The following is a 436,453-nucleotide window of genomic DNA, read 5'->3' as shown; positions in this document are numbered from 1 at the left end:
GCTAGCTTGAGAAGATCAAGGAATGGCATGTTAAAAAAGAATCAGGCATTACCACATTCTGCATTCAAAGCTCTAATTTTCACCAAAAAAAAAAAATTCAAATATTTTGTCCTTTGTTTAGTATTCTGCTTGTTCCGTGTAGTATTTATTTTGCAGTATCCTGAGTGGACAGCCCAGCTATCAAATCTGATCCTGGCTAATGTTTGACTTGGAGATTTCTTAGGGCTCAGTCGCAGGTACAAGGATCAGATGATAAGCTATAAGAAGAGACAGAGGAACTGCAATGGACATGAGAGCCACCTGCGTCCAGGAGGTTAAGAAGCTTTAACCATTCATTCATTCATTCAATCAATCAATATTTATTTATTTATTTATTTATTTATTATTTTTTTAGGGTCTTTGTCACCCAGGCCAGAGCGCAGTGGCACGATCAGAGCTTACTGTAGCCTCAACCTCCTGGGCTCAAGCGATCCTCCCACCTCAGCCTCCCAAATTGCTGGGATTACAGGTGTAAGCCACTACACCCAGACAATAAATATTTATCGAAGACTCTTATGTGCTCGTCCTTGTGCTAGACATTACACAGAGAGGACTCTAGGAAGAACAGTTCTTGATTTCTGCCCCCACCCTGGGGCTCACCCTGGGGGCCTGTTTGGAGAGTCAAACACACACCATGACAGTACCTTGTGGTGAATTCAGTGGTAAGGAAAAGCTCAGGTCTGATGCTAAACCTGAGTGGAGGTCCTCACCCAGCCTGGGGCAACTAGGAAAGCAGGTGGTGATACTGAAGTGAACCTTAAGGAAGGGGTGCTGTGGACTGAACATTTGTTCCTCCCAAATTCATATGTTGAAACCCTAATCCCCAATGTGGTGGTATTTGGAGATGGAGCCTTTGGTAGGTAATTGGGCCGTGAGGGTAGAGCCCTCATGAATAGCATTAGTGTCCATATAAGAAGAGACAGGAGAGAATTTGCTTCTTTTCTCCACTCTCCACCATGTGAGTACACAATGAGAAACTGGCCATCTTTGAACCAGGAAGAGGGCCCTCACCAGAACCCAACAATGCTGGCGCCTGTTCTCAGGCTTCCCAGCCTCCAGAACCATGAGAAAGAAATTTTTGTTGCTGAAACCAGTCCGTCTGTGGTAATTTGTGGGAGAAGCCTAAATTGATTAAAACAAAGGGGTAGAAATATGTTAGGCAAAGGGTGTACAGGGGCATCACCAAGAAAGGGGAGAACAACCCAACAGCCTCAGACGAAAGACCAGCAGGATGTATTCTGGAACCATTGTCATCTGACAAGGCTTATCTTAGTTTTCTATTGCTCCTGAAAACAGTTTCCACAAACATAGTGGTTTAAAACTACAGAAATACATTTTCATACAGTTCTGGAGGCCAGAAATCTGAAGTGAATCTTACACAGCTAAATTTAAGGTATTGGTGGCGGGGCCCAGTGGCTCACACCTGTAATCCCAACACTTTGGGAGGCCGAGGTTGGTGGATCAGTTGAGGTCAGGAGTTCGAGACCAGCCTGGCCAACATGGCAAAACCCCATCTCTGCTAAAAATACAAAAAATTAGCTGGGCGTGGTGGCAGGCACCTGTAATCCCAGCTACTCGGGAGGCTGAGGCAGGAGAATCGCTTGAACCTGGGAGGCAGAGTTTGCAGTGAGCTGAGATCGTGCCACTACACTCCAGTGCAGGTGACAGAGTGAGACTCCATCTCAAAATAAATAAATAAATAAAAAATAAATGTAAGGTATTGACAGGGCTGGTTCCTTCTGGAGGCTCCAGGGAATAGAATTCATTCCTTGTGTCTTTTAGGTTCTGGTAGCTGACCAAATTCCTTAGGCTGTGGCCTCATCACTCCAGTCTCTGTCTCCCTGGTCAGATGACCTTCTTTTCTTCTGTAGTCTAATCTCCCTCTGATAAAGATACTTGTGATTATATTTAGGGCCCACTGAAATAACCCAGGATAATTTCCCTATCTCAAGATCCTTAATTATACCTGCAAGGTGCCTTTTGCAATGTAGGGTAATGCTTCATAGGTTCCAGGAATTAAGACTTGGTTACCTTTGGGGGTCATTATTCCTAGCATCACAAGGCCAGAGGATAAAGGATGAAGTGAGGATGGGGAGAGGTGAGGCAGAGTGAGCAGGGTCCTGTTCACAGAGGACCTTGCAAATCATAGTAAAGAACTTTGACACCTTCTCACAGGGGATAAGGAGGCTTAGGGAGAGACTAGCTTGTGTTTTAGAAGGATCATGCTGGCTTCCATGTTGACTGGAGTGGAGCAAGAGGATGAGCTTAAAGACTAGTTAGAGGCAGAAGTGACATCAGTGTGGTGCAGAGTGTACAAATATGTAGCACTTAGAATTCAAAACCAGCAGGACTTAATCTACAAATAAAGATGGTTTCTTTACACATAAAGAAAAATTAGTCTGGCCCAGCGTGGTGGCTCATGCCTGTAATCCTAGCACTTTGGGAGGCCAATGCTGGAGGATTGCTTGAGCCCAGGAGTTGGAGACCAGCCTGGGCAACATGGCAAAACCCCATCTCTACCAAAAATACAAAAATCAGCCACTTTCATAATTAGGTCTCAAAATAAATAAATAAATATTTTTTGTTTAAAAGAAAGATTAGGCAGTTTTTTTTTCAAGATAGAATCTTGCTCTGTTGCCCAGGCTGGAGTGCAATGGCACGATCTCAGTTCACTGCAACCTCTGCCTCCTGGGTTCAAGCAATTCTCCTGCCTCAGCCTCCCAAGTAGCTGGGATTACAGGCATGTGCCACCAGGCCCAGCTAATTTTTTGTATTTTTAGTAGAGACAGGGTTTCACCATGTTGGCTGGGCTGGTCTCAAACTCCTGACCTCAAGTGATCTGCCCGCCTCAGCCTCCCAGTGCTGGGATTACAGGCATGAGCCACTGCGCCTGGCCTAGTCTGGGCAATTTGAAATGCATCAACCATCTCCTGTTTTTCAGTCTTGCTCAGGTTTGCAGCAGAAGGCTGGTTGTTTATTCCACTGGTTGGCCTCAGCCTTAGTGTGAGTATATCGTAGGGAATAGAGCTAAGGAAGCAATGGGCTAAGAATTCCAAATCCTGAGCCCTAAGGCTTAAACTTCAACTATCCAGGTAAAGCTTGAGCCATTCCTGTGAAGAGGGGGAACGACCAGTGATGGACACTCAAGGTCAGCCACTTTCTAGAGAGGGAATTCTGACTTTCGGTGCATAATTGTTCGTCGCAAAGTCCCGCTTGCAATGCCCATCCTTCACACCAACCTTCTTCCCACCTTAGGAAGCGAAGGAGGTGTCTTGTTGCAGACTTAAAAAAAATTATGTATCTCTACACTTCATTTTATTCATCTGGCCCTCTCCCAGGCACGTCAGTTTCATCAAGGTTGGTTGAATTGATTTGATAAGCTTTTCACTGAAACATTTCACTAACTGGTAAATCGTTGACATGGCACGACATTGTATGGGAGGTTAGTTGCAGCTGGATGGCACAGACCAAAAGGACAGGAAAGGCTACCCTTGACTCGGTGAACTAGCAGGACCTGCACTGTGAGTAGGGGCCACATGTCCAGCTATGGGAGTGGGAGGGATGAGGGGGAAGTAGGTAGGGAGTTAGGCAAGGCCTGTTGGGATCAGACTTGCTTGCACCATTTATCCTTCAGCCACTGAGATTTTTAAAAAATCTTGGCCTGTAATTCCAACACTTTTGGAGGCCAAGGCATGCGGATTGCTCGAGCTCAGGAACTCGAGACCAACATGGGCAACATGGCCAAAACCTGTCTCTACCAAAAATACAAAAAAAATTAGCCAAACGTGGTGGCATGTGCCTGTGGTTCCAGCTACTAGGGAGGTTGGGGTGGGAGGACTGCTTGAGCCTGGGAGGCGGAGGTTGCAGTGAGCTGAGATCGTGCCACTGCACTCCAGCCTGGGTGACAGAGTGACACTCTGTCTCAAAAAAAAAAAAAAAAAAGAGAAAGAATTCAGTGATAGTTCAGTGATAGATTAATAATGTTTGCCATGGACTTAGCAAAGGAAAGTAGTAATTCACATGCCATGCAATTGCCAGCCTTGGTTTATAGTAATTGTAATAAAAGACCTTGTTATAACTATTCCAGTAGTCACTGTTTGAATTTCTATTGTAAAGTAACCATCATAGCTGGGTTCAGTTCATGGCAGCTAAGTGCTGTGTATAAAGCAGCCCAAGGGAAGGTAAGTAATGACTACTCTGTGGCCAAGTACCATATTAGTTATTTACATAAACTAGTTCTAGTCCTCACAACAGCTCTGCAATGTAGATTTCTTATCTCTCTTGTACAAATGAGGAAACATTCTCAGTAAGTTAATTTATCCAAGGGTATACAGCAAGAAAGCAGTAGAGCCAGGATTATAATCCAAATCTGTCTGCCTTAAAAGCTTGTGTTCTTTCCAGCACATCCTGCAGCCTCTACAATAATATGGTGTCTACTCACTTTTTTTAATTATTAAAAAAAAGTGTGCAAAGTACTGGAGCAAATGCAAAAAAGCTTATCGATGACTTTTGATCCAATGGGGAATTCAGATATTTGTGAAAATGATTACAATATAATGTGGTTGGTACTTGAGAAGAGATAGCTGTAAGTGCTACACAGTAAAGGTAGCTGCTAAGTTTCCCTGGATCAGGAAAATTCCACAAAGGAGATGATTTTGAGCTGAGGCTTGAAAGATGAATGGGAATTATCCAGATAGGCAAGAGGAGAGTTATATATCTGGAAGGCTGGTCCTATGAAGATAGAAGAGATGTCCAATGTATGGTTGTTGGTCTAAGGAGCTCAATGTGCTCTTGGCAGTTGTTGCACATCTGTACGGGATGCCAAATGTAAATAGTGCCCCCAAATGTGAATTGTATCCCTGGAATTGCGCAAAGTGGTGGCCCTGGACCATGGAGAGATACCACAATGTCCTGGGTAGAGCCTTGCTCTGTCGCCCAGGCTGGAGTGCAGTGGTGTGATCTCAGCTCACTGCAACCTCTATCTCCCAGGATCAAGCGATTCTCCTGCCTCAGCTTCCTGAGTACCTGGGATTACAGGCGCCCACTACCATGCCTGGCTAATTTTTGTATTTTTAGTAGAGATGGGGCTTCACCATGTTGGCCAGGCTGGTCTTGAACTCCTGACTTCAGGTGATCCGCCTGCCTTGGCCTCCCAAAGTGCTGGGATTACAGGTGTGAGCCACCGCGCCTGGCCTCTGGGTGTTTAATATATGTTATTCTCCAATTTAATCTTTACTGCCACCTTATGAACAAGGATCATGCACCATTTATAGCTGAGGAAACTGAGCTCAGAGATGCTATGTAACTTGTCCAGGATTATACAGATAATAAGTGGCAGATTTGGAATCTGAATGCATGTCACCCTGATTTCATTTTCACATGATCACTTCTTCTGCATTGTACATACTACCTTACACACAACGCACATACCACATTGTAAGCACTGGACTTTGTACAAAGCAGATACTCAGCACACCTTAGTAAATGTTTGTGGATACACTTGGAGAGCTCTAAAACAGACACAATGCTGGAGAATCGTCTCCCTGCCTGTGTTTGTAATATCTCTGGTGGATGTTATCTTGATACCTTGGGAGTATCAGTTGTTTAAGAGATACCCCTTATCTTTTCTAGGACAAAAGTAAGAGTTACCCCAAGAGTCACTGTCAGATTCTCACCATGTCAGAGACACTGTGCTGCTGCTTTTATACATACTTTCTTATTTCACCTTCACAGCAACCATTTTTATAAATCAGGAAGCTTTCTGTTTCAAGTAATAGAAGCCTAACCAAAACTGGCTTAAATGATTACAAAATTCATTCATTCATGCAACTGGAAAGCAAGAGGCAGTGTGGTCTCCAGGGTCAGCTTGATCCACGACTCTGAATGTCTTTCACTTCTACTGTATCCTGCGTGCCGATGGAGGCTGTTTGTCCCTGAGGTTGTTGGAGTGAGTTGTCATGTTAAGGTCAACAGAGAGAACCCAAGTAGCCTCGTATTTTGGAGGAGACACCTAAAATCATATGACCTTGAGATTTGAGTGGACAATGGGCTTCTTTCTCAAATTTAGTTTTTAGGTCCTATGTTCCAGTATTTTAATTTTTCTCTGTTCTCAACCACATGGATGCTCAGTAGAAACATCCCCAGCTTTCAATTTCATCTCTCGCAGGAAGCACAGACAGGCTTTTTTTGAAAGGACGCCACTCATTCATTCTTTTGCTCAGCAAACACTTAGCTCCTACTCAGTACGTCCTATGCTGTGCCAGGTGCTGGGCCCACGGAAATGAAGAAAGCCCAGTCCCTGCTCTCAAGGGGCTCTGTAGGGAGACAGACACAGAAACCACTAACTTTGACTGCAGTGTGGTGAGGACAATCACAGGAGGGGTGAGTGAAACCCTGTGTGAACCCAGCCTTGTGCTAGGCCACATAAAGACTAGTCTAGTTAGATTCTAGTGCTTCAGCCTTCATTTCTGTTAGAGTTCCATTGACTAGAAATGCTGAGTGACACCTGTCAGTCCTACGGCTTTGGCCATTAGAACAATCTTGAAATGTTCAGCAATTTTCACTTTCACTGAGACTTGGAAGCAAAGCACCATGACAGGGCATTTTTTTGATTTGCTGAGTTGTTGCTAAACTGTGGCCCAACACAATTTAGGCAGGATTAACACCCCATGTCCTGTCCCGTTTCGGCTTGCATCCACTGATAAATGCTTCTGTTGCGTAACTTGGGAGCTCTCATTTTGTAACTAGAGGAAGAGAGTCTTTGGTTGGAGTAGGACAGAGAGGAGGGTTCAGTCTTTGTTCCCTCACTGACCCATTGGAAGGGTTTTGAACCCATGTGGTTAGAGGACTGAAGTCCAGACATGGAAGGAACTATTCACGAGAGGAGTTATAAACACTGGGCATTGGCGGGGCACTGTGGCTCATGCCTGTAATCCCAGTACTTTGGGAGGCTGGGGTAGGTGGATCACTTGAGGTCAGGAGTTCAAGACCAGCCTGGTCAACATAGTGAAACCCCGTCTCTACTAAAAACACAAAAAATTAGCCAGGTGTGGTCGTGTGTGCCTGTAATCCCAGCTACTCCGGAGGCTGAGGCTGGAGAATCGCTTGAACCCAGGAGGCGGATGTTGCAGTGAGCTGAGATTGCATCACTGCACTCCAGCCTGGGTGACAGAGCAAGACTCCATCTCAAAAAAAAAAAAAAAAAAAAAAAAAAACCCAAAAAACTAAAAACTAAAACATTGGCACACTGACCTGCTTTAGGGCTTGGGTGACAAAATATTTGTCAAGTGAGGGAGAAAGACTTCTTCCCCTTATCAGGATTAAACCCAGCTCTGTTTTGGTACCTTGAGGGTTAGAAGTTTGGGAGTATGTAGGATTTGGGGATAATGATACAGGCACTGGAAATCTTCCGATGGGCACTAGACTCAGTGAGCTGTGTGGGCAGCAGGGTGGTTGGTAGCAGCTGACTCATGTCTCTGGGTATATGTGAGGTACCCCTTTTGGGACCCCCCCATAGAAATCACCAAGGACTTTTTAGGAAGGAGGTTGAGGCCTTTGCTATTATGTAGATGGGAGCTTAAGTCAGTGTAACATGGACTGAAGGCAAATGTGACCATACTTTGTAATCATAATCCCAGAAAGCCTGAACAAATAAAGAAGCAAAGTACAATGTAGGAACAACTGAAAGAAAAATATTTACAGAGTCAAACTGTAACTGAGTACCCTCATTTTTTCTGAGACAGAGTTTATTTTTTCTTTCTCTCTTCTTTTCTCACTCCCCCAGTTTCTCCCTTCCTACTTAGCCCTTTAAAAAGGCAAATGTAGGCCAGGTGCGGTGGCTCACGCCTGTAATCCCAGCACTTTGGGAGGCTGAGGTGGGTGGATCACCTGAGGTCAGGAGTTCGAGACCAGCCTGTTCAACATGGTGAAACCTCGTAAAAAAAAAAAAATTAGCCGGGCATGGTGGGGGGTACGTGTAATTCCAGCTATTTGGGAGGCTGAGGCAGGAAAATCTCTTGAAGCCAGGAAATGGAGGTTGCAGTGAGCCGAGATCGCACCATTGCACTCTGGCCTGGGTGACAAGAGCGAGACTCCGTCTCATAAATAAATAAATAATTTAATAAAGGTAAATATAGCCTTTTACGTTGTCTTCACCAGACAGTCCCTACAGGGCAAGTTCATCTAACTATGTGCTTAGGAGCTCCAGAAAGGAACTCAAGAGATAACATCCAATTTCTACAAAACTCCCTCCCACCGGGAGACTGCCTTGAGAAATATGAAACTCTCTTCCATCTGAGGGGTTTTTGGCTTAGTCCTGCCAACGAAGGTGCCAGCAGTCACCAGCTTGACCACCCAGTAGATAAGGCATGCAGACCCCTCCCCCGACAACTGCTTGCTTCCTTCGCTTTAAAAGTGCCTGCTTTCTGCTCCACAATTGAAGCAGTAGCCTTAGGGAGGAAACCTGTACTTCTTCCCCTAAGCTAGCTTTGGAATACATCACTTTCTTTATACCAGACCTTGCTCTTGTTAATTGGAATCTGCAAGTGGTGAGCGACTAAACCTGCGTTTTGGTTATAAAACTCCAAAGGCCATCTGAAATACTGAGACCTAAAACTTACAATCGAGATGGATAGGGAATTACTTTTTCCTTTACTTCCTTTACTAAATCCCTTTGTCTCCAAATCTATCAAGCAATAGTTTCTTTATCTGCAAACTGTGGATTATGTTACCTGTCTTGTCTGCTTTAGAAGGGAAACAAAAATTATGTAGAAATTAATAGGAATACTATTGAAACAGGAAAGGGACAACTTGCAAGGTTTGAAGCAATCACATGTTGAGTACTCAGTCAAGGCTTTCTTTTTTTTTTTAAATCAAAATGTTGATTGGGATATTTTATGGGTAGCAGGCTTGGATCCCAGCACTTTTCCAATAGGGGAACAGAAGCACCTTGTACCGCCCCAGAGTTTCCCTTCCCCCACACAATAACCCTAAAGCAAAAGCTATTATTATTATCATCGCCATGTGACAGAGGAAAACTTGAGATTGGGGGCTTAACTGACATTACATCAAGTCTCAAAAAGAAACAGTGGCAGTTTGAGACTTTGATCTACGACTCTTTTAAGAGTTTAGATTGCGTCCACAGCGAAACCTGCACAAACAGTTGTCAACAGCGGCTGCAAATTACAGGCTTATGAGGAACGTTTGAAAAATGCCAAGAGTTCTTTCCTCAGGCCAAATACTATGGTAGATAAAAGTATAGCCTTTGGAGCCAGAATCCCTGAGTTTGAATCTTGCCTGTGCCACTTGGTAGCTGTGTGACTCTGGCTGCGTACTTAACGGCTCTGTCTCAGTTTTTCTGTTGGTAAAATGAGGATAATAACACCTTCTTTGTAGGGTTGTTCTAAGGATTAAATGAGTTAATAGGAGTGAGCCACTTAGAATAGGGCCTGTTATATGGTAATCTCTATTTAAAATCCTGTCAGATACACCAAAGAAAACACTTTAAAAATATCTGTTAAATAAATCAGTAAAACAGAATCGGGGCATTGGTTCTTTAAAAGTACTCCCCCACGGTATTCTAGTATGCAGCTTGGGTTTTAATATCTGAATGTGGCGCCTTTTGGGATCTCGCCTCGCGAGAAATTGACATTAACGAATGAGTGAAAGGAGCTTCCCCCCCCCCCCCCCTCCAGGAAGATATAGACCCTGCAAACTTGTTAGCAGGACCTTGCGGACACCAAGGAGGCGGAGGCGTTTTCCCCATTTCCCCTTCGGGAGTTGTAGTTTCCTGCAAGCGCTTGGTGGGTCTGTAAACCAGCGGGGAACTACAACTCCCACAATCTCGCGCGCCTCCCGCCCTGCCTCCCGCCCGCGTTTCTAGCCCGACTCCCATTACCGCCCCTCGGGGGCGGCTGTGGCGGAGGAACGATGGCCGACGGCGGCGGCCCTAAGGACGCGCCAAGCCTGCGGAGCTCTCCCGGGCCGGCGCCGCGGGTCCCGCGCGCGGTCGGGCCGAGTGGCGGTGGCGGGGAGACCCCGCGGACCGCGGCGCTGGCGCTGCGCTTCGACAAGCCCATTAAGCAGGCCTTCTACAACACCGGGGCCGTGCTGTTCGTGTGCCTGTGCTGCGGCGCCGCGGTGCTGGTCTACTTCATCCTGGAGGCCTTCCTGCGGCCGCTGCTCTGGGCCGTGCTATGCGGCACTTTTCTGCACCCCTTCAAGAGCTCGCTGACGCGCCTGGGCCGCCACTGGCTGCAGCGCCTGCACCGCGCGCACACGCCCATCGTCCTGGCCGCGCTGCTCCTGCCGCTCTGCTTCGTCGACTACGGCGTCGAGGCCCTGGGCGAGCAGGCGCTGCGCCGCCGCCGCCTGCTCCTGCTGCTCGGCGCCGGCGGCCCGCTCCTGTACGGCCTCTACTGCCTCGGCAGCTACTTGGGCGTGCAGGTGCTGCTGGTGCACGCTGCCACGCTCATCTGCCGCGGGCTGGACTACTTCAGCAGCCTGTGGGTGAGTGAGCGGCAGTCCGCCCCCGTCCCCCGCCCGTGGTCCCGGCGCTCTGGGGTGCAATCCTGCAGCTGTTCCTCCCGGTGCAGGGGCGACGAGGGGCCACACCTGTGCTGCAGTGACCGTCCGTCTCCGCTTTCCTTCTCACACCTCAGGAATTTGGCGGACATTCTTCCAAAAAGGGGGCGGGCGTGATTTGAAACAGCCTCCCTGCTTTTCGCCTTGTTTCAATCCTAATAGGCCCTCTTAGGGGGACAGTGCCCTGGATTGAGAATCGTTATTTCGCTTTGCAGAGAGAGGCCTCAGAGCATGGCAGTGGGGCTTGGTTTTACTTCTGGTTGGAGAGGGCGGGGGTGCTTCGGCCACCCTCAGTTCTGCGCATCTGAATGTCAGAGCTGGAAGGGACCTTAGAGATTCTAGGCCAACTTGCCATCCTGCAGATAGGAAAGGTGACCTCTTACCAGGCTAGGGCTACTTAGGGACAAAGAGGGGTTTGGGTGTCTTAGATTTCTTACAAGTCCTAAAACAAAGCTTGCTTCACTGGCTGGTGCTGCCTCTCAGTTCAGGTGATTCCTGTATAATTTGTGCAAGGCACTGGGTGCTGAGCTGCCTGTGCTTCTTCCTCTCCACGCTTTACTTTTAGGTAACTGCTTTTGTTGTGCAGGGACTGGTGTACCACAGCACACCTCCTCCCGCCTGGAGTAAAGCAGCTGACCGCGTGAAGGGGAGAGACGTAGATTTGTGATGCTTGGATTAACCTGAGCTTACTCTTACAAAACCAGGGAGCTTTAGAATTGGAAAGATTTCAAAGGTAATCTAGTGACACAATTCCTAACTCAGACTATATTGTGGACTAGTTAATTATCCACATATTTAACTGGAGACTGTTAAAAACAAGTGGAGATTTAGTGCGTAAGAATGCCAATTGATTCATAAACAGTACCATTTACAAATTGATTCACTTCTTTTGTCAGTGAAATAAAGTTCAGTGTACCTTGACGTCATTAAGTTGGAAAATATTAATTCCCCTTATCTGTCTAGCGGTGTTTTGGCTTGCCTGAGGTTATTGGCAGAGTGATGAATGACCCAAAACACCCTTCTTCTCTTGTTCCCTCAATACCACCTCTTGGTTCATGTTTAAAGTTGATCGAGCATATGTTAGGTGTTGGGCTTTGTGAGAGGTTTAAAAAAGGACTAAGATACAGGTCCCGTCTTCACGGTACATATAATCCTATATGAACATATTCTAATGGAGATGACAGACATACAGATAAATGTTCATGACTCATCCGTTGTGGGCCACAGGCCCAGAGAATGTGATTGGTCCAAAGTCACACAGCTCATGAGCAAATCTGTGGTTCACTTTTATGGAGGCCCAGTTCAGCGCTCTTTATCCTTTATCTTGCAGTTTCACAATTCAGTTAAGTGGATCGAATGCTTCTTAGCTAGAAGGCAGAACACTATGTTCTAAGAAAAATAAGCTTGGTTATTTTCCTGAAGAAATTCAGTTTTGTCAAAGACACATTTATAGATTCTGCTAACATTTTTGACTGTTGATACTGCTCAAGGAGCATATCCATCAAACTATAGGAAAGTAGAAAAGAAAGGCCTGCCACATGTAAATAGTATATTTTCATGCTAGAGTAAGAAGTTGAATACCTAAGTAATTTGGCATGATTATGAGGCATTTCTACCAGTCTCTCTCAGATACTCAGTGGAAAGAGTTGAGCACTTGTAAAGAAACATCCACAGCTCGGCGTATACCTTTGAGTATCTTTTTACTGAAGATAAACCCTCATCTTTGTATTTCATTTGTGGGTTGTGGATGAGTGGAAGAGAAGTAGGGGCCAACACTGATTAGACCTGGGAGTGGGAGAAAGAAGGTCAAACTAATTAATGATTTTTTAAAAGCTTGAAATTGGCCGGGCGCGGTGGCTCACGCCTGTAATCCCAGCACTTTGGGAGGTCGAGGCGGGTGGATCACCTGAGGTTAGGAGTTCAAGACCAGCCTGGCCAACATGGTGAAACCCCGTCTCTACCAAAAATACAAAAAAAAAAAAATTAGCTGGGTGTGGTGGTGGGCACCTGTAATCCCAACTATTTGGGAGGCTGAGGCAGAAGAATCACTTGAACCCGGGAGGCAGAGGTTGGAGTGAGCCAAGATTGCACCACTGCACTCCATTCTGGGTGACAAGCGTGAAATTCCGTCTCAAAAAAAAACCAAAAAAACCTTGAAATTCAGCTGTTTGGCTCAAGTGTTGGGAGCAAGGAAAAAGAGAGAGGGTTAAAAAAAAACAAACTCAACATAAAAGTATGAGTTAAGTATTTGTGAGTAGGGAGTGGTAGAAGGGCTAAATTTGAAAGAACCTTCAGGTCAATCTGAGTTTAAGAAAAACAAGGCATGGAATTGCATTCTGCTCAAGCAGCACTTAAGGATGGATGGTTGGATGGGGGTGAGGTGTACTTGAGAAGACAAGGAGTCCTTGCTCTTATCCAAAAGTGCTGATTAAGGCCAGGTGGGGTTGCCCACGCCTGTAGTCCCAGCACTTTGGGAGGCCCACACAGGTGAATCACTTGAGGCCAGGAGTTCGAGATCAGCCTGGCCAACATGGTAAAACCCCGTCTCTACTAAAAATACAAAAAATTAGCCAGGCATGGTGGCGCACACCTGTGGTCCCAGCTACTCGGGAGGCTGAGGCAATCTCTTGAACCCAAGAGTTGGAGGTTGCAGTGAGTTGAGATTGTGCCAGTACACTCCAGCCTAGGTGACAGAGCAATACCCTGTCTCAAAAAAAAAGAAAAAAAAAAGTGCTGATTAAAGGCCAGGCACAGTGGCTTAATGTAACCCCAGCACTTTGGGAGGCCGAGGGAGGAGGATTGTCTGAGCCCAGGAGTTTGAGACCAGCCTGGGCAACATAGTGAGACCTCCCCCACCCCCAGTCTTTTAAAATAAGAAAGAAAGTGCAGATTAAGGCCTGGCATTAAGTGAAAGTAGGTTATGTGACTGGGCAGGAGGCCCACTCTGGACCTTTTCCATCCCACAGTTCACAGCGGTTTGGCTTTATGAGCCCAAGCAGGGCTGTCTGGTTATAGAACATGGTCTTTATGCTTTCTAGGCTACTTTAACCATGAGCCTGCTGCTGAAGAGCAGTATAGATGAGAGAGGCAGAGAGAAAAGTTACCTTTAAGCGAATCCCTGTTTTGATGACTTGACAGTTCATCCATTTAAGATCCAACTTTTGAGCATCTGCCATGTCCCAGGCACTAGATTAGGTTCTTTTACATGGGTGTTATTTCATTCTCTCAATGTCTTATGAGCTAGGAGGGAGGGATTTCATATGTGAGAAAACTAATTCAGAGAACTGTTGATGCTGTCAGTAAATGGCATTCAATAGACCTAGCAGCAGTTGAAGTCCTGCTGTTATCAAAACTCTGTAGTAACCTTCAATAAGGATTTTTAAAAAGTTTTCCCTAATACATTGTGTTTAATTATTTTTAGTGGATTGTAGGCCAGGTGCGGTTGCTCACACCTGTAATCCCAGCACTTTGGGAAGCCGAGGCAGGCAGATCACCTGAGGTCAGGAGTTCGAGACCAGCCTGGCCAACATGGTGAAACCCCGTCTCTACTAAAAATACAAAAATTAGCCGGGTGTGACGGCCGACTCCATAATCCCAGCTACTCTGGAGGCTGAGGCAGGAGAATTGCTTGAAACCGGGAGGCAGAGGTTGTAATGAGCCCAGGTCGCGCCATTGCACTCCAGCCTGGGCAACAGAGTGAGACTCTGTCTTAAAAAAAAAAAAAAAAAAAAAAAAAAGATTCCAGTTACTAGGAAAAAATCAGAAAAATATCAGCATTCTAGTCATCTAGAAACCTTATTCGTCCCTCTTCTTTCTTCCCTTTTATTTTTATATCTATGCAGTTTTCCAGGTCCCATCAATTTTCCTTTTTAGTGTCTTTGGGACCTATGTTTTTCTTTTTTCTTCTTATATTTTGAGACGGAGTTTTGCTCTTGTTGCCCAGGCTGGAGTGCAATGGTGTGATCTCAGCTCACTGCAAGCTCTGCCTCCCCGGTTCAAGCAATTCTGCTTCAGCCTCCCAAGTAGCTGGGATTACAGGCACCCACCACGCCCGGCTAATTTTTGTGTTATTTTTAATAGAGACGGGGTTTCACCATGTTGGCCAGGCTGGTCTTGAACTCCTGACCTCAGGTGATCCACCTTCCTTGGCCTCCCAAAGTGCTGGGATTACAGGCATGAGCTACTGCGCCTGGCCTGGACCTATGTTTTTCTTCGTCACTAGTTTTTCTTTCCAGTTCAGTTCCTCTTCATGTCACTTGTAGATTTCTTCAGTCTCCTAAAACTCCGTGCTTCTTACAAGTGAAACACTAATCATTTATGGGATGAGTAATTCTTTTTCAGCAGTTTCAAATATGTTAGGAGATTGCACTGACTTAGTAAGTGATTTCAGAACACCTAAAAAAAAAATCAGCTGTTGCACCAGGTTCACATGTTACTCAGTTCTTGGCATCTTCCCATGGTGGAGCTGTGCAAGGTAAATTTGAAAAAGCTGATGGCGTGCCCTGCTCCACCATTCCTCTCTGTTGGGGGGCATTCTGATCTTCCTCATTCTGTTAATTTAGACTTGGTGGAGAATTTGAAGACCATTTAGTTTTTTGCAGTAGTAATAGATTTGTTTTTTCTGTGGTCTCTGATCCCATTGTTCCCATCTTTTTAAAGAAGCAGGAGGTGGAGAGAGTAGTGGCTGAAAGATAAAAACACCTGAAGTTCTAAACTTGGCTCTGCCAGTAACTAACTTTGTGACCTTGGGCAGACCAGGGCCCTCCTCTGGGACATTCAGTCCCAATTGCATAAAGTGAGGGGTTGGCTTGAACAATTTCTAAGATTTCACGATGTTCTATTTTACACATCACAAGAGGCTCTTCAGCAGTGGACGTTAGTCAGCCATTCACTGCTGACACCGTTCTACTTTTAAACACATTTCTAGGTTTGTTTCTGCTTGCCTGGCAGCAAGAAACAAGGAGAGGAAAGTTTCTAGTGCTTAGTTTTCTCAGTTAAAGACTTTGAATATAAAAATGTTGACTCTAAGTTGCCATATGACAAAGAGAATGGTTTTCACATTAGAATTAAGTGGATAATTTAAGGACCTGAAGCAGTTGCTGCTTGAGGCTATGATTAGGGCTGTGGCTCCATAACTTGGGAGGAGGTTTGTAGTTGTGGTGTTTTTGTTTTGTTTTGTTTTGGGGATGGATTTACGCTCTTGTTGCCCAGGCTGGAGTGCAATGGCGCGTTCTCGGCTCACCGCAACCTCTGCCTCCCGGGTTCAAGTGATTCTCCTGCCTCAGCCTCCCGAGTAGCCTGCCACCATGCCCGGCTAATTTTTTGTGTTTTTAGTAGAGACGGGGTTCCACCATGTTGGCCAGACTGGTCTCAAACTCCTAACCTCAGGTGATTCCCCTGCCTTGGCCTCCCAAAGTGCTGGGATTATAGGTGTGAGCCACTGCACCCTTCCTGTAGTTTTATTCTCTCTAAAAAAAGCTTGGGAAACTGTTCTGCAAAAATATGTAACAGAAGCAACCAAGTTGTTTTTCCAGTTAATACCCAGATGACAATAAATGAAACAAAGATGGTTGAAAAGGCAGAGTCTCTACTTAATGTTTTCTACATTTAATATGTTTTTTAACCAGAAAAGTATATGTGGATAATCGTGTGAAATGAAAGGAAAATGTGATTGCCTATTAGTTCCCTTTACTTGAAGTGCTAAGTAAATGTTGCCAAATTTTATGCAGTCTTATGTAGTGTCTAGCACATTGGTGCTATAAAAACGACTATGGAATGTATATTTTGAAAAGGACATGTTGTTTTGGAGAACATAAGTTTGGAAAAATATGCCCTCTTATCTGTAACTGTGGCTCATTGATTTAATGCCTGGAATAAAATTCACACTTGAATAGGTTTGCTCAGAGGCTAAACATATATAAAGTTGACTTGTTAACCTCATGTTTCCGTGTTAGTGAAGATTTAAGAATTAAAAAACTCCTAAGAGGTCCTAGACTAGAAATTGTGTGTGAAACATGCATGTACAAATCCTTATTTTTGTTATTTTAAAGGATATTTAGTGATTCAAAATGTTGACCCAAGTAAAATATGCTTGTTACATTTGAAAAAACATAAGCAGAACAGAAGTTTGTATGGTAAAAGTGAATTATCCCTTTCCTTCCCCCGCCCTGCCCCTGGCCCCGCTGAGATGGAGCCTTGCTCTGTCACTCAGGCTGGAGTGCAGTGGCTCGATCTTGGCTCACTGCAACCTCTGCCTCCCGGGTTCAAGCAATTCTCCTGCCTCAGCCTCCCGAGTGGCTGGGACTACAGGCATCTGCCACCATGCCCAGCTAATTTTTGTATTTTTAGTAGAGACGGGGTTTCACCATGTTGGCTAGGCTAGTCTTGAACTCCTGACCTCATGATCTGCCCATCTTGGTCTCCCAAAGTGCTGGGATTACAGGCATGAGCCACCGCGCCCGGCCGAATTATCCCTTTTCTCTACCACTATTCCCACTATTCAGATGTTACTATTAACTGCTTGATGTAAAGGCTCCTAAATTCATTTCTTTGTCCATGTGAACATATAAAGTAGAAGGTTTTTGTTTTTTGTTTTTTAAAACAAAGATGAGATAACATACATATAGCTCTGTACCTTGCTCTTTTCATTTATCATTGTACTGTGGCCATCTTTCCTTATTAGCACTTAGAGATATACGTCTTTCTTTTTTTTTTTTTTGAGATGGAGTTTTGCTCTTGCTGCCCAGGCTGGAGTGCAATGGTGCAATCTCGGCTCACTGTAACCTCCACCTCCTGGGTTCAAGCGATTCTCCTGCCTCAGCCTCCCAAGTAGCTGGGATTACAGGCACATGCTACCATACCTGGTTAATTTTTGTATTTTTAGTAGAGAAGGGGTTTCACCACATTGGCCAGGCTGGTCTCGAACTCCTGACTTCATGTGATCTGCCCGCCTCAGCCTCCCAAAGTGCAAGGATTACAGGTGTGAGCCACTGCCCTGGCCACTTTTTTCTTTTTAATACTGCTACAGTATAAATCTTTTTTCTCCCCCTCCCCCACCATGCCTTTTAGAAAATGTTTTCAACAGATTTTCTTAGCTCTGAATTTGTATTAGAATACTTTGATAAACATTTTTAACCATTGGTAATTGTATAATCATAATGGGCTTAATATAAACTCTAAAGTGTTTTTATAAATGGCCTTACCTCTTGAACTAATATTACTTCTGCGAATCTTTTCTGAGGAAACACTTCAAAATACTGGAAAAAATCCAGAAGCCAAAAGAATTTCCTAAAGGTTAAAAATACTTCTTTTTCTGTTTATAAAGATACTACATAACCTTAGTAGAAAATTGAGCACCTGTAATAAAACATAAAGAAGCAGATTACTCCTTGAAATCTGCCATCTAGAGATAATATTTTAAAACATTTTTTGTTGAGTATATTTTCACCATTATAAATTTACACACGAATAAATTGACACTGTAGCACTGTATATTGATGTTCATCATACTGTTGAAAGTCTGACTAATTACTCAATTTTTGGAGATAGCATTATTTAAACAGTTCACTATAAAATGATATTTAAGTTCTCAATTTTTTATATTGTAAATGGCAAGTGAATATTTTTATATGTGTCTGCACAGTGTGCTTCTGTAAAACACTCCTAAAAGTAGAATTGGGGAGTATATTTTAAAATGGTTATTTTAAACTGGAATGAGGTAATCTGTGAGTTTCAGGTTGATAGATGAAAATACATGCTTCTTGTTAGACAATAAATTTCTCTTAAAAAATCTGAAGTATGCAGTCTCTTATTTTTTCTCTCCTTGCAAATGATACTAATTCCTTATGCATACAGATAAGAAACAAAAACTTCTTGGAGGTACTGTATAAATTGTGACCTCCAGTTCAGCTTCTTACTAAGGGTAGTACTTACTTTGTCATCTCTGTTCAACGTTTGCTCAAACACTTTTAGTAATGATTATTCCATTTGTAGATAGCTATAGTTTATTGGAAAAACCTGTCCTTTTACTGAGCTGTGTTATTTCCTAATTCCCACGTATTTCTGCTCTCAGAACCACAGAAAATCAAGTCTTATGCCTCTCCCAGATGACATTTTAAAAATTATTTGAAGATAGCTACAAAATCTTGATATTTCCTTCTCTTTTCTGAGCAAAACTTTTTTTTTCTTTTTCCCCTAGCTACATTTATATTATCATGTTGTGATTTCTATTTCCTTTCCCAGGCTGAATTTTGTTGTGTGGTTTGGTAGCGCAAAATTAATTGAAACAATCACTTTCCCTGATACGAGTATTGTACTTTTAGAAATAAGTGCTTCTACTAGTCATAGGCTGACTCATACTGAACTGAAAAGTGGTTCAGATGTTCTCTTTCCATTCCATACTTGTACAGTTGAGTTTTGAATCTCGAAGCAGAACTTTGCATTTCTTTTCATATAGTTTAATCTTGTTTGGATTAGCCCATTGTTCTGGCTTCAGGATATCTTTTTGAATCATGATAGATTATCTCAATATTTATTGACAACTCAGTTTTGTATAACTGATTTGTGTAAAATCAGTTTTTTCTGTTATTGTGCCTCTAGTCTTTCATCTAAGTGACTGACGTAATGTTTAATAGGGTGGGGCTAACTGACGTACCTCTGAAGACTATCCATTTACTGTGGATTTTTTTTTAATTTCAACAAGTTGTAGTTGTCTAAATTGACTGTTTTTATTTTCCCTTGTGAAAATCTGAGCAGCTTTTGCTTATCTTTAGTATTCTAGCACCATGCTTCTTTCTCCTTAAGATTAGAAAAGTGCACTCTGGAGCCAGATTCCTGGGTTCTAATCCTGCCTCTGTCATTTATTGGCTGTGGCCTTGGGCAAGTCACTTCTCTGAAATCTGGGTTTCTTTCATGTGTAAAATGAGGATCATAATAATATTATTTTGTGGGGTTATGAGGATCAAATGAGTTAGTATACATAAAGCATTAGAATAGGGCCTGGCACATAGGAGTGTTATATAAGTGTACTATTATTGTACTCAGATTTTTTTCTATGCTCTGCAATCAGATCTCAAATTCTTTGAATTCCCAGGGTTAATTGGTCTGGTCCAGCAAGACTGGACTTTTTGAAGCAGCTGTAGTCTCACTTCCCATGTCCTCATATTTTTGAGCTTCAAAGCTCTTTAATATTTCATCTGATAGAGTTACTTGAAGAAATATTTTAATGTCCTTTTTATTATAAAAGAATTAGTGCTTATTAAAGGCAGTCTGGAAAATACAGAAAAAAGTGAAAGGAAAAACAAAATTTTACCACCCAAATACAGCCACTAACTTCTTAGTACATTTTCTTTTCCTCCCACCATATAGTAGATGTAATCACAGCACAAGTATTTTTTGTATTTTACTTCTAACTTAATATGATATTGTGAGTTTTTAAACTATATAGTCTTTGTTTTTAAGAAGTGATTTTAATGGTTGCATAACATTTTATTGAGTGAATCGTAATCATTTCCCAGTTGTTGACCTTTTAGGTAATCACTTTTTTCACTGTTCTGAATCATACTCTGATGAGCTTCTTTATATTTAAAACTTTTTCAAAATTTATCATTATTTAGTAAGGATAAAGTCTGAAAGTTGAATTCTGAGGTTAGAAGCTATAAACATTTTTAAGATGCGAAGATTATTTGTATTGATAGATTTGACCAAAATAACGTAGGAGATAGTTTTTTTCTGTCTTTTTTAGTAATCCCATCAGTTCTTTTTTCTTCATGCTCTGAATTATATAGCTCGAAGTTTCTTTTTGTCTTAATTTGCTTTTTTTTTTGGCAAGGTTCATGTCATACTTGACTTTTAGCTTCTTGGTCTTATGTTAATTAAGGTCTTTGTGCTCAGATGTGTTCTGGATTATGTATTCCCTCTGTGTTTTATAAATGTTCTATTAAAATATGAGTTTCTGTGTAGGCTACGCTGGTTTCTTTTGATGCGTCTTAAGCTCTAGGGTCATTTAACTTTAGTGTAGGAAGAACTGAAGAGGGTATCCTGGCTGATTCTTCTGTTCTGAAGTCCTGCTGTTTGTTCCTCTAATAATATTTTTTTCAGGCACACTTCTTCAGCTGGTGCATCATAACTCTGGATTAGGTTCTAATCATTTGTTGCCTAGATTATTTCAGCAGGGTCACACTTCAGCTGGCTGCTTTCTTACTTTTACAGAGTTATTTCCCCAGTAACAAGCATATTTTATAAGCTGAAATAGAATCTTTTAACCTGATTCTTTTTGGAAAGCTTTCCTTTTCTTGTTTTTTTCTTTTCTTTCCGTTTCTTTTCTAAACATTGATCAACAGAGAAAACTGTAGGAATTCCATAAGATTAGATTCTTAATTTAAATCCATGGTTTATGCTTTGAATATTTTATCTCAAGCATTTTTGTGTATAAGATGGGTTTTGAACTATGTATCTTTTGTTAAACAACTATTTAATATTACTACATGAGATTTCAAATGCCTAGTATTTCAAAACTTAGGTTCTCCAAACGAGGAGAACCTAGGTACGTTTCTTTGACACCATCAACCTTCATCTTTTCTGTGCTATGTCCAGAGCATTCCTGCTGTATAGACACTTACAGATTTTGTATAATTGTATGTTCATTTTCACGTGTATAGATTTTACAGCTGTGTCTTTCATTTATTTAAGATCTGGACGTTGGTGGTTGGCTATGTGTTGACTGTTTCATTCAAGTGGAATGCAAGCACTGAACGCTACTTGAGAGCAGTTTCAATTCCTGTCTGGATTATATTGCTTTTTCATTTAGGTGGGTTCCTTCTTTTTTTTTTTTTTTTTTTTAAGTCTAGCCTAAGGTCAGCAGAGGCTGACTGTGTGAATGAAAGTGAATTTTTTGTAGTGTCATATGTTGCATTTAACATTCTTAATCTTTAGAAAATGTTATGCTTTAATCTTTCATTAAATTTTAATGAAAATGATGTGCTTTAAAATGTCTTTAATTATGTTCATTTTCCAAAAGGTCCTTTTAAAAGTCAATACATCTTAAAAAGTAGAGCACCCTTGGATTCTCATATCATTTCTGAGTGTCATACTTAGGGGAAGATATAGATAAGCAGTCAACGATAAGAGGTGCTCAGAGACATGTGTGAGAACCAGTTAAAGGAACTAGAGATGTTTACTCTGGATAAGAGGAGGGAACTGGGGCTCTAGGGTGGGAAGGAGATAGAGGTAAGGAGGATATAAGACATGAAAGCCTATTTCTAATATTTGAAGGACTGTCCTGTGAAAGAGTGCTTTAAACAGATCTCTGTAACCATGAGGGAGAGATGTCAGAGTTGTGAGTTAGCTTCAGAGAGACAAATCTCTTTTCCACATAAGGATGATTCATGTCAGAGCTGCTCAGAGTAATGGGTTCCCTGTTATGTTAGCTGGGTGGCTGCTCAGATGTTGATTTTTCAGCGTGGTACTTATGGTTGAGACTTTCATCTCCCAAGTTTGAGCCAATGGAAACACTAAGTTCTAATTTAACAACACAATTCAGTAACCCAGAGCAGCAGATAGCCTTAAAGTAGTTTCTAGAGCTACTACTTATTGTTAAAAATAAAATAAAAAACAGCTATGTCTCTGTCTTCGTTTGATGTCAAACAAAGCATTATTCTCTAGCTTTGTTGAGTTGGAATGATAGAGGAATTTATCTGCAAGAACCCGTATGTCAGATATGACTCATTTTGAACTCAGGGAAGGCAGAGGAGGGAGGCAGGCAGGCAGGGATGTTTTATGAGGTTCTAGGTGGACTCAGGGAAATGGTTATGGGTAGGGACCTGTTTCTTGGTGACTTGTGAACTTTTTTTTTTTTTTTTTTTGAGACAGAGTCTCACTCCATCGCCCAGGCTGGAGTGCAGTGGTGTGATCTTGGCTCACTGCAGCCTCCACCTCCTGGGTTCAAGCAATTCTCCTGTCTCAGCCCCCCAAGTAGCTGGGATTACAGGCATGTACCACCACGCCTGGCTAATTTTTTTTTTTTATTTTTATTTTTAGTGGAGATGGGATTTCACCATGCTGGCCAGGCTGGTCTCGAACTCCTGACCTCAAATTAGCCACCTGCCTCAGCCCCCCAAAGTGCTGGGATTACAGGTGTGAGCCACTGCGCCCAGCCAACTTGTAAACATTTTTGCATTATACACTGAGGAGGAGACATTGATGGTTTTGCTGTGCTCTTTTGGGCCATTCTCTTTCTTGGGAGAGAAAGTTCACGCCCGGTGGTATTTTCAAGAAACCAAGGCAGACTTTATGGCTTTGAGATCTATGCCTAATTCTGGTCATTCTGGGGTGAAGTAGATGGTTTGAGTTCGGGATGGTTTTAGACCTTTGGTATACGTTACAATAGACTCTCTTTAATAGAACCCCATTAAAGGTAGGCAGGCATGTACCCTATCCATTTGACCAGGGGCCTCTGAGAGCAGGGATGAACTTAATTTTGAGAAATCTTGAAGTTTATCTAATGGACTTAAATTTTTTTTTTTTTGCCTGATAAGTAATTCTGTAACTAATATATATACCAGATTGTTCTGTCAAACTACAAAACTGAGTTTTGTAAAAACAAGTACTAGGTTTTTATTTCACTAAAAATGTTAATTCTTAATAATTTGCAGCATCCCTGGCTGGCTCATGGAGAATTCCAGTATTCCTGGTTATTGTTTTCCTGATGTCTGTGGGTACCCTCTATGAAAAACAGAATGGAAAAGAGTCTTCTGGTAAGAAATAGGGCATTCTATTAATACTACTCTTTGAAGTATTTTGGAGAGTAGCTTTTTAAAAAATGCTATGATGAAACAGCTTTGAATCTATTTAAAAACCTATGATGGTTTCTGAGTGGAAAATAAATTGTTTAAAATATTTTAGGTTGTTAGACCATGATTTGTTTTGGTATTATTTTATTGAGGCATGTATAACTTAAAGTTAACCATAAGCCATTGTATTTTAATTTTATTAAAATATTTTATTTTTATAAAATAAAATATTTTTATTTTATTTTTTAGTGACAAGGTCTTGCTCTGTTTCCAGGCTGGAGTGCAGTGGCACAATCATAGCTCACTGTAACCTTGAACTCCTGGGCTCAGGGGTTTTCCAACCTTATCCTCCCAAGTAGCGAGGGCTACAGGTGCAGTAATCACGTAAAAATGGCCTACAGGCCGTGCGCAGTGGCTCACGTCTGTAATCCCAGCACTTTGGGAGGCTGAGGCAAGCGGATCACGAGGTCAGGAGTTCGAGACCAGCCTGGCCAATATGGTGAAACCCCGTCTCTACTAAAAATACAAAAATTAGCTGGGCATGGTTGGCATGTGCCTGTAGTCCCTGCTACTCGGGAGGCTGAGGCAGAAGAATTGCTTGAACCCAGGAGGTGGAGGTTGCAGTGAGAGCCGAGATCGCACCACTGCACTCCAGCCTGGCAACAGAGCGAGACTCCGTCTCAAAAAAAAAAACAGGCATACAATATGTCACAATGTTGTGCATCCATGACCTGTATCTAGTTCCAAGACATTTTCATTACCTCAGAAAGAAACCCTGTACATATATCAGTACTTCATTCCTTTTTATGGCTGAATAATATTCCATGGTAAGAGCACACCACATTTTGTTTATTTACTCATCAGTTGATGGATATTTGGGTTATTTCTACCATTTGTCTATTGTGAATAGTGCTGCTATGAACTTGTGTGCAAGTATTTATTTGAATACACGTTTTCAGTTCTTTGTTTACCTATGAGTAGAATTACTGGGTCGTATGGTAATTCTGTGTTTAATTTTTTAAGGAACTGCCAAACTGTTTTCCACAGCAGATGTACCATTCAGATTTCTACCAGCAGTGTATGAGGATTCTAATTTCTTTGCATCCTTGCCAACACCTATTATTTTCCACTTTTTGATAATGGCCAGTCCAGTGGGTGTGAAGTGGTATCTCATTATGGTTTTCATTTGCATTTCCGTAATGACTAATGATGTTGAGCATCTTTTCATTTGCTTTTTGGCCATTTGTTTCTCTTCTTTGGAGAAATGTCTATTCAAATTCTTTCCCCTTTAAAAAAAATTAAATTGTTTGCCTTTTTGTTGTTGCGTTTTAGGAATTCTTTACATATTCTAGATACTAGACCCTTATCAAATATATGATTTTTAAATATTCCATTGGTGGGTTGTATTTTTACTCTCTTGATAGTCTCTTTTGATGCAAAGAAATTTTTTTGATGAAGTCCAGTTTATCTACTTTTTCTTTTATTGCTTGTGTTTTTGATGTCATCTGACAAACAATTGCCAAATCCAAGGTCGTAAATACTTACCCTTAAGTTTCCTTTTAAGAATTTTATATTTTTATCTCTTATATTTAGGTCATTGATCCGTTTTGAAATAATTTTTGTAAATGATGTGAGGTAAGGATCCAACCTCATTCTTTTGCCTGTGTATATTCAGTTCTCCCAGCACTGTTGAAGATGGCCTTGGCACCCTTGTCAGAAATCAGTTGACCATATATATATGGGTTTATTTCTGCCCTTTCTGTTGTGTTTCACTGATCTATATGTCTCTCCTTAATGTCAGTTAACACATTCTTTTGATTACTGTAGTTTTGAAATTGAGAAGTGTGAGTTCTCCAACTTTGTTCTTCCTTTTCAAAATTGTTTTGACTATTTTGGGGTCCCTTGCATTTCCATATTTATGATCAGCTTTCCTGTTTTTACAAAAAAGCCTTTTGGGATTTTGATAGGGATTGCATTCAATCTAGAGATCACTTGTGGGCGGGGGGGAGCATTGCCATCTTTACAATATAAAAAGACAAAACCACAAAAACCTTACAATTTATGAGCGTGGGATGCATTTCCATTTATTTCGTTACTCTTTAATTTTTTAGTGTTTTTTTTAATTTTAAATTTTAATTTTTGTGGCTACATAGTAGGTGTATATATTTATGGGGTACATGGAATGTTTTGACACAGGCATGTAATGTGTAATAATCACATCAAGTAAAATGGGGTATCCATCCCCTCAAGTATTTATCCTTTGTTATAAATAATCCAATTATACTCTTAGTTATTTTAAAATATACAGTTAAATTATTGACTATAGTCACCCTGTTATGCTATCAAATACTAGGTCTTACTCTTTTTAATTTTTTTTTTCTGTTTTTGAGATGGAGTCTCGTTCTGTTGGCCGGGCTGGAGTGCAGTGGCATGATCTCAGCTCACTGCAGCCTCCACCTCCTGGGTTCAAGTGATTCTTCTGCCCCAGCCTCCCGAGTAGCTGGGATTCCAGGCACCCGCCATCATGCCTGGCTAATATTTGTATTGTTGTAGAGATGGGGTTTCACCATGTTGGCCAGGCTGGTCTCGAACTCCTGATCTCTGGTGGTCCGCCTGCCTTGGCCTCCCAAAGTGCTGAGATTACAGGCATGAGCCACCACGCCCTGTCCATTTTTTTAAACTTTTTGGTACCTATTAATAACCACTTCCAGCTTCCCCGTACCCTCTCACTATCCTTCCCAGCCTCTGGTAACCATCCTTCTGCTCTCTATCTCTGAGTTCAATTGTTTTGATTTTTAGATCCCACAAATAAGTGAGAACATGAGGTGTTTGTCTTTCTGTGCCTAGTTTGTCTCACTTAGCTTATATGGCCTGCAGTTCCATCCATGTTATTGCAAATGACAGGATCTCATTCTTTTTTTTTGGCGGAATAGTACTCCATTGTGTATAAGTACCACATGTTCTTTTTCCATTTATCTGTTGATGGACATTTAGGTTTCTTCCAAATTTTGGCTATTGTGAACAGTGCTGCAACAAACATGGGAGTCAGCAGTGTTTTGTAGTTTTCTTTGTATATGTCTTAGACCTTTAATTTATTCCTTATTCTTTTTGATACTATCATGTGGAATTGTTTTCTTAATTTTCCTTTTGGATGGTTTATTGCTGCTGGGTAGAAATACAACAGATTTTTTGCTTGTTGATCTTGTGTCCTGCAGCTTTGCTGAATTTATTAGCTTCAGTAGTTTCTTTGGTATATTCTTTAGGATTCTGCATATGTAAGTTCAGTCATCTGCAATAGGGATAGTTTGACTTCTTCCTTTCTAATTTGCATGCCTGTAATTTATTTTTCTTGCCTGATTGCTCTGGTTGGAATTTCTAGTACAAAGTTGAATAGACCATGTGCTTTTAAAGATTATTTTGAGGTACCCTGGCTGTGAGTGACCTATATCTGCAAATAGTTTGTTAAAGGTAGAGGTCTCTAATGAGTTGTAAGTGGGGAGGTTGTCAGGATATAGTAGTGGTCCTCAAATCATCAGATCAGACTTCTGGTTACCCAGCCGTGTGGAAGCAGCTGTGACTGGAGAGGTAAATCTGAACACAAAGCTTCTACAGTTGACCAATACTTTACTCCTTGCTTCTTTCTGATGGCGATAATAAACTCCAAGAGCAGATTACTAGCTGCAGTATGTTTTAAAAAGAATTAATTTCTCAGATAATATGTGTGTTGCAGTAAAGTTAGGAAATACAGAGAAACAAAAGGAAGAAACTAAAAATCACTCAAAATCTCACTGTCTACAGATTATACCAAAATGTTAACTAATAGTTGTTTTGCCTTTAGGCTTTTAAAAACACAAAAAAACTAGATCACAGTGAACATTCTGTTTTGTAACCCACATTTTAAACTTAATTATGTCATGAGGAACTTTCTGTGTCAATGAATACACTTATAGAGCATTATTTTTAACATCTTCATTTTATTCTCATCATGAGGCTGTTTGTGGTACTCTGGTGTATTTGTACAGGTACCTTGTAAAAGTTTTTAAAAATTAATTTGCTTTTTATTATTTTATTTGATAAATGAGTAATATCTAACAATTGTAAGCCATATTTTTATTTGTAAATATATATTTAGAATTTTAAAATTCCTGAAACAAAGTAACCATAACTATATATCTCTCTGACAGTGGAAAATAGGGAAGATTTTATTTTATTTTATTTTATATTTTGGTGTCTAAGTTTTCTTTGTTCAGCCTGTCTTCCTGGTTATAATCTGTTAGACTCTGTGGTTATATATCTGACTAGTGGAAGTAAATTTCCTGTTTTGGCAACTGCTGTAGAAAGCTTGGCAGTTTCGACTTGTTTTTCTGGTTAGTTTTATCTCCTTTGTTTTCTTTCACCTAATGGCAAGTGACTCAGACAGTTCTGCTTACCCTTTACCTCTTATGCCAGAATGGTTTCCCCTTTTGACTGCTTTTGTCCAGGGCCAAGTAAGTAATTGTTATAAGAATATAAGTAATGCAAGTCTAAACCAAAGGTTGTGGTTGGGTTTTCTCTACGGTGTAAATTCTAGTCATCTCATGACAGCAGCCTAGAAAACTGTAAGGGTAATAAGACTTCTAAGACCAATTTTTGAGCAAGGGGAAAAAGAAGACCATGGTCGATTATGAATACTAGCCATAAACTTAGAGTAGTGATGTGCTGATATGCAAGCCAGATTGCTGTTATTTGTATTACAGGCTATGACAAGGAAGGAAATCACAGACACACAGAATAAATGTTGAGTACAGATTTGGAAATCTTGGTTTTATTTATTTTGTTTAACTTTCATTTCAACCTGTGTCAAGATAGGTGATTATTGATCTAGAATCCCTTTCTGGACTTCTAGTCTAAATAATCCTCATCATAAAATAAATCTTTTAAGTGTTTCTTTTTCCTAAATTTCTGAGTATTTTTTTCTTCTTGCCCCTAAGAACATCGTTTCTTTTTAAGAATCAGAACTCAAACCATCTGGTGTGTAATGGGACAGCCCTTCTCTTGTACTTACAGTCAGTTTCCTGCTGTAGATGTCACTGTAATATAGGTAGGTACAGGAATGCTTTAGTATACTGCCACAACAGTGTGTGCATCGGCTCTTTCCTTGTCATTTCCAGTGTCCCGTTGTATCACTTGCTCTTGTTTTCCAGTCACTTGTGTGGGTATCTTTCTCTATGTCTTCTGAGCTTTGAAGGTTTTGTGCTGTGGTTCACTAGACTCACAGAATTAGTCCTGGATTTCATCAGAATTCAAAGCCTGAGTTTGGTTCCTAGACCCAGAGTACTCTTCTATTTATTTATTATTCTTATTTTATTTTGTTTTTAGAGACTAAGACTCGCTCTGTTGCCCAGGCTGGAGTGCAGTGGTGGTGTGACCATAGCTCACTGCAGCTTAACTCCTGGGCTCAAGCAGTGCTCCCACCTCCGCCTCAGAAAACTCTTCTTGTGGATCATTGCTGAGTTAGTTTCAGTGGTTGCTTCTGAACCCAAGGGTCTTACTCAGTGGTTTTCTCTTAGACCTGAGAAGTTCTAACATAGTATTTCCCAAAAGCTTAAGATAATAAGGGAAAAATATTTAAGTGCCTGTCATGAGCCAAGAACTTTCAAGTGCTTTTAAATGTGCTATCTTTTTAAATCCACAAGCAAACAAAACAGAACTCAAACAAATAAATCTTTGTAAGATAGATGGTATCTTCATTTACAGATGAAGATACTTCTAGAGATTAACTGACTAGCCTGCAGTCACACAGGTGACTAGTGGAGCTAAGATTTAAACTTAGGTCCTTGGCCAGGCATAATGGCTCATGCTATAATTCCAGCATTTTATGAGGCCAAGGCGGGAGGATTGCTTGAGCCCAGGAGTTCAAGACTAACCTTGCCTGGTCAAGATAGTGAGACCCTGTCTCTACAGAAAATAAATAAATACATAAAAATAAAATAAAATAAAAATTAGCTGGGTGTGGTAGTGTGCATCTATAGTCCCAGCTACTGGGAGGGTTGAAGATGGAGGATTGTTTGAGCCCAGGAGGTCAAGGCTGCAGTGAGTAGTAATCATGCCACTGTACTCCAGCCTGGGCTACAGAGGTGAGACCCTGTCTTAAAAGTAATAATAATGATAATAAATAAATAAACATAGGTTCTTGACCCTAAGCCCAGCGTTCTTTCCCCTCCCCAGGCTCTTTGAGTAAGTGTCAGTCATCCTGAAAAAGTATTGAGTACTCATCCTTCTTGCATCAGTTGTAGTTGTCAGCTCCTTCAGTTTTCCATATTGGTCCTGTTGACTTAACACAACTACATGACCTAGCTTCCTTGCCTCCTAGATCCCAGAAACCTTACTTAGTAGAAACCTTATGGCTTAGTCTGTTTTGTCCTGCTGTGACAGAGTAACACAGACTTGGAAACTTACAATGAACAGAAATTTATTGGCTCACAGTTCTGGAGGCTGAGAAGGCCAATGTCAAGGTGCTGGCATCTGGTGAGGATCTTCTTGCTGTATCATCACGTGGTACAAGGGCGAGCAAGAGATGGCTGGGGCTGAACTCACCCTTTTATAATGACATTAATCCTACCCATGAGGGCTGAGCCCTGATGGCCTAATCACCTCTTAAAGGTCCCACCTGTTAATACTGTGGTAACGGCAATTAAATTTAACATAAGTTTTGGAGCACAAACACTCAAACCATAGCACCTGGAATCCACGTTCAGTATGTTCCCTTGGCGTCTGAGGAAAGAGGTACACTAGCATTGTTATCTCCTATAAGTAAGGCTGTGTTAGACTCTTTAAAAATACTCTTAGTTTTTTTTAAGCAGTCTAGTGAGATTGGTGTTATGCTTATTTTACAAATGAAGAAACTTAGGCTCAGAGAGCCATTTTCTCTGAGTATAAGAAATTTCTTCAAAAGTTAGTGAAACAATCATCAGATATATCTATAATAGCCTGGATACCCAGCCTGAGAAGTACCAGCAAGTACAGCTGAGTGCTGTTCCTCCTGGCATTGGTAATTGTTTGTAAATGACTAGAAATGTCTTTGCAGAGATGAATCCTGATAGTTGCCTTACTTGTTTTGGGATAGCATGAGATATGAGTGAACAAGTTTGGTTCAGTCAAGCCCAAATTGGAAAAAGGGAGCAAACCAAATGTTTTACTGCTCCCCTCCCAGTCCCCACTTCTGATACTGCAAGTTAAACAGGCCTAGAGAAAAGTCTACTGGTCCATCTCCAGGCCCTTGTGACGTGATACTAGAAGCCATTGAGAGGGAGTTGTATTTTCCACATTAGTAATGGAAACAGAAGCCTTCTTCAAAGGGAACTTTGCAGGCTGGGGAGGTGTTATTTGGTATGCGGTGCCTGCTTCCAATAAGCATGTTTGGATGTATTTCTGGTAACTGCTGCTATCCCTGTGAAAAAGAATGGAGTGGATCAAGAAGTATCTCCTTATTTAGACTGGATTTAAAGTATATTTACCCATGCTTATTAAAAAAGTTAGTCTGCTCATCGTTGAGTTGTTGTATTAACAGACACTGTCTGACCTGTGGTCTCTTTCTTGTGTGCCGGACTCTGAGTTTCTGCCCCCTGGTGCTAGGCTGCTAATGTCAGTAGCATGCTTGTTTGGATTTGTGTAGATCCCTGTTATTTGGCTTCTGCTTAATGCTGGCCCTGTCTCTGGGTAGATTGATACCTGAAACCTTGGATGTTCTTTCCTTTTTTTTCTTTAGTCCTTGAGTCCCAAGATTATGTTCCCTTGTTTATGTGCCTATTTTTAGCTGTGGCTTTTAAATACAATACCATTCTAATACCACAACTTGGCCAAGATTCTCAGTCCTGGCATTGTTCTGTTCAGTTTATCATCTCCCTGCCTGGACTGTTGTTTTTTGTTTTTTTTTTTGGACTCTGATTCCAGGCCAATTCCTTGTGGTTTTTGAGGTGCTGAAGGGTATCATTGAGACAGAAGTCATTAAAATACAGATCTGTTGGATAAAAGCAGTTTGCCAAATCTTATATTCATAATTTTCAAATACTTTGTTTATTTTCTCTGTGTGCTACTCCTTTCATGCTTTTGTGAAGTCTGAGGTGCTCGAAAAATGTGCTGAGTCATTTGTGTATTAACTAGAAAAATAGTGCAGTTTCCATTGATGTAGCTAAGCTTTACTGCATATTTACTGCATATTTTAGTGCCATTAGCAAGTTGGAGAGTTATTCCTTAAGCCACAGTTTTGAAGATTTAATTGATTGGGTTTAGCTTTTTCTCGAATCTTTCAGTGCCTACTCTACAGATACAAGATATTTTGCTTAGCTCTGTGGAGAGATCTAAAAATGTCTACTAAGGGAAGATAGATGGCTATACTATAAAGTAGAAAGGGGAGGAGAGGTACAAAGAAATACTACAGAAGGGTTAGTGGCTTCTGCTTCTAGTTTATACTGTCGAAGCCAACAGATTGATATTGATGATGATGATAGCTAACATTTATTGAGTACTTCCTACATACCCAGCATTGTTCTAAACTTTATTTATTTATTTTTCAAGACGGAATCTCTCTCTGTCGCCCAGGCTAGTGCAGTGGTGCCATCTTGGCTCACTGAAGCCTCTGCCTCCCGGGTTCAAGTGATTCTTCTGCCTCAGCCTCCCAAGTAGCTGGGATTACAAGCATGCGCCACCATACCTGGCTAATTTTTTTGTATTTTTAATAGAGACGGGGTTTCACCATGTTGGCCAGGCAGGTCTGGAACTCCTGGCCTCAGGTGGTCTACCTGCCTTAGCCTCCCAAAGTGCTGGGATTACAGGTGTGAGCCACTGTGCCCAGCCAGCATTTTATATGTATTATTTCACTTCATTCTCAAATGAGATACGAATTTATGTAAGCCTCATTTTTACACATGAGGAGACTGGGACATCTCGACGTTAACTAACTTGCCTATAGCCATCTAAGTAGTAAGAATAGACCTGGGATTTGAACCTGGGGAGTCTTCTTTCCTCACCTGTGCTTCCAGCCACTGAATTGTGCTGCTTCCTCATAGCAAATGTGAGACCTTCTATGCCCTGGTCCCAACCTCCCTCTGCATTCTTACGCCACTCTGCTCTTCTCATTCACACTATCTTCCGGTCTTATTGAACTTCCTAGAGTTCTTTGAAGAGGGCACCTCTGCTTTTTCTTGCCTTTGTGTCTTCATATTTGTTTTTTTGTCTTCCTGAAACACTTTTCTACCCCTGCTCTCTAAGACACCAGTCTCTCAGGAGCTTCCTCTCCAAGATAGAACTGTTCTGTCTTCTTTATCTAGCTTACTTTTGTTAAAATGGATTTAAAGGATGGCATCTTTCAATATTCTTGTCAGACAGCTCCTTTGGAAACCCTTCCCAGACCTCCCTGCATGGATTTGATTTCCACGCTGCTCCCTAACAGTTTACACTTACTTTACATTAGCTCTTAAGTATCAGACTGAATTTGAGACCAGGGGCTTAGTCTCTTATATCAGCATATAGCCTAGTCGCCTATTTGGTGAATGAATGCTTAGTAGGCATTTAGAAATGTAAGATAAAATGCAGCTGAACTGAAAGTCCATTATTTGAAGAGCTATCCAATGATCTTGTTATTTTGCAAAAACCATCAAGGGACTTACTTTTCTTACAGTGTCTCAAGATGAGTAACCATTTAATTAAATTACTTTTGAAGAGGCCAGTTCAGTAATTAAAGACCCTTGACTAGTCTGTAATCTTATGTAAGAGAGAATTCTTAATTTTTAAAATTTTTGACCTGAAGGTCTTTGTTTTTGTTTTTCCTTTTTCTACTGTACTGTCCCAGGCCATTAGGTGTTCCCAAACTTTGCTCTTGAGTGGGGCCTAAGAGATCCCTCCTGGGTGTACTGCTGCAAAGCTAAGTCTTGCCCCATCTCTGGTGTAGGTCAGTTTGTTTGTGGAACTTTTTATTTTTGAGACAAAGTCTCACTCTGTCACCCAGGCAGAGTGCAGTGGTGTGATCTTGGCTTATTGGCATGATCTCAGCTCAATAATACGATCTCGGCTCACTGCAACCTCTGCCTCCTGGGTTCAAGCGATTCTCCTGCCTCAGCCTCTTGAGTAGCTGGGATTACAGGCGTGTGCCACCATGCCCAGCTAATTTTTGTGTTTTTAGTAGAGACGGGGTTTCGGCATGTTGGCGATGCTGGTCTCGAACTCCTGGCCTCAGGTAATCCGTCTGCCTTGGCCTCCCAGAGTGCTGGGATTACAGGCATGAGCCACTGCACCCAGCCTGTTTGTGGAACTTCTATCTGAAAGTCTAAAAATAACTCTAATATGCCAAGAATCTTCATCCAGCTCTGCTATATATTCTCTACCTAACCATAGTCTGGAAACCGGGATACCTTCGTCTCTTTGATTCCCTTCATTGCTTCCTCATCAAGTGTGGTCCGCTTTGACTCTTCTACGTCTCTTTAACACAGCCGCTTTTCCCTGTTTCCCCTGTTGTGGCTGTAGACCACACTGGCATCATGTCTTGCCTATAGTACTGCAACAACTTTTCTCCATACGTTATAGGTCCCCTCTAGTCTCTTTTTCTCCAGACAAGCAAGAATGGTCTTATATCTCAAATGGATTATTTATTTACAGGGTGGTGAGAGGGGTGAGAGGCAGTTGAGTGTGGTTATAAAAGGTCAACACGAGAGATCCTTATAGTGATGATGCTGTTCTGTATCTTGTGTCAGGGGAAACTGGACAAATTGTGGTACACTGGGATTATTTCTTGCAACTGCATATGAGTATACTTTTATCTCAATAAAATTTCAGTGAGAAGAAGACTACTATCCTGTTTGAAACTCTTCAGTGCGTTCTTCTTCCTCTTAGAATAAACACTAAAGTCCTTCATGTGGTGTTCTGTGATCTGCATCATCTGGCTTACCTCTCCAGCCTTGTTTATTTGATACCAGTTTCTTACTAGCTGTCTGTGTTCCAGACACACTGACCTTCTTTCACTGTCTTTAATATGCCGGGTTCTTCTCACAGCTTTCCTTCTGCCCAAGATATTGTTAGGATGTCACAAGATACCCAGCATTTCTTTTTATAGCAACCATAATTTCTATACACACGTTTATTTGTGTGGTTATTTAATTCATACCTTTACTATACTCCCTGGGGGCAGGGTCTGTGTCTTTATCCCCAGCACACAGTACATGTAAGAAATGAAAGACACTGTTTTTCTCTGTCAGCCCTTTCTGTCTTATTGGCATTTCAGGAGGACCTTGGATACACAGGCCAGGAGAGTAAGGTCCTAATCCAGAAATCTAACTTAGGCTTTCCTCTCAGACCATGAGTTTGAATTTCTCTCATATTGAGAGATACGATACCCTATCTAAAAATGAACTCTTTCAGGTCACAGGGGCATTTATTAGAGGAGGGACAGAGTATGACTGAGCAAGGTGAGTACTCTTATCCTGATGTCTGAATCTACCAAAGATCCACCTCAGGCTCTGGCTTGCTGCTATCTGGGAGAGGGCTAGCTTTGGATATTTGGGTATGTGGAGTTAATTAACTTGGAGCTGAAATTCATCGGCTTTCTGAAGGATCATGGCTCTTTTCATTGGGGTGACAGAATCCTATGTTGCCATACGGAGTCTTGGCCTACCAAAAGTAATGTCTCAGTTGTATGAGTGTGGGTGTATGATTTGGTGACTAGGAATTGCTAGTGTTCTTAGTTGTGAACAATAGAATCTACCCCAGGTAGTTTAAATAAATAGTAGGAGGTATTGGTTAGCATTTACAATTTTTGCACATGGAATTTCTGGAAAGACCAGACAATTAATCTTGGAATCTGACACAGGTGGAAGCAGTGCAATCAGGAGAAATGCTCAGTGACACTGAAGGACTGTTTGGGCAGAGGGCCACGGCTGCTGCTGCTCGCCGTGAAGTTAGAGATCAGACATCAGAACTTCTGCTAAGTTGCTGCGGAAAAACCATATGCCTTCCTGACTGACTGTGTTTGATACAAGAGCTCTGGCTTTCAAATTACAGTGTGCCACTTCAGGCTCTCAAGTCCTGCACAGGTGTACCTGCTTGGTAGAAACTGTGTCACATGTGAGACCTCGGCTGCAGGGGAATCCAAGAAATACAATTTTTTTAGCTCTCCAGTCTAGTGTGCAAGAAAGTGTGCTAGAACCCGATGCTATGTGAGCTATTCTTCCTTGTCTGCTATAGAAGGTTAAAGGTTGACAGACTTCCTTTGCCAGTGAATGTTTTACTTGAATTTAGTGCAAATGATTGAGCTTGGTACTACCTATTAGGAATTTAACATGGAAATATATAATGTGAAACAACGTCATGATGTTCCTTTAGATTTTCAAGTGGTGGATTTTGCCTGTACTGAGTTATGTAATTTATAAATCTATATGGTTTTGCATAATAGCCATATATTCGCATACTCATTTGTGGAATGTTGTTATGACCACCAATTGTGGATTATCTCGTACTAACATGAGACCTAGTCATACAACATAGCCTAAGACAGTCAGATCAGGGAGCTCACAGACTTGATGTGGTAGTGTTTTTCAATAGAAGTATGCATTAAAATCAACTTGTTAACAAATGTAAGTGTGGGACTCCAAGTTTACATGTGTAGTGTCTGCCACATCCACCAGCATTAAGTTCCCAAAGGAGGAAGGTATACAGAGAGTCAAGGGATTTGCTTTTTTAGCACACTTTCATGTCAATTCTTAATGGTTCTTCCTTGGTGAAGAACCACTTATTCAGTGGGTCAGTAGTAACCATTTTATTTTGTTGTTGTTGAAAATGTTGGACTGTGTTTAAATTTGCAGCCATTATTTCCTACTTTAAAGAGTTTTGAAAATGGATGCTTCTTTTACAGGGGCAGAGTTACCAGGGCAGGTTATCTCCATGGCAGCTTCTACTCTGGCAAACTTGGCCATCTCTATCACAGGGTATGAATCAAGCAGTGAAGACCAGCCCTCCACTCAGCCTGCAGGTGACTGATGTTCTGGTGACATTCAAGGTTATTCTGGAAAATGAAATGTACATAGAAAGTAAAATTCAGGACACCAGCATCACAAAATGCTACTTACTCCTGCTGATCCTTCATTTATTCTCTTTGGTTCCTATTTTTATGCCCTTTTCCCTCTCATCTTTGTTCTCATATATCACTTTTTAAATACATGTAATTATGTAACTTCTTGAGTTTCTTACCTTGGTTCTTTGTTCTTTCCTTTTTAAAAAAGGCTTTTCTTATTTTTCTTCTGTTATTCATTGCTTTTGTTTTTCTTATTTTCCTTTTCTCCGTCTCCATTTACCTTTCCCACATTTCCCTCCACTTTACGCATATCTTATCTTGATTTCTTATTTTCCATTTCTTTCTTCTACAACTGTCAGTTCTCCTCCATGATTTTATTTTGCCCTATCTCTTCCTGTTGTTTTTTCTTTCTTTTGTTCCCTTTTCCCAACCCTTTTTTTGGGGAAGACTTTTATTTTCCATCTTGCAGTCATCCATTTCTCTGTCATTCTTTCTCTGAAAGTTTGCATGCTTCATGTGTTAATATATTGACCCCTCAAACAGACCCCTCTGGTTGTTTTGGACTCGTTGTCCTGTGTGGCCTGGCTTTGGGAATTGCAGGCTCCTGAGGAATCCAGCTGGTAGATATACCAGCTGTAGAGTCATGCTGTACTCTTGCAGAGTTCCAGAATGTAAAAGGCCACCTTAGTCTGTGCTGAGAGATCCATTAGTGCCAGAGGTATTTGGAGTTAGGGAATATTTAGAGTGAATTCTCCTTGAAGAACTGACTTTAGAAATGTCAGCTAAGATAAAGGAATTTGGTGTAGTAGGAACACTTATTTTTCTTGCACATGGAATTATGTTTCCAAAGTGGAGAGGAAATGATATTTTGGTTTTGGACTCATTCTTCCAAATATCTGTCACACCCACCATCATGAAGTTTCCAAATTAGAAAGATAACTCAGAGCAAAGTCAAACAAAAGCATCTGTTAACTAGCTTGGGCTTTAGCCCTGCACTTTTAAGGGTAGAATGTTGGTCCTAGTGAGGTGAGCTGACTTACCAGGGTGCAAGTGATCTCAGTAGTAAAAATTGACTCATAGCTGAACTTTTAACATTAAAAACACTTAAGGAAATTATGATACAGCACTTGGTGGGCTACTGTATGATTGCTTATGAAAATTATGAAACAACAGGGAAGTCATTCATTCACTTATTTAGTGAGCACCTCCTATATATGAGATACTATTGTATGTGCCAGGAATTCAGTGGAGGGAGAACAAAACAGACAAGGTCTTAGCTCTGGTGGAGCTGACTTTCAACTGAAGAGAAAGAATGAGAAAGGATAAGTAGAACATGCTACAACTATGTAAAAGACCAGGGGGAAAATGTGAGGTTGGGATTATGGGAGTTCTTATTTCTTTTCTCTTTTTTCTAGACTTTTTTTCTGACGTATGATACTTTTGTAATTAACAATCCACACATTCAACGTGACATACTTTTGTAATTAACATTTTTTTCTAATGGAAGGCAAAATGCAAGTTTTAGGATCTTAATAATTTTCATTATTATAGTATATATAGAGTAATACTACTTTAAGAGTTTTATGATTTCTGATGTGTATGGTATATCTTATTAAAACTAGGAAATAGAAATAATAGCACCCTATAGTAAAATGTAACATGGTGGTTGCATTGTTAGAAAACAGTGTCTTATGTGAAATAATCCAGTATGGTTTCCTTTATTTGAAAATCCTCACCCAAGAAATCTGTCATTGTTTTTGTATCTCATTCATGTTTATATATTCTGTTTGAAAGCCCTGGGTTCTTGTAAGATTGGTTGGTTCCATTTTAGGTGAAATAACACTGAAAAGTCTTCTTGTGTCAGAAATGTATATAAATACACCTAATCTAAAGTTCTATTGAAAGAAAAGGGATTTTTAAATATAGAAATTCTAGTATATGTTAGCATTTGTTTCTTTAAATAGTTTGAATAAGTTTTATGGGATAATTATAATTCTCAGCTACTTTGTCATGTATTTTGTTTTAATGACTCCCAATTCTATCACCAACTAACTTAGTCTTCCTAAATTAAAGCTCTATTGGCATTGTAATTCTCCATGTTTTTCAGTGCATATGCAAACATAGGTCCAAATATTTTTGTCTTTTTTAACCCGATGTAATCATACCATATCAGCACATTTTGAAGGCCTGAAACAGGCTAGCCTAATGAGTGGCTCTGTATTCCCATTTCCTCATGTGGACTAATGCGGTGTGTGGTGTTTTTCTTTTCCTTTTCAGAAGCAGTGGACAGGGGAGAATCCGCTCCAACGTTGTCCACCTCCCCTTCACCCTCCTCCCCTTCACCCACTTCCCCTTCACCTACTCTGGGCAGACGAAGGCCTGAAATAGGAACGTTTCTTAGAAAGAAGAAAACTAGTGACATCTACTTTGTGTCTCTAGTTTGGGCCATTGTCGTCATGCAGATCTGGTTGAACCTGTGGATTGTGCAGTTGCTGCCAGTGCCGATTGCAGGTCGTTATCTGGTTAAGTACGATCTCGTCTTGTCTTTGAAGATTGATTTTTTTCTTTTTTTACTTTTGGATTTTAATATTTGAGATACATTTACCGTCTTGCAAAGTAAAACAATCTTATGTTTGCATTTAAATAGTAAACAAACACCATTTGGTTAATTTATTACTTTGATACATCTTTAATATTTCACTTTTTTTTTTTTTTTGAGACGGAGTCTTGCCCAGGCTGGAAGTGCAGTGGCACCATCTCAGCTCACTGCAAGCTCCACCTCCCAGGTTCATGCCATTCTCCTGCCTCAGCCTCCCGAGTAGCTGGGACTATAGGTGCCCACCACCACACCCGGCTAATTTTTTTTTTATTTTTAGTAGAGACAGCGTTTCACCATGTTAGCCAGGATAGTCTCGATCTCCTGACCTCGTGATCTGCCCATCTCGGCCTCCCAAAGTGCTGGGATTATAGGTGTGAGCCACCGCGCCCGGCCAGTATTTCACTTTTAAGCTCAAAAAATGTGTTTAGCTTCTTACAATTTCATGTAGTATTTGAGATTAATAGCTCCATAGAGAGATTTGATTGTTTAGCCATCCATGATTCTGTGAAGGAGAATGTTAACAATATCTGTGTTTTGGAATTTGAAGATCGAATGATTTTTTGTTTTTTTTTTGAGACGGAGTCTCGCTCTGTCACCCAGGCTGGATTGCAGTGGCGCGATCTCAGCTCACTGCAGCCTTTGCCCCCTGGGTTCAAGCAATTCTCCCACCTCAGCCTCCTGAGTTGCTGGGACTACAGGCATGCGCCACCACCCCTGGCTAATTTTTTGTATTTTTAGTAGAGACGGAGTTTCACCATGTTGGCCAGGCTGGTCTCGAATCCTTACCTTAAGTCATCCGCTCACCTCCGCCTCCCAAAGTGCTGGCATTACAGGAGTGAGCCACTGCGCCTAGCTGAGATTGAATGATTTTTGAGCGCTACTCTTAGGGAAGCACGTTTTACCTTGCCTTTTTAATTCAAAGGAAATGTAGGCTTTGAGAAATACATGTATGCAAAGTCTTGTGATTTGGCAGAAAAATTAAATTACATGTATATCTATATTATATGTATTACATCAAAATGGAATCATAGTTTTCCATAATCCATTAAATCAGGTCTTTGTATCTTAATGCTGTGGTAATTTAAGGCCCACCTCTATTGTTTTGATTCTCTCTAAAACTGTCTTTCTCCTAAGACTAGAAAGAGCAAGGGAGAGTTTTCTCTGACAGGTGCATTGTAGAAACATCTTTTACCTAATATTTTCCTGATTATTTGGGCTCTCTTCTTATGGCAGCCATATTTTGTGCCAAATTTATTAAGTCCTTAGTGGCTGCTGTGGATTTTGCCTTCTGAGTACCTTCTACATTTGATTACTCCTCATTTCCTATGTCAAGGTTTTTCACTATTGATTAAAACGTAATCTGATTTTTGGAAGCTGCTCTCCACTGTAGTCTAAAAGTCTAAACTTATTAGCCCATTTACCTTCTAGACCATTAGTTTTCATCACTTCTTTTTATTTTTCCTCACTCAATTGGATAGTTAATTAAATAGGCATTATTTTTTAACATTTATTATGACCAGAGCATGGTATAGTAGTGCCTGTCCTCAGGGAGCATGCAATATAAATGGTTGAAGTTTGTATCTGTATTTTTTTTTTTTTTGAGACAAGGTCTCACTTTGTCACCCATTCACCACAGCCTCGATCTCTCAGGCTCAAGTGATCCTCCTGCCTCAGCCCCTCAGATAGCTGAGACTACAGGTGCGTCCACTGGCTATTGTTTTGTATTTTTTGTAGTTTGCCATGTTGCCCAGGCTGGTCTCAAACTCCTGGACTCAAGCAAACCTCACACCTTGGCTTCCCAAAGTGCTGGGACTATACAGGTGTGAGTCACCGTCCCCGGCCTATATGTGGTTCTTCTGTCCTCAAACAGAACTTCTGTTAGGCAGTTGGAACAAGATACAGCTTTAATTAAGCAAGTCACAGAGCAGATACCATGCCATGCTTCCTGTTAAACTGAGTGGAACAGTTTAAATTGCTCTTCTAGATTGTTCCATACTTTTTTTTTTTTTTTTTTTTTTGAGATGTAGTCTCGCTCTGTTGCCCAGGCTGGAGTGCAGTGGCGGGATCTCGGCTCATTGCAAGCTTCACTTCCTGGGTTCACACTTTCTCCTGCCTCAGCCTCCTGAGTAGCTGGGACTACAGGTGCCTGCCACAACGCCTGGCTAATTTTTTGTATTTTTAGTAGAGACGGGGTTTCACTGTTAGCCAGGATGGTCTCGATCTCCTGATCTCGTGATCCGCCCGCCTCGGCCTGGGATTACAGGCGTTGAGCCACTGTGCCCGGCCCTGTTCCATACTTTTTTTTTTCCAGATGATTTTATTATGCTGGCAAACTGTGTGTCAAATGCTGTTGCAACTCTCTTTTCCTTAAAGTTTGTTAGCAGGAATTTCATTTCTCTTAGTTATAGCTTAACCTTCTAGTCATCATAGGAATTTGACATGATCTTGGGACAGCAGGCTGTGAATAAGGTGGCCCCTAAAAGCTTTTCTACAGCTTGTAATTACCCTGGACTTACTGAAACTATAGGAGTTCTTTTAGGGCTTTTGTAGGGATTTAAAAATGGTAATAAAGGAATTGTTGAACTTGTGTGTAACACTGAGCTCATGGTTCAAAACAGCAAATTGTGAACCTTTAGGTTGCAAGGCCAGAGCTAAGAACACAAATCTCTAGAGTTAGGGAAATTATGTACTGATTGAGATACAGGGTCCAAACTTGAAGGCAAGCCTCACAGTTGAGTAACACTTCTTTCTGGCCCTACCACCTTCTTAATTGGCTTCTAACAGGAAGCTTAACCTCTGCTTAAAGAGCCACTTCACTGCCCAACTCCAGGAGGAGACAGTGTGGTTTGAGAGTGGTCCCCACTGAAGTTGCCGTGCACAGCCTTGGGCCATTTGTAGCAGCCCTGCTAGTATTCAGCTTGCTTCTCTACTGAACCCTGGCATCTGTTCAGATGTTGAGAGCAGCATCAAATGGGGAAATAGGAACAACATTACTCTGCAGTGGTACAAAATCATGATGCGTATGGAATACCTTATACTTTTCTGGTCACTAAATAACGAGCAACTAAGGAAAAGAAGAATATTTGACAAGAACAGCTATAAAAGCCAAGGAGATGAGGAAATGTCAGGGGTTTGTATTATTTACCCAGGAAGGGGGAATATGCAAGGGGCCAGAATTGTAGTCACTGAAATCTTCACGATGAGATTATCTTTTGTTTATGTGGGCTGTAAAATAATCCCTGACTCTACAAGGATTCAGACTTCAGGAAGAAGATAATATATAGGCAGGTGGGGATGGTTTGAAAAGTTACTTGGTCCAATTCCATCTGTGTGGGGAGTACTTTGAGTCCCACCCTGCTTTTTAACATTGATCTTCTTTTTAATACTAGCTTTGTTGTTTTAGAAAGGTTTTGTGAAATTAAGGTACCTTTTCATGTTACAACTTGTTAATCTATATTTTGTTTATATATGTATTTTTTGTCTTTTTTTAGTCTGGATACTCAAAAAGCTTGTCATTCACTTTGGAGTTGTGGATTTCCTAGAGAAACGCTACCATGTGTGGTGGGGCATTATAGAAAGCTTCCTGAAGGAGCGGCAGGGAGCTCTCGCGCCTTGGCCCATTGTCGGGCTTGGAAAATTCTTGTTAAAAGTTGATAGCAAGGTATTGTATTTTAAGGACTTGGGCTGTCTTAATGGAGTTAATATATTTCGTGGTTTGAACTTTTCCATTCTATGGTGTTTATATTGTAACTGTTGATAACACATGTAATATCTAATTCTATGATGAAAGTTTAATGTTTAAAATTATGGTTTACACAAGGATAAGATGGGTTTACTTTAAATAAGGCTTGTGTAAGTATTTTTTCCTCATAAAAATGGGAGAAATGGATTTTCTGATTTAATTCCTTCATTATATTAGGACCAAATTGAAATCCAGAGAGGTTAAGCGACTTGCCTAAAATTATGTAGCTAGGTAGTGGCTCAGTTTAGTGAATATTTTTGGAGTAATTACCATATGTCAGATACTGTATTAAGTCCTACGGAAAATCAGATGAATCATGGAAAACCAGATACAGAAGCCTTGTTTATTGGGGAAAGACAGCAGTTGATAAAAATTCAGAGATGGCGGTTAGATTTAGAGCCTTAGTGGTTAAAGAGCATGGACTATGAATCCATGAAGTTTCCTAACCTTTCTGTGCCTTGGTTTCCATACCAGTAAAATAGGTACAATAGCACCTACCTTGTAGAATGGTGGTAAGGGTTAAATGAGGTAATATATGTAAAATCCCTAGATTATTGCCTGGTACACAGTGAGCTCTATGTAAGTATTAGGAATTTGTGTAGGAAAAGTGTGTATGGGATACAGTGGCAGCACTGAGCAAGAAATGACTCACTGTTCATAGGGTCATGAGAAAGGGAAGGTTAGCAGAGGAAGTGATACTGGAGCAAGTTTTGAAGCACAGGCGGGAGTTTCTTAGGTAGACATGGCCAGAAGGGCAAGCAGACGGAGCAGTGCAAAGGCATGGAGACACTAAGCCTACGAGCATGCAGGTTATTTTATGTATTTTTAATTGTTGGATTCCCAACAAAGATGTGGTTATCATCATTTCAATCATTATATATCTTAAAGGAATACTACATTCCGTTGATTTTAAAACTTTGATGTGTTACAGTTTTTCCGTCCCTAGTTTTTCCTTTGTCTGGGATGGTTTCCTTCTCATGCTTTCCTTTTCTTTTCATACTATGGTTGCATTCTCTAATGATACTCCACTGTTCTTATCTTCTCTTTCTCACCTTACCCCCTATCCTCAAGCTCTGGCACTGGCTAAATAAGAAGGTAAATGAACACCCAGATGTTGGTTTTTACTATTGAATTCCGTAATGCCCCTGTATCGCCTTTTTCACTCTATGTTTCTGTCCATGTGTCAAACTAAGTTTTTGTTTTCAAAGTTTTAATTATAAGCTATGGAAGGTTGTGAAGCATGAATACTATCACAGTATAATTTGGTAAAAACTCAGCAAAGGCTGTCTAGGATATGGATGGTATCTCCTTGCTCAGGTGTTTGTAAGAAGTTCTGTCTCATAGTCCTTTTGTCCCCTGTAAATCCAGTTCTGTAAATGTGGCTCAGCCTGATATTCTAGTCTCCTTTGATGTGTGAAAACACATTAGGCAATAGTTATTGTAAGGGCAAGAGAGAACTCTCTGTTTGATACTTTTTCTATAAAAGACACAGGAATTTTTTAAAAAGACAAATCTGTGAAATATTTGTATGGTTTCCTTGGCAGATAATTTTATATATTGTCTTTTTTTAAATAACTAGTATTTCAAAATTTATTTTTAACTTAAAACAGATAGTAGTCATGACCTGTGACATCGAATTTTGTGTTTTCTCCAAGGTATGAGGTTGTGTCTATGGTAAATGCTTCACATGATTGGTATGGCATTATAATAGGCACACTTTTAATAACTTCAATAAAGGCTAATCCAGATACATTAGGAATGTTGTACCTCGACATATAGTCCACATATCGTAATGTTTAAATTAATTTTAATGAATTAAATAGCCAGGCCTTGTGGCACACACTTGTAGTCCTAACTACCCAGGATGCTAGGGCAGAAGGATTGTTTGAGCCCAGGAATTCAAGGTTGTAGTGAGCAATAATTGCACCATTGCACTCCAGCCTGGGTGACAGCAAGACTCTGTTTCTTAAAAAAATAATAATTTCAATGAATCTCTAGGACAGATAGCAAGAGATGACATCATTTATATATGTTGTGTTTAAACATAATAAAACTATATATATGTCTTTTGTGGAAATATTATATCAGGCCTTAAGAAAGATGTAGTACTTCTTGAAAATAGATCAAAATGAGACTTTTGGATGGGTTAGGATTTCATTTTTTTCTGTTGAAATAGAGGAGAGGGGAGACTTGACAATGCCTAAAGTTTTAAAGTTGAGTTGAAAGGAAGCATTGTGTAAAATAAACACTCCCACACTCTCACATGGTTGTGTATGTCTCCATTCCCTATAAAACTAGTATGGGTAAGTGAGTTCAATCCTTGGCAAATGATGTGCAAATATAAGTCACGTTTTAAAATTTTGACCAAAGAATGTGGTTTCTAAAAAATTTTTATTTGTTCTAATTGTTTTTTAGAGACAGGGTCTTGCTCCGTTGCTCAGGCTGGAGCAGTGGCACAATGAAAGCTCACTGCAACTGTGAACTTGGGCTCAAGCGATGATTTTGTACTTTTCTTCAATTTGTGTTATATTGAAATGAAATTGCCCTCAAGAGATGGGGGAAAGGAGAATTAAATTCATTGGATTAAATTTGATTTAACCTTCAGTGGACTAAATGAGCTAGATTACCTAATTTATGAGACTACTTCATAACTGAATCATCGAGTTAATTTTAAAAGATCTCTAAGATCAAGTCCTTTTTTTCTTTCCTTTGATGATTCCATATAACATAGTAAAGCATTGGTGTAAAGATAGAGTAACTGCTTGAGATTTTGAGCGGGTACATTCCAAGAAAGGACATACATAAGTTGAGAACTATTTTATTACATTACATCTCAAAGTCAGAAAATTGCAGCACTGGGTAATGTTGGTATGTAGAAATTTCAAGTGGAGTGAATTAGGAAACCAATTCAAGAGAAGAGAGGGTGAGAGAGCACACATGGGTTAATTGAAATGTAACCCATTTCTCAAGAGTTACTTGTTTTATTTCTTTTCCTTTTTTTTTTTTTAAATTTGAGACAGGATCTCACTCTGTCACCCAGGCTGGAGTGCAGCGACGTGATCTTGACTCACTACACAACCTCCACCTCCCAGGCTCAAGCAATCCTCCCACCTCAGCCGCCTAAGTAGCTGGGACCACAGGTGTGCACCACCATGCCTGGTGTTTTTTTTTTTTTTTTTTTTTTTTTTTTGTATTTTTAGTAGAGATGGGGTTTTGCTATGTTGCCCAGGCTGGTCTTGAACTCCTTAGCTCAAGTGATCAGCCTGCCTCAGCCTCCTAAAGTGTTAGGATTATAGGTGTGAGCCACTGCACCTGGCTTTGTTTTATTTCTTAGTATTGATTATTTGCACTAAAACTCAAGTGGAATTTTGTTTAAAAACAAAGCAAAATGAAAAATATATAGGCCCAGAATAATGAAAGAGAAGAAAAACTCAGTAGTGGAATACTTTCTTAATAGCTTGATAAATAGGCCAGTTAGTGTAGAAGTTTTAGAGTATCTTTTGGTGTAACTATAAATTTACTGACATCTCTAAATTTAAAAAATGCATGCCCTTCATTCACATTTGAAACATTCGGAATGTCATTTTAAAATTACTTCTCTTTTTTTGAAAAATAAACTTTAAAAATTAAAGTAACTTCTCAGTCTTTCAGCATGGAAAGATTGGGGACATTTAGAGACTTGGTAATTTCCATGCGAGGGCAGGTGGATTGGGTTCCTTTGCCCAAAGCAGAACGTGGGACAGGATCAGCCTCGTGAGATAGCACGTCTGGCCTTTGGTCCCCTTCTCCATTGCTTCCTCTCTTTATGTTTCTCTTCCTATCTCTCCGAGTTGCTGTTTCTTTGTGAGTCTTTTTCTATTCAGTCTTTGTGGGAGTTGGTTCATCTTTTCCTCCATCTAAGTTTTTTATCCTCTTCACTTTTTTTCCTCTTTTCGTCCTTAGTTTTATGTATCAACTCCCCGTGCCCCCATTTTTTTTTTGCTTGACCTTCTCTGTTTCCTTTTATTCTTGAATAAATCTTAGTCTCTGTTTCTCTTTCCCACTCTTTCCTCTCTCTTACTGTCTCCCTTCTTGTCCTGTTCTCAGCTAACTTAACTGGCCACATGTGACGAAAACAACAACTTCTTAGCTTCTTTTTTGAGCATCTTAAATAATTTTGTTTATTTTAAATTTCAATGAAACATCCAACCCTCACTGTCATCCCTTGGATATACGTTTTTATTTAGGTGACTGAATTTTTTTCAACCTTTATGGCTTGTGATAGAAAAATTTTACCCTAACTTAAAACTAAAAAATTGGATATTGTAATGTTAATGTACCTAATATGTTTTTGAATATTCTATGTTTTATATGTTAAAAATACTCAAACATGTTTCTAAGTAGAATATCATTTACATTTAAAAATACATTTCAGGATATGACTTTTCTGAAAAAAAAAAAATAGAGGCTCTACATTATTTTCAGAAATTGTAATTTGTGGATACAAATACAGTCTTAATTCTGAAATTATTTTATTTATGCTTGCTTATTCAAACACATAGTAATTGAATGCTTACCACGTGCTAAGCACTTAGATTTTGGAGATACAAAGAGGAGTGATACAAACCTAGCTCTTTCCCCAGGAAGCTGCCTTGATAACTAGTTTTCAATTGGTTTCTGATTGAAAGTTTTCAGTTTCATTGATTTTAGAATTTAACTTCAGAATATGACATCTGACCTTCCATATCTTAGAAACCTGTTATTCCTTTTTTTTAAGTCTCTGCATTGTCTTTGATGCCTTGGTAGCATGCACTGAAAATTAACTCTTCTGTTTGAAGCTGTAATTGTCAAGATTAAAGATTAACTTTTTATCTTTGAGTTCACTTTAGCATTGATCTCTTAGTGACAGTGCCCTTGATGAAAAACAGATAAGGGGGGCACAAGCTTATAAACGTCAAGTGAAAGTAAATGCTGCAGAACTCATGTTGTTTTTTTAACCAACATTCTTTGCTTTTGGATGTTTAATTCACTGGAGAGCATAAATCAGATCTAAATTAAGAATAACTTATTTAGCAATGCTGTTGCTCACCTTGGGGTTGAGCAGTGCATTGTGGTGTTTCAGCAGTTATTAATCTAGTTAAATGTAGTTTTGAAATGTTAGATGGTAGCTTTGCATGAAAGGAATTCTAGCAATCTATCAAGTATATATTCTGAAAACACAAGTTGTTTAAAATGTAGGATTATTTGTGGTTGTGAAAGATGAAGGAAGTTATAGCAAGATAATGTCAGATAGCATTTAGGGAAAGCACAGTTTTAATAACTGATTAAGAAACAGCTACTACATTGATTATATCAATTATAGTCATGTCATAAAGCTTATGTTTTCAGAAGAATAGAAACTTCAAGTAGAATATCAGATTTTAAAAAGCATTTTATTATGTATTATGAAATATTTCAAACATAAAAAGATGTAAAGACTATCTACCAATGACTCCCCCCTTAATAAAACAAATTAACCTGAAGGCTGTTTTGTGCCCCTCCTTGATTGTGCATTCACCTCCCAACCCCTCGCTCCTTGGGCAACTGTTATCTTTGTTATTTGTCATTGCCTTAACATTAGATTTTTTTATTACTGCTTTTGTAATTCTAATGATATCAAATGGAAAAAATATTTTGAATGCAACTCCTCTTTTAATTTGCTCCAATTTTATCTGTATTTTTTAGTCCATGCCTGTATTATAAGTATTATAAATACTATCTGTATATACTTTTGCTAAAGTCGTGTGTATTTGTTAAACTGATGATACAGCTTCATAAGATTTTAGGTCAGCTAATGGATTGTCAATATTTTGTTTAGAATACTTACCAGGTTATAAATTACAATTTGAAACATAGATATCCTATAGTTTGAGAATTTGAACATAGATATGGATTATGTTGAAATCGACTGCCTTTTTCTTAGCTATGACAGTAATAAACTATATAACAACAGCAGTAATGAGTACTGTGAAGTTTTTAAAGTTGCTTAAAGCTTTTATTGCTTTAATTATTATGCCATAATTTGCTTTGCCATGCTGGAGATCCTGTTTTGTCTTTATGACAATTGAGTATATGTATTTTTAAAGTTCTACTTTAAAGATAAGTAATTCTCTTTTTCGTTTTTGTGCAGATGATCATCTGGTTGGAGAAGATGTTAGATAAAATAATTAGCATTTTCATCATATTTTTGTTAGTGATAGGAACTCTTCTTTTAGCCCTACTCCTGACTGCAAAGGTAGAGTACAGTGATTATTATTCTCATTAATAAACCCTTAATTGTTAGAATTGTAGTCTGGATTAAAAGCTAGCAGAAGGGGCATGGAAAATGTTAACTTGATTTAAAAGTATGTACAATAGCTAAAGGATTTATGATTTGTATATTACTAATTTTGCCATGAATTTGCCTAGTATATTTTCTTTTCAGACCTCTTTTACATGCATTTTTATTTTATCGAAACCCTTGGGAGTAAATACAAATGAAAAAAATGAGATAATGAAGAACAAGTGGCGCTTGTTTTTTTTAGTTTAATAGGAGAATTAGGATCTGGTCTTATGAATTCTAATCTAGTTAGTATTCTTCACTAGATCAGAATTTGCTGATTACCACCTTCCATCCTTGTCTCATTGATCCTTCTGCTGATATATACCATAGCACCTTTATTTCTCGCTTTCCAGGTCCTTCCAGCTTACATTTCCTTTCCCCATTTTCATCTCATCAAAGAAAATTATTCTCTAAAGAACACCTAAAATGTTATCTTTATAGTGATATCTCTTACTATTTTTTTTAGGCTTATCAAGTCTGACAAGATTTCCCCCCCACTTTTATGGTACATTTTAATCTTTATTTTATCTGAACCGTATTGAACTCCACAACCCAGATTTTGGTATGTTCTTTTCAAGGAGTTGGTGAAGCTTATGTGAAATCATGGATACAAAATTTTTTTTATTCCTTTAGTTCCCATAGAGACATGTTGGTAACTATAATTGATAATCTAATTAACCAATTTGCTAAAGAACTGCACTATTTCTTCAGTGGCATCTCTGCTTGGAAGTCCTATTCTTAGTCTCAGCTTCAGTACACCCTCAAGCTATCTTATTTGCTTCTAAAAATCTCTTCTAGTACTTCTGTTTCAGTCTTTGTATAGTTCCTATCTGTTCTTTGGATATTAATTATGTATAGTCACGTATATATACTGTGCAGACTTATTTAGAGGCTTTTTGTCATATTTTGCTTAAACCTGCTACTGTGCAATCTTACATTCCAGTTCTTTCATTAGTATGGTCTTTTTTTTTCCTTTCTCCTCTCTTCTACACTTCTATTCTACTTTTCCTTCTTGGTCCCTTTGCGTAGCATCTTTTGCCTGGCCATCTCAGTTTTATCTTTTAAGTCCTTTTTCTTTGTTCATCCCCTGCTTCAGTGAGCTTTTGCTTCTCTGAACTTTGATAACAAGTATTACTGAACCATTTATTTCTGGGTGTAGAATTCATCCAAACTGAGCTTTTGAGGGAACCTTATTGGTTATCTAATTCATTCTCCTGGCCAGTACAGCTGTCATTCTCTGAAACATCCATGACAGTATCTACTTGAATGTTTAATGGACATCTCAAATGTAACGTCAGAGACTGAATTCCAGACCTTCCTCCAGTTGTCTGTTCTTCTCATAGTCTTCAGTGACAACTCCATTCTTCTGCTTGCTCAAATGGAAAGTCTCAGGATCATCTTTGACTACTGTTTTTGTTTTGTATCCACATCCAGTTTGCCAGAAAATCCTTTTTGGCTCCACCTTCCTAATATGTCCTGGGATAATAGCAGGGTGAGGAAGTCAGGTAATTCCTTTCCACAGAAATCAAGAATAAAACAACATGAAATTATTAAAAACACCATTTAAAAGCATTAGAAAATGACCAGGTAGGCAACTAGGAGATCTTTCGTTGATGAAAAGCTGCTACTGTAGCTGGTAAAAACAGGTACTTTTTCTTTACAGGTAAAAACAGGTGACATTCTTGCATGGGCAGTAAAACCTGCAGCTTTTCTTGAAGGAAGTATTCTTCAGTGCACAGATGTGTTTAGGTTTAATGTAGCTTCATTTGTCTATTTTTGCCTTTGTTGCCTGTGCTTTTGGTGTCAAGTCCAATTGGAGATGAGCAGAGCCTCAGACACCTGTGGGACAATATCAAACATCTAGCAGACATGTAATAAGCATCCCAGAAGATGAGAAGAGGAAGAGAAAAAGGTAGAAAAAATTATTTGAAGAAATAACTGCTAAAAACTTTCCCATGTTTGGTGAAAAACATTAACAGATCCAAGAGGTTCAACAAACCTTCAGTAGAATAAGCATACACAAACACAAAACCATGCCTAGCTACATCATAGTCAAACTGCCGAAAGACAAAGATAAAAAGAAAATCTGGAAGGAAGCAAGAGAAAAATTACACATCACAAACAGGGGAACAATACAGTTAGTGACTTAATTCTCTTAATAAACAGCAAAGACTAAAAGACATTGGAGTGACATATTTAAAGTCATAGGGAGAAATCTCAAACAATACTTTTATAGTCAGTGAAACTGTTCTTTCAAAGTAAAGGCAAAATGAAAACATTTCTAGATAAACAGATACTGAATTTGTTGATAGCAGACCTGCACTTATATGGAATGCTAACAGAGCTCCTTCGGGGTGAAGATAAATGACTCCAGAAATAATCTGGATCCAAAGAAAGGGATGAAAGCACTTGGAAAATATGTGGGTTATATTTTCCCCTGTCTTCTTTTAATTTATTTAAACAAATATGACTAAAGAAAAATAGAAATACTGTTGTGGCCTTTATAACATATATAGATGAGCTATGTATATGTAAAACCATAGCACAAAGAAGAGGGCTGGCAAGTAGAACTGTAATGGTATGAAGTTCTTAAAATATTTTCCTGGATATAAGTCAATATTAACTTGAAGTAGATTATGATAAATTAAAAGATGAGATAAGATTTAGATAAGTTAAACAGCAGGCAATAAATAGCCTAAGGATTAGGGGAACTAAAATGGTATACTAAAATTTGCTGAACACAAAAGGCAGTGCAGGAACAACAGAGGACCAATAGAGATGGGACAAATAGAAAGCTAGTAGCAAAATGGCAGACCTAACCCTGGTCATGACAATACTTAGGTTACACGAGAAGCAACTAAACAGTCAAAAAGCATACATTGTCAGACTGAATATAAAAAGCAAGTTCCAACTTGCTTTTGGTATGTTAGAGACACACTTTAAATTCAGTCACAGGAAGGTTGATAGTAAAAATATTAAAAAACATACACTGTGCAAACTGTCCACAGAAAATATGTGCAGTTGATTCTATATTAGACAAAATAGATTGTCAAAAAGAAATATTGCTAGAGGCAAATTAAGGACTTTTCATATGGATAAGAGTTAATATTGACATAAGATAACAGTTACAAATGTATATGCTCCCAACAGCTGAGCTCTAAAATACATGAAATCCAACATTCAGAATTAAAAGGAGAAATAAACAAATCTATGATTATAGTTCAGGATTCAGTACTCCTTGCAGTAATTGAGGGAATAAGTAGTTAGAAAATAATAAGGATATTTAGAAGCCTTTTAAAAGCTGGGTGTGGTGGCTTATGCCTGTAATCCCAGGACTTCGGGAAGATGAGGCAGGTGGATCCCTTGACTCCAGGAGTTTTAAGACCAACCTAGGCAACATGACAAAACCCCATCTCTACAAAGAATAGAAAAAATTAGTTGGGCATGGTGACTTAAGCCTGTAGTCCCAGCTACTTGAGAGGCTGAGGTGGGAGGATTGCTTGATCCCGGGAGATTGAGGCTGCAGTGAGCTGTGATCGTGCCACTGCATGTCAGCCTGGGTGACAGAGCAAGACTTTGTCTCAAAAGAAAACAAAAACGAAACACGCCAAAAAACGCGGTCAGTCAACTTGACCTAATTAACAATTATATTCTTTTATATTATATATATAATATTATAACAAAAATTATATTCTTTTCAAGAAAACATGGAATACTCACCAGAATAAACAATATGTTCAATAAATTTGGAAGTGTTAGGCAAGGCACAGTGGTACACACCTGTTATCTCAGCTACCTGGCAGGCTGAGGCAGGAGGATTGCTTGAGCCCAGGAGTTTGAGACCAGCCTGGGCAACATAAGGAGACCCTGGCTTTACAAAAACAATTTAAAAATTTAGCTGGGCATTGTGATGCATTTCTGTAGTCCCAGCTACTTAGGAGGCTGAGGTGGGAAGACTGCTTGAGCCTTGGAGGTGGAGACTGTAGTGAGCCGTGATTGCACCACTGCAGTCCAGGCTGGGTGACAGAGCGAGATCACTGTCTCAAACAAAAAAAGCATTTCCTGACACAGAATTAAATTAAAAATCAGTAACAGAAATTTAGGGAATGTCCAAATATTTAGAAATTAAGCAACATACTTTTTTTTTGGCGGGGAAGGGGTGTATATAACATTAGTTAAAGCCTTTAATAATTTTAAAATAAGAACTTTAACTTTTTTTTTATTATACTTTAAGTTTTAGGGTACATGTGCACAACGTGCAGGTTTGTTACATATGTATACGTGTGCCATGTTGGTGTGCTGCACCCAATAACTCGTCATTTACATTAGGTGTATCTCCTAATGCTATCCCTCCCCCCTCCCCCCCACCCCACAGTGGGTCCCGGTGTGTGATGTTCCCCTTCCTGTGTCCATGTATTCTCATTGTTCAGTTCCCATCTATGAGTGAGAACATGTGGTGTTTGGTTTTTTGTCTTTGCGATAGTTTGCTGAGAATGGTTTCCAGCTTCATCCATGTCCCTACAAAGGACATGAACTCATCATTTTTTTATGGCTGCATAGTATTCCATGGTGTATATGTGCCACATTTTCTTAATCCAGTCTATCATTGTTGGACATTTGGGTTGGTTCTAAGTCTTTTAAGCAACATACTTCTAAACCTGTGAATCGAATAAATTTCAAAGGAAATTAGAAGATTTTAAAATGGAAGAAAATGAAGCCACTGCATATCAAAATTTGTGGGATGCAGCTGAAGCAGTGTCTTGTTGGAAGTTTATGTCATTAAATGCTTATATTTGAAAAAGGAAAATCAGTGACTTAAGTTTCCACCTTCAGAAGCTAGCAAATAATAGCAAATTAAATCCAAAGTAAATGAAAGGAAGGAAATAATAAGGATCAGGTGCAAATCAAGGAAATTTGAAAAGGAGAAACAATAGTGAAAACATGAATAAACTCAAAAGCTGTTTCTTTGAAAAACATCAATAAAATTGACAAAATTTTAGCCAGACTGATGAAGAAAAAAGAAGATACAAATTACCAATATCAAGTACAAAAGAGGAAACATCTCTGCATATGTCACGGATCTTGAAAGGATAAGGGAATATTGTGAACAACTTTATGCCATCAAGTTTGATAACATTAAATGGAGAAATTCCTTGTAGAGAAGGAGTGGAACAGACTCAAGAAGAAATAGAAAAATTGTAGCCCACTATGAGGACAAGAAATTGAATTAGTGTTTGAAATTCTTCCTACCAAGAAGCGCTCAGGCCCAGATGATCTCACTGATGAGTTTTATCAAACATGTAGCGAAGAAATACTGCCTGTTCTACACAGTGTTGTTCAGTTAGCAAAGAAGTAACACTTGTCAGCTCATTTTATGAGGCTAGTATTGCCCAGATACCAAAGTCAAAGGCATTCACAGAAGGGAAACTGCAGACCAGTATCCCTTATAAATAGACACAAAAATCCTTAACAAAACATTAACAGATTAAATCCTGCAGTATGTAAAAAGGAAAATATATCTATGTGAGGTTTATTTCGGGAATGTAAAACCCGTTTAACATCCAACAGTTGGTTAATGTAAGATAGGTCTCAAATCCAGTCACTTCTTTCTCAGTACCGCTACTGTCCTGCTCAAAGCTATCCCCGTTCTCTCTTGAATTGTTCCTTAGCCTCATTTAGTCTGTTTTCAACACAGCGTCCAAACTTACTTTAAACATCTAAGTAAGATTATGTCCCTTAGCTTACAGCCCTCTCTTTTTCCATATCCCACAAAATGCTAGCCTAAGTCCTCACAAGAACGTGTCAGGCCTTATTCATTCTGGCTGTTTTTCAGGCATTGCACCTGAGTTGATTATCCCCTCATTGTGTCTGAAATCAGTTTGTTTTCCCCGTCTTGGTGCAGTTTGTATTTTGTGTTCTTCCTACTTTTCTGGGGCCCGATAGAATTGGAAGTGGTATCACTTGATGGCTTAGGTGGCTATGTATCTTTGTTAGGGTATCTAGACTCTGTTCTGTTCTGGGTTGGTATGTGACTTGCCCTAGTGATTTTGCTACTTGGTTAATCTCATACCCATGCCCATGGAAAAATACCGTCAGTCTTTGTACTGTCTCACTCAATTCCTGGCATACTATGGAACTTTCACTGCAGAAAGGGACAGAGATGAGGGGTGGGTGTGGGTGGGGGACTTTGATCTCTTTCCTCTGATTTATCCTTTTCTCCCTCATTACACTTTCTTTCCCTCTGTCATCAGAAAAGGATAACGATGTGGCTTCTTTTCTCCCTGTTACTCGTGAATCGTAATATATTTGTCAGCTCACCTGTGTAGCTCCTGGGTGATGGGGTCAGTTTAGGAGTGAGCTGTTACGCCTCTCTGTTGTGCTCCAGAATGTTTTGTTTCTTTACCTGATGGCTGAGTTCCAAATTGTATCAGATTATGTTTCTTTCCTTGTTTGGATGTCCTGGGTGAAAAAATTTTTTTTCAACTGATTAATTCCCATTTTATCTCCCTCAATTTGTTGGTTATTGGGCAAGGTAAATTCAGAGGTGCAGCTTCTGTTGGCTTTTTTTACTCAGAAACCTTACTTAGTTGCAGTTTACTTACAGTGGCTCACACCTGTAATCCTAGCACTTTGGGAGGCCAAGGTGGATAGATCCCTTGAGGTCAGGAGTTCAAGACCAGCCTGGCCAACATGGCAAAACCTTTTTTCTACTAAAAATACAAAATTAGACAGGCGTGGTTGTGAGTGCCTGTAATCCCAGCTACTCAGGAGACTGAGGCACGAGAATCGCTTGAACGTGGGGGGTGGAGGTTATATCGAGCTGAGATTGCGCCACTACACACCAGCAAGCCTGGGTGACAGAGCGAGAACCTGGCTAAAAAAAAAAAAAAAAAAACAAAAAAAAAAAGTTAGTTCCTTATTTGCCTGTTTGTCTCACACTGCGTGATGAACCTGTTAGCTCACAAAGTGCTGATATTGCTTACATAGATACACAAACACATTTATACGATATATTCATGCAAATGAAATGTATGTACATATACGTGTCAAGTATTTGAACATATCTATTTATGTATTTTTTTCTTAAGTAATGTGTTGAACAGGGAGCTAGCATGTACTTTTTATTTCCCGTAGTGCGTATCATTAGATATAATGTATAGTAACTTTGCGCTGCATGTTTCTAAATTAATTAAAGCAAAGATGTGTATTTATTTGGCTCTCAAAGCATTGTTCCAATAATAGAGTAGAAAAATAAATGTTAAATTGGGTTTATTTTTTACTGAGATTCTTTTCTTTCTTTATCTGTAATACAGGTACATCAAGAGAGTGTACACATGATTGAAGTCACAAGTAATTTGATTAATGAAACTCTAGCAAATCACCCTGAGTGGGCAAAGTAAGAATATTGTTTTGAAAAAGAAGAGAGATGAATGGCCTAGTTTCAGCATCTGTTTGCACGAAATGACCTTCATTGATGCAGCTGCATTGGAAGATAAAAGATAGGGTTTGCCAGAGCTTTGATAAATATTGTCATTTTTGAAGAAGAATGTCATGTAATACAGAGGGTGGGAGGAAAGTGCTCAGGATTTTAGGTACAATTCATGGTAAATGATACTTTGTTTTATAATTGAGGTTTACAGCATGTTTATAATTTACAAAGCACTTCATCTGTCTTATGTCATTTGTTCCTCACAGTGACTGTGTGAGATAGATTGAAGAAATTATCCCCATTTTACACATGAGGAAACAAGATCAAAGGTTAAGGAACTTGAGATAATAATTCCGCAGTGGCAGAGTCATTTATAACCACTGCTTCTGATCAACTGAAGGAAAGTTTCCACTATAACATGGAAACTGTAACTCCTCAACTTTCTATATAATTTTTAAATTTATGTTATTTATTTATTTTTAAGAAATGAGGTCTCACCATGTTGTCCAGGCTGATCTTGAACTCCTGGGCTCAAGCAGTTCTCCTGCTTTAGCCTCTGGAGTAGCTGAGACTACAGGTGTACACCACCATGCCCAGTTTTATAATTATTGACATATTCCCATATTGTATTATTTTTGAGGAAGGATAGGTGAACTATGGCCCAGGGCCAAATTCAGCCACCTCCTTTTGTGTTGGGGACCAGCCTCAACACCACCCGTAGGGTACCTGAAGTTCGGTGGCGACAAAGGAATGAGAAGAGACAGGTACAGGTTAAGAGTTCATGAAGGTGGGAGTCGGGGCCAGTTGCATAATGGAGGCTGCAAAAGGCGCTGAGCTCTGGTCTCCACACTGTTTATTGAGTGTAATCACTTAGATCTAAAAAGCAGATGTTCAGGGTGAAAACACTGAAAGGGAGGCAGTACATCATAGGTGTAATCTATAGCAATAGCGGTTTAAATCAATCTCCTTTGTGCTCAAACAGCATATCTTTAACTTGTTGGAGAGTAGCTAGTGGGAGCGGGCTTAACTAGGAGCCTGCACATCTGTCCACATTCCAGTGTTTCAAGGGAGTGTCTTTCTCCTTGAACACAGTGTTTACAGATAAGAGAGCAGGTCTTGCTCTGAGTATGGGAACATGATGGCAATTCGGAGACTTTTCTACTCAGAGGCCTCTCATGGCTTTCCACAACTTATTGTCCCATATTTTTGTGGCCAGTTTATACAGGCACCCCACAAGCCCTTTTCCCAACACTTTGGTAAATGAAGTTTTAGTGGAACATACCTATGTCTACTCATTGACATATTTTCTCTGGCTGTTTTGGGGCTTCAAGGACAAACAGAATTGAGTAGCTGTGGCAGAGATTATATGTTCTGCAGAGCCTAAAATACTTACTCTCTAGTCCTTTACAGAAAAATTTGCCAACTTCTGTTTTATAGGATCTCTGTGTAATTTGGCTTCTGGAAGAAGGGTTTTCAGTTTTTGTGGGGGATGTTCAGCAGAGCTGTGTTATCCACCTAACAACTTGATGACACATTGTATGACCTGCCTTTTATTAACCTCAAGACAGTCATAAGTCAGGAAATATTCTGCCAGTTTTAGGCTTATAAGTTGAGATTTAAGTTGATTTTTTTCCTTTGCCTCTACTTTATTCTTTTATATAAAACCTGCCTAGGACATTACTTGAACTTGATTTAGAATAAAATTTTTTTTTTTTTTTTGAGACAGGGTCTTGCTCTGTCACCCAGGCTAGATTAAAGTGGCACAATCATGTCTCACTGAAGGCTTGATCTCCTGGGCTCAATCATTCCTCCCACTTTAGTCTCCTGAGTAGCTGGGACTACAGGCATGAGCCACTATACTCGGCTAATTTTTATATTTTTTGTAGGAGTTTCACCATGTTGCCTAGGCTGGTCTTGAACACCTGGGCTCAAGTGATCTTCCCTCCTCAGCCTCCCGAAGTGCTGGGATTACAGGCATGAGCCACTGTGCCTGGCCTATTTGAATCTTCATAAAAGAAGTATATTTCTTTTGAAATATAAATTGTGGTATATTTATGCAGTGGAATATTATACAGCATTAAAAAAAATGGACTAATGATACATGTACCAACATGGATGACTCTCAAAATAAGTATGTTGGCCAGGTGCGGTGGGTGGCTCACGCCTGTAATCCCAGCACTTTGGGAGGCCGAGGCGGGAGGATCACCTGAGGTCAGGAGTTTGAGACCAGCCTGGCCAATATGGTGAAACCCCATCTCTACTAAAAATACAAAAATGAACTGGGTGTGTGGCACACACCTGTAATCCCAGGTACTTGGGAGGCTGAGGCACATGAATCGCTTGAACTCGGGAGACGGAGGTTGCAGTGAGCCAAGATTGCACCACTGCACTCCGGCCTGGATGATAGGGTAAGACTATGTCTCAAAAAAACAACAATAAAAAAGTAAGTTGAGTGAAAAAATTCAGACAAAAAGCCCAAATGGTACGATTTCATTTATTTAAAGTTCTAGGAAATGCAGACTAATCTGTAGTGACAGTAAGATTAATGGTTGCCTGTGGATTGGGGTGGAGCTCTAGGGAGGACATACATATAGGTGCAAGGAAATTTTTAGGAGTGATAGATATGTTTATTATTTTGATTAAGGATATAAGTAGAGAAGTAGAATCATCATATTTCATTCTAGAACAGGCTTTTCAGCTGCTTTGTGGAGAAAAGATTGAAGGTATACAAGATGTAAACCTTTGAGACAAATTAAAAGCTTCTAGAGTAAACCAGATGAGAAGTGACAAAGCCCTGAACTGTAGACAGTTTCAGTGGAGGTGAACAGGAGGGACAGATTTATAAGGTCTTAAGGGGGTTAGTTGGTGATTAATTGGATATAGGAGGAAGAAATCTAGCATGACTTATGTTTCTAGCTTTGGAAATTAGTGAGTGATGGTGGATTCACCAAGACAGGAAATAGAAGAGCAGATTTGGTAGGGAAACTAATTCCCCTGTTTACCTGTTGAGTTTGAGGTGACTGTTGTAAGTAGAGGCATCCAGTAGGCTGTTGACTATGTAGGTATGCGGTTCAGGAGAGATGGGGTGAAGTTAAAAAATGGGCAGTTGCTGTGTAAGTCCAGGAATCAGATGAGAGGTCTGGGTTGGATCTTGAGTTTTGAGAAGCATCAGCATAAAGAATGTATGTAAGGTACAGAGAGGATGTCTGGAGGTGCGCCCTGTGGATATCTTAAGCCTTTAAGGGTGAGCAAAAAACAATAGGTTCACAAAGGAAAATGAGAATGGGCTATGAGAAAGGTAAGAGGAAAACCAAGGAAAGAGAACGTTTTGAGACAGTAGTAGTGGTCAGCAATGTCAAATTGCTGCAGAAATTTTCTAAGAGTGAAATTGGGTTTAGCAGCTGCAAGAGCAGTTCATTTAATTGGTGTAGCAGAAGCCCATTAGATTGCAGTGTGATGAGAAATTATTGGGAACGAGGAACTAGAGAAAGCAGGTATAGACTGCTCTTTCCCAAGTTTGCCTATGGAACGTAGCTGGGAAGGAGGTATAGAGCAGTTTTGTTTAATTTTTTAAGATGGAGAAGCCTTGTTTGTATGCTCCAGGGAAAGAACTGGTAGAGTGGAAGGGGTTGTAAATATTAGGAGAGAGATAATTCTTAGTGCATTTCTCTGAGGATGAAGCATGAGATGAATCCATGGCACGAATGGAACAGCTGGGGAAAGCAGGTCAGAATGGATATGGATATAAATACTGTGAGTTCAGTGGAGCGGGGAAGGCGGGAAATTAGGGGCCATACATCTTTGAAGTAAGAAGTGAGGTCTTCTGTCCTCTGGCTCTTTGGATATAATACATTTTAAAAGGAGAATGGGAAAAAGGAGGAACCAACATGTATCAGGTATGGGATTTTAGGAAGGAGCCACCTGGGATCTAGGCAAGTGGATAGAGCCTTTCATAGGATGATAGACCTTCCAAATGTTGTCCTCTAGGGCTCAGCCTCAGCCCTCACATCCAGAGGGCTCCTTTTCTTTGGGTCATTCTTCTGTACTGGAAGTCAATGCAGAGCCCTTTTGTACCGGTTTTGAATAGTAGCAGCATTCTCTCTGCAACTGTATCAAAGGCACACAATCTGAGCAGCCCCAGATCAGGTAGTAGAAGAAAGGTTTGTCTTTTGTTTGAAATTTTGAAGTAATAATTATAGATTCACAGGGAGTTGCAAAGACATATACAGGGAAGACCCATATACTCTTCACCCCATCCCCTCCAGTGTTGTCATCTTGCATAACTATAGTACAATAAAACCAGGAAATTGGCATTGCTATAATACACTGACCTTCAGATTTCATCCTCTATGTAGCTTCATGTCAGCTATCAACACACTCAGTACATAACTGTTACATTGCAGGCTTCCTCATGCCACCCCTTAACAGCCACACCCATCCTCTACCCTTTCCTTCAATATTTCCCTAACTCTTAGCAACCACTGATCAGTTCTCCATAGCTATAAAATCATTTTGAGAATAATACGTAAATCCAGTCATGGAGCATGCAGCCTTTTGAGATTGGCTTTTTGTTGCTTAGCATAATTCTCTTGAAGCTCATCCAAGATGTTGTAGGTATCAAGTTTGTTCTTTTTTATTGCCAATTAATGTTCCATTTAGGAAGGTTTTTGTTTTTGTTTTTGTTTTGACACAGAGTCTCACTCTAACCCAGGCTGGAGTGCAGTGGTGTGATCTTGGCTCAGTGCAACCTTCACCTCCTGGGTTCAAGCGATTCCTGTGCCTCCCAAGTAGCCGGAATTACAGTCATGTACGCACTACCATGCCTGGCTAAGTTTTTTGTTTTTAGTAAGAGAGGGTTTTACCATGTTGGCCAGGCTGGTCTTTGAACTCCTGACCTCAAGTGATCCACCCGCTTTGGCCTCCCAAAAGGAAGGCCTTTTTTTTTTTTTTTTTGAGATGGTGTCTTGCTCTGTCGCCCAGGCTGGAGTGCAGTGGCGCGATCTTGGCTCAATGCAAGCTCCGTCTCCCAGGTGCACGCCATTCTCCTGCCTCAGCCTCCCGAGTAGCTGGGACTACAGGCACCTGCCACCACGCCCGGCTAATTTTTTTTTGTATTTTTAGTAGAGATAGGGTTTCACCGTGTTAGCCAGGATGGTCTCGATCTCCTGATGTCATGATCCACCTGCCTCGGCCTACCAAAGTGCTGGGATTACAGACTTGAGTGACCGCGTCCGGCCAAGGAAGGCTTTTTGAAGTTGCTTAGACTTTGGTGATTCATAGAAGGTCTGATTCTTTTTCAGCAGATAGGTGGGGATGGGATTGGAAATAGTAGGGGTCGGCATGAAATAATGATAATGGTTTCCTGCATCTCTCAGTACTCAGTGGATTCTGTCAGCAGGAGGGCAGTTGACCTTGTAGGGGATTCATGTAGATACTCCTAGTGGAGAAGATACAGTTAAGAATAAGTCCAGATGTCCTTTCTTCCAACTTGGTGTGGTTTTATATGGCCCATGTAGTCCCTTGACTTCTGCTGGATGTGCCTCGTAAGCTGGTGGGTAAATTAGACAGATTAGGATCATCTTAGTGGAGCTCTAAAGAAAATAATGATGTTATACATACTGATTCTTGTCTTCGGCAGTTGTTAGTCGGGAGCTCATTTTCTGCTTTCTCCTGACTTGTCTCAAGCCTGTTGATTCCTGTGCCTCAGGACCCTCATTAGGAGATGGCACTGAAATGGTTCTCAGTTGCACTTATCCCTTCGCTTACTTGGGAGAAACCCAGTAGGCTAAACTAAGTTGTTTTTAATCAGGGTTGTTCTCTTGGTAGGTAGTAGGTGATAGAGATTAACCTTTACCCAGGAAGGTGAAGGCAGACCAGTCTAAACTGTAGGGCATTGGTTTCTGCTGAGGGATCCCTCTTGAGTGAGTAGGGGAGTTAGTGATAGGCTGAGGCAGTGAATCTCCAAGGAAGGAGCTCAGTTCAGGGGCTGTAGAGGTGTAAGGCCGGAGTACAGCCCAGCTAAGGCAGCTCCTGTGTTTCTGGCCCCATGTCTCTTGAGGGAGGCTGGGACTGAGCCAGTACCTCTACCTTGTCCCCAAAACAGCTCCTCTCATTTGTTGCTCTTAGGAAACCTGTGTGAGTACATTGGGAAAGTGTTTTCATAGTGGCCAATAAGACGTTTTCCCAGGCCCAATAGACATTTGTGAATCATTAAGGATCTGTCCAGATACCTCTATGAATCTTCACACTTTTTTTTTTTTTTTTTTGAGATGGAGTCTTGCCCTTGCCGCCCAGGCTGGAATGCAATGGCATGATCTCGGCTCACTGCAACCTCTGCCTCCTGGGTTCAAGCAATTGTCCTTCCTCAGCCTCCCAAGTAGCTGGGACTACAGGCGCACACCAACACACCTGGCTAATTTTTTCATTTTTAGTAGAGACGGGGTTTCACCATGTTGGCCAGGCTGGTCACAAACTACTGACCTCAGGTGATCCACCCGCCTCGGCCTCTCAAAGTGCTGGGATTACAGGCGTGAGCCACCATGCCCTGCCCATCTTCACACTTTTGAATAACACTACAGGAGAGTGTTATCATTATAATATATAATATCAATATAATACCAATATATCAATATAATATCAATTATAAGTTACCATATAATTGAAAATATTTAGCAGTCCCTTCAAGCCACTGATGAATGTATAAAAGAGTAATTTAAAAGCTACTTAATTTCTCCCGAATCACATTTCAGTTTAGTGACCCAGATTTCCTGTTTATATGCTTATACTGTAAATTATTATATTTGTGTCTCTAAACGTTTGAAATTTTGTCTTACTTGCTGAGAAATTTTTTTTTTTTTTTTTTTTTTTTTTGAGACAGTCTTGCTCTTTTGCCCAGGCTGGAGGGTAGTGGTATGATCTTGGCTCATTGCAACGTCTGCCTCCTGGGCTCAAGTGATTCCTGTGCCTCAGGCTCCTGAGTAGCTGGGACTACAGTTTTGTGCAACCATGCCCAGCTAATTTTTGTATTTTTTAGTAGAGACGGGGTTTTGCCTTGTTGGCCAGGCTGGTCTTGAACTCTTGGCCTCAAGTAATCTGCCTGCCTTGGCCTCCCAAAGTGCTGGGATTACAGGCATGAGCCAGCGTGCTGGCCTTGCTGAGAAATGTTTGAGTGGACTGAGGCATTTGCCAAGAAGTTTCACAGATACTTTATTTGGAGTGTGGGACAAACTGGTTAATACTTAAGATTCAACCCACTACTGGTTTAATAGTCTACTTTTTAATTTATTCAAAAGATCTCTTATTTTTTTCTGGTTAAAGACCACTTTCCTAGGCACCATGACTTTGTGGCTGTCAGTGGCAACTGACTTTCTCTTTATGACCATCTTTCTCATACACAGCACATAAAGTTGCTGTGAGTTGAGGATGTTGCACATTTGACTTTACCTAATTGACCCTTTTGTGTTAGGTTTGTAGGATGTGTCATTTTGGGGCCTCAGGAAAGTAAATGACTAGCTTCTGCTTGCCTTCACCTTTTGGCTTCACTCTGGAATAGTTGAAATGAGGACTGTTAAATTTGTGAATGTCAACATCTCCAGCGTATATTATTAAGAGGAACAATTTAGATAATACGTGAACATATTTTCTCTTGTGGAAAACATTAGGATTGTGTAAAGGATTCTTGATTAAGGTGTATGGTACAGCCTGCTTAGTCAACAGAAGAATGAGGAGGCCACCTCTCACTGCACAACAAGTAAAGCTGTGGGCTATAGTTCCTTGCATAGTTGGAACTTTGCTCAGGAATTCTATCTTTAAAAGATCTTCAGTAGATAACCAACTTGAGGATAATGATTCACCTTCTTCATTTCCTGCATTCTTTCTGATTTCTTCACTTCCTTAGATTAGTGATTCTCAAACTGTAGCATGCCATCAGTATCACCTGCAGGGTTTGTTAAGGTACAGATTGCTGGGCCCTAGTCGTGTTCCTTTTTCAGTAGATCTAGGTTTGGGCCCCCAATTTTTCATTTCTAACAGGTTTCCAAAAAGTTCTGATGCTGCTGGTTTGTGGACCACACTTTGAGAACCCTGTCCCAGATGTTGAATATCCCAGTCTCCCAGAACCATTTTCTTTGGTGCTGAATAAGGCAGGTGACTCAGGACATGTGAACAGAGAAACCAGGCAGAGTAGAATGAAAGGGAGGTTGTGGGGAAAGTGGGTCTAAAAGCTAAGGAAACATTGAGGCCTGGTGCCATGGCTCATGCCTGTAATCCCAGAACTTTGGGAGGCTGAGGCAGGTGGATCACTTGAGATCAGGAGTTTGAGACCAGTCTGACTAACATGGTGAAACCCTATCTCTACTAAAATACAAAATTAGCCAGGCGTGGTGACGTGCCTATGATCTCAGCTACTTGGGAGGCTGAGGCAGGAGAATCACTTGAACCCAGGAGGTGGAAGTCGCAGGGTTGCACCGAGCCGAGATCGTGCCATTGCACTCCAGCCTGGGCAAGAAGAGTGAAACTCCATCTCAAAAATAAAATAAAATAAATAAAAGCTAAGGAAAGATTGAAAGGACATCCTGAATGTTAGAGACTTAGGACAGTTAAGCCTGGAAGTCCTGCTCATGATGCTTTGGTATCTGTGTATTGGTGAATGATCAACAGTCTGTCTGTTATGGATTAAGCATATCAAGTTCAAAGCATTATTGGTACACTACACAGAAAGTGTACTTTTTTCATTTTTTTCTTTGTTTTACATTAGTTGGCTTCCTGAGGCTCAGGTAGTCCAAAGAGCCCTGAATTCTGCGGCTAACAACGTGTATCAGTATGGACGAGAATGGATAACTCACAAGGTAAGGGAAGAAACTTTCTTTGTGGCTTTCTCTTTTCAGGGTCTTTACTGGTGGTTGCTTGTTGCTTTGATAAAACATAAGTAGAAATGCTATTCACAGCAGTAAATAGGCTTAAATAAACAGGTAAGCAACATACAATGAAATCTTTTGAAAGATCACATTGAATAGGGGTAGTACCCTGAACAATCTGAGAGGTTGGTCATGTACTTTTTCAAGATAGATGTGATTCATTACTTGTGAGTTAGGACAGAATGATCACTTGGTTTGGGTAGTCAAATAAGGCTTTGTAGAGAAAAAGGTATTAATGCATATTAAATCTTATTGTCTGCTGATAACTGTCTTTGGCAGTTTCCAGTTATTTTCATTTAATATTTGTTTTTTTTTCTTTTACTGTTTCTAAGAAGCCTGCAGTATGAATTATTTTGCCTGCTTTGCAGATGAGGAAACAAGACTCAGCAAGGCTGAGTCAGTTCCCAGTGGTCGTGTAGTAAATTGCAGAGCTTGGTTTGAAACTGAAGCTTAACTTCAAATCCTTTGTTTCTACTGTAGCATGCTCGCAGTGTGTGCCCAGAACTGGATTAAGTGCTTTTGATGTGGCACTTGAGATAAACCTTGAAGGAATGGCAGATCAAGGAAGAGTGGATTTTAAGAAGGGTATTTGTGTGAGCCAAGATGCAGAGACAGGAGTGTGCTTGAAGAGATGATTGAGATGCTGAGACAGGAGTGTGCTTGAGGAAATGATCTTGACTGAAGTGGAGGGAGCTTTGTGAAGGGGAAATGAATGATAGAGGAAAGGCAGCACAGTTAAGGATTAGATTCCACCATATGGATTTGGGATATTCTTTCCCTCCCTAGTTTTGCCTGTAGGAATAAAGGTAATTTGCACTTTTAGTATACTGAAATAATTAGGATTATGTAAGAATCGACAGGATTTGTTGCAGTAAGACTTGTGCCTAGAAAAATATATTAGTATGTGATTCCATATTGAAAATTCAAAAACAAAATCTAAAAAAATAATATAATGGAAGATACGCTGTATACACATATATGGAATCAGGCTGGCCGTGGTGGCTCACGCCTATAATCCAAGCACTTTGGGAGGCCAAGGCAGGCGGCGGATCATGGGGTCAAGAGTTCGAGACCAGCCTGACCAACATGGTGAAACCTGGTCTCTACTAAAAATACAAAAGTTAGCCAGGCGTGGTTGCGCACGCCTGTAATCCGAGCTACTCAGGAGGCTGAGGCAGGAGAATCACTTGAACTCGGGAGGCAGAGGTTGCAGTGAGCCGAGATCATGCCACTGCACTCTACTCTCAGAGACGGAGAAACTCCATCTCAAAAAAAAGAAAAAAAAATTAGATGAGCTTGTTTACCTCAAATTAGATGGCTCTCAAATGATGTTCTGACTATGCTTCATGCTTGGTTGCCTCTCATATGCAGAGGCATATCAGGCACCACCAACAGTACTTGTGTTTCAGTGATGTGTAGTTTTTTTTTTCTTTTTGTGGAGAGGGAGTCTTGCTCTGTTGCCCAGGCTGGAGTGCAGTGGCGTGATCTCAGCTCACTGCAACTTCCACCTCCTAGGCTCAAGTGATCCTACCACTTCAGCCTCCTGAGTAGCTGGAACTACAGGCATGCACCACCATGCCCTGCCAATTTTTCTGTTTTTATAGAGACGTGGTTTCACCATGTTGCCCAGGCTGGTCTCGAACTCCTGTGCTTACGCAATCCTTCCACCATGGCCTCCCAAAGTGCTATGATTACAAGGCATGAGCCACGATGCCTGGCCAAATGGCTTTATTATATTGAATATTTAGTTTTCAGTTTATGAATAAATCAAATATAAAGGAACAAATATGAACAGATACGTTTGCATTGAATATGTCTAGTAACTGGTTCACATATCTGTAAGGCCAGCATCAAATAGGCAAAGAGTAAGGAAATAGATGTTGTAAACTAACGTGGGAAAATGGTCACTCCTTTCATTAATAAAGAAGAAAATAATAAATAATGGCTACATTTCACACCTGTTAAATTCCCTAAAAATTTTCCAGTTAGTTCATAAGGCTTTGAGGAAATTGGGTCATTTATGTAATTTTAGAAAGCATTAATTGGTATATTTCTTATTATAGAAGTCAGTTTACCAATGCATAGCAAGAGCCATTAAAATGCTCATTTTCGGCTGGGTGTGGTGGCTCATGCCTGTAATCCCAGCACTTTGGGAGGCCGAGTCAGGAGGATCACTTGAGCCCAGACCAGCTTGGGCAACATAGTGAGACCTTGTCTCTACAAAAAATAAGAAAATTAGCTCTGTCTGGTGTCAGTGCGCCTGTGATCCCAGCTACTTGGCTGTCTTAGGTGGCAGGATCGCTTGAGTCTGGGAGGTCCAGGCTTCAGTGAGCCATGATCATGCCACTGCACTCCGGCCTGGGTGACAGAGTGAGACCCTGTCTCAAAAAAAACAAAACAAAAACTCATTTTATTTGGTTGCAGTACATTTATTTATGTCACAAGTAACCCTGCAATGAACATCCATATATATCCTTAAAAACTATGTAAAAGGATGTTCATTGCAGTGTTACTCATGACACTAAAAATTAGGATTCATGGGTGGGCGTGGTGGCTCATGCCTGTAATCCCAGCACTTGTGGAGGCTGAGGTGGGCAGATCACTTGAGGTTAGGAGTTCAAGACCAGCCTGGCCAACATGGTGAAACCCCATCTCTACTAAAAATACAAAAATTAACTGGGTGTGGGGGCGCACACCTGTAATCCCAGCTACTCAGGAGGCTGAGACAGGAGAATTGCTCGAACCTGGGAGGCAGAGGTTGCAATGAGAGTCGAGATCGCGCCACTGCACTTCAGCCTGGGTGACAGAGCAAGACTCTATCTCAAAAAAAAAGAAGGATTTATTGTATATCCTTAGAGTGGGTAATGATCAGCTAATACCAGAACGTAATGAATTAATATAAAAGTATTAAAGATGAAGGTTAGTGATGAAGGCTAAAGATTGAATGTTTATAATGAAGTAGAAAAAATTCTAAATTGTCTCTATGTAAATAGGCAGAAAGTTGCAGAGGAAATAGAAAAATGGAAACAATTGTATTAAGGAAGTGGGCCTACAAACTTCTAGAAATTCTTTGGGTTTTTGTTTTTTTTTCTGAGACCAGGTCTTACTCTGTTACTCAGGCTGGAGCATGTTGGCGTGATCACGGCTCACTGCAGCCTCAACCTCCTGGACTCAGGTGATCCTCTCATCTCAGTCTCCTGAGTAGCTGGGACTGCAGGCATGCGCCACCACACTTGGTAATTTTTTTGTATTTTTGTAAAGATGGGGTTTCGCCATGTTGCTCAGGCTGATCTCAAACTCCTGGGTTCAAGCGATCTGCCCACCTCAGCCTCTGAAAGTGTGAAAATTGTTTTTTATATTATAATATGGTTTTAATAATAACTAAGTGGGACAACATTTTATAATGATAGCCTTCCTCTAAGTTACGTTGTCTCAGTGTACTTGATTTCCACAAACCCGGGGCCAGTCTGATCAATTGTAAATGAGACCGGACATCTCTCAGCATGCAAATAGAGGAAGGATTCGTGTTTATAGCCAACATCCTAAAATTTTACTTAAAATTCTGTGGTAATTCTTAATAATAGAGATAAATGTAACATGAGACATATGTATAATGGAAGGTCACTGGGATTACAGGGGAAAGATTTTTCTCTGGACAGGTAAGATCAGATAAGTCAGCAATCATGGCTTCATTTGCACCATTCTCTGATAGCGTGAGGTAGCTCTCTTAGAGACCTAAGAATAGAGCAAAGAAAATAGAAGCAAAAACATGAGAAAGGAAATTTACTGGGAATACTCAGGAGTAGATTTAAGGAAAGAACGTAATATGGCTAGAGATAAATAGTCTGGAACATTTTTGTTTGCTTTGGAACAAATGTAAATACCCAGCATATATTAATTTTACTCTGTTGTTGCCTGAAATATTGTACCACGTCGTATCTGTGTTTTTTTCTAGCTCCATAAAATTCTAGGAGATAAGGTGAACAATACTGCTGTAATTGAAAAGCAAGTACTAGAACTTTGGGACAGACTGTATCACTCTTGGTTTGTAAAGGTAAGTTATTTTAGCTAAAGTTTCCTGTTGTAAACTAATAAAGTCCTTTTATTGACTCATCAACTAGATAGGATTATATTCACAGTGGGATTTCATTCATGGAAATTTCAAAACAGCAAAACCTTAAGCCTCAGGTCACTAAAAGTCAGTGTGAGTTGATGGTTAGTCTCCATGGCAGAACCTGCCTATCTCTCTGGTGCGTCAGTATTCCATCCTCAGTCTGTTGTCACGGACATCTCATCCCCTAGACTAGCTCTGTGCGGGAGAAGTGTAATGCAAGCCACATAAGGTAATGTTAAATTTTCTAATACTTATACTAAACGAATTTTACCTGTTTTAGTTTTTTAGTGATATTTTATTTAACCCAATATGCCCCAAATACTATTATTTTAATATATAATCATTAGAAAAAATTTAATAAGATATTTTATATCATTTTTTTTCCATATGTCTTTGAAATCTAGCATGCATTTTATACCAGCAGCACATCTCAGTTTTTGAGCTAGCCATATTTTAAGTGCTCAGTAGCCACATGTGGCTAGCTCCTACTGGCTACTGTTTTAGACAGTACAACTGTAGGCATTAATAACTTTTCTTTGAGAAAGTGAAACTGAATCTAAACGCTTAGAGATCTTTTATTTTTTATTATTATTTATTTATTTATTTTTTGAGACAGGGTCTCGCTCTGTCACCCAGACTGGAGTGCAGTGGTGTGATCTTGGCTTACTATAACATACTCCGTCTCTTGGGCTCGAGTGATCCTCCTGCCTCAGCCTCCTGAGTAGCTGGGATTACAGGTGCATGCCACCATGCCTGGTGAATTTTTTTGTATTTTTTGTAGAGACAGGGTTTTGCCATGTTGTCCAGACCATCCTATACACTGGATCTGGCAGGGCCTGTGGGCTAGCAGGAGCCGTGCTGTGTATAGAGTGGATAGAGTTGGTGGTGATGATTCTCAGAGTTCATGTAAGGAGAGCAAGTATATATGTAAGTCTCTTAATGTAGGGTGGAGGGGGAGGAGGGCTGATTTTAAATTTGAATTTGTTGCTTAGTGACTTGTTTGGGATTATGTACTCTTGCTTTGGGATGAGTTGAAGGAAGATTGTTAGTTTTTATAGATTTCAAAGACTTGGGAAAAAATATTCAGGGAATATCTAGGTGAGTATCATAGATTTGATCCCATCTGCTGAAAAACCAGATAATTAGAAAGGTATATCTATTTCTTTTGCTAACTCTGGGGCTTCTGCTTACAAATAGCTTTTATTACCCCTCACACCTCCTGAGCTTTATTTTATAGTAGAGGAAGGTCAGTGTTTCATAAGCATAGGTTTGTTAAGTGGTTAAGTACAATTGTCCCCCAGTATCATGGGTGATCGGTCCTAAGACACCCCTCTGGTACCAAAATCCAGGGATGCTCCAGTTCTTTGTACAAAATTGGCATATTTGTTGTCTGGGCCTGGTGGCTCATGTCTGTAATCCTGGCTATTTGGGAGGCTGAAGTGGGAGGATCACATGAGGCTGGGAGCTTCAGACCAGCCTGGGCAACATAGTGAGACCCCATCTCTACAAAAAATTAGCTGGGTGTGGTGGTGTGCGCCTGTAGTCCTAGCTACTCGGGGAGACTGAGGCGGGAGGATCACTGAAGCTCAGGAATTGGAGGCTGCAGTGAGCTATGACTGCACCATTGCACTCCAGTGCAGCCTGGTGACAGGGCAAGCAAGACGCTGTCTCTAAAAAAAGAAGACAACATTCCTACCATCATGCTTGTCTAATTTTTAAATTTTTATAAAGATAGGATCTCACTATGTTGCCTGGGTTGGTCTTGAACGGCTAGGCTCAAGTGATCCTCTCGCCTCAGCCTCCCAAAGTGGTAGGATTACAGATGAGAGCCATTTTACCTGGCCCTTATCTCTTTCAAATTTAGTTATTCTCATATCTCTGCCAATGTCTTCCAGATAGATAAATTCTATTTACTGCCTTACGTTTGCTTGTTATATTCTTCTGTCCTCATTTTCCTTACCTTGTATGGTAAATTAAAAAGAAAAATGAGGGCTGGGCGTGGTGGCTCACGCCTGTAATCCTAGCACTTTGGGAGGCTGAGGCGGGCGGATCACGAGATCAGGAGATCAAGACTATCCTGGCTAACACAGTGAAACCCCGTCTCTACTAAAAATACAAAAAAAAAATTAGCCAGGCGTTGTGGCAGGCGCCCGTAGTCACAGCTACTCGGGAGGCTGAGGCAGGAGAATGGCATGAACCTGGGAGGCGGAGTTTGCAGTGAGCCGAAATCGCACCACTGCACTCTAGCCTGGGTGATAGAGCAAGACCCCGTCCCAAAAAAAAAAAAATGAGGAAAGGAGGAAAAAGCAAAGATGGGAAATCAAGAGAAAGGTGGAGGGCCTAAAAACTAAAAAAAAAAAAAAAAAAAGAAAGTAAATGCTGTTTAGTGTGTTGTAGATACTGAGAAATAAGATGTCTTTGCAAATGTATTTAGGAGGGAAGCACTGGAGCGAGACTTAGACAAGGTACCTAGAATATAAACAAAAGAATTTTATATTTCAGGTCTTTAAATGGAGTTCGTAGCTGATTTCTTTTTTCTTTTTTAGACAGAGTCTTGCTCTGTCACCCAGGCTGGAGTGCCGTGGTACATTCTTGGCTCACTGCAACCTCCGCCTCCTGGATTCAAGCAATTCTCTTGCCTCAGCCTCCTGAGTAGCTGGGATTACAGGCACGTGCCACCACGCCTGGCTAATTTTTGTATTTTTAGTAGAGATGGGGTTTCACCATGTTGGTCAGGGTGGTCTCAAACTCCTGACCTTGTGATCCACCTGCCTCGGCCTCCCAAAGTGCTGGGATTACAGACATGAGCCACCGCACCCGGCCTTAGCTGATTTCTTAAATAATGCAAAGTTCTTTTCCTTGGAGTACTTACTGAAGTGATGAAGGGGACCTGAAGCAAAATGTGACATTTATACTTTCTGTTCTTTAGATTAAGATGGGAATTTCATGTCTGCACTGTTTTATTCCATAGAATGTAACACACTCTGGAAGGCACAAAGGACAGAAGTTGCATGTCAGTCGTCAGAATAGCTGGCTGGGAGACATTCTGGACTGGCAGGATATTGTTTCCTTTGTTCACGAGAACATTGAGACATTTCTTTCGGTAAGAAATAGCATTTATAGTTAAGCTGAAGTTCAAAATAAAAACAAACTGTAATTCCAAGTTTTCTTCATACACTTTGAGGCCTCATCTATCCTGTTTTTAACATCATGACATTTACATATTTGAGAACTCTAAATGCACTAGGATGATGTTCAAAAGCCATAGGCTTCAGGTGTCACTCCCTTGGTATTTCCCCTGTGGTTGTAGAGTAACTGAGAGATGACCAGGATGTCTCCAGCTGGACTACTGGAGAGGCACCTGCCTTTGTGTTGTGCGAAGACCCTTGACCAGATGGAAATATGGTTCCAGTTACATTGGAGGGATGGGATGTGTTGAATGCTTAGCTTGTCACCTTCCCACCTAACCTCCTACCATGCATCATCACCTCTGCAGTCTGCAGCATTCCTAAGTGCTAACTACTGCTCCTCCTCATTCCATACCATATTTTGTATGGTGTCTTGCATGTAGAATTTCACAGAGGGCAGTTTTCTTGTGCATAAACTTGTGACTTTCATCAAGTGAACAAAAATTGAGGTTTGCCGTGCTAAACTTTTTAAAATTAATTAATTTTTTTTTGAGACGGAGTTCATTCTGTTGCCTAGGCTGGAGTGCAGTAGTGTGATCTCAGTTTACTGCAATTTCCACCTCCCGGGTTCAAGCGATTCTCCTACCTCAGCCTCCTAAGTAGCTGGGATTACGGGCATGCCCCACCACACCCAGCTAATTTTTTTTTTTTTTTTTTTTTTTTTTGCATTTTTAGTAGATATGGGGTTTCTCCATGTTGGCCCAAGCTGGTCTTGAACTCCTGACCTCAAGTGATCTGCCTGCCTCGGCCTCCCAAAGTGCTGGGATTATAGGCATGAGCCATCACACCTGGCCTAAATTTAATTTTTATCAAAGTAATACATGACCATAACTGAAAAGGCAGCAACGCTAAAAGATTTTAATAAACAGCAGTGCCCTGCTGTATGCCTCCCAATTTCCCATCTTTTCTTTACAAACAACTGCCAATTCTTTTAGCTTTCCCTGGGTATTTACCTCTGAATTTCTAAAATAATGTTTATGCTACTCTCTTTGTTTTGCAGTTTTAGATGTTATCTTTTGGCTTCCTAATGTGGAAGATGAAGTGCTGTTAATCAGATATTGGGCCTTTAACATGGATTCCTTAATTTTGAAAGCCTCTTTTCTGTTTTCTGTCTCTTTGTTTTCTTTTTCTCCTGAGAAATAGCTTCAACTTGCCTTTGAAACAGTGATTGAGGCCGGGCGTGGTGGCTTATGCCTGTAATCCCAGCACTTTGGGAGGCCGAGGCGGGTGGATCACCTGAGGTTGGGAGTTTGAGATCAGCCTAACCAACATGGAGAAACCCCGTCTCTACTAAAAATACAAAATTAGCTGGGCATGGTGGCGCATGCCTGTAATCCCAGATACTCGGGAGGCTGAGGCAGGAGAATCGCTTGAATCTGGGAGGCGGAGGGTGCGGTGAGCTGAGATTGCGCCACTGAGCTCCAGCCTGGGTAACAAGAGCGAAACTCCATCTTAAAAAAAAAAAAAAGAAAAAAAGAAACCGTGATTGAAATTTTCATTTCTGCTATCATACTTGCAATATCCAATAGCTCTTTTTTCTGAACCATCCTTTTTTACTTATTTGAGAATATTACTAATAAAATATTTAAAATGACTTCTGCTCTCTCTTTGCTCTGAGTTTCTTTAAAGTTTGTTTTGCTTTCTCTTTTGTTACCTGTCTGGTGATCCTTGGCAGTGTGTTCCTTTTTAAGAGTGCAACACTAAAAGCAGCTGGAAGGTCCCTGCCAGGTCAGCCTGTAGAAAAGCCCATTAGCAGGTTCCACCCAGTATCCTGGACCTTCCAGTTGGCTCTTTAATGCCAGTGCATACACAAAATAGTGTATCATCTAATAATACCTTTGAATGTTTGCTTTCCCCAAAAATTCAGGTGTGTTAACTAAAAGTTATTGAATCCCTTTTTGTTTTGTTTTGTTTTGTGACTGTAGTCGTTGAACTTAAAAGTGTCTGTTATTGATGAATGAAGTGACAGTGTTGAATCATATTAAGATAGATGATAAAGAAACATGATTAAATTTTATAAATTCTTACGGAAAGAGAAGAGGCAGTTTTTGAAACTAAAATAACAGTTTTGCCATGTAATCCCTCAAAAAGAAAAGTACAATTTCTGTATCCCTAAACACATTTAAATATTGAGTAATGAACAGTTCAGGGAACAGATGATTAGTAGTTTTTGTATGAAATGTTTTGTGTCAAATATTGTGCTAGGTGCTTACTAATTTCCAATTTAATTCTCCCAGTGATTCTGCAAAAGTAGTATAGTTGCCTTCATTTTAATAACAAAAAAACAGGCTCACAGGTGTTAAATAGTTTGCACGGTAAATAACAGTTGATATTCAAAGTCAGTTCATCTTTCCTTGGCTCCAGAGGCCAGACTTTTTATATAATGTTGTATTATCTTTCAAACTGTATTTCATCCTCTAGAGAACTCAACATTTCTTAGTCTCATACCTTTATATTTTTATTTGCTTTGTCAGTTTTTTTTTGTTTTTTGGATATTGTTGTAAATAGGTGGCTTAGGGCCAGTCTCGTTCATGAAATCTTCCCAGTGTATTTCAGAATACATTGAGGTTTCTCTACATTCAGACTCCTTTTGCATTTATTGTTTTCACCCTTTTGATACCTGAACATATTTTACCTTCTTTTTCAATTTTTGACACTTTAGTGTTTGTACCCAATCTTCTGGACTAGATTGTAAGTTTTTGGAGGTAGAAGGAATCTCATATATCACTACCTTAGAATTTAGTATGGTGTTAGGTCCTCAATTAAACTAATTAAGAGAAGCACATTAGGCTGTAGTGCAGTAGTTTGACTGTGGCTTACTGCATCCTTGACCTCCTGGGCTCAAGCCATCCTTCTGCTTCATCCTCCTCCTTCTTCCTCCTGAGTAGCTGGGACTACAGGCATACACCACCACACCCAGCTGATTTTTAAATTTTTTGCAGAGATGGGGTCTTGCTATGTTGCACGGGCTGGTCTTGAGCTCCTGAGCTCAAGCTGTTCTTTCACCTCGGCCTCCCAAAGTGCTGGGATTACAGGCATGAGCCACCATGCCCAGCCAATAATTATTGTTGTATTTAGAAATACAGTGGCTGTGTTGAAATGGCGTTTTGAGGTCACGTGACTCATGTCCCTTCCTTTAAAGATAAGAAAGATTGGAACTAGAGAAGATAGCAGAGCTCATGTGGTCCATTGTCTCCAGGCTCCCTCCCAAGTCTCTGAGGCAGACAGAGGTGGCTCAGTTCTGCCAGGAGAGACATTTTTCCTTATTTAGACCTCTGCATTCCTGCAATGTCCTCTTCCTCCTTTGTTTTTCTAAACTGTTGCGTTTGAATCTCCTTCACCGGCTCCATAGAAGGTGGGCTGATGGCTCTTAGTAAGTACTGGGAAACGAAGTTAATAATCAAAAGGTTGTTTGGTGAGTGGTGGACTCAGAGTAAAGGGCTGCAGAGCCACTGGAGATGGTGAGGCCTTGTTGGTCAGTTCTTATCCACAGTAGAGACCACCGTTCATGACCACATTGCTTAGTTGGTTCAGTAAGTCTCTTGGGCTTTTTGTATGTTTCATAATGAACTCTTTGTGATGTTCTTCCAGTACTTACATTGCTATTGTTGATTAAACTGATACCAAACCTGGCTCATGTTTTCTACTTCTGAGTTAGGATCCTTTTTTTTCCCCCTCAGAGAGAGAGTCTCGCTTTGTCATCCAGTCTGGAGTACAGTGGCACGATCCCAGCTCACTGCAACCTCCACCTCCTGGGTTCAAGAAATTTTTGTGCCTCAGCCTCCTGAGTAGTTGGAATTACAGGCATGCACCACCACATTCAGCTAATTTTTTTGTATGTTAGTAGACATGGGATTTCACCATGTTGGCCAGGCTGGTCTCAAACTCCTGGCTTCAACTGATCCGCTCACCTTGGCCTCCCAAAGTGCTGAGATTACAGGTGTGAGCCACCGCACCCAGCCTGAGTTGGGATACATTTTGTCTCCATAAATGTGTTTTGTTTTCAGAGTTTCATGGGCCTTGCTATTGTGCCTGCCTTTACCCAGTTTCTCCTCTTTAAGCCTGACATATAAATTAAACCACTTTACTTTAAGGATTTAGTTAATATTCTAGAAATGTTTCTTCCTCTATTTTCTCCAGTTGATTCCCTTTCTTTTTTTCTTTCAAATAGGAAAGGTTACTTTTTTGTTGTTGGAGACTACCAATCTAAAATTAGTGTATTTAGTTAATTTCTTAAGAATTACCACAAGATATTTTCTCTCAGTGCAACCCAGAAACTATTTAAATTTTTTTTTTTAATAAAAATTCCAAAATGACTGAAGCTGCAAAAAGAATGCTTGTCAAATCACAAGTAAAGGCATTGTTGGCTTGTTTCTTGGAACTGATGGCATTGTTCATTTATTCTTTATCCCACGAGGTCAAACAGTCAATCTTGCACATTTTTGTAGGCATTGTGAAGCATTTTCAAGATTTTATGTAAGGAGTTTTTGTAAATGAAACCAGCCTGCCGGAGTTCTCTTATGAAACTGAGCTGAGGTTTGCAAGAAATGCCAAGGGCAACAAAATATGCCTTTATAAATGGTACATCTGAAGTAGGAAAGGAATGGAGAAGACTTTTCATAGAACAGATGGACATATGACAAAAACCAGAACTGCTGTTTTGGGAAGGGCACCAAAACAAAAATCAGATGTTGTGAGTTCTGCCCCACAACATTTAAGCTCTAAGCTCTAGTTCCACTTACTAGCTTTGTGCCTTTGGGCAAGTTTTCTAAAAATTTGTGAGCTTCAAATTATGTATGTATAAAATAGAGATAATATCATCTGCATTTCTTCGTTCACAGCATTGTTGGGAGGTCTATGGAAGCATTTTAGAAATGGTAATGGGAGGTGTTTTTCTGGTCATTTTGTTTTTGTATTTTTCATTAAGAGGAAGGATAGTCCACTTAGGAAGAATAGAACAGATAATATAATAAGGGGATTTGAGATAGTAAATGAAATGTGCAGGTATGCTATAAATATTGTACCTCTCCTTTATTAATATTTAACATCTATGAGAAACCTTCCTCATGATATCTGGTTCTAGTGAATGTGTAGGTGACAAATCAGCTGAACTCAGTAGACGTCAATATACTGGTCATTGCCTGTCTCAGGAAAGATTTTTGGCCTCAGAGCACTGCTCTTGTCCCTGTCTGTTGATTGCTTTTCTTGTGATTTAATGAAGTCATTGAGGTGATGCTTTTTATATTTGTAGATAGCTCTAAGTTGGAAATGGCAAGGGTGGGGGCTAGGCAGCCAGTAAAGCAAATACTGGAATTTCATGGCCTGCACTTAGGATCCTACAAGATAAATATAACCACAGGTTGTACTCTAGCATATTCCCCAGGAGGTAAAGTCATGGCCTGTGTCACATAATAATGTCTCTGTTAATGATGGGCCACAAAATGCAATCATGGTCCCATAAGATTATAATACTGTATTTTTACTGTACCTTTTAGATGTTTAGATATACAGATACCTATATTGTGGTTGCCTGTGGTATTCAGTACAGTAACACGCTACAAAGGTTTATAGTTTAGGAGTAGTAGGTTGTATCTTACAGCCTATATGTGTGCTAGGCTTTACCATTTAGGTTTGTATCAGTACACTCTATGACATTTGCAGGACGAAATTGCCTAATGACACATTTCTCAGAATATATCTCCATAATTAAGTGATGCATGACTATATTTTTTCTCTGCTTGCGATTTTTACATAATCTACAATGATGTGTGTGTGTGTGTGTGTGTGTGTGTGTGTGTGTGTGTGTGTGTTTTGAGACAGAGTTTTGCTCTTGCTGCCCAGGCTACAGTGCAATGGTAGGATCTCGGCTCACTGCAACCCCTGCCTCCTGGGTTCAAGCGATTCTCCTCCCTCAGCCTCCCAGGTAGCTGGGATTACAAGCATGTACCACACCACACTTGGCTAATTTTGTATTTTTAGTAGAGACAGGGTTTTACTATGTTGGTCAGGCTGGTCTGGAACTCCTGACCTCAAGTGATCCACCCGCCTCAGCCTCCCAAAGTGCTGGGATTACAGGCATGAGCCACCATGCCCCACCAATTATATATAAAATGTTTTAATCCTGTTTTTTAAATTTAGCATTTCATTGTAAAATATTTTCCCATGTTATAACAGTGATGTTTTTAATTGCTGTCTATATTATTTGGTGTGGATTTACTATTTTCTTTACTATTGAGTATACAACTGTTTTTGGTTGATTTTTCTTTTTTTTTTTAATTTTCATTTGAAATAATCCTCAGTTCTTAGCTTTTCAGTTCATGGTACTAAAACACTGTATTAAAAGCACACTAGATGGCTCTAGAAACTTTTTTCATGAGGATTGGTTCTGATATCCAGCTTTCCTTCCTCGTCAGATCTTGGAGTCTCTGTGGATCGTTATGAGCCGGAATGTGAGCCTGCTGTTCACCACTGTCACTACACTCTTGACCATCCTCTTCTACAGCGGGACAGCCCTTCTCAATTTTGTACTCTCTCTGGTACGTCCACATAGATAAGTACACGTCATATTTCCTTCCCTGTTAAAGCATATTTCTGGTTTCATTTGCAATTGCAGATGTCTGTCTTCCTATAGTTTCCAAATACGATTTTTTTAGGAGATGTTGTCCTTTGTTTTGCAGATAATTTTCCTGACCACACTATTTTATCTATTAAGTTCCAGTGATGAGTACTACAAGCCAGTGAAGTGGGTGATAAGCCTGACTCCACTATCTCAGCCAGGTCCTTCTTCTAATATTATTGGCCAGTCTGTGGAAGAAGCTATCAGGTAGGGATAAGGTTTATGCTATTCTTATTTCTCCCAGAACTTTTTTTCCATGATAAGCCTGTTTTTTGTCATGAGCATCCTGATAACATTCAGTGCTAAACTCGTGATGGACTCTGGTATTTTCAAGGTTTTCATCTCATTTTGACAGGATAAATATGAACAGTGCAGTTGTTAATAAGAAAAAGATTCAGGCCAGGTACAGTGGCTCATGTCTGTAATTCCAGCAATTGAGATTGCTTGAGGCAGGAAGATTGCTTGAGGCCAGGAGTCTGAGATCAGCCTGGACAACATAGTGAGACCCTGTCTCTATAAAAAAATTTTAAAAATTATCTGGGCTTGGTGGCATGCACCTGTAACCCCAGCTACTTGGGAGGCTGAGGCCAGAGGCTTGCTTGAGGAACTTGAGGTTACAGTGAGCTGTGATCACGCCACTGCGCTCCAGCCTTGGTGACAGAGCAAGATCCTGTTTCTTTGTTTTTTGGAGATGGATTGCAGTGGTGTGATCTTGGCTTAGTGCAGTCTCTGCCTCCAGAGTTCAAGTGATTCTCCTGCTTTAGCCTCCCAAGTAGCTGGGATTACAGGCGTGCACCACCACACCCAGTTAATTTTTGTATTTTTAGTAGAGATGAGGTTTTACCATGTTGGCCAGGCTGGTCTCAAACTCCTAACCTTAAGTGATCTGCCTGCCTCGGCCTCCCAAAATACTGGGATTACAGGCATAAGCCACCATGCCCGGCCAAGACCCTGTTTCTTAAAAAACAAAAAAACAGACTGGGCGCGGTGGCTCACACCTGTAATCCCAGCACTTTGGGAGGCTGAGGCAGGAGGATTGTTCGAGCTCAGGAATTTGACACAACCTGGGCAGCATAGCGAGACCTTGTCTCTACTAAAAATAAAAAAGATTAGCCAGGCATGGTGGTGTGAAAGCTGTAGTCCCAGCTACTTAAGAGGTTGAGGTGGTAGGATTGCTTGAGCCTGGAAGATGGAGGCTGCAGTGAACTTGGTCACACCACTGCACTGCAGCCTAGGCAACAGAGTAAGACCCTATCTCAAAAACAAAACAAAATTTAACAATTCAAAGCAGTTTTGATAACCTTCTCTCAAACCTGAGATTTACAAAGATGTAATGGTCTATCTCCATCAGCTTTCCATCAGCAGGATCTTAGACTAGCTGTTAGCATCATGTCACTTGCTTAAGAGAACCCCCGCTTCCACCACCCCCATCTCCAACTTCTTTCAGAACCCTCTGCTGTCAGGAGTTTTAGCTTTGCTCCAGAAGGAGAGTAGGTGGACTTCCTGTTTCTCCTCTGTCCTACAGCCAAGCTGTGCCCTCTGCAAGGAGTAGGTTGGATACTGGAAATGCAGAATCGTTGTTTATCTCTTAAGTTATAGGCTCTGTATGCACTGGAGGTTCTGGCCAGAAACTTTTTCGTTATGACTTCTGGCATCCATGTATTTACAGGCTTTGTTTCTGAATGAACTTCTTCAACTTTTCCTCTGTATAAGCTCTTTCCAGGTCGTTGGCTCTTGGCTTCCTTTATCTTTTCCTCTTCATCATTTCTGGTAGGGAGGACCCTTTTGCAGAGCAGGCCTGTCTCAGCCCCTCCTGTAATCCCTGTCATCATTCCTCATTAACAAGACTCAACTACATTTTTACTTCTTATGAATACGTCTCAAATTAAACCCTCCTATTGTCCATTAGAGCTCCTTTTTCTAATACGTTGTTAACCAGGTGGTCTTAAGCATCTCTTGAATAGCAAATCTTTGGCTGGCATTTCTGTCTCCACATACTTTTAATAAATATTGTCTGGAACTAGTCTTCCACAGAAATCTTGATTTTTTTTTTTTTCTCTGATAATTGCACCTGATTGATCTTGGTATATTTTTTCACTGTGTTCATGTAATAGCTAGGGAGAATCCCATTTGATTGTTAGAAAACCTTCAGTTACATTCAAACAGGATGCATGCTCCTAAAATACAATGTCTGTAGAACTTTTGCTAAGTTCTCTCCCCTTTTCCTACTAGCAAGGCCTGGGTAAGATCTTCACCAATACCTTGTTTCCGCGATTGGCTGTCAAGTGGGATTAAAAAAAATGCTCTTAACACCTGTATAGTGTCCTCAGGTATCCACACAGGGGCCATCTATAAAGATTCCAGATTTGGGAGTATATTATCCAGTGTAACAGCAATTGGGGTGAAGCTGTTTCGAAGGAAGTACCAGCTATAGCTTCCCTCCTAAGTCCTATATGACCATTGACTATCATCTTTGCTGAATAAATGAAATGATGAAAATTCTAGCAATAGATAATCTTTTGTTTATCTAGGTGATATCTTTCTGACTCAGAAAAGCTTTTGCAAATGCTCTACCAAAAAGGAAGGCTAATCTTTTATCTTCCCAGTGGGGTAAAGCTATTTATTGTAGCAGCCATATCAAAGGCTGGTAGGAATTCTCCAGTCAGTGTGGCTTAAGCCAAGCTTTGCAGAAAAATATCTACCTTGTTCATAAAGAACTTCAAGAAAGATGATGCTTCCATTTTCCTCAAGTAATCTTCATTGTTACTGACTCTTATTCTTAGAAAAATGTTTCTATTTTCACATCACAGCTTTTGAATTTTCTCTTGTTCTGCTTTCTTACAGCAGACCATCCTCTAAATGTCTGTCACCTTTTTTCATACCAAATATGCCACCTTTTTTGTTTTAAACTTAATTCCTAGCTGTTGTGTTTGCCAGTCAGTGGTAAGTAAAGCTGTTAGTCACACCTAGGTTCAGCTGATTGAAAGCACATACTCTGTTACACCATGATGCCTTCTTTCAAGAGGAGCTGGTTAGGGAAGATCATGACTTATATTTGTGGACATAAGAGGGTGGCATTTAGAAATTCAGGTCTTTGGCTCAGGAGAGAATTTGAGATTACAAAGAGTGCTGTCATCTACAGCGATATGAGGAAATCAGTCTTTTACAAATTAGATTCGACTTCCCTTCTTGGGAGTGCATACACTAATTATGTATTATAACAGTAGCTTATGTCTTGGTTCCATAGTATACTGGCATTTAAAAACCATTTGTTTTATTATCACCTTATTTTAAATACAGAAAAAATTTTAACAACCTTTGGTACCAGAACTATAATCTAATGGTTCTCAGAATTGATAGATTTTTATGAGTCTGATAAATATGGTACAGACTAAAGAATGGGTTATGGCCTGAGACATTTTTCTAACCAAAGCTATATCAAGTTATGTAATTTTAAGGCTATAATTCAAGGTGTTTTTTTTGCAGTTTAAGTTCCTAGGGCTGTTTCTTTACTGGCTCAAATTCAAGACTTAAAATGTACAGATTTTACAGAGATTCCTCTGAAGAGCTTTCTCCTGTGGAGAAGATGGTAGTGAGTTCTCTTTCTAAGAGCTCCTGTTGGATTTTTCATCCTGAAGGTTTGTGTTGAAGAGGCAATATGTTTCTTCATGGAAAAAGATTTTGAGGGAAAAATAAGTGGTTATTTATAATTTATGAATGACTATGAAAATATTGTAATGTCCTCAAAGTGCAGTTTAGCCTACAAATATCAGTGATACCAACTTTTATAAGCATCAGTCATTAATCATCATCTATGTTGCAGCTAAGTGGAAATCATTACATTCATTTATATGATCTGTGAATAAGTCAAAAATGGAATTGAAATTGGGGGTTAATTGCATGACCAGACAGTGATAGTGTCTGTTCGTGAAGCTTTGCCTTCTGAAGTATGTGGTTTCTTTATGATCACTATCTCATTGAAGTTTTGAACCTTACTCATTATTTTGATTCTGAATAAGTATTCTTCTCAGTTGAATACATTTGCAATTGGGTTTTCATTTCATGAAGTTTTGAGTCAGTGGCATGCATCCTTTATCCCCAGACCATTTTCCTCTCTTCAGCAGCATGTTGTCTCCTGAATGTATACATCACACCCTTCTTCCCTGATGCTCCCATTCTGCTTGCTCTGGTGGAGATATTGCACATTACTAAGTTGCATGTTGTCACGGCCTCAATGCAATTTAGTGTGTGTGATATTTTCACATGAGTGCATGCACACGGGTATGGCTCTTGCTTGCTGGGATTACAGCTTTTCAGTGCCAGTGGGTGGGTGTCCTGATGAATTAGATAAGACAGTGTGTATGCCATGCGATTCTCATTTGGAAAGTGAACATGCTTCCCATCGGTACCTTCCAATTTTGGAGAATTAAAAGTATTTGGATTAAAAAAAGTCAGCAATGATCATTTAGTAAATCAGTGTTTCCATTTTTTACTTTGAGCAAATGAAATATTTATTACAAATTCTCATTGATTTAAGAGTATAAACAATATTTAAATGTATAAGGAAGAATGTAAAGCTGTAAGAAAATGTATTTTCATTTATTTGAAGAAATCTCTCCCAACACTGGAATAGAGAAGCAGAAATCTCTTATGCATATTTGGGGAAATTAAATTAACTGGAGTTCTTAAATAATAATCAAGACAGTAAAGGTATGCTTAACCTACCTGATGAAAGATTCATCTCATAAACTTAAGTTTCCAAGGTAAATTACCTTAAAAATGTGTCTTTTACTTTCTCATTGTGATGCTTCGAAAACTGCTAAATTCATTTTAGTGGGCTAATAATGGAACTAGTTTTGAAATACACGTTTACTATTTGCCTATGTAATTGAAACAACCCCTTGTTATTTTTTTAGTTAGCATTAGAGTAAGCATCCACAATCACTAGGCATTGTCAAGGACACAAAACCATGTATTACTGTATGAAAATATTGAATTAATATTTACTACTACCATAGCCTCCAGATGATCTATTGTGATGCTGTCATTGTATGTTTCTGTGTTTCACCACTGTTTTGGAGGGTGAGAATGGAAGAATTCCACGTAAGCAGCTCATCCCCTGTGCCCTTCAGCAGCTCGGCCGTTCCCCTCATGCTGGAAATCTAATGTCAGCCAGGTTGCTATATGACACCCTGTGGAGCTGGGTTTCCAGGGCAGATTAATCAAGAAAGGGAAGATGTGACCTCTCAAGGGAGGTTGGGGCTGGGAAGGGGTGGGTAGAGAGAGATTTGTTAAAGGATACAAAAATTACTTAGAAGGCATAAGTTCTAATGTTCTACAGCACTGTAGAATGACTGTAGTTCAACAATAAATTATATCATTTCAAGTAGCTAGAAGGAAGATACAGAATGCTCCCAACAAAAGAAATGAGGCCAGGTACGGTGGCTCACGCCTCAAATCCCAGCACTTTGGGAGGCCAAGGCGGGCAGATCACCTGAGGTCAGGAGTTCAAGACCAGCCTGGCCAACATGGAGAAACCCCATCTCCACTAAAAATACAAAAATTAGCTGGGCTTGGTGGCATGCACCTGTAGTCCTAGCTACTCGGGAGGCTCAGGTGGGAGAATCTCTTGAACCCAGGTGGTGGAGGTTGCAGTGAGCTGTGGTCATGCCACTGTACTGCAGCCTGGGCGACAGTGAGACTCTATCTCAAAAAAAAAAAAAAAAACCAAAATGATAAATGATCAAGATGATGGATATGCCAATTACCCCTATCTGATTACTATACATTATATGTATTGAAACATTATTATGTACCCCATAAATATGTAGAGAGCAGTCAAGGGAGCTGGCGAGTACTTTTCCCACTGGTTATTGTATATACTGTGTCTCTAAAAGCTGACTGGTCTCTCCCACCAGCTCACTTTCTACTTGAGACATACCATATTGCAGTGAGGCTAGAATACTGGGAAGGGGAATGACAGTCCTTTAGAAAAGAGGGTGGAACCAGTGTAAGGAAATGTGGAGGAGGCAGAATTTCACTTTGGACTCTTCACTCCTCCTTTTCTTCATTATTTATCTTCTTCCTTAGACAGGTAATTCTTACTCAGCTGTGGTCTAAGGCCCTGTGTACACTGAGTTTATAGAGCTTCTGGACTGGTTTGTTATTCTCCCCATCCCACTCCTTGCTTCAAATATCATTCCATTAAAAGCAGGTCATCTGATTAAATCCTGAATTGTCTTGTTATTTTTTTCTTACTCAGTTTAGAAAAGTAGCAAGCACAATCTGGTTTGTCAGAAAAGAGAGGGTTGAGAGCTAAAGTTAAGTATCAGGAAACGTGTGAAAAAGTAAGTTTCATCCTAGGATTTATAAAGGATGAAGATCAAGAGCTGGTTAGGAAGAGTTAACATTGTAAACAATCATTTGAAGTCAATTCAAGCTTCTGGTGCAGAGGAGTTATTATTAAATATAGTTGTGTAAAGGAGGCATGGATATTCACACCTTTAGTGCCATACGGTATAAATATACAGTAGGCTTTATTAGGGGAAAATCCTAGCTGAGAAAAAGCTGATCCTAACTAACTCTTGGAACTTTTATTCCACAGAGAGGTATGCTTAGGTGGGGCATAGCTGGATTGGATGCACGATGGCCTACCTTCCAATGGACAGGAATCCTGCTCTATAATAGTCTATATATAGTATGGGACAGGAGAACATCTCTAAGACTGTGTAGTAATGGGAGGTCTATGAATAGGGAATAGGCCTTGTTAGAAAACCGTGCCTCTAGCTCAGTGGCTGGTGTGTCAGTCTCTTCTTCCATTGAGCTAAATCACGTCCATCTGAGCTACCAAAAGGAGGGAGGAAAAGAACCTCCAGAGTTTGATTCTCATCAACTATTGAGTGCTAGGAGAGCTTGGACTAAAATTAAAGAACAACTGTCAATAATCTTTGAAGAATCACTGAAGAAAAAGGTCCCAGAAAACCAAGAAAAGGCAGATATTTTTTGAGACATAAAGGTGGAGGAAGCGTATATAGTCCATAAATATTAGACTGGTAAACTTGATGTAAGTGTTCTGTCAATTTCTGCAGTAGGTGCTTGACCACATGGTTGTGAGCAGTTACAAAGGGAAGGGTAATGACCATTGGCACCATGGATCACACAGCACAAGTCATACATGGTCACCTTTAGGGAATGCCAGAAGTCCACGTCTATCGTGATGTTTGCAAGAGATTTGATGAACTGTATCATAATGTCTTTCATAGATAGTAAGACAGGGAAGTGTTTACTGAAATTGACTATCCAAAAAATGTTGACTAACTGGTTTTATTTGACTTTGGGAGTAAATTATTCCTAGCAATCTCTGAATTTTAGGTTCCAAAGAACCCTAGAGACGAGTGATAATTATATGCTCAGTATTATAGGTTATTTAAAGTAACCGAACCAAAACTTGCATATGCACAGCACATAACAGTGGTTGGCACGTAGTGGGTTGTGTGTGCGTCTGTAGTCCCAGCTACTTGGGAGGCTGAGGCGGGAGGATCACTTGAGCCTGGGAGGTGGAGGTTGCAATGAGCCAGGATTGCACCACTGCACTCTAGCCTGGGCGACAGATTGACACCCAGTCTCAAAAAAAAAAAAAAAAAAAAAAAATTGTCAGCTATACCTTTATTTATTTTTAATGAAAGAAGAAAAGTTAAAAAAAAAGTTCTTATAAGAGGGAGGAAGTTCTGGAATTAATGATGATAGTTGCACAAATTGTGCGCATACTAAAAACCACTGAATTGTATACATTAAAATGATGGAATTTATGTTATATGAGCTTCATCTCAATAAAAAAATTTTATTAGAAAACAAAGGCAGGAGAGTCAGAATGAAGGAGACATGTGGACAGAAGCAGAGCTCAGAGATGGAGAGAGATTGGAGGATGCCACACTACTAGTCTGAAAGATGGAAGATGGGGCCATGAGCCAAGGAATGAAGGCAGCCTTTAAAAACTGGAAAAGGCTAGTCCAAGTGTGGTCGTATTTACAACTAAATGATCACAACCAGTTACAGATTGCTCTGTTCCCTCTCTGCTCTCACTGCTTTACTTGGCTAGCCTAAAAAAAAAACTACTAAAAAAGAAGAGAAAACAGATTCTCCTTTAAATCCTCCAAAAAGAATGTGGCATCCAGGTTTTAGGACTTCTGAATTATAAGATAAAAAGTATGTTTTAAGCCAATTGAGTTTAGGGTAATTTATTACAGCTGCAACAGGAAACTAACACAACCCACTACATGCCAAGTACAGTTATATGCTGTGCACATGCAGGTAGCATACCGGAAAGTTTTGGTTTGGTTATTTTAAATTGTAAGGTTAAATAACCTATAATACTGGGCATATAATTACCATTTATCTCCAGGGTTCTTTGGAACCTAAAATTCAGAGATTGCTAGGAATAATTTACTCCCAAAGTCAAATAAAACTTTATCTGGCATATAACTAATGGCACGCACTATGCCTGGCTAATTTTTTGTGGTTATAGTAGAGACGGGGTTTTCCCTGTTGCCCAGGTTGGTCTTGAACTCCTGGGCTGTAGCGATCCACCTGCTTCGGCCTCTGACAGCGTTAGGATTACAGGTGTGAACTACCGCAACCAGCCAGACAACAAATAAAAATGAATGCTATATATTTATAGTTTGTAATAAAATGTTACATTGTGAAATGGTTAAATCAAGCTAATTAATATATTCATTACTTCACGTACCATTTTTGTTGTGAGAACATTTAAGAGGTACTCTTAGCAGTTTTCAAGTATACAATGCATTATTATTAACTGTAGTCACCATGCTGTACAATAGATCTACTGAACTTATGCATCCTAACTGAAACTTTGTACCCTTTGACCATCTCTCAGCCCCTGGGAGGCTGAGGTGGGAGGATCACTTGAGCCCAGGAGGTGGAGGTTGCAATGAGCCAAGATTGCACCATTGCACTCCAGCCTGGGTGACAGATTGACACCCAGTCTCAAAAAAAAAAAAAAAAAAAAAAAAAAAATTTGTAGGATGGCAACCACATCCTACTCTCTACTTCTATGAGTTCAACTCTTACATTCCACATGCAGTATTTGTCTATCTGTGCTGTGCCTGGCTTATTTAACTTACCATAATGTCCTCCAGGATCATCTACGTTGTCGCAAATGACAGGATTTCCTTCTTTTGGGGGGGCTGAATAGTATTTCCTTGTGCACACACCACATTTTCTACTAATAGCCACTGCTTATTGAGCATCTACTGTGCACTAGGTCAGTTACTAGGTGCTTCAGATGCATTGTCATTTAGCTTTTCATGGGTTGAATTGTTCTTCCTGCCAGCATCCACTCACATGAAACTGTGAGGTTTAACCTCATACCTTGAGGAGATATGTGGTGAGGTAGGAGGCAGTGGCTTCTGGGTTGGTGTCCGTGGACTATTAGTTTTTTCGGAATTGAGAGATTAAAGCTAATATTAGTTATAAAGTTAAATAGATACCGTATGACCCAGTATCTCCACTCCTAGGTATTTACAGACGAGAAATGAAAGCATATGTCCACAAAGACTTGTACACAAATGTTCATAGCAGCATTATTCATAATACCCCCAAACTGGAAACACCTCAAATGCCCATCAGCTGGTGAATGGATAAGCAAGTTGTAGTAGATCTACATAATGGAATACTACTCAGTAGTAAAAAAGGAACCAACTACTGATATACTCAACAATGTTGGTGAAGCTCAAAAGCATTATGCTAGGTGAAAGAAACACCAAAAGCTACACGACAACGTGAATGTACTTAGCACTATTGAACTGCACACTCAAAATGATTCAGATGCTAAATATTGTGCCATGGATATTTTGCCACAATTTAATACAAAGCTATATAATGTATGGTTGTGTTTACGTGAAATTCTAGAAAAGGCAGAATTATAGTGACAGCATATCTAGTGGCCATCAGAGGCCAGAGTTTAGGGAGGGTTTGACAATAGAAGGGCATGAGGGAACTTTTTGGGGTGATGGAAATATTCTACATCTTGATTGTAATGATGGTTATAGAATGTATATATTTGTGCACATTACTGAATTGAATGCTTCAAATTGGTGAGTTTTATTATTTGTAAATCATAGTTTAATAAAGCTGATATAAAAAAGAAGAAAAAGTTGCTAGGAATTTGAGGGAGTTAAATTCTGTTTTCTGGTAAATTGTAAGAGGATTTTTCTCTGCTGTTTTATTTATAAAACTTGTGTGCCAGATCACAAGTAATGAGGTAGAGGGGAATATATTGTCTTTTCATCCCTCACTAGGTTACATGAATATGTTTAGTAACTGCAAACAATATACAGTGCATTTAAAAGTTGCCTTGAGAACATTACCAGCAACCAATATTCTCAGCAGTGAAAGAAAGAAGACTGCTGTCTTCTCCACGTGGTCCTTACTGGATTGAGCCTTGGTTACTTGCCACCCAGAGGGGTGATTGAGTTGCAGTATTCTGTTGCACCTTTGATGTCAACTTATTTTTGGCTTAAATTTTTTAAATAACATAAGGTTAAAGAAAGGATCACATCTCTATCTTTTCCTCATTGACCTCCCTAGTTCTAGACAAATTCTATACTTTTTTCCTTTCTTTTTCTCTGTGGTCGATTATGTCATTATTCCCTCCCCCTCAAAACCTACCTTCTCCCTTGGTCTCCGGGAATACTGCACTCTAGTGATTTTCCTCCTACTACGGAAATGATTTCATTACCTCTCTGGCTGGTATTTCTTTGTCTTTAGGTCCTTTATGAAAACACAACCTGTTGCCCTATTTTCTCTCCACTTGCCCTTTTAAGATGTCCTGTACTCTTTTATAATTATTCTGGTGCGTCTCAGATGTCTTGTTCTGAATTTTCTATTAAGCCTTGTCTCTTATTTCAGCTACCTCTAGGGTATTTTCATCATCCTTTTTGAGTTCCTGTTGCCCATACTAAACAAACTGCCCTTTTCTTGCATGCCTCTTCCATTCTGGCCTTCTCCATGACTTTGAGACACTGCTATTCTTTCCCCTTCAGGTTTAAAACCTGAAGCTCTGTTGTTTTCTTTTTGCTCTGTCCTCTCTGTTTAGTTGTTGAGCAGATCCTTGGTATTTTCTTTGGGGTCTTTCGCTTCCTTTTGGTATTTTTGATACCACTTTATTCTGGGTTCTTGTTGCAGAGTCATATGGCTCCTTTAAGACGTTCTCTAGTGAAAGCCATTGGTCCGGATGACAAAGCAGGTTTTACAATTGGGGAGCCACTCTGCCCCTGGATCCATGTCCCAGAACACTACTAAATGACTAAATCACTAGATTACAGGGCTTCACTTTGCTCCTAACAGTATACCTCTTGGGATGCTTTAGAAAAGCTTGGTGTTTCTTTTTGCATGTACAAGGTCACGTTTGCCGCTAACGTCTTCTTTTTCAACTACAGCTTTTCTTCTGTAGTGACCATATGAAGGTGCTTTCCCTGCACCCCTCTGCACCACCCCATAGAGTCCAGGTTTTTATGATTTTGTGCTGCCTTGAGATTACTTACGGGTTGCCACCTTTGTGCTCTCTGAACAGTTCCTTATTTCCCCTCCTTATAGTGCTGCACTGCCTTACTAATCTTCCAACTGAAAAACACAGAGCACCTGACATTGCAGATTTTCATGTATTGAATTCCTATATTAGTCACCAAATATATGTGTCTGTTTTTATCTCTCTTGTATTTTCCTCTCTGATTTTACTTTGGAGTTAGGAATATTTTTTTTCCCACAAATTCTCTCCCAATGACCTACTTTCTTTGATAGCATTTGTAAGAGATGTTACTTTGTAGGCTTAGTTACATAGTTTAAGAAACATAGGAAGATTTTGTTAAGGCAAAGAAAGATGGTGAAATACAAGTTACACTATCCCTTATTGGCTCTTTCCAAAAGGGGAGGACTGGCCACAGCCTGGGTTTCTTAGAGTTTAAACTGTATTCTTGGAAACATGTTATTCACGCTTAATTTTCTTTCCATTTGTTTTGGTGGTGAAATATCTGCTTCAGAGTGAAAAGTTGATGAATTATTTCAGAGAATAGGGTATTTTAAGGTGTTTCAGTTATTTTTTCATCAGAAATTTAAGGAATAGTAAACATATTTCCAAATAAAACATATTTCATATTACATAAAGAATAACTTAGTAAATGTATTTAAAGTAAGGTGTTTATGTTTCTTTGAAATAAAATGAAAATAGCATTCTCAGGCCAGCAGAAAAACTGAAGCTATTACATGATTTGGAATCAAGTGGTCACGTGATTTTTCTGAATCACGATATGACACTGTTTATTTACTCTTTCTTTTTATCTTTGGGCATTCCAGAGGGGTGTTTGATGCTTCCCTCAAAATGGCTGGCTTCTATGGATTGTATACCTGGCTGACTCATACTATGTTTGGCATCAATATTGTCTTCATACCATCAGGTAACAACCATATTGTACCTTCCACTATTCGCTATTTAAGGAAAGTTAAGCCATTTTACATACATCTAGGAAATGTCTACTTCCTCAAGTTTAAAAAACTAAATTTTTTGGCTTGAGATCGAATCTAGTCCACATTAGGAACAGAAATATGATTTGTAATGTGTTTGTTTATTGCTGTATCCCCAGCAGCTGGAACCATACCCAGCACATAGAAAAAATTGCTGTATTAGTCTGTTCTCTCACTGCTATAAAGAAATACCTGAGATTAGGTAATTTATAAAGAAGAGGTTTAATTGGCTCACGGTTCTGCAGGCTGTACAAGAAGCATAGTGGCTCCTGCTTTGGGGGAGGCCTCAGGAAACTTATAATAGTGGTGGAAAGTAAGGGGGAAGCAGGCATGTCTTACATGGCTGGAGCAGGAGGAAGAGAGGGGAGAGGTGCTACCACAGTTTTAAACAACCAGATCTCACGATAACTCATTCATTCACTATCATGAGAACAGCACCTAGGGGTGAAATCCACCCGCCATGATCCAGTCACCTCTCACCAGGTTTTACCTCCAACATTGGGGATTACAATTTGACATGGGATTTTGGTGGGGACACAGATCCAAACCCGTATCAGTTGCCCTACATGTTTGTTCAATGAATGAATGTTCTAGCACTTAGCATAACACCTAGGACATAATTGGCTCTCAGTAACGTTTGAATTGAACTGATTGGCAGGGAGCAACTTGTTGTCAAAATAGCTTTGTCCATGAGGGATTACATCCCAGGGCAAGATGAATGCTTCTGAGGGCACATAAGCTGCCTCCATACCTCTTAAGATCTGTTGTGGTGCTTCTTCTACTTTTCCTTCCTTTATTTCTATGGCTGCTTGTTTTCCTAAATATCTCTGCCTTCCACATTTGCCTCTACCACATCCCCCCCTTTCCCTATTTGTCTGTGCTTCCTTCTACATTGTCAAGTTCATTCACGTTCTTCTCTACTGTGATGTCCACAAACCTACCCTCTGACCTGCAAGCACCCTGTGAGGCGGGATGGTAGACTTGTCATATAGATGAGAGACCAGTTTTCCAAGGTCATGTACCTGGCTTCTGGTAGGACCAGAACTAGAAACTACATTTGCTTTACTCTTAACTTGGAGAGAAGCCAGATGGAGGAAGAGTGCTTGAACATACTGCTCTGGAAGGGAATGACCTTGAAGCAGGGTCCTTCAACTCAGGATTTTTTCTGTTTATTTTTATTATGCTGAGGTTTAGAAACTAATTTCTGATTGGGCTTTGGACTCAGTACAAGTTTTGACACATGTTCTGTAGGTGTATTTATAGGACCGTATATTAACTATTGATTGATAGTAGCAACTACAGAACCCTTGAATTTTATTGCTTAAGAAGAGATCCATAAATAAGACACACACTTAGAAAGATTTTTAGTATCACATTTTAAGATATTGAGCCTTTACTTAGCTAGAAAATTCAGTTAGATAGGGCATATCATTTCCCTAATATTTGAGTTTGTGAGTATTTAACTTGTTTTGTTGGAAGTTGTTGAGGAGGAGCTACTGCTTAGATTCTTTTGCTTTGTTAGTGTTTTGCTGATGATGTTAAGTTGTTTTTCTTTTACTCTTTTTTCAGCATTAGCAGCAATCCTTGGAGCAGTGCCATTCCTGGGGACATACTGGGCAGCAGTACCTGCAGTTCTTGACCTGTGGCTGACACAAGGGTTAGGATGCAAGGCCATTTTACTGTTGATTTTTCATCTCTTGCCAACATACTTTGTAGATACTGCAATCTACTCTGACATATCAGGGTAAGTAAGCCACAGAATTTCTTATTAGTGAATCATCCAGGCATTTCCGTTTTTTTTTTTTTAAAGGAGGATTTTTTTCTCCTGGGGGTATACAAAAGAACTGGTAGTAGGAATTTTCAGTGAAATAGCCTTTTGTGTTCCCACAAATGAAATTTTCATTGAAAATAGTATTGTTTACAAGGCATGATATTTTGGGGTTTTTTTTTTTTTTTTTGGTTGTTGTTGCCCCAGAGTTCCAGAGCAACTTTTTTTTTTTTTTTTTTTTGAGACAATATCTCTTTCACTCAGACTGCTAGAGTGCAGGGTGCAGTCATGGCTCATGGCAGCCTTGAACCTTGAACTCCTAGGCTCAAGCAGTCCTCCTGCCTTGAACTTCCCAAGGCACTAGGATTACGGGAATGAACCACCATGCCCAGCCAATATTTTCTTATTACATATGTAATATTTATAATATATATGATGTCCTGGGTTAAAACCAAATTGTGAATAATTTTCTCTTGATTTAGTGACATTTAACCTAGAAAAGAATTATGACCAGATGTACATCAAATATTTTAAGTACAGTGAACAGTTAATGATTATTTTTATCTCTTCTTTGGTTTTGGAGAAAATGTTGTTAGATTGTATGTCTGAGGATATCCATGTGAAACCAAATCTCAGCAAGTTAATTTCTGGCAAGCAGAGCTCTCTAAAGATATAATTGGAATGGTTCTATGATAAATACAGGTTAAATCTAAGTCAGAATCAACACTTTAGCCATATAATACAATAAATAAATGTCTGTTTTTATAGGTTTTGACATCTCTTTTAGAAATTGCATTAAGTATATCAAGCCAGTTCTCAGTCACATTAAAACTTGAGAGAGAAAATTAAAAAGCTGAACATCATAGTGTGGTTAACTAGTGTGTCACAGTTGACATTTGAGCAGGAATAAGTATGATTAATACTTAAGTGCTTTTATTTCTTTAAACTTTGCTGTAAATTTTATATTAAGGTTTACAGCTGGAATTAAAGAAACACTGTCTTTTTTTTTTTTTTTTTTTTTTTTTGAGACAGAGTCTCCCTCTATCACCCAGGCTGGAGTGCAGTGGTGCAATCTCGCCTCACTGCAACCTTCGCCTCCCAGGTTCAAGCCATTCTCCTGCCTCAGCCTCCTGAGTAGCTGGGATTACAGGCGTGCACCACCACACCCGGCTAATTTTTGTATTTTTACTAGAGATGGGATTTCACCATGTTGATCAGGCTGATCTTGAACTCCTGACCTCAAGTGATCCGCCTGCCTTGGCCTCCCAAACTGCTGGGATTACAGGCATGAGCCACGATGCCCGGCCTAAAATACTGTCTTTAAACGTTGTTATTGGGAAATGAAAGGTTTGGCATAAATTGTTTTATTTTTTAATAGGTTAAGCTTTTATTCATAAACTCCCACACGTTTTTATTTTTTTTAAAAAAAGCTTTAAGGCTGAGCATAGTGGCTCAAGCCTGTAATCCTACCACTTTGAGAGGCCGAGGTGGGTGGATCACTTGAGCCCAGGAGCTCAAGACCAGCCGGGGAAACATGGTGAAACCCGTTCTCCACAAAAATATAAAGATTAGTTTGGTGTGGTGGCACATGCCTGTAGTCCCAGCTACTCAGGAGGCTGAGGTAGGAAGATCACTTGAGTCTGGGAGGTCAAGACTGCAGTAAGCTGTGATTGCGGCACTGCATTCCAGCCTGGGTGATGGAGCGGAATAAAAAGCTTTAAGCATTTTTGATAGTTTTCCTTGAATGTGTTGTTTAGGGAAGAAGTTTACTTAGCAAACATGGAATACTGCCCTAAATCATTTTTTTGGAATGAGAAAGACAAACACATTATGAATATAATTTATTGGTTTCCTGAAGACTGGTTCTCCACAAGTCTTACTTTGATTTAGCTGTAATATAGAACATCCTTCCAGGATATTTAGTTATTTGCCCCTCACTGAATTGTTCTTCTCATCTATGTTTAAAACTAGAAACAAACAGAATGTGACTTATTTCCCAGTCCTTCTGATGTCAGTGGTCCTTTCTTGTCATTATCAATGTGCTATGCTACTGTGTTCTGTTTTATTTCATTCCGCTTACATAAGTGATACTGTAATAAGCTGGAGGGCATTTGTGATTCTCCTGTGAAATAGAAATCTTGGGCTTTGTGACAGATATTTTCCTCAGGAGGCCTTTTATCATCACCTATGTTAAAAACTATATTTTAGGAGGTTGCCAAAAGTCTGACCTATGAGTAACAGGGATGCTCTCATTGTTGCTGTCGTCATATAAAAGCATAATTAACTGAATTACATGCTAAATTGTGCTCACTTAATTATCCTTGATGGAGGTTAACTTAACAGGTGACTCCTAACCAGTCCCAAGCCAACATTAACCCATCATAGGCAGGCACCTGTAATGGGTATAAAATATCTGTTAACATTGCTGGCTTTATTCTTTCATTCCTGGAGCTATAAAAAGAGGCAGATGTCATCCATAGGAAAAACAATTGTTGCATCTCAATATTGTTGCATCTCAATATTATTGCAGTCAGTGTTCAGTTGTATGCATCGAGGTGATCTAAAGAAAGCTGATAATATGCTAAAAAGCATAGTGTATTAAAGAATGCACATTGTATTAGAAATGTATTTCAGATTTTTTCCAGTTTTTGTGTGTTAAAGGTCGTGCTCTTTATTCCAGAGGTGGCCATCCTTACCTGACAGGCTTGGCAGTGGCCGGTGGAGCATACTACCTAGGCCTGGAAGGAGCAATCATCGGTCCTATTCTTCTCTGCATACTTGTGGTTGCTTCCAATATCTATAGTGCCATGCTAGTGAGTCCCACGAATTCAGTTCCCACGCCAAACCAGACCCCATGGCCTGCTCAGCCTCAGCGGTGAGTTAAAGCAGAATAATCATAAGCTGTATTTATACATTGAACTGTCCTGTCTCTGTATTTGATAAGTAGCTTCATCCAGACTTGTCAGGATAAAGGTATTTGAGTACCAATGCTGTGATAAAGGTTGCAGAAGACACTAAGTAAATACAAATCGTTGGCAGAGTTTTGGGTTTCATATACCAAGAAAATTTAAAACCTATATTGGGGCCGGGAGCAGTGGCTCACGCCTATAATCCCAGCACTTTGGGAGAACAAGGCAGGTGGATCACCTGAGGTCAGGAGTTCGAGCCCAGCCTGGCCAACATGGCGAAACCCCATCTCTACTAAAAATACAAAAATCAGCCAGGTGTGGTGGCACCCGCCTGTGAACCCAGCTGTTTGGGAGGCTGAGGCAGAAGAATTGCTTGAACCCAGGAGGCGGAGGCTGCAGTGAGCCCAGATTGTGCCACTGGACTCTAGCCTGGGCAACAGCATATAAAAAAAAAAAAAAAAAAAAGACCTATATTGGGTGAGAATTGTTAATGTCTTGAAAAGCCAAAAATAAATTTAAAAAATCTAATTCTATGCGGGACATGGTATACCAGATTGAAAGAGACTCAAGAAATGGACAACCAGGCCAGATGTGGTGTGGCTCATGCCTGTAATCCCAGCAGTTTGGGAGGCTGAGGTGGGCAAATCACCTGAAGTCAGGAGTTTGAGACCAGCCTGGCCAACATGGTAAAACCCCATCTCTACTAAAAATACCCCAAAAATTAGCCAGATGTGGTGGCAGGTGCCTGTAATCCCAGCTACTCGGGAGGCTGAGGCAGGAGAATTGCTTGAACCTGGGAGGTGGAGGTTGCAGTGATCCGAGATCATGCCATTGGATTCCAGCCTGGGTGACAGAGCGAGACTCTTGTCTCAAAAAAAAAAAAAAAAAAAAAAAAAAAAAAAAAAAAGGAAAAGAAATAGGACAACCAAATGCATTGCATGAGTCTGGGATAGATTTCTGGATTGGGGATGGGAGGAATATTTCTGAAACAATTGGGGAAATTTGAACATGGACCATATGTTAAATAATATATCAATGTTAAATTTGGTTTAACCAATTTAACAATGATACTTCGATAACCAATGATACAATGATAACCAGTCATAACCAATGATATTTTGGTTCTGTAGAAGAATGTCCTTTAAAGATGACGTGTCATGATGTCTGCCACTTATTTGCAAGCAGTTCCGCCAGAACTGGGAGAGGGAGAGAGGAAGTGACTGTAGCAAAATGTTAACAATTGTTGAATCTAGATGAAAGACATATGGTTGTTAATTGTACCGGCATTTCAATTTTGTGTAGGTTTATACATTTTTAAAATACAAAGTTGGGAAAAAATTATTTGGGACACCAATATAGAGTTGCAACATGTTATTTTGTAAGTACAGATATTAAAATAAAAAGTACTGTTATCTGCTGTCACCAGCATTTCATAAAATAAATTATAATGTTTGAAAATTTTTCTCAATTGTCTTATAATTTTCTTAAATTTCTTTAGGTATAATTTATATATGGTGAAATGTACATCTAAATAGCCAAATGTACCTCTAAATAGACAGGTTGATTTTTTCATGTACTCACACCCATGTAACCACTACTCATATCAAGGTATAGAATATTTTTGTTGTTCTGGAAGGCTTCTCCCTGCCTCCTCTCAGTCAGACCCCACTGCCTGCTGATACTCTAACCATAGTCACTTTTCATTAGTTTTGCCTGTTTTTGAACTTCATATAAAAGAAATCATATAGTAGGTAGGTACTCTTGAGTCAGTCCTCATTGCTCAACAGTGTATCTGTGTGATTCATTCATATTGTTGGATGTTTTTCTCTGTTCATGGTTCATTCTTGCATTGTTGTCTAATCTTCCATTACATGAATATATTACAATCTCATTTAATCATTGTAGGACTAATAGATATTTGGGTAGTTTGCAGTTTATGTCTGTTTTAATTCAAGATGCTATGAACTTTTTAAAAAAAATTTCTTATTTTGCCACGAACGTTTTTGTACATGTCTTTTGGTGGACATGCGCACAGTACTTACTGTAGTTGGACATATACCTAAAAGAGGAATGTCTGGTTATACATCTGGTTTTAAGTTTAGGTGGATACTTAAAAACAGTTTTCTATGTTATGTGCCAGAAATTACATTTTAACAACAAAAAAGAAGGACAGTCTCAGAATAAAAAGTAAAATGTTTTGAACTTTCCGGAAACTATATGGCATTCTCCTTGTTATCTGCAATTGGAAAACACTAGTTTTCCTGCCACTGGATATTCTCGTGTAATCAAGGAGTCACTGACAAGTTGGTTCTGACAATGCATTTAATGAAAATATTTTATACTTTTATGTAAAATTCTTTAACAACATGATTCTGCTTAATTTTGTTTTTAGTGTTATATTTTGTGAAGAGAGACATTGTCCTTTAACTCAGAACAAATGCAGTAAAGTCTCTGAGTTAGAGCTGGTTAGGGGGCCATTTTAGCCAATGCGTGATCCTTAGTTGATGGCAGGGGAAAATCAGTTTTTCCAAAAGAATAAAAGGAGAGGTGCTTCGGTGATTTTGACAAGGGCCTTCCCAATTTGGTGGTGGTGACACTATGATATCCTTTTCTGCCTTTGCCTCTTAAAGACAAGTGCTCAGATACCTGAGAAGCCAGCGGTGCTCGAAATCAACAGAATGCACTTGCTAACTTGAGGCTCTGTTCCATGGGCTCACCAAACACAAAGAAAAAAGATAATTGATCAATATTTTGCTGTTATTTTGAGAAAAACTTAATGATTTCAAGTTACTAAAGCAAGAGTTAGTATTTAAGGTGAAATGAAAGCAACTTAAATGAATTCTTTTAGAGGTAATAAACCTTTTTAACTCTTTGTCCTTCTAAAAGTACAAAATGCTTATGTGGCGTGGCAGAGTAGAAAAAGATAACGTGAGGACCCATATAGCCTTTGTCTTTCAAAGTTACTCATGCATGAGTTTAAAGAGTCAAATTTCTACAAAACTCAGTGAAAAATAAGGACAATAAGGACTTTGCCTTCTCCCTCTTCTTCCTTTTTCTAAGAGGAACCACTTTTTGACCCTGTATTATTTTGATATTTACCTCCATATCTTGAAGTGACGTATTTATTTCTGATTTGGTCATATATAGGCATCATCTAATAACTTCCGACTTGGAAGGTTAGAAGTTAGCTTTCACTACCCATTCCCCCAAAACAAACGGTGATACTGGTTAGATCAGTATTCAGGTTTTACATTATTATGACTTTAAATTATATTCATATTTGAGCCTTGTCATATATTCTAATATTTCTTTACCCATACGACTTTTGCTTTCTCTTGAATTAATAAAGATACTGGTTTTTATTTGCTTTGCTTTCCATGTACTTATAACTAATCCCATCTCAAGCTCTGCACCAGGCACTCACCTCTCCACTTGGTATGTTCAGTCGCACCAGGCATAGTTGGTCTTCTAAAGAAGACTGTCCTAAGTGCCCTGGTCTGCCCCAGTGGAGTGCTGTCCTTTTGGCTTGCTGTTCAGCGGTCACCTTGGGTATTCCCTCAACTCTCCCTTGCATTGGAATCCTTATTTCTTATACCCTATATAATTTTCTTTCTTGATTTCTTCCTTTTTGGTGGAGCACATCCTCTTATAGATTTTCGGGAAAATATGCATAGGAGGTAAATTTTGAGGGATGATGCATGTCTGAAAAAGCTTTTCCTAATGTCAAACTTAATCCGATAGCTTTCCTATGTAGAGAATTCTATGCTTGAAATTTTTTCTTTAACATTTATTTCTTCATTGTTTTCTGGCTTCTAGGATTGTTGTTAAAAGTCTGAAGCAATTTTTATTATTTATTCTTGTTAATTTGACTGTTTGAAGACATATAAGATCTTTTTGTTTATCTACGGTTTCTGTCCTGATGGGCACTTGCTAAGACCTTTAAAAGTGAAAACTTGTGTTCTGGTGTTCTGACATTTTTCTTGAGTTGTTTCATGATTTCCTTTTCTTCTTTCAGAAATTTATTTTATTTTGACTTTGACCCTCATGGACTGGGCATTTCACATTTTACATCCTTTCTCTCTTTTTTCACTTGTGTCTTTTTGGCTCCATTTTCTGGGTGATTTCTTCAACTTTATCTTGTAGCTTTACTATAGAGGTTTCCATTTCTACTTGCACATTTTTTTCAGTTTCCTTTATTGAGGTATTATTTCCTTAGAGTAAAATGTACCTTTTTAGCGTACAGGTTTATATTTTGTATGACATGTAACAGATTACACATTTAGCAGCTTAACGTACATTTACGATACAGCTTCTGTGGGTCGGGAGTTCAGGCAAAACTTGGTTGGGTCCTCTGCTTAGGACCTGAAAATCTGCAGTCAGAGTTGGGGTTTCATCTGTGGATTGGGGTTCTCTTTCAAGCAGTCCTGTTGTTGGCATAATTCATTTCCTTGTAGTTGTATAACTGAGGCTCATGGCTCCTAGAGGCTGCCTCTCTTCATAGGCAGCTGATAATTTGGGTTTTTGCTTCTTTAAGGCCAGCGGGAGAGTATTTTTCTAACTTTGGTCTCTGACCCCTAGACTTTTTAAAAGAAGAGCTCGCCTGATTAGACCCAGCCCACCCAGCATAATCTCTTTTTTTTTTAAGTCAGCTAATGAGGGACATTCATTATATCTGTAAAATCCATCCACCTTTGCCATACATGTTGAGCATCCCAAATCCCAAATCGGAAACTCTCCAGAATCAGAAATTTTTTGAATGGGAACATGATGCTCAAAGAAAGTGTTCGTTGGAGCATTTTGGATTTTTTTTTTTTTTTTGAGATGGAGTGTCACTCTTGTCACCCAGGCTGGAGTGCAGTGGCATGATCTTGGCTCACTGCAACCTCTGCCACCCGGATTCAAATGATTCTCCCGCCACAGCTTCCCGAGTAGCGGGGATTACAGGTAGGTTCATGCCACTACGCCCGGCTAATTTTTGTATTTTTAGTAGAGATGGGATTTCACCATGTTGGCCAGGCTGGTCTCGAACTCCTGACCTCAGGTGATCTGCCCTCCTCAGCCTCCCAAAGTGCTGGGATTACAGGCATGAGCCACTGTGCCCGGCCAGCATTTTGGATTTTAGATTCTTGGATTTGGGGTTAGTATAATGTAAATATTCCAAAGTGCAAAAAAGATGTGAGTCACTTCTGGTCCCAAGCATTTCAGATAAGGGACACTAACCTGTATTAACAGAACCACAATATCAGGTATTGAAGGTGTTTGGCTGTTGGCTCATGTTAAGAATGAGACATGGCCGGGTGCGGTGGGTCACGCCTGTAATCCCAGCACTTTGGGAGGTCGAGGTGGGTAGATCACCTGAGGTCAGGAGTTCAAGACCAGCCTGGCCAACATGGTAAAACACTGTCTCTACTAAGAATACAAAAATTAGGCATGGTGGCATGAGCCTGTAATCCCAGCTACTCGGGAGACTGAGGCAGGAGAATCACTTGAACCCAGGAGGTGGACGTTGCAGTGAGCAGAGATTGCACCATTGCACATTGCACCACTGCACTGCAGCCTGGGCAACAGAGCGAGACTCTGTCTCAAAAAAAAAAGAGTGAGACACTCAGAAGCTGTGGTGGATTGTGATATGTGTTACCATAATATGATGTGGCAGGGCCACTGCTTTGTCCAGCCCTTAATGTCAGTGATTTTGGTCCCCTTTTTGGGCTTGTATATTCCTCAAAGAAAGAGCTTCTAATCTCCTGGCTAGAGACTAAAAGCCTGGCTGCCAGCCTCCTGGGAGCCAGGAGGAGGAAAAGGTCTGGACAGCCTTCAAGATGTAAACATCCACTTAATCTCCCAGTGTTGGGATGGATGCCCACCCTCATTTCTGCCTGTTGTGCACTAGTTCAGACGCTTTTTGTTTTACCTTCTCCAGAGGGGAAAAAAACCTCTAGTTTTCTGCCAAGGAGGGGAGAGGGTGGAGTCAGCTGCTTGGCTGGGGTGGGAGGTGGGGTGAGGATATCAGAGGGTGTTGTCTTACTGCTCTTTAAGGAAACTGTAAAGCAGTCCTGTGTTTACCCCCATCTCCCACCCTACTTCCGGAGTTACTTGATGTCACCAGTTCCTAAACCTTATGGGGGATTTCGCTGAATAAATCAGAATGTTTCCTGGCCTTTCTCACTACTGGTTTAAGATCCAGCTTTTTAGGGTCTTGTGTTAGTCTGTTTTTCATTGCTATAAAGGAATTCCTGAGGCTAGATAATTTATATAAAGAAAAGAGGTTTATTTTGGCTCATGGCTCTTCAGACTCTACAAGAAGTATACTGCCAGCACCTGCTTCTGGTGAGGCCCCAGGAAACTTCCAATCATGGTGGAAGGCAAAGGGGGAGCAGGTGTGTCACATGGAGAGAGAGAGAGGAAGCAAGAGATGACAGGCTCTTCTAAACAAACTGCTCTCACCTGAAGGAATAGAGCAAAAACTCATTTATCATTGTTGGGGAGGGCACCAAACCATTCATGAGGGATCTGCTCCTGTGGCCCAAACACCTCCCACTAGGCCTCACCTTCAACATTAGGGATCACATTTTAACATAAGATTTGCAGGGGACAGACAGCCAAACTCTATCACGTATGCCAGGTCATAGCAGTCCCACCCGCTTTCCACCTTCTTAGAATTTGTTGCTTTTGCCTCTTAGTTCTTTTTTTTTTCTTTCATGGCCTTTGCTGTCCGAGGTGCAGCCGCACTGGCTTTCCATCAGGCCTCAGATACACCAGGTGCCATTGAAACTCTGGGCCTTTGTGCACGCTGCTTTCTCTATCTGGATAATCCTCCATCTGGATAATCCCCCATTTTTCCTTCTTAACGAACTCCTAACTATTCAGATCTCAGTTCAAATGTCAGTTCATCAGAGAAGCGTTTCCTACCCCCAAGATTAGGTTATGGCCTCCTTGCCAGTTTAATGTGTTTATAGTTTGCACCTTGTACTTTTTTTTTTGTAGTGCAGTTTTCATTTATACACTTGATTATTTTTCTCTCTCCCCCATCCCAACTTGACTATAGTTGCTGTTACTGCCAGGACCAAGTCTATTTTAATTACTGATGTCAACCTCTGTCAACAGTATTTTGTACTCAGAATGCTCAATTCCTAGTGGAAGGAATGAATGGGCTGTGAGGGAATAGTATCTACAGAAGCATGAGCTCTGAAAGGGCTTGGCTTTTTCTAGGAATTTGTATATTGTTACAGTGTGACAGTAGAGAATAGATGGTTGCATTTTATTAAGCAGACATACCTCTTAATTCCACACTGCAAAAAAACTTGTTAGACTACTATCTTCACACAGATGAATGCCCATTCTCCCTAAGGAAAGATTGTAGGAAGGAAGACCTTCTCTGCTGCTCACTGTTGATAGTGAGAATGTAGTGGATACAGCACAGCTTTGGGCTCCCAACTATTTTGGCCTCTGCTGAATAATCAGAACCTTTCACTTCCTCTGTTCTCTATTAATAGTGGGCTTGTTTAGGGAGATGGGATGTGTAGGGAAAGGCAAAAACACCCCTGTAGTCATGCATACTTTCTGGATTTTTGGACAGGATAATCAGACTTGCTTTGATAGACTTCTTTCACTTCTACTAAAAATTGAGCAGCAGTCTCTGAATATTAAAGCCCAGAAAATCCTGTAAGGCATATGTCCCAGGAACTCTTTCAGGGATGCTATTCTCCATATTGTAGTTTTCCTTTGCCCTCTGTTACACCTTGAGAGGAAGGTGACAACTGGAATGTGGTCCTTTAGGAACTCAGCTTTATCTTTCTCTAGGGAAGATTGAGTAACTTGTGGCTGTTTTTGTACACGCTTTCTTAACCTGAGGTTTATATCTTTCATAATTAAATACCGAAAGTACAATCAAAAATGAGTATCCGCTGGGCACAGTGGCTCATGCCTGTAATCCCAGCACTTTGGTAGGCCAAGGCAGGCGATCGTTTGAGTCCAGGAATTCGAGGCCAGCCTGAGCAACATGGTGAAACCCCATCTCTGGGTCTCTGCAAAATGAAGTATAAAGATACTCCCCATAAACCATCCCCGCTTCTGCAGATCTTTACACTAACCCTAAGAATTTCACTTGGGGTGCACTTGCTGTCATTCCACTTTAGAAGATTGAGAAAAGAGAGTAAACTGGGGCTGGGAAGGGAGTACATTTGATTTACTTTCTGTTACTTGAAAATTTCCTGAATCTGCTCATCCTCTTTACTCCCAGTGGTGTGACCCACTGCCAGGATTTCTTCAGCAGCCTCTTTACTGGTTCCTGCCTCCAGTCTGGCCTCCCTCTAGTCTGTTCTTCATAGTATAGCTTCTCTGATTTTTCTGAAACATAAATATTCTATTCTGCTGCTGCTTAAAATTCCCACAGTGGCTTCCCATGGCCTTCAAGATAAAGCTAACACATTAATTTGCCCTGTCAGACTTCTCATGCCTTTCTTCTCTCTACTTCTCCAGATTCATCTCTGTGCTGTGTGCCTTGCATTTTATTTTTCAGCTGTATTGAACTTGTTTTAGTTACCAGAAGGCAGTGTCATCTTTGCAGTGTTGTCCCCTCTGTAAAGAACACCACTTCCCTCCTAGCCAAGTCCAGTATCATGGTGTATACTCAAAGTACCCTTTTTGTGAGAAACATTACTGAAACTCTGAACTAGGTAAGAAGTCCTTGCTGTGTCCCTGTGGTATCTTACACTTCTGTTGGAACTTAATACGCGTTTTATAGATGTGTGTTTAATTCATTGTTTTTTCCCATTAGTTGGTAAGCTTTTTGAAGGTGGGAGCTATATCTAACTTTACCACTGTTTTACCACTCCTAACATGGTGCTTGGCGCATAGTAAGTGCTAGGTGAAGATTTGGTGAATTTGTGGATTAGTGAAACCAAAAGCAGAATACAACCTTGAGGCTGATAAAAGACGATGGGACATAGTAAATCCTAGCCTTAGAACTTTATTCCAAATTTGTTGGAAGGGAGGGGGTATGTATAATAGTGGTTGCATGTGCTCTGTCACAGGATTGTATGCTGGTGCCGGTGTAGGAAATACACACTCAGTGCTGGGGAGCCAGCTAAGTAAGTTAAATTAGTTAGTTACAACTTTCAGGCATCCATAACTTAACTCTGCCTGTCTAGGAGGCTGGAAGTCAACAAGTCTTGAGTTGTTAAATCATAAATGATTTACATATTTACATGGAGGGAAGAGGGTAGGGGGTGAAATGAATTTGTAAAGATCTCATTGAAAGTTTGGGGCAAGCAGATCCCAAAATATTTTCAAAGAGCAAGGAACAGTGAGAGACTACACTGCACAATCCCTGTTGCTCTGAAAGGAGGTGTAAAATGTTAACAGTCCTCTAGTCCCATGTGACCACAGTCACATGTGGTCCCATTCTGCATTGCTTATTCTTTTTTTTTTTTTTTTTGGAAACAGAGTCTCACTCTGTCGCCTAGGCTGGAGTGCAGTGGCGCGATCTGGGCTCACTGCAAGCTCCACCTCCCAGGTTCACGCCATTCTCCTGCCTCAGCCTCCCGAGTAGCTGGGACTACAGGCGCCCGCGACCACGCCCGGCTAATTTTCTTTGTATTTTTAGTGGGGACGGGGTTTCACCATGTTAGCCAGGATGGTCTCGATCTCCTGACCTCGTGATCCACCTGCCTCGGCCTCCCAAAGTGCTGGGATTACAGGCATGAGCCACCGCGCCTGGCCACATTGCTTATTCTTAGACGAGAAATTCTATACTGTGATTCCTTGCAGCATAATAATCCTTATAATTTGAGAAAGAATACTGTATTTAGATGGTTTAAGTAGGATGTTAAACATTTTCAGAAAATAGTGTCAATACAGTATTTGTTTCTAACGTAGAGAGTTATAGTTTTATGAGCTTTACTTATTAGTTAGAGCTATGCCTCTGGAATAAGCCAAAAACCAAATAATTTCTGCATCTCTAGACTATAGATATTGTTTTCCTGGAGATAATTAGAGGTTTGTTCAAGATCAGTGTTACTTCAGTAGAGTTCTGTAGATACACACACCTCCCCCTCCATCAATCACCCTAACACCCTACATACCTAGAGAGAACATTGAGATGAAAGACTCTTAGTAACTGATCTCTAAGCTTGCTTCAGGTTGTTGGTTTTCTTTGTTTTGTTTGTTTGTTTTCCTGAGTCCTTTTGGAGACTTTCTTGGCCTGGAGACAAAATTGAATAGTAGTTAGGAATTTCAAGGTTACAGCTAAGCTCACTTGTCAACAGAGAGCAGTGACTAGGCTAACCATAGCCTTAATCTTATTTAATGTGTCTTTGCCCTGAGGCTGAAATCTTCATTCATAATTTAGAGGAAATGAATAGTTAATAGATATAAAATTACAGGTATCTGAGAAATTTGAAAAGATGTCAGGGAACCCCGTTGGGTATTAGAAAATGCTTTGTAGTATTAGCCAGTTTTTGACTATTGCTTGCAAAGATTTTCCAGGGCTTTTCAGAATTAAGTGCTACCTGAAATTCATATTGTCTGAGACAGCAGCCAGCTTGGCCTGTAGACAAATGTAAAAACACAAACTTGGGTGAGACTGTGAAAAATAGCTATCTAGAGCTTTAGTTCTGACAGGAGTGTGGGGGTGATTTTTTTCTCCCCAGACAATTTCTCATGTCTGGAGTCATTTTGATTGGCATTCTAGTTGAATAGAGGCCGGGGATGCTGCAAAACATCTTATAATGCAGAAAAATTTCAAGATTGAGAAACACTGATTTGAGATAGATAGATAGATAGATAGATAGATAGATAGATAGATAATGCATATAAACATACATGTGCGTATACAAATCTTCACCTTTGGACTTGTTTTCAGAACATAAAAGTCTTTAAGGAAAGAAAATTCATTTCAATTATTAGATCAGCCAGCATCTTTAAAAATGGTTGGTGTATTCATGTCACACATAAACCCTCTCAAAGCCTCAGGAGCCATAGCCAGGAGACTAACAGTTTTTCAAAGTAGAGCTGTGCTAGTAGAGGCGTGCTTCAGAGATCCAGAGGCTTAGGGCACCATCCTTGAAAGAGCCTTGAGATAACTGAACATCCTTAAAGGTAATTTCTTTTCTGTGACATTTTACCTGTTCCCCTCTTGACACTGAAGTACTTTCCTCATTGAGTGCTGCAAGGTTAGTCTTTAATTGATCTCTGCCTTGCCTATGGGCCTCCTAAATATTTATATGAATTGAGAGGAGAGAAAAGGAGTAAGGGAGGGGGCATGATTGTGGAATTACATTTGAAGTTCAGATTGTTTATTTTATGAGTTTTTAGGTGATTGTACCTAATAAAAGCTTTTTGTTATCTTTAGTTTCTACTACTGTGAGCTGTTCCTTAGGTTTTGGAACACTTACTTTATATTGTACTTCAATTTATTCCTCCTTCCCTTCCTCCCTCCCTTCCTTGCTTTTTTTGGGGGGGTGGTGGTGGTGGTGCAGGGTCTCATTTTGTTGCCCAGGCTGGCCTGGAGTGGCATGACCTAGGCTCACTGCAGCCTCAACCTCTTGGGCTCAGGTGATCCTCCCACCTTAGCCTCCCAAAAGTATAAAAATTAGCCGGATGTGGTGTCATGTTCCCTGTAGTCCCAGCTACTCAGGAGGCTGAGGTGGGAGGATGGCTTGAGCCTGGGAGGCAGAGGTTGCAGTGAGCTGAGATAGCACCAGTATACTCCAGCCTGGGCAACAGAGTGAGACCTTGTCTCAAAAAACAAAACAAAACAAAACAAACAAACAAACAAAAAACCAACTGTAAAGTCAAATATTTTTCTGTATTTCTAATATGTGGACTTATTGTAAAGGAGCAATATAACTTCTATCTAAAAGAATGGTAATAGACTGTGCTTTATATCTGTATCACTGTTGCATAAACATCTGGTCCCAGCCTCTCTCCATCCTGATGTACTGCCAGCCTTGGTGTGAGGCATTTTTGTCTAATATGGGTGCTTGAGCTCATGTTCATTGATAAATTCTGACCTGGCCATTTGGCTGCCAGCACAGATGTAAATTTAGCCAGGTGATTTATCTCAGCTCAGACATGTAAATTATGTAGCAAAAGCAAGCTAGCTACTACAGTACTGAGATAGACACTTCATGTATGCAGCAGTCAGGCACGGTGCTCAGCCACCTTCATCCAGCCCAGATATTACCCGCCAATAACATTGTTCGCTTAGCTTGTTTAATGTGGGTCAGAAACAGTTCAAGTACAAGGTCACTTGATGAAAAGACCTAACCCATTTTTCCTGCACTGAACCACATCCCTTAGAGCTTGGACTCTCTGTTGGATTACGATTTCTATTTTGTAATAAAATGTATCCACTTAGCATTTAATCTTTGGTCTCTTAGTGGTTTTTCCTCTTTAACATCAATCATCATATCCACTTCCAGCCAGTAACAAGGTGGAAGAGCTGAAGAAGATTGCTCTTCTCTTTTAAGGAACTGCCCAGAAGTTGCACAACACTTCTACTTAAATCTCATTAACCAAAGCGTAGTCACGTGGTCATGTGTAGTTTCAGGGGAGTCTGGGGAAACAGTCCTTTGGATAGATCCAGCAAAAAGATGGAGTTCTTGTTAATGAGAATGAGCAACAACTAGCAGACTTTGAAACAATACTCAATGAAAATCTTAAGAAAAAATAGTGACTATATAATCTCATTAGGGCTCCAAAAGATTGTAAAAATAGGATACTGTTTTATGGTAATCAACTAATCATTCCGTCTTTTTTTCTTTTAGGACTTTCCGTGACATTTCTGAAGATCTGAAATCTTCAGTAGGTTGATGTGGTTTCCTCTGCAGTGATTTTTCTAGGAAGTTCAAATTTGACAGCGAGTTCAGCTCAGCTGTGGCCCTCTGCCCTTCCAGCTGTGCCTAGCAAGCAAAACCCAGGAAAGAAGCAGAAGCCTCCTGGCCTTACATACAGAATGCCTGGACAAGAGAGAACTTGCTGCGGGCTGCTTTGTATTTTAAAACACAGCTTGAGAGTTCAGAGTTGGTGGTTTGCTCACTTAACTGTTGTTAAGATGGCTTGAAAAGTTTCATTTTATACACTGGTACCCTGGCTTGAAATTTTTCCACTTTGGTTATCTATGTTACTATATTATATATTTATAAAGTTATTTTAAGAACTCTAAACTACCTGCTGTTAAAAGAATAGATGGTGTAATTTTTTCCTGGTTTAAGAAATGTATTGTTAAACTTTTCTAAGACAGTCACTTTTCAAGGAAGAGGGCTTTCACTTTTGAGTGTGTAGTTGAGTGAGCAGGAAAAATGAATCTTCTACCCTTCTCCCACAATGTATTATACGCTCTTTAAGAAATAATAAATCATAAGTATAAGGGTGGGGTGGCTTATTTGATGTTCAGTTTTATATTATAACCCTGGGAGATACAAAGACTGAAGCTCTTCCTCCTCTTCCTTTTCTCTTCACGCTTCTTTACACTATTGCCAAATTATAAAACTTGGCTGACCACGTTGAAGTGAAATACTTATTAAGCTGCTATGAATGGTAACAGTATGATAAAATTCATGCTGTTATTAGGTTTTCTCCTTCCAGGTGGTTGAAGTGAAAAATCTCAGGTGTAGCAATACTCTGATTTGTTAAATGTATCCGTTTCATTATTTGGAACTCTGCCAATAAGTTAGTTTTCAGCAGAATTTTGTATTTATGTAGTATTTTCCCATCTCTTAGCACAGTGCCTTGCACATGACTCTAAATGAATGCTTGTTGAATTGAATTGCAACTTTAAAAATATCTCAGATATCACAATAACCAGCATAGTGCTTTACATTTTACAAAGTCCTTTTGCACATACTATTTCACAAGTACATCACATCAGCTTTCATATAGCTTTATATTATTTTACATCAGTTTTACACTGATGGAGAAGCTAAGGTTCAGAAAAGTGACCAACTCAAAGTCGTAAAGTGTAGTAGGATTTGGCCTCAGATCTTTGACTCCGTTGTGTGCAGATTCTGCTGTATTAGTGTTCCTTCTAAATATTGTATGCAGTTTTCCCAGTGTTACGAGATTGGTGTTGCTATCCATTTGTTGTGAATGAAGACTTGTCCTATAGTACATGACAGGGCTGAGAGTGGACTGTAGTTCTTAGCTGAACCCTTTCTACTGTTTAAAACAATCATCAGGCCTATCCTCTGCTCCCAGGGGAATGTGGGAGAGAAAAGGGTTCTTGGCCAGGCTGTAGGTGGTGGCTCACATCTGTAATCCCAGCACTTTGGAAGGCTGAGGTGGGTGGATTGCTTGAGCCCAGGGATTTGAGATCAGCCTAGGCAACATGGCAAAACCCCATCTCTACAAAAAAAAAAAAAAAAAAAAAAAAATTAGCTGGGCACGGTGGTGTGGCTATAGTCTGAGCTACTCAGGAGGCTGATGTATGAGGATCACCTGAGTCCAGGAGGTCGAGGCTGCAGTGAGCCAAGATGGCGCCACTGCACTCCAGCCTGGGTGAGAGAGTGAGACACTGTCCCAAGGAAAAAAAAAAGTGTTGGGGGGTAGTTCTTAAGCGTTGAAGATTTCCTTTTTGGAAAGTATTTAAAGGTAGAAATATTAATAATTTTTCCTAAAACATCTCCCTAAGAAGTCACTGATAATTATAATTAGTTTAAATTTATTCTTACACTACTTAAGAAAAATTTCATTTAGAAAAGGCTACCATGAGATCTTTTGACTATATGGAGTAGACTGCATACAGATCTCTTTATTTCTATTATGAATATTTTAGCGATTATAATCAGCTATTCCACTGAGTATTAGATTTGGTCACTAAGTAACTCATGTTTTTCTTTAGTCAATCATTCATTCATTCACTAAAACATTTGTTGAGAGTTGGCTAAACTCTAGATTCTGTGCCAGGCACTGTACAGGGTGATGGAGATCACTCATAAGAAGGCCTCTTGCTCTTAGCCAGATCATATGTAATACTAAATTTAAATTTTTTGCATTAAAAGGCTAAAAAATCATTTGTTTTTGTTAATTATATACTGGTTGATTTATAGATGTAATTAGCACATATTCATAAGAGACAAATATATACAATGAGTTACTATACATATACAAAGTGATTTTAGCTGTATAAAGTGATATTGCAAAAAACTACAGCTAATGTTTCTTGCTGGGTAATTATTAGCATAAATATCAGGTTCTTAGAGGTCTTTAAGAGAATACTTTAGAGCTACCAAAATTAGCAGCAGTGATGTAATATCACCCTGAAATACCAGGAGCAGAGGTGCCCCAGAGTGCTTCACAGCTATGATCAGGAAACTTGACCTGCCCCATTGCTACAGCAACGGCATAAGGACTAGGAAGGTCCACTAGCTGGGGAGGTCTTGGAACCCTCCGAGCCAGAAAGAAGCATTCCAGCATGATTCCTCAGATGCAATGAGGAAGGTTTACAGAATTTTCACAGGGCAACAGAGATCAAGTGGTATGAAAAGGTAGGAGTTTTAAGCTCAAGTCTCAAAGATAACCTACCTTTACATTCTCAGTCAGAATTTGACCCAGAAAGAGGAAGTTTCTTCAGGAACAGACCGTACGTTGATGAAGTAGAAGTCATTTCAGTAAAAACGGAGTACAGAACTTGGTCATAATATCTTGCATTTTATAGATTTATTAAAGATTAGTTTCAAGTTCACATTCGCTATTCAGTTGTAAACCGAATGGATGGGAGGGGAGAAAATACAAGCTCTCCACACAGGTATGCTCCTCTCTTTTCTGAGAGAGAAGGCATGGGATTTTCAGCATAAATTCCATGTTATGTGAGTGCTGTTTGAGTTCTGAAGTTCCTATCAATATCTGTTCCTGCAAGTGATCTCTGTAAGACCACCTTACATGCTGGTCTTAGTTATTGTTAAAATTGCAAGGTTTCTTCACACCCTCTTTGATAAGAAGTGTTTAGCTGGCAGAGCTTTCCCTTGACTTCTGAGTCTAGTGTGGGTTGGCCCATGACAGTGGGAAGAAATCCAACATGTTACATGGAGACCTTGTATGTAAACAAACTCTGTAGCCTTTGAAAGTGGAACTGCTTTTTACAGTTAAAGGGCTGCTAAATGGCTTGCAGATGAGATCTTCTGGCTCACCTTGATCTTCACATGAACCCATTGTGACCTATCTGGATTTCCTAGGACCTGTAGTTTCCATTTGGGTTATATTAGTGCCTCAGGAATGTGTCACTACTGGTCAAGCAATACTCAGAAATTCAGGCTGTGAGGGGTTAGATTAGAGGAAAGTAATTTAGGTGAGCTATCCAGAGCTTTCAACCTCAGGGTTTATAGGAAAAAAAAACAAAATACAAAAACCCTTAGGACTTCTCATACTCTAGCCCTGACCTTGCAGTCTCCTCTGAGGGGCCTCCTAAGACCCTTAAAATAATATTACAATAGGACTTTGAGTGTGCATTTCACAGTGGAAATAGCCTCTGGCTAGCATTACTTCCAAATGCTAGTTCCAGCTAAAAACAAGTACTTTTTATTAGTTTCTTGTCTTTCAACATTCTGCCATCAAAATATATTCATTTTATTAACTTACCGATTATTGGGAACCTGCAAAAAAAAAAAAAAAAAAAAACACACATGCTGTCTGCAGCCACTGTTTGGTTATTTTTGATAGTTTAAGAGAATTATAAATCAAGTTGTTCTGTCTACTAGAGTCAGAAATTCTGTGCTAGAATGGGACTTCTAAAATTAGGTGGTCCTGTCACTTTCTAGAGAAAGACCCAAATTCATAGGTTTAAGTGGCTTGTCTGACATACACATACAGCCAGTTAGTAACAGAATTCAGAATAGAATAGAGTTCTTTTTTTTCTGTCAGTCCGTTGTTCTACTTCTCTTTCCTTTTCTTCATGGTTGAGCAGCTTTTGGCAAAATGTGTTCCATATAGCAGTAGTTCCAAGAGATGTTAATAGATGTAAGAAAAAAAGTGTGTGTGTGTTGGGGGTGGGGGATTGCATGGTCAATTAAAATGAAGGAATGCTGAGTTTGTTTCCTTACTGTAGGACTTCTAAGAGTTTTGAACATGCTATTACACATTGTGAATTTATAAAAGGGGACAAACACTGTTTGACCTTAGACTGCACTCCCCTTCTTTATTCCTCAGAGCATCTCAAAGGACTACAGGGTCCTTTGAGAAACATGGCCCTTGATCAAGTTTACAACTCTTTGAGAAGACATCCCTAATGGAAATACTGAATGGCAGATCTATTACTGTGGTACCATGTAGTGTGTAATAAATCTTGAAGTCCAGAAAGCAAGTATATTTGCTGTTTAGAGCTATACTTAAGGTATAGAGATTCTTTTCCACCTGTGGTGTGTAAAATCAGTATTGTGTTTAATTTTGCAGGTTTTTCAAGGATCAACTAATGTGCAAATACAGTGGTGATATATTGATATTACATTTTAATAATGCTTTTGTATGGCACTTTATAGTTTTCAGACACCTTTTGTAACAGCCCTGTGAGACAGACAATATTATCCTTATTGTACAGATGGGGGGGCTCTGGAGGCTCTGAAAAGTTTTTGGTGATATTCCCCTAAGTTTATACCACAAAATGATGGAGCCAGAATTTAGTTGCAGAACTTCTGACTCCAAGTCCAGAGTTCTTTACTAGACATCTGGTTTCTTACTAGCTTTTTGCTAGCTTTTTATTTTACAGTGAAAAGTATGGAAGCAAATCCTGATAATTTTGGCTTATTATCAAATATCATTTATTTTTTATTGCAGAGACCCAGCAGATGTAACTCTCATTGTAGCCATCCCAAAGAAAACCCTTCTTTGCCCTTTGCAGTGCCACTTATTTAGGTAACTGAAGTGTATTTCCAGTACAATTTGATTTTGAACTAAGATTTGATATAGAGTTGTAATTGCTTACATAACTCTTTGAAAATGTATCATCCCTGGGTTCTCAGGTGAAGGAGGCAATTCAAAAGTAAAAAAGAATATTCGAATACAATAAATACCCTCTGTTCTCACACAAATGCTGTTTCTTAGCTAACTTGCTTTGACAACCTACTGATGTAACTTCTTTATTAATGTGAAATATTTATATTTTGAAATAAAATTACTAGTGTTGAATGAATCATGTGGTAAACTTAATCTCCTGTGTGTTGAAAAACTTGATCTTTTGTGAAGCCAAAGTTTCATGAATCCATCCGTCTCTTAGGCCTTCTGTTATGCCATTTCCTCCGGCACCATTGTGTACACTGAATTCTTAGGAGATACTGTCAACTTCGTAAGGGAAGGTGTGTCCAGGAAGTGGACACTGGGCGCCTTAAAGAGGTCAAGGGCCCTCAGTGCACAGGGGAAGGTGGCCTTGTGATAGGTAAGGAAGTGGTGAGATGGTTGGCTGAGAAGAATTGGAAGAAAAAGTTGGATTGAGGACCTGTCCTTTTTGAATGAAGAAAAAGAAGCTGAAGCTTGGCTATCTTCAATACCAAAGACAGCTGTGCAGCACTGGTAGATTGATGAAGCTGAAGCTACAGGTTGAAGCACTGTGAAGCGCCTTTCAACGGTGCTTGGGAAAGAGCTTTCTTATGCCTCAGGTTGATGTACCCAGCTCATCAATCTGGTGTTATGGAAGAAGAAATGATCCAGGCCAAGGTGTCCGGGTGGACTGGCCAGCCTCAGATTCTTTTTTACTCTGACAGGTTCTCACTGGCAGATATGGTAGTTGACAAAACATTTTTTCATGCTTCTCAGTCTGTTGCTTAAGTCTGGAATTCCTTCACGGCGTGCATACTGCTGACAACCTCCTTTTGGCCTTGCTCCTGGAGACCTTAGAATAGGAGTCTTCAGCTCCCCGCCCCCATCGTGGGGCTCTGTGCGAGCTCAGAGTTGTGCTTACAGAACTGATTCTTACCCTTCCCCTCAAGTGAGTTGTCAGAAATACACACTTGGTGTTTTCATGCAATGAACAGTTATGAAGAAACTGCTCTGTGCCTGGCACTAGGAAAAAACTTCGAAAAATAGTTTTAAGAAGTAGTGTTGAACAGTAGATGAGGCTTTTTCATGTTTCTTTTAAATTTCTTTTGAATAAGTCTAAACAGTAGTGTGAAAGATATACTGACTTCCTGCCGAATACCCAGATACTCCATTAATGATTGCATTATCAAATGTTTCCCCTTCAATCCAGCTCAAAGTGTTTGTGAGAAATACATGGTGAAAGAATGAGCAGGGTGGAGTGGAAATTGGACCTTCCGGAGAAGCCCCAGGAAGACATTACCACTGGAATTCCCGTCCCAGGGGAAAGGCCCCTCCCAACAGACTTGATTCTGGTTTTGGTCTACCAGTTTCAACCCCAGCACAGCTTCCAGAAGTCTTTGCGGGAATTCAGAGCTGATTTAGGACGAGTCACCTATCGAGAGGACGGGAAGCTTTGCTGGGGACGCTTGTCTGTCCAAGTAAGAGGAGGCCATGTGGCTGTGTGACAGATGTGTTTTGTTTCTCCTCGCCACCCTGGCGAGAAGGTGCCTGGAACCCATGGAAGGGGTCTGAGAAGAGATAAGGGCGGGGCCATGTGGGGGCGGGACCCGGCTTAGGGGGTGGGGTTGCAGGGAGCCCACACCAGGCTGGACTGCGCGGGCGGGGCAGAGGCCGGGGGTGGGCGGGGACATACGGTGACGGGCGTCGGGGACGCAGGGTTGGCGGCGGAGCCCTGGGGGGGCGGGCCCCTGGGGGCGGGGTCTCGGTTGGCGCGAGTGTCCTGTCGCCGCCGCCTCGGGCGGGTGGGCTGACTGGCGGCAGGCTCGCCGCGGCGCGGAGTCCCGGCTGCGGGATAGACCGAGGGCCATGGCCGCCTCTCCCGGACCCGCCGGCGTTGGCGGCGCCGGAGCAGTCTACGGCTCCGGCTCTTCGGGCTTCGCCCTCGACTCGGGACTGGAGATCAAAACTCGCTCGGTGGAGCAGACGCTACTCCCGCTGGTTTCTCAGGTAAAGTGGCGCCTGGCGCGGCCCCTCTTCTCCTTCCCGCCGCGGCCCGCGATGGCGGCCGCCGCTCGCACGACCGGACGGGAGGCAGCCGCTGCCCCACTTTCCGCGCCGGCACTGCGGCGTTCTTGTCGGACCGCCTGTGTGGGGCTCCGGGACGGGCCTCGGCCCGGGCGGCGAGAGACTGGATAATCCAAACTCCGGCGGCAGGGTTGAGTGGACTCGGCAGCAGGGGAGGCTGCGGGGCGGGGGTGCCGGCCTGGGCCTTTGCCCCCAGTACCTGCCTCGGGTCTGCGGCTCCCGGGTGCCCCCGGCCGGGCGATGCCCCCTCCGCGGGGCGAGTGGTTGAGCCCAGCTCCCGAGGCAGAGAGGACCCCCGCGGGGCCCCTCGCTGGTACTTAGGGCCCTCCACGATAACCGACTTTGTCACCAGTTCGCAGCCTGGTCCCGAGCCCGGCTCCTCCGCCTGGGGTATTCCTCCCGGCCTCCCCGCCCAGCGTGCGCTCCCTGATCCTTTGTCCCTCCCCGCCGTAGGTCAGTTCGCTGGCCTCCCATTCATCCCGGCCACCCTACCCCTTCCCCTGAACCTGCTGCTGCTCACTTCTGCCCGCTTCTGTCCGGCCTCGTGGAAGAGTGACGTGGAGACTGTATGACAGTTAATCCAGATGCACACCGTTTTGCCAAGTCCCGTTTGGGATGTGTGCGTTACTGTATTTGCCAATCAGCTAACCGACGCCCTGAGTTTTAGGAAAGTTTTTGTTTCTCTGAGCTGGGTTATATGCAGCTTCAGGGCTAGAATTCCTCACTTAGGTCTGTGGTAAGATGCCAAGCACTGTGGGGAGTGAATTCTGTGCCTTCGGGAGCGCGTTGGCGATGTGTGACTCACATCTAGGTTGTAACCACTTCGTGACTCATACTAGGATTACCAAGATTTTAGAGGTAGAAGAAATCTTAAAGATTATCTGACTAAAAATTCTTTCTTTAGCATCCTTGACACCTGGCCACCAGTACCCTGCTTAAACATGTTCAGTGAAGGGGAGCCTGTAGCTGTTGCATAGAATTCTAAATGCTATTATCTCTTCTCCTGCCCAGCCCTGCGCATATTTGAAAACAGCAGTTACACATGTCCCTGGATTCCTGTTATGCTGGTTAAATAAACATCCCTATTTTCTTCACCTTCGCATGGCTAACGGAGCAGTGATGAATATATCTGACACTCTCCTTCCCTTTTCCTGTGTCTCATTGAGGCTCTGACCAGTGGGAAGGGGCACTGGGATCCCTCAGTAATGTCAGACCCTCCGCTCCTCGCCTATCTCCACTAGCACAACACAACCAAAACGAGAAACACTGGAGCAGTTTTAAGAGGCAGAGAGATAAGAGAGTGATGGAGTTCAAGTTGATAGTATTTTATCCATTTTTTAAATAACACCTATGTAATGCTTACTATGTGGTAGGCCAGGTTCTAAGCACTTTGTAAATATTAACTCATTAATTCTCATAACAATCATGTGAAGTTGGTATATATTCTCGTGGTATGGGAGAGGAAACTGAGGAATACTGAGGTTAAATAATTTGTTGTTAGGGCTTTCAATAAGTGCCAAACTGGGATTTGAATCCAGGTACCCTGGCTCCAGAAGGTTCTCTTTGCTACACTATGCTGTGTCCTCTCTAGAGATTAGAAGCAGTAATGAGATCTAGAGAAAAAGATGGTACATAGTGGAAAAACAAGCTAGAAAGTCATAATCTGGAGAAATGGCAACTTTTCACAGTATCCACTGCTAAAAATGTATCAGTCTTACAGCTCTGCATTGTGTAACTCTGGGGTAAAAGAAGCCAGAGAAGGGTAGGAGAGCAGAGGAAGAAAAGTATAAATCACTGCTGAGAGTTAGAGGTCAATGCCAAAGGGGAAGAATGCCTGCCTTTTTTTTTTTTTCTTTTTCCAGTTAAAGCCTTGTTCAGGGTCACAGCTGAGGTTTTGCATCCCACACATTGTGTATCTACAGCTACATCTCTACCACAACACCATAACTGATATTCCTCATAATTGACTGTCCTTAACAAGAAAAAGTTAAAATCAAGAAGTGTATTAAGCATGGCCAGAATACTCGGTTAACAAAGCAGGGAAGTACAATTTAGAATGATTTTAAAGTTTCAGTGTTAGGAGATTAAAACAGCAGTTCTCCAGAAAACTCATATGTCCACAAGTCTCATTTTCTGAGAATGCTGTATTATTACCCAACTCATGTTTCACCATCTCATCCACAAGGATATTTTAAGCATTTTAAGCAAGGATTTATTGTGTGCTTATTTGTTGCTGTTTTTTGAGGGGCTTATATTCTAGTTGGTAGATAGGTCATGTATAGAACAGCACATGCAAAGTGTCAAATGAACATCATCAATGGTACATACTCTAAAAGCTCAGAGAAGGCATGGATGAGTCAGCAGTGATGTCATGGAGGAGGCAGGGTTTTGAGGTAAACAAGTAGGACTGGCACTATACGGTTTAAAGTAGACAGTTTCTATTCTGGTATCATCTAGCTTCTTCTGACTCTCCAAGTGAAAAGTCCTGGGTTACTGGCCTTATTCTAAGAATGCAAGATTTTATCAATATTAGAAAAATGTGTATAGTTTTTTTTGCATTCACAGATTATAAAAGATGTATTTTCCTAACAATGATGCAGAAAAAGCATTCAACTAAATTCAGCTTCTAATAATGATAAGAAGCACTTAGGGAACTAGTGTTAGGAAAAAGTGTCCTTAACCTGATAGAGTATCTACAGAAAACTTTTACTTAACATCATAGCAACAGTCAAATTTAAAATAAACATTTCCTTTAAAGCCAGAAACCAGAGTGGGGTGCCTGCTATGCTTCTACTCAGCACTGCACTGGAAATTCTAGCCAGTGTAATATGACAAGGAGAAGAAATAAAAGGAATAAATATAGGAAAGGAAAAACCAAAAGTCTCAGTGTGATATAATAACCTATGCAGAAAACTCAAAACAGTCTACAAGTAAATTATAAAAATTAGGAGTGTTGGCAAGTTCACTGAGTGTAGGATACTAAAATCAATTGCATTTTTCTACATTGATAACAAACAAGGCACAGGCGCACTGGCTGGTGCCTGTAATCCCAGCTACTCTAGTCTCAGCTATTCAGGAGGCTAAAAAATGGGAGGATGGCTTGAGCCCAGCAGCTGAGGGCTGCAGTTAGCTGTGATCACGCCACTGTGCTCCAGCCTGGCCAACAAGGACCCTGTCTTTAAAAAATAATAAAAAAAAATAGAAAAAGTAATTATTAAAAAAATCCAGTTATATTAACAGTAACAGCAAAATATGAGCTTCCTAAGAATATGTTGCTTTTGCTATGTATATAAAGAGAAAGAGCTCTATCTCTATGTATACACAGCAAAAGTGGTCAAACTTCATGGAGAAAATTTAAAAATTTTATCAAAAGCCAACATGGATCTAAATAAATGGGAGAAAAGTACTGTGTTCAAGCCTAGGTTGACATATTATAGACATATCAGTTATCCCTATTGGTCAATTTAATGCAATTTCCATGAAAATTTCAGCAAGATTTTTCAGTAGAACTTGATAAAAGTAATTCTGAAGTTTATATGAAAGCACAAAGGGCCAAGATTAGGCAGAAGAGAAACAAGGTGGATGGACTTGCTCTGCCAGATTTCAAGACTCATTATAAAACTATAGTAATTAAGACAATGTGGGTATCAGAACAGGGTTGAAAAACATAGACCTGTGATACAGAATAGAAAACCCTAGAACAGATCCACACATATATGGAAACTCGGTAAATGACAATTGGCATTGCTGGTCAGTGGGGAAAGGAAGAACTTAAAAAAAATTAAGCTGGGACAATTGGATATCTAAATAGAAATTATGAAATTGGATCTCTGTCTCATACCAGTAAAAAGTCAACTTCAGATGGATTAAAGACAATATGAAAGTAAAAGCTCACAACACTTTTAGAAAAAAAAAAATAGGGCAGTATCTTCATTACCTTATGCTGGGAAAGGATTTGTTAGTATACCACAAGTATAAACCTTAAGAAAAAAATGGATAAATTCGACTTCTTTAAAATGAAGAACCTAGGCCAGGCGCAGTGGCTCACACCTGTAGTCCCAGCTCTTTGGGAGGCTGAGGTAGGTAGATCATTTGAGTCCAGGATTTTGAGACCAGCCTGGGCAACATGGTGAAACCCCGTCTCTACAAAAAATACAAAAAATTAGTCGGGTGTGATGGCATGCACCTGTGGTCCCAGGTACTCTAGAGGCTGAGGTGGGAGGATTGCTTGAGCTGGGGAGGTTAAGCCTGCTGTGAGCTGTGATCACAACACTTCACTCAGCCTGGGTGACAGAGTGACAGAATGAGACCCTGTCTCAAAAAAAAAAAAAAAAAAAAAAAAAAAAAGAACCTCTGTTCATCAAAAGGAAAACGTAAGTCATTAAGTGGGAGAATATGATTCCAACACAAATAACCAACAAATGATTTGTAGTACCTAGAATAAATAAAATACTCCAATGAATAAAAAATAAAAAGATTAGCCATTAAAAATTGGTCAAAAAATAATTTCACAGAAGAGGAAACAGCTAAAAGATATAGGAAAAGATATTCAACTTCATTAGAACTCAATGAACTACAAGCTAAAAAATCCACAGTGAGAATAAGTGTTGGTGAGGAACGTGGAGATGGTAGCAATATCCGTGTTACAACCATTTTGAAAATGGTTTGTTGTAATCTATTATAATTGAAGGTGGGCATTACCTGTGGCCCAGCAATTCCACTCCTAAGTCAGTACCCCTAGAGAAACTCCTACACACCTATTAGAAAAGTGGATTGGGGCTGGGCGTGGTGGCTCACGCCTGTAATCCCAGCACTTTGGGAGGCTGAGGTGGGTGGATCACCTGAGGTCGGGAGTTTGAGACCTGCCTGACCAACCCCGTCTCTACTAAAAATACAAAAGTTAGCTGGCGTGGTGGTGCATGCCTGTAATTCCAGCTACTTGGGAGGCTGGGGCAGAAGAATTGCTTGAACCTGGGAGTCAGAGGTTGCAGTGAGCCGAGATTGTGCCACTGCACTCCAGCCTGGTAACAGAGTGAGACTCTGTCTCAAAAAAAAAAAAAAAAAAAAAAAAGAAAGATGGATTGGAATGTGGATAGCATTTTTACTTCTGATGGCCCAAAACTGGAAACTTCCCAAATGTCTTTTAACAGTAGTATGTTTACATAAATTGTGCTATGTTCATATAATGATATACTCTGTCACTGAAATGAATAAACCACAGCTATAATTATCAATGGGGATGAATCTCAAAAACATAATGTTGAGTGAAAAAAAATAAAGGTTCAATACCAGATAAAACTAAACCAGATATCATTTAGGGTATACTGTATGTACAATAGTTATAATAAAGGAGTGGTGAACACAAAATTGGGACAATGGTTTCTTTTGGGACAAGAGAGTGATATGGACAAGGAGTAGCCAGATAGTACATGGGCTGTCAGAGATACTGACATTGTTCTCTTAAGCTTGGTGGTGGCTGCACAGGTCTTTCTTTCATTTCTTTAAACTCCACACATATATGTTATATATACTCATATGTTTTATATTTTATAATTCAGACATTTTCTTGAAAAGCCCTGGGCTAAGAACCAAGCATATTTTATGTAGAGTACCTCCCCACCTCCTTTAATAATCACTTTATTCTTCCTGTCAGAACTCCCACTCCAAGTCTTATAATGCTTTTATCCAAGGAAGGGAAGAAGGATATCTGCCACAGAACTCCACCCTGGTGTGGAATATTATTCTACTGCCCACTAGTCTTTTCCTGTCTATGATAGATTTCCTTTATTCACTATTTGTACAGACCCCTTAAATTTCTAAGGTAGCCTACCTCATTTTCCCATTACTCTCTGCATTGTTCTGGAAGCTTTTCAGGATTCTTGTTGCAGTTATGTTGTCGATGAAGAGAGTAGATAAGGCGCCCTCTCTGCTCTTTGCTGATTTGTGTATGTGAATACATGCGTGTTTTTTTTTCTTTTTTTTCTTTTTTGTGATGGAGTCTCGCTCTGTCACCCAGGCTGGAGTGCAATGGCGGGATCTCGGCTCACTGCAACCTCCACCTCCTGGGTTCAAGCAATTCCCCCACCTCTGCCTCCCAAGTAGTTGGGATTACAGGCACCCAGGCACCTTACATCAAGCCCGGCTAATTTTTTGTTTGTTTGTTTTTTTGTAGAGATGGAGTTTCACCATGTTGGCCAGGCTGGTCTTGAACTCCTGACCTCAGGTGATCCACCAGCCTTGGCCTCCCAAAGTGCTGGGATTACAGGTGTGATCTGCCACGCCTGGCTGATGGGTACAATTATTATTTCCATTTTCACAGGTGAGAACACAGAGTCACAGAAAGGTCAGATAGCTTGCCACATGGTCACATGGCAGAGCCAGAATTCAAAACCAGGCAGAATGATGTCCATGCCCTTAACTGCTGGGATATTCTTTGGTGTTTTGCACTTCTTGACACCCTTTGTTAGAAGCTATCAAGTAAACCCTAATTCTTATTCTTTTATTCCACAGCAGAGTTCTTTAGTACACCAGATCTTCTTTCTTCCCCAAGGGATGCCTTTTCTGCCCTCTTCTCTGGTTCATTTAGGTGTTCTCTAGACTCTGGTGTCAGGGCAACTCCAAGTTATGACTCTCAATTTAATATCATTCCTATTTTTGCAGAACTATAGTTAAGATTGTATTTGGCATATTATGATTTACAAAGCACTCTTGCTAGTTGTCTTTTCCTTGATCCTTAACATAATCCTGGAAGGTAAGAGAGACGGTGTAGTGATTAAGAGTGTAGGTAGCTCCCCTGGCTTTGTGACCTCGGGCAAATACTTAACTTCTTCAAATTTCAGATTTTGTATCTGTAAAATTAGGGTAATAATAGTATGTACCTATTAGATGCTGGAGAAGCAAGCATTAAAAGAATTGATACATGTAAAACACATAGGCTAGTGCCTGGTACTGTTGTGCTTAACAAATGTTAGCTAGTCTTATTTTTTATATGATAAGGAAAGTGAAGTTTAATCTCAATTTTGTAAAACTGTGTATTTAAGTATCTATATGTACAAAACAAGACTGGAAAGAATTATGCCAGAATTCTCAGAGGTTAGTAGGATTATGGGTAATTTTTATTTCTTGAGGCTCTCCTATATTTTCCATTTCTGTTTATAAACAATAAACATGTATAACTTTTGAACCTACCTTTTAAAACATTTGAAACTAATTTTAGAATATAAGTAGACCTTAAATAAAGAATGTTACATATTGACTTAGTTCCTCTAAATAAAATTTTAAAGGCATACTATATTTGGATTGAACATTTCCTAGACTGCTTTCCAGTGAAAGGAAGGCAGCCACACCTAATTATGCACTGGGGAAGGCGCTTCTAGTGAAAGCAAAATGTGTCTTTTGGAACGGAACAATAGTTCATATTTTGGCTTAATTGCAGGATCTTTTCTTTGTAATTGAAATTTTAAAACTTTATGTAAATGAAATATTTAATAAACAGAATCACCTTAATCTGTTCGGATTGCTATAAAAAATAGACTGGGTGCCTTAAACAACAGAAATTTATGCCTCACAGTTATGTAGGCTGGGTAGTCTAGGATCAGGGTTCAGGCAGATTCAGTATCCAGTGAGGGTCCACATTCTGGTTCATGGACAGCTGTCTTCTCACTGTTCTCTCAGGGTGGAAATGAGTGAGAGAGCTTTCTGAGGCCTCTTTTAAAAGGCATTAATCCCATTCATGAGAGCTCCTCCCCCATGAACTAATCGTCTCCCAAAGGCCCCACCTCCTAATACCATCACATTGGGGGTTAGGATTTTAACATAAGGATTTGTGGAGGGGGAGTGGGAGGGGGAATGGGACACAAACATTCAATCTATAGCAAGAACTTAAACTCCTTTCCACTGCAGTCTCTTCCAAGATGGTAGCTTGGAATAGTCAATGCTGAGCAAGTTCTCTTTTTTTTTTCATGTGATAGTAACAATTCCCTAGAGTCTGTCAGGTGTGGAAAAGGATTAAGCTGGTGCCAGTAGGATTTGTTCTGTGCTTCCCAGCAGCATGGCCCACAGTCATTCTCCAAATTAAAATTATCGTGACTCTTTCACATGATTATGTAATGAGCTTTTAGGTAACATTTCAATTAAAAAAAATAGGAAAGATTGTAAACCTCCAGTAAAAGAAGGACTATTAGGTGGGATTTGGTGTCAGTTTAAACCTGGGTTCAAATTCTAAACTAGGCTACTTATTAGTTGTATGAGCCAAGTATGCAATTTTACTCAGCCTCAGTTTTTTAATCTTTAATAATACCTGAGGATTAAGTAAGATAGCTAATTATAGTATGTCTTTGAACACTTACAATAAACTGTTTATGGTACTATGTTAAACATAATGCTTTCATTATTTTATTAACTCTTCTTATTTATTTATTTATTTATTTATTTTTTTCAAGACAGAGTCTCGCTCTGTCACCCGGGCTGGAGTGCAATGCCATGATTTCAGCTCACTGCAACCTCTGCCTCCCAGGTTCAAGCAATTCTCCTGCCTCAGCCTCCTGAGTAGCTGGGATTATAGGTGCACACCACCATGCCCGGCTAATTTTTGTACTTCTAGTAGAGATGGGATTTCACCATGTTGGCCAAGCTGGTCTCAAATTCCTGACCTCGTGATCCGCCCACCTTGGCCTCCCAAAGTGCTGGGATTACAAGTGTGAGCCACTGCGCCCAGCCAACTCTTCTTACTAACATTATAAGTCAGAGAAGGCAATATGGCTAAGTGGCTAAGAGGCTAGTCTCTGCAGTCAGAATATCTGGATTTAAATCCTAACTCTCCCATACTTCTTGATGTCCAACTTCCTCATTTGTAAAATAGGGATGATTATTACCCCCATTTTCCAATTTGGGGAAATGAGGATGATTAATATTAACCTATTTCACTGGATTGTTGTACGACATTATAGGGTAATGTTTAGGAGTACGGTCTCTAGAATTGAAATGTCTGACTCTGAATCCTAACTCTAGCACTTATTAGCTGTGTGACCTTAAATAAGCACCTTTGAGCATCAGTTTCCTTAGGCTCATGATGTGAGCCTTCCCACTTGGCCGGTGAAGTGTCTTCATGACATGGGAATTGTCTTTCCCTAGGGTGAACCGAGAGAAAGAAAGATGAAAACCACAGTGACTTTATGACTTGCCCTCAAAAGTAGCATACTGTCACTACTGTTTTATTCTATTAGTTAGAAATAAGTAGCTAAGTTCAGCCTGTACTCAAGGAGAGGGGAATGAGACTTCACCTATTTAAGGGAGGAATAGCAAATAATTTGTGGACATATTTTAGAACTACCTACAGTCTAACCTCTGCACACAAATTGTTTACCTTATTCTCACCTGCAAGTAACCTCTTCCCATCCATATCCTCTCCAAAGTCACAACATCAGCTGGAAATCCATGATGTTGGCATCTATTACAAATATGATCCAGGAGAGACTTCTTGTATGTAGTAGTTCCTTAAGTGTAACGTCTTTCAGCTTTAGGATGACTACTATAGACTCTTCTGTTCAAAAAATGAGAAAATAGAAAGTATAGAATAACTGCTATACAGTCCTGTTCAAAAATGGAAAAAAAATAGGAGCCACTGGTTTATGGTATTCTGAACTCCTCCTGGGCAAATGTTGCCAGTTCCTTGATTAAGACTCAAGTCCTGGGAATAGTTCATGGCTCTTGATTCTGCCCTCTAAGTCATTATTTTACATGAATTGTAGCTCATGTTTGCAGCTGCGTAGATTTCTCAGCCTGTTCCCTGCTTATGGAAGTTTGGAGCAGGGGCTGGTATGAAAGCTTCTTTTCATACAAAGATGTATTCCCTTTTAGTCCAAGCTGATAGTGTTTCTGCCAATACGATTATCTTAAAAATTTTGTTGGTCTCCTGTGAGTCATATTGAATTCATTCTACTAGACAAAAGCCCACACCCACAAGTCTCTTTGATATATGCTCTTCTTTAACTTGGGCTTCTCCTGGGACTGCTGAGGAATAATATCTTTAGGCTTCTTGGGAGATCTGTTGTTTACCTGAATGGTTGTCTGAAGCAACACCTTGGACCTTTCTGAGATCTTAAGATTTTATAGTCGTACCCTTAGCTTCATCTTTAGATGCTTTCTTGACACAGCCCTAGATTTTATTTTTGCCTGGAAGCCATTGTTAATTTTAGTATGATGTGCCATCTGGAGAAGATTTTTTTTTTTGAGATGGAGTTTTGCTCTTGTTGCCCAGGCTGGAGTGCAATGGCACGATCTTGGCTTACTGCAATCTCTACCTCCCAGATTCAAGCGATTCTCTTGCCTCAGCCTCTCGAGAAGCTGGGATTACAGCCATGCACCACCATACCTGGCTAACTTTTTTCTTTTTTTTTTTTTTAGTGGAGATGGGGTTTCTCCATGTTGGTCAGGCTGGTCTCGAACTCCCAACCTCAGGTGATCTGCCTGCCTCGGCCTCCCAAAGTGCTGATGATTATAGGCGTAAGCCACCATGCACGGCATGGAGAAGGAATTTTTAAAACCAGCAAGTTCTGGCTTGTTTTTATTTATCCGTGTTTCTTTTAATTTTTCTCTTCTCTTACATTTTACTGTAAGCAGCAAAAAGAAACCAGGTAGCACCTTCAAAATCTGCTTTGACGTCTCCTTAGTTAGATCTCCCAGTTCATCGGTATATATTCTCCCTTTCATGTTAATGAGGGTGACTTTCTGTCACCACATAACAAGGAACCCCTTTTCTCCAGTTTCCGGTAAGATTTTTCTCACTTTTCCTTAAGCTTTTACCCGTCGCTTCTGCTATGGCCTGATTGTTGGCATTCCCCCAAAATTTATATGTTGGAACTTAATCCTCATAATGATGGTATTAAGAGTTGGGGCCTTTGGGAGGTGATTAGGTCACAAGGGAGCCTTCATGAATGGGATCAGTGTTCTTATAAAAGAGGCTTCAGGGAGCCTTGTGAGGACACAGAAGACACCACTTGTGAGGAATGGGTCCTTAGTAGACACCAAATCTGTTGGTGCCTTGATCCTGGACTTCCCAGCCTCCAGAACTGTAAGCAGGACATTTCTGTTATTTATAAATTACTCAGTTTAAGGTATTTTGTTATAGGAGCCCTAACTAAGACAGCTTCCTCAAAGGTCATCATGCTTTTGCAAAGTTTCTTTGACGTTTCTAGTTTTTATTCGCTCGAAGTTCTTTCAATTTTCACTGCCCGATTTTACAGCCACTCTCACATTTTAAGTTTTGTTACAGCCTCACCCCAGATCCAGGCACCAAAATCTGTATTAGTTATCTATTGATGCAGAACAATTTAACTGAAATTTAGTGCATTAAAACAACAAACATTATCTTATGGTTTCTGTGGGTTAATTCTAGAGTGGCTTACCTGGTGGTTCAGGAGTGAGGTCTCTCATAAAATCAAAATAAAGATGATTGACCAAGCCTGCAGTAATCCAAAGGCTTGACTGGGGCTGGAGAATCTGCTCTCAAGTTCACTCACTCAGCTGTTGACATGAAGCCTCAGTTCTTCACTATCTTTTGGCCAGAACCTTCAGTTACCTTGTGGGACTCTCCATAGGGTTGCTTGAGTGCCTTCCATTATGTGGCAGTTGGCTTGCTCCCACTGTGATTGATCCTGCAGAGAGTGAGTGAGTGAGTAAGATGAAAGTCACTATGTGTTCTATGACCTACTCTTAGAAGCACTCCATTATTTTCACTTTATTCCATTTATTAGAAGTGAGTCACCAAGTCCAGTCCACACTCATGTGGAGAGAAATGAGGCTCTCCCTCTTGAGGGGAGAATTTGTGGACATGTTTTAAAACCACTACAGAGATTATATCACTTTCCTGCTTAAAAAACCTTCAGTGATTTCAAACCACTGCGGAGATTATATCACTTTCCTGTTTAAAAAACCCTTCAATGGCTTCAAATTACTACAGAGTTTATAGTATTTTCTAGTTTAAAGACCCTTAAGTATCTTCCTGTAATACATAGAATAAAATATAAGTTCTTTTTTTTTTTTTTTTTTTTTGGAGATGGAGTCTCATACTGTCACCCGGGCTGGAGTGCAGTGGTGCAATCTCGGCTCACTGCAACACCCACCTCCTGGGTTCAAGCAATTCTCCTGCCTCAGCCTCCCAAGTAGCTGGGATTACAGGCATGTGCCACCACACCCGGCTAATTTTTTTTTTTTTTTTGTATTTTTAGTACAGATGGGGTTTCACTATGTTGGCCAGGCTGGTCTTGAACTCCTGACCTTGTGATCCGCCTGCCTCTGCCTCCCAAAGTGCTGGGATTACAGGCATGAGCCACCGCACCCAGCCAATATAAATTCTTCATTCCAATTCCAGAACCCTATATTCCACGCTGGTCCCTGCCCATCCCATCTCTTGGATATTGGTTTTAACTTGCCCCCGACCCACTATCCTTTAGCCACTTCCGACTTCACCTCATTCCTTGAACAGGAGAGGCTCATTCCTAAGGGCTTTTTTTTTTTTTTTCCTCCACTGTTTCTTCTCCTAGAATGCTCTTTATCCTTTGATGTTTGCTGGTCTGACTGCTTTGCTATCATTTAGATCTCAGCTTAAATATCGCTTTGTCTTAGAAGGAAGACCAGTCAATTTCAGGTAGCTACACAGATACTTTATATCACACTATCCTAACATTTTGTACATAACAGTTATATTAAAGTTTATTTTTTGTTTACCTATTTATGTGATTATTAGTTCTCCCCCACTCCTTCACTAGAATGTAAGCCCCATGGGAACGTGGGCTTTTCTTTCTTGTTGATTGTTATTTCAGGTTTGCCTAGAATTTTATTTGGGATATGATAGTGTGCAACAAATATATTTTGTGTAACTGAATTATTGCTATTCTACCATACTGTAAACCTAATGGTGGTGGGATTGTCTTAGTCTCATTCACTGATACATCCTTAGGAACTGGCATATAGTAGATATTCAAAATTTGATGAAAAGCAATATTGTAGTTGAGGAAATTTAGATATTAAATTTCCCTAGACCACTTAGCAAGTAATCGCCGAGCCAAGACTTAAACCTAGGTCTATTAATTCTAAAATATTAATACCTAAACATACATATAAAGTGCTTGGCACATAGTAGTTGTACAAAGAGTAGAAGTGATTCTCTTCCCCTTCTTGTAATTCTCTTCCCCTTCTTTTAATACTAGTACATGTACATTGAGCAATAGTTGGGAATCTATGTTTTTCATACAACATTTCTTTAATAAATATTCTTAGATGTCAGCATAGTTCATGTACTAGTTCCCTAAGATATTTTGAAGAATTATGTTTGTTTCAGTGAGCTGAAGTTGTCACCTTTTGTATTTTATTTCAGGGCCTGGGATCAAGTGTTAAAACTCTCGGTATTTCGTTTATTTTGAGTCGGATGCAACAAAACTTAGCAAAATGTGAAATATAGATTACAATGCTCATTCTAAAGTATCTAGTTAATTTGGTAAACATGTATGGCACAAGTACTATTTTGTACAGCCTGTGCTCCATGGTAGGCAACGGAGTGGAATGGAGAGGAAGAAGAGCTGTTTCTACTCTCATAGCATCTGAAGTCGTAGTAGAGGAAACTAGACCTGAAGTACTTTGGCTTTCTGAATGTAATGATCTATCCGCTTCTACTTTTCTCCTTAAGATTTGTTGAAAGATCTGGAGGGCCTCTGGAACTGTATGCCCCAGATAAACTGCATGCCCCAGATAACTGCCCTCAGGTGAACTTGGAGTTGTAATTAATGGAAACATTGTCTTAAGGAATGATGCAGGATACTTTGCTGGTTGTCTCTGTTGAAGCATCTCTAACTATTGATTTAGTCTATTGAGCTATACAGTATGCCAGGCTTCATTTTCTTTGACTTTGTGATACAGCTTAAAAAAGAAAAGGTATTGAGATAAAAGTTGCTTTTATCTTTTATTTTTAGATCACCACGCTTATTAATCATAAAGATAATACCAAAAAGTCTGATAAAACTCTGCAAGCAATTCAGCGTGTAGGACAAGCTGTCAACTTGGCAGTTGGAAGATTTGTTAAAGTAGGAGAAGCTATAGCCAATGAAAACTGGGATTTGAAAGAAGAAATAAATATTGCTTGTATTGAAGCTAAACAAGCAGGTAGGTGGATATTGATTTTGAAGACTATTCATACCACTTTTATTGCTTTGGTTATGATGAAAAATTATTGATTTATTTGGAATAAAGATATACAGCTCTTTGATTATGTCTGCCTCAGACATTAAAGGCCTGGATTAGCTTCCGCGAATACTGCACTTGGCTTGGATCAAGTCCTAAATCTGAAACATAGGACTCCTTCACTGGTCAGAGTTAGTGATCGGCCATCCTCATCAGCCATTGAGATGTGAGAGAGATAGAGAAGTGGGAGCTGTGGCCTCTATTCTCTAAGAACATATTAGTCTACTTTCCATGACATAGGAAATGGAAATAAGCATTAGTATCCATTAGTATTCTACAGCAAACAAATCATAGTGACTTCAAACTTCATGATGGTTCACAGTTCTCTATAGATGGTAGCACAGAAGCCTTTGAGAACCTAGAGTGTTTTGAGGACTGCAGCTTTGTTGAAGTATCATTTATCCATTAATTTTTTCAATAAATATTCACTGAATGCTGGTGATATACCAGGCATTCTTTTAGGCCATAGGGAGATAGGCATGGACAAATCAGTCCAAAATCTGCCATCTTGGGCCTTGCATTCTGCTGAGGGAGACAGATCATAAATGAATATATATGTAATGTCAGGTGGTGATCGTTACCATGTAAAAAAAAAAAAAAGCAAGGTAAGAGTTAGGAGAACAATGAAGGTGCTGTTTTAGAGAGGGCAGGGTTTTTTAACTTTGGTGCTACTGACATCTTGGGTTGGATACTTCTCTGTTGTGGGAGGTTGACCTGTACATTGTAGGATGTTTATCAGCATCACTAGCTTCTACCTACTAGATGCTGGAAGGTCCCCTCTCCTTCCATGGGACAACCAGAAATAGCTCTAGACATTGCCAAATGTCCCGTGAGGGGTAAAAATGGCCCCCAGTTGAGAACTCCTGGGATAGGGAATTAGGAAGACCTGCTAAGGAAGGAACATTACAGCAGAGACTGCAATGGAATGAAGGCCTGAGCTATGTGGATACTTGGGGGAATTTTGGACTATGTTCTAAGTGGAATGAGGGATTAGTGGGAGATTTTGTGCTGGGCAGTGACATGTTCTCATTTGTATTTTTAAAAGGGTAACTGGTGGCTCCTGTATAGAAAATACATTTTAGGGGGTGTGAGGATGAATTCAGAGAAACCAGTTAGGAGGTTGTCACAGTGGTCCAGGTGATAGATGATGGTGACTTAGACTAGACCATAGCATTTGAGGTGGTGAAAGGTGGCTTTGTTTCAATATATTGCCAGGGTGGAGCTGATAGGATTGGCTGATGGTTTGGATGTGATAGAAGAGCCAGGGATAACTCCAAGATTTGGGATATGAACAGCTAGGCAAATGGTGGTGCCATCTACTGAGATGAGGAACTCTGAGGGAGGAGCAGGTCATCAGCAGGAGGAGAGTGATTGCGATAAAACCAAGTAAATGTAGAGGGGTGGACAAGATCATACACGGTCCTGTATGTTATGTGGATGATTTCAACTATTATTCCATACTAGGAGTCATTGAGAAATTTTGAGCCAGATGAAAGACATATTGTTTTGTGTTATTTTGTTTTGTTTTGTTTTTTCAAAACAAGAACATTTCACAGATCTTTTATGTTAGATAGAAGTCTTTCTGATGGTGTGGAGGAAGTGAACGAATGAGGACAGCCTGAGAGAAGGTTGAGACTGAAGGCAGGGAGATTAATAGGGAAGCTTTTGTGGTAAAACCAGCTAGGCCAAGTCAGTGTAATAGGGCTGTAAAGAGCAGGAAGAGTGCACAAAATACTCATTAAGGTGGTTGAATAGGTAAAAGTAGATTGTTAACTAAAGGAAAGGGAAGACCCTGGGTTGACTTTTGGATTTCTAGCCATTCACTGGGACAGAGAATAGGTTTTATGTGGGAAGCAGGGGGGGATATCCTTATTCTATTCATAATTTATATTTTTCCTACTTTAGAAAAGGATGTGAAAGCACTTACAATAAAAGACATGTTCAATAAACTTATTAAAATAGGATGTGAAAATAAATAAACCAGAAACTTTGGCAAACATTATTATTTTAATTAAGCATGAAATTTATCTTTGTACTTCCTGGAAGGCAAGACAAAATGTGGGAAACAAAGGGTTATATAATCTCATTGTTTGTTGAAAGGAAGCAAACCAGCTTGTAAGAGGAGAGACTTTTTTTCCTGACACTAAATTATTGTGTGGGTGCTTATGAAACAGACATTACATAATGGACAATTCAACAGAAAATGTAGAGATGGTCTTCATATTACTGTTTCATTTTGCAAGAAAGCTTTGTGGTTAAAAAAAAAAAGAAATAAAAAAATGACTGTTTCTTCTAACAACCGTTGATTAAAGCAGGAGTACAGTATTTTTAAACAAAAGGACAACCTGAGTCCTGTGCTCCTTGTTGGCTTTGTAGCATGTCATTGTGCCCAGTGTAAGGTGAGAGAGGAGGACGTGGTACACTGACATGAGTACCATACGCCCAGGCAGCTCCATAAACGGAGTATTTTGGAAGCTGTCAGGTTTCATGGGCTCCACATGTCATCTTCCTCCTAGTGTCACTCAGGTAAGAGTATGAGAATGATGCCTTCTGGAGTTGTAAAATATAGAAGCCTTTTTTTCTCTTAACACATACAAATTTAAGACTTCATTAAATCACTCCTGTAATGTTTCTAGCCCACTCAACCCCTACGAATCATTTTCTTTGTTTGTCAACAGTGTTCATTTGAGGGAACTAATATAAAGTAGTAGATAAAAAACTGGAGCTGGCTGGGTGCAGTTGCTCACACCTGTAATCCCAACACTTGGAGGCCAAGGCGGGTGGATCGCTTGAGCTGTGTTTGAGACCAACCTGGGCAACATAATGAGTCCCTGTCTCTACAAAACATAAGAAAAAAAAATAGCCAGGTGTGGTGGTGCGTGCCTCCAGTCCCAGCTACTTGGGAGGCTGAGATGGGAGGATTTTTTGAGCCCAAGGAGGTTGAGGTTGCAGTGAGCAGTGATGGTGCCACTGCACTCCAGCCTGGGAGATGACAGAGAGAGACCCTGTCTCAAAAAAAAAAACACTAAAGTCTTAGGGTCAGATTGCCTAGACTTTAATCCTAGTGCTTCTACTTGCAAGCAGGGTATATTGGGCAATCTATTAAACATTTCTAAACCTCAGTGTTCTCATCTATAAAATGAGACTGTTAGGGTTTATAGAGGTGTTTTGATATAATGCATCTATCATTTCACACATAGTAAGTGCTCAATAAATATTAGTTGTTATTATTATAATTAATTTTTATTCTTACTTCCCTGTGTTGAACTCTTACATTGTATTGTTGCTTTTTACTTGGCTACCAGGCAAGGTTTATATTTATGTTTTATATGGAAGTTCAACAAATATTTGTGTTTGATTGACCTTGGGTTTTCCTATTAAGGCACAGCACTAGTAATGACATATAATAAATTAAAAATGATACCTGTGAAGCTGTAAGACAGCTTTGTTACTTTTTTAGGGAACTGATTTCTGAACAGTTTACACTTTGAACAACTTTATAATGTTAAGAAAGCATTTGCCCATGTTGGTGGAGCCAACCAAATGTTACTGTCCCACGTACTTATGAGTTAAATGCCTGGGGTCTAGTCAGAAAAAGGAAAGGTTGAATAATGCCATATGTGCAGGCTTATATGTCGTATCCTTTGTGGTTGAGAGGTGTAGAAAAAAATTAACATTTTCCAGAGGATCAGAGGAAACATTTTTATCCTTTTAGCTATTAATGATAGGATGCAAACTGATACTTTTCCTCCTGCCCTTTCTGTATGCCTTAAGGTTAATTCTAAGCACTTTTGTTCTCTGTTCTTTGCTATGAAAACTCTGTATTAGCTACCTATTTCTGTGTAACAAATTAACCCAAACTTAGCAACTTAAAACCACAAACATTTACTATGTCAGTTTTTGAGAGGGCACCAATCAGGGAGTGGCTTCACTGGGTGGCTCAGGGTCAGTGTGTCTCATGAGGTAGCGGTCAGTGTGTTGACCAGGCCTCTGTTACCTGGAAGCTTGAGTGCACTGCAGGTCTGCTTCCAGCCTCCCTCTCATGGTTGTTGGCAGGCTTCACTTCCTTGCTGGCTGTTGGCTGGAGGCCTCACTTCCTCTCCACGTAGTTATCTGTGTAGTAAGGGCTGCTTATGACATGGCAACTGGCTTCTCTCAGAGAGAGAGAGCAACCCAGACAGCTGCCTCAGTTATTTTAGAACCTAAGCTTGGGAGTGACATACCACCACTTCCACCATACCAACCCTGGTATGATGTGGGAGGGGACAGACAGCACAAGGTTGTCAATAACAGTAGGTGGGGATCATGGGGAGCGATCTTGAAGGCTGGCTACCACAGAATTCCTCTATCTGTAGAGCTTCAGCTATTGTCATTATACACAAGACATCCAAGTCTGCATTACCAGTCCATGTCTTGCGACTTATCTTTGGTGTATTCCTGTGTTATTTCAAACTCCTGTTGTCTGACAGTAAAATTATCATCTCTCTTCCAATGCCCTTCGATTTTCTTTAAGCAACTTAGGTTTACAACTTTGAGGCCATTTTTTTACTCGTTCTTTCCTTCTTATCATTGGTCAGGTACTAATTTTGTGTTTTCTTAATGTTTCCCAAATCATCTTCTTAATGTTCCTATGGCTACTATACTAGTAAGGTCCCTACTATTTCACACCCACAATTGATACAATAGCCTGGCTCTAAGTCTTTCCTTTCCATTCTATTTTATGTACTCCTACTAGACTGATCTTTCTTTTTTTTTTTTGAGACCAAGTCTCACTCTGTCACCCAGGCTGAAGTGCAGTGGCGCCATCTCAGCTGACTGCAACCTCCGCTTCCCAGGTCCAAGCGATTCTCTGCCTCAGCCTCCTGAGTAGCTGGGATTACAGGCCCCTGCCACCACACCTGGCTAATTTTTGTATTTTTTTAGTAGAGACCGAGTTTCGCCATGTTGGCCAGGCTTGTCTTGAACTCCTGACCTCAGGTGATCCACCCGCCTCGGCCTCCTAAAGTGCTAGGATTACAGGTGTGAGCCACTGTGCCTGCCAGACTGATCTTTCCAAACCTTGACTTATACTTCACCCTGTGGCCTCTCCATTAAGATTCCAGTACTTTTTACTCAAGATCCTTAGCCTATGAGCTGACACATTATTGTGTGTATGTAATAGAATTGACAGGAGGGCTTTTGTAAGAAAATCAATCCATTAGGCACACAGGTATATTTAGGACTTTAAAAAATGATCTTGAACACTATAAGTTGGTTAAAGGTTTATTATTTTAAAAATCTTTTTAACAGTATGGAGGTTTGAAGAATATTGTAGCCTTGTATTATAATACAAGAATACTTGGATTGTTTTATTAGTAGATAATTACCATTACAGAAATCAAAAGTTTTGATAGCAACAGTGAAGAAGATAATTTTTCTAGAGGGTTGGGAGTTCAATTAATAGAATGGTTTATGCTGGGCATCATAAGAAGTTTATATAAATTCAAACTGTAGCCTAAATGAGGGCCAGCCTGTGGTTTGAATTCTCAGGAGGGAGGCTTTTGTTTTGTTTACTTTCCCCACCCAAAGTCCAGGCTGACTGACAGACAAACTTCCTTATTGTTTCTTTTTGCCTATTGACAGTTCTTTCCGGGCCCCCATTATATTGAAGATGTCATCCCTTGGGGCCTAAAGCCCTGTCTTTTTTCTCTCTCTGAGGATCCGTGAAAACCCAAGGGTGAAAACCCAAGGCCGTTCAGCTTGTGGAGATTGGCAGTGACCCCTGACTTCTCCCCGGCCTCGCCCCAGCCCAAGCCTTGGCACCTGCTTACTGCTCGGGTTTTAGGGTATTCTTTGGTTTTTGACTCATGGGATTTCTCTTACTGTCTTGTAGGGCAGGAGGCTTTTAGATTGTGTAGTTTGCATTACCACTGGAAACAAAAATTATGATGTTTTTCAAACTGGGTGAGGGCAAAATTTGTCACAGTTCTTAAGAGTGTGCTATTATTTTCTGGTTAGAAAGCTTCGTATGATAATCCCTACAATCGTCAAGGTGAAACCGTTTCTTGTTCCTGAAGTAAGACTCCAAAGCTGAGTTTCTCCTCATTGTGCCTTACCTTCAAGGTTAGAGAGAAGTCTAGATTTTAATTTGTATGCCTGTTTAACTTTCTCCCCTCGTCTTTCTTGTTAGGAGAAACAATTGCAGCACTTACAGACATAACCAACTTGAACCATCTGGAATCTGATGGGCAGATCACAATTTTTACAGACAAAACAGGAGTGATAAAGGCTGCAAGATTACTTCTTTCTTCAGTGACAAAAGTGTTGTTGCTGGCAGACCGAGTAGTCATTAAACAGATAATAACATCAAGAAATAAGGTACTTACCTTTCTGATGTTGCTGTATTTTTGTCTTTCTGTGTTGTTCAAAGTGCTTTTTATGACTCTTAGTGGTGGATTGCTTGGCTTGTGTGTCGATGAAGAATGCAGCTAGCTGTGGGAATTAATGTGCAATGCAGGATACATTGACACACTGATCATCTGTACGTTGAATGCACTTGTGGCCCTGGGTTCCTCCCGGGGCTATGCATGTCTGAGCGTTGCTTAAAAAAAAAAAAAAAGAAAAGTTCTTTTTAGGTTAATTGTAAGTAATTTGGCAATGCTTGTCTATTATAATTGTTTATAACTCTGTCTGTAGTTTAAAAGTAGTGTTTCTTCTATATGTGCAATTCTTAAATGATGGGTATGCTGTGCCTAAACTTTTGAATGCAAGTAATGTCTCCTCTTAGAGAATCATTATCCACTTGTTAAGGCTTATTGGTAAAAGCTTTAAATGTGTACAACATTTGGAAAGAAAAGGTGAGCACTATGATAATGTATGTAGCAGAAACCTAGTTGATAAAAATACTGAATTCTTCTGTACTTTTTTTCCCTCCCAAATCAGAGACTAACAATATATAACTTAAGACACAGTTAAATCAGTGGAAATGATAATTATCCACAACTACAAAATTTCTGTACTCAGAGTCCCTAAATGTTACTGAATAATCTCAAAACTTACAGAACAGATTTAAACTCTTCCAGTCCAGAAGTTAATCTCTCAGATGATGGTCATGCTCCATGATCATCTGGGAATCCAGGGTATGTACGATCACTTCTTGCTTTGGATAATTCCCTAGGCAAAGAGGAGAGCAGTTGGCCAGGGAAGGAGTTGTCCTAGAGGATTTGAGGATAAAACCACTTGATAAGTGTTGAATGAATCAGAAATTGGAGAGGTGGATCTGGCAGCGCTGGAGAAATACAAACAACCTTCCCCTCTTTGAAAGATGGAGGTTCTCACAGTGGTGGCAACGTGCCTTATCAGTGTTAGTCGCCTGAACTTCCTGAGCTGCCAGGGCAGATTAACATGCCAAATATTCATCATATTCTCAGGAAAAATAAGTAAACAGAGGATATCTGTGTTTTTTTTTAACTTATCTTGTTGCGACTAAAACAATCTAATAATGTTATTTTAAAGAAAAGTATTTGAAAATATGTTTCACATCTATTTACTTTGTTTCTTACATCAAGAAAACACATAACATTTTAGTCACTGGCTCTACCAGATTCACACACTCTTTATTCACCCCTGATGGCCCATTCCTGACTGAGCCAGACTAATTTTCCCACCCTTAAAGTCCCACACTTCCCTTTCGACTCTATACTCTGAAGATGATGAGGTTCCTTCTGCTTTCCTGAGAATGTTAGGGTTCCTATCATCCTGGTTCACTGAACCTTAAAGCTTGTGTGTGCTGACTTTCATCCTCACCCCTTCCCAGTTCTCTGAAGATTTGATTACTGTGGTCCTGCCCATTCCCACCTTTTAGACTTGGCTACATAAATGATCCCTTCCTTTGTATATGTAGTCATTTCTTTTATTCTTTTTCCTTTTCCTTTTCAAGTAACTCAAAATCTCATCATATAAACAAATCATTCCCCTAATAATTCTGTGCCTTGAATCTACTTCTACTTCTCTGAGCATCCCCTTGTGTGTCTTCTATCTGGCTCCTCCTCCTCAGCTTTCACCTAGAATTCAGAATTTTCCTTTTCTTCTCTCTACTCAGCCTTGACAATCTCAGTCTCTTGAGTAGCTCTCACCAAATAATGAATTATTATCTGTTTTGCAGGTTCTCGCAACTATGGAAAGACTAGAGAAAGTGAATAGCTTTCAAGAGTTTGTCCAAATATTCAGTCAATTTGGAAATGAAATGGTGGAGTTTGCACATCTGAGTGGAGATAGACAAAATGTATGTATTCATCACATTTTACAATCTTCAGATAAATACATACTTTTTAGTTTGGATGGAGGTATGATCGTTAGGATTGTTTGGACTGGTTTCTTTGCTTATTAAGTCTATAGCCTTGGTCTTGAAAGCCTTTCATAGATAAGCCAGGATAAAGTAAGTAGATCTATATGTCTTTTTTTGTACATTTATAACAGTTAATTTTGTTCCCACCTCACACACTGGGAAAGGTCATACTTGCTATCAGGGCTCAACTCAAGTACTTCTTCCTTTTATTTGGTTACTTTCTCTTTTATGAAGCTTTCCATTTGATTCCTCTACTAGGGCTCAGGCACATAAAATTGAGTCATCATATGTATTCTTATAGTATCTTGTTAGATATTTGTTATTCTTACCGTATTAGATTAATAGTAATAACCCAAGCCATTATTTATTTGCACTGCCTATGTGTTAGGTACTTAATATACATGATCTCATTTAATTTTCAAAACATCCCTATGAGGTAGGTATTGTTAACTACTGTTTTACATATAGGGAAACTGAACCTGAGACAAGGATAAACTTTCCCAAGGTCACTGTGCTAGCAGATCGAACTCAGTTATATCTGATTCTAAAGTCTGTAGTTCTCAAACTACAACATGATATTTGTTTTTTATTTTATTTTATTTTATTTTTTCTGAGATGGAGTCTCTCTCTGTCACCCAGGCTGGAGTGCAGTGTCGTGATCACGGCTCACTGCAACCTCCACCTCCTGGGTTCAAGTGATTCTCATGCCTCAGCCTCCCGAGTAGCTGGGACTACAGGCATGCACCACCACGCCCAGCTAACTTTTTGTATTTTTAGTAGAGACAGGGTTTCACCATGTTGGCCAGGCTGGTCTCGAACTCCTAATCTCAGGTGATCCGCCCGCCTCAGCCTCCCAAAGTGCTGGGATTACAGGCGTGAATCACCGTGCCCAGCCAATATTAGTTCCTTATGGGTCTGTTCCCCAATTCAGACAGTAAGCTCCTCAGTTTTGGGAGATGGAAGATCATATTATGTCTAGGATTGACTTTTCCTTGTTGGGGTATTTGTGTAGGAGTCTGTCTTGTTGGCAGGTTAAATATATATAATAATTGACCATTTCTTGGGATGGTTCTGGGTGTAGTCCCATAGGCTAGTCTCTCAGTTTTTGATATGAACTTTCCCAATTGCAGCTGGAGTTGAAAAATGGGTATTGGTCTGGCAAGTGGCAGGCTAAATAATGGCATTGGTTTGTAATACCAATGGTGTTTCTATAGGCAGGTACTTTATTGTTTCATTTTCTGTCTGCCATTATTGTTCTTTATAAAACAAATTTTCTTTCTTTTCCTTCTCTTTCTCTTAATCTTCCTTCTTCTCCTCATTCTCCCCAATGATAATTATTAGCCTGAGTATTTTTATAATAATAGTAGCTTATAATCTAGCATTTTCTTGATCACTTGAGCAAGCGTGGCATGAGTCATAGGTTCTAAAGCTACCATCCTTCAGTTACACTTCCTACAGGATCCTCTTCAGCTTCTGGACATAACTGAAAAACTTTCACCATCATTTTGATTTGTAGTTAGAAATTTGGCATGGAGAACATTTTATTTTTCTCAATTCTTGTAATATTGTGATCCAACATTTAAAAACTTCTGGCTGAAGTGGTATCTATTTTTAGCAATTTAGCTCATTAAATGTGGGACCCCTGAAACTTACTGGCAGCCTTTTTATCATCTGTGTTTGATAAGTGCTACTCCTGGGTCACTTTTTTGGAATATGCATCCAGGGTTCAAATGCTTTCTCCTTTAGAATAGTCAAAATATCCTGCAAAGAGCTATAGGTCAGGTGCATTCTCAGTTTTCTCAGCAAATATTCATCAGCTGCTTACTGTTAACCAAATACTACACTAGGTGTTGAGGATTCAACAGTAAATAAAAGTGACAAAAACCTCTGCACTCATGGAGCTTATGTTTTAGTAGGGGTGGGAGGAGATAGACAATAAAACAGAAACATGCATGGTGTGTTCAAAGAACACGAAGGCCAATGGATGGATCAAAGTGAGCAAACGGGAAGGGTAATAAGATGAAATCAGAGAGGTAGTGGGCAGGCCAAACTGTGTAAGGACTTTGGCTTTAAGTAAAATGGGGAGCCATTGGAGGTTTTGAGTAGGAGAATGACGTTTTCTGACTTACATTTTAACAGTATCACTCTAGCTGCCATGTTGAGAATAGTTTGCATGGAGACAAGGGCAGAGGCAGGGAGACCACTCAAGAGGCTATTACAGTAATCTATTGAGAGATGATGGTGACCTGGACCAAGGTGGTAGAAAGTGGCAGTGGTGAGGCTGGGCATGGTGGCTCATGCCTGTAATCCCAGCACTTTGGGAGGCTGAGGTGGGTGGATCACCTGAGGTCAGGAGTTTGAGACCAGCCTGGCCAACATGATGAAACCCCATCTCTTCTAAAAATACAGAAATTAGCTGAGTGTGGTGGCATGTGCCTGTAATCCCAGCTACTCAGGAGGCTGAGGCACAAGAATTACTTGAACCTGGGAAGCAGAGGCTGCAGTGAGCTGAGATCACGCCACTGCGCTCCAGCCTGGGCAAGGGAGGGAGACTGTCTCAAAAGGAAAAGAAAGTGGCAGTGGTGACTCCTATTCAACATAGTGTTGGAAGTTCTGGCCAGGGCAATTAGGCAGGAGAAGGAAATAAAGGGTGTTCAATTAGGAAAAGAGGAAGTCAAATTGTCCCTGTTTGCAGATGACATGATTGTATATCTAGAAAACCCCACTGTCTCAGCCCAAAATCTCCTTAAGCTGATAAGCAACTTCAGCAAAGCCTCAGGATACAAAATCAATGTGCAAAAATCACAAGCATTCTTATACACCAATAACAGACAAACAGAGAGCCAAATCATGAGTGAACTCCCATTCACAATTGCTTCAAAGAGAATAAAATACTTAGGAATCCAACTACAAGGGACGTGAAGGACCTCTTCAAGGAGAACTACAAACCACTGCTCAATGAAATAAAAGAGGATACAAACAAATGGAAGAACATTCCATGCTCATGGGTAGGAAGAATCAATATCTTGAAAATGGCCATACTGCCCAAGGTAATTTATAGATTCAATGCCATCCCCATCAAGCTACCAATGACTTTCTTCACAGAATTGGAAAAAACTACTTTAAAGTTCATATGGAACCAAAAAAGAGCCCGCATTGCCAAGTCAATCCTAAGCCAAAAGAACAAAGCTGGAGGCATCACAATACCTGACTTCAAACTATACTACAAGGCTACAGTAACCAAAACAGTATGGTACTGGTGCCAAAACAGAGATATAGATCAATGGAACAGAACAGAGCCCTCAGAAATAATGCTGCATATCTACAACTATCTGATCTTTGACAAACCTGAGAAAAACAAGCAATGGGGAAAGGATTCCCTATTTAATAAATGGTGCTGGGAAAACTGGCTAGCCATATGTAGAAAGCTGAAACTGGATCCCTTCCTTACACCTTATACAAAAATTAATTCAAGACGGATTAAAGACTTAAACGTTAGACCTAAAACCATAAAAACCCTAGAAGAAAACCTAGGCATTACCGTTCAGGACATAGGCATGGGCAAGGACTTCATGTCTAAAACACCAAAAGCAATGGCAACAAAAGCCAACATTGACAAATGGGATCTAATTAAACTAAAGAGCTTCTGCACAGCAAAAGAAACTACCATCACAGTGAACAGGCAACCTACAAATTGGGAGAAAATTTTCGCAACCTACTCATCTGACAAAGGGCTAATATACAGAATCTACAATGAACTCAAACAAATTTACAAGAAAAAAACAAACAACCCCATCAAAAAGTGGGCAAAGGATATGAACAGACACTTCTCAAAAGAAGACATTTATGCAGCCAAAAGACACATGAAAAAATGCTTATCATCACTGGCCATCAGAGAAATGCAAATCAAAACCACAATGAGATACCATCTCACACCAGTTAGAATGGCAATCATTAAAAAGTCAGGAAACAACAGGTGCTGGAGAGGATGTGGAGAAATAGGAGCACTTTTACACTGTTGGTGGGACTGTAAACTAGTTCAACCATTGTGGAAGTCAGTGTGGCGATTCCTCAGGGATCTAGAACTAGAAATACCATTTGACCCAGCCATCCCATTACTGGGTATATACCCAAACGACTATAAATCATGCTGCTGTAAAGACACATGCACACGTATGTTTATTGTGGCACTATTCACAATAGCAAAGACTTGGAACCAACCCAAATGTCCAACAATGATAGACTGGATTAAGAAAATGTGGCACATATACACCATGGAATACTATGCAGCCATAAAAAATGATGAGTTCATGTCCTTTGTAGGGACATGGATGAAATTGGAAATCATCATTCTCAGTAAACTATCGCAAGGACAAAAAACCAAACACTGCATGTTCTCACTCATAGATGGGAATTGAACAATGAGAACACATGGACACAGGAAGGGGAATATCACACTCTGGGGACTGTTGTGGGGTGCGGGGAGGGGGGAGGGATAGCATTAGGAGATATACCTAATGCTAAATGACGAGTTAATGGGTGCAGCACACCAGCATGGCACATGTATACATATGTAACTAACATGCACATTGTGCACATGTACCCTAAAACTTAAAGTATAATAATAATTAAAAAAAAAAAGAAAGTGGCAGTAGTGACAGCCTTACCCAAGTCTGGGAAAATACTTCTGGAGGTATTGGGATGCTTCGCTTAGTGCTTCATGGACCATCTGGGTTTTATGGACGCCTCTGTTTTGTCCTGTGGACCAGCCCTTTCCAGGTTGAGATGCCATCTTTTTCTGTCGCTTGTTATCACCATACAGCCTATGGTGTCATATGTGGCTTGTAAGTGTCAGGTATGGCATACACACTTGATGCATTGTCAGCTAGACCCACAGGTGGTTTTGAAAGGAGTCCTGTCCAAAATGTTAAAGACAAGAGGAATGGGTGGAAATTTTATAAGCAACCTCAGCCTTTATCTGATAGGTACCCATGATGGATGATACTCACATATAGGACACAGTTCTTTGGGATGTGATCTGCATTAGCTTTGGGGTTATATGCACTTTGTCGTACACTATTTGTAATTCCATCTCTATCTTTTATTAAATCTATATTGGGATGCAAGTGAGTGAGAGTGATATTATTGTGTAGGACTAACTTCTGAATCCATTCTAATTTATTCAAGCAAATTTACTTTCAAAGGCAAATCATTCTCAAACTTTAGGTTTTACTTATTTGTAAGAAGGGGCCTTTAACCTAACTTACAAATAAAAAAGGCTAACGTGACAGGGAAAAATTTTATGTAATTCAAATTTCAATGTCCATACATAAAGTTTTCTTGGAACACAGCTGTTCTTATTTATTTGTGTATTGTCTCTGTTTGCTTTCACACTACAATGACAGAATTGAGTAGCTGTGATGGAGACCATATAGCTCAGAAGGCCTCAAATGTTTATCTGGGCTTTAATTGAAAGTATTGCCCACCTCTGATTTAGATATAATAACCAAATTATTAACAGAGTATTTTGTTGTAGATTTGATCAGCAAACTTTGGCTACCTCATGTGAATAGCACACATTCTATTGAGGGCTCTGTGAGGAGAAGTCACCCCCCACCAAAACAAATTCAATACACAGTGCTTTCTTAGGTGTTCCTTTTCAATCTTGTTGGGGAAAATTATCTACCCAAGAAACATCTTAAGAATATTTCAGAGCAGCATATTGATTAAGATTAAGACAAACGAACCCCAATTTGAGATGCATAGCAGTTAGATGGGATTAATTAGACGAGGCTCCTTAAAGAATCGACTTTTAAGTGTCTGTTTTGAAGGAAATAATAGTCAATAGATGCTCAGTAGACAATTTACTTTTAATTAGGTAAGACATAGGCTGGGTGTTTCTGGTTAGGACGCAGTGTGTGCATTTGACGTGAGAATGTCAGGTATGACAGAACACCAGAATGTCAGCCATGTGCAGCCTCTACCTGTGTCTCAGTTTCTGGCTCTCTAGCCCTTACTAAGAGTAGCTTTTTCTTTCTACTCATATTGTGTTGATGTGTTTATATTGAAGCAGTGACAGTTTGTAAAACTTTATCCTGGTTTTTTTTTTTTTTTCACTTAACAATGTTAGTGAATTCTTGAGTATTAGTGTTGAATAAATACTTTTTTAAGAAATTGGGTTGTTCACATGGTCTTAGACTCCTCCGTGATTTTATTTCATATTTAGGATTTGAAAGATGAAAAGAAAAAGGCAAAAATGGCAGCAGCTAGGGCAGTTCTTGAAAAGTGTACAATGATGCTTCTCACAGCTTCAAAGGTAAGACAATTTTGGTTTTACTGTGTAATAAATTAATAATTAGAACACCCGACTAAATGCATTTAACTTACATAATTTACATTTTAAAAAAGATCAAAGTGATTACTTAGAACATAGGCCTGAATAGTTAAATCTCAGTTATTATTTATAAGAATGCTAACTTTCTTCCCCAACTCCAAATAATAACTAATTTATGAGTCAGCTTTGATTGAACAGCTCAGCAGAACATGGTGTATTAGGTGCTATGAATTAAGGCCTGTCACACATGGTAGCTGCCTGCAGGGTTTTTCCAGTCTCATTGAGGAGCCAGCACATATGCTCTAGAAAAAGCTAGACAAGTTAAGATCTGTTAAATACAGTGGAGTAAGAAGTCAGCACTTAGTTTATTCTGTAAATTCACCCTTTAATTCCTGTTTCCACTTTTAACAAAATTATCAATCAAGAGTATTTCCAAACAGCAGTTGGCCAGCAAATTGGTGCAATTCTAGAATGAATGAGTAAAATGTCTCTTTAGCAGTTTGTTTGGAATAACCTTTTCTTCTGAGAGTATTTACCCCATGCTAGAATCAGTGAAGCCACAAAAACAGACTTCGTGGAACCCACTCAGAAGACTCTATTTTGTCTAGGCCCTTGAGTTTTTCATTTACATCATTTTTTAAAAGTCAAGATGCATCCATGATCATATATCATCTCATTTTTCTTCATTCTTTTTCATTTCTGGCATGTGTAAGGCAACATTTAAAATAGTTTTAATCATGATGAAAAGAGATTTTTTCCTAAAAAATTTTTAAGTAAACTTACTGTTGAAGTATAAAGGTATAGTTTTGCACTCTGCATTTTTTATTTAACCTTGCTATCGCTTTTTACTCATCCTGCTTCCACTTTAGTGAGGAGAAGCAGCTGAGTGAGCCAGGGACCCAGGAGATTTTGGTAAAGAACCATTTTTCTTAGCATGACATGTTCTCTGTAAGATTTTTGTGCATTATGACATAAATCAAATATTAAAATAAAAATTTTCAATTGTTTTGAAGACATGTCTGAGGCATCCTAACTGCGAATCAGCCCATAAAAACAAAGAAGGAGTATTTGACCGTATGAAAGTGGCATTGGATAAGGTCATTGAAATTGTGACTGACTGTAAACCGAATGGAGAGACTGACATTTCATCTATCAGTATTTTTACTGGAATTAAGGAATTCAAGGTAAGAATAAAGAGAGTATATTTTTATTTTTCTCTTCTTATTTTATTTTATTTTATTTTAATTTTTTGAGATGGAGTCTCGCTCTGTTGCCCAGGCTGGAGTGCAGTGGTGTGATCTCGGCTCACTGCAACCTCCACCTCCTGGGTTCAAGCGATTCTTGTGCTTCATCCTCCCAAGTAGCTGGTACTACAGGCATGTGCTACCATGCCTGGCTAATTTTTATATTTTTGGTAGAGACGGGGTTTCACCATGTTGGCCAGGCTGGTCTCAAACTCCTGACTTCAGGTGATCTACCCGCCTGGGCCTCCCAAAGTGCTGGGATCACAGGCATGAGCCACTGCACTCAGTCTTTTCTTTCCATTTTAAAGGAGCATCATTATGTATAGTATCCATATTTTTGTGTAATGTTTTAGAACAGTGCTTCACAAAAGCAAATGTATCTATTTAAAGCAATGCCACTCTGTACAAACTTGTTGCTCAGTAATATTTACATTAAAGGTGTATTTACAAAGAACACTGGTCTTTGGTTATAGTAGCTACTCTGGCTCTGTTTAGCTGTATGGTTTAGCTGTAGCCTCCTGTTCAAAAGAATGTTCCCTTCCTGTTTTTTGAGCAGTGCCATATCTTTTTGAGCAGTACCATCCATAGGATGATGGTGAGCAGCAAATCATTTCTGCTAGAATTCCTGCTTTTCTCTGTGTTAGAGGGTTGGTACTTTGAGACTATAGTAATAGTATTAGTAATAATTAAAATTTAAAAATCAACAGTAATACACACTAACAGTTATTGAGTCCTTATTCTGTGCCAGCCCTTTTCTGAGTGCTTTAAATATATGAACTTATATAATCCTCAAAGAACTATTGCTATTATTTCCATTACACTGTTGAGGAGCTTGAGAAACAGAAAGGATATTAACTTGCTGGCTACTAAGTACCAGAGTTGGGATTTGAAACTAGGCAGTGTGACTCCAGGAAGTCTGACTTCTCATCAGAAGTCATAGACATGGTGAAGATGCTTTCTGGGTAAGAGCAGTGTCTGAGTTGGGAGGGCCCTAAGAAGTCATCTAGTACAATGCCCTCCTTTAACAGATCAGAAAACTAAGGCCCTGAGAAGTTATCCAAATGCTAAAGGTTCCCACCTCTCTAACAGACAGGGCTATGATGAGAATGGCATTCTTTCCATTTTACTGCACTTTGATTTATTTTATTTATTTATTTTTGAGATGGAGTCTCACTCTTGTTTCTCGGGCTGGAGTGTGGTGGCACGATCTTGGCTCACTGCAACCTCCACCTCCTGGGTTCAAGCAATTGTCCTGCCTCAGCCTCCTGAGTAGCTTGGATTACAGGCACCCACCACCACAGCCGGCTAATTTTTGTACTTTTAATAGAGATGGGGTTTTGCCATGTTGGCCAGGCTGGTCTCGAACTCCGGACCTCAGGTGATCCGCCCACCTTGGCCTCCCAAAGTGCTGGGATTACAGGCGTGAACCACCACGCCTGGCCCTGGACTTTGATTTCTAATTGTGTGAAGGTCTAAGTAGGAACATGGGGTGAAAAGACAGTAATGGAAAGAATATCTCTTTTTGCTCTTAATAAATATTTTATTTAATCCCTACCTGCCCTTTAGGTGGATATAATTATATACTGTTTTTTTTTTTTTTGTTTTTTGTCTTTTTTTTTTGAGGAGGAGAGCTAGTAAGTGGTAGAACCCTTCTTTAGGCCCAGGATTCTCTAATCCCAAAGTCCATGACCTTTCACTTTACACCTCTGGGTTTGTTTATATGATGCCAGTCCTACCACTGAGTCTTCCTGAGGGGAAAGAAACTGTACAGACCAAACCTTCTCTTAGAAATTTTATTGCTGAAAGAGATCTTAGAGATTATTTTTCTAATCTTCCCTTTTTATAAATGCTGAAGGAGGAGATGTGTTGTCAAAGGATAATTAGGGAAACAAGTAAGTCAAGTGAGAGACATCTTTCACCACCTGCTGCTGCATTTCTAGTGCAGGTGAAGGAGGGGCAGTGCTCTGCCTGTGGCTGCTGCCGACAGCTCTGGCTGCTGCCCTCTCGCCATCAGGCATGCTGGAGGCAGAGCTGTTATAAATAGGCTCAGTCTCACTGTCCATGATTATCTCTTTGGCATCTTGCTTTTTTTCTGATGGAGAGTATAATCTATGGAGGGAAACTGGGTACTTTGCTGTATTTGGTACCATGAATATATGGACAAATGTTATGAAACCATATCAGTAAATAGCCTCTTTAAAAAAACCCCACAAAACTCCACTAAGTTGCTGTCTAAAAACATGTATATTTTCTCTCTAAAGGGAAAATAAAAAACCTTAACATAAATGGTATGAGACCAATATAACTGATTTTTATGTTTTAATTCTGTTTAAATTCTCAAATTTAATTCTCTTAAATTAATAAAATAAATTTAATTCTCTGAGAAGATCCCCATTGTAAATTCCATACCTTACTATTATCTGTATTCTTTCCTAGCTTAAATACAAGTTTCTGTCTACCTAGGATGGAGTGATCACCTGACACAACTTGGGCCAAGAGCAGGAGGGGAAGCAAGGACTCTCCTATGGCATCTTGACTTTCCCAAACTTTGATATTTTCATGGATGATGTTAAAATGGGTCACACATAAGGATTAATTAAAATAACATTTGTGAAAGGACTTTGAAGTGTTAAACAAATGTAAGGTATCCTTATTATCACATTCATTGTGACCATAATCATGATCATTACCGCTTGTTGCCTCTTGGCCCAAGTTGTCTGTGTGACATATTTCATGGACTGTAGTGTTTTACAGGGTTGAAATGGCATGATGCATCGTAGAAAGCTGAGAGAGAAAGACTGCACACATGAGCATGTGTTCATCACATAGTCAAGGAACTCCAAACAGGATGGCTGAAGTGAAAGGTTGTTAGGGGGTTCAGGGGGTGAGATAGACTGTTAGAGAAGTATATAAAGACAGGCCATAGAGGATTTTGTGCTATACTACATAGACGTTTGGGCTTGATTCTCTATAGATGGCGAGGAACTATTAGAGGGAGGTGGCAGTATCAGATGGTTTACATTTTAGATTATACAGACCCTCTGGTAGAGGATGTTTGGGTCAGTAAGGTGCTGTTGGGGACTTTAAACAAAATGTAGGGAGACCAGTTAGGTGACTAGGAGAGTCTTTGCTGAATTAACAAAGGAAAAATGGATGTCTTCCCCAGTGCTTCTCACACCCCACATCTTCCACACCATCCTTCCCCCTGGGCTCAGCACATTTCATATTTGGGTGTAACTTATCTTCCAGGACTTTGCCTAGGCATTTTCTCAGATGCAAATCTTTTACCTGGAGGCTGGTTCATTTTTCCTGCCAGTTGCTAGAGGATGATGCTCTTTCTGCCTTAGTATTCACTGATCTCATAGCAATGTCATTGTATTAATTACTCTAGGAATGGTGCTTTGCATGGATATTGAAGGCTTTTGAGCAATGTATCCTTCTGGGTTAGTGGCGAATATAGATATCATTGGTGGCTGTATTTCCCCTCAGCTTGGGAAAAGGAAATGCTAGTGTTTTCCTGGGCACTGTTAGAAATTACAGCCCATTTTGGTCAGGTGGGAATATTGACTCACATGGATGGATAGATGTCCTTTTTGTTCTCAGATGAATATTGAAGCTCTTCGGGAGAATCTTTATTTTCAGTCCAAAGAGAACCTTTCTGTGACATTGGAAGTCATCTTGGAGCGTATGGAGGACTTTACTGATTCTGCCTACACCAGCCATGAGCACAGAGAACGCATCTTGGAACTGTCAACTCAGGCGAGAATGGAACTGCAGCAGTTAATTTCTGTGTGGATTCAAGCTGTAAGAACTTTTTTTAAAATCAAAGTAAATCTTATATAATGGCTTTCCCATAAAGTTTTGCAAGATATGGAAGTTACATAATCACCAGGAGTATGAATTTGTTCCAGAATGGGACAGGATATCTCATCCCTTCTTTCCCTCCTAGTTGGCCAAAATATCCTTCCCATCTAGCACTTACAATACTTGACATTTATTTCCAGGCCTGTTGACTCTCATTCTAGCCAGTCTCAATTATATGCCTCTGTCACTATCACTAGTTCACACTGTTGTCCCTACTCTTCCACCAAACTCACCTCTGGAAAATTCCTCCCCAAAATACTTCTTCAGAGTGAAGAACAGAGGAGTAGACCCCCTCCTAGAGGTTCTTGGGACCTGAGCCTGACTGCTGGAGCCATTCACATGTACACAATTCTTACCTCTGAGGACAGCTGATTTACAGAGACAATGATTTAGAAAACTTATTGGGGTGTAGATTCAATGAAAACAAGGGTAGATCCAGCTGGCAAGTAAAAGCTTTTCACCCTTGCACAAATTCCTGGTCTAAAATTGGTGGGTGGCCACTCTGTGAGCCTTAAATGGGCTGTTGGTGTGCTTCAAACAGAGGAGCTTATTTGGGCAAGAATGGCCAAGACTGACAGAAGTGGGACAGACAGGAAGTGTGTGTACACAATCTCTTATAGCAGGTGGATTGCAAAGTGGAGAGACAGAGAGCCCTGGGACATGTCTCTAGCATTATTTATTTCTTAGGCCCAGGCTCTGTCAGAAAAGTATTTAACATGGCTTACAATATACAGCAGTGATAGTACAAATCTGGAAGTCATGAACAAAGCTTTGGCAGTAAAGATGATGAAGGAGGGTGGATATGGCTGAGACTGAAGAAAGAAGGAGCAGTTGATTTCCTTGTAAGTAGATTAATTTATGAATGAAAGTAGATATGAATCACAGATTTCTCTGATGTTTTCTTGGCATCACAGTAGTGCACATGTTCTTATTAACAGGGAATCTTGCCCTAGAGTATAGTCGTGTGAGAGACTTGAGCAATGTTTTGTGTTTAGTTTGAATTATCTGTGTGATACACAATCTGAAGTGTAGATTGCTTCAGTGTTCAGTTTTAAGTCCAACACTCACTATAAAGAGTTGCTTGTGATGAAATACTCTGTTGGGAATGTGATTCTATCAATACTCAAATTTGCAATTAGCAAATGTCACAAATTTAGCAAATTTACCCGTGCATATTTCACAAGCACTCAGATCTCTGATCCTGCATTCTAGGTGTATTTTTCATTCATTCATTTTTTTCAGCAGTTGTTACTGGTGCCTTTTATATGCCAAGCACCATAAATCTAAAGATGAATAAGCTAAAATCTTTGTCTGCAAGAATTTTACAATATAGAAATTTGCGGGAAGGGGTGAGACAAGTACAAATAGCTTTGTAAGTATCCTAAGAGAAAGTGTAGACTATGCATTGAGAGGGTTTGAAGGAGGACAAATTTATATTTAGGGAGGGGGCTCAAGAAGTCTTCATGAAGTAGTGATATTTAATTTTTATTTATCATGCAAAGAATTGAATATCTACGACCTACCATTTGCTATGCCAGGTACTGTGGATTTAGTGGTGTGCAAAATAGATGTGAACCCAGCTTTCGTGGCCTAGTGGGGAAGATAGACTTTAAACAAACAAAAAATAAAAAATTCCAGATGGTTTGGACTGAAAAAATAAATATGTAATTGCAAACTGGGACGATTATGGAGCAAAAAGATTACAGTGAGTAAGAAGAGGGTCTGATTTAGATTGAGTGATCTGAGAAAGCCTTTCTGAGAAAAAGACATTTATGTAAGATCTTAAAGATGAGTAGGATTTTAATTTTTAACTAGGTTAGGAGTGAAAGCATGGACATTCTAGGCAGAAAATAAAAGAGATTAATTTTAGACTTGAGTTTATTAAAGAAAATTAGATTTTAAAAGTTCACCTTTCAATATAATCCATAGGTTCACAGAAAAATAAATAAATAAAAAAACAGAAGTTCATCTATTTGTAGTTAGCATTGAAAAATATAACTAAACTGAAATTTTATTTTCCACTGTAACTTAAACAGGTAAATTTTGAAAATCTACTTTTATAGTTCACAGAATAGTATTAAAATTTATTACAATTTACAGTCCAAACAAAATTGTAATTAACAGATTAAAGAGATGCGGTAACATTACATGTATACTTTTTAAAATTTTTAGCAAAGCAAGAAAACAAAAAGCATCGCTGAAGAACTGGAACTCAGTATTTTGAAAATCAGTCACAGTCTTAATGAACTTAAGAAAGAAGTAAGTATAGTTTGAAATTTAGCCTCTTCTAATTCTTTGTGATTTTCATGTTGTATGGGTGTATGAAATACATTAGTATTATTAGTATGTCTCTGTGCCTAGAAAATGGTTTTAAAAGTTTTCCTTTGAGGCCAGGCATGGTGGCTCATGCCCGTAATTCCAGCACTGTGGGGAGGCCAAGGTGGGAGGATCACTTGAGCCTAGGAGTTTGAGATTAGCCTGGGCAACATGGCAAAACCCCATCTCTACAAAAAACACAAAAGATTAGCCAGGTGTGGTGGTTAGCACCTGTAGTCCCAGCTACTCGGGAGGCTGAAGTGGGAGAATCACCTGATCCCCAGGGCTCAAGGCTGCAGTGAGCCATGATCGCGCTACTGCACTTCAGCCTGGGTGCCAGAGTGAGACTGTGTCTCAAAAAAAGAAAAAAAAAAAAGTTTTCCTTTGACATAGTTATTTTGAAGCCATGATTTTATTAATGCCATCATTCTCAAAGCTTGCACATGAATTTTCATCACTTTATTCATAATAATAAAAAACTAATAACCTAGAATTCCATCAACAGAGGAATTGATAAATGAATTTTGGAATAATTCTACCAAATACTATTCAGTAATAAAAGAGAACAGTATTGATACATGCAACAATATGGATGAATCACTAAGACATACTAAGCAAAAGAAGCCAGGCACAAATGATTATATGTATAAAATTCCATTTAGAAAAAAACAATTCTAGAAAAGGCAAAACTAATTTATAATGACATAAATCAGATCAGTGGCTATCTTGGGTCAGAGGTTGGGGTATATTTACTGCAAAAGGGCATGGGAGGACTTTTTGGCATGATGGAAATGTTCAAAATTAGTTGTTGTGATTACATGGCTGTATATGTTCATCAAAACTCACTGAACAGTATCTTTAAAATGGGTACATTTTGTTTTATATCAATTCTATCTCACTGAAATAAATTTTAAAAGATATTCCTTTGGTTGAGAGGGTTTCCCTGTTCCCTGAATAAAAAATTGGTCATCTCATGACTTAGTTGGCCACTCTCAGGTTATTGAAAGTCCTATGGTCACTTTAAGTCAGGTGTTCACAAACTACAACTGGACCGTTTTCGTCAGTAGAGTGTATGGGGACACAATGCTGCCCATCTGTGGACCTACTGTCTACTGTTTTCTCACTACAACAGCAGAGTTGGATAGTCACAATAGGGCCTAAAATATTTACTCTCTGGCCCTTCACAGAAAAAGTTTACCAATTCCTGCTTTAAGTCACAAAACATAATCTCAGTTGAAAATTAGAATGTTAATCATTATTTAAATCTTCATTTAGTTGTAGAGCTTCTCCCCTGTTCCCTGTTTTCCCAGCTCCAACTAGATAGAGCTGGGAAGATGTGGTCTCTTCTCCCTTTTTCACTTTCCTCACCCTCCGTTACGTAGCTGTTGTTGATTTTTGTCAGGTTGTGGCATAGAGAGAGAAGAGAGAAAGTTGAGAGGCAGAAGGTTTTTAGTGACCAGCACCCTTATCAAATGGCTTTGGGCTTGGTAGACATTTACAGTGGACTCTCACTCTCATGGATACCTTAGTGGTTCTTCAGAGGCTTTCCTGTTGCCCCCCCTACCCCCACCCCTGCCCCTCAACCCCTTTATCCTGTTGCTCCCTGCGCTTTGAGGCATGCCTGGAGGAGGGAGTCACAGTGGGCACCCAGCAGCTCTCCAGACAGACCCTCCTCACACAGACCTCTCATTTCCCTTAGCTGTGCTTTCTTAATTCTTTTATTTTTATTTATTTATTTTTTTGAGATAGAGTCTCACTCTGTTGCCCAAGCTGGAGTGCAGTGGCGTGATCTTGGCTCACTGCCACCTCTACCTCAGGGGTTCAAGCGATTCTCATGCCTCAGCCTCCCGAGTAGCTGGGATTACAGATGCACGCCACCACGCCCAGCTAATTTTTGTATTTTTAGTAGAGATGGGGTTTCACCATGTTGGCCAGGCTGGTCTCAAACTCCTGACCTCAAACGATCCACCTGCCCTGGCCTCCCAAAGTGAGCCACTGCACCCAGGCTTAATTCCTTTATATTCTTGAAGACGGTCAAGGGCTCAAGACAATGAAATTAGAATTTTAAAAAAATTTTCTTATTTTTGAGATGGGGTCTCACTTTCTTGCCCAGACAATGGTGTGAACATGGCTCACTGCAGCCTTGACCTTCTGGTCTCAAGTGATCCTCCTGCCTCATCCTCCCATGTAGCTGGGCCACAGGTGCATGCCACCATGTCTGGCTAATTTTTTGTAGAGATAGGGTCTCACTATTATAAGCTCAGGCTGGTCTTGAACTCCTGGGCTCAAGCAGTGTTTCTGCCTTGGCCTCCGAAAGGGCTGGGATTACAGGTGTAAGCCATCATGCCTGGCTGAAATTGGTTTTTGGATGTTTCTTATATAAATTTTATACGTGGTGATCTGTTTCACATCTTACTTGGCACTGATATGTCTATTGAAATCTCCATTTAAACATCCTGTTAAACATAGAAAGACATGGTTTTCTATGCTTTATAAAAAGCCTGCTGCCCTTGACACAAGGAAAAAAACAAAACAAAACAAAAAAGAAAGAAAAAAGCCTACCCATTTCATTCCAGACTATTCAGTTTTAACCAAAGTATTGTTAAAATCCTGACTGTCAGTAGAAGATGATCTCCTTGTGATAAACTGAGTGGCTTTCCACAGGCTTCATTTTCATTACCTCTTATATGGGTATATCCATGTCAACCTCATAGAATTCTTGTAAGGATTAAGGGAGATAATGTATATAAGGCTGCTGTCAGGACGTTGCATAGAGCAGGAACTTTGCGTTTGTCCTGCCTCCCTCTCTTACACGTGACAAGAGTTACATGACCTTGGCAAGACACAGTCTCTGTGGAGCTGTTTCGTAGTCTGTAAAATAAATGACTGGCATTAGATATTCTCTAAGGTCCTGCTGGTGAAACAAAATCTTTTTAAGTTCTTATGTGGCATTTAGTTTCCACGGAAAGTGAATTTTAGTTTCTTTGTTTCTAACTGTAATTATTCTCACTTAGTTGCATGAATGCAGAGGGTATCCTATTGTTAATTTTGGAGACAATCCTCTAATTTGAATTGAGATTGGATTACTTCCAGGAAAAAAGAAATCACTTCATTCAAATAGATTTAATTCAAAGTCAGATTTTTCTGAGAACAATGTTATTAAAAATGATCTATTTCTGGACAACCCCAAAATAACCTGTCACATCATTAAAAAAAAAAAAAAAGGCAAGATAAGAAGAAAAGATTTTGGAGTTAATAGTGTCCAAAGATATCCAGTAAGAGTGAGCCAGGCATTCCACACAAAGTCAATAAAACCATGGGGTTCGTGTTACCCTTTAATCTATTGTTTCTCCTGGGACCCAATTTGTTCATAGAGGCAGAGAGTACAAGATCTGGATGGCAACTATAGACAGATTCTAACCTCCCTGAGGGCAGGGGTTGTGTCCTACTTGTCATGTATGCCCAGCCTCTAGTACAGTGCTACAGTGCTTGCCATGATATAGGTATTTAATAAAATTTATTAAATTTATTGAATCTCACATTGGTACTTTTTCAAAAGTATGCTAAAGAACTTATTAATGATCACAAAGTGCCAATTTTCTTAGTACTCTAAATATTGCACTCTTAATACTCTTAATACTGTTTCATTCCTCACCAACTTTAAGATTAGCAGAAGCATTTTTCACCTAAGGGAAAAGCTACATGGGAAAGAGCTGGTTGATAACAGAATGAAAAAGGGACAAGGGTATTCAGCCATTGAATACCCAGTTCATCTTCTAGAAACAGCATTACCACTGGCACCAGGGGGTTAAAGGATGAATTAGATATCACTCCTGCCCTTGAGAGAAACTGTAAGCTCACCAGTGCTACACAACTCCTACTGTTACACAGGGAACTTTACACCCTCCCCTCAGTGGAACCCATGGAACTGCTTTGCGGCTTCTCTTTATTAATAGTTTTTAAAGTGCTGATGTGGTGCTTGGTCACAAAATGTTATTGTTTGTTTTCTTTCCTTCATCACCCTTCTCCTTCTCCACCCTCCCACCCCCCCACCCACACACACATCTGCAGCTTCATAGTACAGCGACACAGCTGGCAGCAGATCTATTAAAATACCATGCTGATCATGTGGTTCTAAAAGCATTAAAACTTACTGGAGTAGAAGGAAATTTAGAAGCTTTGGCTGAATATGCCTGTAAACTCTCTGAACAGAAAGAGCAGCTTGTTGAGGTGAGTAAACAAGGTGCTAAAGAAATTGTAGTTTAATAATGGCTTTATTAAACTATGTGGGAATGTTAACACAAATACAGTTTTGGGTTAATTTATCTGAGCATTTTCTCTCTCCTTTGGCATCTTAAAAGCATACCATGTATCTGTTCTGTTCCTGCAACAGTCTGGCCTCTAAAACAAAACAAAAAAAATGCTAAGACCCACAAATGAACTTCTTAATCTTCTTTTCCTTATCCTCTCAGAGAAGTTAGACCTTGGAGTAGAGCCATGGAGGTACGTCGTATGACCTTGTTTCTGTTTGAATCTGTCAGGGTCTCAGCAGGGAGGAGATGACACACTCAAATTAGGACAATTTGAAGAGAGTTTAATAAAGAAGCTGTTTACAATTGCATAGACAGGGCATGGGGGAAACCATACATGAGAGAGCAGTAATTGGGGCGAGTGGTAGCAAGGCTGGTACCACCCCAGGCCCACATCAGCAGGGGAATGTGGAATGGGGAAGCCTTTCAGAGAACTGCCTTGAGAGGTTTGTGATTTTAGGACTAGGCCCAGAGACAGCCCAAGGTGACCCTCCCGGGAGGAGCATGGGAGTCAAGGCCCATTCTCTCCTCAGTCCTGCTCATCTGTGGATGGGGCTTCCCATTGGATATCCCATTAGGATAATCCTAATAATCCAAACATAGGTGTAGACAATATAAGTCAGTCTCCCAGGGCAAAAGGCAGATGTGAGAAGGGAGGAGAGCAGTTAAGGAGGGACAATGAGAAGACATCTGGCACATGATTCCAAATCTTAATTATGAGTTACTGATGCTTCACCTGATACTTGTGTTATAATTCCAGTTAGGCTTATTAATTGATATTCTGAGCCTTCTGCCTATTGAAAATGTCAGATATCTACTAGAAAAAAAACCCAACTGTATTAGTCTGTTCTCACTCTGCTGATAAAGACATACCCAAGACTGGGTAATTTATAAAGAAAAAGAGGTTTAATGAACTCACAGTTCCACATGGCAGAGGAGGCCTCATAATGAAAGCAGAAGGCAAAGGAGGAGCAAAGGCACATCTTACATGGCAGTAGGCAAGAAAGTATGTACAGGGGGGGAACTCCCATTTATGAAATCATCAGATCCCATGAGACTTATTCAATATCACAAGAACAGTATGGAGGAAACTGCCCCCATGATTCAGTTACTTCCACCTGGTCCCGCCTTTGACATGCGGGGATTATTACCAATTCAAGGTGAGATTTGGGTAGGGACACAGCCAAACCATATCAACAACCAAACAAAAAACGGAACCCATGTATAGCTTGTATGTATGAGGTATTTGCTAGCCAACATGTGTATAAATGCACAGATATGAACCATCTAGCTATCTTCACATAATCTAACATACCCTGTTCACCAAATCTCAAAGACTAATGGTTAGAAGGAACCTTTAGACTAATTGAACTGGCTTCCTCTTCTTTACTTGTTTACATAGGAGCCAAAAAACTTCTGGGGGAACATTCTTAAAATGACTGTAGATATAGCTTCTTCATTTAATAAATTTGATGCTGCTATGTTTATAAACCAAATATTATAACTATAGGGAAACTGCTTATTTTAGGAATCTTGCAGCAAATCTTTTTAACATTGAAAAAAAAAATGTTCTCTGATTTTCTGTTTTAAGCGTCAAGATTTTCAGTAATTTCCTCTGATATAGGGTCTGTCCTTATTATACCAGTCTGCCTAATCCAATGTTAGCTCCATTGGAAGACAGTGTTGATAGAACATGTAGCTTGTAGTAACTCTGACATAGTTTAGCTGTGAGACCTTGGGCAAGTTACTTCTCTGAGCCAAATTTCTTTTTTTTTTCCCAAATTTCTTTATATATAAAATATGTGGGCACTACTAGGTCTTTCCAAAGGTTCTTTCTGTTTTAATATTCTGTAACCACCTTGCCATGATTGGATAGGAAGTAGAAACAATGTTATACCTTTATTGATATCTGCTTTGTTCCCAGAGAATCTGTTGGTGACCAATATAATATTATAATAATCTTCTCAGTAATGTTTAAGTTTATTTTAATAGGTTTTAAGAAATTTTATTTGTAAAATTTTCTTTTTAATTATAAAATGATACTATGTATTGTGGAGGATGAGGATGTGAAAGTTAAACTGTAGACATATTGTCTTGTAGACCTGTCGATTGTTACGACACATATCTGGGACAGAACCTCTGGAAATAACCTGTATACATGCAGAGGAGACATTTCAGGTGACTGGCCAACAGGTATGATAATAGCAGATTGCTCCTTCTGTATTGTGTCCTATCTGAGTGTTATAACAAGTTGTGTGGATGGAAGGTATAAATGGTTTTTCATAACTAGAGTCCAAATATACATAGAGAAAGAAAGATAATGGAATTTCTGTTGGTAGTGTGCCAGAACATGGCTAACCTTCCATTGGAGCTGGTCATCTGCCAAATTGGAGACTGGTTCATTTAATTAATACTCTAGTTTATATCTATTTTAAAGGAAGCTGTTTACAATGCACTTGTTATAACATGTTTGGAGATTAAGTTATCATGACATAAGAAGCCATATGTTATGTAATATTCACATTTCAACCTAAGATTCAAATACATTTCATGCTAATAATTAGGACATGAGACTAAAACACAAACAAAACAATGTTATGACATTACTTACAAGATTCAATTGGGACCAGGCATGGTGGCTAACACCTGTAACCCAGCACTTTCTGAGGCTGATGTAGGAGGATCGTTTGAGTACAGGAGTTTGAGACTAGCCTGGGCAACACAGCAAGACCCTCTGTCTACAAAAAATAAAAAATAAAAACAAACAAACAAAAATTACCCATGTACAGTGGTGCTTACCTATAGTCCTAGCTACTCAGGAGGCTGAGGCAGGGGGATAGCTTTAGTCCAGGAGTTTGAAGCTGTAGTGAGCTATGATTGTGTCACTGTACACCAGGCTGGGTGACAGAGCAAGAGTCTATATCTGGGGGAAAAAAAGATCCAATCAGAAGCAAAATAACTATCTTAAATTAGGCAAATAGTACATTATAGTGTTAAAATAATAATTATGATAACCAGAATTAGCAACCACTGAAAGAATGTTCTGTTCAATGTTAAATGAAAAAAGTAGGGTACAGATTTGTATGTATACAAATTATTCCCATAATTTCATATGTATAGAGAATATATACATATGAAAATACCTATATGACAATATCCTTGTTTAGCTAGGGTTTTTTTCTGGATTTTCTATAGTAGAGGTATTCATTTGTCCTTATAATTTTCAAAAGCCTTTTTAAAACTGATTATCTCATTTAATACTGTTCCTGTCAAATTAATCTAAGGAAAATGGTTAAAGACAGAGCTTCCTCCTTTTTTTTTTTTTGAGACGGAGTCTAGCTCTGTCGCCCAGGCTGGAGTGCAGTGGCGCGATCTTGGCTCACTGCAACCTCCGCCTCCTAGGTTCAAGCGATTCTCCTGCCTCACCCTCCTGAGTAGCTGGGATTACAGGCATATGCCACCACGTCTGGCTAATTTTTTTATTTTTAGTAGAGACAGGGTTTCACCATGTTGGTCAGGCTGGTCTGAAACCCCTGACCTCATGATCCCCCCGCCTCGGCCTCCCAAAGTGCTGGGATTACAGGCGTGAGCCACTGCACCCAGCTGTTTCCTTCTTTCTTAGAGTCTAAGCTCTAAAATAACGTTTTGCAGTTGTTCTTTTGTTTATTTTTTTAAATATTATTTATATTTTAATTTATACTTTATTTATATTCATTTATTTACTGTCAGCCAAAAGGATTCCTCCTAACTTGCAATATTGGGCAGTAGAGGTTGAGTCCCTGCATCTTTGATTTATAGCTGAGAACAGTGCAAGTGACCTAGACTCAACGATGGTGTGTGCCCTCTAGGAGAATCATGTTGGATGTTGGAGGGATGATCTCATGCTCTCCTGTAGAGAACAGTGTCAAAGGCTTATCATGAAAGCAGGAACTATATGAATGAACCTCCACAATGATTATCTGCTGAACACTTTATTACAACCAAGGGATCTGTTTACTGGGAGAAACTGTGTCTTCAATATTGGCATGGGAGTCACTTTTCTTGCCTTGGCTGCAAAAGTATTCCAATAGAACTGGAGGGCTTGACTCTCCTGCCATATGCAATCAGTTGTTGCTCCTATCCTCAGGCCCTGCTTGCCATCTGGTTGCAATTTTTGGTTTATTGTTTTATTGCAGCAGAGATATTAGGAATAGCCATATTTTCTTCCCCAGGATAGTGGCAGAGCATGTTGTTAATAACCTGCATAACTTGAGAAGCTTTTTCTGTTCCCAAAGCCTTAGCTTCCACTCCTAGTCTTTGCCATCTGCCTCACAAAAGGATAATTTAAGGACATTGAGCATGCCTCTGGGATAATTTATTTCTGGATATCTCTGCTTTGGCAATGTTATTTTTATACTTCCTTTAAAATGTTAGACATACTGAGGGAACAGTTGAACAGTTTGTACACTAGTTGAGAGGAGAGCAATGCCAAAATCTAGCCTGTAGTCCATGGCAAGTTATGTGCCTGCTTTCCCTGAAGAGGGGAACCTTGTTCTTATAACACTGCCATCTGCTTGGCAAGTGCTGTGCCTGTGACACTATGCCCACCCCAGAGGGAGGAACAGCTAGCTGTAATTCATTCAAAGGTACCAACTATTAATATATTAGCTAACATGGCCCTGTAATTCATTCAAAGGTACCAACTATTAATATATTAGCTAACATGGCCCTGATCATATTAATCTTCTGTAAGTTCCCCAATGACTTTCTCACTCAGAAGAAAATCCAGTCCTTACCATCTATGCTTCTCCATTACATGGCCACTGGCCACCTTCCTCTTGCTCATGTCAGTCTGTTCCTCTGGCTTACTTGCTGTTCCTTGAACACTCCAGAAGTGTTTCTGCCCCATCCCAAATGACTTCCCCTCGATTTTCCTGTAGCTCCCTCACCTTTTCAGTGACTCTCTAACTTAAAATACTGTGACCACCTAATCCCCTCCATCATTCTCACCCTTTATTTTGATACATATTTTTATTCCCTTCTAAAATATTTTATAATTTATTTTAATTGTGTCTCTCCCACTGCTTGTTATAATGTGAGTCCCATGAAGCCAGGGACATTTATCTGTTTCATTCACAGCTGTTTCCCCAGCACCTGGAACGTGGGCACAGTGCCTACTAGTATGTAGTGGGTGAATGAATAGTCATGTTAGTTGTATACATGTGTGTGTGAATAATCCCATATAATCAACTCCATGGAACAACAACATCACTTGTTAGTAATGGGCATCTCTATCACATTATCCTATTAATTTCCCTCATAGCAGTTATCATAATTTATAGTATTTTAATTGTGTGCTTGTTTATAGTTCCAAATCTCCACTAGAGTATAAGCTTCATAATAGAGGGCTTTTATCTTCTTTTTTTATCACCTTATCCCCAGCACCTAGCATGATTTTTTCACATAGTGGATTCTCTAAAATACTACTTACTAGATGAGTATTTGATATAATATCCCCAGTCTGTGAAACAAGAAGGTAGACAGAATCAGTGCCTGTTGTCATGAATAGAAGGTGAAAGTGGTAGAAGGGAAAGGATCTGCTGTGAACATATCAAGACTGAACTCTGAATTCCTAGCTCCTGGATCTTTGTGTGTGTGTGTTTTATGTAATGGGCCATCAGGAAATTTCAGTAGGTTGGGTCTGGTCGATGGCTTCTATTTTGAGGTAGAAGCTAAAGTGTAATTTCTACTGAATGTCAGGTCAGGAGGTGTGTGAAGACTCAACCCAGCCATCCATTTTCTGCCTATATTACAATTAGCATCCATCAAGTCCTTTGTGTTAGAGAGTGATTATTATATGAAAGATAAAATGTTAGTTATTCATTAATTCATTCATGTAGTAGCTAACACTAAATAAAACCCCAAATGCCAAAATCTCAGGCTTAATATAATAGCAGTTTATTTCTCACTTGTATTAAGTCCTGATTAATGGTATGTCTTTCTCCCTCTTGGCAATCCGGTCCCCTTTCATTTTGTGCCTCGCTAGCCCTCAGGACCTCAAAGTCCCTACTGGAGCCTGTGCATTGAACCATCAGATGTGGAAGGGAGAGAGCACTGAGGGGCACGAGGGAGGTTTGGATCAGTTAGGATGGAAGTGGTGACCCACATTCAAGTGGGGACAGAACTCAGTCTCGTGGCCATATGTCTCCACCAGGGAGGCTGGGAAATGTAATCTTCCTATGTATCCAGAGGGAAGACAAACAGATTTTGATGAAAACATAGCAGTCTCTGCAACAATTTATTTATTTATTCAACACATTTATTTAGCCCATGTGGTGGTACGTAAAAGTACCAGGATGATTTCTGCCCTCTTTACAAGTGTTTTGTGAGTGGCAGTGTGATGTGATGGAAAGAGCCTGAACTTGGATCAGGTAGATCTGAGTTTAGATATCAACTCTGTGTATACTCGTAATAGGGTCTGGCACAAGTTACTGGGTATCTCGGAGCTTCAACTTTTCCAGCTGAAAAATGGAATAATGCTTATTTGGAAAAAGTAGTATTTTATTTGTATATTTTGGGGGATATTAATGTATTAATGTATCTCAAACACCAAACAGTATCTCAAGCATGTATCTACCAAGTACTCATGGGTGTGTATATATGTTACTTATTATTATCACTACCATTCCTACTATTACCACTGCTACTACCACCACCACTATTACTGCTACCTTTGCTACTCTGTATACAGTACACTTTTTGTGGTCTGAGTATAACTGTTTGAATTATTCTATGGGAACAACTTTGTTCAAACAGAGTTTTACTTGAGTGAAGAGAATTGCTCCCTGAATGCAGGTTTGTATATAATAATGCATACTATTTGTCTGCAGGTCAGATTATAAGAAACAGCAAATTTTGTCCTACTGTGCATCTTCATATTGCCCAACATGGAGCTTGTGTATAGAAATTACTTCATAGTTGTTTATTGAGTTGAATTGAACAGCAGACTTACTTACCTTTGGTCTTCAAAGTGATTCTGAGGGCTAAGATTTTGAAATTCACACAGGTGTATATTGTGTTTCTTTAGATAATTTCTGCTGCTGAAACATTGACATTGCATCCATCTAGTAAAATTGCTAAAGAAAACCTAGATGTATTTTGTGAAGCTTGGGAATCCCAAATTAGTGACATGTCAACACTGCTGAGAGAAATCAATGACGTGTTTGAAGGAAGACGAGGTGAGAAACTGTCCACATAATGAAATATGTTATTATTTTAATGTAACTCTTGTTAGTTTTTTAATGCCAAACCTCAACTGCAAATGAATTCTTGTCGTAACCCAGCTGGGTTATTTTTGTAGTAAAATATTGTTCACAAAAAAATTACAAAAATATTATTTTATCCTCCTTTATTTTAGTATCCAAGCAGTAAAGTTTGTTGTACAACAGTGTAGTAGGCCAGGTGTGGCGGCTCACACCTGTAATCCCAGCGCTTTGGGAGGCCAAGGCAGGTGGATCACTTTGAAGCCAGGAGTTCGAGCCCAACCTGGCCAACATGGTGAAACCCTGTCTCTACTAAAAATACAAAAATTAGCCGAATGTGTTGATGTGCGCCTGTAATCCCAGATACTACGGCTGAGGCACGAGAATCACTTGAACCCGGGAGGCGGAGGTTGCAGTGAGCTGAGATGGCGCCACTGCAGTCCAGCCTGGGCGACAGAGCAAGACTCTGTCTCAAAAAATAAATAAATAAATAAATAAATAAATAAATAAAACAAACAGCATAGTAGATCTCTGAATTAATATTAACATCCTAGTTTTCCTATTGAAATAGTCATTTTTAAATTTCTTCTGAATTGTTTTTTAATTATAATACAACAGCTCTTCTATAATGCAGTAATTCTATGTTTTAATTCTACTAACTTCATAATGAAATGAATGTAGTTATTTGATTTTTGAATTGCTTTCCTTCCACTTGGATGGAATCTCTTTCCTTGATGACTACATAATCTTGGAATATTGCCTGTGGTGGGTAAGTTCATTGGTATTTCTACAACATGTAGAATAGTGCCATACAATGTATAGGAAGGCATCATTTTTATTCTTTATTTTAATACCGAGTGGAAGTTTTGTTTATTTTCCATTGTACTGTGTGTCCTGTTATTTATATTTACATGTTTATATTTTTTCTCTTCAAATGGCTTCTGTAGTGTCAAAGCTTGCTTATTTTTTTAAATAAAATGTCATTTACAATTATATCAAATTACATATTTTTTATTGAGTATGCCCATTTAAACATTTCATATTTTAAAAATACTCATTTAGGATAAATGTTAATTTGCTTAAAAATCAGGGCATAATAGAATTATAGCTATAACATCATTTGTAAAGTATGATAAATGTTTACCATGCTTCCACATTTAAAAATTTCTGTGATAGTCTGAATGGCAAATCATTTTGATGCTTTGTATTTATAGTTACATAGATTTTCATATGAGCCAAATTTTGGATATTAAAAGGTAAATGATATAATTGATCCACTTTTAAAAAGAAGAGTGGTCACTTAGCCTTAGGGACTGTTGGGAAATGAAGAGAAGTGGCTTGCTGTTGTGATAAGATACCTGGTGTGGGTTATCCTGGAGTATCTGTAAGGCCCAGGTCTTTCTCAAACTGGTGTTAGGCAAGCTTTTCCCTGCTCCGGGCCCAAGTGTCCTTGACTCAATAATGAAAGTCTTAGGCTCAGTGATCTCAGTGACCTGTCAGCTCTAAAAGTCTTTTGTGAGCACTACCTGAAGTTAGTGTACTTTCGACTTCTGGGCATGAATATACCCTGCACTGTGTCTTTATCCTGGCTGGCTCTCTTTAAAGGCCAGAGGAATATTGTCTTCTGGCTTTATCAGTTGTCATCAGCCCATGACATCAGCCCAGTAGGGAGGCTGGAGGAGTGCCACAGGATGGCTATTTTTCTGGCATGTGACTGACTTTATGTACTTGTAAACGTGTTCCACGTGCACTGTGAGAAGCTTTACTAATAGCTGCAGCCATTCTGGAAAGAATATGGCATCAATCCTGGCCAGCTGATTCTCCTCTTTACCAGAACACCATTGAGCTTAGTACAGGTATCTCCTATAGTGTTTTCAGTGCTGAAGAGGTTTGTGTTTTCATTCTTGTAAACATGGGCTATGGCTGAGTTTTCATTACTTGTACTTCTTCCATGTCCCTAGGCCAGTGAGTTCATCATCATCTGAAATGGATATGGTTCTAGTTTTCTTGACCAAGGGCCTGAGCCCCCTTCCTCTTTGTGTTTGAGATGCTCGCAGTTTCTAAATCGGGCTGTTCTACCAGCATTTTGGTCTATTTTCTTCTCTCTTTTATTTCCATAAGAAGAGGAGTTATAACAGGCTTTTCCCCCCTCTCAAGAAAGATAGCAGTCATTTAACAGTTATTCTCTGCCTTAATCCCAGGCGATGTTCTGAGTAGCAATTACGGTAGCAATTAGAGGTTGATAAGCTTGGCAAGGGGGTTTTCTTTCTATAAATATAAGTAATTTTTTTCCTTAAAACAGAAAACAAACCCAAGTTGCATTTTCCATCAAGGGGTCTCTTCCTTCCTCTGAGATCTGAGTGCTAATCTCATGTTAGGGATAGAATTGGGTAGAAGTTGAAATACAGGTTCTGAAGTGGACTGCCTAGGTTCCAATCCTGCCTCTGCTATTTCCTAACTTAATCTCTCTATGCTTCAAGTTTTACATCTGCAAAATGGGGATAATGATGACAAAACTACCTAATATGGTAAGTGTGAAGATTAAATAAAATAAGTTAATTCACAGTAAATTCTCAACAAGTGTTACCTCTATCAGCATCAGCATCATGACCACTGTTACCTTGTGGTAAAACTAAATAGTTTATGAGAAAACATTAGGTCCAATTTCTCTTACTTAATCTCAATCTCTCCTACTTTCTGGCATCCATCTCTCCCTATGTCCTTTCTCCTACTCTAGGGAGGACTAGCCAGTCTGGCCCCACCGTAGAAAACCTCTAGATCTGCAGAAGCAAAGGTAAACTCCTTGCTTCTTTGTACAAATGAAGCTCATCCCTTCTCCAATGGTGAACTGACACCCTCTGAAAGATTCCTCTCACCGGACATCTAATGCAACATTAATTCAGTGTTCTCCTTTTCTGTCTCTGAGATTTGCCTTTCTTCTACCAAAGTTAGGCTCTTTAAAAAAAATAGCTAGGGAAGTTTAAGGAAAAGTAAAAGCCACAGGCTACTAGGGTCTTTGTGGGTAAAATTGTAAACATGATCCTTCAGAGGCCCGTGACTATTATAACCATAAAAATAATAGTAGCTGCCATCTCTTGAGAATGTACTGGGTTCCAGGTACTTTCATAAGTGCTGGATGTCCATTTTCTCATTTAATCCTCTCAGTAACCCTGGAGACAGGTATTATTTCCACATTTTATGAATGATGAAACTGAGGCTCGAAGTATCCCACAGTGAGTAAACTATAGGAGCTGGGACCCTTACTGAGGTTTGAATGATGCCAAAGATGAAATTTTATTAACTACCCATACTCTATTACTCAAGCAGTTAAACTCCACTCCAATCCTAAAGTTTTCTAATGAGAATGAACCAATTCTGTGAAAAATGCTCACAACTGCAGCTCTGAGTTCTGCTTTTTTCCCTCCCAAAGCTATTTCAGAAATGACTGAGAGATCCCAGGAAGTACAGGGCAAGGAACAAGTAATGACTGTATTCTTGTTTTGGTTGGTCCACTTATTGGCTGAGGATGGGGCCAGCTAAATTACAGAAGAGGTAAAACAATCTGTTAGTAATGGAATCCTGGGCACATTACCTGCCCTTTTGAGTTTGTTTCTTTATTTCAATGGATGTAAATGAAATAATGTGTAATACTGCTTGCACATCCTATGCCTGTTTTCAGACTATGTGAGCACTGTGGTTTCTTTTACTTTCAAGCTGGATATTATGTAAATAATCTCTTCTTTAGGTTCAGTTAACTTATGTTAAAAAAAATCAGCATTACCCAAACTTCCTAAGGACTGAACAGAAATTCCTTCTTACGTGGGAAACGCCTCAGCCTTCAGTCAATGAGACACTTATTGTTTCACTGGGAAAGTGCCTCTCTGTTCAGGAAGGGTTTATGTAGGTTTCACTGAGATGGAGTTGGTTGATTGTGTGTACTGCCTTTATTTGTCCTGATTTTTATCATGAACCTCATGAGCATAGCTTTTTCCTCAAAGAAGTCCATCTCTGGGTTAACCATTCTGACTGAACTGAATCCAGTGCCACAGTGTTGTTCTTCCTGTTATGCATGGTTGATGTGACAAACCTGCTCATTACCTTGCACCTGCCCACTGCTTTCCATACAAAGGTGTATTCTTCAGGTCCTGATTTCTCTTTGCTGCTGTTATGACTCCTGTTATGACTATTGTTGAAAAGCCTTTGCTGTATTCTAGCCACCTTAGTTCTGCTCTGCATAACTTGCCTCCTGTGATTGGCAAACTACCAGGCATACTTGTAAGTATCATTCAACCATCCAACTAAGTGGTAAACATCACGCTAAGCAATAGGAGGGAGGCTTTAGTGTTCACATGCTAAAAGTTAGTCTGAGACCTAGGTCATTGTCCACCTTAACCCCAGACACTGAAATTTCACACTAGGACCTCCTGGGATTGTTTCAAGAAGGTAAAAATCAATACTTGTCTTCCTGTCTTCTGCTTTCATCCCATTCTGCCTTCTCACCCAAACCTCCAGGGAGGCTGTGGTCCTTGTATTAGAAGGGACCACACCTAAAAGACTCCACTTTTCCTTAGTGGTGAATATGTGTCAGTTTAGAATTTGAGATTATTTTGGATAATAAGTGTCAGAAAAAAGCCTTATCTCAGAGCTTGCGGTCTCTATCCTTCCTTTAAGGAAGCTGAATTCCCTTTGTTCTATTTCAATCATTTCAGAGTAAATATGACTACGCTTCAGTTTATAGAGATGCAGCTCTAACTAAACTATGTAGGGCAGTTATGATCACAATCGTGCCAAGAATCTTAATTTGGTTTTCAGTTCTGTAACTACTTTTCTCATTTTCCTGGCAGCCCTATTTCATAGCCCTGCATTTACATTATCGTTTGGCAGATTGGATGCCACTAAAAATGGGGGTACAGGAAGATAAACATGTTCGTGGGTAAAGATGAGTTTGTTTGGGGATGGTAGGAGCCTGCAACAAGGGAGTGATCTATCCAGAGAAGAGACGATGGTCTATACTAGGGTGATGATAGTCAAGATGAAGATAAGGGGACTAAGAAGAATTTAAAAACTAATATTGGTAGGGTTTATTGGTCAATTGAATATAGAGGTGAGGGAGAGGGAGGAGTTGGAGGATGATAGCTGGGTTTAGATTAGAATACCTCATTCCTGCTCCTGAGTTTAGCTGATAAGCTGCCTATGCTTTAGTGGTCAGGGATTCATTTTAAGTGGGTCTGGGGACATTAATTTTTTGATTGATCATACCATATAGAGTGCCTCCAGAACTAAAGATAGCTAATTATAAGAAATGTGAATCAGGGATAATTTAGCACATTTTCAGTGAAATGATAAGGCTTTTCCATTCTTGGGGAATTCGATTTATTTTGTAGATATACAGAAAGGCTCTATATATTGTAACTGAGAACATTTCTCAATTAGGTTTTCATAAGAAATAATTTTAGTGCTCCCTTAAGATGAGAGGGCCTTTAAACTTAATTGTGAACTTAATTTATCTGAAGGTATAAACTCAGAAGATGGCACAATTGTAGTGTTGACTAAACAGGATTTAGGGAGTATTAAACATACAATACCTCGTTGAGGACAGTGCTTTGAAGACAATTCTATATATCAGATCTGTACTAAGTATATTTTCTCCAAATAGTCCTGTTTTTCCAACTATTTTTAATGTTTATAATATGATAGAGTTTTGTTTATGCTACTTCTTTGATATAACAGCTAAACATAATTTAGCCAGTTTATTTTATTATTATTATTATATTTTGGAGACAGGGTCTCACTTTGTCACCCAGGCTGGTGTGCAGTGGTGTGATCATAGCTTACTGCAGCCTCAAACTCCTGGGTTCAAGGGATCCTCCCACATATCTAGAACTACAGGTGCTGGCCACCATGCCCAGATTTTTTAATTTTTTTCCCCCAGAGATGGGAGTCTCGCTGTGATACCCAGGCTGGTCTTTTTTTTTTTTTTTTTTTTTTTGATATGGAGTCTCGCTCTGTCACCCAGGCTGGAGTGCAGTGGCGTGATCTCAGCTCACTGCAAGCTCTGCCTCCCGGGTTCATGCCATTCTCCTGCCTCAGCCTCCCAAGTAACTGGGACTACAGGCGCCCACCACCACACCCGGCTAATTTTTTTTTTTTGTATTTTTAGTAGAGACAGGGTTTCACCGTGTTAGCCAGGATGGTCTCGATCTCCTGACCTCATAATCTGCCTGCCTCAGCCTCCCAAAGAGCTGGGATTACAGGCATGAGCCACCATGCCCAGCCTACTCAGGCTGGTCTTCAACTCCTGGCCTCAAGTAACCCTCCCGCATTGGCCTCCCAAAGTGCTGGGATTATGAACATGAGCCACCGTGCCTGGCTGAGCCAGTTTATTCTTTTTTTTTTTTTTTCTGCTTAGAATCAACGGCAATAATTAGATTCACATGGAAATAACATCTATAATTAGCCGAGCGTGGTGGTGTGCACCTGTAGTCCCAGCTACTCAGCTACTCAGGAGGCTGAGGCACGAGAATCGCTTGAACCCAGGAGGTGGAGGTTGCAGTGAGCCGAGATTGCACCACTGCACTTTAGCCTGGGTGACAGAGTGAGACTCTGTCTCAAAAAAAAAAGAAGTGGGAAATAACATCTATAAAAAAATTGGGAAATAACATCTATAATTAACTATAATTTAGATCTCTTGTTAGTATTAGATTGCTTTTTCTTGTGTTATTGTCAACTTGTTTGGTTTCTGTTGGAACTGGGGGAAAGAGGAAGAATCTTACCTGCATAGTATGTGGAGGAGGCCTATCTGAAAAAATGATCAATTTTGCAATTATCCTCAAATTCGTATAAATCATGCAGAGTCTAACTAAAGGATGGGAATAGGAAGCAAAACAAAGTATCTGTAAGAGGACCAGAGGGATTAGAACTATCAAGTGATAAATACTACTAGGTGGATGAAAATAGTAGCAAATCAGGTTACATAAAAGCTTTCTTTTCATTGGATTTATTTCTCAATGCATTTATTTATACATTCTACTTGCTTTAACTCTGTGGTATCTTAGAGATATAAGAGATACCGAAACAGTTGGTTTTGCCCCAACTTGTGGAGAGTAAATATGAACATTTTAGGGCCATGGGCACTATAGATGATTACTAAGTTAGATAATACAAGATTACTCCTGTAGCTGATGACATTTAAGTAATGATAGTGCCCTTTCAAAATTCAAAATTCTTTTTTCTTTATTATTTATTTATTTTTAGTACTTTCCCACTTTGTTTTTTTTTTTTTTTTTTTTTGAGACAGTCTTGCTCTATCACCCAGGCTGAAACAAAACAAAACAAAAAACAGAAAAAAGAACAGACTACAGGCATGCACCACTACGCCTGGCTAATTTTTGTATTTTTAGTAGAGATGGGGTGTCACCATTTTGGCCAGGCTGGTCTTGAATTCCTGACCTTGGGTGATCCACTTGCCTTAGCCTCCCAAAGTGCCAAGATTACAGGCATGAGCCACCATGCCCGGGTTCCTACTTCTGTTTAATGTGCCCTTTATAATATGCTAAGAGCACTTTTTAAAGGATATTATGGACAGGATTCAGACTTTGAATTAAGATAGATGGTGAATTTTGAAATTCTGAGTGACCGGAAGACTATCTTCTGTTAATATTGCAACTAAATCGAGCACTTTTCACATCAGAGCTTAGAGCCAAGGCATGAAAATAGCCTCTTCCTTTTTAAGTTTTTTCCCCTCACCATTCTGAAATCAGAAAGCCATTAATTAATAAAATTCCCTTACAATTTTGACATTACAAGGAAATGATTTGAATCATAAAGCTATTCCCAAGTACCATTAACTCACTCTTAGTAACAGTTCTTCTTCTAGATCAGCACTGTCCAAGAGAAACAGAACGTGACACACATATATAATTTGAAATTTCCTAGGCTAGGCACAGTGGCTCATGCCTGTAATTTCAGCACTTTGGCAGGCCAAGGCGGGAAGATCACTTGAGCCCAAGGAGTTTGAGACCATCCTGGGCAACACAGTGAGACCTCATCTCTTAAAAAAAATACAAATAAATTAGCTGGTGTCACATGCCTGTGGTCCCAGCTACTCAGGAGGTGGAAGGTGGGAGGACCACCGGAGCCCAGGAGGTTGAGGCTGCAGTAAGCCTGTGATCTCCACCACTACACTCCAGCCTGGGTGACAGAGCAAGACCCTGTCTCAAAAAAAAAAAAAAAAAAAATTCTAACAGGCACAAGAAAAATTAAAAAGAAACATGAAATTTGTTTTAATAATTTTTAACCCAAATATCCAAAATACCATGTAAACATATAATCAATATTTTAGTATATAATCAATATTTTAAATTAATATATTTTATATATTTTTTCTCCCTTTGTACTACATCTTCAAAATCTGTTATGTATTAAACACTTGTAAGTGTTTAATACACTTACACATCTCAGTACAGACTAGCACATCTCAGTACAGACTAGATGTACACATCTCAGTACAGACTAGCCACATTTCAAGTGCTAAGTAGTCACATGTGGCTAGTAGGTTTCATATTTAATAGTACAGTTCTAGATGAAATTTTAAATATTTGTATAAGCCATTCTGAGACAAACAGGTTTGCCCATTTCCTGTAATAGTCATTCTATGAGAAAAGGTATGATTTAGTGCTCTTATATTATGTTTACTTTTATTAGTTTGGACCATATGAAATTTCAAAATGGTTGAATACCAGCAATTTCATATGGTTCAAACTATTCTATTATAGCTGAATATACTTGTTTTCCTTGAAGAAGAAATTTTTCTTCAAGAAGCAATTACTGCTTAGGTCTTGAATTTTTACCTCAGATGTCACAAACCAGCATTTATAAAAAGTCTATTATTCATTGTAATCTGACTGTATACATGACCTGGAAGTTGTAAAGATGATAGATGGGGCAGGGATGATGTGGGCATTGCCCGTCTCCTTCCTTTCCTCGTTATCATGCTTCATGTGACGTGTCAATTCACAGTCAAAAAACCTCCTGTTATTTGCTTTATTTCATCTTCCTATCTTGTACAGAGGGTTTTCTTCTTCCCTGACTGAGAGAATACATTATGAGGTTAGTTGTAAATTATTTGGTCTGGTACTTGCAGAAATGGAAGAAGCGCTGATACTGGTACTGATAAAAGAGGAATCAGGTTTCATTAGAGGCAAACTGCTGTAAAAGGAGCACTCTGTGAATGAAGCTGATTGCAAGTGGCAGTAAATGTCAGTGGGACATTTGCCTTTCTCCCTTAATGTTGGGAGAGGTGGAGATTGACCAGCATAGGTACCTTAGACATGCAGCTGTTGAAAGTCTTCATGTTCACCAGCCAAATTACAATTTTATTTCTGAATTTTATGTAATGAATAGACTGTTATCAAAACTAATGTACTAACATTCCTGTTTGTTTAATTAATACTTTAAAAGTTAACTATGAATAATAGAAAAATATATTAATAGAAAAAATTTTTTAAGTTATATGTGTTATTTGTAGGAGAGAAGTATGGCTACCTTTCACTTCCAAAGCCAATGGTAAGTAGAAGAATTATGTACATTGCAGAATGTTTTTATTCAGAATTCAAATTATGCTCTTGTTGCCTGTTGCTGCTCCCCTCTACCACAAATAATTGACATGACAGAAAAAAGTTAGGATATTAATGTTGACTTCAGAGTTGTTATTCTGGGTAGCAATCTAGTTGTGGCTTACACTCTGAATATTTGTTTTAGGTTTGGGGGTTTGAGAGAATAGGTAACATAATTTGTGATTAATAAAAAGCCATATCCCAGTAATAGCATCATAAAAATAAATAAATAAGCCATATCTGAAGTCAGAAGTTGTTTTGTTCTTCCAATCTTGGATCTACTTTGAGAAGTCATGTTGGAATCACTTTCAGCAAACTAAGGACTTTCATATGCTTTCTACCTAGATGAAAACATGTCACATGTCATACTTATGGGAAAGAGATACAGAGTGGTATATTAACCAAGTAGTGGTCCCAAGATCCCTTTTGGGGGACAAAAATATTGGAAATTGTGGGCTGGGCACGGTGTCTTATGCCTGTAATCCCAGCACTTTGGGAGGCCGAGGTGGGTGGATTACCTGAGGTCAAGAGTTTGAGACCAGCCTGGCCAACATGGTGAAACCGTGTCTCTACTAAAAATACAAAAACAAAACAACAACAACAAAAAAAATTAGCCAGGCGTGGTGGCAGAGGCCTGTAATCCCAGCTACTCGGGAGGGTGAGTCAGGAGAATTGCTTGAGCCTGGGAGATGGAGGTTGCAGTGAGCCAAGATCGTGCCACTGCACTCCAGCCTGGCCAACAGAGTAAGACTGTCTCAAAAAAAAAAAAAATAAAATTACTGATGATTATCAATAGTAACAGTGTGGTGAAGAACAACAGATGGTGAGTATCAGAAGAGAGAACTTGCAATGAAGAGAGATATTAAAGTCTTAAGTCTGGAATTTTAGAAATGATAGTGGGAATGCTTGATGGTGTAGGGGAAGAACAAATGATAAATCAAATCCCCAAATCAAAAAATGGTCCAAACTTAATTAGTGTACTTTTTGAAAAGGGACTGGCATTTAATACTGAAATACAACATTAGGAACTGAATGTAGCTGGTGTAAAAGCGATCATGATACTGCAAATTAATTCTGTGACTTAAAAAAAACAGTTTTTGTGCCTTAAGCTATTGTCAGAACAGTTTGAAAGTACAAATAGCAATTTGTCTATTTTTGTTATTTTAAGATAACCCTAACAGATGGTTTTATAGCTAATATCCTACTGGGTTTAAGCAAGTAAGGATAGACTCACTGTTTTTGTAAGTGCTATAATTTAGGGCTACTACAAAATAATTTTTTGAGAATTAGAAAAGGCATCACAAAGCTTTTAACAGGTTGAATGGAACAAAGATTTTATTCAACTGAATAGTATTTTTTATCTTTAGTAACAAATCATTTCAGAGTCATGAACCATTTTCTTAGTTGAGGGATAGCATAGCTAATTATATTCCTAGAAAATTATAGTTCTCTCTTTTAGGAAGTGAAGTTGGAGTCTGGTGCTATTTATATTTAGGGGACTGACGTCTTTTAGCTTTATATAACTGAAACGAATGAATCTGACTGCATTCCAAAATAGTGTCCACTAGATGGCAAGCTTGGTTACATTATTAAGATGGTTTATTTACCTTTTCAGGCAATTCCATTTCAGTCGTCATTAAACTTTAATAATCATCATCATTAGTAAAAGTAAAAATAAAAATCATGAAAATGCAACTATATTTAAAAGAATAATATAAAGTATAAAATTCTGAATAAAACTAAACCTAAAAACCTTGAGGGTGTTCCTTACTTTCTTAAATGTTTTATCAGTTGCCTTATAGTCAACTAGACCAAGGATGGAGATAAAGATGATGTGACCATTCAAGGAGGAGCCAGAGAGATCATTGGTCATATTTGTTTATTCTCTCTCTCTCTGTCTTTGTCTCTTTCTCTCTGTGTGTGTGCATGTGTGTGTAACAAGAGTTCCTTTATTTTTATTTTCTGTCCTTCAACTTCACCTGTTTCTTTAATAGTAAACATCATTAGAAAATCTCAAAAGGGCTATGTTCCATGAGCAGATCTAAACTCCACGAGGCTGTTTTGTTCTGTGGTGAAACTGGTGACAGAATAGTTGGTCAGAAGTAAAAAGTCATGGTAATAAGGGAAATAAAAATATATGTATGAGAAGATCTTTTTCCTTAAAGTATTAGTGATGATTTTCCTTCCTAAGCTAAGTGTACACATGAGTGTTTTGTTTTATTGTAATTTATACTGTGTGTGCAGGTATGTGAATCCATACCCAATGTGTGTTTGTGAGTGTGTATGACTTAAATATATGTTTCCATTGTAAAAAGTTGGCCCCCTTTTCTCTACAAACCCTAGCTGTTCTGGGACTCCTGCCTCTACCATGGGAGCTTTCACCAGATCTCAGAGTTGGAGGAATCCCCTCTGTGGGCTATCATCTCCAGAGAACTTCGGAATATATTTTTCAAAGAAATGTTGCTATTGGTGGTGGTGTGATTTGTCCTGGTACTCTATTCTTCAAGTATACAGGCATCAGTGGACTAGCCTGGTCTAACTAGGATGGAATATTTTCTCCCCTTCTAGGGAAAATACACTCTGAGTTCCAGATAGTTTACATGAAAACAAACTTTCTCTTTCAAAAATAGGGAACCATTGAACATTGGTTCACATATTAAATTCAGAATCCTAAGTATAATCTCTTTATAACTTGGGATATGAGATTAGCAGTTGTGATATCTATGAAGCTAGAGAGTTGAAATTTAGCCTTCCAAGAGCAAATTAGTTAAAGGAATTGAATTCTGGAGTCATAACATAAGGAATGTATAGAAAACTACATATAGTGGCTAATTTTAATATATCATTTCATAAGAATAATTCAAGCATTATAAGAATCTTGTTGAACAGAGAAGCCAGGGAGGTTTGGGGGACATAATAATTGGACTCCAGGAATACTGCAGAAGTTGTCTTGAGTCCCTGGAAGCCCTTGTGAAAAGAGGAGAGCAGCTGTAAGCACAGAGGCCACAGAGCAGGGAAGGCACTGACTTGCTTTCTCTGGCTCCAGATTTCAAACTAACAACCTATTCAAAGCTGAACTCACTTACTAGTAGAGTACTTGCAATTGGTAAAATATTCAGTCATTACATACTGAATATTTTAAACTTTTGTTACAAGTACTTTGTTATGCTTTGTATTACTATTGTATTTCCTTACAGTTTAATGTACTGCTTTTTAAGATAATCTTAATCTTTTTATTGTCACAGAAGAATAATGCAAACCTGAAATCATTAAAGCCAGACAAGCCTGACTCTGAGGTAAGACCAATTCCTACATCTAATCTTCCTTTAACATGAATAGTGATAAAGTCGTTGTGATTAAAACGTCTGTTTCATAGGAGCAAGCCAAGATAGCAAAGCTTGGACTTAAGCTGGGTTTGCTCACCTCTGACGCTGACTGCGAAATTGAGAAGTGGGAAGATCAGGAGAATGAGATTGTTCAATATGGACGGAACATGTCCAGTATGGCCTATTCTCTGTATTTATTTACTAGGTAAATGTAGTTGTATTTTTATTTTTTAAATCAGTATAATGATATCTGGTGTAAAGAAAAAAGTTCCATGTTAAATCATTGACAGGTTAAAGTCGGTATCAAATATATGGTAAAAAGACTAAAAGTAGTTACTATGACAATTTACGTAAGTGAATGCAACAACAAGACACATGTATTTAATTAGGATTTAGATTTAGAAGGGATCTTCTGCTAGGTTTCTGCCCACTCTTTCCATCATTGAAATAATTTTACATCCTGCTTTTTTGTTATCCTGCATTGTTAATGCCTCTCCCAGCCAGCATCAGTACGTTAAGAAAACATGTCTTTTATGCCTTTATACAGTGATTGACTAGATACAGATGAAGATTGATTAGACACAGATCAAAGAATAGAGCTATGAGGACTATGTCAATAGCGTGCCAAATCTCTGTGAGTCACCATTCATTATGTAGAGAATTCCCCTAACTTTAATGTTATCTGACCTATATTCTCTGTCTTGATCATATTACAAGACTCTTGATCAAATGCCTTGTTGATGTCAATGTTAGTCATATTTCAGTCTTCCATTTTAGTAATTTATACATAAGGTATAGTAATTCTGCTTAGTTAAAATCAGTTATCTGCTCAAAAATCCCTTCTAGAATTTTCTCAAGGAATAACTTCAAGCTTTTCACTCAGTTTCTGAAATCTATCTTTTTCATTTTTGGAAACCTGGGAAATACTTGATATCTCCAGTTTTCTGGCTCCTGTCCTACTCATTCTGATTTTGGAAAGGTTATCCACCGTGGGACACACCTGCAGGTTGCTTCAGTATTCTAGAGACTGAAGCTCAATTAAAGTAGTGAAGGATCTCTACAACTGTGTGGGATTTGGGACTCAATAAATAGCACCCCCTGCCGGGCATGGTGGCTCACGCCTGTAATCCCAGCACTTTGGGAGGCCGAGGTGGGCGGATCACGAGGTCAGGAGATCGAGACCATCCTGGTTAACACACTGAAACCCGGTGTCTACTTAAAAAAAAAAAAAAAAAGTTAGCCGGGCGTGGTGGCGGGCGCCTGTAATCCCAGCTACTCGGGAGGCTGAGGCAGGAGAATGGCGTGAAACCGGGAGGTGGAGCTTGGAGTGAGCTGAGATCGCGCCACTTGCACTCCAGCCTGGGTGACAGGGTGAGACTCCATCTCAAAAATAAATAAATAAATAAATAGCACCCCCTATTCCCACCCAAGTTTTGAACAAAATGAAAAATAAGCAAAAGAATAGGTAGATGGGAGCTGGTAACATTTATATTGATAAAGCTGATATTGGAGAAAGTACTTTATGTCCATAGGCAATTAAGTTTTGAAAAATGATCCCTAGAATTACAAAGTCTTACCTCATAGGGACACAATGTATCTCTATAAAACACATGGAAGACCAGTTATATCTCAAAGGCAGCTTCACTTCCAAGAGAAAAAGGAGAAAAGAAAGGGTTAATGTGTTCAATTTATTTTTGCAAAGTCACCAGAAAGACTGAAAAGATGAGCATCCACCTCCTTTTATGGGATGGGATAGGTGAGGCAGCAGACAGAAGTGAGGGATCCTGTGCTCGTGAAGATTCCTTCCTATAGAAGGAGGATTAAGAGTGGGGAAGATGCAGTCCCAAGCTTAGAGGCATCATTTTCCTCTTGATGACGTCTTCTACCTTTTCTAGATAGATAATTCTCTGGAAAAAGAAGGCAGAAATGATAGGAGTTAGAAATTTTGCTGCTGTTTAGCTGTCATTTGTCAGTACCTTATCATATTTTCCATCATTGGAGACCATTCCTTTGGTGGTTTCCTTCCATTGTTCTTAACTGTTGTTAGCAAGCTTATCCTGTGATTGAGTCTTCCCAACATGAATTTTGACCTTTTTAAGTTCATACCTTTTTAAAATCTGATGGCCCAGGCCTCTAAAAGAATGCAAAATGGAACTCCTGTGTTTACCCACAATAAATTTGCACAGACTAACTGAAATAACAAAAATCTCAGCTTTTGGCTGGAATCAAGCTAGTTATTTCCATGGTGATGAAAATCATGCTTTTAAAAAATGTTTTTGACTAATAAGACTTGGGGGAATATATTATTAATGAATATAGTTTGATATGTAAAATATTCCCAAATGAAGGGTTCATCAATAGACTTGCCTGGTTTTTTTTTTTTTTTTTTTGAGATGTAGCCTTGCTCTGTCACCCAGGCTGGAGTGCAGTGGCATGATCTCGGCTCACTGCAACCTCCGCCTCCTGAGTTCAAGCAATTCTCATGCCTTAGCCTCCCGAGTAGCTGGGATTACAGGCACACATCATGACGCCTGGCTAATTTTTGTATTTCTTTATTTTTTATTTTTTTTGAGACGGAGTCTTGCTCTGTCACCCAGGCTGGAGTGCAGTGGTGCAATCTCGGCTCACTGCAATTTCCATCTCCCGGGTTCAGGTGATTCTCCTGCCTCAGCCTCCCAAGTAGCTGGGATTACAGTTGTGTGCCACCACGCCCGGCTAATTTTTGTAGTTTTAGTAGAGATGGGATTTCACCATTTTGGCCAGGCTGGTCTCAAATTCCTGACTTCAAGTGATCTGCCCGCCTCAGCCTCCCAAAGTGCTGGGATTACAGGCGTTAGCCACCACACCTGGCCTAATTTTTGTATTTTTAGTAGAGATAGCGTTTCGCTGTGTTAGCCAGGATGGTCTCAAACTCCTGACCTCAAGTGATCTGCCCACCTTGGCCTCCCAAAGTGCTGGGATTACAGACATGAGCCACCGCGCTTGGCCAACTTTTTAAAAAAAGATTATAGCATCTCCTTTGATTAGTTTTATTTCAGAATATTTCAGGATGGCATGCTCAGTATTTTTTGTTTCAGTGTCAGAATTGTAGAGTATCCCATGGACACTGGGAAACATGAGGGGTTGCACTACGAGGGGAAGCTCTGTGGAATAGGACTTCTTCCTAGAATATAGTTATTGGATAGTAGTGATGACATTCCAGAATAGAAAATGGATTTTTCTGTAATAGATAAATACCTTGTAGCAGTTTTCCTGGGCAGATTTATAGCCCTTCTTCAGGTTACTGTTTAAGGTTGTCTTAATAATTTATATGATTTCTTAATGATTTACATGTAATCATTCATATTTCTTAATAATTTAGATATTTAAGGTTTTCTAGTGCCTTATAGTTTTTCAATATTTCAAACATACTAGTACCTTATTGTTTTTAATGTGGTTTTTGCTTCATCATTTCATTTGATTTTCATGACGGTTTACTGGAGAACAGGAATGATATGTTCACATCTCCTAAGTGGCAGAACTGGTTGCTACTAGATTCCAGATTTTCTGACTTATCCCTAGTCCATTGCTCTTCTTAATGCATTTGGTTATTCTTATTGTAATTTACTTTTCATTTTTTAGAGTTCTTAATTCTTCTTGGTAGTTTTTAATCTGCTGTTCCTCAATCTTCTGATGAGAGTGGTAGCACAAGTATTATTATGATTGCTTTATTCACTCAAAATAGAATGTTCAGTGATATGCCTCATCAAGGTTAGATAACTGAGTTACTACCAGAATTGAAATAAGAATTAGAAGTGAAATGTCCTGAGTTTTGGTTTGATCCTCTTTCCATTACGTAACAAAGGCTTTCGGTCAAGACATTATCAAATCTCACATATTTAATTTATGAAGTAAAATGAAAAAGGTTAAAAAGAGAAATGGAACTTAAATATTACTTGTTTAAAATTTTTTATATTATGAAATTAACATAAGGTTTACTTGGGGAAAAATATCTTAATAAATAATTGTCAAATATTAAAGTTGCTTTAAGCATAAAGTTACAATATTATCAGTCTATTCATATTATTCTTCAAAATTTAGGATTTGTTAATACACAAATGCTCTAAAATTTTAATATTATAAAGTCAATTTTCAGGTAATAACTTTTTGTTACCTTCTTAACAATTAATTTTATTTTAGAGGAGAGGGGCCACTGAAAACTTCCCAGGATTTAATTCATCAACTAGAGGTATGCCTTGTTTCCGTTTTATGCTAGTACTTTAATTTCGGGCTAAAAGTGGGTAATAAATGTTTTCCAGATGATTTATTATATCATGTGTATATGCTTACATCTGTACCTACCTGTGTATTACAGAGAGCAGTAGAAAAGTAGAAAGGTAGATGGCTTGCAATGACATTTTGCAAAACTATCCTGACCTCATTGGAAAGAAACTTAAATATTATGAGCATAAAGTAGAATGGGCTTTGTTGGTAGTCAATAGATGCAATAATAAGCTTTAGGTTTACCTAAGTAGGTGAAAATATCCTGTAAGCAGATGCAAATCCAGAGTTCTAGAAAGATTTTTGGCCTCTTCATTATTGAATTGGATAAAATATATTGATTAAATGAGATAACACATGAGAGAGTATCTGTTAAAATGCTTAAGACTATTAGAGGGTATTAAGTACATCTTAGTTTCCTTCTTTCCTTCAGTATTCATGATGATTTAGGGCATTAAAGGAGAGACAGATATGCTAACATCCACTCTTGTGCCATGTGTCTTAACAGGACTCCACATAGGCCCATCTGTAATTCTACTCCCTCTAGTTAGAGGCTTTAGATTGGCAAGTGGGTTGCAAAATTCCTTTTATGTTTTCCCTGATCCCCATGTTAGCCTGTTTGCCTCTCTAGAACCAAGAGCATTCTTGTGTGTAAATTTGAAATTTCTGTCACTTTATCACTCATATAGTCTCCTTTGGCATTCCCATGTACATCTGAGATTTGAAATTTCTATCACTTTAGGCCAGGCGCGGTGGCTCACGCCTGTAATCCCAGCACTTTGGGAGGCCAAGGTGGGTGGATCACGAGGTCAGGAGATCGAGACCATCTTGGCTAACACGGTGGAACCCTGTCTCCACTAAAAATACACAAAATTCGCTGGGTGTGGTGGCGGGCACCTGTAGTCCCAGCTACTTGGGAGGCTGAGGCAGGAGAGTGGCGTGAACCCGGGAGGCGGAGCTTGCAGTGAGCTGAGATCACGCCACTGCACTCCAGTCTGGGTGACAGAGCAAGACTCCATCTCAAAAAAAAAAAAAAAAGAAAGAAATTTCTATCACTTTATCACTCATATAGTTTTATTTGGCATTCTGTGGGAAAGGGATTTCAGCTTAAGAGGATGATTGTCAACATAATCAGAAGTATTATAGAAAATGTGTCTTCTGGATTTTTCTGTAAAGCAGACTATAAATGAGCTATTTCCCTTAAGATAGTTGAAATTCTGAATTTATTTTTTTTTTCAGTTTGGCCCAAGTCCATTCTGTCATACCGCCCTGTAGGGGTGTTTTACTACAAAAGATCCACTACTTACCTTCTTCCTATGTGAGCTTAGTCATTAAATCAATGTTCAATGAATTGTCTCCAAACTGTGATGAACATAAAATTGCATACTTCATTCAACAAATATTTATTGAACTTGTGCTATATGTCAGATCTGGGAGAACAGAGCTCTGTGGAGAAAAGTGAACAAAGCAAAGCTCCTGCCCCCATAGAGCTTATGTTCTAATGGCAGAATATAGACAATAAGAATTTAAGCATTCAGTGCACATATGTAAGTACTTGGAGATAAAATCACGTACGACTAGAATACAGAGGTGATAGAGGGGTGGTCAGAAAAGACCTCTCTAAGGAGCCAGTGTTTGAATAGAGACAGTAATGAAGTGAGAGTTGGATGGATAAATGTGGGTAGAGGATTTTAGATAGCCAAAACAAGTGCAAAGCCCCGAGGTGCAGGGGTAGGGCTGGGTGTATCAGAAGAGTAAGGAGGCAATTATTGATGGGAGTGAAGTGAGCCAGAAGGAAAGGGGTAAAATATGATGTCTCTGTAGGCCATGGGAAGGACTTTTTTTTTTTTTTTTTTGAGACTTAGTCTCGCTCTGTTGTCAGGCTGGAGTGCAGTGGCACGATCTCGGCTCACTACAGCCTCCGCCTCCCGGGTTCAAGTGATTCTTCTGCCTCAGCCTCCCGAGTAGCTGGGACTACAGGTGTGCGCTACCACGCCCAGCTAATTTTTGTATTTTTAGTAGAGACAGGGTTTCACCATGTTGGCCAGGATGGTCTCGATCTCTTGACCTTGTGATTCGCCCGCCTCAGCCTCCCAAAGTGCTGGGATTACAGGCCTGAGCCACTATGCCCAGCTGATCCTATTATGTTTTAAGTAAGGTTTTTGGCTTGGCCAACAGAGTGAGTGGTAGTGCCATTTTCTGAGACAGGGAACACTGAGGGAGAACACTAGATTTAGAGGGTGGAAATCGAGCATTTTGTTTTGCACATGTTAAGTACAAAGGTCAGATAGGATATACACTTGGCCCTCCCTATCTGCAGGTTTTGCATCTGCAGATTCAACCAACTATGGATTGAAAATATTCAAAACAGTAAAAACAGTCTGGGCACAATGGCTCACTCCTGTAACCCTAGCACTTTGGGAGACCAAGCTGGGAGGATCACTTGAGTCCAGGAGTTTGAGACCAGCTGGGGCAACATAGTGAGACCTTGTCTCTACAAAAAAACAAAACAAAAAAAAAAAAAACTAGCGGGGCATGGTGGCACACACCTGTAATCCTAGCTACTCAGGCAGCTGAGGCAGGAGGATCGCTTGAGCCTGGGAGGTCAAGGCTGTAGTGAGCTGTGATCACACCACTTCACTTCACTCTGGACAACAGAGTGAGACCCTGTCTCAAAAAAAAAAAAAAAAGGAAGAAAACCAATAAAATATAACAACAGTAAAAAAAAACAAAATACATTTTAAAAGGTTAGAGTTCCAAGGGAGGGAAAACAATACAGTATAACTGCGATTTACTTAGCATTTACATTAACTTAGATATTATAATTTAGAGATGAGATGATTTAAAGTTTATGGGATGATGTGTGTAGGTTATATGCAAATACTACACTGTTTTATTTAAGGGACTTAAGCATCTACAGATTTTGGTATCCTTGGGGAGGTCTGGGAACCAATCTCCCATGGATACTGAGGGATGACTGTACAAGACTGATGTCAGGATAGTTCAGGAGTGGAGAGAGAGACCTGGGAGTTACCAGCTTTCAGGTAGTTTTAAAACCATCATACTGTATGAGACAGACATGGATTTTGTCCCCAAGGGGTTTGCAGGCTAGAAGGAAAGAGAAAATTTGCAGAATAGAAAGTGGTAACATGAAGTGATAAGGAACACTTGGGGAAGTGAATCATTTCATTTGGTTGGAGTCTAGATGTAAAGCTTACTGGTTTCCCTTTTAAAGGGAAGGTTGCAAAGTACGATTTGACCTTGAGATCATTTTATCCAGTGATAGCAAGGTGTTAAGCCTTTTGAATAGAGGGTAAAAATTAACCCTGGAATTATTGCCTCCTCCTTCTTAGTATTCTTTAATTTATTATGAAGACCTATTATTTTCATTCACAAACCACTCTCAGATTTTCCCTGTTCTCTCCATTATTACTGACGCCACCTAAAACTAAGCCTTCCTCCCTTTACTCCCCTGGCATCTCACTCTAAAATAGTCTGCAAACCATTTTAACATAATATGCTAAATACTTCTGTCTTACCTGTACAACCTTCTTTTTCACTCTACTTCTCCATCATCCTGTTCATCTCATTAAATTATAGAATTCATGGTACATGGTGAATAGTGAAAATTAATCTGAAAAAAAGTGGCAACAAAAACCAACCACCTGGATTGGTTCTCTCAAATGTCTGGTTATGGAATATGTATGGGTGACAAATTTTGTCTTGCCTAGATGGAATTGGGAAGGTCCTAACCCTTTTGACCTCATGCTTGAAAATTCATCATCCTTTTATAATTGAGCATATTTGAGATGAGCTCTAGGTCCCTTGCGTAATCTAGACATAATTTGTGTGGCTGAATATCACAGGTCTGTGTGACCCTCCAGAATAATTGGAGGTCTGGTGTAGAGAAGCCTCTCCAGGGATGGATTCTGCATCTGGTCTGTGGAAACTCCTTCTGAAAACAGTTAAACCCTTGTGCATTCCTGGTACTGGAAAAAGTTTAGGAGTTCCTGACAGACTTTTTATATCTAGGCTTTATTTTTAAAATTCTACGTAAAAATTATTAGTAAGTATATTTCTTACCAACTATCCATAGACATCAGTCTAAAATAGTGGTGTTTTCTCTTTCTACCAGGTTTTTGCTGCAGAGGGTTTAAAGCTTACTTCCAGTGTTCAAGCTTTTTCAAAACAGGTAACACATGTCTACCTACCTGGAGCTGGTGGTGGTATTATGTATAACCTACTTTGGGGGTATAATATCAATGTATAAATGTGTTTAAGGTATTAAAGATGGAGTTTTGTTGCGGGCTGTTATAACTTGTTAAATTACATTTCAGCTGAAAGACGATGACAAGCTTATGCTTCTCCTGGAAATAAACAAGCTAATTCCTCTATGCCACCAGCTCCAGACAGTAACTAAGACTTCTTTGCAGAATAAAGTATTTCTAAAGGTAAAAGAGACATATGAAAAACTTTCACACATCTATCTTTATCTGGTTAAAGCCCCTTTTTCTTCAAATAAACTGTTAGTACCCACAGAAGGGCAATTTATTTCCTTTTTTCATGCCTTGTCTACAAGAATCATTTATTATCTACTCTCATAACTGACCCCAGAGAGTAGCAGATTCACCAAATAAAGTAGTTTTTTGGACATCATTAATTCCATAGCACTGAACAGCTGCCCTTCAATTCTGAAGTCATTACCTCTGCAACTAGGACACAGGTGCCTCCGAGTCTGGTCTCCCATAATTTGTCTGAGAGAATATGGGTTTGTGCCCACAAAATAGAGTGCAAGGAATTGCAAAGGATGGGATTTAATTCCACTATTTGGAGTGTTTTGAGAAGCCCCTAAACAGCCTGCAGTAGAATGATTAATTTTCCACCCACTCTTTCTGCTGGGGTTCCATGAGATAGACATGAAATCTAGGCAGCTACCCCTGCACCTGTGTCCTGGGGCTTTGAGTCAGCTCATGTGCCTAAATCCATATCTCTTTCAAGATCCCTTAGATTTCCATATGGAGAAATTTTATCATGTTAAAACTAAATAAATGGTAAGGTCTTTTAAGTACTACTTTTAGAATATCATTTGCATGCTTTTTGTCATTGTAGGTTGACAAGTGTATTACGAAGACAAGATCCATGATGGCTCTCTTAGTCCAACTTCTTTCACTTTGTTATAAACTGCTGAAGAAGGTGAGGTAGTTTTTCTATTTTAGACTCATACTTTAAAAAATGGTTTAAAAGAAAATAGTTACTACTTAATTTTGTAATTTTTTTTTCAGAGTGAAACCAGATACTAATTGTCTTAACTCTTTCCAGCTTCAGATGGAAAATAACGGATGGGTCTCAGTTACAAATAAGGACACTATGGATAGTAAAACTTGAGAAGCTTTTGGGGTCAGATCTCTGGAACATCATGTGATGAAGCTGACATTTTTAAAAATCAAATGATCCTTTATCTTTTCAGAAATTCATCAATTTTATAAAGAAAACAATATTGAAATTTTGCTCTATTTTCTGATCATGAAACTGATTGTAAAGCTTTTTGACAACTAATAAATGTCTTGGTAATTGCTAGATTCTAATTGTAGTGTGATTTTTAAAATAGAACATTGCACTAATGTTCTTTAAAAGTCAAACCAAATATCCCAACTGTCTCAAGGACAATTTAATCCACAAGAAGCTATTTTGAATATGTGCTTAGCTTTGGCATATTTTACCTTAACTGTTTTCTTTATCATCTAGATCACTAATGTCAGCAGCAAACATACAGTAGTCTGGGTGAATGCAGGGTTTTCCTTAAACCTGTGGACTCTTCAATCCCTCTGTTTACCAAGTGTGACAAAAATCCCCTTGATGACCCTGTCCCAGATTGTCCATGCCAGCAGCAAGTTTGTTCCCTAATAAGCATTTTGTACAGCAAGGGTGGGTCTGCTGTGCTGTGTATGTCCCTCACCTACTCCCAAAAGTAAGGTAATGGAACTCCACAGAATCCTGGAACAACTCCTGGAGAGTATGAGATGGGTTTTTGGTTCTAGTTCTAGCATAGCTGGCCAGTCTGCCCTGAATATTAGCTGGGATTCTAAGCCTATCTTATAGACTTAAAAGATATTTTGAACTTTCTCAGTATTGATTGATGGAATGGAAGACAAAGACAGAATAAGGAAGCCAAGAATCTATTTAAATTCTGAATATCACACATTTGAAATGTTCACTATAAAACAAAACAAAAAACATCTTTCTTTAGTCTTTTTAATTTAGGAGTTTAAAGCTTTTCTTGTTTTTGTGGGTGGGGTCATGATTGAAGGATCTGGTTTATAGGTTTTCTCCTTATAATATAGTATGGCCAACTTTGTGTTAGACTTCAGTCGTAGTATTTGTATCTTAATGCTTTGACATTCATTTTGAAATCTAACAGGGTATGTCAGTTATCAAATGGCAGTAGATAATATAAGCTTATCTGATGATCTTTATCTGGGTCAGCCACCACAATCAGTATTCACAAAAGATCCGGAAGAACCACAGTAATGCCAATTGACCACAGCTAGTCAATATTTTATTGAGGAAAATTTTCACTGTAGTCCTTCGGGAGAAAATGTGATGCACTCAGCTCTGTTAATAACCTTTTTAAAATCTTTCCTTAAACAGTCAAAATCATTAAGCATGATTTTTATTCTCTGAAACCAAAGTACTCTTTTAAATTACAATAGAAATAATGGGAGAATGATGTGAGGTAATGTTACATGTAAAATGTTATACACAATTCTTTTACTACGTTTACTGTCATAGTTTTATGACGCCTTCAAGAGTCATTGTGCTACTTAAAGTGAGGATCTGCTGGTTTGTTTATATTTTCAGCTAATAGCACCATCGTGGAGGTGTTTATCCACTTACTACATGTATCATGTCTGGGGGGTATATTTAGGGGGATAGTCATGCTGGCACTCAGATTACAAGTTTTTCCTATGAACCAAAATGTTGTTTTATTTACAAAATAAGTAAGTATTATTTTGTAAATAATTAAAACTTAAAAATTCCAACCCCCACTTGTACTTTCATTAGATAATATTTTTGCATACCTGAAAAAATACTGTTCTCTAGTGAAAGAAAGAGCAAGTGGGGGTTGGGAAGGGGTAACTTATGACTTCAACAGCATAAGAGGATAGATAACCAATGGAATTAATACATCGAATGATTTCTTCTGTATAAAAGTATATTTTATTTAAAAACAGTGATATTGACATGTATGTTATAGCCCTTACAGAAAAATAACACGTTTTATAGTCCTTTTATTTGAAATTCAGTGTAAATCACTCTTAAACTATAAATTCACAGTTGTTGGAGGTTTTTTTTTACTTTAAATGATGTGAAAGCATTTGTTCCATTCAAAGGCCCCTATGCCTTTGAATGACATATTCTCAGTAACTTCTTTGCCAGTAACTAGAGTATGTGAGACTGAGTAACTATAATGTGCATATTTCAAGAATTAGCTTCCCGCTGCATTATAACACATTTCCTAGGAAAGCCTTTGTATTTTTCATAGCCTTTTCACATATCCCTCATTTAAGAAGTCACAGTGTTGCAGTTTTACTTTGTTTCAGAGGGGAAGGCCATCTTGTTGGCATAAGGGGGACAGAAGATATAATATACTCTACACTCCGGCCTCTTCCCTACAACCTAAAAGGGAGAGGAGTTGAGGCAGATGGGCTAGGACTAGGCTTTTTGGTAGGCACATTATAGAAGACTGGGTAAGAAAGGTGGGTTAGGTTTTTTTAAACTTCAAACTGTTAGGAAAACGAGGCAAAAGCAATAACCATACCATATGTTCAAACAGAAGTAGGTTAAAATGTAGTAGTTATCCCTTGGTTTACATAGGGGATTGGTTCCAGGAACTTCCACATATACCCAAATCCATACGTGAGAACTCAAGTCCTGCAGTTGGCCCTTTGGAACCTGAGTATATGAACCTGCTCTATAAGTGGGTTTCGTGTTTGGTTAATGATATATTTTTGACTCGTTTATAGTTGAAAATAGTCCATGCATAAGTGGACCCTTGCAGTTCAAACCTATGTTGCTCAAGGGTCAAATGTATTTACTTCTGGATTATGGGATGATGGGTAAATTATTTTTACTTGGCTACTTAAAACTCTTCTGTATTTTCTAAATCTTCTTCAAAGAGCTTTGTTTGTTTTTAATCAGAAAAACATGCCTTGCATGCCAGTTGTTAGAGAGATGCAAGAGAACAGTGTGAGTACATGGGCAGGCCAGATCTGGCAGGCTGTAGACAAATGGGAACCAAGGCTCATTATGAAGACAGAGAGGGAAAACTAAGTGAAGCACTAGGCCTCCCCTGCATATGGCTGGCTGTTAGGTATGCTTTACATATACTGGTTCTTCTCCTTTAGTACCCTGATGGTTTAGGCCAGGTAACAAGAATCCCACTTTGCTTTTTGTTCCATGTCAATCCTCATGACGTAGCTGTTGTGGCATTAATGCGTTTCACCATGACTTCTTCATATTGTTTTTGTGTCAGTAACCCTTCTGTTATGCTTTTACTTTCTTCAAATTTGGGTAACACAACTGCAATGTAGCCTTCAGTAGATGGCTGGAAAGGAAAGAACATTTAGTACTGTCAAACGATGAAAAAAAAACCAATAAAAGGTATGTGGATGAGATCATATTTTTTCTCTCTCTTTTACCTTTTCTTGAAGAATAGATGGCTTATGGAGGATGTTTTCATTCACTTCCATCAAACGTCCTCTAACACAACTATTAAAAAAATTTAAGATTTCAGCATGTTTACTTAGTTAAAAAAAATTGTTTCTAAGAAAAAAAATTACCTCCCTTTGGTCTCCTAAATGGTGGCTAAAAAGTTACTCACCTAGACACAGTATATTCTTCACCATCTGAGCAGTAAATCTTACAGAGAGGTGCAAGCTCTGTTAGAAACTGTGCCCCCTGTGTAATGAGACGGAAGAAGTAATCAGTTGATGGACATTTCCACTTTCCTTTGAGAAGTAGCCCTTAGGTGTATAACAGGATGTATTCCTGGAACTGGTGTTTTAAATCAGTTACTTCAGTATATAAAAACCATTCATTAATTTCAGAACCTATATGAATATAAGTACCTACTGTGTGCCAGGTGCCATCCTAGGTCTAGGGAAAAAAGCTAAGACACATGATAAATGGGAATTTACAGACTGATAATATATTTTATCAACTGTAAATGAAAAAGCTACATATAACCAGGTATAAAGATTTCAAAAGTGTGGGAAAATCCATCAACAAGAAACAATATAAAATTCAACATGACACAGTATGACAGCAATATTGTATAAAGTTAGTTTCATTAAGATTTCTACCTCATTTTAATATTAGAACTTAATAGATAAAGGAACTTATTTACCAGGGTCAATCACTAAGACTTTTTGAAGAAGGGATATTGTTCTTTCCCCCCCCCCCCTTTGTAATTCCCCAGTGTGTTAGTAAGGGATATTTTTTCTAGTTAAGAAAAACAAAAACAAAAACATGCACTTTGAGGAAAATGTGGAAAACAAAAGTTTTAAGCAGCAAAATAAAAATAATTGACCCATGAGTCAATACTACATTTTGATGTGTATGTATTTGAATGTCATGGCATGGTTATTGTTTCATGTACTCCACTAGATGGATATACCTGGGGAGGCTCTCACAAGTATCTACAGGGAGGCTCATGAGAGCCAGTGCAGGCATGTTTCATGTGTTGCCCTCTTTTCTCCCATGAATTTTTCCTGTAGTGGACATAGGCATTTCAGGTTAAGATGCTATTCTTTATGACCCCTTTATTTACCACTCAAAACATTTTTAGATGGCATTCAGATATTACTATATTGGCTTCACTCCTCCGCACGTGGGTTCTTCATTTTAAAATACTAGAGTCATTGTGACTTTCTGCTTTTGGAAGGAAGGGGAAGGCTTGTGTTAAAAGAGCAGACACAAAAGAGCTAGGTCTGTGCCAAAACAGCAGAAATGTTTTGATGCCTTTTTGTCACCTCCTTTGGGAGAATGATTGGCAGTTCTGAGATCCAGTGAAAACTTACTGTAGTGGGTTCAATATGCAGGTCCCTCTCTGTTCTTCACTTGTAACAGGAGTGTTACTTTTTTTTTTTTTTTTTTTTGAGACAGGGTCTTGTTCTGTCATCCAGGCTGGAGTGCAGTGCTGCCATCATGGCTCACTGCAGCCTTGACTCCTGTGCTCAAGCAATCCTCTTACCTCAGCCTCCTGGGTAACTGGGACTATAGGCACATGCCACCATGCCCAGCTAATTAAAAAAAAATTTTTTTTTTTTGGTAGAAATGAGGTCTTGTTATGTTGCCTAGGTTTGTCACAAATTCCTGGCCTCAAGTGATCTTCCCGCCTCGGCTTCCCAAAGTGCTGGGATTACAGGCATGAGCAACTGTACCTGCCTTAAGTGTTACTATTTTGGACAGAGATTTATCATTGAAACTTCAGAAGTCTTAAGTGTTATTGTAACTTGTAGACTATCGTTTAAGAGAGGTGCATGCTTTTCTAAGTCCACTAGTTTCTTGAGTGAGGAAAAATCAGTAATTGTAAAGCACAATAAATCAGTAATTATTAGGGGACTTCAGGCCTACAAAGGGGGGTTTGAATAAGGGTCTCCTAGAATAGTGAGAGCAATTAGCAGAAACTCTTAGTATGAACTCAGTAAATGAACGACTTAAATCATCCACAGAAACTTTCCCAACCAGTGGGTTTGTTAAGACATTTTAACATGTCACTAAATTCTCCTTGGCATGATACTCTTTTAATAATCTGTCCATTTTGCCTAGAGTTACAGAGGGTAGAGATAGCATTCTATATAACCGAGTGTTGTGTGCAGGTACAGGGGGTGGGTACATGAGTATTACATTGACAATGCTTTAGGAATGGAAAAACAGTAAGGAGCAAATATATTTTCTCGTATTCATGTTTTTGTTTTTGTTTTTTTGAGACGGAGTCTTGGTCTTGCTCTGCCGCTCAGGCTGGAGTGCAGTGGTGCGATCTCAGCTCACTGCAACCTCCGCCTCCCAGGTTCAAGCCATTCTCCTGCCTCAGCCTCCCGAGTGGCTGGGATTACAGGTGCCCACTACTGTGCCTGGCTAATTTTTGTATTTTTATAGAGATGGGTTTTCACCCCGTTGGCCAGGCTAGTCTCAAACTCCTGACCTCATGATCCACCCACCTTGGTCTCCCAAAATGCTGAGATTATAGGCGTGAGCCATTGTGACCGGCCCATGTTTTTCTTTTTTTTTTTCTAACTCCCTTGGGAATTTTTTTTCTGTTTAATTTACATGTGGAAATATATGGTAAAGAAGAGTTAGTCACCTAAATTTTACAGAACTCGACATACTAGTTTAATACAACTAGAAGGGACAAAATATCTTGTTATATTGCTATTAGAGTTCTCCTTTCAAAGGCCTGCCTTCCCCCTCCTCCATCCTGGGCATTATAGGGATAGTAGCACAGAACCTAATATAACAGATACTACACCTCCTGAGATACCTAATTTGGGGGAGCTGAGAATTTCTTTAGGTGAAAGTATACCTAAAATTAGCACCTCAAACTGCTAGAGAAGTATGCTAAGCATATGCTACTGGATTCTAAGGTTCATTGGATCTGTCATTACCATGAATATAGAGGATGTAAGTAGATAATCACAGAATTACAGGAACATACCCGCTTAAATTTCCCAGAGACCTTGTTCTGAAGTCTGCTACAGTTGGTACTGATCTGATAGGAAATGCTTTTAATTGTTTTTCCACTTTGAAGAACTGGATGAGATTCTGCCAATGTGATGACACATATTCTACAAGGAGAAAAAGTTGATCCTGTGTGATTGCTTGGAATAATTTTTCCTCCCATAACTCCTATTGGAACAAGAATGTATGAACTGGTATTTGTTTAGTCAAACTATCATCTTCCCCCTTTTTCCTTTGGCTACTATTGGGGCATAACTGTAGAATAGAGAATACAATAATAAAAGAGAAAACAAGATTGAATTTCTTTCCCAGGAAAGGGAAGAGTACCAGAGGTCTTTAGGTAGGTAGCACTGGGGTAGAAGACAAAGAAATAAGGCATGCCTGTGTATACGAGATACCATACATGTCTCTACCGTAGCCCTTTCTGTGGGCTCTGAACAGTTCAGTAGTTGGGCACAGACTGGCCACTTCAAGTAGCAGCTGATGATGTGGTCCTCCATTTGGATGTTTGAGTAATCAAATTTATATGTTCAGAGTGGCCAGGCACTGGAATACTCATTCTTGCCAAACAAACTCCTATAATAATACCATTTCAACACAGTAGAAGATAATTAATGCATGTTTGTTTAGTGAACATTTGTTCAATCCAAGACCACAAGACCATACCAGGCTACAATACCAGGAAAAAAAAATTTTTGATAATTTAAAATTCCCAATTTGCTTACCGGTTAGAGTGCTGTAGTATACAGTGGTCCTCACAAAATTTTCCTTTGACATCTAGAAGAATACATGAGTCTGTTGGTGGCTGAAATCAATATTTACTACCACTATGTGGTACTTTCTTTGGGTCATATAGTTGATAATGAAGACTGGACACATACATGCTGCATGCTGATCACGGGTATCCCTTCATTACTCAAAAAGACATACCTAAAGGTTTCCTAGAAAGTATTTAAAGAGATCTGGCCCAGATAGAATAATTTATTCAACATTAAGGTAATTAACTCCTTGCTCCATCTTACTTTACACTCACTTCAAAATGAGTACACGTAGTATTTTTGCTAGGAAAATGCAATTAGCATCCCGTTCTTTATGATATATATTTTTTGTTGGTGGTTTCCAGGACTGTCCTGATGTTGGTGCAAGTCCGACATTCTGGGAAACCCCTCAGTCATGGGTGAACTAGGACAGGTTGGTCACCCTATGTTTGGCCAACAGAAAATATGCTACAATATATATTTTTTAAACTGAGTATAACCATTATCACTGAATGAAAGGAAGAAAGGAGAGTCCCCAACGATGCTCCCACCACTGGTTCTGCTTACACAAAACAGTACAAAAAGAATACCTACTTCTAAGTGGCAGATGGCGTCTCTTAAGGTAAATGTATAGATTCTTCTTCTTTCTAAATGTCTCTAATCTAACCCACCCTCTTCTCGCCATCCCTACTGCCTCTACCTTAGTTTCGATCTGATCATTTAAATAATTTTATGTATCGCTACTCCCTGTGAGAGTGAGCCCCTCAATCCCTCCAGGCACTTAAGGACTGTTGCAACCTAGCCCTCCGCCTACCTTTGGGGCCTCCGTTTAGAGTACTCATCTTACTGCGAGCAACACCCTAGAGCTCGCACTGCAATCGCCGGCCCCAGAATGCGCCCTGAAGTATTTCAGGCCACCAGGTCTTTGCAAATGCCATTCCCTGGGGCTAGACGGAACACAGAAGTCCAGTGCCTTCTGACGTGGGGACGGAGAGCCAGGGAGAGCGCGCGTGGCTTATGATCTGTCAACATAGTCTACACAGCATTAGGCCAGTGCGGCCAAGGAGGGATCAACATCACTCCGCACTTACCCGGTTTGTACCAGCGAGTGAAGTATCGATCCACGAGCGAAGGCACCACCGGCTCCGCGGCTTCGGGCTCGGTAGCCATGGCGACCTCCGGCGCCGCCACCCCCGCCCTCCGGGACCCCAGCGCTTCCTCCGCGCAGCCCGGACTGGGCGTGCTCTTCCGGCGCACAGCGCGTGTCGTGCGCACGCGCGCTGCTCTCAGGTCCGCAGGTTCCACCCCCCCCCCCGCCCCCCCCAATTACAGTGCTTTGGGGTTCGACATCAAAACAGAGATCAAATACAAAAGTTTGGGCAGATGGGCAAGAGGGCAGAGGGACAGGGGACGCGGCCAATGTAGCTCCTCTACCTCTACGGTGCCAGGCCTACAAAGAAGGCCGGCCGCCGTAAGTGACCAGAAGCGGGCCCGGCCTCGCCCCCTCCGCCTGGTGACGTCACTCCCGCGCCGCACTCCCAGTGCTGCGGCTGCCTAGTTGACGCACCCATTGAGTCGCTGGCTTCTTTGCAGCGCTTCAGCGTTTTCCCCTGGAGGGCGCCTCCATCCTTGGAGGCCTAGTGCCGTCGGAGAGAGAGCGGGAGCCGCGGACAGAGACGCGTGCGCAATTCGGAGCCGACTCTGGGTGCGGACTGTGGGAGCTGACTCTGGGTAGCCGGCTGCGCGTGGCTGGGGAGGCGAGGCCGGACGCACCTCTGTTTGGGGGTCCTCAGGTAAGCGATCCATCCAGGGTAGGGGCACGGGAGTGGACCTCTCCGCCGGCGGTGTCCGGGTGAAGGAGACCCGGAGCCTCCTCTGCCTGCTGCGGGCCGGGGACTGGAGTGCGGGCTGCACCACCTCTTTCCTAGAGCCTTAAATTCTTTTTGCAGCCTTGCCACCTGCTCCATCGGGGGCGCTGGGAGGCGCGACAGCCCAGGGATGCCTGCTGCCCCTCCAGCCGGACTTAACCCAGCCTCTTGATTGCTTGCAGGGGGTTGATAATAACGCTGAAAGCGAGAGTATTAATTCACGATGGAAGGCGGCGGTTAATAGAGGCTCGGGTGCTGTGGTGCGGGTCCTTTCTCGCGTGTGAGACTTTTTCGTGGAGGTGGTGTCCTCTGTGCTTCTCCATCTAACGTGGTGTTTTACGTGGCTTTCTCTCCCGTTAACGATGATCTCCGTGGAGACAGTGGCTGAGTAATCTTCAGATCCCAGTACTTAGCAAGTGCTCAGTCGGTGTTGGATGTAGGCCACAAACCGGATCGTAAAGAATTCAACTGTATATTGACAGCCACGGAACTAATCAATGAATAGATCCGTATGAAGAGTAAGCAAAAAGGCAGCAAAGACAGTTTTTCAGCTTGGGGACATAGAGTAGAAATGGTCTGTCCCCAAATAGTGGGAACTGTCATTTGGGGGAAGAATAGCAAGTTCTTTGCTTTCCAGGTCGCATTTGATGTGCATGTGAGACATGCTTGTGATTCTATCAGGAGGTTGAAAATGTGGGTTTAGTGGTAAGTTTGGGCTAATTCAGTCAGGGCTAGGCATTTAGGCCTAATCAGCGTATTGGTGATCTACCTGGTATATGTAATCATGCATGTGATGTCTAGCCAAGAGGTGGATAGTCGAAGGAGCAAGGGAAGAAAATGAAGCAGTTATCAGGAAATTAAGAGAGAATCCACGATTGACCTTTGGTGTGGAGGGATCTTTAGCACATTTAAGAACTGCGAAGAGTTTGAATCAGTGGAGGCAGGAAGGTTGGAGGTTGCAGATGTCCAAGAAAGAGTACTAATAGGCCTAGGTCCTGTGGCAATATGGAGGATATTCCTTTCCTAGCCTGGAAAGAAGTGGAGGGAAGTCTTCCTCCGAGAAGATAAGGGAATAAGGCTGATGGGTGTGAAATTTCAGAGAAACTAGTTTTGAGGCGTTTTTATGATGTTTAAAGATGAAAAACGCAGCCAGGCACGGTGGCTCAGGCCTGTAATCCCAGCACTTTGGGAGGCAGAGGCGGGTGGATCACTTGAGGTTAGGAGTTCAAGAACAGCCTGGCCAACATGGTGAAACCCTGTCTCTACTAAAAATACAAAAATTAACTGGGCATGGTGCCGGGCGCCTGTAATCCCAGCTACTCCGGAGGCTGAGGCAGGAGAATCGCTTGAACCCGGGAGGCAGATGTTGCGGTGAGCCGAGATCGCGCCATTGCACCCCAGCCTGGGCAATAAGAGCGAAACTCCGTCTCAAAAAACAAAAAAACCTGCATGATATGTTAGAGGTTCAAGTAATTTCTAGCAGTTCTTGAATATAATTGTCACCAAAACTTACTAAAATCATTGTCTTCCTCACTTCCATCATATATAAACTTACCTTTCTCTTATCCCACATTATATATTATATAATTCCTATGACACTTGACATTATCTTCTGTGTACTATTAGGATTGATTCATCTTTATTCTTTCTATGTCATACATATGTGGGGTGCCAAGATGAGAGAAGTCTCCTTGGATTAAAGTGACAATAAGACCGGTGTGGTCCTTGTAATTGCTACCCCTAACATAAGTTAGGGACTTACAATCATAAGCCTTAAAGGGATCTGAATATAAATAACTAGCACAGTAACATTTTTTTCCCCTACTTAGGTAATGTTATGCATTTAAGCAAGCCTGATTTTGCCAGACCAAAGTAGATGTCTTGTTTAGCACTCTTTTCTCACGTTTTATATTGTCCTGGGAAAAGCCTGGCCAGAAGAACAAAGTTACTGGAAGTAGTTATGTCAGGTCATCAGGGTCCTTGAAATGTTGGTCATCATTTTGAAGTAAATTGTTGTCATGTCCCAGTATTTTCTCTTCCCCTTTAGAACAGTAAATGCTTTTCTATCTTTGATTTCAGTTTTTTTATGAATGTATAAAACCAGTTTATAAATGAATAGACCTGGTGAATATTAAAGTCATTTCAGATTCTCTTCAACTGCCAGTATATAAAAATGGATTTTCAAATAGTGCTAATCAGTGGGATACCCTTTTGTTTTTCCTCATGATTTTATAAAGATGTCCTAATATGCAAAAATAAAATGTTTCCCCATTCATTTGTTCTTTCAACTTTCCCAAAGGAATAACTGATATTACATCTTTTTTGAAGAAAACATTCTAAAGTTGAGAATCTTGCCTCTCCTAAAAAGAACATAAAATAGGTTTCAGAATTCCTAATTTGTAGACCATAACTGTATAGAGTGGGTCAGGTTGCTGCTATAATCCATACATGGGTGTGTACTCAGAGAGGTAAGTTTTTTCTTTTCTTGGTTATTCTGATTCTGACTACCACTTCTTCACCCCCTGAATCATTTCATTTAAATAAATATGGTCATTTATCACTATTAAGCTATTTATTTTTCTCTTAGAGATTAATGATTCATCAAGGGATAGTTGTACTTGTCTCGTGGGAATCACTTCATCATGCGAAATCTGAAATTATTTCGGACCCTGGAGTTCAGGGATATTCAAGGTCCAGGGAATCCTCAGTGCTTCTCTCTCCGAACTGAACAGGGGACGGTGCTCATTGGTTCAGAACATGGCCTGATAGAAGTAGACCCTGTCTCAAGAGAAGTAAGTTACTGATGTAGAATGCCAGCATGTGGGTATGACCCTTGATTTCTCTTCTTCCAAATTTCTTTCCCCACATGGTCTTTCTTTATATCTTATTGAATTTATATCCTCCCAAATAAACATCTTTTGCTTCATATATATGCCATGTTAGACATAGCTTAAATCGTAATCCTTCTTTAACTCTGCTGCTATTTTAACCTAAGTCAGTAGAACTCTGACCTTACTTTTTGAGTGTGTGCCGTACTTTTTACCCTCTTTGTCATGCAAATTCTGTTTATAAGAGTGGTTTTTTTTTTTTTTTTTTTTGAGACGGAGTCTCGCTCTGTCACCCAGGCTGGAGTGCAGTGGTGTGATCGTGGCTCACTGCAAGCTCCGCCTCCCCGGGTTCACACCATTCTCCTGCCTCAGCCTCCCGAGAAGCTGGGACTACAGGCGCCCGCCACCGCGCCCGGCTAATTTTTTGTATTTTTAGTAGATGTGCGGTTTCACCGTGTTAGCCAGGATGGTCTTGATCTCCTGACCTCGTGATCCGCCTGCCTCAGCGCCCGGCCAAGAGTGGTTTTTAATTGGGAATGAACACGAAAGTTGCCCATGGAGCTTTCTAAAAGTTTGAGCCCACATCTCATGTCAACTAAATCAGAATCTTTAGTGTTGGCTCCTAACTATATGTACTTTAAAAACCTCTGTGGGTTGGTTTTGATATGGTCCCTTGATTATGTTCTTCTACTAATACATTTTAGGCAGTTACATCCTTTAGTGCCTTTTCCCCATACTATAGAAATCTTAGAAAAGCATAGCTATTAGCATCATATTTTAGTGGACAATTTTAAAGAGACCAGGCTTATTGTTTTTGTTTTTGTGTTTGTTTGGCAAAAAGGTCACATTACCTATTTTTCTTGTTAGAGATGACAGAGTAGTGATATTTCTCAAATGAAAGTTTGGATTTTCATCTAGAAAAAATATTTTTGAAAGCTTTTATGTAATAAAAGAAGCATTAAAAAGTATTTCTGGAAATGTTATCAATTATTCTTGAAAGTAGACTGGGTTAATTTGCTTGTGTTTACTTTGGTGAAAGGTGAAAAATGAAGTTTCTTTGGTGGCAGAAGGCTTTCTCCCAGAGGATGGAAGTGGCCGCATTGTTGGTGTTCAGGACTTGCTGGATCAGGAGTCTGTGTGTGTGGCCACAGCCTCTGGAGACGTCATACTCTGCAGTCTCAGCACACAACAGGTAAGTGGAAGACTCCAGTGAGGGGGGAGTCTCAAGCATCCTCAAATAGGTTACTTGCTATTTGTGGAAGTTTTCAAATCAGTAGCCATAATAGTTACACTTTTGCTAATTAATTTTTGCATTATATATTTCTTTATTTAAAAAATTGTTAACATGGCTTTATCTATATGTTAAGATTCTTCTAAAACTGAGTTTTGTCTGCTGCATCTATTAATCAGAGTGATCAGAATGTTCCAAATGAGAATATATTTTTTTAAAAGTTAAAACTGGCTATTCTTATGTGGTGTAGATCACCTCTTATCAGACCCTCATCTTGAGTTGCAACCTTTGTTTCTCAATTTAGGAAGTCTTTGTTTATCTGACTTAGATTTTCTGTTATGAATGTTGATTGGCTAAATTTAGAGTCCCTGAAGTCTAGGCACTAAAGTAAATACATTGTCATTACCTGCACATGTGATGACTGCCAGTAGAGCTAGACTTCAAGCAATTGCTTCTTTCTCTACTTTAGTGTATAGTTGAGTTTCTGATTTCTATCCTCACCTTCTTAACAGCAAGGGTTTCAAATTACACTTGGCTGATTCTTTAAATCTTCTTCCATTACTTCATTAGTTGTGATCTCCTTAACATTGATTATGTCACAGAAGTTAGAGTATTACTAATAGTAGGATAATGATAGCAGCTTACATTTATTAACTATCATGTGCCTGGCACTTTTTAAAGTGCTTTTCATGCAAATTTATTTAATCTTCACCATGACCTTATGCAGTAGGTTGTTGTTTCCTATTCTTCAGAAGAGGCAGTTAAGGCACAGAGTGCTTAAGTAATTAGACCAGGGTCACACAGTAATCAAATGGGGTTTGACCCTAGCAGTCTAAATCTGGCACCTCTGCTCTTAACCATTCCATTTAGTACAATCATAAACCTTTACTTGCAGTTCATGGTGGGAAATATCAAACTTGTCATATACAGCTTGTTTTTTTTTCGTATTTGAAAGATAGATGCTTTTACTTTCCAAACATTTTGTAGCATTGTTTCCTGGTTACTGAGCTCTTCCAGTCTATTTATCTTCATTTAATGGTGCTGATTCTGCCCTTTAGTGGCTTCTCAATTGTCTGAAAGGTAGAGCCCACTATTGTGCCTTATAAGCCCCTTTCACTATCTGTTCCCCACATTCCTTTTTAGCCTCATCCCCCCATTGTTCCTGTGTGTACGTAAACCTTATGTTTTAGTTGCAGCTGATTTTTAACTGCTCTTTTTTCTGGCTTTGTGCCTCTACACTGTGTTTTCTTCCTGGTCTCTCTTTCCTGTCCTTATTACCACTCTTTGAAACACGTCAGAAAAACTTTTTCTGGACTTTGGGCCACTTGTCATTCCCTGTGCTGAGACGCATTTTGCTTTCCAGAGATCTTGGTCATTGCTGTTATCCTCTGTAGGGTCTTCTTTTATCTCCCTCGTGAGACAGCTCTGGGAAGAAAAAGATATTTATTTCTAATCCCTGTGCCTAATAACAGGTCTATTCTCTTGATATCCATTACTGAAGAAATGTTTGTTGAGTAAGTTCTTGTTTTAATTTTTAAATATAAATTTTTAATTTTTATGAGTACATAGTAGGTACATATATTTATGGGCTACATGAGATGTTCTGATACAGGCATGCAGTGCAAAATAACCACATCATGGAGAATAGGATATCCATCCCATCAAGCGTTTATCCTTTGTGTTACAAACAATCCAATTACAGTCTTTTAGTTATTTTAAAATGTGCAATTACTGTTGACTGTAGTTACCTTGTTGTGCTATCAAATAGCAGGTCTTATTTATTCTATTTTTTTTTGTACCTATTAACCATCCCAACTTCCCTCAGCCCCTCACTACCCTTCCCAGCCTCTGGTAACCATCCTTGTACTCTCTGTGTCCGTGAGTTCAATTGTTTTGATTTTTAGATCGCACAAATAAGTGAGAACATGTGATGTTTGTCTTTTTGTGTCTGGTTTATTTCACTTAATGTAATCATCTCCAGTTCCATCTATGTTGTTGCAGATGACAGGATCTTATTCTTTTTTTATGGCTGAATAGTACTCCATTGTGTATAGTACCACAATTTCTTTATCCAGTCATCCATTGATGGACACTTAGGTTGCTTCCAAATCTTAGCTATTGTGAACAGAGCTGCAACAAACATGAGAGTGCAGATATCTCTTCCATATACTGATGTCTTTTCGTTTTGTTTTTTTAATTGTTTTGATTGAAGTTGCAGTCAGTTTTTACTGAGATGCTAGTGTTTGAATCTCTCTTTTCAATTTTCTCTGTCTCAGCTGGAGTGTGTTGGGAGTGTAGCCAGTGGTATCTCTGTTATGAGTTGGAGTCCTGACCAAGAGCTGGTGCTTCTTGCCACAGGTAAGCTTGTTACTGGTGCCTCACTGGCTTTTTTAAAACATTATTCCAGATGTCTTACAGGCTTCATCAGCTTTAGGCTGCTTGAATTTCAAAAAATTTCTTTGAACCAGTATAATACCAATTATGAACCAGTATAATACCAATTATGTATGTGTGTGTGTATATATATATAAAACGTAGAGTGATTTTTTTTTGGTGACTGAAGTTTTGCCTCTTAGTCTATCATTATAAAAAGTTGTTTCATGTAACTTTTTAAGTCTTTGGGAGTAAGAAACAAAGTCATAAAACTTGGGGAGGCTGCTAAGTCCCCAGTTAGAGTTAAAAATGTCAGCAATATGTATTTTAACTTATTCTAAGAGTTGCTGTATGGACACATTCTAAAAGCCCTTCTTGGGTTCTGTTGCTGTTTTTCCCCTTTAAGTCTCATCATTCCAGATGAGTTTAGTAAACCAGCTCCACTGATGACATTTATATTTAGAGGTATCTTGGGGACAAGGAGTGTTGAAGTTAGTGGAGGAGGGCTTTGTGGACTTTTAAGTTCAACTGTACACACATTAATAGCTGAGCATAAGCACCAGGTGACTTATCTAGGGAAAGCTTTTTGGGGTTTTTTGTCATTGTTGTTTTTTTAAGTCAAAGCATTTTGGATGAATTCTGTCTGCTCTGTTCAGACTAACTCCAGCTCCTTAGCTTACAGTGCCATAGGTACTTAGGAATGGCAAATTTGTTACATGAAAACAAAATCATTTTTGTTTGTGTTTCTCTAAGGTCAACAGACCCTGATTATGATGACAAAAGATTTTGAGCCAATCCTGGAGCAGCAGATCCATCAGGATGATTTTGGTGAAAGTAAGTATAGCTTTGTGCAATATTTTGTGACCTACGTTTCTTCCCATTTTTGACCATTTCCTTGTGCACTAATAGCCATGTCATTAGGCCAAAGAACTGTGAAAGTTAAACCCCCAGCTATTAAATGTCTATTAGCCCAGTTCCTTCAGCCCATCCCAAATCTTAAAAGGCCTACTGATGCCTCTCCAGGTCTGAGGGTTTAAGGTCACTTAGATAGTTATTACCCAAACCCTAGGAAAGTCTTAGGCTGGGCTTTCAGTGAAAGGGACTGTACAAGGTAGTATTTCTGGGATACAGTTTTAGGGAGAAGAAAAGAAGAAAGATGGAATAGAAGGCTGGTTTTTGTTACTACGATTAGATCCAATCTGCATTTCCATGGGAACAATCAGATTATTTTCTTGCTAAAATCTAGCCAAGGTCATCTGGGCATTAAGGCTGTGGGGGTATTGAAGGGCAGTGCAGGAGAAGAGAGACGCTTATTAAGCATAAGCTTTGGCCATCTTGAAGTCACAAAGTAGCTGGCCTGATTGAAGAGGGATGGGGAAGAAGATGTTCCAACTTCTGTTATGGTCTAACTTCCTGCCTTCTTGCTCCATCAACTCTGAGAAATCATTTAGACAACTTCTACCCATTTATTTACAAATAATGTATTTGTTCAGAAATAATTTTGGAGGGCTGGGCACAGTGGCTCATGCCTGTAATCCCAGCACTTTTGGAGGATGAGGCAGGAGGATTGCTTGAGCCCAGGAGTTTGATACTAGCCTAGGCAACGTAGGGAGACCCAGCATCTACAAAGAATTTAAAAATTAGCTGGGCTTGGTGGTATCAGCACAGTAATGACATGATGTGCAGGTACTGGGGTAGCATAAGGGAAGGAAACGAGTAACTAGAGAGGGATGATTTATTTCCCCTAGGAGGCCAACTTGAGCTGAGTCTCAGCTGAATTGGTGTTGGGTAGGTGAGGGATAAGGGTGGGGAGTAGTCAGCTGAATTGGTATTGGGCAGGTGAGGGATAAGGGTTTGGAGTAGTCAGCTGAATTGGTATTGGGTAGGTGAGGGATAAGGGTGGGGAACAGTCCAAGCAAGTGAATGTGTCCATTTCAAGTGTCCATTTCAAGGGAGGGTTATTTCATAGAAACATTGTGGGTTACTCAGGGAACTGTGAGTAATTCAGCATTGCTGAAGTGGCAGAATGTGAGTGTAGAATGAAATAAATGGAACAGATTTGATTGAGTTTGTAGTAGGGAATATGGACATTGAGTTATAGTTGATCAGCCATTACAAGTTTTGATGATAAGAGGTTTAAAGAGATTTATTTAATAGAAAGATGGCTCGTGATGGCATATTTTTGTTGTTTTTGTGTGTGGAGAGGGAAGAGATGAGAGGCAGGGTGATCAGGTAGGAGGTTGCTACAGGAATCCAGATGAAAGATAAGGAAGGTTTGTGTGGGGCTAGAAGCAGGAATCATTCAGGAAAAAACTTGATTCACAATGAGGATGGGAGTACATTTTTTAGAATTAGCTGGGAAACTTTTTTAGAATATATGTGCATGATTCCCCTTCTGCCCTAGGCCAGTTTGAGAAATACCAATTTAGAAAGTGAAATAAATAGGCTTTGCGTATGTAAGGTGAATAAGAAAAAGTTGAGCAGGACTCCAGCCAGAACCTCAGGTGTTGGGAATAAAGATGCCAGTAACAGGGAAGATGGAGAAGTGCTGGTCTGTAAGGGGTGGGTGGTGAGATCTGTTTTGGATTTGTTGAAGGACCATATGTGATTGCCATGTGGAGTATGCAAATATAAGGCTGAAGCTCAGGAGAGGCCAGAGCTATGGACTGAGAGTAGTGGGTATGTAGGAAATTCTGACAGTTTTGGGAACAGATGGACTGTCTCAGGGAGCAGATGCTGTACAGGAAGAGTCTAGAATCCAGGGTGGAACTCTGGGGCATCCAGCTTTGAGGACAGTCAGAGAGAGAGTAACAGCACACAGTATACTTTGGGATGGGAAAGTGCTCTGGGCCTGGTGTTTCCCACTGACTTTTTCACACAAATCCTAATGCAGTAAATCAAAGGAAATGTAGGCCAAGTTAAGATCTTAGGTCTCAGAAATGTGTTTCTCAGTACAAAAAAAAAAAAATCATTCTATGGAGTGATGAATATTTTTCCTCTATCCTGGGGTCAGTAGACTTGTTCTGAAAAGGGCTAGGTCATGAATATGTTCAGCTTTGCAGGCTGTATGATCTGTGTTGCAGCTGCTCAATTCTAATGTTGAGGTGTGAAAGTTATACATGATACATAAGCACATCTATGTTCCAGTAAACGTTTGTTTGTAAAAGCAGATGTAGGCTGTAGTTTTGCAAATCCCTGCTGTAACCGCATCATTTCTTGTCTTCCATTGGAAAAGTTCTCTTTCTTCATTCCTTGGTCCTTAATCTTTCTGTGGAAACTTGCAGATAGAAGCCTGGGGGTTTGCACCAGGATAGTCACTACCATTTGTACGCAGCAGCAATTGAGGTACTGTAGCACTTGGATGTGAGCAGACAGGAAATGGTCATATGGACCCATAATTTATAGGAATTGCAAACAGCCCTGCTTCATCAGAATCAGAATCAATGGCAGGAGGAAAGTATTGGGTCCTGGATTAGGTGATGTTTTCAGGACCATCTTTATTGTGCTTCTTGCAAATGGATCCTACCTCCAGGAACAGAAGGGTTGTGTTGTTTCAGCAACTCTGCCTAATAGTTTATATAAGAGAAGTGTTACGATCTAGAAAGAACCCCAGTCAGCCTGGAAGGCAGAAGACCTGTGTTCTAACTTTTGGCTCCACCATTAGGGAGGGTCTCAATCTCTAAGTCTATGTGAGGAGCTGTTTTGTGACCTGCAGCCCCTCTATCACCAGTGAGAGCTTGCAATCAGAATTTTATTCCCAGTTCTCATCTTGGGGTTTTATGTTCCGGACATATTTTGTAAACTCTTTATGTTTCATTCTTCTTACTTATAAGGTGAGGGTGAGATCGCTGACTTGTGTCATCAAAGAAACTTGGAATATGTAAGATGGCAGTAAAATGCTTTCCAAAATAAGGAAGGGCATTTCAAATTCTTCAAAGTCACTGCTGCATATAATATGAAATGGGTTTTGTTTGTTTGTTTTGAGATGGGGGTCTCGCTGTGTTACCCAGGCTAGAGAGTGCAGTAGTACAATCAGGGCTCACTGCAGCCTTGAACTCCTGGGTTCAAGTGATCCTCCTACTTTAGTCTCTTGAGTAGCTGGGACCACAGGTGTGTGCCATCATGTCCAGCTTATTTTGTATACTTTTTGTAGAGATGGGTGTCTCCCTATGTTGCCCAGGCTGGTCTCGAACTCCTGGACTCAAGTGATCCTCCTGCCTCAGCCTCCCAAAGTGTTGGGACTATAGGCATGAGCCACCATGCCCAGCCTGAAACATAGGTTTCTCAAATATTGACTGCTGGTCAATTTATTGAGAGGCGTTAGAGGACCTGAGTAATTGCCAATGACTAACTTCATGAAGAATAGCAGTGAAACTGTTTTTGTTTCATTTCATGTGGCTTATTAGTTGTCTTGCCAATTGTTCTGTAGGCAAGTTTATCACTGTTGGATGGGGTAGGAAGGAGACACAGTTCCATGGATCAGAAGGCAGACAAGCAGCTTTTCAGATGCAAATGGTAAGTTTGGTTTGATGGATAAAAAGCCTTGACTGGAACAAATGTAAGTTTGCCACCCACCAGGAACTCTTTGGTGTCCACTTAGATGCCAGTAATGAACAGTTCTCTTCTGCTTTAGTAAAACTGCCTAGAACCTTCAGGAAATGAATCCCTCTAGAAAGATCCTTTTTTTCCTTGTTATTGCCAAGTTGCTTTGTGATTTATTTTCATAGTAGCAAATAATTATAACCAATATTCATCACCCAGTTTAAAAAATAAAACATCACAGACAAAGGAAACCCCCTGTGTATCCCGTCCCGATGTCCCTCCCCTTCCTCTCCAGAGAGAGCTGCCATCCTTCATTCACATGCATGTTCTCATACTTTTCCCATATATGTGTATATTAGATATTTTTCTTTTTCTGTTGGATGAAACTCTTTGTTTTCCTTACTTCTGGATTGGAAAATTCTGAAGACCATATAATGATGTCTTGATGACTCAAGGCAGGACTTTTTAATCTTCTAATGTAGGCGGGGCGGCCCCTGAAGGCAGAGGTGTGTGGACACAAGAAGAGTGCAGACTCTTGGGGCACCTGGGGAAGTAGTGTCCGTGTCACATTAAATTCATTTAAACTCTTATATTTTATTTTAATTTATACAATATGAATATTTTTTAAAACTATGAATTGAAAAGTATTACCCTTGAGTAAAATTAATGCCCCAAGAAGATGTGCCATATTTACCCTCTGGCACACTACCAAGTACCCCCAGGGGCATTACAGATCTCTGTTAGAAAAGTACAGATTACATTATCCTCATAACATTTAGAAGCTATGAGACCTTGGCAGGGAAGTTTCCTAATGTTTCTGAGCCTCAGTATTCTCTGTAAAGTGGACAACATAATGTCTCCTTACAAGGGTTGAGATGGGCAGGTAATAGCATATATAAAACAGCTATCATAGCATCAGCACAGTGTAGGCACTCAAATGGTAGTTGCTGCTTTTGTTTTAGTAGACAAATAATTTTTGAAACTTTTTAAAGCGTAGTTTTTATTTCAAAACAACTTTATTGTGAGTAAAATATGCATAGTGGGTCTAATTTAACATTCTGAAAGCTATTGACTTATTAGAACAGTAAAGGATTATTAGAGGGCAGAAACATGGAGTAAGTACTCTGAGACACAACCTTGCTTCTTTGGGGGTGATCCACTACAACTGCCCAGCTTTGGACAAGTGGTTTTCATGTCCCCCTGATTTTTAAGTGATTTTTTTTTTTTTTGGCAGGACTTAAAAGGTATCCTTGACTAAACAGGAACTTGACCAAGTAAATAGTTGGTGCAATTTGAATATTCTTTCTTGCTATAAGCAACAAGTAAATTATGGTACAGCTTTCTAAGACCATATCTTTTCGATTTAAAAATAGCACTTTACTCATACATGTTATGACATGGGTAAACCTCATAAAGATTATGCTAAGTGAAAGAAGCCAGTCATAAAAGATCACATATAATATGATCCCATTTGTATGAAGTGCCCAGAAGGGGCAAATCCACAGAGGCAGAAAGTAGAGTAGTGGTTGGGTAGGGCTGTGGGGTGGGGTGGGGAAGGGGTGACTGCTAATGGATATGGGGTTTCTTTTGGGGATGATGAAAATGCTCAAAATTTAGATTATGGTGATGGCTATTCAACTTTGTAAATATACTTTAAAAACATTGATTCTTACCACTGAGTTTAAACAACCAAAAAAAAATCCCAAGGTGCATTGAATTGTGTACTTCAAATGGGTGAACCTTAATAATATGTAAATTATATCCCAGTAAAGGTGTTAAAAAATAGTACTTTAAAGGAATCTATGGTAGTTTTGAAAATAAGGCAGTTTTCCATACTTTGTTAAACTCTGGAGAAGATGACACTTTACTACTGGTACCTGCTAGAGTAAGACTTATCTAGTATTAACAAAATTAGGGTTTATTAATGGTATAGGATGATCCAGGTAATGGGGGAAAAAAACCGAGCATCCTGTTATCTAATGTACTATCCAGTAAACTACTCTAGCTTTTTTTCATGAACTTTTTCTAAAGGCTTTCTAGGGCCTCGTCTTGGTTTGAAAGTTCACAGCTACCCTTCAGAAAAGAAAACAAAAATCCATGGAGTAGGCAGATACAAGTACTCATGTGAGCATAATTTACTTTGATTTTTTAAGTTGTGTTATTCTAGCCCTCAGCCTGTTCCCTGCCTGGGCTCTCCTAGTGCCCAGTAACACTGATTCAAGAGGTTGCATTTAGCTGGGCACAGTGGCTGATGCCTGCAATCCCAGCACTTTGGGAGGCCAAGTTGGGCAGATCACCTGAGGTCAGGAGTTCAAGACCAGCATGTCCAACATGGTGAAATCCTATCTCTACTAAAAATACAAAAATTAGCCAGGCATGGTGGCAGATGCCTGTAATCTCAGCTACTTGAGAAGCTAAGGTAGTAGAATCACTTGTACCTGGGAGGCAGAGGTTGCGGTGAGCCAAGATTGTGCCACTGCACTCCAGCCTGGGCCATAAAGCAAGACTCCGTCTCAAAAAAAAAAAAAAAAAAATTGGGTGAGAGGGAGGAATTGAGGAGGATACCAAGGGTTGGGCCTGAACAAATGGAAGCATAATTATATGTAGAAATTTCTATGAGCTACTCTTCTAGAATAGATGACTCAATAATACCCTGCTTGCCATCTACGTTTTCTGTCCTTAATTATTTCCAGTTCTATTTCATATAATGCCTATTTCAGGCCTTAACCCTTCAGTAAAGGAGGTTTGGTTTCTATACCCTAGGACAGTTTCATTGAGAATAAATTTTGTTAGGCTACCTATGTATTCCCTACTGTGCAGACTACAGTACAGTACTAGCAGAATTCTTAGGCTGTTACTAGAATATGATGATGAATGCCCGGGTGGTCATCTGTCTCCCACCCGGTAGAGTTGGCTTCAGGATTGAGATACACGTGGCCCTGGAGGAGACGTTTCTTCCCGTCATGCTGCAGAATGAGAACATTTCCATGTTTTCGTCATTGTCTGCTGCTGCCTTTACCACCTCTGTGGCTCCTCCCTATTCACCTTGTTCACATCTTAACTCATCTGTGCCCTGTTGTGAAGCTTACACAATATGTAAACAAAACTCTACCCTGTTGGACAAATGGAACACTTGTTTCCTTGTTGTAGTTACCTGATAGGTTCCTTAGCTCATTATATTCAGGATCTAGATCTGTAGCTCTTTTCCTCTTTTGCTGTTCTCAGAGGCCACTTTTTTTTTTTTTAATGCCGAAAGGAGGATTTTGTTTGTTTTACATTTTTTTCTTCTTTTTGATGATTTCTGCGTTCTAAGAACCAACCCTTGGATGGTTTCTGATTCTAGAGGCAGGCTTTCAAAGTAGCTTAAACCTCTTAAAAAACATCTGTATCTAGTGGTCTGAGGCTTGTTTGATTCTGGGATACTTAAGGTCCCCCAGTAATATTGGTGTTTGTTCCCCTTTTTAGCATGAGTCTGCTTTGCCCTGGGATGACCATAGACCACAAGTTACCTGGCGGGGGGATGGACAGTTTTTTGCTGTGAGTGTTGTTTGCCCAGAAACAGGTATGGAAATATATTGCAGTTAAACAACAATAAAAAATTTTTATCTTATTAAAATTAAGGAAAATTTTCTTTCTTTTGCTTTGAGTAGGGTATTAATTATACATATGAGGCAAGGATGTGCTGCTTTAAATGTGAAATGAGGTTAGAGTTAAGAATTAGAAGAGTCCTTTGAGGCCATTTGGTCCATCCTCCTACCTGGTGGACACAAATTTGTAACAAAATTAATCTAATTGGCTATGTAAAACCATGGCAGTTTTTATTTGTAAGGAAGGTGTTTGAATAGTTCTGAATTGACAACTTTTATCATAATGTTTTAAGTGTGTATGTGTGTTTGACTCCACTCCCGCACAGGGGCTCGGAAGGTCAGAGTGTGGAACCGAGAGTTTGCTTTGCAGTCAACCAGTGAGCCTGTGGCAGGACTGGGACCAGCCCTGGCTTGGAAGTGAGTGGGAGAAGAAACCTTAGAGAAATTCTTGGAACCAGAGTAGAGGTGGTGGTACACATGGATACAGATGATACAGATGTTTGTGTAACACAAAAGGATTTTTACGTTTCTTCATTTGGTTATAAGGCTGTATCTATCTTTGTTTCTTCTTTTTTTTTTTTCTTATTCCCTGAAGTCTGAATTCAACTCGAATAGTAGATTTTACGCTTCTTCACAGATTTCATTGTTCCAAGGCCGCATATATTTTGCATTCCTAACTCTTAAAAGGCTGTGGTTTTAAGGCAGGGTATATATGAAGCCATTGTACAGAGCAGAAAATGGTGTTTAGAAGGGAAGGCCCAGTTTGCAAGGCTCTGTGGGGCAAATGGTGCTTTTGTGGAAATTAGGGAAAGAGCCTCCTTCCTTGGCACAAAATTCCTACAGCAGAGGATCTGCTTGCCAAGGAGCATGCAGGCTGGATTCAGACCCTGCTCTTTCCTTCCATTCTCCTCCTTGGCCCAGTACCCTTGTGCAGGTTACAATTTGCCTGTCATATGTGGCTGCCTGATTTTAGATAGAAGATGTATCTCCTCTGTTTCGGTGATATCTGTTGTATGTAGACCTCTTGTTTCCCACCAGTATCTGAATGGTATTATATGATAGAGCAGAAGAGAAATGTATTTGAATTAAAACCCTAGAGACAAATATGAATAAGATGAGGCAATTAAGATGTTTTCAACATTTGGTGAAGTCTTAAAAAAGACCTACTGGAGCATAGAATATTTGCTGAAGTTGTATAATGGAAGGAGAAATAGATTTTGATTTTTAGGACATTATACCTGGAATGGTTTAGATAACTTATTATTTTTAAAGTCATCCAAATGCAATGTAAATATGTAAGGTTTTGTGGGCAAATGGAGCCTCTGTGTAAAACAGGAAAAGGCACTCTTTCCTCTGGGCAAGTACAGTCCCACAGTGGGATGAACCGCTCGCCGAGAGACAAGGGACACATGGGATTTAAAACTTCCTTGGATAAAGATATTCATTAATTCGTTCATTCATTCATTCATGTTTGCTGGAAAAAAAACTCTTCTGGATTTTATCTATTCTTTAGTTAGGTGAGCTTTCGATATTGTAACACTCTGAGTTTGCTTTAAGACCCTCAGGCAGTTTGATTGCATCTACACAAGATAAACCCAACCAGCAGGATATTGTGTTTTTTGAGAAAAATGGACTCCTTCATGGACACTTTACACTTCCCTTCCTTAAAGATGAGGTTAAGGTAAGTGCCTGAGTTTGTTTCACCCTCGAATGTAGAGGACTTTCCATAGCTATAGAGGGAATTTTTTTTTTTTTTTTTTGAGATGGAGTTTCATTCTTGTTGCCCAGGTTGGAGTGCGATAGTGCAATCTCGGTTCACTGCAACCTCCGCCTCCTAGGTTCAAGTGATTCTCCTGCCTCAGCCTCCCGAGTAGCTGGGATTACAGGCTTGCGCCACCACAGCCAGCTAATTTTGTATTTTTAGTAGAGACGGGGTTTCTCCGTGTTGGTCAGGCTGGTCTCAAACCCCTGACCTCAGGTGATCCACCCGCCTCTGCCTCCCAAAGTGCTGGGATTACAGGCGTGAGCCACCACGCCTGGCCTATAGAGGGGATTTATATTTGATATGGATATATAAATAGTAGCTTTAGAGTAAATAGTAATAAAAATGGTGGCTTCCTAGAACTGATTTTTATTTAATAAAATATTGTTTTTCCAGTGATTTTGCAAATAATAGCATTTGTCCCCCACCTTAGATAAAACAGAAGTAGGAAATAAAAATGCTAGTTTTTATTGTTTATTTTGACAAAAGCATAATTTTTCCAGTAATGAAGATGTTTTTCATTTATAACATTTAAATCTTAAGTGGTTTGTATACCATTAAGATTCTTGCTGAAGTGAGAACACATCAAATGGTATCTCTGTGTAAAATTTTAAACATCCTAAGTTGAGAGACGAGTTTAATGAACTCCCATGTAACTATTACTCACTTTCAGTAGATACCAACATTTTGCAAAACTATTTTCATCGGTCCGCAACTCTTTGGCCTATACATATATATACTTACATATATTTTTATTTCCTGGAGTTTTAATTCTAGAAATCATATTTTCAATATTTATTTATAACAGTTAAGGACATTTTTCTTTACATAACCATAATTCTATTATTACATCTTATCTCTGTGTTGTCTAACACCCAGTCCATATTCCAGTTTCTCTGATTGTCTAAAAATGTCACCTTGTATTTGGTTAAGTTTCTTAAGTCTCTTTTAATCTTTAAGCATAATGTATTTCTTTTTTTTAAGTCCTCTACATAATAATGACATATTTTACAGATTTGTTTAATGCCTCTGTAGGTTAGTGATTTACAGCTAGGGATGAGCTCAGGTAGTGGGATTATTTGATTTGAGAGAGGAAATACAGCTATTATAAAGATTTGGAAGTAAATCCATAACTGAAAGCCAATGACAGATCTTTTTTCCCTTCTAGGTAAATGACTTGCTCTGGAATGCAGATTCCTCTGTGCTTGCAGTCTGGCTGGAAGACCTTCAGAGAGAAGAAAGCTCCATTCCGAAAACCTGTGGTAAGACAGCTGTAGTACCCCAGCCTTCTGCCCCATAAAACGTAGTTGAAAGTAGACAGGTATGGGATTTCCTTCATCCCTTCTACTTAGTCCCTTAGTAGAATCAAAGATGCTGAAGTGGGTAGGTGGAAATGGGGGTGGTTAGGTTTTGATTGATTGTGGATTTCAGTCATGTATTGGTTGGGGTTCTCTAGAGAAACAAATAATACATATATATAATTCGTCCCTCAGTATTCTCGGGGGATTAGTTCTAGGATTGCCCATGGACGCCAAAATCCACACATGGTCAAGTCCTGCAGTCAACCCTGCAGAACACTCAGATATGAAAAGTCAGCCTTTTGTATACTTGGGTTTTGCATTCCTCAAGTACCATATTTTTGATGTGCGTTTGGTTGCGGGTATAGAATCCACAATATGAAGGGCCGACTGTATTCATTGAAAAAAATACGAATATAAATGGACCTGTGTAGTTCAAGCCTGTGTTGTTCAAGGGTCAGCTGTACTTACATAGAGAGACGGTGAGAGAGGGAATAGGGTGGGGCGGGAGGGAGAGAGAGTAATAGAGTGTGGATAGATTTACTTTAAAAGATTAGCTAATGTAGGGGATGGCAAGTTTGAAATTTGTGGGGGCAGGTTGGCAGGCTGGAAATTCAGGTAAGAATTGATGTTGCTGTCTTGAGTATGAAATCTGTAGGGCAGGCTGGAAACTTAGGGAGGATTTCTGTTACAGCCTTAAGGCAGAATTTCTTCTTTTCTGCGAAGCCTCAGTTTTTGCTTTTAAGGTCTTCAGCTGAATGAATGGGACCTTCCCACATTATGGGGAATAATCTGCTTTCCTTATAGTCAGCCGATTATAAATATTAATCACATCTACAGAATACCTTCACAGCAACATCTGGAGTTTAGCAGATAGCTGGGTGCCATAGCCTAGCCAACTTGACACAATAAAATTAACTGTTGTAAGTCATCACGTGCTTTCCCTAGTGCATGGTATTACCACAGAAAAAACACTAACCAAAGGAATTCTGTGGACGTGAAAGAAGATTTAGATTAAGCGTAAAAGTAAGAATATTTTTATAGCTTTTAAAATGTATAAGTGTGTGGTTTTAAGTATTAAATAATACTTGAAAATGTTAGAAAATAAGATGAGAAAAAAATCTCATAGTTCTACCACTTCGTAATAATCACTATTCAAATTTTCTTGTCTTCTAGGTTTTTCATGTATATATCTCAGTATAGCTATCATCTTGTTTTTGTTAAAAGTGTAGTAGGTATGGGCCAGGTGCGGTGGCTCATGCACTTTGGGGGCCCAGCACTTTGGGAGGCCGAGGCGGGCGGATCACGAGGTCAGGAGATCGAGACCATCCTGGCTAACACGGTGTAACCCCATCTCTACTAAAAATACAAAAAATTAGCTGGGCGTGGTGGCAGGCGCCTGTAGTCCCAGCTACTCAGGAGGCTGAGGCAGGAGAATGGTGTGAACCTGGAGGAGGCGGAGCTTGCAGTGAATGGAGATCGTGCCACTGCACTCCAGCCTTGGCGACAGAGTGAGACTGTCTCAAAACAAAACAAAAAAAAGTGTAGGTGTGATACATCTGCATCATTTTAAATTGCTGTATAATACTCGTTTATTCTCGTTCATTAAATCTCATGCTGTTAGACATTTACAGTTTTGTCATTTCTCATTATTGTAAACAGCAATGCATGGTACATTTTTGTTCATAAATCTTTTTACTTGATTATTTTCTAAGTAGCTTTCAAACTCTTTAATCAGTAGAACCCCCCCCCCCTTTTTTTTTTTTTTTGGAGACGGAGTCTCTCTCTTTCCCCCAGGCTGGAGTGCAGTGGCCCGATCTCGGTCACTGCAAGCTCTGCCTCCCGGGTTCACTCCATTTTCCTGCCTCAGCTTCCCGAGTAGCTGGGTCTACAGGCGCCCGCCACCAAGCCTGGCTAATTTTTTGTATTTTTGGTAGAGGCAGGGTTTCACCGCGTTAGCCAGGATGGTCTCGATCTCCATCTCGTGATCTGCCCGTCTCGGCCTCCCAAAGTGCTGGGATTACAGGCGTGAGCCACCGTGCCCGGCCTCAGTAGAACCCTTTTAACTGCAATGTTAAGAAACTCATTATTCATTCAACACAATAGTTCTTAACCCTGGCCACACCTTTAGAAAAAAAATGATATTCAGGCTTCATCTCAAGAGTTCAGTTCAGTGTGTTGGAATGGAGATTATACGTAAGTATTTAATTAAAAACCAAAAGCCCCCAAGTGATTTTAAACAGCCGCAGTTGAGAACCACCGATTAACCAGTGTGTCAAGGGATGGCACTGTGATATGCTGAGCATAAAAATATTGCACAGGATGAAACCCTGTCTCTACTAAAAATGCAAAAATTAGTCCGGCGTGGTGGTGCGCGCCTGTAGTCCTAGCTACTCGGGAGGCTGAGACAAGGGAATCGCTTGAACTGGGAGGCAGAGGTTGCCGTGAGCCGAGATTGAGCCACTGCACTCCAGCATGGGTGACAGAGTGAGACTCCATCTCAAAAACATGTATATATATATATACACACACACACACATTGCACAAGAACAGCCACAACATCTGTGCTCACAGAACATCAGCATGTGGTCTAACTTCAAAGTGTTGTAATAATGCGGTTTGAGACTAGGTTATGTTTGCTGTGATCACTAAGTTAAGCATTAGTGAGCAAGGAGATTGAGAAAATCCTTAATATAAATAATATTTCTTAATATAACTATAATTCCTAATATAACTAAGGTCTTAATTTATATGTCATCTGTTTAGTAAAGGTTGGTTTTGGCATGATTAAGTCTTGCTTGCTTAATAGATGTTGGAAGGATAATTTCATGCTTATCTTCTTTGGACAGCTGAATCAGGATTAATACCCAGATAGCCTTGAACATAAGTGCTTGCAAAGCACCTGAAAGAAAATAAGCATCTTAAGCCCAATACAACACAATGATGCTAGTCTAGATCTTGGATTAAGTGTTTTAATACTTTTACTCTAATTGCCAAGTTATCTTCTTCCTAAATCTTCATGAGAAAACCCACTAAAAGAATGCTTTTTCCTGGTAGCCTTCCATTGTGATCATAAAGTTTGGAAGTAAAGTTGAAAATAAACATGTGGGCCAGGCACGGTGGCTCAGGCCTGTAATCTCAGCACTTTGGGAGGCCGAGGCAGGCGGATCACAAGGTCAGGAGATCAAGACCATCCTGGCTAACACGGTGAAACCATGTTTCTACTAAAAATACAAAAAAAAAAAATTAGCCGGGTGTGGTGGTGGGCGCCTGTAGTCCTAGCTACTCGAGAGGCTGAGGCAGGAGAATGGCATGAACCCGGGAGATGGAGCTTGCAGTGAGCCGAGATTGCGCCACTGCACTCCAGCCTGGCCGGCAGAGCGAGACTCTGTGTCAATAAAAAAAAAAAAAAAACGAAAATAAACATATGAATAAAAGTTAAAAATAGAAAAAAAACAAGAAAATAAACATATATTTCTGACCTTATTGATTCTTGATATTTTATCTGCATGGAAAGCTATTTTTTGGCAGTTATTATTGTTCTTATTTTAGAGACGAGGCTGAGCAGGAAGGGTCCTTTGAAAAAGAAAAGATTGCCCTTGAACCCCTCTGGCAAGTGGGATGAAGTCTGCTTCCCAGCCTCTAACGGCCTTCTTTTCATTTTCCCTTGCAGTTCAGCTCTGGACTGTTGGAAACTATCACTGGTATCTCAAGCAAAGTTTATCCTTCAGCACCTGTGGGAAGAGCAAGATTGTGTCTCTGATGTGGGACCCTGTGACCCCATACCGGCTGCATGTTCTCTGTCAGGGCTGGCATTACCTCGCCTATGATTGGCACTGGACGACTGACCGGAGCGTGGGAGATAATTCAAGTGACTTGTCCAATGTGGCTGTCATTGATGGAAGTAAGCTCCTGGGAAGTGTGTCCATGAGCCTGCAAGGGGTCCTGAGCCTAGGGCCTGCAGATGTGGTGGTTTGACTGGAACAGTGGGGAATCTTTATTTGTTTTGGCTGTTTGGGTTACTTGTTTTTTTATTGAATGGGATATAAGGTGGGGTATGTTCTCTCCTGAGAACCATTGTCCCCCCTCCCCCACCAGTTTCCTGTTATACTGCATCTGTGGCCTTCACACGTTTACTTGCCTGGCCTTTGAAGACACTGAAAACTTTGACTCTAGGTAGAGAGGATGACAACAGTACAGTCTTGTGGGATTGGGTGTGTTAGCTTTATCTGTTTGCCCTGACACAGATTTATAATTGACCCTTATACCACCCCACTTGTGTTGCTTTGTTTCCTGATACAAATGCTTGCTGATATATACCTCTCCAGTATGTTCAGTTCATGCATAAACGTTTGCCTAATATGAAGATTAGGTTTATATTTTATAATGAGGTAGAAGGTTTTTTTAGGGGGTGGGGTGGGAAGGGCAAGACTGAAGAGTGAAGTAGTCACCTTAATGAATAGTTTCATTGCTGATATGAAAGGGAGCACTGGCTTCTAAGATTGTAATGTGAGGTGGTATATTAATTCATATTCTGTGTAATATTCTACATAATACTGATTTTATAGTCATGTATTCTATATAGAGAACTTAATCAGATCTGCGTTATTACCAAATCCACACATAGGAAAGTGCTTTAAGGATTTTGAAAGTATTAATTCCCTTGGTTTAGTGTGGCTTGGTTGCAGGCCCAGGTTTAAAGCTAGAGGTCTGACCTCTTGGCCTTTTTGCCTTAGTCCCTGGCACCTGAAACTCCAGGTACTGAGATGGACTCCCCTAGGCCTAGAGGTGACAATAGCCAATTATGGACAGAACCCATGACATTTCCCCATCCCACACTGTTTTTAGACTTGTTCCTGAGAAAAACATTGAAAGTTATTTTTTTGTGAATTGCCATTATTGTTTAGATATACTGTGATGTTCAGATGGCTTATCTTACAAATTGAATATCCCTAGGTCTAATCCTCTTCTTTCTTTTTCACTGCAGACAGGGTGTTGGTGACAGTCTTCCGGCAGACTGTGGTTCCGCCTCCCATGTGCACCTACCAACTGCTGTTCCCACACCCTGTGAATCAAGTCACATTCTTAGCACACCCTCAAAAGAGTAATGACCTTGCTGTTCTAGATGCCAGTAACCAGATTTCTGTTTATAAATGTGGTATGTTATAAAACTTTTGCCAAGATGTTCTGAATCAAGTCCCTTCTACTCCTACATAAAAGCAAATTATAGTTTGGTGTTGCCATAGGTCTAGTGTTTCTCAAAATTTTTAAGTCTGCAGTTGATATCATTATCATTATGATATTTAATTGCCTTGGGTTTTTGTTTTTTTTTTTTTTAATCCTATACTGGTTTGTACGAGCCATTCCTTTTCCCTTACTGACTTGAAGAGTCAGTTATTTAAGAATAACATTGGACTCTGGAAATAACATAGTATGTTATACATTGTTAACATGTTTTACTCTTTTCATAGCCTTTACACATATTTTCAGTTGATCTCATCCCTCCTAGGAGCTGTGTCAGAGATGGGGTTTTCCTCTTTTGTAGATGAGGGAACACAGTGTCAGAGGTTTTGTAATTTGTTTGAACAAGAATGGACAAGGACCTCAACACAGGTGTTCTAGCTCCTAATCCACTTGTCCTGCCACAGCCCCATTGCTGTCAGTTCTTCATTACTTTCCTGATGTGCTGGAGAATCTGAAATTTGTTTTTACTTGTGAGTTCTGTGGTTATGTCATAAATTCTGCTGGCATATGGCAGTGTTAGCCTTGTTTTCAAATATCTTTTGAATTCTCAGAAAAAGCCTAGATAGTTGCCAAGAGAGAATAATCAAAATTAATTAATTTAAATGGGAAGTCCTTACTTTCATATCAGCTTTTCTGTTAAGTCAGCAGCCCACTGTGTACATGGATCCTATCTGGATGTATCACCAGTTTCTCTGATTATAGTTTCAGTGTGTAAAATGCTGTTACAGTCCTCCTTAAACTTTTCAAAATAGCTTTAAAAAAAAGTGCAAATATGTTCATTGTCAAGGCAAAAAGAATCAGATGTAAGCTTTTGTGGGACTTAACTGTATGATGCTAATGAGTTTATATGTCACTTTATGATGTATGGTATGTTTTGTTCTGCATTCACTTAAAAAATAGCTTTATATCATTCATCTATTTAAAGTGTACAATTCAATGGTTTATATGTGTGTGTATGAATATATATACATATGTATATGTATATATATGTATATTCACAGAGTTGTACAGCCATCACCACGATCAATTTTAGGACGTTTTTATCTCCTCAGAATGAAACCCTGTACCACCCTGCATTCATTTTACTTGAGAGAAAACTCCCTGTGATGAGATAGGACAGGTTGAGAGCTCCACTTTTGAAAGATTGTTCGGCATCAATATGTGGGGTTGGCCATAGGTCAGGGGCACCTGGAGGCAGAGATTCTAGTTAGGAGAAGCTGTTGTCAAGTGTCCAGGCAGGAGCTAGCAAGAGCTTGAGCCAGAGCAGTGTTCATAGAAATGGAAAGAAGAGAAAGATCATAACAAATCCATGAAGTAAAAACCCTGAGAAGTTAAAGAACCCACTGGGGAGAGTTTGGATATAAGAGAATCTGGAAAAAGAGATCTTGGACTGGAACAGGTCAGGGCTCCGTGCCCAAGTGGAAGGGAAATTAAGAACTTGGAGTCAAGTGGTAGACATTTGAGTGGTGTGGAGACAAGTTCGTTGCCAAAGTTTTCAAAGATGGTGTTTGATGCATCCTGAGTATCACTCCTTTTTCCCCCTCATTGCTTCTTGATTGTTTATTATATGCCAGGCTTTTTTCTAGTACTTGGCTTGTTGTACTAGAAAACTAGTTGTACTTTGTCTACAACTTGTTGTTCTAGGTGTAGACAAAAGATATCAATTAAATATGATCTATCAGATGGCAAGTGCTGTGGAGAAAAATTAAGCAAAATAAGGGGTAGGGAGAGCTTAAGGATAAGGGTTTACAGGGGGAAGGTGTCTTTCCTATTTAGTGTGATCCCAAAGGCCTCTCTGTGAAGGTGACATTGAAGCAGAGACCTGGTGAGAATCACAGTGGGAGCCACGCAGACATCTGGGGTAAGAGCGTCCCAAGCATTCTATGCTTGAAGGCAAAGAAGAAAAAAGAAAGAGCGTTCCAAGCAGAGTAAAAAGCAACCACCGAAGTGCCTGTTGTGTTTAGGAAATAGCCAGGAGGCCAGGGTGGCTGCAGCAGAGCAAAGGAGGGGAAGGTGGTGGGTGAGTTCAGAGTGGTGATGGGAATCTGCTCTTGTAGGGCCTTGCGGCTTTTACTCCGAGTGAGATAGGAGCCACCAGAGGGCTTAGAACAGAGGAGTGCAGTGTTCTGGCTGAATTTTTTAAAGGCTTGCATTGGCTGCTGTGCAGTGAATAAACTGGATGAAGAATAGAAAGAAAATGTCTTTTAAGCAGGTGCTTAGGACTTTGGAGAATTTGAGGATATTGAGAGGTGGTTGAAGACAGTGGAGGAAATTGTCCACAGCACTGGGCTGAGAGGGTAGCCCCTTCACCTGGTCTTGCTGAGATGTGGCCTTTGTCAGGGAAGATTATGACTGATGTGTTCTTAAGAGGAAAGCAGAAATTTTAAGGAGGTTGAGATGTGATTATTTTCTAGATTGCTGTTTGCCTTCTAGAACTCATTAATTGCAGACACCATCCCCTTAGTATTAGGTGAAATCTTATAATTTACGATGATAATATTTGCATTTTTGTTTTCCAGGTGATTGTCCAAGTGCTGACCCTACAGTGAAACTGGGAGCTGTGGGTGGAAGTGGATTTAAAGTTTGCCTTAGAACTCCTCATTTGGAAAAGAGATACAAGTAGGTTCTTAATTATCTTGGGCTTCTGGGAACAGAATCAGCCAGCATGCAGTCCTAAATTCAGCCATCTGATAACAGTTCTATGCCTGTTGCTGAGTGGAACAAGAAATAAAGACAACACCCAGGCCCTGACTTTCGGATCTGATTGGAGAAGCCAGTCATGTAGTTTGTCTGAATGCCATATAATTTGATAGGTAGCAGGAGAGCATGAGTTGTAAGCCAGCCTAGGACCTACTCCCAATAGCGCTTGGTTCTCCAGGAAAAATCATGTGGGAAAGATGGAGATGACAATGATAAGGCGGAGCTGCATTCTCTTACATAAATGGGGATGTATGGGTTGTTAACATGGATGACCTAATGCAGCCTCTGTCTTTGCTCCATCCCAGAATCTAGAACTTCTGGGTGCTGTGCTTTGAGGCTCCTGGGATGGAAATCAGAATGCATTCTTCCATTGAAACAGTATTGTAAACAATTGGATGTTATTGAATACCTCAGGTACACTATAGGCATTTGCAAAATGACCTAGAAACCAAATTATAATGCCACATCTGTGAGAGAACTTTTTTAAAAAGTACCACTTATTGAGTACTTACAGATTAAAAAAACAAAGTGTAGAGGTTAGGTAACTTACCCAAGGTCATGGACCTGGTAACTAGAGAATTTAGGGTTTGATTCTATTCTGTTTGATAAGTCCATGTTCTTCATTACTAAACTACTCTGCCTCCAGGGAACATTTATTGTTAGATTAATAGAAATAATTAACTGAGTACAACAAATAGCAGAATTTAATAAATAATGTTTCTTAAATATATGTGATATATTTAATAAATACAGCAGAAGTGTTCAACCTCTGTATGATTTTGAGGCTGCCTGTATAATGCTTAGTAGTTTTTAAAGAGCATTTACATGCATTATTTCACTTCATAGACTTGAAACCACTAGAGTAGAGATAGAGGACAAATTAGAAAGTATGAGGCAGTTTAGAATATAGTTTCATTTAAAAAAAATTGATGGGGATAATGCCAATTCGTCTGAGATTTCACAGAAGACATGAGTACTCATCGTGATCTTGGGGAAGGGATAGGTTTGGGGTTGGCAAAGAATTGGGAACATTGGGTCTGGTGGGGAAGAAAGTGTCAGTGAAAACCAGAGGTGGGACTGATCCTCCATGGGATACTCTATGTGAATGCAATGGAGAGCCTGAGTCCGGGGAGAGATGTTTGAGGAGGAAGATCAGGCTAGTGACCAACTTCTTCAGTGGGAGCTGCGGATTTGCCACCTGATCTAAAAGGCAGGAAGTAGCCATTGTCGGTTCCTACGTGAGGTGACAAGAACAGTGCGCTGGTCAGGTGTATAAATGCTACCAAAGAATGCATTAGAGACATGGAGACCATCTCTCAAGCTAGTCAGTCAGTTTAATGTGAGGTGCTTAGGAAAGGACCCATTCTACTGCAAGTGACATACCTGCCAGAGCCTGGTTTGAATGCTGGTAAGTCATGGCAGTGGAAAAGCTCTGGGGTTCATTAGTGTAGGGACTAGGGCTGGTAATTTTCTTGTGTAGTCAGTTTCCTCAAGTGTTCTCTTCAAATTTAAAGATTTCAGGGTATGAGAAATTTAGGGAAAATATAAAAACGTATTCTTAAGCCAGACAAAGATTAATTTTAGATTTTGTAGTATTTGGTAGTATCTCAGGTTTTGTCCCTCCAAATAATTAGGAGTGGACTGTATACAAGATGCTTCAGTCTTCCTTCATCCAGGAACGTCTCAGTGGTTTTTAAGTTTTATTCATGTCTTGGATATTCTTCAATATTTACAATAGAATCCAGTTTGAGAATAATGAAGATCAAGATGTAAACCCGCTGAAACTAGGCCTTCTCACTTGGATTGAAGAAGACGTCTTCCTGGCTGTAAGCCACAGTGAGTTCAGCCCCCGGTCTGTCATTCACCATTTGACTGCAGCTTCTTCTGAGATGGATGAAGAGCATGGACAGCTCAATGTCAGGTATTGCAGTTTTTCCCTGTACTCCACATGTTAAGCAAATGGAGTTAGGTTTTTGTCTTTTATGAGCATACAACTTTTGACTTCTATTGATCAAGGTTGAGGAGCAGTAGCTTTCTTGTTAGACACACTTAACAAGAAGGTTAAGTCTAGTTATGAGCCATGTCAAAATAACAGACCAAAAATATATCAAAAAGTGGTGAAAAATAGGATAAATATTAGTAGATGAAGCAACTTTTTAAAGATATGTTAAATATTTTAATTTAGCATCTACCCACATTTTTCCAGCGTGATTGTTATATGTTATAATTGATTTTAATAACTGTCAAGCATAATTAGAGTGGCTAATTCTCATGGGCTAATGTGATGGGAAGAAATTTTGTATAAATGCAGTCATGCGCATATATGTGTGTGTGTGTGTGTGTGTGTGTGTGTGTATACATACCTTTTCTATGTTTAGATACACAAATACTTGACATGGTATTACAATTGCCTGTAGTATTCTGTAAAGTAACATGCTGTCCAGGTTTGTAGCCTGGTAGCAATAGGCCATACCCCATAGGCTAGGGGTGTAGTAGGCTACACCACCTAGGTTTGTGTAAGTACTCTATGATGTTTGCACAATGATGAAATCACCTAACAACACATTTCTCAGACGTATCCCCATCGTTAAATGATGCATAATTGCACATATATGCTTTGTTTTGATGTGGTGACTTCAAAATGCTTCTTCCAGCCTCCTCTTCTATATATCCTATTTTGTACCTGACTACATTTACCATTAGAAAGTCTCTATTCTTCTTTGCTGAAATTTCACTGTTCTCTGGGCCTGAGTTTTGTTTTGATTCCTGACTATATCTTCATTATGTAACAGGTTTCAGTTAATGAATGCTCTTCTGTGTAATGTAAGCCCTGTTGTATAGTTGATAGCATTTTCTAGCCAGTTCCCAGAACTCCTTGTTTCCAGTGTCAATACTTGGCACCTTTGTCCACTGACACTAATCCCCAGATTAATTTGTAATTAAAGCCCTACTGGTGAGATTTCTGAGAAACGTTGTTGCAAAATTAGGAACCTTTCCTTTATATATATACATTACATAAATTTATAGACATAAAACATTTTAATGCAGTCATTTGCTGCTACTCTTTGACTCATAGTCTTTCGTGATATTTTGAAAAAGCCTTTTGTTAACATGTCTAAATGCAGAATATGTTCTAGAAATATGTAGCACTTAAAGTAAGCCATTAGATTACCTTTTGAAAAGCGGAGCAATTTACTAAGTTTCTACTTCTTCAGATTTGAAATTCTTCATCATTAGCTTGTAGAGGCAAAAGCTTGATGCAGTCATCTCATTTGCTGTAAAGGAAATGAGAAGTCATTTACAGTATATTTCTACTGCTTTGACTTTTATTTCTCAAAAAGACTGTTTTGTTCATATAAAATATTAATGCTTTTGAGGACTACAAAGTCCCTCGATTTAGTTTACATTTACTTTAGCTTATACTTTGTAAAAAATACTCTTCTAAATGCTTTGTCTGTTTTAGCTTACTTATTTCTCATAATACCTCTGTAAAGTATATGCCATTTGCACCATCATTTTACAGATGAGACAACTAAGACATGGAGCAGTTAGATAACTTGCCTGAGATCATGCAGGTGGAGCCAGGATCAAATCCCAGCGAGTCTAGCTCCAGAGTTTGTTCTCTTCTTGACAGATAATTTATCCTCACAAAATTTGAAGCATTTGTAGAGGAATTCCCTATTGTTATAATGTTTAGTTTTTTTGTAGATTGGTTAAAAACTTTGAATTAAATGTTAGCATTAACATCATTTGCTTTTATCACTACTTCTTTGTCTCTTTTTTCTTTTTTTAATCACTACCTCTTCCTCCTCTTTTGAGAAATTCTGCTTCCGTGGCTATGGTCCAAGCTACTTGAGAAGGTGAGGTGGGAGGATCACTTGAGCCTAGGAGGTTGAGATTGCGGTGAGCTGTGATTGTGTCAACTGCATTTCAACCTGGGCAACAGAGCAAGACACTGTCCAAAAAAAAAAAAAAAAATAGTGAAATTTTACTTCGCTCCATTGACTCAGGGAAAAAATGTAATGGTGATAACAAATTCCCTTCATCTCATTAGTGAAAATCCACAATTTTCCATCAATCGATATGATAGTGATAGAGATATTGAGTGTGCTCATTTTCCTACAGACCAGCTGCTTTAACTATTTTAAGCAGACAGAAATGATATTGGTACCATCCATGTCTAATGAAGGCAATACTTTGTAATAAGTTGCAGTAAGTTGTGGCCAGAAGAGGAATGATGACTTCACAGTGTAAACAACTACCTTATTGGGTTTGTGGAAAATGGTGTCATGTAGCAGATGTGGCTTTATCTGGGCTTTGGTTTGGAGTAGTTTTATCTATTCATCTAACCGTCTGTCTCTAAGTGTATAAGTGTGTGTGTGTGTGTGTGTGTGTGTGTATAGTATTGGGTGTGTATATATGTATTTTGTCTACATTGTATTGAAGTAGGTAGTGCAGCATCAAAAGGAAATTGTTGATTTTCAAAATCAGTGAAATGTCACTATTTTTGAGAAAAATGGTCTGTTTACACTCCCTTCTCCTTTTTTTTGTCAGTTCATCTGCAGCGGTGGATGGGGTCATAATCAGTCTATGTTGCAATTCCAAGACCAAGTCAGTAGTATTACAGCTGGCTGATGGCCAGATATTTAAGTACCTTTGGGGTGAGTATCAAGGTGTTAGGAAAGCATGTTATGACTTACATAGATGCTTAGTTCTTAAGAACATGTACTTGTATCTTGTCAGTTCAATATTGATTGTCAGGTCTTTTAACTACCCTGGAAAACCCTAAGCTTTAGAGTGGAATTGGCAAGTGTATTCTACTCCTGTTTCCTCTTTTAATGAACTAACGTACTCTTAAAAAAGTGATTGATGACTATCGCAGGGACAAAAAACCAAACACCGCATGTTCTCACTCATAGGTGGGAACTGAACAGTGAGAACACTTGGACACAGGAAGGAGAACATCACACACCTGGGCCTGTCGTGGGGTGGGGGAGGGTGGAGGGATAGCATTAGGAGATATACCTAATGTAAATGACAAGTTAATGGGTGCAGCACACCAACATGGCACATGTATACATATGTAACAAACCTGCACATTGTGCACATGTACCCTAGAACTTAAAGTATAATAAAAATATATATATAAATAAATAATGCCAGCATTAGAGAAAAAAAGTGATTGAAATTGCATGTTAAGTGTTTTAGCAAATGTTGATGTTGATGGTTTTTTGCAAAGAGCGCATCAGCTATTTGTGAACTAGATCTGTGAATCTTGCAGAGTCACCTTCTCTGGCTATTAAACCATGGAAGAACTCTGGTGGATTTCCTGTTCGGTTTCCTTATCCATGCACCCAGACCGAATTGGCCATGATTGGAGAAGAGGTAGGTGAACACGGAGCAGGAAATTTACTTAAAGTAGTTACCCAGGGACTGATGGCATTAAGTAGAAAGAGCGTGGGCTTTGGAGGTGGACTTGGGTCTCCACTAAATGCCTAGACAATAGTGGGAAATGATCTCACTTTCATAAGCCACACCTTATTCATCTATAAAATGGGAAAATCAGTATCTGTCTATCAGGGTTCAGAAGACTAAATGAGATAATATATGTGATTAGCAACCTTTTATCCCTAGTTGTACAAATCATTCAAAGTTAATTTTATTTAGGAGGGGAAACAGAAATGTGATCTTGAGAATAGTTTTAGTAGATTTTTATTCAACACATACTAGAATGCCTATAATTGTGGTGGATGGTAGAATGCAGTGGCTGGAAAACAAAACCGCTTGACTAATTCCTGCTCTTCTGGAACTTGTGATCTATTAATTTCAATGTAATGATTCCCTTTGTTGGGAGTGTGATGGAAATGGACAGAGTATACTGGTAGAGAATACTGAGATGTTTGAGGGGTAATTTGAGGATGGTGGCTATGAGAATGGGAGTCCTGCATCTGGTGGTCCAGGAAGGCCTCTCGGAGGCAGTGATGTGTGTGCTGAGATGTGAAGAAAAAGAAGGCTCTGTCTCCAGGCAGAAGGAACAACAAACTCCTTGAGCTTAGCAAGAGCTCATCTTATTCAAGGGACTGGATGGAAGTATTGTGGCTGGAGCTCAGTGACAGTCATAGGAGGGAATTTGGGTTCTTTAATTGAACAAAGATTAGAAACTTCTTGTGATTTTTAATAACAGAGTAATGTGTTCTGCTTCATGGTTTGGACAGTGATTCTGGCTGCCCAGAAGAGACTTGATTGGAGAGTGACGAGACTGGAATATGGGATCAACACCGGTTGAGTGGAGTTAGTGAGGGGAAAAAGGAGATGGGTTTGAGATATGTGTAGGAGATGGAGATGTCAGGGCTCACTGATGGATTGGATGGCTTCACATTCCATTTTGCACTGGACCAGCCACGTCTTAGGTATCTATCTTTAGTCCTGATTACAGGAACTTAGGTGTGAAATCATAGGGTGGTAGAACTATGTGATAGAAAAGGTAGGTTTAACTGATTTGAGATAGAATTGCTTGTGATTTCAGTTTTATTTCTTTGCAGGAATGTGTCCTTGGTCTGACTGACAGGTGTCGCTTTTTCATCAATGACATTGAGGTATCAAGGCTTGGTTTGGTGTTGGATCCTTTTCACAGTGTTAGCTCCGAGTAATCTAGCTAGCTTTCACCCATGCCTCTCTGGCCTTCTCTTGCAGGTTGCGTCAAATATCACGTCATTTGCAGTATATGATGAGTTTTTATTGTTGACAACCCATTCCCATACCTGCCAGTGTTTTTGCCTGAGGGATGCTTCATTTAAAAGTAAGTTTTCAATGTATAAAACAGAAATGGTCCCTTCTCCAATGTCTTTTGGAGTCTTGATGACTTTTTGAATTCTTCATTTATTTTGGCTTTTTATCAAGGAGTCCTAGGCTGGAGAAAATCTTTAGAGTTATTTTACTTAGACCCTAATCTCAACATAATATCTCAGTTAAATCATTCTGCACTTTAGTAAAGACATCCAAGGAAGGGAGTTCCTTCCTTAAGCAGCACATTCTAAAGTTAAAAACTTTTCAGGAAATTTTATTATGTAACTGATCTAATATTTTATTTGGAATTACTATGTAGATCCCCAATGTTTTACCTTCTGTGTAGTCTTTTCCCACTGTGCCCACCCTCCACTGTACATCTGCGCTCCATCTAGTGGTTTGTAGGATATTGGCTGCATTTTGTCTTCTGTTCCATGCCCTATCTATCTCTGTGTGTGTGGCGTGTATGTGTGTGTGGCGTGTATGTGTGTGTGGCGTGTATGTGTGTGTGGCGTGTATGTGTGTGTGGCGTGTATGTGTGTGTGGCGTGTATGTGTGTGTGGCGTGTATGTGTGTGTGGCGTGTATGTGTGTGTGGCGTGTATGTGTGTGTGGCGTGTATGTGTGTGTGGCGTGTATGTGTGTGTGGCGTGTATGTGTGTGTGGCGTGTATGTGTGTGTGTGTTCCTTATTCTAAAAAGCCAACTTATTTTCTTTGCTTCCAACTTGGAAATAGGGAATCTTTCTTTCATTGATATGATTATAGTACACTGATAATGCTAAGAAATAGAGAAGTTGCCCCAATTCTTAACTGTGTTTCTCCACATCATTTGAGAAGCTGTGTATGTGAATGTGCATGAGGGCTCTGTAAGAGAGAGGGCAAGTTCCAGGGATGAGCGTGTTCATCAGCAGGGCTGATAGTCTTGAGGTTCAGTGGGAGAGCTAAGGCACATGGTTGTTATTTGTTCTCTTCTATTTCACATAATGTGTGCGGTTTCAATTGCAGTTAATGGAGAGTGGCTTGTTGTGATAATTAAGGCTTATTAGTTAATGGTGTGTTTAGCATTACAGGCCGGCCTGAGCAGCAATCATGTGTCCCATGGGGAAGTTCTGCGGAAAGTGGAGAGGGGTTCACGGATTGTCACTGTTGTGCCCCAGGACACAAAGCTTGTATTACAGGTAAGCTGGTTTTTCAGACAAGATAGATAGTCTGATTGTCATTCAGCCAAGTACCAAGCATAATTCTTGCAGGTTGTATTTTAGGCTTTCTTATTCTTTGTATCGTTTATTGTAAACCTTTCCTTGATAGTTTTCTGTTAGCTTTATTCAAAGGAGTGTTGATACAGGCTGTGACCATAAGGCTCAAAGCGAAACTTTTCTTGAAAGTCAAGATAAATATAGAGAACAACAAGATTCTGCTAAAAGTGTGCTGATTTTAGAGAGTTGTGGTAATTCTCTGTGAAGAGTTAGGTAAAATGGTGTATCCTGGCTATTTAAATGTTTTCTACTTAATTAAAAATGTTACTGCTTTAATTTATTTAAGATGCCAAGGGGAAACTTAGAAGTTGTTCATCATCGAGCCCTGGTTTTAGCTCAGATTCGGAAGTGGTTGGACAAGTAAGTGCCATTGTACTGTTTGCGACTAGTTAGCTTGTGATTTATGTGTGAAGACAATAAGTATTTTATTACAATTTCGAGAACTTAAAATTATGAAAAGCCCTCATTACCTATATCATCAATCAGATTCTTAGAGGCTCTTTTTTTTTTTTTTAACTTTTTTACTTTAATGCAGTATTTTGTAGTGGAGATTCCTAGCAGAAAGAATCGTGACACTCATCATATAAAGGAGGGCTTCTCTTAACCTGAGGGAACACATGTGGGTTTTAGGTGGCCTGTGAACCCAGGGAGATTGTACACACCAAACCTTGTCTTTGTGTATTTATTCAAGTAGAAAGCCCACAGCTTTCAATAGATTTACAGCGGGGCCTATGACCCAGAAAAGCCTGAGCTACTCTTGTGAAGGAAATGACTGATTTTCTGAACCTATTTGGAGGAAACTTTGTATTGGAAAGATCTATACTAATGTTTTGTTTAAAAAGTAGACCTGAATTCCATGATGATTTTCTTTGTTTTTTTTTTGAGACAGAGTCTTGCTCTGTCACCCAGGCTGGAGTACAGTGGCGCAATCTCGGCTTACTGCAACCTCTGCCTTCTGGGTTCAAGCAATCCTCCCACTTCAGCCTCCCGCATAGCTAGGATTACAGGTGTGCACCACGCCTGGCTAATTTTTTTTTTTGTATTTTCAGTAGAGACAGGGTTTCACCATGTTGGCCAGGCTGGTCTCAAACTCCTGACCTCAAGTGTTCTGCCCACCTCGGCCTCCCAAAGTGCTAGGATTACAGGTGTGAACCACCGTGCCCGGGCTTCTGTAATGATTTTCTGTTGTATGTATGTGAAGATGTAGTTCTCAGACAGTCATGATGACTAAATTACACCTTTTAAGAAGGTAAATGAATGTGGTACCTGATTTTTTTATTCTGTAATTTCAGAGTAGAAATCCAGTGATAGCAGCTTGGCATTGGGGCTGTAATCTGATTATAACTGGTTTGTATCATAATGAAAATATGCTGGGCCCATGGAGCTCAGTTTTTGTGAATATCTTTTCTATTCTTTCTCTGTCTTCTCACAGACTTATGTTTAAAGAGGCATTTGAATGCATGAGAAAGCTGAGAATCAATCTCAATCTGATTTATGATCATAACCCTAAGGTAACTTTCTAAGCTGTCATTTACTCTAGCTTACTTTGTACTTAAACTAATATGATCTGAACGAAGATGTTTTGTCCTTTTTTTGGTAGGTGTTTCTTGGAAATGTGGAAACCTTCATTAAACAGATAGATTCTGTGAATCATATTAACTTGTTTTTTACAGAATTGAAGTAAGTATTTTGAATAATTCATGTGTATCTTTTCCATAGTTTTCTCTCTTCTTGTTAAGGAAATCAAGCATAAATAGCTAGAGAAGAAAAATTCCTTACTGTTCATTTTTAAAAATTGCTATAACTCTTAGATGCCAGTTGGTTTTTTGCTCTTTTCCGTTCTTTTTAAAACAGCCTGTTTAAAACTATGTCCTTAAAACATGTCATTCAGAATTATTATTTCACTTGATTTTTAGGTATACATATAAAACTACTTGTTTTTCCTAGGAGACTGAAATCAAATGGCATCTTTCTCTCTGATGATCTTTCCCCTCAACTTTTTAATGAAACACTTTCAAAATAGAGAAAAGTTGAGAGAATTGTCCAGTAAGCAACCTATATATACCCCACCTGGATTCGCCAGTTTATATTTTTCTGTATACACATTCTCATTCTCTATAATCTGTCCATCCATCATTCATCTTGTTTGTAGACAAATTGCTAAGTGAGTTGTAGACATCAGTCCACTCTACCACCTGTACTTCTCCTTGTATATCATTAACTAGAGGGCATTCTTTGTGTATGGGTTGGTTTTGTTGTGTTTTTTCAGGTCATATTTATCTACAGTGAAATGTCCAAATCTTAAGTGTGCCACTTAGTGAGTTTTGGCAAATGTACACTTCATGTAACCTGAACCTCTGTCAAGTTAGAGGGCATTTACTCCTTTTCAGAAAGCTGCTTCAGATTCCTTTCAATCAGTCCCTGTCCCATTCCCCAGGCAACTACTCTTCTGAATTTTTTACCATAAATCAGTTTTGCCTGTTCAAGAACTTCACCTAAATGGAAGCATACAGTATTACTCTTCTGCATAAAGCTGTTTTCATTCAGCATATTGTCTTGAGATTCATCTGTGTTTTTATATGTATCACTAGTTCATTCTTTTTTTATTGGTCAGTAGTATGCCGTTGTGTAAATACACCACTATTTGCTTATTCATTCCCCTGTTGCTGGACATGTGGATTGTACTACCCTGTTTGGGGCTAATGTGACTAAAACATCTACAAACATTTGTATAAGTCTTTTGTGGACATGTTTTATTTCTCAATATTTTTATAATTCAACTCTTTTCCAAAAGTCATTTTTATTTATCATCATCAGCATGCCAGGTGTATGTTAGTAATTTGATCGCTGGGCTACATGTTCTGTTGATGACCATTCCATACACACCTGTTCTTAGAGAAGAAGATGTCACGAAGACCATGTACCCTGCACCAGTTACCAGCAGTGTCTACCTGTCCAGGGATCCTGACGGGAATAAAATAGACCTTGTCTGCGATGCTATGAGAGCAGTCATGGAGAGCATAAATCCTCATAAGTATGTATGCTGTCACCAGGTGGCATCCTTTGAAAAACCGAAGTGTGTAGTTGTCCTTGTCCAGCCTACTTACCTTTCTCATTCTGGTGTTCTTCACTTATTACCTCAGATACTGCCTATCCATACTTACATCTCATGTAAAGAAGACAACCCCAGAACTGGAAATTGTACTGCAAAAAGTACACGAGCTTCAAGGTAGAGATCCGCTCACAGAGAAAGTGCTTAAGGTGGCCGTGACTGCTACTAGTCTTCTGCAGGTGACAATCACCATGTCATTGCCACACCACAGATTTAACATGTGACTTTTTAGTTGCCATTTTAAGACCCTTGTCAGTTTTTTTCAGTGCTGCCCTCTAAAGCATATATAAAAGTATCAGAAGTATATATTCTTCTGATGTCCAGTTCTATTGAGAAAAATTTATTGTCTTTTTGGTTATGTTGTTAGGTCTGTGGATTTTTTCCCCAAATGATTGTGTTCTGTTTTGTTTTCTAAACACTGTTAGGAAATGCTCCCTCTGATCCTGATGCTGTGAGTGCTGAAGAGGCCTTGAAATATTTGCTGCATCTGGTAGATGTTAATGAATTATATGATCATTCTCTTGGCACCTATGACTTTGATTTGGTCCTCATGGTAGCTGAGAAGTCACAGAAGGTATGTGGAGTTCTTACTTTTATGCCATTTGGTTCTTGTTTATATAATGATAGTGTGAAACCCTGCTTCTGGTAGTGCAGTAGCTTTTCTGCTATCACTCTGTGAGTGCAGGGCTGGAGACAGATCTGTGAGTTTCTAGGGCCCACATTCCTAAGCCCCTGTGCTTATGAAAGTGTTTTGATTGTGAGGTTGAAGAAGTGAAGTAAAATTGCATGGCTTTTTTTTGTTTCTTTTTTTTTGAGACGGAGTCTCACTCAGTCGCCCAGGCTGGAGTGCAGTGGTGCGATCTCGGCTTACTGCAAGTTCCACCTCCCGTGTTCACGCCATTCTCCTGCCTCAGCCTCTCTAGTAGCTGGGACTACAGGTGCCCATCACCACGCCCGGCTAATTTTTTGTATTTTTAGTAGAGACAGGGTTTCACTGTGTTAGCCAGGATGGTCTCCATCTCCTGACCTCGTGATCCGCCTACCTCAGTCTCCCAAAGTGCTGGAATTACAGGTGTGGGCCACCATGTGCGGCCTAAAATTACATGGTTATTTTTAAGATGATGGGCATATGTGTGAGCTAATTTCTTCTCTTATAAAGGAAATGTAACAAGTGGTTCATGTTCCACTCCGGTTCTTTCTCACATGGCTCTTTTTTCTAGTGGAGGGTGGGCACATGGAGCACAGAAGGCTCATGGCCTCCTTTCCTATGTTGGTACATTTGCTATGATCAAAAACTTTGAACACCACTGGTATGCATATTTTTTATTTATTTTTTTGCAGCCTCAGTCTCTTCCCCATGACCTCTCCAAAAATGAAAATCGGATCCTTCATCTCTCTGCTTAAAATACTTCATGAGCTCCCATTGTTCCGAGGATATAATTCAGAAGCCATAATACTGCTTAAAAACCCTTCCTTGACCTGGCCTCTGTGTATCTTTCCATTCTCACTTCTTGGTATTGTCTTTTTTTCCTCTGCCCATGGAGGAAAGACAATGCTTTTGTCCCCCTTCCCTTGCCCCTCACCACCACATGCCTTGGTGGGCAGCATTACTTCTGCCATCCATGGGCTTTGACTGCTTCCACCCTCACCATTCCCCTGGCTAATTCTCACTAATCTAGGTTAAAGGATGCCAAGGTGGCCTCTTCCCAGTAAGCCATTCATGCTTCCCTCCAGGGACTGGGTGAGGTGACCCTCCTATATGCTTCTGTTGCACACAGTGCCTACCCCTGCAGACTACAGTGTGTCTTTATCTAGAGTGCGGTATTTATTTATTTATTTTTGAGACAAGGTCGGGCTCTATCACCCGGGCTGGAGTGCAGTGGCACCATCTTGGCTCACTGCAACCTACGCCTCCTAGGCTCAAGCAATCTCACCTCAGCTTACAGGCGTGCACCACCATGCCCGGCTAAGTTTTGAATTTTTTTTGTTGAGACGGGGTTTCGCCATGTTGCCCAGGCTGGTCTCAAACTTGTGAGCTGAAGCAATCCATCTGCCTCGGCCTCCCAGAGTGCTGGGAATGAGCACTTAATTATTTGTTGTCTTGGGTTTTCTTCCTATGTTGTTCTTACATGTATTTATCCTGTCAGCCCAGGGAAATTGCATTAAAAACAGGAAACACCTCTCCATTAGGAAGAAAAACAATTTGCTTACAGGGCATGGCATAGAGCTGGAGATGATAGTGCCAATAAATACTAGGTTGGCAGGGTCTCAGAGTTTTGTGTCCAACTCAGTATAATTTTATGTTTGTTTTAATGTGATCATTTCAGGAGAGCATGGAATGTCATGAAAACAGCACCAAGAGCAATGTCTTAGACTTTTAGGAGAAACTTAGATGCATTTGTTGAATATCTTCTAGACTGAAACCTTATTTCCCTTATTAGCCTATGAAATAAATGATACTGTGAGACTTAGTTAAGGAAGTTACTATTATTCCAAGTGTAACTTATTAATATCCGTATGTGAAAGCATTTTTGCCAAAGCTTGTTTGATGTTCAGCTGACCCTTGCACAACGTGAGTTTCAACTGTGCGAGTTTGAACTGTGTGGGTTTATCTAAATGTGGATCTCTCTCAAACACAGTTGGCCCTTTGTGTCCACGGCTTCTGCATCCACAATCAGTGTGGATCAAAAGTACAATATTTGCAGGATTTGAAACTTGCAGATACAGAGGGCCAACATTTTGTGTATCCAGGCTCCATGGGGTCAAATGTAGGACTGGGGTATGCTTGGATTTTGGTATCCTTGGGGTGTCCTGGAACCAATTCCCCATAGATACTGGGGGACAACTGTAGTTTGATTTTATATATTATATAATATGCAGTTAATATATAATACACATTTAAAAATTATGTAGCTTTGGGTTTATTGCTATATGTAAATGCTAGTTTCTATTCCTATATATGAATATCACAAGTAATAAAGTTCTCATTAATCATTTTTTTAGGATCCCAAAGAATATCTTCCATTTCTTAATACACTTAAGAAAATGGAAACTAATTATCAGCGGTTTACTATAGACAAATACTTGAAACGATATGAAAAAGCCATTGGCCACCTCAGCAAATGTGGTAAGTGTGGGGATTAGTATGTTTATCTCTACTTCAGATCTTCTTTGGAACTAGGCAAGGTATAAATTAAACTGTTAGTTTAGACAGTGACTGATTTCACTTCCCACTCCTGAAAACTCTAACAATTATGTATGCTCACGTTATTTTGTCCTGTGTTCTGAAAAGCTGAAGGTAATCACTTTTAATGAACTGGAGGAGCTCCCTAGGTAAGAACGTCAAGTAGATCCTTTTTTGGTTAAGAATGAGCACCTGTGAAGTTAACTTCAGTGTCTCAGAATCAAAATTGGTTGTCAGTTCTTCCTTCTCATGCTGTTTGCAGACATGTCAGGGAAACTCTGCTTGTCTGGAGAGAGTGATGAGGCCACCTCCCCGTGCCCTGCAAGACGCAGTTTTAATTGACAGTGATGGGGTGCCAGTTGTTCTTCCCATGCTGGAACAGTTGTGATTCTTTACTGAGGACTGATGGGGGAAAGGAAGAATCACCTGGGGTGCATGTTAAGCCTTCAGCTGCTGGCATCCTTGGAGAATCTGATTCAGGTGGTCTGGGATAGGACTGAGGCGTGCATGTGTCTAATAAGCTTCCCAGGTGATGTCTTTTCAAGGAGGCTGAGAAAACACTGGGCTGGAAAGCTGGGACTCTTAAGTAGGATGCTGATCCCAATCAGTGCTGCTCTTGCCTCAGAATCTGCAGTGGTGCTCATTAAAAATTCAAATTCCAGGATCCCATTCTTCAGATTCTCTGATTATTTAGGTCTTAAAAAGTTCCTCATTTATTTTGTTTGGTGACCATTGGTATAAATGAAGTCCATTATGCTTCCCATGTCTTAAGCCTGTCTTTGTGTGAATCTTTTTCCTGCAGGACCTGAGTACTTCCCAGAATGCTTAAACTTGATAAAAGATAAAAACTTGTATAACGAAGCTCTGAAGTTATATTCACCAAGCTCACAACAGTACCAGGTATGTGGTATGTGAAAATGAGGCTCTCCTGGTTTTGCTTTTTGCTTTAGTAGGAAAGGAGTGAGGATCCTAAGTTCATAACACCATCCTTGGCTTCAAAATTTATCTTAAAACTAATTAGCCTCAATTTGAACTTCTTATCTGGGAGAATGGTCCTGACCTGTTCTCTGATTCCTCATCTGGAATACCACAGCACCTTCCTCGTGGGGTTCCCTGCTTCTTTCCCACCCCTCCTCTAGCCCAACCTTACTGCTGTAAGTCTGATTATCCTAACAAGTACAGATCTTTCCCATATATTTCAGCATAAAGGGAAATTTTTGTTTGCTTGAAAAAGCATCCCTTTAGCTTTTTTTATATACCACACACTTTGCTTCTAAGTTAAATGTGTTATATGATCCTCTTAACAGCCTCATAGGGTGCTGTACACAATTTGTAGATGAGGAAGCAACTTGCCTGAGGATCCAGAGCTACAAAGTGCTGGACCTGGGATACAGAGCCCAGGCTGCCTGACCACCCTGCCCATGCCATTAACCACCACTCTACCATGCCACCAGCATCACCATTTTCAGTTTGTCCTCAGACAATATACACATCTTTCTTTGATCAAGCCCCTGCCAGCTTCTTTAGCACCAGCTTCTGCCACTGTCCACATTCCCAGTTACTTGTAGGTAGTTCTACAGATGTCACATCGTGTGATTCCTCTGTCATTTCTCTACCCACCAGCCTTCCTTTAGCCCCATTTGTCCATCAGAACCCTTGGGTTACTCCTGAATGCCATTCCTGGACCAGGCGCCAAACACTGAGCCCCCAGAGCAGCCTGCCCTCGCCTTGGTGATTGCATTTGTCAAACTGCTGATTAGCTGGTTTGTCGCCTCCACCAGGCTGTGGGCTCCTTAAGGGCAGGGACTCCATGTTGTATTCCTCTCTGAATCTCTGGCTAACATCCAGCCTGGAGAATCGAGGATTTGGCCAGTGGCTACCTCTTTGCCCTTGTTTTCTGTTCTCTTCCACACTCTCTCTGCTCTAGTCACACTGGCCGTCCTGTTACTCCTCAGACCTGCTATACACATTCCTGCTGCATGGCCATGGTGCCTTCTCTGCCCTCTGCCTGGTGCCCCCTATCTCATCACGTGGTTTATTCTCCTGACAGCCATTAGAGCTCACACTCCCTGAGAGCTGCAAGGAGACTGTCCTCTGTCCCTTTACTCACGTTTGCCATTATGCTATAGACTATATTTTGTCCCTAAGTCCATCCTCTGTTACTATAAGAGCAGCAACTTGGTGGTGGTTCTTATATGGTTTTTCATTTGTTTGGTTTTATTTTTTGCCTTGCTGTAGTATCCATACTGCCCAGAATGGTGCATATGTAGTTAAGAGTAATTATTTGTTGAGTGAATAAATGGCACATCCTCAGTAAGGTTTTGAATGAAAAAATGACTGTACTAACTGATCAACTGTAAGATTTTCCCAGGTAATTCTTTCAAGGGAGTTCCAAGTATAGGAACTAAGGCAGCTACACTGGAGCTTTAGAGAAATGATTGTCATATTTCCTCCTCAGTCCTAAATCTCCTCTTGTCACAGGATATCAGCATTGCTTATGGGGAGCACCTGATGCAGGAGCACATGTATGAGCCAGCGGGGCTCATGTTTGCCCGTTGCGGTGCCCACGAGAAAGCTCTCTCAGCCTTTCTGACATGTGGCAACTGGAAGCAAGCCCTCTGTGTGGCAGCCCAGCTTAACTTTACCAAAGACCAGCTGGTGGGCCTCGGCAGAACTCTGGCAGGTAAGTACAATCATTTATATGTTTACATCTACAAAGGTTTTAAAAAATTTATTTCTTTTGTTTGGTAATTTTGCAAATAAATTTAGGGCAGAATACTCTGAGACAGTCTTGTTCTCACTGATAAAAATTAATTTAGAATGCTTTAAAGGATAAGCTACTACAGCAAGAGTCCCAGAATGCAGTGGCCCAATATGGAAAGAAGTTTATTTCTCTCTCCCATAGGGATTTATAGGCCCTTCCGTTGTGTGGCTCTGCAACCTTTTAGGCAGATGGTTGTAGCTGGGTTATCTCCACAGCTGTGGGGAAGGAAGGAGAGTGGGGAGAAGTTAGAATCATGGTAAAACATTTACCTTTAAGTTGGAAATGACCTGGATGGAAGTTAAACTATCACCTTCTATTCCATCTCGGCCACGCCATGTAGCTGGATGGGCTGTGCCCTGTAAGAAGGTAAAGATGAATTTTTGGATGGGTCCATTCTGTTATAGACAGTAGGTTGTTGGAATAGCCAGGAATGAGGTGGGGAAAATAAAAGGCCAAATGTCGAAGCATTCTGAAAGCAAAGGCAGTTTAGCTGCGTCAGGGACAAGGGTTGCCCGAACCAGAGGCGAGGCTGGTACCAGGGGCTCTAGTACCAGAGTGGAGGAAAGGGTAAGGACACCTATGAAAAGAGATGAGCAGAAGCTCTGGTCATCTCAGCAGTGCTTGAAGTAAAGCAATGACTGGTATATTTTTTTCCCTAACTTGTAAATATTGTTGAGATCTCAAAGAAAAAAATAAAAAGCAGTCCTAAAAAAATTCCAAACTCTATCCTGTTAAATTTTGTTAAATTTATGTACCAGTCCTTCTTTGTCATTTGCAGTATTCTTTTTTTCTTGGGATTATACCAGTGTATGGGATTATCACTTTTCTTTTTCTGGTTATTAGCCTTTCCCAAATCCCTCCGTTTCCATGCTGGCCTCTTTTTACAAATGTCGAGAATTCCTTATTTCAGGCCTTTTAGTTATTCGTTCGGTCTCCATTGTTCCTTTCTGCTTTAGAAATTTATGATATTGGTTGTTTATACCTTCTATCTCTGTTCTTGGATCTCTTCTATTCTTTACAGCTCTTAGCTTGCTATTTCCCATGTCTTATGAGGGAGTATTTCTAGTTTTTCTCAGATGTTTAGCAAAAGTAGGTGGGGAGGGCAGTGGTCAAAGATGTTTGAGAAATGTTACACACTGGAGTCACTCTGTGTGTACATTTAACGTAGGCAGTTTACACAAGAGAGCAAAAGAAAGGTAACTATTTAAATAGTGGAGGTGATTTTACCTACTTTTTTTAGTGATATATGCACTGGAGTGAGCATGCAATGAGAGACCGGAATCTACCAGCTCCTTCGAAAGCCTTGGGTTCTCTGTGCCTCTCATTGTGGTTTATCTCAATTGGGCTGAGAGTGATTCTAGGATCTAAAGACACTGCATGACTCAAACATAAGTCAGCTACCTCCATCTAGTGCTCAACCAAAGAAATAGTGGTCTCTTACTGTTAAGGGACGAAGTGGTTTAGTGAGAGATACCAGGTCATTTTCCCATATACATGCTTTGGAAGCATCTTTCAAGGCTAATTTTGGCTGTATATGATTTTCAATTCCTGTGCTAAATTTAGATTCTAGCTGCCATTTAAGATAGGACTCTGTGGTGTATATACCTATTCCCTCACAGAAATTCAGAAAGTACATAGTTTCATACATAATAAAGACATATTAAAGAAGCACTTGAGCTAAAGTATCTGTTTAACTTTGTAGTCAACTGCTGCTTATTGTCTCTACAGGAAAGCTGGTTGAGCAGAGGAAGCACATTGATGCGGCCATGGTTTTGGAAGAGTGTGCCCAGGTAAACTCAATTCCTCCCTTCTAAACCCCCCAGTCAGCAAGAAAGGTCTTCTCAATTGTATCTTAGTGATCATGAAAGTTAAAGGAACTGTGCATAATTGTTAAGTCCAGAGATAGTGTTTGCCCCAGAGGTCTTATCTTGCTGGCTTGACTTGGAAATCTAAATTTAGTACATCTCTAAGTTTGGTGAGGTAGAATATGAAGGTGCTCTACTTTAACATACCACTGGTTTGACCTTGGTAGAAAGTACTTAATTACATCTCAAGGTAGCTGTGCTTTTTAAAATTGAGTTTGCCAAAGTAGAAACAATGAGAAAGGACCATTATAAAACAGGATCATTGAAGGCTACATACTCTTGGCTTTTACTCTCATTCTCCCTATTGGAAATGTCTCTTTTACCTCAGGGACCTGGAGGTACAGCAGATTATAAGGATAAGTACCCATATGAGCATTTGGTAGTATTATAGGATTTATTATGAAAATAATAAAACTGCAGTAACACTGGCCACAGACTAACAGTACACAGGTGCACAGTTGACACCAGGGATTATTGCCTTGTAGAGTTTTGACCTTTGATGAGAGAGTGTTTTTTACAGTTGTTACTGATAGCACATTTATGTAACTTAATTGTGCTTTAAAAATATTTAATTGTCTCTTGTGTAATAACAGTAAGTGAAAGACGATAACTAAAATTTTATATAATTAGATCCTGGAGAGAATATTTGTTGGGTGATTGAATTGAAAATACCAGTGAATGAAACATACCTAAAAGGGTAGATAGGTTGGGTTGGAAAGATATACCACATCGAGGGTTAATTAAATGGATAAGATGTCATTATCTTTTTTTCTTTGTAAAGGAAGATTAATGCATAAAATTATTTTGTGTAATTTACATACAATAAAATTATGTGTTGTACAGTTGTATAATTTACATATAATAAAGCTAATTCACCAATTTTAGATGAAGAATTCAGTACATTTGGACATATGTTTGTAGCTGTGTAACCACCATTGCACTCATGATCTAGAACATTTCTAACACCCCCAAAAGTTCCCTACTTCCCCTTTTGCAGTCAGCCTTCTCCCTCCACTGCCAGCCTTTGGCAAACTGATCAGTCAGTAAAGTTTCACATTATCTAGAATTTCATATAAACAGAACCATATGGTATGTAGTCTTTTTAATCTGGCTCCTTTCACTCACATAGTGCATTGGAGATGCATCCATGTTGTAGTTTATTCCTTTGTATTGCTGAATAGTATCCCATTATATGTATATGTCAGAATTTGTTGATTTACCAGTTGATGTACATTTGGATTGTTTTCAGTTTGGGGTTATTATGAATAACGCAGCCATGAACATTCTAGTGCAGGTCTTTATGGGGACAGGAGTAGGAATGCCACATCCCGTGGTAAGTGGATGTTTAACTTTTTAGGAAGCTGCAGAACTAATCTGCAGTGGCCGTATCATTTTGCATTCCCCTCAGTGATATGTGAGAGTGCTTCAGTGACTCCTATACTCACCAACACTGGGTGTATTACTGTGACACTAGATGTATTATCTATTGCTACGTAACAACTTACCTTAAAAGCTGGCAGCTTAAAACAACAGACCCTATTATCCCACTTTTTCAATGGGCCAAGAATCTTGGCTGGGCTTAGCTGGGGCCTCTGGCTCAGGGTCCTTTACAAGGCTGCAATTAAGGTATTGGCCAGGGCTAGAGTCATCTCAAGGCTTGACTAGTTTTTAATTTCATTTTCTAATGTTTTATTACTAGTATATAGAAATATAGCTGAAGTGTTTTGCAGGGAGGCTGTATAATTGACCTTGTATCCTGCAACCTTGCTAAACTCATTTATTAGTTCTAGAAGCTCTTGGGTGTATTCTCTAGGATTTTCTACATCAACAAACATGGTTTCTATAAATATAGTTTTATGTCTTTCTTACAATCAATACTTTTTTCTATCTGTATTGCATTTTCTAGGGCTTCCAGTGTGGTGTTGAATAGAAGTGTTAAGAGTGAACATCCTTGCCTTTTTCCTGATATTGGAGAAAATTCACTTGTCTTTTAGCATTAAGTGTCATGTTTGCTTTTTTAAAATTTTATTCTATATTATTTTATTTTTGAGACAGAGTCTTGCTCTGTCACCCAGGCTGGAGTGCAGTGGTGTGATCTCAGCTCACTACAACCTTGACCTCCTAGGCTCAAGCGATCCTCCCACCTCAGCCTCCTGAGTAGCTGGGACTGCAGGAACATGCCACCATGCCTGGCTAATTTTTGTATTTTTTGTAGGGATGGGGTTTTGCCATGTTGCCCAGGCTGGTCTTGAACTGTTGGATTCAAGCAATTCGCCTGTCTCAGCCTCCCAAAGTGCTGGGATTACAGGCATGAGCCTCCGTGCCTGGCCTGATATTTGCTTTTTTTTTTTTTTTTAATGCTCTCTATTGCAGAGTTGGCAAACTACAACCTGTGACAAATCCAGCATGCCACCTGTTTTTGTAAATAAAGCTTTATTGGAGCATAGCCATGCTCATTAGTTTACATCTTGTGTATGGCTGCTTTAACACTACAGCAGCAGAGTTAGAGTTGTGACACAGATAGTTTGGCCCATAAGGCCTATATTTACTGTCTAATCTTTTACAGGAAAAATTTGCCAATTCCTGCCCTCTTGGTTTGAGGAAATTCCCTTCTGTTCCTTGTTCTGAGAGTTTGTATCATGAATGGGTGTTAAATTTTGTCAAATGCATTTTCAACTATGAAGGGTTTTGTTTTTAGACGAGTGATATGGGGGACTAGGTGATTGATTTTCTACTGTTAAACCAACCTTGCATCTCTGGGTTCAACCCCACTTGGTATTATAGATTTATTACCCTTTTTCTCTTGTGGCAGATTAGATCTACTAAAATTTTCTTGAGGATTTTTGTGTTTGTGTTCATGAGGGATATTGTAGTTTTTTCGTGTCTTTGCCATGTTTTGGGTATCAGGATAATGCTGCTGTCATTGAGGGGTGACAAAAATGAGGGGTGGTGTCCTTTACACTTCTGTTTTCTGGAGGATTTCATGTAGAATTGGTATGAGAGTCTAGCTTATGGTTAAAAACCTATGTGTGATGTTTCAGACCTGACCATAAACAATTACAGACTTTACCTAGGAGGCCACATGGGGAAAAGCTGCCCTCCCTACACCAGACTTGGCGTACTGCCAATGCATTACAGTTTCTAAAGGGAGTTGCAGTCAAGGACTCAGGGCCCCCTGTTAGTCATGCTCTTGTAACAGTATTTGCATTGAGAGTCCTGGCACTTTCATTCTTAGGTCTCTCTATCTGAGGCCATGGGCCAAGGTCTTCTTCAGGCACCTCTGCCAAGGCCTGTTTATGCAAGAAGGAGTGGAAAAACCTTGACATTTTTTTCCACTGTGACTCACTACCCAGTACTTTTCCACCCTTAGCCCCCTTCCTTTGCACCCATACCCCCAAGATCCATCAAACTGCTAAAGCCTTTTTTTCCAAGCTCCTTCAACAGTGAACCAACCCTCATGTCTGTGTGGATCCAGCTGACTCTTGACTAGTGAGTTGTTCCTTGGGAAAAAATGGAACAGAGAGAGTTGGTGCTTTCCCTGGTTTTAGCCTCTTGCTTATACCAATGCAATGCCTGAAGGCTTAATTCATTTTTGACTTGTTGCTTTGATCAGCTACTCCAACACCTGACAGCTCAGCTCTTTCTCCCAGCTCTTGGGAGATATTTTTTTCTTTAAATGTTTAGTAGAATATACCAGTAAGGCCATCTCGGCCAGGAGTTTTCTTTAATGAAAGCTTTTCCACTATTAGTTCAGTTACTTTAGTAGACATTAGCCTATTCAAGTTTATCTGTGTCTTCTGGAATGAGCATTGGTAGTTTATGTCTTTCAAGTAATTTGTTCATTTCATCTAAATTGTCAGATTTATTGGTATGAAGTGTTTATAGTATTCTCTTATTTTACTGTCCGTAGGGTCTATGGTGATGTCCTGTCTTTCATTCTAGATATTGATGTGTCTTCTTTTTTCTGATTATTCTGGCCAGAGGTTTATCAATTTTATTGATCTTATTAAAGAATGAACTGTTTCATTGTTTTTCTCTATGATTTTTCTGTATTCTATATCATTCTTTTTTTATTATTTTATTATTTTATTTGCTCTTTATTTTTCTAGTTTCTTAAGGTGATGGCTTACTTTTATTTTTTTCTTATTTTTTTCTTTTGTTGTTGTTGTTTTTTTAAAGAAACAGGGTCCCACTCTTGCTCAGGCTGGAGTGCAGTGGCACGATCATGGTTCACTGCAGTCTCAAACTCCTACATTCAAGCTGTCCTCCCCCCTCAGCCTCCAGAGTAGTTGGGATTACAGGTGCATGCCACCATGCCTGGCTAATTTTTAATTTTTTTTGTAGAGATGGGGTGTTACTAGTTGCCCACGCTGGTCTGAAACTCCTGGCCTCAAGTGATCCCTCCACCTCTGCCTCCCAAAGTGCTGGGATTCCATGTGTAAGCCACTGTGCCTGACCAAGGTGATGGCTTAAAGCTATTGATTTGAGATGATTCCTTACTTTATAGTTTAAGCATATAATGCCATAATTTTCCTCAAGCACCGTTTTAGTTATGTTATACAAATTTTGAAATGTTTTGTTTTCATTTCCTAATTTCCCTTGTGATTTCTTTATTGAACCTTGGCTTATTTAGAAGTATGTTTAACTTGCAGATATTGGAGATTTGCCAGCCATCTTTTTGTTATTAATTTCTACTTTAATTTTGTTGTGATTAGAGAACATACATTTTATTAATTTAAATTTATAATTTATTTTAATTTATAATATGGTCTGTTTTACAGAATGTTGTGTGTGTATTTGAAAATAATATGAAAGCTACTATTATTGGATGGAGTGTTCTATAAATGTCAGTTAGATTAGGTTGATCATGCTGTTCTAGCTTTTTATATCCTTATTGATTTCCTCACTACTTGCTCTATCAATGACTGGGAAAGTGTTGAAGTCTCCCAGTATTTGTCTATTTCTCCTTTGATTCTACCAGTGTTTGCTTAATGTATTTTGAAGCTCTGTTATAGGTGCATACATGTTTATGAGTATGTTATAGATGTATTCATTTTGATATCCTTCTTTCTCTGTTACTATTCCTAATTCTGAATTTGACTTTAATGTTATTAATATAATTCTTCCAGCTTTCTCTTGGTTAGTCTTTTCATTGCATATCTTTTTCTATCCTTTTACTTTTAATCTAGCTGAATGTAGTCTTTATTTTGAAAGTGCGTTCCTTGTTGATAGCATTATTGGTTCTTTTTTTTTTTTAAATCTAATTTGACAATCTCTGTCTTTTAATTGGAGGGTTTAGACATTTGCATTGAATGTGATTACCAATATAGTTAGATTTAAACCTACAGTCTTGCTGTTTGCTTTTTGTTTGTTTCATTGATCCTTTGTTTCTTGTTTTTTTCTTTTTTTGCTTTCCTTTGGATTTAGTATTTTTCATAATTCCATTTTACCTCCACTGTTGGCTTATTAGCTATACTTCTTCATTTCAGTATTTTAGTGGTTGCTGTAGGATTTATAATAAATATCATTAACTGACCATATCTTCAGATAATCGTATACTACTTCATATATAGTGTAAAAACCTTACAAGAGTATTCACTCCATAATACTTTGTTATTGCTTTTGCTTTAAGTGATCAATGATTGTTTAAGGAAATTTTTTAATGACCTTTCATGTTTATTCTTTTTTTTTTTTTCCAAAAGATTCAGTATTTTCCGAGTTTTCAAAAACTGCTGGCCACTCAAAGTGGATCAACAAAAATTTAAGAGCTAAAACTGTAAAACTCTTGAAGGCTGGGCACAGAGGTTCATGCCTGTGATTCCAGCACTTTGAGAAGCTGAGGTGGGACAATCACTTGAGCCCAGGGGTTTGAGACCAGCCTGGGTAACATAGAAAGACCTTGTTTCTACAAAAAATAAAAACACAATTAGCCAGGCATGGCGGTGTGCACCTGTAGTCCCAACTTCTTGGGAGGCCAAGGTGGCAGGATTTCCTGAGCCTGTAAGTTTGAGACTGCAGTGAGCTGAGTTCACGCCACTGCACTTCAGCCTGGACAACAGAACAAGACCCTGTCTCAAAACCAGAACGAAACTATAAAACTCTTAGAAGAAAACAGGGCTAAATCTTCATGACTTTGGATTTGGCAATGGATGGTTAGAATTAATACCAAAAACACAATCAATAAATTGATAAATTGGATTTAATAAAAATTAAGAACTTTTGTGTATCAAGGACATTGTCAAGAATGTGAAAAGACAGCATATAGAATGGAAGAAGATATTTGCAAATCCTATATCTGATAAAGGTTTAATATCCAGAATATGTAAGGAACTCCTGCAGCTCAACAACAGAAAGCCAGTTAAATCAATTTTGAAATGAGCAAACGCCTGTAAACCCAGCTGCTTGGCAGATTGAGACAGGAGGATTGCTTGAGGCTAGGAGTTCAAGACCAACCTGGACAACATAGTGAGACCCTGTCTAAAAACATTTTTTTAATTAGCTGGGTGTGGTGGCATATTCCTGTAGTCCCAGCTACATGGGAGACCGAGGCAGGAGGATCACTTGGGGCCAGGCAGTCAAGGCTGCCGTGAGCTGTGATTATGCCACTGCATCCCAGCCTGGGCGACAGAGTGAGACCCTGTCTGAGAAAAAAAAAAAAAAAAGAACAAAAAAAAATTTAGAAGATTGCTATTCTAGTCTACTATTTTTTCAAAGGGTGGTCTTGTTAACAATTCTGGAGCCCACCTAAACCTGCTAAATCAAACTTGGTAGTAAAGCTGGGGAGATGGGCATGTCTAACAGACGTTTCTGGTGGTTTTGATGTCCAGGCGTGCAGAGAGATGATGCTTACCTTGTGTTTTGTCATTATTTTCAGGATTTACACCCCTTCCTTGTCTTTTGTATCAATATTTATGGAGTCATGAACTCTAGGATAGGCATGATGTTGAGAACTAGGAGTTCTCCCCTGGCCAGGGAGATAGAGGCAGGTCTGTGGTTAGTTTTGTAGTTGGCTGTGATGACATCTGACATGCTCTCTTCACTTGTTGTCTTCTTCCTGTTCCCTTGTCAGGATTATGAAGAAGCTGTGCTCTTGCTGTTAGAAGGAGCTGCCTGGGAAGAAGCTTTGAGGCTGGTAAGAATCTTGTAAATCCTCTGGATGTTGGGTGCTAAGCAGAGAGAGCAAGCAAGGGATTCCAGGTCAGTTGGAATCTCTTGTCTTCTGAGGTTCATGAAATAAGTAGAAATAGGTCAGGTTCCTGGCTTAAGGAAAAGCGGTGTTTTTAAAATCATTTTTATCATTCTTGATAATAATTTGAAATATTACTGTCTTTTACTGAAATGAATTGAATTTCCTTGGCTGCCTTGTAGGAGGCCTGTTTTTCAGGAAAATATTCTGATTACCTCTGAAAGTAATCCATGTCTTTCTAAGTATCTTAACTCTCCAGTGACTAGAAGTTTTCCTTCCTAAAATTATTGTGTTTTTCCTTCTAGGTATACAAATATAACAGACTGGATATTATAGAAACCAACGTAAAGCCTTCCATTTTAGAAGGTGAGGGTTCCATTTTAGATAGAATTCCTCATTTGGAAGAAGGTGAGGAGAGAGAGATGAGAGAGTCTCCTCCTATTTACTGTGTTTTCTTAATAATATGTCATGTAGACTCAATCAAAATTACCACCTGGATATAATATTTAATTCTCACTAGAATTTTTAAATATGCTGAACTATTAAATGGTAACAAAATATTTAAATGTTAGAAACCTGTGATCAAATATGATTAAGAATCTTTGTATTTGGAAATAGTAAACTTGAATATGAACTATATTAGATAATAATATAACACTGATAAATTTCTGGCATTTAATAATCATGTTGTGGTTATATAAGATAATATCCTATTATTCTCAAGAGATAAATGCTGAAATATTTAGGAATGAAGGATCATATCTCTGCCTTACTCTTAAAAGGTTCCACAAAAGTATTAATGAATGTGTGTATGCATGCAGAGAAACAGGAAGCAAAAAAATGTCAAAATGTTAGTAATTGGTAAATCAAAGTAAAGGGTATATGTGTGTTCATTGAACTCTTACAACTTTTATGTAGGTTTCAACGTTTCAAAGTATTTTTTAAAAGTTACCTTTTCAAATGAAGTTTGTGGTTCTTAGAGAACATATGAATATTACCAGTTCTAGAATACTCAGATGGTCACTGTGACCTCTTAAAAGCAAAGTGGAGAAGGACATCAGTTTGACTTATAGAAACCTTAGGGAGTGGTTGATTTTAAGTTCTGCATTTTTATGCACATCTACCCTGTAAGTAACGTCTGGCCTTTCTGACATTTACATGTATGCACATTCTTACCTTGTCTGCACCCCCTTCCTCCATCCTAATTAAAACGTTGCTGGGGTACTTTTTATGTCATTCACTTTAGGTACCTCTAACTGGGTACTGAAAACATCATTCCTCATCTATAATAATCTAACCAGCTCTTACTTAGATTTTCACCACTAATGAGAACCTTTCTTAGATAAATGCCGATAATTCATCTACATAGGCCCAAAACCTATTAATAAAATGCATCCTTGGATAGTAGTATTTTGCTTTTTTAAAATGTATTCTACTAGTGTTATTTTTCTCTTGTGTATTTTTCCATTGGACAATATTTATTAGATACATTTTTTCCACATCCATGGGCATTTTGATGGATGTTTAGCCAGAAACATTTAGGTAATTTTCTTCTTATTTTTGTTAACTGAGCTCCCCTCCCCTACCCCCCCTTTTTTTGTTTGTTTGTTTTGTTTGTTTGTTTGTTTTGCCAATCCTCCCTTGCTTTAGGTATCAAGTCTTCGTTCAGGTGATTTTACAAGTTCAGTGGTAGCGCATATTCTGGGATAATGTTGATGAACTCTAAGATCTGGAATCTCAGTCTCTAATTTGTTAATGCTTATTAAGGAAAAAGAGCTCGCTTGGAAAACCTAGTAACCTCTTTCTTTTTGCTGAATTTTAACCCTCCTTCACTGCTCCCCGCCTTTAGTTTTTTCTCTTTGCTTAAACCTCATGCTCAAACTATTTTCCATTCTGCATCTCCAGCCCAGAAAAATTATATGGCATTTCTGGACTCTCAGACAGCCACATTCAGTCGCCACAAGAAACGTTTATTGGTAGTTCGAGAGCTCAAGGAGCAAGCCCAGCAGGCAGGTCTGGGTGAGTATCTGCGTGAAGGCCATCGACGTGCGGGGGCAGTGGGGTTGGGTAACGCCACACATTGTCTAGATTGCTTGGTGATCCGCCTGCAATCTGATTACTGTGCCATGGGCAAGTGTGAGGCTTCTGTGGAGCCCCTTCAGGGCCCTCTGTGTCTGTGTTTGTGTGTTGGTGAAGGGCAGGACCAAGCATGAATGGGGAGAGCTCTGCCAGACATTCCCACCTACCCCCATTCACCCAGAGCAGCTGACCACTTCCGTGTCTAACAAAATGAGTTTCCTCATTTCCAGAAAAAAGTTCAGGAAACTACTGATTTACATTAGTAATTACTGTATTTAATATTATCTCATTCATTTTGAGATCAACTTTGCAATCATTTTCATCCATCCTTTGATATGCACCAGTTGACTCTAGTTAGTTCATTTACCGCCCTGAAAGTAAACCCACACATTAGCAGGCAGTGTTTTCATCGGCTTCTGGTTCTTCTTTTCTAGATGATGAGGTACCCCACGGGCAAGAGTCAGACCTCTTCTCTGAAACTAGCAGTGTCGTGAGTGGCAGTGAGATGAGTGGCAAATACTCCCATAGTAACTCCAGGATATCAGCGTACGTATCACATTGATTCAGCACATTGACTATATCCTGGGCATATAGGGAAAGTGGAAGCAAATAGATTGGTTTTCTACTGGGACGGTGTAGTGGGAGTGGGGAGAATATTCTTCAGCGCTGTGTGGAAGTTGTTCAGACACTTTCCCAGCATATCTGAGACATTAAACTTGGCATTGGAAGGTTTTCTTCCTCAGCCTTGTGGCTTGTGTGTTTTCCCATTCCCCACGAGGCAGTTCCTCCCCTGAATGCTCAGTTTATATTAACATCTGATTTTATTTTTTGAACAAATGTTGTGACTAAATTATAGGCACTGAAAAAATGAAAAGATAAGCTTCTTCAATTCAAAATCAGGATTGGAAGAGACCATAAATGTAAAATAAGTCATAACACTTTTACCAAATATAGTAATTTGTCAGAAATATTTATTCAGCACTCATATGGTAGGTGCAGTAGATGTTACCAAAAACTTATAAGGAGATATGAGTTATAAGAGTTTATAGTCTTGCTTGGGATGTGTAAAGCAATGCAAGATTATATATTCAAACTGAATTTTGCTTTAGGAATTTAAAATGGAGATCTGTGAAGTTGTGTGGGGTCATCAGCAACTGCAAGAAAGTAGCCAGGCAAGGTAGCACATGCCTGTAGTCCTAGCTACTCAGGAGGCTTAAAAATATCTGTGTAATTTCTAACAGGAGATCATCCAAGAATCGCCGAAAAGCGGAGCGGAAGAAGCACAGCCTCAAAGAAGGCAGTCCGCTGGAGGACCTGGCCCTCCTGGAGGCACTGAGTGAAGTGGTGCAGAACACTGAAAACCTGAAAGGTATATTCTCAGTCCTGATGATGATTCCTGACCACAAACAATAGTGAATAGGCAGTACAGACAGGCAGAGTTCAGTAGGTGATTAAGCTACCATTTTCCCAATTTGAGGAAAGATGAGAACTTTTAGCAGGAAGGGTCATGTCTGCACACATTCCTGAAGCAGCCCTTCTTAGCTGGTAACTGAGAAGCCTTCCTCCATTTGGCATCCCCCTAACTGAACTGGGAGAGATGCTTAGGCCAGGATAAAGAATTGTGGGACACTGCTTTCTGCGTAGGCCCCCCAGCGTGCTTGATTTTCTTTTTGTAGTACATGTGTTTAATTATTCCAGCATTTGGGAAGAAAAAAGATAATGTGGGAGAAAGGACCTGCAGTGGGATCATAGAAATTTTTGGCTTTGGATAGAAGCTATGTATGATTCTGTCAATGGAGCTGGGAATATAACTTACCACTCTTTCAAATTTCTTCTCTCTAGATGAAGTATACCATATTTTAAAGGTACTCTTTCTCTTTGAGTTTGATGAACAAGGAAGGGAATTACAGAAGGCCTTTGAAGATACGCTGCAGTTGATGGAAAGGTCACTTCCAGAAATTTGGACTCTTACTTACCAGCAGAATTCAGCTACCCCGGTAAGTTTTCTCAGAGACGGTGTGCATTTTTTTCATCATTTTCATGGGTTATTGTATTCACACAATCTCCAAGTCAAAAAGTTTTCCTGTTCTTAAAACATAAGATGCCATAGTTAAATTATCTTAGATTTATGTGTAAGCTGTCAGTAAGATTTGATATTTGCCTGTAGAGTGACTAGTATACCTTGGCATAGGTTAAATGGACTGTCATTTTCCTTTCTGGATGAAGTAGCTGTCATGGAGAAAATGGGAAAGTCACATGATTGCTCCTGGCCTTCAATGAGGTTGGAGTGGGGAGAGATGGGGGAAGATGGGGTCAGAGACGGCCTCTCACTTTCCTTTCAGAACTCAGGGATGGGATCAGGCTTTAAAGGGACCCCAGGCAATTGCTTTTCCTTTTGTTTTATGAAAAATTTGACTTGTCACTTCTATGTTGTTATGATGGACTTTGCGGGTTGTGTTTAAGGCTGAATCAGCTTTGTATCGCAGAATTCTAGTATATTGTCATCTGTTTATTATTTATACCTCTGTTCACTCTCTTATACTTCAAGTCTATTGTTAAGAGTTTTTATTTGGATTCAAAAAGGCTGGTGTATCAGTCAAGATCTAGAAAGGAAAACAAAAGCCTATCTATTATTTTATCACAGAATTTAATATATGGATTTGTTAAATAAGTATTAGAGGACTAAACAAGGCAAAAGGGAAATACAGAGGAAGGACATTGAGATAGTAACTGTAGGAAGCAGCTTTACCCTCTAGCTGAGGGAACAGGAGGAGTTGTTGGGAATTATTAGAATTTAGAAGCCTGGAAGTGGGGCCCTGTAGAGCTGGCTCTTGAACCTCTGAGAGGAGGGTGCCAGCCAGCTAATCCTGGCATTTCTGAGGGAGCTGGTTCCAAGCGTACAGAAGTAAATGGAAACTGGAAGGAACAGCTGCTGCTGGGGGAAAAGCCAGCCGGTCGGGCCAGGTGTGGTGGTGGCTCACGCCTGTAATCCCAGCACTTTGGGAGGCCAAGGCAGGCGGATCACCTGAAGTCAGGAGTTCGTGACTAATGTGGCCAACATGGAGAAGCCCCGTCTCTACTAAAAATACAAAATTACCCGGGCATGGTGGCGCATGCCTGTAATCCCAGCTACTCAGGAGGCTGAGGCAAGAGAATCGCTTGAACCTGGGAGACAGAGGTTGTGATGAGCCAAGATCGTGCCATTGTACTCCAACCTGGGCAGCAAGAGCGAATCTCCGTTTAAAAAAAAAAAAAAAAAAGCCAGCCAATCACGGAAGAAATCTAGAAATCTTTTGTTCATCCTCCAGCTTTGTACTCCCCCTCTGGTGTTCACTGTAGGCAGGACATGATGGGAAGCCAGCAGCAAGGAAGAATATCTTTCAGGTGCCCAGCCCCAGCACCACAAGCAGTGGATAGAAGGGTGGGTTGGAGCTGAGAGATTACAAATCAGCTCAGTGTTTAGAAACACATACGCTTATCATGTCTTGATTTCCTCATTTAGAAATGGGCATAAGACTTCTCTGTGTGCTTCAATAGAATGCTTTGAAGGTTAAATAAGAGGGTGTGTGTAAAAGCACTTTACAAACCGTTGAAATAAAAGCAACTAGGAATCAGGGCCCCAGAACTTCTTGAATTTATTATAATAGGTATTTCTTAGAAGAAATGTGATCATCATCTTCAAAACTGTAGTACTTTTGAAGATAATTGTTTTTGTTTTTTGAGACAGGGTCTCACTCTGTTGCTCAGGCTGGAGTGCAGTGATCACCGCTCACTGCAGCATCCACCGCCCCGGGCTCAGGTGATCCTCCCACCTCAGCCTCTTGAGTAGCTGGGACTACAGGCGCATGCCACAACACCTGGTTAATTTTCAAATTTTCTGTAGAGACAGGGTGTCACCAAGTTGTCCCCGCTGGTCTTGAACAACTCCTGGGCTCAAGTGGTCTGCCCACCTCACCTCTCCAAAGTGCTGGGACTATAGGCATCAGCCACCATGCCCGGCTTGAAGATAATAATTTATAATACCACTCCCATGAGTGATCTTCTCTTCTGATCACATATTCACATTAAGGTCTATTTTATTTTATTTTTTTCTTGCTCTGTCACCCAGGCTAGAGTGCAGTGACAGTATGATCAATCATGGCTTGGTGCAGCCTCGAATGCCTGGGCTAAAGCAGTCCTCCCACCGCAGTCTCCTGAGTAATTGGGACCACAGGTGCACACCACCATGCCCAGCTAATTTTAAAATTTTTTCCTAGACATGGGGAGAGGGAGTCTTGCTGTGTTGCCCAAGCTGGTCTTGAACTCCTGGCCTCAAGTGATCCTCCTGCCTTGGCCTCCCAAAGTGCTGAGATTACAGGTGTAAGCCACCATGCCTCCCACATTAAGTTCTAAGACATCAATTTTATGATTGTGGTTTTGATTGGTGAAGTATGGTTGTGGTATGTGCAGGATACCGTGAGTGACTTCTCATGGCATTGCTCTTGAGAGTGTGCCACCAAGGGTCTGCACTAACCAGGGGTGTGCCCAGAGGCTCGCTGCAGGCTTGAAATTCCTGCGGAGTCTTGTGTTTTACCTGGAGCACATGTGCACAGTTTCCATTCTGCTCCATAGTATGCACATGTTTGTATTTATTTCAACCTAAAAATGTTTGTTTCCCATAACTCTTTGCGTATAATTGATACTCTACGTATTTGTAGCCTCTTTTACTCTTTTCCCTTTCCTCAGGGAGTGGTTTGCTCATTTAGAAAAGGCCAAGATATATCACTGTAGAGTTTCGTTTCTTTTCTTTTCCTCCACCCCCCATCTTTACCTTGTTCTGGGAGAAAGGAGAATTAGAAGTCTGAGTTGCAGCTGGAGAAACTGGCAAATTAAAATCACATTGGGAAAGAGAATTACTGTGTTTCACACCATACCAGTAGAAATGACAGGCTGTTTTCTGGGGGTAGGGATTTGGCCTTTGGTATTGGCAGTCTTGAGAAGTATTAGATAATCTTTGCTGATACAGTCTATTTTCTCCTCAGGTTCTAGGTCCCAATTCTACTGCAAATAGTATCATGGCATCTTATCAGCAACAGAAGACTTCGGTTCCTGTTCTTGGTTAGTATTTTTTCTCATTTAATATTACAATACTAAGCAGAAGGACTATCTTTCTGTAAGTATTGAGAAGATCAGCAGTATAAGGAGAGATTGGATACAATTTTTCACTACAAAAAATTGACTACAATTCTTCCTCAATTCTAAGACCGCATCTTTAGTATGATCAGTTTCATGCTTCTAGCGGTGGGGGACCTGGTGCAGGAAAATCCAGCATGACCATTGTATGTGTAATTTTTAAAAATATTTATGTGGCATATGCTTGTTCATAAAGGCACACCACAGTTCCAGTTTCAGTCTAAACTGTCTACATTTACATATACATCAAAAGATTCTTCTGAAGCATCATTACTGGCTATTGGCAGTTATGCTTTGCATCTTGGGGGCATTTTCATAAACCTTGCTTATGAGTGGGACCTTTTTATTATGTTTAGGATTGACAATATAATTTGAAGGCAAATCCAAAGAATATTAGCATTTTATACATATTTCCTGTTTAGTTATGCATGAAGTGTTTTATTTGTTGAGGGGAGATGATTCTCAATTAGATTACTTATATCCCTAAAAATTAAAAACCCTAAGCGCTTTCTTTTGAAAGTTGGTTAGAAACATTTGATGAGTCAGCTTGGGACTTTCAGTATTTGCCCTTACTTATAGTTGGATCAATGAAGCATCTTAGCTTTGAAAAGTGAATGATAGTTTCTAAAATAATTGGCAGTTTTAACTGCTATTATTTGCATTTCTAGCATGTGACAAGCAACTTTCTGAAATTTTTTTTCACCGAAGTGCTACACTGTAATAGCATTTTGATGACATTTGAAGTAGCCTGTGGGGATTCAAATTAAGTTTGACTTTAACAGCTTATGTTGCTACCAGGAAGAACAGCTACCTTCCATCCCAGCTAAACTCATACATCCAGACTGTAACTACTGTATTCCTAGCTCCTCTTCTGTCTAGAGAATGGCAAGGTTCTTTTGGTATCAGTTTCGACATATCCACTTATTCCTTTTTTTTTCTTAAGTTTTTTCATTTAGAAAAAAAAACAGATGGGGTCTTAATATGTTGCCCAGGCTGGTCTCAGCCTCCTGGTCTCAAGTGATCCTCCTGCCTCGGCCTCCCAAAGTGCTGGGATTACAGGCGTCTGCCCCTGTGCCCAGCCCACTTATTTCCCAGATGCTAGGAACTTACATTAGACCTGAGGCCATTTGGTCATTGTTTATTTTGTGCTGTAGTCCAATCCAGTTGTGATTTCTGCCTCCTGTGTTCCTCGTTGCTGGCCTGATGCTGACCTTCAGGTTAGGTCAGTCCCATCATTCCCCAGGGTATTCTAGATGGCTTTCCCACTTCAAAGAGCACTTTCTTGTTTTCCAGCTGAGCCTTAAAGACACTCTGTAATATTTGAGAGCCCCTCATTATCTGAGTGTTTATTATCATTACCCTTGTGGTTTCAAGGATGTATAGGAAAAGGTAAGTTCCTATAATTCAAAAATTGCCACTGATGAACTAATCACAAAATTAGTGCCACTCAAATATTACTCAGCTGCCCCTCCCCAGCTAACAATAGTTAAGTATATTGGCACATCCCCACAAGTGAAATCAATGACTTGATGGGTCATTTCTGATTGTTTCCTGCTTTGATGCAATACAATATCATGCAGATCAATTGCAAGTCTTGCAAAAATTTAGTATTACATAAAATAGATTAAAATGATATTGGAAAAGTACTTGAATCACAGCTGGGTTGGACTTGTTGCAATTGATGACAAAATAAGTGCTTCAAATGATTTTGACTATCAAAGGATTGAGAGAGGTCCTTAGAAAAATTGAAAAGCCCTCAAGTTATTTTTATAAAAATGGCCTTTTTTGTGTGCTGTGAAATCCACATATGGAAATGTGAAATATGTCATGTCCTGCTGTCATATAATTTGTCAGAATAATTACTTTCTTGCCCAAAAGTCTGTACTTTGTGTTTATTTCAAGTTAAGTCTAGAATCAAATATAGTTGTAGTTATGCCTAATTTTAAAAAATGAGATAGAGCACATTATTTTTGTAACTAGTTTTTTTTTTTTTTTTTTTTTTTTTTTTTTTTTTTCAGACAGAGTCTTGCTCTGTGGCCCAGGCGGGAGTGCAGTGGCGCAATCTCGGCTCACTGCAAGCTCCGCCTCCCGGGTTCACGCCATTCTCCTGCCTCACCCTCCTGAGTAGCTGGGACTACAGGCGCCCGCCATCACGCCCGGCTAATTTTTTTGTATTTTTAGTAGAGACGGGGTTTCACCGTGTTAGCCAGGATGGTCTCGATCTCCTGACCTCGTGATCCACCCGCCTCGGCCTCCCAAAGTGCTGGGATTACAAGCGTGAGCCACCGCGCCCGGCCTGTAACTAGTTTTTTTAAGATAAAGTCTTATTCCAACTTTAATTGGAATTTATGAAATACCTTGTTGATAGTGAATTTATTTAAGTAGCCTTTTTTCAGTATTGATATTCTTATATCTTTATGGCACCATTTAGTGGAGAGAAATGTAAACAAACATAAAGATGTAGTATTAAATCATAACTGCATAAAATTAACTGTAGTATGTACTGCACTACTGTAATAATTTTGTAGCTACCTCCTGTTGCTATTGTGGTGAGTGAGCTCAAGTGTTACCAATATCTGCTTAAAATGCCATGTGCCGCTAACCATCTCCACATGAGCAGCACATGAGAGTCTCCATTAATTGCATATGGCAGCGAAAAGTGATCTCTTGCATTGTCGTGTATTTTTTATCACGTTTAATGTAATATCGTAAACCTTAAATAACACCATGAGACCTATAGGAAGTACCACAAGTGTTGCTCCCAGGAAGCAGAGAAAAGTCATAACATTACAAGAAAAAGTTGACTTGCTCGATATGTACTATAGATTGAGGTCTGCAGCTGTAGTTGCCCACCACTTCAAGATAAATGAACCCAGTGCAAGGACTATTATAAAAGAAAAGGAAATTTATGAAGCTGTCACTGCAGTTATGCCAGCAGGCATGAAAACCTTGTACTTTTTGCAAAATACCTTTTTATGTTGTATTGAAGATGCAGCTTTTATGTGGGTGCAGGATTGCTATGAGAAAGGCATACCTATACAACTATTATGATTTGAGAAAAAGCACAGTCATTGTATGAGAACTTAAAGCAAAAAGATGAAGGATCAAAGCTGGAGAATTTAATGCCAGCAAAGGATGGTTTGATAATTTTAGAAAGAGGTTTGGCTTTGTAAATGTCTGGATAATAGGAAAAGCAGCTCCTGCCATCCAGGAGGCAGCAGCAAAGGCAGTCAGGTTTATGATCAGGACTGCCCTTATCTGTAAAGCTGCTAACCCCCGAGCCTGGAAGGGAAAAGATTAACACCAGCTGCCAGGCTTTTGGTTGTACCATACAACAAGAAGGCTTGGACAAGGAGAACACTTTTTCTGGATTGGTTCCATTGTCGATTTGTCCCTGAAGTTAAGTAGTATCTTGCCAGTAAGGGGACTGCCTTTTAAAGTTCTTTTGATACTGGAGAATGCCCGAGGCCACCCCAAACTCCATGAGTTCAACACCGAAGACATTGAAGTGATCTACTTGCCCCCAAACACACATCTCTAATTCAGCCTCTAGATCAGGGTGTCATAAGGACCTTTAAGGCTCGTTACAAACAGTACTCTATAGAAAGGATTGTCAAATGTATGGAAAAGAACCTTGACAGAACATGAAAGTCTGAAAGAATTACACCATCAATGATGCCATCATTGTTATAGAAAAAGCTGTGAAAGCCATCAAGCCCAGGACAATAAATTCCTGCTAGAGAAAACTGTGTCCAGATGTGCATGACTTCACAGGCTTTACGACAGCCAATCAAGGAAATCATGAAAAAGATTGTGGATCTGGCACAAAAAAAAAAAAAAAAAAAAAAAATGGTGCATGAAGGATTTCAAGATAGGAATCTTGGAGAAATTCAAGAGGTGATAGACATCACACCGGAGGAATTAACAGAAGATGACTTGATGGAGATGAGTACTTCCAAACCAGCGCCAGACAATGAGGAAGATTACATAAAAGAAGCAGTGCCAGAAAATAAATTGACATTTGTTCCAAAGGTTCCAATTATTCAAGACTGCCTTTGGCTTCTTTTACAACATGGATGATTCTATGTTATGGGCACTGAAACTAAAAGAAACTGTGGAAGGATTGGTACCTTAGAGAAATGAAAAAGCAAAAACATCAGAAATTATGGTGTATTTCTGTAAAGTTAGTGACACTGAGTGTGCCCACCTCTCTTGCCTCCTCTTTAACCTCCCCTACCTGTTTCATCTCTACCACCCCTGAGACAGCAAGACCAACCCCTCCACTTCCTCCTCTACTTCAGCCTACTCAACGTGGAGATGACAAAGATGAAGACCTTTATGATGATCCACTTCCATTTAATGAATAGTAAATATTGTTTTCTTTATGATTTTCTTAATATTTTCTTTTCTCTAGCTTACTTTATTGTAGGAATGTAGTATATAATACATATAACATACAAAACATTTGTTAACTGACTTTTTATGCTGCCAATACACTGCCGAACAACAGTAAGCTATTGGTACTTGAGTTTTGGAGATTCAGAAGTTAAACATGGGGCCAGGTGTGGTGGCTCACACCTGTAATCCCAGCACTTTGGGAGGCTGAGGTGGGTGGAACGAGACCAGGAGTTTTGAGAGTAGCCTGGGCAGCATGGTGAAACCTTGTCTCTACAGAAATTAGCCAGGTATGGTGGTGTACACTTGTAGTCCCAGCTACTTGGGAGGCTGAGGCAGGAGAATCGCTTGAACCCAGGGGGTCGAGGCTGCAGTGAGTCATGATCGTGCCACTGCACTCCAACCTGGGCAACAAAATGAGACCCTGTCTCAAAAAAAGAAAAAAAAAAGGTATATGCAGATTTTTGACTGTGCAGGGGGGTCCGCACCCATAACCCTACATTCAAGGATCAACTGTAATTTTTCATGCCTGCATGGCTCATATGTACAGATTTACTGCTGGAAGTTTATCATAAATAATGCTGAAAAAGAAAATCCTTATATATACATATTTTCTCCTATCTCTGCTTGCAGTATATGATTCCTGGTTAGAAAAGAAACTTAACAAATCTAAGTGAAAGAGTGCCTGGGAGTTTTAGGTTACAATGACAGAATCTTTTCCTAACCCTCTCTCTCCATTCACTTTTTTTAAAGCAGGGGCATCTTTATTGATCAACATGTTTGTCGAAGTTTCATCATAAAGTAGTTCCTGTCCATTAACTTCACTTACTGAATATGTGCTATCACATTTTGCTATTCCTTAAAAATTGAGCTAGACTTTACATATAGTGAAATGCAGAGATTTCAGGTGTACAATTTGATGAGTTTTAATAAATGTATACAGCCATGTGACTGCTGCCACCACCCCTCCCACCAGTTTGAAATACAGAACATTCTTCCACTTTGAATCACTGGGTGAGCATGCCTGAGGTTGAAATGCAGTCCCTCCTCTCAGGGCGGGGCCTCCAGGTTGTGTTTGCTCTGACCTGGAGGTTGCAGGGGTAGCAGACACATGAACTCTGGCTCTGATGGTCTTATTGCTGCAAACTCCACCTGCCTAGTTTGTTTAGTTTAGAGTTACTGCCTCAGCGCCCTCCAACAAGAGTATGTCTGTCACAATTTCCCTTCCTTTCTTGCTTTTAGATGCTGAGCTTTTTATACCACCAAAGATCAACAGAAGAACCCAGTGGAAGCTGAGCCTGCTAGACTGAGTGACTGCAGTTAGGAGGGATCCGACAGAGAAGACCATTTCCACTCATTCCTGTTGTCCTACCACCCCTTGCTCTTTGAGGGCTGGCTATTGAGAACTGGAAAGAGTAAAATGATAACTTACCTTAGCATTGCCAAGAACTTCAGCAGACAACAAGCAATTCTATTTATTTTATGTTGTGTATACATCTTGATCATTAGCAAGACATTAAGCTTTAACCATTATGGCACCATTTTGTGAGAATGATTGTTCTTTCACTTGGGCTGTTTGAGAGCATAATTATGGTAATCATGAGATTAATGTTTCATGATTTCTACCTCCAAAGTGTGAAGACAAGTAAAACAATGTTTCTAAATTGTCTTATTTTGTTGGCGGAGAAGATTACAATGGCTATTAGTGCTACATTTGGTCAAATGTAATCACTTAAATAGCTTCTTGTCACCTTAAACTAAAGCAGAATAAAAAGTATCCTTTGAAATTATAAGCCCTCCTTTGCTGACAGCTATTATTTTGTAACATCTTACCAGGTCATGTGCTTTCAGTTATAACTGGGCTGAGCCTCCTATAATTACAATGTCTATAGGGACTGTTTTACTGCCTGTGTATTTTCTGCTAGAGAGTTAGCAATGTTAGAGCTAGAACAGATTAGAATTTCTAAACAGTATCATGCACAGTTGGTGTGAGTGATCAGTGTGCATTGTATGGCATGCATGGTTGTGAATTATTCTCTGTTCTCCAAATACTGTTTCTTTAACTCAGATATTTTTGTTAGTGTCTAGGCCACTTCATTTATTTTTCGTCATGGTACTTTACTGACTTCTCTTTATTCAATTCTCCACGCCCTCACCAAAAAAAACTGTCTCAAAATGAGAATATTTTATTTTCATGGTGAGTCTAGAAAACGCCCACTTCATTCTGATTAAAAATTCTTCCATGTTTTAAATATCAGAACCAGACCTTTCTTACTGTGTATCTTAGCCCATTTGTGTCTCTATAACAACAACCAGCTTTCAAAGGAACTAATAGAGTGAAAACTCACTCATTACCACGAGGATGGCACAAGCGATTCACGTAGGATCTGCCCCTGTGACCAAAACACCTCCCATTGGGCCCCACTTCCAACACTGGTGATCACATTTCAACATGAGGTTTAGGGAAACAAATGCCTAAACTACAGCACTGTACATAAACTAACAGGAAATGCTGCTTTTGATCCTCAAAGAAGTGATATAGCCAAAATTGTAATTTAAGAAGCCTTTCCCAGTATAGCAAGATGTTAACTATAGAATCAATCTAGGAGTATTCACTGTAAAATTCAACTTTTCTGTATGTTTGAACATTTTCACAATCTCATAGGAGTTTTTAAAAAGAAGAGAAAGAAGATATACTTTGCTTTGGAGAAATCTACTTTTTGACTTACATGGGTTTGCTGTAATTAAGTGCCCAATATTGAAAGGCTGCAAGTACTTTGTAATCACTCTTTGGCATGGGTAAATAAGCATGGTAACTTATATTGAAATATAGTGCTCTTGCTTTGGATAACTGTAAAGGGACCCATGCTGATAGACTGGAAATAGAAGTAAATGTGTTTATTGATAATGGTGTGAATTTTCCTGGACATTCAGTTTCCTTAAATAATGTATTGAAGCAGCAAGAAATAATTTGTTTGAATGCAAATTACTATCAATTACTGTTTCTCTCATCTGAGCAGGATTGGATTTTGTTCCTTTTTAGAAGAAGCAGGCAGGAGGAGACCTTCCAAATTGAGGCAAAGCCAAGAATTGAATATTCATGGGGGAAAATTGAGTGTATGAGAAAAGGAGGAAACTCCTCTGAGTGATGAATGCTTAATTTGGGGGAAAGAGTCTGTCAAGTTTTAGAAAAGAGTACATAAATTTGGATCCTGTCCCAAAGCAAGTTCATGCTGCAATAAGCTAAAACCTTCACTTTTCTTGGTTCCATTGAGTCAGATAGCTTTGCTCAGATGCTCTAAACTTCAAGAAGGAACTTGCAGAAGACTGTCTTCTTCGGTCAAAGTGCATTTTAAATTTATGCTTTTGAAAAAACTGAGGCCGGGTGCGGTGGATCACACCTGTAATCCCAGCACTTTGGGAGGCTGAGGTGTTTGAGACCAGCCTAGCCAACATGGTGAAATCTCACCTTTACTAAAAATAGAAAAAAAATTAGGCGGTGTGGTGGTGGGCACCTGTGATCCCAGCTACTTGGGAGGCTGAGGCAGGAGAATCACTTGAACCTGGGAAGGTGGAGGTTGCAGTGAGCCAAGATCGTGCCACTGTACATCAGCCTGGACAAGAACAAGACTCTGTCTCAAAAAAACAAAACAAAACAAAACAAAACTTAGGAGCAATTTTTATATGCCTTTATGGATGTAGCTTGGTGCAATTTCTTAGCCCTGCTGCATATTTTAAATTAAATTTAATTATATATGCATGTATATATACATACACATTTGAGAGATTTGTCATAGCAATAGCTGAAGTGGGTGTTTTTAAAAATAAGTAAAACTGATGAAGCTTGGTAACTTAAGGTGACTGCAAATTTGAGAAGCAAAATTAGATTTGTTCTTCCTCTTGTGCTGGTTATTGTACTCCCATATTCTCTAGAAGCACCGCCTGGACAAGCCCTGGGGAGTCTTTGGCTGTTGTTTCTTGTTTGTTGTATTTATTAGTAACTGGGTGCAAATAAACATCTTAGGAGCTAGGTAGCTGTACATATTCACGAGGCTGGAGATAAGACAAAGCTAATTTGGTAACATTTGGCAGTGCTGAAGGCCTGCTTTGGATTCTCGTGTTTCTGTGCTCTCTGTGCTCCCTGAGCCCTTGCCTGTGCCTGCAGTGGGCTGCTCCACCACTATTCTTACTGGCTCTACAGTCCCAGGACATTTAGGAACAACAGTTGTCCTCCTGGTTATAAAGGAAAGAACAAGGCTTTGGGCCATGTGTCCAACCATCTTAGCAGTGTTGGACAAAGTCACTTAATCTCACTGAGCCTTGCTTTCCTTCAGTCTTGTGTGTGCCCATCAAGCTAAGCAGAGTTTCTCAATGGCACTGTTGTCATTTTGGTTCATGTCATTCTTTCTTTGGGTGTTGGGAGGTGCTTCCCTGCACATTGTAAGATGTTTAACGACTTCCCTCATCTCTAACCCCTAGATGCCAGTAGTACACACTCCCACCCCTGTTATGACAACCACAAATATCTTTAGACATTGTTAAATGTCCCCTACAGGCCAAAGTTGCCCCCTGCTTGAGAACTACTGTGCTAAGATAAGTTCCAAATACTTAGTAACTATCACTTTTTTATGAGGAGATTCTCTTTTTCTACTGGGGCATACTTGTGAGGATCAAGTGAGAAAATTCATAAAGTGGTTTGAAAAAGACTGCACAATTGTTCAGCCTTCAGTTGGCATTTTTCATTTAAAAATGAACATTGAGGCCTAGGAAGGCCTGGAGACGCCCATCCTCCAGAACCACCTCCCAACCCTCCTCTTCATTAAGACCCTCGCCTTTTTTAGGGATCTTTGACATGGGGTTTATTTACCCCTAAGGGATCGGTAGATAGAGCATACTTCTGTATGATAGGTTTTCTCTGTAATCATACATTTTATTTTATGCATTTAATAACATTATTCTAAGAAGAGGTTTATGGGTTTACCACCCCTGCCAAAGAGGTCCAAAGGTTAAGAACTAACCAAACTTCAACTTGCGCATCAGTGAATGATCATGGGTTGACAGTAGAGCGGTTTGGGCAGAAACTGAGGTAAAGATGTCCCTCTCTCTCAGGTCAGTGTCCCCAACTCCTGATTCCTTGACAGTCCAGCATAAGGCTTAGTCATCCGTGCTGAACCATGGGAACCTCACATGCCCCTCTGTGGCTCTCTTTCTGCTGGTGCCAGCCAGATACTCTTAGTCACCAGACCTGGATCCAGGGTCAGGCACTTTAGGTCTTTCAAGGCTGTCGAGGCAAGCCTGGAACCAGTGAGCAGCTCTGGAGGGCTTCTCCCTGGAGATGGTGGAGGTGCCAGCTCTCCTCTAAATGCAGAATGCCTGCCTTTGAGTACCTGTGTGGCTAAGGACTATAGTAAGAGACTTCTGGCCTTCTGCATAAGAGGTAGAAACCTAAAGATACTAGCTAGCTATTGTGAGGACCCCCAGGAGTCTAGATACTGGTATTCAGATATTTTTCGCTGTTTTTTAATCAGCTGTGTGAGGTAGGCATTTATACTCAGTTTTGCAGGCAAGCAAACAAACTCAAGTCACAGTTAGGTGGTAGCAAAATTGCGTTTCAAACCACAGAGTCCAGAGCCCATGTTCTATCCTCTGTTTTGTGCACCAACTAGTGTTCAGATTTTGAACTTTAAAGACAAGACAGAGAATGTATTGGAGGCTGTTCTAAAGAATCTCCAATTTAAAGTGCTCATATTACAAACTCCCCCTGCAGGAACACCAGAGAGCTCGCTGGGCCCTGGAAGGGCTTCCCTGGCTACTGAGGGTCTCTGTGTATCTTTGGGCTCCCCAGTGGGGTTAGAATGACCCACATAGGGCAGCCTCCCACAGACCCATATCATCAGCCCCAGAACCAGCAGCCTCTATCCTCAGCACACCCCAGACTCCAACCGTGTGTGTTCTAGGCTGATGGAGAATCCAGTCTGCTGGGAGATGGTCAGCTACTACTTGAAGTGTCTAGAGAATGACTGTGGCCTCAATCCCTAACCTCTCTGCTGATAACCCAAGATCAGTCTTACTTCAGTTTTTAAAATGGGAAATCTGTATAGCACTTGTTCTCTGAAGAGTTGCCCTTTAAGGCACATACAAATGCCTTGCTTGTAATATGCTAGGCTTCAGCAGCCAGTCGCTGTGATGGCTTAGTAAGAACTGGTACTGAGACATAAATGACTGTTGGAACTAAAAGAAACTCCTGTTAAAGCAGGGCTCAGACAGCTTTGCCAGCTCTTTCCAGTCCCTCAGGGTTGTTGATGAAGTATGAAATGGACACTGATGCTTTGTGGGAGTTTGCACTGTTACAGCATACTTCCTATTGGCATTTATGGAAAGGGAACTGCTTATATGCCCCAACAGCATTTACCCTCTAATCTTCATTGCACTCCCCCTTCCAAGCAGAGTTTAACCGTAAAGTAGTTCCTAAAGCGGGGAATGCACAAAATAAGGGGCAGCATAATTTTAGAACAAGTGAATGTTTAAGCAATCCACATACAATGCATGCCCTTTTTTGTTCATCCTCCCCCTACTCCTGCTTTTGTTTTGGGAAATGTATATTTTAAGGCAGACGCTGCACGTGTGAAGTTGTTTCTTATGAAGTCAGGAAGTAGAGAAACACACTGTGGAGGGGCATATGAGGGGTGTTTAATGCTACAGGAATAAGCGCCGGCTCCACCCCCTGTGTGTAGGAGTGCGCTCACCCTGTCGAGGGTAGGCACTGCCAGTGCAGTGTCCATCCTCGTCGCTGTTCAGAAGCACCTTCTGTAGAGGAAGAAAGGCCCGTGTTCCTCGTACTCAAAGCGGTGGACCCACAATGGTTGGAAACCCTGAAGTGAGGCCAGGATGGAGCCACCGGTCCACACGGCACTGTCTCTTTCAGGCAGCACGTTTACCTGCGGGGTGTCATTGGGACACATGCTGCTTAGCTCCTTCTGCAGACGGTTAGGGAAGCCACTGAGCATCGTGCTGCCCCCGCAGAGCAGGATGTTCCCCATGAGGTCCCGTTTGAGGGCGATGTCACACTTGTTAAGGCAGGACACGGTTTGGGTGTGGAGGCCCAGCTGCATGGACTTGATGAGAGATGGCTTGAAGAACATCTCCGAGCAGAGGAACCGTTCCTGGCACAGCTGAATCTCCTTCCCATCCGGCAGCACGTAGCGGATCGTATGCTCACTGAGAGGGACTTTCTTCTCCTCAATGGGATCCAGGGCCACAAAGCAGCATTTCTTCTTGATGTCCTCCACGATGCCCATCTGGTCCTGGGTGAATTCGTTCCCCGCACTGTTCAGCAGGCCCAGCAGGTAGGCTGTCAGGTCAGAGCCCGCGTAGTCCAGCCTTCCGGTGATGCTGGGCAAAGGATAACCCTCGTAGATGGGGACCACGTAGGACACGCCATGGCCCACCTCCACCACCAGGCCGGAGGTCCTTCCATAGGAGTACATGGACAGGCGCGACTGGTAGGCGATGTGCATTGCAGGGGTGTTGAAGGCTTCAAACAGCATTTCAGCATATTTCTCTCTGTTGGTGTGTGGGCTCAGTGGCGGGTCTGAAACCAAGACCGCATGCTCCTCCGGGGCGATCTTCATCTCTTGTCGGAAGAGATATTCCCAGATATCCTGCACTGTATCCCAGTCCACGATGATGCCATGTCGCAGAGGGTTAACCAGCTTGAGATGAACGTTTGTGTTGTTGAGTTCCTGCCCCACGAATGTCTCCTTGCGATTATCCCCAGTCTTGGCGGTCTCCATGTAGGGCTTGCCCACCGTTGTTGAGATCTTGTGGGTGGGTCTTGGCAGGCCGGCAAAGCCACATTTACAGTAGCCAGTGCCCAGGTCCACGACCACTGCTTTGGTCACCTCCTGCTTGGGCCTCTCCTTGGCTGCCTTTGATTCAGTAGGTTCTTGTGGCTCTGAACTCGTATGGCGGACCCACACGGCCCGCTTCGCCGGGCCATCCCTTAAAGAGGCAGTCTGGAGGGCCTGTGTCTGCAGGGGGGCCTGGTTGCCCACCTTCTTGGTGGGCCCATCCCCCATGATTGCTGCTGGTGGAGCCCACATGTTGTCAAGAGCCGCACCACTCTTAGAAAGTTCTCAATCCCACTGGATTCAAGGCCTGAAAGGCCTACATCAGAGGATACCCTGAGAATTTTCCCAACAGTGACATCACTAATTATGATGTAATCTGGTGACCTGGGCTTTCTAGATATTGCAAACCCTTATCCTGTGTTAGGGTACATTTGGGATATTGTTTTTGAAATGGCTCCCCTTTTCCTAAATTTCGTAACAAGACTGATTTATTCAATTAATTAATATTTCTTGAATGTCTGCTATATACAAGGCAGCTGGGAATTCGCTGGTGAAAAAAACAGACAAAATCCCTTATTCTAGTCGGTGGCGGGTGGGGGTGACAGACAATAACCAAAATGAGCGTTAAGAGCAAAAGCAGGGTGGCAGTGCTAGTGTGGCCTGGGCAGGGCTTCCTGAGAGGGTGACATTTGAATGAAGACCTGCAGGAGGTGAGGGAGAGAGCCATGTGTATGTCAGGGGAGCAGCAGGTGCAGAGGACTGGAGGCAGATGTGTGACTGAAGAGTTAGATCAGGGGTCAGCAGGCTGCAGTCCAATCCGGTCCCCGGCTTGTTGGATAGGAATACAGCCGTGCTCATTCATGTACGTATTGTCCGTGACTGCCATTGCAGTACAACAGTAGAGCTGAGTCACAGCATTGAAGACTGCATTGCCCAAAAAGCTGAAAGAAAGTAAATACTGACTGACCCTTAAAAAGTTTGCCGACCTCTCGAGTTAAAGGAGGAGCAGGAAGAAAAGTGTGGCTGGCATAGAAGGAGTAAGGAAAAGTAGATGAGATGGGGTGGGGGAAGGCAAGCAGCTCATGGTAGGCCTCATAGGCCAATGCAAGGATCGTGGGTAAGGTCAGAAAGCACTAGAGGATTTGGCACAGAGCACTGACACCATCTGATTTAGATGTTAGTGGGAATCCTTTGCTGCTATGGTGACTAAGGGCACTAAGGGTGACCCTTAGAACAACCTTAAGGGGAATTATTTTTGGATATACATGTGTACACTTACTGTGCCTTCATCAGGGTCATTGGCTAGACAGTGAAATTAGACTCTACAAAATCCCACTGACAACACTGAGGCTTTTAGGTGCATAGCTCACCCAAGGATATCCAACCAGGAGTAGCCAAGCTCTCCTGACTGTGGCTTCCTCCCCAGGATGTGCTGGGACACAGCTTGATGGGACCTAGCGTGCAACTCTTAGGCTGTTTGGCCACCATCTTGCATGCCATTTCTGAAGCTGGACACATTGGTGTGGATGCCTGCCACACTCAGGGCAGAATCCAACCTTATGTTATGCCACACCCTGAACCTGATCCCAGCCCTTCATAAAAGAGGCAGTCACCACAATAATGGGCTTTCTCCTTTAGAGAGGCTACGGGAGTTGCTCTCAGTTCCTTGTTGGGTATGAGAGAAGAAAAGGACCAAGTCCAGTCTCATGAGGTTTGTGGTGACTATCTGATGGGGGCAGCAAGGTGTCATCCCAAGGACAAAATCTCAGTTTCTTGCTTCATTGGTTAGTGGGTGAGATAATAGCATGGAATTTTAAAGGAAAAATAGGAAAGTACTTTTGATGCCTGGCTGCCTGAAAAACAGTTTAATTGCCTCTGCCGTTCAGGGATTTGCGTGGGCAACTCAGATTGTTTGACTTTATTTCAAAAGTGCTGTATATGGTAACCAAAGGCATATGTAATTTAAAACCCTCCATTTTTTTCTTCCCAAACCCTACTTGAATGTTGCGAAATCTATAGCTGCTTGGTGCCTTTTCACTAACCTGGACTCCTAGAAGAGCCTGTATTAGCTTCCTGTTTCTGCTGTAACAAATTACCATGGATTTAGTGGCTTAAAGCAATTCACAGTTATTATCTTACTATTTTGGAGGTCAGAAGTTCGTAATTCTTCTTAGTGGGCTACAATTAAGGTTCTTTCAGGGCTGTATTCCTTCTGGAGGTGTAGGAGACAATACTTCCTCTTGCCTCCAGCTCCTAGAGGCCACCTGTGTTCCTTGGCTCATAGTCCCTTCCTCCATCTTGGAAGACTCTCAGACTAGAGCTGTCATTGTCACATCTGCTTCTCTGCCCTTGACCCTCCTGTATCCCCCATATAAGGACCCTTGTGATTACATTGGCCCCACCCAGGCCATACAGGATACTCTCCCCATCTCAGATTCCTTCATTTAATCACATCCACAGAATCCCTTTTGGCATGAAAGTTAATATAGTCACAGGTCCCAGGGATTAAGATGTGGACACCTTTGGAGGACCCTTTCACCTGTTCAGTGCCTCCCTCTTTGCTAATACACTCCAAGCCTGACATGCTCTGACTCATTTGCTCTTCGTGGGCTGCCCAGGCTTGCCCATCTGTCATCTGTCATCACACTTTCTGCATTTGTGTGTGGAAGAGGTGATGCTTTAGTGTAAGGCAGTCACTCTATCTAGTCTGTAAGGTCCTTGAGCATAGGGATTCCCCTCACATTCTCTGAGCAAAAGCCAATGAAACACTTGCCCTCCTTTTACTTCACCACTGAGTTTCACATGTTGGGTGCTCCTAATAAAAACCCTGTTTCCCCTAAGCTTCCTGTTACCCTCTGTGCCTCTTCTCTCCCTCTATGGGTCATCACACGGTTAGTGGTAATGATGGAAGAATGCAGAGACTGTGGACACCGTGCCCCAAACCTCCACTGCCTAGCACACACACCCCCCATAATTGTCACCAGCTAAGGTCTGTGTGGGCCCTCTGGGGTCCCTAGTGAGGTCCCTCTTGGGAGAGGCACCCTATAGTGCTCAAAATATATTGGGCCACATTTTCTAATGGGATCACACCTACTTTTAGCCCTCTGGCTCAAGACCAAAAAAACCATGGGATGACCCCTTTTCAAATGCAACCCTGGGATCCTCTTCTATAGTGGAGGGAGAGAACATGGAAAGGTGAGATTAAAGAACACACTTCTGCCTGAGGTGCATCCTGGCTCCTGGCTTCAGTTTTGGGACACTGCCCACCCTTGACCTTTGGAGGAGAGGTGAGCCAGGCCTCTGGAATTTTAGCAGCAATGGGAGGGAAAAAAAGAAAATCCAGCATGGCATTTCTTCTCATGAATCACCTGGAGTTTTTCTTAAAAATTACTGGAGCCCACCACAGCCTTTCCAACTCTTGAATATGCTGGAGAACCCCTGAGTCAGGAGCTCCCAACAAAGAAGATCCTTGCCAAACAGGCACTTTGAGCTGCTTTCTCACAGCTCAGATCCCAGTGTGGACACCCAGGTCCCAAGACTGTGTCCATTTCCCCGAGGTGGAAGGGAGAGGAGCTGTCTTCAGGGGCAGATGTGCTACTGAGCATGCAAATGTGGATCCGGATGCTTCCCTTTCCATGTGCTCCAGCCCAGTGTCCCACAGCCTAGTGACCTTTGGGCATCTCTAAGTCAGCAGACCCCAAATGTGAGTGTGTGTGTGTGTGTGTGTGTGTGTGTGTGTATGTGTGTGTGTCACCATCATCCACTTAGCAGCTCAAGGCAGAGACCTGGAGGCTGTGGGTAGGGGTCAAGTTGACGAGGGGACATAGCAAAATGGTAATCACATTCAAACAACATTTCAAGTAGTTTACCCAAAGTCATACAGATTATAAATAATAAGTCTATGTTTGAACCCAGGTCTTCGGAATCCAGTTCCTCAGTCTTCCATCTGCTCTGTACTGCCTTTCTGTAAGGAATGGATAAAAAGTAGGCTCTGGCAGTCCATGAATACTGCCTTTAAATAGCCTAAGAGTTGTCGTGGAAGAATTTGCTTGCCCCGTAGAACTTCAAGAGTAGACCCAAGACCATTTAATGGCTTCAGAGAGGTACACATGCCAATCCAGTGTGACGAAACGTTTATCACTCATGGCTGGCCAAAATAGGGTGAGCTGTCCATGTCAGACTACTGGATGGAATGTTCTAGAAGGAACTGAAGGGTCCAATCCTCAGCTTCTGTGATTTCATGATCCCACCACAGGGCATTTCTGGGTCATGATGTTCATAATTATAACCCTTAGAAAGTTGTTACCCAAATAATATAGTTGAATGCTGCCATGTTCCAAGAAACAATTCAGCGGGCTGGGCATGGTGGCTCACACCTGTAATCCCAGCACTTTGGGAGGCCAAGGCGGGCGGATCACGAGATCAGGAGTTCAATGTCAGCCTGGCCAACATGGTGAAACCCCGTCTCTACCAAAAATACAAAAATTAGCCAGGCGTGGTAGCAGGTGCCTGTAATCCCAGCTACTGGGGAGGCTGAGGCAGGAGAATCGCTTGAAACTGGAAGGCGGAGGTTGCAGTGAGCTGAGATCGCGCCACTGCACTCCAGACTGGGCGAAAGAGCGAAACTCTGTCTCAGAAACAAACAAACAAACAAAAATTTGGCAAACAAAAATCCCCACACATTCCTCATTAGCATTCTTACATGCTCCATGGCAGTATTTCTTAACTCTTTTTCCCCCATGCATGTTGCCTAATCAATTCCTCAGGCACCTCTGCTCATCTTAATTCTCCCAGAAAACTTCCTCAGGCCCAGTTGCCGCTCTTCCCCTTTTTCTGTTGACTCTTCACCACCAAAGCCCTAAACTGCCTTTTTGATTTTTGGAGTGGGAGGGGGCAGCTTAAGTTGCAGGTCCCTCTGGCACTCTCGTGAATTTGTCCTTTCTGGATGACAGGCCATCTTTCTTTGCCCGGGTACAAGTAAGCGATTCATCCTTCCCTCTGCCTCACATCCCACATCACAGGAGCCCATGAGGGAAGCCCTGAAATGTCAGAGTAAGAGCTTGGATTAAAGTGAGGGATGGTTGGGGAAAAAACAGATTGGATTCTATTCTACTTTCTAAGTTTCTCTAGAACTAGGCTCTTCCTTGTTTCCACACTCTCACAGCCCTAGGTCAGGCCACCTTCAAGTCTTATCAGAAGTTCTCCAATGGCCTCGTTTCGGGTCTCAGTTTCTAGTCTTGCCCCTCCCATCCATTCTCTACATTACAGCCCAATGCAGATCTTTCTAACATTTTTATTTTTCTTTTCTTTTTTTTTGAGATGGAGTCTCACTCTGTCTCCCAGGCTGGAGTGCAGTGGTGCGATCTCAGCTCACTGCAACCTTTGCCTCCCAGGTTGAAGCAATTCTCTGCCTCAGCCCCCCAAGTAGCTGGGATTACAGGCACCCGCCACCATGCCCAGCTAATTTTTGTATTTTTAGTAGAGATGGGGTTTCACCATCTTGGCCAGGCTGGTCTTGAACTCCTGACCTCATGATCCACCTGCCTCAGCCTCCCAAAGTGCTGGTGGGATTACAGGCATGAGCCACCACGCCCGGCCCTTTCTAACATTTTTCTAGAGGGCAAATCTGATCATTCCCCTGCTTAAAGTCTTCATAGCTTCCCTGGCTCTCCTCAGTTTAGTCTAAACCTACTCCTGCCATTTGATGCCCTTTCTATTTGGCTCTGTGACTTCTCTAGCTTCATCTGTTTTTCCAAACACTTTGACTGTGGGAAGTTCTTCACCGTGCCTCCATTTGAGCCTTTGCTCAAGCTGTGCTCTCTGCCTGGGATGTCTTCCCCTCCTCTTAACTACTTGACAAATACCTACACCTCTTCCAGGATTCAACTTAAGCATCACCTCCTCTCTAGAGCACCTTCTGACTGCCTGTCTCAAATGAGTTCTCCAAGTAGACTTCTTCCTGCAAACCCATCGGCACCCATTCCATTTTCTTGTCTAGACTGGGCACTGCTGGTGGCCTGGGTTTTTAATCATCTATCACTGGCAGGCTGCACTGGGCGGGACCTACTATATACTCCAGTAAATGTGGAGTGAAGGGAGGAAAGAACTCTTGGGGCGGTTAAGGAGGCCTGGTGCATTGGAGTTTGATGAATTTGGGTTAAGGTACAAACACCCCAAGTGCTGTTTGCTCTTGGGCAAGTCCTTAGAATTCTGAGCCTCATTTCCTCAGCTCTGCCTACCTGCAGAACAACATAAGTGAAGTAACTAGTACAGTGCCTGCCTTACTGGAGGGGCTCAAATAGGCCCTCTCCACCAAGAAGCAGAAGAGGAAAGGTGTCCAGTAGTGAACAGGTTAGGCATGGAAATGCAAGGGGGCTGAGCAGAAACCTCTGAGACCCTAGTGTGCTTGGATTTCTAAAACTGCCGGCCACCTGCTCTGTCCGGGAGCAAACTTGAGTTAGAGAGGTGGGGGTGACACACCAAGAACCGACCAAAGCCAGGCCCTCCCCTGCTGCCTGAATGGACCAGCCCCGAGTGACATCACAATCCCGGGTGGTTGTCATGGCACTGCTGGAGGTGGGGGATCTCATTTCTCCCCAGGGGGCTCTAGGCTGTGGATGTGAGAAGGGGAGCAAGGGAGGCAGATGGCGACAAGGAACAGCCCCATGCCCCTGGGCACGGCTCAGGGTGACCCTGGAGAGGCAGGAACACGGCCCGGCCCTGACGCCAGCCTCCGGGACACAGGTGCGGCCACTCAGCTCAAGATGAAGCCCAGGAAGGTGCACAAGATCAAGGCGGTCATCATCGACCTGGGCTCCCAGTACTGCAAGTGCGGCTACGCGGGAGAGCCGAGGCCCACCTACTTCATCTCCTCCACCGTGGGCAAACGCTGCCCCGAGGCGGCCGACGCTGGCGACACCCGCAAGTGGACTTTAGTGGGCCATGAGCTGCTCAACACGGAGGCGCCTCTCAAGCTGGTGAACCCGCTGAAGCACGGCATCGTGGTGGACTGGGACTGCGTGCAGGACATCTGGGAGTACATCTTCCGCACCGCCATGAAGATCCTCCCCGAGGAGCACGCTGTGCTGGTCTCCGACCCTCCGCTCAGCCCCAGCAGCAACCGGGAGAAGTACGCGGAGCTCATGTTTGAGACCTTCGGCATCCCAGCCATGCACGTGACGTCCCAGTCGTTGCTGTCCATCTACTCCTACGGCAAGACCTCGGGGCTGGTGGTGGAGAGCGGGCACGGCGTCTCGCACGTGGTGCCCATATCCGAGGGCGACGTGCTGCCGGGCCTGACCAGCCGCGCCGACTACGCTGGGGGTGACCTCACCAACTACCTGATGCAGCTGCTCAATGAGGCGGGCCACGCATTCACGGACGACCACCTGCACATCATAGAGCACATCAAGAAGAAGTGCTGCTATGCGGCCTTCCTGCCCGAGGAGGAGCTGGGCCTGGTCCCGGAGGAGCTGCGCGTGGACTACGAGCTCCCGGACGGCAAACTCATCACTATTGGCCAGGAGCGCTTCCGTTGCTCTGAGATGCTCTTCCAGCCCTCCCTGGCAGGCAGCACCCAGCCGGGCCTCCCGGAGCTCACAGCTGCCTGCCTGGGCCGCTGCCAGGACACGGGCTTCAAGGAGGAGATGGCCGCCAACGTGCTACTGTGTGGCGGCTGCACTATGCTGGATGGCTTCCCCGAGCGCTTCCAGAGGGAGCTGAGCCTCCTCTGCCCCGGGGACAGCCCTGCAGTGGCTGCCGCTCCTGAGAGGAAGACCTCCGTGTGGACCGGCGGTTCCATCCTGGCCTCCCTGCAGGCCTTCCAACAGCTCTGGGTCAGCAAGGAAGAGTTTGAGGAGCGGGGCAGCGTGGCCATCTACAGCAAGTGCTGAGCCTCGGCATTTCCACAGACAAGGCCTCCAGCACAGATGGCCACAGGCCTCTCTATACACATTTACAGAATTTCACATAAAGGTTTACTCTGAAATGGCTCTTGTCTAGTCTGGGTTTCTTGCTTCTATCTGATAGCAGAGGGTAGGGGGGAGTCGGGCTTAGAAGCGGCAGCACCTTTTGCACTGGAGGTGGGGGCTGTAAGGAAGGGGGCTACCATACTGATCCCACCCCCTCTGCCTGCCTCATGATAGTGACATCATCTCAGGGCCTAGAAAGTGGCCTCCTGTTTTATTAGTACCTCCAGGTTCAAAACCTGATCCAAAGACACTCCTCATCGCTGGCTCAACTAAGGGGGTTGGCTCTGATGAAGGGACTAGCTTGGGTCACCTAGCGGTAGGTTGGAGGAGATGCACAGCTGGGTGTCCGACTCCAGTCTCCTGTTTCTGCTGTTCACAAGTGCTCCCAACCTTAACACTGCCTGATCACTCCAGGTTCCCTAACCTCCCCCTAGTGCCTGCCACCCTCAATATGGGAGCCTAAGGCTGTGCCAGTGCATCTCCAGAGTGTGAAGTGCCATTTCAACCCATCTGTGGGCGTACCCCTTTCAACCACAGCCAAAATTGCAGCTATTTTTCCAGAGTCACAAAGCAGAGCCACTGATTCCAGAGGATGTCAGAGGAACCAGAAGGTCCTTTAGAAATCGGGTCCTCTCCCGGCTATAGAGATGGGGAAACTGGGCTGGGTGCGGTGGCTCACACCTGTAATCCCAGCACTCTGGGAACCCGAGGCAGGTGGATCACCTAAGGTCAGGAGTTCGAGACCAGCCTGGCTAACATGGTGAAACCCTGTCTCTACTAAAAATACAAAAATTAGCTGGACATGGTGGTGGGTACCTGTAATCCCAGCTTCCCCAGGAGGCTGAGCAGGGAGAATCATTTGACCCCAGGAGGCGGAGGTTGCAGTGAGCTGAGGTTGCGTCATTGCACTACAGCCTGAGCAACAGAGCAAGACTCCATGTCCAAAAAGAAAAAAAAAAAAGAGAGATAGGTAAACTGAGACCAGAGAGGAGAGAGCCAGCTTAATGCCAGTGGTTGAGCCCAGGTCTCCTGATCCACATCAGGATTATTCCCATAAGGGTATAAACATGGTTCTTAATGGTTAGTCAGCAACCCAAAGCACTTACCATGCATGTACTGTGGGTCAGGCCCAGTGCTGGGGACTGAGAAATGAGCAGAACACAGTCTCTACCCTTGGCAATCACACACAGCTAATGGACAACCACATTGGTAGGGAGTCAAGGTCTGAGCTAAGTGTTCACGGTGGTGAGAAGGTAGTGGTGATGCATTGGAATGTTGTAAGTGGAGAAGTTGCTGGGCATGGTGTCCACTTATTGGCTTTGGGGCTGAGGGAGAGGCTGTGGAGGCTTGTGAGATTTCAGCTGGTGACTAACTGCCTACTTAGAAGAGTGGGTTCCTGCCCCCTTCCCTACCCTCACCTTCCAATGGAGTTCATGACCCAGTTGGTGCCATCTATGGGATCAGACATCCATGAGCTGCATAGTCTTGGATGGGCTGAGACTTAAATATCCCTGAGTCACCTCTTACCTTAAGCAAAGGGTCCTGATTTGGGGCACCCCATGAGGCTGCCTCTGTCCTGGGCCCAGTGCTGGGGGCTGCAGACTTGGGCAAGAACCAGACATAGTCATTATCACCTAAGGCCCTGCTCTTTAGTCCTTCCCCATTGTCCAGAATTGGGCATCTAGCCTGGAGTTTGAATACCCCTGGTCAAACAGGGCGTTGGCAGCAGGCATGGAACCTGGGCTCTTTCCTATAGAGGGATGTTGCAGACTGGAGGCCTGGAGGCTGAAGGTGGCCAATAGACATGTTTCATGTGGCCATCACAGTGTACAAGTGTTTTCTTGAATGTGAATTTTTTTCTGTGGGGCTGCATTTTCGAGGTTGCCAACGTCCCTGCCACACTGATGTCTTCATATATATTTGCTGCTTCAACACAACTTCTTCCTTAGCATTAGTTTCTGTTGCTTGTAACCCAAGTGATTGTAAAAAGCCTGATGAAATACAGAGAGGGAAGCTGAGGCTTATAGAGGGAAAGTGATATATCCCAAATCACACACGCAGTAAGTGCTACGTGTGAACCCCATTCCCTCCTTATCTCCTCTCCTCACTCCACACATCTTCAGCAACTTCTCCTGTCTCTAGTCACTGCTTCAGTCCCTCCAACACATGGTCATCTCCTCAAAAGCATCCCTCATGTGGCAGGGGCTGTAAAAACACTAATTGCTAGATCCCTGACATGAACTTATTTAAGCTAACCAGAGGATTCAGCAGGAGATTTATTTTTGGTGGAAAAACACGGGTCAGTGACTTCCAGCTTAAGATGACCTCCTGACCCTGTGTGTTTATCTCCCCTCCCTTCTCAGATTCCATGGAGTCATAGTAGAGAATATAAATGCATAAGCTCAGTGCAAATAAAGAGAATGGTAGGGGAACTACAGGGACTAGAGATTTCTACCTGATTCTGGAAGAAAGAGAGTGGAGGTGGGAACCAAGGAAAGAAGCAAGGGTAGGAATTTCCTGTCCTGCAGAATGGGCAGGAATTTGCAACTTGGAAATGCCAGACAGGAAAGACATAGCAGTGAAGCATGTGAGAGTGGGAACGGGCTGAGGAGGGGTGGTGCCCGTGGTCTCTATCTGAAGAATTGTGGCTTTCCATGCTCACAGGTAGAGAGAGGGGTAAGAACACTGGCTGCCTCTACAGGTATGTTTCTTAGGAAGAAAGAAGTTGAATTCTCTCTCTAAAAGTGGTGCTGGTATAGAAAAAGGAGGAGGGAAGCATGTGAAGAACAGACAAGGAGCCTCACCTGCACCCCCTTGTCCCTTCTCCAGACCAGGAATCACACTTGGGACTAGCTCATATTCCCGAGGTAGAATAGTTGATGCCTCCAACTTTCCTGTTATCACTTTCCACAACTCCTGGTTTCTGCATGGGCATCGGACGTGGCCCAGGACTGACTTCCCTTCCAGCACCGAGGGCAGAGCATGTGATTTAGGCTCAGCCAGTCGGAGCATCCATCTCCTTGGCCATAATGATTGGTTCTGGGTGAACATGCGATCTCAGTAGAGTGAGTCCTGGAGAGTGAATCCTACGCTTTTTGCTTGGAAGCTTGATGTGAAGTTGAGGGGTGTGTCCTAGCACTGCTGTGGCATTTATGACTAGGAAAGAAGCCAGCTTGAAGCTGACCCACCAAGGATTGTGGAGCTCAGAGAAACAAAGCTGGTGCCCTGGGGACGAAGTGAACCTCTGAATCAAACCATGCCTAGAGTTTGAACCCACTCCCAGGTATTTCAGTTCTGTGAGCCATGCATTCAACTTCATCATTCATGTGCCTTAGGGTTGTGTGTCTGTTACTTGCAACTGAGAGCATTCTAGCTGCGTCAATTTCCTTCTCAACAACAGCATTCCTCTGGAGCAGGTTTGCATGGAGAAGAGACTGGGGTTGGAGAGGCCTCTTTTAATTGAAATATTAAGACCAACAATTCATTTTTTCCTTACGAAGAAACTACATAAGAATAATTTTTATCAAGGTACCAGAGGATATCAGATAACATACTACACTGAAGGCAGAGACCAAAGAGTGTCTGTTGACTGCTATCTTATATATTCACTTCTTAGATATTTGTCCCTAAGGCTAGACTCAGAGCTTCTTGAGGGCAGGAACTGTGCTTCCCTCATTTTAGTTTTCTCAGAGTCTGGTGCAGAGCATGGCACAGAGTTGGTGCTTAGTACATGCCAAATGAACTCATTTATTCCCAGTCTGTGAGGTGGACATTACAGTATTTCCCCCCATTTTACAGGTGAGGACACTGAGGCTTGGAAAGGTTAGGAGTCTTGTGCAAGGTCACCCATCTGGTAAACCAAAGTCTTGTGCTAAATCGAAGTTTTGAGATTCCACAATGCCTTTTTGCCCTTGTCTCCTACTTTTCTGAAAATTATCAATCTCTTTTCCAAGAAGAAAAATTTACATATAAAAATTGCTTTCAAATCATGTACAACAAATTTGATGTAATTTCATAGTCATTATCCTGAGGTTTCAAAGTTAAAAATGCCAATCTTTTAGCAAAGAAGAGATTTGTCTTGCTGGAACCTTCCAGAGACATAAGCATTAGAGTGACATCAAGTGGTGAAGTCCTACCACTTCCACATGGCAAGAGGCTTGTTTTCCTCACTGTCCAGGCAGTCTGATCTCTCTCCCTCAAATGTTTGTTACTAAGTTTGCTGTAAGAGTTATTTGCCCAAGGTCTTTTTCTTTTTCTTTTCTCTTTTTTTTTTCTTTTGAGATGGAGTTTCGCTCTTGTCGCCCAGGATGGAGTGTGATGGTGCAGTCTCAGCTCATACAACCTCCGCCTCCCTGGTTCAAGCAATTCTCCTGCCTCAGCCTCCTGAGTAGCTGGGATTACAGGCACCCACCATGCCCAGCTAATTTTTGTATTTTTAGAAGAGATGGGGTTTCACCATGTTGGCCAGGCTGGTCTTGAACTCCTGACCTCAGGTGATCTGCCCGCCTTGGCCTCCAAAATTTCTGGGGTTACAGGCATGGGCCACTGCGCCTGGCCCCAAGGTCTTTCTAAGAAATTAACTTTATAGCCCAGGCACAGTGGCTCACGCCTGTAATCCCAGCCACGTGGAACTCTAAGTCCAGTTAAACCTCTTTCCTATGTAAATTGTCCAGTCTCAGATATGTCTTTATCAGCAGCATGAAAACGGACTAATACAGTAAATTGCTGAAAAGATACCCAAAAATGTGGAAGCAACTTCAGAACTCGGTAACAGGCAGAGATTGGAACAGTTTGGAGGGCTCAGAAGAAGACAGGAAAATGTGGGAAAGTTTGGGACTTCCTAGAGACTTGTTAAGTGGCTTTGCCCAAAATGCTGATAGCAATACGAACAATAAAATCCAGGCTGAGGCAGGCTCAGATGGAGATGAGGAACTTGTTGGGAAGTGGAGCAAAGGTGACTCTTGTTATGTTTTAGCAAAAAGACTGGTGGCATTTTGCCCCTGCTCTAGAGATTTGTGGAACTTTGAACTTGAGAGAGATGATTTAGGGTATCTGGTGAAAGAAATTTCTAAGCAGCAAAGCATTCAACAGCTAACTTGGGTGCTGTTAAAGACATTCAGTTTGTTGTTGTTGTTGTTGTTTGAGACAGAGTCTTGCTCTGCCGCCCAGGCTGGAGTGCAGTGGCGCTATCTTGGCTCACTGCAACCTCTGCCTCCCGGGTTCAAGCGATTCTCCTGCCTCAGCTTCCCGAGCAGCTGGGACTATAGGTATGTGCCAGCTAATTTTTGTATTTTTAGTAGAGACGGGGTTTCACCACATTGGCCAGGCTGTTCTCGAACTCCTGACTTCATGATCCACCCACCTTGGCCTCCCAAAGTGCTGGGATTACAGACATAAGCCGCCACGCCCAGCTGGCATTCAGTTTTATAGGGGAGGCAGAGCATAAAACTTTAAAAATTTGCAGCCTGACTAGGCAATAGTAAAGAAAAACCCATTTTCTGGGAACAAATTCAAGCTGGCTGCAGAAACTTGCATAAATAGCAAGGAGCCTAATGTGAATCCCCCAGACCATGGGGAAAATGTCTCCAGGCCATGTCAGAGAACTTCCTGGCAGCCACTCCCATCACAGGCCCAGAGGCCCAGGAAGAAAAAGTGGTTTTGTGGGCTAGGCCCAGGGTCCCCATGCTGTGTGCAGTCTAGGGACTTGGTGTCCTGTGTTCCAGCCACTCCAGCTGTGGCTGAAAGGTGCTGATGTGCAGCTTGGGCTGTGGCTTCAGAGGATGGAAGCCCCAAGCCTTGGCAGCTTCCATGTGGTGTTAAGCCTGTGGGTGCACAGAAGTCAAGAATTGAGGTTTGGGAGCCTCCACCTAGATTTCAGAAGATGTATGGAAACGCCTGGATGCCCAGGCAGAAGTTTGCTGCACGTGCAGGGCCTTCATGGAGAAGCTCTGCTAGGGCAGTGCAGAAAGGAAATGTCAGGTCAGAGCCCCCACAGAGAGTCCCTTCTGGGGCACTGCCTAGTGTAGCTGTGAGAAAAGGGCCACTGTCCTCCAGACCCCAGAATGGTAGATCCATCAACGGCTTGCACTGCGCACCTGGAAAAGCTGCAGACACTCAACAACAGCCTGTGAAAGCAGCCGGACGGGAGGCTGTACCCTGCAAAGCCACAGGGATGGAGCCGCCCAAGACCGTGGGAACCCACCTCTTGCATCAGCACACAATGGATATGAGACCCGGAGTCAAAGGAGATCATTTTGGAGCTTTAAAATTTGACTGACCTGCTGGATTTCAGACTTGCATGGGCCCTGTAACCCCTTTGTTTTGGCCAATTTCTCCCATTTGGAACAGCTGTATTTACCTAGTACTTATACACCCATTGTATCTAGGAAGTAACTAGTTCGCTTTTGATTTTACAGGTTCATAGGTGGAAGGGACTTGCCTTGTTTCAGGTGAGACTTTGGACTGTGGACATTAGGGTTAATGGTGAAATGAGTTAAGATTTTGGGGGACTGTTGGGAAGGCATGACTGGTTTTGAAATGTGAGGACATGAGATGTGGAGGGGCCAGGGATGGAATGATATGGTTTGGCTGGGTACCCACCAAAATCTCAATTTGAATTGTATCTCACAGAATTCCCATGTGTTGTGGGACAGACCCAGGGGGAGGTAACTGAATCATGGGGGCTGGTCTTTCCCATACTATTCTCGTGATAGTGAATAAATCTCACGAGATCTGATGGATTTATCAGGGGTTTCTGCTTTTGCTTCTTCCTCATTCTCTCTTGCCACTGCCATGTGAGAAGTGCCTTTCATTCTCTGCCATGATTGTGAGACCTTCCCCAGCCACATGGAACTGTAAGTCCAGTTAAACCTCTTTCTTTTGTAAATTGCCCACTCTTGGGGATGTCTTTATCAGCAGCTTGAAAACGGACTAGTACTAAAGTCTATTAATTTTCTTAAATGAAACTAAAAAAAAAAAAAAAAAAGAAAGACAATCTACAGAGGCCGGGCATGGTGGCTCACGCCTGTAATCCCAACAGTTTGGGAGGCTGAGGCGGGCGGATCACCTGAGGTCAGGAGTTTGAGACCAGCCTGGCCAACATGGAGAAACTCCATCTCTACTAAAAATACAAAATTAGCTGGGCATGGTGGTGCATGCCTGTAATCCCAGCTACTGGGGAGGCTGAGGTAGGAGAATCACTTGAACCCAGGAGGCAGAGGTTGCAGTGAGCACTCCAGCCTGGGAAACAAGAGTGGAACTCTGTCTCAAAAAAAAAAAAAAAAAAAAAGAAGCTAAAAAAAAAAATCTACAGACTGAGTGAAAACACTTGTAAACTACATATGTTTAAACTACATATGTTAACTATATCCAGCAAAGGACAAGTATATAGAATTTTTAAAGACCCCTCAAAACTAACAGTTTAAAAAATCCAATTAAAAAAATGAACATAAGACATGACAGACATTTCACCAAAAAAGATATGTAGTTGGCAGATAAGCACATGAAAAGAATGTTCAACATCATTAGCCATGGAAAGGCAAGTTAAAACCATGATGAGACCTTACTATCCATCTATCAGAATGGGAAAAAAAAGAAGAAACCACCAAAGCTGGTGAAGATGAAGATGAGGAGAAACTGGGTCACTCATACATTGCTGGTGGGAATGTAAAATGTGGAAAACAGTTTGACAATTTCTTTAAAAATGAAACATGCAGCTACCATACTACCCAGAAGTTGCATTTGCAAATTTATCCCAGAGAAATGAAAACTTATCTATCTTCACACAAAACCTGTACACAAATGTTCGTAACAGCTTTGTTCATAGCAGCCAGAAACTAGATACAACTCAGATATCTTTCAATGGGTGAATGGTTAAGCAGTAGTGGATTCAAATTTTTCTAGCAGGGCCAGACACGGTGGCTCATTCCTGTAACCTCAGCACTTTGGGAGGTCAAGGCAGGAGGATTGCTTGAGGCCAGGAGTTTAAGACCAGCTTGGGCAACGTAGACTCCATCTCTTAAAAAAAAAAGAAATTAAAAAATTAGCCAGGAATGGTTGTCCATGCCTGTAGTCCTGGCTACATGGGAGGCTGTGGTGGGAGGATCACACGAGCCCGGGAATTCGAGGCAACAGTGAGTTCTGATTGTGCCACTGCACTCCAGCCTGGGCAACAGAGCAAGACCCTGTCTCAAAAAACAAAGCAGGTTTTCCAGTTCTTACTGAGAGGCACCCATGAGGATTGGAGAAGAATAAACTATAGATAGATGCAACAACTTGGATGAATCTCCAGGGAATTATGCTGCTAGAAAAAAGTCAATCCCTGAAGGTTACATACTGTGTGATTCCATTTATGTATCATTTTTGAAAAAACAAAATTATAGAAATGGAGAACAGATTAGTGGTTCCAAGGGTTAGGGTTGAGTGGGTAGGGGGAAGTAGATATGGCTATAAAAAGAACATTGGGAGGATCCCTTGTAGTGGTGAACTGTTGACTTCTTCTTGATTGTATGAATGCCAATATCATAATTGTGACATTATGCTATAGTTTTGCAAGATGTTACCACTGGGGGAAACTGGTTAAAGGTACCTATTATCTCTCTATATCAATTCTTATATAACTGCGTGTGAATTTACCATAATCTCATAATAAAAAATCGAAGTAAAAACTTAAATACATAGATAGGGAAAAAATATATATCCTAATGTTCAAGCCACAGCTTAGACCTTTTAAATCAAAATGTCTAAGGGTGGGACCAGGTATTAATATTTATAAGTTTTTCAGATGATTCCAGTTTGAAACTTGCAGCCAAGTTTGAAAACCGATATCTTAGCCAACTGTGTGGAGCATGAGGAGCCAGCATAGGAGGCCGTGGAGAGCTTTGGGGCTGTACACATCAGTGGAGACGAGTTGTGTGGTCTCGGGCAAGCCATTTAAACTCTTGTAGCCTTGGGCTCTTCTTTGTAAATTGGTTATAACCTGTCCTTACTTCCCAGCACTGATTTGCAGATCAAGGAGAAAATGCAGGTTAAGTGTTTTATAAATTGTAAAGTGTAATGTAAATCTCCTGATCAACGGGCAATGTATATTGTACATATGTACAAATATGTGTGTTTTTAAGTATGTGCTGTAGGCAGATATTTTCATGTTTAGTATCTCATTTAATCTCATCAACAACTCAGCAGTGTAGGAGTTGTGATCCTAATTTTATAACGAGAAGCCTGAGGCACACAAAAGGTAATAAATAATAATACTTTTGGCTTTAGCGGTACAGATTCTGTTCCAGCAAAACTCCATCTGCCATAGTTTACCCAACAGAGGTGGTTGTCAAGGTCACTTAGATTTAAAAGTAAGTCCCTGCTTTCAAGTCTAAGAGACTTAAATGAATATGTAAATAAAATTCCTGTAAGGGCAATTTTGGTTGCGTTATCTGGGTCATCATCTGAATTGTGCACTTCACTTTGCCAATACAGATGAAGCTAAGCATAAGAGAGAAAAATGGATGTTGAGAATGAGAAAGTGCCTGATTCACAAATAATTTATGCCCAGCAAGAAGTGAGAGGCCACCTGGGATAAGAACAAGCTAGGACTTGCGGCATCCCATTAGTGAATATTAAATCCCTTTTCATGCCTGTGTTTGATTACAAAGGTAGTTAAAAACACATTAAGTATGGAAAAAGGTGATTCTGGCATCAGGCTTTCACCAAGTGAAAATAATGACAATGTAAAGGAGAAGGAAGCTATTCTCTTTGTATGTGCTTCTGTTATAAATTAAATCAATTAAATTACTAGAACATTTGTAAAAATAAAGTCAAAGAGGGATCTATTCAAAATATAACAGAAAACTGAGACAATTTTATGTTTAAAAGTCCATATATGCAACTGGAAATGTCTGGATCAAATGTCTAGATGCTTTTTTGGATTATTAAGACAATTACTTGATTGACCAGCTGTGTTTATATAGAGACCAAGTAATTCAAGGTCTTCTACCTCCCAAAGGGATTTGGAGCACGGGATCAGCCTCAGAACTGGCCATTTGGCAAAGTTTTTCTAATCATCTCCCAAGAATTTAGAGCTTTGCGTAAACTAGCTACACACCATCTTTCCACCTCTGAAGAACATTTTTTCATTCACTTTATTTGGGTTTGCTGGTTCCCAGTTAAGTTAAATCCTTAACAATCTGGCTCAATGAATTAGGAGCAACTCACCAAATGAATCTTAAGAGATTGGAGAAGGTATAATTAAAGTCAGTGGGCAGCTGGGTGCAGTGGCTCACACCAGTAATTCCAGCACTTTGGGAGGCCAGGGTGAGGATTGCTTGAGCTCAGGAGTTTGAGACCAGCCTGAGCAACATGGTGAAACCCCACCTCTACCAAAAACACAAAAATAAGCTGGGTGTGGTGGCATGTGCCTGTGGTCCCAGCTACTCAGGAGGCTGAGGTGGGAGGATCCTTGGAGTCTGGGAAGTCAAGGCAGCAGTGAGCCATGATCACGCCACTGCACTGTGGCCTGGGTGACAGAGCTAGACCCTACCTCAAAAAAAAAAAAAAAAAAAAGGATTTTTTTATGTTTTTGCATCCTATTCTCTTTTTCCTTTTGAAACCAAGAAGCAACCTTTCTACCGGCCCAGGTCTTGGAGAGACATGGCTGGTTTCAGTCCTAACTTGAGGATGTCTGAGCCTTGAAGAAGTTGCACAAGGCATTTCACTGTTCTTGATTTTATTTTCCTAAACTGGTGAAATGGTACTGATGTGGTTTGGCTTTCTGTTTCCCACCCAAATCTCATGTTGAATTGTACAACATGAAAAAACTTAAATAGACAGGGAAAAAATATATATCCTAACGTCCAAGCCACACCTTAGACCTTTTGAATCAAAATCTCTAAGGCTGGGACTAGGTATTAATATTTGTTTTAAGTTTTCAGATGATTCCAATGTGCAGCCAAGTTTGAAAACCAATATCTTAGCCAACTGTGTGGAGCATGAGGAGTCAGTTTTAATGTTAATTGAACTAACATCACCTGGGATTCAGAAGGTGGAAAAGATTCTCAAATTTTAATATTTATGTGAATCACCTGAGGATCTTGCCAAAAATGTAGATTCTGATTTTGCATTTCTCACGTGTTTTCAAGTGAGGCAGATGCTGCCACCCTGGGACCACATTATATGTAGCATGACAATGGAGTTTCAGGCAGGGAAAATAATCTCATGCCCCTAGCTAAACCTGAACCTCACTCTGCTAATTTTCAGTTTTGTTTTGTTTGTAAGGAAGGCAGTTTCTTTAAAGAAACAAACTGATATGGTTTGGTTCTGTGTCCCCTCCCAAATCTCATCTCGAATTATCATCCCCATGTGTCAGTGGAGGGACCTGGTGGGAGGTGACTGGATCATGGGGGCAGTTTTCCCCATGCTGTTTTCGCGAGAGTGAGTGAGTTCTCACGAGATCTGACAGCTTAAAAGCGTGTGGCGCTTTCCTCACCGCTTTTTCTCTCCTGCTTCGCTAAGGTGAGACGTGCTTGCTTTCCCTTCGCCTTCCACCGTGATTGTTAGTTTCCTGAGGCCTCCTAGCCGTGCTTCCTGTACAGCCTGCGGAACTGTGAGTCAGTCAAGCCTTTTCTTCATAAAGGACCCAGTCTCAGTTCTTTATAGCACTGTGAGAACGAACTAATTAAGGTACTATGAAAAATGACATGGAAAGCCATTTGGCAATCTTGTGTGAGCTTCCTGGCATCGGCCTGGGTCCCTGTGGATTGGGGTTTCTGCATGGGCACCTATCAGGGCAGTATTTAGGCAGTACCTACTACTGTCTCCAACGGATACTTCCCCTCTGCTCTTCTTGTTACAGTCTTCCTGGCTATCAGGGACCACCTGGCTCCTCTCATCTTTTCAATTCCTTCTCCCTCCTTATCTGAGCTTTCACTTCACCCTGGCTCTTAGATTGCCAAATTCCATGCTATTCCTTAGCAAACCATCAGTAGCTTTCAATATATAAAACTATTGAAAAACTGAATTAGATATAGGTTGTCTATTTCCCTATTGCTAAATTTGAGCTGCCAATGTTAGTGATAGTCATCCTTCACAGCAGCACTTTGCAGTTACAAAGCACCATTGCACTTCCTTTTTTACATTTGATTCTCACAAGTATCCCAGAAGAAAGACTACTAGGTGGGTGTTTAACAGTATTCTCTTTTTATAGATGGGCAAACTGAACTCAGTTTTGTGTTGGATTTAGTTGCTGTGCACATAGCACTGTGTCTGGTGCATTGGGAGTACTTAAGAAGACTATTCCTTATGGCAGGGTGATAAAAGCAGACAAAGGAAACCTTTTTTTTTTTTTTTTGAGACGGAGCCTCACACTGTCACCCAGACCGGAGTGCAGTGGCACGGTCTTCGCTCACTGCAACCTCCGCCTCCCAGGTTCAAGCAATTCTCTGCCTCAGCCAGAAACCTCTTTTAAGCACCTGACTTCAATTCGGTACAATGAGCAGAATGAGTACTCACTTGGTCCACACTCTGCCAGCCCCTGAGGGTGGGCAGGTGCAAAGTAAAAATGCATAAGCCCTGCTGTCAAATTGTTTATGGTTTTAGGTGGGGATGGTTGTCAGATTTAGCAAATATAGATAATGATGCCCAGTTAAATTGGAATTTCAATAAACAAAAAGTATTTTTTCAGTGTAAATATGAACCATGCAACTTTTTGGGGCAGTATGTTATTTGACAACCCTGCATGGGAGACGAAAGACTAAAAGTCTGAAATTATGATAATAGTAGGGACTCTAGGAAGATTTCCTGGAGGAATTAACAGCTGAGTTGGGTCTTGAATGCTGCAGAGGCCACAGAAGATCTAGGTACAGGAGGCACATTGGAGTCTGGGAAGTTAGGGAATGGAGATTTTATTATTTTAGTCTCAGTTTTCTCATCTATAAAATGGATATAATAATAGTACCAACCTTGTCAGGTTGTTGTGAGGATAAAATGAGTCTACATTCGTAAGACACTTAGGGGAATGCCTGGTACAGAGTGAGTGGTGATGATAAAACTAATGAGAGCAGTGGAAAAAGGTGAAAAAGAGAGTCTGGGCACGGTGGCTTATGCCTGTAATCCCAACACTTAGGGAGGCTGAGGTGGCTGGAACACTTGAGGCCTCCTAGGAGTTCAAGACCAACCTGGCCAACATAGCAAAACCCTGTCTACTGAAAATACAAAAAAATTAGGCATGGTGTTGCATGCCTGTTATCCCAGCTACTCAGAAGCTGAGGCATGAGATCACTTGAACCGGGAGGTGGAGGTTGCAGTGACCCGAGATTGCACCACTGCACTCCAGCCTGGGCAACAGAGTGAGACCCTGTCTCAAAAAAAAAAAAGCATTCCAGAGTTTCAAGTTATTCCTGGACTCAACTAACTGGAGGAGCAGAGCCATGAGGCAGAAGGTGGAGAAAAAGAAGAATGACATTCCCAATGGGGTTGAGTGGGAAAAGCTGGAGTCTGGGAAAAGGCAAAGAGAAGTAGGTTTCAGAGAAGGTGATCAATTCTGTTTGTACCTCAGTGCCCAGTCTATGTGAAGAGATGTGGCTGGAATTAAATACAGGCTCTAAAAAAAGGCCAGAGTCAGGTGTAGAGGTCTGGGAAGCTTCAGATTAGATGTGAGGAAAGCCAAGGACATGTATTATGAAATTTCCAAAAGACTGAATGAGAGATGAAAAAGAATGCTGAGGTCGCCATCTGGCCAGTGCTCTACTTGCAACTCTGATTTTCTCTGATTTAACTTAGTAAGGCAATCCCATAAAACCCAGGGCAACCATGAAATCCCCACAAAGTTACGGACCTGCATATATGCTTGGATGGGTGTGGGCTGACCTGGAAGGCAGGTCTTGGAGAGAACTGAGAAACCAGGGAACTGGGGTGAAGGAAGAAGTCACTTTTTGCTTTCTACCTTTTTATTACTTTTGTTTTTCTCTCCAAGTGTGAATTTTTTTTTTTTTAAAGACGAAGTCTCACTCTTGTTGCCCAGGCTGGAGTGCAATGGTGCTAGCTCAGCTCATTGCAACCTCCACCTTCTGGGTTCAAGCGATTCTCCTGCCTCAGCCTCCAGAGTAGCTGGTATTACAGGTGCCTGCCACCATGCCTGGCTAATTTTTGCATTTTTAGCAGAGATGAGGTTTCACCATGTTGGCCAGGCTGGTCTTGAACTCCTGACCTCAGACAATCCACCTGCCTCAGCCTCCCAAAGTGTTGGGATTACAGGCGTGAGCCACCGTGCCTGGCCGAAATTGTTTTTAAAAATCTTAAAAACTAGAGATTTTGGTAAACTAGTGTAAGAACCTGCAAAAAGTGGCTCCTATTTGCATTTTATTTCTTTCGTCATCCTGGAATGACTTTTGTGGACATCTATGACTTTCTTCATTTTCACCCCTGGAAACAAGACTCTGCCTCAGGATGCCTCCACTCACGCTTTGAATGTGTCCATAGAATCTTAAGAAATATTGCTCCAATGATTGCACACATTTTTCTTTGTTTTTTTTTTTTTTTTTTTTTTTTTTACTTTAGGTTTGGAGGTACAAATGCAGGCTTTTTGTCTAGGTAAACTTGTGTCACAGGAATTTGTTGTACAGATTATTTTGTCACCCAAGTACTAAGCCTAGTACCCAATGGTTATTTTTTCTGCTCCTCTCCCTCCTCCCACCCTCAAGTAGACCCCAGTGTCTGTCGTACCCTTCTTTGCGTCCATGAGTCCTTGTCATTTAGCTCCCACTTAGGAGAACATGTGGTATTTGGCTTTCTGTTCCTGTGTTAGTTTGCTAAGGCTGATGGCCTCCAGCTCCATCCACGTGCCTGTAAAAGGAATGATCTCATTCTTTTTTATGGCTGCATAGTATTCCAAGGTGTATATGTACCACATTTTCTTTGTCCAATCTGTCATTGATGGGCATTTACGTTGGTTCCATGCCTTTGCTATTGTGACTAGTGCTGCAATGAACATTCACGTGCATGTATCTTTATGGTAGAATGATTTATATTTCTCTAGGTGTATACCCAGTAATGGGATTGTTAGGCCAAATGGTAGTTCTGCTTTTAGCTCTTTGAGGAATTGCCATACTACTTTTCACAATGGTTGAACTAATTTATACTCCCATTAACAGTGTATAAGTGTTCTCTTTTCTTACAACCTCACCAGCATCTGTATTTTTTGACTTTTTAGTAATAGTTGTTTTCACTGGTGTGAGATGGAATCTCATTATGGTTTTGATTTTCATATCCCTAATGATCAGTTGTACACAGTTTTCATTTCTGTCAGTGCCTGATGTCTACTTCAGTCTCTCCATAAACTTGGATTGTGGGAACCATTTGTCAACGCTGTGTTAAAATCCCTTAGACACCTGCTGAGCCTGGCCCAAAGTACTAGCCCAGGATCCTGGTCCCCAGGAAGTACAAAGGGAGAGTCACTTGGGAGTCCTTGGATTTTCCACATTTGGTAATGGACACAGGAGAAACAGTGAGGAGAGAAGGGAAAAACTGTCTATTCCGTATAGTTACTGCTGTACTGTTCTGAAAAGAGATAAGAAGAGGCCATGGACATGAACGTTTTTTAATCACAACATGTCTGACACCAAATGTGTGGGATTTCCCTTAATTTTTCACACCAACTAATTTAACAACTCTTTAGACGTCAACTGGGTGTCCTGCAATTCAATTCAATCCAAACATTAAGTACTTAGAGTTGGCACAGACCCCACAGGTGAAGGGCTCAGTCCTATAAAACTGTCACCCATGCTGGGCGAGGCGTCAGAGCCCCGGCATTGAGAAGTGGTGGACTTGTGGGTTGGTAAGAAGAATTACTGACAATAGTATAGGTTTGAAAAGTAAAGTCTGTTAGAAAAAACTCCGCAGAAGACTGCAATGGAGGCCAGTCATGGTGGCTCACACCTGTAATCCCAGCACTTTGGGAGGCCAGGGTGGGTGGATCACATGAGGTCAGGAGTTTGAGACCAGTCTGGCCAGTGTGGCGAAACCCCGACTCTATTAAAAATATAAAAATTAGCTGGGTGTGGTGGTGGGCGCCTGTAATTCTCAGCAACTTGGGAGGCTGAGGCACGAGAATTGCTTGAACCCAGGAGGCAGAGGTTGCAGTGAGCTGAGATCGTGCCACTGCACTCTAGCCTAGGCCACAGAGCAAGACTCCATCTCAAAAATAAATAATAATAAAATTCATAAAAAGATGAGTGCAACTTGGTGCCTCAGTGAGAGGACTGAGCGTGCCACAGTGGATTTTTTCCTTAGGAGCATTTATGGACCTTAAAGTGGGAGCTTAAGGATAATTTGGACCATGTTAGCCACATAGGTCATGATAAATGCTTACATATGTAGACATTTTTGTGCCCTGATGTCAGCAAGGGTTGCACAATGAGTTTCGGCATAGCATTCCGGAGATGTATAGGAATTCTAGTTACTTATAAATTTTGGCGGGGAAAGACCTGGTACCAGTGCCTGCTTTAGATAATAGGGAAGTCTAATTACTTCTCATTTCCCCAGATACGGAGTTTTGCCTCTGGATGGCCTGCCTGATAGTCACCAGGTGGTCTTCGTTTCCTTCTAAATTCCTCAGTTGAGGAGTTTTTGTCTCTGGGGCCTCTTCAGTGGTCACCAGGTGATTGCGCTCTCCTCACCCAACTTCAGAGGGTAGTTACAGGTCCCAGGTTTCCACCTGCACTTCTGACCAACCGCTTATAAATTGGGGGTTCCTGTGACCCCTTCTTCAGGTTTGATAATTTGCTATAATGACTCATAAAATCAGGAAGGTGCTTTACTATTACTGGCTTATTATACAGGATATGACTCAAGAACAGCCAAATGGGAGAGAGGTAGAACACAGGGCGAGGTATAGGGAAGGGGTGTGGAGCTTCTGTGCCCTATTGGAGTGTACCACCCTTCCAGCGCCTCTGTGTGGTCACCACCTCCAGCTCTCCAAACCCCATCACTTCAGGGTTTTTATGGATGCCTTGTCACTTAAGCATGATTGATTAAATCAATGGTTGTTGGTGATTAGCTCAATCTCTAGCTCCTTTCCTCTCCCTCGAGGTCTGAGGGTAGAGAGGGAGGCTGGAATTTCCAAACCTCCGATCATCCTTGGTCTTTCTGGCAACCAGCCCCCATCCTGAAGCTACCTAGGGGACCCCACCAGCAGTCTTTCATTAGCATACAAAAGAAACTCTCATCACCCCAAAGATTCTAAGGGTTTAGGAGCTGTACACCAGGAGCCAGGGACAAAGGCCAGAGGTTTATTTATTTTTTATTATATCACAGTGGACAAGCAGAAATTGGAACATGATAAGAGTTTCAGAAATAATCTGTAGAAGCGCAAAGATTAGTAATAAACCCAATTTAGTCAACATTTTTTAATTGAGAAAACAGAAGCCCATGGTTGGGAAGTGGCTTGACCAAGGACACATAGCTGACAAATGGAGGAGCTGAGACCACTGTAACATTTTCCAATTTCTGGTCTTGCACTCTGTCCACATTATTGAAGCCTCTAGTTCAGCTACGTGCAACTCAGCACATCCAAAGCCTTTGCACTGCGTGCTCTTTAATCCTTTAAGAATCTCTTAAAGAGGAACAGACTTGTCTGCGGGTACCAGTGACCTGGCATGAGCTTTCCTTTTGCAGGAACAGTGTTATGCTCTCTACAAAGAGCAGGTGTGAGTCACCTCCAGTCACAGCCAAGCCAGCATCTCTTACAATATTGTGGAAAAAGGCTCCACGTATCAAAACTGTCTTTTTAGAAAACAGCCAGATTTGTGCTCTGAGAAGAGCTCTGGCCCTGGTCCGAGCTCCCAGGGATCCCTCTTTGGGCCCCAGCTTTTCCTTTCTTTTTTAACCAGTCGTCTTTTATGTGGAGGTTAATTCCCATTAGGATATAAAAAGATTCAGCAAGGATCGCGTTCCTCAAGGACAGGTGTGGGCAAAGGAGGTCGTGGTCAGGGCGACAGAGCGTGCTGTCCGTGCAGGCCCCTCTTCAGTGGTACTTGCATAGCTGCTCATGCTTGAGCTCCTTGTAGGAAAGGCAGTAGCTGAAGAGCATGTAAGCTGCCAGTACCGTGGAACCCCCTGAGACACCCTTTCTTCACGTCGATGTACTTGTTGTAGTACCAGTAGAAACCTCTTTGAAATGCTCCAGCAATGCCACTAGGGGTGAAATCTTGCATCAGTATCCAGCTTGGCAGCTCCCCTAGTTTGACATCCAGGAGTTTCTTCTCCTTCACTGGTATAACTGATACCATCTTGGAGGACCAGCTGTGGGGCCCAGCTTTTCTTTCAGTGTCAAGAAGCTTGAATGGCTAATTGCACCTCACCAGGAGGTCTGATGACACTGAGGAGGCTTCCCCCAGCTAAGGCCCAAATTAGTGAATGGCAAAGGCTCACAGCTAGAACAAGAAGGAGAACGTGAAGCAGGACGAAGAGCATGGCAGAGACTGATAGTTGTCTAGGAAAACGTTCCCCTTCTTCAACAGTAATGAAATTTTAGCTGGGCGTATGGCTGCCCAGTTGGAGGCTGCATTACCAGTCTCCCTTGCGGCTAAGTGTGGCCATGTGACTAAGTTCAGGCCAGTGAGGGACGCATGGAAGTGCTAAATGCAACTTCTGAGTCATCTTCAATGTAAAGAAGCTCCTTGTCCCGGAGCAGCTCTCTTCCTTCTTCCCTTGAGCTGAATATGAATGTGCCTGTGGCCTAGCACTAACTATGCAGACAAAGACAATGCCCTTGGTGACAGCAACAGGATGGAAGGAACCTGGGTTCATCAGTGACTGCATGTAGAAAAAGCATTCACCAACCTGGACCTCAGCATTGTTAGTGACAGGAACAAACTTCCATCTCCTTTGAACTATTTTTGAGGTCTTTGGATATAGTAACATACCCTTTACTCTGACTTCACAAATGAAAAGGCCTTGGCTATTTCGTATTATCAAGAAGCTGTAATTTACATACCCAATTATAAATGACCAGGGATTTGACGATTCATTTATATTCCTGTTGCTTGGGGCTCAGATCATGCTTTTCCACAGAATCAGTGTGATTCATGGTGACACATGTCATCCCCAGACTCAATTAACTCATAGCCTCAGGTCGAGGTCTAAGGGGCAAGGAAAGAGAGTCACGGTAGAGATTATGATCCTCCAATGAGCAGACAACCCCATGCCCATTCTGCCTATGCTTTTGGCCTGCCTTGCCTCCAGGTTGCTACATACCAGGTCTCAGATTGCCACCTCCCCTACAATTCAACCAAATGCCTAGCTTGGTCTCATTTCATACAGAAATAAACAAAACAATCTGCCTGAACTGATATATGCTGACATGATTTTTATCTAAGAAAATCTAGGTCATTCACTATGGTGGACTTAGAAAAGTTTGTGTTCTCTACAGTATATTATTGCAGTGCAGTTGTGGTCCACAAGCATGGTTGCATCTGTCTAGGGAATTAGGTTATCTTACTGACCACATTTACTTCCTGCAGACAAAGTTTAAAATAGAAAGGAGAATAAGGCAGGGAAATAATTTCAAAAGGCAAGCAGACACTTGGCTGCCTGGTCCAATTGCTAGGAGACTAGATTGCATTTATGGAGTATGGAAAGTAAAGGAGTGATCTGGAAACACAAGAGCCGGTATAAGTCTGCTTTGTACCATATCCATAAGAATTGGGTTCAAGAAACAGAATCCATTCTGAATACTGTAAACAGGAAGAGATTTTTAACACGTGGAATCTTACAAATTTTGCTTACCAAAATAGTTGTGAGGTGGGAGTGCTTCACATATTATCTCATTTAATCTGGAGACTATTTCTAGGAGGCAGGTACTATTGTTCTCATTTTCACGTGAAGATACCAAGTCTCAAAAAGTCTGGGAAATGCCCAGTTCCAACATGAAATGGGATTTGAACTGTGTCTCTTTCTACAAGTTGCTGCTCTTCTGTGCTCCTCACATTCCTCCACATCTTGAGAGAAAAGGTAAAATCTAGACTATATCCCCATGATGTTTTTATGAACCACTTTAAGCATCAAATGACAGGGTTGGAAGTGAGACTTGTCTGAATATAACTTATTTACTTTTGAACCACATAAAGTGTTTGACATTTTTCAAAAAAATAAAATCAAGGAAAATAAAGTTAACCCTAAAATTGAAAATAAATTGACATTAATAAACTTAACTCTATCAAATTGGTTACATAATCACACAGAGAAAAGAATTATTCCAAGTGACTTTGGAACATGTTTCTCTTGTATATATTCTTGGTGGGACATATTCTAAGAAAAAAAGAATTGCAAATAATTTTAAACTTCCCTCAGTAGTTTTATTATTACAAGTAATATTTGTGTTATAATTTTTAAAGTATTTCATATATAATTAGGATAAAAAATAAGAATGTTAATATTGGCTGGGCGTGGTAGCTCACATCAAATCCCAGCATTTTGGGAGGCCAAGGTGGGTGGATCACTTGAGCCCAGGAGTTTGAGACCAGCCTGAGCAACACTGAAACCTTGTCTCTTATTAAAAAACAAAAAAATTTTAATGAATGCTAATATTATTAAGATCCAAGGTTTTGATTAGGAGAGAAAGGAGATGCAAATAAAATAAATGTAAACACTCTGTAATGTTAAATTTGTATAGGACATATTAATATGAACTCATGGTAAAACATTTTTTTACTTCCTCTGTTCACTTAACCTATAAAAAACGATATTCCAGTAGCAATGTTAACAGAATCTTTCCCTTATTCTTGATAGTTTTGCTGCCAGTTCTGGCAAAGTGTCATCATGCGGGTGGGAAGGGATTGGATGCCAGGCCAAGGTTGTAAGGAAGTAATTTATTTCATTTTATTTTTTTGAGATGGGGTCTCACTCTATCACCCAGGCTGGAGTGCAGTGGCGCCATCATGGCTCACTGCAGCCTCAGCCTCCCTAGGCTCAGGTGATCCTCCCGCCTCAGTTTTTTTGTTTTGTTTTGTTGGTATTTTTTGCACAGATGGGGTTTCATCATGTTGCCCAGGCTTGTCTCACTCCTGGGCTCAAGTGATCCACCTGCCTTGGCCTTCCAAAGTGCTAGGATTACAGGCGTGAGCCACTGTCCCCAGCCAGGTAAAGAAGTAATTTAGTCCTTCATTCTGCAGTTGGGGATTTTAAAGTTGTCTGCCAGTTCTCTTCCCTGGCCCTCGTCATCACTTAAAATATCTTTCGTAAAGCCTGCATTGCTTACTAATGCTTTTATGTCCTAGTAGACTCTTCTGCGTGAATATGAAGGTGGGGTCGTGTCCTATGTCTGGGTCCATGAAAGGTGGGAAGCTGAAGTTGAAAGAGAATCCTGAGAGTGCAAAATCCCTGGGAATCAGCAAAAATTCCTGGGAGAACTTCCGACTTTCAAAGGCTATATAATCGGTAGAGTCAAAGCTGAGATGACCCAAAGGGTAAAGGACAACCCAGCTAACATCTGGGTTGTAGGTGGAATAAAGAGAAAATAGTACTGCAGTCTATTTGTGATTTGATGAAAGAGTAGAATTGGAAAATATCAAGGTCCAGAGAGGATGGAAGGATTTAGAAGGCCCAGGAAGGGTGGCAAGATCTGCTTGGCTGGATGCTATTGGGGAGGGATTGTGGGTTCACTTTCCTCTTTAAGGGCCCTCTGTCACCCCCAAGGATACTGTCACTGTTCTCTATCTCCATGACATGGGCCCAGACCTCTAGTCCAGAGCACACATTCTCTGTGCTCAGTTGTCTGAGGCAGCTGTCGGATCAGCTCTGGTCGGGCGCACCTCAGCCTTGGGGCACTAGTTCTGTCCATCCTTTGTGCATTGTGAGGCTTCTGTTGCTGTTCCTCTACTATTTACAGAGGAATCAAAATATAACCAACACTTAGGCCGGGTGCAGTGGTTCACACCTGTAATCCCAGAACTTCGAGAGGCCGAGGCAGGTGGATCACTGGAGGTTGAGAGTTCGAGATCAGACTGGCCAACATGGCAAAACCCCATCTGTACCAGAAATACAAAAATTAGCTGGGCGTGGTGGCGCATGCCTGTAATCCCAGCTACTCAGGAGGCTGAGGCAGGAGAATCGTTTGAACCTGGGAGGCGGAGGTTGCAGTGAGCCAAGATGACGCCACTGCACTCCAGCCTGTGTGACAGAGTGAGAATCCGTCTCAAAAAATATATATATATATATATACAACCAACACTTAGAAAGCACAGACACATCAATCTGGCAAGGGAACCCTAGGGCCAACTTCCAGCAGAGTGCAACCTTACCCTATTTCCCTTCCAAAGTTTTCTAGATCAATTATGTTGGCACAGAGAGCCACCTGGCATGGACACTCCCAGGAAAGATTAGAATATCATCAAGGGGAACAGAGCAGAGGTAGGAGTGGGAGCTGGGGTTTATATCTGAAGCCCACAGATCCTCTCTCTGGGTTAGGGCTCCAGGATAAAACCCTAATCCCAGTGATTCACTGGCCACAGATTGGATTATTAAGAAAGTTCAGGGTACCTGTAGGAGAACTGAGTTCCTCAACTGTTAGTCATGGGCCACAGTCCCATCTTAGGGTTTCTGGGTCAAGACTTTCCCTTGTGTTAGGGCTGATAGGCAGAAAAATGCTCTGAGCCTGTGAAAGCCTCAAGTCAGGTGCTGGGGCTCAAGCTCTGTCATCAGGGGCAGGGTCCCCTGGGATGGAGTACACATTCTCCCGCAGTTCTGGGAATCTGTGCCCTTCATGAGAAAAGAGGGTAGGGACTGGAAAAGTCAACTGAGTATGACAGAAAACCCTTCTTGAAAATTTCAAAGAAAAATAACATATTTTAATCTACTTTAAAGTGAATAACAAGATGGATCACAGAGCTCTGTTTATTCAAGATAGAACATCAGATGACCCATGAATAATGAATGTCTGGAGCTTGCCTGGAGGGGAGAGGACAGTGAGAACTGGATCCCAGCCACTCACTCTTGTCTCTCAATATCAGTGCAGAGTCAAAAAGAGAAACAGGCTTAACATTAAAGGGTAAGATTTTGTTTCATCAATGCAAGGCTGCCCAAGGGCTAACCTTGATCTCACCATTCTTTCTTTTCTTTTCTTTTTTTTTTTTGAGATGGAGTCTCCCTCTGTCACCCAGGCTGGAGTACAGTGGTGCGATCTTGGCTTAGTGCAACCTCTGCCTCCTGGGTCCAAGTGATCCTCCTGCCTCAGCCTTCCAGGTAGCTGGGACTATAGACACGGTGACAAACAGGCAGACTGTTGTGAAGCTGGCAGGTGGGAGAATGTGGCATGCTTCCTGCTCTGCCAAGCTCCCACCCAGCTCCTTTGGTTTTTGCTTGTTCCTCCTGTCTTCTGCAGCCCCCTGGACAAGATCCTTGCCATAGGCAGTTTGTGGAAACAGCTTCCTCAGGATTCCCCAGCTGTGCAGCGTAGTGGCGGTGGAAGCTGGCAGTCTGCTGTCAGGGGAGACTGTGGAAGACATGGCTACCTTGGAGACCCAGGGCTTGCACTGCTCCTCTGTGGATCCATCTTAATCTCTGCCTTCAACGTCTTACCAGCCTCCCGGGGACCCAAAGTAGCTCTTCTCTCTGAGCCTTCTTCTACCTCTGCTTTCTCACTGGATTCTACAGAGGTCCAAGCTCCAGGCCATCATCTGCTGCACCGTAATGCTGGTCACCATCTTCTCTGTGCCTTCCCAGAGGCTTCCTGACCTTCCCTGCCTCTTGTCTGAGGATCCCATGGAGGCCACTTTCCCTCGCTGAATCCTTACTCTTTCCTGTCCTCTCATTGTATTCTGTTTTCTCAAAGCACCTCACCATCACACCTCTTATCCCCATCACCAGCTTTCCTTCTGTGAAAACTTGGTTGGAAAAGCTCAGTTTCACAAAAGGTTTCTGAGAATTGTTTTGTTTGATATTGAAACCTTCCCTTCTGCCTGTGATGTGATGGGAGTTTCAGGGTTCTGGATGTTTGGCCTATGACAGTATTTGTCATCCCCAAATAACTTCTTGGTTGAGTCTCATTACCTAGGAAATCAGCTGATTAATTCCAAGAAATTGGTAGCAAAGGAAGTTGGGTGGCACCCGGAGGAGAATAGGTACAAACTCAACAGACAGTGTAATTGCATGCTGTAGCCTCATCATGAGCAAATTGTAGCCTGGTGCTGGACTCATACCAAGGAGTGACTAAGGCTGCCAAAAAAAAAAAAAAAAAAAAGAAAAAAGGATAAAGACCTTAGAGCTATCATAGTTAATAAACAGGAAGTATCAGCAATTTAAATCTTAACTTGGCAAAGAGGAAAGAACAAAGAAATACGGCAAAAAGACATGCAGATTATAGCATAATAATCTTTGGCTCCGGTCTTCTTGGGTAGTGGGTTGGGGGGGAGTTGTATACATCATGAAGTCACCAGCTTAGTCTCGATCTTGGGTAGAAGGTTCCCCTTCCTGAGGTCATCTGCTTCAGAATGATTACTTCAATACCTCTGTTTGAGATCTCTGTTCGAACAACCTTTTTGTGATTCTAGTGTGACTTAAGTCTTTATATTTGGGAAGTATGGATTTACTGTTATGTTGTTAATAGTACCTGGTAAGGTCCTTCTAATTGAGGTTCAACAGCAGTCCTTGATGTCTGATCCACTAACAAAATTTGAGTTAAAATTATTCAAGATAATGCCAGAAGGACACAGTTAATGTTTTGGTTATTCAAAAGAAAACTCTTATGTGGGCATCAAATAACTTGCTCATTTTATGGAAAGGAAACACTAATTTTACTCTTTTGGTGTATCTATATTATAATTTGCAGAAAAAAATGTATAAGTGTTTTTTCTGTAATTTCAGGCATATTCTATTTACATGGAATATAGCCTGAAATTTGTCTTATCATTTATAGGATTTTTTAAAATGTTAGTATATCTTTATATATGTAGATATACATAAATAAACATAAAACAAAATTTTAGTTTTAAGATATAATTTATCTTAGCATATTACAATAGATGTATATGTTACATTGAATCACCATTTTTAAAAATAAAGTAATAATTCCTTAACAAACCATGTTCACCATCTTGCATATACATTCATACTTTTCTGCAATTACTGGTTGAGCATCCCTAATAAGAAAATGGAAAATCCAAAATGTTCCAAAATCTGAAACATTTTGAGTGCCAACATGACCCTACAGGTGGAAAATTCAGTATCTGACCTCATGTGATAGGTTGCAGTCAAAACTTGGTTTCAGGCACAAAATTATAATATTGTATAAGATTACCTTCAGGCTATGTGCATAAGGTACATATGAAACTTACATGGATTTCATGTTGAGACTTGGAGTCTATCATCCGGATATCTCATTATGTATATGCAAATATTACCAAATCCCCAAACTCCAAAATCTGCAGCACTTCTGGTCCTAAGCTTTATGGATAAGGAATATTCATTCTACATTATACTAGTATAGTCTTAATCATTTTATTAATTGCCACAATTAGACAAGGTAACCAACTTTTGTCTTCTCCAAATACGGAGAACACTAGAAGGCAAGCGGCCAGGAACTGCCTAGCTAAGTTTTGTTTCTTTTTAATTTTTATTATAGATTTTTTTATTTTAATAGGTTTTTGGGGAACAGGTGGTGTTTGGTTACATGAATAAGCTCTTTAGTGGTGATTTCTGAGATTTTGGTACAGCCATCACCCAAGCATGTACACTGTACCCAGTGTATAGTCTTTTTTCCCTCAAACCCCTCCCACCCTTTCTCCTGAGTCTCCAAAGTCCATTATATCACTTTTAGCCTTTGCGTCCTTATAGCTCAGCTGCCACTTATGAGTGAGAACATACAATGTTTGGTTTTCCATTCTTGAGTTATTTCACTTAGAATAGTTATCTCCAGTTCCATCCAGGTGCTGTGAATGCCATTATTTTGTTCCTTTTTATGGCTGAGTAGTACTCCATGGTGTGTGTGTGTGTGTGTGTGTGTGTGTGTGTGTGTACACCATATTTTACTAGTTGATTGATGGGCATTTTGGCTGGTTCCATATTTTTGCAATTGCAAATTGTGTGCTATAAACATGTGTGTGCAAGTATCTTTTTTGTATAATGACTTCTTTTCCTCTGGGTAGATACCCAGGAGTGGGATTGCTGGATCAAATGGTAGATCTACTTTTAGTTCTTAAAGGAATCTCCACACTTTTTCCATAGTGGTTGTACTAGTTTACTTTCCCACCAATGGTGTAAAAGTGTTTGCTTTTCACCACATCCATGCCAACATCTATTTTTTTTTTTTAAGTTTGTTTATGGCCATTCTTGCAGGAGTAAGGTGGTATCACATTGTGGTTTTGATTTGCATTTCCCTGATTATTAGTGATGTTAAGCGTTTTTTTCCATCTGTTTCTTGGCCATTTGTATATCTTCTTTCAAGAATTGTGAATTCATGTCCTTAGACCACTTTTTGATGGGATTGTTTTTTTCCTTGCTGATTTGAGATCTTTGTAGATTGTGGATATTAGTCCTTTGTCAGAAGTATAGATTGCAAATATTTTCTCCCACTCTGGGCTGTTTACTTTGCTGATTGTTTCTTTTGCTGTGCGGAAACTTTTTAGTTTAATTAAGTCCCATCTATTTAACTTTGTTTTTGGTGCATTTGCTTTTTGGTCCTTGGTTATGAAGTCTTTGCCTAAGCCAGTGTCTAGAAGGGCTTTTTTAACGTTAACTTTATAGATTTTTTATGGTTTCAGGTTTTAGATTTACATTCTTAATCCATCTTGAGTTGATTTTTGCATAAGGTGAGAGATGGGGATCCAGTTTTGTTCTTCTATATGTGACTTGCCAATTATCCTGCACTATTTATTGAATAGGGTGTCCTTTCCCCATTTTGTTTTTGTTTGCTCTGTCAAGCCTAGCTAAGTTTTCATGAGTTCGCATTTTATATTACCTTTTATGTTTTCAGGCAGCAGAATGAACACGTCATCTAAAGGCAATTACACATTCTATTAATCTATAGCCTTTATATAATGTATATAAGTAACAATAAATTAAAACTATATATATGTTTTGTATTTTTTTTTAGCTTGGAAACTTCAGGAATCCAAATATTATATATCAAGTAAGCTAACATTTTCCATGATTGTAAAATTTTAACTAATATTTGGAAATTACAATTTTAACTAAAACATAAATTCTCATGATTTGTAGTATTGTAAGAATTTTACAAGATCAAAACCATTTTAAAAGACATCTGTGCTATGATTTCACTTAAAAGCAATTTTATATTTTGTAAGCTTAAAAAATTTGTTCCAACAATGATCCCTTCCTTGTTCCATAAAATCTGTATAGGAAATTACAAAAGTTTAAATCTTGAGGAGTTTAAATCTTGAGAAGTTATAAATATTGTATAATATTGAAACTACAAAGTTATAAATATTAATATAATATGTAAAAGACTATATCAGTCTTATATAAACTAGAATATTGTCTTAGCATTATTTTATATAATAAAATGAGGGCAATACAGATACTGAGTTATCGTTGATCAACATAAACAACTCACTCCAATTTGTCCAAAATTTATCAGAAATATTACAGGATACTTTAAAAATATATTTTATAAACTGTATTCATGACACAGATGTTAAATTTTAAAATCATATTTAAAATCATTTATATTGAAACTAAGATGTTTTCTCCCATAACTACAGTAACAAAGCCTATTAATTTTTAAATACATTCGTGTACTTTTAATTTTTTCCCTGAGCAGAGAACACCAGTCATATTTGTCTACCTTTTTTTTTTTTTTTTTTGAGATGGAGTCTTGCTGTCACCTAGGCTGGAGGATATTTATTTACTTTTTTAATGGAAAAGGAAGTTTAACTTTTTAATGACATTGTTGACTACCCAGTGTGTACCATAATAACAATGATTTTTTTTGTTCTGAGCAGTTAATTTTTATAATTTCTCAAGTGACAAGTGAGGGGAAGGGAGAAGGATAGAACAACATGAAGTTACTACTGTAAGAGGTTATTTTTCCTTCCGTAACAAGAAGGGACAAAATTTAGACACAGGGACCCCTTTTTTCATCTATACATAGACACAAAAGAGAAAGTCATTATAGCCAGTTTAAACAGTAACCCCAGCCCTCAACAATTTTATCAAAACATACAATTAAAAGCCAGTGCTTATTAATCCTCAAAGAATGGAGATGGAGAGGAAATCTCCTACATGAATTACAGTGATCTCCTTCTAGATAGACCAGATATATAATCTCCTCTTGAGGGTCTCTTTGCCCTTTTGGCCTCAGGTACTTCTCAAATGAACATCCTTGTTCATGTCAAAGTTCTCTAAGTGGCCACTATAGTTCTAACTCATCCTCAGTGAAGTTATGTGAGGAGGTATCCCAAGCTTATTAGCAGACAAGCCCGGGAGAAATTGCTTGACTGTTGATCAAAGGTAAAATATTACTTGTGTTTCCTACCCTCAGCCCCGAGGTTAAACTGCCTCTACTTGCTGACCTGAGAAGTTAGCAGGCATTTGGCACAGACTGTGTGGACAGATCTTTCCCAAAGTCAATTTCTCACACCCAGGGAAGCCTGGGGGGAGTTCTCTTACATGAACAAAAGATAGGGACACACAGAAGGCAGGAGACAGTGTTAAAAGACAAATTTCACCAAGAGACACCAAAGTCTGATTGGAAACCAAAAATTTCAGGAAACAAATAATAAACCTGATACTGAACAGCCAAAGAAATAAGCAGAGCCTAAATTCAGTGTAAAACCACACAATTAAAGACAGAGAACTTGAACTTGACTCAAGGAGTCTCAGATGTGCACATTATTACTGAGTTAAGGTGGCCAATCCATGGTATTGGGGGTCTTGGCCAAATCTCAAAGGAATCTTACATATCTTCACCTGGCCAGCCTCAGTCCACCAGGAGTAAACTTTTACAGTCTGAAAAAGTCAGGGTTATTGGCTCATTGCAATGAGCGAGATCACACACCAGAAGAACCATGGACTGTATCACCAAGAAAGGGCAAAATTATGATACGATTTTGCGGAAGGGTGGTGTTTAGGTGAAGCTGAGATGAAATGGTATTTTGGTAGGTGACAGCAAAGCAGGGCTGTGTGTAAAGGGACAACGTCACGTCTGAATGGCAAAGTAGACACAAGGTCTCTTTTAGAAACAAATCAAGATGTGAAATGTTAGGTCCAAAAGCCCCTTAATGGAATCTGTACCTGGGTTGAAAATGAAGGCTGCTCCTCTGTGTCAAAGTGAAATAGATCTTGCAGCCAAGAGTGAGATGTTTTGTTCTTACTGAAATGATTTCAAAAACAAAGTTTCTGATAAACCAGGATTTTAGAAAACTAGATTTCTTAGTACCAAAGTAGTAGTCATGCTACAGTAGTCGTGTTAGTAAGTGTCATTAGGTGGCTTCACAGCTGCAGTGTTTCCTTGGGAGAAATAGAATTTTCTGATAACTTTTCAGCTGGCTTTATCTGCATCTGTTTTCCCAGCCTGATGAATGGCATAGCAAAATTTCATTTTCTCAGGTTAAATGGATTTTCACTTTCCCAACATGTAGCCCAGTCTCCTATTTTATCAGCTTGTGGAACTTTCCAGAAAAGCTGTGGTGACATGGGACCTTTTCTGGAGGTTATTTCTCCTTCCTTTCTTTCCTGTTTCTCTCTTCCTGGCATGGGCAGTTTCCCTCATACTGTTCTTGTGGTAGCGAATAAGCCTCATGAGTCCTGATTGTTTTATAAATGGAAGTTCCCCTGCACAAGCTCTCTTGCCTGTTTCCATGTAAGATGTGACTTTGCTCCTCCTTTGCCTTCCACCATGATTGTGAGGCCTCTTCAGCCATATGGAACTGTGAGCCAATTAAACCTCTTTCCTTTATAAATTACCCGGTCTCAGGTATGTCTTTATTAGCAGCATGAGGACAGACTAATACAGTAAATTGGTACCAGGTAGTGGGGTGCTATGGAAGTGACTTTGGAACTGGGTAACAGCCAGAGGTTGCAACAGTTTAGAGGTTTCAGAAGAAGATAGGAAAATGTAGAAAGTTTGGAACTTCCTTGAGACCAGGAGGGTTCAGAAAACAAGAATATGTGGGAAAGTTTAGAACTTCCTAGAGACTTGTTGAGTGGCTTTGGCCAAAATGCTGATAGTGATATGGACAATAAAGTCCAGGCTAAGGTGGTCTCAGATGGAGATAAGGAACTTGTTAGGAACTGGAGTAAAGGTCATTCTTGCTATGCAAAAATATTGGTGGCATTTTGCCCCGCCCTAGAAATCTGTGGAACTTTGAACATGAGAGAGATGATTTAGGGTATCTGGTGGAAGAAATTTCTAAGCGGCAAAGTGTTCAAGGAGAAGCATAGGATAAAAGTTTGAAAAATTTGCAGGCTGATGATGCAGTAGAAAAGAAAACCCCTTCTTTTGAGGAGAAATTCTAGCCAGCTGCAGAAATTTGCAAAACTAATGAGGAGCCAAACGTTAATCACCACGACAATGGAGAAAATGTCTCCCAAGCATGTCAGAGACTTTCATGTCAGCTGCCTCCCATCACAGGCCAGGAGGCTGAGGAGGAAAAAATGGTTTTGTGGGCTGGGCCCAGGGCCTTGCTGCTTTGTGCAATCTTGGGACTTGGTGCCCTGTGTCCCAGCTGTGGCTAAATGGGTACAGCTTGGGCCACACTTCAGAAGCTGCAAACGCCAAGCTTTGGCAAGTTTCATGTGGTGTTGAGCCCATGGGTGCAAAGAAGTCAAGGATTTAGGTTTGGGAACCTCCACCTAGATTTCAGAGGATGTATGGAAATGCCTGGATATCCAGGCAGAGAGGTGTGCTGCAGGGCCAGAGCCCTCATGAAGAACCTCCGCTAGGGCAGTGTGGAAGGCAAATGTGGGGTAGGAGCTCCCACACAGAGTCCCCACTGGGGTGCTACCTGGTGGAGCTATGAGAAGAGGACCACCTTTCTCCAGACCCCAGAATGGTAGATCCACTGACAGCTTGCACCATGCATTTGGAAAAGCCACAGACACTCAACGCCAGCCCATAAAAGCAGCTGTGAGGGAGGCTGTACCCTGCAAAATCACAGGGGTGGAGTTGCCCAATACCATGAGAGCCCACCTCTTGTGTCTGTATGACCTAGATATGAAATATGGAGTTAAAGGAGATCATTTTGGAACTTTAAGATTTGACTGCCCCACTGGATTTTGGACTTGCATGGTGCCTGTAGCCCCTTGTTTTGGCCCATTTCTCCCATTTGGAATGGGAGGATTTATCCAATGCCTGTACCCCCCCATTGTATCTAGGAAGTAACTAACTTGCTTTTGATTTTACAGGCTCATAGCTGGAAGGTACTTGTCTTGTCTCAGATGAGACTTTGGACTGTGGACTTTTGAGTTAATTTTGAAATGAGTTAAGACTTTGGGGGACTTTTGGGAAGGCATGATTGGCTTTGAAATGTGAGGACATGAGATTTGGGAGGGGCCAGGGGCAGAATGATATGGTTTGGCTCTGTGTCCCCACCCAAATCTCACCTTTAATTGTAATAATCCCCATGTGTCAAGGGCTGGGCCAGGTGGAGATAATTGAATCATGGGGGGTCGATTCCCCCATACTCTTCTCATGGTAGTGAATAAGTCTCATGAGATCTGATGGTTTTATAAATGGATGTTCCCCTGCACAAGCTCTCTTGCCTGCTTTCATGTAAGGTGTGACTTTACTCCTCCTTTGCCTTCCACCATGTTTGTGAGGCCTCTTCAGCAGTGTGAAACTGTGAGCCAATTAAACTTCTTTCCTTTATAAATTACCCAGTCTTGGTTATGTCTTTATTAGCAGTGTGAAAACAGACTAATACAGTTATTCATAATACTTTCTTACTATTCTTTTAATGTTGGTAGATCTGGTGATGTTCCTTCTTATATTCTTTTTTCATTTTTGAGATAGGATCTTGCTCTGTCACTGAGGTTGGAGTGCAGTGGCATGATCATGGCTTATTGCAACCTCCACTTCCTGGGCTCAAGTGATCTTTCCACCTCAGCCTCCCAAGTAGCTGGGACTACAGGCATGTGCCACCATGCCCAGCTAATTTTTGTATTTATTTATTTATTTATTTATTTATTTATTTATTGGTAGAGACAGGGTTTCACCATGTTGCTCAGGTTGGTCTTGAACTCCTAGGCTCAAGTGATCCACTCACCTTGGCCTCCCAAAGTGTTGGGATTACAGGCGTGAGCCACTGTCCTTGGCCTTAAATTCTTGATATTGGTCATTTGTGTCTTTTCTTTCTTGATCATTCTGACTAAAGATTTATTTATTTATTTTTTCAAAGAAAAACCTTTTTGTTTCATGGAATTTTTTCTTTTTAATTTGTTTTTCTGGGTTTTATTTCATAGGTTTCTGCTCATATCTTTATTATGTTGCTCCTTATGTTTGCTTTGGGTTTATATTGCCTTCCTTTTTCTAGTTTCTTAAACTGAATACTTACTCACTTTAGATCATTCTTCTTTTCTCAATATACAGTTTTTTCTAAGTGAGCATAACCGCATGATTTTATTGTTTTCAGAGTTAACAAAAGTTGCAGCTCAGATCTGGATCATTGGCCTTTTCTCTTATTATGTCTTCTCAGTTCAAAATGCTTGTGTCTGTATTAATAGCCAGCATTTTCTTAGATTTGCAGTTGGAGTTTCTTAGATCAAGCATTCAAGCCTCAGCATAATCTTCTACATAGTTTCAGCTTTTCTTCTGGAAATTGGGCTTGGTCTGTTTACCATAGCCACCCTGCCTCCCATTGCAACACTGCTCTCCCTGGGCATACAGAGTTTGTGCCCTCCTGTGCTGTGTCATTTTGTGGGCTCAGTGCTTGCTACTCTTCTTACTGAAAGCATGGCGGGTTTTAGGAATGTTCGTGTTCTCAAGAATGCTATCATTATAAACTTTTAATGCTATGAATTTCCCTGTAAACAGTGATTTAGCTGTATGTCATAAACTTTAATATATTTTTTCATTTTCATTCAATTTAAATTATTTTGTAATTCCTCATTTGACTTCCTCTGAATTATTTAGAATTATATTTTTAATTTCCAGGTATTGAGGATTTTCTACATACCTTTCTGTTCTTACTTTCTATTTTAATTCCACTATAGTGAAAGAGGATACTTCGCAGTTTTACTTTTTTGAACTTTATTGAGATTTTTTCATGACCCAATATGTGGTTTATCTTGGTGACTGTTTTATTAATATTTGAAAAGAATGTCTCATCTTCTGTTCTGGATAGGGTTTTCTTTAAATATTAATTAGTTGCTTTATGGTGGCGTTCAGGTCTTCTGTGTTCTTCCTAGTTTTCTTTCTGTGTCATTTATTAATAGAGGATTATTGAAGTGTCCAACTGTAATCACGGAGTTGTCTATTTTTCCTTTGAGTTCTATCAGTTTTTGCTTCATGCATTTTGAAGCTTTGCTGTTAGACGTATATACATTTAGGATTCTTGTATCTTGTTGATGAATTGTCCCTTTCCTCATTATCTAATGACTCTGTATATTGGGTAATACTCCTGTACCGAAGCATACTTTGTCTGGTGTTCTTATGAATACCAGGTACTCCAGCTTCCTTTTAGTTAGTGTTTGCATGATACAGCTTTTTTCATTCCTTTACTTTTAACCTAGCTGCCTTTATATTTAAGGTAGTTTTCTTGCAGCCAGTATATTGTGGCATCTTGCTTTTTTTTTTTTTTTTCAATCCAATCAGAGAATCTTTCTGCCTTTTAATTTGGATGTGTAGACCATTTACATTGTGTATTAGTCCATTCTCACATTGCTGTAAAGAAATACCTGAGATTGGATAATTCATATATTAAAAAGGTTTAATTGGCTCATTATTCCTCAGGGTATATGGGAAGCATGATACTGACATCTGCTTGGCTTCTGAGGGGGCCTCAGGAAACTTACAATCATGGCAGAAGATGAAGGGAGAGCCAGCACTGCACATTGCCAGAGGTGGAGGAAGAGAGAGAGAGCCAGGGAGGTGCTACATACTTGTAAACAACCAGTTCTCACAATAACTCATTATCACAACCAAGGGAGATGGTACTAAACCATTCATGAGAAACTGCCCCCATGACAATCACCTCCCACCAGGACCCACCTCCAGCAGTGGGGATTACAACTGAACATGAGATTTGGGTGGAAACAGATTGAAACCATATCACATTGTTATTAATGTGGATATATATTTAACTCTTATTTTAGTTTCAGGGTTACATGTACAGGTTTGTTATATAGATAAATTGCGTGTCACAGGGGTTTGGTGTACATATTATTTCACCCAGGTAATTGTAGTACCCAGGAGGTAGTTTTTTGATCCCACCCTCCTCCCACCCTCCACCCTCAAGTAGGCCCTGGTGTCTACTGTTCCCTTCTTTGTGTCTATGGTATACTCAATGTTTAGCTCCCACTTATAAGTGAGAACATGTTGTGTTTGGTTTTTCTGTTCCTGTGTTAGTTCACTTAGGATACTGGCCTCCAGCTCCATCCATATTACTGCAAAGGACGTGATCTCATTTTTTATGGCTGGGTAGTATTCCATGGTGTGTTTGTACCACATTTTCTTTATCCAGTTTACCACTGATGGGTACCTGTTGATTCCATGTCTTTGCTATTGTGAATAAATTGTGATGAACATACATGTGTGTGTGTCTTTATGGTAGAACGATTTATAGTCCTTTGGTTGTATATCCAATAATTGTATTGCTGGGTCAAATTAGTTCTGCGTTCTTTGAGAAATCTCCAAACTGTTTTCCACAGTGGCTGAATGAATTTACATTCCTGCCAGCTGTGTATAAATGTTCCTTTTTCCCCACAATCTTGCCACCATTGGTTATTTTTTCACTTTTTAATAATAGCCATTCTGACTGGTGTGAGATGACATTTCATTGTGGTTTTGATTTGCATTTCTCTAATGATTAGTGATGATGAACATTTTTTCATATGCTTGTTGGCCATGTATATGTTGTCTTTCAATAAGTGTTTGTTAATGTCCTTTGCCTACTTTTTAATGGGATTGTTTTTTGCTTGATAATTTAAGTTCCTTCAAGATTCTGGATATGAGACCTTTGTCAGATGCATATTTTGCAAATATATTCTTCCATTCTGTGGGTTGTCTATTTACTCTGTTGATAGTTTCTTTTGCTGTGCAGAAACTCTTTAGTTTAATTAGGTCACACTTGCCAATTTTTGTTTTTATTGCAATTGTTTTTGGCATCTTTGTCATGAAATCTTTGCCAGGGCCCATGTCTACAATGGTATTTCCTAGGTTTTTTTCCAAGAGATTTTATAGTTTTAGGTTTTACATTTAAGTATTTAGTCCATCTTGAGTTCATTTCTGTATATGGTATAAGGAAGGGGCCCAGTTTCATTCTTCTGCATATGGCTAGCCAGTTATCCCAGTGCCATTTATTGAATAGAGAATCCCTTCCCTATTGTTTGTTTTTGTTGATTTTGTCAAAGATCAGATGGTTGGTGTACAGCTTTATTTCTGGGCTCTCTATTCTGTTCCATTGGTCTATGTATCTGTTTTTGTGCCAGTACCATGTTGTTTTCGTTACTGTAGACTTGTAGTATAGCTTGAAGTCAGGTAATGTGATGCCTCCAGCTTTGTTCTTTTAGCTTAGTATTGCTTTGGCTATTTGGGCTCCTTTTTGGTTCCATATGTATTTTGGAATAGTTTTAAAAAAAATTCTGTGAAGAATGTCATTGGTAGTTTGATAGAAATAGCATTGAATCTCTAAATTTCTTTGGGAAGTACAGCCATTTTAATACCGTTGATTCTTTCTATCCATGAGCATGGAGTGTTTTTCCTTTTGTTTGTGTCATCTCTGACTTCTTTCAGCAGTGTTTTGTAATTTCTCATTGTAGAGACCTTTCACTTCCCTCATTCACTTCCTGGGGTGTGTGTGTGGTTATTTATTTTTTTTAAATTTTGAGACAGGGTCTTACTCTGTCACCCAGGCTGGAGTGCAGTGGCATGATCTCAGCTAGCTGCAACCTCTGCCTCCCTAGTTCAAGCGATTCTCTTGCCTCAGCCTCCCGAGTAGCTGAGACTACAGGCGCCCACCACCACACCCAGCTAATTTTTGTATTTTTAGTAGAGACAGGGTTTCGCCAAGTTGGCCAGGCTGGTCTTGAACTACTGACCTCTGGTGATCCGCCTGCCTTGGCCTCCCAAAGTGCTGGGATTACAGGCGTGAGCCACTGTGCCTGGCCATGTGTGGCTATTTTGAATGGAATTGTGTTCATGATTTGGCACTCATCTTGGATATTATTGGTGTATAGACATGATACTAATTTTTTACATTGGTTTTATATTCTGAAACTTTGCTGAAGTTGTTTAGGAGATCTAGGAGCTTTTGGGCAGAGACTATGGTGTTTTCTAGGTATAAAATCATGTCATCTGCAAACAGTTTGACTTCCTCTATTCCTATTTGGATGCCTTTTATTTCATTCTCTTGCCTGATTGCTCTGGCTAGGACTTCCAGTACTATGTTGAATAGGAGTGGTGAGAGTGGGCATCCTTGTCTTGTTCCAGTTATCAAGGGGAGTGCTTAGTGCTTGATATGGTTATATTGAAATTTATCATTTACTATTTGTTTTCTGTTTGTTACATCTGTTTTTTTTTTTTTTTTTTTTTTTTTTTTTTTTTTTTTTTTTGGTTACCTTTTCCCTCTTTGCCCACCTGCCTTTGGATAGAATATTTTTTACAATTCTATTTTATCTTCACTCTTGTCTTATTTGTTAAATCTCTTTTCCTAATTTTTCTTTTGTGTGTATGTCTCAGGATTTAAAGTACTCATCATTAATATTCACAAACAGCCATCTTTAAATAATATACTGCTTCATATATAGTATAAGAACTTTACAACAGAATACTTTTCTCTCATTCTTTGTGCTGTTGTCATATACTCAGGGGCTGTATTTTTCAAATTAATTTAAATTTATTAAGTGATTACTTAATTATTTAGCTACATGAAATGTTTTAATATTTTTAGTCAAAGTCCCCTCAGCCAGTTGCAATGGCTCATGCTTGTAATCCCAGTTCTTTGGCAGACACAGAAGAGGGATGATCACATGAGGCCAGGAGTTAAAGACCAGCCTGGGCAACTCAGCGAGACCCTGTCTCTACAAACAATTTTTTAAAGTTTTTTTCTTTTTCTTTTTAGAGATGGGGTTTCACCATGTTGCCCAGGCTGGTCTTGAACTCTGGGCTCAAGCAATCTGCTTGCCTTGGCCTCCCAAAATGCTAGGATTACAGGTGTGGCCATCGTGCCCAGCCTAAAAGTTTTTAAAAAGTCCCCTTGACCATTCCTTCTGTGGTGGTACACAATGTTACCAGTTTCTTATATATTCTTCCAAATCTTTGCTATGCCTTTACATATGTGTGTATATGTATTCGTCTGTATATATATGTGTGTATATATATACACTTAGAATAGATATAGTTTTTACATAAAAGTTAGTATACTATGCATATCATCTTATAGCATGCTTTTATTCAACAATGTATATTGTCAGTCTACCCATATTAATACATATAGCTCTGTCACATTCTTTTGAACTGCTGCATAGTATTCCATTAAATGGATTTCCCAGTTTGTTTTTTTGCTTGATAGACATCCATTTTATTCATTATGGTAAACAAGGCCTCAGTGAACACACTTCCTTATGCCTTATCGTAGACATTGGCAAAATGCTTCTCTAGAGTAGATACTTGGAAGTGGAGTTATATTTCTTGTAGAATCCTCTAGCAAGAAATAAAAGGAAGAGGAGAGACAGAAATTAAACCTAGAAAGTTCTAGGGTTGCAGTTAAGTTGGGGCTAATGGGGAATGGTTGTGGGGGTAGTAGGTGAGGTAGAAATGCTAGAGGATTTAAAGCCTTGGAAAGTCTTTGGAAAATCTTATATAGCAATGATGTCATCTTTGAAACTCAGGGACATCTGGGGGACATTCATTGGTTATTATTTTCATGCTTTGGGTATAAAAAAAGCAACTTTTTTACTTCATCCGAGATAGAAAGGAAAAGGGTGTAGAAAAGGGAAGCTCAGTGGGCTTAGGAATGTAATGGAATTTAGAGATCATCTGGTTAAGCACCTTCACTGTTCACATGGGAAGCAAAGCTTCCGAGGGAGACTTGATCCAGGTTCCATATTGAGTTAGTGGTAAAGCTGGACCTCCAGCCCTAAGTGCTGACATATCTTAGCCCAGCTGTAGGAGGGAGAAAAGCAGAAACAGGAAGGAGATAGCTTAGTCCAACTAGGGGAAGTGGTGGGGGCGGCGTGGCGGGGGGGCGCCACACAGGCACGGAAGCAAACAGCATTGCCGCCCACTCGGCCCCCGGCAGCTCACTCTTCCTTTCTCCAGATTCCTGCGGACTTCTTTCTTCAGCAGCATCAAAGAAGTCCAAAAAGGAAAACTAAACAATCCAAATTACAGGATAGAGAAAAAGACCCATTTCCATGTAAATGTTAACCATTCTGCAGCAAAACAAACAGTGGAAATAATGAGGCTTTGGTTTGGATCTGCAATGTGGAAGATGGACCTTGCTTATAAATAGTCTTTAAACCAACAAGTAGAGCCGCAGTAATTCTGTCTTGGAGGGTAGAGGGATGGGGACTGAACACATCACCCTAAAGCAGCTATTCAAAAAGTGTTTCAGGTCCCCTCGCAGTAATTAATAATAATAATAAATTTCAGGCAACAAAACAAACAAAAGGAAACAACAAAAAGCAGGGTTGGATCATTAAAACAAAAAAGCTGGGTACTCCAAAGACTTCTCACAGCGGCCAAGTTATGGAAATGAGATTTGAAACTGTGCCCCTCCAGGATCTTGTCCACTTGTACAGCATAAATCCTTAAATCAGCCTGCCCACCGTAGACTGGATGCCCTTTGAGAGTGCAGCATCCTGGAATGCTGTCTTCTGAAAAACAAATAAAAGATACACAGTTGAACCATATGAAAGTGCCAATATTTGACTATTCTGACTTACCAAAAATAAATAAGTAAAAGCAGCACGTTGAAGGGATTCAATGTAATTTACGCAGGCCCTCAAAAAGACAGTGTCTTTATCACTGTAAAGTCATTGGACAAGCCCCCTCCAGGCCAAATATCAGCAGACAGGCACAAGAGTCACCTGGGTGATTGCCTTAGAAGCCCAGTAGTACTCCAGAGCAAGGTGCACCTCCTCCCTGTGTTGGGATACCTGGGATGTCTTTTACACAGGCACATTCCTGAGTGACTCACCCCACTCCAGTCCTGAATCGGCATTTCTGGAGTGGGCCTGGGAACCTGCATATTAAACAATCACCCAGGTGACTCTTGTGCCTGTCTGCTGATACTTGGCCTGGAGGGGGCTTGTCCAATGACTACAGTGATAAAGACCCTGTCTTTTTGAGGGCCTGCGTAAATTACATTGAATCCCTTCAATGTGCTGCTTTTACTTATTTTTGGTAAGTCAGAATGGTCAAATATTGGCAATTTCATATGGTTCAACTGTGTATCTTTTATTTGTTTTTCTTTAAATTTCAACTGAGCTCTGGAAAATAAGTTTTCTAGATCTTTGATTGGACACATTTGGGGTTAAGAGATTTTTCCAGGTGCGAACATCAACTGACAAGTTTAGGAGCTATTTCAGGGAATACCTTTGAATTCTTCTTTCCATTTGGAGCCAGGAAGTTCAAAGAAACATTTATGGCGTAGCAGGTCTTCAGGTTTTAAAGGTAATTGTATTGTTATTTATGTTTTTAGATCCAACCTCTTTTTAGGATCATTACAAACACCGTGAGAGGGGTTTCTCCCCACATTGCAGAAAAGGATTTGAGTAAGGTAGGCATGTTTGACCTCTTCTGGAATAAGGTAAGGGGATCAGTCAACCAAGACAAAACTCTCAGTGGTGAATTGGTAGGGCCAGGATCCCATACATAGCAAATGGGAAAATTAGACTGTGAACTTAAGTCTTTGGAAATAACCTGGTGCTGTAAAAAAGAGTATAAATGAAATCGAATTTTGGCCTAAATTAGAGCTGCCACTTAGTAGTTAGTTGCATGATCTTGGTCAAATGCAGCAACCTCCTCCAGTTCTGTGTCTTGCAGAGGTGGGCTGGGGGTACTGTTCTTGGGGGAGCTGAGTGAGACCCTCAGTGCCACGCATGTCCATAAAAGGTGCTCAGTAGTTTATTACTAGTGAATTTTAGCCTGGAGGTTTTTCCAAAGATGCACAGCAGCCTCTTGAGTAAGAAAAGAAGAAAAGCTGCAACCCTTCCCTCTGCCCCTAATCCCTTCACACATAAAACTGCCCTGGGGCATTTACCCTCCAAGGGATAATTCCTGGTTGAAAGTAAAGCTGGCACAGCTACTGTGGGCACCAGCAGGTGCCAGTACAGGCTAAGCTTTCAGAAGGGTTGCCTGGCCTGACTTTATCATTTTTTCTGTCTCTCAGTGTGACTCATGAAAGCCCAGACTTCCTTTCCTTTCATCCAGAGTGATTTCTGTCTCATAGCCTTTTGTTTGTTTGTTTACATAATATGTCCACATAACAATCTCATAGCCTTTCTTGCTTGCTATTCTGAACCTGGGAAAAAATGCTCAGGGTTTGCACTGTCAAATATCAAGGAAGAAGAAAGATCTCTTATTTTGGAGATCTTCGTAACAAAACTAGTAAACAGCAGTGGCTACTTTTGGGCAGCACTTCACAGTTGGCAAAGTACTTTTGGATTCATCAGTTCACTGAATATTTTGCGAAGCCCTGGCAAGACTGTGTGATGGCTAAGGGCTGGGCTCTGAGGTCTGCAGATTGCCTTCAAATTCCCATCTTCACCTCTTCCCAACTGAATCATCTTGGGCAAGTATTATAATTTGCCATCACTGAACATCATAGATTTAAGTGGAAAGTACTAAAATAGTAGCAATAAGAGCTTAATAATTGTTAGCTATTATTTCTGTCATTCCCATTTAACCAAGTGACTTTGTTTTTCCAGAATATCTGACCTCAACCTAACAGGTCAAACTTCACTTTCTTCACTTTTACACCCTCTTCCTTTCCTCACAGTCCCCTGCCTCCACTCCTCCTCTGCCTCCCTTCCCCATCACAGCCTATACTAAACTTTCCTGTGGGGTGCAGGCTGTCCTTTGTCCTGAGTACGCCACACTTGGTGAATACCTCCCCATCCTTCAAGTAGACTGACTTATTCCCATGCTCCTGGTTTGCTTTCTGTACACCTTGGCTACAACAACTATGTAGAGTGAGCTGGTCTCTTTCCCCATCTGTCGTCTTATTAGACTGAGTGCTTTCTGAGAATAGGAACCAGATCTCCTTGCTTGTGGAATCTGCCCCAAAATCTATGGGATACCAAATAAGTGTTGGTTTGAATGAACAAATGCTGTAGAATGTATAACAGCAGTTAAAATGATCTTAGGTAAGCACTGGAGTCATGGAACCCAGAGCTTGTGAGCCAGTCCTGGAACCCAAACTCTCCTGCTCCCAGTCCCCATGCTTCCTAGGCATCCTCCATGCTGCCTCTGGGTGTGGCCATCGGACATTGCTGAGTAATTTTTCTTAAGCTGGACGCAGAAAGATAAAAACTAATGATATGAAAGCACTAGACTTCATATTTACAGGCCCAATAGAAGTTTCCAATGACATCAAGCAGCCAGTGTGCAAGGCCTGCTTTTAATGTATCAGAAAAGACAAAATTACAGGATGACCGCCTTTGATGTCCCATCTGTTTCGTCTTTCTGAATAAAAGGGAAACTCTGGCTCCAGGCTGATTTTCAATTGCAAAAATAGACTAAATTCCAACCCTTAAATTATCAAAAGTGCCACATACTTGACAAGCAGCTAAGCAGAGTACAGAAACTACCAAGTTAGTAATTAAACAGAGCTTAAGTCAAATTAACAGAGACAGACATTCTTGTCTGGCGGTCAGAACAGAGGCCTGGGGAGCCCAGGATCTGGCCCTGGTTCCTGCTTGTGTCAGAGTCAAGTTTTGATGTGCAGCTGCAATTGCCAAGAAGAGACCCCCTGGGCTCCCTCCGCCCCCATCTATCCTGGAAAGGCTCCCAGGGTGGGAGGGGGGGTGTTCCTGTTAAAAGATATGAATCGGGGAGGGTAGGCCTGAAAGGAGTCAGGAAGAGACTGAGAGTGCCTCGCTCCAGAGTGCCTCGCTCCTCTCCATTTCAGAATCTGTTTCCAAATATTGCAAGAGGCCATGGAAGATTTTTTTTTTCATATAATGATTGGCACTTAGGAGGCCTTATAAGAATTTTAATATAAATTATTATCCGTTCAAACAATTTTGAGTGCTTACAACAGTGGATAAAGTAAAATCCTAGACTAGGAGAGCTGACATGCTGGTAGGAGGAGGCAGACAATGAAAAAGTAAATATTTAGTATTTCAAGTGGCTTTAAGTGACATGGGTGTAACCACAGTGAGAGGAGGAAGAGAGAGTTCAGGAGGGAGTGGGGGGAGAGGTAGGATGGAGTTGCAATTTATATTAGGCAGTTCATGGAGGCTTCTCTAATAAGGTGATCATTCAGCAGAAACCTAAAAGCAGAAGAGAATTCCAGGCAGAAGGAACAGCATGTGCAAAGGGCTTGAGATGGAAGAGTGCTGAGCATGTCAGAGGGAAAGCAGGATCCTGGAGCAGCCAGATCAGGGCCAGCATGGAGGGAGTCATAGGAGATGAGGCTGGAAAACGATTAGGGGCTAGATCATGTAGGCATCCTGAGGATGCTGGCTTTTAGTCTAAATTAAAAGTGAAGGCATTGAAAGATTTTGGGCAGCTCCGACATGCTGTACAGGGTCACTTGGGGCTGCTGTGTTGAGAGCAGACCTAAAGGCAAAGGTAGTAGAAACGCAAGGGTAGAAGAAGGGAGACCTCTTATGAGGATGCAGCAATAATCCAGAGGAGACGCGATTGTGGCTTAGATTAGATGGTGGTCAAAAGTGGGTTAGATTCGGCCGGGCACGATGGCTCATGCCTGTAATCCCAGCACTTTGGGAGGCCAAGGCGGGTGGATCACGAGGTCAAGAGATCGAGACCATCCTGGCCAACATGGTGAAACCCTGTCTCTACTAAAAATACAAAAATCAGCCGGGCGTGGTGGCTTGCGCCTGTAGTCCTAGATGCTTGGGAGGCTGAGGCAGGTGAATTTCTTGAACCCAGAGGCAGAGGTTGCAGTGAGCCAAGATCGTGCCATTGCACTCCAGCCTGGCGACAGAGCAAGACTCCATCAAAGAGAAAAAAAAAAGTGGTTAGATTCAGAATTTTGAAAGTAGACCTTATAGGATTTGCTGATAGTTTGGCTCTTGGATGTAAAAGGAAGAAAGAATTCAAAGATGACTTTAAGGATTTTGGCCTGACCGAATGAAATGGTGGAGTTCCTGTTTAATGAGATGGGGAAGAGCAGGTCTGGGGGATGAACATCAAGAATTTGTCTTTGGCTATGGTGATTCTGAAAGGCCTCTTCTATGACCATGACAGGTATTGTGAAGAAGCACGGCTCCAGGGATGCAACCTGAGTGCAAGTTTATTTCTGTGTCTGAATGTCCCTTTAACATTTGGTGGAGTAGTGGTCTTCTTTGCAGTCGGGTAAAAACTCTGGCAGGCACCATGATTTTTCTCGTCATTCTCGTCTATCAGAAAGTTCCATCGTTCACTTTAGGAAAATGCAATGTTGATCCAGAAAAAAATGTCCAGTTCACTCTATTAATCAACACTTATGTCATCATAAAAAGGTCATGGTGTATACCCAATGTAGAGGCTGATTAAAAAAATACGTATTTTTTAATATGAAGAGGTCATGGTTCTTCTGCTTCCAACTCCCCCATCTTATACCTCTCAAGCTTGTGCCTATAGCAGGTAGGCTACCACATTGGGGAAGAAGTTATGGTCAGGTTTTTTCTCTTTCTTGCTTATCTTCTCATTAGCTATGGTTTCAACCACTCCAGAGTTGGAGACCTTGGAGGGTAGAGCAAAAAGAGATCAGAAAGTTCTTACTTGGGTAGTTCTGTCCTAACATGGTTACACTTTCCCTGGGGTTGGCTAATATTCAACGCTGAATCTTCCTTGGTTCTTTTGTGGATTCTCTGGTGGCTCCCCTTTGCAACACCGCTGGCGTGGGTAATGCATCCTCTTCCTCCAGCTGCTGCTGGGTTTTCTGCAGCTCACTACACACAGACTTTCTCAAGTATTGTCCTATTATTCTGCCAAGCAGAACACTTGAGCAAGAATGATAAGGGTCCTAGCCCATTCTTTCTCCTGCACGGCCCACCTCTTGTCCACGGGACACACACACCCTGTACCTTGGCTGATCCCTGAGGGGTCATCTCTTTTCTGCTGCCATCCACGGCTTTAGCAGCCTCCTACCTTTACACTCCCCAGGTAGGAGTCACACTCCAATTAATTAAGTGCTTCTTCCCCCTCTCCAAACTGCAGGGAACACATGTCGGCTCTCCAAGTCATCCTCTGTCAATAGATCTCTATTTTCCATGGAGAGGAATTATTCACAGCACAGCTTTCTTCAAAGAAAACCTTTCACAAATCCTTACTACCCGCCTTAATCTCTAGTGACGAGACCATTTTATGCCCTTGATTACAGTGAGGGGCCCAAGTCAAACTCTTCTCAGATATCTACCTTGGAAATACTCATTTGCATTAGCTTCTGACCTTAGTATTTGATATCTGTTGTGTTGGAGTCTTGGCCAAACTTCCTTTTTAACATCTTGTTACATTTTCAAAATTTGCGCGTCAATAGCATATGAAGAATCATACTTAAAGCCATGAGATTAGAGAAAACCACCTATGGAATGAACAGCAGAAAGGTCCGAGGATTGAACCCTTAGGCTTTTAGAAGCTGGAGAAATGAAGAACCAACGATGGATACTGAGAAAGTGCATTCACAATTTGTCCTTCTGCACTGGCTTAAAAAACGAACAGGCAAAAACAAATAACACTTTAGGCTCTTATAACTCATTTTCTATCCTGATTTATAATAATACTTGAGCAAATTTTTCCATTCTTCATGATGCCACTCTTCGTATGATCTCACTCCTCACATGTAACTGTCCTTGGCATTTACAAAGTGTCCATTGTCTCTTTTTAACCACCTGACACCCCTGTGAGAAAGGTCTATTACAGATGGGGAAATGGAGGGCAAATAACTTTAAGAGGCTTTCCCAAGTGCTAGAAGTAAGAGGCATAGGGTGGGCTTGAATCAGGTCTTTTGGTTCCAGATTCAGGTCTTTTTTTTCATAGCTGCGTCAAAGATACTCATGACAACCACAGTGTTTTTTTTTTTTTTGTAGGTTTTGCTAAAGTAGACTATTTAGTAAAGGAATGGCAAATGTTTCATCTCATACCAGCTCCTGTTCATTAATCAAGGCTTTCTAGAGAGCTGTGTTGAAGGATTCTGAGGCATAATGAGGTTTGGCAGGAAAGAGTGCTTGATCAATTAGTTTATCTGCCATTGCTGTAGGAGGGGTTCTGGTGGCTGATACACCATGCATTTGCTATCATTCATTTAATTCCTGAGAAAGGGGTTGGGGGGGGCGTAGAGAGAGAGAGAGAGAGAGAGTGTGTGTGTGTGTGTGTGTATCATTTCCTGGAACAGTTGTATTTTCTCACCACGTATTCTAAGAGTGGGAAAAAGGAATAAAGAACAGCCTAAATCCACACTGGGTTACATGCATTCTGTATACATGCATTCTGAGAGCATATACTTAAGATGTGGCATGAGCAAAGGAAACAGCCCTGAACTCAGAGCAGCCTTGCCAATAAATAAAACTAGTCACTATTCCCTAGCAGTTTTCTGTCTAAATTTTTTTTTTTTTTTTAGATGGAGTCTTGCTGTGTTGCCTGGGTTGGAGTTCAGTGGCGAAATCTCGGCTCACTGCAACCTCTGCCTCCCGGGTTCAAGTGATTCCCCTCCCTCAGCCTCCTGAGTAGCTGGGACTACAGGCGCACACCACCACGCCTGGCTAATTTTTGTAATTTTGGTAGAGATGGGGTTTCACCATATGGGTCAGGCTGGTCTTGAACTCCTGACCTCAGGTGATCCACCTGCCTTGGCTTCCCAAAGTGCTGGGATTACAGGCATTAAGCCACTGTGCCTGGCCTCTAAATTTTTATTTTGACAAATTTTGATCCAAAAGAAAAGTTAAAAGAATAATAGTACAATGAATGCCCATATATCATTTTCCTGATTTCGTCAATTGTTAACATTTCCCTGTCTCTGCTTTAATTTGGAATGATTTGAAAGTAAAAATTCAAGACACTTCAGCATTCATCCCTTAAGAACAAGGACCTCCTACATAATCATGTAGTATACATAATCACACCTGCAAAATTAATGTTGATTCAACAATATCATTAACTTATAGGCCATATTCAAATTGCCCCAGTTATCCATAAAACTGGGATGAGACTAAATGTACTACTTTTCTTTTTCTTTTTTTTTGAGATGGAGTTTCACTCTTGTCACCCAGGCTGAAGTGCAGTGGTGCCATCTCAGCTCACTGCAACCTCTGCCTCCCAGGTTCAAGTGATTCTCCTGCCTCAGCCTCCTGAGTAGCTGGGACTACAGGTACCCTCCACCATGCCCGACTAATTTTTGTATTTTTAGTAGAGACAGGGTTTCACCACGTTGGCCAGTCTGGTGTTAAACTCCTGACCTCAGGTGATCCACTCACCTCAGCCTCCCAAAGTGTTGGGATTACAGGCGTGAGCCATTGAGTCCAGCCACAGCTGGAGCTCTCTATGTAATTTAGGTTGCACCAAAGCACTTGCACTTACCTAAGATGGGCAAGGTAAAAGTGAGGCAGAGGTCATGCTTGTGCTGCTCCTGCATTTTTCTTAGGAGCTTGGCCATTGATTTTTTCCTGCCATGTTGGGACAGGCTATGGAAAGCCACTGGAGAGGGTTGAGGGCAGAGGCAGGGCACGATCTGATATAATTTTAAAGATCATGCAGCCTACTACTATGTGGAAAATAGACCGTAAGGGGGCATAATTGGAATAGGGAGCCAGTTGGAAGCTCTTGTCACCTGGATGGAGATGATGGTGGTTTGTATTGGTAGACAGGGTGAGAGGTAGTTGGATTCAGAATATATTTTGAAGATGGAATTATGGGAATTTACTGGACTGTATATGGGGTATGAGAAAAATGATCCCTGCACTCCCTTGTAGCTAGGGTTCTGGATGTAATTCAGGTTCCACCTATCAGATGCACTCCTGTGAGATTTGGAAGGCAAAGTTGAGGTAGAGATCATGCCTTTGCTGTTTCTCCAGGATTTGTGGGGCTTGAGCAACTGGGTGAATAATGGTGTCGTTCACTAGACAGGGAAAGTCAACATTTTGGTGGGGTTGGAGGTGCACATTTCATAGTGCTTCTCTGAATGTCTATTAGAAATCCAAGTGAGATGTTAAGTAGGCAGTTGGATATATGGAAATGGGCAAGGGCAGGCCACTAGTGAACATACTATATTTATGGCTATGGGATTGTATAAGTTCATTTAGAGAGAACTGAGACCTGGAGCACTCCACCTTAGAATTTGAGAAGAGGAGAAGAATCTAACAAAGGAAGGGGAAGAGTGGTGATTAGATAGGAGAAAAAGCTGGAGAGTGTGAGGTGTTAGAAGCAAGGAGAAAAGGCTTGTAAGGAGGATGGAGCAATCAGTGTGACCAGTGCTCATGAGACTAAGAAGGAGCCTAAGGGTGGAGAATTTACCATTGGAATCTGGCAATGTGAAGGTCATCCGTGATGCTGACAAACAGCGTGATGGAGAAACCTGAGTAGACCTGGGTTAGAGAGAATTGGATTATGAGGAAGTGAAGGAAGGGGACTCTTTCTTGAGGAGTTTTGCTATAACAGAAGAGAGAACTAGAGCCATAGTTGGAGAGAGAGATGGGGTCAAGGGAGGGCTTTGTTTTTTTGTTTTGCATATGTTAGGTATTTTGCATGCTGATGGGAATGATTTAGTGAAAAGGAAAGAAAAATGATGGTGCAGGAAGGGATGAATGAAAAGTCCTTGTTTATCTGAGAGGAAATAGACTCAGAAAACAAATTCAAGGGTTATTCCCATTGTTACGGGTTGAATTGTGTCCCTCCAAAAGATACGTTGAAGTTCTAACCCCTGGCAGCTGTAAATATGACCTTATTTGTAAATAGGTTTTTTTTTTGCAGATGTTATCAAGTTGACATCCTAGTAATATCCTGAGATAACATCATTAGGGTAGACCCTAATCCAATATGAATGACAGCCTTGTAAGGAGAGGAAGAGACACAGAGATAGACATAGGAGGAGAATGCCCATGATGATGGGGACAGACAGTGGGTCAATGCATCCAACCCAAGGAATGCCAAGAATTATTGGGAACCACCAGAAGCTGGGAGAGGCAAGGAAGGATCCTTCTCTAGAGGCTTAGTGAGAGCACAGATCCTGCCCGACATCCTAGTTTCAGACCCCTAGAGGATAGCTAGCTTGTTAACTGAACAATTCTCTACTTTTACAGAGTTATCCATGATGAATCAGTGCAGTAAACTAAAGCAAGGAGATTCTCACACTGTCTCACTTGTTATATTTAAACCTTGGGTTTCAAACAATAGGTTGTCTTGAAAAGTGCTGCTGGGTTTAGAGATGTTTTCTGATTCTGACCTATCCCCAAAGGTCTGTGGCTTTCCAAGACATGCCTGAGTCTCTTCAGGAAGCTGATAATGGATGTTTCTGTAAGAGACAAATGACCACCTGTATTTAAAAACTTGAAAGTTCTCTGCTATCTTTCTGATCTGAGAAAGAATTTGCTAATAAATGAGCCTTAAAAATTTTGCTTGATAAAACCAGTCATTCTTCTCATGATCAGTATTTCCTTTTAGAACGTGTTGAAGATTTCTCATTTTTCTCCCATCATCTTTTGCTATATTGAATTCTAATTTCTTGATTTAAATTTCTTTTATTTACTAACTTCTAAGTATCCTCGGATTTGAGTTGTTTAGATTTTATGTAAGGCATTTGTGATACCAATAGTGGAAAAAGTATTTGATTTGGAGCTGGAAGATACAATTTTGAGTCCCTCCTCTACCATGTCCTGACTTTGGGTTATTCAGTTACATTCTCCAGACTGTTTCCTTATTGTAAAACAAGGGTGATACCCACCTCATATAGTTACAGTAATAATGACAGCTAACATCTCTATAACTTTATGGGTTTTTTTTCCCGCATATCATCCCATTTAATCTTCACATCAACTCCTTGAGCTTGGTGGGGAATAATCATCACCCCTTTCTACATACGTGGAAACTGCGGCTGGGCAAGCCTAATGTAAAAGGTCCAAATAGGAAGTGTTTGAGCTGGAATTTGAGCTCAAATATTTTTCTTATAAAAGCCTATAGGAAGTTCCACCCATCATATTTCATTGGGCTTATACAGCATTTTACAGATCTCAAAGCATTGTGCAAAAGTAAAGAATTCTTTTTTTCATTTTAAAAAAATTTACTTTAAGTTCCAGGATACATGTGCAGAATGTGCAGGTTTGTTACATAGTTATATATGTGCCATGATGGTTTGCTGCACCTATCAACCAGTCATCTAGGTTTTAAGCCCTGCATGCATTAGGTATTTGTTCTAATGTTCTCCTTCCCCTTTCCCCCCACCCCTAACAGGCCTTGGTGTGTGATATTCCCCTCTCTGTGTCCATGTGTTCTTATTGTTCACCTCCCACTTACGAGTGAGAACATGTGGTGGTTGGTTTTCTGTTCTGTTAGTTTGCTAACAAACTAGAATGATGGCTTCCAGCTTCATCCATGTCCCTGCAAAGGACATGATTTCATTTTTTTATGGCTGCATAGTATTCTATGGTGTATATGTGCCACACTTTCTTTATCCAGTCTATCACTGATGGGCATTTGGGTTGGTACACCAAGAATTCTTATTTCTGTGGTGTTACTGTTTCTGAGTGGACATCTGTACAGTAAGAGTTCTGTTCTGAAGATAGCCAGACCTGAAGTCTGCTTATCTAGAACTGCGCTGATCATTATGGAGGCCACTAGTCCCATGTGTCTACTGAGTTCTTGAAGTATGGTTGATAGTACTGGGGAAGTGAATTTTTAAAATTTTATTGAACTTTAATAAATTTAAATTTAGAAGTAGATATTCAATTTATTTATTGGGAAACTTTTAAGTAAGTTTGAAACAATAGGGAATTGTGTATCCATTTTTTCAGCTATAAATTTTATGTTGTAAACACAGATCAAGTATTTCCCATGAAAATTTAGTATTCTATTGAATGCTGTTATGTGTAAAATATACTAGATTTTATATGATAGATGTAACGTAAAATATCTCTAATAATTTTTTATAGTGATACATTTTGAAATAACACTTTGGATATATTGTTTTAAATGAAATAGATTATTAAAATTAATGTCATCTGTTTTTTGTTTTTTAATGTGGCTACTGGAAAACTTTATATATGTATCTTGTATTATTTCTCTTGGACGGCACTGCTCTAGAATTAGCTGTGAAAGAATATTTGTGTTAACTAGGGATTTCCAGACCAGAACAGTACAAATCATATGTCAAATTTCACATTTTGTTTCACATAAGGAATTTCCAGGACAACCTGTTGTATATATTAGGTGCTGACTAATTATTGCTCTTTCTGAACTAGTGGAGACTCTTTTGTGGCTGCTCATTGAGGTTTGATCATAGCTGTGTGGAGGCTTCTTAGTTCTCCTTCTGTCTGTAACTACCCAGTGGGTTCACCTTGCCCACTGCCTAGACAGAACTGATTTATCAAGACAGGGGAATTGCAGTCGAGAAGAGTCACTTACACAGAGCCAGCTGTGTGGGAGACTCGAGTTTTATTATTACTCAAATCAGTCTCCCTGAGCATTCTGGGATTAGAGCCTTTAAGGATAATTTAGGGTGTTGGCAGTGAGTCTGGAGTGCTGATTGGTTGGGTCAGAGATGAAATCATAGGGAGTCAAAGCTGTCTTCTTGTGCTGAGTCAGTTCCTGGGTGGGGGCCACAAAGTCACATGAGCAAGTTTATCAATATATGGGGGGTGCCAGCTGATCCATCAAGTGCAGGGTCTGCAAAATATCTCCAACACTGATCTTAGGTTTTACAATAGTGATGTTATCCCCAGGAGCAATTTGGAGAGGGTCAGAATCTTGTAGCTTCCAGCTACATGACTCCTAAACCGTAATTTCTCATCTTTTGACTAATTTATTAGTCCCACAAAGGCAGTGTTGTTTTGGGAAAAGGCTGTTATCTCTGTTTCAGACTATAAGCTATAAACTAAGTGCCTATCAAAGTTAGTTCAGCCTACGCCTAGAAATGAACAAGGACAGCTTGGAGGTTAGAAGCAAGATGGAGTTGGGCAGGTCAGATCTGTGTCACTGTCTCAGTTATAATTTTGCAATGGCGATTTCATGTCCTTAGTCCCAGTAGCCAGCCTGCTAGGAGTAGCTTCCTAATTCTCCTTTCCACTCTCAAGGCCTCTTGAGTTTGTTGACTTGGGCCTCACTTTGACCTGGTGTCTGGGGATGATTCTATCTGATTCTACACCTGCGTGGTTTAGGTGCTGCCTGCACCTGGGTCTGCACTGGCTTGCCTATTTCCTGGGTGTGTTCTACTGTGTGAAGCACTATCACAGCTATGGAAAAGGCCAGGTTGTAGGCAATTCCTTACTTTTATACATATACGCCTTCCTGAATGCTTATGCAAAAGTTGAACACATCCAAGAATAGATAGACCAGGTATAAGGTGAAGATCGTAAACCTAATAGCTGAAATATAGTCTCAAATAATACCTTGTCTTTTAGTCACAATCTTTGAGGCTATCTCTCCAACATTTCATATAAGTTCTTTAATTTTGTTATTGTAGTCACAATTGAAAAACACCATTAACTAGCTCAATAAACCAATAAGGTTTAAGATTTTCCACTTTCAACATCCCTAATATTTCTTAAATATATTCAGTTTGTAATCCCATACTTATTAATAGTATTCATATTTTCAACTGTCCATTGTCTTTTTTTGAAAAAATATTAAGGGTAAAGAAAACAATGCTTTTCAAAAATTTTTGATTGGGATGGAGAGGAAATCATAGAGGGTTGAAGCTGTCCTCTTGGGATCCGAATTGCTTCTGGGTGGGGCCACAAAAGTGGAGTTGTTGGTCTGGATGGAGCCATGGGTCCAGGTGGAGCTATATGGGTGTCAGACATGAAAAACAAACAACAACAACAAAAAAAACTGGAAAGATATCCCAAAAGGCCAATCTACAATAGTGGTGTTATTTGCAGGAGTAATTGGGGAAGTTGCATGTCTTACAACCTCCTTTGCTTTTTCACAGGATGCACCACGATTCAGGCTCCTCTCCTCCCCCCACCCTGATGGCCTCCCATTAGCTTTACAACTGCAGTTGAGTTTTGAACAAGGCCTGTTATCATTTAAACTGTAGCCTAAATGTCTTTCATTGTTGGCCCAATAGCCCAGGAATAATTAGGGGAAAGGCAAGATGGGAGTTGGGTTAGTTTAGCTTACTGTTATAATTTTCTCACTGATAAAACTTTTACAAAGGCGATTTCAAGCATAGACTGCTGGCCATTCTGTGGGGGAGATCAATTTGCAAGTTAATTAGTCTCACATATATTATTGTGTTCAATTCTTCTTTTTTTAAATATCAGTTTGCTTTTTCATAGGATGCTTTCAGTTCTAATCGCTTGTGAGCTTTAAACAGATGGTGTTGCTTTATATGAGAGAATCAATGCCTATAAATAAATAAAAATGTTTGATTTTTCTGCACTCTGTTACGTGTGTCATGTATATTATGGCAAGATCCAAAGTTAATAAATTATTTTGACACAGATAAATGTAATCAGGCACTTTTTAGTGAAGTGAGTGTTTCAGTGGTTCTCCCCAGTGGCAGTATAAATAGAATTCTCTCTCTTTTTTTTTGGAGAGAGGGTCTTGCATCTCACTCTGTCACCCGTGCTGGAGTGCGGTGGCACAGTTACAGCTGTCTGCAGCATTGACCTCCTGGGCTCAAGTGATCCTCTCACCTCAGTCTCCTGAGTAGCTGGGACTACAGGTGTGTGCCACCACACTGGCTATTTTTTTATTTTTTTGTAGAGACAGGGTCTCACTATGTTGCCCAGGCTGATCTCGAACTCCTGGGCTCAAGTGATCCTCCCATCTTGGCTTCTCAAAGTGCTGGGATTACAGGCATGAGCCACGGTGCCCAGTTTGAATTTGTTAATGGACAAAATGGGTCATTTTCATCGGGTCAATCCTATAGTCCACAGGGCAATCTTTTGCTTATGCAATTAAAAAATAGAACAATTAAGAACACCTTATGGAAACCCTTCTCATGTATTTTATGTAAGTGGCTTATGGAGATATAGCTGTAATGCAGGATATTTTCTTAACGCTTTCACGGAACTCACAACAGCGTGCCTCATTTACTCAGGCTGCCCTATTCAACCCCTCATGGGAGACAGGCAGGAACATATGAGTGAGCAAGTACAGGAACCGGCCACTTTGGCACTGGCAGGAGCAAACTCTTTGTGGGCCCTGCAGCAGCATCTAGGTGGGGTGCCTGCAATCCCAAGGCCCCAGAGGGTGTGTTACAATGTTGTCTTAGCTCTGTCATCCACAGACAGCAGCTCAGTGGGCCCTCTGCCTCATTGCATGGAGCAGCTGCCTTCTGCCAGTGAGGGCAAAGGGCCAGTGTGACAGCCTGTTTGGATACCTGCACCTGATGTGTTCCAAATTCTTGTCCAGTGCCCAAGAGGAATGAGGTCATGTAGTTAAATTGAAGGATGGTGAATGTGGAGAATTTCACTGAGTGATGAAAGCGGCTCTCAGCAAACGGGAACTGGAAAGGGGACAGGTCTGGGAGACCTGCCCTTCAGGGTAGAGCCCTGAAGTCAAGCTGCTTTTCTGCCTCTCTCTCCTGAAGTCAAATTGCCTTATCCAGCTGCCATCTCAAAGTCACCTATCCCTGATGTCCAGTCGCTTCTTCCTGACGTCTAGCTGCTGCTTTTCTCTGCCAGCTGAATATGGGGTCTTTATAGGCACAGAATGGGGGCAGGGCAGGCCATAGGTAGTTTTGGAAAAGGAGACATTTGACTGGTTTAAAACATTATTCATAAAGAACCAGTTGGGAGAGAGTGGGCACACAAGAGTGGAAGTTCTCACTTTGGGCTGCGGGTTTCAGGCTTTTTGGCTTAAAAGTGGGGTTTTGCCAGGGACCCACCCCTGTCTGCCTAGAATTTCTCTGCCTCCTGCCTCTATCATTGTATCATTTCCCCCTCTGAAGAGGCACATCTAACTGCTGTTAGCATATGGATGATGACTGATCTTAGCTACTTCCTGCTAACAGGGGGGTGTTATTTTGAGGAAAATGGCAGTCAGATTTCCCTCAGAGGTCTACCTAAGGGTCCCTGGCAAAAGGGAGCCATTCTCCGAGGTTGTATGACCATTTGGAGCTTGATGGCCTCTAGGCAAGAAGAAACAAGTTTTACGAGGTTAAGTATACATGGATTGAATATGTGTATTATACAAAAAGGAGTTAAAAGGAATGAATCTAGTGCCAAAGATTACAGAAATAAGTGAAATATACTAATCCTTCTGAAAAAAATAATGCACCCTGAGCTGTTTCACCCTGGTGAAATAAATTAAACCTTATATGAAATCAGTTACACTTTAGGGGAGCAATAACTGTTTAGGGAAATGGATATTCCCATGGGTGTTCAGGATTAAGGAGTCTTTGATAAAGGCACCCCATGTTACAGAACAGAATGAAGGTAAGAACATCAGGGATAGGCAAGACTATAAGGAGGATATTCATGGAAAATTAATTATTAACACTTCTTTTGTGATTTTTAGCTTGAGTTCCCCAATTTCTTCACATTAGCACTTTGGGTGCTCTTCTGGATTGGGAATCACTGGGTGAATTGGAACCATCAGCTCCCCAGGCCTTTACTTTGAGTATAATGAATCAAAAAATCTATTCTAGTGACACTCACTGCCATAGGAGTAGAAAGAAGTACAGTGTAAGGTCCCTCCCAATCTGGGCTGGTAGAGGGAGAAAGGGAAAGGACTACCCTTACCAGTACCAGGTCCCCTGGGTTGAACAGACATTGCCCTAGTTCAGTTCCTGTTGGAAATGGGCCAAAGAAGTTATATGTTTAATCAAATCAGAGGTTTCTTGGTCTAGCAAGAAATCATTGGTGAGAAAAGGCTGTCCATACATAATTTCAAAGGGACTCAGACCCAGCTTTGAAGGGGTGTTTCTCACACATAGTAGGGCCATGGGAACAAGGGTAGTTCAGGGGAGGTGAGTCTCCTCACACAGTTTCCTGAGGTTCCTTTTGATAATATCATTTGTCCTTTCTACTTTCCTGAGGATTGTGGTCACCAAGCACGATGAAGATGGTACTGTATGCCCACTACCTTTGAGACCCCCTGGATGACAGCTGCCTTGAGCAAGGGGCCATTATCACTCTGGAGGTACTCAGGGAGTCCAAAGCAAGAATTTATCTCATTAATTGCTACTTTTATCACCTCGGAGGCTTTCTCTGTTTGACATGGAAATGCTTTTACCCAGTTAGTGAAGGTATGTATCTTTCCATACTAGGAGATACTGGGTGCCCCTTGCCTTTGGCATAGAGGTGAAATCCATTTGCCAGTCTTCACCTGGGTAGCCTCTTGTTCTTTGGGTTCCAGGGGGAAGAAGCCACTGATTCAGGGGATGATTTTTAAGGCAAGTCTTACAAACATTAACGACCTGCTTAACCATTTGTATCAGGTGTTTTTTTTTTCCTCCTGAGAACAACCTCTGGGCCAACTGATAGGTTTTATCCTTACCTAGGTGGAAGGCCTGCTGAAGGCTTTAAGGAACTTTCCATTGGTTGGCAGCTGGTAGATGAAGCTTGCCATCCTCCAATTGTAGCCATCCTGAGAACTGAAAGATATATCCTCAAGAAGTGGCCCATTCTATTTCTGAAGGAGAATACTGAGGTTTTATTTCTCTTATGGAGCCCTCTCAGATCAGAGGGGCTTCAAGTGAATCAGAAATCTGGGCCCTCTTGGTGCTGATTTAGCTGCTTGGTCTGCCAACCTATTTCCCTAAGCTATTTTATCCATCCCTTTTTGGTGGCCTTTACAATGTATTACTGCCACTTCCCATGGGAGGAAAACTGAATATGATAGTTTATTAATTTTCTGATAGTATTTAATGGGAGACATGTTAGCTGTGAGGAAGTTCCTCTCTTTCCAGATAGTAGCATGGGCATAGAGGACTAGGAAAGCATACTTAAAATCAGTATAAATGTTAACTGCTTTCCCTTTGCTTAATTCAAGTACCCTCGTGAGGGCAATTACCTTGGCTAGTTGAGCACTTGTGCCCAAGGAGAGATGCACTCTCAGCAATATCATTCAAGGTAACTATTGCATACCCTGCTTTATGGATCCCTTGTTCTGTAGAAGAACTTGTGTCCATAAAGAGAATCCAGTCTGTGTTCTTTAATGGGGTTTCCTTGAGGTCCTTTGTGGCTGCATAGGTTTGTACTACTTATGGGGGTTTCTTTGACTGCGTTAGGTTTGTACTACTATCTGTTTGCAGTCATGTTCAAGCTCCCCAGCTTCCTCTTGGAGGAAGGTGGCTGGATTTAGGGAGGGGCAGTTTCTTAATTGAACTGCAGATCCCTCTAATAACAGAGCTTGATATCTGAGGAGGTGGTTGTCCATTAGCCAGAGACTCCCCTTAAAGGACAGCAGTCCTGCCACATTATGTGGAGTGTAAATGGTTAAGTTATTCCCCATCATTAACTTAGTAGCCTCTGGTACCCAAAAGGTACAAGCAGAAAGGCTACTGCTGCAATTGCCCAGAGGCAGGCCAGCCATCCTTTGGCAACCAAATCAAGCTCCTTATTTAGGTAGCCTACAGGCCACTGGGCTGGATCTTGGGCCTGGGTTAGAACTCCCGGGGCGTGAGTAGCTCTGAGCCATTCCCTTCCTTTCTGACATGTAAAGATTAAATGTCTTCCCTATGGGAAGACTAAGGGCTGGTGCCTTAAGCAAGGCTTGTTTTAATTGGTCTAAGGCCTTTCTAGCCTCTGGTTCCTAAACTAGGGAGTGAGTTTTAGCTCCCTGAGTCTCCTTTATTAAGTGATATAAGGGAAGAGCTATTTCATATACCCAGCTATCCATACTCTGCAGAATCCTTTAATGCCCAATAATCCCCTCAGTTGCTTGAGGGTTCTGGGGAAGGGAAAGGAGGAGATGGGCTTAATCCTTTTTTCACCTAACGCCCACCCCCTTGTCCCGTCTGACAAGACCAGAGCTAGGTACTTCCCTGAAGTCTGCAGAACTGAGCTTTCAATTTTGAAACCTTATATCCTCTGTTAGCTAGAAAATGAAGAAGAGCCATACTGAGAGACTTTTCTCAGTTGGAGTGCAGAGGAGAATGTCATCTATGTATTGTAAAACTTCAACCTGAGGATAAAGGAACTCAGGTCATTTGACAATGCCTGCCCAAAAAAGTGGGGGCTGTTTCGGAATCCCTGAAGTAACACTGTCCAGGTTAGCTGGGTGGTTTGGTTAGAGGGATCCTCAAATGCAAATAAATACTGGGAGTCAGGGTGTAACAGTGTGCAGAAGAAGGCATCCTTTAGGTCCAGGACTGCACCATTTAGTTCCCTAAGGTATTTTAGCTAGCAGGGTATATAGATTGGGAACCACTGGGTGAACTGGAACCACAGTCTCATTAACGAGGCAGAGGTCCTGAACTAGTCTCCATTCCCTGTTAGGTTCTTGTATCTCCAATATCGGGGTATTACAAGGGCTGTTGCAGAGTTTGAGGAGGTCCTGAAACCTTAAGTTATCAATGATGGCTTCCAGTCCTTTTCTAACTTCTAGTTTCAGGGGATATTGTCTCTGATAGGAAAGGAGGTGGGACCATTAAAGTAGATCAAGACTAGTAGGGTGGTGGTTGTGGCTCAGCCAATTTTCCCTTGAATCGCCCAAACTTCTGGGTTAATATCTATCTCCACTAGGGAGAGACAAAGAGTTTGTCTTGGGGCCATGAGAATGGTGGTCCTCATATGAGGCAGAATATCTCTGCCCAACAGAGGAGTTGGGCTTCCAGGCATTATTAGAAAGGCATGGGTGAACAAGAGGCCTCTCCAACTACAACTAAGGGGTTGGGAAAAGTATCAGGTTAAAGGCCTTCCTGAGACACCCCTCATGGTCATGCTAAGGCAGGAGGGGGGCCCACATTAGAGAGGAGAACCAAGAGACCCACGCCAGTGTCCAGAAGGAGGTCCAGTTTCCTCCCTTCGATTTCCAGAATTCCCTAGTGCTCCTGGATGGTAATGGTGGTCTGGACCACTGGAGCTGGAGAGAGGAGCCCTGGGACCCATCAATCCTGCTAGGCCATTTGGGAGATTGGCTCTAGACCCAGTGACCAGCATCCCTGGGGACAGTCTGCCTTCCAGTGGTCCCCACTGCAGATTGAACAGTGTCGAGGTGGCTTCCTCATGCTGCCTGGGCAATTTTTTCCTAAAGTGCCCTGGCTTGCCACATTTGTAGCAGTTAATGAGTGCAACTCGGGGATTCTGGAGTTTGTAGGCTTGCATGGTGGCCATTAAAGCCTGTGTCTCTTTCCCATGTCTCCTCTCTCTCTCGGGCCTTGCTATTCCTATTGTGAAAGACCAAGGTGACCATTTTCAGGAGGTTCTCTAAAGTACTATTTGGTTCCAGGGCCTTTTCTGGAGCTTCATCCTGATACCAAGGGTTGCCTGAGTAATAAATTTACCCTTTAGGATTAGTTGTCCCTCAACTGAATTGGGACGTAGGTGTACTTTACCAAGGCCTCTCTTAGCCTTTCCAGGAAGGCAGTGGGATTCTCATAAAATCCCTGGTTTATCATGGATAGCTTGGTATAATTGAGGGGCTTAGTTCTAGTCTTATAGAGGCCCTCTGTTATGTACATCTGAAAGTATTTCCTCTTCCATTCTCCCATCTCATCATTGGGATCCCATTTAGGGTCATCTAATGGTACTGCTTCTCTCCCAGTTGGGTAAAGTGTGTCACCTTCCCTGATACTATGTGAGTACAAAACTCATCCCCAAATCTCTCTGCCACTTGTAGAGCAGCCTGCTTCTCTGTGTTAGTCAGGGTTTGATAAAAAAGTAACATAATGTCTTTCCAGGCCAGGAAAATTCAAATACGTGGGTTAAATTATGGAAAGCTTCTATATATCTGTCAGGGTCATCTGAAAACTTGCCAAGATTTCCCTTAATTTACCTTACGTCCTGTACAGAGAAGGAGACCTGGACCTTACTGGGGCCAAATTCACCAGGCATCTGTTGGAAGGGCAAGAGTGAGACTGGGAATTGTCTAGGGTAAGGATTTCTAGGAGGGGGCAAGTGAGAGAGAGAGAAACTGGATAGGGAGAACAGGGTGGACCTGGAGAAGCAGGGCCAGAGGGAGCTGGCTTTCCTGTTGGAGGTTCCTCTGGGATTTATTTCCTTAGTTCTCTGGGATTGCCTCTTGCAGCTCCTGAGATGGGAAAACAGGAGTGCAGGATCAGTCCTACTGTGCTTCTGAATTACCCTGCAAGGTAAAGAAAGCCTGCGCATATGGGACCTCAGGCAATTTGCCGTCACGTTTACAGAAAAAATCCAACTGCAGGATGGTATCAAAATGAATGGTTCCTTCCTGAGGCCAAGCCAGTCCTTCCTGCAGAACATAATTTGGCCAAACCTTTGTGCAAAGGACTATGAAGTGTTTTTCCTCCAGAGTCTGAGGGTCAAAGCAGTCCCAGTGATTCAGGATACACTCCAGAGGTATATAGACTGAGGACGGTGAAGACGATTGGTTGCCCATTCTTAAAGACAGGGAAGTAGGATCCCCTCATTTCTCTTCCCTCTTTCAGTGAAAACCCAGGGTGTGAAAAAGAGAAAAAAGGGTGTCCTTCTTTTTTCTTCTGTCTTTTTATCCCTGAGTCCTGGTGACCTTAGACAGACACTGCCCATGGGTGCCAGTGTGGCCTGCACCCGTAAAGCAGGGAGGGCCTAGAGAATAGGATTTATCTGCACTCACCTATACCTCCATCCACCCTACTGTCGGCAGCATTTGGGTTCCCTGGGCCTCATCTATGCCATGGAGCATGGCCTCCTTCCATGAAGCGGGGGCTTAATCACCAGGAATTAGTCTTGCCCATTAATACTGTGCCTGTTGCCTGGCTTTAGATTGCTCAGATCTGGCTTTCCTTTCTAGGGATTCAACCCAAAGCTTGGAATTAAGTTTGCAACAAAAAGGTGTCTGAGGGGATGCATGGGTTCATTTAGATTAAATCCCAGATGGGCCTTGCCAAATTTGCAGTTATCAGCCAGTGGGGTCACTCCTCCTCTGCTTCCCTATCATAAGCGGAGTGCTGAGGTGGGAAAAGAACCCTCTTGCATAGAAAAGGAAAGAGGGAAAAAAATGGCTTAAGTGGGAGAAAACCTCTTGCTCTATGCAGATAGGTTCCTTTAATGACTGTATCCTTCCTCTGGTTTGGACCAAGCTGGACCCCTCAGCCAGGGGAGGAAAGACTCTGGGTGCATGGTGGGAGGGGATGGTGAGTGGGAAATGCTGGCCAGCTTGGCCCCTGAAACTGCCCTGGGATCTGGGTGACAGCCATGGTTCTCTCCCACCCTGTGTGGCCACTGGGCGTGGCACATGCATGCTACAGACACATCCAAGCACCCCAGCTGGGAGCGGGGAGGGGAGCCACTGTGTACCTGCAGCTGTTGTGGTGGGAGTGGGGATGGAACCTCTAAGAACAGATGGAAATCACATTGTTCTGAATTGCATATCTGATGGTTGGGCCAAACGCTCATTCCACCTAAACGTTTCTGCAATTTGCAGCAACACCCTTAACATTATAAAAGAAGAGATAGGAGCCATGAAAGAAGGAAGTAAAAATAGCACAGAAAAGTCTGGGGGTCATGGCTGACACCCTAACGGGCAGTTGGGGACAGGGTCAAGTCTAGGGGTCTTCTGGCAACAATGGGGCATGGCCTCAGCCAGATGCTTTCAGTTGCCCCAGGACCTTATCCTGGTCTCACGCGATGGCTAGACCTCTGTGAAAGGAAACAGCCAACATTCCTTTCACCCAAAAGAAAGAGAGGTGGTAGGGTCACGTTCTGTCCTCTGCAGCTCTACCATTTGCCCTTAACTGGCCACTCAGAGGTTTGGTGGGTCATTTGCCTTCAGAGGAAAGTTTGAGGGCAAGAAGAGACAGATCCGACAGATCTGCATTTACTCACCCTTCTGACATATCCCAGATGAGCCCCCAGATGATGCAAGATATTTTCTTGACCCCTTTGTGGGACTCGTGACAGGGGTGCATCATTTACTCAGCCTGCCCTGTTCAACTTCTTGCGGGAGGGAGCATGTGACCCAACAAACGCAGGAACCGGCCACTTTGGCTCTAGCAGGAGTGAACTTGGTTCACTTGGGTCCACTGGGCTCTGCTCCTTGCCAGAGGGAGTAAGCAGGCAAGTGAGTGTGGGAACCAGAGCAAGCAAGTGCAGGAACTGGCTGCTTCAGTGTTGACAGGAGTAAACTCTGTGTGGGCCCCACAGCAGCATTCAGGTGGGGTGCCTGCAAGCCCAAGGCCCCAGAGGGCGTGTTACAGTGCTCTCTCAGCTCTGCTGTCCACAGACAGCAGTGTGTTACCAGCTCAGTGGACCCTTTGCCTCGTTGCATGGGGTGGCTGCCTTCTGCCAGTGAGGGTGAAGGGCCAATATTACAGCATTTTTGGGTACTCATACCTGGTACATCCTGAATTCTTGACTGGTGCCCAAGAGGAATGAGGATGAATTGAAGGATGTCGAATATGGAGAATTTTATTGAGTGATGAAAGTGGCTGTCAGTAGAGAAGGGAGCTGGAAAGGGGATGGGAAGGGAAGGTCTCTCTCCCCTGAAGTCAAGCCATCTCTCTGCCTCTCTCTTCTGAAGTCAGGTTGCCTCACCCAGCCACTGTCTCAAAGTTGCCTCTACCTGATGTCCAGCTGCTTCTCTCTGCCAGCTGCATATGGGATCTTTATAGGCACAGGATTGGGGTGGGGTGGGCTGTAGGTAGTTTTGGAAAAGGCAACATTTGATTGGTAAAAAGACATTATTCAGAAAGAACCAATCAGGAGAGAGAGGGTGCACAGGGATGGAAGTTCTCATTTTGGGCTGTGGGTTTCAGGCTTTTCAGCTCAAAGTTGGGGTTTTGCCATGGACCTGACCCTGTCTGCCTAGAATTTTTCTGCCTCCTGCCTCTACCACTGTATCAGCTAGGCTTGCCATATATTTGAAAAGCTCTTAAAGTAAAATATACATACAGAAAAACAAAAAGACTGCAAGTATATAGCTTGAATTTTCACAAATGGAACCCACCTATGTAATTAGCACTCAGATTAAGAAACAGAACATTACTAGTACCTAGAAAGTTCTTCTGGGTCCCCTTGCAGTCACCTGCTGTTTGTTTTTTTGATAAACACACAAGTGCATCTTTTTTCTTAGGCAGAGAAGGAAGGAAATCTTTTTGTTTTCATTCATTCTGTATTAGGTCATTTTCACCCTGCTGATAAAGACATACTTGAGACTGGGCAATTTACAAAAGAAGTTTATAATGGACTTACAATTCCATGTGGCTGGGGAAGCCTCACAATCATGGTGGAAGGCAAGGAGAAACAAGTCACATTTTACATGGATGGCAGCAGGCAAAAAGGGCTTGTGCAGGAAAACTCCCCCTTCTCATAACCATCAAATCTTGTGAGACTTACTATCACCAGAACACCATGGGAAAGACCTGCCCCCATGATTCAGTTACCTCCCACTGGCTCCCTCCCACAACACGTGGGAATTCAAGTTGAGATTTGGGTGGGGACACAGCCAAACAACATCACATTCTTAATACTATCCAAAAGTAAATGAGTTCTACTAAATGCAAAGCTATTCCTTGAATTATTCTTAAAATAATAAGTCCATTTAAAAGCATCTTATATTCCACTTAAATTATTTTAGAAGTAGTTTTATATTTGTTTTCTCATTTAATTTTTAAAAGCACCACTAAGATAAGGGACTGTTTTTACCACTTCATACATAAAGAATAAAGGCTCAGGGAGGTCACACAGCCAGCACACCCACCCAGCTGGTCACACATGCAGGACCGAGGGACTCCAGGGCAGAGTGTGTGTTGCTGTACCAGGAATAAAAGAGATGTATGATCTTTCACTGACCAGAATGTATTGTGGCCTCAAAGACCTTGAGAATCCCTGGCTTAAGTGACCTCCAAAAGGAGACCTCATCATCCTTCATTCAGAGACATTCTAACTATGCAGAAAATTCAGGACAAGACTGGGGTAAAAGTTGCCATTCATTTGTGCACTCTTTCCTGGTTAACTCTTCTTTGTCAGGCACTGTTATAGACACTAGGGATACAGCATGCAACAAGATGGGTACTGCCCTTGTTGTCTCTTGGTGCTTAAATTCTAGAGGAGACAGAAAATAAATAAACACAGACATAGACAAGATCATATAGTTATAACACCATGAAGAAAATACATAAAGCCAACATGAGAGTGAGAGTGTTACCGGAAAGGAGTCCTGATCCAGATCCCAAGAGAACATTCTTGGACCTCTTGAAAGAATGAATTTGGGGCAAGCCCATAGAGTAAAGCGAAAGCAAGTTTATTAAGAAAGCTTCACTTTCTTAAAGAATGGCTACTCCATAGGTATAGCAGTGGCATGGACTGCTTGACTGAATACACTTATAGATATTTCTTATATGTTAAACAAGGGGTAGATTATTCATGAGTTTTCTGGGAAAGGGACAGAGATTTTCTAGAAGTGAGGGTCCTCCCCTTCTTAGACTATATGGGGTAACTTCTTAATGTTGCCACAGCATTTGTAAATGGTCATGGTGCTGGTGGGAGTGTCTTTTAGGATGCTAATGCATTATAATTAGTGTATAATGAGCAGTGAGAATGACCAGAGTTCACTTTCATTGCCATCTGGATTTTTGTGGGTTTGGACTGGCTTTTTTTTTTTTTTTTTTTTTTTTTTTTCCTGTATCCTGTTTTATCAGCAGGGTCTTTGTGACCTGAGTCTTGTGATACCAGTCCTGCCAACTTGCTATCCCATTCTATGACTAAGAATGCCTAACCTCCTGGGAATGCAGCCCAGTAGTTCTCAGCCTCATTTTACCCAGCCCCTATTCAAGATGGAGTTGCTCTGGTTAGAATGCATCTGACGAGGGTGGGGAGCATGTGGTGGTCAGGGAAGCCTTCTCTGATGAGGTGACTAATTTTGTAAAAGAAACTTTTCACTGAAGTATATCACATATAAAAAAAGTGCACAAGTCATAAATGTATAACTTGAAGAATTTTTGCCAAGTGAACACACCCATAACCATCCCCCATATCAAGAAATGGGACATTGTCAATCCTCTAGAGGCAGCTCTGTGCTTTGAGGAGGTGACTTTTGAAGTGATCTTGAATGCTAAATTGGTGGCTGTGCAACGATCTGGGTTCAGAGTGTTCCAGTAAAAAAGAACAATATGAGAAGGCAAGGGGAAGAACTTAGCATGTTTGAGGAAAAGAAAAAAGGCCAATTTGTACCAGTCTATTGATTTAGCCCAGCAGTATTTGGGTTTTGTGTTTGTGGCATAGTTTTCAGTGTGGGACTGGAAGGGAAGCATCACTTTGGGATCCCAAAGGCCCAGCTTATTGATGGATGGTCTTGGAATTGCAGTTATAATCAAAGTAACGTGGAGGAGAGAGTCTTAGCAGAAAGTCTTAGGATATTTTATTGGTCACATGGTCTATCTTATATAGGGCCTATCTTAGTTGAGGATGGATTGGGATATTGGATATATTCACAGACTTTATAATAGCTCAGATGACAATCACTTCTAGATGGCTTTCAGTCTCTTGATCTTCCCCCATCATGGCAACCCGTTAAACAAAATCTCTTCTGCTATCATGTCCAAGGCCTTGGTCTTGACACTTGTTATTCTAAGATGAATCATGACCATGTGCTTGAAAATCCCAAATTATCTAAATGTTTGCATATAGGCCAGATTGGTTCCTAAGAAGGGATGTAGGTAAATAAGAGAGGCATTTGGAAGCATTTACATAACAGGGAACAGTAGGAACACTGGGAGAATCATCACACAAATATCTGCCACTCTGGCTTATTATGCTCAAAGGAGATAATGTCAAATTGTGGTAGAGGGTGCAGTCTTGAAAGTATTTTGCCTGCTTTACTGAAATTCTAATTTGGCTTTAACATTTGACTGTCTCAAGATTATTGGTATTTCATTCTATTGACAACAGTCGTTCAGAACTTGACAAATGAGAACTTCAGGAGACAGTGCTGCCTTTGCACTGAGCATGTGACACAAATCCTTGGCCCTGACCGCTCATGCAGAGGTTTTAGCTGGGCCCCCAGCAACTCTTTAAGGCATGTTTCCCATGAGCTCAGAGTGTGTCTGCTGTTCCCATGTCCATACCAGGCCACCATAGAGGATTGCAGGGTGTGGCTGTCTCGCTGGTGGGCTTTGCTGCTGTAGGGCAGGTGCTGTGGACTGTTTGTGCCCCACTCTCAAATTCATAGGTTGCAATCCTAACTCCCAAGGTGAAAGTATTAGGGGCTGGGGCCTTTGGGAGGTGATTAGTCATGAGAAGGGAGTCCTCATGAATGGTATTAGTGCCCTTATAAAAGAGGCTCTAGAGAGACCCTCACCCCTTCTACCATGTAAGAACACAGAAGGTGCTGTCTATGAGGAAGCAAACAGGCCCTCACCAGACATTGACTCTGCGGGCACCTTGATCTTGGACTTCCCAACCTCCAGAGCTGTGAGAAATAATTGTTATTTATAAGCCACCTGGCTCATGGCATTTTTGTTATAGTAGCCTGAACAGACTACGACAGTAGGTATGGCTGAAATGCTGTTCTGCTCTGTGCTGGTCTGTAAATGGCTGTAATTCTCCTGAAGTTCCTTACCGTTGCCATCCCAAGCCCTCAGGTGTCAGGTGTGTGGAGGAAGACTGTTTCCTTCATCTTTGCCACATTCTGTTAGAGGGTCCCCAAAGGAGGGCTGCCCCAGTCCCAAGGTGTTTCTGTTTTTACTTATAGCCTCTTGCTCCACTGGGCACTCTGACATGAACCCAATGGAAGCTGAGTCAAGAGACAAATTGGATAGGCAGATACCTCCCTGAACTCAGAATTAAGAGATTGTATCCCACCCTTAGAGCCTAATAGGCTCTTCCTTCCCTTAGGATATATCCCTTTCCAGGAGGCTCCTTAGACAGTCCTCCATATAGACACCATCAGGCTGCTTCCCCTCTGTTGGATAAGCCAGACATCCCGACTACCCAGCACTGGGCTCAGCACTGGCTCTTTCTCAAGGCACCCTTGTGGCCCACTGATGGTTCACTGTATAGACTCAGGAAGGCCTGCATCTTGCAGCCTCAAGCTGGGAGCCCCCACCCCTCTTAAAACTGTGTGCAATTAAAACTGTGCTTGCTTATTTTTTTCATCAGCCAAAGCCAGGTGCTTGTTCTGACAAGTCCCGTCTTAACACGAGAAGGCAGCACTTCCCGCCAAACCACCTTAACATGTAAATCTCCCAGGAAGCTGGAGCTTTGTCTCATTCTCATTAATGAGGAGGATGAGAGGAGGCAGGGGGCTCCTCACCTCTCTCAGACCAGAGGCTCGCCTCTGCAATGTATCTGCTCGCACAGGGCCACTTGAGTCATCTTTCTAAAATCCCATGTCACACCGGTGCTTTCAAAACTGCTCATGCTTAAAGGCCGAATTCTTCATAACAGGCAAGCCCTCCACTGATTTCAATTTCCCCTACTTCCCCCAGCATGTCGTACTTCCCAGTCACACCAGACTGCTCCAAGTCTCCCTGCCCCATGCCAGCCAGCCCCTTTTCTCATGCTGTTCCCCTTGTGTGGAATACCACGCCCCACTCCGAACTACTGCCTGGCAAGTGACTCATTCTTTCGGCTCAGCTCAAATGTCCCTCATCTGAGAAGCCCTTCCCCCCATCTCAAAGGTAGTCTCCATTCTACAGAGATGTATGTGCAGCCAGAACTGCAGGGTCTGGCTCACAGCCTCTCAGTCCATTTGAAGTTTTATTCAGGGACTGGTTGTTGCTGAGGCATGGTGCACCTCTCTACAGGGCATGGATTTATCTCCCTGGTGTGCATTTGTGAAATGCACCTTCTCTTCTTATTTGGCTCCTGGGGCTCAGTTGTACCATCCGTGAGTACATCAGGGAGTTGCCTGTGTGAGCTCATCAGCATCCTTAATCTCCTTTGTAAGTGGATTATGTCAGACTTTACTGTGTGCCTGGAGGCTTCCCATGGGTCTAATTTCAAAATAACAGAAATGTCATACTAACTACCCCCTCACTCAACCTCCCACAGCAACATATTTATTTTTAAAGCTGTTTAATAGAATTACATCTAGGGAAGAAACAGAAGCAAGAGAAAAAAAAAAAAAAAGCCAAGTAATCCTCCCAAGCTCACAAGACAGCTCATGCATTAAGTATGTCAAAGGGCTCTCAGCTCTTCCAGGAGGTCTTCAAGAGAATGAAAAGGAGTCACAGAATGCAGGGGCAAGCTCCCTTTTCCACTGGACAGATGACACCCTATTGGGATGCCAGTAGGGAGGGTCCATTATCAATAGGGTCCTTTCATTAAGGCCCAAGCCATTGCTAATTTACTAGATATTAAAGCAGCAAGAGGCAGCTGCTAGGGGTGGCAGTGGGATGCGGTAGGGTAGTAAGGTTGAAGGGTGAGGATTGAAGTTTTGGGAAAGCAGCGTTGCACTTGGAATAAGCTGGATTCTCTGGTTTGTGTTATTCATGTCCCTCATCTGCCATAGCTACTTCCCTCCCTTCTCCCTTCCCTAAGCTCTGGTAACTACTCATCTGTTTTGTAACTATAATTTTGTCATTTCAAGAATGGCATATAAATGGAATGATACATTACGTAATCCTTTGAGATTGGCTTTCACTCAACATAACGTCCTTGAGATCCGTTGGAGTTGTTGCATGTATTAATAGTTGATTCCCTTTTATTGCTGAGTAGTATTCCATGTTTAGATGTACCACTCTTTGTTTAATGGTTCTATAAAAGGGTGGTAGCACTGGGGATCCCTGAGATGGAACTATTCTGTATCTTGACTGTGGTGGCAGTCATAGGAATCTACACCTGTGATAAAATTGCATAGAACTGAACACGCACACACATGTGAGTGCATGTAAAACTGGTAGAATTTGCATAAGGTGGGTGGTTTGCATCAATGACAATTTTATGGCTCTAATACTGTACTGTAAGATATCAACATTGTGGCAGACTGGATGAAGGATTTTTCTGTATTATTTCTTACAACTGCGTATGAATCTATACTTATTTTTTAAAAAGCCTTTGGTGGCACTTTTTTGCCAGTGGAACAAAGGCTAAACCTCTTGGTCTGGGACTCAAGAGGTCCTTCCATATTCTAGCTACCCTACCTGTCTTTTGTCTTCTCATGACTTTGGCTTGGCTGACTTATTTGTTTCTCATCGTACTATGCACTTCTCTTTAAAGTAACCTGTTCTTTTTATTTGAAGTATAACATTGAAGTAAAAAAACTCAAATAATGAAGGTACAGCTTGATGAATTTTCACGATGTGGGCCAGATCAAGAAGTAGGACATTGCCAAGACCCTAGAATCCTCCACCTCCCCCTTTCCAGTAACTACCCTCCAAAGGATAGTTGCTGTCTGATTTTCATCATCATATGTTACTTTTGCCTGTTTTTGAACTTCATATAAGTGAGTTCATGGATTCTTTTTCAACTGGATTCTTTTGTTCAACATGTTGGCTAGATTTACTCATGTTGCAGGTAGCAGTAGTTTGTCTATTATCATTGCTGTATAGTAGTTATTACATTGTGTGAAGAGAATATAATTATACAATTTATACATAATACTGTTGATTATTATGTTGTTTACAGTTTGGAGCTATTTCAAGTAGTTCTGCCACGAATCTTCTTTTGTAAGTCTTTTGGGCCTCATGTGTACTCATTTCACTTGGATATATACCTAGAAGTGGAATTGCTGGGTCCTGGGATATGCACATGCTTCACTTTAGTTAGTAGGTACTGCCAAATAGTTTTCCCAAGTGGTTGCACAAATTCAAACTGCTACCGGAAGCATACGAGAGTTCCTGTTGCTCTATGTCCTTGCCAATCCTTGGCATCATCAGTTTTACTAATTTTAGCCATTCTGGTGGAGTATGGAGCAATAGCTCCTTTTCTAAGACCAGTCGTGGGGGAGTTTCTCCTCCTCCCCCCACAGGAAATGGCTGTGGCTTGTTACTTGGTGTAAGGCTCATGATAGAGCAGAGAGATTTTCTCCTTCTCCTCCAGGGTCAGGTGGCCTGGTTTCTATCCCTTATCCAGGGGCAGGTGGCTTAGTTTCTATCCCTTCTCCAGACAGTGGGTCTTTGCTTAGGCCTTGGGAGTGGGAGGGTAGCCTGCTTCTACCCTTAAGGCTTTGGGTTCTTATAAGGAAAAGTTCTGGAAAATGGGTGGGGTTTCATGCCTATGGGCCAGCAAGGGCTCTCTTGGCTCTTCTGCCTGGCCCAGTCTTTCTTCTGAGCACCTGGTAGGGGTTGTGGAAAAGAGCTGGGAGTATGATCTCCTGTGTCTGGGCTCCCGGGGATTCTCAATTGTCACACCCACCCACACTGGGCTTTTCAGATCTGTTATAATGAATAATTTATTGTATATTTCAAAATAGCTGGAAGAGAAGATTTTGAATGTTCTCAACACAAAGAAATGACAACTGTTTGAGGTGATGGGTATTCGAATTACCCTGGTTTGATCATGTTGTATATGTGTATTCAGAATATCACAAGTACCCCAGAAATATGAACAATAATTATGTATCAATTTTAAAAAAAGAACTTGTTACAGTGTTAGCTCTTCTTCTTTCATATGCAGCCACCGCTTTCTCCAAAGAGGCTCTGGCAAAGGTGGGAGAGTATGTATATTCTGTCTCTATGGAGGGGCTTGTCACTCTGGAATTCAGTTCTCCTGATTGCCTTGTAATCTCGGCTCTCTGATGGGTTAAAGGAAGTTAGGACTGTCTATTGTCTGGCTTTTTTTCTTGTTGATAGAAGGGAAGTAATGTTCTTTTGTGGCTTCTTGCCTCTCACTGTGGTTCTTAACTTGAATTTCTCTGATGTCTAATGAGTTAGAATGCCTTGACGTGTAACAGCCACATCTAGCATTTTTGTGCTCCTTAAATGCCCTTTCCTTTCATTCTTTGCTTATTCCTTCGAGGGTTAGTTAAAGGATCCCTTTTCCTAAGCAGCTGTCCATAACCACTTCTGTGTGCATCTCTCTCCCCCACCAAACCTTGCTCTCTTGTCCCCTCCTTCCCCAGTATTTTGTGTTGTTTGGATTAGACAACTGGGGATTGGGAACAGTACGACTTCTTCCTGGTTTCCGTCTGTTTTCCTAACGACGGTCAGCTGGGAGAAGCAGAGCGGGCGGGTGAGAGGCAGTGTATGTGTCCGGGGTGGATTTTCCTTTGGTCCAGGAGAGGGATAGGGCACAGAGACCACTTCTTCCACCGGAGTTAAGGCTGCGACTCGTTTCTTCAGCAGCAGAGGCAACATTGCTGCTGCTTGCTGTCTGGGAATTCCTGGGAGGGTCCCCTCGTAAATGCCCCAAAGGCCTCCTCCTGGTTTTGGTTGTATCTGTGTTTCTTACCAGGCACTTTTCCTGCCTAATTGAGCCCAAATTGCTGAAAACAAACTTTCTCAGAGTTATTCTCATCCTGCTGGGTATCAGCTTTCCCTAAAACCAAAATTGCTGCTTAGTCTAGACCTGCACGTTATTGTTCTATTTTAGGAGAAGCCCCAACTCACTCCACCCCAGAATAGCAGATGTGGCTGCTCCACACAGGGCTGCCTTTCCCTTCGTCTCCCTTGCAGCTGTGACCCCTTTGTACAGTGTCTGTCCCTGGCGACTTCTGAGCAGACCTCAGCTGCTCTGTTACTACCGAGGGCAGCAGCGAAGATAGAAACAGCCTTTCCAAAGTGACAGAAGAGAAAAATAGCATAAACTTCGGGCATAAAAAAGTGAACCTGAAATGTGAGGTGGTCACAAAGGATCACCTGTGGATCAGGCTGTGTCTAGGTGTGTAGGGTAGGGTGTCCCTCAGTCTTGCTCTTCCTCTGACTCCATGGCCTAGAGTTTCCCTTTCCATTCTGCTGTCCTGCCTGGGCTTCCTGGGTGAGCTGGGAAAGAAAGCACTTTCTGCTTCTAAGATTCTCTCTATTGTGACTTTGGGACAGTGGAGGGCTGGTAAATGTTGTAATAACTGACCCTTCAGGAAAGAGCACCTGCTTTTGCAGTGTTTGCCCATTTCCATTGTGTGAAGACTCCCACCACGGCCGACTTTAAGCTACTAACACGATATCCCAACACACAGTTGGGGAAAGATTCCAAACAGCACACAATTATACAGGGCTTCCGTAGTACAGGTGAAATGCATGTAAATAACCTTCAGGCAGAGATCAGCGGTTGGCAAATTACAGCCTGTAGGTCAGATCTGACCTGTGGCTTGTTTTTGTGCAGCCCGTGAGCTAAGATTGGTTTTTATATTTTAAAAAGGTTAAAAAAACACACAACAGTGTGACAGAGATTGTCTGTGTCCCTCAAAGCCTAAAATATTACCTGTCCCTTTACAGAAAATTTCACTGACCCCTGGCATAGATAATAGTGAACCGTAGTAAAATAATTAGGAAGTAAGGAATTTGAGCACATTTACTGTTGGTTTTTGGTGTAATGTATTTAATTGTAAATGTATGTTTACATCTAGTTTTTAATTTTAAAATGCATATTTATATTTATTTTTTCTAATGGATGTGCTTAACTCCAGCCTCACAAAATTCCCCCCAATTTAACAATTGGTTTTCACAAGCCAGTAAAAATTACTTGAGCACACCACTGCTTCAAGGGCCATTGCTGGAAGGTTCTTCAGTCCAATCTCTTCACATTGTAAATGGGGAAACTGAGGCCCAAAGAAGAGAATGGTTTACTCAATTTGCTACTTGGCAAATTAGTGACAGTCAGGTTTCCTAACCTGCAATTCTGCTATCTTTGCTCATTTGATGCTGCCCAGTAAACACCCACGGTTCCCTTTATTTTTCTTTTTTCTTTTTCTTGAGACAGAGTCTCGCTCTGTTGCCCAGGCTGGAAGTGCAGTGGCGAGATCTGGGCTCACTGCAAGCTCCGCCTCCTGGGTTCACGCCATTCTCCTGCCTCAGCCTCCCGAGTAGCTGCGACTACAGGTGCCCACCACCACGCCCGGCTAAGTTATTGTATTTTTAGTAGAGACGGGGTTTCAGCATGTTAGCCAGGATGGTCTAGATCTCCTGACCTCGTGATACGCCCACCTTGGCCTCCCAAAGTGCTGGGATTACAGGCGTGAGCCACCGTGCCTGGCAGTTCCCTTTTTCTTGCCATGACCTCTTGGACCCGATTTCTTTTGCTACCTGAGGTGGCCAGTGGGCACCACATGGGAGGAGCTGGCCCGCGATCCCCACAAAGCACAGCCTCAGCACAGGCTCACCCTGAGGACTCTTGCCCCCCACGAAACCATGACCCTGTTCAATTTACTGATATTTTCCTTTTTCTGTTTACTTTGAGGATAAATATTCTTTCTGTCTTCCCTGGATTGTTGCCCTGGGTATTTTCTCAAGCCCTGACTTTTTATGCAGTCTGATCTTGGCTTCTTTGGACAGAATGGGTGTTCTTGGATTAGCCTCCTTGATCCACCCACCTCCACTTTGGACTTTGCACTGAGCACTCTTTGTGCTAAATCATTGTTCTCGGCAGACTCAGACCCCCATTTATGGTGACAGAACCTGATGCCTTCTGAGGGGCGAGGCAGGGGTGGGGAAGAGGCTGGCCTGAGGAAGCCAGGAGACTGCCAATGTCAGGATCTCGGCGAGTGGCCGGGGCTGTGTACCCTGTGAGAGAGAGTGGGGGAGAAAGAAAGAGATGATCACTGGCTTCCTGAGTCTCACAAAGCCCGCCTGAGCTTCCTGTGCTTTTGGGGTGTTGCAGATATCTCCAGGAATCTTAAGATCAAGTCTCACATGACCCAAACATTTAAGGGGATTCCAGCTCCCTGTGACCAGTCCCTGATGAAAACACTGGAAATCTCAAAATCCTCATACACTGGGAGCAGTGGAGGTGCGGAGAGGCAGCCCTGTGCAGAGCAGGCACCTTTCCTGCCACGTCCCCCGGCTGCTGCTGGAGCCACGGAGAGCTCCGTTTCAGCATGCCTCTTGCCTTCTGTTGTCTTTTCTTCTCTCCACAGAGTGGGTGAATGACATGTTGTTGTTATGGTGCAATCATTGCTGCCAAAGTCAAGGAGCAATGACAGATATTGGCTTGATTTTTTATGTAATTTAAGGTACCAAAAGAGGAAGTGAAAAATTATAAAAGATCCCATATAAAATATAGAATTAAAAATCCTAAAGAAAGACATTGTATGTTTATTTCTGTAGAGTGAAATTAAATTTCCTTGAATCGGCAGATAGAACAGATCATTTGGGAAAGCACCCACATCTGGCACTGAAAAACCAGCAGGGATATTATAAACTTACTTGTTTGACGTCGTTAAGATATCAAAATGGTATTAAAAAAATTTGTAAAAAATGTATCTAGAATTCTACTTCCCTGTAAATAGTATTTTCATTTTGCCTGGTGTCTTGCCTACTGTGATTTACATAATTTAACACAGTTATGTTCATAATATATATACCCATTTTTCAGTCATGAAAACCTTCTATGTTGCTACAGTCTATAATATTTTAATTTTTGTTGTTGAATAATATTGTCACAGTTTGCTTCATTTTTCCTTTATAATTGATATTTAGCTTGCTTCCAGTTTTTGGAATCACAATGAACAACACAGCGAACACTTTTTTAGTTTTGATTTTAAAATTAGCAAGTAAAATTTCTCAGCATGAATCCCCAGGAGTAGGATTATGGGGTAACCTGAAAAGGCTGGCACTGTGGAAGGAGAACTGGCTTTAGAGTCAGAAGGCTTGAGATTGACCACTGATCTACTACCTGTGTGATCTTGGGCAACTTCCTTAAAGTCACTGAGCTAGTGTTTTCTCATCTGTAAACTTGATTTGTATTATATCGTACTTCATGAGATATGTGAGTACCAGCATGTAGTAATTATGCTCAAATGAGCGAGTTTCGGCAGAAAGGGAAAGACGTTTTTATTCTTCTTGATCCACGTCATCAGATTCCTTTGCAGAAGGTAGATTCATCACTGACGTAATGAGTCGATGCAGCTTTCAGTGCAAACTCACCAGCAATGAATTTTCTGATTTCAAAGGTCAACATAATACGTTACAAAAAGGTACTTAGGGAAGTGAGTAAAAGAAATGCTTAGATAGTAAAAGGTTAAAATCACAAAAGCAGGCAAAGCACAAAGCACAGCATGGCATTACTGACTGAAATAAGAGAAAGGATCAGAGAGAACGGGGTGTGGTGGAGGAAGGGAGTCAGTATTTTCCTCTGTGTCTCTAACCTTTGTCAGGTGGCTGAGGGTGGGCTGCCATGGGGGCATTCAACACTTCGCTTCCTCTAGATGGGCACTCTAGCTTTTTCCCTGGTCTTGGCAGATGCTCCCTGACTCAGTTCTCTTTCTCTGGCCTCCATCCTTAGGGGAACAGATGTATTGCAGGGAGAGAACAATGTCTTCATTGTAAGTCCAGCTGCCACAGAGAACTCCCTGCTCCCTTCCACACCACAGGGACTGCCCCCCAGTCTGCCAGAGCCTCCAGCCCACTCCTCTGCCCACTCAGGCTTAGCCCTGCCAGACCCTGAGGGGCAAATAATGCCTGACTGTTTCCTTCTCTTTGCGGGACAGTCCACCTCACTGTGCCCATCTCTGTCTCAGGAGGGCAGGGCTGTCTATACAGGTGGGTCCTTGGCATTGGAAACAGAGATAGCCACTTATGTTCCAGGGGACCTGGTTGAAGTGACCCTGGCCTATCCTTTCCCCTTGGGAGGCTTCAGTGGTGTTGACAGTGAATTGAAAGGGAGTCATCAGAGAAACTCTGGTGAGCCCTAAGCTTCAGAACCGCTCTTCTGGAAACTTCCATGGTCCCTACAACAGCAGTCCTTACAAAGCACCCACGCTGTGGACTGAAGGAAACGGTCATCTCTGCATCAGGCAGTTGATTTAAAATCAGGTTGATTTAAATACTTTCTGAGGTGGGGAGAGGATTTCTTCCACTTTGATGGTGCTCTTTATTCTACAAAGCCTATTTCCATCTGTTCTCTATGAGGGAGCAGGACTGTAAATGGGGAAACTAAGGCCCACGGATGGCGAGTAGTTAATAAGTGTGGGAGCTGGAACTTGGGAATCCAGGCCATTGGTCTTCTGGGTAAAAGTGTATTCTTCCCACTCTGACGCACAGAGCTTGGTAAAGAGGATGTGGGGAAGCAAGGGGAGGGGTCAGTAGGCAGGACAACCCCAGGGATGTGGATGGGGTCCCGGGGCAGGTGCCTGGAGGGGCTCTGCCAACAGTAGAGCTCCCCTGGGAAGGGGTTATGGAGTGGAAGTGACACAGGATTCTCTGATTTCTTCTAAGGTTGGATTGCACCACAGTTTCTTTTTGGTTTCCCATGACCCTCCCTCTTCTGGGGTTTCTCTGGTTTCTGGTTCTTGGGACTGAGAGGGCTGTTTCAAGCTGAGCGTGCTCAGCAGGTGTGTGGGCCTTTGTGAGAAGCCAGGGACTGGGGGCAGCTGCTCAGGATGGGATTGTACTGGCAGCGGATCCCAGGTCACCTGCGTTAGAGATTGACAGCGTATGCTTCTCTCTTCTATTGGACCCTCAGCGCTTCTCCCTTCTAGGTCCTCCCCTTGAGTATCATTTAAAAAGCAAAATCTTCCTGCTCAATCATTTTCCATGGCTACCCATTCACTGAGGGAAAGTACTGTTCCTGTAAGATGATGCACAAGGTCTTTCTGGACCTGTACTGGGCCTTAGCCCCTGCCCTCCTCCCCACTGCCTTTTCCCGAGTCCCACCCAATCCTGTGCTCCCACCATGCAGAACCTTATCAGGTTTCCTAAGTGTAGCGCATTGCTCCATGCCTCTGTGCTTTTCTCCACACTGTCCCTCTGCCTGGAGTACCTTTCCCTCCATATTTGCCTGTAGAGTTCCTATTCACCCTTGAAGATCCTGGTCAAGGAAACCTTTCTACCTCAGGGGAGCATCCTGTGATCCCCTCCTGGTCCTTCTGCCACCATTGCCCCTATTATAGCATGACTACTCTGTTTAGTTTTTGCTTCTCCAGACCAAGCATTCTTGGAAGACAGAGGAGATAAGCTGGAATCATTTTGGTGTCCCTTGGTGGTCCCCTTTGGGGACCATTTTGATTCCCCCAAACGATCAGAGGAATCATTTTGTCCCCTGGCACCAAGCCTAAGTCAGAAGGCTCGTTGAGTGATTGGTCAAGGGGTTTTCCCTGGGCATCTGCACACGTTCCCTCCTAGTGGCTCCGGTCCATGTTCACACCGTAGCTAGAATATTCTTTTAAAAACATAAATGGTGCCATATCCCTCATCTGCTTAAAACCCCTCGGGGGCCTCCTGATGCATTCAGGATAAAATCTTTATCATGGTGTCTCTTGACTCCTTCTGATCTCATTACTGTCAATGGAACCATAATGAGCCTTTCAGTTTCTGGAATGTTCTTTCCTGCCTTAACACCTGCAATACTGTCTCTTCTACTTAGGGTGCTATTCCCTCACTTCTGACATGAAAGAGCAGCCTGCCTCTGCCTCAGCCTACCTAACCTATGAATGGCAACCCCTGGGTTCTGGTGGCTGAACTCTATGAGCCATGTGATTGCTTAATGCTAAAGCTTACACCTGTGTGCCCATGACCTGTGTTGACTTAAAGTCATGAGATCTATACATCGGGAAAGGAGAGCTTAATTTCTTATAAAAGGTTGCAGCTGCAGGCTCGCCACCTGCAGGCTGGGAAGCATAGCCTCCAGCAAAAAACAAAAGCAAGCACTTGGAAGGAGGAAGGCTAAGACAGGAATTTACACTGAACAGGTTGGCTAAGTATACATATTCAACAGGTTATAGGAAGAACTGTGAATATTCATGAAGGGGTGTGCATGCATAGTAAGCAAACATGCATGTTACATATGTCCCATGTTCACTTTGGGTTGGAGACTTAACATTTAAATGCAGTGAATTTAGGCTCCATAAGTCAAAAGGGAAAACGGAGGACACAGAAGTGTCCCTGTGTGCAGCCTCCATGGACTGGCCAGAATCAGTCTGTGGTCAGTGGTCTCTTATCAGGAAGGAATGCTGGTCAGTTGCTGTGCCAAAACCACAAAAATGGCGAGGAGTCCAGCCACAGCATCAGGTGGTTGGTGGAAATCAGCAGTGGAGCAAATCTTTTGAAAGGGCTGGTTTCAGCTGAACTCTGGGAAAGAAAGTCTAATGGTGTTTAGTGAGGGAGGGGGCACAGCAAGGCCTGTCTGACCTCCTCTCCCACCCTGTCATGGCCAAGAGCTCAGTTTGTAAGTTTCTTTGTGGTCTCCTTGGCCAAAAGGGGGGTCCATTCAGTTGGTTGGGAGGGTTAGGATTTTATTTCTCACCTGCATTGGTTTTCACCCTTAAAAAAATGAAGAGACATAAAGTGTGCAGGATCCCTGAGGATAAATTGTCAAGGGAAAGAAAGAGATCAGACTCTCATCAGATAGACCTGCATTCAGATCCTGGCCCCACACTTATTTTTGGCACTATGGGCAAAGTGACTTGATCTCTTTAACCACAGTTTCCTTACCTTTAAATGGGGTTAATAATGCTTCTTGCTTCATGGTGTCATCATGAGATTTGAAATAATGTGTATAATGCAGTTTAGCACAGTTCTGGTCACATAGTAAGCACTCAATTTTATTTATTGTTAATTTACTGTAAGGCAGCATATATAAATATATAAATGAGCATTTATTTAAAATAACTTCAGAATCTTTCCTTCCTCCCATTTTTTTCTTTTTTCTTCTTCCCTCCTTCTTTCTCTCTCTTTTATCTCCCCCTACCCCATAGTTTGTTTCTTTCAAGCATTTAACAAACGTTATTGGGTGCCTACAGAGTGCCAGGCAATATCCCAGAGCCTGGGAAAAGATTTCAGAGAGAAGAATGTGTGTTTTGTTGTCTTCCCTTGCTCATGTCCCAGAGTGAACTTTGAATTTGTCTATATGACTTAGCCTCAAATGACAGGCCCAGCAAATCTGGGAGGTGGGGGAGGGCTGTGTGGGGCTGAGAAGGGTTTCAGCTGGGTCTGCCTCCCCTTATTCCAGCTCTGCTCCACCCATGGCCCAGCAGGAAGCCTCCACTTGTGATATGAAAATGCCCTTTCAATAGCTCAGTGTGGAAGCTCAGATGTTGGTAACAGTTGCTTAATTTTAAGAACCAGAATGTATTCTGCCAAGTTGTGATCCCACTGGACCTCCAAGCAGTTTGAACTTGGAGTGAAATCCAAACCATGAAGGCTTAAACTCTTGAAACTGGGGAAAAAAAAAAAAAAAAAAAGATTTCGAGGTTTAAAGCAAAAAGCTTCACCAGGCTCCAGGATGAAGGAGTTTATCCAAAATATAACCATCCAAAAATAATACTCTGAAGTTTTATTAAAAAAAATCAGAGACCTATGGGTGAAACTTCTTTTATAACGGAATTATAAAGAAGGTATAGTGTGGGGGGAATGGGTCTTTTTCAAGAACATTAAAGGAAGAGTTGTTTCCTGATGTCAACTTCTCGGAGAAAAGAAAATGCTTTTTGTTTTTGAACATGATAGATTTTCTATGGCCAATGAATTTACAAGTTTGAATCCCCAGTTGTATTGCTAATATGGATTTCATAATTAACCTCTCTGGGGTTGGACAGGCCTTAAAATGAGCTACAGCAAAGACTGTTTGCGTAGTTCAAAGCAGACTTGGAGGATCACAAACAAACAGTGATTATGAAGGGCAGTTACGCTGATGTAATATTAATAGTTCCTTCTCATCCTTCGGGCTGCAAATCCCATTTCAGCTTCTCTGTAAAGCATTCCTTACTCCTCTTCCCCTCAGCCCCGTGTCCCCTGACTTTCCCATCGATTTCCCCTCCTTATTTCAGCCAGCTACCCATTCTTTCATTGCTCCGCAAGACCTGCTCATTCATCCTCTCTCCTTCCCCAGTCTGCTGCCTTAAAAACCCACCCCTAGGGTTCTGGCCCCACAATGCCTGAAATATTTGGGGAGAGAGTGGTGCGGAGTTCTAGCTAGTCTAAGACTATTTAAAATCCGAGGAGTTTTTCCCTCGGACACCACTCTGAGTTACAGGAGTTTCTTAGTCCATCTGCCTGGTTGTGGGGAGAAATGAGGATACAGAGAAGAAAGGATACAGAGGTTCTTGCGGGGGAATCACTGGCTAGAGTAGGAAGGCTCTAGAGGGAGGGACCGCATATTGTAGAGCTGGTCTAAGAGGGTCAGACGTGGCTCAACCAGCCTTCCAGGTCATCTAGTGGGGAAGAGAGAAGAGCTTACAGGAGATGGCTCTTCTGGCTTCAGAGTCTCCTTGGACCATGGGAGCAGTGAGGCTTGGGGCCTTAGGAAGATCTGCCTGGGTGCAGGGGCGGCTCAGCAAGTGGGGACCAGGAGCTTGTGCTTCAGGCTCAGTCATGGCTGCTCTAGCAGTGGGGCCCATGAACCCAACTTGATAGGATTGGAAGTTCCTGGAGCAGTAGGAACTAAAACCACGGGGGATTCCTGGGGTGGTGGGCTTAGCCTGGGACAAGAAAGGGAGAAGCTTGTATCCCTAAGGTAGGATCCATCCTGTTTTGTGGCTTTGGATTCAAGAACCACGGTTAATTCCAAGAAAGGCCCATCTATGGAGCCCTCTGTTGAATCTGTCCAGGAAGCTTACAGATGGGCATGGGCAGAGGAGAAGAATGCACATCTCTTGGGTTAGAATTGTGGCTTCAGGAAAGAACTCCAGTGGGAGAGTTTTATAGTAGTACCAAACGTGGCTTTAAAACAGGTTCTCAGTTTCTTTGTCACTCCACCCATCAGAAGGTGGAATCTAATTCTCCCCATGGATGCTGGCTGGCCATTGGTGACTCACTGCCTTTTTTTTTTTTTCATATGGAGTTTTGCTCTTGTTGCCCAGACTGGAGTGCAGTGGCGTGATCTTGGCTCACTGAAACCTCCGCCTCCAAGGTTCAAGCGATTCTCCTGTCTCAGCCTGCTGAGTAGCTGGGACTACAGGCACGTGCCAACATGCCCGGCTAATTTTTTGTATTTTTAGTAGGGGCGGAGTTTCACCATATCGGCCAGGCTGGTCTCAAACTCCTGACCTCAGGTGATCTGCCCGCCTCGGCCTCCCAAAGTGTTGGGATTACAGGTGTGAGCCCCCGAGTGTGGCTGGTGACTCACTTCTAACTAGTAGAATGTGGCCGAAGGGATGCTGCATGATTTCTGAGGCTAGGTCTGAAAAGGTGGTACAGCTACTCCTTACACTCTTCTTGGGACGTTCACCCTTGGAACCCAAGCTGCCATGTTGTTAGGAAGTCCAGGCCACAAGAAGAAGCCATGTGTAGAGTAGGTGTTCCAGCTGACAGCACCAGCTACGATCTCAGCTGAAAGCCAGCCTCAAACTTCCAGACACTAAATGGGAATGTTCCCCCTGCCACTCCACTGTACCTGTCCAAATTGCAGATCTGTGAATGAAATAAATGTTGCATTATTTTAAGCCACCAAATTTTGGGGTAGTTTGTTACATAACAATAGGGAATGAAAACACCAAATCCCGTAGTTCCCTGGCTTCTCTCATTTCTTTTTTTTTTTTTTTTTTTTTGAGATGGAGTCTTTCTCTGTTGCCCAGGCTGGCCAGGCTGGAGTGCAGTGGTGTGATCTCGGCTCGCTGCCAGCTCCACCTCCCGGGTTCACGCCATTCTCCTGCCTCAGCCTTCTGAGTAGCTGGGTCTACAGGCACCTGCCACCACGCCTGGCTAATTTTTTGTATTTTTAGTAGAGACGGGGTTTCACCGTGTTAGCTAGAATGGTCTCAATCTCCTGACCTCATGATCTGCCCGCCTCAGCCTCCCAAAGTGCTGGGATTACAGGCCTGAGCCATCGTGCCCAGGTTGGCTTCTGTCATTTCTTTGTCACATAGGTTTGTTGTTTGTCCCCCCACAGAAGAAGGGTTCAGTAAATCATGGCATGCCCAAAATATGCAACATTTTGCAGCCATTACAAATGCTGTTTCTGAAAAATTTCTAACAGCTTGGGAAAATGTTTTGTATTTATAATATTGAGTTTTTAAAATCAGATGAAATTGCATGTATAATAGAATCCCAATTTTGTTTTAAAAACATGTGCATAGGAAAAGAACTAGTAAGAAATGTACCTACATGATGGAAGTAATGGGATTATGTCCATTCAAAACTTTTTATCATGAGTATGTTTTCATAATCAGAAAAATGGTTACATTTAAAAAAGATCGATTCCTTTCCTTTTCTTACATTAAGCATGATGTTATTTTCTCATTCTTCGTTTCTAGTTGCCAACTATGCATAAATGGAGAATTTGTGTTCACTCCAGGAAACCGTTCCAAATAGATAATAGTAATTGAAAAATTGGCTTTGTCAAAACTCATGTTGAATAAATGGGCTTTTAGTACGACCTTTCAAAAGTTAGTCTTTTTAGTCCTCCCTTCTTCGCTTGTCTCTTCTTTTATACAAGCTTGACTCTGAACCCTATTTCATCCCATTGAGTGTCAAAGGCTTCTTGAAACGTTAAGCTTTCTGGAACAGTCTCTAGGAGTGGCCTCCTTGTCCTGCTCTCATTCCCATTCCCAAACTTATGATTTCTTGCTCTGGAATTGTATCTCTAAAAGGTACATGGACTGTGTTAAATTAGCCTCCAGATGAGAGTGCACGCACTCTCTCTCTCCCCAGCCCTAAGTCAACTTTGTAGTCCAGGAGATAGTATAATGGAGTCCAAGAATGTTAGATCTGGAAGAAACCCCACAGATTATCTAATTCCACCCCCTTCTTCCAAAAAGAAAGAAATCAAGCTCAAGTTCCAAGGGGTTTAAATGGCATTTCCAAGATGATACAATAGAATGATAAAAAATTAGCACCAGGGCCAAGTTTTTCCATCTGTTTTGGGGCAGCAGAGCCTGATAGAAAGAACGAGCATGTTGGTACCAAATGCTCATTTCTACTCTGCCAAATAATGACTATAAAGTTGGGCAAAGATACTTCATCTCTCCTAGCCTCAGTTTTCCCTATCTGTAAAATGAGAATAGTGTATACCTTGCAGAACTGACGTGATATTAGAAATACTATATTTCATCTTCCTTTTAGATCATCAGAGACAAAGTTGTTATTGCTGGGTTTTCTTTGAGCCAGTACCTTCTTCAGGTGAATTGATTCAGGGATTATTGATACAGGCAGCTGTTCTCCCAAGAAACAAATTTGGCATTTTTAAGGCCCACAGTTTTAAACACCTGAGTTAAAGAATATCTTTCCCAGGTGGAGCCCATGCTCCCCCAATCTGTCCACTTCACTCCTAACCACCTGGTGGCTGGCCACTGCCCCTTGATTTCCTTTGGACACTGGCTGCAACCCTGTTCCCCTCCCACAGAACATGGCTTACTTTACTTCTCAACCCATCTTTTAACAAAATTCCTTTCCTTTTTCTTTTGTATCTTCTGCCACATGTGAATTACCTCAGGAAATCTTTTTTTCTTTTTATTTTATCCATAAATTAAAAAATTCCCGAAGTTCTGGAAGACACATACAATGATACTTACGGTCACGATTCACTTGTGTGCAAGAAAATGAAATCCACATGTTTTTTAGTGTTATTAGGTTATAGTAAAATGACATGATTGAAAGCGAAGTAACATTTTTCATCTGTTAGATTGGCAAGAATAACAAAGGCTTATTTATTATTGATAAAGGTGAGGGGAAACTTGTATTATTACATAATTTGGTCAAAGTGATTATTGCTATAGCCTCTTTGGAGAGCATTTTGCTGTATCTCTAAAAATAAAATATTTATCCTTTATTCATATACATGCACAAAGAGACATGTCCAAGAATGTTCACTAAAGTACTATTTACAATATAAAAAATTAGAAGCAACTTATTAACGGTTTCTTAGTAAGGAAATGATTAATTATGATTCGTTCATTTTATGGAATATTCTGAAGCTGTAAAAAATAACTATGTCTGTGTCTGCCAACAGATCTTAGCCATTGTTATGTGAAAACGGCAAGCTGATGAACACTATGTGTGGTGTAATACCATTTATAATAAAGTCATCCCTTAGTATCCTTGGGGTACTGGCCCCAAGACCCTCTCAGATACCAAAGTCTGAGGATGCTCAAATTCCTTATATAAAATGGTATAGTATTTGCATATAATCTATGCACATCTCCTGTATACTTTAAGTCATCTCTAGATTACATATATATTTACTGCAATGTAAATGCTATGTAAATAGTTGTTATACTGTATTGGGTAAAAAAATTTGTATTTTTTTTATTGTATTGTTATTTTTTTACCATTTTTCTTCTGAGTATTTTTGATTTGTGGTTGGTTAAATCCATGGATGTGGAACCCGTAGATACAGAAGGCCTACTGTATATAATTTTATGAAAAAGATGTAGAAGGATATGCTCCAAATGGGTAAAGAGAGGTTATTTTGGGGAGAAAAGTGGGTTTTTTCTTTGGAAAATGTTTTAATGTAAAGGATTTTTTCTACTTGAAAAATTTAAAAATAATATTTTAAAATTAAATTATGACTAAAAACATAAAAACTCTTCATGTGACTTTGATGTCCATGCAACACATCATAATCTGTAATCTGCTGTGTAACAAAGTATCTCAAAATTTAGCATTATAAAACAACACATTTTGTTGTGCACACTTTCTTTGGGTCAGGAATCCAGGCATGGCTTACCTAGGTCTTCTGCTTTAGGATCTCTGAAAAGGCTGCAATCAAGGTATTGGCTGGGGCTTTGGTCTCATCTCAAGGCTTGACTGGGGAAGGATCTGCTTCTAAGCTCACTTCCACATGGTTGTTGGCAGGGTTCAGTGCTTCATAGGCTGTTGGACTGAAGGCCTCTGTTTCTTAATGGCTGTTGGTCAGAGGCCATCCTCGGTTCCTTGCCATGTGATCCTTTCCAATATGGTGGCTTTCTTCCTCAAAGTGTGCAAACTGAGAAGGCAATAGAGCATGCCAGTAAGATAGAAGTCATAGTGTCTTGTATCCTAATTATGAATGTGACATACCATGATTTTGCTGTAATCTATTCATTAGAAAAAGATCACTAAGTCCAGTCCACACCCAAAAGGAGGCAGTAGACAGGTGCATGAATAACAGGAGGAGGAATCATCTGGAGCCCTGTAGACGCTGCTTACTGCAGAAACCATTGACTTAGGTAATTGAGGAAAAAAAAAATCTAAAAATGAACTTGTTTTTCTCAAGCACCATCATTTAGATTTTTAATTTGCTAGTTCAATTGTACTTTCAACTTTAGTTATAATAATTAAACATTTTTATACCTCATCTCTTAAGCAATGTCTTTTACATTGGTCAAATACACTTTTGTGGAATCCAGTCATCCTTTTAGTCAGAATTTCTGTAGGAAAATGCATCTTGGGTTTGGTAGAGCACTTCCACAGATTGTTGTAACATCACCCACTTGGAAACTGGGGGCACAGGACCACTCAATCCAGAGATTAAGAAAAGATCAAATATACTTTGAAATCTTTTTCTTGCTTCGTAATTTGCTTGCAATGGGTATCTGTTTCAGTTAGCTGTGCTGTACGAATACAACCCTAAACACAATGGCTTAAAACAATGGCCATTTTATTGTTGTTCATGAGTGAGTGGTTGACTGGGTAGTTTCGCAGTCAGCTGGCCAGTGGGCTAGGGCTGGATGGCCTAGGAGGACCTCACTGACATGTCTAGGGGTTGGTAAGCCATCAGATGGGACACTCCTCTCTGCTTCGCATGGTCTCTCATCTTCCAGTAAGCTAGCCTGGGCTTCTGCACATAGTGGTCTGAGGGTAACAAGTAAGGGGAAATCTCATTGGTCAAAGAAAGTTACATATTCAAGCCTGGAGTCAGTATAGGAGGGGACTTCCTGAGGGATGCTTGATTCATTAGGGGCCATTACCGTACATTACTACCACTATGCCATATAGTTTTCAAGATCTTTGGTCATTTCTGTGGTCTGTACTATTTTGTTAAGCATAGCCACCAAAGGATATGAATCTTGTCAACCAGTAAAAGAGTAGCTACAATTTTAGATCTCACCAGGGAGTGCAGCTCATTAAGGATGGATGGAACCAACCTTTTCCAAAGTTCAGCCAGGACTGTTTTCGTTTAAGGAAGTAACTCTGAGTGAGGTTTCATCCGTTTATCCCTATACTCTGAACTATGTCCCCATAGTAGTAAAGACCAATCAGCATTAACATGCATACCTGAGCTGCGTTAACTCAGCTGCCTGCAAGACAAAGGCACCACTGAGTAACAGTTTAATGTCATGCCTTAACTCTTATTCATGACTGATACGAGAAATGACCATGGGAAGTAATCGTATCTGTATACCTTTAGTAAAATCAATGTGGGGGATGTTATTGGAGATGATTTTCAGTGTCTCTCATATAAAGTGTCAAGTGATAGATTCCCACCACAAATTAGTATAAGGAAAATTCATGTTTCACTTGATAAACGGTAACCAATCTTCCTTTAAAAGGCAATAAGAAGTCTATAACTTCCTCTGCCCCCTGCCAACCCTTTGTTGGTGTTGGAGGCTGGAAATAGCTAAGTAATGTTTTGTTACAGTAACTCTATTAGCCTTATTGGCTCTGGGTGTTTTTTTTTTTTTTTTTTTTTTAAAGACAGGGTCTTGTTCTGTCCCTCAGGCTAGAGTGCAGTGGCGTGACCTTGGCTCACTGCAGCCTCAATCTCCTGGGCTCAAGCAATCTTCCCACCTCAGCCTTATGAGTAGCTGGGACTACAGGTGTGTACTACCATGCTTGGCTAGTTTTTGTATTTTTTTGTAGAAATGGGGTCTCACTGTGTTGCCCAGACCTAGTTCTGAGCTTTTGATACATATATTTTCCTTCTACCAGATGACATCTTTGTGTTTTGATGATCCTAATTTTTTGAGAAACATTAGTGGGTTAAAATTACAAATACATGAATCAACAAATAAACATATTCGGTTCTGCTGCCAACAAGTTTTTCAGTCATTTAAAAAATAATTCTCCCATATGTATAAGATGTTGGAATACATTTGGACTATGTGATATTTAAAGTCCCTTTGCTCTTAATGATTCCAAAACTGTTTCTTCTGTGACTCTCCCGCTCGAACACTTTATACTTCATGAGGCATTCCAGCTATTAAATGTCTTGCATGGCTCAGTAGAAAAAGAGGTAGATTCAGACTTGTTTCCATGTGGTTGAAGACTTTTTCAAACATCTTGTGTTTGACAAAATATGAATGTGGGCAAGCTTTTTGTCCCTTGTGTCTAAAACACAGGTGTATGGTATTCCCAGGGAACCATAAAGTGTGTGGTATTGATTTCTAGTACAACTCACTCACAGTGCTCATCAAAACCCATTAGACGCCCAAAAAACCTTTATGGCTTGACATATACAAAGACTTACGTTTGATTTGCTTTTTAAAATAACTTTGATGCTAGCGTGGCCAAAAGGCAACTATGGACTCAAAAGTGTTTTGAAATTCAGTCGAACACCTTCCTAATAGTAATGAGGGGTGATTTAGCTTTTAGACACTATTCTGGGATTTCATTGTTTAGGTTGGTTGATTTGCTGTAAGGAAACACTTTTGAAAAAGGGACTTATTAGAGTTTTATATGAAAGCGTGATATAAAATATAGAACCCCTACAGGGTTATTCCCATAGGATTTATTAATTGCTGCTATAGAAGCAGAAGGAAATACTATTTGAAGGTGGTATAACCTAACCGTTAAGACAGTGGTCCCTAACCCTTTTGGCATCAGGGATCGGTTCTGTGGAAGATAATTTTTTCCACTGATGGGCAGGGGGGATGGTTTTGAGATGATTCAAGTACATTGCATTTATTGTGTACTTTATTTCTATTATTATGACTTTGTAATATATAATGAAATAATTATACAACTCACCATAATGTAGACTCAGTGAGAGCCCTGAGCTTGTTTTCCTGCAACTAGATGGTCCTATCTGGGGGTGATGGGAGACAGTGACAGATTATCAGGTGTTAGATTCTCATAAAGAGCCTGCAACCTGAATCCCTTGCATGCGCAGTTCACAATAGGGTTTGTACTCCTGTAAGAATCTAATGCAGCTGCTGACCTGACAGGAGACAGAGCTCAGGTGGTAATGTGAGCAGTGGGGAGTGGCTGTAAATACAGATGAAGCTTCACTTGCTCTCCTGCCACTCACCTCCTGCTGGGCCTCCTGGTTCCTAACAGGCCACTGACTGGTACTTGTTCGTGGCCCACGGGTTGGGGACCCCTGGGTTAAGAGATTAACTGTGGATATCAAACCCCACCTCTGCCTTCCTCTCTGCATGACCCTGTTACTTTTCTAAGACTTAGTTCCCTAATTTTTAAAAGGGTGGTAATATTATATCTACATTGTAGAAGTAAGTGTAAACAGGAAATATTGGTTAGCTCTTTAGAACAGTATCTGGCACTTTGAACACACTTAACAACTGTTAGCTATTGTTAAAGCTGCTACTATTATTAATGTTAAATTATATAGGATTAGTTCATATCCCCCTATTATACCCCTCTTTATGTCAAAAGCTTTTACTGACACTGAAATGAGCTGGGTGAACTTAGAATTGCTGATAGTTGCTGATAGTTACATTATTGTATATGTGTAGAAGGAACCGGAAGACCTGGGCTTTTATTCTGATCCCTTCGCTTTTCAACTGTGTTACCTTGCACACGTTTCTTCACATCTCTGAACTTCATTAAAAAAAAAAAAAAAAAAAAAGATGCCGATTTTCCTGCCAACATGGCTGCTATGTAATGCACAGTGCTCCTCATTCAATCCACAAAATAGTATGCCTTTTCATGAATAAGCACACAAAACCCTGATACAAGAAGTTGTCTACAATGCTGGTCCCTGATGACCCCACATGGTGTTCTCAGGCTGGAGATATTTGCAATAAGTTTGAGGTTGCTTCAAATGTCACAATGATAGGGGATATTGACATCAATTAGCAGGCAGGGGGCAGGGATTCTAATTGTTCTACAGTACATGAGACAGTCCTGCACAGTGAAGGACCTGTCCTGCCCCAAATATCCATAGCATCCATACTGAGAAATACTGGGTTAGAGGGCTGAGAGAGGGGTCTCTGGTTTGGAGTCACAAGTTTAATCAAGGTATGGGTGGTGGTGCTGCCACCCCCATACCCCCCACCCCAAAACCAAGGCTACTGATTTGTTTGAGGTTTAAGGATGTCTTTGTGAGTGGCACCTTCTTCAAATCTTGGTACTGGTATGGGTACTGAGTGTTATGCTTAAAGTGCCATACAAAAATCACAGTTTTTCCAATAAGATGGCTGTGACACTGGCCATGCTCTTCCTTCAGGGCCTTTGCACTGGCTACAACCTCTGCTTAGAATTCTTCCCCTCAACAGCTCCATCTCCACCAAAGTTCATATGCTCGCAGCCTTTCTCAAAGACATGTCAGTAGGGACTACTCTGACCAATCTATATAAAATTGCAACCTCCTTCAACACTTCGGAATCCCATTACACTGCCTTCCCCACATTGTAGGTAACATCCTGTGCAATATTATATTACCTACATATTGATTATGTCTCCTTATTTTTCCCCACTAGAGTGTAAACTTCACAAGGGTGGGGTGTGTATATGTGCGTAATTCATGGGTGAGTAAAACCAAGCCCTTAGGACATAATAGATGCTCCATATGTATATTTGTTGAGTGAGTGAATGAATAAATGAAAGAATATGAGCAAAACCGGCTAGTATAATATCCCTTTAATAGGGATAGAAGCTTCCAAACATAATGGAAGTAGAAAAAGACTTAACGAAAAGGAATAAACTTGAGAACGAAAAGGAATAAACTTGAGAAATGTGCAGGCCATGTGTGATGAAAACTATAATGTGTTACAGAGGGGCTGAAAAAAGACTTGAGTAGATGATTCCTTCATAGGAAGATTTTATATTAAGAAGAAAGGCATAACTTTAGTGGTGTCTCCATAAAAATTCTCATGAGCTTTTTCAAACTAGACAAAAAATGGTTCTCAAATTCTTTGGGAGAATAAATATGAGAAAAGCTAAGAAACGGACATAAAGAAGTGTAAAGAGGAGAGTAACACCCCCAGCTTTATTGAAACCAATTCTAACACTGAAATAATTAAAGCAGTGTCCTACTGATACAAGAGTAATTAGACAAAGCAATGGGGCAAAAGAGAAACCTCAGAAAAAGACAGATGTATACAGATCTAGAGTGGCATAAAGGTATTACAGTTGATCCTTGAACACATGGGATTTAGGGGGTGCTGTCTCCCGTGTAGTCGAAAATCCATGTACAACTTTTGACTCTCCCCAAATTTAACTGCCAGTAGCCTACTGTTGACTGGAAGCCTTCCTGGCAGTATAAACCGTCAGCACATATTTTGTATGTTATATGTATTATATACTATATTCTTACAGTAAACTAGAGAGAAGAAAATTAAGAAAGTCATAGGCTGGGTACAGTGGCTTACACCTGTAATCCCAGCACTTTGGGAGGGTGAGGTGGGCAGATCATTTGAAGTCAGGAGTTCAAGACCAGCCTGGCCAACACAGTGAAACCCTGTCTCTACTAAAAAAAAAAAAAAGAAAGAAAGAAAAAGCCGGGTGTGGTGGCACATACCTGTAATCCCAGCTACTCGGGAGGCTGAGGCGGGAGAATCGCTTGAACCTGGGAGGTGGAGGTTGCAGTGTGCTGAGATTGCACCACTGCACTCCAGCCTGGGCAAAAGAGCGAGATTCCATCTCAAAAAAAAAAAAAAAAAAAAAGAATAAGGAAGAAAAAATATATTTACTATTCATTAAGTGAAAGTGGATCATCATAAAGATCTTCATCCTTGTCATCTTAGCATTGAGTAGGCTGAGGAAGAGGAAAGTGAGGGGTTGGTTTTGTCTCAGGAGTGGCAGAAGCAGAAGACACGGAGGAGGTGGAAGGGGAGGCAGGAGAGGTGGGCGCACTCTTATTGAAAAAATCTGCGTATACGTGGACCCCCGCAATTCAAACCCTTCTTGTTCAAGGTCAACTGTAGTTTGAATTAATAGGGAAGAAATACTAATAACATTTATTGAACATTATCTTTTTGCCTGTCTCTCGTAAAGGGCTTTCCATACAAAACGATAATGTATTTATTTACATTTATATGAGACAGGCAAAAGATAATGCAATATTATTGCTGTATTATTTATTTACTTCTTGTAGTAGCCCAGGGAAGCATGAGTTATCATTACTCATTTATTTATTTATTTATTTATGAGGTGGAGTCTTGCTCTGTTGCCCAGGCTGGAGTGCAGTGGCACGATCTCAGCTCACTGCAAACTCCGCCTTCCGGGTTCACGCCATTCTCCTGCCTCAGACTCCTGAGTAGCTGGGACTACAGGCGCCTGCCACCACGCCCGGCTAATTTTTTGTATTTTTAGTAGAGACGGGGTTTCACCATGTTAGCCAGGATGGTCTTGATCTTCTGACCTCGCGTTCCGCCCGCATCCGCCTCCCAAAGTGCTGGGATTACAGGCGTGAGCCACCGTGCCTGGCCTATCATTACTCATTTATTACAGACAAGGGAATGAAGCTTAGGCACAGTCACTGCCCAGCCCAAAGTCACCCAGTTAGTATGATTTTGAATCAGAATTTGAACCCAGATCTAACACCGAAGTTCACACCCTTAACCTCTACATTATGTGAATAAAAGATGTGGAGCTACTGGTTAAATATTTGGAAAAATATGTCACACATAGAGTTAAATGTGAAAGATGAAAATGTAACAAAACCTTAGCTTTAAGGATTTTTTAGTGTTGTTTTCCTTAGAAGAAGCTAAAAGGTAAAGAAAAAAACCCAAGAATAATAATAAAAGAAAGAAATGGAATAAAGGGATTTTTAAAAATTTGAAGCCATATAAGCTTCATTTTCTATTTTTAAATAGTTATACATTTCAAAATTAGCTAAATCTATAAATTAGAATTTCAGATATCAAAGATGAAGAATATTTAAGTAATTGAGAAACTATTCACAGTATAGGTGGAAAAAGGCAGTTTGCAAAATAGTGTGTAAAGTATGATATTATTTCTATAGAAATGTATTTATATACATCAATAAAAGAAAAAAATCCCTACCACATAAATTCTATGTATGTAAAAGGCCAGCATGTGAAGAAATCTGTGACTGTTTTTCTCTCTTGTGGGACAGTTTGCTGCCAGTGCCAAGCAGAAAATGGCAACCTGGTACCTTGCAAAAATAGATGCCCGCATCTTCTTTGGCCACAGTCATTTCTTAACCTGCCAGTTCTATCAACAAGCCAAAATAACAGGCTGACTTTCGCTGTGTAGAGTTCCCATAGGATCCTGTATCTTCCTTGACCTGACAAGTCAACCCCTGTAAAAGACAAATTGGAAGGCTTGTTAACTCTCTTTTGACTCTGCCTTGACTTGGAGCGTTTGAAGGTTTAGGCTGGTTAATGATGTCTGTTTTTTTTTTTTTTTTTTACAGCGATTCAACCCAGGGCCTCATTTCTTACATAAGTGTCAGGCTGGAAGCAGGCGGTTCTTCAAGTTGGCCTCACTAACAATGTAGTGGCCTACGCACCAGCCCCCTGCTTCCCCGGGCCTGGGTGCTGAGTCAGGGATGCTCCGGGGTTCGGGAGGACTGGGATCCCGGAGCACATGAACTGGACTCCTTTTGCAAACAGCACTTAGGACTTTGCGTTCTGGTTATTTAATATGAGTCTTCCTGCCCAGTTAAAATATGTGAACGCGGTAAGATCAAACGGCCCAACAGTTCTGGATCTTATTCACCTCTGTATCCTCAACACTCTGTACTCAGTGTGATGTTGGGGAGGGAGCTCTGAACAGGGAATTCCACAAATCTTGGTTGGAATCCTTTCCACCGTAAGTCTGGGCAAGTGATGGAAGCTTTTTGAGCTTTTCTTTCATTGTCTATAAAATGGGTCTAATGAGAGTCACCTAGTGTGAGCATTAATGATACTAATTATGCAATGGCACATAGCCCAGAGCCTGGTCTAAAGGAAGCTCTCAGTTGATATGGACTGATCATGTCCCGGTGAACCTTGGGGCAGGGCCGATGGTTCCAAGTGGGAGAGGAAGCCTCCCCAGCAGTAATCCAGATATGCCACTAGGAGGCGTGCGAGTTCCATAATTGATTTATCCCCCCTCTCGGTATTAAAAGCCAGTCTTGGCCCAATTCAATCTCTGTAACTTTAACTTATTATTTAAGAGTGATAAATGGCCTGCTCCTGCATTCCTTTTCCATTCAAATCACTGTCATTAAGATTAAGACAGTGTAGCCGGCTAGTGAAGAGTTGGCACCTTTTTGTTTATTTCTTGCTGCTCTCCACGTGGGGTACCAGCTCCTTGTGAGCTGAGTACCTAAAGCTTGGCCTTCACTTTGTTCTGTGTATGCTCAACACACTTGGCTGACAGCATGTGTCTTGGGTCTTGATCCGAAGGTTTGGATTATTTGTGGGAAGGAAAGTGAAACCAATCGTGATGGATTCTATTTTATGCAACAAAAGACAGCCATCTGTAGCCCCCAAATGGGCCATGGATCCTTCTTTCTCCTGTCTTAGAAGAAGCATGCTTGGCTCCATTTTTGTTTATTGTTTCTGCCATGTTCCCTTCCAGTCCAGAGATTAGTGCACTTCCAGGCCAGAGAGCTGGGTTTGAGCCTCAGTGGGGCCTCTAGTCTCACAGATAGTTAGATTAGAATGAACCTCAGTGGAGGAGTGAGTTCACCCTTCCCTCAGATGGGCAGTCTGAGGGCCAGAGTCAGGCTAGGATCTTGAACTTCAGCTGCTTTATGGGTAGAATAAGAGTACTGGGCTGGGTATTTCCAATATCTTTCCAGCGTGGACATTTTTTCACTTTCATATCCAGATGCCATGCTCATAAGCCTAATTCTCCAGCTCACCTGAATTGTGTGAATTCCATTTATGAAGAGCAGACAGAGATGTTGTAAACATGAGTGTCACTGCGATTTATGAGTGTTGTGGCAGCCTAGCCCTAGGAGCCATGCTGGGGCTTTCTCAAAGTAGACATTACGCCTTGGAACAAGCTGTTCTGATGAGCAACACAAGGACACATCAGAGGCTCCACAACTTTCAATTGGCTTTAGAGCCTGTGATTCTCCTTTTTTACAGTCCTGTGACATTGAGACAGTATTAGCATTTACTTCCATTTGCTAAGGGCAGGACAACATGCCATGAGAAGGTACTGGTATTCTCATGGAAGCCAGTGACCAAGCTAAAGGAGAGTTGTCAGGTATTTGATGTTGATTGCAGCAAGAATATGGAGGAAAGAGCCCATGACTTGGGGCAGGGCCTGCCAGGATTTAAATCCTACCTGCCAATTACTGGCTGTGTGAATGCAGGCAGGTAACCTAGCCCCTGCCTGTAAAATGGGATAATAATAACCCACTGCTCAGGGTTGTTTTTGAGGATTGAGACGAAGGTAGTACTGTGCAAAGTGCTCATGAAATATGAGACTGTTTTTATTTCTTCTGAAGCCCAAGAATTGTAAAATACGTTTTTCTATTCTGAAATGTAGGATTAGGGTAGGGTTAGAAAAGGGAACACAATAATGTGAGAACTTGAAGAACCTCAGTGAATAGCAGCAGAGTCTGAATTAAGGACATCTGAAAATAAAAGGAGAGTGGTTGGGATTAAATGACCTGCTGATGTTGCTGAGCTCCTGAAGTTAAGGGAGCCCAGTGAAGCAGTGTTGTTGTTTGGAGATGATACCCAAGATTCGTTGTGTCACAGTCACGGAAAACTAGGACGTGGACACATAGTGAGGTTCAGAGTGGAAGTTTAATGGGCGAAAGAGAAGAGCTCTCTGCAGCAGAGAGGGGTCCTGGAGAAGTGGGTTGTTGCTTTCACTGTGAAATGTAGGAGGTTTTATAGATGAGCCTGAGGAGGCAGTGTCTGATTTACACAGGGTGCAAAGGATTGGTTGGACCAGGTGTTTCATTTGCATAGGGTGTGAGTTTCTGGCTGCCCTCACCCTAATCTTTTGTCTTGCAAATGGTTCTCTGCCTGGTTGGCGCCATGTTGTTTCTTTACAGTACACGTGGTGGCAAAAGAGAAGATGGTGCCTCCATGTTGAACATGCCTGGCCCCCAGGTAGCACTTTTCTATTGACACAGCTGCCAGCATTCACCTGTGCAGGCTTCCAGCTTGCTTATCTATGTCTGGAGCTCAATTTTTCAGGCTGCTCTTTGTTAGAAAAGAAAGGATTTTGAGGCTGCTTTTTGTTAAAAGGGAAATTCTGCCGAGGACTCTTTTACCCTCACTATCTGCCTGAGTAATTTCTTTCTAGTTCCCGTATCACCAGGAATCTGGAGTTCACTGGGGATTCCTGAAGGACTAGATTGGCAAGGATCACATTAGGCTGGTGACGGTGACTTACCTTCTATTACCAATTTGCCCAGAGTATCTATTCTCTTTCTGAGCCTTCTGCTGCATTGGGTTATGCAAACATTGGCTGAGCACCTGTGCTGAGCCAGGAACGTGTCACTGCTGGGGACATGAGGCAGCTGAGCACAGGTCCTGGCCTTCTTGGTCTGATAGGGAATACCCAGGAGAAAAGGCAAGTTCACTATTCCTACAGCAAAGGGCCTCAGTCAAGGTCTGCTCCAGCAAGGAGGGATGGTGGGGGAGCCTCCAGCCCTGCCTTCTGGATGGAGGTCAGGAAAGACCTGCCCAAGGAGGATGTGTCTAGCTTGGAGTGGGGGCTCCTGAGGGGATAGGGAGCCAATGATGGGTAAGAAGAGAGCCAGCTCCTCCTGGGGAGCAAGGTGCTGCCTGGATGGTCAGAGTTTTTGGAGGATGCTGCTCTCTTTCTCCTTCCTTTTCATGTCCAACACGAGGATCCATATTATTCCACAGAGAAAACTTAAACCCTAGTGGGAGACCCTTCTCCTGCCTTACGTTCTAGGAAGACCATTCAGCTATATCAGTGTCCTGTTTTAACTCTGACATTTGTAACTGCCTGAGGGGTTCTCTTGCCCATTGGATAAAGAAAGACCATGGCATTGTAGTGGAGAAAGAGTTTAAGAGACATAGACTAGCCATGCCACATGAGAGACGGAGTTTTGTACTCAAGTCATCTCGTGCATAGGTTAGGGGTTTTTCAAAGGTGGTTTGAAGGAAAGGGTGAGGGTGGCCAGGTAACAGGTGCTTGTTGCTGATTGGTTGGGGGTGGAGAGGAAATCATAGAGGGTTAAAACTGTCCTCTTGTGGGCCAAATTGCTTCTGGGTGGGGACAACAGAAGCTTATCCCGGTGGAGCCATGGGTGTCAGACATGCAAAAAACCTGGAAAGGTATCCCAAAAGGCCAATCTACAGCAGTGTTGTTATTTGCAGGAGTAATTGGGGAAGCTGCATATGTTGTAATCTCTGGAATAATGTCTGCACCTTAACAGGATTCAGACTCCTTTCCTGCGCACAGCCTGATGGCCTCCCATTAGCTTTACAAAAGTGGTTGAGTTTTAGGCAAGGCCTGTTATCATTTTAAACTATAGCCTAAGTACCTTTCAGAGTTAGCTTGGCCCAGTAGCCCAGGAATAACTAAGGGAAAGGCTAGATGGGGTTTGGGTTAGTTTAGCTTAGCTTAGTGTTACAATCTTCTCACTGATAGAACTTTTGCAAAGGTGGTTTCACATTCATCATCTGAGAGTGTCTGTCTTAGTTAGTTTGGACTTCTATAATGGAATACCATAGACTAGGTGGCTTAATGCAAACATTTCTCATAGTTCTAGAGGGCGGAAAGTCCAAGAGCAAGGCACTGGCAGGTCCAGTGTCTGGTGAGGGCCACTTTCTGGTTTGCAGATGACCTTCTCATTGTATCCTTACATGGTGGAGGGCAGAGAGAGAGAGAGAGAGAGAGATGAAACAGTCTTTTTTTTTTTTTTTTTTTCCCTTGAGATGGACTTTTGCTCTTGTCACCCAGGCTGGAGTGCAGTGGCACAGTCTTGGCTCACCACAACCTCCACCTCCTGGGTTCAAGCAATTCTTCTGCCTCAGGCTCCCGAGTAGCTGGGATTACAGGCGTGTATCACCATGCTTGCCTAATTTTGTATTTTTAGTAAAGATGGGGTTTCTCCATGTTGGTCAAGCTGGTCTTGACCTCCTGACTTCAGGTGATCTGCCTGCCTCCGCCTCCCAAAGTGCTGGGATTACAGGCATAAGCCACCACGCCTAGTGGAAACAAACTCTTTTGTATCTTTTTATAAGGGCACTAATCCCATTTGTGAGAGCTCCACTCTTATGACCTGATTACCTCCCAGAGTTGCTACCTCCTAATACCATAACATTGGGGGTTAGGAATACAACATAAGAACTTTGGAGTGGGACTCATTCAGTCCACAACAGACAGTATCATCTCATATACTGAAAGAAGCCTCTGAGGGAAGAGTAAGACTGCCAGGGAGCGTATTTAAATCCATAGCTTGTCTCCAGGGACTGTTGTAAACTAATTCAATTGGCACATGTTTGAAAAAAAATGTTAGCACTCAATGCTGATGAGTTTCTGTTGAAAATGATACATTTGCTATCTCTGCTAGTAGTGAAAATTGGTAAAATGTCTTGGGAGAAAAATGCAGTGTTAAAGCAAACTAAATACGGCCTGAGAAGGACTCCATAGTCTTATATCTGAGTGCTTGTAGATGAACTGTAACCTAGCTTAATAGTCAGACAAGATTGAAAACCTAACTTAAGAGTATGCACTTGTAACAATCACTGAGTCTTTGCCAATCCCAGCAGCCATACTTCAGCCACTCAAAGACTGCTGAGTGTTCAAACTGTGTTCAAATAAGGCAAGTGCCAACCTGTAACCAATCCAGCTGTTTCTGTACTTCACTGCTGATTTCTGTATGTTATACATTTCCCTTTTTTTTGCCTATAAATCTTCTTCCTCCACGTGGCTGTGGTGGAGTCTCTGTGAATCTACTGTGACTCTGGGGGCTGCCCAATTCATGAATTGTTCATTCCTCAATTAAACTCCTTTAAAATTAATTTGACTGATGTTTTTCTTTTATCAGTAGTAATATTATGGTAGCAACAGCCATGAAGATGCATGCATCCTTCAGCGTGCTCCTGGCCTTTAGTTCTATTTACCTGCCCTCTAGAGGAAGGAAAGGAATCTGCCCTAAGGAAGAAATTCCCCAGTGTGAGTTACACAGGCTCACACAGGATGCAAATGGCATCCCCTATAGTTGTAGGCTGCTACAGTCTGGACAGCAGGGACTTTATCTTATTTACTACTAGATCCTTGGGGGCCTAGAATTGCATCTGGCACACAGCAAGAGCTCAATAAATGCTTCCTGACTCACTGTGACATGCTCAAGTGGTATGCCAAAACATGTGTCCATGGTCCAGAAATTGAAAATGATCATCATGAGATAATGTATGAATTCATTCAGGCTGGAACTTTAACCAGGAAAAAAAAAAAGCAAGACTTAAATATCGCTTCTGTGTAATTACAACCATGCAAAATTGTATATGATTATGAAAACAGGGCCTGAAAGAGAATGGGCAAAAATGAAAATAATTTTGTTAGCGTGCCGAGATTATGGGCCATTGCTTTTTAATGTTAAATATTTCCAAAATAAAGTGAAGTCAAATATTTTTTGACCACACGTTTTAGGTTGATTTAAGAAAAACAAGGCAAGGCATTATTAGTAGTAGAATTCGATTAAATAACTACTTTATTTCACAGCTTCATTCTCCCTTGGAGTTAACAAATGTTCTTCAAGCATCTGTAATCCATACTTTGTCGCATCAGTCCCAAGGCAATCGATAAACTCAAAAGCAAAAGGACTGCCAAGATGGGAACTGAGAAGAGAACTTTTGTTTTCAGTATCTACTGTGAGAATGCATGCAAATGAGCGATAAAGAACCACAAAGAAAAAACAAGCCCTGAGTTGTGGAGGGGTTAAATTCACTATCTGACTGTTGTGAGTCAGGAAGTATTTATTGAGCTCCTGCTGTGTGCCAGATAGAAAATCCACAATGAACTGAGGATGCAGTGAGGGTGCAGTGAGGGTTCACTGGGGTCCACAGTTTTCTAAAGCAGGTCTGGCTTTGCCAGTGAATAGTCTAATTTGCCAGCTTTGCCAGTGAATATTCTAATTTGCTAGCCTCTATTCCTTCACACTGCAAGGATGGAGGAACTCTTAATTGTGGAGCAGAACCTGAAATGAAGCTTTCTGGGTTCAGTTTCCCATTCCACAGGGAACTCTGAGTCCTTGGAGGAAGATGCATGTTTTTCCATGTCTAATTTTCTCAATCTGTGGTTGGCCAGTGTTGTTTCTTGCCACTGATCACAATGCGAGGCTGTGTTCAGCAGAGGTTCGCAAAGTTTAGCAGGCATCAGAGCAGCTGGAGAGCTTGCCGACAGACTCAGAAGTGCTGCTGATTCAGTGGGTCTGAGTGGGGTCCACAAATGTGATTTCTAACCAGCCTCCAGGTGATGCTGCTGCTGCCGTTTGGGGGACTACATGGAGTCGCACTGGTGTACAGCTTTCCCAGGTGGTCCTCCCATGGTGCTCTGGAGGGGCTTCTGATGAGGATTTGCTTCCCTCCCCATGACCAGGTCACAGTTACTCCCTAACTGAAGTGAACCCCATTGATTTCTTGACAGACAGCTGAACAGAGTACAAAGAACAGGAGTTTTAGAATTAGGTCCAGGGACAGATCTCTACTCGGGACTTTTGTCTGTGACTGTGGAACCCTAACTACTCTGAGCTTTGTTTCGTTGTGTACAATGGGGCTAATGTTGTCCATTTTAGAGGTGTTTTATGAACAAGGTTGGGAAAATACCTTGTATAGTGCCTGGCTCATAGTAGGCACTCAATAAGTGATGGCTTTTTTTTTTTTTTTAAGATGGAGTCTCACTGTCATCCAGGCTGGAGTGCAGCGGCGCAATCTTGCCTCACTGCAACCTCCGCCTCCCAGGTTCAAGTGGTTCTTCTGCCTCAGCCTCCTGAGTAGCTGGGATTACAGGTATCACCACCATGCCCAGCTAATTTTTTTGCATTTTTAGTAGAGATGGAGTTTCACCATGTTGGCCAGGCCGGTCTTGAATTCCTGACCTCAGGTGATCCACCTACCTGGGCCTCCCAAAGTGCTGGGATTACAGGCGTGAGCCACTGCTCCCGGCCAGTGGTGGCTCTTAATAGAATTCTTTGGAGATTCTACAGATATGAAAATGCTATTCACTTAATTCTTTAAGCATATGCAGGGAGGTTCACAGGAGCACCTTTATGGGGTAGATGGGTAGAACTAAAGTTTAGAAAGGAAAGTGGAAAGGGGAAAAATCTGATATAATTCATCAGATAACTTTATTAGCCACATTTTTGTTCTGTGATGGAAAATACTTTCTGCTCTGTTCTATCCTACCGTATCCTACTGCCTTCTCTCCTCTCTTCTTCTCTCATCTTCTATCATATTCATTAAAATGTGAAGTCCCTAAAATGCCACGTACTACCCCAAGTGTTTTCTGTCGTTAAGGAGAAACTTCATGACAAAGTGTCAAAGGATGTAGATTTTGGATCAAGTTGATCTGGTTTTGAATTCAGACTTTGCCATTTCCCTTTTGTATGATGTCCAAGCTGTTCATGTCAGTTCTCTGAGCCTTAGAGTCCTTATTTGTAGAAGGGGGAGACTAAATAGCACAGGAAGCCCTAGAAGGGAAGATGCTTGGCTTACTTGACTGACAGGGGACATCTGTTGGAGACTGTGAAGGACAGACAGACAGTGATGGATGGATGGAGACTGTGGTGGATGAACAGAGACTGGGATAAATGGATAGAGACTATGCCAGATGGAAAGAGACTAGGATGGACTATGGAAACTGGGTTGGGTGGATGGAGACAGTGATAAATGGAAAGAGACTGGGATGGATGATACAGACTGGGATGGAAGGATGGATGGAAACTGAGGGATAGATTAGAGATTGGTAAGTAGACAGACACTGGGATGGACAATGGAGACTGGGATGGATGGACAGAGACTTGCATGGATGGATGAAGACAGTGATAAATGAATAGAGACTGGGATGGATGGACAGAGACTGATGGATGGATAGAGACTGGTAAATGGATGGACACTGGGATGGATGATGGGGACTGGGATGGATGGATGGAGACTGGGATGGATCGATGAAGACTGATGATGGATAGATACTGGGATGGATGGACAGAGACTGTGATAGATGGATAGAAGCTGTGATAAATGGATGGACCCTGGGATGGATGATGGGGACTGGGACGGATGGATGGGGACTGGGATGGACGGATGAAGATAGTGATGATGGATAGAGACAGGGATGGACAATGGAGACTGGGATGATGGATGGATCCTGGATCCTGCTTGTACAGGGAGCCCTTTTCACAAGCCTAGATGGCTGCCCTGTTTACTCTGAACAGAACTGTAGCCCCTCCACCAGAATCTTCGCTCTTCAGGCACCAGCACGGGGTGGGTGGCTTTCTCTGTAGGGCAGAACTGGACCTCTGATGTTTCCTTGGAATAACAGTGAAAGACCAGGTAAATTGTGGCCTATGAAATCATCTAGACCTGAACTAGATCCTGATCTCACTATTTATCATAATGTGACTTTGGGTTAGGAATACATTTATCCTTTACTTGTAACATAGGACTGTGAGGATAATGAAAATAATCACTTAATACAGTCTGGGCATAGAGTAGTTTAAAAAAGATTCACTTTCCTCCTCATTATTTTTCTAATCCCCACAGCAATCTATGTTTATTAAGTACTTACTGGATACCAGGCGCTATGCTTAATGCTTTACAGGGTGATCTCATTAAACCTCTACCACCACCTACCAGTGAGGTGTAGGTATCATTATTATCATGCCGGTTTTTAGGCAAGCTAATGGAGTCATAAGATAGTTAAGTAACTTGCTACTGGTCTTGTATTCATGTGATATAGTTTGGGTCTCTGTCCCTACCCAAATCTCATGTCAAATTGTAATTCCCACATGTCGAGGAAGGAACTTGTAACCCCCACGTGTTGAGAGAGGGGGGGTGATTGGCTCGTGATGGTGAGTTCTCACAACATCTGATGGTTTTGTAACTGTTTGGAAGTTCCTCCTTCATTTTTCTCTTTCCTACCACCTTGTGAAAAGGGTACTTGATTTTTCTTTGTGTTCTGTTATGATTTTAAGTTTCTTGAGGCCTCCCCAGCCACATGGAACTATGAGTCAATTAAACCTCTTTCCTTTATAAATTACCCAATCTTGGGTAGTCTTTTTATAGCCATGTGAAAACGGACTAACGTGTTAAAAAAGGAGAGGACCTGAATCCCAGCAATGTGGCTTCATCCCTGGAAGGTGTTGGCATTTCCATTCTGTTGATGGCAAGCCTGGGGCTCACATTGGGGAATGACCTAACTGGATGTCAGCTCTTTGACTCCAACACCCAGACTTTTTTTTTTTTTTTTAATTCCTTGAACCAATCAAGTTCTTCTCCTTTTTCCATGGCTTCTTCCCAACCTTCCTAGCTCAGCTACAAACTCTCTTCTTCCTAAGCCTCTTCTGACCCCTGTACCTGAGGAAGCTCCCACCTCAATCCTGTATCCTTTCTCCATGTTTGTTTTCTTCTTAGCACCTTCTTAGTACTGTTGATACTTACTTAGTTAATGGTTTATTTTTTTGTTCATTGTCTCTTTCCCCCACTGGACTGTAAGCTGCATGAGGGCAGGAACAATGTGGTTTAATTTAACTGCTTATCCCCTGCCTTGTCAATTGTCTGTCAAATATTTGTCTAAATGGATGAATAGACAAGCGAATGAGTGGATGAATGAAATGCAAGCATAGCATAAACCATTGTTTCCTGCCTCTGATGTCAGTTACTAAGTGACCGTAGTTACTCAGAGCCTTTGAGTCCTACATCACAGAGATGTTGTGACAATTAAATCAAACAACACATATGAAAGTGCTTTGTTATATACCATATTGTGCTGTTCCCATGTGGGGTGAATAAGAAATAGTTTTCGTTTCAGTGTAGGACTTTTATGAATATCCAAAGCTGCCCCCACCACCCCTGTCCTTCTCAAGTTTTTTCTTCCAGTCTGATACATTTCTTGGCAATAGAGGAAAAACTTAATGCCACCTTAATCATGGAATCTAATGACTTTCTGCTAAAGTAATTTTAAAGTAATTGTGCCTGACATGGTAATAGCAATTCTTTCCATTCTCTGTGGAGACACTTGATGTCCTGTCTTGTAGTTGCAGGTTTGTTGGTTGGTCAGGTATTCTGTTGTGGGAAATGATTTGTGAACTTAAATTTAGAGACCCAGGTTTCAATCCCAGCTCTGTCAAATGATAGACTTTGGGCAAGTGTCTTCCCTTCAACACAAAGACAATGTCAGGGCTGGAAGTTAGAGATCCTCTAGCCCAAGAAAGGCAAACTATGGGCCCATGGGCCAAATCTGGCCCACAATCTGTTTTTGTAAATAAAGTTTTATTGGGACACAGCCAGGCTCATTCATTTACATATTGCCTGCAGTTGCTTTCTTGCTACAATGACTGAGTTGTAACAGACCAGATGGCCTATGAAGCTGGAAATATTTACTATCTGCTCTTTCACAGAAAAAGTATGCTAACTTCTGCTCCAGTCCAACTTCCAACCCCTTTTAAAAACAAATGTGGATATTAATTCCAGAAAGAGAAAGGAACTTTCCCAAGATCACATAAAGTAGCAAAAGCAAAAAGGCAAAAACTTAGGAAAGAAAAAAACTAAGATTAGTGAATATTCTGCTACAGTCGAAAGGCTACATGTATCAATTAATCTAAGATCATTCAGAGATATTTGAAGGCTTTTTCCCTCATTTGATATCTGTCCAATTAGGACAAGTATTATATTTAAATGGTTCCAAAGAAATAACTCCCTTGGAGAGTCCTATAATGAAGGCTTTGCTGTGTCAATCCGACTAATTCATTATAATGAATATATGGTCAAAACATCCACTGATATTTGTTTTTGTAATAATATCTCTGATATCATGAGTCATTTGAACTTCACTGATTTTGAAGCTGTGCTAATTTGATGACATAGGCTCTGGTTAAATTTATATACTGCCTGACAAAATGCCTCATTAAGCAAATCAACGGTGTAAACAAGATTTTAGGGGGGTGGTGTTTAAGTTACTCAAGAGGATGAACAATGGTTCAGGCACTGCCAAATCATTTGGAAGTGTTTATTTTAAAATATATGATGACCGTGCAAATCTCAAATCATTTCTATCTACTTATTAATGTATATTCAAGGTCCTTCTAATTGGAAAATGTTTTGACAACATTTCTGTTTGGATATTGAACGACATTTTTTTCTCAGAATAGTCCGTAACTCAGATTTTCTACTAATTATGATCGTCCTTTCTCTATAGGAAGGCAAAAATGGGATATCAGTGTGGGAGAAGACCTTAGATACTATCAGTTGTTTCCTACCCCACGGGAGTATTGAGATAATTTAGGTGATACAGTAGGATATTAACTTTGAGTTCTGTAGTGAGAAGTTATTCTCTTTTAAGTTGTCTTTCAATCTTTTTGATTAGAAAAGAGGAAAATCTCAGGTGGATGTTGGGATGTCCTCAACACTGCTACCATTTACTAATCTCCCTGCTTCAAAAGGAGAGGGTGAATCTCAGGCGGCCAGTCCTCAACAGGCAGCACTTTCCAGAGATAATTAAAAGCATCATTCTCCTTTATTTTATTTATGTTCATGACTACCTCTGTTCAGACAACCGACAGTGATTTCTATCCATAGTAATCCTATAAAATTTCCTTTTTTTTTTTTTTTTTTTGAGACACTCTTGCTCTGTCTCCCAGGCTAGAGTGTAGTGGCACGATCTTGGCTCACTGCAACCTCTGCCTCCTGGGTTCAAGTGATTCTCCTGCTTCAGCCTCCCAAGTAGCTGGGACTGTAGGTGTGTGCCACCACGCATAGCTAATTTTCGTATTTTTAGTAGAGACAGGGTTTCACCATGTTGGCCAGGCTGCTCTCGAACTCCTGACCTCAGGTGATCCACCCGCCTCGGCCTCCCGAAGTGCTGGGATTACAGGCATGAGCCACAGCGCCCAGCCTAAAATTTCCTTTTTAAAGTCAATTTCAAGAAAAAAATGTGAGGAAGTGAGAAAACTGTAACTACAAATGTAAATAGTGCAGATGACATGTAGATGTGACAAAAATCACAATGTGGCATATGTCAACATGGGAAACATAGTGAAGATGGGGCTTACATGACTGACGTTTGGAAAAAAGTAATTGCCTTATTTTATGGCAGATGAAACTGATGACCTGGGAGGGCTAAGAGGCAGGCTAAGGTCAAACAGCACAGGTATCAGAGCCAAGATTTGAAAAAGACCCAACTCCCAGCTCACTCCCTTTCCACTACATGACACTGCCTTTCATTAATTTTGGTGTTCCTGTTCAGGTACAAGCAAATATTTGGGAATGTGAGCTTATTCTCTGAATATATATATATATATATATATATATATATATATATATTTTTTTTTTTTTTTTTTTTTTTTTTTTTTTTTCACCAGCCTACCCTGCATCAAAACGTTTGCCTCAAACTAGCCTTGTGGCATTGAAAAAAAGTTTTTTGGAATGACAGTCAGTGGAACATAGGGTCAGGCCCTTACCCTACCGTGGTTCTAATTCCCTCCATGGCTTTCCTTACCCAGCATCAGGAGGCCGTAAAACATCAGCTCTTTGAGAAGAGAGATTCTTCCTTGGACTGGAGTCCACTTCTCAACAATATCTCTGAAGTATTCACATTCCACTCTCAATGGGAAACCTAATTCTTTATAATGTGGCCTGTTCCATTCATGACAGTAAATGGAATCTTGAGAGTCCAATAATATATTTTGGAAGTATTTGAAACATGTCCACATGGGCCCTGTCTACACTGAAATTTGGGTATGGCTGAAAGACTTGGATATTGTCCCATACATGGCAGAAGCTGGTACTTTCAGATTATCTTAAGCTGGGGGACCAGGGAAGTGACAAAGCACTGCCCACTGTGTCTTTTAAGCACATGGTATCCTGCTGCCCCAATATAAAAAGACAGTCTCCTCCCACCAGTCAGGAACAAAGTCCAGGCTAGAATCAGTCAGCAAGGCCTAGTACAGAGTCTACTATTTTAGTTTTTTATTTCAAACACTTTAATTGCCTGGGTGAGAGTCCAGTTTTCCTCACATCCATATGATTGTCTTCCCATCTCCCCTGCCACTCAAGTTTAATGCCCTCTTTCCTAAATCACCAAGTTATATGGGTAATGTTCATTTTTTCCCTATTTTTATGTTACCTTGGCTTTTATTCTTCCAAATGTTTTTTTTTTCTTCCCAAGTATACATATAGAGCTTTAAATGGCATGTTAAAACTTTTGTCCAATGAGGAATAACATATATATGGTAGAGTGCATAAATGATACAGTCTTCATAGCTGGATGAATTTTTTTACTTACATATGTATCCATTGCCTTTAACATTGCCCAGATCAACATATAAATACTTGCTGCTTCCCAGAAGGTTCATAAAGGGGGCTCTAATGATAGGGTAGGAGTTTCCAGCTTTCTCCCTGTAAGTCTCTGGGAGAGACCTCATAGGCTGCTGTGGTCCAGGTAAGGTACAAGGAAGTGTGGTTTCTTTTCTTTCTTTCTTTTTTTTTTTTTTTTTGAGATGGAGTTTTGCTCTTGTTGCCCAGGCTGGAATACAAAGGCACAATCTTGGTTCACTGCAACGTCTGCCTCCTGTGTTCCAGTGATTCTCCTGCCTCAGCCTCCCAAGTAGCTGGAATTACAGGCATGTGCCACCATGGCCGGCTAATTTTGTATTTTTAGTAGAGATGGGGTTTCACCATGTTGGTCAGGCTGGTCTTGAACTCCTGACTTCAAGTGATCCACCCGCCTCGGCCTCCCAAAGTGCTGGGATTACAGGCATGAGCCACCGCGCCTGGTGGAAGTGATTTTTTGATGAGATATTAAAAGCTTTCTCAACAGGACTTTGGGGAGTATAAGGGGGCAGAGGGGGATGGGCCCCGGCCTTGAGATTTCAGATGCCAACTTTCTTAGAGCTCAACTGGCAGAGATATTGAAGCCTCAGACCTTAGAATCCTGATGGGAAAAAGGGGCTACAGGAATGGCCTGCTTGGTTTCTGTCTCTCCTTACAGAAGGCCTGGAGGAGGACTTGCAGGGCAATGGGGTTAGGTGATTGCTCCCATTTTCCCCAAATTCCTGGCATCTGAGTGCAGCTGAGATGCTTGGGCTCTTCTGGTATGGGGCCCTACCCATTTGCTCTGTTTCTGACATCCCAGGCAGGTGGAACACGGACAGATGTCACCTTCTTGCTTTGAAGGTAAAACAGCAGAGGGGACAAAGGCTCACTTCTCAGAGTATTATGCCAAGATACATATTTCCTATCCATTTTTCAGATGCCATGTGGCCCGTCTGACCCATAATTATTCTGAAACCACATGCCAACTCTCATGGCACATGATACTCGTTTTCAACAGTCACCCCTCAAACAACACAAGACGGTTGGCAAATCAAGAGATGAAAGGCCAGATGAGGACACCAGCTAGAGATCTTTGTCTCCCCTTGGTCCAAATTTAGGAATCACTGCAGCAAGATTTAAATAATGGTAATACAGTTGTTTCCATTTATTGAGCACCTACTTTGAGCCAGGCAGTATTCTAAGAACTCTACTTCTCCTGTCCTACTTCATTCCTTCAAAGAGTTTTATAGGTAGATATTATAGTCCTTAATTTTTAGATGAGAAAATGAGTCTCAAAAGAGGTTAACACATTGTTCTAGGGCAAACAGCCACCAAGAGGCAGAGCTGGGATTGGATTCCATGTCTTTCTGATGGTGGAGCCCATGGTCTTTAAATTGCATCAGCCCTTATGCAAACATTGGGTTCTCAGGACTGTCTGCTTGCCAAAATTACACTGTTAATCAGTGACACATTGGATAAGAGTGCATTAAATGAGAAATATCATTACAAATCGGGGGAGGGCTGACATGAAAAGGAAAAGATTATTGCTGGCTTGTTTCTAATCCTTGAGGCAGCTGTCGCTTGGTCTCAAGTCCACCAGACTATGGGTGCAGCAAGGGTAGGGACCAGTGCCCAGCACAGGGCTTGGCAGGCAGGGGGCTCCCAGGTGAATTGGATTTAGGATGATTTTTACCCTTGAGACCTTGAATAAACCCTCAGTGGAAAGAGAAACAGTCATCAAGAACAGATCACATTAAAATTGGAAGAATATTATTTATGAATGTTTCACAATTTTAGTTAACAGTTTCCAAAAATATTATGCTCCTTTCCAATATACTTCCTGACTCTAATTACATCATTTGGATAACACCTTACATCCAATTTTCCCACCTCTACGCTTTCTCTTCCAATCCAACTAATCTCCCTTGGTCCTACTAGGACAAGGAACATTTTTTTCAAGCACAATCCTGATTAGATCTCTCTCATTGAACCCCTCCATTCTTACAGAACTCTGTGAGCCCCTCTTCACCTTGAAGTTTGGAAATTTTTGATTATGTTTTGATTGATTTTTCTCTCTGAAAATACTACCGTGCCAGACCCAAGTTTTTTTTTTTTTTTTTAATCGAAGACGTTTGTAAAATGAGAATGCGCTTCTTGTTTTTCTTAATTAAAAGACATTTCAACTCATCCCTAAGATTGTGTTGGGTCAGGTTCCTAGAAGTAGCCCTGGGATGGGGTTACTTACACTTATGGCTTAGTGAGTTCTCACAGAAGAAAAGCCTGTAAGGAAGCGAGGGACACAGGATAAGGCAAAGATGATGCCAATCAAAGTGATGGTTTAAGCTGCTTCCACTGATTGACAGGTGGCCTGGTCTCACGCTGATCCCACAGGGAGCTCAGGAGTGTGCAGAGTGTGCTGGAAGCCAGGGAACCAGACTTTTCTACTCTGAATCAGCCAGGTATTGACTGAGGGTTGCTCTTGGGTTTTTGACGGATGGGGAGTGTGCACAACCTTTCAGGCACTGTCAGGCTAGGTGACTTCTGTCTGCTGCAGGCAATTCTCTGGAAAGGCATCTGGGGGATGAGCATGCCCACCAGGTAGAGAAGAGCTAGGCCAGCAGCACCAACAGCTCCTACTATAAAGACAGAGCTCAAATATCACCTCCTCTGTGACTCACTGCGGCAGGGCTGAAAAATTACTGCTTTTTACTGTTACGAGCGTAGAACTTGCTGCCTTGTTCAACATATGAATTCCTTGCTAGTAATGGAATAAACTGAGGCTTTGGAGCCAGACACACCCTAGTTCAAATAGCTTTGTCCCTTATTACCTTTGGTACCTTGAACATCCTGTTACCAATCTGAGCTCAGTTTCTGCCTTGTAGAATTGTTGCAGCACTATGTGAGCTATGGGCCCATAGTATCTGGCCCACAAGAGGTTCATAAAAACAGACCCAACCAGCAAATGAATGAGCAAACTTGCGATACATTTTATGCTTTTCAAAGAGCTGTCAATTCCCATCGCTGTTATTATCCCCACTATATGGATGAAGAAACAGTCAACAGATCTGGTCACTTGCAGAACTGGCAGTGCTGGATTTTATTCTGGGACTCTGTTAAGGAGAAGCATGAGTGGATTGGCCGTGTCTCTCCATGTAGCACAACATTTTCACCTCTGAGAAACCCCCAGTGATAATTAGTTTGAAGCCGTATTTTATTTTTCTGGGTGAGAAGGCAGATCCAAAATAGAATTGATAAAAAGACAAAACTGGGCCGGACACAGTGGCTCACATCTGTAATCCCAGCACTTTGGGAGGCCGAGGCGGGCGGATCATGAGGTCAGGAGATCGAGACCATCCTGGCTAACACGTGAAACCCCATCTCTACTAAAAATACAAAAAAAAATTAGCCAGGCGCGGTGGCGGGCGCCTGTAGTCCCAGCTACTCAGGAGGCTGAGGCAGGAGAATGGCGTGAATCCGGGAGGCAGAGCTTGCATTGAGCGGATATCGCGCCACTGCACTCCAGCCTGGGCGACAGACTGAGACTCCATCTTAAAAAAAAAAAAAAGACAAAACTATGGAGGCAGTATGGAAGCAGTAAAACTACGGAGCAGTCAGTGGTTGTCAGTTTTGGGGGAAGGGAGGGATGAAGATGGGTAGCACAGAGGATTTTTAGGGCAGTGAAACGGCTCTGGATGATACTGTAATGGTGGAGGCATGTCATTATACATTTTTCCAAACCCATAGGATGTATAACACCAAGAATGAACCCTAATGTAAACCATGGGCTTTGGATAATAATGATGAGTCAATATGTGTTTATCAGTTATAAAAAATGTACCATTTTGGTGGGGGATAGTGATAATGGGAGGCTAGGCATGTGTTGGGGCAAGGGGCATATGGAAAATCTGTTTTCCTCTCAATTTTGCTGTAAACCTAAAACTACTCTAAAATCTGTTAACAACTAGAGCTGATATTTATTTGGCACCCACTGGGTGCCAACACTAGGGAAGCATTTTTGTACCTGTTTTAATCCTCATAACCAGGTGGGAAATTTCACCCACAGTTACAGATGGGGAAGAAGAGTTACGTGCTCGAGTCACACATTTATTACGTAGACACGAGGCTCATCCTCTAGGAACAGAGGCTGCCTTCTTTGGGAAGGAGAGGTGGCGCCTGCAGTTGTCCTCTGCTGTGGTCTGATCTGACAGTAGCTGCTTCTTCCACCCTCATCCCGTGCCACCTCCTCCCTTGCTGTGTCTCCAGCCCTGCCCAGTGTGGCTGCAGATGATATTTTTATTGCTATGGACACACAGAGCTAGACTTTTCTCAGGCCAGTGCCATCTGTCTGCCTGGTGGACCCTGGAGGCTCTTTAGAGCACATGCCATCCAGAGGCCACATTCCACACATTGCTCAAAGGCAGCCTTGTGTGCGCCCACGTGTGTGCACTTGCCCAAGCCCCTGGGATCAGTCTGTCAGAATGCCTCTCGGGAGAGGTTAGTGTGGCTCTCTCCTGCTGTCTGTCAACAAATGTCCCTCTGCAGTGCCGTGGTGCCTGCAGCCTTGCTGCTCCCTCTGTACACAGAAGGCAGAGGTGGTGCTGGTATGGCCACTCCTCCTCATTCATTCATCCATTCAGTCATACATTCCACCCCTGCTTACCGAGCTTCAGCTGAATGCCACCCAGCCTTTGTTCTAAGATGCTCAGAATGTAATGGGAAACACGCTGAAGGTAAAAGACAATTATAGTCTAGTTTTCAGAGAGACAAACAATTGTCTGAAATTTGCTATAGCTGCTGCTGCCCTCCAAGGCGAGTGGGTAGATCCACATCAGGGAAATTCTTTATACTCAAGCCTTTCCTCTTTTGTGTATTCTTCCTTGATGGGTTCAGGCAAGGTTAGCCACTTGCTTTTCTGTACACAGCCCCCTGTAGTCACATCTGTGGTGGCAGATGTCATTTCTGTTGTAACTGTCCATCTACTTGTCATGGTCTGTTGTCACACTGTGAACTCCTTCAGAAGCTGGATACCGTCTGGTCTTTTTGATCTTTGGAGGCAGTATTGTTTTGGAATTAGAGAAACCCAGATTAGACTCCTATAACTGCTGGTTACTAATTCAGTGCCAAGACTAGAGGGAATGGAGTGAGTGAATGGAGTGAGGCACTCACCTCAGCTACAAATCTAAGGGGGCAGCAACAAATCCAGTCATCAAGATATACACACACACACACACACACACACATACACACACTTATGTATATATGTATATATACACACATACATATATGTATATATACACACATACATATATGTATATATACATATATATAATACAAATTTTATATAATGTATATAAAACACATTGTATATATATAAAAATTTGTATTATATATATAAAAAATTAGTATTATATAATATATATTATATATACAATTTGTATTTTTTATATATATATATATATATATATATATATAGATATATATAGATATATAGATATATATATTTGCAGACAGACCCTCACTCTGGAGTGCAGTGGCACGATCTTGACTCACTGCAACTTCTGCCTCCGGGTTCAAGTGATTCTCATGCCTCAGCCACTTGAGTCGCTGGGATTCCAGGCATGCACCACCACATCAAGCAAATTTTTTTTTTTTTATTTTTAGTAGGGATGGGGTTTAACCATGTTAGCCAGGCTGGTCTCGAACTCCTGGCCTCAAGAGATCCTCCCGCCTTGGCCTCCCAAAGTGCTGGGATTACAGGCATGAGCCACTGCATCTGGCCCAAGATAAATATTTTAATGCAATATTAAAAAAAAGTAACACTTATGCAAAAAGTCCATGATGAACAAAATGTCAAAATTTTAAATAAAGACAGGATCTGGCCCAAAACTTGCATGACCTACGTTTCCATAATACTGGCCCTGTCATATTAAGTTTGCATGAATTTGAATTAATTTCTGCATTAATTTTGACTTAAAAATACCGCCCTCAAGGAGCTGACATTCTAGTTGGGGAGGCGGACATGTGCACAGATAACCATAACGGATTTCCTAAACAGTGCCACATACTGTGGGAGTGCAGCAAAGGATGCAACCCATCTTCCAAGATGGCTGCTGCTGGTAGTGGAGTGGATGTTGGGAAATGCTGTCAAGAAGAGGTAATATTTGACCTGGGTCTTGCAAGACAAGTCAGAGTTTAACAGCTGGGTGCCAGGTGGATGATGAAAGGGAAGCAGAGGGAATTGCCTGGGGAGAAGCACAGAAGCATGAGAGTGCTGCCATATTTGGAGATTGTCAAGCAGGTTGGGTGTTAAGTTTGATAAGAGAGATTTGATCGGTAAGAGGAATGAGGCCGGGTGCGGTGGCTCACACCTGTAATCCCAGCACTTTGGGAGGAGGAGGTGGGTGGATCACAAGGTCAGGAGATCGAGACCATCCTGGCCAACATGGTGAAACCCAGTCTCTACTAAAAATACAAAAATTAGCCAGACATGGTGGTGCGTGCCTGTAATCTCGGCTACTCAGGAGGCTGAGGCAGGAGAATCGCTTGAACCAGAGAGTCGGAGGTTGCAGTGAGCCGAGATCACATACCACTGAACTCCAGCCTGGGAGACAGAGCAAGCTCCGTCTCTAAATAAATAAATAAATAAATAAGGAATGATTATTTCCATTCTTGATGTGTTGTGTTTCCAAGAACATTCAGGTGATGTTTCCCTGCAAGCAGTTAGAGATCCTGGCCTGGAAATGAGAATGGAAGAGAGATTTAGGGGTCAGAAGTTGCAAGAGGTAGGAGATAAAGCCGTGAAGAAATGTTTCTGAAAAGAATGGTGCAGGTTATCCAGCCCTTCACAGAAAACCTAACACTATAGCCTTCTTGAATCTGTGAACCTGGTCTATATCTCCATGTACCGAAGTCTTTAATTGTTCTAAGCAGTGCGTTGTAGTTTTCAGTGTAGAAGTCTTGCACATTTTTCATTAGATTTATTGCTGGATATTTGATGTTTTTAAAGTTGTTACTGTAAGTATCGTTGGTTTAAAAATTTTCATTTTCAATTACTTATTTTTTTAGGTTATATATATTATATGAATAATTCATAATTACATATAGCAAAATGCACATGTAAGTGTTCAGGTGGATGAGTTTTGACAATTGTATAGATTGTTTAACCATCATCCCAAACATGATGTAGAATATTTCCATTACCTTAGAAAGTACCCTCATACCCCAGTCTGGTCAATTTTCTCCTCTTCCAGCAACCCCAGGGAAAACCATTTTTGGATTTCTATTGCCATTGATGTTTTTTGCCTGTTCTTGGACCTTATATAAATGGAATAATATAGTATCTATTATGCTTGTCTCCTTTTGGTTAAGATGATTTGAGATTAATCCATTTGTTGCATATATCAATAGTTCATCCCTCTATTGCTATTCATACCATTCCCTCTATTCATACCATTCACACTAGAGTCCATCCCTCTATTCATACCATTCCAGGGTATGAATCTACCATAATTTATTTATCTATTCTCCTGTGGATGGACATTTGGGTTGTTTACAGTTTTGCCTGATAATATTGCTATGAACATTTTTGTATAAATATTTTTGTAGATATATACTTTAATTTATTTTGTTTATACACCTAGGACTGGAATTACTAGATTGTTTGGGTAGATATATATATTTAACTTTCCAAAGAACTGGAAAATAGTTCTCCAAAATGGTTGTACACTCCTACCAGCAATGAGTGAGAGTTCTTCTCCAGTATTTGTTATTGTAAATTTTAAATTTTAAACCATTTAGTTGGTATAAATTAGTATCTCATGGTTTTAGTTTGCATTTCTCTGATGACTAAGGATGTTGGGCTTCTTTCTCTGTCCTTACTGGCCGTTTATATGTTTACTTCTGTGAAGAGTTTGTCTTTTGCTCATTTTAATTGGGTTGGGGTTTTTTGTTGTTGTTGGTTTGTAAGGGTTCTTTGTATTTTCATCGTTTCCATAGGAATATACAGTGGTGTCAGTACCATTTTTTTCCACAACAAAAACAAACAACAACAACCACAAAAAAAACCCAGCTTTTCTCATTGAAGAATTAATCACTCAGCTTCCCTGGGCTCCCACAGCAACAAGTTTATCCATCTAGTGTAGAACTTGTCATAGTTTGATTTTATTAAATTTATATGCCTTGGTGAAAAAAACCTTTTCTCATTAAATCGACTTAGTATCTCAGTTAAAAAAAAATAACTGCTGTGTATGTGTGGATCTATTTCTGAACTCTATATTTTGCTCCATTGTTCTGTTTGTCTTCCTGTGAAGATTACACTGTTTTGATTACTGTAGATTTTTAGCGAGCCTTGAAATCAGATAGTGTAAATCCTCCAAATTTGCTTTCCTTTCTCAAGGTAGTTTGTTTTGGCCATTCTAAGAATTTTATCTTCCGGCCGGGTGCAGTGGCTCACACCTGTAATCCCAGCACTTTGGGAGGCCAGGGCGGGCGGATCACCTGAGGTCGGGAGTTCGAGACCAGCCTGATCAACATGGAGAAACCCCATGTCTGCTAAAAATACAAAATTAGCCGGGCATTGTGGTGCATGCCTGTAACCCCAGCTACTAGGGAGGGCTGAGGCAGGAGAATCACTTGAGCCTGGGAGGCAGAGGTTGCGGTGAGCTGAGATTGCATCATTGTACCCCTGTCTGGGCAACAAGAGCGAAACTCTGTCTCAAAAAAAAAAAAATAATAATTTTATCTTCCATGTAGATTTCAGAATTACCTTGTCAGCTTGGATTTTGGTTGAGCTATCTTTTTAACTCTTAAGTTAATTTGGTAGAATGGATACCTAACACTATGGCCTTGAATCCATGAATCTGATCTGCATCCCCATGTACTGAAGTCTTTAATTATTCTAAGCAGTGTGTTGTAGTTTTCAGTGTAGAAGTCTTGCCCATTTATCATTAGATTTATTCCCTGGATTTTTTTTTTTTTTTGAGACGGAGTCTTGCTCTGTTGCCCAGGCTGGAATGCAGTGGCGGGGTCTCAGCCCACTGCAAGCTCTGCCTCCTGGGTTCACGCCATTCTCCTGCCTCAGCCTCCTGAGTAGCTGGGACTATCGGCACCCGCCACCACGCCTGGCTAATTTTTTGTATTTTTAGTAGAGACAGGGTTTCACCGTGTTAGCCAGGATGGTCTCGATCGCCTGACCTTGTGTTTCACCCACCTCGGCCTCCCAAAGTGCTGGGATTACAGGCATGAGCCACTGTGCCCAGCCTCTTCCTGAATATTTGATGTTTTAAAAATTGTTACTGTAAATAGTGTTAGTTTTAAAATTTTCATTTTCAATTATTTGTTGTTGTGATATAGAAATATAACTGATTTTTATATGTTGACTTTGTATCCTGAAAACTTAATAATATTTTTTAGGTTCTGCAGGGTTTTCTACACACATAGTAATTTCATCTATGATTACAGTTTTACTACTTCCTTTCCAGTTTGTGTGCTGTTTATTTCTTATTGAGCCTTATTGTACCAGGTAGATATCCAATAATATGTTTAATGAAAGTGGTGGTAACATTTTTCTTTGCTCCTATTCTTATTAGAAGAACATTTCATCATTAAATATGATATTAGCAGTAAGTTTTTTGTAGAATCTCTTGATCAGATTGAAGAAGTTTCCCTTTTTCTCACTTCAATTTTTTTGTATGAGTGTTAAATTTTGTCAAATACTTTTTTCTCATCTATTGAGTTAACCACATGAATTTTCTTTCTTATTCTGAGAATGTGGTGAATTAATTGAGTTGATGGATTCACTAATACTAAACTAAGCCTGCATTTCTGGGGTAAATCTCACTGGTCTTGATGTGTTATCCTTTTTATATATTGCTAATATTTTGTTGAGCATTTTCAATATATAATCGTGAGTAATTTTCTTGTTACGTGTTATTTGGTTTTGATATTAGGTAATGCTGGCTTCAAAAAATAGGTTGAGAAAGTATTCCCTTCTATTTTCTAAAAGAGTTTGTATAAATTTGGTATTATATTTTCTTTAAGTTGTTGAGATAATTTACTGGTGAAGCTATCTGGACCTGGAGTTTTCTTTGTTAGCAGGTTTTTTGATAATGAATCAAATACAAAAAGTAGATACGGAGCAATTGCTTTTCTAATTCTTTTTGTGTCAGTTTTGTTCATTTATCTTAGTTTTTCAAATTTGTTAGCATAAAGTTGTCTATAATATCCCATATGTCCATTCCTTCATTTCTTATGTTGGTAATTTATGTTTTCTTTCTTTTTTAGTTATTAATCTTGTTAGCATTTTATCAATTTTTTTTTGAGATGGCGTCTCACTCTGTCACCCAGGCTGGAGTGCAGTGGCTTGGTCTCAGCTCACTGCAACCTCCACCTCGCGGGTTCAAGCAATTCCTCTGTCTCAGCCTTCTGAGTAGCTGGGACTACAGGTGCCTGCCACCACAGCCAGCTAATTTTTGTATTTTTAGTAGAGATGGGGGGTTTCACTATGTTAGCCAGGATGGTCTCCATCCCCTGACCTCGTGATCCGCCTGCCTCAGCCTCCCAAAGTGCTGGGATTATAGGCATGGGCCACTGTGCCCGGCCATCAGTTTTATTGTCTAATCAAAGAACCAACTATTGACTTTTAAATTTTCTCTTTGTCCACTTTCTATTTGATTAATTCTGCTCTTATTTTCATTTCCTTTCTTCTACGTAGTACTTTGATTTTTTTCTAGTTTCTTTTTAAATTTTAATGTTTGTGCATACATAGTAGGTGTATATATTTATGGGGTACATGAGATATTTTGATATAGGCATAAAATGTGTAATAATCACATCAGGGTAAATGGGGCATCCATCACCTCAAGCATTTAACCTTTCTGTTACAAACAATCTAATTAACTCTTTTAGTTATTTTTAAATTGTAATACTCTGTTCTTATGCTACTAATAAAGACATACCTGTGACTGCATAATTTATAAAGAAAAAGAGGTTTAATGGATTCACAGTTCCACATACTACCAGGGGAGGCTGGTGAGGCCTAACAATCATGACAGAAGGCAAAGGAGGATCAAAGGCACGTCTTACATGGTGCCAGTGTACGAGGGTTCTTTCTTCTCCACATACTCACCAGCATTTGTTATTGCCTGTCTTTTGGATAGAAGGACTTTAACTGGGGTGAGATGATATCTCATTATAGTTTTGACTTGCATTTCTCTGATGATCAATAATGCTGAGACCTTTTCATATGATTGTTTGCCATTTTTATGTCTTTTCATATAATTGTTTGCCATTTGTATGTCGTCTTTTGAGAAATTTCTATTCGGATCTTTTGCCCTTTTTAAATCGGAGTATTAGATTTTTTTCCCCGTATGGTTATTTGAGCTCCTTATATATTCTGGTTATTAATCCCTTGTTAGATGGATAGTTTGCAAATATTTTCTCCCATTCTGTTGGTTGTGTGTTCACTTTGCTGATTGTTTCCTTTGGTGTGCAGAAGCTTTTTAACTTGATATGATCCCATTTGTTCATTTTTGCTTTGCTTGCCTATGCTTGTGGGATATTACTCAAATAATCTTTCCATAGTTCAAAGTCATGGAGAGTTTCCCTAATGTTTCTAATGTTGTATTTTTGTAGTTTCATGGTTTGAGGTCTTAGATTTAAGTCTTTAATCCATTTTGATTTGATTTTTATATATGGTAAGACATAGGTGTCTATTTTTATTCTTCTGCATATGGATATCCAGTTTTCCCAGCACCATTTATTGAGGTGATTGTTCTTTGTCCAGTGTATGTTCTTGGCAACCTTGTTGAAAAGGAGTTTACTGTAGGTATATCAATTTGTTTTTGGGTTTTTAAATTCTGTTCTGTTGGTCTATGTGTCTGTTTTTATGCTAGTACCATGCTGTTTTGGTTACCATAGCTCTGTAGTATAATTTGAAGTCAGGTAATGTGATTCCTCCAGTTTTGTTCTTTTTGCTAAGGATAGCTTTGGTTATTCTGGGTCTTTTGTGGATCCACATACATTTTATGATTTTTTTTTTCTTTTTCTGTGGATAATGTCATTGGTATTTTGATAGAGATTGCTTTGAATCTGTAGATTGCTTTAGGTAGTATGGACATTTTAACAATATTGATTTTGTCAATCCATGAACATGGAATATCTTTCCATTTTTTTGTGTCCTCTTCAATTTCTTTTATCAATGTTTTATAGTTTTCATTGTAGAGCTCTTTCATTTCTTAAATAGGATAACTTTCTTGACTTCTTTTTCAGATTGATTGCTGTTGGCATGTAGAACTGCTACTGATTTTTGTGTGTTGATTTTGTATCCGGCAACTTTACTAAATTTATCAGTTCTAATAGTTTTTTTGTGAAGTCTAGATTTTTTTCAAGTATAAGATCATATCATCTGCAAGCAAAGATAATTTGACTTATTCCTTTCTAACTTGGATGGCTTTTCTTTCTCTTGTGTGATTGCTCTAGCTGGGACTTGTAGTAATATGATGAATAACAGTAGTGAAAATTAGCATCCTTGTCATGTTCTAGATCTTAGAGGAAAGGCTTTCAGTTTTTCTCATTCAATATGATACTAGCTGTGGGTCTGTCATATATGGCTTTTGTTGTGTTGAGGTGTGTTCCTTCTATGCCCAGTTTTTTTTTAATCATGAAGTGATGTTGAATTGTATCAAATGCTTTTTCAGCATCAATTGACATGATCGTATAGTTTTTGTCCCTCATTCTGATGATACGATGTATCACATTGATTGATTTGTGTATGTTGAATCAGCTTTGCATCTCTGGGATAAATCCTATTTGGTCATAATGAGTGATCGTCTTTAACGTGTTGCTGAATTTGGTTTGCTAATATTTTGTTGAGGATTTCTTGCAACAGTTTTCATTAGGGATATTAGACTGTAGTTTTCTCTTTTTCATGTGTTTTTGTTTGGTTTTGGTATCAGGCTCATACTGGCCTTATAGAATGAGTTTGAAAGTATTCTCTACTCTGTTTTTTGGAATATTTTGGGTAGGATTGGTATTAGTTCTTCTTTAAATGTTTGATAAAATTCATCAGTGAAGCCATCAAGTTCCAGGCTTTCTTGACTGGGATATTTTTTATTATGGCTTCAATACCCTCTTATTGGTCTGTCCAGGTTTTTAATTTCTTCATGATTCAATCTTGGTAGGTTGCATGTGTCTAGGAGCTTATCTACTTCTTCTAGGTTTTCCAATTTACTGGGATATAGTTGCTGATAATACCCTCTAATGATCCTTTGAATTTCTGCAGTATCATAGTTGTAATATCTCCTTTTTCATCTCTGATTTTATTTGTGTCTTTTCTCTTTCTTTCCTAGTCTGGTTAAAGGTTTGTCAATTTTATTTATTTTTCCAAAAGCCAAGTTTTTGTTTCTTTCATATTTTCTATGGTTTTCTTCATTTATTTCATTTAATTCTGTTGATATTTATTATTTCTTGTAATTTGGGGTTTGTTTTGCTTTTGCTTTTCTAGTTTGTTAAGATGCATCATTAGGTTGTTTGAGTTTTCTTTTTTGATGTAGGTGCTTATAGCTATAAACTTCTTACTACTGCTTTTGCTGTATCCAGTAGGTTTTGGTATGTGTGTTTCCATTATTTGTTTCAAGAAAAATTTTGAATTTCCTTCTTTAATTTCTACATTGACTCACTGGTCATGCAGGAGCATATAGTTTAATTTCTTTTTATTATTATTATTATTATACTTTAAGTTTTAAGGTACATGTGCACAATGTGCATGTTAGTTACATATGTATACATGTGCCATGCTGGTGTGCTGCACCCATTAACTCGTCCTTTAGCATTAGGTATATCTCCTAATGCTATCCCTCCCCCCTCCCCCCACCACACAACAGTCCCCAGAGTGTGATGTTCCCCTTCCTGTGTCCATGTGTTCTCATTGTTCAATTCCCATCTATGAGTGACAGTGTGCGGTGTTTGGTTTTTTGTCCTTGCGATAGTTTACTGAGAATGATGATTTCCAATTTCATCCATGTCCCTACAAAGGACATGAACTCATCATTTTTTATGGCTGCATAGTATTTCATGGTGTATATGTGCCACATTTTCTTAATCCAGTCTATCATTGTTGGACATCTGGGTTGGTTCCAAGTCTTTGCTATTATGAATAGTGCCACAATAAACATACGTGTGCATGTGTCTTTATAGCAGCATGATTTATAATCCTTTGGGTATATACCCAGTAATGGGATGGCTGGGTCAAATGGTATTTCTAGTTCTAGATACCTGAGGAATCGCCACACTGACTTCCACAATGGTTGAACTAGTTTACAGTCCCACCAACAGTGTAAAAGTGTTCCTATTTCTCCACATCCTCTCCAGCACCTGTTGTTTCCTGACTTTTTAATGATTGCCATTCTAACTGGTGTGAGATGGTATGTCATTGTGGTTTTGATTTGCATTTCTCTGATGGCCAGTGATGATGAGCATTTTTTCACGTGTCTTTTGGCTACATAAATGTCTTCTTTTGAGAAGTGTCTGTTCATATCCTTCGCCCACTTTTTGATGGGGCTGTTTGTTTTTTTCTTGTAAATTTGTTTGAGTTCATTGTAGATTCTGGATATTAGCCCTTTGTCAGATGAGTAGGTTGCGAAAATTTTCTCCCATTTTGTAGGTTGCCTGTTCACTCTGATGGTAGTTTCTTTTGCTGTGCAGAAGCTCTTCAGTTTAATGAGATCCCATTTGTCAATTTTGGCTTTTGTTGCCATTGCTTTTGGTGTTTTAGACATGAAGTCCTTGCCCATGCCTATGTCCTGAATGGTAATGCCTAGGTTTTCTTCTAGGGTTTTTATGGTTTTAGGTCTAATGTTTAAGTCTTTAATCCATCTCGAATTAATTTTTGTGTAAGGTGTAAGGAAGGGATCCAGTTTCAGCTTTCTATATATGGCTAGCTAGTTTTCCCAGCACCATTTATTAAATAGGGAATCGTTTCCCCATTGCTTGTGGGCTTCATCCCTGGGATGCAAGGCTGAAGTGGGCTTCATCCCTGGGATGCAAGGCTGGTTCAATATATGCAAATCAATAAATGTAATCCAGCATATAAACAGAACCAAAGACAAAAACCACATGATTATCTCAATAGATGCAGAAAAGGCCTTTGACAAAATTCAACAACCCTTCATGCTAAAAACTCTCAATAAATTAGGTATTGATGGGACGTGTCTCTATAAGAGCTATCTATGACAAACCCACAGCCAATATCATACTGAATGGGCAAAAACTGGAAGCATTCCCTTTGAAAACTGGCACAAGACAGGGATGCCCTCTCTCACCACTCCTATTCAACATAGTATTGGAAGTTCTGGCCAGGGCAATTAGGCAGGAGAAGGAAATAAAGGGTATTCAGTTAGGAAAAGAGGAAGTCAAATTGTCCCTGTTTGCAGATGACATGATTGTATATCTGGAAAACCCCATTGTCTCAGCCCAAAATCTCCTTAAGCTGATAAGCAACTTCAGCAAAGTCTCAGGATACAAAATCAATGTACAAAAATCAGAAGCATTCTTATACACCAATAACAGACAAACAGAGAGCCAAATCATGAGTGAACTCCCATTCACAATTGCTTCAAACAGAATAAAATACCTAGGAATCCAACTTACAAGGGATGTGAAGGACCTCTTCAAGGAGAACTACAAACCACTGCTCAAGGAAATAAAAGAGGATACAAACAAATGGAAGACCATTCCATGCTCATGGGTAGGAAGAATCAATATCGTGAAAATGGCCATACTGCCCAAGGTAATTTATAGATTTAATGCCATCCCCATCAAGCTACCAATGACTTTCTTCACTGAATTGGAAAAAACTACTTTAAAGTTCACATGGAACCAAAAAAGAGCCCGCATCGCCAAGTCAATCCTAAGCAAAAAGAACAAAGCTGGAGGCATCACGCTACTTGACTTCAAACTATACTACAAGGCTACAGCAACCAAAACAGCATGGTACTGGTACCAAAACAGAGATATAGATCAATGGAACAGAACAGAACCCTCAGAAATAACGCCGCATATCTACAACTATCTGATCTTTGACAAACCTCAGAAAAACAAGCATATACTTTAATTTCTTTTTTTTTTTTTTTTTTTTTTTTTTTTGAGACGGAGTCTCGCTCTGTCGCCCAGGCTGGAGTGCAGTGGCGGGATCTCGGCTCACTGCAAGCTCCGCCTCCCGGGTTCACGCCATTCTCCTGCCTCAGCCTCCCAAGTAGCTGGGACTACAGGCGCCCGCCACTACGCCCGGCTAATTTTTTGTATTTTTAGTAGAGACGGGGTTTCACCGTTTTAGCCGGGATGGTCTCGATCTCCTGACTTCGTGATCCGCCCGCCTCGGCCTCCCAAAGTGCTGGGATTACAGGCGTGAGCCACCGCGCCCGGCCCTAATTTCTAAGTGTTTCTATAGTTTCCCAAATTCCTTATTTTTGATTTCTCATTATATTCCATTGTGATCACAGCAGATACTTTATATGATTTCAATTATTCTGAATGTTTTAAGACTTATTTTGTGGCCTAACTTATGTTCTATTCTTGAGAATAATCTATGTGCTGAGGAGAAGAATGTGTATTCTGTGGCTGGGATCAAATGGTCTGTAAATATTAGGTCCATTTGGTCTGTAATGCAGATTAAGTCTGATGTTTCTTTGTTGATTATCTGTCTGGATGATCTGTCCAATGCTGAAAGTGGGGTGCTGAAGTTTCCAGCTATTATTGTACTGGGTTCTATCTCTTGTTAACTCTAATAATATTTTCTTTATATATCTTGGTGTTCCAGTAGTGCATGTATATATATTTACAATTGTTATATCTTCTTGCTGAATTGACCCCTTTATCATTATACAATGACTATGTCTCTTTTTAGAGTTTTTAATCTTGAAATATATTTTGTCTGATATAAGTATAGCTACTCCTGTTTTTTGGGTTCCATTTGCATGGAATATCTTTTTCCATCTCTTTATTTTCAGTCTGTGTGTGTGTATATATAGGTGAAGTGTGGTTCTTGTAGGCAACAGATTATTGGGTCTTGCTTTTTTATTCATTCAGCCACTGTCTTTTGATTGAAGAGTTTAGTCCATTTATATTCAATGTTATTATTGATATGTAAGAACTTATTCTGCCATTTTGTTATTTGTTTTCTGATTGCTTTGTGGTCGTCTCTTCCTTCTTTCTTTCCTTCCTGTCTTCCTTTTAGTGAAGGTGATTTTCTCTGGTGATATGTTTTAATTTTTTGCTTTTTGTTTTGTGTGTATCTGTTGTATGTTTTTTGATTTGAGGTTACCATGAGGCTTGCAAATAATATCTTATAACTCATTATTGTAAGCTGATGACAACTTAACACTGATTAAATAAACCAACAAGCAAAGAGAAAACTAATAAAAACTTTACATTTAACTTCATCCCCCAACTTTTAAACTTTTTGTTGTTTTTATTTATATCTTATTATACTAGCTATGTCTTGAAAAGTTGTTGTAGTTATTATTTTTGATTAGTTCATCTTTTAATCTTTCTACTCAAGATAGACATCAAGATTTCTACTCAACCCCATAATTACCACTAAGTTTTGCACCTTTGGATGATATTTCTCATTGATATCCTTTTCTTTCAGGTTGAAGAACTCTCTTTAGCATTTCTTGTAGAAATGTTCTGGTACTGATAAAATCCCTCAGCTTCTGTTTGTCTGGAAAACTCTTTCTGAAGGATATTTTCACTGGATATAATATTCTAGGATATAAGGTTTGTTTTTGTTTGTTTTGCCTTTAGCACTTTAAATACGTCATGCCACTCTCTTCTGGCCTATAAGGTTTCCACTGAGAACTCTGCTGCCAGATGTATTGGAGCTTCATTGTATGCTATTTGTTTCTTTCTCTTGTAGTTTTAAAATCCTTTCTTTATCATTGTCCTCTGGGAGTTTTAACTATCTTGAGGTAGTCTTATTTGGGTTAAATGTGCCTGATGTTCTATAATGTTCTTGTGCTTGAATATTGATATCTTTCTTTAGGTTTGGGAAATTCTCTGTTTTTATTTCTTTGAATAAACTTTCTACCTCCATTAAAAAAAATTTTTTTTGGAGTCTTGCTGTGTCACCCAGGCTGGACAGCAGTGGTACGATCTTGGCTCACTGCAACCTCCACCTCTCAGGTTCAAGTGATTCTACCACCTCAACCTCCCAATTAGCTGGAACTACAGATGCGTGCCTCATGCCTGGCTAATTTTTATATTTTTTAGTAGAGATGGGGTTTTGCCATGTTGGCCAGGCTGATCCCGAACTCCTGACCTCAGATGAACTGCCCACCTTGGTCTCCCAAAGTGCTGGGAGTACAGGTGTGAGCTACCATGCTGCACCCTCTACCTCCTTTTAAAGGGCAGTAACTCTTAGACTTGCCTTTTTAGAGCTATTTTCTAGATCCTGTAAGTATGCTTTCTTCTTTTTTATTTTTCTTTTGTCTCCTCTGACTGTGTATTTTCTTCTTTCTTTCTTTCTTTTTTTTTTTTTTTTTTTTGAGACTGAGTCTCACTCTGTTACCCAGGCTGTAGTGTAGTGGCACCATCTCAGTTCACTGCAACCTCTGCCTCCCAGATTCAAGCGATCTTCCTGTCTCGGCCTCCCGAGTAGCTGGGACTACAAGCATGTGCCACCATGCATGGCTAATTTTTGTGTTTTTAGTAGAGACAGGGTTTCACCACGTTGGCCAGGCTTGAACTCTTGATCTCAAGTGATCCACCTGCCTCAGCTTCCCAAAGTGATGGGATTACAGGCGTGAGCCACCACGCCCAGCTAACTGTGTATTTTCAAATAGCCTATCTTTGAGCTCACAAATTATTTCTTCTGTTTGATCAGTTCTGCTGGTAAGACACTCTGATGTATTCTTTGGTATGTCAATAACATTTTTCTTTTTCTTTTGTTTTGAGACAGGGTCTTGCTCTGTTGTCTAGGCTGGAGTGCAGTGGTACATTCATGGCTCACTGAAGCCTCAATCTCCCCTGCTCAAGAGATTCTCCCACCTCAGCCTCCTGAGTAGCTGGGACTATAGGCATATGCCACAATGCCTGGATAATTTAAAAACTTTTTTTGTAGTGACTAGGTTTCCCTATATTGCCAAGGCTGGTTTTAAACTCCTGGGCTCAAGTGAACCTCCTGCCTCAGCCTTCAATTGCATTTTTTCAATTCCATAATTTCTGCTTGATTAACTGTTAATTATTTCAATCTCTTCAAAAATTTTATCTGATAAGATTCTGAATTCCTTTTCTGTGTTACATTGAATTTTGTTAAGTTTCCTCACAACAGCTATTTTGAATTCTCTGTCTGAAAGGTCACATATCTCTGTCTCCCAGGATTTATCCCTGGTGCCTTATTTAGTTTGTTTGGTGAGCTTATGTTTTCCGAAATGATCCTGATGCTTGTGGATGTTTGTCAGTGTCTGGGGCATTGAAAAGTTAGGTATTCACTGTAGTTTTTGCATTCTGGGCTTGTTTCTACCCTGCCAGTATTAAGCCTCACCCAAGGGTCATGGTAATCACTGCCTAGCTACTGCCTATGTTCACTCAAGGCCCTAGAGCTCTGCACTGAGCAGGTGGCCAAGCCAGCCAGGCTTGTATCCTTTCTTTCAGGGTGGCCAGTTTCCCCTGGCCCTGGGCAGGTCCAGAGATGCCGTCCAGGAGCCAGGGCCTGGAGTTGGAAACCTTAGGAATCTATCTGGTGCTTTATTCTACTGTGGCTGAGCTGGCACTCACGTCTCAAGACCAAGTCCTCCCCATTCTTCTCTCCCCTTTCGATAAACATAGGAATCTCTCTCCATGGCCACCACTGCCCCAGGCCTGTGGGGAGTACTCCCTGGCTACCACTGATGTTCACTCAAGGCCCAAAACTCTTCAGTCAGCTCTGGTGAATGCTGCCACACCTGTGACTCTCCTGACTCTCCTTTCAGGGCAGTAGGATCCCCTCTGGCCCAGGACAGGTCCAGAAATACTGTCTAAGAGTCAAGGCCTAGAATTGGGGACCCTAAGAATCCACTTAGTTCTCCACCCCACTGAGGCAGAGCTGGTACCTAAGCTGCAAGACAAAGTTCCCTTTACTTTTCTGTTTGCTTTTCTGAAGCAGAAGGAGTCTCTTCTTGTAGTTGCTATAGCTGATAATGGGCTGGGTTACATCTAAACCAGCATGTCTCAGATTCTCACCCAAGGTTCATGGTGATTGCTGCCTGGGTATCACTGCTGATTATTCAAGGTGCAAGGGCCTTTTAGGCAGCAGGTGATACATCCTGCCAGGACTAGGTCCTTCCATTCAAGAGGGCAGGTTCCTTTGTGGCCCAGGGTTTATCTAGAAATGACATCTGGGAGCTAGGGCCTGAAGTGGGGGCCTCAGGACTCTGCCTGGTACCCTGTTTTATTGTGACTGAGCTGGTTTCCAAGTGGCAAGACAAAGTCCTGTTTCCTCTTCCCTCTCTCCCCTCAAGTGGAAAGAAGAAATCTGTCTCGGAGCTGTGAGGTACACTATCTGGGTTGGGGGAAGGGTAGCACAAGCACTCCCTTGGCTGCCCCAGCTGCTGTCTCACTAGGCTGTGTGCCCTCCAAGTCCACTGGCTCTGAGCCCAGCACAGCACCATGATTTGTCCAAGAATTGCAGTCCTTGTGGTCTAGAGTGCCTTTCAAGTTTATTTAGGATGCCAGGGCACTTTAGCCCACTGAGTTCCCTGTTGGAACTCAGGTTCTGACTGCTATGATGGGCAGTTCCCCTCTTGCTAGGGCTGGTCTAAATGCTTCCTCTTTGGGCGCCAGCTGAGTTCTGCCTGGTGTTGCTTTCTGTGACAGGACAGCACTAAGTTCCAATGCAAAGTCCAGCAATCACTGTGCTTTCCCTCCCACAAGTGCAAAGATTCTGTCTCTGCAACACATGGCCCCTGATGGGGGATGGAGGAGGGGTGATGTTGGCAATTCAAGGCCCTCATCAGTTCCTTTTTCAGTGATATGAAGTTAAAACCGGGTACTGTGACCACTCACTTGACTTTTGGTTCTTAGGAACTTGTTTTTGTGTGGATAATTGTTTGGCTTGGTGTTCCTGTGGGGAGGATGATTGGTGAAGGCTTCTATTTGGCCATCTTGCTCTGCCTCCTCCACCCCAAGTATACGTCTTTATAGCTTTTCCTCTTGGATGTGCTCACAAATGCCCTGCCTGCCTCCGGCTTACTGCTCTTCATATTCCATGGCTGGGTCCCCATAACCTTTCTCAGTGAGCTCCAATCAGACCCAGCATCCAGGACGAGACCTGACTGAGGGGCTCTAGCTTCTTAATATGCAAGAGTAGATTACTGATTTTCACTTTATCTTTTTTTCTAATATAAGAATAGTATTAGAAAAAATATTATATGCTGCATCCCACACATTTATGTCATGTTTTCATTATCATTTAGTTTAAAATATTTTGTATGACTCCTTTTTAAACTTAAGAGAGATTTAGAATGTATTGCTTAGTTTCCAAATATTTTGGGGGAATTTTCTAGATAGCTTGTTGTTACTGATTTTTTAGTTAATTCCACTGTGGCCAGAGAACATCCTCTGTATGATTTCAATTCTTTGCAATTCATTGAGGCTTATTTCATGGCCCAGCACATGGTCAAGTCTGGTGAGTGGTCCATATGCACTTAAAAACAAGGTATATTCGGCAACGTGACATACAGTGTTCTGTAAGTATTTGTTTGGTAGTGTTGCTCAAATCTTCTATGTCTTTATTAATTTTTATCTACAGCTTACATGACTTATGGAGAGAAGAATGTTAAAATTTCCAGCTGTGATTGTGGATTTGTCTATTTCCCCCTTTAGTTCTGTAAATTTTTCATTTATGTAATTTAAGTTGTGCACCTAGGTACATGCATATTTGGAATTGTGTATCCTTGATGAATTAACTCTGATGGTCATGAAATGTTCTTTTAGTATTTGATAGTACTTATTTTTTAAAAATTTATTTTATTTTAGATTCAAGGGGTTCATGTGCATGTTTGTTACATGTTTATATTGCATGCTGGTGGGGATTGGGCTTCTAATGTTCACTAGTGTACCAAATAGTGAACATTGGACCTGGTAGTTTTGATAGTATTTTTCATGTTTATGTTTTTGTGATTGATATGGTCACACCAGCTTTCCTATGTGTAATGTTTGCAAAGTTTGTCTTTTTTTCAACTTTACTTTCAACCTGTCTGTGTTAGTATATTTAAAAGCATATTTCTCAAAAACAGCATATAATTGGGCTTTTTAAATCTAGTCTGATTATCTTTGCGTTTTAATTGGTGGGTTTCATCTATGTACATTTAATGCAATCATTGATATGGTTAGTTGAAATCCACAATCTTGGCAGTTATTTTTTATTTGTCCCTTTGTTTTTTCTTTCCTGCTTTCTTCTGGGTGAACTGAGTATTTTTAAGCGTTCCATTTTATTGCCTCTATCATCTTTTGCCCTATATGTCCTTGTGTTTTTTTAGTGGTTTCTCTAGAGAAGAATTTTTCAATCTTGGCACTATTGCTATGTAATTCTTTGCCATGGGGTGCGGTGATGTGCATGGTACAATATTTAGCTTCATCCCTGGTCTCTCCTCACTAGATGACAGTAGCACCTCCTCTCCCCAGTTGTAACAAGCAAAAATATCCAGACATTGCCAAATGTCCCCTGGAGGGCAAAAGTGCCCCTGATTGAGAACTACTCCTTTGAAGATTACAGTATTCACTTTTACTTTATAGCAAACCACCTTCAAATAATATTATACCTCTTCATAAACAACATAGGAACTTGACAACAATATAATGCAATCTTCCCCTTTTCAATCTTTGTACTTTTATCATATACTTTACTTTTAATTATGCTATAAATCCCATAATACATTATTATTTCTGCCTTAGTCTTTCAAAGACACAAAGATGTCTATGTATATGTATGTAAAATTTTCCTTTTCATTACCTTTAATATGTATTCCTTCTTCTCTTCTGCCGCTGGTTTCTGCTCCTTGAGAGATCTATCTCCATCCTGCTGTCCTGACCCCAGTCTTCAAATGCCCACTGGAATGCACTTTGTAAAGGCCTGGAGGGCCTGGCGGGCCTGGTGGAGAATTCTCTCAGTTCTTTTGCTTGCCCGGTTTTTGAAGGTCATTGCTGAGCATTCTGTGAAGTCCTGGAGTATCTCAAAAGGATTTTCCTCGGTTCTCCTGGCCCTACCCTTAGGCATAGTAGGCTCCCACCTTTTTCCAGGGGAAGTATTTATGTACCTCAAGGGAATCTTTCTCAGCTCTCCTGCCCTGCCCAAGCCCTTGGTATATCCTGATACACTTGGGGAAGGCCTGTGGGAATGAGTGGGTTGATGGGGGCAGACTTACTCTGGAATTCTGATCCATCACTGCAACCTACACCCAGGTATTAAGAGTTTATTGAAGGTTCAGCTGCTTTCTCTTTTCCCTAACTATGGTGAACCTTTCTCTTCTCTCCTGGGAAGTTTGCCACTTTCTGGAATTAAGTTTGCTTGGGTTTCTTTATGCCATCACTTCTCTGATAGGTTTTTTTTAAAGCTATGATCTTGCAGCTTACTTGACTTTGTCGTGTTGTTACTGTGGGAATGATAGTCACTTCTGACTTTCTGCATCCTTACTGGAATTGCATCAGACTTAAACAAATACCCAGGACCGTGAGTATTATTTCAGTTGAGTTCTTGCTGCAAAGCCCTGCTAAACTTTCAACATCAATGACTTGTCGCTTACCATCCCCCATCCCTACTCCTCACCCCATCAGTCACCCGGCTGCTGAGTCCTTAATGCTCATAGAACGTGCTAGTCTCAGCTTTTGTGTTGGATTCAAAGAGTTCTCTCCTCAGGACAAATAGCTTGGTTATTAAAGAAAATGGTACAGGGAAGCGGATGCTGACGTTATGGTCAGGACTGGGTGCCCTTTAATTTGTGGGCTTCATGTGTTGAGAAAGAATAAAAACTTCTAGCCTGTGACACACCCTGCCCAGGACTTGTTATAGCAGCTAATGACTATTGGTCATAATAATTTTCCTGTTCTGTTTCAGGCTGCCTACGATCTTGTCCCCAATAGGCAGATAGGTCACAGCAGAATTGGGTGAAACAGGAATAATAAAACCCATCCTCTAGGGCTGGGAATGACAAAATGAGGTAATGTCTATGACACAGGTGGTGTGTCATAGGTGCTTAATAAATACAACCTCTCATTACCTTCAGTTAGAAGAACGGGGCTCTCAGAATCGAGGATGAGTTTCCTATTTTCATGTAGAGGCCATATGGGACTGTTCAGAACTTGCGTAGCAAGTGACTCAACTTCAACTTGGCCCCACTAGATTCAAACCTGGAAAGAATGCTGGTGGGGTGTGCCAACAGGAATCTTATTTTTGTCACCCACCATGGAGCCTCTTATAAAAAATTCATCCTGTGGGAGGGAGTTAGGCATATGAACTTGATCCAATAGCAAAGTCCCAGGTCTCAAGGGCAGGTGCAACTCTGACCCTGCCTCTCCCTGTATTTCTCCTGTGCTTCAGCTCTTAGGAACTCATGTCTTTGTATTGAGAAGAAAGGTTGCTGTGTGTAAAAATCGTTCTTTTTTTTTTTTAAATTTAAAGTCATTCTAGGATGCTGAGTCCAGGGTCATACAGCTTTAGCACCGGTGTCATGAATTTGTCATGAAAGTGGGAGAGAGGGTTCTCCTGCCTGGCAGGGGACAGCACAGGGCTCTGGCTATCTCTGAAAGGGTCTTGGCTGAGTGGCTGATGTCAGTGGGTAGAGGCAGGGTCATCAGCTGGAGCATCTTTTCAGGCACTGCTCAACTTAGAAATACCACCTTTCTCTGGGCCTGACCATTTTGCTTTTCTTAATGTTGATGGGATAATAACTTTGGGCCACAGGAGACAGAGCTTGGTAAAGAGTTTCATCCAGGTTTTATTCACTACTAAATGTAATGCTTAAGCAATATTTTGGTGGAGCCTGCTTGACAGCGGGTGTCTTCCATTGTTTGAATGGTCTTGGGCCTCAGAGCTGATGGGTATGGATCAAGACAGAGGGATTGTCCTCACCATTGAAACTCTCTTGGCCAAAGCTGCCCCTCTGGCAAAGAGAGGGACTTCTTCTGACCCTTATCATAATTTGCTTTGGTACAGAAATTGTGCACCCAAAGTGAAATTCAATTATATTTATTTTTGCTTTATTTGGGACATAGAGACAATTTTCTCTTTAATCTATTTATGGCAACAAATATTTCAGAAGCGCAAACAACACCCTATGAAAGCAAACGAGGTCTAGGTGTGGGGTTTAGTGGGCAGTGTCTCCTTTCTTTTAATGCAGACTTGCAGATACCTTGGAGGGAAGGGGGGTTACCTTGGATTGTTTAGCTCTCCCTGTGTCCATAAGGAGAAAAAATCCTGGCAAGACTGGTGCCAGCTGTTTCAGAGCCCAGTGCGGGATTTTCCTGAAGCTCCTCCACGGCAGGTGGCACCAGCATATTCATTAGGTGGTAGCATCAGGAGCTATGATGGAGACTGAGAGTTGCAGCATTATTAGCAGCGGCATATAGCTGTATAACATGAAGTCTCGGTGGTTTTAGGGACATCAGGGGACAGGGCCTCTGCTGTGACTCACTGTGCTCTTGCCGGTGGGTGCTGATGGCATGGGGGCAGGAGGCACGGTCACATGACTTGCCACCCAGCAGAAGCCCAAGAGCCGACAAAGGATGGCATAACAGAGGCAAAAGAAACCAGTGGGCACTGGGTGGGGGTAGGCAAGGCTTGCTTGTGTGCCCACATAAGGTCTGCCTGCTCCATGGAGACAGAGTGGAAACTTTGAAAGATAGGGTCTATTAATTTCCTGATGTAACAAATTGCCACAAACTGGGTGGCTTAAAACAGCAGAAATGTATTTTCTCACGGTTCTGTACGCCAGAAGTATGAATCAAGGTGTTGGCAGGGCTGCTCTCCCTCCGAGGCCTCTAGGGGACCACGTGTTCCTTGCCTCTTCCAGCTCCTGGAGGCCGTTGGCGTGCCTAGTGGCTGCTTCACTCCAGTCTCTGCCTTCATCTTCTCTTGGCCTTCTCCTCTTTGTGTTTCAAATCTCCCGCTGCCTGTTTCTTTCCTTCTCCTCTCTCTCCCACTTTCTTTCTTGTGGTAGGAACAGATGACATGAGATCTACCCTCTTAACACATTTTTAAATGTACAGTACAGTATAGTTAACTATAAGCATAATGTTGTATGGCAGATCTGGAGAACTCACTCATCTTGCATGGTGGAAACTTTATATCTGTTGAACAGCGATGCTCCATCTCCCCCTTCCCCCACCCCTGGTGACTCCCATTCTACTCCACTGTTTTCTTTTCTTTTTTTTTTGAGACAAAGTCTCACTCTGTCACCCAGACTGAAGTACAGTGGTGCCATCTGGGTTCACTGCAAACTCCGCCTCCTGGGTGCAAGTGATTCTCCCACCTCAGCCTCCCGAGTAGCTGGGATTACAGACATGCACCGCCATGCTCATCTAATTTTTGTATTTTTAGTAGAGATGGGGTTTCGTCATGTTGGCCAGGCTGGTCTTGAACTCCTGACCTCAGGTGATATACCTGCCTTGGCCTCCCAAAGTGCTGGGATTACAGGCATTAGCCACTGTGCCCAGCCTCACTGTTTTTCTTAAAAGGACACTTGTCATTGGATTCTGGGCCCACCCAGATAATGCAGGATGATCTTATCTCAACATTCTTAGTTCCATCTGCAAAGTTCCTTCCTTTTTCCAAAGAAGGCAACACTTACTGTTCCTGGGGGTTTGACATGGACACATCTTTTTGGAGGCCACCATCTAGCCCACTGAAGAGAGTAAGGGCCTGATGATCTGGTGGGTGAGGTGCAGCCAGAGAGATCAGTCAGTGGAATTGTGAGTCATCTTCACCCCTGTGCTTCTGAGGCTGACCTTGAACATCATCCCTCTCTTCAACCAGACACCCACTCTGATCTTGAATGGCAAAGCTCCTTCTTGGCCCTGCCCCTCACACAAATGTGCAATGAAATACCACCTTCTAAAGCCTTCCTTCACCTTTTAATCAAAGAGCCATTTGCTGATATTCATGAAGCCTCAAAGCCTCTTTCTTTAGCAGATGATTATTAATGGAATTTATACTTGTGTGTGTCTGTATGTTAAATGATTGCCGTCTTGCAGAAAACAACTTGGAGGGCCCGCGTCTTCCCGTGTCTACAGGCTCATTGACATTCTTTTCCCTGTGCCTCATTGTCACCTGATGACACTTGCATTTTCAGGCCCGTACCAGGGAGGTGATGGTAGAAGGAAAAGAGAACAGCTCTGGAGTCAGATCTTGGTTGGAGGTTGACTGAGCCACTTGGCTCTGGCATGTCACTGGTCTTCTGTCTCCTTGTCTGGAGAAGGGGGAAAATAATTCCTATTTATAGGATGGTGGTGGGGATTAAAAAAAAAAGTGCATTTGTGGCACCTGGCACAGGGGAGGTGCTTCATAAGTTCCCTTTATCCTGTATTTCCTCTCCATTTAGGTGTCTTGAGAAATCACTTTCCTGTCCCTCTAAAGACATAACTCATTCTAGTACTTTAGCTCTGAAGACAAACACACAAATTGTTCAGCAGCGACCAATTTTGTACCATGGCAACTTGCTGTTTTTAATTACCTGCCTTTACCCTGTAGCAGCTGTGGAGCACTTGGCCTGGCCAAATGTAATTGCAGTCTTCTGATGTGCTCCAGATGTGGAGGTATTCTGCCAGGTGTTTATTCTGAGAGTTACTGTGGCATTTTAGCACACTCCACCTTTCTTTTCCCCATCCCCCCCATGCCCTACTCCAAGTGTTCTTTTAGAAAAGGTCCTGGCTTGGCTTGGGCCCCCAGTTCCAGGCCTGGGACGTACAGCCAGCATTGTGAGTTTGGAGTCTTTTAAACTGGGCTTCCTACCTCTTCTGGGGTTCTCCCGGTCCCTGAGGCCTCCTCTGTTAATTAGGAAAATTGTTGCTACTGCTTTGAGAAGGAGCCCTGCAGTGCCTTGGGCCTTGCCACCTTCCACGGTGGTCTGAGTCAAGTCTTTTGGGCTTCCACTTGGCCAGGATAGGTGTTGCTTGGTGGCTTCACTTTCTGGGCACAGGCTTATCCTCTTATGGCAGAGGGAGCACTTCCCTTTAAGAATGAGGCTTGAACAATTAAAAAAAAAAACACATTATTTAGAATCCAGCTTTGAATCCAACACTCCCCAGCAATGCCAGACTGAATGCATGAGATTCCTCATGCTGCAGTGCCCTGAGCCCTGCCTGGACCTGGGATCTGGCTGTCACTGAGCACAAATAGGGCCACTGTGTCCAAGTGCTGCCTTTGGAAGTGGAAATGTATTTTCAGATTTTGTTTTCCTTTCCTGTGATCTTTGTAAATTTGGGACAAGTCCTTTGGATTGCTTAAGTGTTTTTCCCTCTTTTGCCCTGGCTCATTTGCATTTGATCAAAAGCTTTGGGGTAATTTGTTGAAAGCATTGAGCAAATTTGGCTGATGATGGCTGGTATGAAACAGGGTATAGGTTGTCAATTCAGTTTTCACTTTTAAACCAATGTAGTCCACTTCACTACATGTTCAACAAATATTTTTTAAGTACCTTCTATATGCTAGACACTCTTCTAAGAAATAACTGTGAGCAAAACAAAGTCCCTGACCTCATGGTGCTTATGATCTAATAGGGAACAAACATAATTAACAAGTTAAACAAAGAAATAGATGTTATTATGTTAAGTGTAAGTGGTAATAAAAATACAGCCAGATGAGAGGATAGAATATGAGAATTTGCTCTTTTAGAACCTTCCCCCAGACAGCAGAATGAACCAGCTAGAATTACATATTTTTTCTCAGGCAAAATCAAGCAGTCTATTGCTGCTAAAGTAGCTCTGAAATTATCAGAGACCCAGCTCCTTTTTTTAAAAAAACTTTTTAAATTACACTAAAGTTCTGGGATACATGTGCAGAACGTGCAGTTTTGTTACATAGGTATACATGTGCCATGGTGATTTGCTGCACCCATCAACCCGTCATCAACATTAGGTATTTCTCCTAATGCTATCCCTCCCCTAGCCCCCCACCCCCCTAACAGGCCCTGGTGTGTGATGTTCCCCTCCCTATGTCCATGTGTTCTCATTGTTCAGCTCCCACTTATGAGTGAGAACATGCACTGTTTGGTTTTCTGTTCTTGTGTTTGCTGAGAATGATGGTTTCCAGCTTCATCCATGTCCCTGCAAAGGACATGAACTCATCCTTTTTTATGACTGCATAGTATTACATGGTGTATATGTGCCACATTTTCTTTATCCAGTCTATCATCGATGGGCATTTGGGTTGTTTCCAAGCCTTTGCTATTGTGAACAGTGCTGCAGTAAACATATGTGTGCGTATGTCTTTATACTAGAATGATTTATAATCCTTTGGGTATATACCCAGTAATGGGATTGCTGGGTCAAATGATATTCTGGTTCTAGATCCTTAAGGAATCACCACACCGTCTTCCACAATGGTTGAACTAATTTACACTCCCACCAACAGTGTAAAAGCATTCCTCTTTCTCCACATCCTCTCTAGCATCTGTTGTTTCCTGACTTTTTAATGATTGCCATTCTAACTGGTGTGAGATGGTATTTCATTGCGGTTTTGATTTGCATTTCTCTAATGACCAGTGATGATGAGCTTTATTTCATATGTTTGTTGGCCACATAAATGTCTTCTTTTGAGAAGTGTCCATTCATATCCTTCGCTCTCTTTTTGATGGGGTTGTTTTTTTCTTGTAAATTTGTTGAAGTTCTTTGTAGATTCTGGGTATTAGCCCTTTGTCAGATGGATAGATTGCAAAAATTTTCTCGCATTCTGTAGGTTTCCTGTTCACTCTGATGATAGTTTCTTTTGTTGTGCAGAAGCTCTTTAATTAGATCCCATTTGTCAATTTTGGCTTTTGTTGCCATTGCTTTTGGTGTTTTAGTCATGAAGTCTTTGCCCATGCCTGTGTCCTGAATGGTATTGCCTAGGTTTTTACGGTTTTAGGTCTTAACGTTTAAGTCTTTAATCCACCTTGAGTTAATTTCTGTATAAGGTGTAAGGAAGGGGTCAAGTTTCAGTTTTCTGCATATGGCTAGCCAGTTTTCCCAACACCATTTATTAAATAGGGAATCCTTTCCCCATTGCTTGTTCTTGTCAGATTTGTCAAAGATCAGATGGTTGTAGATGTGTGGTGTTATTTCTGAGGCCTCTGTTCTGTTCCATTGGTCTTTATGTCTGTTTTGGTACCAGTACCATGCTGTCTTGGTTACTGTAGCCTTGTAGTATAGTTTGAAGTCAGGAAGTGTGATACCTCCAGCTTTTGTTTTTTTTGCTTAGGATTGTCTTGGCTATATGGGCTCTTTTTTGGTTCCATATGAAATTTAAAGTAGTTTTTTCTAATTCTGTGAAGAAAGTCAGTGGCAGTTTGATGGGGATAGCATTGAATCTATAAATTACTTTGGGCAGTATGGCCATTTTCATGGTATTGATTCTTCCTATCCATGAGCATGGAATGGTTTTCCATTTGTTTGTGTGCTCTCCTATTTTCTTGAGCAGTGGTTTGTAGTTCTCTTTGAAGAGGTCCTTCCTATCCCTTGTAATTTGTATTCCTGTGTATTTTATTCTCTTTGTACCAATCATGAATGGGAGTTCACTGATGATTTGGCTCTCTGTTCATCTATTATTGGTGTATAGGAATGCTTGTGATTTTTGCACATTGATTTTATATCCTGAGACTTTGCTGTAATTGCTTATCAGCTTAAGGTAATTTGGGGCTGAGACTCTGGGGTTTTCCAAATATACAATCATGTCATGTGCAAACAGAGACAATTTGATTTCCTCTTTTCCTAACTGAATACCCTTTATTTCCTTCTCCTGCCTAATTGCCCTGGCCAGAACTTCCAATACTATGTTGAATATGTGTGGTGAGAGAGGGCATCCTTGTCGTGTGCCAGTTTTCAAAGGGAATCCTTCCAGGTTTTGCCCATTCAGTATGATATTGTCTGTGGGTTTGTCATAAATAGCTCTTATTATTTTGAGATACATTCCATGAATACCTAGTTTATAGAGAGCTTTTAGCATGAAGGAGTGTTGAATTTTGTCAAAGGCCTTTTCTGCATCTATTGAGATAATCATGTGTTTTGTGTCATTAGTTATGTTTATGTGATGGATTACATTTATTAATTTGCATATGTTCAACCAGCCTTGCATTCCAGGGATGAAGCCAACTTGATTATGGTGGATAAGCTTTTTGATGTGCTGCTGGATTTGGTTTGCCAGTATTTTATTGAGGATTTTCACATTGATGTTCATCAGGGATATTGGCCTGAAATTTTCTTTTTTTGTTGTGTCTCTGCCAGGTTTTGGTATCGGGATGATGCTGGCCTCATAAAATGAGTTAGGGAGGAGTCCCTCTTTTTCTATTGTTTGGAATAGTTTCAGAAGGAATGGTACCATCTCCTCCGTGTACCTCTGATGGTAGAATTAGGCTATGAATCCGTCTGGTCCTGGGCTTTTTTTTTGGTTGGTAAGCTATTACTGCCTCAGTTTCAGAACTTGCTATGGGTCTATTCACGGATTCAGCTTTCTCCTGGTTTAGTCTTAGGAGGGTGTATGTGTCCAGGAATTTATCCATTTCTTCTGGATTTTCTAGTTTATTTGTGTAGAGGTGTTTATGGTATTCTCTGATGGTAGTTTGTATTTCTGTGGGATTGGTGGTGATATCCCCTTTATCATTTTTTTATTGTGTCTATTTGATTCTTCTCTCTTTTCTTCTTTTTAGTTTGGCTAGCGGTCTATCTATTTTGTTGATCTTTTCAAAAAAACAAGCTCCTGGATTCATTGATGTTTTTGAAGGGCTTTTTTGTGTCTTTATCTCCTTCAGTTCTGCTCTGATCTTAGTTGTTTCTTATCTTCTGCTAGCTTTTGAATTTGTTTGCTCCTGCTTCTCTAGTTTTTTCAATTGTGGTGTTAGGGTGTTGATTTTAGATCTTTCCTGCTTTCTTCTGTGGGCATTTAGTGCTGTAAAATTTCCCTTAAACACTGCTTTAGCTGTGTCCCAGAGATTCTGGTACATTGTGTCTTTGTTCTCATTGGTTTCAAAGAACTTATTTATTTCTGCCTTAATTTTGTTATTTACCCAGTAGTCATTCAGGAGCAGGTTGTTCAGTTTCTATGTAGTTGTGTGGTTTCGAGTGAGTTTCTTAATCCTGAGTTCTAATTTGATTGCACTATGGTCTGAGAGACTTTGTTATGATTTCCATTCTTTTGCATTTGCTGCGGAGTGTTTTACTTCCAATTATGTGGTCAATTTTGGAATAAGTGTGATGTGGTGCTGAGAAGAATGTGTATTCTGTTGATGTGGGGTGGAGAGTTCGGTAGATGTCTATTAGGTCCACTTGGTCCAGAGCTGAGTTCAAGTTCTGAATATTCTTGTTAATTTTCTGTCTCGTTGATCTGTGTAGTATTGACAGTGGGGTGTTAAAGTCTCCCACTATTATTTTGTAGGAGTCCAAGTCACTTTGTAGGTCTTTAATAACTTGCTTTACAAATCTGGGTGCTCCTGTATTGGGTGCATACATATTTGGGATAGTTAGCTCTTCTTGTTGCATTGATCCCTTTACCTTTATATAATGGCTTTGTCTTTTTTGATCTTTGTTGGTTTAAAGTCTGTTTTATCAGAGACTAGGATTGCAACCCCTGCCTTTTTTTTGCTTTCCATTTGCTTGGTAAATATCCCTCCATCCCTTTATTTTGAGCCTATGTGTGTCTTTGCATGTGAGATGGGTCTCCTGAATACAGCACACTGATAGGACTCTTTATCCAATTTGCCAGTCTTTTAATTGGGGCATTTAGCCCATTTGCATTTAAGTTTAATATTGTTGTGTGTGAATTTGATCCTGTCATTATGATGTTTGCTGGTTATTTTGCCTGTTAATTGATGCAGTTTCTTCATAGCATCGATAGTCTTTACAATTTGGCATGTTTTTGCAATGGCTGGTACCAGTTGTTTCTTTCCATGTTTAGTGCTTCATTCAGGAGCTCTTTTAGGGCAGGCCTGGTGGTGACAAAATCTCTCAGCATTTGCTTGTCTATAAAGGATTTTATTTCTCTTTCACTTATGAAGCTTAGTTTGGCTGGATATGAAATTCTGGGTTGAAAGTTCTTTCTTTAAGAATGTTGAATATTGGTCCCCATTCTCTTCTGGCTTGTAGGGCTTCTTCTGAGAGATCCGCTGTTAGTCTGATGGGCTTCCCTTCGTGGGTAACTCGACCTTTCTCTCTGGCTGCCCTTAACACTTTTTCCTTCATTTCAACCTTGGTGAATCTGACAGTTTTGTGTGTTGGGGTTGCTCTTCTTGAGGAGTATCTTTGTGGTGGTCTCTGTATTTCCTGAATTTGAATGTTGGCTTGACTTGCTAGGTTGGGGAAGTTCTCCTGGATAATATCTTGCAGAGTGTTTTCCAACTTGGTTCCATTCTCCCCATCACTTTCAGGTACACCAATCAAATGTAGATTTGGTCTTTTCACATAGTCTCATATTTCTTGAAGGCTTTGTTCATTTCTTTTTACTCTTTATTTCTCTAACCTTGTTTTCTCACTTTATTTCATTAATTTGATCTTCAATCACTGATACCCTTTCTTCCACTTGATCGAATCAGCTATTGAAGCTTGTGCATGCGTCACAAAGTTCTTGTGCCATGGTTTTCAGCTCCCTCAGGTCGTTGAAGGTCTTCTCTACACTGTTTATTCTAATTAGCCATTTGTCTAATCTTTTTTCAAGGTTTTTAGCTTCCTTGCTATGGGTTTGAACATCCTCCTTTCGCTCAGAGAAGTTTGTTATTACTGAATTTCTGAAGCCTCCTTCTGTCAACTCGTCAAAGTCATTCTCCTTCCAGTTTTGTTCCGTTGCTGGCGTGGAGCTGTGATCCTTTGGAGGATAAGAGGCACTCTGATTTTTAGAATTTTCAGCTTTTCTGCTCTGGTTACTTCCCATCTTTGTAGTTTTATCTACCTTTGGTCTTTGATGTTGGTGACCTACACATGGGGTTTTGGTGTAGATGACCTTTTTGTTGATGTTGATGCTATTCCTTTCTGTTTGTTAGTTTTCCTTCTAACAGTCAGGTCCCTCAGCTGCAGGTCTGTTGGAGTTGCTGGAGGTCCATTCCAGATGCTGTTTGCCTGGGTATCACCAGCAGAGGCTGCAGAACAGCAAATATTGCTCCTTGATCCTTCCTGTGGAAGCTTCATCCCAGAGGGGCAGCCGCCTATATGAAGTTTCTGTTGGTCCCTACTGGGAGATGTCTCCCAGTTAGGCTACACGGGGGTCAGGGACCCACTTGAGGAGGAAGTCTGTCTGTTCTCAGAGCTCAAACACCATGTTGGGAGAACCACTGCTCTCTTCAGAGCTGTCAGGCAGGGATGTTTAAGTCTGCAGAAGTTGTCTGCTGCATTTTGTTCAGCTATGCCCTGCCCACAGAGGTGGAGTCTAGAGGCAGTAGGCCTTGTTGAGCTGCGGTAGGCTCTGCCCAGTTCGAGCTTCCTGGCTGCTTTGTTTACCTATTCAAGCCTCAGCAATGGCAGATGCCCCTCCCCCAGCCAGGCTGCCGCCTCACAGATCGATCTTAGACTGCTGCGCTATAAGTGAGCAAGGCTCCGTGGGTGTGGGACCCGCTGAGCCGGGCATGGGAGAGAATCACCTTGTCTGCTGGTTTTTAAGACCATTGGAAAAGCACAGTATTTGGGTGGAAGTGCCCCGTTTTTCCAGGTGCAGTCTGTCATGGCTTCCCTTGGCTAGGAAAGGGAAATCCCCTGACCCCTTGTGCTTCCCAGGTGAGGTGACGTCCAGCCCTGCTTCAGCTCACCCTCTGTGGGCTGCACCCACTGTCCAACCAGTCCCAATGAGATGAGCCAGGTACCTCAGTTGGGAATGCAGAAATCACTCGTCTTCTGTATTGATCACGCTGGGAGCTGCAGACTGGAGCTGTTCCTATTTGGCCATCTTCTCAAAACCCTTTTTTCTCTAATCTTGTCTTCACTCTTTATTTCATTAAGTTGATCTTAATCTCTGATATCATTTCTTCTGCTTGATCTATTTGGCTATTGATACTTGTGTATGTTTCATGAAGTTCTCATGCTGTGTTTTTCAATTCCATCAGGTCATTTATGTTCTTCTCTAACCTGGTTATTCTAGTTAGCAATTCCTCTAACCTTTTTTCAAGGTTCTTAGCTTCCTTGCATTGGGTTAGAACATCCTCCTTTAGCTTGGAGGAGTGATGAGTTTGTTATTACCCACCTTCTGAAGCCTACTTCTGTCAATTTGTCAAACTCATTCTCTGTCCAGTTTTGTTCCCTTGCTGGCGAGGAGTTGTGACCCTTTGGAGAAGAGGCATTCTGGTTTTTGGAATTTTCAGCCTTTTTGCACTGCTTTTTCATCATCTTTGTGCATTCATCTACCTTTGGTCTTTGATGTTGGTGACTTTCAGATGGGCTTTCTGTGTGGACATCATTTTTGTTGATGTTGATGCTGTTCCTTTCTGGTTGTTAGTTTTCCTTCTAACAGGCCCCTCTGCCACAGGTCTGCTGGAGTTTTCTGGAGGCCCTCTTCAGACCCTGTTGGCCTGGGTGTCACCAGTGGAGGCTGCAGAACAGCAAAGGTTGCTGCCTGTTCCTTCCTCTGGAAGCTTCATCCCAGAGGGGCACCCTCCAGATGCCAGCTGGAGCTCTCCTGTATGAGGTGTCTCCCAGTCAGGAGGCACGGGGGTCAGGGTCCCACTTGAGGAGGCAGTTTGTCCCTTAGCAGAGCTCCAGTGCTGTACTGGGAGATTCGCTGCTCTCTTCAGAGCAACCTAGCTCCTTTTATCCCTTGTTCCACCATCTTCAATATGTGCTTTGTGTATTATGACCCCATATGGCTGTTCCAGCTCTGGCCATCACATCTGCATCCTAGTCAGCAGGAGGGAGAGAAGGAAGGGACAAGGGCACAGCTCTCTTGGGGGATATTTCCTGGAAGTTGCACACACTACCTCTATCTTCATCCACCTGGCCAGGACTTTGTCATATGGCCGTATCTAGAGAGGCTGGAAAGTATTTTCTTTATTTCAGGTAGTCACACATCTAGGTAAAAGTCAGGGGTTTTTTTTATATAGAAAAATATAGGAAGATGATATTGAAGGATAACCACAGGTGGTGAGGGGAAGACCTCTCTGAGGAGATGTCATTTGAATAAAGACCAGAATGATGATTTTTTATCCAATCCATTTAATCAGTCAGATCACCTGAGTACCCCCTCTGTGCTTGCTATTAGAGGTAGAAAGATGAATAGCACATGACTCTGGCCTCAGTGCTTGCAATCCAGAAAAGAGGGGGCAAATTGCTGGTATGAGGGTAGCATCCAGCCAGCAGATGTAATTTGTTTGGTCAGTATATGTTTTAACAATTAGGGCTGTGTGTGGTGGCTCATGCCTCTAATACCAGCACTTTGGGAGGACAAGGTGGGAGGATTGCTTAAGCTCAGGATTTCAAGACCAGCCTGGGCAACATAGGGAGACCCCATCTCTGCAAAAAACTTTAAAAAGTTAGCCTGGCATGGTGGCATGTGGCTGTAGTCCCAGTTATTCATGAGGCTGAGGTGGGAGGATTGCTTGAGCCCAGGTGTTCAGGGCTGCAGTGAGCCATGACTGTGCCACTGCACTCTAGTCTGGGCAACAGAGTGAGACCCTGTCTCAAAAAAAAAATGAGGAAATTTCACATAAAAGGTCAGAGTTCCAACCTTTCATAAAATGTGAGAAGATCTGTCAGTGTAGGAAATGCATTCCCACATGTCCAGAGCTGAAGAGTGGTGGACTCTTTCAAGCTGGGCATTAGCTCTGCAGTTTGGCCCAGTCTCTGCCACTCCCAATTGTCATACACTTGTTTGTTTCCCTCTCTTTCTTTACTTGCCTGCCTTTATAGACATTAGAGTTTGCAGTTCATGATTTAAAGAGAGACAAGGCAATAATTAAAACAAAATAGGCCTCAGTGATCTGGTTTGTCCCTCTCACCTTGAGAATCCACATCCACTTGCGTCTTTTTGAAACCTTAAGTGCCTGAGGAAATCATGGGTGTTTCAGGCCCATTCACTCAGAATTTTTGTTTTTCTTGATCACATTGATATAGGTGGATAAAATATCAGAGCGTGAGTCAGAAGGCCCGAGTTCAGGTTTTTTCCCTTACAGCTAGTTGGGTGAATAATCTTGGAAAAGTTACCTCTGTTCTCTGGGCCTCAGTTTTCCTATTGGTAAAAGATGAGCGAGGGTCATCATTCCTGGTCTCTTGTCTTCCAGGCATGAGAAAAAGCAATCAAGACAATGGAGGTGGAAATGATTTGTAAGCTGGATGGTGCATCATTGTGTCAAGGAGCAGAAAGCCATTTGGACCCTAGCATCTAAAAGAGCCCTGAGACCACACTTAGAAATGGAGCACAGCCTCACCTGGTGGGAACTGGGGCTGGAAACTGGGAAGCCATTGAAAATCGAGGCTGCTGCTTTCTCTTTCTCTTTCTCTCTTTGGAACCATGTGGATTCTTTTCAGGTTTTCTCTGAGTCAGGCTCCACCTTCTTTGTACGGGCTTTCTCTTATTATTATTCCGTACGAAGTCAAAAAGGTCTGTTTCAGTTCTAATGCTGCATGGCCTTTTAGTTTGGTTGCCATTGATTAAGGACAGTCTCTGTGTCTCTTACTTCAAATTCTCAAAAGAAAGTTTCTTAACTGACACGTTGGCTTCCTCTGGGCCTGGTGACCAGCCATGGTCCAACCCCCTGAGACCATGGAAGCAGCATCACATAGTTCAAATATGGTGGCTTAGGCTTAGCCCTTTGGCAGAGGCCAAATGCAGTGCAGGCTGCCTGGGGCAAGGAATGTGGTAGGGCAAGGACACCAAGCACGTCTCCTGCAGCACAAAATGTTTATTAACATTGCAGCTGCGATGATTCTGTCTTGAGTGACTCTGCTGACAATTCTTCTGGCAAGGAGGCTGAAAGGCTCTTTCTGAAGAGTCAAGCCATCTGAGACAACTCTGTAATGAAAACATCACTTCCATGTTATAGACTTGTATACCAACATCCTTTGCAATATCATACCACCTTGCTGCTCTACAGAACATATTTAATCCATGGTTGCTGCTAACTTCTGAGCTCCAAAAGAAGGAATGGTGCACAAAGAGACAGTCTGAGGAAATGAAATGAGGGTTTCCATGGCTACAGGCTTGAGTGTGCATAAGACAAAAGTTTTTGAACTGCAAAGCATCAATTCATCCAAAATATTTTCCCTCTTCTGTTTCGCTTGTTTACTTGGTAAGCAGAGAAACAGAGCAGGGAATGTTCTGGTACAAATACATAGCCTGGGGGAGTCAGAACTTTGCCAGCTGCCAGGAACATCCCAAACAGAGCCTTGAATGTTCAACAAGCTTTGGAGACACTCAGAACTGGTTTGGGTAGATGTGGAGACCAGGAGCTGGGGTCTTATTCCTACCAGTCTCTAGCTGAGTGATGATGGGTGAATAACTTTACCTCTCTGAGTCTAGTTGTGCCATCTGTAAAAGAAAGAAACGCTGGGTGAACCTGAACCTGAACCCTATTGGGGTTAGTGCCAACAACTTAGATCGGCTGCAGTGAGACTCATCTGAATGTGAAGGCAACTCAGAAGTGGCTTTAACACTTAAAGGTTTTATTCTTTTAAGTAAAAGGCAATGATGATGTGGGAGAATCACCAGGGACTGTGGCTCCTCCTTCCTGTTGTGTGATCCACTATCCCTAGGTTGTGGTTCTGATCTTCATGGGCCAAGATGGCTGCCAGAACTCTAGCCATTATATCCATGTTCTAGGAAGGATGATGGAGATTGGTGCTTTTCTGTAATTCTCATCTCTTGAGTCTGGGCTGGAGCTAGTGATTCACTTCGGAAGAATAGGATAGAGCAACAGTGATGTGGTGTCACTCCTGATTTGGGTTGGGAAAAGACTTTAGCCTCTTTTCTCCCCACCCCCTTCTCTCACCTCCCTTCCCTTCTCTTTTCTTTCTCTCTCTCCTTCCTGGTGCTGAGGGAAGCAGCTGCTAGCTTATGAGGCAGCACTACAGAGAGGCCCAGGTGGTGAAGGACTGAAGCTTGCTGACAGCCAGGTGGGTGAGCTTAGAAGGGGATTCTCCAGCCTGAGTTGAACCTTGAGATGACTGCAGTCCTGGCTGACAGTTTGACCACAATCTTATGTGTGACCTTGCACTAGAGACACCTTGCTAAACTACACCTGGATTCTTTTTTGTCTTTTTCTTTTTAAATTTACATTGAAGGTCTATGCAGCTGGATTCTTGACCCAGAGAAACTTTGAGATAAGAAATGCTTGTCATTCTCAGTAGCTAAATCTTGGGGTAATTTGTTATGCAGACATAGAAAACTCATTCACCCCGCAACTGCTTTAGACACATTGAGTGGAAGCTTTGGGTAAATATAGAGAACCCCAAAGCCAGCCTTTTCGGGAAACTGGACTTGGAGCTTCTGGTTCTCGGGCAGCATTTGCGCCAAAGCTTTGCTTAATTTCCTGTCACTTGAATATTTTCCTAAAATTTGCTTAGGGGAAAAGAATGAAACCACCACAAGCCCTCCATGCATAGAGCAGAACTTGGCACAGATTCTCAGAGGCTGCTGTGTGCATGCCATGGGTTTGACCGTGTGCTCTGGGGCACGGGGCATAGATCTGGCACAGAAACAGCAGATGGAAGGCACCACTCTGCTTGCCCTCAGTGGCTCCAGCGTTGTTCAGTAGTGGGCCCTCTGGCTTCAGGGTCTCCGTGGCTAACGTCAGCCCTGCTCAGAGGCCAGGACACATGGCGCCTTTGTGCAACCCCACAAGGGCCCCCTCCCCTGCGTGTTGTGGCTGCGCCAGGGACTGGAACAGGCTGGCTTTCAGCTCCCATGTGTCTCCCTGGATTCTAAGCAGGGCACAGTCTGTACCACTATAGGTGATGACGCTGCCTCTTAGGACCAGTTTCACCAGTCAAAAAGAGGACAATAAATAAACTATTCTGGCTCTTTTCATAGGGTGAGCTAAACTCAGAAGAATGGCTTTCCGAAGTTTTCTTGATTTTTCAACATGTATAACTTGAGTGAAAAAAGAACAGGTCACAAGAGAGCATGATAATATATCATTTCTTAATACTTACAGGCACACACACACACATAAACACACTCAGAGTGATTTCCTGAAGTCTTAGCATTAAATTGCTAATTATCTCTGGATAGTAGAACTTTGGATAATATTTCTTTTCTTCTATTTTTTTCTATACCATTTTAATTCCTTTTAAAACAGAAGTACATGTTATTTTATTCTTTTAAACAGAAAAACCCAATAAATCCTCTTTTCATTTTTAAAAAACATATTTTTCTCATTCATTTGTATAGTGCTTTGCAGCTTACCAAATAGTTTTACATGCATTATTTCCTATAAAATCTCATAGCTATTCTAGAAACAAGATATAATTATTCTGAATTCACAGATGTAGCAACTGAGGCACAGACACTTGGAGAGCCTTCTACTGCAACTTCTCTTTAGTCCCTCCCCTAGGCGTTACATCCCCACCTCCAGAATTTTATCTGATACCGTCAAGACTATATAACTTGGACTAGTCATTTCCCATCTCAGTTTTCTCATATAAAATGAAGCTAGTAATAGCATCTAGCTCAAAGGATTATTGTGAGGATTAAGCGTGATGATGTGTGTGAAGCATTTAGCACAGCCCCTAGCCCCCCTGGCAATCAATAACTTTTAGCATTTGTTATTCTTGGGCAACTTCAGAGTAAGCATTTCCTCTCTTTGGGTCTACTTCTTCAAATTCAAAGTAAATGGGTTGGACTTACTGATTATTGAAAATTCTGCATTTCACTTCTCTGAATCCAATATTTTGTTGCTGTTATATGAGGCAAAGTTGACTTCAAGATGCTGGCTTGCAAGAAACAGCTGTCATTCACTCATTCCTCTGTTCGATTGACAAAAAAATGATCTGAATTTATGAACATCTAAAAAAAGGTTGGGGGAAGGGTGTTCTTGGTAGAGGAGTTGCATATGTACACACACACCCAGGGTTAAGCAGCTTGGAGGAAAGGTTGAGAGTGAAGTCAGGTACCAGTGATGTGGGCTGGCAACTCTTTTCAGAAACGTGTCCTTAGCCACAGTCAAGGGAACAGTGCCCTGCTTGTCACTGAGCCCACCACCCCAGGTTGCAGGATAGTCAAGGAGTGTCCTATGTAGGTGTTTTGAGAGGCACCCAATATTTTCTCAGTCCCAGTTTTATATATCTGTGTTTGCTCATTTTTGTCGGACTCAAGAATATGAGAAAAGTGTTGAGTTCATGCCACGTCATAAATCAGAGGTCTGGATGTGACTTTTTCATCTTTAACTATAGTCCACTGAAAAACCTGTGGGAATTCTTGCCTGGCTGAGCTGATGGTGGAGCAGGTATGGTGGCTGAGGAAGTTGCTGGAACAGTGGCATTCTGAAAGTCCCTCTTTGAAGCTGATTAAGGAGGTGCAGATGCTTAATTTGGGAGCTTGGGATGTCTGGGTCACCGGGAAGTGTGGATCCTTCTAGGACAGGCGGCCAACCATTGCCATGATCTGGTGGGGGAACAATGTCAGGGCCTTTATTAATTAGCTGAAGATCACATGCCCTTTGCTGTGGTGCCATTGTGCTTCTCTGGTGTGAGGGAATAGATCAACAACATTGATGGACAGTGAAGAGAGTCATTTTTATTCTGCTTTGTGAAGATGGGAATGGAATGATAAGACAAAGAAAAACAAAAGAAAACACAATAGAATGGAAGTTGATGACTAGTGAAGGCTATCCCCTCACACCTTTCCAACTGTCCATCCATTTTTCTTACCTCCTGCTCGGGGACTGATGGAATAATTTTGTCTTTGGACTCCTCTCCCCTCTCATGCATTTTTCATTCATTCAACTCTTCAGGGTGCTTTGCTAGCCCAGTGACCTGCTTATATTATCTCCCTTTTGTGGCTTCCTACAGCTAAAGTTCAAGTGCCTGAGCATAGCGGGCAAGGCTTTTTGTGATCTTGTGGTCTTGTGCTAATCCTTCTTTCCAGCCTCTTCTTGAAGCAACCCCATAATTCTCCATGCTCAAATCATAGACTGCCAGAACTGGAATGCATTTGGGATCTTCTCCTTTTTTTGCCTAGAAAAAAAATGAAAAAAACAATCTGAAACGGTGACATCTAAAGCAAAAGGGCAGAGATTGTCTAGCAGAAGGGATTGTGATGGTGGTGGGAACCAGAGGCTTACCCCTGCTAGGACTCCTTATACAATTTTTCCCCAAAACCTGCAGTGGCTTCTGAATTTATACAGAGAGACTACAGGGCGTGGTGGAGGCGCTTGAACATTATTGATTTTATTCAATTCTCTCCCGTTACGTAGAAATTGAGTTGTTTGCCCAGGGTCTCTGAGCTGGTACATGGCAGAGCCAGGACTCAAAATCAATTCTCCAAGATCTGGAGTAGAAGCCTTGCCTACTTGTCTTCCTGTGCTCACCCCACAGTGATCCTGCTCTGATTTAGATTGTAAGCTCCTTTGAAGTTATTCAATTCCATCTCCAGACAAAGTTCTTGCCACAGGGGGCTGCTAAAGGAAGGTGCCTGGTAACCTCGGTCATGGGTTTCTTTCTCAATCACTTGGTGTTTAGGGTGCCACCTGAGCAGACCAATGGTTGGATTGCTTTGCGATATCATCAAAACCCACAAAGTCACAATAAGGAGCCTCTTCTTTTTTACAGGTTTATTGATGAGCCCTCTGAAACATCTTTCTACTCTTAGGGAGTATTTTCTTTCCAAGTGGACTTCTTGACACAAGATCAGATTTACCTTTAGAATTCCATCTCTGCTGGTTTATTGAGTTCTCTCACATCATTCTGAGGAATCCTACTGCAGCACCCAGGGGGAACAAGGATAGAGAAGGAGTCTCTTTCTCCAGTCTCAAGCAGTGTCCTTCCATGTCTCTGCCCTATCTAGTTTCAGGTGGAATTTAGTGAGAACTGGCTTTGTTCCATCAAGTAGTAACAACAGTAAGTGTTTCAATTCATGACCAACTGATTACATTTAGTTTAATAAATGGGACAAGGGAGACTGGGCCTGGCTGGAAATAAATTTGGGTGCTTGACTTGAAGCTCCGAAATAGCCTTCCTGACTAAATGAAGATAATGATGATGATGGTGAAAACAACCAAGATTAATTTTGCATTGACTACATACCAGGCCCCATGCTGAGTGGTTTACATGCATGATCTTCTTTTTTGTTTTTTAATCGTCATGACAATCCCATGAGAAAGACTCATTTTACAGTTGAAAAAAATGGAAGCTCAGGGAGGTTAAGTTATTGCTCTTGGTTTTACAGCCAGAAAATGGTGTTGCTGCCTAAGAGTAGGCACTTCATTACAACTCTCTAAATGATACCATCTCCCTGCTCAAGTCAAGAACACAGAAACACAATGGAAGAAGTGTCAACCAAAGGTTAAGTTGTTAGAGCCCAGGGGAGAATCTAGTTTCCTGAGAACCCCACTGCATCCCCATTCCTGGGAAAGGCTCCTTGGTTGGACTGGACGGCCATTTGGTGCCAGGTGATGCCCACCATTGATCAGAGCTGACTGCTTTTGGGGTGGATACTTGACCACAGGGTGGTTAATTTAATCACCCTAGCCTAATCAACAACTGATTAGACTTCCCATGCAAATCTGAAGTGAGATGTGGGAACTGGAGGAAATTGGTCTTTGGCCCAGTGATGAGTCAGAGTGGAAAAGAAAACTGAAGCTGGTTTCTCTGTGTGCTGATCTCTTTAATGAGTCCACTGAAAAATCTGTTCCTGCGCTGGCCAAACTGATGTTAGGGGTGGGTATGGTGGGTGAGGAAGATGCTGGAATAGTGGACAAGAGACTGATCTCTTGTTTTGAGACCTGGATGGGCGGGGGCAGGAAGGGAACAGGCTTTGAAAGAAGAAGAGATATGGGTGAACTTGTGCTCTGTCCCCCATCCCAGGGTCACTGTGATCTTGCCTGGTGACCCTGGAGAGACAGGAAATCCAGGGTGGGGTGGGGGTAGGTGGGACTTGGCTTGCCTACCAGTGGGTGGTGGCAGTGGGCCTAGAACCCAGGAGCTGCTGCTCAGCCTGTGGGAGGGAGCGTGGGACGGGGAGACTCAAGAAGGCAGAGGGAAGACTGTGTTTCACATTTGCATCAGGCATTTGGAAAGGAGAATCCTGCTTCAGGGAGGTAAGTTTCCATTATATATTGCCTTGATGACATAAAAGAAAATTATCAGACCTACTCCAAATGCTAATATTTCATAATAATCATTAAATTCTGCCCAGTTTACCAGTAGAGATAGGGATGTGCATATCTGGGTTGATAAACAAATGCATACAATTTCATGAAGGTATCTCTTCCTAAAAACTGGAGGGAGAGGAAAAAAAGGAGACCTGGATGAAGCAGTGATTTCAAGCTGAGCTGAGATTCCCTCCTGCAGTTTTTGGCTCGAACTGCACTCGTACCCTGAGAAATGTACTTTGTCCCATCCCAAGTGATTTTTCTCCATCATTAAGGTTGGATACTAGCAACTCTGTTTATAATGCACTGTGGGTTTAGTTAGTCTTTTGTGTAACATAATCGTCATTAACATGACTTCAGGAGAGCAGGAATCGTTGTTTTGATTGTTGTTACCATGACAGTCAGTGGTCTGCTGGTCTGGTGACAGACAATGCCGTAAGTAATAGTTGTTGAACCTCTCTTATGACACTAAGCGTGTTTCCTGGTTCTTCTATTACATCGTTGCAGACAAGTAGCAGGTTATGTTTCCAGTCGCTCACATCAGGGTTTTGACATGCCTGGGCGTACTCAGGGAAAGGCCAGGAGTGGGCAGAGAGCTTCCTCAAGGAGAGAGAAAGGGTGAGGTCTGACGCTGCTGTCATCAGGATGTCCTTGCCCTGCCTCTGCTTCGCCACCTTCTCCCAGGCAGGACTCAGTGACCTCCACTCTTCCAGCTGGCCTCTGCTCGGCCCTAGATCCTTCTGAACTCGAGTATGCAGCCCCAGCCCCATGGAGACCTTTTTTGTCCCACACTCTTGTTCCAATCAAATGTTTGGTCCAATAGGCCTTTTGTGAGGTCTGAGCCTTAGTCCCACCTGGGACCTAGTTGCCTCCCAGGGACAGGGGTCTGTTGACCACCTGTGGCCATTTCTGACACATGGTATCAACTGGTCCAGCCTGGCTTTCCTGTCTCTGCCTCTCATGACACTCTGCCCCTTACTGGAACACCCATATGTGTGTTCACCTTGTATTCCCACCATCCACTGAGCCTTACGTCTGTGGACACAATGCTTTGCCTGTGCCTTGCCTACCTGCGTGTGCATCCACTGTCATCTGGACCATTCCTCCCCCAGAATCTTCCATAATCTTTATAGGCCTGGCTGGATTCATCTCTGACCCTTCTCTGCCACCTGATCTTCTAGCCAGCATCAGACGCAACTTGGTCATCTTTTCTTAAATACGACCAGCTAGTGGGACAGATGTTGAGTCACTGTCTGGGAAAATAGGGCCTAGGGGCATCTGTGAAAGTTCATCACGTTTCAGTGGGGCTTTCTGCTGGCTTTCACAGAAGAATGCACCAATAGTGCAGGCCCAGCCACAGATCAGAACCACAGAGAGGTAAATCCCTGGCCTTGACTCTGCCTTAAGGTCCCACAACTCCTCTGATTTTGGGGAACCAAGTAAGCCTCTTTGCTCAAAAAGTATTATTGCTTCCTCTTGGTTTCCAAAGTAAAATTCATTGCTTTCCCAAATCTGTCTTTAACTTCGGTCTTCAGCTTGTGGCACTGGTTTGGTATAATTAGAAAATGGTTTTATTTTTCTCCTGCCAGGGCCTCCAAAGGTATACTGTTAGTGCTCCTTCTTCTACCCCATGGGAACAGCTGGGGACAGAACCCATCACTTGCTGGTCACCTTCAGCCATGAGCCATACCTTGTTTTCAAGGACAGGATGAGTATCCCTTTCCAAAATGCTTAAGACCAGAAGTGTTCCTGATTTCAAAGTTTTTCTGGATTTTGGAATATTTGCATATGCATAATGAGATATCTTAGGGATGGCACCCAAGTCTAAACATGAAATTCAAATTCATTTATATTTTATATGTACCTTATACACAGAGCCTGAAGGTCATTGTATAGATATTTTTAAATAATTTTGTGGATGGAACCAAGTTTGTGTATGTTGAACCATCAGAAAGCAAAGGAGAGGAGAGCTAGCTATCTCATATTGGTGCTCTAAAAGCTTCAGATTTGGAGTGTTTTGGATTTTAGATTTTTGGACTAGGGATGCTCAACTACTATTAAAAGCCCAATTCAAACCAAAATCTTCATCCATGGCCAGTTCAAAACATGGCTCTTCCCCCACCCAGTCCCCACCTCAGACATGGCCTGTGGCTTGGGGACCTACTTTGTGGCATTCCGCTGACCCTGGCCACCTGACAGACCCCAGAACTCAGTGGCCATGTTGCACTTCAGAGCCCACCCCTCACTCATCCCTGCAGGAGTGTGTCCCCACAGCTCATCGCATGGCTGGTTCCATCTCAGCCTTCAGGCTCAGCTTCGATGTCTCTGATCAGGAAGTACGACCCTGACTACCCTCTCTGAAGGTGCCCAGCTGGGATCTCTAGCACATAGTAATCTGAGTTCTTTTCACCATTTTAATTAGTTTGATTTGTTGTTGTTAGCTGAAGTATGGTCTGCTTTCTCCTACAGTAGTGTTACTTTAACTCTGAGACAGCAGAAACTATGCTTGTCTTGTTCGAGAGTTATATATCCGTGGCTTAACTCCGTGCCTGTCTACCATAGGTGCTCAAAAATATCTGTTTAACTAATAATGAGATCCTACTTGGAATCAAATTTCAATATTTTACTTAATGGCCAAATAAAAGTTTGAAAACTTTGAAATTACTGATACCTGATCTTTTTTTTTTTTCCTTGTTTTAGCCTGGAAAAGTGTCAGTTTCATATGGTTCAATCTAATATTTGAAGCATTTGCATTAAAGTCAACAGCAAGATCAAGATGGTTTTTATTGCTATTATGTTACATGTTCCTGGAAATTTAGTTCTGGTCAACATAATAAAGTGAGGAAAAACAGATAAAATATTGGAAATACTAGCTGCAGAGGGTAAAATTGCCTAGCTGCAGAACCAACAAAAATCAACTAAAAAATTTAAGAGTCCTAATAAATGAGTTCAATAAGATGGCCATACAAAATATAGACAACAAGAGAATAATGGCAAATATCTCATTCATGATAGTAACAGTAATGACGATAACATTATAAGACTATCAATAACAACCACAAACTCTGGCAACTAAGATACGTATGTGATTCCATATAAAGAAAACAACTATAAAACTTCTCAGTGGGTCTTTAAAGAAAACTTGATAATTGGGATGACAAAGATATTTTGGGGTGGGAAGACTCAATGCTACACAAATTACAGTTCTCTCCAAAATTAATGTCATCATTTATTTCCATTCCAATCCAAATTCGAATAGAACTTTGGGGGCAACTTGACAAAAGCAAATGCAATGATTATCTGAGAGAAAAAAATCAGATCAGCCAAGAGTTTTCTCAAAAAGAGAAATGTGTAGGAAAATTTTCTGCCAGATACTAAATAAACTATCATGCTGTGGTAATTAAAACAGTGTGACAATGGCCCATGAATAAGGTTATATATGAGTGAGGTGGAATAGGAACTCGAGAAGCCAAATCACTTATATACAATAAGTTCGTGCGTACCACTGGCTGCACTTAAATCCAGAGGAGAGATGATATACCTTATAAGGCATTTGAGGATCACTAGCTACCATTTAGAAAGATAAATTCCTGCCTCACAACTCATACCTAAATTTCAGATGAATTAATTTAAATATTTCTGTACAAGTTAAACCTTAAATGTTCTAGAAGAAAATATAAAAGGATATGGTTATTCCGTCTGAGATAGAGATGGACTTTTAGTAAATAAGCTAAACATAAAAACTTCAAAGGAAAAAAACTACAGAATTGAAAGGAAGCTGTCAAACTGGGTAATGTTTTCAACATAAATGATATAAAAATGGTTGAAATTTATAATAAATAAAGAGTTTTTTCAAATGAAAAAAAAGGTAAGTATCACAATTAAGATGGGCACAGGACATAAATAGGCAAGTCATGAAATGAGAAATAGGATCAGACGATAAGCCTCGTATACAAAGGTGGAATTAACCAACACAGGAACTGCCCCACCTCAACTATTCTTGCTATATGAAATAATGCACATTTAAATCAACTTATGGGACTGCATTGCAGGCCACAGGCAGAAAGAACTTCTAGCAAAGCTGTATTTTCTTCTCTTTTGGCATTCAGATGAACCTACCTCAGTTAAGATTGTCCCTTTCTTACAGAATCGTACTGACGACAAATAGAATTTAGGCTACTGACGACAGATACAATTTAGGCTACCCATGTCAACATCCTAAGTTGCTCCTGCCATTCTCCGAATGCTGTGCTCTCTGAAGGCACAGAGTCAAGATCCTAAGGTATTACAGATGAGAGGTTAAGAAAAAGTTTCATGGCAATATAACAAGAGTCACCAACTTCTTAGCCTGAGGTAATTGGGTCATCTCAGCCTAGGACACTTTCTCTGCTAGTTAGCCAATTTAACCATTAGGGTCAATTTCTTACAGTATTCCACTCTTGATACCAAATTATGGATCAGTAAGGACTGCAGATAACTTTGGTTGTAAACAACAAACAACAAGCAACAATAACAATCGCTTCCGCTCAAAATGGCTTAAATGTGCATTATTTCACATAGGAAGATGTCCAACAATGTGAGATTAGTTAAATAAACTAATCATGCAATGTTCATGGTATTTAAAGTGAAAAAATGAGAGCGTTACCAGAACATTGAAGATTGGAGAGGAATCTTTGGGTATAATTAATGTTATGATCACTACTGTTTAATAAACAATTGCTATGTATATACCAGTTATTGTGCTAAAGGCTTTACCTGCATTACTTCATTCGATCTGTCCAACTGCACTGTGAGGAAGGTACTATTCTTACTCCTTTTACAGATGAGAAAGCCAACACTGAGATTTCATAACTTGCACAATTAAATGGTGGAACAAACAGTTCAAACTCAGGTTAGCTTCATTGCAATGCTTGTGCTTAATTAAAACTCTGAGATATTTTTGCTTTTTCTGTCTTCCTTGCCATGGTATTCAGTAAATTTCCCAATCCTTTCCTTTCTTCCCTTCCCTGCCCTTCCCTGCCCTACCCTGCCTTGCCCTGCCTTCCCCTCCCTTGCCCTGCCTTCCCCTCCCTTCCCCTCCATCCCCCTTTCCCTTCCCCTTTGCCTTCCCCTTTCCCTTCTCTTTCTTCTCCTTTCCCTTCCTTCCCTTCCCTTTCTTTTTCTTTCCCTTTCTCTTTCTCTTCCATTCCCTCCCCATCCACCTTCTCTTCTCTTCTTTTCTTTCTTCCTAACTGGGTCTTGCTCTGTTGCCCAGGATGGAGTGCAGTGGTATGAGCATGACTCACTGCAGCCTCAACCTTTTCGGCTCAAGCAGTCCTACAGCCTTAGCCTCCCTAGTAGGTAGGACTATAGACATGCACTACCACATTCAGCTAATGTTTTGTTTTAAATTTTTTGTAGAGACTGAGTTTCAGCATTTGGCCAGGCTAGTCTTGAACTTCTGAGCTCAAATGATCCTCTTGCCTTGGCCTCCCAAAGTGTTGGGAGTATAGTCATGAGCCACTATGACTGGCCTATCAATTCTTTCTTTAAATTTTATTTCTATGCTTTCCTCTTATGTCCAATATTAGCCGAGTTCAGGCCCTTTTTATTTTTAGCTTAGATAATCCCTGTAGTCATCTCCCTTTTCCATTTTCTCTTGCTCATACCATGAATTCATTTTATCTGTTACTTCCAGATTAATCTTCCAAAATGAAAACATTCCTTTCTCGCCAAATATCTGCTCAGAAAAATCTCTGGGGATATCTAAATGCTTACCAAAGTCTAAACTCAATGACTTGGTATTCAAGGCTCTTCACAATTTAATTTCAACTTGCCTGGTCAACTTTTTCTTTCATCATTTCTCTAAATCCAGAGATGTCCTGGACCTGTTTTTGTAAATAAAGTTTTATTGGGACACAGCTACCCCTATTTATTAGAATGTTATCTATGGTGGCTTTTTGTGTAGCAGAGATGAATACTTGTGAAAGAGATTATATAGCTTACAGAACCCAGAATATGTACTATTTGGCTTTTCATAGAACAAGTTTGTGAACACCTGCTCTAGATGAACCCATTACTCTAACGCAAATGGTTCTATTTGTCTCTGCCTTAAATAATTTTTGGAAGAATGCAGGATAGTTAAAAAACATGTACAATGTTTCTTGGATACCATTTGAATTTTCTTGCCTCCATGCCTTAAATTTTTTTTTCTATTCAATGAGTGAGTGGTTAAACAAATTCCATGGTATGTCTATACTATGGGATATTATTCATAAATATATTCCCTATGGGATGTTATTCATAAATATATTCTCTTGGATGAATCTCAAGGGAATGATGGTGAATGAAATCCCAAAAGGTTATATACTGCGTGACTCTATTTCTATACCTTTCTTGAACTGATACAATTATGGCGGTACAGAACACACTGCTGATTGTTGGGGGTTAGGAAAGAGAGATGGGGGAAGTTGGGTGTGGTTATAAAGCAACACAAGGAATCCTTAAGATGAAGTTATGTATCTTGACTGTTGGGGATGCATGAACCTACACATGTGATAAAAATGGATAGAACTAAATAACACACATACAAGTACAAATAAAATGAAATCTGAATAAGATCAGTGGATTATATCAAGGCCAAGGCCTTGCTTTTGATATTTACTAAAGTTTTTGTAGTTTTGCAAGATGCTACCACTGGGGAAATGGGATAAAGGGTACATGAACTCTCTCTCTATTATTTCTTATAACTGCATGTGAATCTACAATTATCGCAAACCAAAAAAGTTTAAGAATGCAATATAAGATAACTAAGGAGAAACCATAAGTAGTCAGTTTTTTCTTCATGTCAATAAATGGTAGACTTTAAATTGGATAAAAAGCCTGTCTTAAGCTTTGGAAATCCAATGCCTTTCTCTTTTGACAAAGTTTGGTTCAATAAATGCATAACTATCATATATTAAGTTGTGCAAGATATCAACAAAAACAGCATTTAGAAATGTGTAATAGCCAGTATGTGAGATCAGGTACAATAAAGTTAACTTAGTTAAAAATGTATATATTGCATCTTTTATTTTAGATTAATACTGTTAATAAAACAACATCGCCATGTTTTCCTAATCAGGGAGACATTTTCCCTGTGTCTGCTCAGCAAAACACATAAACGGTTAAAGTCAAATTCTATTGTTACCTGTTAATGTCTGAAAACTTTTTTTTATTAATATGGAGAGATTTGTCTCTGAACTCTTCCCCTAAATTACTCTACCATTCCAGATACCTTAAACTTTTTATTATACCACTCAGATGTGTTTGTTTTATCTCTTTCAATCAAATTTCTTATTCTTTTAGTGCTTTCCAGGATATAAAGGCACTTGTAAGTCATTTTTTATTCCATCGTATTCACATACACACAGCAAACCTGTAAGGGTACACAGTGACAAAGAATTGCCATTTTTTGGTGGAAGAGGATAAGGCATTCTGAGGTTCCTTGATTTGCCAGTTGTCACACTGCTGGAAGGCAGAATGGCAGTACTGATCCTTGGAATCCAAGTTTAGTGCTGGTTGTCTTTGCCATCTCCCCGAGAGCAGTAATAAGGAGCAATTACATTCTAATATAGTTCTGGCATTGGGAAGCAGTCAGGGAACCACAGATCAGTAGTTCTCAAAGAGTGGTCCTTGGACCAGTAGCATCAACTGCTTCTGGGAACTGTCAGAAATGCAAATTCTCAGGCCCCACCCCAGACCTACTGAATCAGCCACTGTAGGGTGGGGCCCAGCAATCTGTGTTTGAACAAGCCCTGCTGGTGATTCTGATGCACGCTCAAGCTTGAGATCCTCTGGCCTAGGTAATCATGAGACGTACTTCCTATTGCTCTTCAGTCTGACCTCGGTACCACACAGCAGGAAGGCAGGGACACACCTGACACTGTTTTCAGTGATGATCTTTCAATGCAGCTAAATGATCACAAAAATAGCAAGGGAGTTCAGTTCACTAAAATGTTGTAACTGCATGTGCTGTACATGAAGTTAGTGAAGCCTGTGGCTTTTAACATAGAGTCAAAGACTAGAAATGTCTTCTCGTATTACTTTGGATTTACCCCAATTAAATAACATTTACCTTCCCACAGGAGAATGGGAGAGATTAGCACTTCAAAAAGGGGAGAACTCATAGTGTGCTTTTCTCACAGATGAAATTAATAAATCAATGAATGAATTTATCCATTTAAACATCATCTATGGAGTATCTGGTACTGGCCAGACACCGGAATGGTCTTGTAATGCAGATACAAACAGGTAGATGAATATTTACAATATAATACAATATGAATTGTGACAGAATTTAGCAACAAAGTGATATGGAGAAGGGAATAGTGCCCTGTGTATGTGTGTGTGTGTGCACATGTGCATACGTGTGTGTCTTGTGTAAGGCAGAATGGGTTCAGAGAGAGGTGGTGTTCGGGATCTCACAAAGGAGAACTTCTTGAGCTGGACTATTAAGATCAAGGAGTTCAGCAGGTGGACAAGGAAGAACATTCTGGGCACATTGAATTGATCATGTAATTACAAGGAGGCATGAGATAGATAGCAGAGTGTATTTAGGGAGCCACCAGTGGCTTGGTGTTGGTAGAGTCCCGAGTGTTTAAGAATAGCTGGCAGGGAGGCTGGAGAGGGAGTCAGGAGGCAGATCATGGCTATGAACGTGCTCCTGAAGAGTTTGCTTTTGAACCATGGGCTAGTGTTTCCCAAATTGCACACACCATGCAACACAGGGGCTTGTGTTACGTGTTCTTTGAGAAAAAGATTTCTCTAGTCAAGTAAATGTGAAAAGTTTAATAAAACTAAATGGATTTCTTTTCTTGGAGAACTCTGAGAGTCTTTAATATGCTGATATGCATTGAGAATACCCAAGAATGGGATTCAGAGGGCACAGGAAACTTTTTTGTCTTTTTTTTTGTTTGAGATGGGGTCTCGCTCTGTTGCCCAGGCTGGAGTGCAGTGGCACGATCTCTGCTCCCTGCAACCTCTGCCTCCCGGGTTCAAGCAATTCTCCTGCCTCAGCCTCCCAAGTAGCTGGGATTACAGGTGTGTGCCACCAACCCCAGCTAATTTTTAGTAGAGATGGGGTTTCACCATGTTGGCCATTCTGGTCTTGAACTCCTGACCTCAAGTGATCCTCCTGCCTCAGCCTCCCAAAGTGCTGGGATTACAGGTTTGAGCTACCATACCCGGCCAGCACAGGAAACTTTCTTTTTTTTATTTTTATTTTTACTTTAAGTTCTGGGATACATGTGCAGAATGTGTAGATTTGTTACATAGGTATACATGTGCCATGCTGGTTTGCTGCACCTATCAACCCACCATCTAGGCTTTAAGCCCTGCATGCATTAGGTATTTGTCCTAAGCTCTCCCTCCCCTTGCCCCCAACCTCCCTACAGGCCCCAGTGTGTGATGTTCCTCTCCCTGTGGCACAGGAAACTTTTTTTTTTTGGAGACGGAGTCTTGCTGTGTCGCCCAGGCTAGAGTGCAGTGGCGCAATCTCGGCTCACTGCCACCTCTGCCTCCCGGGTTCACGCAATTCTCCTGCCTAAGCCTCCCGAGTAGCTGGGACTACAGGCACACAGGAAACTTTCTAACGCCCTTCTTAAACATCCTACATTCCTCAGGAACAGGCTTTGGGCAGTGCCACTGTGCACAGGGGAACTGTTATTTAGCTGAATCCTCTTAGGATAAAATCTAAGACTTAACATAGCCTCTAGAGCTCTGCAAAATCCAGGCCTACCTCCCTTTCTGGACTTGCCCCCACCCCTCTTCCTTTGGAACACGGCCACGTTCATTCCTTTACATATTGCCTGTGGCTGCTCTTTGACTACACCCGCAGAGTAGATGAGACAGTGCCTACCTAAAATATTTACTATCTTGTCCTTAACAGAAGAGATTTGCTGCTCCCTGCATGATAGCGTTTCCACAGTGTTTCCTTCTCTGTCTGTTCCTCTAGATTTGGAGCTCCTAAATGGCAGGGCTTTTGTCTTGTTACTTTTGAACAATTCATCTTTGTGTCATCCACTAAGCACAGGGTTTGGCCTATAGAAAACACCCAGTGAATGTTTAATGAAAGAATGAATGCCACTCTGTAATGATTAAGCAGCTAACATTCATACAGGCTTTTTGGTTTAGCATATATCATCTCTTTTAGTGTTTATTCCAGCTTTGTGATGGATGATCAACATCCTTGTTTTACATAGGAGGAAGCACAGGCTCAGAGAAGTCCAGTGAGTTTTTCAAGGTAACACAGCCACTAGGATGTGTGGGTGGTCTTCTGCCGCCATATCCCACGTTCTCCCCATTGCCCTTGGCTGTCTCACACCATTCCCCTCACAACCAGATCCCTCTAGCAGTTTCAGCACAACTCATTTGTCCTTTGTATAGCTTCTCCTACTGTTGGATCTTCTCATGCGTCTAGCTCTCTCCATCCCAACATCCAGCTGCCTTCCTCCCTTTCCCCCTAATCATTTCCCTCCCTCTCCTTGCTCACTCCTGACCTCTATGGAGTTTGTGGCTTAATCACTCCACAGAGGAGATGTATTTCCTCAGAAGACCACGCACAGCATGATGTGTGCTCATCTGTATTTGGGCTAGTTCTTGTTACAGTTAGAAGATGTTGAAGGTCCAGAGGACAGCTGTTCTCCAAGCTATGCTCCACCAGGATGGACAGCCTCCTCTGCCCACAGACAGGGCTCT

At 41.0% G+C, this 436,453-nt stretch overlaps 6 protein-coding genes, 1 long non-coding RNA gene, 1 other non-coding gene and 3 pseudogenes across 27 annotated transcripts, besides 17 other annotated features; 6 read left to right on the top strand and 5 right to left on the bottom strand.

Annotated features, from left to right (window-relative positions):
* Window positions 9,784-9,833: a silencer, noted in NCBI's record as "silent region_20164". NCBI's record gives its function as "represses an Ori minimal core promoter by ATAC-STARR-seq in GM12878 lymphoblastoid cells {active_cell/tissue: GM12878}" and the evidence as "EXISTENCE:reporter gene assay evidence [ECO:0000049][PMID:35858748]".
* On the top strand, window positions 9,933-114,745 carry TMEM245 (transmembrane protein 245). Of its 11 annotated transcripts, none has more exons than NM_001438164.1 (18): window positions 9,933-10,545; window positions 21,310-21,427; window positions 23,271-23,372; window positions 36,289-36,405; window positions 38,728-38,958; window positions 42,538-42,707; window positions 43,860-43,883; window positions 48,937-49,041; window positions 56,442-56,524; window positions 65,313-65,403; window positions 69,428-69,526; window positions 72,558-72,689; window positions 79,188-79,310; window positions 79,452-79,597; window positions 91,763-91,863; window positions 93,500-93,674; window positions 96,379-96,573; window positions 109,375-114,745. In NM_001438164.1, the coding sequence occupies exons 1-18, from the start codon at window positions 9,967-9,969 to the stop codon at window positions 109,418-109,420; spliced, it is 2,637 nt and encodes an 878-aa protein (NP_001425093.1). In that variant the 5' UTR covers window positions 9,933-9,966; the 3' UTR covers window positions 109,421-114,745. The 11 variants fall into 11 exon arrangements, with proteins under 11 accessions (NP_001425093.1, NP_114401.2, NP_001425095.1 ...); NM_032012.4 differs by having other exon boundaries at window positions 38,725-38,958; NM_001438166.1 differs by lacking the exon at window positions 36,289-36,405 and having other exon boundaries at window positions 38,725-38,958.
* Window positions 9,974-10,143: a silencer, noted in NCBI's record as "silent region_20163". NCBI's record gives its function as "represses an Ori minimal core promoter by ATAC-STARR-seq in GM12878 lymphoblastoid cells {active_cell/tissue: GM12878}" and the evidence as "EXISTENCE:reporter gene assay evidence [ECO:0000049][PMID:35858748]".
* Window positions 10,254-10,303: an enhancer, noted in NCBI's record as "active region_28758". NCBI's record gives its function as "activates an Ori minimal core promoter by ATAC-STARR-seq in GM12878 lymphoblastoid cells {active_cell/tissue: GM12878}" and the evidence as "EXISTENCE:reporter gene assay evidence [ECO:0000049][PMID:35858748]".
* Window positions 10,494-10,603: a silencer, noted in NCBI's record as "silent region_20162". NCBI's record gives its function as "represses an Ori minimal core promoter by ATAC-STARR-seq in GM12878 lymphoblastoid cells {active_cell/tissue: GM12878}" and the evidence as "EXISTENCE:reporter gene assay evidence [ECO:0000049][PMID:35858748]".
* MIR32 (microRNA 32) lies at window positions 83,582-83,651 on the top strand. The gene has a single exon (NR_029506.1). It is a non-coding gene; the product is annotated as a microRNA 32 (primary transcript).
* Window positions 92,883-94,082: an enhancer, noted in NCBI's record as "P300/CBP strongly-dependent group 1 enhancer chr9:111798078-111799277 (GRCh37/hg19 assembly coordinates)". NCBI's record gives its function as "activates an origin of replication core promoter dependent on BRD2, BRD4, P300/CBP, MED14 and CDK7 cofactors, with strong dependence on P300/CBP, by STARR-seq in HCT116 cells {active_cell/tissue: HCT116}" and the evidence as "EXISTENCE:reporter gene assay evidence [ECO:0000049][PMID:35650434]".
* Window positions 116,139-117,028: a silencer, noted in NCBI's record as "silent region_20161". NCBI's record gives its function as "represses an Ori minimal core promoter by ATAC-STARR-seq in GM12878 lymphoblastoid cells {active_cell/tissue: GM12878}" and the evidence as "EXISTENCE:reporter gene assay evidence [ECO:0000049][PMID:35858748]".
* Window positions 116,139-117,193: a biological region, named in NCBI's record as "H3K27ac hESC enhancer GRCh37_chr9:111774967-111775470".
* CTNNAL1 (catenin alpha like 1) lies at window positions 116,381-187,303 on the top strand. Of its 5 annotated transcripts, none has more exons than XM_005252291.5 (19): window positions 116,381-116,578; window positions 130,624-130,813; window positions 137,061-137,248; window positions 139,035-139,154; window positions 145,444-145,533; window positions 146,565-146,735; window positions 150,399-150,599; window positions 152,832-152,918; window positions 157,047-157,205; window positions 159,386-159,478; window positions 164,352-164,502; window positions 174,053-174,090; window positions 177,386-177,436; window positions 177,517-177,671; window positions 181,646-181,694; window positions 185,862-185,918; window positions 186,064-186,177; window positions 186,836-186,919; window positions 187,052-187,303. In XM_005252291.5, exons 1-19 carry the CDS (start codon window positions 116,438-116,440, stop codon window positions 187,109-187,111), a joined length of 2,199 nt encoding a protein of 732 aa, XP_005252348.1. In that variant the 5' UTR covers window positions 116,381-116,437; the 3' UTR covers window positions 187,112-187,303. The 5 variants fall into 5 exon arrangements, 4 of the variants coding, with proteins under 4 accessions (XP_005252348.1, NP_003789.1, NP_001273903.1 ...); NM_003798.4 differs by having other exon boundaries at window positions 187,046-187,303; NM_001286974.2 differs by having other exon boundaries at window positions 187,009-187,303.
* Window positions 116,690-117,193: an enhancer, noted in NCBI's record as "H3K27ac hESC enhancer chr9:111774967-111775470 (GRCh37/hg19 assembly coordinates)". NCBI's record gives its function as "activates a minimal SCP1, AML or CMV promoter by ChIP-STARR-seq in naive H9 embryonic stem cells {active_cell/tissue: H9 hESC(naive)}" and the evidence as "EXISTENCE:reporter gene assay evidence [ECO:0000049][PMID:30033119]".
* On the bottom strand, window positions 123,074-144,129 carry LOC105376216 (uncharacterized). 2 transcript variants are annotated; one of them, XR_007061724.1, is made up of 7 exons: window positions 143,885-144,129; window positions 137,930-138,043; window positions 137,257-137,471; window positions 128,062-128,310; window positions 126,032-126,197; window positions 125,698-125,784; window positions 123,074-123,400 (listed from the first exon to the last, which is right to left on the bottom strand). It is a non-coding gene; the product is annotated as an uncharacterized LOC105376216 (long non-coding RNA). The 2 variants fall into 2 exon arrangements; XR_007061725.1 differs by lacking the exons at window positions 137,257-137,471; window positions 137,930-138,043; window positions 143,885-144,129 and adding an exon at window positions 134,889-134,972.
* RNA5-8SP3 (RNA, 5.8S ribosomal pseudogene 3) lies at window positions 137,311-137,471 on the top strand (annotated as a pseudogene).
* Window positions 177,005-178,204: an enhancer, noted in NCBI's record as "CDK7 strongly-dependent group 2 enhancer chr9:111713956-111715155 (GRCh37/hg19 assembly coordinates)". NCBI's record gives its function as "activates an origin of replication core promoter dependent on BRD2, BRD4, P300/CBP, MED14 and CDK7 cofactors, with strong dependence on CDK7, by STARR-seq in HCT116 cells {active_cell/tissue: HCT116}" and the evidence as "EXISTENCE:reporter gene assay evidence [ECO:0000049][PMID:35650434]".
* ABITRAM (actin binding transcription modulator) lies at window positions 179,136-195,480 on the bottom strand. 2 transcript variants are annotated; one of them, NM_017832.4, is made up of 6 exons: window positions 195,315-195,480; window positions 194,191-194,242; window positions 193,443-193,572; window positions 190,608-190,684; window positions 190,426-190,495; window positions 188,926-190,331 (listed from the first exon to the last, which is right to left on the bottom strand). In NM_017832.4, exons 1-6 carry the CDS (start codon window positions 195,391-195,393, stop codon window positions 190,194-190,196), a joined length of 546 nt encoding a protein of 181 aa, NP_060302.1. In that variant the 5' UTR covers window positions 195,394-195,480; the 3' UTR covers window positions 188,926-190,193. The 2 variants fall into 2 exon arrangements, with proteins under 2 accessions (NP_001397919.1, NP_060302.1); NM_001410990.1 differs by lacking the exons at window positions 188,926-190,331; window positions 190,426-190,495; window positions 190,608-190,684 and adding an exon at window positions 179,136-179,373.
* Window positions 195,254-195,533: a silencer, noted in NCBI's record as "silent region_20160". NCBI's record gives its function as "represses an Ori minimal core promoter by ATAC-STARR-seq in GM12878 lymphoblastoid cells {active_cell/tissue: GM12878}" and the evidence as "EXISTENCE:reporter gene assay evidence [ECO:0000049][PMID:35858748]".
* On the top strand, window positions 195,756-262,363 carry ELP1 (elongator acetyltransferase complex subunit 1). 4 transcript variants are annotated; one of them, NM_001318360.2, is made up of 37 exons: window positions 195,756-196,016; window positions 198,824-198,883; window positions 199,959-200,111; window positions 202,427-202,508; window positions 203,277-203,357; window positions 206,953-207,038; window positions 210,531-210,627; window positions 210,979-211,069; window positions 212,210-212,333; window positions 213,583-213,676; window positions 217,386-217,616; window positions 218,700-218,870; window positions 221,476-221,575; window positions 223,395-223,577; window positions 226,211-226,317; window positions 226,938-227,041; window positions 228,199-228,252; window positions 228,350-228,455; window positions 229,505-229,620; window positions 229,985-230,058; window positions 231,131-231,209; window positions 231,299-231,378; window positions 232,595-232,732; window positions 232,842-232,927; window positions 233,236-233,384; window positions 235,814-235,937; window positions 236,797-236,894; window positions 238,476-238,677; window positions 240,487-240,548; window positions 247,693-247,755; window positions 248,115-248,175; window positions 249,715-249,828; window positions 250,323-250,434; window positions 251,130-251,257; window positions 251,731-251,885; window positions 254,910-254,985; window positions 260,698-262,363. In NM_001318360.2, exons 4-37 carry the CDS (start codon window positions 202,466-202,468, stop codon window positions 260,763-260,765), a joined length of 3,657 nt encoding a protein of 1,218 aa, NP_001305289.1. In that variant the 5' UTR covers window positions 195,756-196,016; window positions 198,824-198,883; window positions 199,959-200,111; window positions 202,427-202,465; the 3' UTR covers window positions 260,766-262,363. The 4 variants fall into 4 exon arrangements, with proteins under 4 accessions (NP_001305289.1, NP_003631.2, NP_001317678.1 ...); NM_003640.5 differs by having other exon boundaries at window positions 198,679-198,883; NM_001330749.2 differs by lacking the exons at window positions 210,531-210,627; window positions 210,979-211,069 and having other exon boundaries at window positions 198,679-198,883.
* Window positions 196,284-196,513: an enhancer, noted in NCBI's record as "active region_28757". NCBI's record gives its function as "activates an Ori minimal core promoter by ATAC-STARR-seq in GM12878 lymphoblastoid cells {active_cell/tissue: GM12878}" and the evidence as "EXISTENCE:reporter gene assay evidence [ECO:0000049][PMID:35858748]".
* On the bottom strand, window positions 266,124-267,614 carry ACTL7A (actin like 7A). Its single transcript, NM_006687.4, has one exon. The coding sequence runs from the start codon at window positions 267,555-267,557 to the stop codon at window positions 266,250-266,252; it is 1,308 nt and encodes a 435-aa protein (NP_006678.1). The 5' UTR covers window positions 267,558-267,614; the 3' UTR covers window positions 266,124-266,249.
* A 6,279-nt stretch (window positions 267,615-273,893) lies between these two features.
* Window positions 273,894-275,292, top strand: ACTL7B (actin like 7B). Its single transcript, NM_006686.4, has one exon. The coding sequence runs from the start codon at window positions 273,950-273,952 to the stop codon at window positions 275,195-275,197; it is 1,248 nt and encodes a 415-aa protein (NP_006677.1). The 5' UTR covers window positions 273,894-273,949; the 3' UTR covers window positions 275,198-275,292.
* On the bottom strand, window positions 293,286-293,547 carry LOC100288416 (ATP synthase membrane subunit f pseudogene; annotated as a pseudogene).
* Window positions 307,862-308,183, bottom strand: RPL36AP35 (ribosomal protein L36a pseudogene 35; annotated as a pseudogene).
* Window positions 327,484-328,037: an enhancer, noted in NCBI's record as "OCT4-NANOG hESC enhancer chr9:111564123-111564676 (GRCh37/hg19 assembly coordinates)". NCBI's record gives its function as "activates a minimal SCP1, AML or CMV promoter by ChIP-STARR-seq in naive H9 embryonic stem cells {active_cell/tissue: H9 hESC(naive)}" and the evidence as "EXISTENCE:reporter gene assay evidence [ECO:0000049][PMID:30033119]".
* Window positions 349,094-350,293: an enhancer, noted in NCBI's record as "P300/CBP strongly-dependent group 1 enhancer chr9:111541867-111543066 (GRCh37/hg19 assembly coordinates)". NCBI's record gives its function as "activates an origin of replication core promoter dependent on BRD2, BRD4, P300/CBP, MED14 and CDK7 cofactors, with strong dependence on P300/CBP, by STARR-seq in HCT116 cells {active_cell/tissue: HCT116}" and the evidence as "EXISTENCE:reporter gene assay evidence [ECO:0000049][PMID:35650434]".
* Window positions 352,737-353,031: a silencer, noted in NCBI's record as "tiled region #10106; K562 Repressive DNase unmatched - State 19:H4K20". NCBI's record gives its function as "represses a minimal TATA promoter and a strong SV40 promoter by Sharpr-MPRA in K562 cells {active_cell/tissue: K562}" and the evidence as "EXISTENCE:reporter gene assay evidence [ECO:0000049][PMID:27701403]".
* Window positions 353,611-353,755: an enhancer, noted in NCBI's record as "145 bp enhancer 53 fragment used in the MPRA reporter construct; PK_construct_1579". NCBI's record gives its function as "activates an SV40 promoter by MPRA in HepG2 cells {active_cell/tissue: HepG2}" and the evidence as "EXISTENCE:reporter gene assay evidence [ECO:0000049][PMID:23512712]".
* Window positions 353,676-353,689: a transcriptional cis regulatory region, noted in NCBI's record as "HNF4 motif; enhancer activity is reduced when this motif is scrambled". NCBI's record gives its function as "necessary for full MPRA enhancer 53 activity {active_cell/tissue: HepG2}" and the evidence as "EXISTENCE:site-directed mutagenesis evidence [ECO:0005528][PMID:23512712]".
* Window positions 397,163-397,663: an enhancer, noted in NCBI's record as "H3K4me1 hESC enhancer chr9:111494497-111494997 (GRCh37/hg19 assembly coordinates)". NCBI's record gives its function as "activates a minimal SCP1, AML or CMV promoter by ChIP-STARR-seq in primed H9 embryonic stem cells {active_cell/tissue: H9 hESC(primed)}" and the evidence as "EXISTENCE:reporter gene assay evidence [ECO:0000049][PMID:30033119]".

This window comes from Homo sapiens, chromosome 9, assembly GCF_000001405.40.
Source record: "Homo sapiens chromosome 9, GRCh38.p14 Primary Assembly".
NCBI classification, from domain to species: domain Eukaryota; kingdom Metazoa; phylum Chordata; class Mammalia; order Primates; family Hominidae; genus Homo; species Homo sapiens.
The sequence above is the reverse complement of the archived record's forward strand: the minus strand, read 5'-3'. Positions and strand labels throughout refer to the sequence as shown.

Bases quoted from the DNA above. Each gene is read 5' to 3' on its own strand.
- CTNNAL1 (NM_003798.4), top strand. From the start codon at position 116,438: ATGGCCGCCTCTCCCGGACCCGCCGGCGTTGGCGGCGCCGGAGCAGTC. The intron at 116,579-130,623 runs GTAAAGTGGCGC...TTTTATTTTTAG, and splicing joins TACTCCCGCTGGTTTCTCAG to ATCACCACGCTTATTAATCA. The intron at 150,600-152,831 runs GTAAGAACTTTT...TAAAATTTTTAG, and splicing joins TTTCTGTGTGGATTCAAGCT to CAAAGCAAGAAAACAAAAAG.
- ABITRAM (NM_017832.4), bottom strand. From the start codon at position 195,393: ATGGCTACCGAGCCCGAAGCCGCGGAGCCGGTGGTGCCTTCGCTCGTG. The intron at 194,243-195,314 runs GTAAGTGCGGAG...GTATTCTTCTAG, and splicing joins CACTCGCTGGTACAAACCGG to ATGTCAAAGGAAAATTTTGT. The intron at 190,332-190,425 runs GTAAAAGAGAGA...TTTCCTTTCCAG, and splicing joins CATCTATTCTTCAAGAAAAG to CCATCTACTGAAGGCTACAT.
- ACTL7A (NM_006687.4), bottom strand. From the start codon at position 267,557: ATGTGGGCTCCACCAGCAGCAATCATGGGGGATGGGCCCACCAAGAAG.
- ACTL7B (NM_006686.4), top strand. From the start codon at position 273,950: ATGGCGACAAGGAACAGCCCCATGCCCCTGGGCACGGCTCAGGGTGAC.
- TMEM245 (NM_032012.4), top strand. From the start codon at position 9,967: ATGGCCGACGGCGGCGGCCCTAAGGACGCGCCAAGCCTGCGGAGCTCT. The intron at 21,428-23,270 runs GTGGGTTCCTTC...AATAATTTGCAG, and splicing joins TATATTGCTTTTTCATTTAG to CATCCCTGGCTGGCTCATGG. The intron at 43,884-48,936 runs GTAAATGAACAC...GTTTTTGTGCAG, and splicing joins GGCACTGGCTAAATAAGAAG to ATGATCATCTGGTTGGAGAA.
- ELP1 (NM_003640.5), top strand. From the start codon at position 198,734: ATGCGAAATCTGAAATTATTTCGGACCCTGGAGTTCAGGGATATTCAA. The intron at 235,938-236,796 runs GTAAGTGTGGGG...TTTTTCCTGCAG, and splicing joins TGGCCACCTCAGCAAATGTG to GACCTGAGTACTTCCCAGAA. The intron at 238,678-240,486 runs GTAAGTACAATC...TTGTCTCTACAG, and splicing joins CCTCGGCAGAACTCTGGCAG to GAAAGCTGGTTGAGCAGAGG.